Source organism: Delphinus delphis, chromosome 11 (genome assembly GCF_949987515.2).
Source record: "Delphinus delphis chromosome 11, mDelDel1.2, whole genome shotgun sequence".
In the NCBI taxonomy this organism is placed as follows: Eukaryota; Metazoa; Chordata; class Mammalia; order Artiodactyla; family Delphinidae; genus Delphinus; species Delphinus delphis.
In genome coordinates, this window is record NC_082693.1 from 43717032 (window position 1) to 44185437 (window position 468406).

At 47.2% G+C, this 468406-nt stretch overlaps 31 protein-coding genes, 3 long non-coding RNA genes and 3 other non-coding genes across 85 annotated transcripts in view; 22 read left to right on the forward strand and 15 right to left on the reverse strand.

The window, feature by feature from the left end:
* The window catches only part of SARNP (SAP domain containing ribonucleoprotein), a 52256-nt gene extending 23798 nt beyond the window's left edge, over positions 1–28458 (reverse strand). For both annotated transcript variants that reach the window (XM_060024929.1, XM_060024928.1), the window contains exons 1-9: positions 28388–28458; positions 15283–15382; positions 12505–12551; positions 12214–12281; positions 8513–8564; positions 7600–7673; positions 7121–7149; positions 3908–3933; positions 2321–2389 (exon numbers count right to left, since the gene is read on the reverse strand). In XM_060024929.1, the coding sequence (XP_059880912.1) occupies positions 2321–2389; positions 3908–3933; positions 7121–7149; positions 7600–7673; positions 8513–8564; positions 12214–12281; positions 12505–12551; positions 15283–15382; positions 28388–28423 (501 nt within the window). In that variant the 5' untranslated portion in view covers positions 28424–28458. The remainder of the gene's footprint in view (positions 1–2320; positions 2390–3907; positions 3934–7120; positions 7150–7599; positions 7674–8512; positions 8565–12213; positions 12282–12504; positions 12552–15282; positions 15383–28387) is intronic.
* Positions 28459–28767: 309 nt separating this feature from the next.
* ORMDL2 (ORMDL sphingolipid biosynthesis regulator 2) lies at positions 28768–31442 on the forward strand. 3 transcript variants are annotated; one of them, XM_060024933.1, is made up of 5 exons: positions 28787–28855; positions 29100–29305; positions 29769–29943; positions 30113–30264; positions 30873–31442. In XM_060024933.1, the coding sequence occupies exons 3-5, from the start codon at positions 29770–29772 to the stop codon at positions 31006–31008; spliced, it is 462 nt and encodes a 153-aa protein (XP_059880916.1). In that variant the 5' UTR covers positions 28787–28855; positions 29100–29305; position 29769; the 3' UTR covers positions 31009–31442. The 3 variants fall into 3 exon arrangements, with proteins under 3 accessions (XP_059880915.1, XP_059880916.1, XP_059880917.1); XM_060024932.1 differs by lacking the exon at positions 29100–29305 and having other exon boundaries at positions 28768–28855; positions 30873–31441; XM_060024934.1 differs by lacking the exons at positions 28787–28855; positions 29100–29305 and having other exon boundaries at positions 29313–29943; positions 30113–30305; positions 30873–31001.
* A 528-nt stretch (positions 31443–31970) lies between these two features.
* On the reverse strand, positions 31971–39183 carry DNAJC14 (DnaJ heat shock protein family (Hsp40) member C14). Of its 2 annotated transcripts, XM_060024930.1 has the most exons (7): positions 38532–39178; positions 36620–38085; positions 33806–33912; positions 33479–33598; positions 32966–33126; positions 32760–32862; positions 31971–32550 (listed from the first exon to the last, which is right to left on the reverse strand). In XM_060024930.1, exons 2-7 carry the CDS (start codon positions 38027–38029, stop codon positions 32340–32342), a joined length of 2112 nt encoding a protein of 703 aa, XP_059880913.1. In that variant the 5' UTR covers positions 38030–38085; positions 38532–39178; the 3' UTR covers positions 31971–32339. The 2 variants fall into 2 exon arrangements, with proteins under 2 accessions (XP_059880913.1, XP_059880914.1); XM_060024931.1 differs by lacking the exon at positions 32760–32862 and having other exon boundaries at positions 32360–32550; positions 38532–39183.
* Positions 39184–39919: 736 nt separating this feature from the next.
* On the forward strand, positions 39920–44362 carry LOC132433754 (transmembrane protein 198-like). 2 transcript variants are annotated; one of them, XM_060024936.1, is made up of 4 exons: positions 39920–40110; positions 41960–42541; positions 42987–43144; positions 43267–44362. In XM_060024936.1, the coding sequence occupies exons 2-4, from the start codon at positions 41983–41985 to the stop codon at positions 43402–43404; spliced, it is 855 nt and encodes a 284-aa protein (XP_059880919.1). In that variant the 5' UTR covers positions 39920–40110; positions 41960–41982; the 3' UTR covers positions 43405–44362. The 2 variants fall into 2 exon arrangements, with proteins under 2 accessions (XP_059880919.1, XP_059880918.1); XM_060024935.1 differs by lacking the exon at positions 39920–40110 and adding an exon at positions 41158–41387.
* Positions 44363–44560: 198 nt separating this feature from the next.
* On the reverse strand, positions 44561–50414 carry MMP19 (matrix metallopeptidase 19). Its single transcript, XM_060024937.1, has 9 exons — positions 50214–50414; positions 49836–49921; positions 48816–48946; positions 48354–48569; positions 47636–47881; positions 46927–47052; positions 45942–46106; positions 45653–45780; positions 44561–45472 (listed from the first exon to the last, which is right to left on the reverse strand). Exons 1-9 carry the CDS (start codon positions 50301–50303, stop codon positions 45137–45139), a joined length of 1524 nt encoding a protein of 507 aa, XP_059880920.1. The 5' UTR covers positions 50304–50414; the 3' UTR covers positions 44561–45136.
* A 14005-nt stretch (positions 50415–64419) lies between these two features.
* On the forward strand, positions 64420–64492 carry TRNAE-UUC (transfer RNA glutamic acid (anticodon UUC)). Its single transcript has one exon. It is a non-coding gene; the product is annotated as a tRNA-Glu (tRNA).
* Positions 64493–72915: 8423 nt separating this feature from the next.
* TRNAK-UUU (transfer RNA lysine (anticodon UUU)) lies at positions 72916–72987 on the forward strand. Its single transcript has one exon. It is a non-coding gene; the product is annotated as a tRNA-Lys (tRNA).
* A 5888-nt stretch (positions 72988–78875) lies between these two features.
* Positions 78876–95922, reverse strand: PYM1 (PYM homolog 1, exon junction complex associated factor). 4 transcript variants are annotated; one of them, XM_060024941.1, is made up of 5 exons: positions 95496–95922; positions 82340–82400; positions 81758–81814; positions 80333–80424; positions 78876–79941 (listed from the first exon to the last, which is right to left on the reverse strand). In XM_060024941.1, the coding sequence occupies exons 4-5, from the start codon at positions 80353–80355 to the stop codon at positions 79458–79460; spliced, it is 507 nt and encodes a 168-aa protein (XP_059880924.1). In that variant the 5' UTR covers positions 80356–80424; positions 81758–81814; positions 82340–82400; positions 95496–95922; the 3' UTR covers positions 78876–79457. The 4 variants fall into 4 exon arrangements, with proteins under 4 accessions (XP_059880924.1, XP_059880922.1, XP_059880921.1 ...); XM_060024939.1 differs by lacking the exon at positions 82340–82400 and having other exon boundaries at positions 81758–81861; XM_060024938.1 differs by lacking the exons at positions 81758–81814; positions 82340–82400; positions 95496–95922 and adding an exon at positions 94952–95011 and having other exon boundaries at positions 80331–80424.
* A 2412-nt stretch (positions 95923–98334) lies between these two features.
* On the forward strand, positions 98335–118712 carry DGKA (diacylglycerol kinase alpha). Of its 6 annotated transcripts, none has more exons than XM_060026278.1 (24): positions 99456–99583; positions 104188–104335; positions 104756–104829; positions 105152–105284; positions 105535–105609; positions 106066–106115; positions 106474–106548; positions 106748–106867; positions 106981–107095; positions 107667–107755; positions 107892–108011; positions 108207–108305; positions 108480–108563; positions 108767–108840; positions 109145–109219; positions 109631–109716; positions 109808–109897; positions 116303–116463; positions 116741–116805; positions 117043–117133; positions 117417–117615; positions 117730–117850; positions 118042–118102; positions 118377–118712. In XM_060026278.1, the coding sequence occupies exons 2-24, from the start codon at positions 104272–104274 to the stop codon at positions 118458–118460; spliced, it is 2205 nt and encodes a 734-aa protein (XP_059882261.1). In that variant the 5' UTR covers positions 99456–99583; positions 104188–104271; the 3' UTR covers positions 118461–118712. The 6 variants fall into 6 exon arrangements, with proteins under 6 accessions (XP_059882257.1, XP_059882261.1, XP_069397332.1 ...); XM_069541231.1 differs by having other exon boundaries at positions 105251–105284; XM_060026274.1 differs by lacking the exons at positions 99456–99583; positions 118377–118712 and adding an exon at positions 98335–98543 and having other exon boundaries at positions 118042–118349.
* A 58-nt stretch (positions 118713–118770) lies between these two features.
* PMEL (premelanosome protein) lies at positions 118771–127663 on the reverse strand. The gene is made up of 11 exons (XM_060026280.2): positions 127586–127663; positions 124747–124857; positions 124441–124587; positions 123265–123399; positions 122721–122882; positions 121359–122468; positions 120497–120613; positions 120175–120259; positions 119859–120064; positions 119669–119756; positions 118771–119058 (listed from the first exon to the last, which is right to left on the reverse strand). Exons 1-11 carry the CDS (start codon positions 127659–127661, stop codon positions 118917–118919), a joined length of 2379 nt encoding a protein of 792 aa, XP_059882263.1. The 5' UTR covers positions 127662–127663; the 3' UTR covers positions 118771–118916.
* Positions 127664–128491: 828 nt separating this feature from the next.
* On the forward strand, positions 128492–134111 carry CDK2 (cyclin dependent kinase 2). Of its 2 annotated transcripts, XM_060024943.1 has the most exons (8): positions 128492–128797; positions 129537–129614; positions 129723–129843; positions 130518–130688; positions 131161–131262; positions 131939–132082; positions 132386–132589; positions 132865–134111. In XM_060024943.1, exons 1-8 carry the CDS (start codon positions 128682–128684, stop codon positions 132967–132969), a joined length of 1041 nt encoding a protein of 346 aa, XP_059880926.1. In that variant the 5' UTR covers positions 128492–128681; the 3' UTR covers positions 132970–134111. The 2 variants fall into 2 exon arrangements, with proteins under 2 accessions (XP_059880926.1, XP_059880927.1); XM_060024944.1 differs by lacking the exon at positions 131939–132082.
* A 1533-nt stretch (positions 134112–135644) lies between these two features.
* On the forward strand, positions 135645–153173 carry RAB5B (RAB5B, member RAS oncogene family). Of its 3 annotated transcripts, none has more exons than XM_060024948.1 (6): positions 135645–135666; positions 147077–147339; positions 149073–149224; positions 149505–149627; positions 150192–150285; positions 150593–153173. In XM_060024948.1, exons 2-6 carry the CDS (start codon positions 147177–147179, stop codon positions 150706–150708), a joined length of 648 nt encoding a protein of 215 aa, XP_059880931.1. In that variant the 5' UTR covers positions 135645–135666; positions 147077–147176; the 3' UTR covers positions 150709–153173. The 3 variants fall into 3 exon arrangements, with proteins under 3 accessions (XP_059880931.1, XP_059880929.1, XP_059880930.1); XM_060024946.1 differs by lacking the exon at positions 135645–135666 and adding an exon at positions 135697–135861; XM_060024947.1 differs by lacking the exon at positions 135645–135666 and adding an exon at positions 145642–146042.
* A 1927-nt stretch (positions 153174–155100) lies between these two features.
* Positions 155101–159574, forward strand: SUOX (sulfite oxidase). 3 transcript variants are annotated; one of them, XM_060024950.1, is made up of 4 exons: positions 155101–155146; positions 156894–156953; positions 157214–157391; positions 157626–159574. In XM_060024950.1, the coding sequence occupies exons 2-4, from the start codon at positions 156904–156906 to the stop codon at positions 159033–159035; spliced, it is 1638 nt and encodes a 545-aa protein (XP_059880933.1). In that variant the 5' UTR covers positions 155101–155146; positions 156894–156903; the 3' UTR covers positions 159036–159574. The 3 variants fall into 3 exon arrangements, with proteins under 3 accessions (XP_059880933.1, XP_059880935.1, XP_059880934.1); XM_060024952.1 differs by lacking the exon at positions 155101–155146 and adding an exon at positions 155166–155188; XM_060024951.1 differs by lacking the exon at positions 155101–155146 and adding an exon at positions 156237–156501.
* Positions 159575–163848: 4274 nt separating this feature from the next.
* Positions 163849–186838, forward strand: IKZF4 (IKAROS family zinc finger 4). Of its 3 annotated transcripts, none has more exons than XM_060024953.1 (8): positions 163849–163919; positions 168535–168589; positions 175541–175645; positions 177320–177580; positions 178587–178754; positions 181602–181751; positions 182220–182351; positions 182981–186838. In XM_060024953.1, the coding sequence occupies exons 2-8, from the start codon at positions 168550–168552 to the stop codon at positions 183739–183741; spliced, it is 1617 nt and encodes a 538-aa protein (XP_059880936.1). In that variant the 5' UTR covers positions 163849–163919; positions 168535–168549; the 3' UTR covers positions 183742–186838. The 3 variants fall into 3 exon arrangements, with proteins under 3 accessions (XP_059880936.1, XP_059880938.1, XP_059880937.1); XM_060024955.1 differs by lacking the exons at positions 163849–163919; positions 168535–168589 and adding exons at positions 172028–172251; positions 174004–174097; XM_060024954.1 differs by lacking the exons at positions 163849–163919; positions 168535–168589 and adding an exon at positions 173946–174097.
* A 2229-nt stretch (positions 186839–189067) lies between these two features.
* RPS26 (ribosomal protein S26) lies at positions 189068–191320 on the forward strand. Its single transcript, XM_060024956.1, has 4 exons — positions 189068–189218; positions 189482–189659; positions 190756–190886; positions 191215–191320. The coding sequence occupies exons 1-4, from the start codon at positions 189216–189218 to the stop codon at positions 191248–191250; spliced, it is 348 nt and encodes a 115-aa protein (XP_059880939.1). The 5' UTR covers positions 189068–189215; the 3' UTR covers positions 191251–191320.
* Positions 191321–199198: 7878 nt separating this feature from the next.
* LOC132434585 (uncharacterized) lies at positions 199199–221223 on the reverse strand. Its single transcript, XR_009521328.1, has 3 exons — positions 221094–221223; positions 206366–206463; positions 199199–199747 (listed from the first exon to the last, which is right to left on the reverse strand). It is a non-coding gene; the product is annotated as an uncharacterized lncRNA (long non-coding RNA).
* Positions 221224–221375: 152 nt separating this feature from the next.
* On the forward strand, positions 221376–238919 carry ERBB3 (erb-b2 receptor tyrosine kinase 3). The gene is made up of 28 exons (XM_060024957.1): positions 221376–221589; positions 225387–225538; positions 226057–226243; positions 226943–227068; positions 227699–227764; positions 227937–228055; positions 228164–228305; positions 228682–228795; positions 228904–229024; positions 230641–230714; positions 230854–230944; positions 231191–231396; positions 231601–231733; positions 231941–232031; positions 232256–232410; positions 232815–232868; positions 233213–233354; positions 233955–234074; positions 234200–234298; positions 234489–234674; positions 234833–234988; positions 235230–235305; positions 235488–235634; positions 235948–236045; positions 236142–236330; positions 236491–236562; positions 236772–237066; positions 237254–238919. The coding sequence occupies exons 1-28, from the start codon at positions 221508–221510 to the stop codon at positions 237775–237777; spliced, it is 4017 nt and encodes a 1338-aa protein (XP_059880940.1). The 5' UTR covers positions 221376–221507; the 3' UTR covers positions 237778–238919.
* Positions 238920–239907: 988 nt separating this feature from the next.
* PA2G4 (proliferation-associated 2G4) lies at positions 239908–247956 on the forward strand. Of its 2 annotated transcripts, XM_060024959.1 has the most exons (14): positions 239908–240159; positions 241964–242092; positions 242354–242459; positions 242552–242621; positions 242869–242961; positions 244534–244597; positions 244825–244903; positions 245083–245161; positions 245252–245385; positions 246040–246134; positions 246260–246387; positions 246546–246599; positions 246818–246884; positions 247665–247956. In XM_060024959.1, the coding sequence occupies exons 1-13, from the start codon at positions 240072–240074 to the stop codon at positions 246881–246883; spliced, it is 1185 nt and encodes a 394-aa protein (XP_059880942.1). In that variant the 5' UTR covers positions 239908–240071; the 3' UTR covers position 246884; positions 247665–247956. The 2 variants fall into 2 exon arrangements, with proteins under 2 accessions (XP_059880942.1, XP_059880941.1); XM_060024958.1 differs by having other exon boundaries at positions 239910–240159; positions 246818–247956.
* A 3307-nt stretch (positions 247957–251263) lies between these two features.
* ZC3H10 (zinc finger CCCH-type containing 10) lies at positions 251264–256068 on the forward strand. Of its 2 annotated transcripts, XM_060024961.1 has the most exons (3): positions 251264–251314; positions 252099–252162; positions 253618–256068. In XM_060024961.1, the coding sequence occupies exon 3, from the start codon at positions 253673–253675 to the stop codon at positions 254969–254971; it is 1299 nt and encodes a 432-aa protein (XP_059880944.1). In that variant the 5' UTR covers positions 251264–251314; positions 252099–252162; positions 253618–253672; the 3' UTR covers positions 254972–256068. The 2 variants fall into 2 exon arrangements, with proteins under 2 accessions (XP_059880944.1, XP_059880943.1); XM_060024960.1 differs by lacking the exon at positions 251264–251314 and having other exon boundaries at positions 252102–252162; positions 253621–256068.
* Positions 256069–260364: 4296 nt separating this feature from the next.
* Positions 260365–274713, forward strand: ESYT1 (extended synaptotagmin 1). Its single transcript, XM_060024963.1, has 31 exons — positions 260365–260809; positions 262597–262638; positions 262809–262943; positions 263048–263121; positions 263238–263310; positions 263467–263556; positions 263728–263783; positions 264207–264330; positions 264419–264595; positions 264712–264794; positions 265070–265118; positions 265247–265333; positions 265436–265528; positions 266490–266561; positions 266742–266828; positions 268159–268308; positions 268635–268790; positions 268920–269096; positions 269252–269334; positions 269444–269492; positions 269600–269689; positions 269833–269928; positions 270202–270273; positions 270366–270452; positions 272411–272551; positions 272661–272803; positions 272910–273008; positions 273092–273223; positions 273301–273406; positions 273649–273698; positions 273894–274713. The coding sequence occupies exons 1-31, from the start codon at positions 260426–260428 to the stop codon at positions 273931–273933; spliced, it is 3297 nt and encodes a 1098-aa protein (XP_059880946.1). The 5' UTR covers positions 260365–260425; the 3' UTR covers positions 273934–274713.
* Positions 265705–280358, reverse strand: LOC132433770 (uncharacterized). Of its 2 annotated transcripts, none has more exons than XR_009521209.1 (3): positions 280268–280358; positions 266716–267353; positions 265705–266432 (listed from the first exon to the last, which is right to left on the reverse strand). It is a non-coding gene; the product is annotated as an uncharacterized lncRNA (long non-coding RNA). The 2 variants fall into 2 exon arrangements; XR_009521208.2 differs by lacking the exon at positions 280268–280358 and adding an exon at positions 274974–277120.
* A 633-nt stretch (positions 280359–280991) lies between these two features.
* On the forward strand, positions 280992–284547 carry MYL6B (myosin light chain 6B). Of its 2 annotated transcripts, XM_060024965.1 has the most exons (8): positions 280998–281057; positions 281770–282004; positions 282719–282746; positions 282959–283102; positions 283332–283505; positions 284035–284112; positions 284267–284304; positions 284442–284547. In XM_060024965.1, exons 1-7 carry the CDS (start codon positions 281035–281037, stop codon positions 284293–284295), a joined length of 711 nt encoding a protein of 236 aa, XP_059880948.1. In that variant the 5' UTR covers positions 280998–281034; the 3' UTR covers positions 284296–284304; positions 284442–284547. The 2 variants fall into 2 exon arrangements, with proteins under 2 accessions (XP_059880947.1, XP_059880948.1); XM_060024964.1 differs by lacking the exon at positions 284267–284304 and having other exon boundaries at positions 280992–281057.
* A 293-nt stretch (positions 284548–284840) lies between these two features.
* On the forward strand, positions 284841–288023 carry MYL6 (myosin light chain 6). 2 transcript variants are annotated; one of them, XM_060024967.1, is made up of 7 exons: positions 284841–284923; positions 285194–285221; positions 286076–286219; positions 286425–286598; positions 286696–286773; positions 287084–287128; positions 287832–288023. In XM_060024967.1, the coding sequence occupies exons 1-6, from the start codon at positions 284921–284923 to the stop codon at positions 287110–287112; spliced, it is 456 nt and encodes a 151-aa protein (XP_059880950.1). In that variant the 5' UTR covers positions 284841–284920; the 3' UTR covers positions 287113–287128; positions 287832–288023. The 2 variants fall into 2 exon arrangements, with proteins under 2 accessions (XP_059880950.1, XP_059880949.1); XM_060024966.1 differs by lacking the exon at positions 287084–287128.
* Positions 288024–288746: 723 nt separating this feature from the next.
* Positions 288747–307860, reverse strand: SMARCC2 (SWI/SNF related BAF chromatin remodeling complex subunit C2). 6 transcript variants are annotated; one of them, XM_060024969.1, is made up of 29 exons: positions 307696–307860; positions 305504–305623; positions 304798–304883; positions 304264–304345; positions 304076–304168; positions 303409–303478; positions 303109–303178; positions 302353–302428; positions 302052–302183; positions 301834–301949; positions 301037–301161; positions 299973–300032; positions 299779–299816; positions 299380–299510; positions 299024–299095; positions 297164–297277; positions 296574–296727; positions 295800–295892; positions 295447–295563; positions 295293–295355; positions 294702–294960; positions 294302–294463; positions 293965–294029; positions 293638–293773; positions 293395–293561; positions 292863–292997; positions 291482–291863; positions 290733–291155; positions 288747–290176 (listed from the first exon to the last, which is right to left on the reverse strand). In XM_060024969.1, exons 1-29 carry the CDS (start codon positions 307804–307806, stop codon positions 290100–290102), a joined length of 3729 nt encoding a protein of 1242 aa, XP_059880952.1. In that variant the 5' UTR covers positions 307807–307860; the 3' UTR covers positions 288747–290099. The 6 variants fall into 6 exon arrangements, with proteins under 6 accessions (XP_059880952.1, XP_059880955.1, XP_059880951.1 ...); XM_060024972.1 differs by having other exon boundaries at positions 291072–291155; positions 295447–295566; XM_060024968.1 differs by having other exon boundaries at positions 295447–295566.
* Positions 307861–308044: 184 nt separating this feature from the next.
* On the forward strand, positions 308045–319032 carry LOC132433776 (uncharacterized). Its single transcript, XR_009521211.1, has 3 exons — positions 308045–308586; positions 309207–309278; positions 318952–319032. It is a non-coding gene; the product is annotated as an uncharacterized lncRNA (long non-coding RNA).
* On the forward strand, positions 308718–308799 carry TRNAS-CGA (transfer RNA serine (anticodon CGA)). Its single transcript has one exon. It is a non-coding gene; the product is annotated as a tRNA-Ser (tRNA).
* RNF41 (ring finger protein 41) lies at positions 316299–342847 on the reverse strand. Of its 4 annotated transcripts, XR_009521210.1 has the most exons (8): positions 342567–342847; positions 339966–340149; positions 325482–325594; positions 321480–321751; positions 320647–320782; positions 320123–320226; positions 318796–319321; positions 316299–317840 (listed from the first exon to the last, which is right to left on the reverse strand). XR_009521210.1 is itself a non-coding variant. In XM_060024976.1 (7 exons), the coding sequence occupies exons 3-7, from the start codon at positions 325569–325571 to the stop codon at positions 318970–318972; spliced, it is 954 nt and encodes a 317-aa protein (XP_059880959.1). In that variant the 5' UTR covers positions 325572–325594; positions 339966–340149; positions 342597–342847; the 3' UTR covers positions 316299–318969. The 4 variants fall into 4 exon arrangements, 3 of the variants coding, with proteins under 3 accessions (XP_059880959.1, XP_059880957.1, XP_059880960.1); XM_060024976.1 differs by having other exon boundaries at positions 316299–319321; positions 342597–342847; XM_060024974.1 differs by having other exon boundaries at positions 316299–319321.
* Positions 342848–342933: 86 nt separating this feature from the next.
* On the forward strand, positions 342934–348756 carry NABP2 (nucleic acid binding protein 2). Of its 5 annotated transcripts, none has more exons than XM_060024979.1 (7): positions 342934–343121; positions 344878–344979; positions 345385–345523; positions 345630–345701; positions 345878–345959; positions 346054–346117; positions 348229–348756. In XM_060024979.1, exons 2-7 carry the CDS (start codon positions 344901–344903, stop codon positions 348426–348428), a joined length of 636 nt encoding a protein of 211 aa, XP_059880962.1. In that variant the 5' UTR covers positions 342934–343121; positions 344878–344900; the 3' UTR covers positions 348429–348756. The 5 variants fall into 5 exon arrangements, with proteins under 5 accessions (XP_059880962.1, XP_059880964.1, XP_059880963.1 ...); XM_060024981.1 differs by lacking the exon at positions 342934–343121 and adding an exon at positions 343447–343469; XM_060024980.1 differs by lacking the exon at positions 342934–343121 and adding an exon at positions 344443–344484.
* Positions 348757–348941: 185 nt separating this feature from the next.
* Positions 348942–354542, forward strand: SLC39A5 (solute carrier family 39 member 5). 3 transcript variants are annotated; one of them, XM_060024986.2, is made up of 12 exons: positions 348958–349019; positions 349680–349784; positions 350087–350441; positions 350647–350830; positions 351857–352019; positions 352178–352347; positions 352576–352716; positions 353096–353192; positions 353280–353450; positions 353653–353733; positions 353871–354061; positions 354288–354542. In XM_060024986.2, exons 3-12 carry the CDS (start codon positions 350158–350160, stop codon positions 354429–354431), a joined length of 1626 nt encoding a protein of 541 aa, XP_059880969.1. In that variant the 5' UTR covers positions 348958–349019; positions 349680–349784; positions 350087–350157; the 3' UTR covers positions 354432–354542. The 3 variants fall into 3 exon arrangements, with proteins under 3 accessions (XP_059880967.1, XP_059880969.1, XP_059880968.1); XM_060024985.2 differs by having other exon boundaries at positions 348964–349019; positions 349715–349784; XM_060024984.2 differs by lacking the exon at positions 349680–349784 and having other exon boundaries at positions 348942–349019.
* On the reverse strand, positions 354514–371587 carry ANKRD52 (ankyrin repeat domain 52). 2 transcript variants are annotated; one of them, XM_060024983.2, is made up of 29 exons: positions 371482–371587; positions 371090–371173; positions 370550–370628; positions 370280–370350; positions 369040–369240; positions 368426–368513; positions 368169–368311; positions 367653–367865; positions 367309–367387; positions 366883–366997; positions 366674–366756; positions 366446–366563; positions 366156–366224; positions 365829–365969; positions 365669–365749; positions 364199–364310; positions 363919–363990; positions 363467–363668; positions 363122–363209; positions 362928–363045; positions 362158–362377; positions 361870–361957; positions 361679–361762; positions 361424–361569; positions 361125–361207; positions 360852–360934; positions 360567–360658; positions 359961–360115; positions 354514–354666 (listed from the first exon to the last, which is right to left on the reverse strand). In XM_060024983.2, the coding sequence occupies exons 1-29, from the start codon at positions 371506–371508 to the stop codon at positions 354556–354558; spliced, it is 3246 nt and encodes a 1081-aa protein (XP_059880966.1). In that variant the 5' UTR covers positions 371509–371587; the 3' UTR covers positions 354514–354555. The 2 variants fall into 2 exon arrangements, with proteins under 2 accessions (XP_059880966.1, XP_069397306.1); XM_069541205.1 differs by lacking the exons at positions 354514–354666; positions 359961–360115; positions 360567–360658; ... (14 more) ...; positions 366446–366563; positions 366674–366756 and having other exon boundaries at positions 366879–366997.
* Positions 371588–376688: 5101 nt separating this feature from the next.
* COQ10A (coenzyme Q10A) lies at positions 376689–380175 on the forward strand. Its single transcript, XM_060026282.1, has 5 exons — positions 376689–376986; positions 377534–377680; positions 378444–378636; positions 378874–378975; positions 379241–380175. Exons 1-5 carry the CDS (start codon positions 376865–376867, stop codon positions 379406–379408), a joined length of 732 nt encoding a protein of 243 aa, XP_059882265.1. The 5' UTR covers positions 376689–376864; the 3' UTR covers positions 379409–380175.
* A 742-nt stretch (positions 380176–380917) lies between these two features.
* CS (citrate synthase) lies at positions 380918–409874 on the reverse strand. The gene is made up of 11 exons (XM_060024988.1): positions 409669–409874; positions 394053–394103; positions 393336–393443; positions 392532–392597; positions 391501–391632; positions 390922–391110; positions 384278–384477; positions 383458–383587; positions 383232–383333; positions 382825–383034; positions 380918–382513 (listed from the first exon to the last, which is right to left on the reverse strand). The coding sequence occupies exons 1-11, from the start codon at positions 409708–409710 to the stop codon at positions 382343–382345; spliced, it is 1401 nt and encodes a 466-aa protein (XP_059880971.1). The 5' UTR covers positions 409711–409874; the 3' UTR covers positions 380918–382342.
* A 5122-nt stretch (positions 409875–414996) lies between these two features.
* CNPY2 (canopy FGF signaling regulator 2) lies at positions 414997–418361 on the reverse strand. The gene is made up of 6 exons (XM_060024989.1): positions 418042–418361; positions 417324–417436; positions 417062–417177; positions 416024–416227; positions 415767–415863; positions 414997–415165 (listed from the first exon to the last, which is right to left on the reverse strand). Exons 2-6 carry the CDS (start codon positions 417409–417411, stop codon positions 415122–415124), a joined length of 549 nt encoding a protein of 182 aa, XP_059880972.1. The 5' UTR covers positions 417412–417436; positions 418042–418361; the 3' UTR covers positions 414997–415121.
* Positions 418362–418930: 569 nt separating this feature from the next.
* Positions 418931–433793, reverse strand: PAN2 (poly(A) specific ribonuclease subunit PAN2). Of its 7 annotated transcripts, none has more exons than XM_060024994.1 (26): positions 433663–433793; positions 432609–433016; positions 429122–429291; positions 428890–429010; positions 428684–428761; positions 427778–428045; positions 427020–427362; positions 426721–426817; positions 425406–425525; positions 425072–425191; positions 424669–424797; positions 424342–424541; positions 424097–424230; positions 423855–423961; positions 423542–423640; positions 423352–423425; positions 423098–423245; positions 422518–422661; positions 422323–422382; positions 422013–422103; positions 421245–421402; positions 421001–421144; positions 420690–420869; positions 420470–420563; positions 419987–420184; positions 418931–419632 (listed from the first exon to the last, which is right to left on the reverse strand). In XM_060024994.1, the coding sequence occupies exons 2-26, from the start codon at positions 432888–432890 to the stop codon at positions 419598–419600; spliced, it is 3594 nt and encodes a 1197-aa protein (XP_059880977.1). In that variant the 5' UTR covers positions 432891–433016; positions 433663–433793; the 3' UTR covers positions 418931–419597. The 7 variants fall into 7 exon arrangements, with proteins under 7 accessions (XP_059880977.1, XP_059880975.1, XP_059880976.1 ...); XM_060024992.1 differs by having other exon boundaries at positions 424085–424230; XM_060024993.1 differs by having other exon boundaries at positions 424097–424233.
* Positions 433794–437122: 3329 nt separating this feature from the next.
* On the forward strand, positions 437123–439115 carry IL23A (interleukin 23 subunit alpha). Its single transcript, XM_060025003.1, has 4 exons — positions 437123–437281; positions 437501–437599; positions 438698–438844; positions 438954–439115. Exons 1-4 carry the CDS (start codon positions 437123–437125, stop codon positions 439113–439115), a joined length of 567 nt encoding a protein of 188 aa, XP_059880986.1.
* Positions 438403–454118, reverse strand: STAT2 (signal transducer and activator of transcription 2). Of its 3 annotated transcripts, none has more exons than XM_060024999.1 (24): positions 453404–454118; positions 451535–451678; positions 451226–451379; positions 450782–450877; positions 450514–450606; positions 450347–450422; positions 449829–449914; positions 449517–449665; positions 445916–446074; positions 445719–445811; positions 445444–445503; positions 444780–444800; positions 444457–444550; positions 444259–444306; positions 444095–444178; positions 443851–443949; positions 443612–443747; positions 443439–443491; positions 443233–443327; positions 442490–442626; positions 442130–442312; positions 441836–441893; positions 440583–441025; positions 438403–440298 (listed from the first exon to the last, which is right to left on the reverse strand). In XM_060024999.1, the coding sequence occupies exons 2-24, from the start codon at positions 451663–451665 to the stop codon at positions 440156–440158; spliced, it is 2691 nt and encodes an 896-aa protein (XP_059880982.1). In that variant the 5' UTR covers positions 451666–451678; positions 453404–454118; the 3' UTR covers positions 438403–440155. The 3 variants fall into 3 exon arrangements, with proteins under 3 accessions (XP_059880982.1, XP_059880981.1, XP_059880983.1); XM_060024998.1 differs by having other exon boundaries at positions 453387–454118; XM_060025000.1 differs by lacking the exon at positions 451535–451678 and having other exon boundaries at positions 453387–454118.
* Positions 454119–454253: 135 nt separating this feature from the next.
* On the reverse strand, positions 454254–455836 carry APOF (apolipoprotein F). The gene is given in 3 exon segments (XM_060025001.1): positions 454254–454667; positions 454670–455494; positions 455727–455836. Coding segments are annotated over 2 exon segments (942 nt in total). The 5' UTR covers positions 455478–455494; positions 455727–455836; the 3' UTR covers positions 454254–454533.
* Positions 455837–468406: the final 12570 nt, after the last annotated feature.

The window sequence follows — 468406 nt, forward strand, 5'->3', positions numbered from 1 at the left end:
ACTACTGAGCCCTGGTGCCACAACTGCTGAAGCCCGTGTACCTAGAGCCCGAGCTCCGCAACAAGAGAAGGCACCACAATGAGAAGCCCACGCACCGCAACAAAAAGTAGTCCCTGCTCGCTACAACTAGAGAAAGCCTGCGCGCAGCAACAAAGACCCAACGCAGCCAAAAAAAAAAGAAGTAAATAAATAAAAATTTTAAAGCATTAAAAAATACATTAAAAATACATAAAAACAAAAATAAAATTTATAGAGGGTCAAAGTGTCACTACGTTAGGGAACTACAAATATACATTTATTCTACACAAACATGATGTTAGGTGTTACTCCCAGTTTTATAGATGAGGATCAAAGAAGTTTAGTAATTTGCTCAAAATCAATAAATGTATCCCTTCATGATTTACTCAGCCTCCTGTGGAGGCTGAAAACAGGTCAAATATAGAGAAAGATTCCAGGGAAGGGAAGGGAAAAGATTGATATCCTTGTATAACTCAGGTGGGCAGCACAGAGTGACAGACAAATTCCTCTTAGGAATGTGTCCCTATGAGCTAAGTAGTAGGAGATATCGTGTTCAATTTTGTTAATTTTGATAGAACACACAGTGTATGGCTGTTGGCATAACTGATGCCATCTTGTGTCCATTCAGTTCTTCCTGTCCTTCCACTGACTCTACCTAGGGCTGTACTGTGTAGTACAACTCTTCTCTGTCATCAAGGGCTCTGTAGTTAATAGATATTGTTTAATGATCATTAGGTCTGGGTGGTCTCTATACTCTGTTAGTCTCAAAACAACAATGACAACCTTCACTGATATATTCATGGTGCCCACAAGACTAGTTACCCATTCATAAATCTTGACTTGGGAATGCACTTCCTGTTTCCAAGCATGTACCCCCAAACCCTGGGTTAACTATAAGTATAAAATTGGCCCAATGGCCCCTCAGCAGTGTGGAGTGCAGCTGTGAATGCTTCCAGATTGTCGTCTACCTCATCCTACCCTGTAAGTAAGTTACCCTGTAATAAACTACTCCATTGATTATATATATGGAGCTGCCTGCCTCATTTTTCAGTATCAAGATACCTTCTCAGTTCAGTGGGTACCTTTTGTTCCCTCCGTCCTCCAACACACAAACTCATACAATTCCCTAAAGGAGTGAAGTTATTGATGAGATTCTCAGATACCTAGGCCTCATATACAAAACAAGGAGATAGATGATAAGAAGGGCCACGGATCCAAGGCACCTTTTCCCCTGACCATCTTGCAAAACACAAATGACTTCTGGTTTATAATAATTCTTCCCTATTAAGCTGCTTGTGGTTTAAGAATCATATATTCTGCCTACCTCTCAACTCCTTTACTTTATTCCACATAAACCACCAAATACTCCTACTGAATACCGATGGTCTCAGCATCAAGTTGGGCAAAAAGACATGATGTTATATTTCTGGTAAACACAAAAAATGTAACCCAAAGGGAAGGAAGATGAAGCACAGTTGTGTACAAGGTTATGAGTCTCACAGGGACACAACTAATGTTTATTTTTATATACTCAATTTTTCTTTTCTGAGCAAAAATACAACTACCGTCAGGTAAGTTTTTTCTAATGGATTTCTAGAGAGCTAAATGCTTCCATATTTAGTGGGAAATAATTTTTTTTTTCCTAATGATGGTTTTTCTGGTTTGAAATAGTCTTCCTTTAATCCTGCCACCACTTGAACAACCAAGAAACATGCTCTCATTCTCACAGAACAAAGATTAAGAGACTACCGGCTCTAGGCAAACAGGAAAGTCCTTAGCATTTTCTCCAATGTGCATAGCAAAACTCCAAACATAACAATCCCTGTAGAATTGATCACTCCCCACTGCATGGTATCAACAAAGTCATCTTGCTTACACTAAACAGTATCAGTTAGCAGAGGGGCAGAAAGAATGAAACAATTTTCTCAGTTTTGTTCCAAAGAACCTCCAAATTTTACTTTTAGGTACCTTTGACCTAAAGACAAGACTGTCTTCCCCTGATTATTTAATTTCCATTATGCCTATATCAGAAGCTAAAGCAGATGTAACGTCACTGAACTCAACAAAGAGAAATATAAACCTTGTTCTAATAGCCAGCATGGCAGCTATGCAAACAATCGTAGAAAAAAACAATTAATTTTGTTAAACAATAGCCATAATGTAATCAATAGTCAGTGAGAGGAGGTGATAGTCAAAGGACTGCATTAAATGAAGTGCTGAGTAGCCAGTTCTATTCTTAGGACAGTCATTTCCAAACTATGTAGCCCCAAGCTGCTCTAATGTTGCAAAAATAGTACCTTACCTTTCTGGAGATTGAAGAGACATTCAAACCAAATCTTTGCGCTCTTTCCTTTAACTTATCCAGGTTAACCTACAAAAAACATAGGAAAAAAATATTAAAAAAAAAATCAGGGACTTCCCTGGTGGTGCAGTAGCTAAGAATCTGCCTGCCAATGCAGAGGACACAGGTTTGAGCCCTGGTCCGGGAAGATCCCACATGCGGAGCAACTAAGCCTGTGCCCCACAACTACTGAGCCTACGCCCTAAAGCCTGCGAGCCACAACTACTGAGCCCACGTGCCACAACTACTGAAGCCTGCGCGCCTAGAGCCCGTGCTCCACAAGAGAAGCCACCGCAATGAAAAGCCCAGGTGCCGCAACGAAGAGTAGACCCTGCTCACCGCAACTAGAGAAAGCCCGCAGGCAGCAATGAAGACCTAATGCAGCCAAAAATAAATAAATTTTAAAAAAGAAAAAAATCAAAACAGAAAACACAGAAGGCACAAACTATGGTCCAAAGCTAAGAGTTCAAATAAGCCTATACAACATCAAAGATACCCTATGTGCCAAATTAGGAAACTAAGCAGCACTCATCCATGCCACTAATTATTAAAAGTTCTCTCCTGGAATGCAGTGAAAGATTCAGCCCTGCCTCTTTCATTCATCAAAGGTGGCAAAAGCCTAGGGAGGGTTTAAGATCAAAGTAGGCCAAACACTGCTTGAAAAAGCAAACAAATGTCTAAATCATCACCTCCAAACAAGTCCATCATTCACAGTCCAAAATTGTTAATTCCTATACATAGCCTTTGCAAGTAGTTCTTAACCCTATGCCCTAGCAAAGAGAAACTATCACTGCCGCTCTCCGTTCTTCAGAACACAAATCTACTACCAGTACCCAATTCAATTTTCTTCCTTCCTTTTTCTTGGAAGACTTGATATAGAAGACTTATCATAAGGATATTTGGGACATTATCATTACTACTACTACTGCTACTAACTTCTACTACTACTACTACTACTAAAACATTTCACCTTCACTTATATTATTAAACTGTAATTCCAAGAGCAGGATTTCATAAAGCTAAACATATTTCACAGCATTTGCTTGCATTTTCTAAACATGCTGACAAGTCATAATGGTCCAGAAGGCGTACTATCCTAGTCTTTATTCTCTGGTATTTGACAGGTAGTGTTGAAAATTATCAGTACCTACAAAATAGAACTCATAAGTTGCTTCCACAGATTCTCTTGTGGTAATTAAGAGTCTGACATTATCCAAAGCCACTGCATGAGGCCCTAAAACTCCAGTACCATAAAACAAAGAGTTATATGGATTGTCCTCTAGCTAACAAAATCTACCCTTTTCAAGAGGAGTGGTAGGAAGGAAGATGTTTATAATGACTTTGAAGATGCAGCAATTTTCCTGACCTCTCAGTGCCTCAAACAATTCTTTCTCTTTAGGACATAAGACACTGTACTGAAAACAGTCACCAAACTCATATTATCTCAGGTTCCTCTGATCTGGGGAGAAGGAAATCTGTAACTTAACTAACTATACAGAGTTAAGATTTGGCTCTCAAGGTTAAGGAAAAAAAAAAAAGATTTCTTACCATAGGCTTGGCATCAGATGACAGGCCTAAGGAAATAAATTTAAAAGTTTTATTTAATATTCTTAAAACTCATAAAGGAAGCTGATGTCTTTGAATCAAGTTAGATAGCATAGAAATCATATATAGGACAAATGTCCTTTATCTTATGAAGTTAAAGAAAAGGCACAGATTACATCTAGAGACCATGTCTGCACCCATTGCTGTTGGGAACATAAAATAGTACAGCCACTTTGGAAAACAGTTTGGTAGTTCCTCAAAGTTAAACATGGAGTTTACTATATGACCTAGCAATTCTACTCCTAGGTATATACCCAGGAGAAATGAAAACATATATCCACACGAAAACTTGTATATGAATGTTCACAGCAACATTAGCCATAGTAGCCACAAAATGAAAACCCAAATGTGCATCAACTGAGGGGTAGATAAAATGTGATATATCAATACAACCTAAGATTATCTAACAATAAAAAGAAATGAAGTAATGATACATCCTAAAACAGGGATAAACCTGGAATACATTATGTTAAGTGAAAGAAGCCAGTCACAAAAGACCATGAATTGTATGATACCATTTATATGAAGGCAAACTTACATATATAGAAAAAACTTAGTGGTTGATTAGTGGGGTGGGGCAGAGGGAGCGGATGAGAAAAACTGCTAATGGGTATGGGGTTTATTTTGGGGATGATGAGTATGTCCTAATATTAGACTATGATGATAGCTGTACAACCCTGTGAATATATAAAAAACACTGAATTATATACTTTAAATGGATGAGTTGTATGATATATGAATTATATCTCAATAAAGCTGTTAAAAAAAAGAGAAAAACATCTTATCTGGACAAAAGACCAGAGTTACTATTATAATGAGTTAAAATTATGGCTTCTTAAAGCGAATGTTCTGTCCTGAAATTATCACTAAGAAGCAAATAGCATATTAGCCTGTAGGCCCAACCCCAATCTAGTCAATAATTATTTACTTAAAACTTCTCAGAATTTTATTTTAAGCAATCTCAATATTGTAATTGGTTCCCTAACTTTCCACTATAAACTTTCAGGTATGGACTCAACTTTTACCATAACCTATGTACTAGGAACTGTTCCATATTTTTATGTCCTCACTCATAAAACAGTATTTCCTTTTACATGTTGCCAAATTCTACTCTTTTAAGAGCTACTCTGTAGTTCTAGGATTATATGAGTAACACTGAATGTAACCTACACATTATTTTATTGGTCAGTTTTCCTCTTCAGGCTAAGTATTAATTTTAACTTTTGCCTTTCTTCAAATAGCACCATTTAATAATATCTTTAAAAACTTCTGGGACTTCCCTAGTGGTCTAGTGGCTAGAACTCCACACTCCAAATGCAGGGGGCCCGGGTTCAATCCCTGGTCAGGGAACTAGATCCCACATGCCTCGACTAAAGATCCTGCATGCCACAACTAAAAAGATCCTGCACATGGCAACGAAGATCCTGTGTGCTGCAACTGAGACTTGGTGCAGCCAAATAAATAAATAAATATTAAAAATTTTTGTTGTACCATCACCAATCCTATTATCTCTCTCTTGATATAACTAAATGTCAGAGAATATTCTGTTTCTAAAGCATGTAGTGACAGTGACCAGAATTTTGCTGGTCTTTTATTTTTACTTATTTATTTTTTTGACTGCATCGGGTCTGATTTGTGGCAGGTGGGATCTTTCGTTGTGGTACGTAGGCTTCTCTAGTTGTGGCACACAGGCTCCAGAGCACACAAGTTCAGTAGTTAAGGGGCAAGCGGGCTCTCTAGTTGTGGTGTATGGGCTTAGCTGCCCCGCAGCATGTGGGATCTTAGTTCCCCGACCAGGGATCAAACCCGCGTCCCCTGCATTGGAAGGTGGAGTCTTAACCACTGAACCACCAGGGAAGTCCCTTGCTGGTCTTTTAAAAGGCACAGCAAAACTCTACAAGATCTTTGGAGGACATTTTCTTAACAGACTTGACACTACTAACAGGTCACTAGGAAGACTGCATTGGATCAGAAGACTACATTTAAAGTCTCTGAGGGACTTCCCTGGTGGCACTGTGGATAAGAGTCCGCCTGCCAATGCAGAGGACACAGGTTTGATCCCTGGTCTGGGAAGATCCCACATGCCGCAGAGCAACTAAGCCCACGCACCACAACTACTGAGCCTGCGCTCTAGAGCCCGTAAGCCACAACTACTGAGCCCGCGTGCCACAACTACTGAAGCCCAGGCACCTAGAGCCCATGCTCCACAACAAAGACAAGCCACTGCAATGAGAAGCCCGCACACTGCAGTAGCCCCCGCTCACCACAACTAGAGAAAGCCCGTGAGCAGTAACGGACCCAAATGCAGCCAAAAATAAATAAATAAAGTAAAAATAATAATAAAAATAAAATAAAAAGAGTAACTTTTCCCCCTAATTTATTACAAATACATATTCAATGTAGAAATTTTAATAACACAGACAAGCAAAAAGAAGTCACTCAAAATTCCACCAGAGACAATGAATGTTATCAATTTAGTATATATCCCTCTAACCTTTTTTCCTAACGATACTTGCACTTTTATTGGGAAATAGGAACATACTACAAATATCTTATAACTTGCTTTTTCCATTTATCTGTCTGACAAATATTCTTCAGTATAATTTTAAACATCTTCATGGTCTTCTAACTGTACTATGGTACACATTTACTCAACCAATTCTCTATTGTATATCACATTGTTTCCAGTTATTGATCACTATAAATAACGCTGTGATAATCCTTGTGGCTAAGTCTTTTATCCAAGATTATTCCCTTGTAAATTCCTAGAAGGTAAAAGAGAAAAAAAAAATAAAAAGGACTCTTTTCTTCCTTTTGCCACTCACACTAGGCAATATAACACTGGACAGTACACAATAATTACACGCTAACTTGAGACATCAGAATAAAGAAGGTATTAGAAACTTCTCTGAAGAGATCCAAGAAAAGGAAAACAAATGTTGGCACTTCCTCCTATTCTCTCATAACTTTAGCACCTTCTCTAAATTGCCCAGGAAGGCTTAAGTATGGTTTTACCTAGAGCAAAGAGGTGGATATAATAACCTCTTACAGGCTTCTAGAGCTAACAAGTTTACCTTAATTTGGAGAAATGGAATCTGTTGTGCCAAAAAAGTAAAAACATAAAGATAACTTTCTCAGAAGTCTCTGTACTCTTACCTTTTGATGGAACTGAAGAAATCCCAAATCTGTAGAAAGAAAAACAAGCTAAATTTTAGGAAGCTGTTCACACTCCTGGTTGTCTGTCTCCGTGTCAAGTATACATATGGCACTTCTTGCTTGTGATCTCAAGCCTTGCAATCATTAGCTAATTCTAACAACCCCATGAAAGAGGTTCAGTTGACTCTTTTTCTCACCAAGAGTCCAGAGAATAAGTTAAAAGGTAGCCTTATCAGAACTGGGAGTAGCAGTCAGTTCCTGACTTTTACCTATTACAAAAACCCTGCTTGGTAATAAAACCCAATCTATAGCTACTACAACCAATCAGCAGATACGTTCTGAATAGAGCCAAGAGAGTATTTCTTTCCAGCAAGGCCTCTATTCTACTTAAAATCAACAACTATATTTAAAACCTAGGAACACATTCCCTCACCTTCATATTACCACGATCTCAGGTCTAAAAGGCTGGGAACACTCACCTAGCTGCCCTGGCAGCTTTCTTACTCTCCAAGCTCACAGGTACATTGAATCGTTCAGCTCTCTTCTGCATCCTCTAAGTGATAACAGACAAAAGAAGGGAAAGAGAAAAATTCAATTTCTGGTTTCCTTCTTTTAAGAGAAAAGTCATTTAGAGGTGTGTATCTCTAGAACATCGGGATTAATTTCTTAAGGTCCAAACTGAGTTATACTGACAATCACAGAGGATATCAGGTTGTATCCATCCCAGGGCTTAACTCAACAGTCCTTTCCAGAAAGCAAACACAAAAAGACTATTATTACATTCATGTCCTCAAAAACAAAAGGGAAGGAATAAAATAAAACCCGCATTCTGTATCAAGCCAAGAAGACAAAAGCTGCGTTTGACTGACCTTTGAAAATGGATCAAAGGAACAGCTTGGTTCCAACACCAGTTGTACTCTTTCAGTTAGAAATGAGGCAGCGTTGTCCTATGCCATTTCTACTTTAATAGTACAAAAAAACCCCACAGATCTTCACTGAAACCTACTTTCAGAGATCTTGAGATAGGATCCAGAGAAATTTCAATCTTACCAGCTAGCTAGTAGTAACTTAAGAGTGACATCTTCCCTTGTAACTTTTCATCTCTTCCAAGGTACAATCCTCTCAAACTCTAATCTTAGTTTGTAAACATCTTAAAAAGAGTTACCACTAAGACCAGAATACTATACAAAAAGACTACGGCCTCAAAGGTGACTATGCCAGCCCAAATATATTCCCAAGTGTGGCCGGTAGAAAAATGTATCAATACCAAAATCTGTCAATACTCATTTTCTGCCTATGAGTAAATATTTTAAAGTGATGATACAGACAAAATAAAGGGTAAGAAACAGAAAGATATATATATATAGACTGCTCTTCTGAAAGAATACCTACCTCAGTCTGTGGTATTTCAGATGTAATTTTTACCACTTTTTTCTCTGCTGCCCTGGAAAAGGGATTTTTAAAATCAGGAGACTGATATTCTAAACCAAAACCTTTAAAGTGTATAAGAATTCACCTGAATCATGTCCTCTGTCCCATATCTCTCTACCACCCTTCAGACCAAAAAAACATGAAGCCCATTAGACCTTTAGTTCCTTGAAGTGTCGTCTACTGATAAAAGAGTTTAAATAACAGACTAAGCTACTTTGCTAGAGTATAAGAAAGTAACAAGGAAAGAAGTCTGGTTAAATATACTGAACTGAGGGAAATGCTCAAAGTACACCGGAAATCATTTCATTTACTTTTGGGAACTTTAAATGTACTTTTGGACTAATGACTATTCCTCTAACCCTCATTTAAATACCAGCTCTCAATTTTCATCACAATTAATGAGTGCTCTACAAGGTCTGGTTTCCTTCTTTTACAAATCCCTTATATCTCCCATGGGACCGTAGCTCCAGCTGGAACAGTCAAAGTGGGATAAATAAAAATGCCAAAGGGAATGGGAAGAAAAAAGGCTAAGGGGAGTTTGAATTAGGAAAACATGGTAAGTTACCAGTCAAAAGGTTTAAGAGAAAACAAAAGAGGGGGGACCAGGGGGGCGGGAGACAAAGTTCGGAAGTACTCAGGATAAATGGAAGGGCATTAACCCTCCACCAAACAACTCCCATAAAACTGTGGGTCATAACCAGTCTCATTAAGGTCCCTCATTTAGAGACATGGGAGGCTTTTGTTCCAATATCCCAGACACTTTTCCCATTTGATGCCCTGAAAGGTAGTAATGGTTTAATGGCATTTTCAGAGGAAGCAATTCTGGAACAGGAACTTATTCTCTCCTCCATCCTTTTGTTGGAGGTCCCTGGACTGACAGATAAGCAGTGGGAGCCCCCTGCTGACCATAACTAAGTCCTGCAATATTTAACTGCTGTGGCTTGAGGAGGGGGGAAAAAAATCAAACTAGAAACAGAGGTATCTTTTTGGAGAAACTCAAGCAAAAGACAAAGCAAGGGGATCTCCTTTTGAATGTTCTAAGGACCTAAATTAGCCCTGTACATTCTGACTTTAAAGAAATTTCCGATTTCTTTCCATTTCCCAGCCATCTTTCCTTCCCCAATCCTCTCTGTTTTGTGCAGACAGAAAGGGACACTGAAGTTTAATGTTCTACTTGAAGTCCAATGCCATTAAAATAGCAGCCCTCTTCACCAAACCACCAGGCTAATGACTTCCTCCACATTCCCATCAGTACACTTCATGGCAGAAAGGGAACCAGAAAGAAGAAGCTTCCTTCAGCTCTGTTCCAACTCCCTCAGGCACAATTAAGCTCAAGCAATAAATAACGTCATATTCTGGGGCTCATGTGAAATTTCTTCTCTTCACTCAGAAGTTTCGCCCCTACCCATAGTCACATACAAAACATTCTCCATACTACGGGGACCCAGAATCTTTCTGTACATACTTTAGTTTAACCACTACTATCCCTCTAACAAGCAAAAACACAACCCCTCCCACACACATTTTCAATTTCTTTGTTTAGAAATTCACTGATAAAATTAAAGCCCTCTAAACAAGGGAATTACACATTTTACATATTATAAAAATAAACTACAGATTTTCAAACTTCATAATTTTTAACCCACACAGGCCAATTATCATTGTATTTATTTCATCTTCCTTCTTGCCCCATAACTCCCCAAAACATCTCTATTTTAAAGCTATCCCATCGGCCATTTCCTCAAGGCATTATATCTAAACATAAACCTCCTATGATGGATGATAACTAAATGGCTTTAGAAAGCAGTAATATTTGACAAAATCTAATAAAACATTAAATGCACATCTTCTCTAATGCAGAAAATCCATTGCTAGAAACTTATCCTTTGGATATACCTGCATAAATTTACAATTAGTTGTATGTGAACATGCACTGTATTTTTTGCAATTATGAATAATCTAAATGTCCATCAACAGGAGACTGGTGAAATTACTGTTCATCCACAGAATGGAGTATACTGTTAGCTGCCAGAAAGAATGAGATTCTAAGTTGATAACAACTAAATCTAGGTGATGGGTTCATGGGGGTCTATTTACTATTCTCCTAAGTTTTGTATATACTTGTAATATCCCATAACAACAAGCTAAAAAAAAAAAGAGAGACCTACCACTTACTAGGATAATTATCCTCATTTCATAGCGTTGACGTGACGATTAAATGAGAATACATGTAAAACACTTAGAACCTTGCCTATATATAACTAATTTTTTTTGGCCGTGCCATGAGGCATGCACAATCTTAGTTCCCCAACCAGGGATCAAACCTGTGCCCCTTTCAGTGGAAGCATGGAGTCTTAACCACTGGACCGCCAGGGAAGTCCCTATAACTAATATTTAAATAAAGACATTATATGATGATATAGAAAGCTCTCCATATGTGAAAAAAAAATCAAGAAACTGACAATATGCATGTACATATGTATCTGTATATGCACATATAAAATATTCCAAAAGAATATATTGAAAACCTCTGGGAAGTCAGGTGGGGGTGCAGACAAGGGTACTTAATTTTCAATTTATATATTCCTCTATGTAATGTTTGACTTTGACTTTTTACATCTATTGTCTTTTTTTTTTAATTGTCTTTTATAATTAAATGGATTAATACAGCTATGAGGAACAAAAATGTTAAAAAGGACTCAACTGCTCTTGACATGCTGGAGTATAAGACGGCCGGACATTTGCGGGGAAACCCCAAATAAAAAATGTTTATGATCGGGCTTCCCTGGTGGCGCAGTGGTTGAGAGTCCGCCTGCCGATGCAGGGGACACGGGTTCGTGCCCCGTTCCGAGAAGATCCCACATGCCGCGGAGCGGCTGGGCCCGTGAGCCATGGCCGCTGAGCCTGCGCGTCCGGAGCCTGTGCTCTGCAACGGGGAGAGGCCACAACAGTGAGGCCCACGTACCGCAAAAAAAAAAAAAAAAAAAATGTTTATGATCAACCTTGTGTAATAATTTAAATAAATCAAGATCCACTATTCACTCTAGTACTTTGTCCTCCCCTCCTCCACTGTAAATCAAAAAGGAAAAGAGAATACAGTGTTGAGACATAACCTTGCTCAGCACCCTCTTCCCTTACAAAATTCCTTACATGCAGAAAATGTGCATGATTCTCTATACAGAAAAAGAATCATCTATTACGGTGATACAACAAAGGCTAAGAGAACTAAACTTTATCTGGGCTTGAAGTCTCTTGGTCCTAAGTATCTATTACATAACCTAGAGACAAAGTTACTTTGCTTCACTGGGACCATGTACTTGAAATGAACAAGACCTTTCTGAAAATGTATGATCTAATGAGAAATGAAAAAGCCAATGGGGGACTTCCCTGGTGGCACAGTGGTAAAGAATCCGCCTTCCAGTGCAGGGGGCCTGAGTTCAATCCCTGGTCAGGGAACTAGATCCCACATGCACGCCGCAACTAAGAGTTCGCATGCCACAACTAAGGAGCAAGCAAGCCACAACTAAACCCGATGCAACCAAATTTAAAAAAAAAAAAGAGAATGTATACATTCCAATGGGAATGTATAAGAGGTCAACAGTGTAACACTAAAAAATCCAGAACCGTCTGCTCTGTCCTCATTATAAAAAACGGATAGTTACACATCAACAGTTTTTTCAGGAGGTTCTTCCTCTTTGACAGGCAGTTCTATGGGCTTCGGTTCTTCTTCCTAAAACCAAATGAAACAAGATGGTTAAAATAAATCAAGAGTAAATACCTATCAAAAGAATATGAGAACTCCAAAACGAACCAATCTTTCAGAACCTTCATTCCCCCTTTATGCTCCCCTAACGAGTTAGCATTGAAGCCCTCTAATGATTGATGTTTAGCAACGTGACCAAGGCAGTGGCACACTGCCAGGCCAGTGACTAACCTTACTCTCTCCAACTCACCTCTGTTTCATCTCCCAGTACATCTTCTTCATTTGCCTCCTCTTCAGCTAAAGAATATTAAAATAATCAGGTCAAGCCCTGCTACAAAACCATCTTGATCACTGTACTTAGGCTAAAATTATAATCATTTTGCTTTCCCAAAATAAAATTCAATAATGAAGGCAGAAATGTTCATAAAATTTGCTCCACGTGGAGGAGATAAAAACTATATTCTCTACCTAACTAACATCAATTAAGAGGTTGAACTCCAGCTGCACTGAAGAACTAAACATGATGAGGTCAAACTATAACATTAATTAAAAAGTACTGTGGCAGAATTTAGTGGTGGGGAAGAATTTCTAAAACAACAAAAACAAAACAAAAAACCCAGAAGCAAAAGTACTATGCAAAAAACTTATTTTTCAGAACTAGGAAAGGGGGCTTCCCTGGTGGCGCACTGGTTAAGAATCCGCCTGCCAACGCAGGGGACATGGGTTCGAGCCCTGGTCCAGGAAGATCCCACATGCCGCGGAGCAACTAAGCCCGTGTGCCACAACTACTGAAGCCTGTGCGCCTACAGCCCGTGTTCCGCAACAAGAGAAGCCACTGCAATGAGAAGCCTGCCCAATGCCACGAAAGTGTAGCCCCTGCTTGCCGCAACTAGAGAAAGCCCACGGCCAGCAATGAAGACCCAACACAGCCAAAAAATAATTAATTAATTAAAAAAAAGATTAAGATGATATTTTTTTAAGTACAAAAAAAAAAACACCCCAAAATAGGAAAGGATACCACAGAAAAAGAAACGACTGTCAAAGAAGATATTTGTATCTAAAACCAACATGGGAACAGTCACTAGAATATATGATATGCCTGCGAACTAACAAGCAAACGATGAGAACCCCAAAAGAAAAATGGGCAAAGGAGAAAGCCAAAGAACCACGAACAAAGGACATGTTTAAACTTTTTAGTAAGTAGAGGAATGTAAACTGAAACCACTAACAGATTACCCAAAATTAGGCCACTTGTTAGGACAGTGAATCCTCATGTGCTGATGATGAAATTTATACAGCAATTCAGAAAAACAATTTAGTGGTGTTTAGTCATATTAAGTATACATTTATGAACAGATATTTATTAGCAACCCCATTCCTGGGTATATACCCCCAAGACTCTCACACAGGAATATAAGGGAATATGAAAGAAGTAGTTCAGGAGTCAGTCACTGGGTGAACTAAATAAAACATGGTGAATTCTTTTTTTTTTTTTTCTGTACGCGGGCCTCTCACTGTTGTGGCCTCTCCCGTTGCGGAGCACAGGCTCCGGACGCGCAGGCTCTGGACGCGCAGGCTCAGCGGCCATGGCTCACGGGTCCAGCCGCTCCGCGGCATGTGGGATCTTCCCGGACCGGGGCACGAACCCGCGTCCCCTGCATCGGCAGCCCATGGTGAATTCTTTACATTATAGAATACCATGCAGGAATTAGAATCAATAGACTAGATGACTGCTACATCTTAAAAAAACACAGTACTGGGGCTTCCCTGGTGGCGCAGTGGTAGAGAGTCCGCCTGCCGATGCAGGGGACGCGGGTTCGTGCCCCGGTCCGGGAAGATCCCACATGCCGCGGAGCGGCTGGACCCGTGAGCCATGGCCGCTGAGCCTGCGCGTCCAGAGCCTGCGCGTCCGGAGCCTGTGCTCCGCAACGGGAGAGGCCACAACAGTGAGAGGCCCGCGTACCACAAAAGAAAAAAACAAAAACAAACAAAAAAACACACAGTACTTGGAGAAAAAAGAATGCAATAAAGTAAGGCTATGGCCTCATTGCCAATTACATAAAATTACTGTAGACCAAACAACACTACACGGTTTATAAGGACAAAGACAAAAAATATATATCAAACACATTAGAATAGTTGCCTAAGAGAGTTGGGATAAAAGGAATGGGAATAAAAGGGAATAAATTAAAATTAGAGAGGGATGATACTATGCCTTAAATGAAGTGTATGTTTGTTTTTTAAAGTGGAATTGGAGAATGTCAGAGCTAGAAGGGACCAGAGATTACTTAGGTTTATGGATTTCAAGGGTGGAGACACTTGTCTCACTTCACAGACTACAAAAGACACTTAGCCTGAAAACAGCGGCTGTCCAAAGTTACCTAGTAAATTTCTGGCTCAAGAGGAATTAGACTCCAAATCTTCCGATTCTCAGTCTAATGATGCTTGCTTTCCCATACTTCCTTGAAAATAATTTGTTGAAATAAAATTACAATGTCTTTTTAAAAGGGGGGTATTTCTTCTCATTATAACCACTATTTTAGATGATAAGAGTTTTCTTGATAGAGTTAATTAAAATCTTACATCATCAACAACCTAAAGGAAAAGAAGAAATCTTCTGTATGGCAGAGCCTAAAAATTAATCCTCTCGGGCTTCCCTGGTGGCACAGTGGTTAAGAATCTGCCTGCCAATGCAGGGAACACGGGTTCAAGCCCTGGTCCGGGAAGATCTCACATGCCGCGGAGCAACTAAGCCTGTACACCACAACTACTGAGCCTGCGCTCTAGAGCCCACGAGCCCAACTACTGAATGAAGCCTGTGCGCCTAGAGCCCGTGCTCTGCAACAAGAAGCCACCGCAATGAGAAGCCCGCGCACCGCAAGGAAGAGTAGCCCCCACACACCGCAACTAGAGAAAGCCTGCAGGCAGCAATGAAGACGCAACGCAACCAAAAATAAATAAATAAATTTATTAAAAAAAAAATTAATCCCCTCACTCACATCACTCTTTGCCTCCGCAAAGAACTCACCATGCTCTTCAAGATATGCCTGGAGCCTGTTGATGAGATCTTGTTTTATTCCCTTGGTCTCCAAACCACGAGCAAGACACTCCTGCTTTAGTTCAGCAAGCTGAGAAAAAAGAATAAAGCTTTTCCTTAATTTACAGAATGAACCTGGTGGGGGAGAAAAAAAAAGAGGTAGTTCTCACAAGAAAGAAAAAGAAATGAAAGATCCACCCAAAACTACTGTCTTAATCCCACCAAGCTTCTAGGTCCACAAAGATGATCTGCTTCCCCCTAACAATATTCAATATGCAAGAGGACTTTTCTAACAGATGGTGAAGAATAAACCTACTTTAATCAAATTCTGATCTATTCATACATTTATTACATAAGTCTTTAGCTACTTCTAAGGGGGGGTGGTCTTTTTTTCCTGAACAATTACTGTACCAGCTCATATAAGGAAAGAATCAATCTTTAAGTAGAATATCTACTTATCTAAAAGCAGATTTTCCTTACTATCTATTATCCCAGATCCTTTACTGCAGTCTACCATATACATGCATACAAGTTTGTCCACCACAGAATTAGGTAGATGTGTTAGCTAGATTAATGTCAATAATGAATCACATAAAGGATCTTTGCCAAAATGGAAAAAAATATGTAATGGCATGCCATGACATGGCATGAGTTGAAGATTTTTAAATCAGTAACTTGACTAAAGATACAACAGGTATACTTATCAACTTTGCAGACAACAGAAGGAGGAAGAATTAATGGATTACTGACAGAACTAAAGGTGGGTGGGTGGGGATGTCAGGGGTGTTGCTGGCTCTTCAGGGAAAACAAAAAGCCAAAATGAAGACTCAATTTAGAAGAAATAAGGTATACCTATAAGTACTACACTTATATTCAAAACTTAAATTGTTAAAAAAAACAGATGAACAAGATCTGGCTCAACAGTAACTCAAAGGATAAAGACCTCAGTCAGGGTTTTAGATGATTACAAGTGCAAAGAGGGCTAACAGTATGATTTGCTACCAAAGTAATTCTAGGTTAAGGGTAACTAAAAAAACAGAATCTATATATATTTTTTAATTTATTTATTTTATTTGTTTATTGTTTTTGGCTGCGTTGGGTCTTTGTTGCTTCGCGCGGGCTTTTCTCCGCTTGCGGCGAGTGGGGGCTATTCTTCGTTGTGGTACGCAGGCTTCTCATTGTGGTCGCTTCTCTTGTTGAGGCTCTTGTTGCAGAGCACGGGCTCTAGGCGCGTGGGCTTCAGTAGTTGCGGCACACGGGCTCAGTAGCTGTGGCGCACGGGCTTAGTTGCTCCGCGGCACGTGGGATCTTCCCGGACCAGGGATCGAACCCATGTCCCCTGCATTGGCAGGTGGATTCTTAACCACTGTGCCACGAGGGAAGTCCCAGAATCTATATTAAGTGATTAATAGCCTTACTGGGCTCTATATTCTCATTTTAAGGAGTGTAATGACATGCTGATCCAAGGAGAACAACCAAGAAAAGGAAGGCTCCAAAAATCCTATATGCAGATCAGTGCACAGATAGATATTTGTCCTGAAAAAAGACTTTACTAGTTTCAAAGTACAGATCTAAGACCAACCAGAAGTTAGAAAGCAGATTCCTATAGAACTTTACAACTAAGGGAATATGCTGGTCAGCTCTAGAAGGTTTTCAACCAAGGAAACATTTGGAAATGGAGAGGGGAGCTTTTTTTTTTTTTTCCTCATTGGGCATTCAGTGAGTGGGACAGGCAGGCAGGGAGGGATACTATGTGGAACACTTGTTCTACTCAACAAGCCAACAGCACCCCCTATTGAGAAACATGGTAGGTAATCACCCATTAAGTGTGGAGTGGCTGCAAAGCATAACATGGCCTCTGAAGTCAGACTACCTTGGGTTCAAATTCCAGTTTTACCACTTACAGCTGTGTAACCTTGGGTGAGTAACATAACCTCTCTGTGCCTCAGTTTCCTATGAAATGGGGATAATGCAACAGTACCTACAGCATAGGGTTGTTATGAAGACTGAACCAGCAAATACTCATAAAGCATTTACAATAGTGCTTGGCAGCTACTAACACTTTGTGTTAGACAGACACCGGTGAAGGGTTAGACAAGATCAGACAGAATGACTGCTTCTCAGATTTCTGCATTTCATAGATCAATATATTTTTAAATGGGTAGACTGATAGGGCTGCCAAGTTTTTATAGCATTCCAACCAGGTTGTGGACCAATACTTTTGTAAAGAAACAATAAAATCAATTACTAGAAAAATGATCATACACTTGGATGTAGCAGTGATGTCAAACTGCTATAAAAGTTTCTAAAAGCTTAATTTCTTTTTTAACCTTATCTCATCATTAACCAGTAACAGTTCATGGATGAGCACTGGCCTACAGATGATACAGTGAATAGTATTAATCTAGAATCTAGATTCTAAGTGATCTCTAAGGTCCATTTCTTAAGTAATGGACCTTAAGTAAGAATCTTGATCTTTCCCATGTTGGTACTTTATTTTTTCTCAGTTTCCTGGAGAACAAGTCTTTTGATTTTAGTTACACTTTTAAGAATTTTGTTGGTTATAAAAGTATCATGTTCACTGTAGAATAGTTAGAGAATTCTGAAAAGTATAGAGGAAAAAAAAGTCTTATGTAACTCTGGCACTTAGAGATCACCTAACATTTTAAATATATCATTTACTCTGTGTGTGTGTGTGTGTGTGTGTGTGTGTGTGTGTGTGTGTGTGTGTGTGTGTATGTTTAGAGGGTGTTTGTTTACAAAGCAATACAATTTCTTTACTTCCTATAACTCCTAATCTTCCTCAGAAGACTCCATTCCTTCTTTCTTTTCCTCGTTTAAGTAACACTAAGACCACCTAGGGAAAAGGAATGTAAATACTCAGGCAATTCAAAATTCAACTTTCTAATAGAGTTGTTCCTCCCTTCTCCTTCCTTCCCTAAACTGTGTAGATATGGACAAAAGTTTACAAAAACCTCCAGATGACAGGGAAACAGACAGTCGGTGATGGATTCTGCAGAGGATGCTGATCTGGTAGACTTGAAGCTGACAGACTGGTACAACTGGTTGTTTAGCTTGGATAGCATCCACCACTGTTGACCACTGACCTTGCTATTGCTGTTGGTAACTGAAATCTCAGTCCCCCACTGGCTCCCAGTCCCTAACCTCAGGTCCCTGGCTCATTCAGCAGTCTTCTCAGCACCTCCACGTCCCCTTCTCTGGTCAAATGAGAATGTTACATGTAGTTTTTACACACTGTTGTATTACTTTATTATTATATTATGGGTTCTGCTCCTATACTGGGACATTATTTCAAAAGGGAAATAGATGAGTAAAAACAAAATAGCTGAAAATGAAGTCATTTCACACATTTCATTTGGGCACAATTACATTAGTAGAACAAAACACTTTTAAAGCCTCAAATAAGAATTTATAGGGACTTCCCTGGTGGCACAGTGGTTAAGACTCCGTGCTCGTAAGGCAGGGGGCCCAGGTTTGATCCCTGGTCAGGGAACTAGATCCCACATGCATCCTGCAACTAACAGGTCGCATGCCACTATGCCTGAGAAGCCCTTGAGCCGCAACTAGACCCGGCACAATCAAATAAATAAATAAATAACTTATAATATCAAATCTTACCCACTTTTTAAAATAAATTTATTCATTTTATTTATTTTTGCCTGCACTGGGTCTCACTGCTGCACGCACGGGCTTTCTCTAGTCGTGGCGAGCGGGAGCTGCTCTTCGTTTCGGTGCACTGGCTTCTCATTGCGGTGGCTTCTCTTCCTGCAGAGTATGGTCTCTAGGTGCACAGGCTTCAGTAGTTGTGGCATGTGGGCTCAGTAGTTGTGACTCGCAGGCTCTAGAGCGCAGGCTCAGTAATTGTGGCACACTGACTTAGTTGTTCCATAGCATGTGGGATCTTCCCAGACCAGGGCTTGAACCTGTGTCCCCTGCATTGGCAGGCAATCTCCCAACCACTGTACCACCAGGGAAGCCCAAATCTTACCCATTTTTATATGCATTTGACTTCAAAATGTTTTAAAACAACATACTGGGTTGGCCAAAAAGTTCGTTCAGTTTTCTTCCATAAGATGACTCTAGTAGTGCTTAGTTGTCTTTAACTTCATTAGAAACAATTTGGTTAGACTGTATTGTGACAGCTGTCATATCAGTGTACATTTAAAAGGAAACATCAAAACTGGTGAATTTTTGTGTAGCCATTTTAATATTGAAGATGGAAGAAAAAAAGGAACATTTTCGGCATATTATGCTTTATTATTTCAAGAAAGGTAAAAGCGCAACTGAAACGCAAAGAAAGATTTATGCCGTGTATGGAAAAGGTGCTGTGACTGATCGAACGTGTCAAAAGTGGTTTGCAAAGTTCCGTGCTGGAGATTTCTTGCTGGACGATGCTCCTCGGTCGGGCAGACCAGATGAACTTGATAGTGATCAAATCAAGACATTAATTGAGAACAATCAACATTATACCATGCAGGAGATAGCCGGCATACTCAAAATATCAAAATCAAGAGCTGAAAAACATTTGCACCAGCTTGGTTATGTTAATCGTTTCGATGTTTGGGTTCCACATAACTTAAGCAGGAAAAAACCTCTTGACCTTATTTCTGATTTTCTAATTAAACGTAAATGTTTCGTTTTTAAACAAATTGTGACGCGCAATGAAAAGTGGATACTGTACAATAATGTAGAACGGAAGAGACTGTGGGGCAAGCGAAATGAACCACTACCAAACCACACCAAAGGCTGGTCTTCATCCAAAGAAGGTGATGGTGTGTATATGGTGAGATTGGAAGGGTGTCCTCTATTATGAGCTCCTTCTGGAAAACCAAACGATTAATTCCAACAAGTACTGCTTCTGAACTGAAAGCAGCACTCGACGAAAAGCGTCCAGAATTAGTCAATAGAAATCGCATAATCTTCCATCAGGATAATGCAAGACCACATGTTTCTTTGATGACCACGCAAAAACTGTTACAGCTTGGCTGGGAAGTTCTGATTCATCCACTATATTCAGCAGACATTGCACCTTCAGATTTTTATTTATTTTGGTCTTTACAAAATCTCTTAATGGAAAAAATTTCAATTCCCTGGAAGACTGTAAAAGGCACCTGGAACAGTTCTTTGCTCAAAAAGATAAAAAGTTTTGGGAAGGGCTCCCCTGGTGGCACAGTGGTTGAGAGTCCGCCTGCCGATGCAGGGGACACAGGTTTGTGCCCTGGTCCGGGAAGATCCCACATGCCACGGAGCAGCTAGGCCCGTGAGCCATGGCCTCTGAGCCTGCGCGACCAGAGCCTGTGCTCCACAACAGGAGAAGCCACAACAGTGAGAGGCCCGCGTACCGCAAAAAAAAAAAAAAAAAAAAGTTTTGGGAAGATGGAATTATGAACTTGACTGAAAAATGGCAGAAGGTAGTGGAACAAAACGGTGAATACATTGTTTAATAAAGTTCTTGGTGAAAATGAAAAATATGTCTTTTATTTTTACTTAAAAACCGAAGGAACATTTTGGCCAACTCAATATTTAAAAAGCAAGGTATACTGAGTGAATTGTATGGTATGTGAATTGTATCTCAATAAGGCTACTTAAAAACGCCAAGTTACAGAACATTGTATATATGATACTAACATTAATGTAAAAAATAACATGCGCACACACACCACTCAAATGTGTATACACAAGATGCCTGGACAAGAAACAGGTAAGTTAACACTAGTTGAATCTGCAAAGAAGTTTGTTGAGGACACATGTAGGAGGGAAACTTTTTACCACGCACCCTTTTATACCTTTAATATTATGAGGTTGAGCATGAATTACCTATTCAAAAATTAAATTTTCAATATCAATCTAAAAATCCCATTTCTCAGTATTAATAAGGCATTTTTCATGCTACCTATCCAAACAGCAGAGAAAGGACTGATCAACTGACTACGTAATACATTTGACATCAATCATTCATCACCCTGTGATTTCTAATTTACTAATCTTGAATTTTGATTCAAATCATTTTCATCTGTTAACTCTCAATCTAGTTTGTAAACCTTTGAAGACAGAGGTATTTTACACCATTTAAACGTTTCATATGATAGGAACTCAAGTTTCAAGTATTAATACATGCCAGGCAAAAGGCTAAGTTCTTTGGACATCATTTCCTCATTTAATTCTCAAAACATCTATGTGGTTGGTATTATGACTGCATTTCATAAATTAAGAAATTGAAGCTCAAAGAGACTCAATAATTTGCTAAAAAAATCACCCAGCTAGAAAATAGTGGAGCCAATATGCCAGCTCAGATCTCTCTGATTTAAGCCCAATTTTATGGTTTTTTTAAAAACTATTTATTATTTACTTATTTTGGTTGCACCAGGTCTTAGTTGCAGCAGGCGGGCTCCTTAGTTGCGGCAGGCGAACTCTTAGTTGCAGCATACAAGTGGGACCCAGTTCCCTGACCAGGGATCGAACCCAGGCTCCCTGCATTGGAAGCGCAGAGCCTTATCCACTGTGCCACCAGGGAAGTCCCAAGCCCAATTTTAAATACCAAGATGAAGGACTGCTTTCATGTGCACACTCTATCTCTCTTACCATTTTCCTCTTACCTCACCTCCTCAGCCTCTTTGCTAGCTCTTCTTCCACCCAACCCTGTAAATACAGATATTCATTAAGACATTCACTAAGGAGACTTTGGCCTTCTCATCCTTTCACTTGTACCAAAGGCTTCCCAGAATCCAATTATTGGCAAATCCTGTCAGCTCTACCTTCAAAATATATCCAGAATCAAAAAAAAAAAAAAAATATATATATATATATATATATCCAGAATCTAATCCCTCTTGTCTTTCTTTCGTACAGATCATTGTAAAAACTCTTCAGCCCTTGAACCTCACTATAGTTTATTCTCAACAAGGTAGAGTGATCTTTGACAGTTGAAGTCAGAACATGTCATTCCTCTATTCAAAAATCCTCCATTGGTTTCCTAGCTCATTAAGGGTAAAAGCCAGAGTCCTAATGATCACCTCTAAGGTCCTCTTATAATACTTTGCACAAGGCTCACTCTTTCACATCCTTCAAGTCTTTGCTTAAACACCACCTTTTCAATGAGGCCTTCCCCCTAGTCATCCTATTTAAAATTATAGTACCCTTCTCTTCCCACTGTACTCCCTCTTCCTATTTTTCTCTACAAATCACTATTAGACATACTATAAATTTTACTTATTTATTGTACTTTCCCCTAATATAAGCTCCAAATATATATATACACACACATGTATTTATATATATACACATATATATTTATATACATATATATATATATATATATATATATATATAGGCTCCATGAAAGTAAGAATTTTGTCTTTCTTTTTTTGCTTTGTTCACTGCTGTATATCCAGTGCCTATGGTAGCTGGCACATGGTAGGCAATTCATAAATATTTCTGAATAAGTCCCAAATTTTTATTATCAGCACTCAGCTCTTTTTAAAAAAATAATTTTATTATTTTTTATACAGCAGGTTCTTATTAGTTATCTATTTTATACATATTAGTGTATATATGTCAATCCCAATCTCCCAATTCATCCCACCACTATCACGCCCACCTCCGCTTCCCCCTTTGGTGTTCAAACGTTTGTTCTCTACATCTGTGTCTCTATTTCTGCCTTGCAAACTGGTTCATCTGTACCATTTTTCTAGATTCCACATATATGCATTAATATATATTTCTTTTTCTCTTTCTGACTTACTTCACTCTGTATGACAGTCTCTAGGTCCATCCACATCTCTACAAATGACCCAATTTCGTTCCTTTTGATGGCTGAGTAACATTCCACTGTATATATGTACCACATCTTTTTTATCCATTCATCTGTTGATAGGCATTTAGGCTGCTTCCATGACCTGGCTATTGTAAATAGCGCTGCCATGAACATTGGGGTGCATGTGTCTTTTTGAATTATGGTTTTCTCTGGGTATAGGCCCAGTAGTGGGATTGCTGGGTCATATGGTAATTCTATTTTTAGTTTTTTAAGGAACGTCCATACTGTTCTCCATAGTGGCTATATCAATTTACATTCCCACCAACAGTGTAAGGGGGTTCCCTTCACACCCTCTCCAGCATTTGTTGTTTGTAGATTTTCTGATGATGCCCATTCTAACTGATGTGAGGTGATACCTCATTGTAGTTTTGATTTGCATTTCTCTAATAATTAGTGATGTTGAGCAGCTTTTCACGTGCCTCTTGGCCATCTGTATGTCTTCTTTGGAGACAACTCTCAGCTCTTAAGCAGGAGACCCACATTTCCAAATGACTACTAGATATCTCCAAGTGAATATCTCAAAGACATTTACACCCAAAACTGAACTTATCTTCTCTCCTACAAAAAACTGGCTTCTCCTCCTCCTCCCAACTTAGACTAAAGGTATCACTACTTGGCGTCATCTTTCATTCCTCCCACATCTAACTGATCTATAAATGCTTGTAATTCTATATTCCAAATTTCTTTCAAATTCATTCCTACTCTAAAAGCCACTACCTTATTTCAGGTCTTAGTAAGTTTATTCACTTGACAAATAGTTACTGAGTATCCACTGTGTGTCAAGCATTATCTTAGATACAGGAAAATAATCATAAGCAAAACGGAAAGAGTTCTTGCTCACATGGAGCTTACAATCTAGTAGGGAAACAAGGCAATCAATGATCATATACATAATGTTCAACTGATTTTAAAAAAAAGAAGTACAATGTCCTATAAAAGCGTTTAAAAAGTGGTCTGACCTTGTGTGTGGATAGATGGAACCCATCCTACCTAAGGGTTCCTTGGTTAAATGATGTTTGACTGATATCTGAAGGGCAACTAACAGTTAATTAGACAAAGGTATGGGGGATGGGGGTGGCAAGGGCACTGCAGCCAAAAGCATGTGTAAATGTTCTGAGCACTAAGGTAAAGAAAGGCAGTTGTGCACAGTGATTAAGGACAGGAATTCTGGAGACAGACTGCCTGGATTTGAGCCACCACTTATTACCTGCGCAACCTAGGGCAAGTTATCCAACCTCTCTGAGCTTCCGTTTTTCCTCAGTTTTAAATGGGGACAACACAGGCATTTACCTTACTGCCTTAGGATTATCATGAGAATTAAATCAATTAATGTATACAAACAGATTTGACCAGCGTTTACCACATAGTAAATGCTACGTAAATGTTAGCAATTAATGAATAGCCATTCTGAGAAATGAAATAAAGCCACTGTAGTTGGAATGTGAGAAACTAAGCTGGAGAGATTGGTAGGCATATAACTAAAGGGTTTTAAGCAGGGGAGTGACTACTGTAATAAAAATCTAGCTGGTGACATTTCTTCCTCTCCAAACCCCATCCTTCTTACTGCCAAAAGAACACAAACTGGGAATTCCCTATAAGTCCAGTGGTTAGGACTCCACACTTTCACTGCCGAGGGCCCGGGGTTTGATCCCTGGTGGAGGAACTAGGATCCCACAAGCCATGCAGCAAAGAAAAAAACAAAACAAAACAAAACAAAAAACACAAACTGATCACATCAGCTCTCCTTTCCAATCTCCAAAGGTTCCCCACTTTCTGCCTACATGACAAAAACCGAACACCTTACACAACTTAGAAGTCCTTTTCAGTATCACTCCAATATACCTCCAGTCGCACAGTTCACCTACTTTCCTTTCCAAACTATCTTCAAACACCAACATATATGCACTATATGCTTCAATATTACAATGTTTCACTGTTCGCAGCACTCTGAAACTAGTACACCCTTCTTGTTCTCTCCTCTGTAGTCCCTTTTCTCACACAGACTGGAAATCTGGTACTATTACAGTTCAGAGCATTTTCACCCACAATTCAGTCTCTCTTTCCAACTGTGTTGGAATGATTCCATTTCTACAAAATCTTCAGAAATTTGCAGTTGATGTGGATTTACATATCAATTCAGATAGATAATATTTTTCCTTCCTACTTCAAAGCCTGTTCCTTTTCTCTGAGACCCCATGCTAAAGCCCCAAATTCCCTTTATAAAAATGGAAAGGTTTTTTTTTTTTTTAAAAAGAGATAAACCCTAGGTCAACCCAAAAGTCAGGATCACACCATCAAGAGCAACAGTGGAACCAAACATTAACCGTCCTGGAAGTCAGAATCAAAGGCATGGGTTCTTAACCAGAGGTCCAGGGACTCCTCAGGGCTACAAGGTAATTTGATGAAGCCCCTCAAATCGCATGCAAAGTATGTGTACATGCCTTTTTCTGGGAAAGGGTCCATATCTTTCATCAGAGTTTCAAAGATATCTGGGACCTCCAAAAGGTTAAGAAGTGCTCTAGAGAAAAAGCAAAGACAAGCAAATATGATTAAAAGGATGAACCCTTTTTAGGCTGTCAGGACTGCCTCATGTTCTCTAAGACTACCTGAAATCAGGTCAGAGAACATTATCCAATCAAAATCAAAATTTTTTCTTTTTTTTAAATACACCTTTTCTTTTCTTTCCTTTTTTAAGATTAATTAATTAGTTTTTATTTTTGGCTGCGTTGGGTCTTCGTTGCTGCGTAAGGGCTTTCACTGGTTGCAGCGGGCGGGGGCTACTCTTTGTTGCGGTGACCAGGCTTCTCATTGTGGTGGCTTCTCTTGTTGCGGAGCACGGGCTCTAGGCACGCGGGCCTCAGTAGTTGTAGCACACAGGCTCAGTAGTTCTGGCTTGCGGGCTCTAGAGCGCAGGCTCAGTAGTTGTGGCACATGGGCTTAGTGGCTCTGCAGCATGTGGGATCTTCCCGGACCAGGGATCGAACCCATGTCCCCTGCACTGGCAGGCAGATTTTCTTTTTTAAATACATTTTTATTTTATTTATTTTTATTTTTGGCTGCGTTGGGTCTTCGTTGCTGTGCGTGGGCTTTCTCTGGTTGCGGTGAGCGGGGGCTACTCTTCACTGCGGTGTGCAGGCTTCTCATTGCAGTGGCTTCTCTTATTGCGGAGCATGGGCTCTAGGCGTGAGGGCTTCAGCAGTTGTGGCACGCAGGCTCTAGAGCGCAGGCTCAGCAGTTATGACGAACGGGCTTAGTTGCTCCGCGGCACGTGGGATCTTCCCAGGCCAGGGTTCGAACCCGTGTCCCCTGCATTGGCAGGCGGATTCTTAACCACTGCGCCACCAGGGAAGCCCCAAAATCAAATTTAATATAGAACTGACAAATACAGAGTTTTACGTAAGGTGGAACTCCATAAACCAACATAAAATCCATAAAGGCAACTCATAAGGCTGGTGACTTACTCTAGGGGTTTCAAAAATGGAACTAATAAGGGGACCTCCTTGGTGACACAGCAGTTGAGAGTCCGCCTGCCAGTGCAGGGGACACGGGTTTGATCCCTGGTCCGGGAAGATCCCACATGCCACAGAGCAACTAAGCCTGTGCGCCACAACTACTGAGCCCACGTGTGCCACAACTACTGAACCCATGTGCTGCAACTACTGAAGCTTGCGCGCCTAGAGCCCATGCTACACAACAAGAAAAGCCATCGCAATGAGAAGCCCGCGCACTGCAACGAAGAGTAGCTCCCGCTCGCCACAACTAGAGAAAGCCCCCACGAAGCAACGAAGGCCCAATGCAGCAATAAATAAATAAATAAAAATTTGGAACTAATAGGAAGAAAGTATTAGACCTTCTATTCATATTTCCTTTTTATCCCATTCATTCAAAAATTCCTTTTCTGTGTATATTTTATAACATACATAACACTATAGTAGTACATAATTTATACAAGTAAGCATACACACAATGGAGGTAGTTGCTCAACTTTTTCTACCTGTCATTTTATTAGTAGACCACTGACACAATCTACACATTTCAGCACCACCAAGTTAACAGTAACTCCAGGATAACACAAAACCCCACTAGTACAGCTTAGAATCCAATAGCAAGAAACCTAGCAACTTTCACAGAAAGTCTAATTCGTGTCAACTAATAAGTGATTACAAGTATCTCTCTCTGCCCTTACTCTCCTTATACTTTTTTTTTTTTTTAAGCTCATCAAACTTTAAAGGATCAGTTTTCAGCCTGGTTTGTCAAAGGTTCCCGGGATGTGACCAAAACATGACCGAAACATGTGATGGGAAAACTACTTGTGAAACCACAAATGTACAACTAATCGAGATACCCTCTTAATTCATCCTAAAAGAAACTACTCTTTTCTTCCAGGAAGATAATAACCTAAACACGAAACATTTATTAAGATTCCCAAGACACAACTTAAACCGGCTTCTGTGATTGAGTGTCACCCAGTGGTGAGACCAAGAGATGCAGGGTCCGTCCGCGATAGGAAATGGGACAGAGGTAACCCTAACCTTGGAAACGTTTTCCCAAAATATTACAGCCCTGAGTGACTTGTCTCTTGGGTGGTGGAGGGCAGGGTTGGGGGAAGGCTGGCGGAGCGTTGAGAGAACTCGAAAAACTTTTCAATCTGGGGTATCTGTGCCTTCACTACCTCTTAAGGTCTCCTAAACCTCAGGCCTCTAAGGGGAGGCCCATCTTCGGAGGGCTCTCCTCAGGTTTCCAAGTTTGTCCCGGGGGCGTCACCCCACCTAAAAAAAGGGAGGGGAAGCATTTTCTGGATCAAGTTTGAGACCTAGACAGACAGAAATACACGAAGCTGCCATCATCTGCTACCGTGAATCTCAGCTTTGGACAAGAGACTGGAAAGCATTAACCCAGGGAAGAAAAAGGGGTCCTGGGCCCGGCACGGGTCCAAGAGGAGGGGACCACTGACGTAATGCTGTCTGACGAGAAAGGAAAAGAGAGCAGAACAGGTTGAAGGCACTTACACAACCCGATGGGGAAGTGGCGGACACCACAGTGGAGGAAGGAGCCGAATAACAAGTAAAGATACAGTAAAACCGTGAGGAGAAATGGGAAATTAGGGAAGGCGTAGTGGGGAAGAAGGGAGGCACAAAAGAACAGAACTACGGCGGGAGCCGGAAAACGAAGTGGAAGAGCCTGCAAGGAAAAGGCGCAAACCAGCCGGCAGAATTCAGTCTCCGTAAAAGTCCGACCCGGCCCTCCCCACCTTCACGGTACCTTCAGTTTATGGAGCTCCACCATTTCAGTCGCCATCTTGTTACCCCTTCACTCCGCCAGGCCCCCACCCGCTGCCTCCGCCTCCGCCTCCGCCTCCGGGAGCTCCCGCCTCGGCGCCGACAGCCACGGCCGGCCAATCGCTGTGGCTTTTACTCCCGCCTCCTACCATCAACTCTTTCTATTAGTCAATAGCTGGAGTCGCCCTCACTCCTTCAGGCGGCTTTCCCCACCTCTCTCAAAAGCTGGGACCTGGAGAAGGGCGGGTTCGGCACCTTCCGAAGGACGCAAATGGTGACCAATTGTGAGTCCCGGTGGCAGACCGCCAGCCAATGGGTGGTGGCGACGCTGACTCCGCTTCACCAATAGGGAGAGCGCAGATGGGCCGGGGCTGCTGCTTCCTGGAGACCGCAGGTGTAGAAGCAAGCGTCGCGCCGCGCCCCAAGCTGGACGGGCTTCCGAAGCTGGCAGGTAGGGTTACGGGAGACTGGGAAGCGGTACTAAGGAAAAATGGTGGGACGTGAAACTGGGGTGCGGGGTGGAGCGGCGGCGAACGACAGACCGAGAGAGGGGCGAAGACGACAGCCCTGAGGGGAGCCGACGAAGGAGAGAGGGAGCCTGGGGGAGCAAGGGGCGGATTCAGCACTAGGGTTTAGGGAATTTTAGGTAGAGGGCGGGCCAGAGCTGCTTCCTAACCAGGCGTCATCAACTTTAGGGCGAGCACGATTTTAAAACGGCCAAGTTCCGACGATCAGAGCCGCCCCGGAGTCGGGACTAGGGCTCCATCTCTCGAGACGCTCAGCTCACGTCCCTTCCTAGTTCACATTCTTGGAGCACCCCACGCTTGAGAGGAAGAATTAGGATGCTGCCTGCTTACATGCCAAGGAGATGACACAGGAGGGGCAAGCCCCAGAGGAAAAGGTGGGGTTAGAATAGATTAGAAAAGGTAGCTTTATCCCCTCAACCTTCCTTAGTGGTTCCTTGATTGTTTCCCATGACCCTCTTCTGGAATTTTGGGTGTACCTAATGTCTTCATGGTTCCTTATTAACTTCTTCAGGAAGGTAAAATGACATACATCTGTTTCCCTTGCTCCTTGAAGCGCGCCAAGCCTATGCTTACTCCTTCAAGTTACAGTTGAAGTGTAAGGATCAGAAGAAAGATTACTGTAATATGTCTCTAAGATGTAGAGAGGACTCTTCTTGCCTTCTAAGTTTTTTTCCCCCAAGGCTTCAGTTTTTCCTTTGTGCATGATGGGGAAGTTCTCTCATTCCCAATAGAGTCCGGGGGATTTGGGCTATTCAGGGTACAACTTCGAAGAACAAACTCAAAGAGGGGTTGAGAAGAAATTAAGCTGGACTCCTGCCTGATCCCCCGCTGTGGTAGGATGAATGTCGGGGTGGCACACAGCGAAGTGAACCCCAACACTCGAGTGATGAATAGCCGGGGCATCTGGCTGGCCTACATCATCTTGGTAGGACTGCTGCATGTGGTCCTACTCAGCATCCCCTTCTTCAGCATTCCTGTTGTCTGGACCCTGACCAACGTCATCCATAACTTGGTGAGCACTAAACCATGACCTTTTACCCACCCCAGGCTTTTCCCAACCAAAAACAAAATAAAATCACCAATTATTTGGGGGTTTGTCTTCCTTTTGGGATCTTAGCATACTTCTTGGGCTGAAGGACTGCTTTCTGCCCCCCTCACACTACCCACTTCCCTCCTCCCAGGCTATGTATGTCTTCCTACATACGGTGAAAGGGACACCCTTTGAGACCCCTGACCAAGGAAGGGCTCGGCTACTGACACACTGGGAACAGATGGACTATGGGCTCCAATTTACCTCTTCCCGAAAATTCCTCAGCATCTCTCCCATTGTACTGTGAGTCCAGGGGGAGATACGGGAGATCCTTCAAAAGCCAGGTACAAAGGTCCACAGGGAATCTTTAAAAAAGCAGACTTCTACTCACTTAGACCCTGTGAAGATATGATATACTAGGTCTAAATCTAGAGAGAACAGTAAAAAGTAGAAGACAGTAATCAAGCATTACTTGCTGCCTCCTTGGTGGTAGGGGAATGGAGATGGGACTGAGAAAAGACAAAACACCAAGTAAAAGAAATTATTTTACACTTCCAAAAGAAGTGAATAAATAAAGGCAGAACTGATGTGAATCTGTAAGAACTAACTGAGAAGTGGAAGCAGAAAGGATTCTAACAGTCATGCAGGCTGAAACTGCTTCAGCTGTCATTTGCCACCTGTCATTAACAATAAAAAAAAAAAACTAATTTATAAATCTCCAGTTAAAGGTGCTATCCGATTATCTCCCCAGCCCCAAAGTAAATGCTGTTAATATAGCTGGAATATTTTCAGATATCCTAGGACTGCATGCAGTAAAACTGGTCATTTAAAATTGAAGAGAAAGTTGCTGGAAAGGCCTGAATATGGATAGGGAAGGCCAACTTCATTCAACCTATTTCTTCTCTCCCCAGCTACCTCCTGGCCAGCTTCTACACCAAGTATGATGCTGCTCATTTCCTCATCAACACAGCCTCACTGCTGAGCGTACTGCTGCCCAAGCTGCCCCAATTCCATGGGGTCCGTCTCTTTGGCATCAATAAATACTGAGGGATGGGGCTGGGGACGTTGGAACAAAGGGCTGTAACATCCCTCCTTTTTCTATACTGTCTTCTATATCTTGAAAGCCTGAGAACTATGTTTCCCAAACTCCCAGTGGAAACTCAACTTTCCCAAATTTTCATTGGAAAATGGGGTTCCCTGGGCCCAGCCCTGCTAGGAGCAGGTTTCTTTGACTGAGGAAAGACAAGTGAGGTAAGGGGCAAATCACTCTCCACAGCAGGAAGCCATGTTGGGGCAGCTTTTTGGTTGATTAAGTTTTTCCATATCATCCACTCCCACCACCTTCCATCCAGCTCTGTTTTACTGTGTATTTTCCTTATAATAAAGATAAGTATTTTCAGATATGGCTACAGTGTGGTCAGCAGGAAGGGTAGGGAGATGTATTCATAAGGCTGGGGAAGAAAGATGCAATAATGACTTACAGAACTACAAAATTTCTCTAAGGTTTTTTTGTCCCCTCTCCCTTGGTCCAGTAGGAGGTGCCCTTCACTCTCAGCTAACACTTAGGAGGGAAAAGATTCTCAAATGAAAAAAAAAGGGCTCCAGCTATATGGGCAAAGAAGAGAGGGAAGATACAGGTTGCCAGTTATGTATTTATAGAAAGATAATCCCCTGGCTTTAAATAGATATATACATACAAATATGAACAAACTTAAAAAAATACAAACCCTTGGATCATAAGGGGGCTGCCGGGAGCCCCTCTATCCTTCCCCCTCACCCAAGGGCAGAGAGCGTGATTCTATTTTTTAAAAATTATTAGTTTTGGCCATCCCTGCAGCAATAAGCACGAAGTTGGGTGACTACCCACAAGGTGAGAGTTCCCACTCTCTGAACTCTATGTATCTCCTATAATTAGGGTTACATGCTTTCTCGTTCTGTCATTTTACTAGTATATTGGGGCAAAGGAGGGGGCTCCCTCCTGAAATGGGTCAAGAAATAATACAGACACGTTTAAAAAGAGGGGGGAAAGTGTCATCTGCTGTAGAAGCAAAAGACAAGACAAAGGCATACAGATCCCAGGGAATTACCCAGTTCCCACACTACTATGGGAGATATCGTCCAGCCCAGGTCCAGGCCCTAGGTTCTTTGTTCTAGCCACCCCCTATTTCTTTGGTATTGTCAGAAGACAAGATTCAGTTCCTGGGTGCTGGTGGAGGAGGGAGAGTGGTTCCAGGGCTTCCTATAAGTACTGAGTGAACAATTTGAGCTTAAAATTTTCCCTTTTTTAAATATTTAAAAATAAACAAATCAAACTCCATCCTGTGCTGTACACAGCCCTTTTGACTCCCTGACATTGATTTGAGGAAAGAGGGGGGGTGTCAACGTTGGAAAGGCCTCCTCACTTTCTTCCGCCGCTTCGGTTTGGCTTCTCCCTTGGGTACTGTGCTGTTGGGCTTGGAGGCTGCAGTGGCCCCAGGGCCCGGCTGAGGAGCTGCAAAGAAGTTCCCGTTGGACATCTGGCCTGGGGGTACTTGAAAGATCCGGCTCAAGAAATCCTGAAGGTCAGCAGGAGGGGCATCTGCGGTAGCTCTGACAGGAAAACAGAAGACATGATGAAGCAAGAGATACTGGAGTCAAATGGTTACCTATGTTACCTATTTATACCTGTTTTAAAGATATACCGAGTCAGTTCCCAAACTCCTTATAGGGTGAGACACCTACATGTCCTAAACAGCATGTCATGAAACCATGTTCAGAACTAGAATAGTGGATAGATTATTGAGAGGAATACCACCGACCTCTGCCGCCCACTGGTGCCTGGCATCCGTGAACCAAATGAGATGTGATAGGGGACTCTGTGGGTATCTGGGGAGATTCCCACACGCTGGCATCCAGCCCACTCTGCAAGCATGAGAGATAATTAGCCAAAATATCACAGTTTTGGCTGTGATATCACAGATGGGCTGGATATATGAGCCCATACTTCCAGAGGACAGAAGTATACCTGTGATGTCATACACCTTTCCATCCATCAGCGCAAAGTAGGTGATCTTGAGGCCCAACATGCTTGACTCTGCCCAAAAGTCTCCTTCCTCAGCAGGATGCAGTCTATTACACTCAGCACAGTATCTGGCACTCTTAGGTTCCCGATCCATTTCAAACCTCCTGCAATCCAACAAAAGGGCAGTTCCTTAATAATCTATCAAGCTTACCTAGAGCATTGCTGTAGTCTCCATTACTGACATCTCATCATTACTGACAAATATGGTTACTGACTCAGTTGTTACAAATGCCTATGTACACCCTGCCCTCAACCTTCTATCTTAAAGCTAGAACTATTATCTTTTCTTCTTGCTAATTCAAATCCTCAGTCTCTTAACAATATAGCAAAAGTAGAAACCTCAGGGTCTTGTTACTTACCATCTGGATCCCACAACTACTGACAATACAAGGAAGGTTTTTAGCTACCCAATCCCTAAACTGTGGCTGTCCCACTCCTGTCCTATTTAAGTCATACCTATGCTTTCCCTGGCATCGGCTGCACATCATAGTATTCATTGCTTCTTTGAGGTCGTCCTGCAGCTTGGACAGAAACTCATTCACTGACCGGCTCAGCTCATTCTCTGCCATTCGCTTCCTGAGAGAAAAAAGGCTTTGTAAGTCAGAGAGTATTGAGTGAGGGACAAAGGGAGACAGATCTATTGGCTTCTTGAGGCCCCTGGCCAGCTAGACAAGCCACCTCAGTTCTCTCTGCCTCAGAGAGCCTCCATCCACAAGTCCAATGATCTCTGCTATTGAAGATTATTCATTTACCCCACCTGACAATTTCCTAGCTCCAACTTACATCTCATATTCCTTCCGTCTTTCAGGGTTGCTGACAATGTCCCAAGCTGCCCGCAAAACCTTGAAGGCCTCCTCAGCCCGAGGATGATTATTTTTGTCAGGATGAACCTACCAAAACACAGATTTCATCACATATCCATTCCAACCCTCTCCCCATTTTGGGTCAAAATAACCTCATATCAAAGGGTTCTCCTTCGGGGTCTTCCCTGGTGGCGCAGTGGTTGAGAGTCCGCCTGCCAATGCAGGGGACATGGGTTCATGACCCGGTCCGGGAAGATCCCACATGCCGCGGAGTGGCTAGTCCCATGCGCCATGGCCACTGAGCCTGTGCATCCGGAGCCTGTGCTCCGCAACGGGAGAGGCCACAACAGTGAGAGGCCCGCGTAACGCAAAAAAAAAAAAAAAAAAAAAGCGTTCTCCTTCACCATCTTTTTGAAGAGTCAGTATAGCTTAATGGTTAATTGCTGTGGCTCTGCAGACAGATCTGGGTTTAAGTCCCACCTCTGTCACTTATTAGCTGTATGACGTAGAATATTTTATCTATCATGGATTGTTGGGAGTATTAAATGAGAAAACACATGAAGCATATGGCACAGAATCTGGCACTATGGTGATCTGCCGTCCCAGTGTGCCTGGGATTGTCCCAGTTTTAGCACTGAAATTTCATGTCTCAGGAAACCTTTCAATCCCAGGCAAGCAGGGATGGTTGGTTTAGTATGTGTGTGACTACCTGGCACACACGTACTAAACCCTCATCTTTTAACTTTACTGTCAGTCATAAAGTTAAGAGTTCCAACATACTCAAACTCTATTTTCTAACTAGGAAATTCTCATATATACTCAAAACTTCCTACAGTAGTTTGCCTTTCTGTCCCAGGAGTGAAATATTGATAACATACCACGATCCTCACAGGCTTTTTATCCACTTTTCAGCCTTTTCTCCAAAGCAGATAATATCCTCACTTTCTACAGCTTCCTGATTGTTCCCATCCACATACACCAAAAACAGAGATAAAGCTAGTCTCTTGACTGAGGCCAAATAAACAGAATGCTATTAAATCTCTCACATTCCCAAACTTATAGAATGTGGGTAATGGTCAATTTAGGGCCTATTAAAGGCAGTGAGAGGTTGTATAAAAGAAGCCCACAGGGACTCGCCTGGTGGTCCAGTGGTTAAGACTCTGCGTTTTCAATGCAAGGGGCACGGGTTCAATCGCTGGTTGGGGAACTAAGATGCCACATGCCATGTGGCACGGCCAAAAAAAGAAGCCCACGGATACTGTGGCCCAGAACAAGAGGGAGAACTTTGGATAGTAGAGCAGGTCTACTGAGGATCAGGGAACTTTACTACAGCTCTATTTCAAGAAAGTAAGTTGAAAATGAGAATTTTTGAATGATACTCCCCAAGAGAGGATGTCTGCTAAAAGACATAAAGGTGAGAAAAGAACTCTACCATTAGTAACAATTTGAGTGTGAACACTGTTCCCCACTCTCAGAATATCCCAGGCCATCCACTAAGGGGCATACATTTCCCACCAAACTATTGATAATTTAGTCCTCTGGCAAGTTACAGGCCTGGTACTTTATTGTGCCTTGAATGGTTAATGGAAACTTTGGTTGCCCATTCCCCTTTAGTGTCATGCAACCATTGAGATAATTTACACACTGTGATATTTTACCAGTCAAGTTCCATACACTCAAATAGGCCTCCAATGCAATTTACACACACTACTTACATTCATAATAGCTTTACTTGTATAGAAATGGCATATCTAAAAATAGCATCTGAATAGCTACTTCTTTTCTTTTTTTTTTTTTGTTTTTTTAAGATGTTGGGGGTAGGAGTTTATTAATTAATTTATTTATTTTTGCTGTGTTGGGTCTTCATTTCTATGCAAGGGCTTTCCCTAGTTGTGGCAAGCGGGGGCCACTCTTCATCGCGGTGCGCGGGTCTCTCACTATCGTGGCCTCTCCTGTTGCGGAGCACAGGCTCCAGACGCGCAGGCTCAGTAGCTGTGGCTTACGGGCCCAGTCGCTCCATGGCATGTGGGATCCTCCCGGACCAGGGCTCGAACCCTTGTCCCCTGTACCGGCAGGCAGATTCCCAACCACTGCGCCACCAGGGAAGTCCCTGAATAGCTACTTCTAAAAGCAATTTGATTGCATGCTTGTATTAAACCATTTCCCTTGAGCATGATACGTCACAACTCCCACCTATACCCGCTTACCAGTAAAAGCAACCATATTTTCATGTATGACCTGAAAATGTATGTACATGCCTCTCCAAGATTTATGTCCCATTCTCCTTTCCTTTCCCACTCTGGGTTGTTGGTCTTGAAACAGCTGTCTTCTCTCACCTGGTCCTGGAATAATCACTCACATGTACTCCCTGAACGTTCCCACACTAGTCCACACTTGCCTCACTGCGACAGACAGTTGGATTTCCCTGTATTCAAAAAACCCTCATTTGTTTAGGAGAGAAGAACTGCCAGGCTTTCTGACTAGGTCTCTTCTCCACCCTACTCAGGATTTCACCTGGTTATTCCAGATGAGTGAGTCCAACACTGTCTAATACACCAGGTTCGTTGATTTTCATTAAGAAAAAGAATCTCATGACAAAAAACTTTAAGGGAAAGTCAGATCCCATAGTAAAGGGGGGGAAAGTCTTTATGACTCTTTCCTAAGAATTAAAGATGCTCTTCGTCTTCAAGTTGACTTTCTACTCTGCCTTCCCTTTATTCCACTCTCCCAAAAATTGTAATAGAAAATAAAATATGGGAACAAAGAACTGGAAACAGAGGGGAAGGGTACTCACCATCACTGCCAGCTGCCTATAGGCCTTCTTCAGTTCAACATCTGATGCCGTGGCTTCAACCCCCAGCACATGAAAAGGGTTTAGCTCATCCTCAGGAACCCCAGCCATGGTCAACAGTCGAGCCACTTCCTCTTCAGGCTGGCAGTAGCGACCACTAGCTACAGGTGCATTCCCCTGCCTACTGGTCCTCTGCTTGACCCAAGGCAACTCCAGCCAACCCCACTGAACTATTCTTACCAGCTGCTGCCACGGCCTGCTCTCTCTCAGCAGAATCAGGCACCGCTGCCAGGTGGGAGAAGCTAGCCAAGAGAAGAGCCAGGTGGCTTTACCCCTCCAACCTAACCGGTCACTCAGTCCTACCAGAAACCGCCAGCCCAACTGTAGACAGCCCAACAAAAGGGCCAGAGCCAGAAGCAGCAAAGCACCCAGTAGCCTAAGAAAACGGGTGAACAGCCCTGCCCCATAGCAAAACCCTTGGCTCAGAAACTGGAACATCACCTGGGCCCTGCCCCCCAGCCGCCCTGCCCAGACTCCAACCCAGACCCAAAAAAGGTCCAGATCACTGCCTTTCAGCTGCCTGCATGCATAGATGAGATGGCCACAAGTTTCCACGTACTCCCCCACTAATACCAGCAGTTCGATCAGCCACCAGAAGCCTGCCTGTCCAAGCTGACACAGTTCCTCTGCTCCCCACAATCCCAGTCCTCTGCGCTTATCTGCCTGACTCCGTTTCCGACCCAGCCGATGTCGACCAGGGGATCTGGGATCTCTGCGTCCACCCTCCCGAGTATCCTCCTTGGCTGGAACGCGGTGCCGTTGTCTCCGGGGTGCAGGTTTCTTTCCACTGGGCACACGTGAAAAATCACTGGGAAACTTAAGAGGTTCCTCCTCATCATATTCCTCTTCCAACTCTTCATCTTCCCCCAAAGCTGGAGAGGTACAATGGTGGCAAAAGTTGCTAGAAGAGCTGTCTCCTCCCTCAGAGTAAGGCCCTTCAGGGATTCCAGGGGTTCCCTGGCAGTTACAAGCAGGTGGAATGGAAAGGAAAGAAGGGTTCCCATCTTCCTGGTAGCCAGCCTCATTCTCTCTTGAGAGTTCCTGGTCCACTCCTGACTCTTCTGAAGATGCCTCACTCTGATCAGGGTCCTCTCCATCCCTAGGGGGTCCTGGACCCCTTGGAGGGCCATGGCTTGGATCTGACCAGTGGGCTGGATTTGGGGGCTGTGTGTACTTAGGACTAGAGTGCTCTGTGAGGCAGCGGGTACCATTAGGAGCAGGCCCAGCTGAGTCCCTGAGTCCTGAGAATGAAAGTATTTCAGGGTCCACAGAGGGTCCTAAAGTCCTGAGGGAGGCACCACCACTGTGGTGGGCTCCACACAACCCTCCTTCTCCGGGGTGCTTCTGGGCCATGACCCCAGGGCTTCCTGAGGATTTTAGGTCACAGCCATCATGGTAAGTTCTGATGCCTGTAACAAAGGTATCAAGGTGGGGATGATCAAGGATAGGATCAAGAGAGAGGTTACATAATCTTAAATTGGGGAGATATATTTAACGGACCCACCTCCCTTGTTTTCCCGAGTTCTTTTGGGCATTCATTACCCCAGCAATAAAGCCAATACTACATTAACGACAACCCTGCTCCCTCCCCCCTCCTCCAAATCCCCTTATTTTTTTCTTTCCCCAGAAAGCTATAATGCTGAATCAGGGGAAAAAAGAGGTACCACAAAGGGTGTGGTCCTGGGGTCACTCTTGGGAAAAAAGGAAAGACGACCGGAAAGGGGGCCGCAGACTGCCAGAAAAGGGTGGGGACCGTGCGGTCTTTAAGGAAAATCTGGGGGCGGAGCTTGTGGTTGCCCCTGACAGAGAAAACCGTGAACCCTCGGGCTGGGTAGAGGGGACCAAGGTAACGTACAGAAGAGCGGCGGTAACTCCTCCCCCTCGAGCAGCTGGGCCGAGGGCCAGGGGGAGCTACGAGAGCAGCTCCCCCGGCTCCGCCTCCCGTTCACTCTCTGCTTCCGCCTTCCGTCCCCGCCACGGCCGCCGACCTGGGGCTACTTCCACCTCCGGGGTCACCGGGGAAGACACGGGAAGGAAAAGTAAAAGAGGTTGGCGGAGGCGCGAGCCAGTGCTGCAAGCGCGGAGTCGAACCAGTGGGGGCGGTCCTGAGGAAGCACTGGCCCCGCCCCTTAAAGGGCTCTCTGCTGCCGCCCTCCGCGTGCTGAAGTGGGATCCCCGAAGGTTGCGCCACAGGAAGCGAAGCAAGTGGGCGCTGCAGCAGTGCCTGCGGACTCGGGGCAGAGTCTCAAGTTCCTCTGGCTGTATTCTTGGGCTTGTGCCGAGACCGGGAGATAGAGGAAAGCCACCGAGCCAGTCTTTTTCCCTTGCAGTCAAAACCAGGGAGCGTAGGGGAGCCACCGCACTGATCCCTTGCTGTAATGAGGACAGAGGCCCTTTTGTATCATGCGGGGGTGGAGCGGAGGGGAGGACGCCCCGGGCCTGGCCCCGCCCTGGCCCTCCTACGCTGCCCCTTTCTTCCCACCAACCCTCGCTCCCCACCCCCCGCCACCGCGCCTGACCCAGCTGGCGAACTGCCCCGTATAACTGCAGCTCCCACGGCCCGGATCCGCGCCTCTGGGTGCAGCTCTCAGTCCCCGTCACGAAGCGGGACCGGAGGACTGAGAGCGTGGCTCCACTGGGCTTAGGACCCGAGCGGAGTGCCAAAAAACACTGCACTCATCTGCATGCTCCTTTGCATCTCGTTTGCATACCAAGCTGTTCAGTCGACGTTGACAAGCGCCCCCGCCCCCACTCAGACCCGGCTTGGGTACCCTCTCTGTCGGTCCCCTCCTCTGCACACGCCTCTCCGTTAGTCCCCCTTCCAGACCCCGTCTTTGCTCCGCAAGTTTTTCTACCCATGAACCCCTCGTCGGCGCCCCCAGACCAGTAAGAGCACCTTCCCGGGGTCCCCGATCCCGACCACCAAGTTCTCCAGAAGACAATACTCCAATTCTCTGGGAAGTGGAAGAAACCAAGCCGGAGTAGGGGGGCGCTGGGACACCAGTAGGGGTTTTGAAAGCTTCTGGTTGTTGAGTCAGCGCCTAAGTATTCAGAGACCTTTCCCCAAACCTCTTGTGGCTCCCCCAACACCGTTCCCTGCTATGGAAGGGGGTCTCTGATCCCAGCCTAGAGCCGTAGGCAAACTGGGTCCCCCCACACACAGGGAAAAGAGTTGGAGGGTCCCGCCCCGTGATGTCACCCCCCCACCCTGTCCCCTTCCTCCACCCCCACCCCCACCCCGCCCCCAAGCTGGTTGCTTTTAGCTCACGGGGCTTGGGCTACGACTTGCAAGAGTTTAGGGGGCAACGAACAGAGTGGCCCTACGGGTACCCACGCCCGACAGCCGCCTGAACGCCTAGGACTCCAGGCAGGGATGCAGCTGGGGGTCTAGGGAAGCACATCTACCCCCTCCTCTCCTCAGCCCTGACAGGGTGGTGAGTAGTTAACACCCCCTCCCAAACCTCTCCTTGTTTAGAGTCCCCAGACTTCCAAGCGGATTGGGGAGAGAAACCCCAGGGATTGCCCAAGCCAACTCTCCTGCTTGTTAAGACCTTGATGTCCAAAAGAAGACAGCTGAAGGGAAGTGCCTGCACCCACCCTACCCCACTCCCATAGTGCCCCCACTGCCAGCCCCTCCTCCTTGGTGTTCTCCTTTCAGGAACTGAGATCATATCCCACTGGCAGCCCTGGCACCCCAGGGGAAAGGGGGAGGTAGGAAAAGTCCCACCAGTGTCCTGAGGGGAGGAGCAAAATACTACCAGGATGTGAGATGTTGTCTGTGGGCAAGGTGCCTGCTTAGTCCGTGGGGGATCGTGGGAGTTGGACTGTGGCTGAACGCCCCTTCCCCCAATAACTCCTCCACCTGAAGCCAAGGCTTCAAAACCCTGATAAAGTGTGGCTTTCTGTCTCTACTTGATTTCTTGTCTCAAACTCTTGGTGTCTGATTTTTCCCCCTCTTCCTTCTCTTGGGTTGGAGCAATTGTCGGGAGACCCCCACCATGATTCATTCTCTCCCCTTCCTTCTCCTTCTCCCCCCTCTATTAAGTCCATTCTTCCCAGTCCAGTGTGATAATTTTGAGTCCCAGCTGCAGATGGGGCAAGCTTTCTTTTCGGCTGGAACAAGCTGCTGAGTCTTTAGCCTCCAGTCTCACTAGTACCCCTGGGCCCCTCCCTCCACAGACCGAGGACTTCCTACTGCTCCCACCCCACCCTGAAAAGCCAGGGGACAAAGACTCATTACCTTTATAAGATTTGAAGTCCTACTTAATGTCCTTGTTTCAGAGGGTGATAAAGAGACAGCTGGCTCCCCTTAACCCGGTCCTGTAGGTTTCTTCAGTTACCCCAGCAGGGCTAAGCTCCGTCCTGAAATTGGCCTTTCTTTAAAAGAAATAGAGGTACAGAGTCCTCAAGATTCATGGGCACCTGAGTTCCTGCCCCCTACCCCCTTGCAGGTTTCCCAGCCCCCTCAAGACATTCATGGATGGATGAGAGGAGCTGACACTGACCTCCCTCTCTGTGACCACCTTCTCTTCGGCCATGGAGGAAGCCTTGCTGCCCCTGGCCATGACCTCTGACCCCAGGCCCTTTAATCAACAACTCCCAGAGCCTCCAGACCCAAGATGTGTCTTGGAACCCCAGGACAATCCTGAATTGGCACCCGCCCTGGTGTGTGCTCTTTGCTGCTGCTTTGGAATCATCTACTGCTGCTTCGGTGAGGGCAGGGCCAGGGTTCTGGGGGGCAGCTGCCCAAGACCGTCACCCTCAAGGATGATGCCAACTTTCTCCTTTGCTCCTGAGCCACCTCTCCTCCTCTGTCGGGGGATGCTACCTTCAGTGTGGCTGATCTGCTCTTGCCAGCTCTTTTTCATCCCCCATGCCCACACCCTCCAGCTCTGAGCCTTGCCTCCTACCTCAGGATTCCATTCCCAAATTACCCTCTATGCTTAAGGCTTCTTCACCCTTCCCCAATAATCTGAACCAGCCTGTGCCGATTTCTTCCCGTCTACCATCCCTGGAAGGACGAAACCTTGTTTCTGTACTTATTCCCCTCAATGCATCCGTCTTACCGTCTTACCTGCTGATTTGCTCTCCCATCCCCTCTCAGTTCCTGAAAAGTCCCTACCCTCCCTAGATGATCCCTTTCTGCCCTTTGCCTTGAGGTCCCTGTGTGTGCTGCTCCTGCCTTCTGCTCCTCTGGTCAGCCATTCCTCTCCCTCCTGATTCATCAGAGCCATCCCTGGAGACCTCTTTCTGCCTCTCAGTGCCTCCTGCCTCCCTTCCCAGGCTACCGCTGCTTCAAGGCAGTGATGTTTCTCTCCGGCCTGCTATCAGGAGCCCTGGTGATCTTCCTGCTGTGCCACAAGGAGCGTGTGCTAGAGACACAGCTGAGCCTGGAGGTGAGCGCGGGCATTGCGCTAGGCATCGGACTCCTCTGCGGCCTAGTCACCATGCTGGTTCGCAGTGTCGGTCTCTTCCTGACTGGTCTCCTGCTAGGCCTAACCCTGGGCGCCGGGGTCCTGCTGGGCACTGAGCCCATCTACCAACCACCTTCAGCCTGGGTGCCGGCCGGGGGCCTGGTGGGGCTGGCACTGCTGGGAGCCCTGCTCACACTTCGGTGGCCACGTCCATTCACAGTTCTGGGCACAGCCCTGCTGGGTGCTGCGGTGCTGGTGGCCTGTGCTGACTACTTCCTGGAGGGGCTGGCACTGGGCAGTCGGCTGGGCCAGCGCTTGCAGGCACTTCCAGCCTTGCCTCCTCTCTGCTGGTATAGCTGGGTCTTGCTGGGGACCTGGCCAGCCCTGGGGGCCCTTGGGGCCCTGGCCCAGTGGAAGCTCATGGATGAGGAACGTGGAGGCCACACCAATGGTGAGTTACTGCCATGGTACAGAAAGCAGCCAACCTGTGCCTTCTTTTGTCCCTGGTTCCCAGACTTGAGGAGGGGAAGGGGGAAAATCCACTTGAGGCAAAAGGCAGAGGTGTCTAAGGTGAATGGGGCAGGGCTTTGAAGACAGAGTTGGAGGAGCCAAAGTTCTGGGTAAGAATGAGAAGAGTCATTGTCGGGGGAGGGGGGTGCAGGGAAGAGTTACTGGGGACTGATATGGAAGAAAAGGAAGGTGTCAGGGAAGTCCAGAAGGAAAGGGTAGGAGGATTACAAAGAAAACTTTCTTTAGAATAACTGGAGGGGGAATGAGATTTGAGAGAGACGTAACAGGGACACTGAATGGCTTTCTCTAGAGTATGAGTGTATTTGGGGGTGGGTTTCAGAGTCTAAAGAGGCCTCCCTGAGTCTGTATTGCCCCCTCCCAAGCAGTGGTCTTGAGCCACCAGCGAAGGCATCTCCAACTCCTTCGGATCCGTCAGCAAGAGGCTAAGTGGCACCGGACCTCCCCTGGGGTGGGGCTCTGTGAGGGCAGCTACCGGCGCCCGCTCCACCCCAGCGCCCGGAGCCCTGCTGACAGTCTGGCTCCAGTGAGTGGAGGGGTAGGGGGTGCTCAGGGGCATGGGAGAGAGGGCACATGGGGATGCTCAGGGTGGAGGGGGGCTCTGACCCAGGCCCTTTCTTCTGCCCTCTCTGCCCTGTGCCCCTCCAGAGCTATCTCCAGAGCCTTCGAGAGCGCCAGCTGGGACCAGGCACCCAGGCCACAGCTCCCCACACTGTCCTGGACCTGGATTCTGACTGTGGTTCCACTGTACCCCTCACCACACCTTCTGGTTCCACCCGGACCTGAGCCTAAACCTCCACTGATGCCCTCACCCCTAGCAAGGGCCTGGGAACACTAGGTGGGCAGGGCCTGGGCCCACAGGATCCAACACAAACTTCCCCACCTCTTGGGGATGGAATCTGTGCTCCAACCCAGAGCAGCCCTGTAGGGATATGTTTTAGGTACAGATAGAGAAGAATCTTGTAGGGAAGGGAGACGAATGGAAATATGAGTACATACCTCTGTCCAATAATAGAGGTGCCCTGGTCCCTAAAGTAACTGACTCCCTAATTCCCTCCAAACCAAACCAAGGAGGACCGTTACCCAGATAGCCTTCTATATACCCGCCTCAGTTTGCCTCACAATGGTAAAATAAGGGGTTTCGTTTTTGTAGGACCTAAAGAAAATCAGGAAGCCTCCTAAAGCACTTGATAGCTTTTTGATGGGGAGAAGGGCAACAGAGGAGCTCAAGGGTCCCTAATCCCCAGGTCCCTCATTAGGGGGCATTTGGGTTCCTGGTTAGCTTTTCCCTCTGGACCCCGTAGGCTCAAGCCCCCTTCTCCTACCTCAGTTGGGGGTACTGTCCTCCATGGTGCTTCCCTTTCCCTTCTTCTTAATGTGGGGAAGACCACAGGGCAGTGCCTGGCTCAGCACCCCCTTCTCCCAAAGCTGGCTTCTTGCTCCAAGGACAGAGCATTGGCCCACATGCCAGAGTCTTGCCCTTTTGCCCAAAGGAGCCTGGTCTTCAGGGCTGCGTGGAAGACAAGTGCCTTCTCTGCCTCTCATCATAGGTGACACTAATCTCCTTAACCAGAACATTGTCCCCGCCACTAACCCATTCTAACTCTCCACTACCCCTGATTCTCCTGCCCAAAGTCTGTACCCTGGTTCCCCAGACAGCATGAAGGAAGATATGTCCCTGCCCCGGGGAAGCAGGGTTATGATGGGAGGGAGGAAGAACACGGGAGCATGTGAATAAAATGGCATTGAACATTGAATCAGGGAGTCCAGCCTCTACTGTTGCTGCTCTTTTCTTTCTTTGCACCCCAGAACAAAGGGTTAGCCATACTGACAAGTCCTCTGTCCCTTAAAGATCTGATGAGGGTACCTTTATCAGACTGGACTACCGTAGGAGCTGCACAGGCACAGCCAGAGGAAGAGTTGTTCACTGCTCTCTCATGAAGTTAACCTTTATTAAGCACAAATGCTCCAGGCACTTCACATATAGTATTTCATTTAATGCAACAACCCTGCAGGATTGGTATTAACCTTATTTTGCAGACGGGAAATCCAAGGCTTAACGAGGTTAATTAACTTGCCCAAAGTCATAAGCAAGTAAATGTGATTCTCAAGGATTACAAAGCCGTTGCTCATTTTACTGGCTATGCTGTTTTCTTGCACTTTATCTAGGAAGAACAGGACCCAGGCTTTCCCAGTTGCGGCCTCCTGTCAGCTAAAGGCCTAATGGCTGCCTTTCCTCTACCAATGTCCTCCAGGGAGTAGACAGGGAAGAAATGGATGGATCTGGGGGCTGAGTTAGAGAGTCACTGCCCAGGAGGGAAAGAATACAGGGGAGTGGTGGCTGGGGCTGGGACATTTAGAGGCGTGAGGTCCATGGTTCATGCTCGTGCTGCAGCAGACGTTTGATTGAGGTCTTAGATCTCTGGGAGGGTGACGTTGCCACGGAATAAAAGGGTGGTGGAGGCTGTGACTGAGGGGGTAATGTCCAAGATCGTATCTCTGGCTGAGTGGTCAGTGTTCAAAGTGATGTGATATCTATGGCCAAGGAAGTGGTATCCAAGGTTGTTCCTGTGGCTGAGGAAGTGGTGTCCCCATCTGATGGGGTGGTGTCTGGGGTCTGGGGACGACAGTGCATCCAGTTGTGGGCGATATCTCTGGGATAGCCTTTCTCTACTTGAAGCTGTCGATTGAGGTTCCAGTACTGTTTTCCCTTAAAGAAGTAGACGCGGCCATCCCGCCAACTCATGGCACCTGAGGGCTGGTCTGGCACTCCTGTAAACAACCGCTTGGTTGGTTTGGGGTAGCGGCTGAAATCAGTTTGGGCCAGCTCGTCCCACTGCCAGTAACCGGAACCCTAGGTGTGGGGCAGACAGGGAGAAAAGGAGGATGAGAAGAGAGCTTAGGGACCCCCCAGAGGTCTACCCTCAGCCCACAGCAGCTGCAGAAGAACTCCCTTCAAGAGCAAGTCTGCTTCTCCGTGTGAGGTAGCCCGCCCCTCCTAAGAAGGGATTTGCCCTTGCTTTGAACTTCATACCTTAAAGAGGAACACCTTTTTGTTGAGAGGCCAATAGAGAGCAGCATCCAGGTTGGGTTCTACCCTATTCAGCTTCTTAGGGAAGCCAGGAGACATCTTGAAATTAACGTAGCGCCACACCTTGTCTCCTGAGAGCATGTAAGGAAAGAACAAGACACCTCTGTCGCCAGGTGATAGCTTTCAGTTCCTCCATTCCACCGTCTCAGAAACTTCTCATCCCTCCCTCCTTTTATGGACCCTCTGATTATAGGCCCTCCTCAGGTAACACACTGTAAACTAGTCCCCTCACCCTTAAAGAAGTGAATCCATTGCGTCCGAGGAGAGTAGACAGCAGCATCCAGGTTTCCTGGGAGCCCCTCCCAAAGGGCAGACACTTGGAACAAGGGACCCAGCCCTGAATCTGTCACGGTCCACACGTAGTTTCCCTTGAAAGCGTAGGTCTTCCCTCGGGGCCCTGAGAGCATAAGCGTGTCAACAAGTCAAAAAGACAGGGGTCGGGCTTCCCTGGTGGCGCAGTGGTTGAGAGTCCACCTGCCGATGCAGGGTACGCGGGTTCGTGCCCCGGTCCGGGAGGATCCCACATGCCGCGGAGCGGCTGGGTCCGTGAGCCATGGCCGCTGAGCCTGCGCATCTGGAGCCTGTGCTCCGCAGCGGGAGAGGCCACAGCAGTGAGAGGCCCGCGTAAAGCAAAAAAAAAAAAAAAAAAAGGCAGAGGTCAAATAAAGACTTGTGGGTATCTCAGGCAGACTAATCATTTGCTGTCCTCTCACAGGCTGATTTCTCAAAAATTCATTCAACTTTAATTCAGAGAGAAGATTAAGGGCAGAGAAGGAGGACCCAGTGTTCAGCCTCTCCTTTATTGTTCACAGCAAATCAGCCCTGGCCCAACAAAACAAAACAAAAGCCCTGCAGGTAGCTGCTCCCCCTTGGGGACCTCCCCTCCTACCCCAGGTGGCTTCCAAGTTGTACTTCCATGTGGGTATAACACCCTCTCTAATAGACATTCCAGTTAAGACTGTTTTCTCCATCCTGCTGTATTTCCAGATATTTTTAGTGGCCCTCATAGGGTGGCAGCAGAGGTAAATTCCAGCCTGGCCCACCTTTAATTTGGTTCTGAATCCTCCCTCCCCATACCACATGCCTCCTTCCATGGCCACCAACCCCTGTCTGGTGGTAAACTGCCATTGCTCACGCCGAGGTCCAATGTCACTCCCATCTCAAGGTCAGCAGGCCACCCCACTGCCTGCCTACAGCCTAGAGGAGAAGGGTCTTACCCAGCATCATGGCGTCCAGTTCACCACTGCAGGGGTCTGGCATGGGACTGGGTTCTGTGGGCACTTGGGGTACAGTGGGGAGCTCCGTCTCTTCTTCCTCATCCTCTGTCTCTGGGCTTTTCTTGCCTGCAAGGTAACATAATCCTGCTCAGGGAGAGAAGGCACTGGCCTCCCCACTCTTCTACTGTAAGTTCAGCTCAGAGGTCCCATAGAGAGGAAAAGGGAAACCTAGAGAGCTTTCCTTGGTGGGAGGAAAGATCATATTGATATCAGCAGGAGACATGTTTTTAGTTTTGAGAGGCACTAGAAAGGGAGAAGGGGGTTTGCTGGAATGTTCATTCTTCATCCCCTAGAACAGGTATGAGGGGAGAGAGCTCTGGCAGAAAGATTAGACCTGGAAGTGTCAGAAAAACAGCTCTTGGGAGTTCCCTAGTGGCCTAGTGGTTAGGATTCCGGGCTTCCACTGCAGCGGCCTCGTGGCCTGGGTTCAATCCCTGGTTGGGGAACTGAGATCCCACAAGCCATGCGGCAAGGCCAAAAAAAAAAGGAAAGAAAAACAGCTCCTGAAAATGAAGAAGGCCAAGTAACTGGGCAGGAGGAAGAGAAAGAAGCCAAGCCATTTCCCTCCATGAAGATTAGACCTGTCTCTTCATGCCTGAAGAGATACTGGTCAGACTGACCTTCACGATCACTAGGGGAAAGGACTGACCATAGAGAGCCTGGATCCCAGCCACATCATCCGGGTGCAGCTTGAAGTGGGGCCGGTAGCCAGCATAGACAGGGGCCATGAGGGCCTGGGTGTATCGGGAGTGCCCAAGCCCCAGGGCGTGGCCCAGTTCGTGGGCTGCAATGATGCGCAGGTTCACCCCCCGGTAGGTCTCCTCAGTCCAGAGCTCATCTTCATCAAAGTGCACACTGCCCAGCTCTGGGATGTCGGCATGGGCCAGGACCCGCCCTGGACAAAGGCAAAGGTAGACAGGAAGGAGGTCAGAGTCTCCTAGGGTGGAGCATCCCCTGCCTGTTATAAACTCCAATTACTCCATTCCCTTAAAATTCCCCCATGTATATTCACTGTCTCTTGGATACCTCTCACTCAGTTCAGATTCCGCTGTCATCACTCCGTTCTCTCAGGGATGCCCATCACTCTGTCCCTTTACCTCCCAGCCACTCTGTCATCTCTGGCCCTGTCCTCTTTGAGGTATGCCTTGAGCAGAGGAACTTAAACCAACAAAGAAGGCATAAGCTTCAAAGAAGAGGCTTGGTAAGGCCCCAGGGAGGTGACATGCTGCTCCCCAAGGGAATATTAGAAGGTGGTTAGAGAGTGTAGGGTACAGTTGAGCATGGGGGTGGCCTGACATTAAGGTTCCAGAGTCACTGACTCAAGGGGACAGAGGTCTGTGAAGTGAGAGTTGAGAGCTGGTGCCTACCAGGCCCATCAAAGGTACTGGAGCAGTATGGGCTTTGGCGGCCATGGAAGGAGAGGCGGATGTCAGCCCAGCCAGCCTTCACCTCCCGGAAGGTCAAGGGAGCCACATTGCTCCAGTACTGGAAGGCTTGAAGCAGGGCTGCCCGGGCTGTGTAGGATGGGAGGGTGGAGGGCAGGTTCAAGATGCGGAAGGTCAGGTGCTTCTTTCTCCAGCGGCCTGGTTAATTGGACCAGAAAATAGATTAGAAGCACAGATACTTTTGCCAGCTCCGAAGAGTTCCCCTGAGTCTGGGCACTCCCTTAGCAAAGCTGTGAAACAACCCCTCCAGGCAAGTGATGATCAGTTAATAACCAGGTGACCATCCATTCAACACTGAGCTCATCCAGGCTGTCTCAGTGCCACCTGTGCTCCACAGCCATGCCAACCCCTCCTCTCCCTCCCTTTCCCAGGCTCAGCCCTCACCCAGCAGCAGGTATTTAAAGGTCTTCTGGTTGAAGGGGTCCTCCAGACCACAACGGGGCTGCCTCATACGGGCCCTCGTGGCGTCATCTAGCTGACCTGAGACTGGCAGCTCAGATGCTTCCTGAAAAGCTCTAGAAAGAGGGAGAGGGATGGATCCAGCAGGGAAGGGGCATCTGGAATGACTGAGAACTGGGGATAGCTCTTTGGCCCCCTGCTGCCCAAGGTGGTGGCTGAGAATGGCCCAAAAGCTCTGAAGCTGATGGGATCACTCCAGGATCCAGTCCTCATAATTGGGACTTCCTGTTCTGCATAAAGGCAATACTCCAGCTTCACCTCCTGTGTTCATGCTCTTATTTGGGTAAAGTGCCATCTGGGGTTGCCTTCTTCCTCTACTGCAATTTCTAACCTCCTTCTGATCTAGGTAAGTGTCCTGCCTCCTGCTCTGGAGACTCTCCCACCACTGCTGCCACCTGAGGGCCTGTCCTCCCTTTGCTTTCTCCCCTCCTGGCTGGACCCGTCCCTCCCAGCCCAGCCTGCTCTGGGGCAATTTCATCCATCAGGCGCCGCAGGTACTGTGACTTTTCAAGGGCCTGGGAACATATCTGAGAGCAGAAAGAAAAATGACCCATTAGATCCAAAATATGAAAACTTCAAAATAGAAATAAATAAATCCCATATTAAATGTTTACGAAAGGCAACATCATGTCAACAACTCAGCTCCAACTCAACTCACAGTTTTACATATAAATTATACTTCATGTGGAATGTGACCAAATAATAGTATTTTGGATATAACATGGCATGGAGCCTCCAAAGAAGTGCTTAGGGCCTAGGAAGATCCAATGACTGTGCCCTCATCTTTGAATCCCCACCTCACCCCAGGCCCCACCACCCATTCCCTAGATCCCCAGCGTGGACATGGGTTAAGCAGAGGTGGGCCTGGGGACTGAAAGGGTTTAGAAGAGAGAAAGGAGACCTTGTGACCTTGACCCTGAAGGCATGCACCTTATGACCTCTCACCTCAGAGCTTCTATGATATCTTCTGGCCTGAAGTCATCAGGTTCTTCTAGAGGCTTCTGTAGGTACCCGTATTGCAACAAGTAATCCTATGATGAGGGTAGGGGTCAGCAGAATAAAAGGAGGTCAGTCTCTGGGTGAAGCTCTAAGTGACCTAACAGCCCATAAGGACAGGAGGGGACAGACGTGGAAGGACTAAAGGAGAGGCACGTTAGGGGAGGAAAAAGCGGAAGGAGTGGAGATGGGTAGGGGTGGATCATGGAATAGAGGAAGGAAGGGAAAGGAAGGCAGTTGTAGGTCAGAAGGGAGGCTTGGATGGGACCATGGAGCAGTTCCTCCATCCCTCCCCCAGCCTGGGTCTGACCTTCCCAGGGCACTCACCACTGCTGCCTCCCTCTCTCCAGGCCCCAGGGCCCAGCACGAGACTGTCATGGGGAGTAGGAAGCCCAGCCACAGCCGCTGCCAGTTCATGGTCCCACCAGGCAAGAGCTCCAGAGGCTGTTTGTGCCCTCTGCCCTGAGATTTCTGGGAGCCTGGGGGAGCAGGGCTAGGTGGGGGTCTCTTCCCTTCAGTTCTTTTCACTCTCTAGTCTCTGGTCCTCTTCATAAAACTTCAGAGGAGGGCAATTGGGGGGAGCGTCAGTAGGAGGTGACTCAGCCCAGAGATGTGTTGCAATTCACCATTAACCTCTGCCCTGCCAGAGAGCAGAAGTCAAGAAGAGCCTCCAACCCTATCCCCCAGGGTCCTCTGCTGGAGACCGAAAGACTTTCCATATTGTCCTGTGGGTGGGTATCCTGGCAGGATCAGAGGCAGAATATCTGCAAAGACTAGGGAGAGGGACCATGGCCATCCTCTGAAGCTGGACATTCCTGTGCCCCAGTGACCCTTGGGTAGCAAACCCCTCGTCTGCAACCTTCATGTCTCCCTGTCTGCTCTAGGATAGGAAAAATAATAATAAAACTAAGAGGTAGGAAGCAAGTTGCTTAGGTGCTTGGGTTTCAGGTGAAGGAATGAAGGATGAGATCTCAGTTTCTTTGCATCCAAACCAAGTTGGGAATTCAGATGCTCTTGAAACCTGCTTGTGTCTGCTTTAATAAAAAGTCATCATTTCGGGCTTCCCTGGTGGCGCAGTGGTTGACAGTCCGCCTGCTGATGCAGGGGACACGGGTTCGTGCCCCGGTCCGGGAAGATCCCACGTGCCGCAGAGCGGCTGGGCCCGTGAGCCATGGCCACTGAGCCTGTGCGTCCGGAGTCTGTGCTCCGCAACAGGAGAGGCCACAGCAGTGAGAGGCCTGCGTACCGCAAAAAAAAAAAAAAAAAAAAGTCATCATTTCAAGCATTTAATGTACCTGGAATGTGTGGGTTGCGGGGAGGGATAACAAGGATACAAGGAAATAAAGGGCCAGAGCCTGCCTGCAGGGACATTACAGATAGGGTGAGACCAACACAAGCACCTGAAATGAGGGGAACCAGGGTGCCAGGCAGGGGGTGCCCCAGCCTGAGGGCCATGGGGCTGTGGGAAGGCTCGCAGAGGAGGCAGGCTTTGAGCTGGGCTGTGAAGGCTGGCTATGAGTTGGATGGAGTAAAAGAGTCCTGAGGAACAGGGACAGTGCAGGTCTTGAGCAAAAGTGCAGAGGGGAAAAAAGCCAGCTGTACCCAGTGAGAGGTTCTGAGGCTGTGCTTCATTCCTACCCCAGGCTAGGTCAGTGCTTCGGGTGCTGCTTAATATGTCTGTCAAATGAATGACCAGGCTGGGAGAGTGGCTGGGAGCCAGAGTTTAGAGACAGTCTTGAATACTATGTAAGAAAGAAAAGAAAACCTTACAGTTAAAGAACTACTTTGTGTTAGGTGATTCATATATTATCTCATTTAATTCTCACTATCCTCCTATGAGGGAGGAATTATTCTTTTTTTTAATTAATTAATTTATTTATTTATGGCTGTGTTGGGTCTTCGTTGCTGCACATGGGCTTTCTCTAGTTGTGGTGAGTGGGGGCTGCTCTTTGTTGCAGTGCATGGGCTTCTCATTGTGGTGGCTTCTCTTGTTGTGGAGCATGGGCTCTAGGAGCACGGGCTTCAGTAGTTGTGGCACATGGGCTCAGTAGTTGTGGCTCGGGGGCTCTAGAGCGCAGGCTCAGTAGTTGTGGCGCACGGGCTTATTTGTTCCGCGGCACGTGGGATCTTCCCGGACCAGGGCTTGAACCCGTGCCCCCTGCATTGGCAGGCAGAGTCTTAACCACTGCACCACCAGGGCAGTCCCTCTGGCCATTTTTTAAAGAGAGGAAATGGAGATTCAGAGAGGGAAACTTGACTAAGGACATGGAACTCCTAACTGGCCTGGCATATATTCAAATCCCTCTGCCAACTCCTAACCCGCACTCTTTCCATGCACCAAGCTGACTCTTAGAGCTTTGTTCTCTAAGTGGTTAGGAGCCACTGAAATTTCCACCATCACCTGTGCATCACACAACACTTACATACCATTCAAATGCACAGGGAAGTAGGGATAGGAATGGGGGAAGGGGTTACTGAACTCATGTTTTCAGTGGGACCCCAGTTCTGAGCCCTTCCCCACATCCCAGGCTGCAAGGCTGGCAGGCCACAGGGGAACCCTTCACACCCCAGGATGGAGGCGGGGGATCCTCCTGACTCATATCGTTGCCCTCAATGATGCTGGTCCTCTTGACCCACTCAGCACGCAACTGAGTAATAATCAAGTGACTAAGTCCCAAATGGCCAGTGACAGGCAAGCAAGGACATAGCCTCTGACTGATGAGTAACAGAGGCCGTGACTGAGGCCATGATCAAGGCTGCTGCCCCCAGGAAACGAGGAAGCTTGGGAACCAGCTCCATTCAGCCCCCTGCAGGGCTTTTCTCAGCCCTGCCCTTCTCTTCCTCTTTCCACCCCTCCATCCCTCAATCCCTCTTCTTTTGAGAAGAGGACATGGGCCAATTGAAAATTATATATTTTTTTCTGATTAAAGTCTTCTCTATTTTTTTTCTTTTTTAAAAATTTTTATTTTATTTACTTTTGGCTGTGTTGGGTCCTCGTGGCTGCACATGGGCTTTCTCTAGTTGTGGCGAGCAGGGGCTACTCTTTGTTGCGATGCACGGGCTTCTCATTGTGGTGGCTTCTCTTGTTGTGGAGCACGGGCTCTAGGTGCGCGGGCTCAGTAGTTGTGGCTTGCAGGCTCTAGAGCACAGGCTCAGTAGTTGTGGCGCACGGGCTTAGTTGCTCCGCAGCATGTGGGATCTTCCTGGACCAGGGATCAAACCTGTGTCCCCTGCATTGGCAGGCGGATTCTTATCCACTGCACCACCAGGGAAGCCTTCTATTTCTTTTTTTTCTGAATAAGATATCCATTGCTCATTATAGTAAATTTGGAAAATACCAAAATAAGCAAGGAAAAGAATGAAAACCACCAGTAAATTCTACCCAGAAGAAAACCACTAGTAATATTTTGATGCATTTACTTGGAACTGTCAGTGGCTCAGAGTTCAGCTCCAGCTCCGCCAGCCCAGCCTCAGCCCCTGGATGGAGACTGTGGGTGGGATGAGACAGAAAGTGAAAGGAAGTAGTGAGCATAGTGGGGGAGGGACAGGAGCTGAGAAGGGTGTGGGGAAAGGGAAAGGAGTAAAGTAAGATGAATGTGATAGCAGATTACTCCCTCCCCTTGGGCACCTCATATAGCAACAACAACAACAAAAAAAAGCGGGGGTGGGGGAATAATGCTTAGGAGTGTATGTTAGTACGTTAGTGAGAGAGATAACGGTTATTATAAAAGGTAAAGGGTGGGCGCTCACGCTGGCCTCGGAGCCACATTCTAGACACTAAGGAGCCAGGGAAAGAACAGAGTGAAACAGTAAAATTTGCCAAATAGTTTATCTCATTTAAATCTCAACAACAGCCCTGTGGGCTGGTATTATCACCTTCTATGGAAAAGGAGACTGAGTCTCTAACAGGTTACTTTGGGTCACACAGCTAGGAAGAAGCAGCAGAGCCTCAGGCCCAAGCTATGATCTTCGCAGTCTCCCAAGAGTTTCCACAGGCCCCCAAACAAACCCCTTAGAGCCAGGAACTGCAAGCTGGGCATGTGTGCAAGACTGCGTGACTAACTGTTCCCATAACGGCATAATGACCTCCATTTCCGCCAGTCCCCACCCCCTGAGCCGAGCTGACCCAGCTCTTTTTCCCTCTGAATTTGTCATCTCTCACTGGGGGACATGTGTGAATGTGTGTGAAGGGTTAGGACATGCGGTCTGCCTGCCCCAGAGAACTTGAGTCTGAGAGAAAGAACTCCTGGGTTCTTTGGCGGGCTTGCTCCCATCCTGCAAACTGCTTTCCCTCTCTGCCCACAGATTGTGGGAGAAGAGTTTGTATAGAAATATTTTTAATTAAAATATTTTAAACTGTAGCAGCAGGAAGTAGGTAAGATTCTGAGAGTATTTTCTCATGTTCAGGAGCTATGGGGCTGTGGGTGAAGGGCAAAGGTTGGCAGAGGTCTCTAAGCCCAGGAGAAGCCAATCTCCGAATCATCACCCACCCCCCTCTGACAGCATCCTCACCCTAATGGGGTGACCTGGAGGGCTGGACATTCTGGTATATAAAGAGCAAGTCTGGGGTCTGAAACTGGAAACTGGAGGTGAGAAAAACGTAGGGTGTAACCAAGTTAGGGCTGGCCTAGATACTGCTCTTGATCTAGAGAAACGTGGGAGAAATATAGTGTCAGCCTCTGGCCTGTTTTCCCCTCAGGGCCCTAAGGGGGTCAGGAGAGAGGGCAGTTTGCCTGGCTGAATGGGATTGAGTTCTCGCCAAGCTGTTATCTTGGAAACCTCTGTTTTTAAGAGGACCCCTCCCCCAACAAACACACACACTCCTTTAATTAGTTATGAGTTCCTAGAAGCCAGATGGGAAGCGATGCCCAGGACTGTGCACAGCTGGATCTGGTTACTAACCGGGAAGTGGGAGGGGCTTGGGGATGGCTCAGGCCTGGGCCAGCATATTCTGTTCCCAGGATACCCCAAACTTCCTCAACCCCCATTACAAACACTTTCTGGCATTCCCTCCCACCCGCACAGGCACTAGCCTAAACTGGCTCGGTTGAGAGGACATCAGACCCAAATCCCTGAGCTCTTCGGTTCCTGTCAAGTGTTGGGGAGACCAAGGTCTGCTCCCCTTCTCCAATCCACATACAAAGGTGTTATCCCACAGGACTCCCCTGGAGATGCTGGAGGCTTCTGCTGGTGGTCCCATTACCCAGCACAGTGACAAAGGGCTGCATGAGAGGATAAATTCTAGCATCTGAAATAAGGAAGGGAGTAGAGGAATGAGTGTAAGTGTTCTTTCAGCATCTGGGATGATAAGGAAATGATGGTAACACAAAGGATTTTTCCTCCTTCTGGGAATGGCAGCCTTTTCCTTAACAAAACCCAAACTGATCTTTATTGATTTTCCCAAGTGAAGTGGGATGTTGGGGAGCAATTTGGCCTTCTGTCCTCACTCTGTGACCCCAGGTCTGCCGCAATGTTTGGGGACTGTCATGGGCCTGGAAAAGCCACATTTGGCTCCCTTTGGTGTTGGCAAAAGTGTTTGATAGGGGGTTAGCCAGGGAAGGAGTTCAACACTGACTTCCCCTTTTGAAGAAGGTAGTAACTAGATGTGGGACGGAGACCTTGGGAAAGACACAAGTTTCTCTGTTTTCTGTCAGGGCAGCAACTGCGGAGGAGAGGGATGTTGGGGTGAGAAGGCTGCCCTTGACCTGGGTGGAGGGGGTATGTAGGGAGACAGTTCTCTTCTGCATCCCCTGTTTTGCCCCTAACTTACTTCAGAAAAATAGTGGGTGTTCACCAGTGTAGTTTTGTTTTTGCTCTGTAGTGAACTCATTAGTTTGACAATGGGGGAAGCATTGACACATTACAAGTATATCCTGCACAGAGTGAGGACGAAAGAGCTCAAGGACTTAAAAGTGACAGAGACACCATATTCCAGCCTGAGTTGGAGCTGCTTTGGCATAGGGAGCACCACTCCTCAGCTGTGAAGGAAGTTTCTGAAAAGGGAAATGGGAAAAGATAGCTGAGAAAGAAGACCATTGATCCTAAGGAAGACTGTATTCTCAGATTTTTTTTTTATACAGAAGCTATTCCTACAAATGTGCGCTTGCCTGTTACCCAGTTTTGTAAGACCCCTAGTGTGTGTGTGTGTGCACATGTGTGTTATCACAGGAGTGATGCTTCTATGTTATAAAAAATTGGGATGATACATAACTATCTGCCTACTTTCAAAAAGGAAGCCAGATTTTGATGGGAAGGAAGCACACTGGGAGGAGAAATCAGAGAGATCTTTGAAAACCAAAAGCTGGAACAGGTGGAAAACTATCCAGTTGATCACTGGCCACAAAGTAAGGCTGGCCACTGACCAGAGTAGCCATGGTGATCAATAAGATCAGAAAGAACTGGTTGGCAAGAGGCCAATGTGAGGCCAATGGTGGTGGCCAGTGGCAAAAAGAGTGTAAAAGAGAAGCAAGAGAAAAGGGCAGTCAGGTTGGGGAGCTGAAGAAGCACAGGAAACCAAACCCAGCTTAGATTAAGGTCATGTATTGAAGGCAAATTGAAAGTTGCTTTTCTGACTAGACAAACACAAGGAATGAGTATTCAGCTGTCGTTCATTGCTTTACTTATTGACTCTGTCAGCGCTTTTTAAACTTTCCTGCCAATTGACACATACACACTACTATATATAAAATAAAGAACTAATAAGGATCTACTGTATAGCACAGGGGACTCTACTCAATACTCTGTAATGGCCTATATGGGAAAAGAATCTAAAAAAGAGTGGATATATGTATGTATAACAGGTTCACTTTGTTGTAAACCTGAAACTAACACAACATTGTAAATCAACTGTACCCCAATAAAAATTTTAAAAATAGGGGCTTTCCCTGGTGGTGCAGTGGCTAAGAATCCACCTGCCAGTGCAGGGCACACGGGTTCGAGCCCTGGTCCAGGAAGATCCCACATGCCGCAGAGCAACTAAGCCCATGCGCCACAACCACTGAGCCTGCGCTCTAGAGCCTGCGAGCAACAACTACTGAGCCCACGTGCTGCAACTACTGAAGCCAGAGTGCCTAGAGCCTGTGCTCCACAACCAGAAAAGCCATGGCAATGAGAAGCCTGCACACTGCAGCGAAGAGTAGCCCCCGCTCGTCACAACTAGAGAAAGCCCGCGAGCATCAACGAAGACCCAATGCAGCCAAAAAAAAAAAATTTTTTTTAATAAAGTATATCATAAACCCCGGGGAAAAAAACCTTTTCTGCCAAAATTCCCAGATAGATCATGAAAATGAATATGTAGAGGGTAGAGGTTTATGTACATAACTGTGGTGGTTACTTCCTCAGGGTATTTGTCCATCTCACAATGATTACCCCTTCTCTGTCCCCCTTCCACAGGGTCAAATGGGTGACTTCCAGCAGCCATGTTTATGCCATGTAAAACTAAATATAGAATTCTGTGTCAATAGGTTTCTTTTTTTTCCTTTGAGTACTTTAAACTGTCTGCTGATCTCCACAGTTTCTGTTGAGAAACCCATGGTAATTCAAATCATTGGTCCTGGACTTCCCTGGTGGTGCAGTGGTTAAGAATCTGCCTACCAATGCAGGTGACACGGGTTCAAGCCCTGGTCCGGGAAGATCCCACCTGCCGCGGAGCAACTAAGCCTGTGCGCCACAACTACTGAGCCTGTGCTGAAGAGACCGCAAGACACAACTACTGAAGCCCACGCACCTAGAGCCCCGTGCTCCGCAACACGAGAAGGTACCGCAATGAGAAACACGTGCACCGTAACAAAGAGTAGCCCCCGCTCACCGCATCTGGAAAAAGCCCACGCTCAGCAGCAAAGACCCAACGCAGCCAAAAAGAAAAAAAAAAAAAAAAAATCATTGGTCCTCTATATAGTAACGTGTCATTTTTCTCAAACTGCTTTCAAGATTGCCTCTAATTTTTGGTTTTCAACAGTTTGACTGTGACGTGCTTAAATGTGGTTCGCTGCAGTGCGCGGGCTTCTCAACCTAGTGGCTTCTCTTCTTGCAGAGCATGGGCTCTGGGTACGCGGGCTTCAGTAGTCGTGGCACATGGGCTCAGTAATTGTGGCTCGCTGGCTCTAGAGCGCAGGCTCAGTAGTTGTGGCGCAATGCCTTAGTTGCTCTGCGGCATGTGGGATCTTCCGGGAGCAGGTCTCAAGCCCGTGTCCCGTGCATTGGCAGGAGGATTCTTAACCACTGTGCCGCCAGGGAAGTCCCTGAGCTTCTTTTTTTATTTTATTTATTTTTAAAATTTATTTATTTTTGGTTTTGTTGGGTCTTTGTTGCTGCGGGCTTTCTCTAGTTGCAACGAGAGGGGGCTACTTTTCATTGCGGTGCGCAGGCTTCTCATTGCAGTGGCTTCTCTTGTTGCTGAGCATGGGCTCTAGGTGTGCAGGCTTGCTTCAGTAGTTGTGGCTTGCGGGCTCCAGAGCACAGGCTCAGTAGCTGTGGCACACGGGCTTAGTTGCTCCGCGGCATGTGGGATCTTCCGGGACAAGGGCTCGAACCCATGTCCCCTGCATTGGCAGGCGGGTTCTCAACCACTGCGGCACCAGGGACGTCCTATTTATTTTTTAAAATATTTATTTATTTTGGCTGCACCAGCTCTTACTTGCAGCATGCGAGATCTTTTAGTTGCAGCATGAGAACTCTTAGTTGCGGCATGCATGCAGGATCTAGTTCCCCAACCACGGATCAAACCCGGGCCCCCTGCATTGGGAGCACGGAGTCTTACCTACTGGACCACCAGGGAAGTCCCACTTATTTATTTTATGCAAAGTAATATGTACCTCTTAATCCCCTATCCATATCTTGCCCCTCCCTTCTTTCCTCTCCCCACTTGTAACCACTAGTTAGTTCTCTATATCTGTGAATCTGTTTCTTTTTTGCTATATTCACTAGTTTTATTTTTTTAGATTCCACATGTAAGTGATATATTTGTCTTTCTTGGTCTGATTTATTTCACTTAGCATAATACCCTCCAAGTCCATCTATGTTGTTGCAAATGGCAAAATTTCTTTTTATGGCTGAGTAGTATTCCATTGTGTGTGTGTGTGTGTGTGTGTGTGTGTGTGTGTGTGTGTGTATACATATATATGCACATCTTCTTTATCCATTCATCTGTTGATGGACCCTTAGGTTGCTTCCACATCTTTTTTTTTTTTTTTTTTTTTTTTTCGCGTTACGCGGGCCTCTCACTGCTGTGGCCTCTCCCGTTGCGGAGCACAGGCTCCGGACGCGCAGGCTCAGCGGCCATGGCTCACGGGCGCAGCCGCTCCGCGGCATGTGGGATCTTCCCGGACCGGGGCACGAACCTGCATCCCCTGCCTCGGCAGGCGGACTCTCAACCACTGCGCCACCAGGGAAGCCGTGCTTCCACATCTTGGCTATGGCAAATAGTGCTGCTATGAACATTGGGGTGCATATATATATACCTAAGCATGGAATTGCTGGGTAGCATGGTAGTTCTATTTTTAGTTTTTTGAGGAATCTCCATAATGTTTTCCGCTGTGGCTGACCAAGTTACATTTCCACTAACCGTTGCTGAGCTTCTTTGATCTGAAAATTTATGTCTTTCACCAAATTCGGGAAGTGTTCAGCCATTATTTCTTCACAGAGTTTTCTACCCCATTCTCCCTTTCCTCTCCTGTGACTCCAATGAAATAAATGTATATTAGATTTCTGACATTATAGGTTTCTGAAGTTCTGTTCACATTTTTCAGTCTTTTCTTTTTCTCTATATTCTTCACACTGGATCATTTCTCTTGAACTATCTTCAAGTTCACTGAATTTTTCCTATCTCCAAACTGCTATTAAGTCCATTCAGTGATTTTTAAATTTCAAATACTGTATTTTTCAGTTCTAGAATTTTCATTTGGCACTTTTTTATAGTTTCTAGTCTTCTGCTATTTTCTATTTTTCCACTTATTATGAGCATATTTTTCTTTACTTCATTCAGAATCGTTATAATAGCTCCTTTAAAGTCCTTGCCTGATAGTTCTGATGAGTTATTGTATCAGTCCAGGTCCAACCAGGAAAGAGAAACCACATAGCAATTTAAACAAGAAAAGTTCAACATGCTAATGGGACTTCCCTGGAGGTCCAGTGGTTAAGACTTCTTGCTCCCAATGCAGGGGGCCTGGGTTCGATCCCTGGTCAGGGAACTAGATCCCGCAGGCCGCAACTGAAAGATCCCACATGCTGCAACGAAGATCCCGCACTCAGTAACAAAGATCCCACATACTGCAACTAAGACCTGGAGCAGCCAAATAGATTAATTAATTAATTAATTAATTAATTTTAAAAAATTATGCTATAGTGGTGATCATTTTCTAACATACAGAACTATGGAAACTATTTTGTGCACCTGGAACTAACATAGTGCTGTAGTTCAGTTATACTTCAATTTAAAGAGAAATGAATTAGGGGAGTTCCCTGGTGGCTTAGTGGTTAGAATTCCACGCTTTCACTGCCGTGGCCCAGGTTCAATCCCTGGTCGGGGAACTAAGACCCTGCAAGCTGCACAGTGAAGAAAAAAAAAAAAAATTAAACTATAAACATTGACAGATAGTGGACCATAACAGAGGTAGGCAAGGCCTCCAATTAAAGAAACAGAATAGTTCCCAGGCAAGACAAAAAAAAGAAAAAAGAAAGAAAGAAAAAGAAGAAGGAAAAAAAGGAAGAAAGAAAGAAAGGAAAAAGAGGAAAGAAAAAGTAGGCCCATCGAAAGGAGTTTTGTTAGTCATGGAGGCATTAAAAAGCAGTCACAGGGGCTTCCCTGGTGGCGCATTGGTTAAGAATCCGCCTGCCAATTCAGGGGACACGGGTTCAAGCCCTGGTCTGGGTAGATCCCACATGCCGCAGAGCAACTAAGTCCGTGCCCCACAACTACTGAGCCGGTGCTCTACAGCCCACGAGCCACAACTACTGAGCCCGTGTGCCACAACTACTGAAGCCCGCGAGCCTAGAGCCCGTGCTCTGCAACAAGAGAAGCCACCACAACAAGAAGCCCGCACGCTGCAACAAAGAGTAGCCCCTGCTCGCCGCAGCTAGAGAAAATCTGCTTGCCACAACGAAAGGCCAACGCAGCCAAAGTTTTTTTAATTTTTTAAAAATTATTTTAAAAAATAGCAGTCACAGAAGCAGACACTGGCAATGGCCATCCAAGAACTGTATTGAGAAAATGAATCTTGGCAATAGACTTGAGTATTCAGGCCATTTGACAAGGCCATTCCTACTGTGAAAGTAAATACACCACATAGTGTAGTCTGATGCCTTCAGTCCTTCTAGTAGTATAATTTACTTTTCAAATCCCAATTTCCGTCCTGCAGTAGGTTGAAAAATGTGCCTCCCAAAAAAGACATCCATCTCTGAATCCCTGGAACTTATTACCTTATACGGCAAAAAAAAAAAAAAAAAAAAGTGGGGGAGGACTTTGCAGATGTGATTAAATTAAGCATTTTGAGAAGCGGAGATTATTTTGGATTATCTGAGTGGGCACTAAATGCAATCAGATGTATCCTTACAAAGCAGAGAGAAAGGGAGATTTCACATACAAATAAGAGAAGACAGTGCGACGACAGAGGCAGAGGCTGGAGGGATGCTGTCACAAGCTAAGGAATGCTGGCGACCACCAGAAGCTGGAAAAGGCCAGGAATAGAATCTCCCTTACAGCCTCTGAGGGGAGTGCTCCTTTGCTGCACCTTGATTTTGATCCAGTGACACTGATTTTGAACTTCTGGGATCCAGAACTGTGAGAGCATAAGTTTTGGCTGTTTTAAGTCACCATGTTTGTGGCAATTTGTTACAGCAGTCATGGGAAACATGCATGTTCACCAAGAGACCTTCTGAATATAATTTGGTGAACCAAATCAGGAGCAATGTTTGTGGGAAGGTAGAGGGCTGGTTGTGCTGACCCAAGTATTCTGTTTCTCATGGCAGATGTAGTATGTGTAAATTGGTAAATTGACACTATAGTTTATATATTCTGGTTTATGCAAGTCTTGTGAGCTTGACTAATATGAGTCTGACCCCAAGATCTCCTCTCTGTGCTGACAAAACCAGATGTCTGACCCTGTGGGGTTATTTGCAAGATCCTGGCCATGGTAAACACACCAAGAAAATTAACACCATCTTGTTGAGGTCTTTTGAGAGGCATATATCTGGTCTCTCCCGGTTATTCCATGATCTTACCATCAGTTCTCTACTTCAAAACTTCATTAATAATAACTTTATCATGGGACTGACAGTTTAAAAAGCCTTCATATTCTTTATCTCATTTAATTCTCATAATAACAATGTTGCAGACTAGGTTTTATCATTATTATTATTTTTTTTTTTTTTTGCGGTACGCAGGCCTCTCACTGCCGTGGCCTCTCCCGCCGCGGAGCGCAGGCTCTGGACGCGCAGGCCCAGCGCCCACGGCCCATGGGCCCAGCCGCTCTGCGGCATGCGATCCTCCCGGACCGGGGCACGAACCCGCGCCCCCTGCATCAGCAGGCGGACTCCCAACCACTGCGCCACCAGGGAAGCCCTATCATTATTCTTATTTTTATAGTGGAGCAAAGTAACATTCAGATCAACTAAGTTTTGCCCATGGCAAGTGGAACTGAGATTTGAACCCAGGTCTTCTAGGTCTGAACCCTAGTGACTAGAGTCATTCAACAAACAAACATCTATATTGTGTTTCATTATGCACTAGGTACCAAGAACCAGGAATTCAGATACGAATAAAACTAGTCTTGTTTCTACTGCCATGAGGGGCTTCCAATCTAGTAGGAATAAGTATGTAAAAAATGCAAAAATGTTTATACCAAGGGCAGAAACAAGTGGACCAGAAATCACTGTACCTTACGTTGCACATTAGAAACTATAATTCACTGAATCTGTGTTTGTATTTGAGTGTTTTAGCATTGTTACAGCCTGCACATTATTATCTGGGACATTATTGCTAGATAAAATATTGTTTGTACAATCCAATTAAAACAAGCTTGCCACCCAAGAAGAGGAACTCTAAGCAGAGGGATTTACATTAAACAAAAACACACTTGGAACTAATTCTATGTCTGTCTACGTTAACTGCTTGCTGAATATATAAGTAGTTTATAAAGTGTTGTTCTTCCCAATAATTTCATGTTTCTAAATTAGGTTAAATAATCCATTCAAATATCATTAACCTTAGAAATACCTGAACTCAGGAAGACCCGACCCTTTCTCTAGATCAGTTCTCCATAGTGGCTGTATCAATTTACATTCCCACCAACAGTGTAAGAAGGTTCCCTTTTCTCTACACCCTCTCCAGCATTTGTTGTTTGTAGATTTTCTGATGATGCCCATTCTAACCGGTGTGAGGTGATACCTCATTGTAGTTTTGTTAGGAACCAGGCCGCACAGCTGGAGGTGAGCGGTGAGCTCGTGAGCGAAGCTTCATCTGCCGCTCCCATCGTTCGCATCACCGCCTGAACCATCCTCCAACCCCTGCCATCCGTGGAAAAACTGTCTTCCACAAAACCGGTCCCTGGTGCCAAAAAGGCTGGGGACCAATATTCCTGATTTAGGTAGTGCCTGGTGAGATAGTCTCATGTGTGCTGAGCAGGAGAGGTAAACCAGACTCTTAAATTACTTTAATACATGGGCCTATGTGATAAGTACCATGAGAGACATATAAGAGGCCATGGAATTTGGAGACAGAAACAACCATTTTCAGTTGGAAGATTCTGAGAACAGTTAACAGATGAGTAACTTCGCAGCTGATCTCTGAAGGATGGATAAAACATTTTAAAATAAACTTCAGGGACTTCCCTGGTGCTCCAGGGGTAAAGAATCAGCCATCCAATGCAGGGGACACGGGTTTGATCCCTGGTGGGGGAACTGAGATCCTACATGCCAAGGGGCAACTAAGCCAGTGCGCCACAACTACTGGGCTCGTGCGCCTCAAAGAGAGAGCCCGCTTGCTGCGAACCACAGAGCCCTCACGCTCTGGACCCCACGCACCACAACTACAGAACCCACATGCCCTGGAGCCTGCCCAGCCACAGCTAGAGCGAGAAAACCCGCACACCACAAATAGAGAGAAGCCCACGAGCCACAACTAGAAAGAAGCCTGTGCACCACAGTGAAGAGCCTGCTCCACAACGAAAGATCCCACATGCCTCATGAAGATCCCCTGTGCCGCATCTAAGACCCGACACAGCTATAAATAAATAAATAAATAAATAAAAAATAAAACAAACTTCAATTTTTAGTTTATTAAAAATGCATATTTACTGTAATAAATTTAGAACATAAAAATTACATAAAAGAGAAGAAAAATCATCTATAATCCCACTACCCAGAAATAACCACCACTAACATTTTACAGTATCTCCTCTTAGTCTTTCCATGTAATTAAGTGTTCTTCTTAAAAAGAACATAGTTGTTTTTTTAAATTTCTCTATGGCAGTCTGTTATACATCATAGTATATTTCATCAATGGCTTGTTTGGGGACATTAAAATTGTACTCTTCAGAATTCTCTGGTGGTCCAGTGGTTAGGACTCCGCACTTTCACTGCTGAGGGCCCAGGTTCAAGCCCTGGTTGGAGAATTAAGATCCCACAAGCCATGTGGTACGGCCAAAAAAAAATTGTATTCTTTATTTTTGTGTTATTTTTTCTCATTTTGTTTTTGTAAAAATACTCTTAACAAAACATCCTTGTGACTAAATCTCTACATACCTCCTTGTATTCTCCTTAGGACAATTTCTTGCAAGAATAATTTCTTTGTCCAAAAAAAAATCTTTTTTAGGCCTCTCATTAACATTTTTAAAAATTGTTGTAAAATATACACATTTTAATCATTTTATAAGTAAAAATGCAGTGGCATTAAGTACATTTACAACATTGTGTAACTATTACCACTATCTATTTCCAGAACTTTTTCATCAACTCAAGCAAAAACTCTCTACCCATAAAACAGTAACTCCTCATTCCACTTCTCCCAGCCCCTGTTAATCTCTACTCTACCTATTATCTCTATGAATTTTCCTATTATAGGTACCTCATTTAAGTGGAATCATATAATATTTGTCCTTTTTTGTGTCTGGCTTCTTTCACTTGCATGATGTTACCGAGATTCATCCATTTTTGGCATATGTCAGACTTTTATTCATTTTATGGCTGAATAACATTCCATTATATGTATATATCACATTTTCTTTATTCATTTATCTGCTGACAGAAACTTGGGCTTTTCCTGATTTTTGGCTATAGGCCTTTAATATTTTTGACAAATTGTCCCTACAAGAAGACTTTAACAATTTGCACCAGCAGAAGTATGACTGTGCCCATTTCTCTGGTACTTATGAACACTATACTCTTTTTTTTTTAACAACATAATAATCAAGTATATCCTATTGTTGTTTTACTTTTCATTCCTGATAAAGACACACTATATTTGGAAAAACAAAGATAGCAGTGCAAGTCAGAAGACAATGGAATGACATCTTTGAAGTACTGAAAAAAAAATGCCAACCTATAATTCTATATCCAGTGAAAATTGAATTGTCTGTTTATTTCTACATGGCAAAGTAATCCGACAAATTAGCCATCCCACCATTTAATTAAAAAAAAAAAACTAGAAAACTGTACAAAATAGATGAACTGTTTTCAGATATTGGGCAAAAGCAACACAGGATTACAATCCGTGAGAGAAAAAGAAAGAAAAAAAATTATGTGAGCCTTTCAATTCTCCCAACTATCTGACCAGAGATACAATCCAGACAATATCATAGGAATGGGAAATCCAAGCAGAGTACAGTGGTTTTGCTGAGATAAAGGGACAGAGATTAGATTTTGGGAAGGCTGAAGAGGTGTGATTCTGTGGAAGAGAGTACTAGAGAGAAGAGAGCTATGTGAAGAAAGAGCTCCACAAATTTTCATAGTGGCCCTGTGAGTCTTTGACTGAACAATAGACTGCTCATGAATGGGAATGAGAGGAGAGACTCCATGAAACTGGCCAAAATCAACTATCAGGTAAAAAAAACAACTGCTGAAGAATTACAAAGTGTATAATTACTGGCACTTACACAGGGATGGGAAAATTAGACTTCCAACCAGTCAGACTGAAGAGACGTTGTTGAATACTCAGAGTATTCAGTAGAGACTTCACAAAAGCTATGCCTTAGGAGTAGGGCACCTACAAGCCTGAGAGTAAAGCTACCCTAGACCTACCCTAACAAAGTTTAAAAACATGCCTCAAAAGTATCAAGCTGATATTCAAGTAAATTAGCTGCCTGCCAGAACAAAGCCCAACACTCTTTAAAGGAAGGAAATAAAATCCAGAAACTCAACAATGTAACATTCACAATGTCCAGCATCTAATAAAAAATTACTAGATAGGGCTTCTCTGGTGGTGCAGTGGTTGGGAGTCCACCTGCCGATGCAGGGGACGTGGGTTCTGCCCTGGTCTGGGAAGACCCCACATGCCGCGGAGCGACTGGGCCTGTGATCCATGGCCTCTTAGCCTGCGCATCCGGAGCCTGCGCTCCACAACGGGAGAGGCCACAACAGTGAGAGGCCCGCGTACCGCAAAAAAAAAAAAAAAATTACTAGACATACTCCTTGCAACCATCAAATAAATAAATAAGTAAATAAATAACATAAAAAGGGAAAATGGGATCTATAGCCAGCAGAAAAATCAGACAATAAAAATAGACCCAGAGACATTCACAGAAAGATAGACAAGATGAAAAGGCAGAGGGCTATGTACCAGATGAAGGAACAAGATAAAACCCCAGAAAAACAACTAAATGAAGTGGAGATAGGCAACATTCCAGAAAAATAATTCAGAATAATGATAGAGAAGATGATCCAGGACCTTGGAAAAAGAATGGAGGCAAAGATCAAGAAGATGCAAGAAATGTTTAACAAAGACCTAGAAGAATTAAAGAACAAAGAAACAGGGGTGAACAATACAATAACTGAAATGAAAAATACACTAGAAGGAATCAATAGCAGAATAACTGAGGCAGAATAACGGATAAGTGCCCTGGAAGACAGAATGGTGGAATTCACTGCTGTGGAACAGACTAAAGAAAAAAGAATGAAAAGAAATGAAGACAGCCTAAGAGACCTCTGGGACATTAAACACAACAACATTCACATTATAGGGGTCCCAGAAGGAGAAAAGAGAGAGAAAGGACCCGAGAAAATATTTGAAGAGATTATAGTTGAAAACTTCCCTAACATGGGAAAGGAAATAGCCACCCAAGTCCAGGAAGTGCAGAGAGTCCCAGGCAGGATAAACCCAAGGAGAAACACGTGGAGATACATAGCAATCAAATTGGCAAAAAATTAAAGACAAAGAAAAATTATTGAAAGCAACAAGGGAAAAATGACAAATAACATACAAAGGAACTCCCATAAGGTCAACAGCTGATTTCTCAGCAGAAACTCTACAAGCCAGAAGGGAGTGGCATGATATACTTAAAGTGATGAAAGGGAAGAACCTACAACCAAGATTACTCTACCCGGCAAGGATCTCATTCAGATTCAATGGAGAAATCAAATGCTTTACAGACAAGCAAAAGCTAAGAGAATTCAGCACCACCAAACCAGCTCTACAACAAATGCTAAAGGAACTTCTCTAACTGGGAAACACAAGGGAAGAAAAGGACCTACAAAAAAAAAAACCCAAAACAATTAAGAAAATGGTCATAGTAACATAAACATCGATAATTACCTTAAATGTGAATGAATTAAATGCTCCAACCAAAAGACAGAGACTTGCTGAATGGACACAAAAACAAGACCCATATATATGCTGTCTACAAGAGACCCACTTCAGACCTAGGGACACATACGGACTGAAAGTGAGGGGATGGAAAAAGATATTCCATGCAAATGGAAGTCAAAAGAAAGCTGGAGTAGCAAATACTCATATCAGATAAAATAGATTTTAAAATAAAGAATGTTATAAGAGACAAGGAAGGACACTACATAATGATCAAGGGATCAATCCAAGAAGAATATATAACAATTAAAAACATATATGCACCCAACATAGGAGACCACAATACATAAGGCAACGGCTAACAGCTATAAAAGAGGAAATCGACAGTAGCACAGTAATAGTGGGGGACTTTAACACCTCACTTACACCAATGGACAGATCATCCAAACAGAAAATTAATAAGGAAACACAAGCTTTAAATGACACAATAGACTAGATAGATTTAATTGATATTTATAGAACATTTCATCCAAAAACAGAAGATTACACTTTCTTCTCAAGTGCACACGGAACATTCTCCAGGATAGATCACATCTTGGGTCACAAATCAAGCCTCAGTAAGTTTAAGAAAATTGAAATCATATCAAGCATCTTTTCTGACCACAATGCTATGAGATTAGAAATCAATTACAGGGAAAAAACATAAAAAACACGAACACATGGAGGCTAAACAATACGTTACTAAATAACCAAGAGATCACTGAAGAAATCAAAGAGGAAATCAAAAAACACTTAGAGACAAATTACAATGAAAACACGACGATCCAAACCCTATGGGATGCAGCAAGTTCTAAGAGGGAAGTTTATGGCAATACAAGCCTACCTCAAGAAACAAGAAAAATCTCAAATGAAGAACCTAACCTTACATCTAAAGCAATTAGAGGAAGAAGAACCAAAAAAAAAACCCCAAAGTTAGTAGAAGGAAAGAAATCATAAAGATCAGAGCATAAATAAATGAAATAGAAACAAAGAAAACAATAGCAAAGATCAATAAAACTAAAAGCTGGTTCTTTAAGAAGATAAACAAAGTTGATAAACCATTAGCCAGACTCATAAAGAAAAAGAGGGAGAGGACCCAAATCAATAAAATTAGAAATGAAAAAGGAGAAGTTACAACAGACACCACAGAAATACAAAGCATCCTAAGAGACTACTACAAGCAACTCTATGCCAATAAAATGTACAACCTGGAAGAAATGGACAAATTCTTAGAAAGGTATAACCTTCCAAGACTGAAACAGGAAGAAATAGAAAATATGAACAAACAAATCACAAGTAATGAAATTGAAACTGTATTAAAAATCTTCCAACAAACAAAAGTCCAGGACCAGATGGCTTCACAGTGAATTCTATCAAACATTTAGAGAAGAGCTAACACCCATGCTTCTCAAACTCTTCCAAAAAATTGCAGAGGAAGGAACACTCCCAAACTCATTCTATGAGGCCACCATCACCCTGATACCAAAATCAGACAAAGATACTATAAAAAAAGAAAATCACAGACCAATACCACTCATCAATATAGATGCAAAAATCCTCAACAAAATATTAGCAAACAGAATCCAACAACACATTAAAAGGATCATATACCATGATCAAGTGGGATTTATCCCAGGGATGCAAGGATTCTTCAATATATGCAAATCAATCAATGTGACACACCATATTAACAAATTGAAGGATAAAAAACATATGATCATCTCAATAGATGCAGAAAGAGCTTTTGACAAAATGCAACACCCATTTATGATAAAAACTCTCAAGAAGGTGGGCATAGAGGGAACCTACCTCAACATAATAAAGGCCATATACAACAAACCCACAGCAAACATCATTCTCAATAGTGAAAAGCTGAAAGCATTTCCTCTAAGATCAGGAACAAGACAAAGATGTCTACTCTCACCACTATTATTCAACATAGTTTTGGAAGTCCTAGCCACGGCAATCAGAGAAGAAAAAGAAATACAAGGAATACAAATTGGAAAAGAAGAAGTAAAACTGTCACTGTTTGCAGATGACATGATACTATACATAGAGAATCCTAAAGATGCCACCAGAAAACTACTAGATCTAATCAGTGAATTTAGTAAAGTTGCAGGATACAAAATTAATGCACAGAAATCTCTTGCATTCCTATACACTAATGATGAAAAATCTGAAAGAGAAGTTAAGGAAACACTCCCATTTACCATTCCAACAAAATGAATAAAATACCTAGGAATAAGCCTACCTAGGGAGACAAAAGACCTGTATGCAGAAAACTATAAGACACTGATGAAAAAAATTAAAGATGCTACCAACAGATGGAGAGATGTTCTTGGATTGGAAGAATCAATATTGTGAAATGACTACACTACCCAAAGCAATCTACAGATTCAGTGCAATCCCTATCAAATTACCAATAGCATTTTTTACAGAACTAGAACAAAAAATCTTAAAATTTGTATGGAGACCTAAAAGACCCTGAATAGCCAAAGCCATTTTGAGGGAAAAAATGGAGCCAGAGGAATCAGGCTCCCTGACTTCAGACTATACTACAAAGCTACAGTAATCAAGACAACATGGTACTGGCACAAAACAGAAATATAGATCAATGGAACAGGATAGAAAGCCCAAAGATAAACCCATGCACCTATGGTCAACTAATCTATGACAAAGGAGGCAAAGATACACAATGGAGAAAAGACAGTTCTTCAATAAGTGGTGCTGGGAAAACTGGACAGCTACATGTAAAAGAATGAAATTAGAACACTCACTAACACCATACACAAAAATAAACTCAAAATGGACTGGAGACCTAAATGTAAGACTGGACACTATAAAACTCTTAGAGGAAAACATAGGAAGAACACTCTTTGACATAAATCACAGCAAGATCGTTTTTGATCCAACTCCTAGAGTAATGGAAATAAAAACAAAAATAAACCAATGGGACGTAATGAAACTTAAAAGCTTTTACACAGCAAAGGAAACTATAAACAAGACGAAAAGACAACCCTCAGAATGGGAGAAAATATTTGCAAACAAATCAACGGACAAAGGTTTAATCTCCAAAATATATAAACAGCTCATGCAGCTCAATATTAAAAAAAACAAACAACCCAATCCAAAAATGGGCAGAAGACCTAAACAGACTTTTCTCCAAAGAAGACATACAGATGGCCAAGAAGCATATGAAAAGCTGCTCAACATCACTAATTATTAGAGAAATGCAAATCAAAACTACAATGAGGTATCACCTCACATCGGTTAGAATGGGCATCATCAGAAAATCTACAAAAAACAAATGCTGGAGAGGGTGTGAAGGGAACCCCCTTACACTGTTGGTGGGAATGTAAATTGATACAGCCACTATGGAGAACATTATGGACGTTCCTTAAAAAACTAAAAATAGAATTACCATATGACCCAGCAATCCCCACTACTAGGCCTATACCCAGAGAAAACCATAATTCAAAAAGACACATGCACCCCAATGTTCATTGCAGTGCTATTTACAATAGCCAGGTCATGGAAGCAACCTAAATGCCCATCAACAGATGAATGGATAAAGAAGATGTGGTACATATATACAATGGAATATTACTCAGCCATAAAAAGGAACGAAATTGGGTCATTTGTAGAGAGGTGGATGGATCAAGACTGTCATACAGAGTGAAGTAAGTCAGAGAATAACAAATATCGTATATTAATGCATATATGTGGAACCTAGAAAAATGGTACAGATGAACCAGTTTGCAGGGCAGAAACAGAGACACAGATGTAGAGAACAAATGTATGAACACCAAGTCGGGAAAGTGGCAGGGGCGGGGGTGGTGGTGGTGGTGTGATGAATTGGGAGATTGGGATTGACATATATACACTAATATGTATAAAATTGATAACTAATAAGAACCTGCTGTATAAAAATAATAAATTTAAAAAACCACAATAATGCTGAAATTTAAAAAAAATAGAACCAGAAATGACAGAAGTTATGGAATTAGTGGATAAGAATTTTTCAACACCTATTATTAGTTCAAGAGAAAAGAAAACAATAAATAAAATGAGGAAAGAAATAGAGACTACATAAAAGAAATGAAAAATACCACTGTATGGCCCTAACAACAAATTACACAACACAGTTGAAAGATCAGTGAACTTGAAGACATAGAAATAAGAACTATCTAAAGTGAAGCATAGAAAGAAAAGAAAGGGGGAAAAATGAACAGAGCCTCAGTGACTTGTTGGGCAATATCAAGTACACTACCATACATGTGACTTGGAGTACTGGAAGACAGTAGGAACAGAAAAGGATATTTGAAGAAATAATGGCAAAAAATTCACCATATTTAGTGAAGAAAATATCAACACACCCAGATCAAAATGTTTGATGAACCACAAGCAGTATAAACACAAAGAAAACTATATCAAGACACAGCATTAATAAAATTGCTGAAAACCAATGAGAAAAAGGACATCTGAAAAGAAGCCAGAGAAAAAGATCATTATGTATATGGAAGCAAATATAAGAATAACCATTAACTCTCTTCAGAAACAATTCAAGACAGAAAACAATGGAATTATACCTTTAAAATGTACTAAATGAAAAAGGTATCAATCTAGAATTCTATACCCAGTGGAAATACCCATTAAAAATGAAAGCAAAGAAGAAATTTTAAAACAAACGAAAGCTGAAAAAATATATATCACTTGCGGGCTTCCCTGGTGGTGCAGTGATTAAGAATCCGCCTGCCAATGCAGGGGACACAGGTTCGTGCCCTGGTCCGGGAAGATCCCACATGCCACGAAGCAACTAAGCCCGTGAGCCACAACTACAGGGCCTGTGCTCTAGAGCCCGTGAGCCACAGCTACTGAGCCCATGTGCCACAACTACTGAAGCCCACGTGCCTAGAGCCCATGCTCCACAACAAGAGAAGCCACCGCAATGAAAAGCCCATGCACCGCAAAGAAGAGCAACCCCCACTTACTGCAACTAGAGAAAGCCCATGTGCAGCAACAAAAGACCCAATGCAGCCAAAATAAATAAATAATAAAATAAATTATATATATATATATATATATATATATATATATATATATATATATATCACTTGCATTACCAGAACCATTAAAGGAGGTTCTTCAGATTGAAGAAAGATGATACCAAGTGGAAACAGATCTACACAAAAGAATTAAGGGCATGGAAATAGTAAGCATGTGGGTAAATATAAAAGACATTTTAAAAATTTAGGGAGTTCCTTGGTGGTCCAGTGGTTAGGACTCAGTGCTTTTACTTCTGTGGCCCAGGTTCAATCCCTGGCCAGGGAACTAAGATCCCGCAAGCTGGGCTTCCCTGGTGGCGTAGTAGTTGAGAGTCTGCCTGCCGACTTCCCGTCCCGGACACGGGTTTGTGCCCCGGTCTGGGAAGATCCCACATGCCGCAGAGCGGCTGGGCCCGTGAGCCATGGCCGCTGAGCCTGCACGTCCGGAGCCTGTGCTCCGCAACGGGAGAGGCCACAACAGTGAGAGGCACGCGTACCGCAAAAAAAAAAAAAAAAAAGATACATATCGTAAACCCTAGAGCAACTACTGAAAAAATTAAAGAAATATAATTAATAATAGGAGATAAAATGAAATATTAAAAATAGTCCAAGGTGAGCAGGAATAAGGAAGTAAAAATGGATAGGACAAGTAGAAAACAAATAGCATGGTGGTTGGAACTTAAACCTGACCATATCAATTGGAATTGTCTCTTTATGGATTTTGCCTATCTTTCTATTGGAGAGGTTGTCTTTTCATGTTGATTTGCAAGAGCTCTTAATATAATAAAATATAAATGCTTTGTTATATATGTTTTCTGCCTTTAATGTTATGCTCAGGAAACCTTTCCCTGACCAAAATAGATAGCACTTTGACAAAGAGATGAGATTAGTATAAACTTAAACACTGACGCAGAAAACTGAAAATAGAATTATCATATGATCCAGCAATCCCACTCCTAGGCATATAATTCAAAAAGATACATGCACTGTTCACAATAGCCAAGCCATGGAAACGACATAAATGTCCATCAACAGAGGAATGGATAAAGAAGATGTGGCACTTATATACAATGAAATACTACTCAGCCAGGAAATAATGCCATTTGCAGCAACATGGATGCAACTAGAGATTATCATACTAAGTGAAGACAGAAAGACAAATACCATTTGGTATCACTTATATGTGGAATCTAAAATGTGGTGCAAATGAACCTATCTATGAAACAGAAACAGACTCACAGACATAGAGAACAGACTTGTGGTTACCAAGGGGGTAGGGAGGGGGAGGGAGGAATGGACTGGGAGTTTGGGGTTAGTAGATGAAACTATTACATATAGAATGGATAAATAACAAGGTCCTACTGTATAGCACAGGGGACTATATTCAATATCCTAGGATAAACCATAATGGAACAGAATATAAAAAAGAATGTATATATGTATATAACTGAGTCACTTTGTTGTACAGCAGAAATTAACACAACATTGTAAATCAACTATACTTCAATTAAAAAATAAATGAAAAAAAGCTTAAACACTGAGAAATAAAGAGTTGTATTTAGAAAATCAATATTGTATAGGTTAGTTTAGCTATAAAAGGCACTTAAGGGAATCAGAACATAAGGTAGAAAGAGTAATTCAGAACCAAAACATTGAGTGCTATCTTAGTCTATTCAGGCTGCTATAACAAAATACCACAGACTAGGTAGCTTATAAACAACAGAAAGTTTTTGCTCACAGTGGGAAAGTCCAAGGCAGAAGTAGGGAATTAAGAGGTAGAAACTACTATGTATGAAATAAATAAAATACAAGAATATATTGTACAGCACAGGGAATATAGCCAATATTTTATAATAACTATAAATGGAGCATAATGTTTTAAAGTTGTGAATCACTATGTTGTACACCTGAAACTTACATAATATTGTAAATCAAATATACCTTGATAAAAAGAAAAAAATGTTATTGCTCACAATTCTGGAGGCTGAAAGTCTGAGATCAGGGTGCCAACATGGTCAGGTGAGGGCCCTTTTCCCGGTCTCAGACTTCTTGTATCCTCACATAGTGGAAGGGGGTAGGAAGTTTTGTGGGGTCTCTTTTATAAGAGCATTAATCTCATTCACAAGGGCTCCACCCTCATGACCTAATCACCTCCCAAAAGTCCCACCTCCTAATACCCTTTGGGGACTAGGATTTCAACATATGAATTTGGGGGGGACATGAACATTCAGACCATAGTAACTGCCTTGATTATCTGATGAATAAGCTTGATCTCCATTGGGTAGACCAAACGGAACGCATTAAAGGTTGTTGTTTGATGAAATGACACCATCAACATTGGGCTTAAAGGAAGCAAATCTTGTTGAAGATCAAAGTGTGTGGGACTGACTGGGGGAAGTGGGTGATGGAGAGAGATCTAAGTTGGAGACCAGTTAGTGTGCTTTTGCAGTAGTTCAGACAAATAGTGACTAGGATATCCACCTAGATAATGAATAAGGATAAGAATTATATGACTACTGTAAAAACCAATAGCCTCAAGCTTCTTTCAGTTCTGGGTTTTAGACAAATTGAATCTGAAGCACCAACATCCGAATAGGAGATATTGGATAGGCAGGTTTTAGAGGTGGTCGGGTTAGAGAAAGTTTGGGAGTTATTAGCACAGAGGTAATTATTGAAATCACAAGAGTAAATGAAGTCACCAGGGGAGACTTGAGTACAGCAGAACCTTGTAGATTTCTAGAATGTTGGACTCATCCTTCCAGACTCAGACTAGTCATGTCCTCTGGGGAGCCTTCCGTGATCACAACCTGCCTGTCCCCACCCCCGCAGATGGGGGACTTAGGAGTCCCCTCTCGGCTTGCCCCTAATAGAGTATCTTTTACACTTTATTATTGTTGAGTGTTTTCTTCTTTGTTTTTCTTGAGGTTCTAGAAGGGAGGTACCAAAATTTATCCAACTTTGGGTTCTCCTGGACTGTAGAAGACTCTTGAAAAATGTTTCCTGAATTTAATCAAAATCTATGTCTTGTTGCTTTCCCAAAAAAAGAGATCCTTTAACATTTCTCTCCCCACCTCTCAGCCAATTCTATTACCCCCACTCAGTCAGTTATCTATTTGGGGTTATAATCTCCTTCCCTCCCACTGCAGTTCAGCATCTTTGATTTCCAGGAGAGAATGGAAAGCATTACTGTTTCTTTTAAGAGATGGCATTACTGACAAAAAAAGGTACCCTCTCGATCCCAGATTCTCTATCCTCCTCAATTTGTAGCTCTAGGTTATAGTTGGGTAGGGAAGGGAGATCTATATATCCCATCCTGGAGTGCCTGGGAGCCTGAAGAGAAAAGATTTTCTAGCTGAGTAAACCTATCTGCTAATTTCAAAACAAGCTGGAGTCTAGGGACAAGATAAGTCGCAAACATTGACCCCTCACAGTACCACCTAGTGGACAATAAGAAACTAACACGTGGATTCTGAGCCTGTGAGGGTAAAAGGCCAATCCTAAAATAATTCACTTCTGGATCCCTAGAATCTTTGCTATTTACACAATAGGAGAGAGGATTCATCTGCAAGGAGGAAAGAAATGGTAAGTAAATAGTAATATAGTCTCAGGATTAAAAAGAAAGCCAGGGGCTAATGTCCTTCACCATAAGCAATAAGGGTCCTTGAGGAAATAATTAAACTAATATCCTTCTATTCCACCCATCCCAAATATAAAGACCAGAAGGAAAGTGTGTGTGGTGCTTCAGCCCCTCAGTATTGATTTCATTAGTGGCTTTGAAATTTATTTTCCTGCAAACAAAGGTAAGGAAAACATCTTACATTCTAACCCAATACTCATATAGTATATATCTGAAACAAAATTATCGTGAGACATATTTACTCTTATAAAGCATCAGTCTCTGCTCTATTATATTCTACTTAAGAAGCAGTACTGGTCACAAGTTTCTAAATTGATTTCATTACCCACATATAGAAAAACACTAACTTAGTTAGTGTAATATTAATCAAGTAATTAACGTTGATTTTATGTAAGAAAATGTGCCCCTACAAAATTGAAAGCAAATTGGGACTTCACTGGCAGTCCAGTGGTTAAGACTCCTCGCTTCCACTGCAGGGAGTATGGGTTCGATCCCTGCTCTGGGAACTAAGATCCTGCATGCCACACGGCCAAAAAAAAAAAAAAAAATCAAAATTGAAAGCAAATTTACCACATACCTTTCATGCTGCCAAGCCTTTGTACATACTTGCTCCCCACTACTTGTCTTTCTTGAGATGCCAGTCATAGTCTTCTTTAAGATCCAACTTCACCATTAAGGCTCACCATCCCCGCACTTAGAATAAACAGTTTCTTTCTTAGCTCTCCCTCAACTCATTGCTGATACCTCTACCACAGCACTTAATTAAATCTGACCAGTGCTTAGTGATTTACATGACTTAAGAGCTTCCTTAAATGAAGGTTCTACAATGTGTAGAATTGTGTAAAATGTGTTCCTAATTTCATCCCTCCAGACTAGTGCAATGATTGATGGGACCCAAAAAATATCAAAATAAACTTTAACCAAGCTACTAAAGATCCAGGGAATTTAAAGGTTTACTGTGGTAAATACTGTGCTTTTGCAAAGCAAGTAGTCTCTCCCTAATAATGACTTTTAAAGTATAGATTCCTCTATAACATCTGAACTTACAAAGCATCAAATGCCTACTTATAAGCCAATTAAATCTTATTTAAGGGACTTCCCTGGTGGCGCAATGGTTAAGAATCCGCCTGCCAATGCAGGGGACACGTGTTGGAGTCCTGGTCCGGGAAGATCCCACATGCCGTGGAGCAACTAAGCCCGAGAGCCACAGCTACTGAAGCCCGCGCGCCTAGAGCCATGCTCTGCAACAAGAGAAGCCACCGCAATGAGAAGCCCACACACTGCAACGAAGAGTAGCCCCTGCCCGCCGCAACTAGAGAAAGCCCACGCGCAGCAACGAAGACCCAACCCAGCCAAAAATAAATAAATAAATTTGTATTGAAAAATCTTATTTAAAATCTTTATAATTGCATAGGGGTCTTTCTTACACAAGGGAAGTTGAACTTTTGGTCTCACACTGATGTGCCCAATCAAGTTCTCAGTAACTGCTCAGGTGTGGAAGGCATACATTTTCCCTCGTCTTCTGTTTCCCCACATAGCTTGTGTCTTCATTCATTCAGCCAAACATTTGAGAATTTACTATATTGGGCACCGGGATGCAATGATAAAAAACACAATCCCAATGCTCGAGGAGCACATGATCTAATGAGGAGGAGAAGGGCTAACAAGAAAACAAGTGACAATATAATAAATGCCACCACAAATGTAAGCGTGGAGTGTTAAGGAAGCAGGTTAAGAAAGACACCTTAATTAATATTTGAGGGTAACAAAAGTCTTCCCAGAGAAGATAACATTTAAGCAGAGATCCAAAGGCTAAGAAAGAGTTGATTAGGGAGAAGGGGACAGGAAGAGTATTCTAGGCAGAGGGACCAGCAGGGGCAAAGGACTAAGGCTCAGAGAATATGGCTCATTCGATGAAATGAAAGTTCAGTAGAGTTGAAGCAGTTTGACTAGAGTTAAAAGAATGGCAAAAAATGAGGCCAGATTGGGTAGAACCTTAAGAGTCAGGCTAAGAACTAAGGCTGACTTCTCCTCCATGGGTTTCTATTCTGGCAGCTGGCTAGAAAGAAAGATGATGACAAGTGAAGGTGTGGAAATCAGAGGGTATGCGAAAATTAAGTGACAGCTCTTTTTGGCTGTAAATTCCTCGTCCTGTGTCATTAGTTTGCCCCACAATGCCATCTTGGGATGGCATCTGAGAAGATAAAATTTCAAAAGAGCTGTCCCAGGAATTCCCTGGTGGTCCAGTGGTTAGGACTCGGCTCTTTCACTGCAGTGGCCCGGTTCAATTCCTGGTGGGAGAACTAAGATCCTGCAATCCCTGTGATGCAGCCAAAAAAAAAAAAAAAAAAAATTAGGTCAATGATCTTCAGAAGTAAACAGTAAGGGAGATACTAGGGCCCCACTGCTATGCAGCACAATAATGATGATACATGTAAATTAATATCAAATTAAATTTGTTTTAAGTTTCATTTTATTATAACACTAATTTCTATTCACTGAAGTCTGAGCAAACGTGTACAGAAGTCAGTGTTGCTAATTTGGTGATACACATTATTTTTAAAAATTAAAAAGAATATTACTCTCAATACTTATCTTCCTGTGCCAAACTGAAGGGGATAAAACACCTACTAGAAGCTGAAAAGAAGAGAGGCAAAACATGTTGTCTACTTGAGTTTATTCTGTTCTTTAAAAAAAAAAAAAAAAAAAAAGAGGTTAGGGATGGAGGGGGAAATAACCCATAAACACTGTGAACAGGAACCAAGACTCCAAGACTTGGGCGTACTCCCCCTACCCTCAACCTCAGTTCTCCAAGAGACTCCCACCCACCCAATTTTTTTTTAAACAAGACACCCAAATCAGCAGCAAAGGTACCTGGGATAGTCACTGAGATTTTGAACACTGGGAATGGGAGGGAGAAAAGTCCAAAAAAATAGGAGTTGGGAAAAAAAGGGAAGGAATGAGGGAGAGGCTAGGCTCTGGAGGACGGAATTGGGCCATGAGAGGTGAAAGTGAGCCAGTACGGGGGTACCCCTCCTGACTGCTGCTGCCCACATTCCCCAGGACCCCAGAGAGCCCCATGGTTTGTTCTGCTGTCCATCCTCTATTCCCCAAAGGCCTCACAGGCCCAGCTCCAAGTCCTCTAGCTCCTCCTCCAACGCCCTCCTCCTCGCTAGCTTCTCCAGCTGCTCTTTGCTGGGCTGGCTGATTTCCCCAGCCTGGATCCGCTGCTGCAGCTCTTCCACCTGCCGAAGCTTCTTCTTTAGGTTCTTTATCTTCTTGGCCTTCTCAGCGGTGGCAGCTGAGTCAGGCTGGTCGGAGGCAGCTGCAGGCGCTGCCCGGGAGGCCTGTGGGGCACTGGGGACCTGGGCTGTCTCTCCCAGGGACACCTTCTCAAGAGTCCGGCTCAAGGCCTCCGCCTCCCCTTTCTCTTGCTGCTGCCGCCTCTTCTCCTTCCGCTTCAGGTTGCGTTTGGCTGTCTTGGAGAGGCCTGGTTCACCACCTTCCGGCCTGGATGGGGTGACCGGAGCAGTGGCCTCCGGGCTCAGGCCGGGAGGCAGTTCTGGTTTACTCTTGAAAAACTTCACATACTTGTTCTCATACCTGCGGGGAACAGTGTCAAAGAATCACTGACTTTTCGAGCCCTTTTCCTAACCTTGTAATTTATTTCACCCTTTTCACTTTCCTGCTTCCTTCCTCTGCCTCTGGTCCCTCCCCAACTTTCCTCTGCTCTGCAGGTTGTAGGATCCCTAGGTCCTAACGCTCTGGATCTCTGAATGCTATTTACAGGTTCTGCTGAACAGAGGCCATAGCAACAGGACTTGTCAGTCACTTGGTTACTCATCCCTCACTCATCCCTGAATCCCAGCCCCCTCCTTCCCTTTCCTAGGATCCTGGGATCAGGAAATTCTTCCCTGATCTCATAGGCACACATGTTCTTTCTTGCTGTAGGGACCCCACTAAATACTCCCTCCTCACGCCTAACCACGCACACTGGGACCTCCTCCTGGGGCACATAGCCTTCTTTCACCCTCCGCTGCTTTCGCCAGGTCCCGTCAGGTCGCTGTGTTGAAGCGATGTACTTGCCTGAAATGGGAGAATTAAATTGGAGAGTTACTCTTTCTAATTTTCAAATAGCCCCCAAGGTGAAAGAATGCATGAATGCACACAGCATCCCCCAGCACCTTCCACTAAATGCATCCATTAAGGCATTCTTTTCTCGTATCAACCGTCAATCCCACTCTCATTATTTACCGAGTGCCTATACACTGTATAATACACCATCCCTGCCCTCAGGGAGTTTCTACTTTTATAATCTAGTTGGCAAGACAGGGCAGGCATAGAGGAAGTTTAAAAAAAACAAAACAGCATGAGGACATCAAAGGACAGTACATGAATAAGAGGCTAAAAAGGGCAAAAACAAGAATCATAGGAAGGAGAAATGACCAGGGATGTAGAAAAGGGGAAGTTTTATTAAGGTGGATGGTGAAAAATAGGTCAACTTTCAGGAATCCATACTGTAGATATAAAAGCACCAGTACACAGGCTATATGTAAAGACGTTTGCATTATAATAATGTTGCTGCATTATTTAAATTGGCAAAAAGCTGAAAGCAACTTGAATGACCATCAATAGATGAGTGACTAAATAGACGTGGGTCATCCACATGATGGAACACCGTGCCGTTATGAAAAAGAATGTTAGATACAGATGTACTGACCTTGAATGGTATTCATGATAGACTAAGTGAAAAAGCAAGTTGCAGAATAATGTGTAAAGATCCTTAAACTTTTTTCAGAATCCCCCATACGCTCTTATTTTGTAATATTATGCATTTCACTGTGCAATCTTTTTTAAAAAAATCACATCCGTTAATCTCATCAGAAAACCCTTTACTGAAAAGCTGTCACGCTTCCAGTGGCAGTTACAAGTTTTCCAAAATTCTAATTTCCACTTGAAGGCTTGAATCTTATCCCTGGCAACAAACACTGAGAGTTGTTTTCCTTGAAATGACAGGCTCACTTCTTTCATTTTTCAGGAAAATGCCTATCAGGTACTCAGGTCTGAATTACTATAGTTTGTCAGTGGTTCCTTCAAGGAAAAATAGAGTTCCATGAAAAGGAAGCTTGTTTAGCTTACAACTCCAACAACTGCGCCAGTGCTTTTCCTTGAGACACCACTTCAGTGTGCAGCAGTGTTTCATGCTTACTTCCCATTTAATTCACAGAGAACTCTAAAAAGATGTTTAATTTTCAGTTATAAGATGAGTAAGTTCTGGGGGTATAAGGTACAGCATGGTGACTATCGTCAGCAAAACTGAACTGTACACTTGAAAGTTGCTATGAGAGTAGAGTTTCATTGTTCTCACCATAAATCAATGAAAAGGTAATTATGTGAGGTAAAGGATGTGTTAACTAACCTTATTGTGGTAAACCTTTCGCAATATATATGTGTATCAAATCATCACCTTGTACACCTATAACATTGTACACAATGTTAAATGTCAGTCATATCTCAATAAACCTGGAAAAATAGATAAAAAGATGTGTATTAAAGAGCCAGGGTTTAATAAAATTAATAATTTTTATTGCATCATCAAGGATACTCTTAAGTGAAACTGGCATTATTTACTGCAAGCATGTGGCAGTGAAGAACACAATGACCAGTACGGTTTGGCGCCACCACCTTGATTAACGCTAAGAGGCCAGCAGTTTTACCCACCATTGCTTTTGTACCCTCAGTGCAAATGTCTACCCAGTAAAAGGGCAAATAACATCTCAGTATATTATCAAAATAGTTATGCTTGCAGACCTCCTGATAGGGTCTTAGGGAATCCCCAAGGGTCCTGGACAACATTTTGAGAACTGCTGGTGTAGAGGGTGCTCCCATTCCTTTTGGGGCAAGGAGCAGCACTTAGAGGTCCAGACAGTTTGTGTATAGGGGCAAAGAGAAAGGTGTGGAAGGACACATACCAAGATACCAAGACTTTAATGCTGATTACCTTAAGAGGGATAACCTGGAAGAAGAGGTGGTAGAAACCATTAAGCTTTAATAACATATTCCTAAAAAAAACACATATATATATTTATATCTTGTGTTAGTCTTGTTTTTCTTTTTTTTAGTATAACTTTTTTTAGTATAATTTGTTAAAAAAAAAAAGGAAAAAGAAGAAAATAAAAAAGATTAACAAAATAAAAAGTCCAGTCCAGAGCCTCCCACGGGGATTATACATTGTTACATGAATTGGGTTTTTGTTCAAAAGGCAAATATCATTAATAAATTAAAACTAAAACAAAAAATGTTAAAGAAAATGGGTAAGATTTGACAGGTAGAGGGGATGGGAGAGAGAACAAACATGCGCCAAGAAAGGCTTGGATGTGGGGATGGCCTGAGTATGTAAAGAACAGAAAACAGAGGAGCCCAGGAGAACCAGACAGTTCATGATGAGGAATAACATGAAGCTAGGTTGAAAATTAAAAATGGGGCCAGACCGTAGAATGCCTTAAAAACAAGGTCAAGGAATTTGGAATTTATCTGGTGAATAAAAGAGGGCCACTGAGAATATTGTTTGCTGAGCTGCAACAGTTTAGAGACAAGAGTAAAAATTCAAGAATGAAAAAACAGGGACTTCCCTGGTGGCCCAGTGGTTAAAAATCCACCTGCCAATGCAGGGGACACGGGTTTGAGCCCTGGTCCAGGATGATCCCACATGCCGTGGAGCAACTAAGCCCGTGCACCACAACTACTGAAGCCCGTCCACCTAGGGCCCGTGCTCTGCAACAAGAGAAGCCACCGCAATGCGAAGCCCGTGCGCTGCAGTGAAGAGTAGCTCCCGCTCACCGCAACTAGAGAAAGCCCGCGCACAGCAACAAAGACCCAATGCAGCCAAAAAGAAATAAATAAAATAAGTAAATTTTTTTAAAAGTCATCTTTCAAAAAAACGACTGCAATAATCCTGGCATGAGAGACAGAACTGACTGAGAATGAAAAGGAAGAGAATGATGCCAGCCACGTTACCAAAGGATCAACCTCTCTTGGTAATTCACTGACTGGGGGAAGCGTAAAGAGGTTAAAGCCAAAGACACTTCAACACACTTCGTTTTAGCAATGCCAATCTTGAAAATTTAGCATAAGGAAATAATTCGAACAGGAAAAAACGAGAACAGAAAAAAGAAGAATGGGACAGTAATCATGTGAAAACTATGGCATTATTTATAAATAGCTAAAAATTAAAAACAAACTTCACATCCAGTTATACAGGAGTGGTTTATAATACAGCCATTAAAAATGACCAAAAAATTTTAATCATTAATATGATATAACGGAATATAAAACATAAAGTTAGGTCTTCCCTGGTGGTGCAGTGGTTGAGGGTCTGCCTGCCGATGCAGGGGACACGGGTTTGTGCCCCGGTCCGGGAGGATCCCACATGCTGTGGAGCGACTGGGCCCGTGAGCCATGGCCGCTGGGCCTGCGTGTCCGGAGCCTGTGCTCCGCAAAGGGAGGGGCCACAACGGTGAGAGGCCCACGTACCGCCAAAAAAACAAAAACATAAAGTTATATACACTATGATTTATTATTAAATGTTATGCATATTCATAAGTTTAGAAAAGAAGATGCAATACGAAAAGTTATGTTGGTGATTGGGTTATAAATAACTTTTCCTTTTAAAAATTCCAATTAATGTTGTTGCTATATTGTAGGTTTTTAAAAATCTCATTTTGGGTTTCAAATCCAAGCGGCTTTGGAGACACAAAGGAGAGTGAAATTACTTTTGACCCGGTAAAGTAAAAATTTTATGGAGGACAAAGCATCTTTGTGATCTTTGGAAGATGAGCAGGATTTAGACAGGTGGACATCGGGGTGTGGTTATGAGGAAAGACGAGAAAGGGAAGTATTTCAGGCTTATAGGACAACATAAACAAAGGGACAAATCAGACTAGTCATTCCCCTACTTAAAATTCTTCCTGGATTCCTGTTGCCCTCAGGGTATTTACATGGAAGATGGAACCACACACAAAGGCCTTCTTGACCCAGCTCTTGCTAGTCTCCAGCCTCTTCACACCCAGTCATTCACACTCTCTGCTCCAGACACTGAAATAGTCACAAATCTCACCTGTGTCTTTATTCTCTACGCCTTTTTGCTTTTAAAACAATCTTCCTTTGGCTTGGAATAGACTTTTCTTGATTCTTATCTTAGTTAATGCCTATTGGTCTTTAAAGGTCAAGTTCAAGTATGAACTCCTCAGTGAAGTCCTTCCTGACCTCACCAACCCAAACCAGTTTAGAAGTTGACCTTTGTGCACCCACAGCACCTGGTGTGGCCTTTTACCATGATCTAATGTTTAAAATAATTGTTTGCTCGCTTAAGAGCAGAAAATTTGCCTTTGATCTTTGAAGCAAAGGGCCTGGTCCATGAAAGACTGTAATTAATTCAAATTAATGAATAAATAAAGTTAAGCATCATATTAGGGAATAGCAAGAATCCAGTATGTTTTGGCAAAAAGCATATGTAATGGAAAAAGAGACTAGAGGTAAATTAGTCAGAATATGAAAGGTATCCAATCTCCTCTTGAGTTTGGACTCAAGCTTCAGAAGGTGGGAGAACACTGAAGGCCATTAAGAGAGTGCATATGATCTGCACAAAGCATTGCTTTAAGAAGATTAACCTGAAAAATGTGTAACATAAACTAAAGGTAGAAAAAAATGAAAGCAATAGCTGCAATGTGAGAAGACTTGATTTAAATGGTCTCTATAAGTGTTGAAAAGAAAATGAAAGACAAATTCATTATGAAGAATAAGTAGTCAGGATCTGAAGACTGCCAAGATTTGAATGAGAGAGAGGAAATCATTGTGCTACAGTGGATTTAATCTGGTGCTTTTCACGTTTTCTCTTATTTTTCACAACATCCCTGTGGGCATGTAGTGCGTATAGTAATAACATTATTCACACATGGATTTTAAATGTTTATTGAGTACTTGCTGCTGTGGCAGGCAATGTAACAGGAGCTAGGGATACAAAAATGAATGAATAAAGCAAGCAAGGGTCTTGCCTTCTTGGAGCATGCATTCTAATTAAAAAGAAAGGTAGACCAAAAAAAAAAAAAAAAAAGAAAGAAAGGCAGGGCTTCCTTGGTGGCGCAGTGGTTAAGAATCTGCCTGCCAATTCAGGGGACACAGGTTCGAGCCCTGGTCCGGGAAGATCCCACGTGCCGCAGAGCATCTAAGCCCGTGCGCCACAACTACTGAGCCTGCGCTCTAGAGCCTGCGAGCCACAGCTATGGAGCCTGCGAGCCACAACTACTGAGGCCCACGTGAAACAACTACTGAAGCCTGTGCCTAGAGCCTGTGCTCTGTAACAAGAGAAGCCACCGCAATGAGAAGCCTACGGACCACAACGAAGAGTAACCCCCGCTCGCCGCAACTAGAGAAAGTCCATGCACAGCAAGGAAGACCCAACGCAGCCAAAAATAAATAAATTTATTTAAAAAAAAAAAAAAAGAGTCCATAGGAGAAGACAATTTTGTGAAAGTAACTAATTCAATTCTAGACAGGCAGTGTTTTTACAGGGAATTAAGGAGAAAGGGACAATGCTAGAAACATACATTTAAGTACACTGCAGAGATTATAGTTGAAGCCTTAAGACTAGTAAAGATGGCAAAGGCGTGGATGGACCTAGATCCTTTCATACAGAGTAAAGTAAGTCACAAAGAGAAAAACAAGTACCATATATTAACGCATGTATGTGGAATCTAGAAAAACGGTATAGATGATCTTATCTGTAAAGCAGAAATAGAGACAGAGACGGAGAGAACAAACGTATGGAAAACAAGGGAGAAAGGGCAGGGTGGGTGGGATGAACTGGGAGATTGGGATTGACATATATACAATACTATGTATAAAATAGATGACTAATGAGAATCTACTGTATAGCACAGGGAACTCTACTCGGTGCTCTGTGGTGACCTAAATGGGAAGGAAATCCAAAAAAGAGGGGATATATGTATACATATGGCTGATTAACTTAGCTGTACAGCAGAAACTGACACAGCAATGCAAAGCAAATACACTCCAATAAAAAAATTAAATAATAAAACACAGCAAAAAAAAGAAAAAGAAAAAGATGGAGTGTGAGAAAAGATAGGGCAGAAGCTTCTTGAATGGCCATCCTAACTGGAAGCCCTCAGAGATACAAATAGCCCATTATCACAAAGGAATACCTATTTTATGTTATCTTGGTTTCAGTCTCTGGCCTTGATGGTATCCAAAGGTACAGTCAAAAAGAGGGGAGAGGTTTGCTGATTCCTAACCCTAGAAATAAAAACCATGGGCAGAATACCATGATTTTCAGTAGCATCTTTGAGAGAACCAGAAACTAGAGGTTAGAGACTGCTACTATAAGAACTTTGTAAGCTTTGTTATTTCCCCACATCTGCTATTTTGTAATCCTCAATCTATTTCCTTAAACTGAAAAGGGCTTTGTTTTCAGGGGTGGCAGGAAGACAGTGAAGAGACAACACAGCAAGGCTTGAAAGAACTCCAAGGGGTTAGGTGGAAGTGACTCTTAAAGGTGTGCTGAATCCCTGGAGCCTGTTTCAAAGTTAAGAAAGGAGATCTGGGTCACAGATCTGAGCCTGAGGATGACCTGAGGGCCAACAATTATAAGACTTAGATGTGGTTTCTTTTTTTTCTTTTTTTTTTTATTAGTCATCCAGACATGGTTTCTAACATAGAGAAAATATTAAAAAGAAGATCCAATCTGGAGGAATGACCCTGGAAAAACGGTCATGATTATTTTCCTCAAAGAAGAAAAGGTGTCAGCAACACTAGGAAATAATTCTTAGAAAAAAAGGACCAGGACAGTACTACTCCATGGAGACCAAAAGAGTTTGAAGTAACGGCAGGTGATTAACAGTATTAAATATTACAGAGAGATTAAGGAAAAGCAGAACTGAGTAGGAAAAGGTTATTGATTTTGGAAATGTGGAAATCCCTAATTATGTTCAAGAATACAGCCTCAGACAAGTAGAGTGGTCAGAAGCCAGACTGTAATTAAGTGCAATGAATGTTTATTGAAAGCCTCCTATGAGAAAAATACTATATGAAGTGCTACAGGGATTATCAAGATCAGTAAAATGGCCCCTACTTTCAAGAAATTTACAGTTTAAGTAAGGAAAAAGGTGGGCAAGTTAGGCAAACAAAGAATAAGACAAAAGTATAAATGTCTTAGGTATCCCTAAGAGACACTGACACATAACTAATAGGAGATTTCAAGAGAATAAATAACCACACCCCATTTGATGGGGGAAGGTGACAGGAAATTAGGAAAATCTCAGGGACTTGACCTCAAAGAGTAGGAAGCAGTAGTAATAATAACAACAGTAAATCAGTGGCTGATATTTTTGCAGGCAGAGAAAGGAAGGGAAAGGGCATTCTAAGAGGAATAACAACAAGCAAAATGATGGCAGTGTAAAACTCACAGTATGTTAAGAACAATTAGGAAAGAATGTTTATTAATGAGTGGGTACTTTACACCAGGAACTTTACATACACTACCTGACCGAATCTAGACAATAGGTAGATTATTATGATCTACAGCTGAGGAAACAGCCTTCAAGAGGTTGAAGATATGTCCAAGATCACAAAGGCAGCATGTAGCTGCAGTCTGAACTCAGTCCTGACGCCAAAGCTTACATACCAGAACATTCCTATTCCACCTGTTTTATACTATACTGCCCAGTTTCACTAGAGGGTTTAGGCAGAGATATAGTATGTGATGATACTGTATTGAAAAGTGGTTTGTGCTCATATTAGAGAGGAGTATCTTAAATGTAAAAGTGAATGGTCCATATGTAAATTTGAGAGTCAATTCCAAAAAGATAACAGCAGCTACCCCTTATTGAGTGCTTGCTTCATGACAAGGATAGTACTCAGTGTTTGTGTGTGTGTGTGTGCGTGTGTGTGTGTGTGTGTGTGTGTGTATATATATATATATATATATAATTTTTCTTTTTTAAGATTTTTTTGACATGGACCATTTTTAAAGTCTTCATTGAATTTGTTACAATATTGCTTCCATTTTATGTTTTGGTTTTTTGGCTGCGAGCCATGTAGGATCTTAGCTCCCTGACCAGGGATTGAACCCGCATCCCCTGCATTGGAAGACAAAGTCTTAACCACTGGACTGCCAGGGAAGTCCCTTATATATATTATTTCATTTTCACAACTCCATGAAGGATTATTCGTTTCACAGATGATGAGAAATTTAATAATTTGCCCAAAGTTACAATGTCAGTAAACTGCAGTAGAATTCGAATCCAGGCTGTGGGTTCCAAAGGCTGTGCTTTTTACACCACTATTGTGTATTGTGTTATAAGTGAAGAAGAATACCAGAAAGTTCAACCTCACTAGTAATCAAAGGAAATACAAATTAAAACAATAAAATATCATTTTTACCTATCAAAGCAGTAGAATTTTTAAAGATCAGAATACCAGTGTAGTCCAAGAAGTGATGAAACCAGTATATTCATATCCTGTCAATGGTAAAACCCTTCAGAAAACAATGTGGGGGCTTCCCTGGTGGCGCAGTGGTTGTGAGTCCGCCTGCCGATGCAGGGGACACGGGTTCGTGCCCCGGTCCGGGAAGATCCCACATGCCGCAGAACGGCTGGGCCCGTGAGCCATGGCCGCTGGGCCTGCGCGTCTGAAGCCTGTGCTCCGCAACGGGAGAGGCCCGTGTACCACAAAAAAAAAAAAAAAAAAAGAAAGAAAGAAAGAAAGCAACCTGGCTAACTAAGAGAGAGAGTATAAGGTAGTCCTAACATAGAGCAGCATTTCCTAAATATTGTTATGTAATAAAACACTACTTCTGTAGTGTTGTAGATATTGTAACACTACTTCTGTAAGGTTACCCCCAAAAATTGTTAAATAAGTTTGAGAAATTCTGGGTTAAACATAGGAAAAAAATCTTTTTGTTCTTATCAGCAAGACTTAAATGAGTTATGTTCTCGTTCATGTGAATATTCCAATGGAAATGTGGTTTACAGTGTTTCCCAAATTTATTTGACCACAGGAAGCTTATTTTTATTTTAGTTTTTTATTTTACAGCACATCTCACAGGACTACTAAGTGTTCTGAGAATCATACTTGGGGAAGTACAGCCATTCGGTATGATCCAAATTATGTTAAATAGATATGCTATATATATGCAGAGAAAGAAAAACTAAAAGGAAATGTAATTGTAGTTATCTTTGGGCTCTGCAATTACCAAATATGCATGGGACTTATATTTTATACTAGTTATGAAAATATTTTCCAAGTTTTCTACAATCAATATAAATTAATTTTATAGTTACTTAAAAATAAATAAAAGTTTGTATCCTCCAATCCAGTAATTCGACTTTTGAGAAATCTGTCCTAACAAAATAACCCTAGGGCTTCCCTGGTGGCGCAGCGGTTGAGAGTCCGCCTGACAATGCAGGGTACACGGGTTCGAGCCCTGGTCTGGGAAGCTCCCACATGCCGCGGAGCAACTAAGCCCGTGAGCCACAACTACTGAGCCTGCGCTCTGAAGCCCGCAAGCCACAACTACTGAGCCCATGTGCCGCAACTACTGAAGCCCGCATCCCTGGAGCCTGTGCTCCGCAACAACAGAAGCCACTACAGTGAGAGGCTCACGCACCACAACAAAGAGTAGCCCCCACTTGCTGCAACTAGGGAAAGCCCGCGCACAGCAACGAAGACCCAATGCAGCCAAAAATAAATTAATTAATTAATTTTTAAAAAAGAGAAAATAACCCTAAATGCAGACAAAAATTTATGTACAAAAATATTCATAGAGTTCTTATAACAAAAATTCTGGAAACAATCTAGAAGTCTAATAACAGAAGAAAGGTAAGAGAGGGTGTATGCCCAAATAATAAAACACTCTGCCAGTATTTTAAAAGATGTTTTCAAAGAGTTTTTAATAGCAAAGAAGAATACTTATGTCGTGAGGTTAAACGAAAAGGCAACACATAAAAATGTAAATACCGTCTGATTAAAAAATGTTTTAAAAATGCACAGAAAAATAGAGATCAAAAGGGTATATGCCAAATTGAACAGTGGACAAATTATATTGAACAAAAATTAAATAATTAAATTTGTACTTAAGGAGCAGTAATCTGGTAACAGTGTGTCAAATGAACTGAAACAGAGAGAGACAGAGGTAGGACAACTGTTTAGGAGGTCACAGCAATATTTGCAGGATAAAGGAAACTAGAATTTTATCAGGCACTTAGATTGACTCAAGTACTCTGCTTGATACCTTACACATGTAATCTATTCTAATCCATAATCTTTATAACAGTAATAATTACAGAACCATTTCTTGGGTACTTTCTATGTGCTAGACATGTACATTATTTCATTTAAATTTTAATTCTCACAATAATCCTATGTTGTAGGAGTTATTATTCCTATTTCATTGATGAGAAAACTAAAACTTGGATTCCCTAGGCTTAAAATTCCCAGGCCATGTAGCTAACAAGCATTGAAGATGGGATAAGGGTAACAACAGCAGAAACAGAAAATGATACTTTGACAATTGGAGGGTGGGGGGTAGAAGAGGGAGTAAAAGACAATGCAAAAACAACACCCCAGTTCATTTTGTTAATAACAACAAAAACACCTAGTGCTCTGATCTTGGTTTCCCACACCATTCTTAAGTAAAAGGAACAAGGGCTCCTTAGAGAAATAGCTGATTCTAGGACTGGGCCAGGAAATATGCAAGATGAGCCTGGAGCAGCTTCTAGTGCCAGAAAGTAAGAAAGAGCTAACAAAACAAAACAAACAAACAAAAAAAACCTACACTGATGGGGATATGTCAAAGGGACACAGGGCCAACTAAAAGAGCTCCCAATGTTCAAAGCTGAAACATTTGAGCAATAAAATAAATAACCCGAAGTTCATGTTGATACACATAACTGACTGAATAAATAAATGGCAGAAAAAATAAATAAATGGCAGAGAAGAGACAAATCTGTGCAAAAGAATTTCAAATGATGTGTATAAATACTCCATCCTTAAGGAAGGTAGCATAACTCCCCACTCTTTAAGTGTGGGCTGTGAATAGTGACTTTCTTAAGAGTACAAAATGGAAAGGAGAAGGGGAAAAAAGTAACTTTACAGTGGAGAAACTTTACAAACACTACCTCAGGCAGGAGATCATGGTAAATATCAAGAGTAAAACAATCTTTGTGATACTATGTATCCTCAATACGATCTGATGAAAACCTCACTTTACTTCTATGGTCCTCCCCTAAAAAACACATAACCCCAGTCTAATCATGAGACAAACATCAAATTCCAATAGAGGGGCATCCTACAAAAATAACTGACCAATACTCCTCAAAACTGTTAAAGTCATCCAAAACAAGGAAAGTCTGAGAAATTGTCACAGCCAATAGGACTTTAAGGAGACATGAGAACTAAACGTAATATGGGATCCTGGAACAGAAAAAAAATTAGGTAAAAACTAAGGAAATCTTAATAATGTATGGACCTTAGTTAATAACAATGTATGAATATCAGTTCATTAATTGCAATAACGATACCATACTAATGTAAGATGTTAATAACGGGAAACTGAGTTTAAGGTATATGGGAACTGTATCATTTTCTCAATTTTTCTATAAATCTAAAACTGTTCTAAAAAGTAAAGTCTATTTAAAATAAAGAAAGAGAGAAATGATGCAATAAGCTGATCTTGGGTTGGCTAGAACAATGGTGCCTTTAACAGAAATAAGGAAGGAAAAACTGATATCGATTATGGTCAGACTGGATTTAAGGTGTGACAGTATATCCAAGAATGAAAGCTACTCACCAAACAATTAGAACTGACAACTCAGGAGAGAGGCTAGTGCTAGAAAGAAACCATTTTGAAGAGTTAAGGAACAGGGAATTCCCGGCAGTCCAGTCCTTAGGATTCGGTGCTTTCACTGCTGTGGCCCAGGTTCAATCCCTGGTCAGGGAACTAAGATCCTGAAAGCCGCAAGGCCAGAAAAAAAAAGTTAAGGAACAAGTAAGCAGTGAGGAAATGGAAATAGTATGTGTGGACCTGATATTCAAGAAATCAAGCTATGAAGAGGAAAGAAACAGAAATAACAGACCTTGATTTCTCAATGAAACAGAAAATGAGGCCATCTGCCACAAGAAGGGGAATTAAAAGGGAAAGTCACCGAGAGCTGAGAAAGGTAAGGGAAATAGCCATGGTAGAATGTAAGCAAACCAACAAAGAAGAATTGGAAAAAAGCTGTGATCTTGGCAGAAGTTAACATTAAGTTATATTATACTGAATGTGCTACTGTCTGTGCCTTTTCTCTAGCCATGTGCTGTGGCCTAGAAGCTGAAGCCAAGAAAACAGTTGATGGGTATGATTCAAGATAACAGAAGTGCTTGCTTAGTATTGAAGATCAAAATGAATGAGGAAAGCAATGAGGATAGTGACTGTTCACAGAGGTCTAGCAGGGTAGCATCAAAAGTAGTCATGAAGGGCTTCCCTGGTGGCGCGGTGGTTGAGAGTCCACCTGCCGATGCAGGGGACACGGGTTCATGCCCCGGTCCGGGAAGATCTCACATGCCGTGGAGTGGCTGGCCCCGTGAGCCATGGCCGCTGAGCCTGCGCGTCCGAAGCCTGTGCTCCGCAACAGGAGAGACCACAACAGTGAGAGGCCCGCGAACCGCAAAAAAAACCAAACAAAAAAGTAGTCATGAAGATACTGGTAGACTCAATGAAATGGGAAAGGTCAAGGACCAGAGAACCTAAGGAGGGCAAAAAGCTGATTCTATGGGCATGTGGAAGTAAAAAAGGTGACTGGGTAAGGAAGCTAAAATAAGTGATGGGGAACACCTGAAGGGGGAAGCAGTGTCATAGGTGATGTCCTATGTGGTAGGATATGTAGTAGGTCCAGGTTGTAGTGATTCTAATGTGTGGCTGGTTTGAAAATTCAAAGGAAAGTTAATGGTCTCATGCTGAGGAACTATACAATAAGAGTATTCCAAAGATGCTGAAGATACTGAGAATGAGTGAAGACACTGAGAAACAGAATAAAAGAAAAGAAAAAAGAAAAAGATATGCTACATCAGGGTCCTTGTGGGCAGTGAATGGGCAGGTTTTAGAGAAAATGCTATAATTGCATGGCAGTACCTTCCATGAGACTTACAGTGACAGTGGTAGATCAATGATCTGGAAATAGTAAGAGAAAGCAAAAAAGCAGTGTGATTCCTTCTCTTCCACACAGTCACAGAGAACAGAAGATACCTCTTGGTGGGAGGGTAGGGTGAGATGTGATATCTGGATGTCCGTTAAATCAGTTTAAAGAAAACGATTAAGAATAAAGAGAAGTGTACTGGACAACGAGTATCCAAAGCACACATTAAAAGAAGCAAACTGAAGAAGTACCTACTATGTAGAGAGCAAGAGAAGAGGTTGTACCACTTTGAAAGGTGAGGCTGCAGAGAAGTAGCAGAGACTTGGGTTGTCATTAGATACCATAGGAGGGGTGGGTTGAGATGTAAGTAACATGGAGAACAAGCAAAGCAAGAGGCATAAAAGGTACATTTTAAAACAGACCGCATGTACCAAAGCACACACACACTGTCACTTCTACAGAATACACATACACAATGAGGGCTACAAAAAACAGTAATACTTTGCCTTGCACAGCGTTTTATAAATTGCTTTCACATATACTATCTTATTTGACTGTCACTGGGTAGATATGCACATTTTTCTGAAGGTGGGGAAATTAGGATGGGCTATAGCCAAAATGAAAATCTTGATTTTCAGTTTTCAACACATAAACCTCACATACACAACAGATATTTCAGCATCTCAATCAGCCAGGTTGGAAAATCTTCTCTGATCAGAAGGCACAGTGGGCTCTGTAAACTTGTCACACGGCTTGAGAGGCCGCTAGATACCTTCTTGTTCACCTTCTACCACCTTAGATCCCTCAACTCCCATCACCATCGCCAGAGAAGGTACAGAAGGGTGATGCCATCAAGGAGAAAACTCTAGCTGAAAGTTGTATTAGGTCCCTCTTCCCTTCACACCTCTGTACCTCAGTGACCCAACAATGAAAATAAGGGAGAGTGGAAAAAAGAACTATGTAGCAATGAGGAGGTCTCCAACAAATACAGCTTCAAGAAAAAGAATTTAAACGGGAGTAGGGTAGGGCAGAAAGCAGGTACACTGAGAGATGGGGGAGGGGAAGAGGGGGAGAGCAGGAATTGGAGGGAACTGAGAGTGTAGGAGCCCCCAAGCCTGAAAAACCCAAAAGAAATATGGCAGCTCCAACTTCTGGACGAAAGCTAGGGGCCCGTGAGGGTCCTGGAGCAAGGTCCAGCATTGAAGGACCCCACGGTTTGGGTGACCGGAAGCGGAGACCCCCCCAAACACGAGACCAGAAGGGGGCGCAGGTGACACCCCGTAGGAGAGAATGAATGGGGAAGGCGGTCCGGAGGGCGGGGCAAAGGAGGGGCCCCGGGATGGGCGGGGCACAGACCCCTTTCCAAGTCCGAACCCCTACCCCGAGAGCCCGGGGAGAAGCGGCTCCACATCTCCCGCACTCACCGCCGGTCTCATCAGTTACATAGGGAGTCGCCATCTTGAAAACGCAAACCACTTCCGGCGTGAGCGGGCTGGGGTCCCGCCCCCCTCCCCACCGGAAGTGGAGTCCTGATCGTAGCAAGCCACCATTTTAGTCTTAAAGGAAGAGTGCACCATTTCATGGGCAGCAGTGAAGGAGGAGGAATGGGGTAGAAGCTGAAGACTCTAAAAAATAAGAGCCGTGGGCTCTTTTACTGCCACTGATAGCATTAGTGAGCGCCTGCTGCGTATACAGCAGTTCTCTGGGCGCCGAGAGAAGTTCCGAGGCACAGCCCCTCTCCTCAAGGCACTCTTCGACTGTCTAGGACCTGCGGGAGAAAAGGGGGCAAGGCCCACCTGCATCCAGAAAGGGCGGGGGGCGGCTAATAAATGAGGAAAAGAAGAATATTCAGGCCCTGGCCTTCATCCAGGTCCCAGAGCAGCTTGGGGACATAGGACGGGACAGGCAAACTCCGGGAACGCACTGGGGCGCACCAATGTTGGGGGCGAACGCAAGACCCCAACTAACCCTCTCTTAGAAGGTGGGGAGGTTGAAATCGCGTGCCGATTGCTCTTGGCCGCTCAGCTCAACCCTCTGGACGGAGACCCGAGAAAGGGGAGTGCAAGGCCGAAGGCGCTGCCGGTCGGTCACCTGTCCCCGCAGCCTCAGGGTTGCCGGCGGCTTCTACGGCTGAGGAGGCGCGGCGGGCCGGGCTGGGCGGGCAGCCCGGGCCTGGCCCTGCCCCTGGGGCGGCCCCAGGGACTCGGGCGGCGAAGTGACGACGGCCCAAGTCTGCTCTGGCCTTCGACCCGGGAGCCTCCTCGGGCTTCGCCCCAGGGTCAGAGGGCAAGGCGAAGGCTTCTGGGCGGACCCAGTCAGTATTCTAATTAACCTCATCCAAGTCTCTGGGCGATGGGGATCGATATCGGGGCAACGCGCCAACAATCTGAGCCGTACAGTCACTCCCTTTGCAGCCCTACCCTGCCCCGTGCCTCCCTATTCTTTAGAGGAACCCAAACGTTTTCCCTCCCCCGCTCTTTCAGCAGCTCTTGTTCCTTCTGGGCTAAGTCCTGCTAAACTCGTTTCCCTCACAGCTTGGGAGGGGCCGGCTGCAAGTTCCTCTCCTCAGGTGTCTGCCCTGCCCTCTTCCTTCCCCCCCCATGTTGCTTTTTCCTCATCAACCCATTTACCTTCCTCCAAATCCCCCACTTTGGCTTAGGTTAATGTCCAACAGAACCAGTTAGTGACCACCTCCAACACTAGGCTGCATGTCCCACTTAAAAAACAAACAAACAAAAAACAAAGCAATGGCTGACTAGGAACTTAGTAAAGCTTTGAAATGAAGCTTCAGAAGTTTTATGGGGTCACAGCTTGGCTTCTCTTCCATACTCCACCTTCCTGAGTTCCACCAGAGGCCCAGCTCAGAAGATCTCAAAAAGACTCATTTAAAAACTGATTTGCATTCAATACACTGTCATTGCAAATGTTCTAACCCTGCCATCCTTCATCCCTGCTCTTCTTTCACCAATTGTGCTTCAGCCCTGCTGGTCTAGTATCCTGTCCATAGCCTTGTTACTAAAGGTAAGAGTGAGCTGAAGCATCTAAAAACTAGAGGGATGTGTTGGTACTGACTGTACTACCTGAGGAGTACTAGTGGGCTAATCAAAGGACCTTTCTGCAAGAAGCAATCCTAAAGTGGCCCCTGTTGACCACCCTACCCTAGGCCTCCCACTATGCCTTCAGACATCCTGCCTCAGCTCTGGGGTTGACGGGAAGTGAAACTCAATTGTCTGCCTAGCAGACCTGCCTGGGACCCAGCCCTGAACCCCGGATGTGTCCCCCACCACCCTGAAGAGGAAGAGGGGAACGAAGAGGCTGGGGAGAACAAAGCTGTTGTTTTTTCCTTTCCCTTTGTTCATTGCGGTTTCTTTCTTTCTGATTTTTATGATGTGGTTGATTAAAGAAATGAGCACCTGGAACTGTAGGCATTAGACGCCTCCTCCTTAGATGTTTCTTGGCCTTTCTTCCTCCCACCCCCACCAATAACTGACTGCGGTATGATGGAGCACAGATCCAAAAGAAGATGCAAGCCTAGAGTATGACCGATTCCAACTTATTGCTTATTAGAGAGATCACCTCATGCCCCACTTTGAAGTCTCAAAAAATGTCTTAAAAGGAGCATCTTTAACTTCATGTAGGAACATAGCTGAGGATGACAGAGTGAAAAAACACAGGTCGTACATAGGGTGGTAGCACTGCAAGTGTTATTTGCAAGGAAAGCTGAGTGCCTTAAGGATTAGTATCATTCCAGGATTTCTAGATGAGGGGCTCAGGGGCAGACAACTGATTGGAAGAGGAACTAGGGGACCTGTTCTTACTTATATTGTATGTTTGTTTAGGATGGCTTATACACATACCCACACAACCAAGCCACTGTTTGGTGCAGTCCTTAAGCTGGGCTATCTATGTCTTTGGCTGTCCTGCAGAACAAAGTACAGGACTTGGTGCGTAATAAACCTTCAAAAGTGCTTGGGGCTTCCCTGGTGGCACAGTGGTTAAAAATCCACCTGCCAATGCAGGGGACACGGGTTCAAGCCCTGGTCCGGGAAGATCCCACATGCCGCAGAGCAACTAAGCCCGAGAGCCACAACTACTGAGCCCACGTGCTACAACTGATCCCACGTGCCACAACTACTGAGCCTGCATGCCACAACTACTGAAGCCCCCATGCTTAGAGCCTGGCTCCGCAACAAGAGAAGCCCCGGCTCGCCACAACTAGAGAAAACCCACACACAGCAACCAAGACCCAATGCAGCCAAAAATAAATAAATAAATTTTTTTTTAATTAAAAAAAAAGTGCTTATGATTTACTGACTGAGGAGGTCATGTAGGAAGGGGAGATGAAGGATGGGGAGTGTCTTTGTCTTTTTAAGATTAGAGGGGAGACAGGAGCAGAGAGACAGGTCCTCTCCAACCGCTGCCTCATATCTCCAGTTCAGATGCAACAACGATACTCCAAACCCTATTACTCAGCAGCTATATTTCTGATAAAAATGGAGGATTCTCTTCCAACAAGTCTCAGAACAGTCAAGAACTGCTTAGACCCCTCTGTTTCCACTAGAGGGCCTCGTGTATTCATTCCTTCTCCTCTCCAGCCTCCACCAAAAGTATGTATATATTACATTTGTGTTTGTATGTGTGTACACGTACAACATACACACAACACCCACATACACCCTTCCAATCAGAGCTCTCCCTCCCCCTCTCCACCACCAGGTGTATGAGGGAAGATTCCAGGAACTCAAGCCTTTGTTACTGTGCCCTACTTCAATGAAGGCTAGGAGGCGGTTAGACAGAGTTGGGGCGGGGCCAGGGAGCAGGATGCCTGGGTCTTCAGTTCCTACCAGTAAGTCCCTAGGCCTCAGCCTCTCTCCCTTGCTCTACCAGCCTCACCACCATCCATGCTGCCCCAAGAGCCTTAACTACAAACAGATTCCAGACAGGAGAAGCTGAAAGGATCTCCTTTCACCCCGACTGTTGGCCAGGGCCTTCCAGAGCACCTGCCAAGGCCAGCAGGTAAAGTGGGAGGGTTAGGGCATGGAGAAAGGGTGGATTCAGACCAGAATGCTCTTTTTTTTTTTTTTTTTTTTGCGGTACGTGGGCCTCTCACTGCTGTGGCCTCTCCCGTTATGGAGCACAGGCTCAGGACGCGCAGGCTCAGCGGCCATGGCTCACGGGCCCAGCTGCTCCGCGGCATGCGGGATCCTCCCGGACCGGGGCACGAACCCGCGTCCCCTGCATCGGCAGGCGGACCCTCAAACACTGCGCCACCAGGGAAGCCCCCAGACCAGAATGCTCTTTGCACCTGAATCACAACCCCAGACTTAAGGGAAGAATCTGAGTCTTGAGAGAAGGAGGTGTCCTTAGCCTGGGGAAAACAAATCTGAGGCACCTGGCGTTTGGGTTTAACGGAGGTGAGGAACCTGGAGGCAAAGATGGGCAGATTCTCTCAAGTAGTGTCAAGCAGTGTGGAGCCCATGGTGGCAGGGAGGTGTCTGGTCTTAGGATGTGCAGTCTGAAACTCTGGCCTTGCTCCTGCGGAGCCTCCTGAGTGTGAATTCAATCCATGGTGGATGGATGGAAAGGAGCTGGGAAGGCCCCTGGTGGCAGCAATTAGGAGAGGGTGAGAAGTTGGTTGGGTGGGCAACAGCCAAGCTGTCTCATCAGCGGCCCCGCCCCCTACCTTGGCCTCCCAGGGTTGGGATGCGGGGAGAGGCTGTGAGTGATTGGAAAGACAGATACAGAGCTGTTACGGGGCGGGAAGATGAGCTGCGCAGGAATGTGGAGAAAGTGGCACAGACCAGAGCCCTGGAGATAATCGGGGGAGGGAGGAATCGGGTCTGGTGAACTAGAAGTTTCCAGAGTTAGGGGCGCCCGGCGCCGGGCGCGGGCGCCGGCGGGCGGGCCTTCTGGGGTGGGGGGCGGGCAGCTGTGTCGTCAGGAGCGGCGCGGCCCCGCGGCAGCCGCGTCTGCCTGGCCCGTCCCCTCCAGCCCAGCTCGGGCTCCAGCTCCCGCGCCGGCGCTCCAGCTCCGACAGCGCGCCCTCCGCAGGCAAGGTAGAGACCCCCGCGAGCCCCCTGCCGCCTCCCGCCCTCCCGCACCGGAGCAGGCCGGGGCGGGGGCCGCGGGAGGGGACGCCCCACGGGCTAGGGTAGGGCTGCTGGGCCGAGAAGGAGGAAGCGTGACAGCTGGAGCGGGTAGCTAGAAGGGTTTGCGCCAGGAGCGGGGGGCAGCGGGAGGACTGGCCCAGAACCCCGTAAGTAGTGTTTCCCGCAGACCTTGCCCTCCATCTGTCCCGATGATTCGGACAGATGCTGAAGCTGGCTCCTGGGGACCCGAGTCGGAGGAAAGTCCATTTTGGAACCTGCACAGCGCTGCACGGGTGGAGAAGGGTTCTTGTTTGGCCTCCTGGTCCCCAACTTCCCACCCCTCTCCTTTCCACACCTGTCACCGGGAAGTTTCTGAAACTACCTGGGTCTGAATCCTACTTTTCACCTTTCAGTGGGGGAAATGAGCTTTACTGAGGAAGAAATGCAAGTATTGCTGGGCATCTCCTCAACCTCTTAACCATATGAGCCCACATCCCCCAAGCATGCCAACATCGTAACTTCCTCCTGTACTGCACAATGACACCCACCCCCACACACACAAACACCACCCCCTTAATCAGGCAACACTACCATCTGCCATGTTTGTGGAGGCTTAACAAATATTAAGGCTTCAAGCCAAATGATTCCCTCTCAGGGGCCACTGACTGGTAGCAGGGATGGGCAGGAAGGAAGAGACCCTCCCTCAGTCTTCAGAAACAGGAGGAGGATGTAAGCCCTGGTGTGGTTAAGGGATTCAGAAGTCCAGGTAATCAGGTCTGGGCCCTCAAAAGGGAGTGCCTGCCCCTTGGGGATCCTTGCTGGGTCAGCCTGAGTGTTCTGGGGGCATAGCTGATTCTTGGGTAATGGTAAACCTACATGATTTGGAATGTGAGCAATGAGTGTTGATGTGAAAAAGGAAACTTTAAATGTTAGCACTGGCTTTGGAAATCATAGTTATCTCTCAGTTACCAGCAATTTTAGTATTTAATGTTTAAAATAAGATCTAGAAGACCAGAGACACTAAGATTTAATGGAATGGACTAAGGACACTATGTCTAGAGTCTGGGTGTGACCCTGAGAGAGTGGCTCTCTATCTGGGCCTCAGTTTCTTCCTCTGTAAAATAAGACAGTTTGTGCCTCCCAGCTCTGAGGACGCTCTAGGATTCTCTGCCTCCAAGTCAACTTCTTACTTTCTCACCCCAAGTTGGTAGGGGCAGGCAGGGAAACCAGAGGAGGGAGGGGAAGGGTGAGTCACAAATAGCTGGCGGTTGGGCAGCAGACCCCACCCTCCTAGCCCTAGCCTTGGTCTGGACTAGCCCAGGTTACAGCCTCAGGGCTGGGATGGAGCAGGACAAAATTGGACTTGTTCCAGATTTTTAAGGCCCTGCACAACTGAAAAAATCGCAGGAGCCTTTATGTCCAAGGTCCCAGCCCAGGAGTGTCCTTGGACCCTGATAGTCTAGTTTCTATAGCCACCTCCTCACCCTCCCAGAGGCAAAATGCAGGATCCTGATATTACATGCCTGTGCCTGAGACATGACACAAGTGGGAAGGTATACAACTTGGGGTTCACTGCTGCTGGGAGTCCCTAGAATTTATGCCATCCTGGGTCCAAGGCATCATTTTTCCTAATCTCCAGATATGTTTCTCTAGGTACCACCCTTGTATAATAATAATAATAATAATAATAATAATAGCTAATGTTTCCTGAGTTCTTTCTCTGTGCCATGCAGTTTGCTAAGTATATTGCATGTATTACCTTATTTAACCCCCCCATGGTGACTGATTTCTCCAGGTAACCATTTTACTGATAAGAAAACAGGTTCAGGGAGATGAAATAACTCACCCAAGAGCTAGAATTCTTTTTTTTTTTTTTTTGGCCACGCTGCGTGGCATGTGGAATCTTAGTTCCCTGACCAGTGATCGAACCCACACCCCTTGCATTGGAAGCGCAGAGTCTTAACCACTGGACCGCCAGGGAAGTCCCAAGAGCTAGAATTCTAATCCAAGCCTATCTAATTCAAAAGTCCTTTCTTTTAACTTCTCCTATATACTACATGTAAGACCGGGGGGGCTTGTGAAAAGACAGGCAAGAGAGAAGTATTCTGTCTTCTCTCCCGTTTGTCTCTTGTTTGCTCTCTCCCTGTCACTTTCTCTCTCAGATTCCATTTCCTAGAACCTTGGAGCCATCTAAGAATCCCCAGGGGTAATCAGAGAGGCTAATTAAGCCTTACAGACCCCATTAGCCATAAGACTATTATATATTCATTAGATCTGTTGGCAGGAGAAGTTAGATTATAGTCATTGAAAGGACCAGGTGGGTGGAGTCCTTTCTCCACAATATTAGTGTCTCAGAACCCCCTTCTAAGTGTTCCCAGAGAGCCTCCAGAACAGGAATGCTATACATGGAGGTGAGTGGCAGAGATGTCCCAAGGGCAGAGGTTACAGAGAAGTTTCTTGCACCATCAGAAAAAAAATTCTAGTAGACCCTAACTGCCTCCTTAAGCCTGCCCCAACCACCCTAAATAAGTGGGCGGAGGGGAGACAGAAGGTCAGGGCCTTGGATGGAGTACCACAATAAGTGCTTTTTAGCATCATTCATTCATTTAACAAATATTAATTTAGCACCTACTATACGTGCCCCACATTGTCTCATGTTCCCCTCACTGTCCAGATGGATACTCTGGCATCCCATTTAACCGCGCTTGGATTAAGAGTCCCCATATATGACTCCCTAGCTTCATACAACTATTTGTACAACCAATATGGAGCACTTATAACATGATGGGCATTAGGTATTGGGGATACAGTGGTGAATAAGACTGATAAGTTCCTGCCCTGTGGAACTTACATTTTGGTAGGAAAAGACAAACAGTAAACAAAGAAGCAAATAAATGGGCAAGATAATCTCCAGTTGTGATAAATTCTATGAAGGAAACAAAGGAGGGTGCTACGCAAAGGAGGAGGGCTACCTTAGGACAGAACGATCAGGGAAGGTCTCTTGGAGGAGCTGACGTTTCAGCTTAAGCAAGAAGTCAGCTCTGTCAAGAGTGGGGAAGGATGGTCCAGGCCGACAGAGCAGTAAGTCTCATGACCCTGAGCAGGGAAAAACTTGGCATGCTTGAGGAACAGAGAGGAGGGCAGTGAGACTAGAAGGCAGTGTGTGAAGGGGAGAGTGGAACAAGAGGAGGACAGAGAGGTGGTGGGGGAGGGGGTTGCACCACGAAGTTCTTGGGTTGGAGCCTTGGCTCCTCCCCTTGTCACCTGCCTTGGGAAGTCCCAACCTCTCTGAGCTCCCGTTTCTTCATCTGTAGAATGGCTATACCAATAATTCCCTATCTCATAGAATTTGATTTTACTTGTTAATACAATAACTACCATTCCTTGTAGGCCCTCTATATGCCAGGTGTTATACTAGGTACTTTCCATACATTATTTGACTTAATCCTCACAACTGTGAAAGATAGGTAGCATTCTGCCATTTTATAGCTGTACTTTGCCCAAGTCACACAGTGGTAACACAGCTAAGAATGGAACCCAGATATGACTAACCCCAGTTTTGTTTGACTCCAAAGTGGTGTTGTACTATGCTAATGTAAGATATTGTTATTGCTGTTACTGAATCCGCAAGGCAAGTTGCCCTCTGCAGCTTGGCCCCTGGGTCAGTGGTCAGCATGATCCACGTGATGGCTCCTCCTTGGTCCCTGGGTCCCATAGCTGAAAGTTGGGGCTCCCTAAACACTGCTAACCTAGCAGGGTGGAAGGAAGGCTCCCGCACTCAGCACAACCCTCCTGGAGCTGAGACGCCCGGCAGATGCTCAGAGCTTTCTTCCCCTACCTTCTCCCCAGTCTCTCGTGCCTGGGTCCCGCCCTTCCCCAGTGGAGCTCTGCGGGACGCAGACGAGGCGGGGCCGGGGCTGGGGACCCGGCTAGAGCTGGTTCTTTGTCGCGCGCGCCAGGAGCGCTAGAGGTCGTTGCTGCGGGGCGTGGGTGGCTCTGGGAGTGGTAACTGAGCAGGGCTGGGGACCGGGGCTGGAGGCGGAGCAAGATGGGGTAGTGGCCCGGGAGGCGTGCCGCCATCTCAGTGAGAACCGCCGGAGGGCCGGGTCTGCGGGATGCGGGATGCGAAGGGAGATGGGACAGAGCTTAGGCCCGGCAGAGACTACAGAGATTGGGGTTGGAGGGAGAAAAGGTAGGAGCAGGCGAGGGACACACTCCCAGAGACGTGTATAGCCTGGGAAAGAGGGGTGGGGGGCAGGGATGTGAGGGATGGTCAGAGATGAATCAAGACAGGTTGGGGAAGAAATCAGAGAGCTGGAGAAGGATACAGAAACGTTGGAGAGAAAGTCAGGGATGAGTCAGAGAAACAGAGACAGCGGACAGACACTGTCAGGGAGAGACAGAGACACAGAGGAGAGGAACACAGGAAAAGGAAGAGACTTAGGGAGGGACTCAGAGACAAGAAAAGAACAGAAATAGTAGTAGGAGTGGAAAATGAACAGAGTATACAGAAGCAAAGAGACCCAGACAGCTGGCCAGTCCTGCCACATGCTCTTGTCATCTTCCTCCAGAGCTACCCTTGGAAGCAGAGTTCCAGGAGCCAGAAGTACTACTACCAAGCTGTCTTCGTGTCCATCCTTAAGAAAAAAAGAAAGATGGCCAAGGAGAGGGGCCTAATAAGCCCCAGTGATTTTGCCCAGCTGCAAAAATACATGGAATGTGAGTCTTCCTCTCAGTCATTCAGTCCTGGGGACCTTACCCTTAGACAATACCTCCTCCTCTTCATTCCCCCAAGTTCCCCCTCTTTTCCCCAGTGGCCTTGAGACGGGATGCTCCTGAGATATGCCTGGCTGGGAGCAAGAGGCGAGGGAAATAGGAAGATGCCCGTGGTCTTAGCTCTCTACCCACCTTCTCTGAATCTTGACTGCCTGCACCACATCTCAGAGAAGAGAGATAAAGAGGGCAACCACCTTGGAGGACATGAAATGTTTTTCTCTCTGTACTTCTGTGTTTCTTCTTGGAGTTTCTTTTTCATCTCACTGGAATCTTCTTTCCCGTTGGATGTCTGGGTGGGACTGTGGCAGAGGGCAGGGAGAGCTGAACCAAACTCATGCTCTCTTCACTCTCTTCACATCCTAGACTCCACCAGAAAGGTCAGTGATGTCCTAAAGCTCTTTGAGGATGGTGAAATGGCTGAATATCTCCAAGGAGATGTGAGTGGCAGCTGGGAAATCCTCTCCTTCACCAACTCCTCCCACCTTTGTTTTTGCTACTCCATCGGGATGCCCAACTTCCAAGGATTATTCTGGGCCCAACCCTTGCTATCCTCTCTCCCCAGCATCCATTGTTACTGCAACTATTGCTTTAGGACAAAACAAGAGATTCTAGTAACTCAGGACTTAGCCCAATAAACCATACTCCTGCCTTGGGTGCTTCTCAACTCTGCACTTATTGTCACTGTCCCCACCACTCCCAATTCAGTCCCCAACTCCCATCCTGCAGATCTCCCCAGGGTAATGCTTGCTCTCATCGTAGGCCATTGGGTACGAAGGATTCCAGCAATTCCTGAAAATCTATCTGGAAGTGGATAATGTTCCCAGTCCCCTAAGCCTGGCACTGTTTCAATCCTTCCAGACTAGTTACTGCTTAGAAGAGACTGTAAAAGAAGGTATGGTCACGTAGATGGGACTGCGCTGGGCCTCCTGAGGAAAAGTGAAATTAAGTGTGGGTTTTGGGGTGAGAGTGGAATTGAGTCACATGTTGGGGGCAGGGTGGTGGGAGGGAGAGGTAGAGGGTAGCCAGGCTTGCCTAGGAGCCAGAGGGAGGAAAGTTAAAGGGAAGAGTTGGAACAAAGGAAAAGAGAAGAGCCAGACTGGAGGGAGCCCCAACCTCAGATCTGCTGTACTTTCTGTAACCAGATGTGGTGTGTCTCAGTGATGTCTCCTGCTACTTTTCCCTTCTGGAGGGTGGCCGGCCAGAAGACAAGCTAGAGTGTGAGTTACCATTCTGGACTGGGAGAGGGAAGGAAAGGTGAAGGGAGAGAGGGTATTCCCCAGCCTTCCTTCCCTCATTTTTTCAGGATTCCTAAAGGCTGACAGGCCAGACAAAGGTGGGGCCAGAGAATGGACCCATTTCCTCTGTTTCCCCAGACTCCTTATACCTAACGCCATCCACCATAGTCACCCTAGTTCCCACGTCTTGTATATTTTCGTGTGGAGGACCCGGGATGGGATGTGGGAGGTGTGTACTGTCTCGCCTATCAGGTTCACCAAGGGTGGAATCCAGACCTGTTTCCCCTCCCTTTTTGTCTCCCATCTCAGTCCCAGCCCCAAGTCCTGGGCTCTTCATCCAAAAAGTCTCTCCTTATCTCTTTGTTTCCCCTGTATTCTGTTATGAATTCTTTGGGTATCCCTCACAAACTGACCCTGGTCCCCTAAAACACCCCACAGTCACCTTCAAGCTGTACGACACGGACAGAAATGGGATCCTGGACAGCTCAGTGAGTTGGGGGACCTGTATGCTGTGCAAGGGAATATGTGTCCATTTGTCTGTGCCCCCCGTCCCAACTCTTTCAGGATCTTAAGAAGCAGAGGAAGCTAGAGGGAGAAGCTGAGTCCTCTAGGACTAAATCTGGGAGTAGGTCCCAAGCTCTTGACCCCTAAAAGAGGATGCTGGAGACACGACTTGGGGGCTCCGTTGCAAACACAGACACATAGACATTCATTTACTTGGCAGAGACACCTGAGAAAGAGAGGGGGTCTGTGGGTGGAACTCAGGAACCCTGATTTCTAGAGGAGGGTTTGGATGGTGGTAGTGAGGCAGGGTATGGCTGTGGCTCTTACCCTCTCGGCCCTCAGGAAGTGGACAAAATCATCATACAGATGATGCGAGTGGCTGAATACCTGGATTGGGAGGTGTCTGAGCTGAGGCCGGTAAGGCAATTCTTCCTGCATGTCCCTTGTTGTACCTGCTCCCTAGTGAGACCTTTATCTACCTCCCCCCACCTCTGACAGGCAGCCTGGTGCCCTTGGCTAGGATGGCTAGGCTGGCTGTCCTAGGGGACAGTGGAGAAGTGTCAGATCTGAGGGGTTACTCACACCAGAAGTCCACCTCCCCACATTCTCTGCTCAGATTCTTCAGGAGATGATGAAAGAGATTGACTATGATGGCAGTGGCTCTGTCTCCCTAGCTGAGTGGCTCCGGGCTGGTGCCACCACCGTGCCACTGCTAGTGCTACTGGGTCTGGAGATGGTGAGTAGGAGAGACTTGTGAGGATGGGCAAAACAGTTGCCTTGGGTTGTACTTGCCAGAGGTTGGCACTCTAAGGGCTTAGACATTCCCGATCATCTGCTGTGCCCTCCCAGACCCTGAAGGACAATGGGCAGCACATGTGGAGACCCAAGAGGTTCCCCCGACCAGTCTACTGCAACCTGTGCGAGTCGAGCATTGGTCTTGGCAAACAGGGGCTGAGCTGTAACCGTGAGTGTAACCTGGGAGTGTGGGAAGAGGGGGGCAGCCCAGCTATCTGTGGGAACACAGCACTGAACTTAGAGAGACCTGACTTTGAATCCTGGGCTCTGCCAGTGACTGGTTATGTGACCTTGGGAAAGCCACATAACTTCTTTAAGTCTTAGTTTCTTCAACTGAGAATGAGGTAATTGTGAGCTTTAAATAAGTTGATGCAAGAAAAGTGTTTCATGTAGTGCATGTACATACTATTAAGTCTGCAATAAAAATTAGCTATTATTATTGTTGTTGTTATTGTTGCTGTTGTATCTGGGCCTCCTTTACATCATCCAGCTCAGTTCCTGACACATGAATGGAGTGGGGTTGGGCATATAGTAGCAATTGCTCTTTTAGGGGGAAGAGTGAGCAAAAAGCACAGGTCTTGGAGGTGAGCCCCCAGCCCAAACTTGAGTTCTGTACTACACCCTCACAGCAAGGGGTTATATGCCATGTTTCAGTGAGTGATGCTGTCTCACCCCCAGGTAAGGAAGAAATAGGGGGAGGGGCTGCAGCTAAGCCTCTGACCTTCTTCACTCTTGCCCAGTCTGTAAATACGTCGTTCACGACCACTGTGCCATGAAGGCCCAGCCCTGCGAAGTCAGCACCTATGCCAAGTCTCGGAAGGACATTGGTGTGAGTGACCCCACGCCTACCAGATCACCACCCCCGTCCTGGCCCTGGTCCTGGCTCTTGGCCCATTGCTGCCCTCAGGCCTTCCCCTAGTCCCTGCTCAGACCCTCTCAGACAAGAGTTTGCCTTTCTCCCCAAGGTCCAATCACATGTGTGGGTGCGAGGAGGCTGTGAGTCTGGACGCTGCGACCGCTGTCAGAAAAAGATCCGGATCTACCACAGTCTGGTTGGGCTGCATTGTGTGTGGTGCCACCTAGAGGTCAGTCCGGGAGCTATCCCTCCAGCCTTGCTTTGGGCCCCTCCCTAAGCTGCCCTCTCCGGTGGCCCCCTCGGGCACATCTCCCTTACAGCCTTGGTTGCCCTACTCCCAAGGGCTCTCTTTCGGTAGCAGACCCCAAGCTGAGAGGTGACGAGGTTCCCTCCACAATCTCTCCGTGCCTGCCTTGTCTTTCAGATCCATGACGACTGCCTGCCAGCCATGGGCCATGAGTGTGACTGTGGGCTGCTCCGCGATCACATCCTGCGTCCATCTTCCATCTATCCCAGAGTCCTTGTGAGATCCCTGGACAGCGGCTGGGAGGGGACAGGAATGCTTCCCCCATTCACACACGCACACAATGCCATTTAGAGCAGAGAGCCTATATTTTTAGGATTCAAGTCAGACTCTCATCTGTTTATGGATTCACACAATCCAGTTTTCCTTCCTTCTGCCTCCTTCCCTTCCTAGGCCTCTGGACAGGAGCGTAAAATTAGCAAAACAAACCAGAAGACCGTGGATGATTTAAATTTGAGCACCTCTGAGGCACTGCGGGTACAGGGCTGAGAGGCTTGGGCTTCGTGGTGGGGACCTCATGGGAGGGAATGAAGTGGGGAACCTGGGGACTGGTTCCTGCTCCCTGGGGGAGGGGAAAGCCACCTGGGGGGAATGCCAGCCCTCTGCTCCTGTCTCCGGGACCCATCTTAACTCTGACAAAATCCTGCTTTCCTTATCCTTGTTTTCTTCCCTCAATGCAGATTGACCCTGTTTCTAACACCCACCCACTTCTGGTCTTTGTCAACCCCAAGAGTGGTGGGAAGCAAGGGGAGAGGTGAGAAGAGCTCTACTAGGTCTTGTAAAATAGAGAGGGAAGATGGACAGAGGTTGGGTATCTGTGTGTATGCAGGGGACATACCTTGAGGACATCAAGAGAGTGGAGTACAGGGACCTCCCTGGCGGTCCAATGGTTAGGACTCCATGCTTCCACTGCAGGGGGCGGGGGTTCCATCCCTGGTGGGGAAACTAAGATCCTGCATGCTGCACGGCACGGCCAAAAAAAAAAAAGAGACAGAGAGAGTGGAGTACAGAATATCCATGCTGTGCCCTGCCATGAGCTTTCCTTTTTCCCCACACAGGGTGCTTTGGAAATTCCAGTATCTACTAAACCCTCGACAGGTGTTCAACCTCCTAAAGGATGGTCCCGAGCCAGGGTGAGTATAGGTTAGGGGCTGTATCGCAGGGTTTGTGTGTGTCTGCCTATCTGTGTATGTTGGAAAAGAGCAGGAAAGAGTGCCTGTTGGGAGGGGAGGTCCAGGGGAAGCCCAAGAAACCAGACTTCAGAATGCTGCTTTTGCTGGGTATCCCTACCTCTGAATTCTCCAGCTCATCTCTGTTCTGCTCTCAAAGAATGGAGATACCAATCTCTCCCTCACCACTAAGAAGTGGCTATAAGATTTCCCCATTGTACTTTTTCTCTACCCTTAATAGAAACAAGTCGTTTGACAAAGGGGAAGGGTGTTATAAGGAACGAGAGACAAGAAGTACTTACTCTGCCTGTCCAAGAGTTGGGTAGCCTCAGTCCAGTTATCCTTCCTCATCTTCTCTCTCACCTTTTGTCTCAGGCTCAGATTCTTCAGAGATGTTCCTGATTACCGGGTTTTGGTGTGTGGAGGAGATGGCACAGTAGGCTGGATTCTAGAGACCATTGGTCAGTGCAGGGAGCGGCTCTGGGCTGGGCCCAGGGGCAGTGGCCTTCCAGAGCTAACTCCCTTCATCCGTCTCCTTACCTGCCTCCACAGACAAAGCCAACTTGCCTTTTGTGCCTCCTGTTGCTGTGTTGCCCCTGGGCACTGGAAATGATCTGGCTCGTTGCCTAAGATGGGGAGGAGGTAAGTGGTTAGAAATTGTTTTCCTGGGGAATGGGGGGGTTGGGTAGGTAGGGAAAGGCACACAGAGAAGGCATTTAGGCATCTGGTGAAGAAAAAGCCTTGGTGGAAAAGAGAGGCACAGATGGGGGGGGGGTCCCAAAGTGGATTGTCCCAAAGGAAGAGAGCTCTGGAAGAAGCAAAGACCTGAAGGGTCAAGGATGACAGTCTGAACCTAGAAGGGTCAAGGGTGACAGTCCTCTTCCCTATAAACCTAAAAATATCCTTCTGTTTCTCCCAAGTCTTAGGGCTCAGAATCAAAGAATATGGGGGTAGAGAGGACAATGTGGGAATAAGGAAGGTTGTATAAGAGCTAAGCCAGATGCTGAGTGATGGAGCTAGCAGGGAGCTTGGCCATGATTCATTCATTTATCCAACCAATTACAGTTGACCCTTGAACAGCATGGTCTTGAACTGCGCCGGTCCACTTATTGAGGATATTTTTCAGTAGTAAATACTATAGGACTACACAGTCCATGGTTGGTTGAATCCACAGATGTGGAGAAACAGTGGATACGGAGGGCCAACTATAAGTTATACACAGATTAACCCCCATGTTATTCAAGGGTCAGCTGTAATCAGGGGTCATTCATTCATTCATAATTTTTCCCATGTCTTTTGCAACAGTCTCCTAGCTGCTCTCCCATTTCTAGTCTCTTTTTCCCTTCAAAGAGAAAGTTTGAGAGATGTAATTGGTAGATAAAGAGGTCAGTGTGGGGCAGATTGAAATCGTCCTGGAATTGAGGAAGTTGTCTTGGAATTGAGGCTCTTGGATTCAGAGTCCAGCTCTGAGATCTTACAGGAGATTATGGAATAGGAGGCTGCTAAGGAGAGCAGAAAGTATTCTAGGTGGAAGAAGTTGTGTAAGGCCAGAGGAGTCACCAAACAACATGGTGGTGCATTTTGGAAAGCGAGTTGTTCATTGTGACTGGGACATAGGGTGCACAGTGGGCAATGAGAAGAGGGAGGACTGAATTGTGCAGGCTCCAGAAAATGCAGGGTCATGAATGCTGTAGTGAGGAGTTTTTAACTTCATCCTGCCAGAGTTTGAAAACTGACAGAAATGATGGGTAGTGTTTTGTATTGTTTGTCTTGCAGTGTTTTGAATTTTTTTGACCTTGGTTATTTCTAAGAAGTGGGTCATGTATCCTTCAATTCACCACAATCCTCTTACCTCCCTTCCAGTCACTCACTTTACGTTTCTAGCCTCTGAGGCATTTGAATGTGCAATCCCTGAACCATGGGGAGCTCTGGAACTCATGAAAGATGTAACTAAAAGAAAAAATAGGTGTGTGTGGGTGTGTGTGTGTGTGTGTGTGTGTGTGTATGTATGCATATATAATACTTTATATATATAAATTATAGTTTGTATATAATAAAAATTACTTTTTATATAAAATATTATTCCAGAAAGGAGAAATATCTCTGCATAATATAATTTAATTCTTGTATGTAAACATATGACCATTTGTGGGGGAGGCATGCTTAAATCCTCAACATCTTTTTTTTTCATTAACAGTATTAGACACTTTGAAATCATGAACTTTGAGTCTTCACATTTTTTTTTTTTTTTTTTGCGGTACGCGGGCCTCTCACTGTTGTGGCCTCTCCCATTGCGGAGCACAGGCTCCGGTCGCGCAGGCTCAGCAGCCATGGCTCACGGGCCCAGCCGCTCCGCAGCATGTGGGATCCTCCCAGACCGGGTCACGAACCCACGTCTCCTGCATCGGAAGGCGGACCTCCAACCACTGCGCCACCAGGGAAGCCCTGACTCTTCACTTTGTGTTTTGCAAATGAGACTCTCATAGCAGTTTCTGCTAATTCCATCTGAATCATGAAAATAATGATATAAATACAGCACTAATGAAAACTTGTGTTGATATTGAAAAAAATCCTAAGATTCAAAGGGGGATTGATGGAAGGAATACTGCTATGGGAGCTCTGTGGAGGATGGATTGGAGGAAGAAGGCAGGACCTCAATTGCAATTGTCTAGTCAAGAGATGATGAGCACAAAAGCAAAGGCAGCACCAGTGGAGTCATGGGGTAGAAGCCACAATACTTGGTAACTAATGGATTGTGGAGGAAAAGGTAAAGACAAGTCTAAGACATTTTCTAGGTTTGTGGACTGAGCAGATGGGGATACCATTTATTAAAATAGGGAACATAGGGCTTCCCTGGTGGCGCAGTGGTTCAGAATCTGCCTGCCAATGCAGGGGACACGGGTTCGAGCCCTGGTCCGGGAAGATCCCACATGCTGCAGAGCAACTAAGCCCGTTCACCACAACTACAGAGCCTGTACTCTAGAGCCCATGAGACACAACTACTGAGCCCACATGTCACAACTACTGAAGCCTGCGGGCCTAGAGCCCATGCTCCGCAACAAGAGAAGCCACCGCAATGAGAAGCCGACGCACTGCAACGAAGAGTAGCTCTCGCTTGCCACAACTAGAGAAAGCCGGCGCGCAGCAAAGAAGACCCAACTCAGCCAAAAATAAATTAAATAAATAAATTTTTTTAAAAAATAGGGAATATAGGAGGAGGACCAGTTTAAGGAAGAAAGATAGATTTGGTTTTGGATGTACTGAGTTAAGGTATTAGTGGAGCACCTAGGTGGAGATGTGTGGTGGGTAGTCAGAAATTGATGTTAGGAATTTAGGAGAGAAGTCAGGGATGAAGATATGTGTTTGAGAGTCAACTTCTAGGAGGTAATTGACATCCTCAGAGTAGATGAGTTACCCAGGGAAAGAGGTAAGAAGAGAAAGTGGATAAGGACAGCCAGATCCTGGTAAACACCCTATTTAAGGGTTGAACAGAAGCAGATGAATTATTAAAGGAGTCTGTATTAGTGTCCTCTTGCTGCTGTAACAAATCACCATGGTGCCTTAAAACAACACGAATGTATTATCTTAACAGTTCTTGAGGGCACAAATCCAAAATCATTTCCACTGTGCTAAAATCAAGATGTTGGCAGGGCTGTATTTTTTCTAGAGGCTCTAGGGGAGAATCCCTTGCCTTTTTTCCAGTTACTGCAGGCTGCCTGTATTCCTTGGCTTACATCCCCCGCTTCCAACCAGCAATGTTATCCTTCCAAGCTCTGCTGCCGTTGTCAAATCTCCTTCCATGACTCTTCTTTCTTGTAGCCTTCTTTCACTTATTAGGAGCCCTGTGATTACATAGGGCCCAGCCAGATAATCCAGGATAATCTCATCTTAAAATCCTTAATCGCATCTGCAAAGTCTCTTTCGCCATTTAAGGCAACATATGCACAGATTCTGGAGATTTGGTTGTGCACACCTCTGAAAGGCCATTGTTTTGCTTACCACAGAGACTAAGAAAAAACAGAACAGGTCCTCTGTAACTTTAGTGGTATTTTAGAGGCTGAGTGAGGAGTTTCATGTGTTAAAATGAGAGCTAAAGATATACTATTGGTTTTGGCAGGAATCACTGGCAATCTTTGCCAAAAGAGTTTCGGCAGGGTGGTATGGAGAAAGGCAAATTATAGTGGGTTGAACCATTGATGGAATGTGAGGAAGTGAAGACTTTTTTCTTTTCTTTTCTTTTCTTTTTTTTTACTGCACCACGCGGAATGTGGGATTTTAGTTCCCCAGCCAGGAATTGAATCCGTGCCCCCTGCAGTGGAAGCGTGGAGTCTTAACCACTGGACCTCCAGGGAATTCCCTAACTAGTCCCGTATTGATAGACATTTGGGTAGCATTCAGTTTTTTATTACACACCATACTGCAGTCTATCTCTGCACACAGATGTGAGAATTTCTCTAGAAGAGATTTCTAGGAGTGGAATTGCTGGCTCAAAGTATAAATATTTTACTAGTTATTTTATTTTTTAAAAATTACACAAGTAATGCATCAGTACATTTTCACTGTGGAAGGTTTTAAAAAGTAAAACGTGTGAGTCTTCACATAAGGTTTCCTCTTCCCTACCCCCTCGCCAAATTCCACGTTCCTCCCCAGAGATAACTGTTTCCTATTTGCACGCATTTTCCTGTTTTCACACACACACATAACTTTTTTTTTTTTTCACACACATAACTTTTAAACAAACATAAATGGGATCATACTACACACATTGTCCTGGGACTTCTTTATTCATTGAATACGTCTTGGAGAACTCTCCATGATACTACATAGAGATTTCATTCTGATTTCAATAGCTGCACATTATTTCATAGCATGGATTTGGCATAATTTATATAACCTTCCCCTCCTGGTGGACATTTAGATTGTTTCCAGTTTTTTCCTGTTTTACAGAGTACCTCAGCAAAAATCCTTATACATCCATCTCTGTGGATTTTTGTTTCTGTAGGAGAAATTCCTAAAAGTGGAATTGCTGTGTCGGAGAATATGTTTTGATAAAATTTGATAACGTTTTGGTAAAAGTTGCCAAATTGTCTTCCAAAAATGAAATACCAATTTATGCTCCAACTAACAGCAAATGAGAGTGCCAGTTTACTAATAATCCCATTAGCGTTTGGTTTTCTCAGTGCCTTCATAGTCTGTCAATCTGATAGGCACAAAAAGTTAACTAATTTACAATTTTAATTTACAATTCTTTTAACTATTAGTAATATTGAGCATCTTTAATATGAATATTGGCCATTTGTATTTCTTCTGTGATTGGCTTGAGTTATTTGCCATTTTTCTACTGACTTTTTAAAAAATATTTATTTATTTATTTGGCTGCCTCCGGTCTTCATTGCGGCACGTGGGATCTTTCCTCTCAGCGCTCGTTGCAGCGTTCGGGCTTCTCTCTAGTTGTAGCCTGCGGGTTTTCTCTCTTGCTGTGGTGCATGGGTTCCAGACCACGTGGACTCTGGAGTTGAGGCGCACGAGCTCAGTAGCTGTGCGCGGGCTTAGTTGCCCCGTGGCATGTGGGATCTTAGTTCCCAGACCAGAGGTTGAACCCGTGTCCCCTGCATTGGAAGGCAGATTCTTTACCACTGGACCACAAGGGAAGTCCCTAATTTTTTTTTAATGGTATTATTATTTTTTTATTAAATTTATTTATTTTTGGCTGCATTGGGTCTTTGTTGCTGCACGCGGGCTTTCTCTAGTTGTGGCAAGCAGGGGCCACTCTTCATTGCGGTGCGCGGGCTTCTCATTGCGGTGGCTTCTCTTGTTGCAGAGCACAGGCTCTAGGCGCATGGGCTTCAGTAGTTGTGGCACGTGGGCTCAGTAGTTGTGGCTCACGGGCTCTAGAGTGCAGGCTCAGTAGTTGTGGTGCACGGGCTTAGTTGCTCTGCGGCATGTGAGATCTTCCCGGACCAGGGCTCGAACCCATGTCCCCTGAATTGGCAGGCAAATTCTTAACCACTGCGCCACCAGGGAAGTCCCTCTGACTTTTTAAATATAGTGATTTGTAAGCACTTTTTGAATGTTGGAGAAGTTAGTCTGTTATGTGTGCTGCAGATATTTTTTCCCAGTTTGTCTTTTATTTAGGTGTGTGTTTATTTAACTGTACAGAAGTTGTTTGTTTGCTTGGTTAGGTCTTTTTATTTATTTATTTGTCAGAACTATTTCAGTTTATTTTGTGGCAATTTTGAAAATTCCAAACATATTTGCTTTACTTCTGTTTGATTTCAGAAGTTTTTAATTTTCATATAATTGTATTTCTCAGTCTTTTTCTTGCTTGGCTCTGAGTTTTGTACTATGCTTTAGAGAGGCTTTTTCCGCTCAAAGATTATGAAACATCCACTCATGTTTTCTGCTAGTACAAATTCTGCTTACATTTAAATTCTTTGACCCATCTTGAGTTTATTTTAGTGTAAGGGGTGACTTCTACATCCAGTACCATTTACTGAATAATCTATCTTTCGCCATTTATTTAAAATGTCATGATATACTAAATTCCCATATATACTTGAGTCTATTTCTGGGCACTCTGTTCTTTACTATTGAACTTTTTATTCCAGTCACTGTGCCAGTTATTACCCTGTTTTGATACCCTTGCTCTATACTGTGTTCTATCTGGTAGAATGGGGAGAGGAAGCGTCAGAGAAAGAGAGAGATTATTCCCATTCATCACTTATCTTTTTCAGCACTTTTCGTTTTCCTGGCTATTTTCTTTACTCTTCCAAATGAACTTTGGCAATATTGTTAGATGCGCACACACATTGGGAACTTTCACCCTCCATGATAGTGACAGTGTGGAGAAAAGGGTCAGTAAGAGTCTGACCTTAAGATTGGTCCATGGGAGCCATGACTGAACACCCTGCCCTTTCACTGCTTAGGGCTTGGAGGATCTGCAGAACCAGGGCAGAGGATCCCTGGGAATCTGTGGATCTGGGAGCTGAGAGGAGGTCCATTTGGGACCCAGGGTTCAGTGCTAACCTGTCTTCATACCATCCTTAGGGTATGAGGGACAGAATCTGGGGAAGATCCTCAAGGATTTAGAGACGAGTAAGGTGGTACACATGGATCGATGGTCTGTGGAGGTGATACCCCAACAAACTGAAGAAAAGAGTGACCCAGTCCCCTTTCAAATCATCAATAACTACTTCTCCATTGGTGTGGTCAGTGGAGTGGGGCATGGGGGGGACGGGAGGAAGTGGGAGTTAAGCAGGCAGAGGCTGGAGGAGGGCAGAAAAGGAAGGTAGAGGGTAAAGGAGCTGTGACACAGGGAAATCAGAAGTGGGCACAGTGGTGTGAGTTGCAAGAAAAGAATGTGGGACGAAAAAAAAAAATCAGAATGTGGGACGTATCACTCCCAAACTGGAGAGTTAAAGAGAGAGAGGGTTCTGTGCTGAGGAATGAGGCAGCCTCTGATCTCATGTGCCCTGGACTCCCCAGGATGCCTCTATTGCTCACCGATTTCACATCATGCGGGAGAAATATCCTGAGAAGTTCAACAGCAGGTGAGGGAGAGGGGGCGGGTGTGGGCATACACAGTAGCAGGGACCACGTGGTGGCCAAGTCTGACTCGGTGCTTAGACGGGCAGTGACACCTCTAGGAAGCCCCTCAACCAAGCTTCCCTGTTCCCCACGGGACTGCAGTTGGGAGGTTGATGCCCTTTCCTGTCACTTAGCCCACCTGTGCCAGCACTCTGTAATTTGTCCCCTCCCTCCTGGGCCTGGTGTTGGGGCCGACACAGAATGAAGAACAAGCTATGGTACTTCGAATTTGCCACTTCTGAATCCATCTTCTCAACGTGCAAAAAGCTGGAGGAATCTTTGACAGTTGAGGTGGGTGTGATGAGAGCCAACCCCACATCCTTTTTAGCCCCTTATATCTTACTTTCTCCCTCCACAGGAGCCCTCAGGAACTTCTCATATTCTTGAACCTATACTTTGACCTCCCTGCTCTCTAATCCCGATTTCCCAAGTTTGTAAGATACACCAGTCCCTACTTCCCTCCACCTCTTGCAAACCTCCAAATCCTAGTCATCCCAGTGTGTTATCTGGTGGAGGGAGCGGTCACGTCCATCATGATGCCGTGAGGCAAGGATCTGTGCTCTCCTCCCCTCAGATCTGTGGGAAACCACTGGATCTGAGCAACCTGTCCCTAGAAGGCATTGCAGTGCTAAACATCCCGAGCACGCATGGGGGCTCCAATCTCTGGGGTGACACCAAGAGACCGCACAGCGATATCCATGGGATCAACCAGGCCTTAGGTGCTACAGCCAAAGTGATCACCGACCCTGATATCCTGAAAACCTGTGTACCAGGTAAGAGGAGCAGCCTTGGGAGCTGAGGGGGGGGGGAACTAAGGAGAAGGTGTGACTCTCTTCAGAGGAACCCTGCTTCTACAAAACCTGTCTCCCTACCTCCCACCCCCCCAGACCTAAGCGACAAGCGGCTGGAAGTAGTAGGGCTGGAGGGTGCAATTGAGATGGGCCAGATCTATACCAAGCTCAAGAATGCTGGACATCGGCTAGCCAAGTGCTCTGAGATCACCTTCCAGTAAGGAAAACTCAAGCTGGGGGCTCTGAGGGAAGGAGTGGGACCAGGAAAGCAGAAGGGTATGGGAATGGTGGGGAGGGACTGTACCAGACCTTCCTCAGTAACAAAGGGTCTCAAGGCCAACCTAAGAACAGAGTTTTGGTACTCGGTTGATAAAGAAATTGCCACCAATCTGCCTTGACCTCACACAGCACCACAAAAACCCTCCCCATGCAAATTGATGGAGAACCCTGGATGCAGACACCCTGTACAGTGAGTATTGCCTATGCCTGCCAAAAACTGAACCCCCAGGCTCCGTGGATCCTAAATTTCCATTCCACAGCTTCTTTACTTCCTGCTGAGGCCTCAAGTTCCCCTGTGCACCCTTCCTCCCAAATCCTGATTTCTCAGCCCCTGGCCTTCCTACCATGGCCTCTCTAGGACCCTGGCAACCCACCCTGAACCCTACAGATTTTCCCCTAAATCTCTGCTGCTCCAGCCCCAAGGCACTAGGTCTTATCTCTGAATGCGCCTCCTTCCTTTCCAGATCAAGATTACCCACAGGAACCAGATGCCCATGCTCGTGGGCCCACCCCCCCGCTCCTCCAATTTCTTTGGCTTCTTATGCTGAGGGGGGACATCTCAGCCTCCAAGCCAGCCTTGAGCCCACCTCCTTGTGCCTGGACTCTACTCCCTAGGCTCTGTACATTGCTGCCAAACACTCCTGCCAGCTCAGGGGAGTGTTCCTTCACCCTCACAGTATTTATTATCCTGCACCATCTCCACTATTCCCCATACACATGTGCACACACACACATACACACACACATCACAAACAATACATTGAAAGTGCCTCATCTGAATAAAATGACTTTTTTTCCCACTGGGATATCTGTTAAGTAAGTGGTACACCTCCTTCCTTTATACCTCCACTCCTTTATTGACATAGATTCTCCCAGAAGTAAGGAAATAACAGCTCCAGGTTCTGAGTCTTTATTTCAGGCAATGGTAGTTTCCAAGGGAAGACTGGAGAAAAGATAGGCATTGCTGTCCACGCTGGGTAAATCATGACATCACGTGAGAGTACTCAGACCTGCTGCCCACTGAGGAGGGGGCTGCTCTCACCAATGGGGCAAGAACGGAAGACCCAGGGCAGACGTAGCCACTGGGTTCTGCCGGGTGGCAGCTGGGGAAGGGGGAGAGCTCGGCCCTGCTTTGTACGTCTTCTCCTGATATTGGGAGAAAAGCAGGGATACTGGTTAGTGGTAGTCAATGGCAACCTGTTTGTGCTTCTCCAGCCAAGAGGATGAATCATATCCCAGGTTTCCTTGGCCTTGATCCTGGCTCCTTCCCCTCCTTCTCACCAACAGAGTTCATCCTCTCTTATTTCTGTGGTAACCTCTGTCCATTCCCCTCTCACCCTACAAGCTTCCCTGCTTTGAGGCCCTTGGCATCCCAGACCTAGGGATTTGCCCTTCATGCAGGTGGAGAACTCACTTCACCCAGCCTTCTCCACTCTTGATATTATTCATAACAAAAATCATCAAGATCATCATTTATTGCACTCTTGCTTCAGAACCAGGTGCTTTACCCATTGTCCAGAATCCTGACAACAGCCTTACGAGGCAGGTATCAGTTTTCCTACCTTTCAGAGGCTCAGAAAGGTTAAGCTACTTCCCCAAGATCCCACCAGCAAGACTGCATGCAGCCTAGACCTGTTTAACTTCCAAATCTGGGCTCTTTCCTGGACACTATGCTTTCTTGAAGGGGGTGGTGGTTCCATCATGAGCGGTGGTGCTAAGGGATAAGGGGGTGTGAGCGGCATGGTGTGGCTCTCACCTATATACCAGAGATGCAAGCAGCAAAGCCATCAATACCAGCAAGATGCCCAAGAACAGGGGAGCCTGCCCGAAGCCTGCTTCTTGACCTACAGGCAGAATCCCAGACATAGCTATAGTCAGCATCTGCTTCCTGTCACATATCCTCTACCACTCCCCTTCTTCATCCTACCTCTTGTCCAAGTACCTACCAGGCATGACAAGCTGGGTGCTGACCATTGCCAGGCTGTCGGCATCAGCCAAAGACACATTGAGGCAGTAGGTCCCCGAGCCGCCCTTCAGTACCTGGTGCAGAACCAGCTGGCAGTCTGGGCTGGGTGGCACAGGCTGACACAGCCGCTGGGCAGGGGGCTGGCACCCTGGCGATGAGATGTCTATGCAGGCCTCCTTGGGTAGCCTGGGAGAGATGTCAGCTTATGTCAGGGAGTCTGGGAAGGAACAGTAGACACCAGAGAGCAGGGCAGCAGTCAACCCGAGAGTTCTCGGGGCAATCAGTGGGACACTCACCCGCCTTGGCAAGACACAGTCAGCTCAAATGCATCTCCTTCACTGGATGGCACAGCCTGCAGGATCTCAGCACTCTCAATACCCTCTGCAAAGGTGCAAGGTTTTAAGCCTGGGACTCCTCTACCAGTCCTCCCTAAAGGCCCACGGACAGGAAGGTCCTCGGGCTACCTCCCCGATCCCATCCTCATGCCTTCAAATGAAAACCCTGGGATTTGGGTATTCTTGTTCAGGTGGGTAACTCCTTCCAGGGTGTGCTTCCACTGGGCAGCCCTAAGCCGCACACGCCTTCCCTCCACCAGCTCCCAAAGTAGGCAAGACTCACGGACAATGTCCAGGGTGAGGGAAAAGGAGCCATATCGATACAGAACACAATCCAGGGGGACTTGTCGCTTCACCAGGATTAAGGTGGCTGTGTCATCCAGCAGGGGGCTCTGGGAGCCTGGCAGGAGAGGATTGAAAAGGCAAAGTCATGAGACAAATGACACCTGGAAACAGGCCAAGCAGGCATTTTTCCAGGTAGAGCCAGAGCTACTGGATCCAGGCTTGGAATCAGGCAAGAGCTGGGAAATCTCATTTTATAGATAAGGAAACTGAGGCCCAGAAGGAGAAATGACTGCCCCAGAGTCACACTTAGGGGTAGAGCTGGAGTTTTAAAAATCCCAAATGTTTATCACACCCCACACTGTGCCAGGTCCTGGGTTAGACACTTGATGTATGTTAACTCATTATAGTGTCACTATCTTATTCCTCCCTTTTCAGTGTTTCTACCACAATTCCAGGTAAACCTACTTTGGGATGGGAATCCAGAGGTGGGAAATGGTGTTAGAAACTGGGAAAGATTTCTATGCATTTACACTTAATCAGAAAATGAGATATAAGTATTATGTAAATGATCACAGACTGCTCCCTGACCTTCACTTTAGGGAACAGGTCTTTTCAGAGACATAGGAGCAACAAGCTCTCTCCCCATGGCCTAGGAGAAGACCCTGGTTTCCTGAACTCTGGATCTCTTCCATACCATTAAGGGGAACTTGGGGGCTTTAAAACCAGTGCAGACTCTGAAGGGACTCCACTGGTAAGCTAAGGATTGGGTAACATCTGGATCCAGAATAAGTCTTTCAGGTCTTTAGAGCTGTGACAAATGCCCCCACCTCAATGAACCTCATTCATTCTGGCCCTCTTACCTGTAATACCTTCTGTAGACAAGAATGGGCTGGCATCTGGACTGTCAGGCTCAGGGGTGGGTACCTCTCCAGCTGTGGTCTCCACCAGCTCTGTAGTTGTTACCTGTGCAACTGTGGTTCCAGAGGGTTCTGCAGTTGACACTTCAGGTGTCGTACCTATGGCCTCTGCAGTTGGCATCTCTGCAGGTGTGGTACTTATGACTTCTGAGGCTAGTACCTGCTCAGCTGTGGTACCTGTGCCCTCTGCAGTTGGTACTTGCACAGCTGTGGTTCCAGAGGGCTCTGCAGTTGGCACCTGAGCAGGTGTAGTGCCCACGACTTCTGCAGTAGGCACTTGGCCAGCTGTGGTACCTGTGCCCTCTGCAGTTGGTACTTGCACAGCTGTGGTTCCAGAGGGCTCTGCAGTTGGCACCTGAGCAGGTGTAGTGCCCACGACTTCTGCAGTAGGCACTTGGCCAGCTGTGGTACCTGTGCCCTCTGCAGTTGGTACTTGCACAGCTGTGGTTCCAGAGGGCTCTGCAGTTGGCACCTGAGCAGGTGTAGTGCCCACGACTTCTGCAGTAGGCACTTGGCCAGCTGTGGTACCTGTGCCCTCTGCAGTTGGTACTTGCACAGCTGTGGTTCCAGAGGGCTCTGCAGTTGGCACCTGAGCAGGTGTAGTGCCCACGACTTCTGCAGTAGGCACTTGGCCAGCTGTGGTACCTGTGCCCTCTGCAGTTGGTACTTGCACAGCTGTGGTTCCAGAGGGCTCTGCAGTTGGCACCTGAGCAGGTGTAGTGCCCACGATTTCTGCAGTTGGCACATGCCCAGCTGTGGTGCCTGGAACTGGGGAGGAGCCACAGGAGGTGAGAGGAATGGCAGCCTGTAGCACCACCTGTGCAGTGACTGGGCCAGACTCTAGGTAAGTGTGAGTGACCACAAGTGCCCGAGAGATCAGGGTCCCAGTACTGTCTCCAAAGTCCCAGGTGTAGGAGAGGTCAGCCCCAGCCAAATAGCCACTGGGGTCGTGGAGCCGGAGGGCAAAGGTCAGAGGTTGCTTTCTCAGGAAGTGATTGTTCATTCCATCCAAGGCCTGCAGCTGAGACACGCTCACAGAGAAGGGCACCTGGTCTGAGATTGGAGCCAGAAAAGGTGAGAACCAGGTCTGGGCCACAGCTTCTTCTTTCACAGCCACATCCTCTAACCCCAAGCTGCCTGGCCCTTCACTGGCTCCAAGCCCCACATTCCTCTGCCCATGTCTTCCTGGCTCTGCCCCTATAAGGTGCCCCTACACACCATTTCCTCTTTCCCCTTTCCTGCCCAGCCAAGCTTCCCCACCTCCTCCTGCCCTGAGACTCGTCTTGTCCCTTCCTAAGTCCTTACCAGTAATGGTGAAGGCTGAGCGGGAGTGAGCGAGGGATACGTAGCTCTGGGACCCCCGGCGGTGGTAGACAGTCACTTCCATGATGTGTGTGCCCAGCACTGCCTTGCCTGTCCCAATGCTCAGTCCAGACACTGGGCCCCCGAGAACTTGCCAGTATTGGCCTGAGGTTTTCAGAAAGAAGAGTAGAGAAGGGGGTTACTGGTCAAAGGGGACTGGGGAAGGGTTAGAGACAGGGCACCAGAGAAGGAAGGTCAGGAGATATATTGAGAGGTTGGTTATTTCAGAGGGTGTTTGGAAGTTTGTATATGAGGGCAGGAAAGGAGTCCTAACGAGGGGTTCCATGGGATGGGACTGTAATTGGAGAAGGGTTCCCAGAAAGAAGTATAATAGAGTTAGCTAGGTGCTGTGGAAGAAGACGGAATCATGGGGAGGTGAAGATTAGGGAAACTCACAGAGTTTAGGGGTGGGACCAAAAGAAAAGGGATCAGGTAGGAAGAGATGAATCCAAGTGTGGGTGACAGGCCAGAGAAGGGAGTCTCTCACCCCAGGTCTTCCAGACATAAACAAAGCTTCTTCTCTGAGGTGAAGGGCCAGGCGGACAGGCCCTCCCATCGGGGAAGATGCAGGTATCATCAGGTTCTTGGGGATACACTGGCTGTCCTCCCCACACCTGGCTCCCTGAAAGGAAGATACAAAGTCACCCGCAAACCCTGGCTTTCCTTATTATACACCAAAACCTTTAACATGGCTCCCAGAGCAGGGCTCTGGGAATACTCCCTAGCTACAAAATATATTCTCCTTGATATAACCCACTGTGGGTGGTAGTGGGGAGAATGGAAACTATAATTAAAGATTCCTTTGTAGGGACTTCTCTGGTGGTCCAGTGGTTAAAAGACTCCACTTTTCCAATGCAGGGGGCATGGGTTCAATCCCTGGTCAGGGAACTAAGATCCTCCATGTTGAGCGGCCAAAAAAAAAAAAAAAAAAAAAGATACCTATGTAAGTATAATACATAGAGATTGGAGAGAAAGAGATTGGAAATGTATCAAAATGTTTAGAAAGATTTGCTCTGGCTAGTGGGATAAAAGTAAAAATAACAGCACCAGCTAACATCTATTGAGCCTTTACTGTAGGCTAGGGCAGGCATTATGCTAAATTCTTTATATATTATCACATTTTAATCCTTACAACAACCTTTTAACTTTTTTTTTTTTTTTTTTTTTTGCGGTACGTGGGCCTCTCACTCTTGTGGCCTCTCCCGCTGCGGAGCACAGGCCCCGGACACGCAGGCTCAGCGGCCATGGCTCACGGGCCCAGCCGCTCCACGGCATGTGGGATCTTCCCAGACCGGGGCACGAACCCGTGTCTCCTGCATCGGCAGGCGGACTCTCAACCACTGCGCCACCAGGGAAGCCCTACAACAACCTTTTAAAGTAGTATCATCCCTATTCTACAGATTAAGGGAATGGAAGCACAAAACAATTAAGTGACTTGCCCAGGGTCACATACTGGTAACAGGTTTAAATCCAAGTCTGTCCAACTTCTAAATCCACTGGGTCTTTTGTCCCCCATTTTGGGGACTACAATTTTTTTTTCTTTGTGCTTTATCTGTGTTTTCTAATCTAAGTACATATATAATTTGTTTAAAAAAAAGAAGAAGAAGGAGAAAGGGCATGAGCTGAGCCCTGGGAATGAGGCCTGGAGTGGAGTGGTACCCACCGTTAATGATGGTGTTGTTGGCCCAGATGACCTGCCCATCTGACAGCACCTTTTGGCTTTCAGGGAAGTGCAGGGCAATAGAGAAGGAGGCGTTTGCCCCACGCAGTGTAGGCCCATCATTGCTGACCTTCAGAGATACCTGGCCACCTGGAAAGGGCAGCTGCGTTAGCTGGGACTCCTTGGCTTCCCCTCCCCATATGCCTTTTCCCTTTCTGTCTTCTCAACCGACATTCAACCCAGTCCTTGCTCCTCTCCTCTCCCCACCCCATTCCCACCATACCCTCCCAGAAATTGCCAAGTTCCTACCTCTCCAGCAGTGAGGCCCCTGGCTTTCTGTCCACTCTGGATATAGCTGCCTATTCCATGCTTTAGTTCTGAGCTGCCTTGAGACACCAAGCCAGTCCCGGTCTCTGGGTCCTAAAAGGAAGGTATAATGAGGACCCTCAGGTCATCACTCCCTTCTCAGGGGACCACAGTGTCCCATGTCACATCACTCATTCTCACATTCAAAGTGCATTTTAATTTACCCAATACCCACCATGTACCAGGCACTGTGCTAGGTGCAAAGAACTTAAGAAATGAAAAAGAAATGGTCCTAAAGAGATTCAGGTTAAAGTAGATGAAACAGACATATGCATAAATTACTATAATTCAAGGCACTGCTTAATATGAGCCATAATAAACATGCACGATGTACAACAAAATGACAGAATAAACAGATTAATTCCACTCTGGTAGACTGGGAAGGATCCAATGAGGAGTTGGCCTGTGGCATAAAGCATTCTAGGCAGAAGGCCCAGCATGAGCAGATGCATGGAGGCATGGAAGCACATGGCATGATAGGGGACCACCAGCAATGTGGTTGAGGTACACCGTGAGAGATGAGGCCAAGAAGATGGGGTGGGGGCTTTGAGTGCCAGGCGAAGGAGTTTGGCCTTTATCTTGTAGGCAAGACCACCTCAGATGATTTTTGTTTGTTGTATTGAGATATAATTCACATACCATAAAATTTACCCTTCAGAACTTTTGGAATATGATCAGATTTGTGTTTTAGAAGGATCACTTCAGCAAGCAGTGAGGAGGATGGACCAGAGGCAGGTAGAAATTGGGAGTGGGGACAAACAAAATTATTATAACTGACCAAGAGAGAGGTCTGAAAGAAAAGGATATGATGGCTCTCCACATGCCTCACCCAGATCCAACAACTATCAACATGTTGCCACATTTGCTTTATCGATCCTTTGTTGTTGGTTTGTTTTTTGGTTAAAGCATTTAATTTTCTCTTTTACAGTATTCATTTTTAATGCTGTACTTTTCTTTCTTTCTTTCTTTCTTTTTTTTTTTTTTTTTTTGCGGTACGCAGGCCTCTCACCCTTGTGGCCTCTCCCGTTGCGGAGCACAGGCTCCAGACGCGCAGGCTCAGCAGCCATGGCTCACAGGCCCAGCCGCACCGCGGCATGTGGGATCTTTCCGGACCGGGGCACGAACCCGTGTCCCCTGCATCGGCAGGCGGACTCTCAACCACTGCGCCACCAGGGAAGCCCTCTTTCTTTCTTCCTTTCTTCCTTTCTTCCTTTCTTTCTTTCTTTCTTTCTTTCTTTCTTTCTTTCTTTCCTTCTTTCCTTTCTTCCTTTCCTTCCTTTCTTTCCTTCCTTCCTTCCTTCCTTCCTTCCTTCCTTCCTCCTTTATTTTTTTTGGCTGTGTCAGGTCTTAGTTGCAGCATGTGGGATCTTTTGTTGCAGCGTGCGGGCTTCTCTCTAGTTGTGGCGTGTGGGTTTTCTCTCTCTAGTTGTGGTGCGTGGGCTCCAGGATGTGGGGGCTCCAGAGCGCATGGGCTCTGTAGTTTGTGGCACGCGGACTCTCTCCTTGAGGCGCGCGAGCTCAGTAGTTGTGGTGTGCAGGTTTAGTTCCCCCGCGGCATGTGGGATCTTAATTCCCCGACCAGGGATCTAACCCGTGACCCCTGCATTGGAAGGTGGATTCTTTACCACTGGACCACCAGGAAAGTCCCTGGCTAAAGCATTCACAAGCAAATCCCAGACATAATGTTATTTAAAACCGTACAAATTCAGTATGTATCTGTAAAGAAGAAATATTTTCTTGAATAAACACAATGCTAGTTCACACTAGACAAAATTATTGAAACCAGTCCGTACAAAATTTCATGAATATCTAAAAATGTCTTCTTATGATTTTAAAAATCAGGATCCAAAAAGTAAGCACAATATTTTAAGAGCCTCAGGTGGACACGTATGAACAGAATGTTTCCAGAGTACAATAAGGAGCACAGTAAAAGAAAAAGACTTGAAACTGCACCATGAATGAGGGAAGTCAGATCAAGGAGAACTTCCTAGAAGTCTGTGAGACCAGGGATCTAGAGAAAGGGGGGCACTGGAATATGATGCAGATATTTCAGCACAGCAGAGACTATCCTCACTCCATTTCTAATATGTACCAGAAACCTGGTTGATTCTGCTGGGGGAGGATCTGGAATCATCCCACTGAGCATCCCACCATGAGAGCGAGAGAATTATAAGATGCCCCATTCTTTCTCCACTCCCAACCCTCCCTCCTCAGAGCAGCACGGGACATTCCAGACCCTCTCACCACCACCACCCCCCCTTGCTCCTGTCACGAGGCCCCAATCCCCCAGAGCTCTTTCATGTGATGCTCAGCTGAGACCCCTCTGCCTGTCTCTCCCAGCCCCAGAACAAAAGCCTGGGCTGTGATCGTCTATGCCCATCCCAAAGAGGGGATGTGGTGCCTCTTTACCCTCTATCCAATACATTCTCTTGCTCCTCACTTTAAATACCCTATCCCAAGTGCCTGAGACATTGCCTAAAAGAGTCTCCCACTCATTTTACTCCCTTGGAGCCCCCGCTCCAGCTCACTGCCCAGGGGGTCTCAGAATTAGGGCCACCAAGACCCACTATTCTCTTGCCCTTCCAAGCAAATGGAGTTATTTTCAGGCTGAGTCCCAAATCTTCATGTGGGGAGGGAGCTCAGTTGCCCATGTCCTCACTAAATCAAATGGGTGGAAGATGCCAGAAGCATTGCTGGTTATCTCCCATTAGGGAAGGGAAAACCAGAGCAAGTGTGCAACCCCAAATTCACACTTGCTCATGTCCATACACCCCACACTCACCTTCTGTGGCCCCCACAGCCAGAAGAGCACCCATCACAGCCACATGGAGAAGGCATTTTCTCAGCACCAGATCCATCCTGTTCTTTCCAGCAACCAAAGGCGCTAGGGCGTAGGACAAGCCCCTATATAAGAAACGGATGCTCATTTGCATAGCCCTTCCTCCTCTCCCTGCAGGGGAGGCCTGGGAGGAGCAGGAGGATCTGAGAAAGGCAGAACTGAGGAGGGATCCTGGTCCCTGGACATCCCGCTACTCAGTGACAGTTTCTGGTTTCACAGGGTCACGCTCATCTTAAAGCACTCCATCCCCCCGTGGAAAGAACTGACTGAAGGGCAGCTACAAAACAAAACACGTACCGGACACACACGATTCATCATGGGAGAGTGGATCAATTTATTGTGAGTCAAACCAGGAACCTCTCAAAAAGACTGTAGAAGTAGTGACCCTGTATCCAAAATCAAAGAGAGACAGTATCGGGGTAGGCTGAGAGACGGAGGCAACGACTCCTCCGAGGCCCGGGAGACCCTTACAATGAGATTCCCAGCTTCCTGCTTTCAGAGGAGGCTCCCTGGACCAGGTGGCATTCAATCTTAGGTCAATACACATTTTCCTAGGCGTGGTGAAAACGGCGAATTAGAGATCAGGAAATCCCTATAGACTCAGGACACAGGTAGGAAACTCGATCCCAAATCAGATACTTGGAAAAAGGTGTTCAGCCTCCCCACCTACGTTGAAACTTGTCTTAATGCCCCTCGGAACCAAACTTGCGCGGGTCGGGGTCGTTTGCAGAGAGGGACGCAGGGCTGGCCCCTCCCGCTCTGACGTTGACCAATAGGAAGATCTGAGGGCGGAGCCAGGGAAACGCGGGAAGGAGGGGCGGGGCTTCTGGTGGCGGTAGGGAACTGGGGGAAGGCGGTAACATTGTTTCAAGTTGGACAAATTGACAAGAGCGAGAGATACACTGCGTTCCATCCCGACCTGGGGCCACGGTACTGGGCCCTGTTTCCCCTCCTCGGCCCCCGAGAGCTGGGTGCCGCTTTCTGCAGGGTTCCCAGGCCCCCGCTCCAGGGCCGGGCTGACCCGACTCGCTAGCGCTTCATGGAGAACTTCCAAAAAGTGGAAAAGATCGGAGAGGGCACGTACGGAGTTGTGTACAAAGCCAAAAACAAGGTGACGGGAGAAGTGGTGGCGCTTAAAAAAATCCGCCTGGACACGTGAGTGGCCTCTGTACCCGGGACTCCTTACTCGGGAGCTCCTTGAGTGCCCCCTACCCCCACCCCAACCGGCGGTGGCCATCCAGGGACCGGAAGGTAGCAGGGAGGGACTTCTTTTGAAGTGGAGAGGTGGGTTGAAGGACGAGTAGAGGGTTTCCCGGGGGAGACTATAGGGTAGTGTAGAATCCATGGGAAATTTCCTCCCTAAAGGCGGGTGATGCCCCTAAATGTACAGTCAGAAAGACTCAGGAAGAGGAAGGAGGCCTCTGAGATGGGGGTTCCAGGACTCCCTGTGGAGCTGGGTTTTGCAGTAAGCTGTAAAGAGCACCTTTTTGAATGACGAGCCCTCCTCGCTGCCCCAACCCCACCCCCATCTTAGAATTCTCTCCCCCTTTCAAAAGAATGGCAGTTGAACCTCACTGGCCCCTCTAGAGAGGCTGGGTGCTGCTACTCCCGCCCCCCCCCTTTTTTTTTACCTGTTACCTTCTTCACCTTCACCAGGAGGCTTTGCTAACCTAACCCTGGGCAAAGAAGAAATAATGACCTTAATGTGTCCAAAAGCCAGTCCTGTCCATCCATGAATTAACCCCTGAAGCACCCCTTCTCTTCTCTCACTTTCCTAGGGGATGCTGGGGTGGTGTCTCTGTGGGGAGGCAGGGGGTGGGGTAGAATCACTGGGCTGGGAGAAAAGGAATATTTGTAACCACATTCCCATCTCTGCTCTCCCAACTTCTCCAAGTGAGACGGAGGGTGTACCCAGTACTGCCATACGAGAGATCTCTCTGCTAAAGGAGCTTAACCACCCTAATATTGTCAAGTAAGTATGTATCTGGGAGGTGCTCTGACAGTAAAGGAGGATGCCTTCTGTTTGTGTTGTCTGGGCATTTCTCTCCCTCACCTCTATCCCTGGACCTCCCTTCCCTAGGCTGCTGGATGTCATTCATACAGAAAACAAACTCTACCTGGTTTTTGAGTTTCTGCACCAGGATCTCAAGAAATTCATGGATGCCTCTGCTCTCACTGGCATTCCTCTTCCCCTCATAAAGGTAATCCTTCACATCAACTCCTCCCAACATGGGCATGTCTTGGGGGGACTGAAGGCAGGCAATCCAGACTGAGTGTTGATTTGTGATCTTAGCTTCTTTCCCAGCCCTCATCCCCCTACACACACACACACACACACACACACACACACAATCACACATACCTTTTTTGTGGCTCCTTCACTGCTCATTATACTTATTAACCCTAAGGCTGGGCAGGAGAATCAAAGAAGTTGAAACTCTAGTGAGTCAGCTTAGCAGCTCAGGTGGAAGGTGAGATGAAACTCAGATAAATGGGACTGGAGGGCACTTGGTAGACCCCTCCAAAAAGCCTTTCCACCTGCTTGGTGGGAGAAATAGCCAGTGAGTCTCTATTGTCTGTTTTTCTGGGTTCTTTACTCCCAGAGCTAGTTTCCATCTATCAACAAACGTTTATCCAACACACATTTATTGAACACCTTCAATGTGCTGAACACAGGATATGGAAAAGAAAAGCAAAACTGAATAAAACCTGATCCTTATCCTCACTGGGATTACAGTCCAATCAGGGAAATGGCTTGTAAACATGGAATTATTATCTAACTAGTGAAGGCTTTAGTAGAACTATGGAGGCACAGAGGAGACCCTAATGTTCTCACGGTGATGGAAAAACACATTCTTTTCTCTCCCCTTGTCAGAGCTACCTGTTCCAGCTGCTCCAGGGCCTAGCTTTCTGCCATTCTCATCGGGTCCTGCACCGAGACCTCAAACCTCAGAATCTGCTTATCAACGCAGAGGGGGCCATCAAGCTAGCAGACTTTGGACTAGCCAGAGCCTTTGGAGTCCCTGTTCGTACTTACACCCACGAGGTGAGTCCCTCTCTGCATGTCTTCTCTGAACTTCCTGGGAGGTATTAACAGGGACATTCACAACGTTTTTAGTAACTATCTGGCCAGCAGTTTCTCTCTCACTAGATGGAAAGTATCTCTGACACCCTAAGAGGTCTTAGAGTATACACGGAGTTCACATTTTGATAGATAACAAGCCAGGAGAGCTGGATGGCACACCATTAAAATTATGACCGATTGCCTCAAGTTTTCCAAGAAGGTTGCAAATTGGGGGTTCAGAAAATATGGTCCCCAGAACCATGGACTAGGCTAACTCTGGGCTAAGAAGTTGTACCCAGTTATTTTACTTAGGGGAAATCAGAGGGAAGGGAAGGATGGAGGGAAAGAAGTTGCTTGTTAAGAAGCTGAGTTAGCAGAGTAGTCCTGAGGAAGTGAGATGTGGGAATCTCCATGCCCCATACAACACCCCTCCCCTTCCTACGCTTATCCTCAGGTGGTGACTCTGTGGTACCGAGCACCTGAAATCCTTCTGGGCTGCAAATACTACTCCACAGCTGTGGACATCTGGAGCCTGGGCTGCATCTTTGCTGAGATGGTACGGAGGCATGCCCGAGTTCTACCCAGCCCCCTCCTCCCCACATTCAAGAACAACAGAACTGTTTCTTGGCCTAGACCCATGGCCCTTCTCTTATCACAGGGTCCTTCCTCTAGAGTAGCACAAAGTGGGTGGTGGGGAAAGGATAGGACTGTCATCCCTGATGTCAACCACAATGTTAGGATATCCTCAAACAGCTTTAGCATGCAGTATACATATCTTATCTCTGAATTGAGCTAAATCATTTCTGCAACTGTTTTAGCTTTAGCCTGCATATACTTGGGAAAATGAGTTCCATTTAGTGTCCCCTTCATTTGGCCTGTAGACCTTATTGTAGGGCACCAGGAATGTGGTGAGGTCAACTGTGTTCACCTTACCCACACCTTTTATTTAAACTGCAGACTTACATCACATCCCCCCTCAACCTCTGGCTTTTCAGATTGAAGGATCCCTGAGGCCCAGTCTTATAAGGGAGCTCTCATCCCCTTTAATACAACAGTGGAGTGAGCTAAGTCTCCAAATCAAAGCAGCAGTATGTTTTATGGTCCCTTATCTGGGTTGTAACTGGGGGCATGGAGACCATTAGCCCATATATATAATGTGCATTTATCCCCCAGTGCATTACTTTACAATTGCCCATATTCATCTCTCAATTCATCAAAAAATATTTGTTAAGCACCTAGTGTGTACCCAGCACCACGCTAGGTGCTGTGGGGAACACAGAAGAAATGGAAGACACAGTCTCTGCCCGCTGTGCTCCTATCTAGAAGTGTCTGCACCACAAGGAGGGGGGATGACCGCAGTGTCTACCCCACACCCCGTGAGTGGCTTGGGATCCCTTTGCTACATGTCAGTGGCACCCCAGACATTCACCCCCTCCCAGCCCCACCCAGCCTTGGGGATCTGCAAAGCCATGGTTGGGGGAAGGAAGGAGGGGGCGAGGAGACAGATGAAGGGACTTCATTGTCTCAGGCTCTGTTTGACTGACCCCATGAAAGGCCCTGGGGAGGGAGTCATGGGGCCCTGCTGACCTTCCACTGCCTGTGGGAACCTCCATTATCCAGTGGGCAGTTTTGACTGACGTCAATGTGGGTCTTGGCTTTTCCTCTTTCCCCATTTTCAGGTGACCCGGCGGGCCCTATTCCCAGGAGATTCTGAGATCGACCAACTCTTCCGGATCTTTCGGACTCTGGGGACCCCAGATGAGGTGGTTTGGCCAGGAGTTACTTCTATGCCTGATTATAAGCCAAGTTTCCCCAAGTGGGCCAGGCAAGATTTTAGCAAAGTTGTGCCCCCCCTGGATGAAGATGGACGGAGCTTGTTATCGGTGAGAGTGGGGAGTGGGCACCCATTTCCTCTCATTCACTCCCCCAGGGCAGGGTTTTTCCAGGATGAAGGAAGAATGAGGCCCTGGACTCCTGGTCTTAGCATTTCCCTAGCCCCTGCTTCCCTCTCGCTGTTGTGCACCCATTAGATACAGGAAGGAGGGAAATGGGAACTCTGCCTTGGGTGAAAGGAATTGTTTCCCGATTTCTCAAAACACCTGCTGCCCATTTACTCCATTATCACATTACTGACGTCAGCATACATCTCTCCCTCCAGCAAATGCTGCACTACGACCCCAACAAGCGGATTTCAGCAAAGGCAGCTTTGGCTCACCCTTTCTTCCAGGATGTGACCAAGCCAGTACCTCACCTTCGACTCTGATGGCTTTCTCAAGCCCCTACTCCCAGTCTCACCCCCTCCTCCAGTGGGGGCATGATCTGGCTTGGCCCAGGGCTCTTAGCTCACTGATCTTGTCTGGCTGCCTTAGCACTCACCTGCCCCTCTTAGCCAGCCAACTCTGGGGAGAGGGGGTGGAGGGGAGAAATAGGTGAAATGGAAAGGAAGCGTCAATATTACATGCACTTAATCTGCACCATGCTCTCCCCTTCCTCTTAGTCATTGCTTAGAAGGGCTGGTATTTAAAAAAAAAAAAAGTTAAAAGACTGTTTCTCCTTCCTCCACATAGGGTTTGCCATCCCAGTCTCTGAAAGCCCCGCAATTATTATTTTCTGTGTTTCAGGTGACAGAGACCCCAAACCTCCCACAGCCCTGTGTAAGGCCAACTGATAGCAGGGGCACTAAGTTGGAACTTTTGAAAACCAAGCAAAACAAAAACATGGCGAGGGGTCTGTTTTAAAGAATTAGGTTAAAAAAATAGATCCAACCAGTTTATACCCTAGTTTTAGTGCTTCATCTCACCTAACAGTCTGGGAGACTCAAGACTCCCTGTCTCAGACTCCCAGTCTCTGCAGTCCTGGTGGGACTGCAGTAGAAATGATTGCTCCTAGTCTTCTTGCCTGTCCCTCCTACAGGCAAGGGGTCTCTGGGAGGCTCTGGGTCAGGGACTGTGCTTCACCGAGGCCTTATGAGGCAAGTGAAAGATGTTTGAATTTTTCTCTTCTTTTTAAGATTCTTAGTTCTTCAGGTGCTAGGTTCCATCTCCCTCTGAAGGCCAGCCCATAGGAGTGAAAGTTAAGGTTAAGACCTCATTTTGAGAATGCTGACACTTTTTTAGGGCTGTGCCTGAGTGGGGACATTGGGAAAAAAATATTTCTTTAAAAGAAGGATGAACAATTATATTTATATTTCAGGTTATAGCAGTTTTTTAAGTGGGAATCGGTGGGGATTTGTTGCCATGTGCACCTTGGGGTTTGTAACGCGAATGTTCAAAAAAAAAAGCTTTTTTTCTTTTTTATGATTTTGTCTCTCTTCTCCCACCTTTTGTCCTTGAGTGTTCTTGCTATTAACATTATTTGTAATTTAGTTTGTAATTGATTAAAAAAAAAGTTCCTGGTTTTATAGTTCATGTCTCTCCTCCTTTACTTTTGCATATTTACTGAAAGAATGGTGTGAGAGAATATGAATGTGTGCATGTGATAATAGGTTTCAGACCCCTTTTCTTAATCACTCTATGCAGGGCTACCCACCCCACTCCATTTCAACCTCTGCGATGCAATTGGGATAGTGCCACGGGTGGGTGAAGTGGGAATTATTGCCCCCATTTTACAGCTGAGGAAAGTGAAGCTTATGTATTTCCTACTTTACTTTCCCCTAAACCAGCATCTCCCCCACCCCACCCCACCCCACCCCCAGACACACATATCACATACACATACACACAAGGCTCCAGTTCCAGATTTTCAATGTTAGGGCTCAGGAACAGCAGTATGGTTGGAAGTGGGCTCCAAGGTTAATTCGCATTGACGCTGCATTTCCCAGTAAGCTCGTCTTGTTTTCTTTTTACCGTTTTTATTTTGTTTTTTTTTTTTGCGGCACGCGGGCCTCTCACTGCTGTGGCCTCTCCCGTCGCGGAGCACTGGCTCCGGACGCGCAGGCCCAGCGGACATGGCCCACGGGCACAGCCGCTCCGCGGCACGCGGGACCCTCCCGGGCCGGGGCACGAACCCGCGTCCCCTGCATCGGCAGGCGGACTCTCAACCACTGCGCCACCAGGGAAGCCCTCGTCTTGTTTTCTTTTTGTTCCATATCACAAACAGAAAAGTTTTCTAAAAATACTTATTCACATTTACATGCGATTTAGAATACATCAATCGTCTGTATGAAAAATTATTATAAAGGGGCTAAAGCCTCCCCAAGCTACCACTTCTTGGAGGTGCCATTGTCTCAGCTCACCAAAAAACATCTCAGACTGCCGCGGGCCATCCCTAAAATTCCTGTGCTCTGGGGCCCCACTAAAAGGAGGAAGCACGGACGTGAGGGCCGCTTAAATTCCTAGGCTCCGGGTCCCTAGGAGAGGTATTTCCCTTCACGCCCGCGAATTTGTGATAGAAGGCGGGGCGCCAGAGGCAGGCCCCGCCAAATCCCAGGGGAGGGGCGAAGGTCAGTAGCGGCCTTCCTAAGGCCTCTTTCAACCCCGCCTTGCCTGCCATTCAAGTCCCGAATTTTCTCAGTACTGGTTAAAGTTTCACTTTGACCCGCCCCCATCGCTCACCTGATTAGATGTTTATGAGTTAAAAGGCGGGGTCATGAGGGTGTCGCGAGTCTACTGGTTAGAGTATACGCCTGTCAACAGGGTACCGCCCCCTATCTCGGGGAGCTCGCTCTTTAGTGGCTCCTCACCTCGTCCATCTTCAAAGTTTCCCTCTCTATATTGGTCTGGGGCACCGCCTGTCCAGTCCTCTGCTCTTACGGCTCGGTGACAGCACTGCCTTTCTCCAGAGGATTGGCGGATTAGCACGCACAGAGCCCACCCTTGATGGTAGGCGGGTAATCGTGCAATTGGCTGGGGCCCCCGCCACAGGGCGAGGAGGAGGAGGAGGGGCAGGAGGGTTTGGTTGAGCTGCAGCTGTTTGTCTGTTCGACACAGGCTTGGGCCCGACGGGGGAGACGGAGCCCCAGGTACCGGGCTGATGGAGCCCGCAAGGGCAGGGGCGGAGGCGCCCCGGAGAGGAGTGCGGCCTGAGGGCAGAGGCGGGTCTGGGCCTCTGCGAGGGGTTAGAGTGGCCCACCAGAGAAAGGAGAAGGGGGCCGGGCCCCGGCAGGCCTAATGGGGGCGCTGAGGAGGGGGCCGGGCGGGCTGGGAGCCCGAAGTTGGTGAGTCGGGGAGGCGGCCGGGTGGTGTTGGCGGCCGGGATGGGGGCCGGCGCGGGAGGCCGGGGCTCGTGTGCGGGCAGGGGCAGGCCTCATTGAGCGGCGCCGAAGAGGGAGGAACTGGGGGAAAGGGACTGGGCGGCGGGTGAGGTAAGTCCATTCTCCCGGAGGTAAGGAGGGATCAGACTCGGCGCCGGGGCCCGGAGGGGAACCGGGGCTGGGGCTCTCTCGAGAGGTCTCATTGCAAGGGCCAGGGAAGGGCTTTTAGCTGGGTAAGAGGCATTGTTTTCAGGGAAAGTGACTTATAAAAATAACTAGGGTGCCCCAAAGTTGAGCTGAGAGGGATTTGGGTTCAGTGCGGGAGAACTGAGACAAGCGAAGAAAGCTTTTCTAATCTAGAAGACTCAGGTAGCCGGGGCAGTGGAAGCAGGGCCTCCCATCAGTAGTGGGAGCTTCTGGGAATGCTGAAGGGTGGGCTGGAGGCTCTGGGGCTCGCGAGTAATCACGCTTTTGTTCCCATTAGTGTGGAGATGTGGCAACTTGAAGTTTTTTGGTACTCCCAGGGTAGCCAATGAAGACAAAAGTAACTTTTTTTTCTGTGACTCTTGGCTATTCCAGACTCAGCCCCTGCACTTTCCCTTGGCCTCGCCTCGAGCTGGTTTAGGCTGCAGCCTCTGGATTTCTTCTAACCTCCTGTTTCTCATGTCCTGTGAAAAAGCTAAGAAGTTAGATTTGGGGGATGTTTGTTCGTTTCTTTCCTACTTAATAATGTGGTCTATACTGGAGACCATATCTCTCACCTAGACGTGGGCAATCAGTGACTCATTTTCTGCATTGGAACTGGGCTTAGGGATCCCCAGCCATCCAGAGATCTCCTGACCATAGTTGGTGAAACTTTTGTGGCACTTAGGCTTGGGTATTTCACAGGCAGGTAATGGTTATGTGGAACCAAGCCTGGAAATATGAGGTGATATCACTGAGGAAGGGATTTGGGGAAGAGTGAGAAATTCCATTCCGGAAGGTTGGCATCACCCCTGTTCTTTGTCTACTTCTTCAGGAGCCCGGGTTTCTGAGCTATTAAAAAGTTGGGTCAAACAGAGAGGCACTTGGGGAAGGAGGTGAGTAGAGAAAAGGAAGATGGATTTCTAAGACATAGGGATCCCCTCCTCCCAGATATTTTTAACGGTCTACTGACCTCCTTAGTTCCCCCCCATAGATTGGAGCTTATTGGATTTTCCCTTATTATACTTCCTCCTTTTTCCCTTTTATACCACTGTATTTTATAAATACATTTCTTCTTAATTAGAAAAGTAATAAGTACGTATTTTAAAATATTCAAGTTTTATAGAAGTGTAAAAAGTGTAGATCCTCCCACATATACCTCACTCATTTCATCCAGAAAGGTCAGAGATAAGAGACAGTAGATGAGACTAATCTTACTTCACTTTGGGGGATGTGCCACCAAAGGCAATTCTGTTTTCATGTTCCCACCAAACTCTGGTTTCTCATTCTTTCCAGTTTTCCCTTCTGGGACCATACTCTGTTATTTATTATGCTCCTTTCCCAGTTCATTTTGTCTTGCTTTTATCAAATTCAGACAAGCAGAGAGCTATAGTCTGGGTTATCACTCACATCCTTACGCACACATGCGCACACACACGCACACACCCCACTTGTGCACTGGGTATCCCAGGAAATGCCCAAATAGATGGCCAAAACGTCTTTCTCTTTTATGGGCAGGAAGGAAACATTAAAGTGAATGATTTTGTTTGGGAGAATTATTGGCATCTCTGCTAATGTGAGGAATTTGGGACTTCTATCTTCTGGTTCATGGTCTCTGCATGTTCAGGTTATACGACTGTCCCTTCATTATCCCAGAAGAAGATGATGGTTCTCCTAAGGGGCCCCTGTGTCTGTCTTTCTATAATGATATGAGAAGCTTCCAGATTTCTCTGGCTTTGAAACTGGTTTTCCTCTAAACCTCAGCACAGCTGGGACATTTTATTCACCACCTTATTAATTGAATTTGTCCTTACTGGCTTTAGAAGCCCTGTGATGTGTCCAGCCTTTATACAGTGCCCTCAGAAACCTTGATTATTGTACCCCCAGGAACTTTTATTTTCTCTCCTGCAAAGCCAGTCCTAGAGAAAGTTGTGTAGATGTGTGTGTGTGTGTTTGTTTTTTAAATCCTCACTAAGCTTTGCCATTTCCTACATCCTGATGATATCCTGTCCCTTTCTTCTATACATCCCTTCTTGTCTTTTCCACCTTCCCCGTAATCAAAGCCTTCTTTCAAAAACTGATCTGGAATTGCTCCATATTAAGGTGTAAATAACAAATAGTCACTTAAAGTATTAATCCTTCCAAGAGTTTTTGCTTCTTAAAGAGGGAGCTAAGGAGTGGAAATCATCAATATAGAATTTCAAACATAGATCTGGAGTTACAAAAATATATTTGGAGAAGAGGACTTTCCCATTGCCCTTGAAGTCATACCTCATCCCTTCTAACTCTTACTTTGCCCAGGAGCAAGGATTGCTCTTTTATAGTTTACTTGTTTGTGCGCATTGATACGAATTTGACTTATGAGGAGACATGGGGTAGGAGAAGCAAGTGTATAGCCTGCTCCCTAATCCTAAGGCATTTCAGGTTGGAAAGTAACCAAAGTGTGAGACATTGAATTTAAAATAAGGAAACACAACAGCCGTCTTGGAGGAGGGATACCTTGAAACCCTACACAATACACTCCCACTTCCCAAGAATGTTTTAGGAAAGATTTAGTCACTGACTCAATGGTAACTGAGCTGAATAAGGAGCCACCCAGGTGAGCAAAGTGTGTGCAGATTTCTGGGCCAGGTTGTAGTTTCTGTTGAGGGGCAGTGGGTACCTTGTCAGAGTGGTAGTATGATTTTTTTTTTTTTAAACTTGTGTTTCTGAAGTTCAGGAATTAATAGAGATAATGATCCGAAGTTTTTTGAACATTTAACATCAACTGAAGATTCAGAGAACTTTGTTTTTAGCCACAGTTGCCTCAGTGTTACGGTGGGAGGGCTGCATATTTGGTGTGATTAGGCCATCTGAGGTATAGTAACCGGTGACAGGAAAAGCAGTTAGCCCATGTGAGTTGCAACAGTACCTTGTGGGCTGGGTCCCAAGAGGCCCCTCCATCCAGGGGAGATCACAAAGAGGCAAGAGGGAGAACTGGCCTGTTAAAAACATTCCCAAATGGAACTGAGTAAGAATCTATTTAGATGGCACAGAAGGGGAGGAGTAGATGGAGGAAGGAAGCAGGATTACTTTGGCCTTAATTAATGAACAGCTACTAGGGACCAGGCATTGTGCTCTGCTCTGGAGATTCAAGATGACATAAAAAATAGTCACACTTTTTGAGAAGTTCATAGTTTAGCAGAGCAGACAGACACAAACAATTAAGTCAAATAATGTAATAAATGCTGTGATAAGAATACAGGGTTTTTGTTTGTTTTTGTTTTTTGCCCATGCCACACGGCTTGTGGGATCTTAGTTCCCCAACCAGGGATTGAACCCGGGCCCTGGCAGTGAAAGCACTGAGTCCTAACCACTGGACAGCCAGGGAATTCCCAAGAATACAGTTTTAATACTGTGGGATCCTAGAGGAAGCAGTGATGAATTCTGCTGGGGTGAGAGAGTAATTATGCAGTTTCACAGAGAAGGTGACATTTGAGCTTGGCTTTAAAAGACACATTAGGTGTTTGCTAGGCAGACAAAGTGGGGAAAGGCATTCCAGTCTTTCATAGGTCAATAATAGGGAGTTTGCAGTACCATGCTGATAAGAGATAAGTATGCTTTTTTTGCCTGTTGGGGAAATATAAGGGAGAGGGTGAAGTGGAAGGACTCTCATTTAAGCCTGTGACTCATTGGTTAACATTGGATCAACACAATGAGCCAAGTAGTGGAATTCAGTTTAAGGTTTTGGTAATTTGGGGTCTAAACAAAGTTGGAGAGTTGAAGGTGTTCACTGGCTTCTGCTCTATCTTCCCAGCTCAGTAAATCTCACATTAATCCCACAGCCCATTGAATTCTGCAGAAATTACCATTGCTTTCCTAGCACCTTCCATTGAATTGCTTCTGTTTCAACTGTCCTGGCAGGAGTTGGTCAAGACCTTTTAGAGAAGCACAGTAATGAGTGAGTCCTTCTGTCAGAAGGATATGGGAGTAGATTCCAGTTCCCAGCAAAGGCCTGGGCCTTCCTAACTTGTTTTCAGTCCCAAAGGAAGTACTTATCTAAAATGAATAGAAGCAGAAACTATCCAATCTAAGCTCGTGTTCCTGTCCTGGTGCCTTCTTTGGATTTCAGTTCAGAGTTCAGCATCTCCTGCTTCCTGAAGAGGTATAGTGGTATAACAGGAGCAGGAGTACCTGGCTGAGAGTATGTTTTAGAAGGAGACTTGCTACTAAGCAGTTGTGTGAAAACTGGCTGTGTGATAACACCTGGCAAGCTGGTTCATTTTATTTGCTTCAGTTTCCTCTCTGTAAAATATAGACTGGACTAGATGACCTCTAAACTGCCTCTTATCTGGCAAACTGAACTTCAGGGCTAACATTTGGGAGGGGGCTAGACTCCAGTGGCTCTGTGCCTTGAACTCAGTCTCTATTGGTAGATGACAGACTTCTGGAGGCTTCATATGTAGTTGGCATAGGAACCCAAAGCTACCAAGTGGGAAGGAATCTGAGGAATGGAGTCTTGCCCTAGGCAGACTCCATTCCTCAGGTTTCGGCAGGCTAAGAAACCTTTCCTTTTTCTTGGTCACAGCTTGCGGGATCTTAGTTCCCCAACCAGTGATTGAACCCGTGCCCCCTGCAGTGGAAGCTCAGAGTCTTAACCACTGGGCTGCCAGGGAACTCCCTAAGAAACCTGTCCTATTCATATTTCCCTGTGCTGCTGGGAGAGCTGCTCACACTAAAGAACTTGCCCCTCATCCTCCACCTCTCCCTTCCCCAATAGACTGATGACGTCATGCCTTAATCCTCCTTAATGGTCATTTTTTTAATATAAATTTATTTATTTATTTTTGGCTGCGTTGAGTCTTCGTTGCTGCACGCCGGCTTTCTGTAGTTGCGGTGAGCGGGGGCTCCTCTTCGTTGTGGCTCGTGGGCTTCTCATTGCAGTGGCTTCTCTTGTTGCGGAGCACGGGCTCTAGGCTCATGGGCTTTGGTAGTTGCAGCACGTGGGCTCAGAGCGCAGGCTCAGTAGTTGTGGCTCACGGGCTTAGTTGCTCCGCGGCATGTGGGATCTTCCCCGGCCAGGGCTTGAACCCGTGTCCCCTGCATTGGCAGGCGGATTCTTAACCACTGCACCACCAGGGAAGCCCAGTTAATGGTCATTTGATAAGCCATTCTTGTGGGGCTGCACTTCTGAGGGAAGTTGTCATTTCTTCTCATCTGAACTGAAAGTGTTGAAGGGAAGAAAAACCTCTCTTTTTTTGCCTCAGGTTTGAAGGTAATAATCATCGCACCACTTGACTGGTTGGCTGTGATTTATTTTTTGCCTTTGGATGGATCATTTGCCCACTGTCAACTGTTAGCAAAAAAATCACTGCTAGAATAGGGGAGAAATCAATTGAATCTTATATGTATTATTCCATTTCTGTACCCCTGATCTTTTGAGAGTCTAGCTATTGCGTAAGAAACATGATACCCTTATTAACATGTTGGGATTAAAGATCAAGGCACAGAGATGGGCAGCCCATCAATTACTGTGAACAGAGAGGGTAGGACATATTCTTGAGCTGAAACATTGGAATGGGAGATAGTTTTTTCTAACCCCATAGTTACTAATCTCTGACAGTTCAATAGAGTTTGCCGATTGGCTCTGGGTTGACTTATCTGTGGGGGTTAGTGACCAATCCGTGTGTCTGTGACTGTTTCCTCTTTTTTTTTTTTTTTTTTTTTCTGGCCGTGCTGCACAGCTTGCAGGTTGAACCCGGGCTGCGGCAGTGGAAGCACAGAGTCCTAACCACTGGACCGTCAGGGAATTCCCAACTGTTTCCTATCTTCACACTTCTCCAACTCCCTACTGTTTTCCCAGGCCTAGAGAGACGTGTCTGCCGATGAGAATTCAGTCCACTCTAACTTAGTGTTCTGCTCTTTGGATCACATGCTTTGAAATGTGAGGGAGTAAGTTGAAGAATCTAGTAACTTTTTTTCTGTTGTTTTTTAAGAGTATAGTGTATGTGTGTCAACCTAAAGGAAACTTGATCAGCTTATGATCTGTAGAGGTTTTTTTCTTATTGTGTAATCTGTTTTCTGTTGTAAAGTGTAGAGTTATGATGGCCTATCCTCTTTTCCTATGAAACAATGTATATGAAGTACTACGTAAATGTGTTTTTTTGTCTTTTTGTTTGTTTGTTTTTTGCAGTACGCGGGCCTCTCACTGTTGCGGCCTCTCCCGTTGCGGAGCACAGGCTCCGGACGCGCAGGCTCAGCGGCCATGGCTCATGGGCCCAGCCGCTCCGCGGCATGTGGGATCTTCCCGGACTGGGGCACGAACCTGTGTCCCCTGCATCAGCAGGCGGACTCTCAACCACTGCGCCATCAGGGAAGCCCCATAAATGTGTTTTTAAAAATAATTCTTGCAGATGCTGAGAAACCCTAAGAGAAACACATTTCTTAAATGTACCCAGAACTTTGGAATTGAATTCAAATTCTGCCTTTTACTACTTTCACCTATTATACTCCCTACCCCATCCCCGGATCCTCATAGGTAAGGAAACTGAAGCTTAGAAAGGCAAAGGGAGTGAGTGACCTAAATCACAGTGGGTTAATTGGCAAAGCAGAGAATAAAACTCAGGCTTGCCTGATTCCAGAGCCCTTACCACTGTGCAGGACTGCCTCTGTCGACTTTAACTTTCCATTTTCATAATTGCTCTATAACTTTAGTAGCAGGTTGGAGAACCTCTGACCCCTGGAGAGCTATATTAAACCCTCATCTTAATTTCACCTGGAAGTGCTTTTTTAGGCTGGCCAGAGACTAGACTTCCTACTAACCCATCTTTCAGTTTCAGGCCTCTCCAAAGCAGTGTTTTTTAAACTTTTTTTGATTGTGGCTCATTAAAAAAAAAATTTTTTTTTACATCATAATTCAGTGTATGTACATATACCCACAAGTGAAACATTTTCACAAAATTATTCTCATGCTTATTATTTGCAATCCACTTGATTTTTTTCTATTTACTTTTTCTTTTTTTCAATATACTGATCATGATCCAGCAAGTGATTTCAAGGTCACTATTGGCTTACAGCCCACAGTTTGAGAAACACTGCTCTAAAGGTTTGAGGATGAAAAGAGCTAAAGAACTGTGACTAGTGGTTAAGAAGCTAATTAATACTGATTTTTGCAGTACTGGTTCCCAGAATTTTGGATTTAATGGACCAATTAATTTAAATTTGGGGGTTTCTATTTTTCCACATAAGTATATTTAGAAAGCTTACTACTGCCTATCAACACCATTATTTGTAATTTTTTTTTAAAAAAGCAATTTTTTTAAAAGTTATGTAGGAAACTTTAAAAATATATATTTCCTGTTAAAAAAAGAAAGAATTATGTGGAATGAAAACACCTGAGTCCTTCACATACCGTTTTCCTCAATCCCACTCCCCTTAGAGGGAGATAACCGGTGTTAACAGATCAGTGTGTATCTTTCTGTACCTTTTTCTCTGCAGAATGTTGCTTTGTTTTATAGAAACAGGATCAACCACATGTTTTGTTCTCCAACTTTTTTTTTTAACTTTTAACAATAGGTCTTAGAGGTTTATCCATGCAAAAAATACATATTTACCTTTGAGGGAAAACTGATACAAAAAATGTAAGTTAGAAATCTTGTTATAAAGGAAACTCCTAAAATGAATAAATTTAGCTTTATGAAGAACTTGCTATATCTTTTTTTTTTTTTTTTTTTTTTGCGGTACGCGGGCTTCTCACTGTTGTGGCCTCTCCCGTTGCGGAGCACAGGCTTCAGATGCACGGGCTCAGCAGCCATGGCCCACGGGACCAGCCGCTCTGCGGCATGTGGGATCCTCCCGGACCGGGGCACGAACCCATGTCCCCTGCATCGGCAGGTGGACTCTCAACCACTGCGCCACCAGGGAAGCCCAACTTATTTATTTATTTATTTATTTATTTATTTATTTATTTATTTGGCTGCATCAGGTCTTAGTTGTGGCACACGGGATCTAGTTCCCTGGTCGGGGATCAAACCCGGGCCCCCTGCATTGGGAGCTCGGAGTCTTAGCCACTGGACCACCAGGGAGGTCCCCAATATATCATTTTTATTTAATCATTTCATCACAGACCAGTGAAAACTTCATCACAAAGTGGCACATGTATATCTGGATTCTTGGGACTCCTTGGCCTAGGGGACTACAAAATACCCAGTAGGGTCAGAGTAATTTCTTACAGTCCTCTGTGTTAATCTGGTCTACTTTGGGATTTGTCTGTGTTCTCATTTCAATCTCATTTCTCTGTTAACTTCCTCTTTACACTTTTTTTTTCCTGTTTTTTTCTCTACCTCTTTCATATCATGGCTGCTCTTTAGGCATATATTGATAACAACTAATATTGAGATATCCTTTAATATATTAAATTGATCTTTTCTGTGAATCAGGGTCATTAAATAACAATAGCTGTCTTTTTGTTTTTTAAACACTTTGGCAGTTTCTTTTTTTCATTTTTTATTTTCTTTTTTAAAATTTATTTATTTATTTATTTTTGGCTGTGTTGGGTCTTCGTTTCTGTGCAAGGGCTTTCTCTAGTTGCGGCAAGCGGGGGCCACTCTTCATCGCGGTGCGTGGGCCTCTCACTATTGCGGCCTCTCTTGTTGGGAGCACAGGCTCCAGACGCACAGGCTCAGTAGTTGTGGCTCACGGGCCTAGCTGCTCCGTGGCATGTGGGATCTTCCCAGACCAGGGCTCGAACCTGTGTCCACTGCATTGGCAGGCAGATTCTCAACCACTGCGCCACCAGGGAAGCCCAACAATACCTGTCTTACTATTCGTTAATACTATGTTACACAAATGTGTCACTTAATCCTCAGGGCTACTCTATGAGGTAGGTATTTTTTCCATTTTATAAAGGTGAGGGCTTCCCTGGTGGCACAGTGGTTGGGAATCCGCCTGCCAATGCAGGGGACACGGGTTCGAGCCCTGGTCCGGGAAGATCCCACATGCCTCGCAGCAGCTAAGCCTGTGCACCACAACTGCTGAGCATGCGTGCCACAACTACTGAAGCCTGCACACCTGGACCCCGTGCTCCACAACAAGAGAAGCCCCGCTTGCTGCAACTAGAGAAGGCCCGCACACAGCACCGAGGGTCCAACACAGCCAAGAATAATACATAAATTAAATAAATAAATTTTTTAAAAAAAGGTGGAAGGTAAGGCTCATCAGAGAAATTTTCTTGATATCATATTAGTAATGATTAGTACCTTTATATTCATTGATATAGCACTTTTTGTCAAATATTTGAGTTCTTTGTCTGTATTATCTCATTTAATCCTCACAACAACCTTATGAATTAGGTACTCATAGGCTATTATCCCATTTTACAGATGAGGAAACAAATGCACAGGTAGATTTAGTAAATTGTCCAAAGATTTAAAGCTAGTAATCAGAACTATAAAATAAATCCAGTGAATTGGACTCCACAGCCTTTGTTCCTCTACACCTCCTCCTGTATGGTTTTTCTGTCTTCACTAGGATTGCAGATATTTTTAGCCCTGATTTGATCCCAAAGCAATTTGCTATAGTGAAAAAATAATGTTTCCCCATATATGTCACAGAGTATGATGTTTATGGAGTCACTAGAATCAACCTTGGAGAAGGGAAAGATTAATTTGAACAAGCAAAGTATAATCCAAGCAACGCTTAGGTTTTGGGGATAGGTTTACATGCTGTGATCATGCTAACACTTCTTTGAATCTCACAGTTCCTTTCCCGCCAGAGTCAGGATGATGAAATATATTCAGGTTTGGATGATTGGACACTCAAAGTCCCAACTTTCTCTCTCTCTCTGTCTCCTCCTCCACCACCAGCTTTCCTAGCCGCTTGGAAGGTAGAGAAGGTGGTTCAGTTTTATTCTTTCATCAAGTATTTATTGCTTGAAGACTTATCCCCTATACCATCTACCGGAGATTCCCGCATGTGTTTAGAAGGTACACCTTCTTTCTCTGCCTCTAACTTGGAGGGCTACAGCTGTTAGGCCCTTTCAGTGTGGAGGGTAATCTAATCCCTAGGCACCAGGAAGACAGCTGCAAGTTGAGAGTAAGTCAGGCCTACTGACTCAGACTTGATAGATTTTCAGACTTGGAGAGGTGGCAGAAGAAAAGTGAAAGAATTAATACTCAATGTGGTCTGTTTCTCTATTACCTTTTTTTTTTTTTTTGCGGTACGCAGGCCTCTCACTCTTGTGGCCACTCCCGTTGCGGAGCACAGGCTCCGGACGCACAGGCTCAGCGGCCATGGCTTACGGGCCTAGCCGCTCCGCGGCATGTGGGATCTTCCTGGACCGGGGCACGAACCCGCATCCCCTGCATCAGCAGGCAGACTCTCAACCACTGCACCACCAGGGAAGCCCTCTCTATTACCTTTGATCAGAAATGAGAAAGGATGGATTTTCTGATCATTGGACCCTGGTTATATTTTCAGAAATGTCAATTTTCAGAAATGGTCGTGTAAGAAGGATATAGAACCAGAAGCTATCCCTCTACTCTTAGGATGGGTGACTCTTATCCCATACCCCTAGAGTGAATTTCTCATTTTGAAAGCTAGAAAAAAGAGGGGATAAAAAAAGGACAGCACCAGGACACCAAGGAGATAGGAGGGATCTAGGATACTTTTGGGTGGATCTGGTGCTCTTCAAGCCAACTAAAAGTTGATCAATATGCTGTTCTTTGAAGACCTGGTGGGGAATGATTGGGAGATTAAAAACTACTCTCACATGGTTTTCAGTCTCTCCATTTCAGCACACTCTACTTTAGATGCAATTCTTATTTTACTGTTCCCCAGTCTTACCAGTGAGTGTCAGGTGCCTGGGACCCTCTCAGTGGTGTAACCTTTTAATGGTGGGTGATTGTAAGAGTTAAGTCCTCATAGGAGCAAAGAAATGAAGAGATTCTGTCCTTTTTCTAAAAAGTGATTGCAGCTGTAATGGCCCTGTGTTTAATTTTACCTCCTTTTTTTCTTGCAGGACTGTTGAAGCCTGGAAGTCCCCTCCCCTCCCCCCTCCCCCCTCTGCCGCTCTGTGGCATCCCCCTCCCTCTACCCTTTCCCATTCTGATAATCTAGCCATGACTAGCAGAAGCACAGCCAGGCCCAATGGGCAGCCCCAGGCCAGCAAAATATGCCAATTCAAATTGGTCCTGCTGGGTGAATCTGCAGTGGGGAAGTCTAGCCTGGTATTACGTTTTGTCAAAGGGCAGTTCCACGAGTACCAGGAGAGCACCATTGGAGGTGAGTACTTCAGGGAGAGAAGAGTTGCAATGCTTAGAAGGGCTTTTGAAGGGAGATCTAGGGATCTGTTTGTGGAGCTGGCCCTCTTAGCTCCCTGGAATGGAAATCCTTTAAGAAACAAAAAAAATTACCATAATGCCCAAAAGCAAGTCCATGTTCATCCTCTTACTTCCTAGAAGAAAGTTAGAAAGGTTGGCCTTTGAGCACCAAGAAAACCACTAATTTTTTTATCTGGTTTCCTCCTCCCACTCTCATCTTAATGCCAGTGAAGTTCAGTTGAGTGTCATCTTGAGCAGGGTTGGTTTGGGGCAGTGGCTCATAATCAGAGATGTACATCAGAATCACCTAGGGAGCATTTTCATCCTATGCATGCTTGGGCCCTACCCTAGATCTACTGATTAGTATTGGAGGTAGAGTGAGGTTGGTGGCAGTGTAGACATGTATGTTTGGAAAAGCTCCTTAGCTGATCCTGATGCACATATCTGCTAAAATAGAGGTTAGAACTAAATACAAAACGTAAAGGAATCTGCTTTTCCCACCTTTGCTACCTTCTCTTTGCCACTACCCCAAAATAGGGTGGTAATTCAATAAAGGGTCTTTTATGAGAACTCCCATGTTAACTCCTTCCCCACTTTTATTAGGGGGGTGACTTATTTCCAAGTCACCTTGGAAATGTGTTCTTTGACCAGCAGAGGTAATATGAAAAAGTAACAGCCAAATAATACTGATAATGGTGGGACCTCACAACAGGCTTTAAAATCGTCTAATCAGTTTTTTTTTAATTATTTTATTTATTTATTTTTGGCTGTGTTGGGTCTTCGTTCCTGCGTGCAGGCTTTCTCTAGTTGCGGCGAGTGGGGGCTACTCTTTGTTGTGGTGCGCGGGCTTCTCATTGCAGTGGCTTTGCTTGTTGCAGAGCATGGGCTCTAGGCGCGTGAGCTTCAGTAGTTGTGGCAGGCAGGCTCAGTTGTGGCTCACAGGCTCTAAAGTGTGGGCTCAGTAGTTGTGGCACATGGGCTTAGTTGCTCCGCGGCATGTGAGATCTTCCCGGACCAGGGCTTGAACCCGTGTCCCCTGCATTGGCAGGCAGATTCTTAACCACTGTGCCACCAGGGAAGTCCCTGTCTAATCAGTTCTTTTTTTTTTTTCTTCGGTACGCGGGCCTCTCACTGTTGTGGCCTCTTCCGTTGCAGAGCACAGGCTCTGGACGCGCAGGCTCAGCGGCCATGGCTCACGGGCCCAGCCGCTCCGCGGCATATGGGATCTTCCCAGACTGGGGCACGAACCCGTGTCCCCTGCATCGGCAGGCGGACCCTCAACCACTGCGCCACCAGGGAAGCCCTCTAATCAGTTCTTGATGTGACTTTTATCTGAAGCTTATTATCTCCGTCATTATCTCTTACTCCTCTATTTTGGTTAGAAGAGGGATGACTCTGGTATAAGTGCCAGTTCTTTCTGTCCCTCAGAGTTTATGATGTTCCCCCATTCCTTAGCTAGAGAAACTTCTGGCAGGGAGGACTTAGCCAAGAGCAGGCTTAATTCTGGTTCCAAGATCTGAAGGAAAATGCTAAACCTTTCTTGTGTGTAAGGAGGAGAATGCTAAACCTTTCCTGTAGCTGAATGGCCTGGGTGGTGACTTGTCTTAGACCCAAAGTAGAGATATTTTGAAGGAGGGTGGGATGTTCCCATGCATCCTCCCACTTACAACAACTTCTCTGTTCTCTTATTCGTAGCGGCCTTCCTCACCCAGTCGGTTTGTTTAGATGACACAACAGTCAAGTTTGAGATCTGGGACACAGCTGGGCAGGAGCGATACCATAGCTTGGCCCCCATGTACTACAGAGGTGCCCAAGCTGCAATTGTCGTTTATGACATTACTAATCAGGTAAGTGGGCCGAGAAGATTGTCCTTGCTTTTATTTATAGGAATTAAAATAGGTGGGGGAGAGAAAACTTGTTCTTGAAATAGCAAAATAAGAATACAGATTATGCTTCCAAGTGCTGAGAAGACAGGTAATGAATTACCAGAGACAGGTGGTTTCAATGAGTGAAGGCTGCTTAGAAGAGGTGAGTTTTGAGACTGGGCTTTGAAGTTGATGGGCCTGGATTGGCAGTCAGTAGGCTGAATGAGCCAGCCTACTCATTCTCATCCTTGTGTTTTCCTAGGAAACCTTCGCCCGAGCAAAGACATGGGTAAAGGAACTACAGCGACAGGCCAGTCCTAGCATCGTTATTGCCCTGGCGGGGAACAAAGCTGACCTGGCCAACAAGCGCATGGTGGAGTACGAAGTAAGGTGGCCACAGAGTCCCTCTCTGACACACTCCCTCTGTGCTTGGGACCTCTTTTTACCAAACCTGCCCTTTCTGAAAATCTCATCTCAGGACATTCATCATCTCATTCCCCAGTTCTGCACCAAGTTAAATACAGCAACACTGTGACCCTAATGCCAGCCAGGAGATTTTAGAGGAGTCAGAAGAAAATTCCAGAGCAGAGGGGTAGGGAAGTACCAGTACCAGCTGTGGGGGTACCAGTATGAAAAGAGGAAGGAGGGAGCAGTTGAATTTGAGGTAAGGGATACTCAAGTGTCAGAACCCAAAAGCCCCCAACCAACTTACCTCCTCCCCAGTAATTAAGATTCCTGACATCTATTTGTTGGATTAAGTGCTTTAGACCATGGGTTATCCCTTGAGGGAGTCATCTCCAAAATATGGGTCCAGGGCCAGCTGGCTCAGAGGGGCAGTTAAGGGGAGGGAACCTAGGATATTGTCTAGCTCTGGTGCTACGTGGGAGTGGAAAGGCAGTACTTGTTCCTGCCCTACAGTCTGAGTACCAGTACACCCCACCCCTTGCAGGAGGCCCAGGCGTATGCAGATGACAACAGCTTATTGTTTATGGAGACTTCAGCCAAGACAGCTATGAACGTGAACGATCTCTTCCTGGCAATAGGTAAGGTCAGAGCAGCCTAAGGTCTTCCTGTGTGTTTTCCCTTGCCTCTAGGCAAGATGAATAAGGATAAATGGGAGCGTCTCCTCTTATGAAAACTTCAGGTGTGGAAATACCTTAACTTTCCATTGTGACCTCCATCCTTTGGCTGCAGTTTGAGCCCCCTCATCTTCAATGTAGTTTACGATGAACCCTCCCCTCTTCGGAGCATTCTTTTAGTTTCTCGCATTTCCACTTTCCCCCAATAGTCTTTTTCTGGGGGGATGAGTAAAATCTACCATACTTTGTTCCCTTCTGTTTTTATCTCTAGCTAAGAAGTTGCCAAAGAGTGAACCGCAGAATCTGGGGGGTGCAGCAGGCCGAAGCCGGGGTGTGGATCTCCATGAGCAGTCCCAGCAGAACAAGAGCCAGTGTTGTAGCAACTGATGGGGTGGCTAGCGGCAAACAAGTATGGAGCTAGCACGAGAGCTCAGAAATAACCTCCATCCCCACCGCTCAGCACACAGCCCCTACGGTAACAGCACACTGGGCCCTGGCTCCCAAGGGCTGCCTCTTGACAGCTCCGTCATGGCACTTTTTAACGCTTCAGCAACAACACCAGGCAGCTGTTGCCACTGGCCTCCTACCCCTGCTCTGGGGCTTGGGGGTCAGATCCCCCAGGACTTACCTTCCAAAACAAACTTTCTTCACTTTGTATTATAGGTGCAAGACAGTGACCTAATTATCTTTCCTCCTCCTCCCCATTTTTTCAGAAAACTCTTTTTTTGTCTCCTGCCCCTTCCCCTTCTGCTTTTGGTCAGTCTCTCTTCTTGATTCCCTTTTCTTCCTCTCCCCAGGATGGAGAAGGTAGTGAACCCAGGAAGTGAGGAAGGAGGTTTCCAGTTCAGTCACATTAAGGACCCTGGGGGAAAGTAAGGCTCAGAGCAAGGGGGAGTAAGGAAACATTTCCTTTTTGTTTTTATTTGGTTGGAGTTTCTCATATTTGAAAACACTGAGTTGGCCTTGTGGAGGGTGTTTCTAGGTAGAGGTGAGAATGTGAAGGCAAGCTCTCAGGCACCAGGTTGGAGTCTTGTTAGCTAACTGGGCAGAGGTGGAAGAGGTGGAGATGCAGTGTCATCTGTGGCTCAGGAACTCTTCTAAGGCTTACTTTCCCCTCACCCAGCCTCTTAGGTAGCTTCTTCCCCATAGTGGGGGAGATTCTGGACCCCAGAGTCCTCCAAAGAATCTTCACTGGTTGCCTGCATCTTTGGCTCTGCTGTGATCAAATGGAGGAGGGACCAGTTTCTGACACCCATCCTCTGACTTACACATATGCATTTTTTTCTCTCTGGCCTTCAGATGGCCTCAGCCCCAGCCACGATATCCCCCTGCAGTTTGCACTTTAATTGATGGTAGTTCAGTTGTGATACTTGTTTTATGGGGGTTTTGATTGATTTACCTGCCCTCTTAACTTTTTAATTAAGTGGAATCCGAGGTGTATATGAGGTTAGGGGAGGGGCTGTAGAGAACAGTACCGGTGGCAGCTACTCAAGCCCAGTCTCCACTGCTAGCTTCCTCCAACTCTGATTCTTACTTCACCTGTATTCTTGCCAGCCTAACTCTTGGGTATAGGTTTACCTTTCCTGAGGAATTAACTGAGCAACTGGAGAGCAGTCTCAGGATAGCATAGGCCGTTGTAGGGGAGTGAAGAGGAGTCAGCAAGAGGGAGGAGTTTTCTGTCCTTTCCCAGGGTTCCCATTCAATTTGATCCACCCATTACCATGTCTTTTCTACTTCCCTGTAAATAGGTATGATCTTTATTCCCACTGTACAGTCTGTTCTGTTCCCCACCTCCCATCAGGCCCTATTTCTTTTCTCCTTTGTTAGTATCTTCAGTTTGGTCCCTCCATGCTTACCCCCCAAACCCATCCCCCATGCAGTAAGTGGTTTAATCCACGTACCACTAGGGGGGGTAGTACCACAGAGGCCTACTTGTGGCCCCCTAATATAATACCTGTTCCTGTGGACAGGGAACGACTGGCACTGAAGGTCCCTCACAGCTGTCTCACATCACCAGAGTTTGTTGGTCCTTTCTAAATCTCTAGTCTCTCTTCACATCCCTCATCAGGTATTTTAAGATGTGTTTGGGAAGCCATCAAGGCAAGAGAGAACTCTAAATCCTTCTTGTTCTAGCCCAGGGTTTTGAGGAGATTGGGGGGAATAAGAGAGGAGAGGCCATAGTGACCTAGGATTGGAACCTTTCTGCCCTTTTGGCTTGCAGACTGCCTTCTGTCCCAGAGAAGCTGAGAAATCCATGAAGCTGAGATTCTGAAGGACCCAGCTTAGGTTCTTCCACTTACACCTAAATTCCCTTCCTTTACCAGGGGCAGCCTTAGTTCCCATGGCCCTGAAACACATACACATTTTCCCCTCCTTTCCCCAGCACCCACTAGCCCCCTAGAGCAGCCAGTGCATCCTTACAAGTGGAAGAACTACGATGGCTCTCTTAAGTTTCTTAGAAATGAAGTTCTTTCTCTGTGTAGTTTTCCCCATGGAGCAGTAGTGAAGATGTTTCGTTGCCTTGGGGCTGGGAAACCATTTCTCCAGGCTTCGTCTCCCCTCCCCTTAGGAACAGGATTGGCCTTAGCTTCTGGGCCTATCTGCTGCCTTCCTTCTACTTCCTATTAGCTCTTCTGCTTTCCTTTGAGCTCTGTTGGGCTTAGGGAATCTTAGTTTTTATTTCCCAGCTCTTCATTTTTTTCTTCTGATTTTTTTTTTTTTTTGCTTCTAAGAAAGCATTTGCCTTTTTTCCCCTTTCTTCCTCTCCCAACATAACAATCGTGGTAACAGAATGCGACTGCTGATTTACCAATGTATTTAATGTAAGTAAAAAAGGAGAAAAAAAAAGTGTATTGGAGTGTTGCTTTTTTTTTTTTTTTGCTACTTCTCTGTCTGTTACTAGAAATTTGGAAGGCAACCCAGTAATGTTTTATTGAATCAGAAACACACCCTCGCATCCTGGTACCTCCTTATTCTCATTAATATTTTCTTGAATAGTGAGATAACCCAATTTGGAAAATAGGCCCTTTATTGCTGTTTAATCACTCCTGTTCCCAGGCCACTAGAGAGCTCACCAAATCTGTTCCTAGCTAATTTTTTTAGGCCATCCTAACATGGAAGGGGGTGGTGGTCTGTGGACCTCTGGGCACACAATTGATGAGATTGGAGGGAGAGGTGGTATTTGTGAATACTTTGAAGTATTATGCAAATATCTATGTGCAGCTTTCTAGGGAGAGGGCCCACTGCCTTAATTAGTATCTCAAAGGGGTCCATGACCTAAGAAAGTTTTTTAAACATCACTGAGTTAACATTATTGATTGATCATGTGGCTTCTACCCCAACAGGAAAATTTCAGCAGGAAATTCTGCTCGTTTCTTGCTGTACTTGAAGCCTTCAGTCCCTCAAAGTCTAAGTGGAAGTGGGTGGGGGGGCATGATACAGAGAAAAGATTAGGTATGGTTGCAGGAGGAGTTTTGAATTCCAAAGAATCTGCAGGACAGGAAAGACAGAGCCTGGAATTCAGTCCCATCTCTGACAATTTACCAGCTGTGGTCTTGATCAAGTTACTTAGTTGCTTTCTGCCTCAGATTCTTCTGTAAAATGAAGAAAATTTGAGATTTAAACGTCAATTATATAAAGCATGTGTGTGGCTTTATGTAGGGTGACACTGTTATTGGGCAGAAGTCTCATCCCATGGCTTCAGACAGTCCTTAACTGACTTCTGTATCCTGGGTAGGATAGGTTGGGCGTCAGGCCTCTCCGATGATTTAACTGTACACAGTTGAGTTGGGAATCTTTCTTTTTCCAAAAACCTTAGAGCCAAAATCACCTTTTCACTGTCAATTCCCCTTACTGTATATCTCTTAGGACTCCCCCACGGCTTCTTCATTCCTAGTAAAAAGCTCTTCTAGTTCCAGTTTAGGAAAGCAGAAAGGCAGGGGAAATGATCTTCACTTAAAGTAAGGTTGTAACTCAACCTTTTAGTCTCTAGAGGGCAGTGTGGATACGTTTGCCCCGGGTCCACAGCTAGCCAATGACAAGTTTTCACTCCCACACCAAATGATAAAAGGGTAATAGCAAACAATTTCTGTTAGTATCCTTTATTCTGACATAAGCAGTTACAGTCTTCCTACTTTGGGGCGTTAAAATGTCATCAAGTGACGACTTTTTAAAATAAATTGACAACTAAGCAAAATTAAAAAGATGTCTGTTTAGTGTTGGTTCTATAATTTGAGGAGAAATGCAGCTGGTCCAAGGGATCTCGAAGGCTTTGAACCACCATTTTAGGCCCCATTTCTGATCTCATTCCTGGACATAAAAGAATTGAGCGCTTGATCTTGTTTTCTCTAAAAGGCAAACAGGGCTGTTGTAGTTGCAACACAGGCGTTTGTCAAAAAATAGGTTAGAGACGGAGCTCACCACCGGGAGAAAGCCGGCTGGATCCCGAGGCCTCTAGTGAAAGCACCTTGTGTCTCAGCTGGTGGGGCGGGTCGGGGACATCTCTCAGCCCAACCTTTGGAGTCCTCATCACCTTCCACTGCCCGGGTTCCGGACGACAAGAGGTCCCACTCCTCGTCTGGCGGGGGTGGAAGCAAAAACAGCCCGTCCTAGCTCCGAGCCCAGGTGGCGTGTCGCCTGCCTCGGCTTCCAGGAGGCGGGCACAGCAGCTGGGAGGCGGCCCGCCGCGCGCCAATGGCTGGGGGACGAGCCGAGGGGAGAGAGTGGTCCTTCACTCCGGCACAACGTCACGGCGCAGGCCCCGCCCCTTCGCCGGCAGCCGCTGGGCGCTGAGCGGGTAAAAGAGACACTGCGGACGCCGAGCTGGGTAAGGAGGCTGGGGCCGGGAGAGGGAAGAGGAGGAAGCAGGGTTAGTAACCTGGGCGGCGGCGGCGGTCTTCGCACCCAGGGGTGCTCCGAATTCTAAGGACAGCAAAACTGCCAGTACCTGCCTCCACTCCCGCTAGCTTTGTGCTCCTGGGCCGCGGCGGGGCGTTGCTACAAGACACTCCTGGGCCAGCTGTTGGGCAGTGACATGGAACCGGGTGCGTGGGCCCCGGTGCTGGACATATCCATGTTCTACCCAAAGTGACTGGCCACCACCCGCACAAGGGGGTGGCCTCCGTTTTCCAGCAGAAGACTGCCTCTCCCAAACCTGGGACACTGGGCTGACCGAGTTCACCTACAAGTCAGCTCTACCTGCACTGCCAGTCTGGTTATAGTGGGCTGCTGGGATTGAGGGAAAGTGGGAGGGAGAGTGAGGGTCCCAAGGCCCAGGAGTAAAATGCAGACTCTGCTCCTATTCCTAGCTTCCTCGCAGTTTCTGTGCCGGCACCCCTCTTTAGCATCTCATCAGCAGTTCTGACTCTTCTCACCCCTCCCTGCTTTGGCCCTCCTGGGGTCAGTGATCTGCTCAGTGCTGTAAGAAAGAAACTGCTGCAGGCCAGAGCAGAAAAATTACCCTCTTCCTTCTCTAGCCCATCCCCTGACATCCTGGCCATTAACTCCTCAATTTGCTGAGCTCACTGGAATGGCATAGACAAGGTAGGGGTTGGGGTTGGTCCAGATTGGGGTCCAGTTCCCAGCCGGGTTCAATTTTTATTTTTTTATGGTGGGTGGAGGGAAAAGCCTTCAATGATAATGCTATTACTTGTTTGCTCATCACAGCAGCTCTGCTAGGTAGATCTCATTTCATAGATGAGGACACAAGTTCAGAGGGGCTTGGTATCCTGCCCAGGAGCAGGGCTGGTTAAGGGCAGGACTGGTTTTATAAAAGCAAAGCAGTTTGACTCCAGCATCCGAGCTCCTTCACCTCCCACTCTTTTTTCACCTTTTTGTCTCTCTTTAAGTGAGTACACCCCGCGGTTGTCCTCTGCTGACTTCAGAAATAACTGGCAAGGGCTCCCCCAGTGGCGCAGTGGTTGAGAATCTGCCTGTCAATGCAGGGGACACGGGTTCGAGCCCTGGTCTGGGAAGATCCCACATGCCGCAGAGCAGCTAGGCCCATGAGCCACAACTACTGAGCCTGCGCACGTCTGGAGCTTGTGCTCCGTAACAAGAGAGGCCGCGACAGTGAGAGGCCTGCGCACCGCGATGAAGAGTGGCCCCCGCTCGCTGCAACTAGAGAAAGCCCACGCACAGAAATGAAGACCCAACACAGCCAAAAATAAAATAAAATAAACAGTAAATAAATTAATAATAATAATAAACTGGCAAACTGGACAGTAGACTTTTGGCTTCTGCCCTTTAGGCCCTGGCCCCCATTGTTCTCTGTAGTGGACAAAGTAGAGAGTGGAGGATGGGAGACAGGTGATTCTAGGAGACTCTCCCACCCCCCATTCCTTTCCATCCTGTCAGCATATTCTGTCTCCGAAGTTCTCCAAGTTTTCTCTAAGGGCCCATTTGGACCCCCACTTCCATTCTTTGGCCTCATTACCACAGAAAAAGTTTACCCATTTGTCCAGAGAGCTCCTAGCTGATCTCTGTGTCCTCCCACCCATTCCCTCAAGCTACCCTAATCTCATCCCTGATGCAGGACTCCCTGTCTTGATCCTGGAATCTTCCTCCTATCCTAGGTCTGCCGTAATGCTGCTGCTGCACAGAACTGTGGTCCCAGGGCTCCGACAGGCCTACAGGTAGGCCATCCAGTTCCTAGCCCATATCTCCTACTCCCTGTACCTTTATGACTCTTATCTTATCTGCCAGATTAAGATGGTTGAGGTAGTGGCCAGGGAGGAAAGGGAAAGCCATGTCCCACTTGTCCCACCCATCCCTGAGAAACTAAGTCCCAACTGAAGAAACCAATGGCTAACCTGGGAGAGGTACACCCCAGGCCTTCCCTAGCCCTTTCTTATGATCAGAAGTGTGCTACTAAGAAGACTTCTCTCTCTTCCAGACTCAAGTCAGCCCCTTCAAGGCTCTGCATTCGGGCCTGCTCTACGAATGATTCATTTCAGCCACAGTGCTCCAGCCATGCCATCTCTGGTGATAACTCCAGCACCAGGGGATGGAGAGTAATGGGGACTCTTCTAGGGCTTGGTGCAGTGTTGGCCTATCATGACCACCGGTGCAGGGTAAGTAGGGAAGGAAGGGACTTCACTGTCAGAACAAAGGGGCCATAGTGAGCTGCCCAGGCAACCCAGGCTTTACCACAGAGCCCACAGTGACACTGCTTCATGCACAGTAGAGATGGAATTTGTTACCTCCATTTCCCAGTGGCCACAACTTTGTGGGTCGGGTCAGGGTGAAGTGAGTGATTTCTTCTTAAAATTTTGTTCCCTTTTGCCTCACCCCTGCCCTGCCTGCAGGCTGCTGAGGAATCACCACGCCTATACACGAGGGAGGAAGTGAGATCCCACAGCAGCCCTGAGACTGGGATCTGGGTGACTTTGGGCTCTGAGGTCTTTGATGTCACAGAATTTGTGGACCTACACCCAGGGGGTCCATCAAAGCTGATGCTAGCAGCCGGGGGTCCTCTAGAGCCCTTCTGGGCCCTCTATGCTGTTCACAACCAGTCCCACGTGCGAGAGATACTGGCTCAGTACAAGATTGGGGAGCTGAGCCCCGATGACAAGGCAGCCTCCATCTTGAAGACCTCTGACCCTTATGCTGATGATCCTATACGTCACCCAGCCCTGAAGGTCAACAGCCAGCGCCCCTTTAATGCGGAGCCCCCCCCTGAGCTGCTGACAGAAAACTACATCACACCCAACCCTATCTTCTTCACCCGGAATCATTTGCCTGTACCTAACCTTGACCCAGACACCTATCGCCTACATGTAGTAGGGCCACCTGGGGGTCAGTCACTGTGCCTATCCCTGGATGACTTGTACCAGTTCCCCAAGCACGAGATCACTGTCACTCTGCAGTGTGCTGGCAACCGGCGGTCTGAGATGACTCGGTTCAAAGAAGTAAGAGGTCTGGAGTGGAGTGCAGGGGCCATTAGCACTGCACGCTGGGCTGGGGCACGGCTCTGTGATGTGTTAGCCCAGGCTGGTCACCAGCTCTCTGAAACTGAGGCCCATGTCTGCTTTGAGGGACTGGACTCAGACCCCACAGGGACTGCCTATGGAGCATCCATCCCCCTGGCTCGGGCCATGGACCCTGAAGCTGAGGTCCTGCTGGCATATGAGATGAATGGGCAGCCTCTGCCTCGTGACCATGGCTTCCCTGTGCGGGTGGTGGTTCCTGGTGTGGTGGGTGCCCGCCATGTCAAATGGCTGGGCAAAGTGAGCGTGGAACCAGAGGAAAGTTACAGCCACTGGCAGCGGCGGGACTACAAAGGCTTCTCTCCATCTGTGGACTGGGACACTGTAGATTTTGACTCGGCTCCATCTATTCAGGAACTTCCTGTCCAGTCAGCCATCACACAGCCCAAAGATGGGGAGACAATAGAGTCAGGGGAGGTGACTGTCAAAGGCTATGCATGGAGTGGTGGAGGAAGAGCTGTGGTCAGGGTGGATGTGTCTCTGGATGGGGGCCTAACCTGGCAGGTGGCTGAGCTGGATGGAGAGGAACAGCGTGCCCGAAAGGCCTGGGCCTGGCGGCTATGGCAGCTGCAAGCCCCTGTGCCAGCTGGGAAAAAAGAATTGAACATCGTTTGTAAGGCTGTAGATGACAGCTACAATGTTCAGCCAGACACAGTGGCCCCAATCTGGAACCTGCGAGGCGTGCTCAGCAATGCCTGGCACCGTGTCCATGTCCATGTTGCTCCATGAGAAAGTGAAATGGAACCATCTACTCTCCAGAACCACCTTCTAAACCCCTTTCCACACCCATCCCTTGGCCTCATTACCACAAAAAATCCTTCCCTCCACCTCTCCATGTCTTGGATCACAACCCTGACTATGCCTTCTGAAGCCACACACAGGTACATGCATTGCACACTTCCACCCAGGCACCTGCTCCCCTTTGACTGGAGGTGTTACATACCCCTCCTGGCCGCTGACCCAGTGCCTTAGAGGAGGTAAGAGCTGCTGGAGCAAAGGGCTAGAAGTAGGAAAAGTAATTCTGGAAGTAAGTGCTATTTTCTCTACCTACCCTATCTCCATTTCTAATGACTGTCACCACTGAGGCCTTATTTTGCTTTTCTTCTTGGATTCTTCAGAGAATGTGTGAGGATATGTGTAAGAAAAGTGTATATGCAACTTTTTACTACGTCTCTAGGTTGCCAGGGGTCGTGAAGGGCGCAACTCTCTCCCTTTATTGTTCCACTTTTCTAAATACATCAATAAAATATCTGTTTCAGACTACCACTCTGAAAAAGCAAAAAAAGATTATGACCTTTGGGACTTGTTGAGGCTGCGGAGCGAGCAAGTTGCAGGAGGGCGGTGCACTGATTGGTACTGGGATATCTAGTGAGACAACCCAAAACAAACAAGGTGGGGGGAAGGGAAAAAGGAAGCAGGGGCAGGGAAGTCAAGATTGGGGTTTCCTTCTCTGAAGTCTCAGTATGTGCGGGGCTACTTAGGTGAATGACCTCAGGATACCCCCCAAGAGAGGAAATTTTTTTTGATTCGGCATCCTTAAGCCCCTCCCCCACACAATTCCTACGCATTTGGCAGGAAAGGCAAAGAATGCTAAGAGGTCAAAATCAATATTGTCTTAGGGGCGGCAAAGGCAAAACTTGGCACTAGGGGCAGATGTGCCAAGGCAACTAGGGCGTCCAACCGTGGCCTTGTTTGCAACGTAGATGCAGATGAAGGGGCAGTCATTTAGTTACCCTTTGCCTGCGACCGCGCCTTTAGGACTTGAATCTTTCGGCGCTCGGCTACTCTCCCCTAGCTCTTCCTCCCTTGTCTCCCCGGCTTGTGGGCGCTCGGTGTTCAGCCACGCCGCCTGTCGCCTGGTAGTGGGGCCGGAAGTTGTTCGGGGGAGGGGGGACAGCCGTGCTGGGGGGGTTTATGGGGGGGGCCCGTCCCTCCTCAGGTGAAGCAGCTGATGGAGATGGAGCCGCCGCCGCCCCTGAGCGCCCGGGTCCCGCCTCCGGCCCGGTTGCGGCGGGCTCAGTGACCCCACTCCCCCCGCACTGGGCCGCCCGGGCCAGAGTGGGGGACCCCCGCCGCCCCGCCCCCTTCTCCCCCAATACCTTACCCTCTCCCTCTCCCACCCAGCCTGCGCGCGCGCGGAGCTCCCTCAGGTGAGTGAGGGGCGGGGTTTGGGCGAAGCGCGAGGGGCGGGGCCTCGGCCGCCGGGGGCGGGGCCTGAGGGGCTTGGGTGTGAAGGGAGGGGGACACGTGGGTGGGGGCCAGGCGGGAAGAGGGTCGCTGGGTGGGTTGCGGCCCAAGGGAGGAAGCTGGCATGGAGGGTTTGGCGCGAGGCCACAGGATTGAGGGAGATGTAGCAGGGACCTAGGCGTCCTAAAAGGGCGGGAGATGGGTCACGGCAGAGGACCGAGGACAGGCGGGAGCTGGTGTGCGCGAGGCTCCTTCGTGGGGTACAGCTGGGGTAGAACAGAAGGACAGGACAGCTGGGGTAGAACAGAAGGACAGGACGGAGAAAGGAGAATTAGACTGGGTACCTGGGCAAAGAAGCGAGAGGCGGCGCGGGGTTGGGCGGGGGCAAGGTGTCCGTCAAGAAGGTTAGAGAGAAAGACATAGGCCTAAGTGGGAAGACTGGGAGGCAGTGAGCAGAGTGGGAGAAACATGTGGTAGAGAAGAAACTTAGGGTAGAGCGAAAAGTGCTGTCTGGGGTACTATGTAGGGTGAAAAGTCCAGGGAACCTGAGAAGCAAGGTTGGGAAAGAAGAAATTCATTGTGTAGGAGCCCTAAGGAAGAAACACAGAGGAAGCCCTGGGGCAGACCACCAGAGGGTACAGCAGACTTGGGAAGCAGGTCTAAACTAAAACAGCCTTCCCTGTACCTCCTCACACAGCCCCATCCACAGTTATTGTCTTCCCCCTTGTAGTTGTAGATTCTCACTGTTTGATTTCTATCCTTTTTTTTTTTTTTTTTAAATTATGACTGGTCCTGTCTGGTGACAATGTTTAGTGGGAACATGGACCTTTAGATATGAGATGTTTAGGAAATATAGTACCCCGTTTCCCCCTCCAAGGTCATGAATTTACTGACTCTGCTTCTAGGAAGATTTGATGTATTACGAACCACATTGTGTCAAAGTTTGCACACCTTTCACCTCAGTCCCTTCTATAAGCAAAACTGTCTACTGTTGTGATTTATCCACCCCCACTTACATGTCTTATAGCTCCAGGTATACTCCAGTCTCCCCGGTCCGAGCCCTCAAAGCATCAGTGGTGAGCATGGTATGGTTGTGACTTGCTCATAGGTCAGCTCTAGGCCTTCCGACATCATGGCCAAGCAGCAGACTATTGAGGCCTGGCTGTTTCCCCTTAATGCTACTTGTTCACTTTGTCTGGGTGAAGGTACATGTCCATGTCCTTAGGAAGCAATAAAAGCAGATGTCTGACTACCTAGAATATTTCCACTTTAGATAACTCAGATTCTGAGGACAAGACCAGATAAAAGGCCAAATCAGACACCCTTTGGGTGTAGCATCTTATTTGGTAGGGGTATGTGAAATGCCCAGCTAGGAATTCCTCATCTCCTCATGGGTCTGCCAGAGTAGGTCAGTGAATCTTGCTCTGTGGTGTGCGGGGGACTTCAGCCTTCCCCACTTACAGCCTAATTCAGAGAATCCAGACTGCTCCCTGGGTCATGAGAACTGTCAAAAGAGTGGCTCCTGAGATAAAAATAAAGTCTTTAAAGAAGAAAATAGCCTTACCATTGGGAAGCAGAAGAGGTCTCAGTGGAGCTTCTGGGATGGGCCCGAGGATGGTGGGAGCTGCCCTCAATTTGGCAGCTTCAGAATTATATCTTGTCCTAGTCAATAGATGCTGATGTCTCAAGCACAAAACATAATGTTTTTTTGCCCACTGAGTGCAGTTAGTTAGTTCAATTGTAGCTTCTGGGCAATCCCCTTACTCTCAGTAGGTTTGGAGGACTTGGCTCAGAAATAAGTTCTGACTTTTTTCCAGTGGAAAATGCAACTGAAAGTTTATTTCTTATTTCCTCTTAGTACATGCTTAGTACTTCCCAGCATGGGAGGAACATTATCCCATCTTTTATCCTACCTTCCCCACCCAACATCCACAAAGAAATTATTTCCTCCCTGACTGGCCATCTCTCTTCCCTCAACACACACACACACACACACAAAATAGTCAAGGAAAAATAAAAAGTTATTATAGGGCAGGTATTTCTAGCCTCATTTCACTCCGTAGGAACAAATAGGAGTGTGGAACCCTGTGGGTATAGACAATGCCACAGGCAGAGGGACTCCCTTTGTTGGTCTCTTGACCCTGCTGGAGAAAGCTCTGAATTCCAGGCTCTTTCATTTGCCTCCTTTTCTCAGAAGAGTTGGGGACTCTATTGGAAACAGAGAGACAGGTTCAAGGTCTTTCAGAGGAAAGCATCTAAGAAAGGGTAGTGCTGATATGAATGGCCTGGTCCCTCCCAAGGGTCATTGACCTTGCAGACTCTGCTAGAATACGTATGCTGGTCTAATCCTTGAGCCAAGGAGCCCTGTTCCTACATTAAAGAGATTTAGTGAGAGTCTAGGTTGGCTTTTTCCTCAGGCCCATAATCTCTGAAAACATGGGAGGGAGAGGATTATTTATTTTCCCATCCATAGACCTGTGTTTGTAGTTCAAGGACTTAAGTCACTAAGATGGAGACCCCAAAACTGTCCATTTCATCACCCAAGAAAGTAGGCAAGCAGAGGAGCCCCAGACCTTGCTATGGCAAGATTTGATTTTGTGCTGTAGTAGAAAGAAGCCCAGACTGGTAACCTGGGTTCTATTTGTCCTACTTCTATCGCTAACCAGATAGGTGACTCTGGGCTTAGTTTAACTCTTCTGTTAAAACCAAAAGATTGGAGATCATCTCTCAACTCCATTCTAGCTCCAAGATTCTCTAGGTCCTGGAGCACCCCTGCCCCAGGCCCTCCAAATGAACAGAGGCTTACTAAATTGGATTGTCAGAGCAAGATTCGTTGTTAGCAGAGGAGCCTGAAAACATCTTCCTGGCCCAAACAACAGTGAGCTCTTTTGGTCACCATGCATTAGGGACTTCTGGCCAGGACTGCCACCAAAGGCAATTGTTTCTGTCTCTTCCACCTTTTTGCCACCCTACCCCAATCAGAATAGTTAATTGAGACTTCCATGTCATTTCAAACTTCACTTGAGATAGTAAACCCTGTTTTGGGCATCTTTGGCTTCAAAACCTATTATTATAAAACTCAGATTGAACTGCCCTGCTCTACTTTACCCACCCCTGCCAAAAGGTACAGCTGAACAGCAGTGACCTTGTGGAGCCTTTCTGTAAACACAGGGCTTATGTACTCAAGGGTATACCCCAAAACCCCAGAAAGTATCATCTCATGTGCATCACACCTGGTGATTTAAACTGTTTAGTTTGGCCCTTTCCTTAGTCCTAAAATGAGACATGGGAGGGGTGAGATTGTTTCTCCTCCCACCCATAAACCTTAGCCTTCTCTCTCTTCCGCAGTCTACGTGGGGAGGCCAGGGAAGCACAAAGAACAAGAGAAAAGATGCATCCAACTGAGAGCTAAAAGGAGACAATGAGGTGATATTTTCCCACTGCCCAGGTGTTGTGTTTCCAGCTCTTACCCCTTCTTATTTTAGAGACTGGCCATTCCTAGGGTGACCTGGGAATTCATCCCTCCACACTGCTCCCCAAGCACTTGGATAACAAAGCTGAGCTGTCCTCATCTGTGTTATAAGTAAACAGGTCACTATCTACAACCTGGTAAAAATGAATCAGATCCTTCTGCTGTAAATACAGACACATAAGCTGAGAAAAGGTTGGTGGGTTTCCTTCAGAGGGCACTAGGTTGACCCTAAAGATCACTTCAGAGCTGCAAATCGCTCAATGTCTAGGTCTGGTTCCTGGAAAGGGGCATGTAGTCAGGTTGCAGACAATACCTAATTCCACCTCTTCTCTCAACCCTTTACCCTTTCCCCCTCCCCAGTTATTCAAAGTCCTGATAGAGAGCAGAGCCAGCTTTGTGATTCCAACATTTTTTTGGCTGAGATTTCATTCAGTTCAGGAAGGCACAGACAGGAGAGGATGATGCTTGGGTTTGGTCCACTTCTAGTACCTGCACTGCTCAATCCCAGGCAGGTCGGAAGATCTGTCTTGTTCATAATCACTGGGCAAATATCATATGATATTGCTTATATGTGGAATCTAAAAAAAGCTACAAATGGACTTATCTACAAAACAGAAATAGAGTTACAGATGTAGAAAATAAACTTATCGTTACTGGGGGAGGGGGGTAAGGGAGGGGAGGGATAAATTGGAAGATTGGGATTGACACATACACACTACTATATATAAAATAAATAACTAATAAGGACCTACTGTATAGCACAGGGAACTCTACTCAATACTCTGTAATGGCCTATATGGGAAAAAAATCTAAAAAAGAGTGGATATATGTATAACAGATTCACTTTGCTGTACACCTGAAACTAACACAACATTGTAAATCAACTATACCCCAGTAAAAATTTTTTTTAAATCACTGGGCTCCACCTCAGATCCCAGATCCTAAGAGAGACCAGAGAAAAAAATTTCCCCTCCTCCCTATTGCAACCAAAAGGATGGCATGGATCCTTGCCCCTCTCTCCACTTTCACCCTCTTTCCCAACAACATCCTTCTCACTACCTTTCTACCCACTAAGCCACATGGAGTGTGTTTTAAATTCCAATTTTGGAGTTTCACTGGATCAAACAGGATTCTTTAGAGGATTTGAAGAGCTTTAATTACTTGTGATGTCCATATTCTTTCAGGCTTTCAGAACCACTACATAGAGAAAACTTGACTTTCTGATATTTTTTTCACTAATAGTCAGAGCTGTGGGAACATTTTTGTGGAGAGGGGGAGATGAGGGTGGTAGCTGATGCCTGACCTTGGAAGTCAGACCTTGGATTGGTCTCACCTGCTGCTTCTCAGGAAGTGTGGTGGGAAATCTTCTGTCTGGAAGGGATACCCATTCCTGCCCATTCCTGTTTAAATGCGATATCATGTTGATGGAAGAAAGCCAGGGCCATGGAGGATTCTTATTATGGTGCCAGGTGCATTCAAAGAACAGGGAAGAAAGTCTTTGTCTCAGGTTACAATGACCAGCCTTTCCTCCCTCCTCATAAAAATACTTCCTTTTGAATTGGGAGGCTGGCTGTTTCTAGTTGCTTTGTATTCAGCTCACTGAACTGAATTTACAGTACATATGTGCCTGCGTCCATCACTGAATGGTGTCTGTGTTGCTCTAAAGCCAGTTTCCGTTTGAGATCTTTGAACCAAACCTGTCTTGTGTCACTAACTTCTCCCTCTCTATGCCTCCTCTCGCTGTGATGTGTCTCCAGTTGGCACTGCCTAATTTGACCCAGTTCCTCTAAGGAGACACTAAGATCTTCCTGGCAGGCCAGGCAGGGGAGAAAGTTCTTTGAGGGGCAGTGAGTGGGAAGGTGCAGAGGGATATGCTGCCTGAAGACTTGAGGAAACAGTGAAGTCCATCTCCTGATGTGCTCCTGGCTCTCAGAATACCAGGATCGGGAACAGCAGAATCTCAGTCCAGTCTCACTCCCAGAGCTACCAACTTGGCATTTAGACCAGTTGGAGACAGCTAAAGACTGATTTTGCCCAAGATGTGTCATGGAGCACCTGTTAAGAAAAATTAAGAAACAGAAGAGCTCAGTTTACTTCTAGGAACAAAGTCCAACTCAGAAAACAACTCCTTCAGACCCTTCTGGAAATTGTTTTGGGGCCATTTGGGCAGGTGTCCAAGAATGAGATGCACTTCCTGAGCCAGTATTCAGCATAGCTGAATGCTGTGCTTCAACTCTTCTGCTCACCTAGTGCTTGTCTAGCTCCCCGTTCATACACACACATGCGTGCGCGCGCGCACGCGCACACACACACACACACACACACACACAAAATCGCATTAGGATATTTCTCCCCACAGAGCCTGCTCAATTTGTTCTTACTTTTTTTTTTTTTAATAAATAAATTTACTTATTTATTTATTTTTGGCTGCGTTGGGTCTTCGTTGCTGCGCGCAGGCTTTCTCTAGTTGCAGTGACCGGGGGCTACTCTTTGTTGCGGTGTGTGGGCTTCTCATCGTGGTGGCTTCTCTTGTTGTGGAGCACGGGCTCTAGGCACACGGGCTTCAGTAGTTGGGGCACACGGGCTCAGTAGTTGTGGCTCGCGGGTTCTAGAGCACAGGCTCAGTAGTTGTGGCACACAGGCTTTGTCGCTCCGCGGCATGTGGGATCTTCCCAGACCAGGGATCAAACCCGTGTCCCCTGCATTGGCAGGTGGATTCTTAACCACTGTGCCACCAGGGAAGTCCCTGCTCTTACTTTTTAAGTAACAGACCCCACTCCCACGGGGATCACACCAAAGGAAAAGATGTTAGAACCAGGGAAAAGCAAGAAGATCCATGAAGGCCTTGAGTACCCTGGCTTTTGAAAGGAAGCACACCTCAGAGAGACAGGAGACTTGGGTTCTTTTCCTTGTTCCAGGCTCACTATGAGCCCTGAGACAAGTCACTTAGCTGCTCTGAACCTCAGTTTCTCCAGAAAATGGGGAAAAACCTACTCACTCTTGCTTCTCCTGCATTGGGGTGGGGGGGGGGGAAGTCACGTGTGGCATCTTGAGCTCTGCAAAATCCCAAAGGGCAATTATGGAGCTAATGATTAAGAAATGAAAGGGGCCCCATGAGTACCAGACCGCGTTCCCTCATATTTCCATCTCTGACCACCGCAAGTTCTATGGCTAGTTCCAGAGGGTATGAGTTCACTAACCACTGTGGACTTGGGCTCTTCTCATCATTGCCCCTAAGGGAACCTTCAAGGAACTGCTTCTTACTGTGGCTTGGTCTAGCAGTCTGGTCCCAAAGCTCAGTCCATCCCGGGGAGGATATCAAGAAAAGAGGAGTTGAAAATAAACTTGGAGAATTATTTCTTCCACACCCAGGCGTCCTAGGTGAGACTAGAAATCTCTCTAATGAAATCTAGGGAGAGCTGCTTTGCGAAGTGAAGGAGAGCCCGTGTGTCAGGCTTTCTCATGAGACTTTTTAGAGTATGATGTCTCTCAGCACTAGACAAGAATGACTTGGAGTGTGGTGAGAGGGAGACAGGGTGATAGACACTTTTCCCCTGTGTGCCCTCCAGAGCCCCCATCCCCAGCTCTATCAATATAGTATTACCAGCAAACCAGATTTCCATCCATCTGCCTCACTGAGATCCTTCAAAGAGACCAAGAATCCGGGTGGCAGCTCAGGCTGTTCCCTTGCCCCACTCTAGCTCCCCCAAATCTCCCCCTGGGGTATTTATTTTTCATAAGATGACTGGTGAAAGCAATTTTGGATGTATGTAAATTTCTACCAAATAGAATTTTTCTTCTCCTCCCACAGGCTCCTGAGATAATTCATTGCAACAAATTATCACTTTTAATTATCCTCAGTTCTTGATTGTTTAATACTCTACTGCCAGTTACTGTTTGCCTTCCCTCAAATAGACTAACCTGCATTTTAAATTCAGGTTCCCACCCCAACTCCCCTTTTAAAAAAATAAACATAGCAAAGTAATTGACAAGAAGGGGGAAAACACTTAAAGGTTTAATTTGACTATTACACCTTCAGTAGAGGATTCCTCTCTGAACTTGAGGTGGGCTGCTCTCCTCTATCTTCTACTTTCCTGTCCCCCTCCCTCCTTCCACCCAAAAAAGTATCCCTTGAATGACTGAATCTAGCTTCTTCCTCCTATTGCTACCCCATCCTTAACAACGTTTAGAGCCTCTGTGGGGTTGTTTCTTTGCCTCATGAGAGCTGAGCTGTAAACTGTCTCCTTTCCTACACCATCAGCTCCACTTACAGGGAGAGGGTCTACTCTCCAAACAACACGATCAGGGACTGGTGTAGAATAAGACAGTGTTTCCACCTGAGAGACTGGGGAAGCCTGCAGAAGTTGGAGGTTGGAGGAGACCCTGGGGTTTGTAAGTCAGGGTACATCGTCTTTCTCTCCAGGACAAAGTATGAGGTTTTGCTTCTTTAGGATAGGGTCAGAGCACACTTAAGTGTTCCTTTAGGGTTCTTGCTAACTCCAGAATGTTAGAGAGAAACCTACTCCCTTTCCAGATCTGGCTTCTAATAGTAGCTGTTTTCTTTTCCAGCAGAATCTCTCTAAGATGGACATAGAAGACAGCAATGGCCGCTCCTATATGTCTGGTATGCCCTCTTGTGCATTCTGTTTGTAAGGGGCTGGGAGCAGATGCTCTCCTGTGGAGGAGAGTGGAGAGCCTTCAGCCTAGCACAGGACCTCTGAGTGCCCTGGTCACAGAGCTGTCACTCACTCTTGGTAGTGTGCATTTATTTTGGTCATTTTACATTCCCTATAAAGTGATTCTCTTTCCAGACATCTTAGAGGATAGGAGTAGGAGAAGGAAATAGGAGAGGAATATGAGTAGAGACTATTAGAGAGAGGACTGATTTGAAACAAAGAGACAGAAGGAAGATAAGATTCCTTCTTCTATGCTCTGAGGTCACCAGCTAAACACAACACAACATCCTGTCCTAGCCAGGTAGAGAGCAGAGCCAGGTTTCAAACCTCAAAGGCCTGCAGGGGCCAGGTGTGTATGTAAAAGAGTGAACTGGCTTTGGATAATGAGCAGAAGAGAATGATGGGGACTGTCATGGACTGGAGAGCACATGTCCTACCTCAAGGAGCAGCAGCTCTGCAGGGTCCAACAGGCATTGCCATGTGGGAATGTGTATCCAGTATGGCCAAAACTTCTAGCTTTTCAAAAGAAATCAGAAATCAGGATTTTATATGAAATGTCTCCATTTAAAAATAATAACTCCATATTTTAAAAAATGTTCCATGGGGCAAGAAGCCAAATTTATCTATGGTCTGAATTCAGCCAGTGGGCCAAGAGCTTACACCTTTGAAGGAGAGGTAGAGAGCCCAGTTCTCCCCCAATCCTTTCCGTGATCATAACGTCGTAGCTTTTTATACCTGCCAAATACTCTTACTGAGGCAGAGAGATCACTGCTTGTAGTATGGGTGGCTTTTAGGGATATGAAAGTAATCAGGATCCTCTTAGAGGTTCACAAGATGAAAAGAAATGAGGAACTTCATCTGGCTCGCTCTCTGAGGGTGTAGGAAAGGGCCTAAGACAGAGTTTGTCTCTACGATGGAAGGAATCATTTTTTGGACCATTAGAATGTTAGGGCAGGAAATGACTGTAAGAGGTAAGGGAGCCAGAATTGGGTTTTGAGGTGATGCGTATCCCCGTCAGTAATCCAGGCACCATTGTAGAAATGACCTATAGTTTATTTTTTTACCTTAAAGTGGGACCAATGGAGGAATTATGGGCATGCGCTAAGGGAGATAGCAAGATGGGTCAGACACACATATGAGAGTCATTGACAACACCTGCATAATGTCAAGGTAAGAAGTTGACTCTGACCCCTTTCTCATTTAAGGAGGGAAGGCGTTGGAATGGGTACAGGCATTTGATACCTGTTACATGCTGGACAGAGTAACAGGGATCAAGTGGACTGATTTAGTTGAAAGAGACTTTATTGGAACTAAAGTCATGGCCTTTCTGAGGAGCCAGCCAGTCCTCCTACCTCCTGCTCAGTTAAGCCTATTCAGAAAACCACTATTGAGGAACACCTGTTCTCAGGACCCTGCACTGGTGCTGGAGAACACTCAGATGGAGAAGTTCTTGCCCTAAGGCAGGCAAATGAGAAGCTAGGAAGCCGGCTGGGGAAATCCCATGGAGCTCTTTTCAGCCCTATCTCTGGAGAATGTTGGATATTAGAGGAAAACTTCTGAGGGTGTTGGCTTCACTGTGCTGTGAAACCAAGCTTTTGCCTGCTTTCAGCAGGGTGGCCCTTCCTAGATAAGAAGAGTCCTCTGCACAGGATGGTTTTTGAATGAAAGTGGAGGCCAGAAACCCCTCATCTGTGTTTTGAGAATTCTAGATGTCAGCAGCTATTGTACCTTAGAGAGGGACAGGGGAAAATCAAGGCAGGGTTAACATTAGCACTGAAAAGCAGCCCCTGCAGGACTGGGCGTGGCTGAGACAGTTCACGGGAGGGGTGCCTGAGTGCCCGTCGCTGACCCTTCTCTCCCGGACTGATGTGGAAGCAGTGGGAAAGGCTGCAGTGCACACGCCTCCTAAAGTATGCGGCGGCCCCCTCACGGTCATCACAGCTCTTCCGCCTCCACACCTGGGGGCCTTCACTTGCCTGGCCAGTTGATGAAGGGGGTATCTCTCCTGTTCTTCGAAGAAGTTTTCCCACCGCACAGAACCTATTTCAGAAAATCCACCTTTTCTTCCCCTATCTCTTTGTAAAGGTGCAGATCATTCCCTCCTGGGGAAGAGAGGGAAGAAAGGAGGAATCCATTAATTTACTATACAGGTGCTCTCCCCACCCCCATTCCCTATCTTTCAAAGGAAACTGAGTTGCTCAAACGCAGCTCAGCTCGTGCAATTAACTGACTGAGCAGTGCTTGTCCCAAGTTTTCTGGGACTGAAATGTTTAAGGGAACCTTGGCAGAAAGGGATCCAGGGGTAGACAGCCCAAAGTTTCACGGCCCCTCCCACCCCCAAATTCTTGGAATCAGAAAATCTAGTCTTCCAAAGTAGGTCAGCACGTCAGTGAGCAGCTCCTCTGGAAGGGAAGGGAGCAGAGGCCTTGTCTTGATAGAGGGCGGATTCAGCCAGGGCTGTCGGCTGCTGGGGCCCCAGGGGCACAGGAGGGGAGGGGAGGTGGGGAGACTATACCAGTACTTTGCCTGGAATCTGAAAGGGCTCAGGGCCACAGAGCAACACGAGCCTGAGATCAGACTGTGCAGGGCCCTCTGGCTGCTGGGAAGGGGGAGGCTGTCAGTCCCCAGATCTGGAGAGCGACCTCCCTCCTGGAGGAGGAAGGAAAGGAGGGATACGAGAGCCTGAGTTCTGTGGGGGAGGGGCTCTCTGCCGATCTGAGAGCCTTGAAGCTGCCCGCTGTCCTGGGCCCCATGACCTCTGAGGCCTTGGCTTCCCCAGCTGGCAGAGGATTGGGCCTTCCCTGGGGGCCCCCCTTTCTCCCCCAACCCTGTGGGCCCATCCATCTCTCTGTCTCTTGCACACACTCTTGTCTCTCTCAGGCATTTGTTGTGCAGTTCCTCTTTGTCTGCTGGGCACGAGGGCAACGGCATCTGCCTCCCTCCCTGTGGACTCCCCAACCCCAGCCCTTCACTGGCTTGAGAAAGGGATGCTGTAGCCTAGCCTCCGTCACCACATACACATTCTCTCCAGCCCCCTCCCCAGGCACATCCAAGCTGTGCTGCTTCTCTCTCTCCCTCTCTCTCCCTCTCTCTCCCTCTCTCTCCCTCCCTCTCTCTCTCTCTCTCTCTCTCTCTCTCTCCCTCTCTCTCTCCCCCTCTCCCCCTCTCCCCTCTCCCCTCTCCCCTCTCCCTCTCTCCCTCTCTCCCTCTCTCCCTCTCTCTCTCTCCCTCCCTCTCTCTCTCTCTCCCTCTCTCTCCCTCCCTCTCTCTCTCTCCCTCCTTCTCTCTCTCTCTCTCTCTCTCTCTCTCTCTCTCTCACACACACACACACACACACACACACACACACACGCTCACACACACACCCTGGGCTGAGCTCTTGCTGGCTGCAGCCGTGGGCCCCTGCTCACCGTGCCGCTGCCGCTGCCTGCGAAATGACGGCGGTTCCCCTCACTTCCAGGAATCCACGCTTCCTGGAAGGTGAGTGGCTGGGCTCACCCCTGCCTGCCACCGAGACGCAGACATGCACACACCACCCGCACTCCCTCGCCGTTTCCAAGGCGGCGGCCGCGTTCGCACCCCAGGGTCTCACCGGCAAGGGAAGGATAATGTAAGTTCAGGCAGAAGGTGGCTAGTGGAGGGGGGAAGGGGGGCGCTGGGGCTAGGGAGCCAATTCAGTAACAGCTCCCAAGCCTGAGGAGAGGGAGAGGACGGGGGCTGTGTGTGTAGCAGGGGAGGGGGCGTTCCTCCTTACACTTGCGGAGGATGGGAAATGGTGTTTGGTGTTGCTAAGCGAAGGCTGCGACTTGGACAGTGGGAGCTTGTGGTGACATCTTGATTAGGCCTTGGGGACAGATGTAGAGCTGCCTGGGGTGAAATGCCAATGCCGAGACAGGCTGGGGTGGGAATGGGCAATAGAAAGAATCGAGGGAAAGAGAAGCCCTGGCAGCAGATGCCTCAGCCTGGAACTGAGATCCGAGGGGCTTCAGCCTCCTCCCCACAATAGAGCTGGGGATGGGCGTCTTTCTTTGCTCCTGACCCCACTCTTCCCTGCTAGCAGTCTAGCATCCTGCCCCCTGGAACCCATGGTCAAGAAGAGGAAGGTGGTTAGGATGAGGTCCCTTGCAGAGAAGTGTGGAGGCTCTCGGACCTCATGGCTCTTCCCTAGGTGGCCACTCTTTGAAGGGATGGAGGAAGGGCAGCAGGAGCGAAGGGCTGCACCCCCTCAACATGGGAAACACATTTAGCTGGTGGGATGTTGCTCTGGTTCCTTTCTCTTCCTCCTGCTCTTATGCCCTTTGCCCACCTCCTGGTTCCTCTGATGTGAACCTCATGATTTGGCTTTGCCCTCGGGGGGTTCAGCCAATCTGTGATGACTTTGACCAAGAAAATTTCTCTGAGACCTGAGAGCAGCCCTAATTCTTGGCTTTGACAGTCTGGGATTTCTTGGGAGTCCCAGGCATTTGAAATTCCCTCACTGGGGTTTCTGGGGCTGAGAGAGGAACTGCTGAACTTCCTAAATCTGACTCTAGTTCTCTTCACCTTCCAGCTAAAACTCAAAATCCCTGGAGCCCCAAAAGGCTTCCTGACCCCTGAAATGGATTTATTTTATGTATTAGCCCCATAAAAGTAGACTTGAGCCTGTTTTGCCTCTTACCTTTATCCTAGGGAAGGCAACGGCATCAAAGAGCCCGTTGAACTACTGGTGTGACTCTGGAGGTAACTGCTCTTCCTCCTGTTCCCAGGCCTTAAGAAGGAGAGCCACAAAGGGTGTTTTTCCCTTAGTGTCCCTAGATCTCCCTTTAAGGATATTTTCCCCATATATCAAGCCCCAGGCCCCAAGAGGCAGCCTCAGCCTGGTAGGCTGGGACCAGCAATGGATTTCCAGCAAGCTCACTCATCCTTTTAGGGTCAAGGACTCAGCGCCAGGGCCCAGAGCCCTGTTCTTCCCCCATTACTAACATCCAGTGATTTAGGACAAGTCAGCACTAACATTTGAAAAGGAATGAGAAGATAACCTTTCAGCCCTTCTAACCTTAGCAAACACTACTCTTAGTTGAAAGGACATATTTTAAAACTGGGTCTGAGTCTACAAGTCTCAACCCACAACTCTGAGATGCTCACTTCACGATATGTGTGTGGTCCTGATATGGGGCAACTTTTTTTAGATAACCATGGCTCATCCAAAGAGCCCCAGCTGGGGAACCTCAGTTTCAAGCCATAAGGCTTCTTCGATAGGTAGTGAACAAATTTCCTCAGGCTTTGATGGGATAGAGTGGGGGAAATGGGACTTTTAGTAGAGGATATGAATGGGAAATGGTCCCAAAGTCCTGAGTGGTTGTTTTCTTCCCACTGACCAAAGCTGGAGAGGGATCCCTCAGGAGGGTGTGTTCCGGATTTCTTGCCTCAGGCCCAAGACTCCAACCATTTTATAATGGAATCTTTATTTTGTGAAAGTAAGTATGTGCATAGCTGGGAAATTGGGTAAAATACTAATAGGTGGACTTTAGGGATGAATTTTAGGGTTTGTCTCTCTCTCTCTCTCTCTCTCTGTCTGTCTTCCATATTTAGGCCTGTGTGCACACATCTATGCATGTTCATGTTAGCAGCTAATGTTGAAGGCTATGACTATGTTTCTCCCAATAGGTATGTTCTCTTTATGTGTATCTACATATATGGTATGTGTCCGTGTCTGTGTGTGTTTATCTACATGCTACATGTGTTTTATTTCACCTGTATATTTGTGCAGAAGATTGTGGGGAGGAGGGATTTTTTTTAAAGATATGATTCGTATCTTCAGGTGTGTTATCTGCTTTTTAAAAACATATATGACACTCTTAAAAAGCATTTCTACAAAGCGATTTGTGCACAAGTTAAAATGAATATATTGAGAATAAACTGATTATTTCACTGTCAAGGGAACATCAAGTAGTAAATATGTGATTGGAATCATAGCAGAGGGAGGCTTTCTAGAGTAGCCACATTTTTGCTGATTTTAGAAAGTCGAATGGGCCCAGCTCTTCCCTACTGAAACAGTGACTCCCAATTAGCTGTACAGGTGTTGGTTAAGGCATGGGCACTTACTGTTTGTGATCAGATTGGGGTTCCACCACTACTTGACCTTAGACAAGTAACATAGCCTTTTTTGTGCTTCAGTTTCCTCATCTGTAAAATTAAGAAAATATTGGCACCTACTTCACAGAGTTGTTGTGAAGATTAAATGAGATGATTCATTTAAAGTGCATAGAACAATTTCTGGCATGTAGTAAGCACTCAGTTAATGTTAGCTGCTATTGTGAATTCCCTGGCGGTTCTGTGGTTAAGACTCCGCGCTTCCAATGCAGGGGGCGTGGGTTCACTCCCTGGTCAGGGAATCAAGATCCCACATGCCGTGCGGTGTGGCCATAAAATAAAAGAAAAATATTTTAATTAAAATGTTAGCTACTATTATTATGATTCCTATCATTATCATTAGATTCAGGGACAATTTCAGCTGCCCTTCCTGCAGATCCCGAACCTGGTGTCAGGGGCTCCGGAGAGGAACAGTAGGGAAGAACGTCTGTCCTGAACCACCTCCCTCCTGAGGCCCCATTTTCCTCTCCATCCCGGCCCGCCCAGCCCCAGCCCTGCTTCCTGTGGACGTCAGGCAATGATGCTCTTCCCCTCAGGCCTAGATGAAGGTAGGGTGGGCAAGGCGCAGCCACTGAGCTCGTGGAAGTCAGCACCGGGCACCCAGGCTGGCGAGGGCACAAGGTATGGTGCCAGGCATACAACACTGCCTTGTACATGGCTACGAGATCAATGTTTGTGAAACTTAACTGAACTTTGAAGAGATTAGGCAATGGACGGTAAATGGCTCGCGCTGCAACTTCACCTCCCCTCTTGTTCTCTCCTCCAAGGTAGCGGGGACTCATCTCTGGAGAAGGAATTCCTCGGGGCCCCAGTGGGGCCCTCAGTGAGCAGCCCCAACAGCCAGCACTCTTCTCCCAGCCGCTCACTCAGTGGTAAGTGGAGCCTCCTGCCCTCCCTGGCGTTACGTGCCCTCAGTTTGCCTTCCATGGCAGCCATTTCCCCATCGCTGCCCTCCTCTGGTTTCCGGCTCAGAGTCTCTAACAGGACTCAGGAGCTCAGTCCGGGGTTTCCCTGACTTCTGAGAGGAGAGTGAATGGTCACTGCCTAGTGACTAGGGTGGAATTAAAAGAGGCACGGGTGGGATTAAGGTAAAGGCTCCAAAGAGGAATTCTGGAGCTGGAGAAATGAGTAGATAGAAATGGTCGTGAGCTGGAGTTAGGAAATAAGAGATGAGAAGGATCCCCCCATCACCACCCCGCAGTCTCCTGCCAGACAGGGTCCCCATGACTGCCCCTCCTCAGCTGGCCCTGGATCTGTGACATTCTCTAAATGGTTGGAATAGCCAGGAATGTAGGTCAGAGCTAGAGCCAAAGCTCTCTCCTCAATGGCTCCTCCCTTCTCCATCCCCCTCTCCAGATTTTTACGGAGGAGAGTAGAGGTGTTTGGTCCTATGGGGTGGGAGGATAGTGTGAACCATTTCTGTCTTCCAGCTTTGCTCTTTCTTTAGCCCACCGTCTTGGTCTTCCTAGGACCATTTTCCCGCCACTGTTACTTGCTGGCTTCCTGCCCAGGGCCAAGCCAGACATCTTTCCTAATGACAAGAGAGTGGAGAAGAAAGCTCCCCTTAGCCTCCTCCTCTCCCCAGTAACTGAAGACACCCCATGTACCCCAACTTTTTTTCTCTTGAAAACTATTTTCCTGGTGGTTGGAATAGGAGGAAAGGTTGTTTCAGGTCCCAGCAGGACCCCATATCACCACCCAGGATACTTAGGGGATTGGCTTCTTTCTTTCTTTCTTTTTTTAATTAATTAATTTATTTATTTATTTTTGGCTGCGTTAGGTCTTTGTTGCTGCACGCGAGCTTTCTCTAGTTGTGGTAAGCAGGGGCCACTCTTCACTGCAGTGTGCAGGCTTCTCACTGCGGTGGCTTCTCTTGTTGCGGAGCATGGGCTCTAGGCACAAGGGCTTCAGTGGTTGTGGCTCACAGCCTCCAGAGCGCAGGCTCAGTAGTTGTGGCGCACAGGCTTAGTTGCTCTGCGGCATGTGGGATCTTCCCAGACTAGGGCTCGAATCCGTGTCCCCTGCACTGGCAGGCGGATTCTTAACCACTGCACCACCAGGGAAGTCCCGAATTGGCTAATTTTATTTTATTTTATTTTATTTATTTATTTTTGGCTGTGTTGGGTCTTCATTGCTGCACTCGGGCTTTCTCTATTTGCGGCGAGCGGGGGCGACTCTTCATTGCGATGCGGGGGCTTCTCATAGTGGTGGCTTCTCTTGTTGCAGAGCATTGGCTCTAGGCACGCGGGCTCAGTAGTTGTGGCTCCTGGGCTCTAGAGCACAGGCTCAGTAGTTGTGGCGCACGGGCTTAGTTGCTCCGCGGCATGTGGGATATTCCCGGACCAGGGCTCGAATCCGTGTCCCCTGCACTGGCAGGTGGATTCTTAACCACTGCGCCACCGGGGAAGTTCCGGATTGGCTTCTTTTAAAGCCTTAATGTCTCAGGGCTTGGACACAGCCTTTCCGACTTTAGGAGGGCCTTTCTGGCCCACGAGCAGGTTCCCCCCTTTGCCTGTCTCTATCCTAAACACCCTCCCACCCTCCAGCCAACTCCATCAAGGTGGAGATGTACAGCGATGAGGAGTCGAGCAGACTGCTCGGGCCGGATGAGCGGCTCCTGGAAAAGGACGACAGTGTGATCGTGGAAGACTCGTTGTCGGAGCCCCTGGGCTACTGTGATGGAAGCGGGCCAGAGCCTCACTCCCCCGGTGGCATCCGGCTGCCCAATGGCAAGCTCAAATGTGACGTCTGTGGCATGGTCTGCATCGGACCCAACGTGCTCATGGTGCACAAGCGTAGCCACACGGGTGAGTACAGCAGGTGCCCCGAGGCAGAGGCTGTGCTGCGAGGTCATGCCGCAGTGGGGTAGCCTCAGGAAGGGAAGGGTCTCTCCCAGCACCATTTCTAGCTGATGAAAAAAGGTCTGGTGATGAAATTTGGACTCCCTCAACACCTGTACTTCCTGGCACTTTCCTCAGCTGTTGTTACAAAGAAAAGCTGGTATTTGTCTCAGGAGGTGATGGAGGGGAAGGTGTGGTAGCCTCAAGAAGGGTCCTATAGTCCAACAGGGTATTGTTTGGGCCCTTCTGTCTCATGATTTTTTTTTTTTTTTTTTGCCGTGCTGCGAGGCATGTGGGATCTTAGTTCCCCAACCAGGGATCGAACCTTTGCTCCCTTCAGTTGAAGTGCTGAGTCTTAACAACTGGACCACCGGGGAAGTCCCTGTCTCATGATTTTTTTTTTTTTTTTTTTGCGGTACGCGGGCCTCTCACTGTTGTGGCCTCTCCCGTTGCGGAGCACAGGCTCTGGACGCGCAGGCTCAGCGGCCATGGCTCACGGGCCTAGCCGCTCCGCGGCATGTGGGATCTTCCTGGACTGGGGCACAAACCCGTGTCCCCTGCATCGGCAGGCGGACTCTCAACCACTGCGCCACCAGGGAAGCCCCTGTCTCATGATTTTTTTAAAAAAAGGAACACAGAAGCCTCTTCCCAGCTTTCTTGGGCTTTGGGCTTCAGACTTCTGGGGCAGAGTGGGTCCTGCGGGGCTCAGTTCTTAACAACAGTCTTTGGCCCAGAGTTCCAGGGCTGGTGCCCTTCCCCCTGCCACACACCTCTTGTCCACATCTCAGGGTGAGACTGTTCCCAAGGGGTCCTTATAAAGCAGAATTTGTGTGTGTGGCACAGCCCTGCCTCTCAGAAATGTGTTCTGAGCACCTTCCTTCCCCCGGGCGGGGTGAAGCAGAGGGTGAGGGACTAGGTTTAACCTTCACAGTTCCTCATGCCTGGTCGTCTGGGCTGTGTCTTCCACTCGCAGGAGAAAGGCCCTTCCACTGCAACCAGTGCGGTGCCTCCTTCACCCAGAAGGGCAACCTGCTGCGCCACATCAAGCTGCACTCTGGGGAGAAGCCCTTCAAGTGTCCCTTCTGCAACTACGCCTGCCGCCGGCGTGATGCGCTCACTGGCCACCTCCGCACACACTCGGGTAGGTGGCCTGACCGGGACACCCAGCAAATAGAGCTCAGCCACTTTTCTTGTATTGGGGGAGTTACAGTGTCTGCCACTGAGGAGGGCAGAGCACTCACAGAGCAGGGCAGCAGGCCCCATGGGGGATTTGGGGCTTTTTGATGGGGTATTTTACATCTGCCATTCTCTGTAATAGGGAGCAAGAAGGAGCCTGGGTGACGTTGTTGGCTCTCAACAGTCACCCTCCCTGACTTGGTTTTTATTTATTTATTTATTTATTTGGCTGCACCAGGTCTTAGTTGCAGCACTCGAGATCTTCACTGCTGCATGCAGGATCTTTAGTTGTGGCATGCAGACTCTTAGTTGCGGCATGCGGGATCAAGTTCCCTGACCAGGGATTGAACCCAGGCCCCCTGTGTTGGGAGCGCAGAGTCTTAACCGCTGGACCACCAGGGAAGTCCCCTGACTTGGTTTTTAAAGTTCACGCTGATGCCAGAACCCTCTGGGCCCCGTCACCCCCCACTGCTGAGCACCAGGGAAACCCCTGCTTCTACTCCCGTGTGCCCCAGGCCCCACACCTGTCACCATCTGCATCTCCCCCCTCTGTCTGTCCTCCCCTTGACTTCCTGCTGGTTCCTGAAAATTTTCATGGGCCTCCCAAACTGGAAGAAAGGAAGCCTAGGAAAAGAGTATCCCATTTCTGTTTCCCATCCCAAGAGGTTGTCACCTTCCCAGAGGCAACAGCGAATCCAGAGGGTGCCTGGAGGTCAGTGTTTGGAACAGTGCCAGGGAACTGGACTAACCAGGTTTCCTAGCTCCAGCCAAGGCGGGTTGAGTCGACGTCTTTCTGAATCAGCTGGACAGATAGCACTTTTGAAGCATTTTGCTAACTTTTAAGCTTTGGCTTGGACTTGGGAAGAGGCCAGGAGCTGAGCTGGCAGGAAGGAGGGAGCTCAAGACTGGGAAAAGGAAGGAAGAAGGGCAGAGGGGAAATAATTAGTAGGGTCTGTCCTTGGAAACCTTCCTTGCTGTTTTTCTCTTTTCTTAAGCTCTCCTAGGCCAGGATTTAAAGGGACAGAGCAATCACCTCACCACCCTCTACTTCTCCCAGCCACCTACCTTGTTCTAGATTCTCTCACTTTGGAGCTGGGACCTCTTTATCTCTATGTATGTGGAGAACCAGGGAGAAGGATCATTATTGATTCATGCTTTATAATCTCCAAAGCATTTCACATGTGTCTCCTCACTCATGTGATCCTCATAACAATTCCGAGGTAGATGTTATTATCACAGAGCTCTTCTGCAGCCTCGCTGGAATCCCGTTAACGGCAGGTGCCAGGGAGTTGTGCTCCTTTTCTGAGGAAAAGGGTGGCTCCCCCTGCTGGTTTGGGACAAGGATGGCTTGGCCCCCTAGAATTCCTACCAAAACAGCAGGGCCGGCTGGGTGGATATTGGATGCTGCTCTGTAGGAGATTATTAGGGACGGAAGCGGACACATATACTGTTGGATCCCATCTCTGTGAGATGTTTTCTATCACAGCCCACACTATAGGAAAAAAGGAGTTTCTCCCCTAGATGTTAGATCATTTCCCCAAGAGTCTTGGGTGGATGAGGACCACGGCATTCTTCTCATCCCCCAACCACTCGGATTTACAGTGCCAGAGCAAAACGGCAGTAGATCGATTGAGACTAGGCCCAGTTTAGGCGTTGGGGGGTGGGTAGTAATTACCAGCCTCCTGGAGATACCTTCTCCTGAGTCCCTGCACAACCTTCTCCTGAGTCCCTGCTCAATAGTAGAAAGATACTTTCACAAATATCATCTCTCAAGTTTTGTTTTTTTTTTTTTTTTTGCGGTACGCGGGCCTCTCACCGCTGTGGCCTCTCCCACTGCGGAGCACAGGCTCTGGACGCGCAGGCTCAGCGGCCATGGCTCACGGGCTCAGCCGCTCCGCGGCATGTGGGATCTTCCCGGACCAGGGCATGAACCCGTGTCCCCTGCATCGGCAGGCGGACTCTCAACCACTGCGCCACCAGGGAAGCCCTCAAGTTGTTTTTAAAGGAACTGTCGATCTCAGTTTTTCCAACCTTTTTCTCTTCAGTGGAAACAAAATCTTCATAACCTCTTCTTTATTTTTTAAAAAAAGACCCCCAAAGTTGGTGTTCTCTTCCTTTTATTCTTCGCCTTTACTTTCCGCTTGTTCTGTTCTTTTTTTTTTTTTCTCTTCTCAGAATTTCTCTATCAGTGATGGTTTTTCTAGGGCTCTTTTGGTATCTCAGTGTAGAGAGAAAGAAAAATGAGTAGTAAAACCAGGCCAGGGATGGAGGTAAGAGTACAAGTAAAGGTCAGTGAAAACTGCCCCTCCCCACATTGGCAGATCTAAGGGCTCTTGTTTCTGTCACTCCAGCCCACCAATTTCCCCCAAACTGAAACAGATAGTTCGTAAGTAAAAAATCCCCTTGTCTGATAAACAGCACTTATACCCGCCTGCCACATGGAAAGGTTAAACCACAGTCTGGGCCCCAGACTCTGAGATCTTGGGGTGGGGCCAGCCTGCCTGCCAGGGATGACCCCCTACAAAGTCCCTGGGTCCTCCCTTCCTTTGAACAACAATTTGGCCATCTTGAGGCCCACCAACAGTCCAAAGCTATGTGCCCTGGGTCCCCTCTCTCCTCCCATAGCTGCCCGTTGTCCCTCCTCTCCAAGGTTTGGTCGTCTGTCCGTGTTTGCAGCTGAAGTTGGGGAAAGGAAGACAAGCAGAAGAACTCGACTGAGCAACGCCCGTGCATGTTTGCTCCTGGGCGGTTTTGCAGAGCCAGGGCACAGGGAGAAGTAACTCCAGTGCTTCCTCTTCTCTCTCCTACACAGTCTCCTCTCCCACGGTGGGCAAGCCCTACAAGTGTAACTACTGCGGCCGGAGCTATAAACAGCAGAGCACCCTGGAGGAGCACAAGGAGCGGTGCCACAACTACCTACAGAGTCTCAGCACTGAAGCCCAAGCTCTGGCTGGCCAGTCAGGTGAGCCTGCAGGTAGGACCATCGGGGAGCTGAGGGCAAGGCCGGAGGGAGTGCAGGACAAGGGTAATCCCAGCACCTACCCCCACAAAGGGATGGGGTCTATGGAACAGGGACAGTTACCCCAGTAAATGTGCCGAGCACCCCAGTTGGTGCAGAACCCTGTGGTGGGTACTGCAGGGAGATCCAGAGGAGGGGGAGGATTTGATCTATGTCCTCAGTCTAATGGGAGAGAGAGAGAGTACAAGGAAGTATACAATCAAGGGCCACATGTATTTAATTGTCCCCAAATTATCAGAAATGTGCTGTGGTGAGGTCTAGATGGGGTGAAGTAAGCAGGGCCCCATTTCCCAGGCATGGGATTTGACCTTACTTAGCTACTGACCTGCTGGTTTTCTCCAGGCAAAGGCAGCTGGGCCCCTGCTACCCCTACTCAGCTGCTCCTACCTATTCCCACCTCCCTCCCACTAGGTGATGAGATGCGGGACCTGGAGATGGTGCCGGACTCCATGCTGCACTCATCCTCTGAGAGGCCAACTTTCATTGATCGTCTGGCCAACAGCCTCACCAAACGCAAGCGTTCCACTCCCCAGAAGTTTGTAGGTAAGAGTCCAGTTGGAGAGGAGACATCAGCTTTAAGCCACAGCTCATCTAAATCTGAGCACTGGTAGCCCTTAGGTCAGCTGGGTCTGGAGATTTGCTTGGGGGAAAGAAAGCGGTCTGGTGGTCTTTGGTGCTCAGAATCTATCCCCAGAACAGGAGGGGAGTGAAGAGGGAGCGCATCGTGGGGGTGGAAGAAGGGTCAGAGTTGAGGTCTCTCCAGGTGGTTGGTTGTAAGAGGAGGGGGTCAGGGGCTCAGGCTCTTCCAATTTTTGAAAATAGTAAGGACTTCAGTCTACGGGGGCTGAGTGAAGGACCCTTAGAGTCAGAGAGAGGAGGTGTGTATGGAGTCCCCCAACCTGGCCCTGGTCATTAGCTCTCTAAGGACCTGGAGCTTTATAGAGAGCAACGAAGGAAGTATTCAAGACCAGTGGGCTGGGACTGAGTCCTTCCCTAAGATTATAGCCCAGAGTCAGGGAGTAGCCCCACAGAGGACCTGACCTTGAGGGAAGTAAATGAGGGGTGGTGAATAATGTTACAGCCATCCCCAGGAGAAAGAAAATGAAGAAGTAATCCTGGGGGAGCTTAGGAATTGTCCAAAGCCAGCCCTGCTGAGACCCTTCTCTCCACAGGCGAAAAGCAGATGCGCTTCAGCCTCTCGGACCTCCCCTATGATGTGAACTCGGGTGGCTATGAGAAGGATGTGGAGTTGGTGGCACACCACGGCCTGGAGCCTGGCTTTGGAGGTTCTCTGGCCTTTGTGGGGGCAGAACATCTGCGTCCCCTCCGCCTTCCACCTACCAACTGCATCTCAGAACTCACGCCCGTCATCAGCTCTGTCTACACTCAGATGCAGCCCCTCCCTGGTCGACTGGAGCTTCCAGGGTCCCGAGAAGCAGGTGAGGGACCCGAGGATCTGGCTGATGGAGGTCCCCTCCTCTACCGGGCCCGAGGCCCCCTGACTGACCCCGGGGCGTCCCCCAGCAATGGCTGCCAGGACTCCACAGATACAGAGAGCAACCACGAAGATCGGGTTGGGGCAGTGGTATCCCTCCCTCAGGGTCCCCCACCCCAGCCTCCTCCCACCATTGTGGTGGGCCGGCCCAGTCCTGCCTACGCCAAAGAGGACCCCAAGCCACAGGAGGGGTTACTGCAGGGCACCCCAGGCCCCTCCAAGGAAGTGCTTCGGGTGGTGGGCGAGAGCGGTGAGCCGGTGAAGGCCTTCAAGTGTGAGCACTGCCGCATTCTCTTCCTGGACCATGTCATGTTCACTATCCACATGGGCTGCCATGGCTTCAGAGACCCTTTCGAGTGCAACATCTGTGGTTACCACAGCCAGGACCGGTACGAATTCTCTTCCCACATTGTCCGGGGGGAGCACAAGGTGGGCTAGCGACCAAGCGTCCCCCCTCGGTCCACCACTCCACTGCCCTACCTACAGGAGTCTAGCCCTGTCCCCAACACGTCCCAAGGAGTTGGGTTGTGTAGCCCCGCTACTGGCTACCTGACTTCACACCTGACCCTGACCCCTCCTCACCTGTGCGCCTCCTCTTCCCCGACTGATCTAAGCATTGTGATGAAACAGGTCTTTTGCTTATGTTTCTCCTTTTTCTCTTCTCCTCTCATCCCACCATACTCACTGAGTTATTTATTAATATAATTTGTTTTCTTTTGCTTTTTTTTTTTTAACTTATATCGGTCACTTACCACACCCCACCTTCCTGCCCACAGTCCCCTTCTGCTTTAGGCCTCATTTTTCTCTTTGCTCCAGCTTTCTCCAACAGCCCCAGGGGTAGGAAGCTCCTCTTAGTGCTAAGAGACCCTGAGCTTCTTGACTTAAGTCCTCATCTTTTACATCATCTGATTCTTCAGTTTCGACGGTGATAGCTCCCTCTGGCCCTGCCTTAGCTCTGTGACATTATATCTCCTCTCTGGGACCCTTCAACCTGGTACTCCATACCTCTTGTGCCCTCTCACTTTAGGCAGCTTGCACTACTCCTGATCGAATGAAGAAATCCCTCATTTGGAAGTAGGAGAGGCCGAAGACATTCTCCCCAGGCACCATGGGACTGAGGGTCCTCTTGACATCCCCCTAGGAATACGAGTTCCCCAAAGCCCACATTCAGGATCTGCCTCTAGGATGTGATATCTCTCTCTTCTCTCCTCGAACTGCCCGTCTACTCCGTGGTGGTTTTGCTCTCCTTGGAGTGCCCCAATTTTATATTCTCAGGGGCCAAGGCTAGGTCAGCAGTCCTCTGTCTCTGACACGTTTGGAGCCACAGGTGCCTAAATGGGAACCAGGGAAGGGAATGGGTCAAAATTCTTCTCTTTCTCTCCCACCTCTCAAACTTCTTCACTCTAGTGACCTTCCTGGGCTCTCAGGGACTTCTGTGGTCCCTGTCCTATGAGAAACTGGTGAGTTGCTGCCTGATAACAAGGGGGTACCCTCAGCCCCCCGCGTCACGCTGCCTTCTTCTTCTCCCCCTAGCAGGATTCACCCTCTCATTCCCGGGCTCCTGGGCCCTGTTCTTAGGATCAGTGGCAGGGAGAAAAGGCTGTCTCTTTTCTCTCTCCTAATTTTCTGTATAACCAAAAATTATCCCAGGATGAGCAAGGGCATGTGCCCCTCTCCCCATTCCACTCTTGTCCCAGCAAGAATGGGATGGGCACAACGGAACTGGGGGGTCATCCTTTACTGCCCCCTCTACACTCAGCTCCCAGATGTAGGGCAGGAGGGGGCACTCTCCTGGCTACTGCAGAGACCCCTGGCTATTTGGGTAACCTAGTTAGTGAGAAGGGGGCAGGAGGAGATACAGCTCCACTGCAAATGGAGGTCTCTTTCTACAAGAGTTCCCTGCCCAAGGCCACAGCCATCCCATTCTCTGCTTCCTTGAGATTCAAACCAAAGCCTGTTTTTCTATATTTAAAGATAAAAAAAGTAAAAACCAAACACAACACCTCACAAGTTGTAACACTTGGTCCTTCTCTCTCTCTCTCTCTCTCTCTCTCTCTCTCTCTCTCTCTCTCTCTCCCTCCCCCTCCCCCTCCCCCTCCCCTTTTCTCTTCCCTTCCATCTTTCTTTCCACATGTCCTTTCCTTATTGGCTCTTTTGCCTCCTACTTTTCTCACTCCCTATCAGGGATAATTTAGGGGGATGGTAAAAGGTTGGCTAAGGAACAGACCCTGGGATTGGGGCTCTTAAGGGCTCTAAGAGAGTCTGTCTACCTTACCCTATTATGGGAAGGGAGACCCTAAAAAACTTCTCTTCTTCCTCCTTTTCTCCCCCACTATGTGGTCTCCCCAAGAGAACCAGATTGTCAAGGAGGGGCACCGTGGGTTGACTGTTCCTCCTTGACAATGTAGCAATAAACAGATGCTGCCAAGGGCAGAGGATTGGGGAGTCATCTGGGAGGAGAGTGGTCTCTGGAGAAGGGGAGAGTCTTCTTGAGAACACCCCAGGGAACTGGCTTCTTGTTTCAGAATGGCAGCAGAGCTGCGATTAATATCTGGGGTTCCCCTCAACTGTCCTGGTTATTGAGCCCCATCCTGTTAGACCTGCCCTCACCACCTCTTCTGCTGCTGTGTATTTGGTGACACCTCATAAGGACTAGTCCCTTCTGGGGTATCAGAGCCTTAGGGTGCCCTATCCCCTCCCCCAGTCAGTTTTGGCACCTGTAACCTCCTGGAACATGAAAGACTATGCTCTGAGGCCATACTCTGAGCCCATGAGAGCAGAGACTGGAAGGGCAAGACCAGGTGCTAAGGAGGGGAGAGAAGGGCACTCTGTCTCTCTCCAGACCATCACTGCACTTTAACCAGGGTCTTAGGTACAAAATCCTACTTTCCAGAGCCTTCCAGCTCTGGAACCTCAAACATCCTCATGTTCTCTCCCAGCAGCCTTTTGCATAAAAAAAAAAAAAAAGAAAAGAAAAAGAAAAAAAAATACATTGAAACCCACATGGAGAAAAGAGGTGTTTTCCTTTTATATTGATATTTAAAATCAACACCACACAAAAAAATTTCTAAATAGACACTTTTCCAGACCTTTGTTTTTTCGTGTCAGTGTCCAAGCTGCAGATGGGATTTTGTAATACTTCCGGCAGCTTCTTTCCTTGTGTACATAATATATATATAATATATATTTTTAATCAGAAGTTATGAAGAACAAAAAGAAAAAAAAATAAAACACAGAAGCAAGTGCAATACCACCTCTCTTCTCTCTCTCCCAGGGTTTCATTTGTAGCCTATGCTTGGTGTCTCCTTGGACCTTAGCCCTTCACCTCCTCCTTTTCCTCTGGTTCCCCCTTCCCCCGCCCCCTTTTTTTTAGAGTTTTTCTCCTTTCTCAAGGGGAGTTAAACTAGCTTTTGAGACTTATTGCAAAGCATTTTGTATATGTAATATATTGTAAGTAAATATTTGTGTAACGGAGATATACTACTGTAAGTTTTGTACTGTACTGGCTGAAGGTCTGTTATAAATAAACATGAGTAATTTAACACCCCTGGTTGTTTTTGCAGACTTCCTTTGCCTTGCTTTTCTGCTGGGAGGGAGGGGGACCTCCTTGCAGCATACTGTACCAACTACTAAACATTTTGAAGGTGAACAAGTATAAGACTGAAAGGAAACCAAACAAGAGTGCTCAAGTTGTTTCTACAGAAGAACAGAAGAATTTTCAACCTAGTATGGGAAGTGGAGGAGAGTTGCCCACCAGGAGTGCCTTCAGGAAAGGAGAGAAAACCCAACCTGTCTATCTGTCCAAAGCAGAGATTCATCAAACATTTGCTGAGTACCTACTATGTGTAAAACACACTATATTCCCAGGGAGATACAAGATACAATAGCATGAATAATGATGATAATAGGGTCTACCACTTTTTGAGCATTTCATAAATGCCAAGCACTGTACCAAGTATTCATTTAATTGTAGAGACAACCTATGAAAGAACGGTCACCATTACTAGTGAAGAATAAAAGCCCAAGAGAGAATAAATAACTTGTCTAAGACTTATAAGCCAGTAAGTGATAGAACCTGGATTTGAACCCAAGGATATGGTGTGTTCACCCAAAGTCTGTGTTTATCCCTTAAAGCCCAGAAGTCCAGCCAGTGAAACCCCCAGGCTATAAAAATCCAAAGAAAAGCCAACATAGGAACATTGACTTGGTTCTGTCTTAAATATTAACTATTTTCTGTCCCCCTCACTGAACGTTTTCTCTTCTATCTACCCCATTGCCGTTCTATACAATATTGTCTGCTTTGTGTTTTCCATGAGACTATATTGAAGTGAAAACTGGAGATGCTTCCATCTAGAGTCTGTCATTTTCCATGACCCATTGAAACTAGCAAATTGAAACTCAAGACCATGAACATAGTTGTTTTGAAGCCAAAACTAAAGTCAGAAAATAAATTTTAACCCCAATAAAGTGGGTTACAAATTAACGGGAACCATAATGGATTGTGGGAGGGAGAGTGAATCTGGTGTATTCGGACTCTAGAATGACTCATGAATGAAGGGTCAGTCTCCATCTGTACCATCTTGGGTCTGAATGCTGGGAGGTCACCTTGACACCCAAATTTCTTCAATTTTGGAGACAAGTAGGTGGTTGGCTACCCATGAATAGCCAGTCCTGCTCAAGGCTAAAGACTCTCTGAAGGCTCTCCAGAGGTAAATGGAACTCAGAACAAAGTATGTTTCAGTAGGGGGCCAGATTCATCAATGAGTGGTGAAATCACCTTGGTGGGGATTGATCGACACTTATTAAAAGAAAATAGAACATAACAGTGCACCTTATGTCATAAGGGCATTGTTTCATGAAGTTTATGTTTCAGTTTTGTGTGTATGTACTGAGTACATTTGTGTATGTACTGAGTACCAACGTAAAATATATTTCTACTAGGAGTCTGAGTCAAATCTCTTAAGTCACTAGTCCAGGCTATATATACCTCCACCCATTTGTTAGGTAAGAGACAACATAGTATAGTGGAGCCAGAACACCTCATACTAGCACGACGTGACTTCAGACAACCTCAATTTTAACCTCTCTACACCTCAGTTTTTCAATCTGTAAAGTAAGGACAATAATAGAACCTACCTTAAAGGCTTGTTGAGGGTTAAATGAGTTAATATTTATACAATGCTTACTACAGCGCCTAGCATTGAGCTATCGGGATCCAGGAATAAAAAAGCGAACGAGGAACAACCCTAGCACCAACGCACTTGTCCATGTCTCCTCGTTGTGAGGTTTTCTCCATATTGAAAGGAGGAATTAACAAAATGCTTTATTCCAGCCCCACCGCACGCCACCCCCGCCTTCTTCCATTTCTCAATCTAGCACCAAGTAACAGGACTGTCAGAGAAACGAGCCAAGAGCGTCCCCCGGTGGCATAGTGTCGCCTTCGGTCTCAGTGCTTGGGGCCCGGGGCCTGCCAATCTCGCACTACAACTCCCATCATGCATCTCTTGCCCTCCGGCCTCTAACTGGGAAGGCGACTTGCGGCCCTGCGCTGGGGAACTTCCCCGCCCAGCATCGCAAAAAAGGATAACTATAGCCGCCCAGAATTACTTCCGGGGTAGGGCGTCGCAAGGGTTGCTGGGAAACATATAACTCTAATTTTCTTCCGCCAACTGGTTAAATAGTCCCACCGTCACCGTGTGCCACGGAAAAAGAAACTCGAGAAACACCTTCCTGCCCTAAATTTCAGCGGAAACGCTGAATAATAAAGAAAATTTGAGTAAAGTGGATTTCCGTTCTTGGCGTGCTTCCAGTAGACGTCTAGGAGGAATCTCCCGGCGTGAGCGTAGGTATCTCGCGCTATATAGGAGAGTCGGCCCGAGGGCCGGGCCCTCTTTCGCCTCCTCGCTTCCAAGATGGTGAGTCCTATCTCGTGGGGAATGTGCGGGGTCGGGTGGAGGCTTGAGAGGAGCAGATTTGGGGACTGTGGGGGTTTGAAAACCTGGGCCACGGTGGAGGAGTGGAAAGAGCGTATGTTTGTTCCAGGCTTGGAGGAATTTGTGGAGGGACTGGATATCTGAGTGGCACTTTTCTGGGGGTTGCCGGCGCGGAATGTGGCTGGAAAGGAGATAGGCTGGGTAAGTTGCGCCTTCTTCCTAATGGGGTTTTCATTTTCACGCAGACCAAGAAAAGAAGGAACAATGGTCGTGCCAAAAAGGGCCGCGGCCACGTGCAGCCTATTCGCTGTACCAACTGTGCCCGTTGCGTGCCCAAGGATAAGGCCATTAAGAAGTTCGTCATTCGGAACATCGTAGAGGCCGCAGCCGTCAGGGACATTTCTGAAGCGAGTGTTTTCGATGGTGAGTGAGCTCCTGGAGCGCAAACTGTGCAAGTATCTTAATACCTAAAACCACTTCCTGCCTCCTCTCCCACCCCCACCCCCCCCATCCGCAGGCTCTGTTCATTGGAGCGTGTCCAACAATTTTCTTGCACCTTTAGGATTGTTGTCGGTAGAAGAGAATGATATTTTTGCTATGTTGTTTTGCCGTTTTGAGTCTTCTCTGGACAGAGGGGACTTTTGGTCGTACTGCACAATCTTTGAGCCTTATTTTGTGACTGTGTAGGGGATGAGATTCCAAAAGCACTTATAGTGTTTATCCTGTATCAAAAATTCGGGAGTACTAGCTGAAAACGTAAATGTAACAACTCTTGAATTGTTGACAAACATCTGAGCAGTTGTAGAAAGCAGTCTTTTGAAGACTTTTAAGAGTCAAAGCAGTCCAGTTTGGTCGACAAGGGTGATATTTGGAGCAATATGATGTTTTGATCGTTTCGTTTTCTTAAGACGAATTAACTTTTTTAGGCAACAGGAGTAGGCATTAGGGCTGATGCAATTGCTGAAGGAACTGGGTTTTTGGTGATATTACATCTGTGGTGTGGATTTAGTCCCTACGGTGACAGGGTCGCTCAGTAAGGGTATATTCATTTGTGGAACTGTGTTACATATATATGTATTTAGATACCAGAAACTGAACACTTGGCTTTGGGGATGAAATCTTGTAGATATGTCTGACAGACACTTAAGTGAGTTTACTTTTTTAAAAAATTTATTTATTATTCATTTTTGGCTGCATTGGGTCTTCGTTGCTGTGCGCCGCCTTCTCTAGTGGCGGCGAGCCGGCCTCTCATACCGGTGGCTCCCCTTGTTGCGGAGCTCAGGCTCTAGAGCGCAGGCTCAACAGTTGTGGCGCACGGGCCTAGTTCCTCTGCGGCATGCAGGATCTTCTGGACCAGGGCTCGAACCCGTGTCCCCTGCATTGGCAGGCGGATTCTTAACCACTGCGCCACCAAGGAAGCCCATGAGTAAGTTTACTTTTGACTGATAGAATGAACAAGAAAGAACAGTGCAATGTGGTACCATACCTAATATCACACCTCTAATTTTTTGTTTCTTAGCCTATGTGCTTCCCAAGCTGTATGTGAAACTGCATTACTGCGTGAGTTGTGCCATTCACAGCAAGGTAGTCAGGAATCGTTCTCGGGAAGCCCGGAAGGACCGAACACCTCCACCCCGATTTAGACCTGCTGTGAGTATCTTAAAGGAGATGTGGAAGCCAGAGGGGTAATGGACAAAAGATAAGGAAGGACCCAAGGAATATCAAATTAAGATCTCTGCCTGTGGGTGGGATCAACTAAGTCTGTAAAGACCTACACCTAAACATTTGTTTAGAGACACTTTTGAAGAATAGCTGTAAGAATTTGTTACAGATTGAGTAGTGTAATCTTTTTCCACATTTATTCATGCTTTTATGGCCCAAATACATTGTTAGTGATGGGAGGGTAGTGGTCAGGTTCTTTGAGGGGGGACTCTTCCGTGCATGGTTTCTTAAAATTCTTCATTTCTTTATCTTCCAGGGTGCTGCCCCACGACCTCCACCAAAGCCCATGTAAGGAGCTAAGTTCTTAAAGACTAAAGAAATACTGTTCCCTGGAAAGACAATAAAGTGGAAATTATACTTTATATGGCATGTTGAGTATGTATTGTCAGGTGGAGGGGGGGTGTATGTCATAGAATTAATTACTTTTACCAAGTATTCAGTTGTGGAGTGCCACATGATGTTTTCATGGGGTGAGAAAGCTTATCCAGGTGAGTTAAACCTTTTGTATTTCTGCCTTTGGCCTCCCCAATTTGCATAGCTGAAGGCTGGGGAGAGGAGTTAAGGCATCTGTGAATGTTAGATTAATTCAACCTCGCAAGTAGTTTAAGCTGGGGTCTTTAAAACAGGGAGGAACTAGCAGGGTAAGGAGTGTTATTGAATCAGGAAGTGATTTAGACTGAGGTGTGCATACCCCTGGTGGAGGACAGAAGACTTTATTTACTAGGAGCGGGTGACTTGGATAGCTTAAGGGGTCTGTATTCAGATTTATGTAGCTTAAAGGGTCTGTATTCAGATCCTTCATAAAATTCACCTGTCTACTGTGGTCTGCTGGTAAGCCAGTTCTCACCCAGCCTGCATCTTTCTATGGTACATTGCTCTATGGGGTGAAAATGTACAGGACACGAGGCGTTCCTAGAAATTTGTGGAAGTTCCAAGAGAGGACATTTCCATGCAAAGTATGGGAAAAGGCTGTACCTAATTTTATCTGTGTGACAATGGTTCATTTGTTCCAGAATTCAGAAATTAGAAAGTTACCGGCTAGGGATATACAGTTGAACCTTGAACAACATGGGTTTAACTCTGTGGGTTGTTCTGTTTTGTTTACAATAAACACATACTACACAGTCCACAGTTGTTTGAGTCCTCAGATGGTGAAAGCACAGGCAAATAAGAAGGGGTAACTCTAAAGTTATATAAGGATTTTTGACTGGGTGGTACCCCTAACCTATGTATTGTTCAGGGGTCAAATGTATGTTTATTTGAAAAATTCGTTTGGGAATGGATTGCTAAGGATTTTGCTGGTTAGGTTATGTGATTTTTTTCCCCCCTGAATTAAGCTAAACTAGGAGCTTGGAAGTTTTGATTAAAATACACATTGTTTGGGAATTCCCTGGCAGTCCAGTGGTTAGAACTTGATACCCTCACTGAGGGCCTGCATTCAATCCCTGGTCCAGGAACTAAAATCCCACATGCTGCACTGTGCAGCCAATAAAAAATAAAAAAAATAAACATTGTGGGAAACGGTTTGTTAAAACACTGAATGTAGGCAAGAGTCTCCATCCGTTGGGGAGACCCACAATATCTGTGCTTCTTCATTCCTCTACACTGTAATGACCCTGTTACACCAGGGATAAAACATTGGATAGAAAAAAATAGGGTTCAAGGTGAAAATGAATGCTGAACCTGGTGGTCCTAAATCCCAGCTTGCTCAATAAAGCCAGATTCATGTAGTAAATCAGGATCATTTGCGTGCAGAGATTTCTCTTGCGATGTTTATAGGCACAGCTTATCCTTTTCTCAGGGTAGGTCTTAATTGGCTCTCCCATGAGTTTAAAAACTGATTTAAACTAAGAGCCTAAGAGCTAAGAATTGTTTTAGCTGTTTATCTATTGGTACTTGAGGATAATCCCAAACTAACTGATTTTGGAGTACTAGAAGTAACTCACAAAAGGGCTTTCCATGTGCTTCAGGTTCTAAAATAGCCCCATCCTACCTCCCAATCCACCAGTTACAAAGAACTCAAATGGTGTCTGATGGGCAACCAGGATATCCAATTTCTACGTATGGGAAAGTTACCTCCTGTATAGACATCCATCTATCCCAGAAAAGAAAGCCACTTAAGTTGTCAGAAGTAGCCCACAGGTCAGTTTGAGTTTCTCAAGGTATTTGGACTGCAAGATCAGGAGCCTTCTCTGCTTAAGCTATCGTGGACTGATGTTCTAGTAGTTGATCACAGAAAAGATGATATAAACCTTTGAGCCCCTGCCTCCACCCCCCACCCTTCACCTCCAACTTAATTTATTGAACTGTTACGAGGGGGAAAGTTAATTGCAGTCTCAGCACCTCCCTAACATTTCAGATGTGTTCTCCAGTCTCGATGTGTAAAGCCAGGTAGACCCCTCTGGGCTCTTCCAGGCATTGGCCCAATGTGCACCTGTGAGGTATTGGATTTCAGGTCAATTCCCTGTGGTCAAGATTCATTGAGAACCAAAGCAATCTTAGGAAAGAAAAATGGAGCTGGAGGAATCAGGCTCCCTGACTTCAGACTATACTACAAAGCTATAGTAATCAAGACAGTATGGTACTGGCACAAAAACAAATACAGATCAATGGAACAGGATAGAAAGCCCAGAGATAAACCTATGTACATATGGTCACCTTATCTTTGACAAAGGAGGCAAGAATATACAGTGGAGAAAAGACAGCCTCTTCAATAAGTGGAGCTGGGAAAACTGGATAGCTACATGTAGAAGAATGAAATTAGAACACTTCCTTAAAACACTTCCTGACACCATACACAGAAATAAACTCAAAATGGATTAAAGACCTAAATGTAAGGCTAGACACTGTAAACCTCTTAGAGGAAAACAGGCAGAACACTCTTTGACATAAATCACAGCAAGATCTTTTTCGACCCACCTCCGAGAGTAATGGAAATCAAAAAACAAATGCGACCTAATGAAACTTAAAAGCTTTTGCACAGCAAAGGAAACCATAAACGACGAAAAGACAACCCTTGGAATGGGAGAAAATATTTGCAAACGAAGCAACTGACAAAGGATTAATCTCCAAAATATACAAGTAGCTCATGCAGCTCAATATCAAAAAAACAACCCAATCCAAAAATGGTCGGAAGACCTAAGTAAACATTTCTCCAAAGAAGACATACAGATTGCCAACAAACTTGAAAAGATAACTCTATCACTAATGGTTAGACAAATGCAAATCAAAACCACAATGAGTTATCACCTCACACTGGTCAGAATAGCCATCAAAAAATCTACAAACAGTAAATGCTGGAGAGGGTGTGGAGAAAAGGGAACCCTCTTGCACTGTTGGTGGGAATGTAAATTGTTACAGCCACTATGGAGAACAGTATGGAGGTTCCTTAAAAAACTAAAAGTAGAACTACCATGTGACCCAGCAATCCCACTACTGGGCATATACCCTGAGAAAACCATAATTCAAAAAGAGACATGCACCACAATGTTCATTGCAGCACTATTTACAATAGCCAGGACATGGAAGCAGCCTAAGTGTCCATCGACAGATGAATGGATAAAGAAGATGTGGCACATAGTATACAATGGAATATTACTCTGCCATAAAAGGAAACGAAATTGAGTTATTTGTAGTGAGGTGGATGGACCTAGAGTCTGTCATACGGAGTGAAGTATGTCAGAAAGAGAAAAACAAGTACCGTATGCTGACGCACGTATATGGAATCTAATGAAACAGTACTGGTGAACCTAGTGGCAAGGCAGGAATAAAGACGTAGAGAACGGACTCAACGCAGTGGGGGAAGGGGAAGCTGGGATGAAGTAAGAGATGGCTAGTGGGAAGCTGCTGCATAACACAGGGAGATCAGCTGGATGCTTTGTGAAGACATAGAGGGGTCTTAGAGACCCCTCTAGGTCATAGAGAGGATGGGAGAGAGGCTCAAGAGGGAGGGGATATGGGGATATATGAATACTTACAGTTGATTCACTTTGTTGTACAACAGATACTAACACAACATAGTAAAGCAATTATACTCCAATAAAGACATTAAAAAAAATTCATTGAGGTCCTGAAACACCCTTTCCTTCAACCTCAATTCCTGGATTTTCACTTTTCTTTGCCTACCTCTCCATAGCTTAGCATGTATGAGGAAAAAATTATTCACTGCCTATCACACTATTTAGGTTAATGTGTTTTTTAGTTTACACATTTAGCTTATTTATTCTTTCAGTAACTGTTAGGTGTAGAGGGGTGTGCATTTCATATGCACTAACAAGCTAATAGGCCTCTCAACAGAGACTGAGCAATAGATGAAAGCATGGGCTAAAGTCTACTTTCATTTATTTGTTCAGTAAATACTAATTGCCCATGTGCTTGGCACTTTGCTTCTGAGTCCAGGTTGCCTATTAAAACAGAGGCGTCCAGGGACTTCCCTGGTGGTCCAGTGGTTAAGACTCCACGTTTCCTCTGGGGGAGCACGGGTACCATCCTTGGTCAGGGAATGGCGAGGCCAAAGAAAAAACAAAACAGAGGCATCCGGTTAAGAACCTAAGAGAGCTGAGTCGCGCCTCTGACACATTGATCTGTGTGACCTTCGCTGAGTTACCTAACCTCTCTGTCTTCAATTTTCTAATCTTTAGGACAGTCATTCCTATATCATAGTATTTTGATGTAGTTTAAGTAATATAAAATATTTATTAAGTACCTACTATGTGCCAGACATTTCTAAGTGCTAAAGACATAAGCAGTGATCAAGTTCCTGGTCTCAGAGCTTTTTTAAAGAAAAAATTTTATTTATTTTTTGCTGCGTTGGGTCTTCGTTGCTGCGCGTGGGCTTTCTCTAGTTGCGGTGAGCGGAGGCTACTCTTCGTTGCGGTGCACAGGCTTCTCACTGCGGTGGCTTCTCTCGTTGAGGAGTACGGGCTCTAGGTGCGCAGGCTTCAGTAGTCGTGGCATGCGGGCTCAGTAGTTGTGGCTCGCGGGCTCTAGAGCTAAGGCTCAGTAGTTGTGGTGCACAGGCTTAGTTGCTCTGAGGCATGTGGGATCTTCCCGGACCAGGGCATGAACCCGTGTCCCCTGCATCGGCAGGCGGACTCTCAACCACTGCGCCACCAGGGAAGTCCAGGAAGCCCTTTTTTTGCTTATTGATATCCAATTGTTGCAGCACTATTTGTTGAAAAGACTATCCCTTCTTTATTGCATTTCTTTGCACTTTTGTCAAAAATCAATTCACTATATATTTGTAGGACTATTTCTGGACTCTTTTCTCTTCCATTGATCTATTTGTCTATCTTTATGCCAGTACCATATTATCTTGATCACTGAGGCTTTATAATAAGTGCTCCCTCAGGTTGTACTCCTGGCTAATTCCTTCTCATCTTTGGCCCTCAGCCAAGACCACATTACTCTTAGAAGCCCTCTCTGACACCTCCAAACAAGAGTGGCTGCTCCTTTCTGCTCTCCCATTGCACCTATCCCAGCATTGGTCTCCCTTTATGGTTACTGATGGTTTGTCTCCCTTTCCATATAGATCGTAAGCTCTTTGAGGACACCACCTCCAGGGGTCCCAGAAGCACTGTTTGAAAAATATTGGAAACAAAACAAAACGAAACCCCACACACAAATGTTATAATTGCAGAATAGCTCCAAAAGCAAAGAATGTGACACTGAAGAAACCAAACCGTTGGCTACTAGGAAGTATCATCATGTAACCATGTAATGGGAATAATTCCTCTGCTGATGTTCAGAAGGAGACTGAGAGTGCAAATACATAAGGTGCAAAAATGCTGGTATTGAAAACCGAGCATAGAAAAGTTGAGGACCCTTATTTTAACCACCTAGAATGGCCAGTGGGGACAGAGGCTTAGAATCTGCTGCCCAGATCCTCTGAGGACTTTCCCTTCCAGCCCCTCTGTTCCACTGGAGCGGGTACGCGGGCCTCTCACTGTTGTAGCCTCTTCCGTTGCGGAGCACAGGCTCCAGATGCGCAGGCTCAGCGGCCATGGCTCACGGGCCCAGCCGCTCCGCGGCATGTGGGATCTTCCCAGACCGGGGCACGAACCTGTGTCCCCTGCATCGGCAGGCGGACTCTCAACCACTGCGCCACCAGAGAAGCCCCTAGGTGCTTTTACCTCCCAACTCTGGCATAGTTCAAATGTACCTTGCCTTCTGTATGAAGGTCATGATTTTCTGGTTACTCCTGCTCTCCCATTTCTAATCTTTTTTTTTTTAACATCTTTATAGAGGTATAAAGATATAATTATATATCTTTATATATAAGATATAATTGCTTTACATTGTTATGTTAGTTGCTGCTGTATTACAAAGTCAATCAGCTATATGTATGCATATATCCCCTCCCTCTTGCATCTCCCTCCCACCCTCCCTATCCCACTCCTCTAGGTGGTCACAAAGCACCTGAGTTGATCTCCCTGTGCTATGCGGCTGCTTCCTACTACCTGTTTTACATTTGGTAGTGTATATATGTCAATGCCACCCTCTCACTTCGTCCCAGCTTACCCTTTCCCCTCCCTGTGTCCTCAAGTCCACTCTCTACAGCTGCGTCTTTATTCCTGTCCTGCCCCTAGGTTCTAATATTTAAACACAATAAATTGCGAAGCCCAGATTTGGACCTATCCAATTCCAAATTCTGCCTTCTTTATCCTTCGCTGAGCTGTCTCCTAAAGCGAAAGTGCCAATCTATGTATTTCTTTTTTTAAAACATTTATTTATTTATTTTTGTCTGCGTTTGGGTCTCTGTTGCGGAGCATGGGCTTTAGGTACGCGGGCTTCAGTAGTTGTGGCTCGCGGGCTCTAGAGCGCAGACTCAGTAGTTGTGGTGCACGGGCTTAGTTGCTCCGCAGCATGTGGGATCTTCCCGGACTAGGGCTGAAACCTGCATCTCCTGCATTGGCAGGCAGATTCTTAACCACTGCACCACCAGGGAAATTCTGTGTATGTATTTTGAGCAGCACCTATCCCCAGCAAAAGAATCAACATCAGTTACTTCTGTGGGACAGTCCCTCCTAAGTTAACTCAGGAGACCAAAGTATAAAACTGAGGGTTGTTTAATCAAAACAGGATTAGGGCTGAAGTAGTAATTTGCCCCTCTCTACTCTAGGGACAATTTTATCTAGGAAAAATCGTTTCTGTATAAACACAGCACACCCTCTATTACTCTATAAGCAGGATACCTTCCTACTAACCTTTCTAAATTGTCATTTAAAAAAACAAAAATGAATTTGCAAAAAAAAAGCATTTGCTGTGTTTGTACATGGAACAGTTCTGGAGGATTCTCAAGAAACGGTAGCAGTGGTTGCCTCCAGGCTGTGGACACTGGTCCAAGCCATCATCGCCTCTCACCTAGATTACAGCAGTGACCTCATAACTGGTCCTCTTGCCCCTACTCTCACCCCTTATAGTTGATTCACTACACAGCAACAAGACTTGATTATTTAGACAAATAAACCCAATCCTGTCACTCCCCAACTCAAATCCTTCTAATAAGCTTCGTTCTGCAATTAAAGTAAAATCCCAGCTCCGCGCTGTGAATGTGAGCCTCTGCATGATGTGGCTCCTCGCTTCTTCTCTGACCGCCTGCCCAGGACCTTCTCTGCTCCAGCCACATGGACCTCCTTCTTTCTGTTCCTCAGACACTCCAAGCTCATTCCTACCTCAGGGCCTGTGCTCTTGCGGGTTGCTCTGCCGGGAATGCTCTTCCTTCAGATCAACCACAACTGGTCCTTCTTGTCACTCAAGGCTTGGTGCACATGTCACCCGACAGAATCCCCCTCTGAGGATTCTGTCTAAAGAAGCCCCTCCCCAGGCACACCAGTGGTCACTTCCCCAGTGCCTTGTTTTGTTTATGTCATGCCACTTACTACTGCAGTTATTTCTTGAGTTGTCTGTTGACTGTCTACCCTCCCTAGAATGTAAGCTCCTTGAGGGCAGAGGCCTTATCTCGTTTTACTACTGTTTACTCAGTGTTTAGAACAGTGCATGGCACTGAATCAATGAATGATGTCTGAGGTCACATAGGAAGGTTTCAGGTCGTGGACTGTTTTGTTAGTTCCCACGGTTGCTGTAACAAATTACCACAAAGCTTGAAACAACACAGATTTATTATCTTACAGTTCTAGATGTCAAAAGTATGAAATGGGGGCTTCCCTGGTGGCACAGTGGTTAAGAATTTGCCTGCCAATGCAGGGGACACGGGTTCGAGCCCTGGTCCGGGAAGATCTCACATGCCGCAGAGCAACTAAGCCCGTGCACCACAACTACTGAGCCTGCACTCTAGAGCCCATGAGCCACAACTACTGAGCCCACGTGCCACAGCTAACTGAAGCCCACGTGCCGAGAGCCCATGCTCTGCAACAAGGGAAGCCACTGCAATGAGAAGCCCTCGCACCGCAACGAAGAGTAGCCCCTGCTCCCTGCAACTAGAGGAAGCCCACGCGCAGCAATGAAGACCCAATGCAGACAAAAATAAATAAATAAATATTTTAAAAAGTGGCCGTTAGAGAGCACCATGAACTAGGAAAACTCATTACTATCACGTTGGTCACTCTAGGTCTTCTCAGTGGACAAAGCTATGTATGTATAGTGTTCATACTGACTTTTCTAGTTCAAATTTGGAACTATAAAACTACCAAAAAAATCTATATTTTCTTTCTTCCATCAAAAATTGTGGTTCTTTGGGAGTTCCTTGGTGGTCTAATGGTTAGGATTCGGTGCTTTCACGGCTGGGGCCTGGGTTCAATCCCTCGCTGGGAAACTGAGATCCCTGCAAGCTGTGCAGCACAGAAAAAAAAAAAAAAAGTGCTCCTTCTTAGAGATTGCCCCTAAGTTTACATGATGCTGTTTCTTCCCAGGTTCTAAATCACATGCTTCACACTCTAGCCACAGGCAAACAGGCACTAAACAGGCATTAGTCAGAATTAGCTGGAAGTTGAAGACTTGAGTCTTTGATGTGTCTGGATGAATTTTTTTGTTTTGCTAGTGGGTATATGTTTTCATCTGTGGATGACTTGCTTGGAGTGCAGGTTTTGGAGACCTTTTATATAAAGGTATGAAGAGTTGGGTTGGCTACAAGGCATGGAACAAGGAGTTTCAAGCAAAGGCAGACCTGCTCTTACCCTGAAGATTTCAAAGGCATTAATGACAGCAGTAATCTTGCAGCTTACTAGTTGACAGGCAGCTGGATGGATGCTCATGGGACAGAAGATCAAACAACTTTCAATTTTAATAAATCTCTATAAACCAAATAATAATCATGGTTCTTAAGGGCACAGAAATAGAGAAATAGAATATTTCATAATTTCTTATTTGCTTTACCCCACATTACACAGTCTCAGAATACACCAGTAATACCACCTCCACCAATTATGATTACTGAAAACAGATTAAAAAAATTTTTTGTAATGCCATCCCCATTCTCCTCCCATTTTTTATGGTTATAATATCTACATTGTCAGATCATATGGTCATTACATACTACTATACTCTCTCTTTTAACCTTTATTCAGTCTCAGTTCTGCAAATAAATAATATTACAATGTTCACACACAACCCTTATGTTGATGTCTCTCTAGGAAGTTTGGTTGTCTGAAGTGCATTTGCTAGTGGATTTCTTAGGAAAGACTCATGGGAACAATACTCCCCGAGTTCCTCCATATTGGTAACAATTTGTCTGTGGCCATTATAGTTGAAGGTTAGTTTGCTTTGGCTCACATGTACTTTTCTTGAATATTTAAAATATGTCAACTTCATTTTTTTCTTACATAAAGCACTGCTGTCAGAAAGTCTCATAATTATATAACTTGTCACTTATGAATCATACTCTTTTTGTCTGGTCATGGATTTTTTTTTTCCTATAAGTCTAGTAATTTTATTAGAATATGTCTTGGTGTTGGTCATTCTAGGTCAATGTTTTTAAGTATTTTCTATATTCTTTTAATATGTAGTTTTGAAATTTTTAATTTTAGGAAAAGTTTTCTTGAGTAGTATTTGGTGTTTTGTTTCTGTCCCCTTGCTTTGTTTTTCTTTTTCAGAGATTTCTATTAACCTGTTAGTGGGGTCCATGAAGACACTCAAAGAAAGTTACCTAAGGATAATTGGAGATGAGGCCTTTGGCAGGTGATTGGGTCATTAGGGTGGAGCCCTCATGATGAGATTAGTGCCCTTATAAGAAGAGACAGGAGAGACTTTGCTTCCTCTCTCTCAGCCATGTGAGGATACAGGGAGAAGGTGGCTGTCTATAAGCCAGGAAGTGGGTCCTCCTCAAACACTGGATCTACAAAGCCTTGATCTTAGACTCACCCTCTAGAACGATGAGAAATAAATGGTTGTCATTTAAGCCAAAATAAATAAATAAATAAAAGACAATATGAGCCAAGGGTTGTATAATATCTTCCTTTTCCGTCTTTAATATTATCATTTTCTCTTAAATCCTCTTAACTTCATTTCTTTTTACTTTAAAAATTTACCTCTTTTTCATCTTTTTTTAAGGCATTATTTATTGTGTTTATTTTCTCATCATGTTCCTCATAGTTTAGTCTTTTTTTTTTTTTTTGGTCTCTCTGTGTGGCTTGCAAGATCTTAGTTCCCCGACCAGGGATTGAACCCAGGCCCTCAGCAGTGAAAGCGCAGAATCCTAACCCCTGAACCGCCAGGGAATTCCCTAGTCTTCATTTCTAAAATGTTTTTTCTTTTACTCTAATTTTTCCTCGAGTTCTACCACTTTAAGCATTTTTTATGTTGTTAATTTCATCCATTTTGTGTGCCTATTTCTCTGGCATGCTTTCTTTGTCTGTAGGGATGCTTTTCTGTTTCTGATTCTCTTTTTTCTAATAGAAATTTTGTATAGGATTTAACTTGTTACTTTCTGTTGCTCATTTTTACCTGAATTTAATATTTTGAAGGATTTGTTCAGATAGCTTTCCTATCTAGACAGAGCTCCCTCTTCTGCTGCTTTGAGTAGTGTTCAGAAATATAGTGGCTTGCTGTCTGAGATTTCCAGCTTCGTACCGCACCCTACTTTTCTCCGGACCTTCTCTTCCTTTGTCTCTGTTGTCCCTGTCCTGCTCAACTTTGATTCCTCTCTCATCAGTCTTTCTTCAGTATGGGGCCTATCCTGAAAGGAAGCCCTGGATAGTCAGTTTGGAGAGTTCAAAGGGGGTGAAGTTACTCCAAACTCTTCAGTCCTTACTGACATGCACAGGCCCTTGTCTTCGCCCGCCACTGGGGGGGTGCAAAACCTCTCTCTGTTTCAGCTGCCATTGTCAGATTGGCCTGCCAGGCTTTCTGTTTGGAGCTTCTCCTGTTCTCATATTCTCTGACACCCCGGTTGCTTCCTCAGCTCTCTCCTGCATAGACACCCATAACAAGCAGGTCCTGTGACTTTCGGTGTTCATTCTCATTGCTTGTATTTTGGGGTTTGTGGGGATACCTTGTCATCTAATTTTTTTATAAATGTTGCCCATGGGACTTCCCTGGTGGTGCAGTGGTTAAGAATCCGCCTGCCAATGCAGGGGACACAGGTTCGAGCCCTGGTGGGGGAAGATCCCATATGCTGCAGAGCAACTAAGCTCATGTGCCACAACTACTGAGCCTGCGCTCTAGAGCCCGGGAGCCACAACTGTTGAAGCCCTCACGCCTAGAGCCCGTGATCCGCAATGAGAAGCCCGCGCACCGCAAGGAAGAGTAGCCCCCCTCGTGGCAACTAGAGAAAGACCGCACGCAGCAACAAACACCAAACGCAGCCAAAAATAAATAAAAATACAAATAAATAAGTTTATATATTAAAAAAGAAGAATGTAAGTTCCATGAGAGCTCAGGAACAGCACCTGGCAATATAGTTGGGGCTCAGTAAATATTTGGTGAAAGAAAAATGTTCCACAAAAAGCAGCTTATTTTGAGGTTGAGAGAAAAGGGTCAGTTTATGGCAGATACACAAAGCGGGATAGAGAAGTGGTAAGAGATAAGGCTGGAGGATTGGACCACATCAGTGTAGGGCGTTGTAAGCCAATTAAGGAGTTTGCCCTTTATCCTGAAGGCAATGAAAATCCTTTAAAAGATTTTAAGCAAGGGAGTGGTCTGATGAAATTTCTGGGTTTTTTAATACAGATTTTTACATTTTAATACATTTATATATTTATTTATTTTTGGCTGCCTTGGGTCTTCGTTGCTGTGCACGGGCTTTCTCTAGTTGCGGCGAGCAGGGGTTACTCTTCGTTGTGGTGCGCGGGCTTCTCATTGCAGTGGCTTCTCTTGTTGTGGAGCATGGGCTCTAGGTGCGTGAGCTTCAGTAGTTGTGGCACGCGGGCTCAGTAGTAGTGGCACATGGGCTTAGTTGCTCCTCAGCATGTGCGATCTTCCTGGACCAGGGATTGAAACTGTGTCCCCTGCATTGGCAGGCGGGTTCTTAACCACTGCGCCACCAGGGAAGTCCCAAATTTCTGGTTCTTTTTGTTGTTTTTTTTTTTAACATCACAAACTTCAGTAAGGAGAATGGATTGTGGGAGACAAAACTGGAGACAAGATTAGAATCCATGGGACTAGTCCAGCATTTGAATATAAATGATGAATAAAAAACTGAATATAGTGATCTGATTTTCAGATAGCTTGCCCAGTGGAAAACATAATCAGAATCCAAAAGGCAATAGAATGGCCAGAAGAAGGATGAATCTCACAGAGATGATAATTAGCCAAGATAAATGAAAGCTCATTCGTTCAGGCCCCCAATTCATAACTGATGAACAAGGATAGGCTGGTTTAATAACAGCTTGTCGAAGATAAATATTATGTGATATCACATACGTGGAATCTAAAAACTAATACAAATGAACTTATTTACAAAACAGAAACACTCACTGACATAGAAAACAAACTTATTCCAAAGGGGAAAGTGGGAGAGGGATAAATGAGGAGTATGGGATTAACAGATACATAGCGCTATATACAAAATAAACAATAAGGATTTATTTTATAGCACACGGAACTATATTCAATATCTTATAATAAACTATAATGGAAAAGAATCTGAAAAAGAATATATATATGTATAACTAAAACATTTTGCTGTACACATGAAATTAACACAGTATTATAAATCAACTATAGTCCAATTAAGAAAAAATAATAGCTTGTGTAACAGCAACACTATATGAAGTGACACTATGATGAAACTAACCAAAAATGTTAGTTTACTTTTTTAAAAAACAAAAGTATTTTGTTTTTAAAATTCACATTGAGATATAATTCACGTATGATATAATTAACTCATTAAAAGTGTACAATTCAGTGGTTTTTAGTATATTCACAGATATGTGCAACCATCACTACAGTCAATTTTAGAACATTTCCATCACCTCAAAAAGAAACCTCATACCTATTCGCTATCATCCTCCTACCCCCAGTCATCCCTTTCCTAGCCCTAAGCAACCACTAATCTACTTTCTGTCTCTATAGATTACCCTTTTCAGGACTTTCATAAAAATATAATTATATAATATGTGGCCTTTTCTGACTGGCTTCTTTCATTTAGCATAATGTTTTCAAGGTTCATTGAAGTTGTAGCATTTATAAATACTCCATTCTTTTTATGGGCAAATAATATTCAATTGTGTGGATACACCACATTTGGTTTATCCATTTTCTGTTGATAGACATTTGGGTTGTTTCCATTGTAGGGTAGGCAGAAATTTACCTCTATCCATCTTAGGTCCTCAGCTAGGGCTCTTTAACAAAAAGATGGATTAACGAGAGAAAAACAAACAAGTTTATTAACACATGCAGTGCATATCACACATGAGAAACTTCAACGAAGAGTAACTCGAAGCAATGACTTAGAACTCTGGCTAATATGGCATCTTCAAGAAAAAAACAATAAATTTGTGGAGAAATGATAGGACAAAGGAAAAGGGTTTTATAATGAGAACCTGCTGTATAGCACAGGGAACGCTCCTTAATGCTCTGTGGTGACCTAAATGGGAAGGAAATCCAAAAACGAGGGGATGTATGTATACATATAGCTGATTCACTTAACATTGTAAACATTATAGCTGACTAACACAACATTGTAAAGCAACTCTACCCCCAATTAAAAATATATAAATAAATAAAGGAAAAGGGTTTTAGGCTTCTAAGGGTGGCCAACTGTGGGAAGATAAATATATGCGAGGAAACTAATGGAGTGAGGTTTGTTTGCAGATTTCTCTGGTGCTCTCTCTGGGCTGATAAGCGTCTAGAGTGTCTCTAGTAAAGGAGAATTTATATCCTGCCTTCAGGCAGAAAAGGAGGAGTGTAGAGAGAGAAAGCTTTTTCTGTGTTTGCTTTATTCTTTTTTTTTTTTTAATATTTATTTATTTATTTGGCTGTGCCGGGTCTTAGTTGCGGCATGTGGGATATAGTTCCCTGACCAGGGATCAAACCCAGGCCCCCTGCATTGGGAGCACGGAGTCTTAGCCACTCGACCACCAGGGAAGTTTCTGTGTTTGCTTTTTTTAATTGCCTTCAGCTCAAAATAATTTTTTTTGTCAAAGAGGCATATTTTGAGATGATATATTCTGATTTCCTTCACCATCTTTTGGCTAGTATAAATAATGCTGTAATAAATATTCGTGTACAAGTTTTGGTGGGAACATATGTTTTCATTTCTCTTGGGTATATAACCAGAAATGGAATTGCTGGGTCATTTAATTTAGACTTTGGCTCCATTAATAGACATAGTGTTCAGGATGTGCTAAGTGATAACCCCATCTGTCATCTGATATTCAGTCTTGGGCTACACACTTTAACAAACTGGACCACGTACAACCAAGAGAGACAGGGGCAATAAAGAAGAGATTGTTAAGCGAGTCACTTGAAGAACAGTGGGAAGACCTGGAGACATTTGGCTGGAGAAAAGAAAACGAAAAGGGAAAAGAGAGACATCGTCAAATATCTGAAGAGTTGTGACATAGAAGAGGGATTAACCAGAGGATAGAATGAGGCCTACTTGATAGAAGTTACAGAGAAATATAATTGGTCTGATGATTTTCCTTCCTTCCTTTCTTCTTTCCTTCTTTCCTTTCCAATTATTTTATTTTTTGACTATATAAAACATGAACAAAACAGAAAGTACAAAAGGATATACAAGTGATGTCTTGCATTCAGTTCCCCTTCTTACAGGCAGTTTCTTGCATATCCTTCAAGATATACTTTAAACATATGTAAACAGATTTTTTACATATATATATATATATATATATATTTTTTTTTTTTTTTGGCTGTGCCACACGGCATGCAGGATCTTCCCTGACCAGGGATCTTCCCCATGCCCCCTACATTGGGAGCATGGAGCCTTAACCACTGGACCGCCAGGGAAGTCCAGATTTTTTACTTTTTAAAAAGAAATTTTGGGGAATTACCTGGTGGTCCAGTGGTTAGGACTCAGCGCTTTCACTGCTGGGGCCCAGGTTCCATCCCTGGTTGGGGAACGAAGATCCTGAAAGCCGGTGTGGTGTGGCTAAAAAAAAAAGAGAAAGAAATTTTGTGGTTTTATTATTATTTTTTTATTATTTTTTTTTTTTTTTGCGGTACGCGGGCCTCTCACTGTTGTGGCCTCTCCCGTTGCGGAGCACAGGCTGCGGACGCGCAGGCTCAGCGGCCATGGCTCACGGGCCCAGCCGCTCCGTGGCGTGTGGGATCTTCCCGTGCCCCTGCATTGGCAGGCGGACTCTCAACCACTGCGCCACCAGGGAAGCCCAAATTTTGTGCTTTTAGAGAGAGTAAAAACATTTCTAACTCTCATAGTGGCCCAACCCTGTAATGACTGTCTAAGGCATTCCCTACCCTGGGGCTATTTGGGGAAAATTGGCAAACAATCATCCTTTAATCTTCTGGGGTATCCTTCTCTTGCAGTTTATTTGTTGGAGAAACTTGGATTGTTGTCCTATAAAATTTCCTGCATTCTGAATTTTGCTGACTGTGTGGTATCTTTCCTTTGGCCTATGAATTTGTTGTAAATTGGTATTGGATTGAGAGGCTGATCAGATTCAGATTTGATTATTTTGGTAAGACTCCTTCATAGATGATAGTGAGTTCTTCCATCAGGAGGTATATAATATCTGGTTACCTCTTTTTGTGATGTTAGCAACTGTTGTTGCTCAAGGCTTAAATCCATACATTCATTAGGAGTTGCAAAATGGTGATATTATAATATCCCTTCTTCATTTATTGGCTGGCGTATTCTGTTAATGAGAAACTTCCCCTCAGAGTAGTAGTAGGCTACTCTGATGTATAGTTCATATAGGAAAGGCAAGATAAATGTTTGGTACTTGATCAAAAGTTTTTAAAATAATGGGTTGGTTCCCTCTTATCTTCCAATGATGACTACTTCATATTTCTTAAAAGAACATTATGAATTCATGGATTTATTTCTATTTAATGTGCTCTAACCCATTGTGGTTATTATCCTAGTTACACTGAGATGGTTACATTGGGATTCTCTTCAGGTTGGCTCTTGAGTTCTTCTGATATAACGTTAGTAGTCTCTGATAGCTTCTCCCATTGTCTCTTCAATCCATTATAAATCAAGTTTAATCCACACCATTTGAGAGAAATTTGTTAAAGTCTTCAAAAACCTCCATATGTGATCAAATCTCTGGCCAGTTCTCAATCCTCACCCTTCTTGCCCTCCCAGCAGTATTTGTCCTGCTTATTAAAAGTCTTTCTTTGCTTTTCTTCTGAGACACTCTTCTCTCTTGGTTTTCCTCCTACTTCATGGACACATTTGCTCTCTGTCTTCTTTGAGGGATCTTCCCCACTTCCTAACCTAGGGAGTGAGAGTAGACAGTGAAACAGTTCAAGGACTGAGCCCTAAGACCCTTCACCATTTAGAGATCAAAAAGAAGAGGAAGATATAGCAAAGGAAGAGCAAACTAAACCTAAAGCTAGCACAAAGAAGGAAATAATAAAGATTAGAGCAGAGGTAAATGAAATAGAGAATAGAAAAATAATAGAGAGGGACTTCCCTGGTGGTCCAGTGGTTAAGAATCCGCCTTCCAATGCAGGGGATGTAGGTAAGATTCCACAGGCTGTGGGGCAACTAAGGGCACGCGCTCTAGAGCCTGTGGGCCACAGCTAGAGAGCCTGCGAGCTCTGGAGCCCCTGTGCCACAACTAGAGAGAAGCTCGCATGCCGCAATGAAGATCCCACGTGCTGCAAGACCCAATGCAGCCAAATAGATAAATAAATAAATACTTCTTTTTATTTTATTTATTTATTTTTCTGCGGTATGCGGGCCTCTCATTGTTGTGGCCTCTCCCGTTGCGGAGCACAGGCTCCGGACACGCAGGCTCAGCGGCCATGGTTCACGGGCCTAGCCGCTGCGTGGCATGTGGGATCTTCCCGTGCCCGTGCATCGGCAGGCGAACTCTCAACCACTGCGCCACCAGGGAAGCCCAATAAATACTTCTTTTTTTAAAAAAAGAAAAATAATGGAGAGAATAAGTGAATCCCAAAGTTAATTATTTGAAAAGAACAAAATTGACAAACCTTTAACTAGTCTAAGAAAAAGAGAGAGACACAAATAACTAAAATCAGAAATAAAAGTGGAGCCATTACTACCAACCTTACAGAAATAAAAGGACTGTAAGAGAATACTGTGAACAATTGTACACCAACAAATTAGATTACCTAGATGAAATGAGCAAATCCATGGAACACAGGAATTACCAAAACTGACCCAAGAAGAAATAAAAAGTCTGAACCTACCCATAACAAGTAGAGATATTGAATCAGTAACCAAAACCCTCCCAACTGAAAAAATGTCCAGGACTAGGCTTCACTGGTAAAATCTACCAAACATTTTAAAAACTGACATCAATGCTTCTCAAACTCTTAAGAAGAGAAGGAAGAAGAAAAAGGAGAAGGTGAGAGAAGAAGAAAATCCCTAACTCATTCTGTGAGGCCAACATTACCCCAGTACCAAAGCCAGAAAAAGACATCACAAGAAAAGAAAATTACAATCAGGGTCATTCCGTTCATTCAAAATATTGTACAACCACCACCTCTATGTAGTTCTAAAACGTTTTCATCACCCCCAAATAAAACCCCATATCTGTAAGCAGTTACTCCCTGTACCACTCTATCCCTAGCCCTGGCAACCCCAATCTTTCTGTTTTTATGGATTTATCTATTCTGGATAATTTATATAAAAGGGATCAAACAATACGATCTTTTAAGCAGGCTTTCTTTCACTTAGCATAATGTTTGCAAGGTTGTTTTTGTTTGCTTGTTTGTTTGTTTTTGGCGGCACCATACGGCATGCAGGAATCTTAGTTCCCCCAACCAGGGATCAAACCGAAGCCGGGACTTCCCTGATGGCACAGTGGCCAATGCAGGGTACACAGGTTCGAGCCCTGGTCGGGAAAGATCCCACATGCTGCGGAGCAACTAAGCCCGTGCACCACAACTACTGAGCCTGTGCTCTACAGCCTGCAAGCCACAACTACTGAAGCCCGCGCGCCTAGAGCCCGTGCTCCGCAACAACAGAAGCCACGGCAATGAGAAGCCTGCGCACCGCAACGAAGAGTAGCCCCTCCTCGCCACAACTAGAAAAAGCCTGAGTGCAGCAACAAAGACCCAATGCAGCCTAAAATCAATCAATCAATCAATCAATCAATCAATAAAACGTTGTTCTCTCTTAAAAAAAAGACGGCTTCCCTGGTGGCGCAGTGGTTGAGAGTCCGTCTGCCGATGCAGGGCACATGGGTTCGTGCCCCGGTTCCGGGAAGATCCCACATGCCGCGGAGCCGCTGGGCCCGTGAGCCATGGCCGCTGAGCCTGTGCGTCCGGAGCCTGTGCTCCGCGACGGGAGAGGCCACGACAGTGAGAGGCCCGCGTACCACAAAAAAAAAAAAAAAAGAAAGAAAGAAAGAAACGGAACCCGTGCCCCCTGCAGTGGGAGCATGGAGTCTGAACCACTGGACCACCGGGAAAGCCCCCAATGTTTTCAAGGTTTGTATCATTAGGTATGATATTTGCTGTAGATTTTTGGTAAGCACCCTCTATCAAATTTTTTAAAGTTCTTATCTATTCCTAGTTTGTTAATTTTTTTAATTTCTAATTTTAAAATTTATTTTTTATATTTTGGCCGCGCAGCCTGCAGGGTCTTAGTTCCCCGACCAGGGATCGAACCCGGGCCTCAGCAGTGAAAGCACCAAGTCCTAATCACTGGACTGCCAGGGAATTCCCATGTTTTTTCAAAAATCATCAATGGGTGTTGCATTTTATCAAATAGTTTTTCTGCATTCATAGAGAGGATTACATGATTTTTCTCCTTTATACTGTTAATGTAGTAAATTATATTATTTGGTTTTCCAGTGTTAAACCACACTGGAATTACTGAAATAAACCCAACCTGACTACAATGTTTTATAATTTTAGCCTATCAATGGGTTCTGTTTGCTAATATTTTGAGTAGCTAATATTTTGCATCAAAGTTAATGAGAGATGGGCCTGTAATTTTCCTATTTCTTAATAAATTTGTTCAGGTTATATTGTCTCATAAAATGAATGGGAAATTGTTTCCTTTTTTCTATTATCTAGAAAAGTTTTTGTAAGATCGTCCCTAAATGGAATAATTCACTAGTACATCTATTGGGGTCTAGAATTTTCTTGTGGGAAAGTTTTTATATTATGTATTCAATTTCTTTAATAGATACAGAACCATTCAGAATTTTTTGTTACTTCTTTGATCAGTTTAGGTAAGTTTTGTTTTCCTAAGAATGTTTCTATTTCAACCAATTTTTAAAATTTAATAAAGTTACTTATAATATCCTCTTGTTATCTGTAGAATCTATAGGAAGTCTCCTTTTTTATTTCTGATATTGGAACAAACTTAGCTTTGTTGATCTTCAACACTGCATATTTATTTTGTATTTCGTTAGTTTCAGCTCTTTTTTTTTTTTAATTAATTTAGTTTATTCTTGACTGTGGTTGGGTCTTAGTTGCAGCACATGGGATCTTCGTTGTGGCATGTGGGATCTTTCATTGTGGCACGTGGGCTTCTCTCTAGTTGTGGCGTGAGGGTTTTCTCTCCCTAGTTTCGGCACCCGGGCTTCGTTGCCCAATGGCATATGGGATCTTAGTTCCCTGGCCAGGGATCGAACCCGCGTCCCTAGCATCGGAAGGCAGACACTTTACCACTGGAGCACCAGGGAAGTCCCAGTTTCAGCTCTTATCTTTATTATTTACTTTCCTCTACTTTCTTTGGGTTTTTTTCTCTTTTTCTGACTTCTCGAAATGGATGCCTATGGCTAGGGCCACCATACTGGACAACAAAGATCTAAAGGATGCAAAGGTAATGGTCCCCATTGTATCTTAATTTAATTCACCAATCTGGTCCCTGCAAAAAAAACAATAGATCCTGGAGGATTACAGTGAACTATTGCAAACTCAACCAACTACTTGCTCTAATTGCAGCTGCTTTGCCACATGTGGTATCATTGCTAGAACAGAAAAATAGCTAGGCCTCAACTACATGGTATGCAACCATTGCTCTGGCAAACACATTCTTTTCCATTCCTATCAGAAAGGAGAACAAAAATAGTTCACATTCACTTGGAAAAGGCAACAATATGCATTTACGGTCTTGCCCCAAGGTTATGTTAAATCTCCTGCCCTCTGTCAGAAAATAGTCTAAAGAGACCTGACCAGCTGTACATCTCTCAGAACATCATTATACTGATCTGCTATATTGATAACATCATGTAAATTGGACTGGTTGAGCAGGAAGTGGCAAGTATGTCAGATGCCTTTTGGTAAGACACTTGCTCTCCAGAGGGTGAGATGCTAACTTTTTTCAGAGTTCCCTCCAGATTATTTGCAGCATTGTGACTGCTCAGCTGTCCAACTTCTCCTTTCCAATCCTGTTTCCTTCCTTTCCTGCAAGTGTTGATCCCAAGAGCACTCACTAATAAACTGCCTGCCGTCTAATCTCCACTTTAGAATTGGCTTCTCTGGAAACTCAACCCATGATCAAGGGAAAAGCTTTACCAGGCAAAAATAAACCATAAGCAAATTGGGATTTTAATGTGATAAAATTCAAGGCAAATAATTATGGAACAAAGGAGAGAGTATTACATAACAATAAAATAAAGAGAACAAGAAAATATAGCCATCATAAATGTGTTTGCCAATGTAGCTTCAAAATATATAAATTTTAATAGTTAATTTTGGGCTTCCCTGGTGGCACAGTGGTTAAGAATCCACCTGCCAATGCAGGGGACACGGGTTCGAGCCCTGCTCGGGGAAGATCCTACATGCCGTGGAGCAACTAAGCCCATGCACTACAACTACTGAGCCTGTGCTCTAGAGCCTGGGAGCCACAACTACTGATCCCGGGTGCCACAACTACTGAAGCGCGGCTAGAGCCCGTGCTCTGCAACAAAAAAAGGCACCTCAGTGAGAAGCCCACGCACCGCAGCGAAGAGTAGCCCTGCTTGCCGCAACTAGAGAAAGCCTGCATGCAGCAACGAAGACCCAATGCAGCCAAAAAATTAATTAGTTAATTAAAAAAAGACAAACAATAAGCAAAGATATAAATAAAAGATCTGAATAATACAATTAATAAGCTCAATATATTATATATGAAGAATTCTACATATAACAAATAGATAATACACTTTTTCTAGCACATGTGAAACATTTACAAAAAATGACTACAAAATTACAAAGGAAGGCTTAATATTACATTAAAAAAAATCAGTATCGGGCTTCCCTGGTGGCGCAGTGGTTGAGAGTCCGCCTGCCGATGCAGGGGACATGGGTTCGTGCCCCGGTCTGGGAAGATCCCACATGCCGCGGAGCGGCTGGGCCCGTGAGCCATGGCCCTTGAGCCTGCGCGTCTGGAGCCTGTGCTCCGCGGCGGGAGAGGCCACAGCAGTGAGGGGCCCGCATACCGCAAAAAAAAAAAAAAAAAAAAAAAAAAATCAGTATTACACAGCCTATGTTCTATGACTTTAATGCAATAACATGAGAAATTACTAAGCAAAGGATAACTTTTTAAAGTTGACAAATGTCTGGAAACTAAAAACATACTATTAGTAGTAAACTTTGGGTTAAAAAAGAGAAATTATGAAATACTTTAAATAAAAGTTTATCAAATAATCTAGGATACAACGAAAGCTTTAATTAGAGCTGTAGAATGTTAAATATACTTGAAAGAAAGCAAAAATTTTGGAAACTAATGAACAAAGCATTCAACTCAAGAATGAATCAACTATTAGAACTGGAGTTTTTAACATACCCTCTCAGACAAACAATAAGGTGAAATACAGAAAATCTGAAGGATATCGTTAAAAAGGTAAATCTGTGAGATATATGAAGATGAAATAAGAATAAAGAGGCGACTTCCTTGGTCCAGCTTTTAAGACTCCATGCTCCCAATGCATGGGGCCTGGGTTCGATCCCTGGTCAGGGAACCAGATCCCGCATGCCGCAACTACAGATCCTGCACGCGGCAATGAAGATCCAGCACATGGCAACTAAGACCCGGTGCAACCAAATAAATAAATAAATATTTTTAAAAAAGAATAAAGAGGATCATATAATCAATGAACAAGAGAGGAAACAAAAAGAGAACTCTAGCTAAAATGATAAACAGGACCAAAAAAAAAAAAAATGCAGATAAGCAAATTACAGAATGAAAATGGAACATAGACTGCACAGATACAACACAAACACAATAGGTTTTTTTTTTTAATGTTAATTTAAATGTAGTTTTCCATTATGGCTTATCACAGGATATTGAGTATAGTTCCCTATGCTATACAGTAGGACCTTGTAGTTTATCCAGCCTATATATAATAGTTTGCATTTGCTAATCCCACACTCCCAATCCTTCCCTCCCCCACCCCCCTCCTTGGCAACCACAAGTCTGTTCTCTATATTTGTGAGCCTGTTTTTGTTTCATAGATATGTTCATTTGTGTCATATTTTAGATTCCACATATAAGTGATATCATATGGTATTTGTCTTTCTCTTTCTGATTTCCTTCGCTTAGTATGATAATCTCTAGGTCTATCCATGTTGCTGCAAATGGCATTATTTCATTCTTTTTAATGGCTGAGTAATATTCCAGTGTATGTATATACCACCTCTTCTTTATCCATTCATCTGTCAATGGACATTTAGGTTATTTCCATGTTTTGGCTATTGTAAATAGTGCTGCTATGAGCATAGGGGTGCATGTATCTTTTTGAACTACAGTTTTATCTGGGTATGTGCCCAGGAGTGGGATTGCTGGATCATATGGCAATTCTAATTTTAGGGTTTTTTTAAATTAATTTTTATTGGAGTATAGTTGCTTTACAGTGCTGTGTTAGTTTCTACTGTACAGCTATACTTATACATATATCCCCACGTTTTTGGATTTCCTTCCCATTTAGGTCACCACAGAGCACTGAGTAGAGTTCCCTGAGCTATACATTAGGTTCTTACTAGTTATCTGTTTTATACATAGTATCAATAGTATATATATATGTCAATCCCAATCTCCCAATTCATCCCTTCCCACTTTCCTCCATTGGTGTCCATATGCTTGTTCTCTACATCTGTGTCTCTATTTCTGCTTTGCAAATAAGATGATCTATGCCATTTTTCTAGATTCCACATATATGCGTTAATATATGATATTTGTTTTTCTCTTCCTGAATTACTTCACTCAGTATGACAGTCTCTAGGTCCATCCACATCTCTACAAATGACCCAATTTTATTCCTTTTTATGGCCGAGTAATATTCCATTGTATATATGTACCACATCTTTATCCATTCCTCTGCTGATGGACATTTAGGTTGCTTCCATGTCCTGGCTATTGTAAATCGTGCTGCAATGACATTGGGGTGCATGTGTCTTTTTGAACTATGGTTTTCTCAGGGTGTATGCCCAGTAGTGGGATCGCTGGGTCATATGGTAGTTCTATTTTCGTTTTTTAAGGAACCTCCATACTGTTCTCCATAGTGGCTGCATTATTTTTAGTTCTTTGAGGAACCTCCATACTGTTTTCCATAATGGCTGTACCAATTACATTCCCACCAATAGTGTAAGAGGGTTCCCTTTTCTCCACACCCTCTCCAAGCATTTATTATTGTAGACTTTTTTTTTTTTTTTTTTTTTTTTTTTTTTTTTTGCGGTACGCGGGCCTCTCACTATTGTGGCCTCTCCCGTTGCGGAGCACAGGCTCCGGACGCGCAGGCTCAGCGGCCATGGCTCACAGGCCCAGCCGCTCCGCGGCATGTGGGATCTTCCCGGACCGGGGCACGAACCCGTGTCCCCTGCATCGGCAGGCAGACTCTCAACCACTGCGCCACCAGGGAAGCCCCAGACAATTATTTTTTAATATACTAAGTTAACTAGTATTTTACTTAGGACACTTGTATATACACACATAAGTATAAGATGTATATATATATACGTATACGTAAGATGGACCAGTAACATTCATTTCATGCGTTTTCATTATCCAGTTTTAGGATCAAGTAACGACTATTGGTTGGGTAATATTCATGCTGTACTCAGAAATTTTTTTTTAAAATAAATTTTAATTAATTTATTTGTGGCTGCATTGGGTCTTCGTTGCTGCGCGCTTGCTTTCTCTAGTTGTGGCAAGCAGGGGCTACTCTTCGTTGTGGTGCGCAGGCTTCTCATCACAGTGGCTTCTCTTGTTGCAGAGCATGGGCTCTAAGCACGCGGGCTTCAGTAGTTGTGGCACTCGGGTTCAGTAGTTGTGGCTCCCGGGCTCTAGAGCACAGGCTCAGTAGTTGTGGCACATGGGCTTAGTTGCTCAGCGGCATGTGGGATCTTCCTGGACCAGGGCTCGAACCCGTGTCCCCTGAATTGGCAGGCAGATTCTTAACCACTGCACCACCAGGGAAGTCCCAGAAATTATTTTTTATTTTTATTTTTTGCCCCAAGGCATGTGGGATCTTATTTCCCTGACCAGGGATCAAATCCGCACCCCCTACATTGGAAAGACGGAGTCTTAACCACTGGACTGCCAGGGAAGTCCCCAGAAATCTTTTTAATGTTCTTATTAGTTGTAATTGTGTATGTGGGGTTTTGTTTGTTTGTTTTTGCATTAATCACTCTTGCAGGGGCTCTTTTGTTTTTGTTTTTTGGTGCGGGGGCCGCACCGGGCGTGCATTCAGGATCTTAGTTCCCCACCAGGGATCGAACCAGCACCCCCTGTAGTGGAAGCCTGGAGTCTTAACCACTGGACCGTCAAGGAAGTCCCTGCAGGGGCTTTATGTTAAATGAAACTTACTTGGCATATACGTTTTACCTCTTCTAAGTGTTTATTTAACAAGGTCCATTTCAAAGGATTCTGTATGTAAAATACCTCCCCTGAAGTTTTCTCCCCTAAAAAATAACTTTTTAAAAAAATGCCCAGTTTTTCTAACTATGTAGTACTAGAATTTTTTAGTATTAAAAATTTACTACTATGGGGACTTCCCTAGTGGCGCAGTGGTTAAGAATCCACCTACCAATGCAGGGGACACAGGTTCGAGCAAGGGACACGGGCTCAAGCCCTAGTCGGGGAAGATCCCACATGCCGTGGAGCAGCTAAGCCCGTGTGCCACAACTACTGAGCCTGCGCTCTAGAGCCCGCGAGCCACAATCACTGAACTCGTGAACCACAACTACTGAAGCCCGTTCGCCTAGAGCCCATGCTCCACAACAAGAGAAGCCACTGCAATGAGAAGCACGCGCACTGCAACGAGGAGTAGCCCCTCTCGCCGCAAGTAGAGAAAGCCTGCACGCAGCAACAAAGACCCAACTGCAGCCAAAAATAAATAAATTTAAAAAAAATTTTACTACTATCAACAAATGATGCTGGAACAACTGGGCATACACATGCTGGTGTGGGGCAGGGGGAGATAATGGGGAAGGAGGAATTGCCAAAAGGCACAAGGAAATTCTCCTGGGTGATGGATATGTTCATTATTTTGATTGTGGTTATGTATGTCAAAACATCACATTGTAGACTTGATATATGTGCAGTTTATTGTATATTAATTATATCTCAATTATACCTCAATAAATCGTTGCCAGGGTGGGGAAGTCTTTAAACATATCAAGATCAGAAACCATAAGAATAATAGTGACTAATTAGATTATACCAAAATTAAGGATTTCATTATTGACAGCTAATGATAAAAGTTAGGAAGAGATATTTGCAATGTCTAAAATCAATGAAGGACTAATATGGTAAATACATATACACTAAACTGCTACAGGGAATTCCCTGGCAGTCCAGTGGTTAGGAGTCGGCACTTTCACTGCCGGGGCCTGGGTTCAGTCCCTGGTAGGGGAAATAAGAGCCTGCAAGCCAAGTGGTGCAGCCAAAATAAATAAATGAATAAAATAAACTGCTACAAATCAATTTTTTTAAATGGAAATCTCAATAGAAAAATAGGCAAAGGAGGGCTTCCCTGGTGGCGCAGTGGTTGAGAGTCTGCCTGCCGATGCAGGGGACACAGGTTCATGCCCCGGTCTGGGAAGATCCCACATGCCGCGGAGCGGCTAGGCCCGTGCTGAGCCTGCGTGTCCGGAGCCTGTGCTCCGCAACGTGAGAGGCCACAACAGTGAGAGGCCCGCGTACCGCAAAAAAAAAAAAAAAAAAAAAAGAAAAAGAAAAATAGGCAAAGGAAAATGAATAGGCAATTCATAAAAGGAAAACCAAAAGTAAGAAAAAATTTGAGATGTTCAAACACATTAAAGAAATGCAATGAGATTTTTTTTTTTCTTTTCTTTTTTGTTGTACGTGGGCCTCCCACTGTTGTGGCCTCCCCTGTTGCGGAGCACAGGCTCCGGAGGCGCAGGCTCAGCGGCCATGGCTCACGGGCCCAGCTGCTCCGCGGCATGTGGGATCTTCCCGGACCGGGGCACGAACCTGTGTCCCCTGCATCGGCAGGTGGACTCTCAACCACTGCGCCACTAGGGAAGCCCTTTGTGTGTGTGTGTGTGTGTGTGTGTGTGTGTGTGTGTGTGTGTGTGGCAATGAGGTATTTTTAATTCATGGCAACTTGGAAATTTGAGTAATGTCAAGGACTTCCCTGGTGGTGCAGTGGTTAAGAATCTGCCTGCCAATGTAGGGGACACGAGTTCGAGTCCTGGCTCGGGAAGATCCCACATGCCATGGAGAAACTAAGTCCGTGTGCCACAACTACTGAACCCACATACCACAACTATTGAAGCCTGTGTGCCTAAAGCCCGTGCTCCAGAGAAGCCACTGCAATGAGAAGCCTGCACTCAGCAAGGAAGAGCAGCCCCTGAGAGCCACAACTAGAGAAAGCCCCGCGGGCAGCAACGAAGACCCAACGCAGCCAAAAATAAATAAATAAAAATAACGTCAAGTATTGGCAAGAAGGTTGGGATATAGAAATCCCACTATTAATGGTGTGACATTCCAGAGACTGTGGAGCTCAATATGCAGAAGAAATTATCACAGAACCAAAGCAGACATGTGCGTACAAGGATATTTATTGCAGCATCGCTTGTGGTAGCAGGAAGCTGGAGGCAATCATTGGAGTAGTGAACAAATAAAGGATAGGGATTCCCACAATAGGGTATCTTGCAGCAGTTAGGAGCAAAGGACTAGAAGGCCACGAGGGGCGTGGTCAGAGAAAGTTTGTTTTGTTTTATTTTTTTAAGATGGTAGATATTACAGCACACTTGTATGCTAATAGGAATGATCTAGTAGAGAGAAAAATTGATAATACAGGAGAAAGGGGATAATACAGGAAAAAGACAAGAAGAAATGGACTGACGGGGCTTCCCTGGTGGCTCAGTGGTTAAGAATCCGCCTGCCGGTTCAGGGGACATGGGTTCGAGCTCTGGTCCCAGAAGATCCCATATGCCGCGGAGCAACTAAGTCCGTGCGCCACCACTACTGATCCTGCACTCTAGAGCCCGCGTGACATAACTACTGAGTCCGCGTGCCACAACTACTGAAGCCCACGTGCCTACAGCCCAAGCTCCGGAACAAGAGAAGCCACAGCAATGAGAAGCCCGCGCACTGCAACAAAGTATAGTCCCCGCTCACCACAACTAAAGAAGGTGGGTGCAGCAACGAAGACCCAATGCAGCCAAAAATAAATAAATAAATAAATAAATTAATTAAAGAAATGGACTGAGGTGTAGAACTGGAGGGTGGGGGTGAGGGTGGGGTGAGGGATGGGAATGGGAGAGTGACAGTTAGCTTAAATAGCAGCAATGACAATACACTGTAACAAGATGGAAGTCAGAATACATAAGTGAGGATGGAGGTAATTTGGCCAGATTGGTGTGAGATAGATAAGGATGTCTTCTTTTGATTACTTTTCACAATAAAACAAGAACCAAAGGAAAAATAAAGGGATGCTGGATAACTGCAGAGAGCGTTCGTAAATAAAGCCTCCCTTCCTTCATTTATTGAGTCAGAGCAGCACCCAACAGAGATGGCCCCTTACTTGTCAGCTTTATCCAATGTTTACATCCCTGATGTTTAGCATAATGTATTGAAGAATGGATACCAGCAAGCACACCTGGCTATCTAGTCGGGGAGGGGAGGGTTAGGGTTGGTGATAACAGGAAGAAATACAGCTAGCTTTCAGTAATGAAGACCTCCCTGTCTTTTCTCAGTAAATACAAACGACAACCTTTAAGTAAATATGACTGCTCTACAAACAAAGAAACTAAGGAGGGTTTCCTCCTTCAGAACCAGAGCCTGAAGACTAACTAAGTCAAGGTGGATGAGTGATAAAATGAAAGTCCCCTTAAGTGCTGTTAGCTCAGTTATCACGGCAGTTTGATTCTGAGCAGGGGAAGCTCCAGTCTCGGAGTGACTGACGAAATCCTAGCAAAAAACCGGAGTCCCTTCTTCTGATCACCTGATCATCTCAGCATTGTCACCGGGTGGATGACCTTGGAGTAGTCCTACATTTCCAGTTCTGTAAACTAGAGTGAAGTCCCCTAGGTCACATAATTTTTATGTTAAGTGAAACATTCTCTAAGTTGAGGAAGCACTTGAAAACCACGTGGTATATGTATGTATGTGTTAATGTTGCTATTACTATTATGACTGTTATGTAAGTGGTCAGGGCAAGATCAACGCCCAGAGGGCAAAGGTAGCCTCCAGAGAGGTAGCCTCCCCAGAGAATGGGCCCTCTAGGATGAAGATCGATACAAAGCAAGTTTAAAGAATTTTAGCCAGTAATCTTTGCTCGGAGTGAGAGGTGGAATTTTTCTTAATCAAAGTTAAAATGTTCTCGAAGTCTTCAGGCTTGAAACTCCGGGGAAGATAATTAGGCTCTCTGGGCAAGATCCGGAATGCAACGCCGTGTGGGGCCTCACTGCCGCCGGTTGGGCACCAGGGGGTGCCCGTCGGATCCACTTGGAGTCTGGCTAGGTTTGGGGCAGCACCTCGAGGTGCGCCCCACCGCCTCTGGCCAGAATCCTGGAGCTAGTGCTGGAGGTGCCCAGGGTTCATGCCTTTGGGGGACGCAGTCTCTAGTGCCCTCTCCGCGTCCCCCTCCTTCTCCTCTCCAGCGACAGCCCGGGCCCGGAAGGCCTGGGAAAGTGAGCGCCTGTGGCGGGAACGCTGGCCGCCCCGACGGCGCGGTCCGACCCCAGTGTGCAAGGGGAGGCAGCTGTTCTCCCAGGCGGCCTTGGGGGGCAGCAGAGGGGACGGCGACAGGTGCGGGAGCCCCTCCCGGAGTGGCAGTGAAAAGGCGGGCTTCGGGGTCTGTTCCCAGGCTGGAAGCCACCCCCGCCCCCCAACCAAATCCCCGGGAGAGGCCGGGCCGGCGCCGGGTCTGGAGGAGGAAGCGGCCGGAGACACTGCAATTTCACGCGGCCTCTGGGGCTCGGGTTCCTCGGCAGGGTGCATGAGTTATGGGGTTTCGAGGCGGTTCCGGGGAAACTGAGGTGGCCTGAGCGGGCGGCAAAAACACCCTCCCCCTCAAAAACACACTCGGAGAGAAGCATTCACATTCAGACGGAAAATCCCCCAAGTGACCCAACCGGCTAGGGGAGTTGAGTGATTTGGTTAGTAGGCGAGGCCAACTTGCAGGGGGTCGGGCTTTGGAGCGCTCTCCCCACCCCCATTACCTTTCTCCTTTGGAAGCATTTGGGGGCGTTTGGAATCTTGGCCTCCCCTTACTTCAGCTCCCGGAGAAAAATTAGGGCGAGACCCGTCCTGGATCTGCGCGGCCAAGTTGCCGGGCACTGGGGCGTGGGGCGCGCTCGGGGCGGGCCGCAGAGGCTCCAGCAATCGCTACTCCAGCCTCGCGCCCGAGGGGGCGCGGCCGAGATTCACCCCCTCCCCCTGCGCTCCCTTGCAGACTACACCCCTCCCCTGCCATCCCGCCCCAAACTCCGGCTCCGGCTCCGGTTGCAGTTTGCAACCTCCTCTGCCGCCGCTACCAAGTCTCCGGCGGCTCAGGTGGCTCCGCTTAGATGTCCTAGTCCAGGGCCGCCCCCCGGCCGGATTGGGCTGGGCTCCCCTCACTCTCCGCTGGAGTCATGAGAGCGAACGGGGCTCTGCAGGTGCTGGGCTTCCTCCTCAGCCTGGCCCGGGGCTCCGAGGTGGGCAACTCGCAGGCAGGTAAGCGGTGCGGGAGCACCGGCAGGCTCGGAACCTGGGATTCCGAGACAAATTCGCGGGGTGCCGGAGGCCAGGGGCAGGAGCTCGGGCTGTGCGAGGCTGGGGGTGCGGAGCCCCGGCGCGCTGGGGCCCCCTGGGCGGAGACCGTCAGGATCAGGTTCTCGGCGTGGTCCGGGCGGGGACGGGATTCCCGAACCACTACCTTGCCCCGGCCACCTCCTCCCTGCCGTGTCGCGGACCCTCTGATTTGTCTCTCCGGATAGGGCTGATGCCGAAACAGTTCACACTTCTGAGGGGCCCTGCAGGGAGGGGAGCTGGGACCTCCATTCTGTAAACGTGAGGGGATGATTGGAGGTGGAGATCTTGGAAAGAGCGGGGCAGGGAAGGGGGGGTTCTCAGTTTGTTCCCAACCTCCTGCCCCCAGGGGCTCAAAAACCTCCAGTTTTGTTGTTTTGCCGGCAGGGCGGAGCTGTGGAAGGGGGGAGGTTGTTGTTGTCTACTGTTGGAAAACTAGAGAGGCACCTCCTCTTCCGTGAGTGGGCCTGCCCTGTGGAGAGCTGAGATTAACCCAAGGGCCAAGTCCAGGTGACAGCAGGGTGAGAGGCCCCGCAGAGGCTGACTGGCCTCTTTCTCTCAAAATAATAAAGTTAGCTGGTCCCCGACTTGACCAAACTTTTTTGTCAAGACCCAGATCAATTCAACTAATACTTATTGAGCATCTACTATGTACAAAGCACTGAGCCAGGAGCTATAGGGTCAAGGACTTCCAGACGCTATTTCTCTCTGTCTTTTCTCTCGCCAACCTGAGGGCCAACAGGGCACCTGTCCTGTCTTCTGAGCTCCCTGTCCTTGGGGTGGGGCATCCTTCTTAGGCCCAGAGTCACCCCCACCCCCATTCTGTTTATTGTCTGGCTGTCTCTAGCAGTCTAGACAAGAGTCAGATTGCTCCTCTGTTCCTCCTCCCACTCCCATGCCAGCTGAGCCCACCTCTTTGGGGTGTCTCTGGGACCATGGACACCTGAGGGGTGCTGGGGTTGCTGGCACTGGAGGAACCCTGTTGATTTCCTCCCCTCCCCCCAGATCTCGGCTTGGGGTTTGGCACAGTCAGGGCCCCTTCCCCAGGGTGGGAGTGGGAGAAACACCTGTGCTTCCCTCACAGTTGCTGGGCCTAAATTTAGACCCTGGGATCTTGAGATGTGAACACTCCCAGCTGGTGGAGGGCGGGGGTCTGGGGATTGGAGTGGGAGAGACTGAGTAAAGTGACTGTGTATCACTGTCCCATCCAGACCCCTGGAATCTTCAGCTGGGAACCCAGGAGTCCCAGATCCTGGCCACCTTCCCTGAGGGAGACAGGAGGCAGGCATGGTTGGGTCTCTTTACCCTTTATCTGGATCCTGCAGCCTCTGGGCATCCGGCCCTGTCTCAGTCCTTCTATAGCCCCTTTGTCCTGGCTGTGATGGGGGGTGGGGGACTTTGGAGAGGAGGCCTCTGGTTAAGGAGGGGCTGGAGATTCTTGCTGTGACCCACCCCAGTGCTCTTTACCAAAGGGGGGGTCTGTGCCACTGGCCCTCCCTGTGCCCCTAATCCCTGCGTATAGCAGGGACTTTCTAATTCCCCTACCCCCCCTCTCCTCCCCAAGCTGCCTGGTTCCTCCTCAGAGGTGCTGTTCATACTCTCTTCCCACCCAGCCCTTTGCTCCTATTTGTGTAATATGGACTTTACCCTCAGGGTGGCAGGGAACTGGGATCTCCAACACCGTAGCCTCCCAAGCACAGACACAAAGTTTGCACAAACACATATGGGCAGGTGGAATGGATGGGGCCACCTGAAATCCTTCCAAATAAGGAAACCCAAGGACAGAACCAGTGTAGATTTCTGGGCCAGTAGGGGAGCTGTGTACGTGTACAAGTGTGTGTGTGTGTGTGTGTGTGTGTGTGTGTGTGTGTGTGTGTACACGCCCACACCCCACTTCCCTGTGCAGAAATCGTGGCTCCCTTATCTGGGGAGAAGGGTTGGCGCCTTGACTTGGAAGAGGGGGTGTCCTGCCAGGAAGGGGGTTGGGGTGGCGCTGTTCCAGAAACGACTAACCTCCTAGTCGTTTCGTTTTCAACCCAAGGACCCTAGAGTTCCCAGGCTCCTCTGGGAGCTCCCAGCCTGTTTACCCCTCTGCTGGGTCTAGCTCACCCCTTTCCCTTCATGGGGTGTGATAGGGAATGGGAGCCCTTCAAAGGTCAGGTGGTCAGACTAGGGGTGCATCAGGGAGGAGGTGTTGGGGCCTCACCAATCTCCCTCCCTCCATTCACTCCTGCCTCCCACTAGGCTGCCACTGCCTCAGGGAAGGGTGGCTGGGACAGGTGGTATCTACCCCCCTCCCCACGGTCTTTCACTGAGCCAGAGGAGAGACAAGTTGTAGGGAGGGCTTCAGGGTCCAACATTTCCCATAGCCCCTATGTCCTCCATACTTACAAAGTAAAGTGAACCCCCAAGACTGACATGCCTCATGTACTTCGAGTCTAGGCTGTCCTTAATGTGAGTGAGAGTGCCATGTTGGAAACATTCTTTTTTTAAATTATTATTAATTAATTTATTTATTTTTGGCTGTGTTGGGTCTTCATTTTCTGGGCAAGGGCTTTCTCTAGTTGTGGCAAATGGGGGCCACTCTTCATCGCGGTGCGCGGGCCTCTCACTATCGCGGCCTCTCTTGTTGCGGAGCACAGGCTCCGGATGCGCAGGCTCAGCGGCCATGGCTCACGGGCCCAGTTGCTCCACGGCATGTGGGATCTTCCCAGACCGGGGCTCGAACCCGTGTCCCCTGCATTGGCAGGCAGAATCTCAACCACTGCGCCACCAGGGAAGCCCTGGAAGGCTTCTTAATGAATCTCCTCTGACGATGAAATTGGGTAGAAGGCTTAGAATGGAGGCAGTCGGCTGCTGTTTCCATCCGGCTTCTCTGTATTTGCTGAAAAATACTCTAGGGCTGGAAAGTGTGATGCTGAGGGAGCTGGAGTGGGCTGGGACGGGGAGCAGAGTGAGAGGAAAGCCAGAGTTGATGAAGGGGGTGCGAGGTGGGCAGTCAGCTCCCTATCTTCCAGCTTTATAGACAGAGCTCACACTGAGCCCCCCACACTACCACCAGAGGCCCCCTGCCAGTGAGGTCACTCGTCTGAGCCCAAGGCTTGAGGGGAGAGAGGGGGCCAGCGGCTGAGGACAGGGTGTCTGGGGACAGGGTGGGGCAGCCCCCTCCTCCTAAATAGAATCGCCTCATTGTGGGCCGTACCGTGGCCCCAGGCACTGCCCCCGCCCTCTGCCCCCATCCCACCCTCAGTAGACACAATAGGGGCTGTGTGCTGCCCCAAAGAGATATTTATTCCAGGACCTAGAGAGGCAGGATGGGGGTAGAGAAGTGCCCTGGTTGGAGCGGGGGAGGGAAGAGGAGGGTAACCAAGCTGTGGTCCTTTTCTAACTTCTTTCTAGGGAGGGGAAAACAACCCCACATCCTCCTTGATTAACTCCTTAGCATCTAAAGTAGTACCCAGTAGAGGCACAGAGGAGGCCCAGGTGGGAAAAGGCAATCTTTCACCTTCCTGTTCAGGGGGCCAGTGAAGGGATTCTGGGAAAAGAGGAAGTTGAGGCTCTCAGTCTGGCCTTGCCATCTGCCTCTAGGGCGGAGGCTTGGAGGCAGCTGCCTCTGATCGTGCTAAATGTTACTGGAAGAGGGCAACCAAGGGGTGGTCCTGGGGGACAGGGCCGAAAACTTGTGTCCAGGCCTCTGCCATTCTTACCTCCACTTGGAACAGTGTGCCCTGGGACTCTGAATGGGCTGAGTGTGACCGGCGATGCCGAGAACCAGTACCAGACACTGTACAAGCTCTACGAGAGGTGTGAGGTGGTGATGGGGAACCTGGAGATCGTGCTCACAGGACACAATGCTGACCTCTCCTTCCTGCAGGTTAGAGTGCCGACCTCCTTCCTCGACCTCTTCCCCCTTGTCCTCCCTACAGAAGCCTCTTTCCTGTCCTCAGGGCTGGAGTTGAGCATTCCTAAGACTCCATGGTTCCTAAGATCCAAGCCAGTGTGTTTATGGGGCAATGATTGGAATCTGGGGCCTGTGGACTGGTCGCTGTAGCCGGGGATGCACAGGGGCTGGCCCTGAGAAGGGGGCAGGGGCACGTGGGGTTCTGCACCAGGGACCAAGAGGCACCTGAGGAGGTGAGGAAGGGATAAGCAAGGACCCTCCTGGCCTGAGGAGCCCTGAGAAGGAAAGGCTAGGAGCCTAGAATTCCTCGGTTATTTCCACAGCTTGTCTTCACTTGCAGAAGTCGTGTGGCGCCTGCTACTCCCTACTCCAAAACAGGACTTGGAAAAAATTAGAGGAGCTAGAGCTTCCTCAGTGCCTTAGGGAGGGAAAGCGGATTGACACTTCTTGCCCCACTCTCCCTCTCACCCACACGATCTGCTCCATCACAGTGGATCCGAGAAGTGACCGGCTACGTCCTTGTGGCCATGAATGAGTTCTCTACGCTGCCACTGCCCAACCTCCGAGTGGTGCGGGGGACCCAGGTCTACGATGGGAAGTTTGCCATCTTTGTCATGTTGAACTACAACACCAACTCCAGCCATGCTCTGCGCCAGCTCCGCTTTACTCAGCTCACTGGTCAGTTCCTGATGATTCCTTCCAGGCCTGCCCCTCAGCCAACCTGCTGACAGGTGCCTCTTTGATGATGACCCAAGACTGCTCCCTCTAAGTACCCCCGTTCAACGTGCCCACCACCTTGACCACCACGGTCTAAAGGTCCACTCCTCCTTAAATGATAGAGGGCCCTAACAGGGAGCTGAGGCATCTATCCCCAGGGAGGGTCCTTATGTCCTGGTGGGGCTGGAGTTGGAGCTGAGGCTGTTACACATTCTTCTAACTTCCGAGTACAGTGTCCCTTGATGTCCCTCCTTCCCTGGGAATGGGAATCCTCCCTCCCGCCCTCACAAGTCGCCCCAAGCTGGAGGACTAGAGGGGTTAAATACCACCTGGCCACCTTCTGATTCTGCCTGTCCCAGTCAGTTGAAAAACACACAGGTAGGGCACGCGGGGGTGGGGAGGTGTGGATTTGAGTCAGGGATCTACTCTCCTTCTTTCCCTTCCCCTCCCCAACTCGCTAAACCGGATCTGGACAGGTGTCTGAGGGGGAAGGACTTTCTTTTGGCCTGCTCCTCTTACAAGGCGTGCCTCCTCTGCAGTTTGGATTTAATTGGACATATCCGCCTGCCCATGTCCTCTGCTCAGACTGGTGGGGAGGCAGGGAGAAGGAGGACTTCCCTGACTAGCCCTTGACCCCGGCACTTCTCTTCCCTACCTCAGAGATTCTGTCAGGGGGCGTTTACATTGAGAAGAATGATAAACTTTGTCACATGGACACAGTTGACTGGAGGGACATCGTGCGGGACCGAGAAGCCGAGATAGTGGTGAAGGACAATGGCAGGACCTGTGAGTGGCCATGATCAAGACTGCCCCCTTGCCCCCACCCAACCAGAGTGACTCCTTTCCCCTCATCAGTATGTCCCTAATGTGAACCCAGCTGCCACTGAACAAACCTTGGGCTCTAACCCAAGGAGCCTGCCAGGAGGGAGCAGGTCAGTCCCCTAGAACCCGAACCGCAGAAGCAGCGTGTGAAGGAAAGGGGCTAAAGAACTCTGTGCTCTGAGTGGGAAGCCAGGTCTCTGGACTGCACATCCATTTCTCTTTCCACTCCTACATCGTTGCTTCTTAGAACCTACCTAACCCTGACCGCAGTCTGCCACTCCCTGTCCACTCACTCACACATATTCCTACTGGGTTCAGTTTGCCAAGAAGAACCAAATTCCTGGGTTGGGACTGGGCTGAGTGAGGCATGTGCCCCGGGCCCTCCCCTCAGCTGCCCTGTGGGTGGTGTGGAGGCGCGGCTCCACCCCTTGCTGACAGGTTCACTTGAGCCCAGCCCAGCTCCGCTGGGGTAAGGAGGGATGCTGCCCTGGCTCTTCGCTTCCCGGGACTGGGTGCCTGTGTGCTGACATCATACCCTGTTGATCTGAGCAAGCCTTTCTGACAGCCGCTTGTGCTACTTTCCCTCCCAACCAGGTCCCCCCTGTCATGAGGTCTGCAAGGGGCGATGCTGGGGTCCTGGACCAGAAGACTGCCAGACACGTGGGTTTACTTCATTTTAAAGACTTCAAACTCATATACACTTTCATATCCTTGCCCACCCCAGCCTGTGTCGACAGGGGGTAGCGATGAGCCTCTAAGGCAAGAGGGTGAGAGATAGCCTCAGAATTCAGTCCTGTGAGCCCTGACAGCTGTGCTTTCTCTCCGTCCGTAGTGACCAAGACCATATGTGCCCCTCAGTGTAATGGTCACTGCTTTGGGCCGAACCCCAACCAGTGCTGCCACGACGAGTGTGCAGGGGGCTGCTCGGGCCCTCAGGACACAGACTGCTTTGTACGTACTGTTACCACCGCTTGCCTGTTCTGAAATGGGATGTGGGCTTTGGGGAGGAAGTAGGGGTCCATATGTAACATGAGTCTTATGAGCCTTCTGTGTTCCTAGGCCTGCCGGCTCTTCAATGACAGTGGAGCCTGTGTACGCCAGTGTCCACAGCCTCTTGTCTACAACAAGCTAACTTTCCAGCTGGAACCCAATCCCCACACCAAGTATCAGTATGGAGGAGTTTGTGTAGCCAGCTGTCCCCGTAAGTGTCTGAAGGGAAGGAACAATGGTAGTGGAACGAGGATTTTAGATGAAATTTTAGGAGGCAAAATGGATCAAGTTGGGTGGTTAATAGAGGATATAGAGGGCAATTGGTTGTGATCATCTAGTCACCCCTAATGAATGACCCCTATGTCCTGTTCCCGCATCTATCTCCCCATGACTTCCAGCAATTGCTCCTAGCTCTGCTCTTTGGATCCAAAGAGCAAAGGGCCTTTCTAATCCATGAGACAGCACTTAAGGAACCTCGGGTGGTCGATTGGAGCAAATGCAGTGCCGAGCAGGAGGAAGGAGGTTCAGTTAGTTGGTAGTTGGCAGTGTTCCTCCCTCATCTCTAATGGTGCCCTCCTCCCTCCTAGATAACTTTGTGGTGGATCAAACATCTTGTGTCAGGGCTTGTCCTCCTGACAAAATGGAAGTAGATAAAAATGGACTCAAGATATGTGAACCTTGTGGGGGTCTGTGCCCCAAAGGTGAGTAAGAGATGGTAAGGAGTTGGTGAAGAGATACCCTTTCCCCTGAGCCTACTCAGACTCCACCCCCCACACCCCCTCCCCAGTGAGCCTCTTCTGTGTTTACAGCTTGTGAGGGGACGGGCTCTGGGAGCCGCTTCCAGACTGTGGACTCGAGCAACATTGATGGATTTGTGAACTGCACCAAGATCCTGGGCAACCTGGACTTTCTTATCACCGGCCTCAATGGGTTAGAGATTCTGCTTTCATCCCCTGATCCCCCACCCCATCCACCTGCTCACGGTTCATTGCATTGGTTCAAGGCTTCGTATGTGGAGCTGATCAGGAATCTAGATCATAAAATCTTAGAGGCCACAAAGGACCTGACAGTGCTTAACTCCCCAGCCAGGGCTTGAATCCCCTCAGATACCCCTAAGCAATCCAGCCAGCTGAGTGGCAAGGGACAGGGACGTTGTGTCCTCCTTCTTCAAGGTTTCTAAATGTTCTTACTTAAATTGGATAAAAATCTGTCTCATGACTTCCAGCTGTTTCCCCTAGTTCTGCTTCTTGGTTTGGAGCCACAAAGAGCAAAGGGACATTCTAATCCATAGGACAGCATTTACAGTGAGTGAGTGAGTGAGTGAGTGTGTGTGTGTGTGTGAGTGTGTGTGTGAAACGTTAGGGCCACCTGTCTACTTTGGACAAAATTTTAGATCTAAAGTTGCAAAAAATGGTATAAAGATTTCCCATACACTCTTTATTCAGATCCCCCAAATGTTACCAATGTACCACATGTTTATCATTTCTGTCTCTACACACCACACACACTATATATACATGCTCTTGTTTTTCTGAACCACTTGAAGGTAAATTTCCAGACATGGTGTCCCCTCACCCCACTGAAATACACATTTCAGTGTGTATTCCTTGAAAACAAGAACATTTTCTTGCAAAACCATAGTACAATTGTTTAAATCGGGAAATTAGCATTGATACAAAATGTTATCTAATCTACAGACCGTAATCACATTTCGCTAATAGTCTTGCTCACGTCCTGGATCACACATTGACATTTGGTGTCTCTTCAGTCTCCTTTAATCTGTCACAGGTCATGACCTTGACATTGCTGATAGAGTACAGGTCAGGTGATTGGTAGTGTGTTCCTCAGTTGGGGTTTATCTAATGTTGCCTCACACTTAGCTTCAAGTTATGCATTTTGATAGGAATACTACAGTTGTATTCTCAGTGCAAAGTATCAAGGAGGCACATGATGTTGATTTGTTCCATCATTGGTGATGATACCTCTGGTCACTTGGTTAAGGGGGCGTCTGCCAGCTTTTCTACTGTAAAGTTACTATTTTCCCTTTGCAATTAATAAGTATCTTGTGGGGAGATATTTGCCTGAAGCAGTTTTTATGAGAATTGCCAAATGATGATTTTCTAACTCCATTATTCCTCCTGTATTTATTTGTAGGCATTCTCGTGTGAGGGAGAGCCTTCCCTTCCTGTTTATTTACTTACTTGTTTGTGTGTTTAATCTGTGTGGATACTTGTTTTAGTCAACATTTCAGAGTCTCTTACAATCATCATTCCAGTTGTCCTTGGTCTGTTCATTGTGGGGCCCCTTCATGATGGCTCCTGTGTTCTTTGGGCTTGTACCCCTCATTCTTTGAGCATTTCCTTACTTTTTTGCACAGGATGCTGTAGGCTCATGTTATATTTCTCCTGCCTCAGCCATTTCTCCCAAGAGTCCTGTTTCCTTTTAGTGGAGAACGCTGTTTGGAAACTAAGTTCTGAGGCTAGGCGTGCTCACTGCTACTTGGTTATGCCTCTACCTTGTTGACTGGTTTTTACTGTTCTCCTCAGAGACCCCTGGCACAAGATTCCTGCTCTGGACCCTGAGAAGCTCAATGTCTTCCGGACAGTGCGGGAGATCACAGGTGAATGGGAGGAGAGCCTGCCCTTACTGAGTATACCACTTGAGAAAATCATGTGCCAGGCGTCAGGGGAGGGACCGGGCAAACCTGAGGAAGGAAGGGGAGAGGCTCCCCACTCATGTGCCCCTCTCCAACCCCTCAGGTTACCTGAACATCCAGTCCTGGCCTCCCCACATGCACAACTTCAGTGTCTTTTCCAACCTGACGACCATTGGGGGCCGAAGCCTCTACAAGTGAGTAAGGGGTGTGGAGGTCGTCGCATCTCCAGGCAAAGAACCCAGTTTCTCAGGCATCCTTGAGTGAAATACAAGGCATGGTCTCATACAGTGGGAGTTTGATGGGGCAAAGGCTAAAGGAGGGGGGAGTCCCTCTCAGTGGGTTGATTAGCCCAGAGCAAATTTGTTGAATGGAAATGAATCCACTGCGTGCTCAGGTTTTCCTCTGTAGTCTCCCCTCTCATCCAGTCTCCTTGTTCTCAGCCGGGGCTTCTCACTGTTGATCATGAAGAACTTGAATGTAACATCTCTGGGCCTCCGATCCTTGAAAGAAATTAGTGCTGGGCGTATCTACATAAGTGCCAATCGACAGCTCTGCTACCACCATTCTTTGAACTGGACCAGGCTGCTTCGGGGGCCTTCGGAAGAGAGACTGGACATCAAGCATAATCGGCCCCGCAGAGACTGCGGTGAGGGAAAGGGCCCACGGACGGGGCGGTGGAATCAGGCAGGAGAGGGGTATAAGGGCTGCTCTGCCCTGCAAGTGGGAGTAGGGATGGGGGACAGAGCCAAGGAGAGGGGGACATTAGGCTGGAAGCAGTAATGAGCAAGAGTTCAGGAACAGGCTTGTTAGGAGACCTCAGACTCCTCCTAACCCACCCCTTCCTTTCCAGTGGCAGAAGGCAAAGTGTGTGACCCACTGTGCTCCTCTGGGGGATGCTGGGGCCCAGGCCCCAGTCAGTGCCTATCTTGCCGAAACTACAGCCGAGGAGGTGTCTGTGTGACCCACTGCAACTTTCTGAATGGGTACAGTGAGGGGGGAGAGTCAAGAAGGGGTTGGGGGATGGACCCAAGGGATGGAGCTGTTCACGTGGCACCTGAAAGCCTTTAGACAACTTTCTGTATATGCCTTGGTGGGAATTAGGAAGGAGGCCCTGTGGTTGGGAGATCAGAGCATAAAGGTCAGGCCTTGGAAGTGACCCACCTCCCTTTACCCCCGGCCCCCCACTGCAGGGAGCCTCGTGAGTTTGCCCATGAAGCTGAATGCTTTTCCTGCCACCCGGAATGCCAACCCATGGAGGGCACTACCACGTGCAATGGCTCGGTACAGTAGCAGCACCAGGATCTCTAAGGGAGAGAGGGCGGGGCAACACTGGAGGGTCTAGGGAATGATATGGCCAAATTTCAAGGCCATAGAGAGGCACAGGGAGGTCAGATAATGCTAGGGTCTGTGAATGGAGGATCCTAAATGGCTGGGCTAGTTCTTGTTGGGAAGTGTGGAATTGATCTTGGAATACCATACTTCCTGACCTTCTCTCTTCCACCCAGGGCTCTGATGCTTGTGCCCAGTGTGCCCATTTTCGAGATGGGCCCCATTGTGTGAGCAGCTGCCCCTTTGGAGTCCTCGGTGCCAAGGGCCCCATCTACAAGTACCCAGATGCTCAGAATGAATGTCGGCCCTGTCATGAGAACTGCACCCAGGGGTCAGTGATGGGATGATAAAAGGGTGTTGGCAGAGGGGTAAGAGTACAGAACTAGAGGGAAAGAAGATGGTGAGGAGAGCAGAAAGAAAGAAGGAACTATGACTTAAGAACCACTCCCAGCTGTGTAGTGAAGGATTGGAGAAAGGGAAACTCAGTAACAGCACAAAATGACGCTACAATTTGGGGAACCTGGAATAACCTCAGCTCAGGGGAGTTTCATTCAAGAGAGGGACTCAGGGAGGATTGGTGAGCCAGAGATGGGAGCCATGTCTTGGGATATGCTTTGGGCTTCAGGATGGGATGCCATGGTAGGGTCTGAAACAATGTACGTTGAGAGTGTTGGAATTGAGCTTCCTGTGGAAGTTTACCAAGCTCCCATTTAAGGAGGTGACTTTCTTCTCCAGGTGTAAGGGACCAGAGCTACAAGACTGTTTAGGCCAAACACTGGCACTGATCAGGTATGGTGGGCTTGGAGATTTAGGGAGCTGGGAATATTTGGGGAAGGGCCGTTACCTCCTGGGAAGATTAAGTCTCTATCCATTCTGGCCCTCTATATACAGGCTACTATCACTGGACCTGGGGACACAAGAATCCAGGCTTCTGGTCTTCCCTTCCTAAGATTAACTTGCAGTAGTCTTGGGGTGGAGATTGAGGTTAACCCCTTCATATTGTTCAAGGATATATGTAGATGTGAATGTTAACTTCTTGCCCCAGATCTGCGCTATACCTTTAGTACAGGTGTAAATGACATTTGTAAGGGAAGTGTAGACCCAGGATAATTCTGGGCTTCTCTGTCCCACAGCAAAACCCATCTGGCAATGGCTTTAACAGTGGTAGTAGGATTGGCAGTGATTTTCCTGATCCTGGGCAGCACTTTTCTCTATTGGCGTGGGCGCCGGATTCAGAATAAGAGGGCTATGAGGCGCTACTTGGAACGGGGTGAGGTGAGTGCCTAGCTTACCCTTGAAACATACCCTATACCATCACCCTTTAAGATCCTCTTCCTTCCCCAGAGCTTTGATCCCTTTCTTCAAGGAGGTAGTATGGTCCATTAGAAAGGACTCTGGCCAGAGAAATGGGAGACATGAATTCTAGTCCTGATTTTGCCATTAATATGCTGTATGACTTTGAAGAAGTTAGCTTCCTTCTCTGTGCCTCAGTTTATGCATGTATACAGAGGAAATAATAACATTCATCCTTACAAGGTGGCTGTAAGGGTAAAAGGGGATGATGTATGTGAAAGTGCTTTGAAAAACAGAGAGAATTGTATAAAAGTACTCAAGGTGATAGTATTACCAACTCTCTCCCAACAAAGGGAAAACCTGACCCTCTTGATTTCTGGTCTCATGAACACAAACGACTTCCTCAATCCTCAGGTCTTTTATTCCCCCATATGCCTGCAATGCTTTCCAAGACTAGAGACATTCCTCTTCCTGCTCCCACCCCTTTGGGCTTTGCTGCTCTTGGCATCCACCTCTGGGGAGGGGGTTGGAGAGGGACATGGGAGTGGGCTTTCCTGAGTGCCTCCTTTCCATCTGTTCCAGAGCGTAGAGCCTCTGGATCCCAGTGAGAAGGCTAACAAAGTCTCGGCCAGAATCTTCAAGGAAACAGAGCTGAAGAAGCTTAAAGTGCTGGGCTCGGGCGTCTTCGGAACTGTGCACAAAGTGAGTGGCCCACAGGAAGTCTGGGGAGGTGGGAAAAGGATCTAGGGCAAAGGAGGGAAAGATTCAGAGACAGGACTAGCCCGGGGAGAATGACCTTAGGCTGACTCCTGCCCAAAATTTCCCAGGGAGTGTGGATTCCTGAGGGTGAATCGATCAAGATTCCAGTCTGCATTAAAGTCATTGAGGACAAGAGTGGACGGCAAAGTTTTCAAGCTGTGACGGACGTAAGTGAAGGCAGGGTGTTCTGTGTGCCACTAGGAGAGGGTTGATATTAGATACGATTATGTAGAAGCACGGTCTCGTGTTAGCAGATACTGTGTTAGCCATGTTGATGTCTTCGAATGTTGGGGGAGCCCTGGTCTGGTTTTATGTGACCCTGTTTGTTCCCAGGATGACCCTTCTTGTGTCTCTTAGCATATGCTGGCCATTGGCAGCCTCGACCATGCCCACATTGTACGGCTGCTGGGACTGTGCCCAGGGTCATCTCTGCAGCTCATCACTCAGTACCTGCCTCTGGGCTCCCTGCTGGATCATGTGAGACAACACCGTGGGGCACTGGGGCCACAGCTGCTGCTCAACTGGGGAGTACAAATTGCCAAGGTGAGAGGAGACTGGAGGAGTTCTAAGATGAAACTGCCTGTGGGCCCACAGGGAGGGGACCAGGAGGTTCAAGTGTTGAGAGGTGCCTTAGGGTTTGAGGTGATTCTGAAGCTCAAGGACCAATTTCCCCAACCTTGAGAATACTTCCTTCCCTATAGGGAATGTACTACCTTGAGGAACATGGTATGGTGCACAGGAACCTGGCTGCCCGAAATGTGCTACTGAAATCACCTAGTCAGGTTCAGGTGGCAGATTTTGGGGTTGCTGACTTGCTGCCCCCTGATGATAAGCAGCTACTGCACAGTGAGACCAAGGTAAGGTGACACAAAGGCTGGGTAAGGAGGCAGGGGTGGAGTGAAGCATGGGGACGGGAAGTACTCTGTGGTCTCTTTGAGAGGCTAGCAGATGCTGCAGGGTTAGTCCAAGGAGAAGAACCTGGAGATGCCAGAAATAAAAGTTTAGAGAGCAGCAAAGAACGACGGAGAACATGGATTTAGAAATGCTAAGAAAATGTGTGGAAATCAGCTGGTGACACCTTTGTCTTTAATCCCCCAGACTCCAATTAAGTGGATGGCCCTCGAGAGTATCCACTTTGGGAAATACACACACCAGAGTGACGTCTGGAGCTATGGTCAGTCCATCTGGATGCCCACCATACCATCACTGGTCCAAATTCCAAAGATGCCTTTTGAGACCCTTTCTTAGAATCTCTAAGCCCTTCAGATCCTGGGTCAGATCAAGTTCTGCCTTCTCTTCATCTGCATGCCCATGTCTACTATTTTGCCATCAACTAGTCATGTCTTCCTATACCAGGAGTGACAGTTTGGGAGCTGATGACCTTTGGGGCAGAGCCCTATGCAGGGCTGCGACTGGCTGAAGTACCAGATCTGCTGGAGAAGGGGGAGCGGTTGGCACAGCCCCAGATCTGTACCATTGACGTCTACATGGTCATGGTCAAGTGTGAGTTACCTGCTGATTTCAGCCTTTTTTTTTTTTACTCCATTATTGCTTCATTGGACTGAAAACCTAAAAAGCATAGATAAACAATGCTCAGTGATGAAAAGTGAATACCCAGGACAGCGGTGCATGCCCCAAACGGTCTCCGCCCAATAAACACTAAGCACTCTCCACATTATTGATGCCAATGGCATCTACGTGGATGTCAGGCTCCCCACACAAAGATGAGGGAACAAAGCGTCAGCCATTTTCTAAGTAGCTTCCCTCCCTACTCCACTCCCCTCTTATCGCTCTCCTTCCTACATCTTACCCCCAGGTTGGATGATTGATGAGAACATTCGCCCAACCTTTAAAGAACTAGCCAATGAGTTCACCAGGATGGCCCGAGACCCACCACGGTACCTGGTCATAAAGGTGAGTGGAGATTAGGAGGTGCCAAGGAGATCTAGAGAAAAGGGAACTTGGCTGGAACCAGGATGTACCTTAACAATCAACCACCTGCCCTCACAGAGAGAGAGTGGGCCTGGAATTCCGCCTGGGGCAGAGCCCCCTGCTCTAACAAACAAGGAACTGGAGGAAGTAGAGCTGGAGCCAGAACTAGACCTAGACCTGGAGTTGGAGGCAGAGGAGGAGAACTTGGCAACCACACTAGGCTCTGCCCTTAGCCTGCCACTTGGAACACTTACTCGGCCACGTGGGGTAAGATTTTCCAGTTTCCCAAGACTTTCTGCACCCTAAGCCCTCTGTACACCTGCGCCCTCACGAATCCCACAGATGTCCATATTAACTATTCAAAGGCCGCTGTGGTGAGTAGATTTCTCTCTTAATCTAAACTTCTTCCTCACTTGTTTCATCCTAGAGCCAGAGCCTTGTAAGTCCATCATCGGGATATATGCCTATGAACCAGGGGAATCTTGGGGAGGCTGCCCAGGTAAGGTCTGTCTCTTTAAGAGGATGCCAAGAGGCTGGGTGGCAGTGTCTTAGGATTGATAGGGGTAGTGTGGGAGACTTTAAAAACCTCTGAGGTTTAATCAGTGTCCTACAAAACAGAAGGCACTGAACGACCCAAGCTCCTTCTAAACAAATCTCTCTTCTTCCCTCATTTCTGTGTAAATCTCCATGTATTATTTTCCTCCTTAGAAGTCTGCAGTTCGTGGGTGTAGTGAACGGTGCCACCGTCCAGCCTCTCTGCACCCAGTGCCACGGGGACGCCTGGCATCAGAGTCATCGGAGGGCCATGTGACAGGCTCTGAGGCCGAGCTCCAGGAGAAGGTATCCATGTGTAGAAGCCGGAGCCGGAGCCCACGGCCACGAGGAGACAGTGCCTACCATTCCCAGCGCCACAGCCTGCTTACTCCTGTCACCCCACAGTCCCCACCAGGGTTAGAGGAAGAGGATGTCAATGGTTATGTCATGCCAGATGCACACCTCAAAGGTGCCTGACTTTCTGTAGCGCTTTCCTCAAATCTTTCTCTAATCCTCCTTCCACAGGCTCCTCTTGATCCTTCTGTCTTCTCTGATCATATCCCTCCCTATTCATTTTTTCCTAAGACTCCCCCACTCCTCACTGCCTATTACAATGAAGTAATACCACATACCTAGCCTCTCTTCTCAACCCTCAGGTACCTCCTCCCGGGAAGGCACCCTTTCTTCAGTGGGTCTCAGTTCTGTCCTGGGTACTGAAGAAGAAGATGACGACGACGAGTATGAATACATGAACCGGAGGAGAAAGTGCAGTTCATCTCGTCCCCCTAGGCCAAGTTCCCTTGAGGAGCTGGGTTACGAGTACATGGATGTGGGATCAGACCTCAGTGCTTCCCTGGGCAGCACACAGAGTTGCCCGCTCAACCCCGTGCCCACCATGCCCAATGCCAGCACAACTCCGGATGAAGATTATGAATATATGAATCGGCGACGTGGTGGAGGAGGTCCTGGGGGGGATTATGCAGCCATGGAGGCCTGCCCAGCAGCTGAGCAAGGGTATGAAGAAATGAGAGCTTTCCAGGGGCCTGTACACCATGGCCCCCAGGTCCATTATGCCCGCCTCAAAACTCTACGTAGTTTAGAAGCCACTGACTCTGCCTTTGATAACCCCGATTACTGGCATAGCCGGCTTTTCCCCAAGGCTAATGCCCAGAGAACATAACCCCTGCTCACTGAGGTACTCAGGGAGCATCTGATGGCAGCTAGTGCCTCTGGAGGGTACCCCTCTTCTCCTTAGTCTGTCTCCCTCACAGATCTCAGCCCCATTTCCCTAGTCCTAGACAATTCCAATCAACCTTTGGAGGCCTTAAACACTCGGACACAAAATTCTTGTGGTATTAGCCAGCTTTGCACTTTTTCTCTTTCCCAAACCCAGGAAAGGAGATGGTTTTCCCTATTTTATGTGCTTTCCCAGTCCCATTCCTCAACTTCCTTGGGGGAACTCCCTGGCGATATGAAGGATTACTCCCCATGTCCCTTTCTCTTAGACTCTGACTTGTTGAGACTAGGCTTTAAAGTGTGCCTTTGTTGCCCATCAGACTTCGAAGGAAGAGGAAAGGGGGAAACCTGGCAGGGGAAAGCAAAATTTTGGCTTGTGACCCTTAACCCCCTAGAAAAAATGAGAAGCTTAAAATCTTGTGAAGAGGTTGGGAGTAGATATTAATGATTACTATTAACTGAGCATTTACTATGTGTCGAGCATCATGCTAAACTTTACCAACATTATCTAACTTAATCCTTGACACCAATTCTGTATGCTAGGTATTATCCCATTTTACAAATAAGGAAACTGAGCCTTAAAGAGATTAAGTAAATCAAATAGCAGGTCCGGATTCAAGATTTTCCAATGCATGTGCTCTTACTGTAAAGTATCAAGGAAAACTGATATATAAGTCAGAGCCCTTGAAGGGGCATTGTCTTCTTGTTTTTGCACTGAATCAAGTCTAACTCCAGCAACTACAGCCTGCTCCTACACCCAGACTTCTTATCTCAGAAGGTGGGAGTGGGGGTGGTCAGAAGGAAAAATAACTGGGCATCTCTGTGTAAACCATAACCTACATGTGCTGTATATGATCTCCACCCAAGGGACGGATTCACAGTGGTCCCAAGAGCCACTTTTAGGAGCTATTCTCATCCAGTAGTGGGAAGTTTCCAGGTGGCATAGAAAGAGGACCCAGCTTCAGACTTCTGTCCCCATGGATGGGAAACTGGGGGTATCTGTTGTTAGCCCTGAAGTTTTTTTGTTTTGTTTTTATACGTCTGAATAAAAATGCCAACGTTTTGCAGCTTCTTGTCTGTCAAATAAAAACCTTTAGTGTGTGAGGTAGACCGCCCCTTTTCTCTGTCCCTCAGCAGTGGATAGCTACCACTATATGCTTCTTTCTCTGTCTCCTGATAGGCCTACTCGGCCCCATGTAGCTTTCTCCAGCCCTACTTTTCCTTATTCCCTTAAGACCAGCATAGGGCACAGTCCTTCTCACTTAAGGGTTTTACTAGGAATCTACAGGGCAACCAACTGGGAATAACAAAACAAGCAAAAACAACACGTTTAGGAAGTTAGAAAAAGCCCTAAGAGGTGGAATACTGAAAACGCAAATGTTTCAGAACTCCCATTCTCTTAAATCTCCGTGAACACTTCCCCTAGGTGCCATCAAAGTCTGTTGTTAAACAATAGTGCCATCTTCAGTGGGAGTCCCGTCTCTAGATTGGGAGGCTGTAAACGGATAATCCTTCAGAAGTCTGGCTGCTCAGTTAGCCCCTGCTGCACAGACTCCTGATCTCCTTCCACACCCGCTCTGCCCCTCCCCGTTCTCGCAGCACCTGAGGACGAGCGGACTGGCCGGGCCGGTCCCTCCTGCCACTCCAGGGATCCGGGGAAGGGCGTACGCGCCCTTAACGCAATCTCCCCGACTCGCCTCTGTTCGGCTCCACCCTGCCCCGCAGCCTCCAAACACACTTCCCCGCCGTAGCTCCGCCCCTTCTCCCTTAGCCCGTCCCTCTCTATTACGGGTTCTCGCTCAGCGCTCCTGGTGATTGTGGTTTTTCCGGGAGAGACCACGCTTCTACTCACGCTCTCCAACGGCTCCGCCTTCCCGCCGGAGCCTGACCCTTCCCAGCGTGCTCGGCGATTCCGGCGTGCGAGGCCCTCGGAGGGCAAGGCCCCAGGGCCTGGCTTAGGGACGCGAAAGGCAGACTGGGAATTGTAGTTTGATAGCCCGCGAGGGGGGCTAGAGGCTGGCGGTAGGAGGGACTCGTTGTCCCAGCGTGCCCTGCGCCTCAGCCCGCGCGCTCGCAGTTTCTCGCTCTCGCCCGCCCTCCGCTCCCTAGCTTGCTCGCGCTTTTGCTCGCGCTCTCCTCGCGGATCGAAGGGACTGTGGCTACAGCCTGTGGCTGGGAAGGGCGACAGAGGCGGCGGTTCAGGAGAAACGAAGCTGCAGGGGTGGTGGTGGTGGGAAGATGTCGGGCGAGGACGAGCAGCAGGAGCAAACTATCGCCGAGGACCTGGTCGTGACCAAGTATAAGATGGGGGGCGACATTGCCAACCGTGAGTGCGGCCTCAGGGGTCCGGAGATCGAGGCTGGGAGGGAGGGGCAAGGGGGACGGTGTTGAGCTGGCCCCTGAGGGGCTGGAGCGGTGGGGTCATGCAGTGTGGGCTAGTGAGGGCCCCGCGCAGATTTGCTGGAGGTGGCGTGGTGGGGAGGCTCCGTGTCACGCCTGGGACCTGAGAGGCTAGGCCTGGGCTGGAGTCTCTGGAGATGCGGGCGGGCGAGCGGGCGGCCGGGAGGGGCGGAGAGCTGGGCCTCCGGCCGGCTCCAGCCCTAGGTGGTTCGTAAGGAGGCGAGGCGTATCTCTTGTCCCTCACCCTTCAGTCCGGATCTCTGTCTCTGATTTTGGCAGCAACGAAGCCATCTCGAAAAGGAAGAGCCCCTCTATTTTGTAGCGGCTCTCCGCCGTCAGGAGCCTAGCCGGCACGTGTTGCCAGGTCCCCTGCGGATCGCCGGCTCTCTCCGCTGTGGTCCCTGACACCAGCTTCCCTACCACGTGCTTTGTTGTAGTTTTTCGTTCTTTACTTCAGCTCCTTCCTTGATGGGGGCCGCCTTCTACTCTTGGGCCAGCTCAGGGACCGTTGGAGGGCACCCCATAACTCTTGGAGATGTATCTCACTGTTCTCGAAGTTATTCATCACTACCTCCAATCTGCGCAGATGGCTTTAGTTAGTCGTCAAATTTGATTGTTCTCAAGGGTTTCACAACTTTAGGAGTGTTTTGAGGTCCTCCCCCCAACTAGGCAAACCTGTGAATAGTACTGTTAAAGGGGGGACTGATGTTAGAATCTCAGAATATTAGGACTGTGCTCTGACTTACTCAGTAGCTGCCCCTGCCACTCTGGACAGATGTCTCACTTTCTGACTTCTCTTTTTCCAATTTAAAACCCAGTTAGGGGGACAGAAAGTGCTTGTCTTTGGGCTTTTAAATGGTTTTGACAGTAAAGATAGGCATTTAGGATGCCTTTGATCCTATGGCTGAAAACCTGAGGTTTTCAGACTTCCAAAGAATCACCAAAACTTGGATCACAGAAATCAAATCTGAAGTCCAGGATGGGCCGCGGAGAGGGTATCCGGTGAACAAAACAATGCTTTATAACATAATGGACATGGAGTGGTTTGAATCAGAAAAAAAATTTTTTCCCTCTTGCAGTCTATAACTTCTGAGGCACTTGTGATTCCAGATACCAGTTTGAAACTCTTTTGGGTCACATACCTCTTTGAAACCTGCTAAAAGCAGAGCTTGCTGAAGCTCAGGGACCTTAGTTTAAGTTTCCTTGACTTGTTATTTGAAGAAATAAGTTTACATAAATTGGGATTACTAACATCTAATTGGGGTGTCTGGGAAGGGAAGAAGGTAGCATTTAACGGTGCATCAGCTTGGAGTCAGCAATTGCATGTCTATCTTCCTGTTGTCCCTGACGCCTATAAATTTCCTCCAGGCTGCTTTGCATGTATGTTGGATACCTTGGTGAGAACCCCCTTAAAGTTCATAATCCTGTCCTACCACACCACAGATACCATCTTTGAAAGTCTCCCTTGCCTAAGGAGACAGATGGTGCATACCCAGTTGTCACACTATATAAGGGAGGAAAGGGAGTGTTGGCTTTTTTATTTCAGGAAAGGAAGGTAGAGATTTCGAGATTATAGGGAGGTACATTGCAAGAGACAAAACTTATTCCCTCTTTCATCCTTTGAGCAATGGCACTAGGGAATATTAGAAACTCTAAGTCCAACTTCTAGGTGTTTCTTGGATGGTAACTTAGACAACACATGCAGGACTGATACGGGGTTCTGTTCCCAGGGGTACTTCGGTCTTTGGTGGAAGCATCCTGTTCAGGTGTGTCGGTACTGAGCCTGTGTGAGAAAGGTGATGCCATGATAATGGAAGAGACAGGGAAGATTTTCAAAAAAGAAAAAGAAATGAAGAAAGGTAAAAATAATCCCTCACGAATTTCCTAAGTTTGACCCTTATTCAGTCCTGTTTGTTTTATTGTAATGATGCAACCCCTACCCCAGCACTCGTTGAGATATTTGGAAATTTGGAATGGCAGGGGGGATTCAAGCAGTTTCCCACCCAATCCAAATTGATCAAACTTAAGCAAGACCCTGAAGAAAATCCACTCATCTTTCTGAGGGGCAACAGGGCTCCAAGAGAGTGAGCAAGGCAGTAAGGCTGATTGTCTCTTTACAGGTATTGCCTTTCCCACCAGCATTTCAGTAAATAACTGTGTATGTCACTTCTCCCCTTTGAAGAGCGACCAGGACTATATTCTCAAGGAAGGTGACTTGGTAAAAATGTAAGCTTAAACTATTTTAGAGCACTTGTCTTCTTCCTAAGCATTCACAGTAGTGCCAGTTGCTAATGCTGTACTCTGCTCTTGCCTTTCAGCGACCTTGGGGTCCATGTGGATGGCTTCATCGCTAATGTGGCTCACACTTTTGTGGTTGATGTAGCTCTGGTAGGTGGACCACTTTGAACGCTGTTCAGCCAGTGGGGAGTGGGGGAGGGCGCACTGCTGCTTGCTTCTTATCCCCAGCCCCACCACCACGCAAGTTTTGAGAGAGTATCTAGAGAAATGAAAGAGGAAAGGGTGTTTTCTCTCCTGACCACTGGCTGCGTAATGGACACAAACAGATATTAACTGAAAGACCAGCTGTGTTAAAGAGCTTTCCAGGAAGGCACTCACTGCATTTCCTTATCTACAGGGGACCCAAGTAACAGGGCGGAAAGCAGATGTCATTAAGGCAGCTCACCTTTGTGCTGAAGCTGCCCTACGCCTGGTCAAACCTGGAAACCAGGTAAGCTGTTGAGTCCAACTCCAAAGCTTGTTAGAGCCAAAGATGCATTAGGCATCTACAGCTATTCTATACTGAAAGAGAAGAGGCAGGAATTAAAGAGTAGTACCAAAGAGCAGTTAAATCTGAGTGCCTACCTTAGATGGTATCGTGCTAGGTGTAAGGGGATATGTGGTCCCTTTCTCATGGAGCCTGTAGAGATCCTTTTTCATATTTTGGATGTGCATCTTTCCCCAAAATAATTTGAGATAGAGAGCTTACAATAAAACACAGATACCACAGTTTTAAAACTCAATTTTAGAAGCTTATAAAACAAAAATCATAATAGTACCAGTAAATTGGTGGCAAAGAGGCCAAAGCCCCTTGCAAGACAAAATTAGGAAGCCCAGGGATCATAAACTGCTCATGAATTCATACAATTTAGTGTGTTAGACTATTAATGGAGATTTTTCTCTAACGCTTAGATTTCAGAGACCTGTTCAATACTTAAAGCATCCTCTTTTTTTCTGTGCTCTCTTCTTTACACTTTTCATCAGTTTGTCCCCATTGTAACTTAATTGCATCATTTTTACTTAAACCTCTGTTGTAGGTTTCTTACAGTGGTACCTACTTCGTAGAGCTACCATAAAGCACTTTGAACAGTACTTGGCACATAGTAAGCCCTTGTGTCAGCTATTATTATTTTGCACGTTAATTATTTTTATTATTTATATACTGTGTCTTTTCATTATTTATATTGTGTCTTTTCACTGAAAGGTACTGTTAATATAGTGGCTGTTGTCTAGCTGTGACATTAGACTTTCTGAATTCTCACCCTGTTGCCACCCCATACTGATTTTAAATAACTTCAAGTTCAAATTTCCTCATCTGTAAAGTGGGGAAAATTAAATTGTGCCTTATTATCACATGGCTGTGAAGATTGAGATCATCCATGTAAAAAAGAGTTTCTATACCCTTTCAACAGGTTAGAATTCCAGGTATAATGGACTAAACACTATGGTCAGAAAACCTGGGTTTATACCAGGTTCTTTTGGTTAACTGGTTTAACCCTGGGCAAATCATGTAACCTTTCTGAGCCTCAGTTTCCTCCTCTAGATTGGGTTGTAGATCTGCACTATTCACCTTAGAGAATCATTATCTAAGTAGACCATCTTCGTGAAAGTGCTTTGTAAAATGGTATGCAAATGTTATTTCTAGGTTGTAGGGATGATAGGGCCTATGAAATGAAAAACCAATGCGAATCATTGCACTTGCTTGAGGATATTAGATCTCTCAGTTCTTTTTTTTTTTTTTTTTTGTGGTACGCGGGCCTCTCACTGTTGTGGCCTGTCCCACTGCGGAGCACAGGCTCCGGACGTGCAGGCTCAACGGCCATGGCTCACGGGCCTAGCCGCTGCACGGCATGTGGGATCTTCCTGGACCGGGGCACGAACCCGTGTCCCCTGCATTGGCAGGCGGACTCTCAACCAGTGCGCCACAAGGGAAGCCCTCTCAGTTCTTTTATGCTTCTTGTTCTCATGGTAGACAACTTACTAGCCCGTGTATCTTATCTTTTATTTGATCTTGTACTTCTAGAACACACAAGTGACAGAAGCCTGGAACAAAGTTGCCCACTCATTTAATTGCACACCAATAGAAGGTGAGACCTCAGATAGTAGGGTTGGGGGTCTAAGTATGAGTGGTTTTGCAGAATTAAGACTTTTGCTCCCTTGAGGATCCATCTTGGCTCTGACATAATCCAAGCCAAAAACCTCAGTGCCCTGTGTTTCCATAGCCAGGCACTTTGCTCTCATTACTTGGGTGGGTGGGTTGGAAACCTTTTGGGATTCTAGGTGAGTGGTACCATAGACTTTGTCCAATCTGCAGGTATGCTGTCACACCAATTGAAGCAGCATGTCATCGATGGAGAGAAAACCATTATCCAGAATCCCACAGACCAGCAGAAGTAGGTGCCCTGTATGCCACCCTGTACCTTCTGTCATACCAGACTAGTCATGAATTTATCCTTCCATACTCCAGGCTAATCTTTTTTTTTTTTTTTTTCAGGCTAATCTTATCTACTTTCTACTCTAAACTCCAGGAATTATTTATTGCTCTTTATGGTTCCCTTTCTGTTCCTTTTAGGAAGGACCATGAGAAAGTTGAATTTGAGGTACATGAAGTATATGCTGTGGATGTTCTCGTCAGCTCAGGAGAGGGCAAGGTGAGGAATGTTTACCAGAGCTAGCGGGGTGGGGGGGTGGTGCTGAGGGTGTGTTCCAAGAGCACCAGACCAAAATGTGATCTTTTTTAGGCCAAGGATGCAGGACAGAGAACCACCATTTACAAAAGAGACCCTTCTAAGCAGTATGGCCTGAAAATGAAAACTTCTCGTGCCTTCTTCAGTGAGGTTGAAAGGCGTTTTGATGCCATGCCTTTTACTTTAAGGTACTACTGCACTTACAAGCTCAGGGCTTGGAACCAGTCTGACCCATAGACCACACACCCAGGAGCACTCTTTTATTTATTTATTTATTTTTAATTTATTTTATTTATTTATTTTTGGCTGCGTTGGGTCTTCCTTGCACGCGTGCTTTCTCTAGTTGCGGCGAGCGGGGGCTACTCTTCGTTGCGCTGCGCGGGCCTCTCATTGCGGTGGCTTCTCTTGTTGCGGAGCACGGGCTGTAGTCACGTGGGCTTCAGTAGTTGTGGCTCGCGAGCTCTAGAGCGCAGGCTCAGTAGTTGTGGTGCCAGGACTTAGTTGCTCCGTGGCATGTGGGAACTTCCCGGCCCAGAGCTCGAACCCTTGTCCCCTGCATTGGCTGGCGGATTCTTAACCTCTGTGCCACCAGGGAAGCCCCCAGGAGCACTCTTCCTTCCCCCACCTTTCCCTCCCTCTCTCTCCTTTCCTGCCTAGACTTGTAGCTCCAGCCTGTGTGCATGCCTTCTCCCCTCTGCCATCTCCCTCTCACAGAAGGTAGTGTAAAAAAGCAATCCTACGCATGATTTCTGCCTGAGGGTAGGAGTTATTTAAAAACATGAGCAAAATGGTAAGACATGATAAGGAGATAAGGATACCTGAATTTGTCTCTCCCTCCCTAGAGCATTTGAAGATGAGAAGAAGGCCCGCATGGGTGTGGTGGAGTGCGCCAAACACGAACTGCTACAACCATTTAATGTTCTCTATGAGAAGGAGGGTAAGTTCTAAGAAGAGAGTTGTACTTTGGAGCCCCTGATTATGGTCCCCTCCTCCCTATAGCTCACAGAAAAGAGGATGGATGACAAGGGAACATTTTATCAAAATACTTTGTTTCTCTCATAGGTGAATTTGTTGCCCAGTTTAAATTTACAGTTTTGCTTATGCCCAATGGCCCCATGCGGATAACCAGTGGTCCCTTTGAGCCTGACCTTTATAAGTCTGAGATGGAGGTCCAGGATGCAGAGCTCAAGGTTAGTGTGGGATGGAAAGGGGCGGGCACGTGGCACTTGTCTTGGGAGTGAGGAATAAGTGATGGGAAGGTCCTGAAGAGAGCTACAGTGCTGAGAGTAGCACTTGGTGTTTGCTCCACATTCCTCAAAATTTGTTTTCCTTCTTCTATATGTTCCAGGCCCTCCTCCAGAGTTCGGCAAGTCGGAAAACCCAGAAAAAGAAAAAAAAGAAGGTTCGTTACAGTCATCCCTCTCTGGCAGGGTGAACCTGATCCCTCTTTATTCCACCTTCCTGGGTCATGGTGGGTGTATAGATTTCTGTATGTCCTTATTTCTCCCCGTCTCAGCCCTGACCTAGAGAATTAGGATATTTTTGTCCTTGGTCCCCCAGACACTACCCTAAGTTGTTGGAAACTGACATGTCTTCTCCCTCTCCTTTCCATGAATGTAGGCCTCTAAGACTGCAGAGAATGCCACCAGTGGGGAAACTTTAGAAGAAAATGAAGCTGGGGACTGAGGTGGGTCCCATCTCCCCAGCTTGCCACTCCTGCCTCATCCCCTTCCCACCACACCCCAGGCTCTGTGAAATGCAGTTCGTCTTCTCCACCCAGGACCACCAGCAGAGCGGGGTCTCCCTGTCCTCGTCCCAGTCCCCCAACCTAGCCCCCTTCCAACAACAACCAGCTCCAACTGACTCTGGTCTTGGGAGGCCAGGCTTCCCAGCCATCGAAGACTACTTTAAATAGAAAAGAGAAATTGAATAATAAAATCAGGAGTCAAAATCCATCGTCTTCAAGCCCCTCTTTCTAGCCTTTTTCTACTATTCTCTGCTTGGTCGAGGTTTATGACCCTACAACAGAACGGGGAAGAGGCTAAAGTAGCCGCCACCACTAAAAACTCAGCTGAAATGTTTTTATACCACTCCAGCGTCAGCATTTTCCTCTTGGGGCTTGTTCCTCTTTCTTGGGGCTTGTTCCTCTCTCTTGTCCCACTCTCCCCAAGTATTTTATCAGGGCTCAAAATAGAGGAGCTATTCTTCAGACTGTTTTTCTTCACATGTGGCAGATTCCTTTTATGATCCAGGCTGTCTAGTCAGGCCCCTCCCATTTTTAGGAGCTGGAGCCTGCGTTTACCAAGGGATTCTCATCTATCAAATGGATCCTCATTTGTAAATCTTTGTAGTCAATTTTGTTCTGCAGGACATTTTTTCCCCCTCCACAAGGCTGTAAAGAAGTAATCCATCTCAACCATGTCCATTTCTTTGGAGTCAGTGGGATTCCTCCCTTGCTCTATCTTAGAAACCTGAGTCGGAAGCTCCACTGTGGTTTTGTTCCCTGTATGAAATATTTTGGCCTCCCTTTCTTGAAAGAAAGACCTGGAACCAGAGGAGCAGACTGATTGAAGAGACAAAACTCCTGGCTTTCTGAAGCTGTGGACTTGGATGAATTGCTAGGGGTTTGGAGAGAAAGTTGACGAATTTCAGTACCTCTGGCATGCTGTCCCAGGGAACTAGGGCTCCCGCTAACTTACAAGGTTTTTAAACACATTGAAAATGACATGGCGTTAAAATAAATTTGGATTTGCTCATAATCATGTGTCTTTGTTTGCTGCTCTTATTTGATGGCGGTGGGAGAGTGTGAGTTGAAGTGGTGATCATTTGGAACCTGTTTTGTTTTGTTTTGTTTTGTTTGGCATGCAGAATCTTAGTTCCCCAACCAGGGATTGAACCCATACGGAATCTTAACCACTGGACTGCCAGGGAAGTCCCTGGAACCAGTTTTCTATAGCCATATTTTACCTTTCTAAAACAAGGAATACCTTGAGTTGGGGGGACATAAATCCTGGGTTCTCTGAAAAGAGTACGTTTTCTATGGGAGTTTGTGATTTAGTTTTCTGACGTAAAAACATAAACCTTGCTGCCGACACTGTTCGGGACATTAATGTTTACTGCAAAAAGTAAGAACACTGTATGCAAGTGATTATCTTGATTTAGGAAGCCAGGAAGAATGCATTTAGTGTTATGCAATTTTTCAGGGCCAGCCTGAGATTGGATGGGTAATTTGTATTAGAGCTGCTTCCGCATGAGGCATTGCTGACCTGAAGATACTATGCTGAGTGAAACTGAACACATCCCTTCATGAGAACTTACAGAGAGTGGGCAATCAACAGGTGAGATCCCAGTGGATTTGATATAAAAACAATCCTGGGGTTTTTTGTTTTCAAACACATTACCTTCTGCTGGTGACAATACTAGAACCGCTTAGGCACTTGGAACAAGGGCCCTAAATTTAGAAACCTTGTTTTTCCAGAGCTAAAAAGTGAAATTTTATAAAGGGAAACCACTAAAAAAGGGATTATAACAAGCCGTACCGTATCTTACAGTGAATAAGGTGAAGTCTGTATGATGAAGAGTTCTCTTTCATCCATAACTGTAGCCAAATCTTTGGGTGTCTTTTCCGGGTACTTCTGACCTAACCATACGGTGAGACTGGGAAGTTGTCTTGCCACCAAATACCATTCTTGCCCTAAAGAAACGTGTAGCTCATCTTGCTTCCCCTCTGTCCATTGATTTGATCTTCACCCTATGCAGAAGGAGAATCACTTAAGTATTTTCTGAACAAGATGCATCGTGGCCAGGAATATAGTGATAATCTGCCTCAGGCATTGTAGAGAAAGACCGGACTTGGCTAGGAAAAGAGTTTATCTTCGATAGTTACAAAGTTCTCTGTAGTATGACAGCTTTCTCGACTCCTCACTTTACATCCTTTCAATGTTCTGAAATCTTAGGACCTTTGTAAGTTCCAAGATCGAATCTCCCTGCAGCAATTTAGAAAATAAGGTAAACCAGTAAAACAAATCAGGAGTTTTTGTTCAATCTGCACCTATCCATAGTAAAATGGAGGATATCGCCAACAAACTGCAACTCCCATGAAGCAATGAGAGGGAAGGCGGAAGTAGCTGCCCTTTGCTCGTTTGCACCTCTAGGTCTCTTATTGGAAATATGTGCTCATATTTGAATAATACAGTATCCTCATAATAAAACTGGGGAAAGGGGAATTTTGTAACTCAAACTCAAAATACTGTTTTCCAACAGAACTTTCCTAATTCAATCACTTCTCGGATACCTAAGGCCGAAACCCATTGTTACTCCCCTCGGGCAGCCCCGCCCCTAGGGGCAGGGCGAGACAGCGGAAATGACGACAATGAGCGTTCCATTAAATATCCGTAGGCGGGCCTGTAGCCCTCTCTCGGCCTTAGCGCCATCTTCGGAGGTGGGTGTCTGTGCTGCTGTGTTCGGTTTCCGAGTACAATCCACTAACATCTGATCTCTGCAGTTACCATCGTTATAGCAAACTAACTGCAGACTTTTTTTCTTTCCCCGTAGAAACTTCCGCGCCATGAGAGCGAAGGTAAGCAGTCCCTGGCAGTGATCTGAGGCTGTTAAGAATTGGCGATTGTGGGGGTAGACCTTGGCAAGGGAAGTCCGCCATCGTTCCGGGATCGCTGGGTTCTCAAGGGTGCCCAAGATATGTTGGGAGAGGAAGGATAGTTTGGGGAGAAGCAAAGGAAGTGGTGGGTAAGTGCTGTGGTGAGAGAGGCTGGGAGTGCGAGAGAGGGCGGGAGTAGAAGAGCGCATGCGGGATTCGGGGTTTTACGTCTGGGATCCGGGTGGGAGTCCAAATTGTTGATGTGGTTACTCATATAATGCTCTTCATATCCCTGCCTAAACTTGTTACTAAAACTAATGATACCTTGTTTTATTGTCTGCCTCTGGTTATGATCGGTTGCCAGTGGAGGAAGAAGCGAATGCGCAGGTATGCTGAGACATTTCCAGTACAGGAGGGGGGAAGTGGAGCGCGCCTTGGATAAAACTTGGGAGGAACATTTGGTTTAGAAATCTAAAACAACTTTAGGTGAAAAACGTTATGAGCATTGACTGGCCAAAGCCAGGAGTTGGGACACAAGACGGTAGCATCGTATTGTTGATTTTACCCCTCCCTTGTATTGTCTAGATGTAAAATGGGAGGGAAAGACTGAGCTCGGGTTTGTGGGCAGGAGGTGTATACTTATGTCTGGTTTTCAGGCTGAAGCGCAAAAGAAGAAAGATGAGGCAGAGGTCCAAGTAAACTTGTACACCCATGGAAGCCACAGGAGCAGAAACACGGGAAGCCAGAGGCCAGGGACGCTGGTACAAATTGTTGGACTGCTTGCCTACTGTCTAGAATTTGTCTCAGTGGATCTGGAACATCGATGGCCATTCTGATCGCCTCGACCGCCTTTGAGAGACCCACTTTGCTCGTATCAAAACGGCCCCTTTTGGCCCTTTGCCCTGGACCTTTTGACATACTGGACTAGTTCTATTCTCAGTTGTGGCTGAATGTAACATGTAACAATAAATCATATCTTTTGCTGTCTTAGCTGAAGAAAAAAATTCGTCTTGTGTGTTATGTGATTTTTATGGTTCCATTGGCTGGGGATTCTGTACCAGTACAGTCGACCTCTCTACCCCGTGATGTAGAGGAAGTCAAGCAAGCTCCTTAGGCTGCAAGTCGGGTGTGGGGGTTCTGGCCCTCGGAGCTGCTGGAGCATTGGGTGCCCTTTACTTCCTGGAAAGGGTGTTACACACGTCAGGGAGAGTGTTCAAGCTGATCTCGCGGGCACAGGGGCAAAATGTGGTTCCCCTCCTCCCTTGTCTAGGCCTGCATTACAAAGTCGTTTTGGGGGCTCTTGGCTGTTGGGTCAGGTTGCCATGGTGACACGCAAAGCTTGCTGGGAACTTCCTGCGGCTTGTCGCGCAAGTACTTCGCACACCATAGAGTGTGGTTCCGGGTCTGGTGGCTAGAGTGTCATTTCTTCCGCAGGAAGCGGAAGGGCGATAGGGTAGGCGGCTCTTTGTCGAAGCTAGAGGACCGGCAGGCGGCAGCAGCAACTACGGCGGCGGCGGCAGGTGAGGGAGGCGGGAGACTTAGGTGGAGGCCGCGCCCGGAGGGGAGGAGTCGGGGCCGGCCCAGCGGCTGGGCTCGGCCGGGCTACACAAGGCCCCCCAGGACCGACTTGGCTCTTCCTCACGTATCAGGGCCGAATCCCTTTTCTGACTGACCCCGCTTCGCGAGCAAACGCCAGCTCTGTGACGTCACAGCCCTGCCCATCCCCTCTGCTTGATGTCACCTGGAGTCCCCTTCCCCGCTTCACTAAGTGCTCCGTTTAGTGTCCTATTCACCTGGTCCCCGGCTGAGCTCCGGCGGCACTGCACAGAACCTGCCAGGCTAGAGACATGCTGCGGTAAACTCCTAGGACTTTTTTCGCAAACTCTGGGGTGTTGAGAAGCGTCACAGTCACCGCCCTCAAGTCTAATCCGCCATCCCATTGCACTGTCAGTCGCTGCCCTTGCACGGCTCCCTGTTCGGAGTTCCTAACCCCAACCCTAGGCCGGGCTTTGATCCCCACATCCTCCTTCACCTTGAGACGGGGTGCCCCTCACGCTTTGTTCACTTAGGGCTGGTTTTCCAACCCGTCCTCCTAGGCTCTCCAAATTAGTTCTGTTCCTTACTACTCTCTTCTTACTGGCAGCTTCTCCCTTTGACAGGGGAAGTTCAATTTGAATCCTAAGGAAATCTTGACGTGCCCAGAGCTCTTGCCATTTTGTCAGACTTCATTCTTATAACAACCACCCCGTAGTTCTCCATTCTTACCCCTTCTCACACCCAAGTCTCTGTTTTTCTCCTGTTCAGAACCCAGCAGTGATGTGGAGGTGGAGACCCACAGGAGCCCCGGACTTCACCTGAGCTACCTCAGGTATCAAACAATCCTGGGAAAGTTGGGTGGGGAGGAATATCAGATATGATTATCAGCTTCTGGTGGGACTTGTAACACGGATCAGGCTTGGATAGATGCCATTTATTTTTCACCAGGTCATTTCCCTTTTAGTGAAAATTTGTGTCTTCTCTTTTCCCACTCTTTTTGGCTTGATTGTTCCTGTCTTTCTGAGACTACCTCCCTTTGGAGGAAGATGACCTCTCTTTTACAGATTTTCTTGCAACTCTGGCCTGTGACCTAGTCGGTTCATTTTAGGGTTCATTTTGTCTTGAAGGCAAAGTCAAGGCAATGGACCGGGTGGTTGGGGGCGGTCAAGGCCAAAGAAATTGGAAAGATTCCCTTATACTCAAGGGGAAACAATATAAAGGTTTCCTATTTGAACAGCAGGGGGAGCCTGAAAAGGCTAGGAAAGGCTTAGGAGGTCAGACACGTGGTAGCAGGGACTCCTAGTCTTGTTGGCTGTGGGGAGAGGACAGCGCTAGAACCAGGGCAGTGGACTGACGTTCTTGAGCTCTTTTGGGAAAGAGGAGACTTTAAAAGCTTTTATAGAGTCTGTAAGTAAAGAGCATCTTTATAGGGCAAGGAATGGTGTGGTTTGATGTCAGTGGGATCTTCCGATGGAGGGATAGGAGGGGTATAGAATGGGGAAAGAAAGGTCACTTGTTCCTGTGAAGGTAACTCCTTCCTATTGCCTTGATCTTGCCACAAATGGTTTTGTCCTTTTGAGGTCTGTAAGTAGAGATTCCAGCTGTAGAACTCTTCCCCTGAAATGGAGGGGGAGGGGGCTGACCCCCCTAGAGTTGAGAATAATGGTAATATGGGAGAGAATACCAAAAAATGACAGGTTTAGGTATTGCCCTAAAGCTGGTGATACCAGTCTTTTTACTCAGGATTTCGTGGGGTCTAGAGATCTGATAACTTCACAGAGTCCTCACCTGAGATCCCATGGAAGAGGGGGTCAGGGAAGTAATGTCACCAGTACTCCATTATCCACGGCCCTTAGTAGCTCAGCAGCTTATCTTAGCCACTGTTCTCAGTCTCCTCTTAGCCTAATGAGACACCAACAGCAGTTTTAATTTTGATTCCACAACTTTAATAAGGTCAGTTCAGAAGGGGAAATAAAATCCAACACTGTTCTCTCCCTGCTCCCTCCTTGGCATATCACCATTAGTGAGATGAGGTAGCTTCACCCCAGCTCCCTCCCTCCGACAGCCAGGCAAGTGTGAATCATTCTGACCTAGACCAGGTGCACAGGGCCTGGGCAAGACTTCTGACAAGCCAGCCAGTCCAGGCAGAATTCTCATCTGTTAGATTCTCCATCTCCAGAGCCATTATGCCTCTGGCCTGCCTCTTGCTGGACTGCCTGCCGTACAGTCAGCAAGAGTTTGGCCTCACTGGAGGACTCCTGTTTGACACAGCTCTCCTCTTTCCTAGCAGTCACCAAGGGTGGCAAGAAAAGGAAGAAAGCCCTGAGTTGGGGGGGACCAGGATGCCTGACCGGGACAGCTATGCCAACGGCACTGGGAGCAGCGGTGGAGGCCCTGGAGGCGGTGGCAGCGAGGAGGCCAGTGGGACAGGGGCAGGCAGTGGCGGGGCCAGCTCAGATGCTATCTGTAGAGACTTCCTGAGGAATGTGTGCAAGCGAGGCAAGCGTTGCCGCTATCGCCATCCGGACATGAGTGAGGTGTCCAACTTGGGGGTGAGCAAAAACGAGTTCATCTTCTGCCATGACTTCCAGAACAAGGAGTGTAGCCGCCCAAACTGCCGATTCATCCATGGCTCCAAGGAGGATGAGGATGGCTATAAGAAGACAGGAGAACTGCCCCCTCGGCTGAGGCAGAAAGTGGCAGCCGGCCTGGGCCTTTCACCAGCTGACCTACCAAATGGGAAGGAGGAGGTCCCTATCTGCCGTGACTTTCTCAAGGGTGATTGCCAGAGAGGCGCCAAGTGCAAGTTCCGTCACCTGCAGCGGGATTTTGAGTTTGATGCCCGAGGTGGAGGAGGTGCTGGTGGTGGGGGCTCAACAGGCCCAGTTCCCCCAGGACGACGTCATGACCTCTATGATATCTACGACCTCCCTGACAGGGGCTTTGAGGACCATGAGCCAGGCCCCAAGCGCCGGCGAGGTGGATGCTGCCCCCCAGATGGCCCCCATTTTGAATCATATGAATACAGCCTGGCTCCACCCCGAGGGGTGGAGTGCAGGCTACTAGAGGAAGAGAATGCCATGCTCAGGAAGCGGGTAGAGGAGCTAAAGAAGCAGGTCAGCAACCTTCTGGCCACCAACGAGGTACTGCTGGAACAAAATGCCCAGTTCCGCAATCAGGCTAAGGTCATGACCCTGAGCTCCACTGCACCAGCAACTGAGCAGACTCTGGCCCCCACCGTGGGCACTGTCGCCACTTTTAACCATGGCATCGCCCAGACTCACACTACTCTCAGCAGCCAGGCTCTACAGCCTCGCCCCGTGTCCCAGCAAGAACTGGTGGCCCCTGCGGGAGCTCCAGCCGCTCCCCCAGCTAATGCTGCACCGCCTGCTGCTCCACCACCCCCACCCCCACACTTGAACCCAGAGATCACGCCACTGTCGGCTGCTCTGGCTCAAACAATTGCCCAGGGAATGGCACCCCCACCTGTCTCCATGGCTCCTGTGGCTGTATCTGTGGCTCCTGTGGCTGTATCGATGGCCCAACCCTTGGCAGGAATCACAATGAGCCACACCACCACTCCCATGGTGACTTACCCCATCGCCTCCCAGAGCATGCGTATCACAGCCATGCCACACTGATGGGGCTAATGGACATTCCCCTGGTATAGCCTCCCAGGGCTGGGGTCGAGGGGCCCTTACCTACCCACTCGCCTAGCCCTCCCAGGCCCTGTCCAAAGGGCTCACTCATGAACTAGGACAAGAGACTACAGGAGTTTGCTTCTGAGCAGGGGTTGGGTTGGTGTGTTTTCTCTCACCTCCCTTTTATGAGGGTCCTCTTGTCCATCTTCCAGCCTCACAGAGGGGGCTTGCATAGGAATGCAGACTGAAGCCAGCAGAGGAAGGACTGACTGAGGGGTTGTGTGTTCTCTGATGGGAATTTGGGGGACATCGTTGGTCTTGTCCTCTCTTCTGCACAGCACAGGTTCCAGCACTGGCTTTGGAAGAAAAAAATACCCTGCCCAGAGGGGAAGCCAGGAAAGATTGGGAAGTGGGTGGCCAGGAGAGAAGGCCTGATAGGAGCCTTCAGACAATTTGGGGCCTAGCTGAGTTGGACAATACAGGAACTGCTCCTGGGCCCATGGGAAGGCGGGGACCATAGTACTCCAGCCCAAAGACTAGGGGAGCATTCATTACCTTGGCTTGGCCTGGACATCCATAGGGCAGGGCCCACCACGTTCCAAAGAAATAAAAAAATATATTTTTAACAAATGGAGGCAGTGAAAACTTGCTTAGATATTCTGTGTGGAAGATGGGAGCAGTAAATTGATCTCCTGCCAAAATGAAATAAAGACCCCACTCTCACATAGTGGTAAGGATGGATGGAGGCCAGTGAAGAAGGGTAGGGACCCAGAACAAGATCAGATGGGGCTTTGGGGAAGGTATGTTGTGAGGTAAAAACATTGGAGCCACCTAGTCTTGTTTAAAAATAGTCCCATCTGTTTTGGTTTCTATCTGCAGGAACTATTCACAGGTTGCCTTAGTAACCAGGGCTCCTAGGGTCATTTAGGGGGCAGGTACTAAGAAGGGTGGATGTGCTAGGACATGGGAATGGGATATGTATCGACAGATCCTTCCCTTATTCAAACAGAGCAGGGCAGGTGGCAGTTGCTCTCTGAGTTGACAGCAGTTGATGTAACTCCTACCCGATCCCTTCCTCAGTCACCAGTGCCTTAAGCCTTCAAGGCTTAAGAGGTGCTGGGGAAAGGAGAGTTCTTCTGGGGACACAAGCCTCAGGGTTCGTCCCTTTCTTCCCTCTGCCTCCACATAGAACCACAGAGGTTTTAAATCCAATTAAGAGTCAGTAAGGCCAAGGGTCTCAGTAGCCAAACCTCAGTTCCTCCTCAGCTCATGGCTGATGGAGGGGAAACAACTCAAGTGTCTAGTCTATGGGACAGTGGATTTGGGGGTAGAGAGAGTGATCCTGGTTTGTTCTTTCCCCATGATATCTGCTGCTACCTCTTGCTCTCTTGTCTGGTTGATCACTCAGGTTACACCTGGGGTTGGAGATGGTGGGCTAGGTTAAGGCCAGTCATTTAAAAAAAAGGGGGGGGGGGCGGCGCTGCAGCACGAAGACTAAAAATGGGCAAATACTGAAATATTGTTTGTGGATTCTAAAAACCACATATTGATAAGCCTGATGTTGATTTTCTGGCACAATTCTGGTTTATTAAAAGAGATGGTTTATGAGCATTTAGACAAATGTGATCATAGATATCAACATGAATTCATCCTAGCCAAACCCTGACAAGCTAACTTTATTATTTTTTTGCCAAGTATCTCTAAAGAGATAGATTTGGGAAACTGTAGATGTCGTATGTACTTTATTAACGTGCTCCAGCTAAAGACCACCAGGAATACACCTGCAATTGAACAAGTTGGGTTTAATGCTCATTGCAGTGATGGAGAGAGGATGCCATTTGGAACCACGGTGTGTCTTGCAAGAGGGTGTTAGGAAGGACCCTACAGGACTTGAACTTCATTAAGTGAGTCGGGGGAAGGTTCAAGGAAGTGGAGCTTCACTCTAAATTGAGTGCTGTCAGGGAAGCAGGGAAAATTTTATAATTGCATATCTTTATCTTCTCTAGAAAAAGGGCAGACTAAAGTGAAGCTGAAGCTGCATTAGCTGGGAGAGGGGGATGTTTGGTGTTTTGTGGTTTGCACACTGACCTTGTCTAGTGCTTAAACAAAATTGTGAAGTGATCTTGTTTTTTGCCTCACTTCATCACAGTCACTGAGTAGTCTTGTCTGATATTGGTGTTTTGTGAGATTGTGTCCAACAGTACCTGTGAGCCCAGGTCAGATCCTAATAATTCCAAAGCCTAGCTGTGTCAGGCCAGCTCCCAGATGTCAGGAACTGCTTTCCTCTTTCTCACGTGCTAAGTCATTGCAGATAAGAGAATAATTATGGGTCAGTTAACAGTAGAGTTTGATGGAATCAAAACTGAACATTTGTGCCTAGTAAATGTTGACTAGCACATTCATGTTAGAGAAATCCCTAGTCTCTAGTGATATACCCAAGGGCTATGGTTTTTTTTTTTAATTGTATAAAAATATGAAAAGCCCAGTTACCAACAGTAACACAAGGAAACACTAAGTAATATGGAAAGTGTCTGTAACTTGTATTGACTAAATTAATGCAAAGGGTCAATTTGGACTGACCGACCTTCCCTCTAAAAATTGCTTGAGCCTATCTGAGAAACAAATGCAGAGATCTATATTAGCAATAATTCATGTGAGAACAACATGGGACTTCCAATTGGCTGCAAAAAATTAAAATCTTATTCTTCATAATATGTCAGTTAATAAATACCAAGAGGCTGCTATGTTCTAGGTACCTTTCTAGAAACTCCATAAGGGTAAAAGAACCATAGTGCTGCATTGTAAATATAGTAGTTCTACCACGTCTATCTGAGTGGAACCAGTTCTAAAGTATTGTGTGTTCTTCTAAATAGTTTTTGCAGAGGGCCATTGGCAAACCAGTGGGGTGTCTGAAAAAAACTGGCAAGAGAAGACTGAGGGTTGACCAAATAGATGTCTTCAGATATATGAAGGGCTACCTTATGGAGAAAAAGGTCCTGTGTTGCTGCATAGGAAATAAGCAGAGAGTTCTAGAAAAATTGCTAACATGTGAGTACTTAATATAAACCAAGGTACTGTGTTAGGCACTTTACATGCAATATTTCACTGACACAATGGGCATTATTATTATACTTGTTTTGCAGAGGAGAAAGACTTAAAGAGGGTAATCAACCCAAGTCTCCACAACTAGTAAGGAATGGAACTAGGAATCTCTTCAGGCAGTCTGACTCCAGACTTGGCATAAGAAAGTTCTAATGATAGCCATCCAGCAATGGGACCACTACTTTCCAGTAACTTACAAGGAATAATACAGAGGAAGTTTCCTCAAATCCCGTTGCCCCTTCCATCTTGGAGAGTAGGCTGGGACCAGATTACCACATCCAACCCTGGGAGGCAGCTGTAGTTTACATATAAATGCAGATTGCAAAACCAGGAAGTCTAAGTGCTCTCCTCGCTTAGACACTTCCTCTAACAAATGGCCATCCTTTTTCGTGTTACCCACTTACTGCTTATCACCACCAGGTGGCACCTGGGCAGCAGAATTGTCAATGGGCGGGGACCCATCTTGTTTACTTGTTCCGGTGCCTTGCAGCTGCTGATTCTGTGGCTCCTGGGCCCCAGCTGGGAAGAGACCTTCCTGGGGATGAGCTTTTGTCCTCCATACACTGTCTTCAGTAGGAGGATCTGATGATCTAGATAGGATGAGAAAGGGGAAAACTTTGAAAAGGAACTTCCATAGGTCACCCTCTTCATCCCCCAGCCTAAGGGATCCCTTCCCCTACTCCAGTGTTTGGCAAATTTCAGTTTATAGGGAGGTTTCCTTCTGAGGATGTTCATCCATTTTCCTGCTATAGTTCTGGTTCATCAAGTTGGTGGGCACTCACCTCCTCCAAACTCCTTGAGCTCCTTTTTTACCTGCTCATCTCTGAGAATACAGAGAACATAGGAGGCAGATGGAAAACTGTTCCTTACACAGTTCTGCAAACTGAAAGAAGCAGTTTAGATACTGTTTCAGAGAAGTAGAGAAAGGGAAGTGAGAAAATTTAAGATTAAGGGAGGGAGGGATAAGTTTTAAACAGCTTTGATGAAACATAGCCTGATGAAATCTATGTCCTGCAGAGCCAGATAAAATTTAACAGCTGTAAACCAAACAGAATAACACAAGCCCCACATACATCGCATTAGAAGGTAATCATGACCAATCTGTCCCTCCTGGGCTTCCAATCAGTCCAGTTTCTAAGTCCCTGGACAACAGTACACCTCTAAGTCCAGTTAACTAGTAACAAGAGTCATCATCAATATACCCTGCATTTTTTCCTTCCTAAACCTACACAGTGCGATGTAGAACTTAGTTATACATCTGACTGTATTCTAAACCTTCCTTATAACCCAGGCAAATGAGAAACAGAATTGTCTCATTACTCTTGATTTCCCATTTTAGTGTCCTAGCAGTTCCTCAGGGTCAGGAATTCTTGGAAAATGTAATCATTTCTGCGGCAGCTGAGACCCCACCCCCCTTGGAGCCAATTTAGTTTTAATCTGCTCTTTAAAATAGAGATGACTAATTCTTGGACATAGAATGAACTAACTTGGAGATTTCTAAAGAGAAATAAAGCCTCACTTCCTATTCACTCCGCTTTTTTCCCCCCTCCCTCTTGCCTGAAGGCTAGATTATCTCAATTCTGTAATTTTCGGGTTCTCCAGTTTTCTCTAGAGTCTGTCGTTACACTGCATAGACAAAATAGAGGACTGGGAACAAGATAAACAGGGTCGATCATCGAACACTTTCATTCCAAATAGAGTAATTTACTTTCCTTTTATAAGGACAACCAGCAAAAAAAAAAGTGGAAGGATAAGGAATGTGCTTAAAGTATGAAAACGTGGGAAAGGAGACAAATGAACATGTAGGAATCGCAGACCAAGTTCTGCCAAACCGTCTGAAGGGAGGGGAAGGAAATCCCGACGCTCCACAACCCCTCAACTTCGCAACTCCAGCTCTCTCTAAAACAGAGTAATTGCCGGTGCGGCTCTGCATGACGTCATACCATAGGCACTCCAATCCCACGTGGGGGAGCTCCTGGTCCCGCCTCTCCTCTTGAAATTGTACGCCGCTCCTCCCCCCTCTTTCTGGCTAATCTCACGCTGCTCTTTAGCCTTTTTTCTCCTTTTCCCGCCATCTCAGACCGCCCATCTTGGCACTCCGGTCCAATCAGGAAGGTACTGCCTCTCCCGAGCCCTTTCCTCTCCCCAAGGCAGGGGGCGGGGTTTCGGTCTTTTGACTCCACCTTCATCTATGCGGCACGGACCAACCCGAACCGTCAGAACGAATGGGCGTGGCTCTAAGTCCCCTCCCCCATTCTGGGGTTTATGGTTTGTAGGCGGGGAATCTGGTCTCAGAACTAGGCAACCTCTAGCTGGTCTCTGGGTCGGGCGGGTCCTCCCAGAGGTGGCAGCATGGACCGCTCTCCTGGAGACCGCCCCAGCCCAGTGGACCAGCCCTACGTTCCCTCCGACCCCCATGACCAGCCTCCCACTGCTCACGCAAAGCTGGACCAGAGTTCTGGGAACCAACCTGCCGGCCCAGGCGCCGCGGGTGAGGCCTTGGCGGTGCTGACTTCGTTCGGGCGGCGGTTGCTGGTGCTGGTGCCGGTGTACCTGGCCGGGGCAATAGGACTCAGCGTGGGTTTTGTGCTCTTCGGCCTCGCCCTCTACCTGGGCTGGCGCCGGGTCCGCGAGGAGAAAGAACGGAGCCTTCGAGTAGCGCGACAGCTGCTGGATGATGAGGAGAGGCTCACGACGAAAACTCTTTACATGAGCCATCGAGAACTACCTGCCTGGGTGAGCGACCACCCTCAATCCTCAGTGCAGCATAGTCCCCTTCTTGCCCCTTAGTTCTCGGGCTCTCCCTCCCTATCCTTAAAGTCAGCTCCGCATCTTGGGACGATGGGCCCCAGACTTTCCCCTTTGGCCCGCTAGCCTCTTACCTGCAGGGACGCGCCACTCTTTGGACCGACTATCCACTACCCGCCCCCCCTTCCACACGCCCGGATCCCGATTCTTCCACAGAATCAGGACTTCTTCCTCTACGCTTGGGCAAGAGCAATAACATTTGGGGAGCCCGTCTCAGCCGTGGCTCTTCCTCCAACCAAACCGCTCGAACGCCCCTCCTCGTTTCTGGTGCCACTCACACTGCTCCTGGGCGTCCCTGTTCCCGTTGCCGCTCAGTGGGTTCCCTCCTCTTTCCTGTCCTCCCCAAGACTTTTTTTTTTTTAAACCTATTTAAGGCCATAAGGTTCTTCTCCCTCTTCCCGCTCATATCCCGAGACCCTCCCTGGGAGCATTGCCCAGTCGAGCTCCCGCACCCGGATGGACCCTCCGGCCCTAGCCTTCCAGCCTTAGGCGGCCTGGCCGCAGCGCAGCGGAGGCGGCTGCTGGACAAAGGGCGGGGGTACTGCGGGGAGGGTAGTGTGACTGCTGCAGTGCCCGCTGCCGCACTCCACCGCCCCTGGCCGGCCCCACCCTTTTCCGGGCTGCGGGCTGCGCCTGCTGGGTTGGGGCCAGGACCCTATTTCTACGTCCCCTCTCCTGTGGTAAGGGCCCTCGATAGCTTCTCAGGCCTTGCAGATGCCGAGCCCGTTACCCGGCCCTTCCCGGCCCCTCCCTTCCTGCTCCTCCCAGCAGAGGTGCCTGCCTGGGGGAGTCGAAGTTGACACTAGGCAGGGCTTCCCTGGTGGCACAGTGGTTAGGGGTCCGCCTGCCGATGCAAGGGACACGGGTTCGTGCCCCGGTCCGGGAGGATCCCGCATGCCGCGGGGCGGCTGGGCTCGTGAGCCATGGCCGCTGAGCCTGCGCGTCCGGAGCCTGTGTTCCGCAACGGGAGGGGCCGCGGTGGTGAGAGGCCCGCGTACCGAAAAAGTTGACACTAGGCAAATACAGCTATGCTTCCCAGACCCTGGACTGGGGAGGAGAAAGGGGCAGAAATGGTCCCATGGGACTTGTAGCCCAGGCAGCAAGAGTCTCTGTTCTTCCCACTTCTCATCATGGAAACTAATTTTCCTCCTAAAGCAACTACCCCTCCTCCTCCCCCAGTACAAAGCACAGGTGTCCTTCCTTCCCATCAAGAGTAACACCGATTAAAAAGAAAGAAAACACCAGCCTGGGCCTGTATAGCTCTTCTGGCCCCTCCCTAACACAGGAGCCGCATCCTGCTTCACCTCTTGGTGTAGAAGCCCCAGTTCGAGGGGCAGAGGGAAGGCTGGTAAAAGGAACCAGGACTTCTCCAATCCCAGGATTTCCTCCTCAAACTCTGATTTGTCAGGACCTCCCCCTCCGGAAAGAATGTGCCCTTCTCTTCCCTCCTCCTCCTCTCTGCCCCAGCAGCTGTCATCGTTTCACACCCCTGAGCTATCTGCAAAGCAACTTTGTGTGGCTGACACTGTCAGCTCCCAGGGCCCCAAACCCCCTGGAGGAATGAATCCTCAGGACATCCCGGCCCCTCCCCCAACCCCTGGGTGTGAGGAGGCCCTGTCACACTTAGCTTTCCTTAGTGGGCATCCACCTGGCATCTTAGGAAACTACGGGCAGAGGACAGTGCTCCTCACTATCTCCACGTTCTCCACCTCCAGGTCAGCTTCCCAGATGTGGAAAAAGCTGAGTGGCTAAATAAGGTGAGGGTTGCTTGTCTTGGGTTTTGTTTTTCCTGAGGGGGAATGGGGTTCGCTCTCTTGTCAGACCCTGCCACGCTTCAAATCTAGCCTCCCCATGGGGAGGAGTCTGAAGGAACTTGCCTTTAGAGGGAAGGCAGTGCTCTCCTATGACAAGCTCCCTTTCCTCCCAGATTGTGGCCCAGGTCTGGCCCTTCCTGGGCCAGTATATGGAGAAGCTTTTGGCCGAAACTGTGGCCCCAGCTGTTCGAGGATCTAACCCCCACCTGCAAACATTTACATTTACACGAGTGGAATTGGGTGAAAAGGTACGTGTGTAGGAGGGAAAGTAACGACAGGGAAGAGATGGAGCAGGGGAGATGGGTGGCCCAAAGGGGCCTTTCCCTCCCCTCTCAAGCATTCATCTCTGCAGCCACTGCGCATCGTAGGAGTCAGGGTTCACCCTGCTCAGAGGAAAGAACAGATCCTGCTGGACTTGAACATCAGGTAATGCCACTCACCACTCTTCCCGATTCCCTTTCCTGGTCACTCTGACTACTTCACTCCCCTTACCCACTTCAGCCTAGTACTAACCCTCTGTTCTCTTCCTCACCAACTCCCAGCTACGTAGGTGATGTACAGATCGATGTGGAAGTGAAGAAATATTTCTGCAAAGCAGGAGTCAAGGGCATGCAGGTGGGGCAGTTGTCAGGGGCCTCCATAAGAAGCCTTTGCCCTAAGTTTCATTAGATATGGGGAAGTGGGAGGTTGGGAAAACCAAGGCTGGGGAGGTCTGGGAGGGAAAGAAGGCCGTTTCTGAGGAAAGGCTTTGTTCGTCTCTTCCTGCCCCAGCTGCAGGGTGTCCTACGGGTGATTCTTGAACCACTCATTGGGAACCTTCCTATCGTGGGGGCTGTGTCGATGTTCTTTATCCGACGCCCGGTAAGGGAAAACGTTGAGGAGGGGTAGGGAAGCGGGGGAAGCAGAGAGGACTGGAAGCTATGGGGAATGGGGGAGGGAACTGACAAGTAGGCTGAGGGTCTGGCAACTGTTGGATGGGTGTGACCATGCCACCATATGCTCTGTCCCGATCCCCCTGCTCTTTGCTTCCAGACCCTAGATATCAACTGGACAGGGATGACCAACCTGCTGGATATCCCAGGACTCAGGTATGAAGGATTTATCGAGCACCTGCTAAGTGTTCCAGCCCTGGTTTGGGGGTTTAAGGGATACAGAGCAGTAAAAGATGCAGCTGATGCCCTCTAAGAGCCTTGACCGTAGTTGGGGAGATCAGACAAATACCCCTGAAAAGTTTCATACTGTGATTTTTCTTCTGTGGGGGGACTGTGCATTTTGGTAGAGAATGAAGTGGGCTACAGACTCCTCAGCCAGGGCAAAGGGCAAAAGAAGAGCTGCGATGGCAGTGAGGAGGGGACAGAGCAGTAGGTGGGAAATCAGGGTAGAAGAGAAGCAAAAAGGTATTTTCAAGAAAGGACTTCCCTCTAGCTTTAGGTCTCTCTTGGTTGTGGGAAACATAGTTGGCGGTGGGGAAATATTGACACACTCACCTCCTTTTCCAATCCCCCATTCAGCTCCCTCTCTGACACCATGATCATGGATTCCATCGCTGCCTTTCTTGTGTTGCCCAACCGATTATTGGTGCCCCTTGTGCCTGACCTTCAAGATGTGGCCCAGTTGCGTTCCCCTCTTCCCAGGGTATGGTCTCTCCCCTATTAGATAGATCATTCTCTCGGGAACCCTGTGGTGGGTCTTTAATTTCTCACAATATGATTCCTACCCTCAGGGCATTATTCGGATTCACCTGCTAGCCGCTCGAGGGCTGAGCTCCAAGGACAAATACGTAAAGGGCCTGATTGAGGGCAAGTCAGACCCCTACGCACTGGTGCGAGTGGGCACCCAGACATTCTGCAGTCGTGTCATTGATGAGGAACTCAACCCCCAGTGGGGAGAGACTTATGAGGTGGGAGAGCCAACAAGTGGGGCTATGTCAGATGGGGAGGCTCCAGGAGATTTGAGAGAATATGCTGATTGGATGATCTTCACACCTGCGGACCCTCATCCCTCTGTGTTCTTCAGGTTATGGTACACGAGGTCCCAGGACAGGAAATTGAGGTGGAAGTGTTTGACAAGGATCCAGACAAAGATGACTTTCTGGGCAGGTGAGACTCTGCCTGTGTTAGGATTCTAAATCCCCAGGGCCACCAAGGTCTCAGAGGTAATTATAATCCTTTTCCAGGCCTGGGAATCATATTTTCATTTTCCTTCCCAGCCTTCCCACCCCTCATCCCCACCACACACACATGCATATATATTTCCGGAGGGTAAGAAGGGAGTCTGAGATGTGCCAGTTATTTCTGTGTGGATGAGAAGGGGGCCAGTGAATGACATGTTGCTAATTGTAACACTCCCCTCTTTTCCCTTTCACTGCTCCCAGAATGAAGCTGGATGTAGGGAAAGTATTGCAGGCTGGAGTAATGGATGAAGTAAGTTGAGAGAAGAGGAAGGTGGAGGGTGCTGTCCCCCATTGTGTAGACGGTGATTGCTACATTGGTGGGGAAGAGATTGGGTGTATATGATCTCTACTATACCTCACTTCTACCTCTCCCTCCAGTGGTTCCCTCTACAAAGTGGGCAAGGCCAAGTTCACTTAAGGCTAGAATGGCTTTCACTTTTGCCGGATGCAGAAAAACTGGAGCAGGTAACTAACACTGAAAACAGGAAGCTAGCAGGGGAGAAATACATAGCTAGAAGTATGGGGGGCTGGAGGGATGAAGGTCTGACTACTACCACCCCACACCAGGTTCTACAGTGGAACCGAGGAGTCTCCTCCCACCCGGAGCCCCCATCAGCTGCCATCTTAGTTGTCTATCTGGATCGGGCCCAGGATCTTCCTGTGAGTGTGGCTTCTGAGGGCAGGTGAACAGGAAGCCATGGGTGCAGCATTCCCACACTCTCCCTTCCCCTGGCCTGCTCTGCTTCAGTAGCAACAACATGTAACACAAGGGTTCCAAAGAGGGGGTCCAGGAGTACGATTTTTTTTTTTTTTTTTTTTTGGCCTGCGTTGGGTCTCGTTGCTGTGTGCGGCCTTTCTCTAGTTACAGCGAGCAGGGGCTACTCTTCATTGCAGTGTGCGGGCTTCTCATTGTCGTGGCTTCTCTTGTTGTGGAGCATGGGCTTTAGGCGCACGGGCTTCAGTAGTTGTGGCACGTGGGCTCTAGAGTGCAGGCTCAGTAGTTGTGGCGCATGGGCTTAGTTGCTCCGCAGCATGTGGGATCTTCCTGGACCAGGGCTTGAACCCGTGTCCCCTGCATTGGCAAGTGGATTCTTAACCACTGCGCCACCAGGGAAGTCCCGTGAGTTATATTTTTAAATTATCTATTTAATCGATGTTTTCTAACTATTTGTATAAAGTTGTTCATAATATTCTCTTATAATCTTTATTTATTTTATTTATTTATTTTTGGCTGCATTGGGTCTTTGTTGCTGTGTGCAAGCTTTGTCTAGTTGCAGCGAGCAGGGGCTACTCTTCATTGCAGTGTGCGGGCTTCTCATTGTCGTGGCTTCTCTTGTTGCGGAGCACAGGCTCTAGGTGCACAGGCTCAGTAGTTGTGGCTCGCGGGCTCTAGAGCGCAAGCTCAGTAGTTGCAGTGCATGGGCTTAGTTGCTCTGCAGCATGTGGGATCTTCCCGCAACAGGGCTCGAACCCGTGTGCCCTGCATTGGCAGGTGGATTCTTAACCACTGTGCCACCAGGGAAGCACCAGGGGAAGGATTCTGATGACAGCTGTCCTTCCTTCACTGAAACAAAAACAAAAACAACCAAGATAGTGAATTCTGAATTCTACCCCCCCACAGCTGAAGAAGGGGAACAAGGAGCCCAACCCCATGGTACAGCTGTCAATTCAGGATGTGACCCAGGAGAGCAAGGTGAGGGCCAGGACAAGGATATCATTGTGCCAGGTGTCGTGTGTGTGTGGGGACAGGAGGAGGGAGGACTGTTCTTGGGATGAAGTGTTCCCTTTAGGATGCCTGTAAGAGGAAGGGTTTTCTGGAGAAACAGGACTGGGACTGTGGCATGTACCTTGATTACATCCTGCACATCTCCAGGCTGTCTATAACACCAACTGCCCGGTGTGGGAGGCGGCCTTCCGGTTCTTCCTGCAAGACCCTCGAAGCCAGGAGCTCGATGTGCAGGTGAGAGAATCACCTATCAGTCCCTCCTCGATACCCTATTCTGTCTTCTCAGATCTGCACCATTTCTTCTCTCCATCTTCTCCTTTGATCTCTATTTTCTCTTCTTGTTTTTTTTTTCGGCTGTGCCGTGTGGCTTTCGGGATATTAGTTCCCTGATCAGGGATGGAACCCAGGCCCTTGGCAGTGAGATCACGGAGTCCTAACCACTAGGCCACCAGGGAATTCCATGATCTCTATTTTCAGTCCACCTACCTAGACTCTCCACCTCTTCTACTCTCCACGGTTCCCCACCTGTCTCTCTAGAATCATTTTTATAACTGAGAATTGTGCACTTAAAATGAGTGATTTTTGTGGTATGTAAATTATGCCTCAAAAAAATTATTTTTTAAAAGAAGAGAAGGGGACTTCCCTGGTGGTCCAGTGGTTGAGACTGCGCTCCCACTGCAGGGGGCACAGGTTCAATCCCTGGTTGGGGAACTAAGATCCCATATGCTATGCGGCACAGCCAAAAACTAAACAAAAACCCTGTTAAAAGAAGAGAGGAACATATTGAGCACCAGCTAGACACCTAGCACTTTTTTTTTTCTGGTTTATTTTTATTTGATTTTAACTTTTTTTTTAAATTTTTAATTTGACATTGGAGTATAGGGTTAGCACAACATTGTGTTAGTTTCAGATGTACATCAAAGTGATTTAGTTATACGTATTCATATACCTATTTTTTTCAGATTCTATTCCTATATAGGTCATTACAGAGTACTGAGTAGAGTTCCCTGTGCTATATAGTAGGTCCTTATTGATTATCTGTTTTACATAGAGTAGTGTGCATATGCCAGTCCCAGCCTCCCAGACATCTAGCACTTTTAAGGTCATAGAAAAATCACAAAATACAGTATCTGCCCTCACGAAGCTTACTGGCTAGTTTCAGAGAGGAGACAAACATATATAACCATCTAAGAATGATTCAACATTAATCATTGGGAGTAAAATACCCATAGTATAGTGCTTAGGATGGCCAGAGAAAGGTACAGAGGCTGGAGTAACTAGAGAGTCTTTGTGAAGGAAGTAAGATTTTCAGAGGGTCTTAAAGTATCAGTAGGATTTAAATAGGCAGAGAAGAGCAGAATGAGAACTTTCCAGGTAATGAGACCAGAAAGAGCAAAGGAGGAAGGGACTGTAGAGTAGGCAGAGGACTGTAAAAGGATGGCCTGGAGTGGAGCAAAAGGTTTGATTGGCACAGAGAGAATGAGCTGCAGCTGTGTCATCATTTCCGCAGTCTACCTCCCTTTTCCCTAATCCCTCACTCCATCCCCTCCTCCTGTGCCTATAGGTGAAGGATGACTCCAGGGCCCTGACTTTAGGGGCGTTGACCCTGCCTCTGGCTCGCCTGCTGACTGCCCCTGAACTCACCCTGGACCAGTGGTTCCAGCTCAGCAGCTCTGGCCCAAACTCCCGGCTGTACATGAAACTGGTTATGAGGGTATGGAGGTAGAGGGGAAGGGCCTCGTGGATTCCTGGTGGTATTAAGAGTAAGGAAAGGGGATCCTCTACGATGAAATGAGCTAGTGTATCTGAAAGCATCTAGCAGACGCACAAAAAATGTTTGTTGATCTAACTGGGGGAAGACATGGTGTCTGAGTTGGGTGAGTGTGGAGTGAACCCCCCAGCGATAAGCACAGCCAAGGCAGGGACCTAGTTTCCCTGTCAGAGCCCCTGCTCTGCCCCGCCCCCCCCAGCCCCCACATACCTTGCCTGCTGGTGGCTAAATGCACTGCTTTGATTTGACAATCACACTACCCTTCCCAGCTCTTGTACTTGGATTCATCAGAAGTGCGCTTCCCTGCTGTGCCTAGTACTCCTGGAGCTTGGGACCTGGACGACGAGAGCCCCCAGACAGGCAGCAGTGTGGATGCCCCACCTCGACCCAGTCACACTACTCCTGACAGTAACTTTGGGACGGAGGTAAGTCTATATCTGGAAAGTACTGGAGTCTGTTTGCCCACCCTACGTGCGCAAAGCCTGTTTCAGGGTTGGGTCTGACAGTATTCTCTCTTTGACCGCCACCTGGTGCCCCATCTGTCCCTTTTACAGAATGTGCTTCGGATTCATGTATTAGAGGCCCAGGACCTGATTGCCAAAGACCGTTTCTTGGGGGGATTAGTGAAGGGGAAGTCAGACCCCTATGTCAAACTAAAGCTGGGAGGACGAAGCTTCCGGAGCCGTGTTGTTCGGGAAGATCTCAATCCCCGTTGGAACGAGGTCTTTGAGGTCAGAATTGAGGGCTAAGACTCTTCCCAGTCTTGCCCCATTCCTCCCCCAGCTCTGAGAGTGGTCTAAAAAACTTCTGGGGTTCAGTTGACTGGGGGAGGTGTCCAGTCATTCTGAGAAGAAAACGAAAGGATCCCACTATTTTCTCCCACTAGGTGATCGTCACATCAATTCCAGGCCAAGAGCTAGAGGTTGAAGTTTTTGACAAGGACCTGGACAAGGATGACTTTCTGGGCAGGTGAGGCGGTCGGGGGGCGTCCAGCGGGGAAGATGGGCTGGGCCTCTGTAGACCTTGGAGACAAAAGACTTGGCTCTTGACCATAGTCCTTAATCTTTCTCCTCTACAGGTGTAAAGTGAGTCTCACCACAGTCCTAAACAATGGCTTCCTCGATGAGGTGAGCATGGAATTAGAATCAGCAGTCTGTCCTGATCTTGACGCATGGTTCATTCTCATAGTTCCTGTCCCCACGCCCCCAAGTCTTAACCCTGCCCACTTCCACAGTGGCTGACCCTGGAGGATGTCCCATCTGGCCGCCTACACTTGTGTCTGGAGCGTCTGATCCCCCGTCCCACTGCTGCTGAGTTAGAGGAGGTAAGGAAAGATGCTGGAGGAAGGAAGGGACCCAAGAGGGACCCAAGATGGGTCAAGGTAAACTCTTCTATGAGCTTTTAAGGCATATGCCAGGCCCCAGAGTGTCAGTTACCACTCCCCAGCTCCCATGTGTCCTTCCCCAGGTGCTGCAGGTGAACAGTTTGATCCAGACTCAGAAGAGTGCAGAACTGGCGGCGGCCCTGCTCTCCGTCTACCTGGAGCGGGCTGAGGACCTGCCGGTGAGATATGCTCCCCACGCCCCATAGCTCCCTGGCCCTTCTTCTACATCCCTCAGGTTTGGATGCTCCTAGTGTATTTGGAATAGTAAATTCCAAATTCCTCTCTCCCAGGGTGGTGCTGGGGTGGGAAGAATTTTCTGTTCGAGGCCAGGAGGGTGAGGGCTGTCAAGTGGAGACATGGGGACATGGGCCACTGGCTGTGGATGTAATTTGTGAGGGGAGGGGGGAATCTGCCTAACTGGTCCAAATTTAAGAATAACATTCTCTTTCCAGCTCCGAAAAGGTACCAAGCCTCCCAGCCCTTATGCTACTATTGCCGTGGGAGATACTTCTCATAAAACTAAGGTATTAGGAAATGCTGCAGGACTAAGAATGGGAGGGATGAGAGGCGTAGAGGAGAAAATGTCAACACTGATCATACCCCTCATCTCCACCAGACTGTTTCCCAAACGTCAGCCCCTGTCTGGGATGAGAGTGCCTCCTTTCTCATCAGGAAACCAAACTCTGAGAGCCTGGAGTTGCAGGTACCGTAAATTCATTCTACAAACATTTTGCAGATTGCTGTCACAGGCCAGGCACTGAACCAGGCACAGGGCATTCAGAGATAAAAGATGTTCTTATCTTTTTGGAGCTCACACTCTTCTTTTAGGAGAAAAATAACCAGAGAATACTTCCTGACTGATAACTGCTGAGGTAAAGGCAGTGTAGGGAAAAAAGGAGGGGTTCTAACTCAGACAAGGGAAAAGGTGAGGTAAGAAAGATAGTAAGAAAGGCGTCCTTAGCTTAAGGGTAAATAGGCCCTGACCAAGAAAAGAAGGACAGGAAAACTCTTAAGGCTGAGAAGGGAATGGAGGAGAAAGAAGGCAAATTATACATTATAGAGGCAGGAAAGAGCAAGATCACAAAAAAATTATGCTAAGAATTTGGATTTTATCCTAAAGGCATAGGGAAACATTTGAAGGAATGAGAGGTAGCATTCAGATTTGCATCTTAGGAAGATGGTGTCGACATCAGGGTAAAAAAATGAACTGAAGGAAGCAAGCACTGGAGGCAGGTAGGTCACTTAAGAGACTGTTAGAGTAATTGAAGCGAGAACTGACAAAGGCCAGATAGTGTTTGGTGGTTATTTTGACATGGAGGGGAAAGAGGAACAAAGAACAAAGGTGTTAACTCCTGGGGTTTTAGTGTGGATGGACAGATAAAGGTGCCATTGCCAACACGGGGAATGCACCGAGCAGGAGTTTTTGAAATTGAGATGTCTGAGGGCTGTCCAAGGGGAGACAGCCATCTGGAAGGTAGATCTGTGGCCCACTGTGGTGTTCCTCCCTCTCCCTCTTGTTTGAGCATCATGAGCAAGCAACAGGTAGCAGCTGCAGTCACAAGCGTGAGTGAGATCTCGCAGGGCGTGTGTAGAGTGAAAAGAAGACAAAGGTTGGACATGCTGGGCGCTGCAACAGAAGGGCAGATGGAGGAAGAAGAGCACTGAAGTGTGGCCAGGGTGGTGGGACGCTCCCCAGGAGAGAGTGGGTTCCAGAAGCCAAAAGAAGAGTGTTTCAAAAGACAGGAAGTGGTCAAATGTTACTGAGAGGTAAAATTAGGTGACTGAAAACTATTCACTGACTTTTAAAACTAGGAGGTCACTGATGACTGGAGCAACTTCAGTGGCTGGAATGGAGTAGAAGCTAGATTTCAGTGGGTCGAAGGGTGACCAAAAAGTGAAGAGGTATGGGAGGTGGGGAGAGGATGGGGGAAGGTAATATAGGCGTGCTGACTTTCTCTATATGGAGTAAGTCAAATACCTTCCAAAGTTGACAGAACAGTAAGTAGAGAATTACATGAATAGAAACCAACAGAATGTCAAATAATGCGACTATTAACAACACTGGCAGAGGTAGAGAAGAGATGTAAATAAGCTCAATTTGTCATCTTGAATAGCAGGGAATCAGTAGATATTAAAGTTGGCAAATTCTGAAATAGAGGTATAAACATATTAGTTAGAATTACGCCAGAACAAAGAAAATAGGAAGGGCTCATTACATTTGGAGTATGGACATGAGGACAGGATGGGCAGGAAACAATTTTATTCTATTTTTACTATTCTTTTTTCTACCCTATGCAGGTATTACTGGGATAATTTGTGAAAGCTTAGGAAGTAAAGATAGTACAGTCTACTCTGGTTAAAAAAGAAAGGGAAGCAGGGAAGTGGGACCAGCAGCAACTATTACCACAGCTCCCCTGCCCTTCACGAAGGGGAGTCTCTCCAAAACCACTCAAGTGTCCAAGCATTTGGACCTGGAATGCCAGGATTAAATCACTTCTCTCTCTCTCTTTTTTGCCTCTGGCCTCGCTCTGCGGCTTGCGGGTTCCCCTACGAGGGATCAAACCCGGGCCCTGGCGGTGAAAGCGCCAAGTCCTAACCACTGGATCGCCAGGGACCTACCCAAATCACTTCTCTCTTGACGGCAGTCCTGTTGCTCCACAGGTTCAGGGTGAGGGGACTGGCGCATTGGGCTCGTTATCCCTGCCCCTCTCTGAGCTCCTCGTGGCTGACCGGCTCTGCTTGGACCACTGGTTTACGCTCAGCAATGGTCCAGGGCAGGTGCTACTGAGAGCACAGCTCAGGGTGAGTGCCAGGAGACAGTGGGCAAGGGGAGGGAGGGCGGGAGCAGAGGGTCGTGTCCTTCTAGCCCGGGAGCGGAAGGACTCTGCGTGCTGCTTTCTTGTTTACCTAGATCCTGGTGTCCCAGCACTCAGGGGTGGAAGCTTACAGCCACAGCTCCTCATCTCTAAGCGAAGAACCGGAGCTCTGGGGAGGACTCCCTCACATCACTTCCTCAGCCCCAGAGCTCCGGCAGCGCCTAACACACAGTGACAGGTAAAGCGCTGGGTCGGAAAGATGGGACTCAGTCAAGGATACGAAGGATAAGCTACAGACTCCCGAGGCACTACCTCCTCCCAACGCTATCTCCATCTCTCCACAGTCCCCTTGAGGCTCCAGCCGGGCCTCTAGGCCAGGTGAAACTCACTGTTTGGTACTACAGTGAAGAACGAAAGCTGATCAGCATCGTTCACAGCTGCCGGTGAGACTCCATCCCTCACATCCTCCAGGTTCTCCCCGTCCCTCCCCTCAGGTTGCCTCATCACCTCCTTCCTCCTGTCACAGGGCCCTTCGACAAAATGGACGGGATCCCCCCGACCCCTACGTGTCACTGTTGCTACTGCCAGACAAGAACCGGGGTACCAAGAGGAAGAGCTCACAGAAGAAGAGGACCCTAAATCCTGAATTCGATGAACGGTCAGTCAGTGAGCATTCAAGTGAAGAGATGGCAGGCTCGGGAAGGGCCCCTTCCCCTAACCCCAGTCCCTCCTCAGGTTTGAGTGGGAATTGCCCCTGGATGAGGCCCTTCGGCGAAAGCTGGATGTCTCTGTGAAGTCTAGTTCCTCCTTCATGTCAAGAGAGCGTGAGCTGCTGGGGAAGGTAAGAAGAGGGCAAAGGTGGACCAGGCAAAGGTGAGAGTTAGAAGTTGCTGGTGGAAAGGCTTGTAGTCCCTATTAGGGAGTAAGCACCCTGGTGACATTACTTTACAGATGTACTTTATAGTACTTTACTACCCAATTACCTCTGCACTGGTTTGGGACCAGAAGTGTGTCAAGCAAGGTAGGATGTGGTCTTTGGAAACATCAAAAGTAACATCTCACCCCTACTATCCCCCAACACAGGTGCAGTTGGACCTCACTGAGATAGACCTTTCCCAGGGTGCAGCCCAGTGGTGAGTGTCTGATGAGCTGGGGATGGGCTTGGATGCTTAAGTAGGAAAAATCCCAATCATAGGAGGGAAAAAGGATGTAACCCAAGCTGAGAACCACTGATCCTCGGAAGTATAAGAGCCCTCAGATCTTGTCTCATTTGTAAGAGGACACAGAAGTCATCTTTCTACCTGAGCCCTCTCTGCTTGTTCCCACAGGTATGACCTCATGGATGACAAGGACAAGGGCAGCTCCTAGGAGCCGGAGATTACCAGCCTGACTGCTCTGTCTCCTTGCCTCGCCTCTCGCTGCATCACCGCCTCAATGTGATGAGCCTAAAGGTTGGGGCCCGGGGGCAGAGCCTGCACCCCTCAGCCCTCTCACCTCCCAGGCCCATGCTAGGGCCTTTGCGTGACCAAAGAGGAGGACCGTATGTTACCCTTTACTGCACGGCCTTCATCCTTCTGGGCTCCTGGGGCAGGGACGTGAGCTGGCTATCTCCTGCTCTGCCTGCACATTCTCCTTTCCGCCCAGCTCCTCAGGGCCTTCTGTGTCTGTGCCTGGCCACTGGCAGTGGCATTAGCTCATGCCAAATACAGCTTTTTGAAAGACCTTTTTTCTCCTTCTTCCCAAACAGCAGTCAGGGAGGGTGGAAAGGCTAACCTCTCCAGCTGAGAGCCTCTTGGACTACTGCATGCAGCAAATGTACAGCCACCCAAACCCCATGTCCAGTTCTATACCCACTTTCCTCAAGCCTGTCCTGAAAATTACACCTGCTGTGTTGACTAGGGCCAGCCAGTCTCTTGAATCACTCTGGGAACAGTAGATTCCATCAACGCCTTCAGGTAGCCAATACCAGTCTTGGTGTGGGGCCTCTAGCTGGTGCTGTACAGGGGGCTTTGGAGGACCCAGGACAGCAGAGCCAATTTTTTGTCCAGGTGCCTAGGCTGTTAACTCACTGACTAGAAATGAATCTCTTAGCTTTGTACCAACTCTGCCAATCCACTGTATCTTACATTAAACGGCATACTCAAATCATCTGTGGCTCTTTTCCTTAAGGGCAGAGAATCCAGCCTACCCATCAGGTGTTTATTCCAAGTGTCAAAAGCCTTTATTCAGTTCACAAATGATGTCTGTTTATATTTTTAACAACTGATTATCAGTTTATTAAAAAAGTTGATTTAAAACATCTGCCATGGTGACTTCAACCTCGACTCCTGGCTCAGTACTGATGGAAGTAATCTTATTAACAATCGCAGAAGGACTGTGCGTGTCACTGAGTCGCTGTGGATCCTCACCTGAAAAATGATCCCAAGTCCTAGAGCCTTCACCACAGGAATTTTCCTTGTAGTTATTCTCACAGTCTTGGTGGGCATCCGTCCTTTCCCCTTGAGAGTCTTTTCCTTTGCGCCTCTGATCAAGTCAGCACATACCTTCTCCGAAGACATTACGCTGTAGCTGCTTAGAGTAATTCTAAGTCAGTGAATCTCCACCTCTGGTTCTCAGAGTCTCTCTTTAAGAGCCAGGCCGTGGTGCAGCTTCCTGACCAACTTGTTCCTCCGTGAGAGCAAACAGTGGTGAGGTAGGCGCAGGTGGACTGGAGCTCCCTGCAGCTGAGACTGCTTCTTAGAGATTGAGTCAAGTTCATTAGTGGTCAGAACCTACTGTGGATGCAATCACCAAGATTGTTGGTAGCGTTCAGGGTGGTCAAGGGACCTGTGTGAATTAGCTGCTATTGAGTTTCTGGTGCGATTCATTCCCAGTCACAGTGATGAAGTCTGTTACCGATTATTATCCTCTGGGCTTTCCAGGGAAAGGATTCCTAAACCTGGTGAACTTGGAAGCTCTGTGCCACAGCACAGGGTCACAGAGTATCAGTGGCATGTTCAGCCACATCCAAAAGGGCTTAAGGCCCCACCCAATGGGCAGCTACATGAGAAATATTTTATACCCATTCAGAGCTGCTCACCCTGAGCTCAGCTCCTTTCGGGACCCTTCCTGGAATGCAAGCTAGAGAGACTGTGCCCTATCCCTTCTAATTACCACGTGAAGGGAGAGTGAGATGGAGGAAGAGTGAACTACTGAAAACTGAGTCACTGGAATAGGAACTTGGAGATTCCATAACTGCCTCAGGGGAGCTTTATCATCTTCTCTGGAATTTAAGATGCTGTCCACTGGGAGGAGAGGAAAGGCTCAAGGGAAAGAACTAAACTCAGCTTCCAAGGAGTTGTCAAAATCCACCTTATTAGCAAAAGCTGAATTTAAACTCTATGCCATTGGGACTTCCCTGTTGGCACAGTGGTTAAGAATCCACCTGCCAATGCAGGGGACACGGGCTCAATCCCTGGTCCAGGTAGATCCCACATGCTGCAGAGCAAGTAAGCCAGTGCGCCACAACTACTGAGCCTGCGCTCTAGAGCCCGTGAGCCACAACCACGGAAGCCCATGTGCCCAGAGCCCGTGCTCCATGACAAGAGAAGCCACTACAATGAGAAGCCCCCGCACCACAACAAAGAGTAGCCCCAGCTCGCCGCACCTATAGAAAGCCCATGCGCAGCAACGAAGACCCAACACAGCCAAATATATATATATAAATAAATAAAAGAAACTTTATTAAAAAAATAAAAATAAACTCTATGCCATCAACTAACTCAGCTCCTAATTTTTTTTCCCAATAACTCCTTGGTACTCACTGCTGGTTCTTCTGCCATCTCTACTTCCTCCCCATAAACTTAAGAGCCTTGGCTGTGAGCAAGAAGTCTCTGTTGCCCTTCCCCAGACCCAAAAACTGAAGGGGTGAAAACCCCCAAAACACAGGGCAGAGGAACTTATATTTCTAAGGTCTCTCGTTTTATTATTCAATACTGGGCATGTAGCCCAAGGCCTGCTGTTCTAGCTGGCTTCAGAGATCTTGCAATGTGTGATTTTAAGAAGCACTCTTTACCTAGTTCATCACTTCCAAGTAATTACAATTCCAGAAAACTAAAGGACATGGCACAAATTCTTCCATCCCAGAAGGGTCCCTACTCTTTCCCAACCTTTTCAAGTTCAGGATACATAAGAGAAGAAGTACTGATCTACGTATTAAATACAAGATGAGACACAATTCAGTACACTGTTGCTCTTACACAAAGATGAAGTAAACTAAGGGTCATTAATCACAGGAATTAAACAAATGCTAATTTGTTATTTCTCAAACAGCTGGTCTTTGACACTGGCACCTCTTCCAGAGAAAGGCAGAGATGATGGCATATGGGTACACTGTCACTGATGTTTACAAATACTGCCCTCTTGGAATGTGGCTTTATTGGCCCAAACAACACGCTGTAGTTAACTGGGTGTGGCAACACATTTGTCTACCCGCCATTTGCCCCTCTTCCCTACCTACAGAACCCCAGAGCATTCTTAGTGGCATGGCAGTGTGCCAGCCCCAAGGGATTAATCACAATCCTCTTTGCTGGATACTCACTTTCCCAGCCTCCACTGCAACTCCGAGTGGCTCTATGATCCAGCTCTGGTCAATAAGATGTAAGAGGAATACACCTGGGGATGGAGCGCCAACAGAAGAGAGCCCTCACTGCTCCCTTCCTTTCTGCTTGGGTCATTAGTGGGAAGATGTGGCGCCTGGAGCTGCAAAGCTTTCTTTAAGGCCTGAGGTCGCTAACACAAGGAAGAAAAGCTAACATGATAACAGAGATACATATTTTATAAATTAGAGTTATATTATAACCTGCTTTTTTCACTTAACACATAAGCATTTTTACACTTCATTAAATATTCCTTGAAAATATAATTTATAATGGTCACAATGTGTACAGTTCCTTAGAATGATTGCCCCATAGTTTAACTGATTCTCTATTGTCAGAAATGAAGGTAGTTCTGCTTTGCTATTCACTGTGGGAACACAAAAGTATACACATCTCAAATGATTTCCTTAGGATAAGTATAATTGGTGGGTCAACTTATGTACTTTAATAATTTTTTTTTTTTTGGCCACGCCACGTGGCTTGTGGGATCTTAGTTCCCCAACCAGGGACTGAACCCAGGCCCTCAGCACTGAAAGTGCAGAGTCCTAACCACTGGACCACCAGGGAATTCCCTAACGACTTTTATTTTTTTTAATTTTTATTTTTTTTTATTTTTGGCTACATTGGGTCTTTGTTGCTGCGCGCGGGCTTTCTCTAGTTGCGTCAAGCAGGGGCTACTCTTAGTTGCACTGGTCAGGCTTCTCATTGCAGTGGCTTCCCTTGTTGCGGAGCACAGGCTCTAGGTGTGTGGGCTTCAGCAGTTGTGGCATGCGGGCTCAGCAGTTGTGGCTCGTGGGCTCTAGACCGCAGGCTCAGTAGTTGTGGCACACATAAGTCCCCTAACGATTTTTAGTACAGTCTTCCAAACTACATTCTAAGGAAATTATATGAATTCTCTACTCCCACCAGCATTACACAAAAATGTTTTCCTATATTCTCTTTTGGATATTACAATTTTAAAAATCTTTGCCAAATGATGGGCAAAATTTTGCCTACTTTTACAGATTTTTCCTGTCTCTTCCCTCACTATCAGATTACCAATTGTCATTTCTGGGTGAAATTAGTAAGCTTTCTCTCCAGTAGCAGTCCCCCTACCTGTCAATTTTCTAATCTTCGGCAGGAATTCAGAAAACATTTGTGGAGCATTGCACTAGAAAGGTACTACTGAAATGTAAAGGTAAGACTGCCCTAAAGAACTAAAAACCAATCTGACACACAACACAAAGGCAACAAAAGCAAAAATAAACAAGTGGGACTACATCAAACTAAAAAATTTCTGTATAGCAAAAGAAACAACCTACTGAATGGGAGAAAATATTTGCAAATCACTTATCTGATAAGAGACTGATATCCAAAATATACAAAGAACTCAAACAACTCAAAAGCAAAAAAGCACAAATAACCTGTTTAAAAAAATGGACATAAGATCTGAATAGACATTTTTCCAAAGAAGACATACAGATGGCCAATAGGTACATGAAAAGGTGCTCAACATCACTAATCATCGGGGAAATGCAAATCAAAACCACAATGAGGTATCACCTCATACCTGTTAGAATGACTATTATCAAAAAGACAGGACTTCCCTGGTGGTGCAGTGGTTAAGAATCCGCCTGCCAAAGCAGGGGACATGGGTTGGAGCCCTGGTCCGGGAAGATCCCACATGCCGCAGAGCAACTAAGCCTGTGCGCCACAACTACTGAACCTGCGTGCCACAACTACTGAAGCCCACGAGCCTAGAGCCCATGCTCCACAAGGAGAAGCCACCACAATTAGAAGCCTGCACACCGCCAGGAAGAGTAACCCCTGCTCGCTGCAACTAGAGAAAGGCCGCATGCAGTAACAAAGACCCAACGCAGCCAAAAAAAACAAAAACAAACAACGATGCCACAACTAAGAGGTGGTGCAGCCAAAATAAATAAATATATTTTTTACAAAGCTAGAAGTCATGATGCCATAACTACTTCTACTTGGCAAACTGCCAAAAGGCGGCCATAAAGGAAAGGAGGAGTAAAAAGATCAGATAAAACACATCTTCGAAATCAACTTCTGTGTAAGTGATGAAAGACACTAAAAGGCATCTGTTATGCCCTCACCCAGTCTTGTAACCAACCATATTATACAACCCATTTCTGTTCTTCCAAGCTTTCCCCAACCAGCATACATCACTTCTGCACTGCCCATAAAGTTAACTTATGCCTCACCTTTCTGACCTCCCGAGGGTTTTCTACTCTGACCCACTGCCTGCAGGCCCATGCAAGCCCCAATGTCCAGCAAGGTATGCCGCCAGGGCATTTACTGATTCAGCAAGTGAAGTTGGGCCTGCCTGGGCTGGTTCCCTCCCGACACAGATGAGACCTTTGATGAACATCTGGGGGATGTACAACAGAGGGAATATCACCAATATTTATAATAACTATAAATGGAGTATAACCTTTAAAAATTGTGAATCACTGTTGTACACCTGAAACTTCTGTAATATTGTACAACTATACCTCAATTAAAAAAAAAAAACAGATCTAAAAAACAAACAATCTCCGGAAAAGAGATGTCCAATGCTGGGAAGAGATGTCTTAGTCACGGGCTGGAGAACCCAGTCCTCCACTCCAAGGAGACCTGTGAGGAACCGACAAAGTGGCTGGCGCATACGCGGCGCAGAATGGAGAAATCTCAACTTAGAGACTGGGCAGGTGACCCGGCTCAATTCCAAAATTTAACACTTACTTCAACTACCAGTTCATATCAAAAACTGTTCCAAGTCACTGTTCCAAGTCACTGTTCCAAGTCACACGGCTACTCAACAGCTTCTGTTCTCTTTCTACCAAACCGCAAGAGGAAGCTAGAGACCGCATCACTCTGCCCCGGGCAGTAAACGCTTCCTACTATTTGACCTCCATCCGGCCGGCTGCCACTGCAGCCTTTCCACACGTTCTGCGTTCTCACCAGTGGATTCAGGAAAATATCCCCGCCCACACTAAACGCGTAACGCAGGCCTGAGCAAGGGAGATATCCTGAGGGACCGCGCGCGGTTTTAGGGTCAGGGAAGAGGATTGTAAAGTGCTCACTGCCTTTCGGTTCCGGGACAAGAATCACTTCCCAACGACCGTGAGTCACCAACCGCCGCCGCGGGCCGGAAGTCACTGAGCCGGCGTCCGCCCTGCTATGTAGGGCGGCGTTTCCCGTGAGCCCGCGGGCGCGCGAGGACTACGACTCCCGGCATGCTCAGAGGCCACGGGAATTAACCCTTCAGGGCCCGCGGATGCCCTGCGCCCCGCCTCCGCCCCTTACCTGGACCCCGCAGGGTGAGTTTTGGGGCGCTGGGGAGGGACTCTTTCCTTTATTTAAGGCTTAGGGGTGTGTGTGATGTACTCCCGGCTGGAGGAATGATTCTGACTTTCCTAAAATGAGACAATTTGCAGTAATGACATTCAAATTCTTTATTTGCGAGTGGGAGACCCAGCATCAACTCTCTGAATCCCAGGGCCTAAGAGGTATCACTACTATCTTCCTCAGAATGCTATCTAAATCGTCTCCTTCTTTACCCCCAGAACAAAAGTAACCAGCAACCCATCCCCTCTTCCGTACTCCCCCCATCGACTTTCACCCTTCCCCAGCGCCCCCAGCAAGGTTTGTAACTTGGCTACTGAGTCAGGGTTTTATTATCCCTCCGGTTGGGTGTGAGTACTCATGGAGCCCAGGGGACCTCTCGCATCCTTTTGGATTAGAGATTTTAGAAATTAGGCCCTTTGCCTCTCAGAGCCTGCCCTTCCCCCCAGGTGCCACCACGGAGTCCCTGCAGGTTCAGCAGGCACCCTACCTTTGTCTGACTTGAATGACCATAAGCTTGTGGACAAGGTTCGTTCCTTGATCCTTGCCTTCATCCCCACCTCTAAAACAACACTGGACACAGGGTACAATGCGGGGGGTGGGGGTCACACTCTTCTGTTGCTATTCTTTCTCTATATTGTGCAAAGTTCCAGTTCTGGGCTGGGAGGGAGGGGGTTAGGGACTTGAGGTATTAAGGATTATTAGGCTGTGGGGCCAACTGCCCTGCTCCTCGTCCATGGTAAGAGGGAAATGGAAGGGCTGGTTGTTTCCTTCTCCTTTCACTACTCCCAGATTCCACTTGAACAATCCCAGTTCACAAGGCCCCCATCCCTGCCTCAGCCTTCAGGAGTCTAAAGCTGCTAGGAAAAAGGGCTATTCTGAGTCAGGCGGTTGGGGGCCTGAAATGCCTGGATGCCCTTCTTTGCCTCACCCCTATTTCAGTGTTTGTCACTGGCAAGCATCCTATCCTCACCCTGGAGGTTAACTCCCCCATTCGGGGCAGTCTCTGGCCTCCTCCTCCTCCCCCTCCCCCCCAAAGCGGCCATTGTTCTGGTCAGCATTTGGGGCGGGGTGGACAGAAGGGAGAAGACCTTGGGGCAGGAGTCCTGAACTGTAGGAGGCCAGGGGAGTGAGGGCAGGCCGTCATATCTCTCCTCTATCTCACCCTCCCCACAGCCAACTGGCTCCCTGCCCCTGCCCCCGCCCCTTGACATCCCAGACTCCCTGGCTATTTAAACAGAGATGGGTGCCCCCATCAGCACACTGTCCTTTGGCCACCGGACATCATGCCTCCCAAGAAGGATGTTCCCGTGAAGAAACCAGCAGGACCCTCTATCCCCAAGCCTGCTGCCAAGCCAGCAGCAGGGGCCCCTCCAGCCAAGACCAAGGCTGAGCCAGTGCCAGCACCAGTGCCAGCTGTCCTTCCAACCCCTGGGAAAACCCAGGAGCCCCCCATCGATCTCTCCAAAGTGGTGGTGAGTCCCTGGAAAATGAGAAAAGAGTTTGGAGGGGGTGGTACAAGGGTGGGATACAGCCTAGGGGACTAGGGGTATCTAGAAGGTAGGGAATCGGTAAGCACTGGATAACAGTGGCGCTTTCTCTTAGTACCCCATTTGGAAGCATCCAGGCTCATGACTCTGCTGTTGTCTTTGTTGTCACGTGTGTGTATGTACACACCCACACCCCCCCACCTTCTCACCGACCCTCCTGCTGGAGGCAGGGTCTGTAAGATGGGGAACATCTGGGTTCTGAGGACAGTTTCAAGGTGAAGGGAGGGAGCTGCTGCCTGTGCCTGGCTGACTATTCAACACTAAAGGCCACAGCTCTGAACCCCAGGAGGAAAGGCTGAAGAGGACAGACTTGTTAGACAATCACAGCTGGGGGCCAGGGGTAAATTTAGCTTTTGTTCAGCCCCCAGTTATGTGAGGGATGCAGGGCTCAGGGCAGTAGAGGGAGGGGAACAGGTGGCATGGGATTAACCCCGTTCCCTGGAAACCCTCCCCCCAATAATTCCTCCTCTTGGGATTCTCCCAAGGTCTGGAGCTGGGAATGGGACTGAGGTGGCTGGGCTCCCAGCCTGGTCCCTTTGGGCCCCTCCCCAGAAGTGGCTGCCAGTTGGTCGGGAGGAGTGTTGGAGAGGAATTGAATGAGCCCTGTCATCTCTCCTCACCTGCTCTTTTCTTCCACAGATCGAGTTTAACAAGGACCAGCTGGAGGGTGAGGCGAAGCCCCTGAGCCCACTGTCCATCCCAAGTCCCTCTTCAGATCCTCCTTCTATTCCCCTAACTCCATTCCTGACCTTGAAAACTCCCACACTAGTACTCTTTGTGTTCCCCGTTCTGCTCAGCTCAAGCACATAGTTTCTGAATCTCCTTTCTCCTGGTGGTGATGGGACCCCTTGTCAACACTGACCCCTCCTTATACTTCAGAGTTCAAGGAGGCCTTCGAGCTGTTTGACCGAGTAGGGGATGGAAAGATCCAGTACAGCCAGTGTGGGGATGTGATGAGGGCCCTGGGCCAGAACCCTACCAACGCCGAGGTGCTCAAGGTCCTGGGGAACCCCAAGAGTGATGGTGAGGGGACCTCTGGGACGATGCGGGTTTTCAGTTTGGTGGTGGAACCGAGGAATGTTGGTAAGGTGACAAAAAATGCTGAGGTGGGTCCCAGGACTTTAGAAACTGTCAGACGCAGGGGCAGAAAAGCACCGTGAATGTTGAAGGGATAAAACCCTTCATGGTGGGTATGGGAGCTGGGTCCTGGGTGACACTACAGTGACCTCTCCTTCACTTCTCTGATCTCCAGAGCTGAAGTCCCGGCGTGTGGACTTTGAGACTTTCCTGCCCATGCTCCAGGCAGTGGCCAAGAGCCGGGACCAAGGCACATACCAGGACTACCTGGAGGGGCTTCGGGTGTTTGACAAAGAGGCGAATGGCAAAGTCATGGGAGCAGAGCTCAGACATGTCCTCACCACCCTGGGTGAGGCAGGCACCAGAACTCCTGTGGGGCTGAGAGAAGGGGGTGAACTAAGGAGAAGCTTGGCTAAGTAGGCAGAGCCAGGGAGGGATTACTTTCCTGCAGATCATGGGCAGGAGACTGAGAAGGTCAGAGCCTTGGGGACAGTCTGAAGGTCTTACTCCTGTGGAGGCTAAAGTGTGTGGGCTGCAGATGCCTCCCAAAGGGCAGAGGAAAGGGGATGAGGTGGGAGATTTGAGTTTCGGTTTTGGAAGAGATGGTCGTACTCTATGATATGGTATGTCTCTTAATCCTCTGGAATTCAGTTTCCTTATCTGTCAAAACTTTCACCGGGTGTAACTGAGGTGAAACGGAAAGCAAGATTCAGGGACACGTTCAAGGCATGCTCATTACAGGGAGAGGATTCTCTTGGGGGACTGTTGCTGTGGGCAAGTCTCCAGGGTGGAAGAAGAGGAGGTACCACTCAGAAGAAAGAGGCCTAGGTTGATGAGGGAGGGAAGGCAGGGGCTAAAACGCCGTGTCTGGGGCTCAGGAGAGAAGATGACTGAAGAGGAGGTGGAGGCAGTTCTGGCAGGACATGAGGACAGCAACGGCTGCATCAACTATGAAGGTGAGGGGCCAGAGGAGCAGAAGGGACAGGGGAAGCGGGGAGGCAGGAAGTTCGAGGTATGTGGGTGAGGCATCCTGGGACCCATATTATCTAAAGTCAGGTGGATTATCATCAGGCCAGCTTCTGCAGCCCCTCTTGCCTCCTCTCTCTGCAGCCTTCCTGAAGCACATCCTAAGCGTCTGAGCTCCACAGGTAGGGCCCTCCCACTTCGCCTTGAGAGGCAAGCCTCCTTCCCTTCCCTCAGCCAGGGTGCAAAAGCAGGGAAGTACGTCTGCATGTCCTGCTGCGCGAGAGCGCCAGGATTTGGCAACTTTCATCTTTTTCCACAGGTGCAGTGGGGTCGGATACTTCCCCCCTCCCGCCCCCGCAGGCGAAAGCAAGTTCCTGCCACCAGGAGGCTATTGTTTCAAAATAAAGAGACGGTTCCTCCCTTGGTCTCCGACTCTTGCTTTCTTTATAGGTGGGGGAGGGAAGGAAGGAAAGGGAGGGCTCTCTTCTCCCCCCACCCCTCCCCAATCCGACAACCTCTGACTTTCTTGCTTCTCGGAGGAGCAGATTCCTCGCGCCCCACTCCACCCTCCTCTGCAGTTTCTGTGCCCCAGTTAGGGCTGCTCAGGAGAAACGAACAGCAGTGGGTCCCGCCCACCTCATTACTAATATAGCAGCGTCATCTGCATAAACCCGGGCCAGGATTCCTATTGGCTGGGTCGGCTGGGGGTGACGTAATTGGGACGTACTAAGACTAGGGTTGGGCCCGGAACCGGAGCCATTACTGCAGGAAAAGGTCCCGCAGAGCTGAGCAGTCAAGATGGTGGGGCCCAGCGCTGGGAAGATGAGCGGGATTTGGGGCGAGAGGCGGGAAGCCGGGGATAGGGGGCGGGGAGAAGGCAAAAGGTAGGGGGTAAAGGAACCTGAGGGCCTTAAAGGTTGGAGGTGGGGTTGGAGTGTCGGGGATCCTGTCCTGCTGGGAAGCGGGTCCCCAGCATGGAACGGGAGTTTGTGGTTCAGAGTTCTTGGGACGGGGATAGAAGCTTGGGGGATTGGAGTTAAGATGCTGACCGCTCCCCTCTTCTCTGAGCAGTGTGACTTCACCGAGGACCAGACCGCAGGTAGGTAATCTGACCCCTATTGAGGTCATGCTTAGGGAGAAGGACACTCCCTCTAGCACCCTCCAGCCACCTGTCTTCTCTTCAGCACCCCCAGGGGAGTACTTCGTGGATTCCCTTCTCCCTCCTTCTGGATCTTCCATTTTCTTTTCTCACTCTTTCTTCCTCCCTTCCCTTGTACTCTAGATCTGAGCCCCAAGCACTGGGTGAGTTTTAGGTGGTGTGGGCATGTGAAACAACTTGGTCACTAATGCCTGTTGTGTGTGGGGCTTGGGGACTGTGTATTAAGCTGCCTGTGCTCCCCTGTTCCTTAGTTAGCTACTTCTGCCTCTTTTCTCCTCCTGTGATAACTTTCCCCCTCCCCCAGCTTGGAATCGTGAACGCTGTAGACAGTAGTGACCTGTTACTTTGTGAAAATGGAACAGGGGAGTTTGCTGAGGATACTTCTTTGTAGCTGTACTCTCTGAAAGGTCTCTGTACTGGAGGGGTGGGAAGTGGCAGGCTGGGATGACCCCAGTCCCAGGCTGCTGCTCCCACTTCCTTATAAGGACAGGGCCCAGACAGGGCGGTGGCAAATCCCTGCCCTGAGTAGTGAGGTGAGGAGGCTGGGCAGGCTGCTGCAGGCGGAGGGTATGTAAATGGCTGGTACCTCTGCCAAGGGGAGGAAGGCCGGGTATTTATGTGGGACACCTGAGTCGGAGGAAGGGACGCTGGATCACTTAGAGGGTTTGGGTGCACAGCGGTATAAATATCTGGTTTCCTCAGCATGATCAAAGTGGAATGGGCCGCAGGGGCTGTAAGGGAGGGTTTGGGTCAACCCCCACGTGCCCAGTGCTGATGTTTATCTGAATCCTCAGAGTTCAAGGAGGCCTTCCAGCTGTTTGACCGAACAGGGGATGGCAAGATCCTGTACAGCCAGTGTGGGGACGTGATGAGGGCCCTGGGCCAGAACCCCACCAACGCCGAGGTGCTCAAGGTCCTGGGGAACCCCAAGAGTGATGGTGAGGGTCCTTAAGAATAACTCTGCAGTGTGGTAGTGGGTCTGCAGTCCTTAGCTGATGGCTTCGCTTTGTCTTCTTAGGCCCTGAACTCAAGCAGCTCTTGTCTAGCAAATCCCAGATAAGATTTCTCCTGCCTTGAGTGGGAACCACATAATCCCCAGTCCTGAGGATGCATGTGACTTTGCTTCCACCTCCTTTATGGCAGAGATGAACGTGAAGGTGCTGGACTTCGAGCACTTCCTGCCCATGCTGCAGACTGTGGCCAAGAACAAGGACCAGGGCACCTACGAGGACTACGTTGAAGGCCTTCGGGTGTTTGACAAGGAAGGGAACGGCACGGTCATGGGTGCTGAGATCCGGCATGTTCTCGTCACACTGGGTAAGGCTCTGCCCTTCCTTCTTGAGCTGAGGTGCCACCTGACAGACCTCACGTGTCACCCAATTCCAGAACGCTCACTCTTTCTTCCCCTCTGCAGGTGAGAAGATGACAGAGGAAGAAGTAGAGATGCTGGTGGCGGGGCATGAGGACAGCAATGGTTGTATCAACTATGAAGGTGAGGGACTAACTGGGGTCTCACGGAGGAAGCAGCCATACAGGGCAGGTCAAGTGCAGCATTTGGGGCTTTCCCTGTCCCTGGATTCAGGCTCCAAAAAGTGCCAACAGGCAAGGGGCAGGGCCCAGCCCAGCCCAGCCCAGGAGTGGGAGGCCAGGGGGGTATGACAGGAAAGGAAGGGCTTATGTGGCATGAAGGGTGGGAAAGGGATGGGAAGTAAAATAAATGGATGTCTAATCCCTCGCCGCCTGACCCCTTCACCCCATGTCTGTGTCTTGTCTTCACCATTAATGTCTCTTCCTTCCTGCAGCGTTTGTGAGGCATATCCTGTCGGGGTGACGGGCCCATGGGGCGGGTACGGCTCCTCCCAGCCCCTCTTCTCTAGTTGACCTCCCCAGTGTTTTTCTTCCCAGCCTTTGCTCTCTAGCCCCTGCCCTTCCCCTACTACCATCTGACTTCCTCCTGGCATGTGTCTGCATGGAGCTGACTGGGGAGGGGAGGGGTTCCTCAAAGAGGAAGACAGCCTGGGGGTGTGGTACCTCCTTCTCTCCTAGAATGGGCTGAGGTTTTGCTTCTTAGGGCGCTGGTGTCTGGGAACTCACACCAGCCTATCCCAGTCTTGCTTCATGGTCATCCTTTAGCCCGGGAGCACGGGCAGCTGGCAGCGGGGGGTGGGTTGCCTGTCCCACTGTGCTACTGTAGCTGAAGTCTCTTTCCCGTCCTTCTGCTGGGCAGCTCGGAGGTACCCTAACCCAAAACTCTGTCTTCTCCTCCCGCCAATGGCTGACAGTAGCTGTAGGTGTAGTTGAGAACTCTTCTGCCTCTGCTGTGTTCTTGCTGCTCAGGGTGGGGTGGGGAAATAACAGCTGGTGGGAGGGGAACTGGGGGCTGAGAGGACTGGTCAGACTCAAGGTGGCCCCTCTGCAAACTGACCCCAAGGTTGGTTGCTGTGGGCACATTCCTTCTTAGGCTACCTTTGTGGTCTTGTGGTCTCCTGGCCCCTGGTGGACCCCTCCCCTTGGCCCTGCTCCCTGGATCACCCCCTCTCCTTTCCACAGAGCTCGTCCGCATGGTGCTGAATGGCTGAGGACGTTCCCAGTGTGCACGGAAACCACGCCTTCCCTGTGGGAGACTGTGTATGTAGCCCCGGAGGCCTCCTAGGTGCTCTTGTCACAGTAGTTTTCCCAGATTGTCTCTCTTGGATGATGTTTGCCTTCAGCATTCACCAAATAAACTTGCTCTCTGCCCTACATGCGGTTCTGCTTTCCTTCCTGAGCAGGGTGAAGGGGAGGACAGTCTGGGGTCAATGGACCAGAGGCTGGGGAAAGCCGGCCGGCAAAGGGCCTCTAGGAACCATCTTTGCCTGATTTAAGAAATGCTGGCCTTAGTTATTGATGCTACAAAGGCTACCCCTTGGGGATTAGGAAAGCCATAAATCCCTGTAGCACCAACGCTGGCCACCCTTGTGCCATCCCATATGGTGCTGAGTCCTCTCCTAGCCCTCCCCAGCACTGAAGGCCTTTTGTCGGGGAGCCCGGGGAGTGTTTATTGGCACGAAAGCCAGGCCATATTAGCACTGCCTGAGCCTGTCTCACTTCAGCAGGGCTAGGGGCCAACAGTAACAAGTAGCTGAGATGCCTGCCTTCTCCCCGCCTAATAAGGGAAGATATGAAGCCACCACTTCTGAAAGGATAAATAGACAAAATCTCTGGGATGTGAGGATGTCCTTCCAAGTCTTAAATGGCTATTTTGAGGGCAGGTGAGAGAGAGCCTCTGCCCAGGCCCTGCACCAGTCGTACAGTCTGGACAGCTGTGCTGCCCTTGGCCTGTTTGGGAGAGAGGCCCAGTGTCTCTGCAGCCCCACCGATCGCCACTGCGAAAGACTCCAGGAGTGCTGCGCACAGCCTGATTCCCCACCCCACCCCGCCCCGCCTAACAGCCACAGGTAAGAGAACACAGAAGGCATCCACAGATGGAACTGAAAGCAAATTAATTTATAAAAAAAAAAAAAAAAGAAAAAAAGAAAAAGAAGAAGAAAGAAAAAAGAGAAAATTTACAGAAAACTTTTGAACAGAAGAAAGGTGCCAAGACGCAGAGGAAGAGAAATATGGGGACACGAGGAACACAAGGCCTGGTGGGAGGAACCAGGAAGAACTGGTGGAGAGCCTGGAGTTACTTTCGCCTTCACACCAAGGACGAAGAGCGGGGAGCTGGTACTGGGGGCACTGGGATCCGGGGAGCAGAGCTGAGCCATAAGCTGCGAGCAGGGGGTCGGCCCTACCCTAGGTCGGGCACCCCCTCCCCGGCTGCTGCCCCAAATCCCAAGGAATCCCTAGCTACTGCCAGCCACAGCGCTGATGGTCTTGGTGGGAGAGGGAAGAGGTGAGCGGGGTGCCCCACCCAGCCCTAAGAAGGAGGTGCTTAAGTGCTTTTGACAATTCCACGTTTTTAGGACTTCCCATCCTCTTAGAGCCCCTCTCCACATCTTCTGGGAGCCCGCTCGCTGACAGAGCCCAGGCAGGAGGCAGCATAGCCCCGAGCGCCCTTTCTTCCTCTACTGCCTGCCACAGGAACCCCCAAAATGTGTCCCCACCAAATACACATACGCTGACATCAACTACGCAGGAGACTTTAAAACACAAAGCTGACATTCAGAGGGAAAGGGGCCATTGGCTGAGCTGGGGTGGCCTAAAACAGCAACACCGAGGAAGCAGCAGGAGAGATTAGTGGGAATAAACTGGGGGTGGGGTGGCCAAGGGGGTTCGGGAGCTGCCTCAGTCACTAACGAGAGGCCGGAGGAGACAGGTATCTGCACCCTGTTCTATCCCCAGAGCTCTCCCCAGAACCTAAATTCCCCTTTCCTAAAACTCACTTCCCTCCTCAAAATATGTAAAAGTTGGATTTTTTCCACTGGGTGGAGGGAGCTCCAATGTGGCTTTTTTAAAATCTCTACTTCCTTTTAAAGAGCTTCACTTTTTTTCAATCCATAAAAAATGCAATAGTTTTGAGGGGATGTACCCTTAGAAGTGGTTAATTAGAGCCTTGTATAAACACTTCCCCCAGCCCTTCCTTTGAGGGCAGCATCCCCATCCTATCTTCTCTCCCAGACATTAGAAACATCTTTTCAACAGAAGTCCTTGAATAATCCAATATAAAAGTGCATGCCTCTGACAGGCATGGTGGGGGCTTTGGAGGGGCAGGAGGAGCTTTCCTTACGTAGTGATGAACTCTCCAGGCTGGGGAAGGGTCCCAGTGGTGGGGAGAGGGCTGTTCCTGGAACCTTGATATCCATGGGGGGTGAGGGAGAGAGATGTCTGGCTGGCTCCTCACTGTGTGGGTGGCACAGGGGTGACTGTGCCTGGACTCGGGGCCGTGGGGTCTGGAGGCAGGGGGGTGCCTGGGTCTGTGGAGAGAAGGGAGCTGCATCAGCTGGGGTGAGCAGGAGAGAGGGCTCCAGACCCAGGCCACCAGACAAACAACCGGGCATGGCATGCAATGGACAGGAGGTGAAAGAGTACCCACGGTGTACAACTTCCTTTCCCCGACACCCTTTCCCACCATACGCTGGGAAAACTGGGATACCCCAAATCATCCTTCTGCCCCCAAGGGAACTCTCTACATGGGGCACTTGAACGTGACGGGAACAAGCAAAGGGAACGCCAATCATCATGCAGACAAGTAGCCGTTTTTCCAGTTTACAACGGAGATGCTCTGTGCCACAGGACTCCTCCATGACCCACCAGTGAAAGGCCCCAGCGTCATCCCAGGGGTGGCAGCTGCCAGGCTGGGGAATGGTGGAGGACAGCCAGAGAGGCCCTTCCCTCCTGTGTTCTAATTTTACCAGAGCGTTCAAAAAGGGATTGTGGAAGCTCTAGTACCTGAGCCCACCCCCCCCTGCCCTCCAGCCCTCCACGTGGACCCCTCTCCCTCACCCTTCTCCCCTCCAGGACCCTTCTCACCTGGCAGTGGGCTGGCACTGGGCAGGAGGTTGCCCTGAACAGCTGCCACAATGGCAGGGCTCTGGGCTGCGGCGGATCCGAGCCCCGGCCCAAGAGGCAAAGAAGATGGCATGGTGGTGGTCGCCGGCAGGTTAGGATGTAGAGGGTTCGCCATGGACACAGGCAGGTTAGGGGGGGGGAGAGTGGCCGGGGCGAACGGGAGATGGTGGTGATGCCCATGCAGGTTAGGAGGAGGGGGGAGGTTAATACTGATGGAGTCGGCTAGGCTACCAAATGGGATGATGGATGGAGCAGGGGGGGGAGGCGGCATGCCAAAAGGCAAACCCAAAGGAGCATTACCCGCCACGCCTGGGTGCCCGCTGCCTGGCACTGCCCCTGGCATCATTGAGGGAGGAGTTTGTTGGTTGGGGAACGGTGAGGGGCCTGGGAATGAAAAGGAGAGATCGAGAAGATTAGAAGCATACAATCTCACTTGCCAACTCACTTTCACAGCGAGGATAACCTCGTCACTCCTAGGTGCCACCTTCCTTTTTCCTGATACTAGAATAAGTGGTAAAGCCTTGGAACAAAATTCCCAAAGTCTGGGACTGGGGAGGGATCCCTGCTGGCTTAGGGATATAACCAAGGTCAATCTATAGAAATCGAGGCTGAGCCTCATCTCCAGTCCTATCCCATATCCCCTCTGAGGGGAACTGGCACGGTCACCCGGATCCCTCCAGTCAGCGAGAGCTTCAGAACCCATCACTCACCGTGGGGTCCAGGGGGGGGTACCCCTGGTGGGACTGCCCCAGGCTGGGGGGCTCCAGCTGTTTGCTGCTGCTGTGGCACTGCAGTTGACCCTGCCTGCCCAATCTGTTCAGAGGGGCCCAAGCTTCCGGGAGGGGCCCCACTGCCCGCAGAGGCAGGGGCCATGGAGGCTGGAGCCAGAGCCAGGCCGTGGACAGCGGGTGGCCCAGCAGCGCCCGCAGGTGGGACAGGCTGGGAGCCCGGGGGCAGGGCTTGCGGGGGCGGCTGCTGCTGTTGGTGCATTTGCTGGAAGTGCTGCTGCCGGGCCCTCATCTCCGCGTACTTCAGCTGCTCCATGTGGAAGGCTTGTCTGTCGGCCAGGAGCTGCTGCCTCTGATACTCCAGCTGCCAGAGCCAACGAAGAACGGTTACTCGGGTTCAGGAGACCCCAGAGGCGAACGCCTTGTCCCCTGCTTTGTCTTCTGACAAACCCAGACTCTCGTTCTGCCAGTTCCCCACGCCAAATCTCACCCTTGTGCTTGGCTTCCTCCGTGCTCCCCCGCCCTCCCCTCTCCAATTCCCCCCACCAGGTCTTCTGGCTGCCCGCTGGCTTCTCACTGCAGTGGACTTAATCTGGTGGCAGCCCTTGCTCATTTCAGCTCCAAAGCTTTGAATCTGTCGTTACTTTAATCTGGAAAACCCCTCCAGTTCCTCTTGTCAAATCATGTACTTTTCTTCCTTCAAAACTGGAGAAAAACTCACCACTCTTAGGAAGCCATCCCAGATCAAATCCCTAGCCTCTGAGCTTCAGCCTCTATTTCGTTCTCTCTCAGGACTTTTATACTTAATTGGAGACCTCTTAATTTGCATTTGTCAGATACCTGAAGCATTAACTGGTTTTGATGTCTCCATATTGTATGTTTGATATCTTCAATTGGGGAGATCAGGGTCAGAGTCCCTGTCTTCTAGTTCTTTTATATCTTCTCAAAATCAAAATGATTCAACACCTTGTCCATCCCATTCCCTTTCCAAGTTCACCTCCTGGATCTGAAGCCCTTACCCTCTCATCACGCCTTAAACCTGTTCAATCACTCAACAAATCTCTATTGAGAGTCTACTATGGGCCAAGCACCCTTCAAGGACCTGGAGATGCAGTAGTCAAAGAACCGACTAGAACGTGACCCTGGAGCTGACCTTCTGTGGGACCTCGGTCTCCAGGCTGCACCTGTGGATTGCTTATCCCCAGCTGCCTGGGCTGACTCCGGCTCCGGCCTGGGCTAGCCCGCTCTGCTGTGTTGCCCTGTTGGCCTCAGGCTCTCTGCACTGCTGCTCCCTCCATCCTAAACTGGGGCCCAGCCCAGTGTCAAGGTGGGACCCCACCAACACCCAGGGGACACAACTCACTGCTTCTCGCTCCCGGTCCATGATCGTCTCTAGCTCCTCAAAGTGCCGGAGTTTGATTTCCAACTTTTTCATCTGGGTCTCCACCAGCAGGGCCACCAGAGATTTGATCTTCCTCTCCTCAACGGCAGCCAAGTGCTAAGGAAGGAGGGGTGGGGCGGCCCGTCAGTGGGAGGACCCAGCTGAAGACGTTCCGGGACCGAGAAGGGTAGCATGGAGGCTGCCAGGTTTCAAGAAAGAACTTGCTGTGGTCACAACCCAGAAAGCAGCACAGGCTTGACCGATATTTTTAAAAGAACATGAAGAGAGAGAGAGAGTGGCAAAGGATAAGACAAGGTCAAATAATTAGAGGGTGAAAACAGGCCCAGTGGAAAGGCTTAAAAAAGCTTAGAGAAGAGATGACCGAGTCTCCCTCTCACGATCAAAAGGGAAAGGAAACAGGCCAGCGTCGTTTAAGGATGACAAGAAAGGATTTCTTCCAGGTGACGTGAGATGAGGGAAGGGGAACCTCCTCCCCTGGGTCTCTGGTCCTCACCTTGGCCTTCACGGCAGCGGCAGCCAGGGCAGCGGCCGCAGCGGTGGAGAGGTTGCCCTCGCCGATGTCACGCTCCACCTTCGTCTTCCTTTCCCCCTCCGACTCCACCACTTCCTTCAGCACTTCCTCCTGCCCTTCCTTGGGCTCCTTCTCCTTCTCAGGATCAACTGGGCCAGGAAAAGGGTCTTGAGCCCTACAGCCTCGCTTCCTTCCTGGACCCCAACCACCATGCTCGAGGCTCACCTATCGGGTCCCCGTCACTCTTCTCTGACTCCTTCTCGCTGTCGCCGTCTTTGCCTTTCTCATCATCCTTCTTGGGCGCCTCGCTGGTCTTCTCCTTTGCTTCTTCCTCTATAGCCCCAACTCCTTCTCGTGGTTCCTGGAGTCCCAGGAAAGGGGGGAGCATCAGGGCGCTGGTTCGCACACAGAGGGCCCAGACCAGGAACTGAGTTTACGCCTCTTACTTGGGAGGTCCAGCCCAGCCTGCCTGAGCTGAACGGAGCCGGCTCCCCCCACCGCGGTCCACGCCTGTCCCCTCTGCCCTCCCAGCCTGTGTGGGTCCCGCTATACCTTGGGCTCCTTCTTCTCCTCTGTGGCCTGGCCCTCCGCCCGCGCCTCGTCAGTCCCGCTCTCCTCTGGGCCCGGGGGAGAGGAAACGGGAAATGTCTGACACAGTCTGTCTACAACGCTCTTCCAACAGCCCCTTCTCCTAGCCAAGATCTTACTGGGAGGACCAGTGGGGAGCCACGGTACCTAAGGTAAAGCCCTGGGAAAAACAAAAGCCCCACCAATTCTCCCCATTCGTCTTGTGCTCTGAGGCCAAGTGGACGCAGGGATGGTGTGGGGAGGCCAGGTGGCTCAGGCTCTTGGTAAAAAGGGAGGAGTCCGGGAACGTGCCAGGTCTTACCAATCCGCTCAGGCTCATCAGAGGTGGTTCCTGCAATGCCACTGCTTTCCAGACCAAAGGCTGGGTCTGCTTTGCCTGTCACTTTGGCTGCTTCTTCCACTTTCCGAACGTGGGCCTCCACCAAGGCTGTGGGTACCTCTTCCTTCATTTTGGAGAACTCTTCTGTAAGACCCAGAGAGGGTGAGGCTGGGAGCGGGCGGTAGGCAGTTCTGGCTCTCCCTGTGAGAGCTTCCTCACAAGCCCAGCTCTTCATCTACACCTTCATGGAGCTGGACAGGTGCCTGGGCTGATGCCAGCAGCAGACAAGGCCAGGAAGGCAGCCAAACTTGAGGGGGTTTCACGGCCTGAGTACCCAGCCCTTCAAACGCAAACCGAGAGGGCCAGGACCCCTCCGCATTACCTAGGGCTGACTTCGCAGCAGCGGAGGCCACGCGAGGGTCGACGACAGAGGCCAGGAAGGCCACGGTGCTCATCACAGGGTTGCCGGACTGGCTGAAGGGGATGGGCTGGTAGGCCAGGGGGCCCAGGGAGGCCTCTGAGTCCTCCAGGTACGGGTCTTCAATGGGAAGCCGAAGAAAATGCAAGATGCATTCGTCCTGTGTGCGGCTTCCCACGTGCTCCGATACTTTGTTCCAGTCATCTTTGTACATTTCCAGTGCCTGGTGGTGGTGGAGACACAACCTCACTTAGCCACTTTCCTTGAAGGTCAACACCCCCATCCCACTAAACGGAGCTGCTTCAAAGCTCTCTGGGTTGTGGTATTTGTGTACTCTGCTGGATCCAAGGGGGATCTGCAAGTAGCACTAAGAAAGGACAAGGGGTTAACGAAATGGTCCCAGTCCCTGGCCTGGAGCTGGTCCTTGGGGCAGGTGCAGTGGGCGCCAGGAAGGAGAGAGGCTGGGGCAAGATCATGCTCTCCCCACTCACGAGTGCAGCCGGCCCCCTGGCCACTTCCGTTTTCATAGGGCTCCCCTTCCCTTGCCCTACTTACCTCCAGGAGTAGCAGGGTCTCCTGTTCTGTCCACTCTCGAGTGGCACTGGCCGCAGCTTTGCTCTGCAGGGGAAACACAGGTGGGTCAGAGGGAGGAGCCCGCAGCCTCAAGGAGCGAAGGTGCACCACGCCCAGGCAGCCCGCACCTCCGTACCTTGGAGGGGACGTTCTTCTTTGTGTACATGTCCGTGCGCAGCCCAAAGTTCTGCATGTCTGTCGGTTTCTCCTTGCCTTTATCAGGGAAGTTGAGCATTTGCTGGGAAGCAGAGGTCTGCTATTTGTGGAGGGGAAAGAAAGAGGTGAGTCCGAGTGACTGCCAGGAGCCAGGGGCAGACAGAGAGACAGGACAGACAGAAGGAGCTTCCTTCCCACAGCCAGGGACACCCCTGGGCGGGACTTCCTCCCTCACTGCTGTAGCTCCTCTGCTCTCATGGCTCTTCTTCCCGGGCAGGGGCCCCCCAATAAAGGGGCAAATAAGAAGCCCAGCGGGGTCTACACCCCACCTACCAGCTCTGGCTTGCCCTTAGCCGTCTCTGGCACCAAGTCATCCAGCTCTTTGCCCTTTCGCCCAGCCTTGGTATCAGCATCAACCTGGCGGCCCTGGGGGACAGAGCTTGGCGTCATGGAGGCTGGGCAGGAAAAGACCAGGCCGAGGCCCTGGAGGCCTCAAGAGCAAATGCCGGGCAGCTCGCAAGCTTGGGGGGCACTCATGCCACTGTTCCGTACTCCCTTAATGATTGTTTAGATCTGTAGTTGGCATGATATCCACTTGTATTCACATGGATCTTTACAGGTTCTCTTAGGATTTAGGAGCTGAACAAGTAGGCTCTAACCCTACACGTGTGACCTTGGGCAAGCCACGTAACTTTTCTCTTCTTAATTTTTGTGATGTATGAAATGGAAGTGGAAAAAAAATGGAAGTGACAAAAATTATGAAGCAAAAATGAAAAAATGTTGGAAACGTGACAAAGTTAAAAAATTTCATGCAACTTAATTTTAAGCCATTTTTCTCTATCCGCTCCGTCCCCTAATTAGCCTGTCTGCTCCCCAAGGACAAGAAGCATCTCTTCTGCCTCAGCAAGTCCTCACAGTCTTGGGCACAAAGGCTGAGAGAGGGTGCTAAATACATGGGGCTGATTCCTGTGGCCCTTGGCATCCCCTGGGAAAGGAAGAAGCCTCAAAACACTCCTGAACCATTACCCTAAAAAACCAGAAAAAGAAAAGTGCGAAGAAGCCCCGTTTTGCCCAATCCCACCCTGTCCCCACAGCCCCTCGCCCTACCTGCGGGGTCTTGGGCTGCAGAGGCACCAGCCCAGACGGTGTGTCAGCCAAGACGTGGAAGTGCGAGGTGGGCGGAGGCCCCATTGGTGTTGGTCGACTCTCGGCATCCACCTGGTAGTTAATAAGACCCCACTGTTCTAGGAAGGCATGGACTCTGTGAGGAGAGAGGCAGAGACACGGTCACACACGGGGAGGAGGGCTGGGGTGGAGCTGGGGCACCCTCTTCTCCACTCCTCCCACTCCCTGGGAAATACCGCCTCCTCCCAGCACCTATATGCCAGTGACACCCACGTCCACATCCACAGCGGGAGCCTCTCTCCATACCCACCCAGCTACTAAACATCTCCCCTTGCATTATCTCGCTGGGTAGGCTCCTTCACTACGGACGCGCCCCTCCTCCATTCCTCCGCACTTCCGAGAGCGCCCCTGCCATTCCCTAAGTCACCCGTACCCGAACCTGAACTTCGCCTTTCTCTAGAGATGTTCTTTCCTGCTCGTCCCCTATGCTCCTTGCCGGCCTCTCTACATCAGCCAAGAGACATCTGTGGGCATTCATCCTCAGGCACCCGCTGCCCCTCAGCTGCACCCACCTCATGATGGCACAGACATCACCCGCCAGGTTCCTGCGGCAGGCAGTGGACGTGAGATACTCTTGGGGGTTCAGCCGGTAAGTGTCGATCATGAAGTTTCGATAGGCCAGGTAGCTTAGAAAAGAGAGAGATGAACGATGAGAGGGCTGAAGGGTAGGTAAAACGATAAGAGAGCTAAGGACTCCTCCTGTGTGACAGACAGAGAAGAACACTGCAGCTGACTCAATACACACTGCGGGTCACTGTGTGCTAGACACGAGGGGTTCAAACCTTTGATGGGGTTTTTAGTTAAATGAGTTATCTCCTTAGCTGTACTTGGGGATGTTTCATCCAACGTTTTTTGGCTGTGCCACTCGGCTTGCAGGATCTCAGTTCTCTGACCAGGGATTGAACCCAGGCCACCGCAATGAAAGCCTGGAATCCTAACCACTAGGCCACCAGGGAACTCCCTCAATCCAACTTTTGAAAAGGAATCAAAAGGTAAGAGAAAGTGCCCTTAATTCCAAAGGCAGCTGTTAAAGGGAAGTCCTGATCGGTGCCTCCACCTCCTCAGCATGGCGTGGTCTTGAGAAAACGTGTGTCAAAGGTGGAAAGGTCTAAGTTCAAATCCTAGTTCTATTGTGATGGCCTTCAACTTTTTGAACCTCAGTTTCCTCATCTGTAAAATGAAGTGTCTATTGAGAATTAGAAAGGTCTGTAGAGGTTTAGAACAGTGCCGGGCACACTGTACTAGCCCCCAAAATGGTAGCTATTGTGTGGTATAGTGTAAAATTTGAGAACATGAGCCAGACTAAAGGACTCAGATCCCAGCTTTACTACTCAAGAGCTGTGTGACCTTAAGCAAGTGACTTAACACCTCTACACCTCAGTTTCCTTATCACTAAACTGAAGATAACAGGACCTACTTCTAAAGCTGACATGAATATTAAATTATTCAAGGTACGTAGGACACTTAGGATAACGCCTGGGAGATAGTAAGCTCTCAATACATGTAGGCAATTATCATTTACTATTTTACACCAAGAGTGCAAAGTGTAGAACAGTTCTAGTTCCAACTCTGCCTGCAGATCAAGTTGCACTCCTGTCATCTGTCACTACTTCCTCTGGAGAGAGTAAGGCTTTTTCACACACTGTTCTCCCCAGGAAGAGGAGGAGGAGAGAACCATACCAGGCTTCAGGGAAAGAAACATGGTGGAAGGGAAGGTGGCCCCGGAGCAGGGAGTGGGGAAGCTGAGGAGCAGCTGGGAAGCCAGCTGGTTCAGTCCTCAGGGGGCCTGGGCTCAGCACTAAGTCCCACCTGCCTCACCATATATATCCTGGAGCATCCCTAACCATGGAAAACACCAAACTGAAGCCAGGCAGATTTGGCCCGGCAGGAGGAGCCTTGAAGGAGATGAAGACTTCTGAGCCCCAAGCCCAGACTTTACAAAACACATCTCTCCATCCCTTAAATTCACAGACTTGGGTCTTAATAGTTCCTCCTCCCATTTTTTCCTATCAAAACCTACTCTAAGGGACCAATAGCAGTCAGTTATATTTTAGTCACAGCTACTACTTATGCTAGAGACATGTGCATTTTAGACAGCATGAGTAATTATGGATGGAGAGGCTCTGTAGGCACCGGAGCAGATACCTGTTTTGAGCAGAAGAGGCATATGCTTAACATGGCCCCCAGGCAAATCCTAGAGAGCAGTGGTCACAGTGCTGGGCTGAGGCTGCCTGTGGGCAGAGACCATGTCTCTGTAAGCCTAGCACAGTGCCTGGCTCATGGAAGGAGCTCAAGAAATGTTTGCCACACTGGACTGGGAGGAACAAATGGGGACACAGGAGGCAGAGCATCATGAGCTGAGATTTCCTTACATTTCTGGAGTCTTGGACTTGTTCTTGCCGTTGAAGAACTCAGGGAGAGCCCGCCGCTCTATGGCATGAACACTGCAAGACAAGAAAGGGTGCATTCGGAGGCTCTAGAGGAGAGATGAGACCCCAAAGGGAGGAAAAGCCTGGAAGATGGGGCAGCAGGAAGGAATGAGACGCTTGGGGAGAACTCTCCGCCAGGGCTGGAAGACTCTGAGACCAGGAGCTTCCCTAAAACTGAACTGTACCCCGGTCTACCTGGCTGAGGAAGAGGTAACTCATTTGGAGGCAGGAGGAGGAACAACATGTTGATCTGTGGAGCAGGAAAATGAGGATTTAGTGAGAAGGTGGAGCACCGATACCTATTATAGTCAAACCAGGCAGCATAGCTTGGGATGATGATGTGATGGGTCTGTTCGGTCACGTTGTCCTCATGCAGGTCCGGATTCTTGGTCTGCTCCCCCTTGTTCCCCGTGCTGTTCTCATCCTCATCCTGCGAGTATGGAGGCTGCTGGACTCTCAGCATTCCCATCTTGCCCCTAGCAACCCCCTGCTTCTCCTATACCCCAGGAATGTGGGCACTAAAGACGGGATGGGAATGAACAGTTCTGGGCCCCGGGACTCAAAGCGTCAGAGTTTTGAGCAACAGCTAGAAATCGGGTGGGAGAAGTCTGGGCAGTGGAAAGTTCTGGGTAGAAGGAACTTTATAATCACAAGTCAGAATCACATAGAGAGGTAGGGCCTCTCTAAACTGGCTCCACCTTGCCCGTGGTCTCCATGCTTTCATCCTCTTGTTCATCTGAAAGAGAGAGACAGCAAGATAGCAGGCTGGAGCCTCCTCAGGGGCCGCAGAACTAGTGTGCTTTCGGAAAGGCCCCGGCAGGCTAGGGGCAGGTGGCAGCCTCCCCTCCCCTCCTTTAGGCGTTGACCACCTGCCCCAAGCTCCCCATCTTACCCAGGTCAGTCATGGTGCCTCCTTTGACTGGGGCTGACTCCGAGTCCTTCTTAGTATTGACTGCCAGGGGAGAGAGTCATTTTCACAGACAGGTTCTGCCTAAATCAAGCCCTCGCCTCTCCACTGCTAACAGTTCCAGAGAGCTCACTTTCTCCAAAAGCTTGCCCCATCTGATCACAAAACGTAGCAACTTCCTCCAGTCACAATCATTCTGTGGCTTGAAACTTTCTCCCCTTCCTGCCACTTTCTCCCCTTCCCCAACCAAAAATTCATTTAACTCAACTTTTTTCTTATAAAGAAGCATCTTCTACTCTATGAACACTCATCAATCATTCTTGTCTTTGATTGGCCCTTATCTCCATTCATGTGTCTGTAAGTTCTTCATGGACTGAGACAGAGTCTGACCAAATCACTCTGTAGAGGAGTAGTTGGATCTTAAACATTTTTGAAAGCAGAGGACATTTTCCTCCACTGAATTCATACACAGCAGCTCAGGAGAAAACATAAATAGAGAGGAGAGCTGCTCTGATTGATGAGGGGGTGGAAGCCGGAACTCCTCTCTCTCAGTGGCCTCCCCTATCCTACTCCGGAAACCCACTCCTGGATGTCTATGGAATATAGACTGTAAACCAGTACTGCAGAGCAATGGTCTCCAAAATGGGGACGCAAAAGAGGGTCCACTGAAATACAGGCAAAGAATAGCAGAACCTCTCTTTATATTTTTTAATCGTATCCTCTACATTTGCCCATTTTTAGACAATGTATGTGTTTTATAACGCTCCTAAAGTAGTGGTAAATAGTACACGTGTATAATTTGTGCTCAAATATATTTTACTGACGGTGTGTAATAAAAAAGAGTTTGGAGACAGAGCACAGTCCACAACTCAGATACGGATATGAAGTTCAAGGCTTGTCTGATGAAAATGGTTTCAGTAACCAGCTAAGCTGAAGGGAAAGATCCTCTACACCTGGAGCTGGGCCTGGGAAGTCAGCCCACCCAGGGGGTTTGACACAGGAAGAGCCGGACAGGGAGCGGGGGCCCAGGAGCTTGGTCTGGCCCATACCTGTCTTGGGCAATGTCACCTCTTCCACATTGGGGACCGGTGAGGGCTCATCCATGTCCTTTGTCAGGTCTTCTTGCTCCTCTTCTCTGTGGCCACGCTTTGACTTGGTGTAAGGTGTTGAGGGACTGGGAAGGAAAGAGAGTGAAAGAGAATCTAGTCACCCCTGGACAAGGAATCCCTGGAAGGTGAGGTCCAATGGAAGGGAAGCAAGAAAGACTCCCAAAGAGACGGTGAGGTACAACATGATAAATATAATTAACACTGCCGTACGGTACACATGAAAGTTGTTAAGACAGGAAATCCTGGGAGTTCTCAGCACAAGAAAAAAAAATGTTTTTACTTATTTATTTTTCTGTTTCTTTAATTTATTATCTACATGAGACGATAGATGTTCACCAAATGTATCATGATAATCACTTCATGATGTATGTAAACCAGATCATGATACTGTATTCCTTAAACTTATACAGGGCTGTATGTCAACTACACCTCAATAAAACTGGAAGGAAATAAAAAAGCGAGAGAGAATCCTGAGGGCAGAGCTGAGCAAAGAGAAACCCATCACTACAGAGTAATGGGAAGAGGCAAAGCCCTTTCATTTGGAGATTAAGCTCTCTGTGAGTTTACTAGTGGCCGGGATCAGAAGTATCCACTGGACAGCTGAAGACCTCCTCATCCTCCCGCTCAGGCTCAGCCAGGTCAGGGCCCAGTGGTTACGGGCGGCAATTTGTCCTTCCTTCCTTCACCATGGTGTGGACAGAGCAGTAAAGGCGGGGGCGGGTTAGGGGCTGGCCTACCCTTTCTTAGCATTCTTCTTCTTAGCTTCTGGGGTCGGTGAAGGGGATGGGGAGCGCTTCCTCTTCTTATAGTTCCCCCCCTTCTTGTCCCGTCGATCCGAATCTGGGCTGTTCACCTGCAGGTTGGAGAATTGGGGCAAATGTCAGCCAACAATCTCCAGCAAAGACCTGTTCTGGGACTTGTGCTAAGGGATCAAGGAGAAAAGAAGAGCTTTCACCTCATCCGTCAGTGTCTTGGCTGAAATCTTCTTTCGGCGGGAGACAGGGTTTTTGTCATCATTTACTTCATAGTCTTCCTCATTCATCCATTCGTTGAAGGTGTCTGTGTCCAGGATCCACTTTGCATGAACCTGAAGTACAAAGGCAGACTGTCCTGGAGAGAGGCCTGGAAGCCCCAGTTCTGTCTGCGGATCCTTAACAGAGGAGCCCAAGGGCACAGGAGCCTCTGCTTCACCTCCAAAAAGTGGTCTGGCCCTGGCATTCTTCTTGGGGGAGGGGGCACAGACAAGAAAAGCTCACCTTCCTAGGTTTCTCAGGAGTCGGAGCATCTTCCACAGATGCTTCAATTTCACTGGCTGGGATCCACGTGTCGTAACTGCCACGGGAAATTGAGCATAAAGCACAAGCAATGGGATAGAGTTGTGGAAAACTAAAGTGCAAACCTTTTACCTTTCTCATTTACAAAAAGTATGGGTTGTTGGGTTATTTGTTGGTATGATTATTTTTCCAATTAATATTGGGATTCTTTTCACTATAAAGTAATAAAAATGACTATAAAATATTTCAAAAATAGAAAAGAATCACTCTAACACAAGTTCTTGTGACCCAGTAACTTTTTCTGTACAATTTTGTTTTTATATAATTGCATTGATACTAGATGTTATCGTACGTCCTACTTTTTGCAATATTTATCTACAAATCACGTGTTATCTCTATCAGTTTAAAGATTGCAAAATAGCCCACTGACTAGATATATAAATTTGCTGAAACATTTTCCCACTGTTAGATATTGAGATTATTTCTAATGTTTACTTACCAAAAATTATACTACGCTAACCATTTCACACAGAAAGCCCCAATCCTTTTAGACTAAGCCTTGTCCAATAAGTCCAAACTTCCCCCAAGACAGAGGATTCGCGTAATAGGTGGGAGGAGAACAAATTAACGTTAGACCTAAAAATAACCCTCGAAGAGTGCCTTCTCGCTTTACTAGATGTTCTAGGGCTTCTCAGTCTGGCTCTTGTACTTAAACCTGCCCCAGGAACCCATCCTCACCTGTCAGGATAGTAGCCCCAGTGCAGAAGAACCTGCTTATCCCTCTTCATGACTGGCCGTACCCATTCCTCTGGGGATAGAGACAGAGCAGAGAGAAACATAAGCTAAAGGGAGATACACACAAAATAACTCTGTACACAACTCCTGTTGCAGCAGGGGATCTGGAAATAGGAACAAAGGTGGTAAGAGGATTCAGGGCTGAAAGGAGAGAGGAGCCCAGGCACTGCATAGCTGCTAAGCAGTCCTCCACCTCCTAGTCCAAGCTGTCCACTGCAGTGACCAAGAAAACCCTGGTCTCACCTTCCTCCAGGTTCCCTGGGACAGGATACACAACATGGGAGGCATTGTTCTTATCCTCAGTGACCGTTCCCTGGATGGCACAAGGAGAAGCAGGTAAGTATGGTCCCCTCCGAATTACTCATGGATGTAAATAAACCAAAGTAAGGTTTAACCACAGATCTGCCTTCCTCATCATATTTTGCTCAGAATGGTATCGAAGTTGGTTTGCATTCTCCAAGCACACATCAGCTAAGTGGCAGAGAGAAACAGCTGGGATTGTGCAAATAATGGAGACAAATCAAAGAATTTTAAATTGCAGATAATCCTCTGAGTAGATAATCTGTCACACATGGGAAACGTACAGTCGATTTTATGTCCCTGTATGTCCCAACAACATCTGCTTGTTATTATAGAGTTCCAAAGAGCAAAGATTTCATTGATCTGAAACCAGGCAACCTCTAGCTCAGTGGAAGTAGATGCTCTTCCCCCAGGCGCATGCGGTCTCTAGGAACAGTGATCCAAATCTGCCAAGACTGGGAAATGGGAGGAACAGCGAAAGAGAGGCTCAAGGCTTTCATTCTAATACCTTTCCAAGTAGGTAGGGCTACCTCAGGGCTGCTGCTTGTACGGAAAACTTCAGAAAGAGAGTCATGGGGTTTCTAAAACCTCTCCTGACCCACCCACTCACCTGATGTCTCTTGATAATGTCTTTTAATTTCCCTAGCAGTTTGGGTTCAATTTCTGGGCACAGAAAAATGTTAGGTCGAGACAGGCAATTATTCTGTAGGGAGAAGAAATAAATGGGATGAGATTACAGGGAAGAGGTTTTGGATTCTCACCAAGGGAAGGGAGGTGGATGGAGGAGGTTCCTATTACCTGCACCAAGGATTTCTCAATGGTCATGAACATTTCCACGTTGCGGTCCATGCGTGATGGATTCTGGAAATCGTAACGCCGCCTTGTAAAGAGGCAATAATCTAGTGAGTGGTATAGCTCAAGTCTGGGGATGAGGTCAGAGTATGTGACTTTTTTAACATGGGAAATTAGGAGGCAATCGTGCCCTCAGCTTTGCCAAAATCACCTGGGATCTGGGGTTCACTGATCATAACTCCGTGAATCACTTTGTACTTAGTGCGAAAGGACAAAGAAAAGCTTGAGATGCCAACCTAAGAATCCCTTTTCCTCTACAATACACACACTGATGCACATACACATACTCACTCATTCTTGGAGACTATTTTGGCTCTGACTCCCAGCCAACCTAGCAGGTCAGGCCTACTGACCTAGCAAAGTAAGAGACTTGCAAGAATGACTAGGCTCTCCCACCCCACAAAGACCCCAGGGAATCATAAAGGGGGATTCCCTCTAAACTACATGTAAGAAGCACAGAGAGAAGAGAAGGCATCTCACCATCCCTGGTCACTCTTGAATTTGTAGGCAGCTGCAAGTATGTGGCACAGGGAGCCTCCTGCTTTGAAATCTAGGAAACATTTGATCTACAAAATTGAGAAGGGAAGAAGTATGTGAGAGTTACATCCTAAATTTTCTTATGACTTTAACAATCCTTTCACAAAATCCTATGCTGAATTGATCTCCCTCTTGAAGCTGGAATTCTTTAACACCTGTGCCATTCTATCATGAGGCCTGGAAGAGAGGAGAGAAAGAAACCAATATTCACAAAGCCCCGCCATGTGCTTTACTGGGTTACCTCGTTAACCATTACAGAAACCCTACAAGGTAGGTGTATTAATCCCATGGAGAGATGAAGAAACCAAGACTCAAAAGGTATAAATGGCTTGTCCAAGATCACAGAGACACCAAGTGGCAGAGCCAGGATTTGAACACAAGCTTGTGCAAATCCAAATCTCATATGTTTTAACCATGCCATGAGTTTCATGACTGAGCTTAGACACCGTGAGATAACCTGTTGCACAGAATATTCCTAGGACAAAGGGAATGGTAAACTGGGGACTCTGCTAAGCCAGTAACACCCCAACCAGGGAAAGGGATGGTAGGAAATAACCCAAATCTCAAAAATTACGAAATTTACAAAAACACAAAAAAAACAACTCCCTCTCGGGTTTGGAGGCTTTGCCCCCGTGCTTTTTGCACTCACCGGCAGTTTAGTGAGCGGTGCATTGCTGACATGTTTGCCAAAAACTTCTTCCTGAAATTGTAGCAACTGTACAACCAGGCTAGACAGGGACTTGTTGGTAGGTGGTTCAGCTTGTATATACTGGGGAAACAGGGAAAAGGAAAGAAAAATAGACCCCAGATCAATTATCCACCATCTCCCTTATTTCTTCCCCAGGAGCTCTGGAAGCATCTGGGGCAGAAAGAAATAGTGTCTTCTTCCCCCACGTGTCTAGTCTCTAAAAAGAAAATGGCAGAAGGAAGGCCCTAGATGCCCCTCACCAAGAAGTTGAAATTCTGCTGCCTCCAGCCTAGGTTACCAGTCTTTGGTGTTGGAGGTAAAGGCAGTCTCCTACTCTCCCTCAGCAACACCCTAAAAATGGAGTTGCAGGACCCTGATCTCTAGACAACAGCACTGAGAGTTGTAAAATTCTGAAGATTCACGGAGTTCAGGCCACAGAAGCAACATCTTCAAGGCTCTAAGCGAGACAACAGTCTACTCCTTGGGGTAACTTTGTGGAAGGTCAAGATTCCCTCGATAATACAGCCTAATAAAAAAGATGCAAGGAAGTAAGGTAGGGCAAATGGACTGAGAGAATAGTTTGTACATTCTGCTTCTGCTAGGACTGGGCACAAATGTCTTCAGAGGCCTTGCTAGATGGAAAAAAAAGACCAGCTACTACCCAGCCTGGTGGGAAATAGCAAGACATCTGTCCTTTCTGAGGAAACTGTATCGGAGACAAGCAACCCTGGGCCTTCTTAAATATTTCCATATTATGCTACCTAGCATCCTAGCCTTCTGTTCTCATTTAAAAACTGTGCCAAGAGGCTAACTTTCTCTTTACCTTTTGACCCCTTTTTCCTCAACCCTGATCACAGAGAAAAGTGCACCTTTCAGTGGGAGGTGTAAAGAGATCCCTGAAAGAAAAGGCAAATGACAGAGAGCTAAGAGCTTGAAAGCTGAACCAGGTCACAGGCTGTCAATCCCCCCAGGGCCACAGACTAAGCCCCTAGACTGATCTCCCTTCCAAAAGGTCAAAGGTAGATGCCTGGGAACCAGAGCCTCACGCTGGGGTACAGACAAGCCACAGACCCAGCACCTGTTTGTCAAGATCCTGACACCCAGAGAGACCTCCCAGGCTCATGACCAGGATCAGGGGGGCGTTCTCCTAAACCACCCATCACACTTCCGACAGGCTGCAAAGCTGGGCAGGAAGAACTGGGGAGCTGAAGGAAAGTCAGAAAGAGAACCCCTAACTGGGGGTAGTGAGAAGGAAGAAGGGCAGACCATCTCCAGAGAAAAGCCCTATGTAGAGATGCTCCTTTCAACCAGGCCTATAGACAAAGACACCACCAGGAAGAGGTCTGGTAGAAAAGACAGGTAAGGCTTGAACCCTTTGTTCACTACATTATATCTCCTGTTATGGGATGGGGGACTACGGACATAAAGTGTGTCCTAGACTCTGAACCCCAAACCCAAGGCAATGCAAGGCCAGGTGGTGAGGTGACTTCAATGTGAAGCTGAGGAATGGTTTTATAAGGGGTAGCTGCCCAGGAACTCATATACCCTGACTCCCAAAGAGGTTCTGTTGCCCCTTGTACGGAGATGGGGGACGAGCGATAGACAGGTGATCCCGGGGTGGGGGCCTTTTTCAGGCTGATGAGCAGTCGAGGGCCTGCTCTGTAGCTGTTTACCCTCCCGCTTTCATCATCTCTCTGAACACACACAAAGCACCGGGGAGGCCTCAGCCTTGCTGGTACCTGGCCCCGTGGGGAGCTCTGGCGGGCACCGTGCCGGGCACGCTGTGTGTGTGTGGGGGGGGTGTGCATTCGGCACCCCGTCCACCCCCGGCCGTCTCTCCCGGAAAAGCCCGCAAAGCGATGGCTTATGGAGGGTGGGCAGCTGGCACCGGGACCCGCCGGGCCAGCGGAGAAAAACAAGGGGCAGAGGGCGCAGCAGTGGGGGCGGGGGCTGGAATCAGAGGCTGGGGGGGGCGGTAAAAGAGGCTGGAGGAGGGGCGCGGGGCGGCGGAGGGCGCGCTGGGGCCGCTCAGGACGCCGCGGGGGAGGGGCCGCGGGCCGCGGGCCGCGGGAGGGTGGGCAGGATCCGGGGGGACCGCGGGCCCTCGGTCCCTTTGTCCCGCCCCCGGGCCCCGCGCGGCCCTGCCCGCGTACCTTTTTGTAGTTCTTGCCGAGCCAGAGCCGCACGTTGTCGAACTGGGTCACGGTGTCCGCGGCCTCGTAGTACTTCACGTTGGGGCCGCCGTCCTTCTTCCGCACCGCCATCTTCTCGGGCTCGGGCCCCGCCGCCGCCCGCCCCGCTCAGCTCCCGCCTCCTCCTCCGCCCGCCTCCCGCCGCCTCCCGCCGCCGCCGCGGCCGCCGCCTCCCGCCGCCTAGGCTGGCCCCGGCCCGCGCAGCGCCCCCTGCCGGCTGGTCGCACGCGGCGGCGGCGGAGCGCGGGGCGCTGGGCGGACCCTGGCGGCCTCCCCGGCGGCGGCGGCGGCGGCGGTGGGAGCTGCCGGAGCTTCGGGGAGGAGGCTGTTTCCTGGAGGGGGCGCACACTCCCCTGAGATCGCCCTTTACCGACCTGAAGCCTTTTCTCTTCTTGTCTTTCAGCCCGGGAAGTGGGGTACCTCTCTATCCTACCCCAAGGGGATGCCCGTGGCATGAGAAGCCCCCAGCCCATAGCTCCGGGTAGTCCTCACCTTGCCCATTTCTAACCCCACGGAACCCCTAATCCCAAGGAACCCCGGACCCCTTTCCGCAAGAAGTTCTTTCCTTTCATCCATCCCCAGGAGTTCCCCGTTTACGCTCTTTCTGAGCCTCCTTCGCCCCTAAGGCCATGTCCCAGGTCCGCCTCTCACTCCGTAACCCGAGGAGTCCCCTAGCCGCTACCCTGGGGGCCCAGCCCCTCCTCTCCAACTGCTTCCTCTGCAGGCCTCACCGTCGCCTCCTGAATAGCTTTACGCTCCTTGAGACCCTCATCTTCGTGGGGCGGGAGACCCTCCTTCCTTGGGTCACCCGGTCCACCAGACTCTATTCCTCTGAGCGGCGTGGAGGAAGAGGTAAGGAGCGGGGCGGGAGGAGGTCACAGGGTGTGTGTGTTTGGGCCTGGCCCGGCTTCCCCGTGTCGCACTCCCTCCGGGTCGCTATGCGGACCCCTTCTGTAAATGCGCGGCGGAGAGTGGTTTTGGAAGTCACGGTGGCCGAGTGGTTAAGGCGTTGGACTCGAAATCCAATGGGGTTTCCCCGCACAGGTTCGAATCCTGTTCGTGACGGCCGCTTTTTTTTTTTCTCCTCAAGAGTGTGTGAAGGGAGCCCCTTGTCTTCCACGTGTCTTTCGTGCACTTCCCTTTGTCTCAGAAACAGAAGCCAGAAGGTCTCACCTCTGGATTTGGGGGGAGGGGGCGGGAATGAGGGTGACCATGAGAAGCGTAATTATGCACCACTGTATTGGCTGCTAGGATACAAGGCACTTTCAGAGTTCTGTAACTTCAGCTTTGCAAGCAGAGTTTTGGCATACCTTGTTTCATTCTTTTGGGAGGGCATAGCAAAGGATTTGGTTGAAGAAAGGTTAAGTTTTGTTCGGGAATGTGAATAACTGTTGTGCTATAATAGTCAAAACTGGAGTTTCCAGGTAAAGAGGGCACCTCTGGATTTCATGACCAGACGTCACATCTTGTAGGCCTGATTACAATGAAGACCCGGGAAACAAGGCATTCTCTCACTGGGATTGCTGTGAAGAGCTGCACCTCAGGTATCACAGGGCTAGTGGGGAGTAACCTATTGAATCATGAACGCTGCCAATCTAGCTGGAGCCAGAGTGTGCGAAGATAACTCACTTTTTATTGAGTGCTCATTATGTGTTCTAAATTCTCCATGTTCCAAGTTCCTAGCTAGGGTATTAATCCTTCTCTAGCCTCTAACCCTCCTGTACTCACCTCAGCTCGTTCTTCCTATTCCCAATTGCTCACTGTGGGGAATATCTAGGATACCTGTTGAAGATGTTCTCTTTGTATTTTATTTCTTGCACAGCCACATCTCCAAGAAGGTTCCCCAGGGGGCAGGGGGGTTCAAAGGTAATTCACAGAGCTTTTTACACATTTACACTTTGGAGTTTCCCACCTTCCTATCATTGCTTATGCTGTTTTTTCCATTCATGCTGTTTTTCTCTCACCACTTCCTTCCCCCTGGCCCCCACACCATTATTATTTTCCATCCTCCCCATCTTTTTACCCCTCCTCTTTGAGGTTCTTGATTACAACAGCTAGAACTTACCACCACCATCCACTAGGTTGAATGCAAGGCATCTCCTTTGACACGCTTCTGCAAAAATTAATTAAAATAAAATAAAACAAGTTACATTATTCTACCTCCTAAATAGTCTCAACTGTGTCCACTTTTCTCAGAGGTGAGTGCAGGCTGGACCCACCACTTGCTGAAGGTAGGGGTACTTTTGAGGACCACATGAGTTGATGTATATATAAAGCTTCACTAAAGCATCCACACTACCCCGGTTTAAGGTAGCCGGGGACCTTAAACCCTTCCATGGTTGCTTTTTGTATTTCATGACCTGGTCCCTTTTTTTCTCCCCACTTTTTCATATTCACTACATTTCATCCACTGGTATTCTGTTAGTTCCTGGTGGCATATAGTATTTTTCTGTGTTCATGCTGCTCTCTGCCTGAAATAATCTTTCTCATCCTTACCTTCTTCTCAGTCTCCACTTAAATGTTGGTTCTCCTGGGAAGTCTTCTCTAACCACCTGTCTCCCACCATATCCTATTCTCTAATCTTTCTATGTGAAATCCTTCTTCCCCCATAGAATATACACTCTTGGCACATATAAGCCACTCCAAAAAAACCTTTTTGCGTACATGGGTGTTTTTTAACATAGTCATGTGTACATGCTTTAATCTTCACTCAGACTGGACTGTAAGCTTCTTGAGAGTAAGGACTGTGTATTTTATTTGTTTGTACCTCCTCTACTAGGCCTTAGACATAGATGTGATAAAAAAAAAATGTACTGAATGAATAGAATCTAATAGGTTCTGTACTGGACTTCCTACCAAATCCCATTTTGCACACACTCTCAAATTTAAATATCTGAAGAGCCAAGACCAAAATTGACCAGCAGAGGGCAACCGACAACTATGTTGTGAAGAGAAGAAGGCCCCCATGGTTTACAAAATGGAGGATCTGGATCCAGAATAAACTGGCTGAGGTTGTTTGGTACTTGAGATACTACTTTTCACTCTCAGATGCTTGACTTGTAACTCTGGGGGTGAGAGGCCAAGACTTTGAACCTTCCTGTACAATAGATAATTTCAAATTGTAACCATCCCCATAGCCTACCACCCACACAATTCCTTCACCCTTCCATCCCAACAAATCCTATCTCTCTATCCTTATATTTTTCTTTGTGTTGCATAACCAGCCCCCCTTTCTCACTATTCTTACGTATTTACTACATTCTACCCACTGGCATTCTTCATTTTCTGGTTCAGTATTTGGCCTTGCTCTTCTGAGCCGAAGTTACCTTCTGCACCTTGGCTTGCAGTCCCACTCATTTCAACCTCCTAAGGAAGCTTCCATGAATATCCTTCCATAACAAGTTAAAATTCTCCTACTCTACTCATTCAATCCTTCATTAATTTAGGACAAACAATACTATACCTTCACTTGACACTTTCAAATCACCATGTTGTTTTCTACTCTTTTTTTTTTTTTTTTTAAATAAAATGTGTATCCTCTGGGACTTCCCTGGTGGTCCAGTGGTTAAGACTCTGAGCTCCCAATGCAGGGGGCCTGGGTTCGATCCCTGGTCAGGGAACTAGATTCCGCATGCTGCAACTAAGACCCGGTGCAGCCAAATAAATTAAAAAGTAAATAAAATAAAATAAAATGTATACCCTCTGCCTCCAGCTCCATGCTATCTTTAATAGCCTGTGGTAGAAAACTTTGCTATGTTTGAAACCACTGATTTCTTACTGGGCTTGAGAGACATTGTACTTCCTTGCTTTTCTCTTAGAACACTGTTTCTCCATCTCATTTTCTCCCTTCTTCTGAGGAGTTTTACTAAAGCTTCATTCTTTTCCCTCCTCGAGAAAGAGAAACCCCAAGCTACCATTCCAGGCATGGCCTCTCAGCCACACCATCGTCCTATATCTCCAGCTGCCTATATGTCTGCACAGCTGACCTAATGTCACCTAAAACGGCAGTCCCCAACCTTCTTGGCACCAGGGACCGGTTTCGCGGAAGATGGAAGATGATTCTTCCACGGACAGGGGTTGAGGGGGATGGTTCAGGCGGCAGTGTGAGCCATGGGGGGTGGCAGATGAAGCTTCGCTGGCTCTCCCCGCCACTCCCCTCCTGCTGTGCAGACCCTGACCGGTCCGAGGCCTGGGGGTTGGGGACTCCGACCTAAAACACAAACAAAACTTTTTCTTTCCCAGAACCACATTCTCAACTTTTTCCATTTGTTAGTACTATTCTCTCAATTCCATCTATTTCCAACCTTAAGAATTATCAGACATTTTCTATTCTGCCATGCCCATCATTCATCAATCATTGCTTCCTCCATCACATCATCTATTTCATGCTTGTGTTACAATGGCCTTCAGGTGCCCCAGTTTCACCACACTTAAATCTCTAAAACACTGCTTTCATCGTATTAATCCCGTCTAGGAATTTCAGTGCCCTATCTGTTCAAACACATGCTCCTATTATCAATATGCCTTGCCTAAATCACCCATTTTTTAAATCCTTAATTCTTTCCAGTAAGATACCCTAATCTAATCAGGCTGGGTGTCTCCACATCACAGCCTAATTCCTTCCTTCTGTCTCTTCACCTTAAAACCAATGACTAGCTAATGCCACCCTATACTGATTTTTTCAGCTACAAATTCTTAGATCTTAATCCAAATTGCTTTTATGTGACTAAAAAGCTAATGTGGGGAAATCTAACACACAGGAACTTATTATCCCCTTGCAAGTTGTTGACTTGTTCCAAATGTTAAGAGGCTTGGATCTCTGAAGTTTATCCAGTAAAGCAAATCATTAGAGGACTTGAGCTGAAATGATCTCAACCTACACTTATTTCAGGAATGCTCTCATCGCACAAAACATTTCTGGAACTCCTTCACAGCTAGTTTATGAGCCACATTTAAATGATTCATTACTTCAAAATTACTTTAAAAAAAAAAGCTGAGCACTAGCCACCTTTATCATGCATCTGTTTTCCAGATTCTGTTCCAGATTACTTCTGGAAGTCCCTAAGGTCACATTCTTCGCTTTCTTCGCGTTCACTCTAGTGGCTGTATTCATTCCTGGAATTTCTTGATCACCTTTGGGAAGATAACTTCCAAATCCACGTCTTTAACCCTAACTTCTTTCTCTTAAGCTGTAGACCCACATTTCCTTTTTCTGGCTAACCCCCTCTTATGGGGAAGCACTTCCAACCGATTGTTCCCCAAATGAGCTCATTACTTCACCCCTGAAACCTGCTCATCCTCTTCTCCTCCCTATTCAGGTTAACGACACTGTCCTCTTATTCACAGATTAGAAACCTCTGTCTTTATCTGTGACTCATCTTTAGTTACATGCCCCTTGTTATGTGCACTGGTTGGGAGCCCAGGCTCTGGAATGACTTTCTGGGTTCAAATCCCAGTTCTTACTATTAGCTACGTGAATTTTGTCCTTTGTCTCGGTTTCCCCACATAGAAAATGGACATGATAATAGTCTTTTTTTATAAAGCTGCTGGGATGACTAGATGTTTAATATTTAGTTCGTGACTCACGGTACGTGCTCAACCTGGCTGTTAGCCCCTTTCCTCATTGCCAATATCTGATCCTATTTGGAACTCAGCTCCAATGATTCCTGAGAAAACTTCCCTCCTGCATCCCACCAGGTAGACAGTTGACCCCTTTCCTCCTGTTGTCCCATTGTACTTAATTCCTACCTATTAGCAATATGCTATTCTGTATTTCCCGTTATTTGTTCAAGTGTACGTCACCTAAGCTTTAAATTCCTTTCAAGGAATATACAATTATTTGTGTATCTCAAATGCCTAGAACCACGTCTGGCACTTGACTGGCATGCTGTAAATGTTGGCTGAGTGAATCTGGTCAGTTACTAAGGCCTGTTGATTTTTCTCCCCTCATGTCTCTGTCCTCTTTCCTGGTCTATTTCAAGTTCTAATCCTCTCACATGAATTACTGCAAAGCTTACTAATATTGTCACCAAATTTTCATTGTTTTCCCATCGTCATCAGAATCATGAATTGGAAGTCACTCCTCTTCTCAAAAACCTAACTGTAAAACTAAAGTCCAAATTCCCTGCCATGTATTCAAGGCCTACCAAGAATTGTCCCTAAATTATCTTTAGTTTTATCTTCCATTACTTCCTTCAACAAACTCTATGCTTCAGATTACACTAGTCTGTTCCCTCTTCAACATGTCCTTCACCTTCACTTGTTTTTATTCATGGTATTATCTCAGCTTAAAATAGAGATTGCAAACTCTGGTCGACTCCCAGAGAGATCAGTACCTTACCCAAGGTTACACATCACAGAGCTGTTGTCCTTGAAGTCTGGGCTCCTAGCCACTCCACTATCTTGCCTTCACATCTCCAGACCAAAACATCTCCAAATATGGCCCACAGGGACCAGAAGCATCATGTGAAAAATGCCAGTCTCTGAGTATGGGACCCACTAAGCCCCACTCCCAGGTGATTCTGATGAAGTATAGAATTAATGACCTCTGCTCTAGAAATGGATCTTCCCTGACCACCAGATCTAGGGCAGAAACCCTGCTTTGTGTCTGTCCTGACCCTTACCCCAGTTTGTAATTACATTAATTACAGTTTGTAATTACATCTCCCCTTTTCCCAATTTATTTTTCTCCTAGGACTCATGCTACCAAACATAACATGTTTTTCTTATTATCTTGTTTCTTGTCTGTCTCCTCAACCAGAGTTTTACAGCCAGGAGGGCAGGGGCTTTGGTTGTTTTGTCACAGCTGTATGTATCTCCGGCACACAGGACAGTGCCTGGAGCTCCATAAGTATGGGTTGAATAAACTGATGAGTAACTAAAAAAAAAAAAAAAAAAAACTCTGGTGGATCCTATGTTTTTGTTTTGTTTTATTCTTTTTTTGGCCCACATTAAAAAAATATATATTGAGCCAACATTTAAAAGTTGTGACATTTAGCATAAACATTAGGATGTCCAAAAGTTCTTGAAAAAATAATAGGGGCAATGTTGGGCCCCTGTTCTTGTATAGCAGTGACCAATCAGAGCTGCACTGCCAGCTGCCCATTCGCTCAGGGCACATATTTGTCGCCTAGCCAGTTTCAAAAATCTCTCTCAACAAATACAAGCGTACAGTGAAGAGATTAGGCTAATGGTGGGACAACTGGGCCTATGTCCTGATGTTACACAACATAAAGAACATCTCTCCTGTGATGTCTTTTATCCCCAGAACTGGTTAATTTGAATCTCTCTGACTCTAGGGGATTCCCTGGTGGTCCAGTGTTTCGGACTCTGCGCTTTCACTGCTGAGGGCCCAGCTTCAATCCCTGGTCCAGGAACTAAGATCCCACAAGCCACGCAGTGTGGCCAAAAAAAAAAAATAATAATAATAATAATCTCTCTGACTCTAGATCTAATCCTGTTTAGGAAAAATAGGGTTTAGAGGAATAAGTTAAAGGACGCTGTGAAGAAGCAATCAGTCAAATCCAAGACCACTCTCTAAACAACTGGCCCAATTCTCTTCAACAAATAAGTGTTACCAAAAAAAGTTTGTTCCAGGAATCCAGACTGAGAGAGTTAAAACACAGAACCTTTTGTAATGGCATGGTTCCTGGATTGGATCCAGGGTTGGACAAAAATTAGCTCTAAAACTACTTTTCTTAGACCAACTGGGGAAGGGTGAACATAGATTTGTATTAGATTAAGGATACGTTGTTAACTTTAAGCATTTGTTATTTTGGCAACGTAGAAAAATGTTCTGAATTTTCAAATGTATATACTAAAGTAAAAAAACAACAAACCCTCTCTACTTCCCTGCCCACTGTCCTGACCTTAAAAGTCTAGAACAGGTTGGCACATTTTGTGTAAAGGACCAAATAGCACATTTTAGGCTTTGTGGTCCGTAGTTCTATGGCAACTACTCAGCTCTACTGCTGTAATCTAAAAGCAGCCATAGACAATACACATAACACAAATGGGCATGGCTGTGTTCCAGTAAAACTCTTCCCACAAAATCAGGCAGCAGCATGCAACTTGTAGTTTGCCAACCTCTGATCTAAAACAAATACACCTCTTGGAGAAGTCTTTCCTGGAACCTATCAGAATCAGTGGCTTTATCTTCCCTCTGCTCACATATTGCTTGTGGTAAGATCCACTTCCCACATTTATGATGTCTTCTTATACACTCATCTCAATTAGGGAGTAAGTTCTTTGAAGGTAGGTGCCATTTGGCTACATGAACCACCCCCCCCCCAGCCCCACCCTAGTGAGTTCTTGGCGAATAGATATTCAATGAATACTGTTTCCAAAAAACCAAATCTCCCTTAAAAGGAAGATTTGGCATCATTCATGACATTCAAAAGAATGAGCAGCAGGTTCTAAAAGTAATTTTGAAGCTTAAAAAAAAAAAAAAAAGCACTACCGGTCTCATTAGAGTACATATATTGCCACTTGTGCTCTATACTGTGATACGTTCATCAGTATCTTCTAATCAGACCTCGTATGTATGAAAGTGTAGTGTAGTAAATTCAGTGGGCACAGGAATGTCCTTATGCTTTTTTTTTTTGGCGCCACTAAAGTATCTAGAGTGCTATTAGATTTGCGTTAGGTGCACGATAAATGCTCAACAAATTTATAATATGGTACACTGTGGTAAAAGAGTTTTTTTCTCATGATAGGGAGGTGGCAGCAAATGCCTACAAAAGGGTTTATCAAGATTTGACAACCACAGCAGGTGCAGTCATTCCAGGTTCCTTTCCTCCTGTGTACTTTCTTGGTTAGGAGACACTGGGGGTGGAGGGTTCCCTGACTTCAATGGAATCCCAGATTCCAAAGCAAAGGTGTTTGTGGGACAAGGGGGAAAGGTACTTGCATATCGTCTATAGAAAATGTCCCCAAATCCCAGAACACATAGGGAAGACATGGATTTGGAGCAAAGGTAAACCCTGAAAAGAGCACAATTCAGATGACAGGTGAGAGTGCTTCAGCTGTGCAGAACAGGAGTCAGGAGGGAAGGATGTAGGAGGGTACACAAGGCAAAGAAGATATGAGGTGCACACTCCTCCCAGATAGAACTCCTCCTAAAACAGAGGTTAGTTCTAAGACAAGAGTAGGTTACAAAGCAAGGAAGAAGTCAGGGGAATTAAGGTGAGAGAAAGGCCAAAGCAGAGGAGAACCTTCATGAGGGGAGTGATGTGAATTAAGAATTGAGAGAGTTGAGTAAAAGATTTATTATTAGTGCAGTCAACACCATGGAACAGCACATATATAACACAACTAGCAACCTGCAGAGACACTAGTGCAAAGGGTAGGGAAGCCTTAACTGAGCTTCCTGGCTCCATCTTGGGGTGACAACAGGAGGGTATGGGCCTGGGTAAGGCAGGCAGGGGCAGAGGGGAGTGGAAGAAATGTAGTAACCAGACTAAGTATAGCAGCGTTTTCAAATTCCTGAGCACAATGTCCTGGAGCTGGAACATATGACTGTTCCTCACCCCCTTCAAGCTGTATTCCCTCCTCCCCACAGTTCCAGTGGAGCCATGACCCAGCTACCCAGACCTACCGCAAGCTGGCCTGGAAAAAGCTCCAAAAAGAGAAGCTTTATGGCATCTCTCTCCAGCCCCACTTCCACCTGCATATCAAGATAATCATACCCACTATTCCTCCCCTTCTCTTACTCTGCTAGTCACCCCAGGGATTAAGGAATGCCCTGGGCATCCCGAAATGCAGCTGAAGTCCTAAGGGGGTACGGGTGAGACAGCACAGCCTGTACTCAGAGACATAATTTCTATCCCATCTTGCCTGATGAAGCTTAGAACCCAGCTATATATATATCTCCAAGGAAACCGGGTGTTGGGGGGAGTGGCGGGCAGGATTTCTTCAAAATTAATACTCGAAGTCCAGAGTTTTACAGTGAGACCCTAGATGGGCTGGGAGCAAAGTTCTCCAGAGGGCACAGCCATTGATGCGGGACTGTCACATCCATCACTGGAATAGAGGAAGCTCCTCATCTCAGATGGGTTATGGAGGACTGGGGCAGACTTCAGTTCAGCCAAGGACTCCCTTAGCCTTTCCTATATTAAAGCCAAAGGTTGTGCTGAAAAGGAAAAACATAAGACAGACCCCATCCCCGTCCCACCCTATCCAAAGATCCCCACAATAGGAACAGCAAAAGAAAAGTTTTAAGTTTTGTAAATTTTTTTTTCTTTTTCCTTTCTTTAAAAAAAAAAAGTAAATAAATTAAATTGCCAACAATGTGGCTGGGCTGGAAAAGTGGGGTAGCCATAATCAGGCCATTCTTAAAAAAGAAAAACTGTGAGGGAGGGAGTGAAATATAAACAAACAATGGCCAAAGAAAATTATCAAAATAACTAGTTACAATCACAGGGCTGAGAGAGAGGAGTCTATGGAACTATTATGGCCTGTGCCAGAGGCAGTGCCTACCCAATTTCAGCAAAAGCCAGAGAGCTGCTTCCTGCTGAGCATATTCACCCCAATGGACTAACCCCTCACCCCAACCCTGTCATTCCCTAATTGTGAGAAAGTGTAGGAAAGAAGAGCTCATCTGGAAATTTTCAGCATCCCCACCTGCACACCTGCAGACCCGGCGGGAGCCCACACCTTTAAGGTGGGCTGAACAGGGTATTGCTTGGCACAGAGGTCCAGTCTTCCCCTAAGGGCCACCAGCGATGGCCTACTGGCCTCATTATTTCTAGGGTTTTGTTCCATCCTTACCATTTCTTTAGGATGTCTGCTCCCCAGAGCCGCCCCCTAAATGCTGTTTAGAGAGTCAAAGGCCTGCCTGCTCTGGATTCCCTGGTTTTGGAGGAGGGGAACAGTTAGAGATGCCTCACTCCATCCTGATCCTCTAGAGAAAATGAGTATCTTTGTGCTTTCTGAAAACATCTGGAACCAGGACCCTAGGCAGGAAAACAGAAATAGAGGTGGGGACTTTCCCAACCAGATGGAAAATATACAGACATTTTAGGGGAAGAAATTAGGCAAATGGAGGGAATCTGGGTTTCCCACCTGAAAGCCTGAGCAGAGTGCCCTGGGGCCCTCTTCAGTGGCAGAAGAGCAGGGAGATGTGTGGCTCTAGCGTTAGCCACGGAATTAAGGAAAGTGGGGAGGACTCAGGGCCCCGCTGCTGGAGTGACAGGATTTTCTGATTTTCATCTCTTCCAGATAGCCCGTCGAGATCGCCTATATCTCTTCCACGCCATGCGCAAATATCATGACAAGCCCTGGCTCCTGCACCATGTCATCACCCATGTGCTGGTTCTCACAGGCCATCACGACAACAGCCTGCTTGCCAGGGATGCGCTTGGCCACGTAGTTCTCATAGTAACGCCGGTTCATCTGTCTTGTCTCTAGTGTGGCCAGACCCTGGGGCCAGCTACGCTCATGGGCATTTTCGATCAGCTCGTTGACAATAGACGCAGGACAGCCACTCTCCACCAGGGAGCGCTTGATTACAGCCTGGAGTACAGCATCTGGGGTGGAGATCATCCCTCCCCAGCGGGTCACTCGTGCCGGCTGCAGGGAGTTCACCCACCTGTGTGGAGGGATTTGGAGGTGGTCAGTCCAGCTCGTCCCCTTTCTCTGCATTGGCTTTTCTCCTAATAGGAACGACTGCCTGCTCTGCACTCAACCTAACTCGATTCCTCCTTCTTTCCTTCCATCATTAGTTCAGAAACTCCAGATCTTTCCCTAGTTGGTCCCATCCGAGTGTCACCACATGTTACTCACCAGATTAAACTCCACGAGAGTAGGGTTCCTGTTATTTTTCTTAAAAATCCCAATACTTAGCACATGGTGCCTGGCATGTAGTAAGTGCTCAACAAATGTGTACTGAATGAAGCAATTATTCCTCTATACTGTGTCCCTCGCAGCACTATTTGCACTATACAGACTGACTCACAGTTTAGTCTATGAACTATGCAGAACTCCAGAACTGAAAGGGATCTTAGACTTCGCTTGTTTACTTCACTTGTTTTTGCTGTATTTTAGATCACTTTCCTGGATTTGTACTCTCTTCTTCTCTGAACTGTAAGCTCCCTGAAGTCAGGGACAATATCTTCTCTTTTTGGTCTTCCTAGCACTCCCACAGCCTTTAATACAGGGCTTTGTACATGTGGGTACCCATCTAACTCTTGGGTAAGCTTTCCCTTCCAACCACCCAAAAGAATATGAGATCCTCTGCTAGGGTTGAAGGTTATCGCCTCCTCCTCTGGCCCTGTTCTTCATCCCAACACCTGAGAAGCAGTGGCCCCAGCCCAGGCCTCTTCTTACCCTCCCCCCAGGGCTCAGTGCCAGGACGTGGGATGAATGACTCCACGTCCTGAGTGACACTCACTCTAGGATCTCGTTGTACTCAATCGTCTCCTCCAGGCTCTGAAGGTTGGGGTTGACACTGCGAATTGCACGCATGTACGCCTTGAGAAGCTGGATGTCTCGTTTCTGTGGGGGGTGGGGAGGAGAACAAGGGATAATGGCTAAGACAGACAGTAGATGAGAGACAAAAGTTTGTCTGAGAATGAGGGAAATGGAGAGATCTGAGGAACAACCAGAGTGGAAGCTTCATGAAGACAGGGATACAACTGTATCATTCCCAGCTGTATCCCCAGTGCTTAGCATAGTGCCTTCAAGGGAAGGCATTTGATAAATGTTAAGTAAATGAATGCCACTGATGGGATGAAGGGAAGCAAGAAGAGCTCCAGCCTGATTCACTGCTATGCACAGGCAGAGTATCCACTGACCAGGCTCTCAAGCGCACGCACAGATCTGCCGCTCACATCCACGCCTGCCACCCACAGGCCACGGGCGCGAGGTTATCTGCATGTGAAAGACGTGTGCTGCCCTGTGTTCTCTGCGCCCTACCTGCTCTGCCAGCTGGTGTTTGTGTTCTGCTGAGGTCTTTTCCAGCTCTGCAATTCGTGTCTGCTGCTGCTGTACCACTGAGCGCAGGTGCTTAATGCAGTTGTGGTTTGGCAGCTCATCTTTGGGCATCTCCAGGCTGCCACCCAGGGTGGGAAAAAAACAGGATAGGAGCATTAATGGGACATGTGAGCAAAGGCAGATAACTGCTGAGAGGGCTTTTTCCTACCTGAAATGACTAACATTCATTCATTTCCAACATTCAGGCGCCCTCTTGCTTATTGCCTTCATTTCCTTCTCCCCAGCTCTCCCTCGTCCCTTTGCTGTCTACTTCCTCTGGGCCTCTTTCCCTGTCTAAGACAGTGTTTCATCTCCCACGTGGCTCTCCTTTCCTCCTACAGATTCTGCCTGTGCACTCATTCCTTCTGAGAAGCCCTAGATTCACAGCCCTAGCTATCAGTATTTAATCAAATATTTCACACCCCAAAGAAAGAAAAAATAGGACAACAGGGAATATGAGAAGCCTGGATATTAGAGCAGTCAATCTGACAAAGAGAAAAGTAGTACTGGATGAAAGGGAGGAATAAAGTATATCAGTCTTTAGTGGTATCACAGAGATTGCTGAATTGCTGTCTCCCTTCTTTCATTAAAGCAAGAGCAAAAAGATCGTAGCTCGGAAAGCAGCATGGGTGAGATCTTGGAGCAGGGAGCCGGGGGGCCAGGAACACTCCTTGCCTGCAGGAGACCTCTTCAGCTAGCGAGCAGGGGATCCAGAGACAGGGGTATAAACGGGAAGGCCCTTATCTGTGTGGGCGGAAGAAGGGCAGGAATCTTACCCACAGCCCTGTTCACAGGTCACAGGCCGTTTTGGGTTGTGCTCACAGTCACTGAGGTGAGACATGAGGTTGTCAAGCCGGACAATAGCACTGCAGCCAAACACAGCGTTGTCGCAGGCGATCTGCAGCTTTGACAACATGTTCCGCATGATCCGAGGTACTGGGCGCAGGTGGGCGACCGTCACAACACTCCGGTCCACCGGACACGTCTGCTGCTGAGAGAACCACTGGGTGATGCAGGCGTTGCAGAAAGCATGCTCGCAGTGAGGCGCCTAGACGGGAGAGCAGCGCAAAAGGGGCACAAGAGAATTAGCAGGAGCTAAGAGCCTGGGTACGATTAACTCCGCAAAGCCAATCAAGCCTCTGCGCAGCTTCTAGGACCAGAGGTCCCTGGGGTCACAGCAAAATATAGATCTACTATGGGCAAGGCATTGTGGCGGACAGGCTTCAGATATGTCTCCTGTGCCCAATAGTCCAAATGGATTGTGACATAAGACAAACAAGTAAAAAGTTATATAACAGTAAGAGATATAAATAATATTCCAGGACAATGAGAGAGAGGACATAAGGTAGTCAATTTTTTTTTTTTTTTTTTTTGCGGTACGCGGGCCTCTCACTGCCGTGGCCTCTCGCGTTGCGGAGCACAGGCTCCGGACACACAGGCTCAGCGGCCATGGCTCACGGGCCCAGCCGCTCCGCGACATGTGGGATCTTCCCAGACCAGGGCACAAACCCGTGTCCCCTGCATTGGCAGGCGGACTCTCAACCAGTGCGCCACCAGGGAGGCCCAGTAGTCAACATTAATTGCCAACTGGATTACATACTCAATAATTGCCAAAGAAATCCAGAGGAGGGTGAGATCTTTCCAGTCTAGGTCAATCAGGGCAGGTATTTATGGACAGGACAGAATCTGATATGGGTCTTGAGGGATAAGTAGAGAGGAGGCGGGGGCAGAGATTTACTGGCAAAAGTTCAAAAAAAATTTTTTTTGGCCACACCAAGTGGCTTGCGGGATATCAGTTCCCCGACCAGGGATTGAACGTGAGCCACAGCAGTGAAAGTGCTGATTCCTTAACCACTAGACCACCAGGGAACTCCCCCAAGTTCTTATTTTATGAGGCCCAACCTGAGGCGTTGCCCTGAGTCCCAATGACCAGGGCTACCCTCCAAAACAGGACTAGATTTTTGTAGAATCACATTCTTTTCAGTTTCACAAAGATCATATTTCAGCCTACTTCCTTGATAATGCAAAGAGAGAGGACTCTCTGGCCTCTGTGGAGATACAATCTGGCCTCCAGCATGGGACAAACACAGTAGGCACTCACTAGATGTTGATGCATGGATGAATGACTCGAGCACTTATTACGTCCCAAACATTTTGCTACGTGCTTAAGATAAAAAAAAAACAGACAGTTTCTGCCTTCAAGATGCTCACAGACACCAAAGACTGTAACACAGAAAGGCTTCATAAGGAAAGAAGTCATTCTCAATATCATTAATCCAACTGTCAGTACATTTTTATTTTTCACTTAAAGACATATTTGATTCTTTTCAAAATCTTATAGGCCCTCTCTCCAAAAAAAAATCCTGTTTGTCTACTTTTCCCCGTCTGTACCGCCGCTAATCCAGTTCAAACGATCAACTCTCATCTATATTATTATGTCTTCTAACTGGTTTTCCTACTTCTACCTTGCCTCTTTATAATCCATCCTACACTCAGCAGCTGTGATTGTTTAAAAAGGCAAACTAGATCATGCTTAAAATTTTACAATGGTTTCCGATTACACTTAAAATAAATCCAAACTCCTGCTCAGGACTTATAAAATTGTTTGATCTGGCCCTGTGCCTCTGGCCTCTCCTCACCTCACATCATGCTCCCAGCACTGACTTCAGCCATTCTGGCTTTCTCTCTGTTCCCTGTCCACACCCTGCTCATTCCTGTCTCTTGCTTTTGCTGCTCCCCTTTGCCAGAATGGCCCCTTATCATTCAGATCTCAGCTCAACTGAACCTCTTTGGTGACCTTCCTATCTAAACCTGCCACCTCTGCAGAAGTATATAGAATGCGGTACCTTTTGTGTAAGAAAGGTAGGCAAATATACATATACATTCATACTTGCTTCTATCTGCCCACACACACACTGGAAGGATACCAAATAAACTAGTAAAAATGGTTATCTATGGGGGGATTAGGTGGACTGGGACAAAGATGGATGCAAGACTGTTCACCATATCTCTCTTTTTTTTTTTTCACCATATATCTTTTTATACTGTTTTGACTTCTGAACCATATGAATTTATTATCTATTCAAAAAATAAATAAATATGATGTAGGGAAATCAGCATCCCTAGCAGAGGCTTTCTACCCTTGGAAATGTGTCTGGAACCTGGCCTGCTCCTCAGAAGGTAAAGCCTGAGTCCGGGCGGGAGGGGGGGAGGTTCTGCCTTAGTCACCAACTGCCACTGACTTCTCCACATGTGACTCACCTCAAATGATAGTGCTAGAAAACAGACAAGGCCCTGCCAGGGTGGGGAGGGAACTGACATACCCCATGACCTCTTGACACCACCAGGAGAGCTTGCTCCACACCCAGCCAATCTGCTTCTAATGGTCCAGGGCTAGCTGCCACTGGAATGCAGTCTGATTTTCATTCAGCTCAGGCATCTGTTCTCCTTTGGGTAGTTGAAAACTGGAGAGTAAGAATAAACTCCAAGAATCAAGGGGAGCCCCAGGGAGTGGTATTAGCAGTGAGTGGGGGAAGGGTCATGCGACCTCACTAACTGGTGTCCTGGTTTGGAAAATGGGATTATCTCCAGCTAGCCAGGAGCGGCAGAGGATTAATTGGTATTTACAGAGTATAGGCAATAAGGACCGTGCAGAATGGTGTCCCATGAATACAACAGTTAAGAATTCATCTCACTCATTATACTTGCCTGGTAATCATGAGCTTCTCCTCATACCTGCCCCAGGACGATACAATTATCTCTGGTCTGGCAAAGCCGGTAGAGAAATGACCTAGTGAAGGTGGCAGCTTTCATATCAAAATGCAGAGTACATGGCTGCATCAAAAACTTTTTTTTTTTCAGTAAATCCCAGGAAGAAACTAGGTCAGTTCACACAGTTCCCCACCTGCGATTTGTTAAACAGTACACAGGCCCGCAGGAAGACCGGCTGATTACCTGAAACACTGTATCATGAAAATGGAGAGAGAACTTATTAGAAGAGTCCAGGAGTTCAGTCATGGGTAGGAAGATGGAACCTAGTCAGAGCCCCTGAAGAGAAAAAGAAGCTACCAAACTACTGTCAAGAGGACAGAAACAGTTGACCATTTTACAGCACACAAGTCTCACAGTGACCTCTGAAGAAAATCTGAACCACTGTACTTCTGTGGTGTCCACCTCTCGACAGACTCTGGAAGGCCCTATTCCTCTTGTAGCGGCCACTGCTCCTTTGCACCAAACCTCTATTCTGTGTGTGTCAGGAGTGCGGGGAGTGGGGGAAGGGGGACCTGAACACAGTGGCCCCATTTCCTATGAATATATATTTTTTAAATTTCCAAATGTTCCAATTATGTTTTTCTTTTCATATATATAAATTCATTTATTTATCTATTTTTGGCTGCGTTGGGTCTTCGTTGCTGTGCACAGGCTTTCTCTAGTTGCAGAGAGCAGGGGCTACTCTTGGTTGTGTGCATGGGCTTCTCATTGCGGTGGCTTCTCTTGTTGTGGAGCACAGGCTCTAGGCGCGTGGGCTTCAGTAGTTGCAGCATGTGGGCTCAGTAGTTGTGGCTCGCGGGCTGTAGAATGCAGGCTCAGTAGTTGTGGCACACAGGCTTAGATGCTCTGCAGCATGTGGGATCTTGCCAGACCAGGGATCAAACCCGTGTCCCCTGCATTGCCAGGCGGATTCTTAACCACTGCACCACCAGGGAAGTCCCTGAATATTTTGTACTAGCTCCACTGCCATCTACTGCCCCACCAAACCTGCCATCAGATCGACTCACCTGGACTGGCTCCTCCAAGACTCCACTGCAAATAGGACAGATAAGGTCTTCGTCAACATCCCCCTGGAAACGGGTTACATCATACCCCATGTCTCATCACTGAAACCCAGGTCCTGGAATGAACAACAGAGGAAAAAAGAGGCCAGTTCAGAAGATTACAGATATGTGCCAACTTGATCTCATTGCCAAGATTCGTTCATTTGTCCGATAAATATTTGCTGAGAGCTTACTATGTGACAGTCATTTGGGTGGGGGGGGAGCTGACTCAAGAAATTTAATTCTAATGGGAAAAGATTTTATATAAATATACACTTAAAATATGAAGTGATAGGCTTCCCTGGTGGCGCAGTGGTTGAGAGTCCGCCTGCCGATGCAGGTGACGCGGGTTCGTGCCCCGGTCCGGGAGGATCCCACATGCCGCGGAGAGCACAGGGCACTATGAGGCCAAGAGATGTGGATACCTGACCCAGGCCGAAAGGAGAGGGAGGCTGAGAAGTTTTCCAGGACACCAGTGGGACGAGCAAGAAGTTAGCTAGGTTGTGTGTGGGGGGCGGGGGGAGCCAGGGCAGGGTGGGGCATTAGGGTTTTAGGCACATGAAAGAGCATATTAAGAGCCCAGAAGGGAACTTCCCTGGCGGTCCAGTGCTTAGGAATCCGCCTTTCAATGCAGGGAACGCAGGTTCGATCCCTGGTCCGGGAACTAAGATCCCATGTGCCCTGGGGCAACTAACCCCGTACCACAACTACTGAGCCCACGCACCACAACTAGAGAGAAGCCTGCATGCCGCAAGGAGGGGCCTGCGTGCCACAACTAAAGAGTCCATGTGCTGCAACTAAGACTCGACGTAGCCAAAAATAAATTAATTAATTAAAATAAATATTTTTAAAAAAAAGGTAAGAGGGGATATGATGAGTTCAGGCAACTGTAAGTGGTTCAGAAAATGTTCGATCTGAGGGGTGCAAGAGAGGGAGTGTCAAAATACAAGGCTGGAAAGGCAAGTAAGGGCCAGGCCATGAGAAGTCTTATGTAAGGAGTTTGGACTTTACCCTGAAGGCTATGGGGAGCCACTGAAACACTTAAAAGGAATGATGTGATAAAAGTTCTTTTTTAGAATCACTCTGTAAACAGGGGTGAGATTAGAGACAGGAAGAACATCTAGGCAGGAGAGAAGTAGTGAGAGTCTGAATTTAGGTGGTGGTGATGGGAGGGAAGTTCAGGAGAACAAAGACTCAAAGAGCAGCGAGGCTGCCATGCCCCTTCTTTGGGCTCCTAAGGGTCAAACCCAAACAAGACATCACTGAACAGTAAGTGAAATTCCCCTGTGGACATCCAGCCAGTGGGCTAATTGGAGCAAGGATGGGTACCTGATATAAGGGCAGACAATCTGCAGACCAGCCATCAGCTGTGATGTCCTGAAAAAAATGAGCTGAGTCAATCATGTAGTTCTCAGGAATTCAGAATCAGGCTGTTCAATTTAAAAGGGTGGGGAGTGAGGGATTTCCCTGGCGGTCCAGTGCCACGGCTCAGGTTTGATCCTTGGTCAGGGAACCAAGATCCCACAAGCTTCGTGGCATGCCAAAAATTAAAAATAAATAAATAAAATTTAAAAATAAATAAATAAATAAAAGGGTGGGGAATGGGATGGATGCAGAGAGGCCTTGATAGGTCAAGTGCAAGCTAAAGTACAGCACTGGACTGAGTCAAGACTGACTGGATTTACATGCCCGGTTCTACTACTCATTAGCTGTGTGACCTTGGGCAGGCTTACGTATACTTCCTAAGCCTGCATGGCTTTTTTTTTTTTTTTGCAGTACGTGGGCCTCTCACTGTTGTGGCCTCTCCCGTTGTGGAGCACAGGCTCCAGACGTGCAGGCTCAGCGGCCATGGCTCACGGGCCCAGCCGCTCCGCAGCATGTGGGATCCTCCTGGACTGGGGCACGAACCCGTGTCCCCTGCATTGGCAGGCGGACTCTCAACCACTGCGCCACCAGGGAAGCCCTGCACGGCTTTTTAAACAGATAACATTGGTATAAGTAACAACAGAAGTGACTCTCACAGAGTTGCCCTCAAAGAAACAATACATATAAAACATTTAGCACAATGCCTGCTGGCACATACTAGGCACTCAATACACAAGAGTAACCATTATTTAGGTATACATTTTTTTTTTTTTTTTTTGTCCAAGCCACACGGCGTCTTTGTTCCCCAGCCAGGAATCCAACCCGTGTCGCCTGCAGTGGAAGTGCGGAGTCCTAACCACTGGACTGCCAGGGAATTCCCTATTTATGTACATATCTAATTTCTACTACTTGATTAAAAATTCCTTAAGAGTAGGAACTCAAGTGCTACATCCAATTTAGCACCAAGCACAGTTCTTTACAAAACAGTAAAATGTTTGGTGTGATTAAATGTTGCTTTAACTGGAAGCTTCCCAGCAGAGTACAGTGGACATGTATTTTGCCTACCTAACATCCCATTTTCTGTAAACAGCATCACAATTTTCCTTCAGGAATCAGAACCTGTTTCCTAGTGGACATGTGACCCAACCTAGGACAGTGAGAGAGATGCCTGGGACTTCTACTGGAACTCTCATGGTGTTTGCATAGCGGTAGGATGTACAATTCAGAGTGGTCAGTGGCCATCTCTGCCATTAATGAGGACAGCCTACTTACAGAATGACGCCATAATTGGGAATTCCCTGGTGGTCCAGTGGTTAGGGCTCTGCGCTTCCACTGCAGGGGGCATGGGTTCAATCTCTGGTCGGGGAACTAAAATCCCACATGTCACACAGCATGGCCAAAAAAAAAAAAAAATGATGCCATAATGAAGAAAGCAGAGCTGAGAAATCAAATTCAGGTGAAATCATTTGAGGGCCTGGATTCAGCCATGCCTGACGCCACAATCATTTTCTGAACATAAGTTACATGAGTCAGTAAATTCCCTATTATGTTTAGGCTGGTTTGAGCTGGGTTTTTATCTCTTTAAACTGACAAAAATCCTGATTAATGTAGGCTAATGGAGACAAGAAATCACAAGGCTCACTTTGGAACCACTTATTTTTCTTTACCCATTTTGTATAGGAACAACGATACCCAATGACACTGCTACAATTACACTGACCTCCATCACCACCACTTCTCTGTATTCTTGTTCCTCCATCTCTAGGGCCTAAGTTCAGGGCCTTGGGCTTACTAACAATCCCCCTGAAATTGTCACTCTAAACCACCTTGGTCTGGCTATCTTCCTCTAAAATAGGGATATCCATCTATTTGTCTCTCCTCAGACCTTTGACCTTCTGTTCCTATGCCAACATTCCCTTGAATAATCCATCAACAGTAATGGATTAGAGTGAGTACATGAAGGGTAATATTAAAGACATCATAAAGTGAAATGTGAAACCCAGAACTAAGGCCCCTTGTGATTCTCCTTGTTGCAACTCACTGAACTGAACAATGAGGACAGTGGTAAGACAGCCAAGAGCAGTCCAGTGTCACTGTCCTGTGGACCTCCACTATTGAGAGCTGTAGTGCAGACCATGGCGTTGTTCACTTTAGGAATTCTACTCCCTTTCTCTTTCATCCACATGGCTCCAGGAGAAGCTGCCTCACTAGTACTGTGAGACTTTAACCTAGGCAGCAGCTGACTGGGACAAGGGTGAGCATGCAACCCAAGCAGGGCCAATGGATCCTATCTCTGAGAATTTGAGCTTGATACCAAGAAAGATGAGTTGGTCTTTCTTTGCCTGTCATGTGGACTGAGGAAGACAAATCTACAGAAGGAAAGAAAAGACTGAAACAGACACAGTGAGAAAGGCCTGGATGAGAGCTGGAAAGTCCTGAGGCTTCAGAGTGACTGGTTTGTTCCCAAGACCCAGTTGCCTTCCTATCTTTGGCTTCTGCAAGACACCTCTTTTTTTTGTTTGTTTTTTCTCGGTACGCGGGCCTCTCACTGTTGTGGCCTCTCCCATTGCGGAGCAGGCTCCGGACGCGCAGGCTCAGTGGCCATGGCTCACGGGGCCAGCCGCACCGCGGCATGTGGGATCTTCGCGGACTGGGGCACGAACCTGTGTCCCCTGCATTGGCAGGCGGACTCTCATCCACTGCGCCACCAGGGAAGCCCTGTGTATCCTCTTTTTGCTTAAGCTTTGAGTTGGGCTTCTGTACCTTTTAAAAATTTATTTATTTATTTATTTGGCTGCACCGGGTCTTAGTTGTGGCAAGCGGGATCTTCGTTGCCGTGTGCAGTATCTTTAGTTGCGGCATGCAGGATCTTTTAGTTGCAGCGTGTGGACTCTTAGTTGCGGCATGCGGGATCTAGTTCCTTGACCGGGGATCGAACCCAGGCCCCCTGTATTGGGAGCACAGAGCCTTAACCACTGGACCAGGGGGGAAGTCCCTGCACTTCTGTATCTTACAGCCAAAAGAATCCTGGCTCAAACAACAACAAAGAGACAGCATACAGCATTAGAAGTTTGGAGAGGGATAGTTTAAATTAGGACTAATGAAGGCGCTAGGACACTAGGATTAGAATTAATCTGAAAGCTACGGGAGCACCTGAAGGATTTTTGTTGACATAAATTTACAGGGTTTAATTTTTTATCTTGACAATTTCAGACTTACAAAGATCCCATATATCCTTCATACAGACTCCCTAAATGTTAACATTTAACCACATTTATTTTATCATTGCTATATATATACACTGATAGATGGATAAAAATTTTCTGAACTGCTTAAGAGTAAACTGTAGACTTGATGCTTTTAACCCTAAATAACTTTACTGTGTACTGTATTTCCTAAAAAGAACATTATTTTATATATTGATAGTAAGATTATGAAAATCAGGAAATTAACATTGATGTAATACTATATTTACAAACTTTTTTTCCAATTTTTCCAACTGTCCCAATAATCTCCTTTAGCAAAAGAACATTCAAGATTATGCTGAATTATGTTATGCACTGAATTGTCAAGCTTCTTTAATCGTTTAACTGAAAAAGTTACTAAATCTTTTTTGTCTTTCATAAATTTGACATTTTTAAGAATACACACCAGGTATATGAGAATGTCTCTCAATTTGGATTTGTCTGATGTTTCCTCATGATTAAATTCAGGTTTCATTTTGGGCAAAAATAGCAAGGAAGTGGCATCGTGTTCTCAATGCATCATATCAGGAGCACATAATGTTGATTTGTACTGTTCCTGGTGATACTAACTCTGACCCTTTGGTTAAGTGCTGTCTGTCAGGTTTCTCTACTCTAAGAGTTATTATTTTTTCCTTTGTAATTAGTATAAATGTTGTAGGGGAGATTCTTTAAGTGTGTGTACACCTGAAGGATTTTTAAGAAATTGACATGATCAGCTTTCTGTTTTAGGCTGGCAGATTCTGGTAACTGTACAGAAAATATAGGGGGTAGGGAAGATTAGAGAAAGTGAGACCTTTGTAGGAGTTTATTTAAAATTCAGATTAAGAAAAAGTATAAAGGCTCAAACCAAGACATTTCAGAGAAGGAATCAGGAATCAAGCAGTCCAGTGGTTGGGACTCTGCGCTTCTACTGCAGGGGGGCCCGGGTTCGATCCCTGGTTGGGGAACTAGGATCCCACAAGCTGGGTAGCGTGGCCAAAAAAAAAATAACATAAACAAATAAAAATTTAAAAAGAAGGAATCTGAATCTATATTAGTTCAGGAAGTAATAAAAAGATGACTCTTTTGTTTCTGCCTTGGCTAAGTAGTGGTGAACTCTTATTTACCAATATAAGAATTAAAAAAAAAAAAGATCTGGATGGGGTAAAAAAACAATGATCCTAGTTTTAGACATGTACAGTTTGAGATTCCAAGTAGAAATCATGAAGGTAGTAGCTGATGGGTTTTCAGAGGCCACACAGGGAAAGTATACAGAATGAAAACAGAAAATAAGGGTTGGTCTGAAGACTATAGAACCCTGGGGAGCACTGACTCTTTGCTTATTTTTTTAGTTTTTCTTTTTTCACAAGTATATATGACTATATTTTCATTTTAAAAAAATACAGCCTCTCGGGACTTCCCTGGTGGCGCAGTGGTTAAGAATCCGCCTGCCAATGCAGGGAACACGCGTTCGAGCCCTGGTCTAGGAAGATCCCACATGCTGCGGAGCAACTAAGCCCGTGCGCCACAACTACTAAGCCTGGGCTCTAGAGCCCGCGAGTCACAACTGCTGAAGCCCGCACACCTAGAGCCCATGCTCTGCAACAAGAGAAGCCACCGCAATGAGAAGCCCGCACACCACAACCAAGAGTAGCCCCCGCTCACCACAACTAGAGAAAGCCCACGAGCAGCAACGAAGACCCAAGGCAGCCAAAAATAAATAAATAAATCTATATTAAAAAAAAAAAAAGAATATAGCCTCTCTTCCCACCTTCCTCTCCCCATCCATTGACTGGTGAACATTCATTCTTTCAACTGCCCTTCTTTGCTATACAGATTCTTCTTTCGGCTGTGCTGCACTACATGGGGGATCTTAGTTCCCCAGGGATCGAACCCGCGCCCCCTGCAGTGGAAGCACGGAGTCTTAACCACTGGACCTCCAGGGAAGTTGCACAGATTCACGTATGAGTAAGACAGATAAGGTTCTTTCTCTCATGTAGTTTATATTCTAGTGGTAAGAATTTCCAATCCACCAGTCTAAGCCTTGATTACAACGTATTCTGCCATTATCCTCTCATGACTGAAGTTTGCCTGACTGCCAAGTGTTCCCCTGAAACAAATCACGTTGCAGTTAACACCCCTTGTAACAAGATTTTTTGGAGCACAAGAACAAATCTCTCTCCTAGGACAGATTCCACTGAGAGGTGGAACTGCGGCACTGAATGGTGTGCCTGCTATTTGCTTTCCTAGACACTTCCATACGATACTCTGGAAAGGCCTTTTCAATTTACACCACCAACAACAGTGCATGAAAATACTTTATCAGTGACATTTTAAAAGGGGGACAAAAAGGAGCCTGCAAAAGAAGACTGAGAAAGATTGGCCAGAGATAAGAGAAAATCCTGGAGAGAAGATGGTCACAAAAGTTAAGGGAGTTGGGGGTGTAGGGAGCGGGGAGGGAAAGGGGAATGCTTGTTTCATGAGTAGAGTTTCAGCTTTGCAAGATGAAAAAGTTCCAGAGATCTGTTTCACAACAATGTGAATATACTTAACATTACTGAACTATATACTCTCAAAAATGGTTAAGGTGGTAAATTTTATGTTATGTGTTTCCCCCCCCCACACACACACAAAAGCTAAGGAAGTAGAATGCTTAGAGGGAAAAGAAGTGTCAAAAACTGCAAACACAAGTCAAATTAAAAAAAGCAAAAACTGCCAGGATGTGGGACTGTGGACACCACAGCAGAAGGCGGTTCCATGGAGTTGGGTGGCACTGTGGCGAGCAGTTTCAGTGAGGCACTGGGAGTGGAAGACAGACTGCAGTGGCTCACAGTGAACAGGTGAGACAGAGAGATGGGGACTGAAGACAACCCTGTCGAAAGCTTGATTTCCAAGGAAGGAAAAGAGAGAGAACCAGCTAGAGGAGCACTGGAGGCTGAGGAAGTGGGTTGTGTAGGGGTGTTTTTCCTTATGATGAGAAAGGCTTGAGGATGTTTATGAACTGAGAGGAAAGCACTAGTGAAGAAGGAAAAGAAAAGATGGGAGAGAATCTGGTCACTGGGGAAAAGGTAGGAAGGAGTTCTGGAATTATGTTAAACAGGAAGAGGGACACACTTAAAGCAGGAAAAAAGAAAAGATGGTACCAAAAGAGGCCCAGATAGTTTTTCAAAAATCACACCCGTAAACTTTTAAAATTCAGATAATCACTTATTCATTTAAGTGAACAGTGAAGGTATAGTTATGCTTAATTATGGTGATGTAAGCCCATCTGATGGAATAGCATATCTATTTTTATTTATTTATTTATTTATTTATTTTTGCGGTACGCGGGCCTCTCACTGCTGCGGCCTCTCCCGTTGCAGAGCACAGGCTCCGGACGCGCAGGGTCAGCGGCCATGGCTCACGGGTCCAGCCGCTCCGCGGCATGTGGGATCTTCGCGGACCGGGGCACGAACCCGTGTCCCCTGCATCGGCAGGCGGACTCTCAACCACTGCGCCACCAGGGAAGCCCAGCATATCTATTTTTAAATGATGCTTATGAGGAATATACAGTAACATGATACAATAATAGATGAAAAAGGTAGTACACAAATTTGAATACAGATCTGTTTAAAAACGTATATATTGGGCTTCCCTGGTGGCGCAGTGGTTGAGAGTCCGCCTGCCGATGAGGGGACACGGGTTCGTGCCCCGGTCCGGGAAGATCCCACATGCCGTGGAGCGGCTGGGCGCGTGAGCCATGGCCGCTGAGCCTGCGCGTCTGGAGCCTGTGCTCCGCAGCGGGAGAGGCCGCAGCAGTGAGAGGCCCATGTACCGCAAAAACAAAACAAAACAAAAACGTATGTATTTATAAATAATCCATGTACAAAGAGACCAGAAAGAATTATCAAAATAACAATTGTTTTATTTAGGTGTAGGACTAAGAATAATGTTTTTCTTCTATTTTTAACTATCAAACATTTTATTGAGCATACATTTTTTTTGTCATAATTCAGCTTTAAACAGTCTTCCACAAATATGGAAAAAAATTTTTTTCAATTTAGAAATTACTTAAGAGTAAAAAGTATAGGAATGTTTTTACTTTTGAAGTTCAGGAATAAAAGGTGACAGAATTTGATCTCACCCAGAAGTTTTCCCTATTGACTTAATTCAGACAGTCTTATTTTTGCATTGAGAGTTAGAATGGACCATAAGAGACCATCTAGTTTAACATCCCAGGGCTGGAATCCTCTCCACAGTACCCAACAGTCACTCACCCTGTGCTTTGACAGTCCAGGGAAAGGCCAAGATAGGGTGCAGCAGGAGCACAGATGAGAAATATCTAGCCTAAACTCAAATCTCCCATAGCATTCTAGAATGCCTATGTCCCTCTAAAACAGGGTACCCGGAGCTTCACCTGTGGACTGACCAATATGAACACAATGGGACTATTAGCACCTTTCCTCTCTACTTCAATTAATGCAAACTGACACTCGTTAGTGCTGTTCTGGATGATAGCTACCGCCATTCTCATAGTCAAGACAAACACACAGAGTTGGGATGAAAGGAAGGCACAAGAGAAAGAGTCAAGAATAGGTGCTACCTGAGACAGCCTCTACATGATAGCAAAAATATCACCAAATATCCATAATTCACCTGTTGAACTGCTAACTTTATAATATCTACCTCAAATAAAATTGTAATCTGGTTTCTCTACAATAGCTATTAAATCAATCAGAGGAAAAAAATTATTGCTGCCTTAAAATGAACCAGGTATGAAGTCTTCCAAGATACACTAAGAGAAAAAAACTACAGTATATAATAGTACATGTAAATGTGCCACCATGATGTGCCACATAAATGTGCCAAAAATAATATGTATGTGACTATGCTTTCATATGCATGGAACTCTCCACAAGGATACATAAGAAACTGCCAACAGTGGTTGCTGCTGAGGAAGGGTCATTAAGGGACAGGAACAGGGGGAAAATTTTAATTTCCTCAGTTATCCCTTTGTACCTTTGAAAAAGATTTTCTCTGTGTGTTCACTCAATATTCAAATAAAGAAATAAATTTATAATTATCCTAAATTGTGAAAGTATCAATATTAAGATTAAATCAAAAAATATGTCCAAAATACTCAATGTCACATATACTATGTATGTCATTTATGTCATATAACATATACAACATATACATATAACATGTAATATACTATAGCAAGGTCTGGAAAAAATGTACTCTTGCAAGAAAAAGTTAATCAAGGTGAATCATAACAAAAAACCAATGTCCTAAAAAAGCATATATATATATATATATATATATATATATATCGGGCCCAGCCGCTCCGTGGCATGTGGGATCTTTCCGGACTGGGGCACGAACCCGTGTCCCCTGCATCGGCAGGCGGACTCTCAACCACTGCACCACCAGGGAAGCCCCTAAAAAAAGTATATTTTTTTACCTTTTACCTAGCAATCCTAATTCCAGTAACTTAGCCTAAGGAAATAATTACACAAGTGTACAAAACAATATACTAAGTTGTTTATCTAAACATTGTTTATAATAGCAAAAAAAAAATCAGAAATGACACAAATATCCAGTATAATTCCTTACATCCATAAAATGGGATACAATGTAGCATTAATATAACTTAGATATATTTGTTTTTATTAATATTTATTTATTTAGATTTTTTCAATTTATTCATTACTTATATATAAGTAAAATAACACATACATATTATATATACTATAGTGCCATGTTTGTTAAAAAATTTTATGTGTGTACACACTTATATTGGAGAGCATCTAGAAGGATATATATTAGAGAAGCTGTCTCTAAGTGTAGAATTTTAGTACTTTTATTTTATTTATTTTTTGCGGTACGCGGGCTTCTCACTGTTGTGGCCTCTCCTGTTGCGGAGCACAGGCTCTGGACGCGCAGGTTCAGCGGCCAAGGCTCACGGGCCTAGCCGCTCCGCGGCATGTGGGATCTTCCCGGACTAGGGCACAAACCCACGTCCCCTGCATCGGCAGGCGGACTCTCAACCACTGCGCCACCAGGGAAGCCCTATCAGTACTTTTAATTTCACTCACAGTTTGTTTTTTGTTCTTTTTAATTTTATTTATTTATTTTTGACTGCGTTGGGTCTTCATTGCTGTGCGCAGGCTTTCTCTAGGTGTGGCGAGCGGGGGCTATTCTTTGTTGCAGAGCACCGGCACGGGCTCTAGGCACTCAGGCTTCAGTAGCTGTGGCGCACGGGCTTAGCTGCTCTGCTGCACGTGGGATCTTCCCACACCGGGGCTTGAACCTGTGTCCCCTGCACTGGCAGGCAGGTTTTTAACCACTTTGCCACCAGAGAAATCCCTCACAGTTTTGCTCTTAGTTTTTCCTCCTCTTTTATTTTTTTTTAAACAGTGATCATGTTTTACTTATATAATTAAATAATAATTAAATCAATATTTATTATTTCTATATGCTAGCCACAATTCTAAGCATTTCTCGTGTATTAACTCAACTAATTATTAAAATAACTCTATGAGTTACTCTGTGTGAGGTCGGCATTACCATGATCCACATTTTACAGATGAAAAACAGATGCAGAAAGGTTAGAAAGCTTCTTCAAAATCATATAGCTAACAGGTGGTGGAGACAGATTCCAACCCAGGCAGACTGGCCCCAGAGCTCAAGCCTTTAACTGCAGTGCTAAACTGCCTCTCAAACTGAAAAATGCAAGTTGCAAAAATAGTATGGTCCCATTTTGTACAGTATGGTCTCATTTTTATAAAAACTTTTTTTAAAGTGGTATATGTAGCGTATACATTTTAAAAATCTAGATGCTGAGATTATACTTTTGATCTATGTTATATATTTCTGCAAGATTTAATTATTTTTAAAAATCAGCAAGGGGCAAAAATGAAAACAGTACCCTTTTCTCCCTTGTTGCTATGGGGCAATGCAGAAAGCAGGCTGAGAGCCTGTATTGTATAGCTTCACTGTGCTTTCATTTTAAAACAGTGCTAACAATGTTATCTTAAGGGGGAATACAAATTCTGAAAAGTTATCATAATGGGGTCTCAGGGGATCCTACATCGCCAAAAGAAACAGCAGAGAACTTCCCCAAAGAAACAGCCTCAGTTGGTGCAGAGATGGCCAGAGGGTGTGGGAAGCCACCAGCCAGGCTTAGGAGTTGCAAAGTTCCTACTATAAAGTCAAGGTTTACAAAACTCTGCAAAGATGCTGGGCATTGTTCTTTCTAAATAGAAACCTCCACTTTATCTGCTTGGAGATGCTCCTGTTTTATCTACCCTCCTATAACTATATCCTTTCAGAGGTGTGGCCTCGAGAATTAAGGGGAAATTTAGATTTCGATTCTGATTAGGGCATTTCCTATTTGTCATCTATGGGAAACAAATGTTGAAGTGGTTATACACAATCTTGGAATCTAGCTCCTTGCCTCGTCTTGCCCTGCCCCTAAGTAGACAGTCAAGCTGACAGGCTAGGCTCCTTGACCATTCCTTCTACCCTCGGGGACTCTCAACACTGCTGTAGGGCTGTCACTGCGGTGGGTTATCATTTCAAGGGGGATGCAGTACAAGAACTCAACTACTCACTGCCCTAGGGACAGAAGCCTTAATAAAACCGAAACCACGGGGACCTCAAGAGTCACAGCCAGTGACCACATCCACTGGAAGCACAGTTTCCTAGATCTCCTCCTTGAGTTACGGAATAGGAAAAGGCCTTGGAAGGTTTTACTCAAGTTGGGGAGCTGAACTAAAGTAGCACTGAGGTGTCCCTTTAGACTTACAGGAGTTCTGCCAAATTCCCTGATTTGAACATCCTGAACCCAAACCCAAAACTGCATTCCCAACAGGCCAGAACCAAACCAGGTAATTATGTTGCTATACTTCCTCACTGTTACACTGGGATGTCTCTCTATATTCCTGGTCAGCATTATTATAAAAATGTGAGAACTTTATTAGACCCCTTCCTATACCCTTTTAACTTACTGTTGCAGTTGTTTTCACTGTTCTACCCCTAGAGAGAGCTAGGAATTCAAAACAGATTGTTTCTGGGCTTCCCTGGTGGTACAGTGGTTAAGAATATACCTGCCAATGCAGGGGACACAGGTTCCAGCCCTAGTCCGGGAAGATCCCACATGCCACAGAGCAACTAAGCCCGTGAGCCACAACTACTAAGCCTGCGCTCTAAAGCCCACAAGCCACAACTATTGAGCCCACATGGCACAACTACTGAAGCCCGTGTGCCTAGAGCCCGCGCTCTGCAACAAGAGAAGCCGCTGCAATGAGAAGCCCGTGCACTGCAAAGAAGAGTAGCCCCCACTCGCTGCAGCTAGAGAAAGCCCACGTGCAGCAACAAAGACCCAATGCAGCGAAAAATAAATAAATTTAAAAAAACAGATTGTTTCTAACAGAGCCTGAACATTTATCGTCCCTTATTCAGGGTTTCTTGAATCCACGTACAGGTGTACAAACCATGCACATTCACACACACACACACACACACATACATAGGCGCACACACACGAAACGTTACAGCAACCACTCCAACCCATTTAGAGTAACTGGGCATGCTGTCACCAATTCGTGGCAAAAGCATACAGGTAAAAGCCAAGTATATGTGCTGTAGTCTCCTTCTAATTCTCTCTCCTCCATGCCCTAAATACAGCAAAGGTGCAGAGGGCTGAGGATTCAGCCCAATTACTACAAATCACCAGACACATAGGAAAAGGGCCCCATAACCTGCCCCAGTGTAATAAAACAGGTGACTCCTAGGAATTTCACCCTAGTGAAGAAAGTAGGTGGTGGAGGGTGTCTCACAGGTGTCCCTAAAACATTTCATCTTATCTCTCTGTCTCCCAATAAAGAAATAGATCTGGAAAAAAAGAAAACTGAGTTGAGAATCTAGAAACCTGAGTCCTAGTTCTAGCTATATTACCGACCAATGTGTAGCCTTGGGCAAGTTACTTAACCTCTCTGGGCCTCAGTTCCCTTTACTCCACATGAAATGAAACATCTGAAACTACATAAATTCTACATAAGTACAAGAATAGGCTAAATTAGGGGATAATTATATGATAAAAGGTGCCCTGGCTTTATGAGAGCAAAGTCTGGCCTTGCTCTCTTTTGGCAACTCTCTTCACTTTCTAAGTGAAAAAAGTGGTCTTTTTCATTTGAGCAGTAGAATCCTTAGAGTGAAGTTACTCCCCCTCTTAGAGAACTGAGCTCTTAGGAACTCAGGTTCCTCATTGCCTCTAAAGTCCCATTTAATTCCAGAATGCTGTGATCCAGACTAGATTTAGCACAGGAGATTTTTAAAGTTAGGCTTCTTCAGCACGTTTTAATTGGTTCAATTTAAAAAAGAATCCAGAGGGCACACAATTCTTCCAGAACTCCCAACTAACAACTCTAACACCTAAAGTGAGGCTTACCAGGCCTCAAAGACCAGCAAGGACCTCCCACTGGATCACCAGCACCAAGCACTATTTGTGTGGTTACCCCAAACCTCATCTTCATCCTATATACACAGCCCCCTTGCCAGTATAGACATGTAAAAGAAATGGAAAACACAATCCTTGTCCTCAAACTAAGTGCAGGCTTCAGCCCAATGGCTGAGTACACAGGATATAAAACACATAAAAAGAGTAAAATTTACTAAGCAATTTACCAACAAATAAAAGTTAATAGTTCACGTAAGACATAAGTATGCAAAGAAGAACAGATTGATGTGGGTTAATCACAGAAAGTTTTATGCAAAAAAGAGTTTTGAGAATCAGGTTTTCAAGAGCAGAAGGAAACCGGATTGGCAGAGAAGAGGGTTCTAGCCAGGAATGGGATTCTGAATCAAGGCTCTTTACCTTCCAAGTGTTGGGGGCAGGTTCCCTGTTCACAAGGCTCCAACCCCCTGATGCTTCCACTCAGTGCCACTCAGGAGACGTTCCCAGTAACCCATCTTGTTGGCTATTCTCCGACTGAGTCTTCCTTCCTAGGGACAAGCTCCATTGCCAAGGGGATGGATGTGATGTCACAATCAGGAGCACTCTATTAATAGGAACAAGGAAGAAAAAGGTGAGTCAGGAGAACTACCTGCACTTGGCAGTGAAACTAGACAGACTGGGATCTGGTGGTTGGTTGAGGAGAACGAGACAACTCCACTAAGAACTATAGGTTTCAAGGCTAGGCATCCAGGCTACCCTCTAAGGAGTGAGATCATCAGCTAAGGAATCACACGCACAGACCAGGTGATTCAAACATAGCTGAGAGGGGGAGAGAAAGGGACAAGAAGAAAGGTAGGGAAGAAAAAGGTTCTTTTATTCAGTGCATACAACTAAAAGTAATGTCAATGAGTCTAAATCTGTGGCTATACAATGCAGAGAGCAATGAAAGCTTACATGCACAGTATGATGCTTTAATGTTTCCAGAGTGCTTTCACATAAATTATTTCATATAAAAAGAATTCTGTCCTACTCTCCACTTGAAAAATACTGTTTCATAAGAAGATGCTCAAGAATGTTGGTACAGGTGCAATTCTACTTCCAAGTCCAGAAATATTCCTGAGGGGATCAGGCTTTAAAAAAAAAAATGAAGAGGCAGTGAATCAGGAAATTATTGTAGGGTAGGAAACTGGAAAGACTACAGGTAGCAGTATGATTAAGCTGACCAGACTCTCATTACTAAAAGGATGAAACTAAGTAGAAGGAGACAAGGCTTCAGACGCAGAATAGGAACTATTCAAATTCCTTTCCTTACCTTCACATCTATCCATGTTAACGGCTATCTTAGAAAGGATCACGATTTTTAGTCATAAAACAGAGACCATTTCATCCTGAGTCTGGTATACGTGCTCATTAGTTTACTATGTTCATCAGCCATAACACATTAGTGTGGTATTTTAAAACTAATCAGAGGATAAAAGTGCAAGGCCAGATCCACTTTCTCTTCCCTGTAGTTGGAGGTGGGGGGAAGTTGATCTGTCTCTCCCATCCATAATACAGAGGAGGGTATAATGCTTCTTCCATTTTGACCACAGCAACAGCCTGGCACAAGCACCTGCACGTCAAGAAATGCTTCCAGGAGCCAGTGCTGTTGGCTATGTTCAGTCTTCCAGTGACAAGTTTCAGACTCAGAAAGCAAACAGTTATCTAGCCTGGGAAAACCAATCGTCCTTCACTGCTCCCTTGACCAGAACAAAACAGGATTTTTCAACTGAGAGGAGGACCAGGAGTCAGGAGACATGGGTTCTGGTCTCAGCTCTACCCACTGTATGGCTTTTAACAAGCCATGTATCCCTTCTGTAATTTTCAATTTTTTCACCTGTCAAGTAGGGAAAATGATAACTGCCTTATCGACCTTACATATTGTCCAGGAAAAGCAAATGACATAATAAATGTGAAAGCATACTGAATACCGCTATTCATAGGTAAGGTATTTGTAGTAACAGACTGCAAAATAAATTTAGAGTACTGAGGGCCCATGAGGAAATGCTTGAAAGAAGCCTGTTCTTTCTTTCCCATTACTGGGAACCAGACACAGCCACAAAGCTGGCTGGACACACAGGGCAGTAACATTATTGCATCACTCAGATTCCCTACCATTCCTATCTGGGGACAACTATCAGCCTGCAACATTATCAGCTTCTTGCTCTATTGTCAGACTAAAACCACCTGTACAGGAAGGGATTAGACTATCACTACCACAGCCCAGTCCCCAAGAACAGTGATTCAGTGGTCTCTTACAGCCACATTTGCTACTAGGTAGAATGAAGTCAGTTTCTGAATGGAGATGTCTGTCAGTCCCTCAGGCAAAACACCCTCACCCCTCTCAGCTTTCTGCTCCTTCTCCGGCCCCCTCCTTCCCAATCCTCAATTTCCTCTGCGTTCTGGTTTGGAGAAGGCTTTCCGGTGTGTGAAGTGTGTGAAGAGGGACTGGCAATCCAGGGCAGGGATGTAAGGAATGTGAGATTCCTTCATGGAGGGGTGGGAGGGAGAGGGGGGAAGGAATGGAGGAGGAAGACAAGGCTGTCAAAGACAAGGCATGGGAGAGGAGCCAAGCTATGGCGCTTCGAGGGCGGGGGTTCAGGTTCCGACGCCCCTGCCCACACTGACCCCCAGTATGTTCCCTGCCTCCCCTTCCGGCCCGTCAATCATTGCCCATTTAAACACCACGTGGTTCCCCCAATTCGCCCCCCTCCCTGTCCTCCAGCCAGCCCAGGCCCCCTCCCGCACTTCCTAAGGCTCCCCCACTCCAATGGACCTCCCCAACAACCCACCCATCAGCGCCCCTTTATCACCTCTAGACTCCTCCCTATTACTGCTCCCTTCCTCCATTTTTCATCTTTACTCCCATCCCTCCTCCTGACCTCCAATAGCTCGAACCCCCGTCCCAACCCCCCTGGGACCTTGCCCCCTCCCCTCCCACACCCTCTTTTAGGTGGGAGCTCGCGCAGGCGCCGTACGCACCGCCCTGGAAGCGGTCTGGACTCTCCGTACCCAGGCCTGGCTGGAGCTGAGGCCGCAGCGGCCAAGGGATAGCCAGGGTGCCGGGTCCCAGCTTTTCCTGGGAGGGGAAGGGGAAGGGGAAGAAAACGAGAGATGGTTCCGACCACTCTTCGCGGTGTGGGACAGATCCCTTGCCCCGCCCACCGCTGCTACGCAACCTAGCGGAAGCTCGTCACCAAACTCCGCCTTTTTGTTTAACTCAGCCCCGAACTAGAAGCCACAAGCGGCCAACGAGGTGAGTGGAAGGCTAGCCAGGCCTCCGCTCTAGAACGGAAGTCTTTATGGTCCCAGCGAGAACTAGATAGCCATTTGGGAGGGAGAGCTCTATGTTCTTCCCAGCGTGAGCGTCAGCGGCAGAGCTGGAGGCCGACTCTCCCGGAGCGCGAGACTTCGCTTTGGAGGGGTGCACGTGTTCGTGCCCTAAAGCTGATGCGACTTGCTGCGAGATCGTCTCTAGGAGGCTGGCCTGCAGTGACCTGCCGTCTCCTCGGTCCCTCTCCCGTTTCCAGAGCTGTGGTCAGCATCCCGGAGCCTCCCGATCTTATGACTCATGGTCATGGGAGTGGATATGTAGTCAACAAGGCGACCACGGGGTGGGGAATGGGGGAGTGTCTGACCGGACAACTTTGATCTAGGGTTGCCCGCCTCTCTCCCAGTCGCACTCCTGACGTCTTTACGTCGGCCATCCAAACACTTGTACAGTTCCCTGAAACACCTAACGGGAGAGGAGGGAGATAAAATGTCCCTCTTCCCGGGTTGTGGTTTGATTTCCTTAGGGTACAGCACCATGGCTGGGGGTGTGGGCGGGAGAGAACTTGAGCTCCGAGGAAAGTCAAGGTGGACCCTAAAGCCCTCTAGGAGAAGGTAAGGGATTGATTAAGCAAACCAAGGCATTACAATTACATGGCCTCTTAGGCTAATCTGATAGTAAGCAGTATTTGATATGGATATTCGCCAAGCAAATGGTAATGCACATGTACGTATATTGTTTATATATAATTGGTCTATAGACAACATTACAGAGCTAGCTGCCTTTTGTTGACTATGTAACAAGTCTCAAAGGGAACTAAAGTTTCGGGCCTCTTTTCAGTCTCTGAGGGGACCCTGAGATCTAGTGAGATAAGTGCATTAGGAACAGGTGCCTTTCAAACTGTGAGAGTCTAATGCAAATGTTGCTTTCGGTGCCCCAGATTCCATTACTTCCAAAGGGGGAGGGGGTGAGTCTGCCTGTTGTCTGTCTCTGCTGTGAATGCTGCTTTTTCCAGAGATCTTGACCAAGCTGGATAGTGCATTAAAGTTGAGGACCCCAAATCAGGAATAAAGATGAGAGTTAAAGCAGTTGGAGAAGAGGAGGAAACTTCCTGCTGTGTGCTAGACACAGCTTCTTATATAACTTCTTTTTCTCGTCTGCAAAATGAAATCACATATTGAAGAACTGTCGAGAAAAGAAGTGATGAGCCGGGTTTCATACTTTTGTCCGCCGGATTCCAAAAACCTTTGGTTCTTTTTCCACTGGGTCACGTCTAGGAGAAACAAATCTTAGTGCATTCTCCTAGTCAAGTGGAGGAAAATTGGTACCTGAGACGCCCCCTGGTGGTCCAAGTGTTTTCTTGCGCAGCCAACCCTCTCCCGGGCTCCTTTAATACCTAAAATCCCATCCGCTTCGCGGCGCGTGAATCTCGGATCGCGATTGGCCGGGTGGGGACTGGAGGCGGGACGCGGGGGGGGCGGTGCTGATTGGCTGGAGGAGGCCCGCCGGGGGAAACTTCCGGGAATGTTCGCACTCCAGCGTTCCATTGGTCCGCATCCGGCGGCGGCGGGGCCTTTGGCTCCCCCTGCGGGCGGCTCAGTGGGGTGCAGTGTACGGCGGGCAGGCTGGGTGGGTAGTGGGCTGCGGGTCGGGGAGAGGATGCACCGAGTCCCCGGTTGTCCAGATGAGGGTTCGGGAGGGTTTGGCGAGTGAGATTCCATTCCTTGGCTCCGCACCAGGTTTCCTGCCCCCGTGTGCGTCGGCTTCTCTACTTCGGGGCTTGATGCTGAAAGAGCATCCCGGGAGGGGGCTTCCAGCCCAGAAGCAGTCTATCCAGAGACACCCCCGAATTCTGATCTTGAAGTTGGAAGCCCCTGGGGAAGTTCGTTTCTACCCTTTTAGAAGAGTTAGAGGGTTTGAGGCTGCCTGACCCCAGCCTAGTGTGATAGGTAGGCCTTGCGAAGTGGACATGGGGGCGAAGGCTCCAAGCGTTGAACCTTCGTCCCCTTTTCCCCCTTCTAGTGGGGTGCTGAGGCTCGGGCAGCATGACGACGGAGACCTTCGTGAAGGATATCAAGCCCGGGCTCAAGAACCTGAACCTCATCTTCATTGTGCTGGAGACAGGTGGTTCTGCTGGCGCGGTGGGCCCCCTGCGCGCATTCTCGGGGTTGGGGGCCAGGAGGGGGGGAACATCACCTCTGTTCTTAACTTGCACCCGGCACAGCAGGGCGCACCACAGGACTGCTCACGCCCAGTCTCCTCGCCCCCACCCGGAGAGTTGCAGTGTAGGGTAGGTGGATGGAACGCTTGTCAGATCCAAGCCTCCAGTGCCTCTTGGGCCTCTTCCCACACGTGTGGGCCCTCTCCATGGTGCTGGCCCCTCCCTCACCTGCCCCAGGGATTTGACTTTGCCCTGTTTGTACACCTTTTTCCTCACTCCACCAATATCTAGACCTCATCCCTCTGATCACCACCACCCCCATTTATTTGACCATCCACCCCCTAACCCCATTGTTCTGTTCCCTCCAGGCCGAGTGACCAAGACAAAGGACGGGCACGAGGTTCGGACCTGCAAAGTGGCAGACAAAACTGGCAGCATCAATATCTCCGTCTGGGACGACGTGGGCAACCTGATCCAGCCTGGGGATATTATCCGGCTCACCAAAGGGTAAGCCATCAGGTGACTTCTGGCTATTCAAGGGCAGTAACGGGGTGGGGGGGTGGGGGGATTAACAGTCCCTGTAACTCGAATCCTGCTTTTTGTGACCCCACAGGTACGCTTCAGTGTTCAAAGGTTGTCTGACATTGTACACTGGCCGTGGGGGTGATCTTCAAAAGATTGGAGAGTAAGTGCTGTCTTGGAGCTGGGGATGTAGAAGCACCAGGCCAAGGAGAGAAGTTTGAGGTTTGCAAGGAGACAGCATAAGGGTGTGCATTCCCTGTCCTGTACCTGGACCTTTCTGAGGTTTCCAGAGTAGCCCAGAGGTTGGGCCTGAGGCTTTGCCACTTTCTCCCCTTGCAGATTCTGTATGGTTTATTCTGAGGTTCCTAACTTCAGTGAGCCAAATCCAGAATACAGTGCCCAGCAGGCACCCAACAAGACGGTGAGTCCCATGGCTGTGATGTGTGGAAGGAGGGCAGGTCAGGCCAAGAAGCATGGTAGGGAGTAAGGTCTGAATGTGTCATTTGTGCCTTCAGGTGCAGAACGATAGCAGCCCTACGGCTCCCCAGCCTACCACCGGACCCCCCGCCACTTCTCCAGGTAAACCTGTTCCTTCCATCCACTGGCCCTCCTAGTTCTAATCTCCCCAGCCTGGAAAGATGCATTGCCCTCATCCCTTTTCCAGATCTCTCTTCTCTCAATATCCTCTTGCACCCAATTCTCCCAGTTCTTTTGCAAGTCCCTGGGGTGAAAAGATTTGGGGCCATGTTTCTATCACTGATAGAGCTCCCTTTTGCCACTGCCACTCAAAGGCAAAAATGAGAGCAGTTTCTCCACAAAGACTGCCCTCTTTCATTCTAGCTTGTTCCTCTCTGCTTCTTCTCTGGCAGAACCTTGCCTTTGTTCCCCTTGCCTATTTTGATTCATTATCAGTTCTGATACACTGTTACTTACAGAACTCAGCATGGAGTCCACACTGCACAACTTTAAGCACTAAATAGTTCCCCTTTAGGGTTGCCACTTTCTTGAAAACTAAAGGCCCTGCTTCTAGGCCTTGGCCCTCAGGATTATGGTTCTTCCAACTCAGAAGCCCCTGCTTTTGGTCTCTTGAGGAATTTGGCTTACTGCAGATCATCAGCTTTTGATTAGAATCACTCACCAACATCATTTCCTTCGTCTCCTGGCTTCTCCTTAGGAACCTGGTTTTTATTGCTCTTTTCTCCTTCTGGGTCATCTCGCAGCTGACCCTACCACTCCTGGGTGTTTGTCTCTCTCTTGCCTCTGATCCATGCCTTATGTTTCTCCCTGTGACACTAGGCTTCAGGCTTCCTCTACCCTTCCTCAGTCTGTGTCTGCATCCCCAGTTACCATGGTTTCCAAAACTGTCTGTGTCAGAACCACTCAGGGTCACGGTGTTTTTTAGGAACACCGTGAAATAACAACATTTAATTCCACCACAAAAGAGTAGCATCCATGTTTTCAACTGAAAATATGACTATTACGTATTCTCAGGTCTCCATAACTCCATAATTTATAAAATTATTTTAAATAAGGTACACTTAAGCTTGTTTGTCCCTAATATTCATTTGCCAGATGTTTATTCACTTTGTCATCTGCTAACAGGTACAGAAGGTTTTAAAAAAAACATGTGTGGCATAAAAATGATGACTTCCTACATACTCCTCATTTTTTCTGTGAATTAAGGAAGGGGCTTTATTCTTCCATTTTTGGCTGCAGATATCTTAGTCTGATGGAGCAGAAGGATTCAGCAGGGATATGGGTAGGGTTCATGACTCCCTATGTATGTGAGAGGCAGGCCTCTGCCTTCATTTAACAAGCATTTATAGATGAGGAATGCCGAGGAAAAAACATAGCACTTGCCTTGAGGAGCTTGCAGTCCATGAAAGGAATAGTCCCACAGACAACAGTTGTAACACACTGTGGTAAGTGTGGTGATAATGATTTGCACAGCTAAGGTAGTTCAAGGAAACCATCGAACACTGAAAATACACAAAAATGTTGTCTGTTATTTTGGGGGTGTGAGAGTATGTATAATAGTTTTTGTACTTATTCTTATTTCTGTTTTCCCAAGTGAACATGTATCATTGTGATACACACCACCACACTTTTTTCTTTCTTTCTTTTTTTTAAGATCCTTCTTACATTTTAAGATAGAAACTTCAGGCCCTTCCTTTCCCAATGCTTCTCCAGTCTTACAGTCACTTTTGGTCAAGGGTTCTTTTGTCGGTGGTCCTTGAGCCTAGAACTAAACAGCTATTTCTAGATCTGACTCCTAATGATACAGAGATGGATAAAAGAGAAAAAAAATAGATCGGGAATTCCCCACAGTCCAGTGGTCAGGACTCCGCGCTTTCACGGCTGAGGGCCCAGGTTCAATCTCTGGTTTGGGGAACTAAGATTCCACAAGCTGTGTGGTGCAGCCAAAAAAAAAAAACACAATTAAAAATAAAAAAGGAAGAAAAAATATCATACGACAGTTCATGCAGCAACTGCCAAAATGATGATTGCATCTTTTTGGGGCCCCATTCCTACAACTCACATCCTTTGCACTTGGTCCCACGGCATCAGTGTGCAGCTGTGCTCGGTGGAGACTGTGCTGCCTGCTGGGGCTGGAGGCAGGCCTTGGGGATGGATGCCTGCCTACCTTAGTTCTCTAATTCCAGTTTTTCTTCCCCTTCTCCCACAACTAGCCTCTGAGAGCCAGAACGGGAATGGACTGAGCACCCCACCAGGTCCTGGTGGTGGCCCACACCCCCCTCACACTCCCCCCCACCCCCCCACCCCCCGAATTACCCGAAGCCAGCCCAACCACACGCCTGCCGGCCCTCCTGGCCCCTCCAGCAGCCCTGTCAGTAATGGCAAAGAAACCCGGAGGAGCAGCAAGAGATAGCAAGACATTCTTCCTCCCTGCCACCAGCCACAACCCAGGTGTCTGCTAGAGAACACAGCTTTCTACTGGGCTGCTGGCTTTTGGGGGCAGGGGGTGTGTAGGAGTATTTTAGCCACTAAACTTCACTGGAGGGGTGGTGAGCAGTGGCCTTATCTGCCCTCAGCCCATAGTCCCCTCCTTGTCAGCTGAAGCGGCCTGTCCCCTGGGAGTCCGGGCGCTCTGCCTCCCCGCCTTGCTCTTTAGAAATGACGGTTACAGTCTGATCCTTGGGTCTGTGATGTGGAAGTTTAATTGAATCCCTCCTTCCTAATAAATGCTACCACTCTGTACTGGACTCCTTTGCTCTTTGTGGGAAAATGAAGAGGTCGGCAGCTGGGCATTTGGGAGAGTGGGGTGTCCCTAGGAGGTGGAGGGGAGATAGGTTACAGGCAAGGCCCGGGCAAAGGAGGCCTGCCCCTTTAAGGTAGTGCCCCTCCCCTGCCCCCTCCCTGCTGGTGACCCTTGTCCGCCTGCCTGCCTACCCCCTACAGCTGGAACCAAGAAGACTGTGTCCCCCTTCCTCTGGGCGTCCTTCCTGTTTCCTGCTGTCAGGTAATGCCGACCTCGACCCCCTGGGCCGGTCACCCCAGTCAGACTGTGCTCCCCAACCTTAAGCCAGGTCAGACATCTGAGGAGGCCCAGATACTCCTTTCCTCTTCCCACCAGAGCGTCCCCCCTCTCGTGGTCATAGATTCCCAGAGGTCTGGCTCTTACTCTTCTGGGATGAGGAAGTGCTAAAAACAATTTCTTCCCCACGCATCTGGGGTTGCCACTTATCTGCCTCTTTACCCTCCTCTCCAGCTTAGGGACACCTGGGTCCAACCTTCCCAGGGAATGTGGGGATGGGGGTTGGAGATGAATGAAACCCGATGCCATATGTAAGGTAGGTGAGGTGGGAGTGTAGGCAGGGAGAGGCTAAGACGGTACCACCTGGGTTGGGGTGTAAATTATTTAGAAGAAAAGCCCAGGCCCTGGTTCTCCTTGGCCATGTGGCTTTTTCAGGGGCAGAGGGTGGCCCCTCCCTACTCAGGGGCCCAGCCAAGACTGACCTTTGACCCCCACCCCAGAGACCAGTGAACCATTAACTCTTCTCTGATGTAAGCCTTCCCACACTGGCACCTCTCTGGCCCCGCCCCCAGGCAGGTGGGCTAGGAGTGGGGGCTTGTCCATCCCAGCCCTCTATCTGACGTGGCCTCCGATCTACCTGGGCAGCTGGAGGCTGAGCCTGGCTCCCCTCCACAACCCAGGAACCTCTAAGTGTCCACAGCGAGGCCTCATGGGGACCTGAGGTGACGGCTCTCACACTGCCAGTTGGGGGTGAGGCCCTGGGGATTGAGGGGGGATAGAGAGGTGGGGTGAGGTTGAGGGGTGGGGTCTGGGGGATAGGGGAGGGACAGGGACAGGTCAGCTCTGGATCAGGTGAGGGGAGTGTTCTGGTTCAGGGAAGGTGTTCTAGGAACTGGGAAGCAAGAGGCTGCTCAGAAGGAGGCAAGGGGGAGGAAGGAAGGAGGCTGCCGCTGCAGCGTTCGAGGAGGGGGCGGTGTGAGGAGTGCAGGCTCCCCGGGCCCTGGGCTGGACAGCAGGGCAGGAGCCCCAGCCCCTCCTCCTTGTTCTTCCAGGGCACGGTCCTCAGAATGTTCCTGGAGGAGTAGAAGCCGGAACCAGAGCCTCTAACCCTGTCCCCCCGATAATGGGGCCCCCAGTGAGTCATCTGCTGGCTGGCCTGTGTGTGTGGGTGGCCTTGGGCTGGGTAGGGGGCTCAGCCCCCTACCTTGGCCCTGCTGAGCAGGAGCAGAACCATTACCTGGCCCAGCTGTTTGGCCTGTATGGGGAGAATGGGACACTGACTGCAGGGGGCCTAGCGAGGCTTCTCCACAGCCTGGGGCTAGGCCGAGTTCAGGCCCTCCACCTGGGACACCACGGGCCTCCAGCTGGTCAGGCTACACCCCCAGCTGGAGACAATTCCACGCACAGGTACTAACCCCTCTCCCCACCCCAAAATGTCACACCCCAGCTCTTCTCAGTACTTGGATCAGTCTCCTCCGGTTGCCTAGCTCTGGCTTCCTAAAATCAGATTCCTGGAATTACAGATTTTTCAGAACCTGATTCGTTACATCCTTTCACAGCCCCTTTCTGAGAGAACATGAGTAAGTCTGACTTTGTTATCCATCCACTCCAGGCCCCAGGACCCCGAGCTGAGTGTGGACATCTGGGCAGGGCTGCCCCTGCATCCCCCTGGGTGGGGTGACCTGGAGGAGACCGAGGCCCCAGCACCACCCCATGGGCCAGCCCCATCGGGCCTGGGCCTCTTTCACAGGCTTCTGCTGCTGGACCATTCACTGGCTGACCATCTGAATGAGGATGTGAGTCTGATGATCTGTAGCGAGGGAAAAGGAGCCATGGCATTTAGATGGCCTGAAATGTTTAAAAAGTCAGTCATTTGGGGATTCCCTGGTGGCACAGTGGTTGAGAGTCCGCCTGCTGATGCAGGGGATGCGGGTTCGTGACCTGTTCTGGGAAGATCCCACATGCCGCGGAGCGGCTGGGCCCATGAGCCATGGCCGCTGGGCCTGCGCGTCCGGAGCCTGTGCTCCACAATGGGAGAGGCCACGACAGTGAGAGGCCCGCGTACCACACCAAAAAAAGTCATTTTAAATGGTTACTTAAAAAAAAATCCAGGTGTGATCTTAGGGTATGTTATTCCAGTAGTGAAATATGTCTCCTCTGGGCTCAGAGTAGATAAACCCATACCCCAAGCTCCAAGACTTGGTTTAGGGGCCACACTTGGCAAAGGAGAGAATTCAGAGAAGCAGCCCAGGGTAGCCTCTGGGGCTTGTTATCTGGAGAACGCGGCCTGCAGGCGGCAGATGGCTGTCTTCATCCAGAAAGTCGGTGAACTTGTTCCATGTACACCAGAGGGCAGCCAAAGCCAACCTGAAACAGGCCTGGTGAGGTGAGCACCCCATCCCAGGAAGCATTCCAGCCAAGGCTGGTTGAACGAGTGACAGGGCTGCTGAGAGGACGGCAGCATGGCATTTTAGGTTCTTTTCCTTCTAAGATTCTGCAATGGAGGACTCTAGTTGTCCAACCAATTCCATCACCAAATTCATGAGACATCAGGGGCTTGGGAGGGAGGGAGATGATGGCGCTGTTCACTAGCACCCAATCTGTACCGAACTGAATGTTTGCATTGGTTTGAATATTCACTAATAATTAACACACACTGATTATACCTAACTGTTCCGAGTCCCTGATGCACCTGCCAGTGTGAGCAAAGGGGACCCTGGGAGAGACCCAGGAGCCCATGCAATGGAAGGGCAGACATTAAAGATCTGAGTCACAGTTCTCAGCAATTCCCCAATGTGTGACCTCCAACTCCACTTCCCTAGTGTCTGAATGGCTCCCAGCTGCTGGTCAATTTTGGCTTGAGCCCTGCTGCTCCTCTGACCCCTCGTCAGTTTGCTCTGCTGTGTCCAGCCCTGCTTTATCAGATTGACAGCCGTGTCTGCATCCGGGCCCCAGCTCCAACACCCCCAGGGGATCTGCTATCTGGTCAGTAGGGGAGAGCAAGTGGTGGGGCACCTGAATCCTGTAGGGAGTGGGGCTCAAGCCAAGGAAGGGGGTTCGTTGGGGTCCCGCCTCCCCTTGCAGCATTCCCTTTAAGGCCTCCCTTTCAGCCATGCCTAACTTCAGCCCCTGATTCTCCCCAGCCCTGGTTCATAGTGCCCTGGCGGTCCTGCTGCTCAGCCTGCCTGCTCCCCTCTCCTTGCTGCTGCTGCGGCTCCTGGGACCTCATCTGTTGCAGCCCCTGCTGGGCTTCCTGGGGGCCCTGGCCGTGGGCACTCTTTGTGGGGACGCCCTGCTACACCTGCTGCCACATGTACGTGAAGCCCCTTTCCTGTCCCCCTGCCCTAGGGGTGGACAGCCTCCATGGAGCCAGTGTGTTCCCAGTCATAGGACATCCTCTCTCCCACCCCAGCTTCAGCCCACAGCTGCCTTCTAGTAGAGCGTATGAGTGAAGGCTCACCACCTCTCTCCACCATCTCAGGAGGGGGATGCTGTCGGGTGCAGGTGCTTCCAGAGTCTGCCCTGACCACCTCTCTGTCAGGCGCAAGGAGGGCAGCATGCTGGACCTGGCGGGCAGCCAGAGGAGGACCTGGGGCCAGGACTGTCGGTGCTTGGTGGTCTCTTTCTTCTCTTCGTCCTGGAGAACATGCTAGGGCTTTTGCGGCGACGAGGGCTCAAGCCAGTGAGTGACACCCTTTTGTCTTCTTCCTGCCGAGACCAGAGTCCTAGCCAAGAACTGGCCACTCAAGCCAGGAGGTGAGGGGCCAAGTGCGCTCCTGGCTCTGACGTTTGCCTGACTGTGCAGGACCTGACAGCTAACAGGGAGTGGGTTGGGGCTCCTCAGCATAGACCCAGGACTTCCGGCCAAACGGCCTCCTCTCCTGAGTTCAAGTCAACAAGAAACAGAGAGGTGCCAGCCTGGGAAGAGAGCAGAGGCCAGAGAACATCCCCAAGTGGCAGAGGTGGGACCAGGTGTTCACCTTCCCTGCTGGCAGCCTGACCGCTCCTTAGCCCCCAGCTCTGCTGCCTCCTCCCTCAGGAGGGACACCCTCCCATTTCAGAGGTGCTGCCAGCGAAAAAGAAAGGATCTCAGAACTCCAAACCTGGACCCAGAGGATGGCAGTGGGATGGTGCTTCGGCCCCTGCAGGCAGTTCCAGGTGACCGGCGGAGGACATGAAGAGCGGGCCCTGGCTCCCAGCTCTCACTCGCAGCCACCAACACGGCTCTTTTCCTCCTTCCCACAGAGCCAGGGGCTCAGGGCCAGAGGGAGCAGGACAGCCAGCCCCCAGCAGTCCTGGCCCCTCCTGGGCGCCAAGGCCACAGTCATGGATGTCAGGGTAGCGGTGGCACCAATATCACGTGGATGGTCCTCCTGGGGGATGGTCTGCACAACTTCACTGATGGGCTGGCCATAGGTGTGAGGCGGGGGAGGGAGGGAGGGGAAGGATGGGGGAGGGAGGGAGAGGGTAGGCCTCCTAGTTACTGGATGGGGCAGGGAGAGAGCTACCATGTGGGGGGCGGGCGGGGAATGGGAGGACCACAGAGGGAATGCAGGCCCCAGCCTCCTCCGGGGAGAGCTTCCTTCCAGACTGACCACCTCCCATCCTGCCCACCCAGGCGCTGCCTTCTCTGATGGCTTCTCCAGTGGCCTCAGCACCACCGTAGCAGTCTTCTGCCACGAGCTGCCCCATGAACTGGGTAGGAATGGCAGGAGCGGGGTGGGGTCGACTCCAGAAAGGAGAGACTTCCAAGGGGTGGAACTTGGAGGCTGGCGGTGACGTGGGTGAGGGGCAGCCCTGGCGTACTCCCTCCTACCCCGTCCTCTCTCCCCACAGGTGACTTCGCGATGCTGCTCCAGGCAGGGCTGCCCTTCCGGCGGCTGCTGTTGCTGAGCCTGGTGTCCGGAGTCCTGGGACTGGGGGGTGCAGCCCTGGGGGTGGGGCTCAGTTTGGGCCCTGTCCCCCTCACGCCCTGGGTGTTTGGGGTCACTGCCGGGGTCTTCCTCTACGTGGCCCTTGTGGACATGGTGAGGTGTGGGGTAGTGCGGAGAAACCAAGGGAAGCGGGGTGGGTGTAGAGGAGAGGGAAGTGTCAGTCCCACTGCTTCCCCCTTGGCCCCCCAGAAGGGTGGCTGGACTACATGAGAAACAGGGGTGTGGAAGAGCTTGGGTGGGGGAGAGCTGCTGACATCTCCCTCTCCTGTTTTAGGAGCAGAGACAAGGCCAGGATCCTGATGTTGTTATTTTCTTTCAGCTACCAGCCCTGCTTCGTCCACCTGGGCCCCTCCCTACGCTCCATGTGCTACTGCAGGGGCTGGGGCTGCTGCTGGGGGGTGGCCTCATGCTCACCATAGCCCTGCTGGAGGAGCAGCTGTGGCCTCTGGTCTCTGATGGCTGATGGGGGCCAGTGGAAAGGCGTCCAGGTTGCCCTTCCTTCCCCCCAACCACAGGAATGGAGGCGGGACACAGGGCCAGTAGGAGCAACAGGATTTTAATAAACAGAACCCATCCCAAAGCCATGACTACGACAGTTGTACTTGCACCAAAACAGCATAGAAAACCAGGATGTGGCAGGAGGAGGGCTCAAAGCAGGTATGGGGAGGAGGGGCCTGGAGGGTGCAGGATGCATCCATCTGCGGGGAGAGCATTGTGCTTTAGCCCAGAGAGGAAGGGGAGGGGTGAGGCAAATGCACCAAGGTCCCCACTTTTTCCTGCTGCCCTCAGCACCCTGGGGATACAGGCATCTGGGCAGGTCTGCCCTTTATTGCTGCCCACCAGCATGAAACACACCCCGACCCCAACGCTAGCACCACAGGTGAGTCCAGGGCAGGGAGAAGGGCAGGAAGGGGAACATTGCTTAGAGAAAGATTCAACTAGAATCCAGTGAATTGTGCTCAGTTCTCTTTACTTCCTACAACCGAGTACATGGGTCACAGGATGGAGGGAGCAACAGGACAGGGGACATGCCCCTCAGTGCCCCCAACGCACCCTTGCACACAGGAATGGTGGTGTCTGCAGCATCACAGGTCATGCAGGGCACGGGGAAGGGGAGGTTCACACACACGTAGACGCCCACAGCGGGTACCAGACAGAGAACACCCCTGAATATACACAGCTGTACACAGGGAACCCCCAGGTCCCCAACCCAACCCTCTCCCCTGTCTTGCCGTCCCCCAGGCAGGAGGAACTGTATTGCTTTGAGAGAGCCACCCTGGGGGTTGCTCTGCCAGGCACCCTCCCCTCCCACCCACCCCCGTTTTGGCACATCTGCAAGACACACGGCAGCGAGAGTAGGCACCCTCCCTCCCAGGCTTCTGTGGCTTGGAGTGGAGGAAGGGGGTAGGAGACTTTCATCCGCCATCTTTCCCCCAGCCCTTCCCAAACCCCTACCAAACCCACTCCAGCCAGAACCCACCCCCACCCCCCAAACACACACACACAAAGCTGAGCTATCCAGGAATACAGGGGAACAAGGAGATTGTCCGGGATGGGAGCAGAGGCAGTGGGGAGAAAGGACTGGAAGCAGAGACCCCACCCTGGCGTGGGGTAAGACTGGCACACAGCTACTTTAGTGCAATTGGAGAGGGTGCCCAGAGTGAGGGATGGAGGCAGGAGGGCCAGGCTAGGCTCCCCAGGGAAAGGGCCTAGCAGGAGTGAGCGAGGGCCAAAGGTGGACCCTCTCGTCACCGCCACCCTCTGCCCTCCCAAACGCAGTGACAGTGTCCCCCTCACACCTAAGTGGGCAACAGCAGCCTCGGAGTCAGTACCTTCAAGTAATTCATGGAGCAGACCCTCCCCACCCCAGCTTCCTCCCATCTCTGGGATTTGGTCGCTTCTCTAGGGGTTGGGTCGGGAGGAGGGGGTCCCCAAGTCAGACCCTTCCCTCTCTACCTCCCTCTTCCCAGACCACTGGGCTTGGTCCTCAAAGATTCCGCACCTCGGCCCAATCTGGGTCAAGGCCGAGGAGGGCTGGAGCCGCCACGGTCAGAGGGGAAGGGGCTGCTTTGCTCCTCATCCCTCCCTCTTAAAAGGTGGGGTTCAGACTAGGTGGGCTGGGGCCCCATACTGGAGTGCCCCAGGAGGAGGGGTTCTGGGCTAGGGTCTGTAAGGCTATTTTCCTTTGCGGCAGGAAGGGGAGGTGAGGGATGAACGCTTGGTGTGGGGAGAGGTGAGAAATGGCGGAGGGAAGGAGGAAGGGGCCTCCCCCTGGGGCAGTCAGGGCGTCACTCAGGCGAAGTCACACTCACGTGCACAAGGTCCCGAGCACGCCTGCTCCCAGCCCCTCCTGCCTGGCCCCCACGCCCCCTCCCAGGACGCCCTCCAAGACCCCAGAGGAGGTTTTGGGGGCACACAGCTGCAGAACCATTCGCTCTGGCCCCACGACCCCCGGCCCAGCCCCGCCTCCTCTCCCCTTCTAGGTCCAGGGAGTCGGAAGGTGCTCGGGTGGGCAGACAGGTGGAAACAGTATTGAGTTTTCCTTTGGTTACATATTGAAGGCAAAGGTGAGCTGGACTTACAGTCAAAACAGATAGGGATGAGGAAGGAAGAGGGGCCACGGCTGGGAATGGAGAGGGAGGTAGGCCCTCCTCAGCCCCTCCACCCCAAGGAACACATGTCTAGGTGGGTGGCAGTCCCTCAGTCTCACCTCTCCCACCCCCACAGCACCAAACAAAAGGAGAAGCCCCCTCCCCCAGGGGCTGCTCCCTACCCCAACCTGGGCTGTACATTCAGTGGTTCTCAGCAGTCCTATGGCTCAGGGGGCCGCGGGGTGGGGAGGTGGCCCGTCAGTCTCCGCTGGACAGTGGCAGTGACCCGGGCCTGTTGGTCCGTGCTGGGACCCACAGTTTGTGCCATTTGTCTTTCTGAAGGATAGTACACAACCCTACCAAAGCCACCGGCCAACCAGAAACATCTCCCCCAAAATCAGAAACTAAAAACTGGCTCTTTTTCATCTCACCCTCTGATTCACACATCTGTTTCCCTGTCTCCTATGTAGCCCTCGCTCTGTCTCCTTTGCTGGGACCTGGGGCTGCTCCCAGGGTCCTCACTTAAAATAGGCCTTTTCTCAAAAGTGCTTATTACTTGAAGCAAGTGCTTTAGAGCTGCAGTGGGGAGAGGGGGAGGGGGAGAGGGAGGGCGAAGGGAAGGAGATGATTCCTCCCCACCCTACCCCCTTAAGATTGGGGGGCATTCTGCCTGCTTTACTTCTCCACACCCGTTTAAGTCAAAGAGGTCTTTTTAAAAACAACAACAACAACAACTTAACATTAAAATAAATATGCAGTGGCCATGAGAATGGTCAAAATGCTTCAAAAAAAACACTAGGGGCTGGGGAGCCCAGGGTGGGGTGTGGGATTTCCTTTGGCATAAGGAGAGGAGGCTGCTCGTCCTGCTGGCCTCCTCACAGCCACATGAGGAGGGACAGAGGACTCCCCGCGACCTGCCCCAGCACTGCTGACGTGTGCTGAAGGCGCAGCAGGGAATGGGCAGCCACCAGAAATCTCATCTAGCAAAACGATGGGGCTCCTGACAAATAACTCAGATTCTTCCTGTCATCACCGAACATTGATAAAGGAGAACACGACTGAAACCCCAGGAGTTTTCTCTGGAGGACACGTCTCTCTGCTCCCCCTGCCCCCCGCCACCTAATTCCCAGCACCAAAATGAGAGGGAGGGGGTGGAACAGGAAGATTTTATGAGAGAGAACTGAAGTTAAGGGCAAGCTTTGCAGAACCAGCAGGACTGGAGGTGGGGGGCTGCAGCCCTTAAGAGAGGTCACATTGATTGTCGTACAGGGGAGGGCAGGGTGCGAAGGGAGGTGGGCGAGAGGGGCGTTGCAAGGCCCTTTGGCTTTGAAAACAAAAATAAAAACTAAAAGCTGCACAATCCTTCTCATCAATAATGGTCATCTGGAAGCTTTGAAATGGTTTAGGAACTGAGCGTTGGGAGGAGCAAGACACAGAGAGAGAGGGGATAAAAAAGGGACCATGACAAAAAGAATGAGGACTTGGACAAACACCCCAGGCTTCATGAAACCAGCATGAGGTATGGTTAAGGGTATCTGTTAGGGAGGGAGGAGTCCCTGGGATGCCCCTCTCCCCTCAGCCCACCCTTGGCAAGGGTGGCAAGACGTGCAGCGGACACAACTGAAAAGGGGGTAAGATCATGAATAAAGCAAGCACGGGTGGGGGAAGGAGACCGAGGGACCCCCAAGGGGGAGGCCCTGTACTGTGTAAACGAAGCCTGTCCAGTTCTCAGGGGACAATACTGATGGCAGCCAAACTGGGCGAGGATGCACTGGGGGTGGGGGGGTAGAGGGAGCATGACCTCTATTCAAGTTCTGTGTCTTGGCCCCTGGCTGAGGTATTGAGTGTGAGGAAGGGAACACTGGGCTGAGGGAGCGGGTCCAACTGTCCAGGAGGCTTAGCTAGGAGATGGATGGACAGGGCGTCTGAAGGGACCAGGGCCAAATTCAATGCTACATTTAGAGAGAAAACTGCCCCCTCCTCACTCCAGCCCAGTTTGGCTTTTGGGGTACGACTTCCGGGAATCTTCTCAGTGCAGCCCTTAGCTCAATCCCTTCTCTCCCCGCTGCTGGGAAGGCAGGAACCAAGCCTCAGTATCTACTTGTCGCTCCCTAGATCAGAACTTCATCCTCACACCGGAGGGGAAGCCTGGGTCCCCGAGTAGCCACGGTCCCTAGTCGCCCTGCCCCTCCCTCTTTGGCTTCAGATCAGGAGTGACTGGGGGCAGTGGGTACTCTTGGACATAACAGAAGGTGGCAGCAGACGGGGGGCACAGAGGAACTGTGGGATTGGGGGGCACAGGAGGAAGAACACAGTCCCTCCCTCCACACACATGCAAACACATGCCTGAAACACAGAAGACATACTAGGGCTGTGGTTTTGAAATGGGCAGGAAATTAATTTGTTTCTTCCCCTAAAGGATAAAATGCTTACTTAAAAATTCATGACAAGCCTCAAAGTTAAGGGAGAGGAGAGCCAGAGAGGGAATGGCCACAGGCTCTGCCCTCCGGAAAGAAGTTCAAAGAAAGAAGCAAGGTTAAAGTGCGTGGTCAGGGGGCCAGGCCAGGAGGGGGAGGGAAGCAGGGCGGGGCAGGCTGTGGGGGCAGGACCAGCCCTTGATTTGCATATGAGGAGCCAGGGAGCGTGCAGGACTGGGGCCCAGGTACAGTAGTTGCTGCTTCAAGTGTTTTGCATTTGAACTTTGGGGGTGATGGGATACAGAAGTGGGGGAAAAGCTCCAGGCCCCAGTGCTAAATACCCTCCCCCCTCGTCCGCTAGCTGCCCCTGAAGGGGGAGGGGGACACCCCCAGAGTGCTCACACAGTACCAGAAATTAAGGCTTCTCACTGCTGCGGGGATGGAGGGGGGATGGAGGGGCCGGCCAAGCAGGGAGGCAGTGATGGGTATGGAAGAAGAGGTGGGGATCTGCCTGGCAGGAGCATGGAGAAGGGGACAGAGAGGAGAGTCAACGGGAAGAGTGGGGGCAGCTGGCAGCAGAAAGGGAGACCGGAGAGAGGGGATAAAAGAGAGGGGGAGCCAGGCATCGAGCGATCATTTTGGGACACTTGGCAGAAGGGGTTGCCCTGGGGGTACCAAGGGCCTGGGGTGCTCCCTGTTGGTCCCAGACCCCTGCCAGGCCAGGATAGTGTGGCAAAGGGGTGAGCAGCTGCTCCCCAGTGCTTTTTCCCCCCTCCGCCCCCCAACCCAGTCGTGTTCTCCTTTAAAGTGCCCTAAATGTATAGACTTTTTCTAAATAAATAGAATAAGATATCAAGCCACCGGCAGGGGGAGGGACACGGGAGGGGGCTACTCGGAGTAGCAGCCATCTAACCCAATGGCGCCATGCCGCTCCTGGCTGTAGGGGCAGGAGGCCCCGTGGGGCAGGGCACCGCAGCCACCCACCGTCTTGGCTGCTGCGATGCCACAGTTCTTGAGCAGGCTGAAGCTGAAAGGACTGACGGCGTCCTTGGGTGGGAAAGGCTTCATGGTGGAAAGGATCAAGGCCAGGCAGTCTGCCACATCTTTGTTGGGGGCGCAGGCCAATGCCGGGGTGTGACCTGCAGAGCAAAGGGGAGAACTGAGCCCCAGGGTCCTGTACCCCTGGCTCCCCATCCACCCGCCCCTGGGCCCTGAGCTCTCTTATCTGTGGAGGGGAGCCAAGGCAGGCAAGCACCCAGCATGGTCAGAACTCAAGGGCTATAAGGGCCCAGGGAGGCTGACAGGCAGACTGTCCCAGACTGGGGTAAAGAACAGAGCCAGCCTGGGGGACAGGAGGCTGGGAGGCTGAGGTGTGCAGGAGGTCTTCCTGAGGAACCTGCTGGCTCCACCTAGTGCCGTCAGACTCCCCTCAGAGACTCTAGCGTATCGGTGTTGGGTCCCTGCTCTGAAGAGTTCCCTTGGGAAGAAAATCCAGTTTATTAACCAGCAAGCTTAAGAAGTCACCTCCTGAAGAATGAATGTCCCTGACCCCAAAGCCCGGAGGGGCAGGGAGCTCCAGACCCCACCCACCTTCTTCATCCACAGCCAGCACTGTGGCCCCACGACTCAGCAGGGCCTGCACCACAGAAGCTAGACCATTCCGGGCGGCAATGTGTAGGGGCCTTGGAAGAAAGGAAGAAGGAGCATGAAGTCGGGGCAATGGCAAGCTGCCCTTCCGCCCTCAGCCAGAGTCGCAACGCTGCTGAGCGAACATTGTGAGTTCCAGAGGGCCCCTGGAACATGGGCTGCAACTTCCTCACCCACCTCTCCTGCCCCCCGCCCCCTAGCCAAGAGCCCCCTCCCCAGGGCACTCACATCTGCAGCGCACTGTTGGTAGCATTGATAAGGCCAAGGTCTTGGGTTTCTGCCAGGATCATGAGGGCACATTTCTCGTGGCCCTGAGGGAGAGGGACAGAGAGCGAAGACTTGTGAAGTGGAAGGATGACAATAGGAGCTGAGGGGGCAGCAAGAGGACAGAAAGCTATCCCACCAGTCAGACAGTCTGGACAATCCTGACTTCTGCCGGGCCCTCTCTCCAGTCACCAGGCCCAGCCCCTTACACAGCCCCACCTGCACTGCCGGTGGTACCTTGCTACAGGCCAAGTGGAGGGCAGTGTTCTTGTTCTCATCCAGCACAGTAAGGTCTGCCTTCCCTCGATACAGCAGAAATTCTACAAGAGAAAGGAGGCAGAGGGGGCTGACGCTCCCTTCCAGAGCCGTGCCGGCCTGGCTCTGCACCCTCCTGTCTGCATACCCTTTGCACCCCATCTGCAGAGGGTGAAACATCCAAAGACATGCCTCCTGCCTCCTAAACCCCACAGGCAGGGCTGACCCGTCTGGCGAAAACCCAGGGGCGCACCTCCCTTCCACACGCGGCCCCTACACACCCACAGCAGCGGTCTGCCCATTCTCAGCCGCCGTCATGAGCGCGGTGCGGCCAGTGTGGTCAGTGGCGTTCACCTCGGCTTGATGCTGCAGCAGCATCCGGAGCCCAGAGACGTTGTCCGCGAAGGCAGCGGCGTGAAGAGGGGTCCTGTGGGGAGGGGGTCAGGGCAGAGTGAAACAGGGAAGGCCCTCTCTCCTGAGCAGCAAGAGGAAGCCAGAGGCAACGGAGGTTTCTCCCCAAGCCTCCCACCACTCACCGTCCTTTGGCATCTCGGCTGTTCACAATCTTGGCACCCAGAGCTCCCAGCAGCATCTCTGTGGTGCTGTCCTGGTTATTAATTCTGGGGGAAGAGGAAGGGTCAGCAAGAGGGGCAGGGGAAATGGACCGCCTGTCCTAAGCCCAGGTCACAGACCCCTGAGTGGGGCTGCGGTATAGGAAGGGACTTACACTGCACAGTGCAAAGGAGTGAAGGGGTTTCCTTCCAGGTATGAAAACGGGCTGTGTTCAAGTAACAACTCCAGACAATCTTCATGTCCTGGGTATGAGGAAGGAAGAGTGGTGATGGAGAGAAATGACAACGAGGTCCCCTCCATCTGTCCTGTGCCATCTCTCAACACTCCATTCTACCTCCAGATCCAGAGCAACCCAGGTCCCTCCCTCAACCCACTAGTCCCTGTCTGCCCTCCCCTACACCCCACACACACAGCTGTGCCTACAAAGGCCCCAGAGCCACACCAGTGTAGGAGGCCCAGTGCATGGGCGAGTATCCGCTGTAATCCACCCCGGTATCCAGGGGGTCTGTGGAAAGGGCAGCCTGCAGCAGGGTCCGCAGTACTGCAGTGTGGCCACAGGCTGAGGCCAGATGAATGGGCGTGCGGCCCTTGAAGTCTCGGCACAGCACGAATGCATCGTGGTCCAGCAGGGCGGCCAGGCAGTCCTCACAGCCAGTCACTGCCTGTGGGAGACATGGGGGTGTGGCTGGAACTCCCTTTCCAACGGCCAGTCACTGGGGCTGGCCCAGGAGCAGGAACCAACTCCAGGGCTCCAATCCTCGTCTTTACAGCAATGATTCTAAGTGTTAGGGATGAGCATCTCCTTCCCTGACTCTATGCCAACTGACAATCAGGGTGGTGAGAGTTAATCCTGGCCTTCTGTAGTGGGAGACTGAGTCAGAGAATCCCGTGGGATGAGGAGGAGGCAGCTTTAGGACAGGCGATGGTGGAGAAGGACCAGGCCGTGGCATCATTATCCAACAGGACAGGGCCAGCTGGGTACCCTGGGGCAGAGTCTGGGTGGTGAGCAGGTGGCTGTATGTGATTACAGAGCAAGGTAATCAGGGAGATCAGCTGCCGATGTCAGCTACTCATCCTGGAGCAAATACAGTAAGGCCCACTGAGAGCCCGGGCACAAGATCCTGGCCCACGTGCTAGACAATCTAATGTCCTACTGTCGTGCTCCCGCGTCCAGGCCCTTCTGTGAGTGACCCTACCCGGGAGCTCACTCACCCCACGGTGGAGGGCAGTGCGGCCCCGGAGGTCAGCAGCATCAGCTGTGGATCCTTTCTCTAGCAGCAGATGTACACAGTCCACGTGGCCATTCATGATGGCCAGCATCAGTGGGGTTCTACAGAGGGGGCAAGAAAAGGGTGAGGGCCTGGCAGGGATGGGAACCCTGCACCCCACCCCTGGCCGACACTCACTGTCCATAGGCATCCATGACATCTGTGATGTCAGCTCTTTCCCCACTGTCGATCAGCAAGTGCAGGGAATCAGTGTGGCCAGAGGCAGCTAGGAGAAGAGGGGGTCTGTGTCAGGGCATGGTCGAGGCAAGAAGGCCAGGTGAAGGGTGGAGGTTATGGGAAGACCTGGGGCAAGGAGAAATCTTGGGGGATAGGAGGCTACAAATTAGAACTTGCAGTTTCCATCTTCCTCGCCCTACTCCATCCCAACCCCAGTCCCCTCAGGGTTCAGGAGGGATCTGGGGACCAGTCTTGGAGGAGGCCTGGCGTGACGAGGGGAGGGAGCAGCCCAAAGGGCGCACTCACCAGCAGCGTGCAGGGGTGTCCACTTGCGCTTGCGCTCCTTGATGAGGGCAGAGGCGCCATGGGCCGTTAGCACCTCCACACACTCAGTGGAGCCTCGCTCAGTGGCCAGGAAGAGCGCGGTCCGGCCCTTGTGGTCCCTTACATCCAGATTCACCAGCGTCTCGGCCAGTGTCTTCAGGGCTTCACAGTGACCGTTGTAGGCCTGGAGGGGTGCAGGCAACCAATGGATACAGCTCGGGACACTGTCCCCACTCTGCTCTTGGGGCCCACAGGGAGACTCCAGGCAACAGGCCTCCCCGTGAGCTCCCTGGGCCCCTCTCCAGACCACTGCCTGCTTGCGACATCCCCACAAGAAGGCAGAAGCAAGGACAGATTCACACGTGCTTATACCTGTGTGCCAGCCTGGGGCAGGTAGGGACAAGGAAGGCAAGAGGAAAAGACCTGGGACTCACAGCTAAGTGCAAAGGGCTGACTGGAATGGTGCTCTCTACATCCTCCAGGCAGTTAAAGGACATTTCTAAGAGCTGCAATGGACAGAATAGTAGGTGCTGAGGTTCTGGTATTCCCAAGATATTACCCCTTGACCCCACCCACAGCAACCCCCAAAGCCCCTGGATCTAGAGACCACATTTGATTCAACCACCCCTTGGTTTGAGAATCCACAGATACCAAAGTAGACTGTGTGCTGTGCCCTGCCCTGCTCCTCTCCCCCAGGCCAGGTCCCACACGTACCAGTTCGAGGTTCTGTCTATTGCCATAGGCGGCTGCATAGTGCACGGCTGTGTAGCCCTGCCTGTCCCGCAGGGAGGGGTCTGCACCGTTATCCAGTAAGAATTCCAAACAGCTGGGGGACAGGAGTAGACTGTGAGGAGGGGACAGGCCCAGCCAGGGAGGGCACAGTTTGAGAGGAGCAGAGGAGAGGGCAAGGGAGCCCCTCCAGGCCTAGCTGGCCAACACCCATCCCCCACTCTTGGTAGGCTAACTCCTGCCCATTCAAGCCCAGACCCAGACCTACCACCTCCAGGTCTGCCCTGAACCACTCTTGCTTCAACGCCCTCCTCTATCCTTTGAATGCCCTCCTAGAGAACCTGGAGCACAGTTATCAGTTACCAACCTGTGATCGACACACTCTCCCCCCACCTCCAGGCATACTGACCCCTGCCTTCTCCTCCCAGCCCGCCTGAAAAGGCCTACTCATCTCATACTCGCTCCCAGAATCCTCTTCTCTGGGAGGCCTTCCCCAAACTTCCCAGTTAGGTGCCTCCTCCCCTCTATTCCCCGGCACCACTCTTATAGCTCAGTAGTAGTTGTACTAGTAGAAATATTGATACAGCATTTAACACTTACAATGTGTCAAACACTGTTCTAAGCACTTCACGTGTATTAAATCACTTAATCTTCATACTGATCCTTTGAGATAGCTATCATTCTTATCTCTACTATGGTTGAGGAAACTGAGGCACAGAGAGGTTAAGTTACTTGCCAAAGATCACATAGTTGAGCCTCTTGGATTTTAAATATCTTTTAAAAAAAATAAATAAACCCTTGGGCTTCCCTGGTGGCGCAGTGGTTGAGAGCCCGCCTGCCGATGCAGGGGACACGGGTTCGTGCCCTGGTCCGGGAAGATCCCACATGCCGCGGAGCGGCTGGGCCCGTGAGCCATGGCCGCTGAGCCTGCGCGTCCGGAGCCTGTGCTCCGCAAGGGGAGAGGCCACAGCAGTGAGAGGCCCGCGTACCACAAAAAAATAAATAATAAATTAAAAAAATAAATAAACCCTTTATTTATAACAGTCTTAGACTTACAGAAAAATTGTGAGGATAATACAGTTTCCATAAATTCCTCACCCAGTTTCCCCTATTATTAACATCTTACACTAGAATGTATACAGTACAGAAATTTGGGGTAATTCATCTTCTATCCTTACCACCCAGCACATTACTTGGTACCTATTAAGTAAATACTCAAGTAATGCTCGTGGAATAAGCAAATGAATTTGTGTTTAGCTTTTCTGATTCCCTCAAGAAGACCATCCATTCCTTGAAGGAAGGAACTATGTCTCCTACTTCTGTCTGTACCCACAGTGCTTGGTCCAGGACTAAACTCAGGGTGCAAAGCAGCAGCAGGGTGGTGGTGGGAGAATAACAGGGCCAGAGTTGACACTGCTGGGAAAGCACACCCCGGGGGTCTCCTCGGCTACTCACAAGAAGGCCTCCTTCCTGCGGGACTCCTTCAGTGGCTCGTCCTCTTCAGCATCGTGGCTGGAAGATGAGTGGGGCTCCGCCCTGGGGGAGGAGAGTGAAGAAGTCTGGGGGGCGCTCAGGGAGGAGAGTGGGGCTGAGAAGAGCAAAGCGGGCGCCTCACCTCCTGTAGGTGTCGGAGGCGGCAGCGTAATGGAGCGGAGAGCAACCTTTACAGTCAGCCTCATTGACGCCTGCCCCGGCGGTCACCAGTGTGACGGCGCACTGGTAGCTGCCATTGGCGGCTGCATAGTGCAGTGGGGTCCTGGGGAGAAGTGAAGGAGGGTGGGTAAAAGAATCGGGGGCAGATCCAAATGCAACCAGATGTGCAGTCCAAAGCTGCTTCGTAATATTCTCCTCACTTAGTCTCCAACTCCCCACCCTGCCCTCCATCACTTGTCTCTCTGATCGGATGTTCCTTATGTATATATACTCCTGCACATTAACACACCTTCCAAATTTGTCTCTCCTCCTCAAGTCAGCTCCACTGCTCAACAGCAAATTAAGACATTCAACATTCCTAAAAGGAAGGAGGATGCAGGTTAAGGGGAGAAAGAGGGCTCAAGGAGAAGCCACAGGATTCTCCCCAGGGAGGGGCTGAAGGAGGATGGAACTGGACAGCCCTTTCTGCTGCCACTGCTCTCACTGTGAGGGGGGGAGCTCTGGGCAGGAAAGAAGAAGGGGCCCAGACCCCTGCCCAGCCTCCTTCTCAAGGCCTGAGACAGAGGGAAGAAAACTCACCCTCCAGAAGCAGCAGCATGAAGACAGGTACGGCCAAGGTTGTCAGGTGTATTGATGTCAAACCCAGCTGAAAGAACGTGCTCATTGCTGAGTGAGGATACAATGCTGTACAGCTGACCTGAAGGGGCAGAACAGCCCACAGATCCCATCTGAGGGCTCTGAGCAGAGCCGGGAAGGGCCTCTGCTCTCCTGCCCACCTGCCCAACCCCCGAACCAGTTAGCTCATACCTGAGGAAAGAAGCTTACGACAACAGTCAGAGAATCCAAAGAGAACAGCTAAGTGCAAGGGGAACATGTCGTGGATGCCACGCCTGGGGAGAAGGGGAGGGACTCAGTCCTTGGGTCAAGGAGGGACCAGATGCAGACCTCTTTTCTGTGGCCTCCCACCAGCCTAGATCTGAGGCAGCCTGGAAGTGGGGTCAGTGGTCCGGACTCACCGGGCGGTATCCGCGCCGTTGGTCATGAGGGTGCTGATGAGCAGCTCGTGTCCATAGCGAGCGGCCACGTGCAGTGGCGTGTTCCCAAATTTGTCGGCACAATCAATCTCACTGCCTGAAAGGGGGGACGCACACCCACACACTCAGACCTTTGGCTTCAGACCACTCACACTAGTTAGCTACTGTCTGAGTGCTTGTTACGTGCCAGGGGCCAGGCTAAGCCTTCTACACGTGTTATCTCGTTTGTCAGCCTGAGGGGGCTAGGCAGGCAGAGCAGGGCCATTTCCACAGGTGTCTTGCTCAGAGCTTCAGGTGCCCATCCTGACTGGAAGATGGGGTGGGGGGTGGAATGAGGAAGAAAAGGTGTTTCTAGGGTTGAGTTCTCTGAGGGGGGAAAAGAGATCACAAAGTCTTCCAGGTCCATACCATTCTGGATGAGGATCTGGGAGCGGGTGAAACGGCCATGGATGGCTGCCATGTGCAGAGGACTTTTCCCTTCTTTGCTCTGTGGAAACATGGCATTTTTTTTTTTCCTAGTGCAAAGCATGGAGAGTGCCCTGTTCCCCCTTCCAAAGGACACGTCTCTGAGGACGGGGTGATCATATGGACATCTTCTCAGCCCACATTTTCCTGGGCCCCTGGGAAGGACTGATCAACCCAGGACGCAAGCGGACCATTCCCCATAGAGTTATCCAGAACAAAAGATATGGTCAGCACCCCCAGAGCCAGGCCCCTCTCCCCACTGGTCTCAGACTCATCCCTTCAGGCACCTGGTAGTTGACATCAGCCCCGTTATTGACCAACAGCTCCAAGCAGAGCGCGCCATTGGTGGAGACCGCAGCCACATGCAGTGGTGTAAAGCCCTTGTCATTTGGCTGGTTGACATTGGCTCCTGCGTTCACCAGCTCGATAGCCACAGCATCCTGGCCCAGGTAGCAGGCGATGTGCAAAGCTGTGTTTCCAAAAGCGTTGGGCTCATCAATCTGGATTTCCAGGGGTGAGGGTAAGGGGATAAGGGAGATATCAGTTTAAACAAAGTGGAAGCCAGCACAGATAGCCTAGAGAATCCCAGAAATCCAACGACTGCCTCAGACCCCTCAGGTTCCAGACCCTAAGACTGGGGGCACTACTGCTTAAGACAAGCATTGCTCAGATCCTCTCACCACATCTTCCCGACCTCCCCAAACCACACCAGCAATCCCAGTGCCTTCCTATCTCCCTAACAGACTCCGACCTCCAGCTCCCTGCCCTTACCCCCAGCCCCACCCCGTGCTCAGCACCCTGACCTCAGCCCCCATCCGTAGCAAGTACTTCACCACTTCAATCTGGCCACTGGCAGCAGCTGTATGGAGCAGCCCATAGCCCTTGCGGTCCTTGCAGCCAAGGTCTGCTCCCCGTGCCACCAGCAGTTTCAGGACCTCCAAATGCCCTGGGAAAAGACAGTACGCTCTCAAGGAGGTGGAAGGTGAACTCTAGGGCCCTGAGCACTCCGTCCCTGCCCTAGGAATCCCAAATCCTGTTCTCCCCGTGATTCTCTTCTCACCTAGAAAAGCCGCCCAGTGCAGAGGCTGCCGCTCCTTTTTGTCACAGACATTCAGGCTGGCTCCCTTACTGAGGAGCAGGTTCACCGTCTGTTTCAGGACATGAAAGACACCTGTTTAGAGCCAGGTTCATGCCTTCAACATACCTAATTAGGGGCAGAGCCCTTAGCACCTGAAAAGGCTGAGGCAGCCTAATGTCTCTGTTTTTGGGCAGAACAATCTGGAGAACTAGAGGGAACAGAGAAAGCAGGCACTAAGGAGATCCCAGGTAGATTTGGAAGTCTGAGATAAACTTAAGGGAGTCTCTTCAGGTAATTCGGTGGTTTTTAAACTCTTTTGAAGTCTTCTAAGTGTGCTGAAAGACACGGACTCTCGCTTCAGAAAAAACCACGTATGCAAACATTTTCCATGCAACTTCAGAGGCTTTACCACCCTCCTGAGGTCCAAGTCAAGAATTTCCATCCAACCCAACCATTCATTTGGTGCTTGAGCCCAAGTGTTTATATAATCATCTGGGCGGCTGCTCCCCAGGCCTAATGGCCCGGAGGCAGGGGAAGGTGAGCCGGAAGGGAAGGAAGAAGGCACGAGGCTGGGCGTGGACGGGAGCGGTCCTCACCTCCAGATGCCCACTATGCACTGCGTGGTGCAGGGCACTGCGCCCGCTCCTGTCAGCCACGTTGAGGCTGCTCAATAATGGTGCCAGAGCCTCAGCACACTTGGTGGCCCGGTTGGCAGCGGCCACATGCAATGGTGTCTGCCACAGCTTGTCCCGGGCGTTCACATCTGCTGAATGTGCCAGCAGCAATCCCAGCACCTTCTGTTGAGGAGCAGGCGATAGGAGAGAAGATAGAGGGGGAGCAGGAGGTGAACCAACAGGAAATGGAGGGGCGAACAGGTCAGCACAGCACATGTGACCCCATCTCCCCACTCCCCTGGCAGAGAGTCTCTCCTCATTTTTTCCAACATACCTAGCCTTTCAATACCTACTTTCCATCTTCTGGAACTTCTTAGAGCTTAAAATCTTCCCTCCCTTGCTGAGGAAAACGTGGATCTCCTCCTCAAGCCACCCGATATTGTTCATAACCCAAACCCTGAACATCTTCACCCATATATACAGCCACTACCAAGCAAATCCACACATGTAGAGGATCCCAATCCCCTACCACTTTTAGGAAAGATAAATGTTCCCGCTACATTAATCCCCAGATACCCCCCTTCAGCCCTTCCATATGCATCAGAATCATTTCCATTACCTAGGTAAGCAAACAGATACTAGCTCCTCTCCAAAACCCAGGCTAAAATACCCCTCCTATTCACCACCCACCCCATTCCCATTGGCCTCAGTCCCTCCCCCTGGTGGCTGGAGCCAGGGAAGTGACTACCAAGCCAAGAAGAAGGTCATCTCTTCCCACTCTTCAGGGTTGAGGGACCCAACTGATGGGGCATGTTTGAGCCTTGTGGTGTCAACTTTCATGCTGCTTGAGGGGCAGGGATGCAACAAATCACCACCCCCATCCCTCCATCACAAGGAAAGAAATCTCAGTGCCCAGAGGGGGATCAGACTCCATGGTGGCCCCCCAGGGAGGGATGAGTCACTAAGGCCTGGCAGCAGGGCCCCCTGCAGTCTGCCAGCCCAGTGTTAAGCTCTCCCCTGACGTCACATCAGCTAGCAACACTCAGCCCCCCCTTACCAGCCAGTTCTAGGGGTAGGAGGGAGGGGCCAAGGTCTGGTCTCCTCTGGACCTGGGGATAGACCAACTTGTAGGGCAGAGGACTAAGGCTCTCCAACCCTTATCTTCCAACCTTTAACCAAGTCATCCTCTTTGGAAGGGAGAAAAGAGGTGGGAGGCCAGTACCTCATTTCGGGAGGCAGCAGCACGATGAAGAGGGGTCAGCCACAGTGTGTCCTTAGCATTGACGTTAGCACCTGTGGGGATATAATATGCTCTTTTGGTGGGAGGTGGAGAGCAGGTGGGGAAGAAAGCCAGTAATCAGGCCAGAGAATCTGGATGGAGACGGAAGCTTGCCTGGACCAAGCACCAGAGGACAATCCTTGGATACGACAAAAAGGCTCCTCCCTCAGGTCCCCTCCCTAGCTGCCACACCTTCTAGCTCCCTACTTTCACCTGACATCAGTAGCAACTGGAGGATGGGGACATCGCCTACGTAGGCAGCAGCATGAAGTGGGGTTCGCCTCTCTTGGTCCTAGGAAGGCAGAGAAGAGGAGCAGCTGTAGGGGTGAACGATCCAGGACCCAAGCCCAAGTCTTCGTGCTCCAGGCCTTTCCCCACAACCTCTTCCCACAGGTTCTGCAGCCTCCTAAACCCCAGTCCTAGGTCAAAGCAAGCACCGAGGGAGGGTGGAGTCAGGGGGTGGGCGCCACGGCCCGCGAAGCAGTCTCCTTCTGCCAGGAGGGGTGGAGGCGCTGCAGACACGGATGGTTCAGAAGAGAACACCGTTTCTGGGCATCCTCAGCCCTACTGGTCTCTGCTCTAAGCCTGACCTGCTCTCCATCCCCAAATGTAGAGCAGTTGCCCATCCCAGGGTGGAAAGAGCTGCGGCCTCACCCGAGCCGAGGAAACACGGAGCCGCCCCATTGGTGGGGAGGGGTCCTGCACACCAGGGCCCAGATTACCGGCTCGCCATCCTCCCTGATCTCAACTCACCAGCACATTGATGTTCTCCTTCTGCGAGAGGAGGGAACGCACTTCCTCCACATCTCGGCTAAAGATGGCCTGGACCAGGGGCGGCTGCAGGGAGAACCGGTTTTCAGGGAACGGGCCGGAGCGGAACCGGGGAGTGGGGTGGGGGACACCGGGTTTGGGCGGGGGGCGACGCTGGAGGGACTCTGCTCTGGGGTCCTGGCCGCAGGAGGCTTCCGCGGTGTCCCCGCCGGTCACCAGGCCCCCAAGGACACCGGCTTGGTTGAGGGGAGCGCGGCGTGGGGCGGGGCGGGAGCCCCGGGCTCGGGCCCAGCCTAGGCCGCACATCCCTGGGCTCGCGTGGCGGCGGCGTCGGGCCCTGGAAGGAGGAAGCGAGCAAGGGCAGGAGGGCTGACCTGGTCCGTGATGCTGAGGATCCCCATGGCCCGGCCCGGGCTCCGTCCGCATCGAGCTCCCGGCGGCGGCGGCAGCGGCTCCACCGGGGACACGGGGCGGCCCAGGCGGCGGCTGCGGCGGCGGCTGCGGGGAGAGCGCAGCCCCGCCTACCAGGGGGCGGGAGCGGGAGCCCGCAGCGCTCCCTGGCGGCCCTTCTGGGCCCGGCCGCAGGGCGCTTGCCGCGCAGGCTGCCCCAGGCCGCGGCGCCCTCCGCCCCGCCCTGGCGGTCCCATAGGCTCGGGTGACCCCAACCTCGGCCGCTGGTTACCCGGCTCCCCAGGCCAGCGGCGCCGTGCTCTCCGCTCCAGTGTGGCGACCCGGGGGATTCTCCACAAAACCCTAGCGGCAACTCAGGCCGCGGCCCTGCTGCGGTGCCTTGCAACCTGAGGACCAAATGGCTGGCCCGATCTCACCCAGCCCAAAATGCCTCCTCCGAGCTAACGCCTCCCGTCCACGATTACACACCTCAGAATCCCCAAAGACTTGGGGAAGCAGAGCGTGGAGATCTGGGGGTTATATATGGCAATAGCCCCAGGGGAGGGAAGGCGCGTATCTCCACTGGCAGTGACAAGAGTTGGGTAGAAAGGAAAGAGCAAAAGTGCCAAGCTGCGGAGAAAAAAAACAAAACAAAAAAACAAGGACTCTTAGCTGCAGAAAAACCCCACAGAGAGGACAGGCTAGCTGGCAGTTGAAGGAGGGCTCCAAGGCCAACAGAAGCGGGCTTTTCGATTCCCTAATTACTGCACTGCCAGGTTAAGGTGGTAGGGTGGCTACACTTCAAAAGGCTCAATCGGGTTTCTCCCCCGAAAATGGTCGGGGTGCTTCCCCTCCTCCATTGGAGAGGCCAGAGAGCGGCCAGTCAGGTAAGATCTGGATGGAGTTCATCCCATCCCGAAAAGGGAAAAAGAGAGAAGAAAAGTGGATATTGAAAAATTGGTACAGTTTATACAGGGTGATTCAGGGTCCTGTTCAGAGCTCAGCAACTCAATATATGCGTTCTAAGAAAGGAACACATTTAGGAAAGAGCATAGCAGGATGGCCCCCTGTCAAGGCAGAGGTATAAAAGCCCCCTTCTTTGCTCTCAACAATCTATGCCCCTCATTACCTTCAGGATCTTGATCCCTGGAAAGATACACAAGACAAGTGTCAGTGGTTTTTCCTGGAGAGAGAAACTGGGGAACTGGGAATAAGGAATGAGAGGAAAAATTACCTATCACTATAAACCTGTAAATTTTTTGAATTTTTACCATTTTGAAAATAAAATTCACAGTTTTACTGAAAACTTACCTCTTCCAGGAAGTCTTCCCTGGTTAACAGTTCTTTCCCTTTTGTTAGGTCTCCTTATCACTTCCATACTTAGTTTACACTATCACAGTCAGGTTGCTCTTTTTGGGTTTTGTTTTTTAACTTTTTTTAAATTGAGATATAGTTGATGTACAACATTATATGTTACAGATGTACAACAGTGATTCACATTTTTAAAGGTTATACTTCATTTATAGTTATTATAAAATACTGGCTATATTCTTTGTGTTGTAGTCACAATCAGGTTTAAATTGCTCATCTTTGTTGTTCATTTCACCTTACATCTTTGACATACAGGAGTCCAGTGTTCCAGAAGGGATTTTAAACTCCTTGTTAGCCAGAGTCCTCCAACACAGGACTGTATATTGGTTTTTTGATTTTTGTGTTTTTTATAAATTTATTTATTTATTTTTGGCTGCATTGGGTCTTCATTGCTGAGTGTGGGCTTTTCTCCAGTTGTGGAGAGCGGGGTCTACTCTTCGTTGCGGTGCGCAGGCTTCTCATCTTGGTGGCTTCTCTTGTTGCGGAGCACGGGCTCTAGGTGTGCAGGCTTCAGTAGTTGTGGCCCACGGGCTTAGTTGCTCCGCGGCATGTAGGATCTTCCAGTACCAGGGCTCGAACCTGTCCGTGTCCCCTGCATTGGCAGGCAGATTCTTAACCACTGCAACACCAGGGAAGCCCCCTATTGGTTTTGTTTTCTATGGGAAAAAAAAAGGATGCTCAAGCAGAGCAGCACATGGGAACAGACACAATATTCGATGATGATGATGAAGATGAGGCTGAAGAAGTAGAAACTGAAGGTAGCTGGGGATCTGATGGATATGGGTGTTGGGATATGCTGACTTGGCTAGTGGGTATGATGGACCTTCCAGGAAGGGCTAAGCTAGTATATGGTCCAGAGGATGGGGAAAAGGGGACTACATGGTCTCCAATGCCCAAAATAGCTTTTGGTAACCTGCGGAATTGGAGTCAGGGGTTGAGCTGGGGTCACGTGCCTGATTCTGGCTCCTGAGTGGAGGTGAACAAGGAAGTTTGCCAGCCGGGTTCTCTGGGCAGCTGGAAGGAGGAAGAAGGGCTAGAAGAGTTATTTTTAATATTATTCAGAGCACAGAAAGAGGATTTCCCAGGAGGGAAAAAAGGAATATGATATAGGTAACACAGTTACTTCCAGGGCTCAGGGAGATGCACAGTGTGGGGGAGGAGGAGGCCGGAAGTGGTGGCAAAGCCCTCTTATGCAAATAGTCCTTCTGTATTCCACTACTGAATTAATATTTGGATAACTCTAGGCAGATGCCTGCCTGTCTTTAAGCCTCAGTTTTCATTCTTCTAACAAATGTCTACTGAGAATTCACCATTGTATTCAGCCCTATACTAACTGGTTTGGAGGTAGAAACTTAGAAGTAATGGTGTCGGGAATTCCCTGGTGGTCCAGTGGTTGGGACTCTGTGCTTTCACTGCCAAGGGCGGGAACTAAGAGCCCACAAGCCACGAGGTGCAGCCAAAAACAGAAAAAGAAAAAAAATATATATATACATACATATATAATGGTAGGTTAAGAAAAAGTAATAGGGGCTTCCCTGGTGGTGCAGTGGTTGAGAGTCCGCCTGCCGATGCAGGGGACACGGGTTCGTGCCCCGGTCCGGGAAGATCCCACATGCCGCAGAGCGGCTGGGCCCGTGAGCCATGGCCGCTGAGCCTGTGCATCCGGAGTCTGTGCTCCGCAACGGGAGAGGCCACAACAGTCAGAGGCCCGCGTACCGCAAAAAAAAAAAAAGTAATAGTGTCTATTTTTGTGGAGTTTCTAACCTAGAAGAACATACACATGCACATGAAACAACTAGAGAATATAGGATTCATGCTACTTTATGTGGCATTATGTGTTCAGAATAATGTCTAGAGATGGGTTCAGTCAAGAGGGTCTTCCTGGAGGAGGTGTGTTTTGAGTCAGTACTTGAAGGAAGTTATCGATGTAGAATGATATGGAAATGGCAGGAAATTGGTTGTTTCAAGTACAGGGAATGAACTAGGAAAAGCTTAAATGGCAATAATTACCTAATCTAATTAGTAGGGGGGGACAACAAGCAAACTGGCTTGGCAGGCCTATTGTACCTTGGAGATTCTGCAGCAGTTAACTCGGTTAAGGCATAGTGTTAATGAGGTCACAGTTTAGTTATGTATCCCAGTTAATTTCTGTCTTTTATCCGGTCAGATCCTTACTCCTCACTCTAAGCAGCTGTCTCACATATGTAAGCACTTGGTCAGAGAGGCTGGACAAGAGAGTGGGGTTGGAAAGAGTAAATCTGTCCCTCAAGATCATATGCCCTTCTGAGAGTGGCTCCCAATTATCATCTTCGAACTGGAAGGAGATACTGTATCTTGTTGGGGGGAGGGTTCTGAGGGAAAAAGAAGAAATGTTAAAAGAGAAAAAGAAGTGAGATCATTCCCCAATTTGGGACTTCATGTATAAATAATTTAACATAAGGATTGAAATGCCTTCCTTACAAAATGTCAAATGTAAACCAGAGTTCAAGGGAGGGTTTTGCTCCTTGAAATCCAGATAAAATGGGCTCACACTTTATTTATTAATTTGTTTATTTTGGCTGCGCCGGGTCTTAGCTGCAGCATGCAGACTTCTTAGTTGCAACATGTGGACCCTTAGCAGCAGCATGCACGCGGGACCTAGTTCCCCGACCAGGGATTGAACCCGGGCCCCCTGCATTAGAAGCACAGCTGAGTCTTACCCACTGGACCACCAGGGAAGTCCCAAAATGGGCTCAAGCTTTAAAAATCAATCCATATCCAGTGGAATTCTGCAAATGAATGCCAGTCTCAAGGAGTGGGAAGAGTTGGAAGGTTTACATCTGTTTTCAGGCCCCTGCTTCTGGACAAGATCTCTCTCTTCCCTACCAATTAGACCCTAAAGGCAACAGTCTAATTATTTCATCCTCCCACCCTAACCCCCACAACACTACTCAGATAAAACTTTCCTGAATGTGGAGAGCATGACTGAAGACTTATGCTCTAAAGACTAAAGCAGAGGAGGGGCTTGCACTGTAATAACAAAAACATCTTTAAATGCAACAGCAGACACCACCATTCTTAAAATGTCCTTCCTTTACTCCACTGTGGCAGAATTTCAAGAGCTCTTGTACCCACCTAGATCCAGTCTCTGATTGCTGATTTCTCTCTCTTCTCTCTCTCTCTTCTGTTCTCCCCACTTTTATCAAGGGCCCTTTTTTTCTCCTTGTATCATGATTGAAAGCAGTGTAGTGACATTTCCTTGCCTGGGTTCAGGTTCCTGCCCATGAGGTCTCACCTCTATCAAGTGCACACTTTTCCAGGCAAAGACGGTTCTCTACCATAAAAGTAAGTCTGGTTCTTCTCACCCCGACTTCTTTCTATAAATATTAAAAGAGAAAACTATGCAAAGTCTTAGCCCAGATCTTGGAACATTAATTTCCTTTCTCAAAGATGCAAAGCACAGCACTAGGTACTATGTGCTACAAAGATGAATGGAACTTCTAACTATAAACAAGGCAGAATATAGTAAAGTCTCTAAGACAGACGTTCAGAAGACCAACGGCATATGCTGTTGACATGACCAAGAAGTCGCTTCTGTGCTTATGTACCAGGTCCGTGACCACAGACTCGGCAAGTAGCTTGCCTGGTGAGCTCGCTCCACGGAGCCATCTCTGCAGCTTCTCAAACACCCCCTCCAGCGCCCTTTCTCGCCAGAGGGGTGAAACTACATCTCCCGACAGGCCGCGTGGTCCCCTTCCTTCCCCCTTCTCCAGGTTCCGAGCCATGGCAACGGCGTGACGTGGGGTTACTGGGAGCTGCGGGAGCAGCGGTAGCGGCTTCAGTTCTAGGCTACCCGGCCGCCCGGGCAGGAACAGAGGGAGAGGAGCCACCGCCCAACGCCGCCCCTGCGCTCGGGGGCCCTGAACCCGCCCGGCTGCCGCTAACCTCCGCTCTTCCTCTGGACTGAGGAGTGCGCAGCTGGTATCAGAGCCGAGAGGGCAAGGGAGGGCAGCGCGCATGGCCTCGGCAGGCGCGCGGCGACTCCCGGCCGGGACGCGCGCGGCGGCCAGGGGCTGCAGCGGCCTCTCCCTGCGCCCGGCCCCGCCCCCGGTCCCTCCGCGACCGCCGGTCCCAATGAGGTGAGAGGGAGATGCGGACGTCGGGGCTGGAGCTAAAGGGGTCGCCCAGGACCCCGAAGTTGCAGCTCTGGGTGCAGGCACGGCGGGAGGGCGGCTACGGTCATACCTTGGGGTCTAATGTAGAGCTTTAGGGAATGCTTTTGCAAGTTATTCGCGAGGCAAAGTCTTCGAGGTGGGTGCCCAACCACTTCTTGCCCCTCGCGGGTGCCCTGGCAACAGCGGGCTTGGCGAAGTCCCGGGGACTGTGATGCTTCCTGAGAGTCCTCGCTTTCAGCAGTAGGGTAGCCTCCAGTCAAAGGCACCTGGCACATCACATGCATCCCGCTTTTCCCCAACTCCTCCCCCGGCACTGTCCTCCGCCGCCCTCGACCTTTCGCACTCGTGACTGCTTGGCCAAGGGAGCCTGGCGGGCTGCAGCAGGTGCTAGGCGAAAAGCTTGTTTGGACGACCTTCCTCTGGGATGCGCCCCTCTTCCCCTTCACCTGGGAATGGTTGAGGAACACAAGGAAAGAATCGTAACGTGTCTCTCCTTTCCTTTTGGCCTTAGATTTCTGATCTCCTGCAGCCTCTTCTTGCCCCGGGCTGCCCAGGTCTTGGCGGCTGAGGCTGGCTTACCTCCCAGCCGTTCCTTCATGGGCTTTGCTGCCCCCTTCACCAACAAGCGAAAGACTTACTCCGAGCGTAGGATCATGGGGTGAGCATCCCCTCCTGTCCAGCAGCCCTCCACATTCACTTTCTCGCCAAACAAAAAGCATGTACAGGCTGGAACGTAAGGGTAGCCATAGTGGGCAAGATCCCTGGCCGTCCCATGCTTCCCAGCTATATTACTGATCCTTTATCCTCCTCTGCCAGCCTTCCAACCTTAATTCCCCCCTTCCTGGTTGCTGTGCCTGTGCATTGTGAAACATGACTACAATTGGACAATAACATAAGACAACAGGATATTATTTCTCTGCTGACCTGACTTTAGGTACTCTGAGCACAATATGAGTTAACACTTTACTGAGCACTTACTACTGCTAGCAGGCTGCTTAGGTGTTTTACCATAGATTTTCTCATTTGATCCTTTCAACAAACTTACGAATCAATTACTATTACCTATGATTCACAGAGGAGATACGGAGACAGTAATAATTTACCTAGGGCCACACTGTCATAGAGCTGGGATTTGAGTCCTTTTGTGAATCATCAGTAAAATCGACCTCTGTTCTCCCTAGACGGTCTTAACATCAAAATAGTAAATGCAAAAGCACTCTGTAAACTGCAAAACTTAAGGTAACACTAACGTCATGGAGATTTGCACATTTGCTTTTGCAAAGTCATTTATCCAGGCTTATTTGGCATCTCTAGTTCCTGAAGGTGCATGATTAGTGGGCATGGGGGGGAGGGTGCCTAGAGCAAGGAGGAACGTCACCCATCTGGCAGTTCCTTGGCCTCTCTCTGATTCCTTCCCCTAGGTACTCAATGCAGGAGATGTACGAGGTGGTAGCCAATGTCCAGGAGTATCGTGAGTTTGTGCCCTGGTGTAAGAAGTCTTTGGTGGTATCCAGCCGCAAAGGTCACCTGAAGGCCCAGTTGGAGGTTGGCTTTCCACCTGTTATGGAACGTTATACTTCTGCTGTTTCCATGGTCAAACCTCACATGGTCAAGGTGAGGCCTGTCTGGGAGGGATTGATCAGGAAGTTTTTTGTGTTCTCTGGCATTTTTACGTTTAAAGGCTATTGTGGCTTTCCTTGTAATGAATTTTTATCTCCACGTGCCAAATATTTCCCTAATAAAATATTAGGAGAGGAAAATGGCTTTCAATTCCTTCTTATAGCCTCCTATACCTGATACAGGTTTAATTCCATCATAATATTGTTTAACTACCTGATTGTCCTATTCTAGGCTGTTTGCACCGACGGCAAGCTCTTCAACCACTTAGAGACCATTTGGCGGTTCAGTCCTGGTATTCCTGCCTATCCCCGAACTTGTACTGTGGACTTCTGGGTGAGTCAGGAGGCTGTATAGCACAGGGCTACAATTGGGTTGTGGGGGGCTGAGCTGAGGTACTGTGACAGTTATTTCACAAGTCAATGACACTCTTCACAGGTCTGAGCTTGTATCAAACTTGTACTTTATACTCAGTCCCAGGGCCTTTGAGGGGATCTAATGAACTGGAGCGGGAGGAAAAGGCACTGAATAGTATCCTTGCATTTGGCCAGGGACTATCCAACATGGTCTTGAAGAGTTTCTGTTTCTTACCCATTCCCAGATTTCCTTTGAATTTCGTTCTCTGCTGCACTCCCAGCTGGCCACCATGTTTTTTGATGAGGTTGTCAAACGGAATGTCACTGCCTTCGAGCGCCGGGCAGCAACCAAGTTTGGTCCAGAAACAGCCATCCCCCGTGAACTGATGTTCCATGAGGTGCACCAAACTTGAGGCAAAGGATTGTTCCCTAGCCTCACCTCTCCTCTCCCTCCTCACCCAATTCTCTTATTTATTTCATTTAGCTCCTGCTCCAATCTGAGAGAAGAGTCTATGTTCATAATACTGTTCTTCCACTCAAACTGGGCTCTAAGCTGGCTGGAAATGCTGGGGGAAAGAAAAGGCAGGGAAGTATGGAAAGGAATGCTTAGTATGGAAAGTAGTATGGAAGTATGGAAAGGAAAGTATGCTTAGGAAAGGGTCAGGCTCATCTTGAGAGCCCATATGCCTGATGCCTGCAACCTTCTCACAGTGAATTATAATCAGGACTGTATGGTTGTCTCTGAGCTCTTGTCAAGGTGCCTTAGTGTCTGACCAGGGGAAGACAACAACTTTTCTTAGGACTGAATAAACTGAATTCCTTTCTCTGACACAGAGCTACTGGGTAGTCAGTAACTTTGCCTGCTCTTGGTGAAGGGGCAGGATAAGAACCCTGATAAATAAAGGGATATTTGCTTGTGGCAGGGGATGAGGAGGGAGGTTTACTATTTTTAATGCCCTCAGCCCCTCAGGAGATGCCTGAGATCTGGCCCCAGCTTGAAACCTGTATGACCTCACTTTAAGAATAGTTCCATGCTGCCTGGCTAGTGGAGAGCAAGGGGCTTTCTCCCCATCATTTCCACAGGGGGAAAGGAGCAAAAGAGCACTGAACAGTTATACTCTTGGGTTGTACCTTATTCTTCCACTCCTGAGTTTTTATAAAATTTCAATAAATTAATTGTGACAGTATGAATTTGACTTTTATATATTGCTTCTCAGGGGAATAATGTAGCTATAGTAGAGTAGTAGAAAGTCATGGCTTCCTTCCCTAGGGGAGTGAAGGTGCAAGAAGTCCTCTTGGACACAGTGTCCCTGCTAACTATAGTAGCACATTCTACAAGCCAGGACCTAGTACCCACTCCCTTGCCTATTTATAGACTTTTTCAGAAGGTCAGTTGCAGCAGGAGTCTCAGGACAGAGTAATCTGGTCTCAGACCTCCCATATAACTGATGCCCTCCAGACCACCTCTTATTCTGGGGGATCCTTAAGGGAAGCTGCAAAGAACTGGCATTTCACGAAGTACCAGAGCCCTTTAGAGGCTCAGATCCTGAGTCAGTAGTTCTACCTTAACTGCCCTTGGTATAGTTTGTTCCTTTCACCCAATGGGCTGGACCAGCTTCCTTGGATTAGTCACATAAGCAGTTGTGACGTCTCAGCTACAGTCCTTGAGTGTTCTACCTTACGACAAATTTAGGAAGGATAGCGGCTAAAGATCAAGGACTTCTAACCATGAAGACAGACAGCAATCTCCTTTGGAAATCTCATAGGGAACCTGTCTTCTGATTAGCGTAAATGAATGCCAAACCTACCTCAAGATAAAAAAGATGCACAGGATAATATAACCCACCAAGTCCAGGATCTTGCTAGCCAGAATCCTTACCTCATAATAGAGATTGTCCCAGGCCTTATTTACTAGGCTCAAGCATTGTTAATAAAAACATTTATTTTGCATTTTATACAGAACAACCTGAAGTCTGCATCATGACTTGACAGTTACCCAGGGGTTTACAGACAGTATTATCCATCTCAACAGCGTGGTTCTGGGGATTTGGGATCCACACAAACACAGGCAGGAGTTGCGAGGGAGGAAGGGGGCACAGCAGGAGTGTATTTTTAATCCTTTCTTGAAAAGAAAAGGCAGTAGAGCATTCCGAGTCACTGGAAACCTGTGCATATGGGGCTTCTAAAACAAACACTGTACTGTGAGCTCTTGGGGAAGGGGCAGGATAAGAACCCTGATAAATAAAAGGATATTTGCTTGTGGCAGGGGATGAGGAGGGAGGTTTACTATTTTTAATGCCCTCAGCCCCAGTACCTCATATTCAAAGGAGACCATGTCCAATCTCATTTCCCTGTTCAGAAAGAGGTGCTAGTACCCCTGGGATCAGGCCATGAAGATATCATGCTGGTAATTCCCAAGTCCCTGTTCTACAGCCCACAGCATATTAAAGGGGAAAGAAAAAAGGTCAGACGGTAGTGGCTTGTGTTCCAGGGCAGTAAAAAGCTTAGTTCATATTAAGCACTGATAAAGCCAAATAATGGGAAAGACCACAATATCATACAGTGCTGTATACAACCTGCTGAAAGAGGTCTCTAGTAGGGACCAAGAGGGGAAGGTCCACAGCAACCTTGGCTTGAGGTGCAGCAGGTATAGAAAATCTGGAAAGAGGTGAGTATTCAAGTAACAGGGAATAGAACACTCCCAGATCTTAATTTCAATGGGATAATTTAAAAAAGAGAAATAAAAATCAAACACTGGGTGCCAGTCACAACAAATACCATGGCCTTTATGATCACCTGGTATCATTAAAAACAAACAAACAAAAAAAGCCAAAGCATAACCAATCGGTCTTGCTAGGAAGTGTCTGTGTGCATGGGAGAGGTTAATGGGGCTTGGTACAGGTGACAATCCAACATGATTCCTATGGAAACAGAAGGGGCAGGGTCCTGATTTGCTGGCCTATTAAGGGGTGGGCAGAGTAGAACCAAAAGCTCTGCTGAAGTGACTGCAGATTCTCTGCAACCAGCTTTGACCTAGGGAAAGATCTTACTCTGGAGATTGGGTGGGGGCACGGGTAAACCTAACCCGTACCACATGCATTAGTCCTGGTCATCCTATAGTTGATGGGCAACTCATACCAGGCCGGGGAAAGGAGCTGGTTAGGGAAAAAGGGGTTACTTTTCATCTTTTAAAATCTTAGTTAATATCTTAACCTCAAACTTATCATCAGTGCCTCAGATACAATTTAATCTTAAGTCTTTAGAAGCCCCCTGAAACAAAATTATACTTTTTTTTTTCTTTAATATCCCTCACTTTCTGGTAGCTAGTTTCCTCCCAGTCTTCAGTTTCACCCTGACTTAGAGTCCACAAACTTCATCAGACCGTCTGTGCTCATGGACTTGGGCCTCTCTAGAGGGAAGCCTAGGGCTCGGCTCCAGATGAGCTGTGCTAATACACCCAGTGCCCGTGATACCCCAAACAGGACTGTGTAGTAATTCATCTCCGTCATGCCATAGTACTGTAAGGTAAAAGAGAAAAAAGTTTTGTTAAAGGCCCACAGGTAGTGGCATGTACAAGTCCAGATTGATTAAAAGCCTTAACCCAGTTAGCCTTAAATAGAAATGACTGGGAAAAGTATAGCAACTGGATTCTGAAAGGAAAGCACCCCTTTCCTCCAGCCCACACCTCCCCCACCATAGGCAACTTTAACAAAAGCGTAAGGAAAGAGGTGTGAGAGTCCTTGCTCTGACTAGGGAGTTGATTTTGTGCATGGCAGAGAATAGTAAGGTTTGGTATAAATTAGACGAAAGCAGGGAAAGGAGGACTCACCTGGAGCAGTACCCCACTATGAGCATCTACATTGGGCCAAGGATTCTTGGCCTTGCCCTGCTCTAGGAGGACATTGGGCACAATCTTGTACAGCTGAGCAACCAGCTTAAACATGGGGTCCTGAGGCAGGTGTTTCAGAGCAAACTCTCGTTGACAGGTATATCGTGGATCAGTCTTCCTTAGTACTGCATGGCCATAGCCTGGGACAACCTGCAAAGGATAGGGGGGGAAAACCAGTTGTATTCTCAGGTAGAAATTTTTGTCTTTTCTGCATTCTTTAGGGTAGACAAATGGAAAAAAAATCTCCTCTAATTTAGGGAGTTATCTCATTCTTTTCTCCTTCATTCTTCCAAATTATAGAACTTGAGTCTTGGCTTCTTTCCTAGTTGCTAAGCATCTCTGCTTACCCGTCCTGAGTTGAGTGTGTTCCAGATATAGTCTCGTAACTTCTCATCTGACACATCTTTGCCAACTTCCTTCTGTAGTTGTGTCAGCCAGACAAGTACTTCCTGTGGGTAAGGTTTGGAGAATAAAAGAGTGTCAATGCATATGCCAGGAGAGAACGCCAGGATCAGAAACAAAGCATGGGAGTAAGAAAAACACGGAGCAGGAGAAGAAAAAGAACAGTCTTACCTGATTTGCCAGTCCATGCAGGGGCCCTGCCAGCCCATTCATGGCTGCTGCGAAGGACAAGTAGGGGTCTGAAAGGGCACTGCCCACCAAGTGGCTGGTATGGGCACTTACATTGCCACCTTCATGGTCACTGTGGGGAAGTAAGAAAGGAGAATCAAGGCCAAGAGAAAGGAGAAAAAAGGGGCAGATTATTGAAACACAGTCCTTGCTGTTCTCTTATTGTCACATACTAGCCTAGCTATGGATTCACACCAGCCTATAGCTAGTCACTTATACATAAGCTCTTGTAAGAGATGTCCCAATCTTATCATCAGCCTTTGTTCACTAATCCACAGGGCTGGAGAGGTTACTGCTTGATGATGCCTGGCCTGCGTGCCAAGCTCCCTGACTCTCACTGCAGCTTTAACAGCAATGGCCAGAAGAGGGAGCTCCTGGAAAGCCAAAGGACCTGTTTAATGTGAGCAGCTAGTACCTTTTCCTAGCCAGAAGCACTATCTTACCCTTAGCGTGGTTATGGTAATTTTTCTAGACCTCCTGACCTTCTTTACCAGACCCCGATCTTGCCTTGTACCATCCCATACGCTGTGTTTCCATCTCCTTGCTGCCTACCACCTGTTAAGGAGTTTGGGTTTTTTTGGCATGCTGCATGACATACAGGATCTTAATTCCCCGACCAGGGATGGAACCAACGCCCCCCTGCAGTGGAAGCGCAGAGTCTTAACTACTTAGCTACTACTGCCAGGGAAGTCCCAAGGAGTTTTCCTTAATATTCACCACCAATCCAGGCACCTGGTGGCTATGGTTGCTGGGTCTCCCTCACCTGTGGATGGTGAGGTACAAGCGCATGAGCTCCGTGAACTGAGCGTCAGTATAGCCTAACATGTTGGTGAAATTGTGGGACCAGTCCAGCTTAGAATCAATGGCCCCAATACTGCTGCCCTCTCGATAGAGATTCCGGTAGATCTTTGCTGCAACACAAGGTAGCTTTGCAATCAGATCCATACAGTCTTCATAAATCAACTGATGGGGAGAAGAGGAAAATGGAGAAAAAAAGAAGAGGAATTATCAACAAGGAAGAATTAGGCAGGGATGGTGTTTGTTCTCTATGGACTGGGCTATTTGGATTGATGATTCTATGCTGGGTGATTATAAATGGAGTATAACAACAATGGCCATTTAACTGAATAACTGTTATGACCCAGGCACCGCATTAAGGGATTTATACAAACTATCTCATGTATATTAAAACATTATTCCCAATTTTTTCCCATTCTACAAAGTATATAATGACCTCCATTTTAAAAGGAGAACTGAGGCTCAGAGCATTCAGTTAAATGCCAAAGTCAGATTTTGAACCCTTATATGTTTAACCATGATCTTTTCCACTACATGACATTGCATTCAAAGAATGTGCTACGACACTAGGTTTTTAATAATTCTATGTTCCATCTTTCAAGGAAAATTCACCATATATGCCAAGGGTCAAACAGTGGCATTCAATTGTTAGTTATGAACAAAGGCTTCCATTTTTTAAGCACTTACTATATAACAGGTACTGTGCTAGATATATTATTTTCATTTTTTTCTTTTCTTACAATAGTCCTGTAAGGTAACATAGCCTTCATTTGTAAAAACTGGGGCACAAGGTTACCCACTCGGCTAATAACCATCATCTAGCTTAAATAATTATTAACTCATGGCCATGCTTGTTTCATCCATACCCTTACTTTCCCCTCTCATCTCCCAAATTATTTTGAGTGAACCCCAGATATCATATATAACATGTAAGTATTTAAGCATGTATCTCTAAAAGATAAAGGTCCTTCATAATCGAAATCACAAAACCATTATCCTACTGAAAAGAATTTAACAATTCTTCAATATCATTAACTATCTACTCAGTATTCAAGTCCCCCCCACCTCATTCATTTATTATAAAGCTCCCCCTCATTTGTCTGTTTCACTGAAAATAGCCCACATTGCAATTGTATGACATGTCTCTGAAGTCTTTTTAATTAATTTAAGTTCCCTCTTATGCTGTCCTTTTTTTACTCTGCAGTTTATTTGTGGAAAATCAGATCATTTGTCCTGTAGAATTTCCCACAGTTTAGATTTTGCTAGTTATATACCTGTGATGTCATTTAACATGTCCCTCTATCCACTGTATTTCCGACAGACTGATAGAGCTAGAGGTTTGAGCAGATTCATGTTCAATTTCTTTAGCAAGACTTTTTTTTTTTTTTTTTGCGGTACGCGGGCCTCTCACTGTTGTGGCCTCTCCCGCTGCGGAGCACAGACTCTGGACGCGCAGGCTCAGCGGCCATGGCTCACGGGCCTAGCCACTCCGCGGCATGTGGGATCTTCCCGGACTGGGGCACGAACCCGTGTCCCCTGCATCGGCAGGCGGACTCTCAACCACTGCGCCAACCAGGAAAGCCCAGCAAGACTTTTTGATGAATAGTGCTGTGTTCATTTATTAAGAGAAACATATAATATCTGGTTGTCTTTTTGTGATGTTAATAGCGTGCTCAACTTTTACGTCTCAATTTTATCTTCTCATAGGGATTTTCTTTTAGGGAGGGCGACAGGGTTTGAGTAGTTTTTGGGTTTTCTTGGCCACGCTGTGAGGCTTGTGCGATCTTAGTTCCCAGACCAGGGATCGAACTCGTGCCCCCTGCAGTGGAAGGGAAGCATGGAGTGCTAACCAGTGGACCGCCATGGAATTCCCAAGTTTTTTCTTTTTCTTCTTTTTTTTTGCGGTACCTGGGCCTCTCACTGTTGTGGCCTCTCCCGCTGTGGAGCACAAGTTCCGGATGCACAGGCTCAGCGGCCATGGCTCACGGGCCTAGCTGCTCCGCGGCATGTGTGATCTTCCCGGACCAGAGCACGAACCTGTGTCCCCTGCATCGGCAGGTGGACTCTCAACCACTGCGCCACCAGGGAAGCCCCCAAGTTTTCTCTTTTAATAACAAAAAAATTCAGGAATTCCCTGGCGGTCCAGTGGTTAGGACTCGGTGCTTTCACTGCCAGGGCCTGGGTTCAATTCCTGGTTGGGAAAGATCCTGCAAGCCATGAGATGCGGCCAAAAAACAAAACACAAAACGAAACAATAAAAATTTCTACTTTCAGTCACAGTACATTGAAAGCGTGGAGAAAATACTTGCTGAATGACATTACATTGTGCTGTCCTATCAAGCTAACTGGCTAAATGTTCCTGTAAGAAGTCATCAGGTTTTGGTAGTTTTGTTGGAACAAAGAACAAAATCTATAATAACTAGCCTAAATGAGATAATCTCTGTGAAGTCATCTATTACTCAAGCACTCAGTGAATTTTGTCAATGCCACCAAGATTCAATGAGAATACTGCCAAAATTAAAAAGCTACTTGAAGCAAGAAGTACTTAGCTAACACTTGCAAGTTCTCAGGAGATTATTTACATGATAATCATACTATTAACCATACCTTCTTGCAGATTCACATCCCCCAAGGAAGTAGGTTATTTCCAGAAGCCTGCATCAAGGATATGCAGTTCTAAGGGACCTGGATTCATTAGCAGAATGCCAAGAACAAGATCCTGGGCTAGGCAAACTGTTATCTGTGGAGTATGTACTAACTTTTAAAATCATTTGTAAAGTATGAATGACCACAACATAAAGAAACTACAAAAAGAGGACTGTTTCAACTTCTACCACTGAGGATGAAGTTTATAAAGCAGCAAGTATCAGACCAGGTATGACAGTGTGGAATCTTTACCCTGCTTTTTGTAGTGGTAAAGCTGTACAGTCAAGTGGTTAAATAAAGAAACAAACACACTGACAGAGAACGCCTCCTTATTTCTTCTTCTTCTTTTTTTTTTTTTTTTTTTGTGGTACGTGGGCCTCTCACTGTTGTGGCCTCTCCCGTTGCGGAGCACAGGCTCCGGACGCACAGGATCAGTGGCCACGGCTCACGGGCCCAGCCGCTCCGCGGCACGTGGGATCTTCCCGGATCAGGGCATGAACCCGTGTCCCCTGCATCGGCAGGCGGACTCTCAACCACTGCGCCACCAGGGAAGCCCCCTTATTTCTTCTTTAATAAACTAAGACTGAGGTGCTATTTAGCTACTGGTACTAACTCATTCTTCATCTTTAAACCCTCAGAAAAAAAGACAAATCACGCCACCATCACAACTGCCTGGAATAAAGGTAACAAAACTGATCATAATCATCATTGTGAGCCAGCATCTCCAGTGCTAGAGAAATTCTGACCAAATATTTAGCTATCAGTCATTTAAAAAAAAATCTTTATTGGAGTATAGTTGACTTACAATGTTGTGTTAGCTATCAGTCATTATAAAGAAGACACAGAAAAAGAGGAGATCCAGTATTAATGGTGAAGAGACCCTAGAGTGAAGCAAACTCAAGTCTCAATCTGCTGTCTACCAGTTACTAGCTGCATGACCCTAGGCAAGCTACTTATTTTCTCTAATCTTCAGCTTTCCCATTCAGTAAAATGACATCAGTGACATCTACCTCATGGGGCTGTTCCGATGATTAAATCAGATAATGAATATAAAACATTTAAGCTAATATTTGGCATGCTTTCAAGAGTTGTTAGGTGTTGGGATGATGATTTTATTATAGACTAAACAGCTTCAAAACCTACATATACTGTTCATATGCCTTACTAGAAAAACCTCATCTGTCAGCTACTTTGCAGATTTTACCCAATTCAACAATATCTTAAGGCTACTTCATAATTAAACAGCTGGTGCATCAGAGTAATCTCCTAGTCACGAGTGAAGTTAAGTCAATTAGTAAATTAGTAATAGATGTAACTTTTTCACCTCAATAGATTACACTATTTATCTAAAGTCATGTAAACTGTTATGGAAGGAAAGTTGTAGAAAGATCATCCTCTTGAGGTGTATGTGAAAAACAGCATGAGCTGATGATTCTAGTAGAGAATTAGATCACATATACTCCTTAACATAAATTTTTAAACAGAAATAACCAGCTGAATGCTGTCATGTAATTCTACTAAAGTAGCATGGTTAAATTAACCAAGACAGAGAACTAAACTCAAATAGCATGTCTGATCTTTGAGAGAGATAGGATATGGCCGCAAAAGAGCACCAAGCTCCACTAAAGCAGTTCATGGTGCTAATTTTTGTTCAGTGTGAACTTATTAGATGCACATCCTGAGGCTGAGAGATATATCAGTATTGCTTAGAAACACTCTCCAGGTTGGCAAAGTCCTGAAATACAATGTTCACCTCAAGACAGCCACCCTCAGATGATATCTCACAAAGAGGTGGCAGGACAACCAATCAATGGCTGTACACTGAAATGGAGGCAATAGCAAGCAGAGAAGAACAAGATTCATTTTCCTGACTCAATAAAGGACAGTGTGAAGCAATGCAGCATGTTTGGATACCTGGGAAATATCTTATAGGTATTTATTGCAAAGTATGAAGAACTCTACAACAGGCAACACAACAGCACTGTAAGAAGTAACAGGCACTTCTCAGTGGTCAATTTCTAAAAGACAAGTTTTAAAATAGAAGAACTGTTGGCCTTGATTTAACCTTTTCTGTTATGGTGACCCACACAGATAACAATTACTTGAACAGTATTTTAAAAAGAAAATGAAAAGCAACATATTCAGTTTATACAACCTTCTGAACCTGCTGATGTGTGACTTTATAAATGCTTGTGAATAGGTTTAGTTTGCATCATTCCTATACCTTCCTCCTCAAAGCCAACCAGACTAGTATCAATTGCAAACTTTCCCTCTTTCCCCCAACAGCAAACACAATTCTCTATACACAGTTGGCACTGAAGAAATATTGATCAATCCAATGAAGTGGGATTTGCCAAAACCCCAAGGAGATTTCATCAGACCAGTGGGCCATGCTACTCTGTGCCTTGCCTCATAGTGAACTCTTTGGGGACCTTCTCCTGGTTAAAAATCCTTTAGTGTATCTGCTTTGCAGAAAGGAACTTTTCTCTTCCTATACTACCTGTCTCTAAATAAGAAACAAAAGAAAATGAGATGTCCTTCTGTAAACTTAGCCAGATAAATTGTACTTTACCCAGTGTTTGTGAGTATGTGGGGTATTGGAAAGAGGATGGAAGGAATTATGTCCTACGCGCTAGGACAAGGCCCAACAATCTTCTCATACTCTAACCACAGAGTTCGAACTATTAAGATCACATTTCATTTTCAGAGAATAAAGCTCATTTGCTTTTTGGATCCTACTTCCAGGATACTAACCACCCTTCCACTCCTGACAGGTATCTTGAGTGGGTTAGTCCAAACTGTGGCTGACTGGCATTAGTTCTCCTAGCCTCCAGAGTTGCCTTAGCTGCCATTCTTCCAAATTCTCAGGGTTCTCCTTATCTGGGGACTTCCCTGGTGGCGCAGTGGTTAAGAATCCACCTGCCAATGCAGGGGACACGGGTGTGAGCCCTGGTCTGGGAAGATCCCACATGCTGTGGAGCAACTAAGCCCACGTGCCACAACTACTGAGCCTGCGTGCCACAAGTACTGAAGCCCGAGCGCCTAGAGCCCATGCTCCGCAACAAGAAGCCACCACAATGAGAAGCCTGTGCACCACAACAAAGAGTAGCCCCTGCTCACTGCAACTAGAGAAACCCCATGCACAGCAACAAAGACCCAACGCAGAAATAAATGAATGAATGAATGAATGAATGAATGGTTCTCCTTATTTGAAGAGAAGGAGAAGGGACCCTTTGGGGCCAGAGTGAGACTACTCTGCAAAACCTTCCTCGGGGGCTCTGCAGTTAAGTCACATCTTTTTCAATGTTCCAACAGCACAGTGTACACACCTCTATTCCAGCAAGATTACTGAATTGTAGTTTCTTTTTTTTTTTAAATAAATTGATTTATTTTATTTATATTTATTTTTGGCTGCACTGGGTCTTCACTGCTGTGCGCGGGCTCTCTCTAGCTGCGGCGAGCGGGGGCTACTCTTCATTGTGGTGTGCGGGCTTCTCTGCGGCAGCCTCTCTCGTTGTGGAGCACGGGCTCTAGGCACATGGGCCTCGGTAGTTGTGACATGCAGGCTCAGCAGCTGTGGTGCGCAACTCAGTAGTTGTGGCACACAGGCCCAGTTGCTCCGTGGCATGTGAGATCCTCCTGGACCAGGGCTCGAACCCATGTCCCTTGCATTGGCAGGCGGATTCTCAACCGCTGTGCCACCAGGGAAGCCCATAGTTTCTTTTTTATGTGTATATCACCCTAATTAAATCAATAACCTTGGTGATAGAAAGCATGCTTCATTTATCTTTGTAATTCCAAAGACGGATAAAAAGCAAGCCTACAGTAAAATTCTTTTAAATGAGTTTCTGGCATAACTCAGGGTAGTAATTTTCCAAAGGATTCTACATTTCTTTTTCTTCCTTCACACTCAAGTCCTTTGGATCTCCATCAAACATCAATCATCACAGCAAAGTTTCCTACCTCCCAGTACTTGGTTCGGTTGATACCCTCTGCATATGCTCGGGCAAAGTTGCTTTCACTGTTGAGAGCTGTAATGGCTGCACTGAGCTGAGACATGGGGTGTAGATTAGTGGGAAAGTTGTCCAGCATGGTGACCACATGGGAAGGCAGAGCTGCCCTCTTTGCCCACTCTTCTGAGAGCCAAGATACCTGTGAAAGGGAGACATTGTTCAAAACACTAGGCAAGGAAAAAAGAAAAAGAAGAGAAATTAAAAAACAATGGGAATTCCCTGGCAGTCTAGTGGTTACGACTCGGCACTCTCACTGCTGGGGGCCCAGGTTCAATTCCGGGGAAATAAGATCTTGCAAGCTGTGCTGTGCAGCCAAAATTAAAAATAAAAAAATAAAATAAAAAGACAGTGACCTCTAAGTAAAGAAAATCCAAGAGAATTCAATACAGTCCACTTATACAGCAGAACTCTACTCTGATTCCTTCCCCTCTATAAACTACCACCCATAACCAGATCAGGATTCAGTGTCTGAGATTAGAAAAAGGCAAAGAAGAAGGTGAATGAGAAGCGCTAGTGTCCTTCTGCTTACCTGTTCCTCTGTTGGGATTTGTCCAGTTACCAGCAGCCAAAATAATCCCTCTGGCAGCGGTTCTTCCCCACCCTTAGCCTTGGGCAGCACTTTCTGGCATTCAGGGATACTGTAGCCTCGAAAACGGATGCCCTTGAGGGAGAAGAGTAAGGATTACAACTCTTAAGTTTGTTAGCTTCAAAGTCACATAATTGACTGATCCCACTTTCATCAGACCTGTCAACAAGTTAGAACTTTTTTTTTTTTTTTGCGGTACGTGGGCCTCTCACTGTTGTGGCCTCTCCCGTTGCGAAGCACAGGCTCTGGACGCGCAGGCTCAGCGGCCATGGCTCACAGGCCCAGCCGCTCCGCGGCATGTGGGGTCCCCCTGGACCGGGGCACGAACCCGTGTCCCCTGCATCGGCAGGCGGACTCTCAACTACTGCGCCATCAGGGAAGCCCAAGTTAGAACTTTTAAAGAGCAAATCTTTAGGTAACTTACTCCTGCTTTGTACTTTTAGTTTTACTAGTTGATATATTAGAAAGGTAAACTCGCTCTTCAGTTATTCCATATATACCTATTTTCACCTTCCAAAATATACAGGTAGGTGCTTTATTTTGTTCTCCGCACCCTTAGTGGTCTAAGCCAGAGGTCCCCAGAACCCTGGTGCTGGTCCACGGCCTGTTAGGAACCAGGCTGCACAGCAGGGGGTGAGCGGCAGGTGAGTGAGTGAAGCTTCACCTGTATTTACAGCCACTCCCCATCACTGGCATTACTGCCTGAGCTCCGCCTCCTGTCAGCATTATGGTGAGTTGAATAATTATTTCATTATATATTACAATGTAATAATAATAGAATTAAAGTGCACAATAAATGTAATGCCCTTGAATCATCCAGAAACCATCACCCCTGACCCATCCACAGAAAAACTGTCTCCCAAAAAACTGGTCCCTGGTGCAAAAAAAGGTTGGGGACTGCTGGTCTAATCCATGGTGTGCACAATGGTCAGTAAAATCAGTGATTATTAGTGATTGATATGAGGATCTCTTACCTCATCAGGATCAAGAACTGATGTTTCATATACCAATCCCTTCATGCCTCTCATGCCACCATACATCTAAAGAAAAGAAGAGGATGTAACCAGTTGTCTGAATAATTCAGGCTAGAGCTTGTTAGTGCTTCATGGGACCTGGGAGAGGAAATTTATTCTCTGACTTGCAAGACTTCATTTGGGGGAAGATTTCTGAGGAGTTAACTTACTATAGAATGGAACTTTAAAAGGAAGACTGCTAACGCTGGAAATGATTTTTTTAAGTTGAGAAATCACTACCTTTAGTTAGTATTTTTGCCTCTGCTCCCTTTTCTTATTGTTTTTTCTCCTGCCCACTTTTATCCCCTCATTCCCACCAACCGAAGTAAAAAGAATGGGATTGACTGTAGGGAAAGGAGATGGAGACCAATGGCTAAACACTGTTGTGAAATTATCATCTGAGCTGCTTAGACTCTTAGGACTGAAGAAGAAACGATCCTAAAGCTGTTCTAGAAGGCCTGCTAGAGCTGTGGTTTAACTGGATGATCAGCACAGCATCAACTCAAAGACAGAGAGCCTTGGGCCCAAAAGCTAAGGGGTTGGGAAGAGGAATAAAAACTTCATTTATCCCTCCCATACATGAATTAGGTTAGCCTCAACTATTAAATTTATAGAAAAGAATAGGCTAATTTCTAACAAACGCCATAAGCTTCAACATTTCCTTATGTGGGACAGACTGCTTTGAACAATCAGTGAAGAGGATGGTACTTTTGTTGAAGCATATTACAGAGCTACTTTTTGCAGGCAAAACGCTACAACCCTTACCATGTCCACAGTAATTTGGCCCACCACCGTCTTGCCATGTTGCTGCTTGAAGGTCTTAATTCTGGCCTGCTCCTTAGGTATCAGATCAGCCAATATGTCTTTCAAATTCTAAAACGAGAAGTAGAGAGGCTAAGTGATGATCAAAATATTGATTAGATTTCTGCAAAGTAGGTATGTTAAGACTGCTTTTTAGAATTTGACTTTCTCTACCTGCCAGGGAAGTCTGGTCAACTTCTCTATACAGATGAGGGTAAAATTAGGCACAGCAAGAAGGGAATGGGGAGTTGTTTAATGGGTACAGTTTCAATTCGGGAAGATGAAAAAGTTTTGGCCATGAATAGTGATGATGGTTGCCCAATAATGTGAATTACTTACTGCCATTAAATTATAAACTTAAGAATAGTCTAATTTCTAACCAATACCATAAGCTCCAACATTTCCTTGTATGGGACAGATAGTCACTGAAGAGAATGGTACTTTTGTTGAAGTACATTACAGAGCTAATTTTCCCAGCCAAAACCCCACAGTCCATATCATGTCCACAGTGCTTCAGCTATCTTAAAGTAGTAGTAGTGATAATACTTGTAACAATAACAACTGGAAACCTCCAGGAGATACTCAGGATAATGATGAGAGGCTGAGTAGTAGCCCACCACCCCTCCCCATCCCAGGGTCAAGCTGCCTCAATGATTCTCAGTCCTCTTTTCCAAACCTTACCGTGGAAGAAGCACTGGCATGCCGGGCAGCAAGAACAAGACAGGATGCATTCTGCAAAGAAAACACAAAACCTTATGCAATTGTCCTCCCTCCTATGTATTAAAAAGGAGTTACAGTGACTCAACCTCTCTTCATTTTAGCCTCTAAGGACAGTCTGACATAAGAAAGCTATAAAAGGCCTCGAGCAACCTGGAAAGAGTTACCAGTCTGGAAGCAACAGCTTCATTAGCATTCCCTGAAGAGACTCTCCCATCACCTGGGTTCTACGGCTGGGTTTGTTAGGCACAGAAGAAATGTCAGAGAGGCAGTTGTTAAAGTACCCAGTCCATCCCACTCTAGTCGACAGTAGCTCTGAGAAAAGCAAATGAGAAAACTGATCAATTACTTAACCCAGCTGGTAAGGTTTCTTCAGCACCTAGCCTTTTGGCAACACTTCAACCTCTCCAGTCTAGGAGAGCCCACAGGTGGAAGCAGCCTTTTACAACACTACCTGATATGCTCCTGGAAAAAGCACAGAGAAAACAGAATATCTACAAAGCAACAACCAACAGACTGCTCAACTGCAATGGAAACTAGAAAACTGGTAAATTATCTTTAAAATATTGAGAGAAAATAATTACTAAGCTAGAGTTGTGTACCCAGGTGAGGAAGAAATCTTAAAGGGGGTGAAATAAAGACATTTCAGGTAAACAAAAGCTGAGAGTTTATCACCTACACACCTGTACCAAAGGAATTTTTTCTTTTAAATTGAGGTATAGTTGACGTACTGTATTATATAAGTTTCAGGTATACAACATAGTGATTCACAGTTTTTTTAAAAAAGATTTATTATTTATTTTTGGCTGCACTGGGTCTTAGAGGCGGCACCCAGGATCTTCCGTTGTAGCGTGAGAGCTCTTCGTTGTGGTGCGCGGGCTTCTCTCTAGCTGTGGCCTGCGGGTTTTCTCTTCTCTAGTTGTGGCACATAGGCTCCAGGGTGCGTGGGCTCTGCAGTTTGAGGCGCGTGGGCTCTGTAGTTTGAGGCACATGGGCTCTAGTTGAGGCGTGCAAGCTCAGTAGTTGTGGCACAGGAGCTCAGTAGTTGTGGCACGCGGGCATAGTTGCCCCACAGCATGTGGGATCTTAGTTCCCTGACCAGGGATCGAACCCACGTCCCCTGCATTGGAGGTGGATTCTTTACCACTGACCACCAGGGAAGTGCCCTGATTCACAATTTTTTTTTTTGATTAATTTTTAAAGGTTACATTCCATTTATAGTTATTATACAATACTGGCTATATTCCCTGTGCTGTACAATATATCCTTATAGTTTATTTTATACTTAGTTTAGATCTCTTAACCCCCTACCCCATCTTTCCCCTCCCCACACTGTACCACTATAGTTTATTCTCTATATCAGTGTCTTTTTCTTTTTTGTTATAGTCACTAGTTTTCTTTTTTAGATTACACATATAAGTGATCAGTATCTGTCTTTCTCTGACTTATTTCACTCACATAATATACTCCAACTCCATCCATATTGCTGCAAATGGCAAAATTTCACTTTTTTATGGTTGAGTAGTATTCTATTGTATATATACAACACTGCTTCTTTATCCATTCATCTCTTGATGGACACTTAGGTGGCTTCCATATCTTGGCAATTGTAAATATAAATAGTGTAGCTAGGCTATGTTTAGAGATAGATTTCTCCCCCCAAGAAAAACAACTTTCTATGAAGATTGCTGAGTTGCAACAGAAAGTTCAACACTGCCTTTGAAAAAGACAACCAGGGACTTCCCTGGTGGTCCAGAATCCACCTTCCAATGCAGGGAACACAGGTTCGATCCCTGGTTGGGGAACTAAGATCCCACATGCTGCAGGGCAACTAAGACCTCAGGCCACAACTAGAGAGCCTGCGCACCACAACTACTGAGCCCATGTACCGCAACTAGAGAAGCCTGCACACCGTAATGAAGACCGAGCACTGCCAAATAAATAAACAAAAATAAAAATAATACCTAACTTGTAGTGTTTAAAAAAAAAGAAAGACAACCAGTTATACTACTAAGTTGTAAGGACTGAGGCAAGGAGGTTGACTTTTCTTCACAAGATTTTTTTCTCTCTTTTTTATTTTTTGGCTGTGCGCAGCACGTGGGATCTTAGTTCCTGGACCAGGGATCGAACCTGTGCCCCCTGCATTAGAGCATGGAGTCTTAAGCACTGGACCACCAGGGAAGTCCCCACAAGATTATTTTGAAGATAAAATGATATTGTCAAAATAAGCCCCAGTGTCCTCATCTATAAAATGGTGCTGATACCTACCACACATCTCACAGGGTTGCCTTGTGACGATTAAATTACAATGGATGTGGAAGCACCATGCAAACTAAAGATTTTACACACACACACACACACACACACACACACACACACACACACAAACTGTGGAGAAAGTCTACATTTCTCCTCCTTTCACCAAAAGGTCAGAGACACCTTTTCTAGTAACTACAGTCATCCCTCAGTATTCAAGGGGGGATTGGTTCCAGGACCCCCTACCCCCAACAGATAGCCAAAATCCGAGGAAGCTCAAGTTCTTTATATAAAATGTTGTAGTATTTGCATATAACCTAATAAGCACATCCTTCCATATACTTCGTTGCTGCGCACGGGCTTTCTCTAGTGGCGGGTGAGTGGGGGCTACTCTTCGTTGCGGTGCGCAGGTTTCTAATTGTGATGGCTTCTCTTGTTGCACAGCAGGGCTCTAGGCGCATGGGCTTCAGTAGTTGTGGCACGCAGGCTCAGTAGTTGTGGCACGTGGGCTCTAGAGCACAGGCTCAGTAGTTGTGGCACATGGGCTTAGTTGCTCCGCAGCATGTGGGATCCTTCCGGAGCAGGGCTTGAACCTGTGTCCCCCACACTGGCAGGCGGATTCTTTTTTTTTTTTTTTTAAACATCTTTATTGGAGTATAATTGCTTTACAATGGCATGTTAGTTTCTGCTTTATAACAAAGTGAGTCAGCTATACATATACATATATCCCCATATCTCTTCCCTCTTACATCTCCCTCCCACTCTCCTTATCCCACCCCTCTAGGTGGTCACAAAGCACTGAGCTGATCACCCTGTGGCTGCTTCCCACTAGCTATTTTACATTTGGCAGTATATATAAGTCCATGCCACTCTCTCACTTCGTCCCAGCTTACCCCTCCCCCTCCCCGTGTCCTCAAGTCCATTCTCTACATCTGCGTCTTTATTCCTGTCCTGCCCCTAGGTTCTTCAGAACCATTTTTTTTTTTTAAGATTCCATATATATGTGTTAGCATACAGGATTTGTTTTTCTCCTTCTGACTTACCCCACTCTGTATGACAGACTCTAGGTCCTTCCACCTCACTACAAATAACTCAATTTCGTTTCTTTTTATGGCCGAGTAATATTCCATTGTATACATATGCCTCATCTTCTTTATCCATTTATCTGTCGATGGACACTTAGGTTGCTCCCATGTCCTGGCTATTGTAAATGGAGCTGCAATGAACCTTGTAGTACATGACTCTTTTTGAATTATGGTTTTCTCAGGGTATATGCCCAGTAGTGGGATTGCTGGGTCATATGGTAGTTCCATTTTTAATTTTTTAAGGAACCTCCATACTGTTCTCCATAGTGGCTGTATCAATTTACATTCCCACTAACAGTGCAAGAGGGTTCCCTTTTTTCCACACCCTCTCCACCATTTGTTGTTTGTAGATTTTTTGATGATGACCATTCTGACTGGTGTGAGGTGATACCTCATTGTAGTTTTGATTTGCATTTCTCTAATGATTAGTGATGTTGAGCATCCTTTCGTGTGTTTGTTGGCAATCTGTATATCTTCTTTGGAGAAATGACTATTTAGGTCTTCTGCCCATTTTTGGATTGGGTTGTCTGTTGTTTTGATATTGAACTGCATGAGCTGCTTGTAAATTTTGGAGATTAATCCTTGGTCAGTTGCTTCATTTGCAAATATTTTCTCCCATTCTGAGGTTTGTCTTTTCATCTTGTTTATGGTTTCCTTTGCTGCGCAAAAGCTTTTAAGTTTCATCAGGTCCCATTTGTTTATTTTTGTTTTTATTTCCATTTCTCTAGAAGGTGGGTCAAAAAGGATCTTGCTGTGATTTATGTCAGAGTGTTCTGCCTGTTTTCCTCTAAGAGTTTTATAGTGTCTGGCCTTACATTTAGGTCTTTAATCCATTTTGAGTTTTTTGTGTGTGTGTACAGTGTTAGGGAGTGTTCTAATTTCATTCTTTTACATGTAGCTATCCAGTTTTCCCAGCACCACTTATTGAAGAGGCTGTCTTTTCTCCATGGTATATTCTTGTGGCAGGCGGATTCTGAACCACTGCACCACCAGGGAAGTCGCCTTCCATATACTTTTTCTTTTTTAAAAAATTTATTTATTTTATTATTATTTTAAAATTAATTAATTAATTTATGGCTGTGTTGGGTCTTCGTTTCTGTGCGAGGGCTTTCTCTAGTTGTGGCAAGCGGGGGCCACTCTTCATCACGGTGTGTGGGCCTCTCACTATCGCGGCCTCTCTTGTTGCGGCGCACAGGCTCCAGACGCGCAGGCTCAGTAATTGTGGCTCACGGGCCCAGTTGCTCTGCAGCATGTGGGATCTTCCCAGACCAGGGCTCAAACCCGTGTCCACTGCATTGACAGGCAGATTCTCAACCACTGTACCACCAGGGAAGTCCCCTTCCATATACTTTTTTTTTTTTAATTTATTTATTTATTTAATTTTTGGCTGTGTTGGGTCTTCCTTGCTGCGTGCGTGCTTTCTCTATTTGCAGCAAGCAGGGACTACTTGTTGTTGCGGTGCATGGGCTTCTCATTGCAGTGGCTTCTCTTGTTGTAGAGCACGGGCTCTAGGCACGCGGGCTTCAGTAGCTGTGGCTCACGGGCTCTAGAGGGCAAGCTCAGTAGTTGTGGCACACGGGCTTCTTTGCTCCGCAGCATGTGGGATCTTCCCAGACCAGGGCTTGAACCCGTATCCCCTGAATTGGCAGGCGGATTCTTAACCAGTGAGCCACCAGGGAAGCCCCTCTTCCATATACTTTAAAATCACCTCTAAATTACTTACAATACCTAATGCACTATAAATGCTATATAGTTGTAAATACAAAGTAAATGTTATGCAAATCGTTGTCAGCACGCACGTGGCAAATTCAAGTTTTACTTTTTGGAACTTTCTGGAATTTTTAATTTATTTAATTTATTTAGTTTTGACTTCATTGGGTCTTTGTTGCTGCACGCAGGCTTTCCCTAGTTGTGGCGAGCAGGGGCTACTCTTTGTTGCAGTGCGCGGGCTTCTCATTGCAGTGGCTTCTCTTGTTGTGGAGCATGGGCTCTAGGAATGTGGGCTTCAGTAGTTGTGACACGTGGGCTCTAGAGCGCAGGCTCAGTAGCTGTGGTGCATGGGCTTAGTTGCTCCATGGCATGTGGGATCTTCCCGGACCAGGGCTCAAACCCGTGTCACCTGTCAGGTGGATTCTTAACCACTGCGCCACCAGGGAAACCTCTCTGGAATATTTTTTTTTAATATTTTTGATCTACAGTTGGTTGTACCCACAGACGCAGAACCTGTGGATGCAGAACCCACAGATGCAGAACCCACAGAGAGCCGACTGTATTGCATTGCTGTCTGGTCGTGCTGAAAATCATTTGAACTAGTGTTACTGTATAAATTCCAAAACACTACATGCCTAAGGTGAGAGTTAGTAGGGCCTGAGGCTTTTTAGAAGTTAGTACCCCTCTTTCTGTTGGGGCAGGAGGGAGAAATGAAAAGGGAAGAGACCCTTCAGAAAATGTTATTTTAAAAAGAATCAATCCAAACCTAAATTCAGAGAGCAGAAAACAAGCGAATATGGCCCTAAAACAAAGGGGGATCACCTCAACTTGTTTACCAGGGCTGCCTGCAACTCCTTTCATTAACTTCCTAAACCATCTCCTCTAGCTCACTGAGGACCATTTGGGCAGAAAGCACGCAGCACAAACAGCCCTTTAGCCTGTTCATCTTACACAGGGCGCGTGGGAGCCAGACGCAGCACTCAAGAAATAACGTTCCTGGGGACTTCCCTGGTGGTCCAGTGGCTAAGACTCCGCGCTCCCAATGTAGGGGGCTTGGGTTCAATCCCTGGTCAGGGAACTAGATCCCATATGCCGCAACTAAAAGAGTCTGCATGCCACAACTAAAGATCCCGCATGCCTCAACGAAGATCCTGCGTGCTGCAACGAAGATCCAAGGCAGCCAAATAAATTAATTAAAAAAAAAAAAGAACTTTGCTTTTTCTTACTAGTCACCAAAAAGTGAACAAGGGAAAACCTGTGAATAAGTTCAAACTATTGTTCTACAGTGCTAACCATGTTCAAGCTATTCCATGCTCCATGGTCCCACAGATTCCCTATAATAGAGGCCCTATCTCCCAGAGACCACATCAGCACTCAACAGACCTTTTAATTGTGGGTAGTTTGTTGTTGTGGTTCTGTTTTGTTTTTAAAGAGGCTATAGGGAAACATACCATCATAGAGAAAAAAGAAGTTGAAATCTCTCCATAATGATCATTTTTCCACTTCTAAACCATGCTGAAGTTTCTGTAATGGCTGGCTGCTTCATTGGCAAGAGGAAGGATTATAAGAAGAATAGTTTAAAGTTAAATCTTAGGCAAAAGAAAAAAAATCTATCCAAGCTCAGCAGACAGAATGAGAGCCAGACAAAAACAGTTTTTTCCCCTTGTGAGAGAGAACTACTAGAATCAACGAGCTTCCTTCTCCTTTTACTTCATTTAAGGTAAAAAAAAAAAGAAAAAAAGAAATCAGAAAGAAAAGGGTGGAAGGTCACCTAACAAGGCTGTAAGAATGAAACATCATTTAAAGGTGTCAGATAGGTCATGACTGCTGCTTAGTTATAGTCAATTCTCAGATCTTTTTATATGAATGCTACTTTAAAGGAATGGTTGGGGAAGAGGAACTTGCAACTAAACTATCACCCCACTTCCACCACCAGCAAAGTCTTAATTTCCTTTGTAGAGAGTGTCTTTGCCATTTAATGAGGCACCTCAAAAGTAATTTAAGGAGAGCTGATCTCAACTGTCCCTAACCTCCATCAGCAACACTTCTTAGCCAGATCTCCAATTTGCAAAGCAATGCTAGTTTGTGGAGAGCGTGGCTATGTAGCTATAGAATAAAGCTAGTATATTGTGTTCCTACTACATTTCTGGCTGTGTGACCCTAGCCAAGTCATTTAATCTTTCTGTGCTTCAATTTCCTTATCTGTAAAATGAGAACAATCTACCCAAAAAGAATTCAGAGTAATGATAGTAAAGATGATCCAAGATCTTGGAAAAAGAATAGAGGCACAGATCAAGAAGATACAAGAAATGTTTAACAAAGACCTAGAAAAACTAAAGAACAAATAAACAATACAATAACTGAAATAAAAAATGCACTAGAAGGAATCAGTAGCAGAATAAGTGAGACAGAAGAACGGATAAGCAAGCTGGAAGACAAAATGGTGGAAATCACTGCCGCAGAACAGAATAAAGAAAAAAGAATGAAAAGAAATGAGGACAGTCTCAGAGACCTCTGGGACAACATTAAACGCACCAACATTCGCATTATATGGGTCCCAGAAGGAGAAGGAGAAGGAGAAGGAGAGAAGGAGAGAGGGAGAGAGGGAGAGAGGGAGAGAGGGAGAGAGGGAGAGAGGGGGAGAGGGGGAGAGGGGGAGAGGGGGAGAGGGGGAGAGGGGGAGAGGGGGAGAGGGGGAGAGGGGGAGAGGGGGAGAGAAAGGACCTGAGAAAATATTTGTAAAATGGGAACAGTAATAGTACCTGCTATGAGTACCTGCTATGAGAATTAATTAGGTCAATATTTACTTAAAACCATGCCTGACACACAGCAAGTGCTCTGTATTTATTATATAATAAATGTAGAAAATTAAATAGTATGGCCACTTTCTAGCATTCTTCAATGTCAAATTTAGTCATATTTTAGCTCACCCTGCAACCTAGGGAAAAAACTAAAGAAATATGAAGGATTTTAAAAGCAGCAATTCATTGATATGACCACCCAAAAGGCTACAATAGGAACAATTCAAGTTAGGACAACTTTATCTAATGATGTAGAGGTCAGAGCACAAAGCACATGCCTTGGAATTAGGAAAGGAAATTTGGGTTCTAGTCCCAGCTCCATTACTAAATAACTGAGACATCCAAAGCAAACAACTAACTACTGTTTCCCTTTTCCTCTCCACATTTAGGATAACACTCAAGCTACTTAGCTCAAAGTCTGATTCTAAGGCTCCAACAAGGACATATATGTAAAGGTACTCAAAAGCCTTGCTATTTAAAATATGAATGCCTAGCCTGCAATACAAGCATTACTTGGAGCTTGTCAGACATGCAGAATCTTGGGCCTCACCTCAGACCTACTGAATCCAAATCTCCAGTTTAACAAACTCACTAAGTGATTCCTATGAACAATAAAGTTTAAGAAACATCCATGGTTTAAAGCATTAAGCAAGGAAGCAGAAGGGTAGAATATAAAGAGCCTGGGATATGGTGTTATCAAGGGTCAAGTCCTAAATCCAGGTTCTGCCACTATCCTGCTGTGCTACCATGGCTGTATGACCTAACTTCTAGTTTCAATTTTCACACCTCTAAACTGGTAACAACAAAGCCAACTGCAGGGTAGACAAGTAGACTATATGAAATCATTTGCATGAAGGCATCTGGAACAGTGCCTTCTGTATAGCTGAGATCAATAAATATCTGTTTCTTAGAAATGTGTCGGCCTATTACCTACCAACTCATGTCACAATTTTCTCGTGGAGTTGGATTCCAGGAAAGAGGCAGTCAAGCCTGAGGAAGGGGTGAATGGATAATTCCCTCTAGCTGTAGAACAGGAAATAAAGCCCCAATTTCCTAAGGGCCTCCTGACCAAGAGAAGAGTCTCAAGGAGAGGAAACAAATTTAACTAACCATAATCCCCACCAGCAAGCAAATCTAGACAGGAGATGTTAGAGGACTGTCATACCCTAGGCTACATACCTCATTTCATCTACTCCTGGCTGCCAAGGAAAGCTGCTAAATGGCTTTGTATAGTACATCCAAGCTATACTCACAGATGCAACAGGCAGATTACAAATCTCTGAGTCATCCCTGAACTTTCACCTCCCAGCTCCTCCCCCAGTTCTGGAGGTGTGGCAGCGGGGCTTTTGGCTTCTGGTTGCATGCCACGTGTAAAGTCATCCTACTGGAACAGCACCTGTCAGGTGAATCAGGGAGTCACCTCACTCAATAGGTCAGCTCCTTCATGGGGAGAAATGGAGAGCGCTACTTCCGAAGATAAGGGCCTGGCTCACAATGTCTGACAGCCAGGATTCTCTACAGGATGGGGGTATCGCAATCACTAAAAGGATTTTCAAACCTCATATGCTGCCACCCCTTGCAATAACTCTTTTAGTGAGCTGGCTATTATTGATAGAAATGGGCTGTAGCTCTCAAATGTGCTATGCTAGGATGGAAAAATATAATTAAAGGAACCTCTATCTTAAAGGGCCAAGGGAGGAAAAGGACAAATAATACATGCAGGAAATTCTGCCAAAGACTTGCTTATAATACTTAGGGTATTTCTGGAATAGGGTATTCGCGAAATCACTTAACAAAAATCAATTAAAACTATTCCCTTCTCGGGACTTCCCTGGTGGTCCAGTAGTTAAGAATCTGCCTTCCAAAGCAGGGGACGCGGGTTCAATCCCTGGTCGGGGAACTAAGATCCCACATGCCACAGGGCAACTAAACCCTTGTGCTGCAACTACTGAGCCCGTGTGCTCTGGAGCCTGCGCACCCCAACTAGAGAGCCAAACTAGAGAGAAGCCCACGCACCGCAACTACTGAGCCTACGCACTGTGGAGCCCATAGAGAAGCCCAAGCGCTGCAAGGAAGACCCAGCGCAGCCAAAAAAAACAAAAACAAAAACAAACTACTCCCTTCTCCCCCAAATTCTGGGAACAGTAGAATACCATTTGGATAAGCACTTACTCAATAATGTGGTTATTTCTCTTATTCCTCCTAGCCTATTATCATCATCGATCCACATCTAGGACCCTTACTCTACATGGGAAAAGCCAAATTTCCTTTGATTCCCTATCCTAGGCACATTCAGAACATATCCTGCCACATATCCAGGAGCTCCAACAAACTTGTGAGATTACAAACTACTGTGTATAAAATTAATAGGCTACAAGGATATATTGTACAGCACAGGGAATATAGCCAATACATTATAATAGCTATAAATGGAGTATAATCTAAAAAATGTTGAATCACTATGTTGTATACCTGAAACTAATATAATATTGTAAATCAACTATACCTCAATTTAAAAATTAAAAAAAAAAACTTGTGAGGGCTTCCCTGGTGGCGCAGTGGTTGAGAGTCCGCCTGCCAATGCAGGGGACGCGGGTTTGTGCCCCGGTCCGGGAAGATCCCACATGCCGCGGAGCGGCTGGGCCCGTGAGCCATGGCCGCTGAGCCCGGGCGTCCGGAGCCTGTGCTCCGCAACGGGAGAGGCCACAACAGTGAGAGGCCCGTGTACTGCCAAAACAAAAAAAACCCAAAAAAACCCAAAAAAACTTGTGAGAGATGCTCCTGATTTTATTAGAGTCTTGTCCTTCATCAATAAAAGATCAGAGCTTGCCAAGCCAGAACTGGCTTAGTTGATGAAGCAAATATAATTCACTAATAACTGTAGGAAAAATCTTGTGCTACAAAGGCTTCCAATGCAGAAGAAACAACTTGCATTAAGTGAAAAAGAACACACATAGGACAAAGGCTCCTCTCTCCCCAGAACCAGGTCAGAGAACTAAAGCCATTTAACATCTGTGTTTCACAATGGTGATATTGGAAGTCTGCCTGCACTACTTGGTCAGGCCACTTAATAGCCTGAGCAATCTTCAGATTTCATACTGTGATGCCCTTCATACTCACAAGAGTTTCCTTAATAATTCTGCCGAACTCTCATTGTCTAACAGACCCTTTGCTAAAGGTTCGCTGATTATTCAGTGAAGAAGACGGGAAAGGACACCAATTCAGACTCAGAAAAGAATCGAGTCCTAATTTTCCTTTCAGAGAAATTCTTACTGTTCTTTAACAAATAGTTGCTGAACATCTACTTATTATGTGCACACTAAGCATACACTACTGAATAAAGTATATAGGATCTGTCACTGTACTACTTTTTCAGGAACTAGAAACTGTTCCCTCACTTCTACTAGTTCTTACAATGCTTTGTTTCAGGGATTTACAAGAAACTTTTCCTCAGGCATTTGAAAAAAAGGCCTAGGAAGACAAACCCAGAGAAATAGTCTAAATCAGACTATTTCTTAGAATAGTTATTTCTGAAGTCATTTAAAATAATCACTAAAAAAAAAAAAAAGTCAAAACACTCAAAGCTTCATATATACATTAAACACAGTTGGCCCAACTGGAGGGGATCACCAAGCAGTCAAATGAGACACTTGAAAAAATACAAGTTTCCAGATCCATCCCACCTTTGCTGAATCAGAATCTGAAGGTAGGATTCATGAATGTGCAATGTGAAGAAGCACCTCAGGTGATGACGTGCTTACTTACTGTGAACTTACTTACGGAGCTTTTTTTTTTTTTTTTTGCGGTACGTGGGCCTCTCACTGCTGCGGCCTCTCCTGTTGCGGAGCACAGGCTCCGGACGCACAGCCTCAGTGGCCATGTCACGGGCCCAGACGCTCCGCGGCATGTGGGCTCTTCCCGGACCAGGGCACGAACCTGTGTCCCCTGCATCGGCAGGCAGACTCTCAACCACTGTGCCACCAGGGAAGCCCGTAGCTTTTTAAATGATAACATGTTAAGGACTTCCCTGGGGCGCAGTGGTTAAGAATCTGCCTGCCAATGCAGGAGACACAAGTTCGAGCCCTGGTCCAGGAAGATCCCACATGTTGTAGAGCAACTCAGCCCGTGTGCCACAACTACTGAGCCCATGTGCTGCAACTACTGAAGCCCGCATACCTAGAGGCCATGCTCTGCAACAAGAGAAGCCCACACACCACAACAAAGAGTAGCCCCCTCCTGCTGCAACTAGAGAAAGCCCACGTGCAGCAACGAAGACGCAATGCAGCCAAAAATAAATAAATAAAATTAATTTAAAAAATGATAACATGTTAAAAGAAATATAGGAACTTAGGCAAGTTGAGGGAGAACTGAAAGACAGTCAGATCCTAAGAGCCATTGCTAAAGCTGCCTCACTACTGTTTTTAATTTCACTCAAATCCTATTCAACTCTATCACATAGGGCACTGAAAAGAGGGCAGAAGGAATTACTCTGTGGCTTTAGGGAGATCCACCAAGTCTGGTTTCCTGCCTTCTGCCCACTTGCACTCTAAGAACTAGGAATGCCAGCCTTCCCTTCTCTGATTATCCACTTCACCACGGCTCACCTCAATGCCTCCCCACACCCATGCATTCACCTGCTACCAATCTAAAGACCACTAGGAAGAACAAATGCAATCATACCACCATTAGCACATGATGAGGATTTATTCTCCATTTTTCATCTTTGGTCCATCTAGTAAGCGTCAAGGAATTGCCATTACTTTGGGTAGGCTGATAATCAAAATGAAGGCAAAGAGATTTGAGTGCTTGCCCTTAGAAGTTTGGGGCTTTAAGCCTAACTAACATTTCACAGGACAAAACTGACTCAATTTTGTAGAACCCAATTTCAGACTAGGATTTATACAAGAGATGTGCAGTGGTGTACGTCTGCTGTAGAGGAATCACGGGTATTAAGAGTCTTGAGAAAGTCTAGGAATAATCTAGAAACATTTCTGGATTGATTTACGCAAAGTTATCAAACATCCTAGCTTGGAGGAGCAATTCTCAATGACACAAGAAGCAACTAGGGTTGGTTAAGTCACTTTGGCATGAATCCAAAAGTTAACTGGTGGCCCTACTCTAATTCCCAACCCAGATCACCTATGAAAAGACAGTATTTACAGCACAAAGCTAAGGCACCCACAGCTAATACCATTGCTTAGTAGAAATGCATTCAGGTAAACAAGAAGTCAAAATAATCTCAAGGCTCTGAAACAGGTGGTCTCTCCAACTCAGGTGTTCATTAAATTACCTGACAGTGAGGCTTCCCTGGTGGCGCAGAGGTTGAGAATCTGCCTGCTAATGCAGGGGACACGGGTTCGAGCCCTGATCTGGGAAGATCCCACATGCCGCGGAGCGACTAGGCCTGTGAGCCACAACTACTGAGCCTGCGCGTCTGGAGCCTGTGCTCCGCAACAAGAGAGGCCACGACAGTGAGAGGCCCGCGCACCGTGATGAAGAGCGGCCCCCGCTTGCCACAACCAGAGAAAGCCAACACAGCCAAAAATAAAAATAAATAAATTAAAAAGAAGGCTCAACATTAAAAAAAAAAAATTACCTGACAGTGGGAAGGAACAACAGTGGAACAACAGAACAATGACTAGTATTTGTGTCTCTTGGCAAGGTCAAAAAAATTTCTCAGAAAAGCGAACTACACCTGACCTTGAGAATCACAGTAGCAGGCTAGAAGACTATTTTTGCCTTCTAAAGCCTACCTTACTAGCAAAAGTAAAATTGAGTACTGCAGACTAATCTGGAAAGCTCAGGCAGGTGCTAGCAATGCTGACAAACTGAAAGGCTTCTTGGTATCCTAGCTGTTAACTGCTTAGATCTCAGAAAGTTTCTACTCCTCAATCTGATAGGCTTTATTAGTTTTAAGGGTCGAAAGCCTTCTAATGGCTTCCAATATACAGGTTTTTGGGATCCTCAGGTCCGTCTCTAACAGGAAAGTAAACAAAACAGTAATGATCACTACAGTTAGGTAGCCCTGTCAACCCAAAAGCTTTCTTTTCTTTTCTTTTCTTTTTTTTTTTTTGCGGTACGCGGGCCTCTCACTGTTGTGGCCTCTCCCGTTGCGGGGCCTGCAGGCTCTGTGGCCATGGCTCACGGGCGCAGCCGCTCCGCAGCATGTGGGATCTTCCCAGACCGGGGCACGAACCCGTGTCCCCTACATCGGCAGGCGGACTCTCAACCACTGCGCCACCAGGGAAGCCCAACCCAAAAGCTTTCTGAGTTTCCTCAGAGGTTTAAGAGGCAAAATAAATTCGAACGTAAATTCTAAAGGCTTTTTCAAACTGTAGGGTTAGATTATCTGGTCTGGGTTAGCAGCTCTGGAATGAGCTAATTATAGTGTCCCCTATTCTGCCAAAACACTATCTAGAACTTGCTTCATTTCCCAAGAGGCTTCCTTACCCTGGTCTCTGGCAGCGGAAGAAACTACCGTCAGGTAAGACAAGTATCTCCCAAATGATCAGCCTCCACCTTGCTGCTGAGTACCTGGAAGAACCTGTAAATCCTACATGCTTCACCTTATCACCAACCATGCAAGATAACACAGTAAGCCAAAACAATTCTAAGGTTTCCCTTCCTCCCCTCAGGTGCTGGCAACTTTAATCTGTCTGCAGAAGAGAAAGTATAAGTTCTTTGCAGGAGTCAAGGTCACTTGTGGGACTGTCCCTGCTTGGATTAGAAGGCTGGGACTCCCTCAGCACACCAGTTTCTCTGTTTAAAGAGCCAAGTTGCCCAGAGACAAAAGTAATTTTGGCAATATGAAATTGAAAGCACCATTACTTGCAACAATATTCCTGATTCCAACGGCAACAAAAGTCAAGTAAGGGGCCCCAAAGAATAAGAGGAATCTTTCCTGGGTAGAGCAGACTTAAGAGCAACAGCAAAACCTGAGTGAGCAAGTAGTAGGACCGGTCATGTAACCTTGGAATTACTATTTCCTGCCCAATATCTTCACTTGCCAGCCTGCAGTTTGGGGGAAAAACCTTTCTGTTTTTTTCTCCAATCATATGTGATAATCATGCAGAAGCTTTCACACAAGCGCTCCACCCAACCCAAGCTCCTCCTATATAAAGAGTAAGTGCAACAGTCCCAAGGACAAAGAGGACCCGAGTAGCATTCCTCTAACAGGAACTGCTATGCTTGGTCACTAAAGGCTTAAATAACTGGGTTGGAGAAATGGAAATGGAAGCAGGAAGTTCAAAAACTGACAAGGCCCTCTCTACAAAGCAGAAGCCGAAATTAGCCAAGGCTCCAGCTCTGGCCCAGGGGTAGAGTGAGCACACCTGCTCACCCCTGCCACTTCTCTTACCCCGCCCCTTCCTCCAAACAGGCTCTTTCCCTAACTCCAACGGAACACACCTGTGTTCTCCACTCCTTTTTCCAAGGCCAAGCATCCCCGCCTCTTCCACCCCAGACAGGCAGGGTGACAGCTGGGTCCGGCCTTCCCACCGGCCCAAGAACGCAGGCCGGGGCGTGCAGAGCTCAACACCCCCAGGGGCCGGTAGGCAGTGAAGCACGTGACCCTGTGAGCGCCACGCAGGGCTGGCGGCCAGCCAAGCGCAAGGCCCCTTTAAGATGCGCTGGGGTGCGCCTGGGTAGGGGAGGGAGACCCCGGCGCTAGTGGGCCTGCAGTCGCCTCAGCCCCACCCTGGGACGGCGCGCTCTCTCCTAGTTGCTCACCTTAGCTCCGAAGAGCCGGGCGGCCGCAGTGAGTAAAGCCATGGTGGGCGAACTCGGGGATCTGACGGGGAGGGAAGGAGGGAAGAGAACTGCGGTAGGAACGGGAGCCGCCGCCGCCGCCGCACCAGAGGCCGCGCCGACGAGGGGAACAAGGTTGAAAGGAGGCGGCTGAGGGAAAGGGTAAACGAGCCGGCGGCGGCGCCCAGCCCGGGGTCCTCAGTGAGGCTCCGCCTACCGCCCGGAACCCGCTCCCGCCCCCTCTCAAGGGATTCGCCCCGGGCTCAGCCATTGGTCCAGTGTGCATGGGGGGGCGGGCCCTAAGACGTTGACAGCAGTTGTGGCTGGGAGGATTGGGCCGTCCGGGGTAAGCTAATTAACGGTGGATGGGCGGGGGAAGCGTGTAGGTGGTTAAGTATGTGCCTGAGAACTCAGTTAACTTACTTAGGCTTTTCCCCTTATCCTTAACACCTTTGAGGTTAATTGTGAGGTGGCTATCAGAGAAAAAGCCCCAAGGACTTCGACCTTTGAAGGTCCTCGGAAGCCAACCCCTTAATACACTATCACGACAACTGATCCTAATCCCTTGGTGTGCTTTCTTGAACGTCTTTGGTCAATGACTTAATGGCCAAAGAGGTGACATCATGTGGACACAGGCTATGATGCCCGAGTTAGCTACTTGGTGGAAATCATTTGAGGTAAGCCATGGTATTATAGATACCAACAGACCCAGAATGTGGAGAAGGAAAGCAAAGGCAGGAGCCTGAATATCCAGTGGTCTTTGCCAGCTGTCAGTTCTGTGACTAATGCCAGGAAACCCGTCTCACAAACGCCCCCTTAATATGAAGCTTTCCAGTGCAGTCCAGAGCCTCTGGGTCCTGGGTATTAGTCTCACTGCCACTCCAGTCACATAGCCCCACACAAACGGTCCACCCCACATCTAGCCAAAATATCAGGAGCTGCAGACCAACCCCTCATCCAAAATCACCTCCCTTTTTGTCACATCACTCCCGTCACTCCCATAGGGCCTCTGGACCTTTATACCTGCTTGGCTATATTCAATACACTCTTATCCTCTGCTCCCCAGAGACCATTAAATGAACCATGGCACTGAAGTGATCTACATCATTCTTGACTCATTCTTTTGGGTAGACAAGAACTTAGGACCTTTCTACCTTGCTAAGATATCATTGTCATTGACCCAAGGGCAGAGAGGAATGACCCAAGGCCCAAGTGGACAGCCCTTTTATCTCCTCACATAGAAGTAACAAAGTTCAGAGGTCTCAGTACCATCTAAGCCGGGTTTAGACAGATCCTGTTTATAAAGAACCTAGTTTATAGCTTGGACTTGGAAAAAGAGAAAGAAACATGCCGTTTTCTCTTCCGGGGTTTCCTTATACTCAGCTTTACACCTACCAACCAATGCTTCTCTGGCTTGGGGATCAGATGGGTAGATCTTAGAAACTTCATAAAGAGAAGCCAAGCAGTGCCCCAGGGGAGCACTGACCTCAGCTATCTCCTCGGTGACTTCAAAGCTCCACTGATCAATATTTGCTCCCAATTTAGCATCTCACAGAGGATTTCCTCCTAACCCTAGAATAGTCTGACCTGGTTTCTTCTCTCTGGTTAATTATCCACAGAGACTAGCCCGCAGGCCAGAGGACTGAGCTCCAGTGCCCCAAGTGGCAGGAGGCATTCTCAGGGTGAGGCTACCAAAGGGATAATTACGGAGTGGCCATAAGGGTAACCTATTTTGGAGCTCTAGTGATTGGAGGAAGGGTGGGGAACAATAATGCTCACAGTGTCCTGGAGCCTAGTGTCCTGAGGACTTTATGGACTTATTTTGAAGTTGTTCAGTCCTGACATCCACTGCTATAAGGCCAATGGGAAAGCCCAGGACTCAAAGGGACTAAATGGTATCTCCCAGGAGCTGGCTTAGAGCCTTTCTCTGAACATGGTTGGGACCTGGGGAGATGGGAAGAAAGTTAAGGGAGAAGGATTAGCATGAATAAAGGAGCCAAGCGAACTCTAGGTCCAAATACAACTAAGTGCCTGAGAACTGGAGGGGACAAGGGAGAGAAGGGTGAGCATCGAGGTCATCTTGACGTTTGGAATGACCTCTTTAAAATGGACAGAGGCAATGGTGCCCCCTGGTGGCCAAGGATAAGTGGGAGAATGCAGATGGAACTTAAACTCTTATCAGTAAACCAAACTCCTTTTTTTAATGGGTAGCAGCTAAAATTTATTAAGTACTTCCTATTTCCAGAAACTATCTAAATGTGGTACATGCATTACCTTAATTAATCCTCACAACTCTAAGGGATGTAGGTAATGGTAGTAGCTTTACAGAGGAGGAAACCAAGGTTTAGATAAAGTATCCTACTCAGGACCATAGCTTGTAATTGGCGTTGCTAGAATTCAGACCTAGGCTGGCCTCACTCCAGAAGCTGTATTTTAACTACTAAGCTGTATTGTTTATATGGTGCTGACTGTAAATTATCAGCTGCAACTCAGGAAGGAGACTTTGAGTCATTGTTAACAGTCTCTTGGGCACATTAGCTCAGTGTGTTGCTATATTTAAAGATATTTTAAAAGATAAGGAACTATAGGGAATTCCCTGGTGGTCCAGTGGTTAGGACTCCTCGCTTCCAATGCAGGGGGCATGTGTTCAATCCTTGATCTGGGAACTAAGATCCTGCAAGCCGTGGGGTGCAGCCAAAAAAAAAAAAAAAGATACCTGAAATACATGATAAATGACGACCTTCCCAGAATACAGGTAAGGAGAGACAAACATTTAGCACCTAAAAAGACCAGGGGGATAGAATGGGCTTCTTACAAGGAATAATCAGGCTGGGAAAATGGCTGAAAAGAGGATATAGTGCTTTTTCACTGTAGATTATTAGACTCAGAGGGCATGTGTTCAAACTTGAAGGTAGTTTTCAAACAAATAAAAGAAGTAGTACTTTACAGAGCCACTGGGGACTACATGGAGACTCCATCGGCCTAGGGATAAGATGATTGCTAGGGCTGAAGCTTTGGCTCTCCCACCCCTCTTTGAGCTTGGTTTCTTCCTCTGCAAATGGGAGTAACATCTAGTATTTGTTAGAGCTGTAAAGATTAAATAAGTGTGTGTATGCGCTTGTTATATGAGTATTTAACATATACTAGTTCTTTTTCCCTTGCTATTCATCTCTGTCTTATATTTAAAGGAATCTTGTTCTTGCTCGGAGTCCTTTCCACAGCAAAAACACATCCTCTAAAACTTATCTTTAAGGACTAGATTTTCACATAATACATTTTCCTAGTCACACCTGGATCTCATTTAACACTGTCTTTGGGAATTCCCTGGCGGTCCAGTGGTTAGGACTCTGCACTTTCACTGCCAAGGGCCCGGCGTTGGTTGGGGAACTAAGATCCCATAAGCCTTGTGGTGTGGCAAACAAACAAACAAACAAAAAAAACCACTGTCACACTGTCTTCGGGAATATTTCTTTAAAAGCTAACATTTTTCTGATAAACTCATTTACGAGGTATCTAAAATTTAAGGTGTAAACAGATATGCAGGGTTGAGTATATGCTCTACCGAATACTAGGCTAGAATAATTTTAGTAGCCTCCAGAAAGGTTCAGATAAATTCATGGATTCCTTGTGCTAACCTATGACATGAATTAAGAGATATGCAAAGTATATCCTCCTGAGGATCAAGTCAAGGATGATAATGTCCACTCTTCCCTATGTAAGACACATGCCTGTGTCCCAATGGCAAAGACTCTTGGGCTGGAGAATTAACGGCTGTTCTCCAGCCGATGACAAACTAGTGAGGAACATCACAAGTAACTTGTTACTGATTAACATTAAATTTGTTTTATTTATTAAAACTTGCAAATAACTTGCTTTTTTGTAAATTACAACAGCTTCAAGTTCCCTATAAGAGTACTCTCACTTACATTTCTGATAAGCTTTCTGGTGGAAGAGTAAGAACTTACAGACACCAAGCAGCAATAGACAGAATCCTGGGTATACTCATAGGGGAATGAAGCAAGTGAACATCATTCACGTGCATCACAGAAGAAATAAAGCTTAGTAACAGCTGGTCTGGAAAACTGATTTGACAGGATACAGCATTTCTTATGACTGACAAGAGAAGAAGGAATTAGCACTAGACCCTGAATTTAGTTGTCAACTAATATCAGGGTGCTTGCTCTGAGCTAGTTAATTGTTAGATTTCATAGGGATTTGTGGTACAAGAAAGCTTTGTTGAACACATTCATTCCATGTGCCAGGCTTAGTGTAAGGTATTAAGAGAAAAAGAAGACGTAAAACAGAAGCTACTTCACAGCTATATTAGATCAGATTGACACTTGGGAACATTAGCTTATAGATCCAGTTTTGCCACTACATACAGAACTTGAGAACCTGTGGTTTCTCTGGGCCTTGGTTTCTTTATCTGTAAAATCAGTTACTTCATCTACAAAGGTGAACTAGATGACTTCCAAGGGCCTTTAGATTCTAAAGTGCTGAAAGTCTTTGAAATGTAATAAACCTGAATAACGGGTGTTCTCTCCCTGAGGCATTCCTGGGACAAATGTTCCATTCCAAACCCTGAGACAGCCACACCTCAGGATCAGGGTGTTTAAGAATCTCCTCAAAGAAGGTATCCTTTATATTTTTACCCCTATGCCCCAGTACAGAATCTCTACACACAGAAAATGGGGACACACTTATGGTCCACATTGACAATGGCTAGTGATAGAGATGATAAAGGTATACTTTACTGTTGCTTTGGCATCAAATCTGAAAGCTTAGACCAGCAAGCAAGGCCTTTCCTTTAATAACATTCCTTACCTCACTTCTCCCTATCTGATAAAGCCCTTACTTTTCAGCTGAGCTGATCACATCCATTTGCCCTTTCCTGTATGCTCTTGCCGATCCCTCCATCTGGAAGGGTAGGGAGGGTAGAAAAATCCATTTCCTTCAGGACTGAGCTCTATCTTACTTTATGTTTCATCAGTATGAATACAAGTAATTTCTAGAATCCTATATTACCATACACTTATTCATGTTCCCTAGCTTATTCATAGAGGTTCCTCTTCTCACTATAATTAGACTCTAAACACATCATATTGAATAACCACGGAATAAATGCTTATCTAGTTTGTGAGTCCAGCAGGAATCTCAGATAACAAAAGAATGAAAGCTTCAGGCTCCTCCTACTTTAGCGCTATACCATTCCCAAAGCTCTTCCTTCCCTTCCCTTTTCTTTCCTGTCTGGAATCTCCTATTTTCAAGCCTAATTTAAGGGCCAATTCTGGGCATGAAAAGACAACACGGTTCATACTTTTGGTTTCATATTTTTTCAGTTCATTTCAGTAAAAACATAATATAAAAGGCATTGCCACCCTCTCCCCTCCTGGGGGTGATCCATCAAGCTTGTCAGTCTGGGCCGCTCCAGTGGTTCATAGCTCATCATGCGATATGTGCAGGGCATGGTCACATAGATCTGCAAATAGCACATGACAGTTTCAAAGAAAATGCCACTCTCATACTGATATATGCCACTATCAAGAAAATATCCCAAAACAAACTGACACACACACTGACCACCACTTTTCAGAGCATATGCTTTTTCTTTCCAAGATTTTTTGATGTGGACCATTTTTTTAAAGTCTTTATTGAATTTGTTACAATATTGTTTCTGTTTCATGTTTTGGTTCTTTGGCCCTGAGGCATGTGGGAATCTTCGCTCCCTGACCAGGGATCGAACCCGCACCCCCTGCACTGGAAGATGAAGTCTTAACCACTGGACCGCCAGGGAAGTCCCCAGAGCATATGCTTTTAAATGACAAAACATTCCCACCGTCCTCTCACCAGTGTCTCACTCAGGTGAGGGAGCCACAAATTCTGAAAGCCAACGGGAAAAGAATGGAGAGGAACAACCCAAGTCCCTAAGCCTAAGTAATGGAAGCCAACTCTTGAGCTAACATCAGAGGTTGGAGGAGGGGGTACTAGGGGGGTGTTGGAGGAGCAGGGGTGGGACACACACTAGAGAATGTGGGTTCCACAGGGATGTGAGGACAGGAGGTAAAGTGGGAATAGCTTACCTGTTCGCTTACTACAGAGTTTGTCTTTAACATTGTCAGCCTCTCGGGAAAAGAATTCAATGAGTTCATCCTCGTATTCCTCCACAATGCTCTCACACTGTCAACCCAAGGGAGAAAGGAGTGAGAGAAGACAGCAAGGGAAGCCTCTGGTCTCCACCTCCAGAGAGGAGGACAAGGACATTCATCCAACTTTCCACTTGGGCTCTCCAATAATTCCCCTAGTTTCCAAGAACTGGCTACCCACTCCCATAGCTCACCGCGAACTTGAGGGTGCCACTGATGTCTGAATCAATTCGGATCCCCTGTTGGTCCAGTTCATTGGATTCTCCATTCCGGCCCACTACACGTACATAGTTCTTGCGGTGGGTGGAAGGGTCAATCTGTTCCCCATACTCCTTCATCCGGTCGCATACCTCCTCTAGCAGCTCTGTGAGGTGGGCCTCTGAGCGAGCATAAGGCACCTAGAAATGTCCTCAGCCTTGGGTCACATTTTTCTATCTCTGTACATTAGTAATTTATATCCTTACTTTTCCTTCCAAATCTAGCTCAACCAACCTATTCTAAAAAGCCTTCCCTAATTTAAAAACAGTATGATTTGTGTAGTTCCAAAGTCCTTTCAAATATGTGATCTTATTTACCTCATTATACAAACCTAAAAAATAAAATAGGTGTCATTAGCTCCAAATTATAAATAAACAACCTCTTTGATTAACCTTAGTCAACTATGTGTTCTCTTCCTTTGAATTCTTTTAATTCTTATGGCTGTAAGGTAATGATTTTCTTTTTTGTATTAAAATGAGGCTAATACCTGCCCTTAATAGGAGGAGAGCATTAGAGAGGCAGTATGGGCTTTGAAGATAACAACTATTAAAGCATTTCACAAGCATCATAACCTTAACATCTCCCAAATGCCCACAGGGTACAGCTTTCTGTCTGTGTTATGTTTCCACCTGAAATAAATTTCCTAAATGTAAGGATAAGACCTATTTTTTTCGAATGAATGTTTGTTTGTATACCATACTGCCATAGTGAAAACACAAGTCACGTGGATTAAGGATGTGGAGAAGGGGGCTGATCAAGGTTCCCTGTCTGCTAACGACTTCTACAACAGAAAGTATTAGGGTTTGGAGCCAAGGAAGCAAATGCATAGGGTATAAGCCTCCAGCCTCTTCCAAATAAGACAGCCCAATCTTTTAGATACCTATGTGGGTCAATGTTTTCTACATTCCTATTAAACTAAGGTCCTTCTTAATTAGTTAGAGTGAGCTATTTTATTTGGGGGAACAGTCAGTTACCTCCACCACTGACTGGCTGCCATCTGGATTGATTCGGAAAGAGCCCATCTGAATGGTCTTCTTGGGATCCACCTGGGCAATTTCCCACTCTAGTTCATCCACCAGAGCCCTGCAAGCTGGTGCAAGGGGGGGCAGGGGGTGGGGAGAGAAAGGAATCAACCCAGGGACTTCCACTCATCCTTCTCCCAGGCCTTGGATCCCATGCCCTCCAAGGCTCTATCTTCCCCACCCACTCTTCCTCCCGTTTCTTTTGTGCCTTTACCTCCACAGTGTAGATCCTGGCTCCTCCGGGCCCAGACAGCTCCCAGCAGGGCCCCCAGAAGCAGGGCCAGCAAACCCCAGCCCTTCATCTTTAGCGCAATGGGGTTGCTCCACCTGGGTTTGGATTGGAATAAAGCATAGGTGTGAGGAGCCAGCTCCATTCTCCCCTGTACCTCGCCCCCCACCCCCACCCCCGCCCAATCCTTCATCCCAAGGCCTACAAAGGCCTCAGTGTGATCTGGCTCTACTTTCCAGGAAATGGCCCGGACACAAAGGGGCTCCTCTGTTCCGGCGCTCGAGGCTCCGGACGCTCCGGGGCGGTGGGTGAGAGCGCTGAGCTCGGAACGTGGGGCTTAGCCCCAGACACTACGTCGACAGGTGAGGCCTTGGATGTTGGTACTTAAGCGTCCGCTGCCTAGGATTCACAGGGCTATGTGGCAGCCATGGGTTGGTGGCTAGGATTAAGCAAGGACGACAGGCACAGAGGAGCTGCTGGCAAGGAGAGTAGCTGATTCTGGCCAGGAGGTGGCGAGGTGGCTGGCTGACGAGAGGAGCACCCGATAACTAGGGCCTATTTGGACCCAGCACCGAGACTGCTGCATCCCCACCTCCAGCCTATAAGCTATTCCCCGTGCGGGCCAGCCCCCTTTCTAATAACCCCACCACTGCCTTCTATCCAGTGCAACCCCGACCCTCAGTGCCACTCGCATCCGTCCCACCTCTGCTCCCAGGGCCGCCGCCGTGGCCCAGGCGCTGGAAGACAGCCGGACTCTCACTTTAGCTCCCGACCCTAGCACCTGGCTGCGGGAAAGCGGGGCTGTCCAGGCTTCTCCAGAGCGCTCCTGCGCTTTCCAGACACGGGGTGCCCCGGCGACTGCCTGAGCCAGCACCTCGAGCCCTAAGTGGACGCCTAAGCAGGTCTCAGATGCGCTACGGTACGAGTCCCACACTAGAGACCGACCCCAAACCCGCCCCTCCAAACTCTCGCGCGAACAGGCAGCGTAGGAGCGGCTCCCAGGCGGCAAGGACCCCGGTGGATCGCAGGACCCAGACTTGCGTGGCGAGCAGCTCCACGTGACCACCGGGGGCGGTCAGCCGAAGAATAGGAGTGGCTTGAAGCAGAGTCAGAACCTGACGTGGTGCACGGAGGCAGTCAGGCTCGCGCGTGCCAATCTAGGTGGGCTCGGACCTTCAAAAAGAAAGGTGTGCCGCTAGCCAGTGAGAAGCCCTGGTTTCAATACCCAGAAAACTACATCCCCCAGGAAGCACTGCGGCACCACACAGATTCTTTATTAGTAGCTACAGATTTTAAGATGTCCTGGGACCTGTAGTTTGTCAGTTTCTCCAGCTCCCCTTTTACACGTAACAGGGAAACCATACTGTACGTCTTAAAAGAACCCGACCTTAGGGTTCTAGGCAGCCACAGCAAAGACCTAACACTGCCCAGGAAAGGCATTCTCCTCCAATATCCTAAATTTTGGACTCCAGAGTTTTACCTTCATTTCTGGGTGTAAATTTGAAAGCCTTAGTTTTTTCCAGTTGTAACAAACACAGAGAGGAGAGCTGAAGTCAAGAGAACCCCACACGCACACATTTCTAATGAGATAGATGACACTCAATAATATTTTTGTTTTTATTTTATAAAACATGCAGTTTAAGACAAAAATTTTTAAAAAATAACAAGAAAACAAAACCTGGAACAGGAGAGTGGATGGAAGACAGATGCTTCTCAGCTGTCAACAGGAGTGAAGCCAGCAGTGAAGCTTTGTCTAGGACCCAAAGGCCCTTTCGGCAATAATAATGTTGGCAACACTGGTTTGCTTGGGACCACCAGACTCTAAATGCTGGCCCCTCCAGGCAACCCTCAAGCAGTCAGACTTAAGCTAGGTCTTGAGCTATTGTTGTATCCTGTCATTGTCCTGGACTTCAGTACTTAGCCAACTAGAAACTGAGAGTTTTGGTTCCAGGAGCTTCTTTGCCTGGGCATTAATTACCCAGGATATCTATTAAGAATATGAATTACTTTCCATCTGGGTCAATTCTAGACTCTGTTTCTGGCCCACTATTTTGCAAAGGATGAAAAAGGAACCTGGCTCCTAGACCCTTTGCAACAGTTCTGCTGCATTCCAGTTCTATTAATAGCACCATCTGTAGACCCTGAGCAAGTCCAATTCTGGAAGTAGACAGGGTATAGCCAACTTGGGAAGCCATCTCCCACTTCTAGGGCCACAGAAAACTGAAGGGAGAGGGAATTGTTCGTTGGGAGAGGGTGAGGTCAGAGCGCCAGCACTGAAGAGAAGACAGCTGCATCTGTCAGAGACAAAACAAAGAGCATTGACTCCTAAGATGAGTGGAGAAAAAGCACCTGGGGCACTTCTTATGAAGGAAAAATGCAAGAGGAAAGAGGGCGTGGACCTGCCCCAAACATTTTAGAACTTGGCAAGAAGAGGTTAGGACCAATAGAGAGTTTCAATAATAAAATCAATTTCACTGAATGTTTTGAGGATTAAGTGCTTTGTAAACTGTTAAGTGCTTTATACTACAACCTGTTGGGGCGGTACTGTTGTTAACATCATCATCATTCTTATTACGGTGGGTATAATCTTCACATATACAACCAAAACCCACCCAGTCCAGCTTCCCCTGTCCCATCCCAGGCCTTACTCTTGGGACTTGTCTGGCCCTCGGGCTCAGGCACCTTCCAGTCCATCTTTCGGCCTTTCTCGTAAAGGCCCTTGAGCACTTTGTGGAAGGACTCAGGCTCAGTTCCATTTTTGCTTAGTTCCAGATACTTTCGGTAAAGCTGAAGGGCTGTGCGGGCATCCTCAATACTGTCATGGGTCTCCCCTTGAATCTTCAAGTCTGGGGAAAGTAGAGGTGGAATAGTTTGGGGCCTAGCAAAGGGAGGTAAGGACATGTCCTCTACTCACACTCCCAACTCCCAATAAACAACAACAAAAAAACCCTGACTACCCTTAAGGGAAAGAGCCAAACATCAACCCTAGTGCACAGAAGGGATACTGAAGCTAATTAAATCCATCAGTAACTCTCACCACTAACCCAGGGTCGTAGCTACTCCCCTTGGCCTCTCACACATTTTCATGCTCTTGCTGACCACAGCAAGAGCTACAAGGCAGAGCAACTCACCCAGAAAGTACCAAGCAAGGAATCGCAGGGAAATCATTCGTTTTCGGGGCATGTGAAATAGATAAACAGTGTCAAGGACTTGGTCCTTGGGCACCTGCCAGGGATAAAAGAGTGGGAGACTGAGGTAGGGGATCCATAATTTCCCATTTTCCAAAAGCACAATGTATACCCTGGGGGGCCCACACACAAAGAAAGACTCTTAAAAGAGCCCTGCCCGAACCATGAGGTTGATGACCCGGAAGTCCTTCTGCAGACCGTGACCCACAAACTTGACTCCAATGTCTATGAGAAAACGAAGCTTTAAGTAGGTAGACTTTAGAGTTGTAAGGTGCTTAGAGGAAATCTTGGCATCAAGGTCTCCTGGCTTTATCCCTGAGTACTGAGTCAAGTAATCCACCACCTAGGGATAGAGAAAAGGTCAAGCGACCCAGGAAACGAGGTGCACAGTTCCCCCTGCCACTCTTCCCTGGGTTCTAGGGCACTCTATATAAGCACAGGGTCTCTCTCACTTGCATCTCCACATCCTATTACCTGCTCCTGGGTAGAGATGTAGTCATCAATGAAGGGGATACCCTCATTGGGTCCCTGGCCCCTAACGCAGGTAATCCTCGCTACTGACATCTGGCTTGGCTTGATGGTAGACTTGGTGCCATCGCTGCGCAGCTCTGCTTCTTCCTATATGAGAAGAGTTCATAAGGAAATCAGAGAAATGCTTATGACTCCTAATATCCCCAGAGTTCTGTTCTAACACCCCACCCTTTTTGGTCTTGGTTACCTCATTAAGGGTGACAAACTCAGCGTCCAGGCCCACCAAGTCCCCAACCTGTGGCATCTCATTCAGCATCAGGGGAATAAAGGTCGTATGTGTCTTCCGCTGCTTCCGTGCTAATGAGGCTTCAGCCAGCAGAACACTTGCCTCGATGGGGTTCTTAACTGGAAGGGAGAATCCAGAAGACAAGATGGCTCGGGAGAGGGAAGTGACCAGGGGAGGGAAGCTGGAGTGGCTACCAGAGACCAGGTCTACACTGTTATCCCAATAATCAAAGCATGTGAGTAAAAAGATCATGTCTGATGGACAGAGGAGGTAGACAGAACAGGTCAAATCAGAAAATTATCGGGAAATATGCTAAAAAAAGCCAAAAAAGTTAACAGACAGGAAGGAGTAAGATTCTCACTTTAGACTTTACCTTAGTAAATCCAGAAAAATAAAGTTACAGAGAAACTATGGTTTAAAGGCATCAAAAAGGGACTTAATAAGGAGTTCATCACCAAAAAAAGAGATCTTCACTTGGGGATAAGAATGGTTAGTCTCAAAATCATAACCTTAGCCATTTTGATCACACTTCCCCCCCATCACCTCTTCCCTCGACACCCTCAGTATCTCCAGATTCTAAATTTAAGGCCTGATGAGCAGGAATTGCTCTACTGTCCCTGGAAATATTAACACTGGTCGCCAGTCCTAATCTTAACAAGCTATTTCCCAGATCTCTTCCTGAGACCAATCTAATTGCCCACACCCTTGGATCTACACTGTATCACTTACTGTTCAGGTTGTATTTGGAATTAAGATTCCTTTTGATGTAATAAAGGATAGCAGGCACTTTCCAATTCATGTCAAACTGCACAGCTTCATGCTATAAAAGAAAAAGCACTTAATGGCCTACATATATGCCCCTTTTCCCTTTATCCCAAGTCAGAGAGAAGACAGGACTCAGGTGCTATTTTTAGCTCTGCTTTTTATTATTGAGGCCCCATCCCTCCCTCTGAATCTGCCTGGCACTCTCTCAGGCACTGAGGATGAGGATGCTAAAAAAAGGGAGATGAAAGGGGGAACGGAATGTATTACAACTAACCTTATCAATAGGTTCAATGAGAAAGTCGTTGAAGAGATACCACTGCTGGTGGGTAACACCCTGTGGAGATACAGAGACACAGTGATGCCAAAGTGATGGCTGGAGCATTCTGGCTCAGACTTCAGATAAGGACAGACCTGGGACTCCACTGTGGCCACCACCAGGAGTGTCCCTGCCCTGTATTACCTCACTCACCTCCTTGCGCTGGTGGTAGGTCTCTCCAACTTTGATGTGAGCCACCAGGCTGCCCCCTGTGCGTGAGTCCAGGATGTGTACCACAGTAGCCATCAGGTCATACACATAGACACCATGCTCCTCCTCTGCCCTGGCTGGGCCCCACTGTGAGGGGGGTACCCAGGCTGCTAAGCTAAGTTTAAGGATGAGGAAGGAAGGGGAATGGGGATAGAGGACAGGGAGTCTGGGGTATACGGATGGGGGACGAGGGTGGGTTCTTTCCATCCTAGCCCATCTATGACTCCCAACACTGAACTGAGTCACTCTGGAAAAGCCCACAACTGGTGAATACTAGGCCTTATTCCCTTTTTTCCCCTATGCTAAATTCCACCTTCCCCTTGCCTTGCTTCTGCCCCGACCTTCTCTCTCTTTTTTTTTTTTTTTGGGCCGCGCCACGCGGCTTATGGGATTCTAGTTCCGGACCAGGGATCGAACTCGGGGCCCCAGCAGTGAAAGCGCCGAGTCCTAACGACTGGACCGCCAGGGAATTCCCGGACCTTCTCTCCCTTATTCCCCCTCCTCTTCCCAGTTTTTCAACAACCTGCATCTCATCCCCATCAGTCCAATTGCAAACATCCAGCCCTTTGTTCTTGGTCATCTTCATTCGAATGGAGAAAGGAAGCCAGACATTCTTCAACTCCTCAATGGAGGGACACATCAGCATGCCCTCTGGACTCCCTAGTTCCTTCCTATCAGGACAGGAGAATTGGAAATTTGTTCTGAGGAGATCTGACCAGTGACAAGAGAAGCCCCTGAGTAGTTCAATCCTTTGACCACTCTATAGACAATACCTACCAATCAGCCAAAGCAAACTCCTTATTCTTGGAGATTTCCCCACCATGCTTCTTTATTGCTATCTTGAAGGCAACCTGAACACAAAGGAGAAAATATCCAATTCCTCAGGAACATTAATCATATATGGAAGTCAAAAGAGGGAAGAACTAAAAAGTACTCCTAAAGTCCTGTTTCCAGACTCAGTCCTTACCTCAGCCTGCATTCTCCAGAAATCAGCTTCTTTCAAGCTGTTCACCTCACAATTGATGACAAGAATATCTGGGAGATGGCAGATGTTGCGGGTCTGAATCTGAGAGGATAAAACAAACAAGGAATGGCAGGCGGCCTACAGAGAGAGAAACCTGGACATGAACAGTTAAGCCTGGATCTGCATCCTCCAGTTGGAGTTCTTCCCACTCCCTATAGATCGCTGGATGGTGGTGCTGACCCAGCCAGTCCCAGATGAGACCATGGCCGAGTCCCCAACATGGCAGGACTCTAGTCCAGTGCAACAGCCCACTCACCGTGGGCTGGTACTTTTCACAGTTGTCACACCAGGCCTGTGTATTCTGCTCCAGGCAGATGCTTCGCTTCAGCACCTGAGCAAAGTCACAGTTCTTCCCGGTTTTATCTGAGGGGAAACTGGATGCTTCATTCCAGGTCCTCCCTGTACCCACTGTTAGCCCCCCAACACCCTCTCCTTGATGTTACAGGACATCTGGGGGAGCCTCCCCAACCCAGCTGCAGGGTATACCAGTGTTGCTACCCTCAGGGTAGGAGAGCGTGAAGAGCAGGGTGGATGAGGCTCGCACGGTCTCACTGCCACAGCGGCAGAGGCTGCAGTTTTCCATCTCACAGCTGAACAGCTGCCCAATGACAGAGTCTCCCGACGAGCAAAAGCTGCTAAGAATGGGGAGGGCAATATATGCACACTGAGGGAGTTAGGAGACCCTTTAAGTCACAGTGGGGCTTATCATGGGGGCTTTAACTATTCCTGTCCCAATTCCATACCTGCCTCCAGCACCTCGATAAGCCTGGGGTACTTCCAGCTCCTGCAAATCTTGATGCAGTTGAGTGAGAATGAAGCGATTCCACCTCTGAATGAGCCTGGCCAGATTGCCCTTGCCTGAAGCCTCATCCGAGTCAGCCAAAATCAGACCAAGGGCCGAGGCCTCAGGAATGGTGCGGAACGCCCGAAGAAAATTACTGCCCTGGAATCCAGGAAGTGTGTTGGTGGAAAAGGGTTATTTTCATTTTTGTGGCCATCTGCAGAGTGATGACCCTGCCTACTGTCCACCTCCCTTCCCCTTTTATTGTCCCAGGTCTCCAGGCACTGACCTGACAAGGGTCACCTCGGGAGAGATCCAACATGTGGAAGAGGAAGCCCAGCTCACACGCTAGGCAGAACTCCTTCTGGCAAAGGTGGTTCTGGATTAGACAGCGAACAGGCTCCAGGAAATAGAGCACCTGGAGGGAAGAGCAGGAGATATGATGCAGACAACTGGTACAGGGAGGAAGAGAAATCGGAAGGTTAAGAGATGGTGGAGAATACAGAGCTGGAGTCCACTGAAGAAGCAGAGCTCACAGAGGAGACCTGAAGGCTGAGGGCCAGGAAAGAATGGTAGAGGAGGTCTAAGTGGACTTGGCTGGGGAGACCTGGAAAAAGACGAGGGGTTGGGGGGCCCACAGAGAAAAATAAAAGCAGTAGCCATGTTCAAATCGCAGGAACACCCAGCCTTACCTGGATCATGCAGTTACAGTAGGCATTGGGGATGTGGGGCTCTAATCCAGCAAACAGTGTCTTATTGTAGTGTTTGAAGTCAAAGTCCTCCAGCCCTAGCTTGGAGTATTTGATGGTCACCTGAAGCAGAAACAGTCTGAGCAAGAGGAAGACACCCTCAGAATCCCCTAAATCTTTGCAGTAGCCATAACCTTCCCCCAAACCTCCCTCCTGAGTCCAGAGTGATAGGTGAAGGCTTCCTGAATGAGCCCTTCAATTCTTTCTCATGTGACCCCCTTCCCCGGGAACCTTTCCCCACATCCCAGAAGGCCCATTCCTTGGTATCCCCCAGCACCTTGCGGTATTTCTTAGAGACCATGTGGCGATGTGGCTCCTCTTCCCGCCCTATTGGTGACTCAGTGACCTGGCTGAAGCTGTCAAATTCACTGTCAGACTCCTTGAGTCGGTAAGGAATCTAGGGTTTTTAAAAAGAGGTAGCCTCGTTGGATGTGTATAATCGTCTTTGGTTTCCCCCTACCTTTATTCCAACACTGAAGCTATCATCACCAAGTCCTGAACCTTCTAATTTCATGGGATTTTCAGCATCCACTGCTTCCTTTTCATTCCCACTGCCACCACCCTACCTCATCACAGCTGGACAATGCCGATGGCTTCCACACTGGGCTCCCCCACGTGCACTCTGTCCAGCATGCCGCCACCAGACTACCCCACCCAGAATGGCCCTTTCGGTGCATCACTTCTGCTATACACTGGTATGCAAGGCTTCACAACTGGCCCCTTTCCAAACTTCATCTCTCACTGTTTCCCAATACTAACAGCCACTCCAGCATAATCCCTGTCAGGCCTTCTGAGACTTCAGTAACACTGTTCTCTCATCTTGAAAGCCTCCCCTGTTACCATCTACTTGCCCGTCTTTCACCTTTCCAGCTCAACATCCACCTCTTTTAGTACTGCCCTCCCTGACCACTCTAGCCCAGAGTACAGTTTTCCCTCTAAACAGCTCTCACACTGAATGCTTCTAACATTCCTTTAGCATTTAATGATAGAACATAAATAATTTCTGCTATGCACAGGTCTTACCTTCACCAACCGAACACTAAACTTCTTAAGAGCAAGGGACCCTATCTTTTATGTCTCTGAACCCTAACACCTAGTATAGTACCTTCAATTCAGCAGGCTTCAAAAAACCTTTACTGACTGACTAAAAGCAAATAGTAATGAGAAGGGACTTCACTGGTGGCACAGTGGTTAAGAATCCGCCTGCCAATGCAGGGGACACGGGTTCGAGCCCTGGTCCGGAAAGATCCCACATGCCGCGGAGCAACTAAGCCCGTGTGCCACAACTACTGAGCCTGCGCTCTAGAGCCCGTGAGCCACAACTATTGAGCCCACGTGCCACAACTACTGAAGCCTGCACTCCGCAACAAGAAGCCACCGCAATGAGACACCCACGCACCGCAACAAAGAGTAGCCCCTGCTCGCTGCAACTAGAGGAAGCCTGCACACAGCAACGAAGACCCAACGCAGCCAAAAATAAATAAAGAAAGAAAATTTATTTTAAAAAAATTAATGAGAACTACCAAAGGAAAAAGACAGGAGAAACACCAATGGCCTGGGGTGGGGGCTGACCCTCTCCTCTCTGAACATACCTGATTGCGCAGCCTGGTGCGGGGGTTGGGTGCATAGCCAATGAAGCCCACCTTCTTCATGGTGCGCAGAATCTCTGCATCCACAGGGGGTGCTCGCCTATAATGCAGCATAGTTCTAGGGCTTGAAGGTTGTGGTGTCTGCCCATTCAGCCCCAATCCCCAAGGGACCAGAAAAAAAAGAAAATACTGAGAGTAGACAAAAATCAGGAAAGTAGTAGAATAATAACACGGCTTGCAGAGAATCCTGGTATCTTGGCCCTTTCCCCCTCCCTCCTTTTGGCCCAGAGGTGAGGTACAACCTGGGAGCTGGAGCGGAGTTGGCAGCAGGCCAATCAGAGAGAAGCGTGTCAGTGGTGAGCGGGACAGGGATGAGGGAAAGAGGCAGCAGGTCCTGGCTCCAGTCCAGAGGAGGCAGTGAGTCCACGAGACAAGGCAAAGCAAACTCGGTCTCACGGGAGTAGGGGTTGAAGGAAGGCTCAGGGGAATCAGTCCAGAGATGCACACAGCCCTCAGAATCCCCAAAGGCGAGGGCCTGCTTGCTGGCTGACACGTCAAACGTCATTAGCAGAGGCCCCACAGGATTCACGTGAAAGATGTCTGCTGGATTGGCCAGCCCTGTGGGCTCACAAAACTGGCACTGCCCTAGGAGGGAGAAGGAAGCCCACTGAGCCCTGGAAGATGAAAGGGCGCCATCCTTTTATGCCCTTCCTACCCTCTTCCCCTGGTATCAAGCAACGATGGGCCCCAAATCCATTCCTAGAGATAAGAGAAAGTACCATCTGATGCCTTCCCATAAACCACAGGGAGGTTTGCTACCCAGCAAAGGACAGTTCTAAAGTTGTTTTGCCTGCTCTACCTATATTTTTTGTATATGTGTTCTTCACACTCGGAGAAAATAAAACCTCTAATCTCTTACCAAACCTAAGTGAGACCCTGAGATCCCTCAGAAAGGTTACTTTTTCCCCAACAAAGAAATTCCAGGGAGCACACTTCTTCTCGTGCCTAGTTCCCCTTCACTCATTAACTCCTCCTACCCCATCCTACATCCCCTTCATACCTGACTGGGAGATGATAGCAAGACGAGAAGTATATGTAGGGATGAAGCGTAAGAAAGCAGGATCCACATGAACTTGAAGTGGTGTGATGGCACGCATCATGCGTAGATCATACACCTTAAGGAAACGGTCACAGGCCAGGCCGGTGAGGCGGCTGGAGAAACCACAAGTGGCTAGCAAGTTGCCGTGCACATCAAAATCCGACAGACTCCCTGAGAAGGCATCAAACTCATGCTCCACCTTAAAAGTACGGAGGTCTCGCAGGGAAACCTGAAGAAGAGAGAACTTGGTTATCTGTCAACGCTGCTATCAGGAAGAGGACCTGCCACCTACCCAACCTTGTGAGGCCCCTACCCAAAGAACTACGGCTCTGGGCTTCCCTGGTGGCGCAGTGGTCGAGAGTCCGCCTGCCGATGCAGGGGACGCAGGTTCGTGCCCCAGTCCGGGAAGATCCCACATGCTGCGGAGCGGCTGGGCCCGTGGGCCGTGGCCGCTGAGCCTGTGCATCCGGAGCCTGTGCTCCGCAACAGGAGAGGTCACAGCAGGGAGAGGCCCGCGTACCGCAAAAAAAAACAACAAAAAATACAAAACCAAACCAAAACAAAAAAAACTACGGCTCTAGGATACAGGCAATTAAAGCATAAAAAAAAAGCAAAAACAGACACCAAGAGCCGGATGGGACCCCAAAGAGAGCTCTTGTTTACCCCTTTGCCTCTGAGATACCCATTTACAATAGAAAACATCAGGCTGAAAGATAATCTCATAGTATAACATGGCTAAGTAGGAACTCAATCCACTCCTCCCACCCTCCAACTACAGTCCCAGAAATGAGGAAAAGGCAGAGCCCAATCACATATCTGGTGAAACAGGCCCCATGGTGGGAGGAAAAGTGGAACGTAGTCAGTCACCCTGCCAGATGTGTGGCCACAGAAGAAGAAGCGATTCGTCTGTCTCATGATAGTGACTCCAGGTGTCTCAACTGCATACTGTGGAGGGAAGCGGGAGAAACCAGTGAGCATGATTCTTCCCACAGACCAAAGAAACAGAAAGGTCGCACACATCACAGGCATTTCCAGCTTATACTTCCCCCAATAACCTCAGGCCCTGCTTGTACCTTCTGAGTCTCCTGGACAGTGTTAAGGTCAATCTCCAATATGTGGTTCTGCAGCCCACCAACGAGCAGAGTGCTGCTGTCAGTCAGCAGCAGACTGTGCATATCTTCACTCTCATCCAGCCTGTGAGAGAGGAAAAGCTAAGGTGCCGGGGTCTCAAAAGTTTCCCATTCTCTAGACTTCCCACTCTGTGAGGGACCCTCTTTCCCAGTCCAGAGGTGAGAAACTACTTACAGGTAATCAAATATAATAAGGCCTCCACGGGCCATATACTTCAGGTTGTTCTTGGTAAGAAAAAGGATGCCATTCTCCAGGCTTTGGATCTGCCGAATGTCATCACTGCCATTGACCTGAAATGATGAGTAGCGTTCCAAAGCTGGGCCGAAAAATGACGTGGCATGGCCCTGTAGTGGACAAAAAGATGAGAGACATCCTGAGTGGAGGGGCAAGGCCATCCCAGATACAAATCAGAGACTGGACATTGCTCAGTTTTTCTCCACTCTTGCCTGGCCTTTCTGGCTAGCAGTGACTAAGGAATAAGGCTGAGCACCAATCTTAGTGATAAAATCACTGATAATACTATCTTATGTTTGTTTAATGCTTTACAAAGTAGTTCTATAAACTCTACCTCATTTTATCCTCACAATGTCCTTGCTGAATAGGTAATGGCTCAGTTGGTTAGAACAGTGCTCAGAAGGTCAGGGACGTGGGTCCAATCCTCCAATGGCCAGCTGGCTTTCTTATGTTCCACAGTCTTTTTTTTTTGTTTAATAAATTTATTTATTTAATTTTTGCCTGCTTTGGGTCTTCGTTGATGTGCGCGGGCTTTCTCTAGTTGTGGTGAACGGGGGCTACTCTTCATTTTGGAGCATGGGCTTCTCACTGCGGTGGCTTCTCTTGTTGCGGAGCATGGGATCGAGGCTCACGAACTTCAGTAGTTGCAGCATGCAGGCTCAGTAGTTGTGGCTCGTGGGCTCTAGAGCACAGGCTCAGTAGTTGTGGCGCACGGGCTTAGTTGCTCCGCAGCATGTGGGATCCTCCCGGACTAGGGCTCGAACCCGTGTCCCCTGCATTGGCAGGCGGATTCTTAACCACTGCGCCACCAGGGAAGTCCCCACAGTCAAGTCATAATCTCTACCAGCCAACTGGGAAATGTGTACTGTGGGTCACAGGCTGGAATAGAGAGAATGTGAAACTCATGCCATCCTTGGCTCCTATGACATCATCCACTCCTGGTTTCTCTCCTGACTCTTAGTTCACTATCTTCTCCTTACGTGCAACCCTTATGACCACTCTTGAAACATGGCTATTCCCAGCCCACTATCTTCTCACTCTACTTTTCTTCCTAGATAATCTCACCTACTCTTAAGGTTTTAACCATTCATCTTAAAGTTGATGAATCCTACTTTTCTCCTCTAGCCCAGACCACTGCCTCAAGCTTCAGACTCATACATCCAAATACCTACTATATGTCTCTCTTTAGATATCCCATGAGAACCTCAAACTTGTTACATCCTAAATCAAATTCACCATCTTGGGCTTCCCTGGTGGGGCAGTGGTTAAGAATCCACCTGCCAATACAGGGGACATCGGTTCGAGCCCTGGTCCGGGAAGATCGCACATGCCGCAGGGCAACTAAGCCCGTGTGACACAACTACTGAGCCTGCGGTCTAGAGCCCACGAGTGTTGCAACTACTGAAGCCTGTGAGCCTAGAGCCCGTGCTCCGCAACAAGAGAAGCCACAGCAGTGAGAAGCCCGCACACCACAACGAAGAGTAGCCCCCGCTGGCAACAACTAGAGAAAGCCCGCACGCAGCAACGGAGACCCAACGCAGCCAAAAATAAATTAAAAAAAAAAATTCACCATCTTTACTCCATTTCAATTCCTCTTAACTGTATTCCCTATGGTACCATGATCTACTCAGTGGAGTAAGTCACTGGTAGTTGACTTAAATCTTATTTATTTTACTTCCTAAATATTTCTCAAATCTGTTCTCATGGATAAATCTCTACAGGGCTTCATTCAGGCCTTCAATGTATTTTATGTGAACTACTACAACATACTGCACACTGAGTCCTGCCCCATTCCCCTTAAATCAAACTCTATTCTGCTACCTCAGCACTCCACCTAAGATGCAAACCGGACCTTGTCTTTCTGGATAAAAACCTTCAGTGGACTGAAGAATCAGTTCAACTCTTTTAGCATAGCATATGAGGTTTTTTAGAATGTTCTCCCCCCGATATCTGCATGGCTCCCTCCCTCCCTTCTAGGGAGATTAGAATGGACATCCTGGCCTGCATCCAGGTCTCTACTCAAATGTGACTTTATCAGAGAGCCCTTCCCTTGACCAACTATGTAAAATAGCAACACCTCCCACCCTTCGATACCTCAACTCCCTTATTCCACTGTATTTTTCTTAAGGATTCTAAGCAACACCTGATATGTCATAAATATATTTGTGTTGCCTTTTAAAATGCTTATTCCAAACTTAGACCCCAGAGCAAGGTCTGGCACCTTAAAGGTGCTCAAAACACACTGGCTGAAGAAATGTCTAACTCTTCAGCTTCATCGTCTAGTCCAGTAAACCCTACTTGCTTACAGTTCCTGCGCTCCGCAATCATCATGCTATATAATATCTTGGGAATCACTGTTTACCCTGTTGCTTTTGCCAAGATAGCATTTCCTCCTCTTCTTCACCTGACTCCTACTCATCCTTCAAGACTCAACGCAGGTGTCACTTCCTTCTGGAGATCCTCTAATCCTCTTCTATGCTCACCAACACTCAGTACGTATTTTCACACTGGCATTTATTAGTTTATATCCTAAATTCATAATTATTAAGTGAAACATTTTAGTTTCTTTTAAAGTGCCATAAAATTATCTGTTCATATGTTTTTTTGTTTTCCTTGTCCTGTGAACTCCTTGAGGGCAAGGATTATATTTTATTCAGCTTTATTCCCTGGGCCTAGCCTGTCAGTAGACACTGCCTACTGAATTGAGTATATTACCCAAAAAACCACTCATTCCAATGGAAAAACAATTCCCGCCCTATGGAAGGTAAATTAGTAAACCAAGGATACCATGTTATTTCTTACAAAATCTTTGGGCTCCCTAGCATATTGGCAATATTGATACAGTTTAAGAAATTAACAATGATAACTGCTCTCAGAGAGATTATAATCAGCCAAAGACAAAATGATTCCATGTAACACATGCAGAAACATGCACTAAACATTCTACAATTAGGGAATTCCCTGGTGGTCCAGTGGGTAGGACTTGGCGCTTTCACTGCCAGGGCCCGGGTTTGATCCCTGGTTGGGGGTACTAAGATCCCACAAGCCACGCGGCACGGCCAGAAAAGAAAATATTCTATAATTATAAAAATGGAAAACAGAGGAGGAGCATTAGAGACTATATTTAGATGGCTATAGGCTAACTGATGTGTACAGTTATTAAGATTAATCAAAGCATGGAATGGGCAAATTGTGGTAGAACTGGGATGCCTTCTGAAAAAGAACACCTATGTAAAGCATCTCTGGATCCTATGACTTCCTCTTTCTCCCTCCACTCCCCTCCTCTTGGCTTGACTTGGAGACCCAGCTAACTTTCATCACCTCAACTCAGTTCTGGCTCCCTGCAAAGCATCTGTTCTTGGGTTAAAACCAGATAAAAGACCTCCAACATCTCCGTCCAGCCATTACAAAGGAGTACAGTTCTTACCCCATGGCTTCCCACCCACAGCATCTCCTCGTGCAAGTCAAAGTGGGAGACGGAGACAGGCACACCCACTTCAGCCACCACACTGTGCAACTCAGAGTAGACACCTTCCATTATGTGCACTGACTCCTGGACGGGAAGAGCCTCTAAGGCCACTCCCTCCGGGTCCAGCTCCACATTCTGTAGCAGACTGGGGTTCAGGTGGGCATCCAGGACAGGATCCAGGGTAGAATGCATGGCTGGAGCATACTCTGCTAGTCCAGGGTCCAGAACCTCGAAGTTCATGATGATGATGATGATGATGGCAGCAGATTAGACCCGTGTCACACCCTCCCTTGCCACAGCCCCTTTGGATGCCTGACCCAGCCTTCAGCAGGATGACACCAGTGGACCTAGAATGGACATCCTGACCTGCAAAGGGAAAGAGATAGCTGAGTCAGGGGTAGGCCCAGGTACTTGTATTTAGGGTGTTCCAAGTATTACCGGCAGGGAGGAGATGATGCAGGCAGAAAATGTGAGAATGCTAGGCACGGGACGAACAAGCAGGAAGGGAATGGGCATTGGGATAGAGGTGGGAGAAGTGCTGTCCCTTCCTCTTCTCCTCTAGGCACTCTGTACTCCCCACCACCCCACTAACTTAATCCCTGACTTCCCTTTCACCTCTCTTCAGGCCTGCTCACTTGCCTGGTTCATCTCTGAACCATCAGTAGTAAGAGCAGCAACTGCGGGGGTAGGGGTTAGGTAGAGGGAGCTAACGTGCTTGTTTCCCAGAATTAGGGGTGGGGGCAGGTGGTTGAGAGGGGAGACCAAGAGAAGTCAATTTTCCAGAATCCTCTGCAATGTTACCCAGGATTCTCTAGGGGAAAATAAGAATGGCCAGTTACCCACAGTTGGGGCGGGGGTAGGGGTACGTGATGGAAATAGCTAGTTACCCAGAATTCTCTGGGGGAACCAGAAAAATCAATTACCCATAATTCTCCCCCGGCGGCGGGGAGGGGAGGGATTAGGGAAGGGGTCAGATGTGTTCCCGGGATGCTTACGGGGATTGGATCATTACCAAGATTTCTCCATGGCGGATATTTTGGAGCGCGTGGAATTAAAACGAGTACGGGGGAGAACAAGCGCCGTCAGCTCCGCGGGAAATTCCAGTTTCCCCAATTCTCCCCCGCGCCTCTGGTTCAACCAAACTCCACGACGGAAAAGACGGCGCACTCCTAGTCGTCGCTTCCAATCAGGAAGGGCTAGGGGCTCACCTCAGCCAATCGGAAGGAGCCAGGTACAGCCGGCCCCGCGAGAAGACGTGTGACACGGGAGCTGGGCAAAAGCAAGAGCTACGGGGCGCGGGTAGGGACAAATGTAGTCAGACCTTGTCCCTGTTTGTTGCGTTAGAAAGTAACCTCTTCTCTTTTAAGCCTTCTTTAAACAAAATTAGAGAGCCCCAGGCTTGCAGATCGAACTTTCATGCTCCCTATAGCTTTAGAAACTAGAATAAGGGGCGCCCAAGGCAAAGCATTGGGAATCGATTGCTGGGTATTCCCAGTATGGCCCAGTCCACCCCCTCTTCCTGTGGTGCTCTTGTGAGCACTCCGCCACCTCCGACCCTGTAACCCCCGAAACTCGCTGGCATTTCCTATCATTTCCAGGCATGGGAGAGAAAAAAGGAAGCGGGAGGCAGCCTCCTAACACGGCCCAAGTAGCTGTATCTTCTATGATTCTAAAGGCAACCGTCTGAAACTCCCATCTGTGATTGTTCCCTCCCCAGAGGCGCCGGTAATATTTCCAGGGAACAGGACTCCTCAGCTATCAAATTCCCCTAGCTCGTGGACATTATTCCTCAGAGGGACAGGGCATAGCAAATTGAGACATTTGCCTTCCCCAAACTCTTACAGATTTAGCGTCAGCACTTAGGGATTCTTGGGGTCCAACTCTGAGCTTGAACTGCTTTGGAATAGATCCAGGTTGTTTGATGTCTGTGGGGTATTTTAGCTCAGTTTCTAAAGGCCACATAGAGGGCCTCTGGTGGAAGGAATTCCTCATAGAGGATACAGTTTTAAAGCATTTCTCTCTCTCAATAAAGACTGGTAAATAGACCTTCATAAAAGAACCCAAGAATTTAGTTTTCCAGGACTCAGACGGGTTCTAGACTTGTCAGAGGTCATTGATGGAGAGAAAAACACCTTAACTCAGAGGGTCTCTCAAACTGATCTGACTTCAGAGGTCCCTAGATTTAAAATCTTGTAAAAAGATGGGTGCTGAGAGACAGGGACAGTACCTACCCTTGAGAAATTTCTATATTGAGGTCTCTAAGAAAGGCTCAACAGTGAGAATTAAAGGGCCTGAGATGCCAGATATACCTGGGCTAAATGAGCTACTTTATTAAGATGCTTAGTGTTGCCTCAGTGTCCAATATAATAGAATGACTGAGAATGCAGGATCTGGAGTCTGCACTGTAATTCTGGCCACTTAATAGTGATCTTAGGCAAATTACTTATCTCTGCACCTCAGTTTCCTCATCTGTAATATGGTGATAACGATAGTACCTATCTGATTGTGTTGTTGTGAGAATTAAATGGGTTAATATATGAAAAGTGCGTAAACTAAGTACTTGGCGTAAAGTGAGAGTTGGATATAAGCCATCATTACTAACCACCTCGGGAAACTTCAACTGGATTTGGCGTCTGGGCATCCAACTGGAAAGGCCTGTTTGTCAGTATAATTTGCATTAACGGTTGAGGTCCTGCTGACGTCAAGGTCTCCTTGCAGCTCCAGGTCAGACCTAGTCCTGGAAGTAGTTCCTGTCACACAACAGTCCCACAATCGCCCCACCAACCTTGCTTCCTACCCAACTCCCGAAGCACCAGGAAGTGAAACAAAGCCCCATGCCTCCAACTCACCCTTGTCCCTCTCATCCCATCCCCCAGCGTTCCACTTCCTCCTCCTGCTTTTCACCTTCCATCTCCCATCCTAAAGGGCTCCCAGAATGGGAACCAGAGGCAGGAAAAGCATGGGAGACATTATACAAAAGTGAGGTGAGCTCCCCTACCCCCACCCCCACCCCCAATTTCCTTATTTCATTTGTATTCACCAGTGTAACGAGAGGCAAACCATTTCTCACTCAAACTGAGGTAACCTCTCTGATGCTGCAAATGTTTTATCCAAAGGGTGGATTTACTGCAGAGTCATATTCGAATCAGAGGTTTCATTGGGCAGTTTTGAATAGTCCTATGAGAAGGGAGACCTCTATCGAGGGTGTTTCTCAGAGAAAAAGGGTCAACCTCTTGGAAAGCCTTTGGGAGCCGTCTGTGTGGTCATCCATGGCCTCATTCTGACGTCCAGATTGTCCTGGGACCCTCCAGTGGGGTTGGGGCAGTCCCAGATTTGGACCACCTTCCACTCCCACGCCCAACTTCACAGTCTCAGCTGTTTCACTGAATGTTGCATCAGGGATGGTGATGAAATCAGTGTCAGCGGATTTTACCCATGGATGCAACAGGCTGAAGGACCAGCCAGGGTCATTGACACTGTGCACCTTCAACTACCCAGAACGCTGGACTTTCTAGCCACGGTGAAGGGCTGGGTGCTGGAATATCTCAGTTGGATGTCTAGCCCTTGCTTACACTGGTGTCCCCCACCCCCAAATCACCTGAATCCCACAGAGCCCAAGAAACTTAGGCCACTAAGGTTGAGGAATCAGATGGTTCTTAGCAACAGCTCTTTCCTTCCAACAGCCCTCCTAGCCTCCAGAGTGAGGCCTGAAGTGAGGGAGCAATAATACCTTATACCGAACTTATGTGGTTTCCCAGTTCACAAAGTGCCTTCATGTCCATTGTCTCCCAGTGAAAATAACACCGTTCTCAACAGAGACTAAGAAGCCCCCTTATTCTTAGATTGAGGACATCAGGTGGGAACCAAACTTCATTCCAAACTGAGCTTGCCATCCTATTGGGAGATAAATGAATGCTTCTGTTTTGATTTTTACTCAGGCAGGCAGGGGTGAGGAAATTAGGTTTGAAGGGAGGGAAGATATAGCTTAGAGAGGCAAAAAGATGAGGGAAAGGTTAAGCAGGAAGGAACTTGAGACTAGATTCATTTAAATATTCGTTACTCCCACCCCACCCACTTCTACAGCCTCTTTGATTCCTGGAGAGCATTACACGTTAAGTCCCATCACAGGCCTCCAGTCACGGCAACCACACGACTCATTTCCCCTGGAACTGAGGCTACTTACCTGGGCTCCCCACGGAGGGAGATGATGCAGGGAGGGGAATCCCACCTGCTGTGAGTCACCTGCTAGTATAAAGGGCGGGTCTTACAATGCAGGGAACTTAAAAAGAGACTCAGAGACAAGGGGAGAAAATCTACAGAAAGCAGCTCAGAAACTTGGTGGACGACAGAGGGAACCAAACCAGAGACGCACAGAACAAAGAGAATCAGGCTCAGAGCAAGGGGAAGTGGACAGAGATTCCACAGGGACTGCAAGGCACAGAGCCAGCCAGATCTGAGAAGCAGGCAACGAGATGCTGGGGAGCAGAGCTGTGCTGCTGCTGCTGCTGCCCTGGATTGCTCGGGGCCGGGCTGCGTCTGAGGGCAGCAGCCCTGCTTGGGTTCGGGGCCAGCAGCTCTCACAGCAGCTCTGCATGCTGGCCTGGAGTGCACATCAACCAATGGGACATGTGGTGAGTGGCAGCCTCTGGGACCAAACAGGAGCCTATCCAAGCCCTCCAAGGCTGCAGTGGAAGACTCTGTGGCCTAGGGTGGAAACTGGAGGGTTGAAAGCCATCAGAGGGTAAGAGAGGACAGGGGAGTGGGGTTCCAGGGAGAGTCACAGCCTGAGGATCCAAGTGGGGTTTGAAAGTACTTCTTTCTTTACTCTTCCCACCCCTCCTCCATTCCAGGATCTACCAAGAGAAGATGATGATGAGACTACAAATCATGTCCCCCATATCCAGTGTGAGGATGGCTGTGATCCACAAGGACTCAGGGACAACAGTCAGGTACTAAGATGAGGCTGGGCTGCAAGGAAGAGGGGACTGGGGACAGAGCTGGACACCATGGTGAATTAGTAAAAGTTGTATCTGTCCTTGTCCATTCAGCCTGCTATAACAACAAACCATAGACTCAGTGGTTTATAAACAACAGACATTTTTTATTTTAAAAAATAAATTTATTTTTAAATTTTTTATTTATTTTTGGCTGCGTTGGGTCTTTGTGGCTGCGTGTGGGCTTTCTCTAGTTGCGGTGAGCGGGGGCTACTCTTCGTTGCAGTGTGTGGGCTCTATTGCAGTGGCTTCTCTTGCTGCGGAGTATGGGCTCTAGGTGCGTGGGCTTCAGTAGTCGTGGCACATGGGCTTAGCTGCTCCGTGGCACGTGGCATCTTCCTGGACCAGGGCTTGAACCCGTGTCCCCTGCTATTGGCAGGCGGATTCTTAACCACTGTGCCACCAAGGAAGCCCACCACAGACATTTATTTCTCACAGTTCTGGAGGCTGCAAGTCCGAGATTAAGGTGCCAGCATGGTTGAGTGAGGGCCCTCTTCAGGTTGCAGACTTCTTGTCTCCTCACATTGTGGAAGTGATTAGGGAGTTCTGTGGGTCTCCTTTATAAGAGCAATAATCCCATTCTTGAGGGCTCCATCCTCATGACCTAATAACCCCCCAAGGGTCCCACTTCCTAATACAGTTACACGGGGATCAGGATATCAAAATATGAATTTTCTGGGGACACAAACATTCATATCACAGCCGTTTCTAAGAATGGCAAATATCAGATGGGTCTTTGGTGAAGTAATTAGAAAGTATCTTTTTTCTTTTCCTTTCTCTTTTCTTTCCTTCCTTCCTTCTTCTCACTCTTTGCTTTCCCCTCCTTTTTTTCTCTTTCTTTCCTTCCTTCCTTTTTTCTTTTTCTTTCTTCCTCTCCCTCTCTTTTTTGTTTTTGGTGTTCTTTTTGGCTGCGCTGAGTGACATGCGGGATCTTAGTTCCCCAACCCGGGATCAAACCCATGCCCCCTACGGTGGAAGCACAGAGTCTTAACCACTGGACCACCAGGGAAGTCCCTGTATCTGTTTTCTTTCACTGCTTTCTTTTCTCCCCAGTCCTGCTTGCAAAGGATCCACCAAGGCTTGGTTTTTTACGAGAAGCTGCTGGGCTCAGATATTTTCACAGGGGAGCCTTCTCTACTCCCCGATGGCCCTGTGGGCCAGCTTCATGCCTCCCTACTGGGCCTCAGGGAACTCTTGCAGGTATGAACTAGGGGCCTGGAGAAGTGGGGCTTGCAGGTGTCAGAGACAGGGCCTGGCGGGGGAGTGAAGGATCTAGAGTCCTCTCTGATTGTGTCCTGTGTCCTTTCAGCCCGAGGGTCACCACTGGGAGATTGAGCAGACTCCAAGCCCCAGTCCCAGCCAGCCGTGGCAGCGCCTCCTTCTCCGCCTCAAGATCCTTCGCAGCCTCCAGGCCTTTGTGGCTGTAGCTGCCAGGGTCTTTGCCCATGGAGCAGCAACTCTGAGCCCCTAAGCCAGCAGCTTAAGGATGGCACCCAGACCTCCACGGCTCAGCAATGCTAAGATGAATTTATCAGCCTAGACACCTGTGAGCCAACAAGTTAATCAGTCCACTAATTTTAACAGGACTTGCTCTGTTGAAAAATTACCAAAACTGACTTATGATGCTGACCTAGAACAGGTTGAATATTTATTACATGGGAAGGGAAATTTTGGGATTATTTATCGTCGTGGCAGCAGTTTGGGGAGGAGGATTATTTATTATATTTATACTGAATTATGCACTTTTTTCAATAAAGACTTATTTATGTGGATATCTAAGTCTAATTTCTAGGCTTGTTAGTAAAAAGAAACAGAACGGAAAAACAGAGCCAAAGGACTACAAAATGCATCCTTCTACTCTGCAGGGCTATGGTGGAGAGGGATCTTTCCTCATGACCCCTTGGTATATAGAGTAACCGTGATCTTTTTGGCCTTAATCCCTACATGGCTAAGCAAGCTGAATGAGATTACAAGGGACTGTGATTAGGAAGTGGGGGTCCTAAGTGTGGCCCTCTCTTGCTCCCTGACCCAGGGCTTCCTTCCCTGCTTTCCTGGCCAAGAGTGTATTTGGCCAAAGACAGGAGTTCTGAATCACTGCAGGATCAGAAGTCAGAGCTGTTTTGAGCAGAAAGGGCACTCCAGGAAGATGAAGTAGGCACTAGGTTAGTCTTATCAGCTACTAAAATGTTGAAAGCCTTCCATATTGGAAAGAAGCCACTGCCCTGAGCCCTCCAAGTACCTCCTAACTGTTCTGGCCTGCTCTCAAATTCCTATACCTCCCAGCACAGCAGGCAGCCTCCAGGCTCCTAGCTGGAGCTATGGGTAACATCTGTTCTGATTCATTGGTGACTGTTCCTTACCCGTATTATGCTTCTACCTCTCACTCCAAATCCCACGGTTAACCCAGTTTAGAAGGAGCACATGCCTGATTTCCCATCCTTGGAGAGCAACATCATGATGTGAGAGGTAGGAGGGGCAAAATATATGGAAAGAACAGAGAAAATGTAGTTTCTAGTAGTCAGAAGGAATCAAGGGCCCATCTGTGTAGAAATGGCTGCGAGGGAAGACGTAAGCTTCATCCACGGTGTTCTGGCCAGCCAACAGTGGGTCACCATTTGGCATGATTTCTTCCATCTTCATGCTGTTTCTGAAGACTAGATAGTCCAGAGAAAGAAGTCAGGCCCTGATCTTAGGCAAGGAGTTCCCAAAGCAGCAGGGAAAGTGAGAGAGGATGGCAGCAGAGGCCTAGACAGGGCCTGAGGGGGTCACTTAGGTGGGGCGGGGGAGGCGTGTGTGTATTTCCTAATAAAAGGAATCACAGGGATATAAGCCTTTCTCCAATGAGGAGCTCAGAACTGTCTTCTTCCGTAGTGGGTGAGGGAGGGGAGTTGGGAACGGGAATGTGTCCCCTCTTCCCTAGCCCCATCTCATCACTTACTTTCCATGTCCTCAGTGTTCAAGTGCCTCAGATCATGGGGCAAATCCGGCTCTGGCAGTGGCTGTGAAATAGGCTCTGGAATAGGCTCCAGCTTCAGTCCTGGTCCCAGGTCTGGCACTGGGACTCTCTGTGACACCTCGCCTAGTGTGGGCTCCAGCACGGGCTCCAGAGTGGACTCCAGTGTGGGCTCCAGAGTGGACTCCAGCACGGGCTCCAGAGTGGACTCCAGCACGGGCTCCAGAGTAGACGCCATCATGGGCTCCAGAGTGGGCTCCAGAGTGGACTCCAGTGCTGGCCCCAAATCCAGCCCTGCCTCCAGCAGTGGCTCTAAGTCCAGGCCCGGCCCTGGCTCTGGCCCTGGTGCCAGCCCCAGATCCAGCTCGAATGACTCCAGTTCTGGCTCCAGCTTAAGCTCCGGCAGTTGTTGCAGCTCATCCACCTGTCTGGATACCCCAATACAGACAAAGGAGCAGGGCTCAGTCGTTTAGGTAAAGTGGGGAATGGTAGAGAAAGCAGAGGCTATCTCTCTAGTCTAAAAGGCAATAGAGCAGAGGGCTTAAGGTTAACCAGAGGTTTAAATCCTATCATTTACGAGTTGGGTGACCTTAGGCAAAGTGACCTAACCTCTCTGACCTCAGATTTATCATCTGTAAAAAGGGAACAACAATACCTCATAATACCTGAGAGGCAGTAAGATGTTAAAAGCAGGGCTTTGGAATTTGACAGACCTGGATCATTGATTAGCCATGTATCTTAGGTATGCCACTTCACCACGCTAAACCTCAGGTTCCTCAGCTGAAAACAGTAATAACAGTATCTTCTGCCTCATAGGACAATTATGAAGATTCAATAAATGAGAAAATGAACACAAAGCATTTAGCCCAGTGCCTGGAACATAATAAACTTTCATTAAATGTGGCTGTTATCATTCATTACTGGCTCAAATGGGTTCTCATAAGGCTTAAATTTTGAAAATGTTCTAAAAAAACTAGTACCATGCTTGGCATTAAGTAGATGTCCATTAACATCAATGATTATGACTATTATTATCAGGGAACCCCTGTGGAGACAACCTAAGGATGGCAGCAGGAAAACAGAGAGGAGAGAGACTAAAAGAGCAGGAAACAAACCCAGAAGGCTGGGGAGTGTGGGTCAGTAGGAAAGAAGGCTGGAGAGACCGGAATTGGGCAGGTTTGGGTCACTATATCAGCCAAAAAGAGTTAGGGAAGATGGGCAAAGAGTTCACATCTCACCTGTTAGAGACCACAATGAGCTTATGTTTCAGGTATTTCTTCCGTTCCTGGAGATTAACTATGGGGGACAGACACAGGAGGCAGGGGAGGTCAGGAGATTGGACACATAGCCCCAGGGTCCCCTAGTGCAGGTGGTCCTGACAGTCATGTCTCCCTACTAACTAGCAGTGTCCCACAGACAAAGCCCTTAACTTCTTTGGATATCAGTTTTCCCACGCTGAAAGGAAAGAGTTGGATGTGTGGATGCCTGTGGATCCTTGCACTCTACCAGTGAAGTATATCAATGCTTCTCACCTTTCTCCTGGGAGTAGCGCCCAAAAGCCTCATCCCGGGGGATTCGTGGGTAGAGGAAGCACAGTGGGTTCTCAGGTATGTTCTCCTCAGTGAGCAGCTGGTACTGGCTGATGATTTTGGCCAGCGGGAGTGACTGCAGCACCTCCTTGGTGAAGGGCTGCACAGAGTAGATGAGCACCTTATCTGGAGAGTGGATACAGGAACAGGCAGGCTTGAGGGAAGAGGCTGGGCCTGGGAGCTCCCCACCCTGGCTGCCCAACAACAAATCTGCTGAGGGATTCAGGACAGAGCCAGGGAAGCCAAGGGCAGGCAGAGGGGCAGCAAGAGAGGCTGTGGAAACAGGAGGGCAGGGCAGCTGACCATCATCTTGGTGTTCCACCCAGGAGCAGGTAATGCCCCCTTCCAATGTTTCACTGAAGCGCAGCAGAAAGGTGCCAGAGATGGTCTTTTTCAGCAGCCGGCGCTCCTGGCTCCGGCTTACAAAGCCCATGATGTGTCTGCAGCACAGAGAGCAGCTGTGAGGGCCTCCTGCCTCCTGCTCCCCTTGTAGAGGGACAGACTGCCAGGTCTGGGCCCTGGCTCTGCCACCTTGTTACAAACTGTTCCATGTTGGCCAAGTCATTTCACTTTACTGACAATATCCACCTCCCAGGGTTGGAAGAGGTGTGAAGCTGCGGTGAGGTCACACAGATGAAAAGCACCTTGTAAAAGGCAAAGTGCTACACAAATGGGCAGGCAGTGTGGTGGAAAGAGCATAGGCGTGAGGTCAGACAGGCCTCGGTTTGAATCTCAGCTCTGCCCCTGGTGTAAGTCCTTTAACCTCTCTGAGCTTTCATTTCCTCCCTTGAGGGTGGCAACACCCATCACCCAGCAAGGTTATAAGGATTACGTGAGAGAATTCATAAAAAGCACCCCGCAGGCTCTGGAACACAGTGGATGCTAGACAAATACGGGCTAGGAGACTATTACTGCAAACGTGAGGGGGTTATGACCTGGCACCAGGTTCTGCTCTCTCCCCCTATTTGCCACATGAGGGCGCACAGAGTCCACTCTCAAGCAGAGAAAGGCGGCAGGGAAGAGAGGGAGGCTGACCAAGGCCTTACCCATCGTTCCAGAGATCCTTCAGGTGGTCATGTACCAGGTCCAGAATTTTGTCGAGCCATATCCAGAATGGTAGCTTGCCAGGGGGGCTCTCTCGCTGAAGGAGGAATGGAAAGGCAGGAAGAGATGTGGAACTGCCCTGGGTGTGGGGAAGGACTAGTAATTGGATGGGGGCCAAGGTCTAGCTGCACAGGATGCAGAGAGTTACCTTAATGAAATTGACCCAGGACAACAAGTCACCCTCAGTCTTGGAGTTCTGCCCTGTGGGCAGACAGACAGTTGAGATGACAGAAGGCAGGGCCAAGGGTCCTGGGACAGAAAGGATGGAGGGTGCGGGCAGACAAAGGCTGGGGAAATGCTGAGAGAATAGAAGGTCTGTACCAAACAGCTTGTCCCGCAGCATGCCAAGCTGGTCTGAGTTGAGGCCTCGGCCAACGTAGGAGGAGAACTGCCAACTGAGAGCAGGGCCCAGCAAGTCCCAGGGGGCCTTGGCGGGGCTGGAGAAGAACTGCTGATTCTGCAGAGGTAGGAAGGGACCGGGCGGCTCAGAAGTAGTGCCCTCACACCAAGCTTCCACGCCCCTCCTTGCCACCCTTCACCTGTTGGCCCCCACCACCTACCTGGGGGTCTGAGCTGAGCAGATTGAACCAGAGAACCGAGGCCCAGGCGACTGAGAGTTGGTTCATGTTAGAAATAATCACCACAGGAAGGGTGTCTGTCTGGGGAGGAGACAGAAATCACAGAAGAGGGATGTGATGTTTCCAGCTGTAGACATCTGTCAAGGGCAGACAATATTCCACCCTGAGAGGCTTCTGCTTAACCCCTCCTTAGGTCTTCCCCCAAACGCACTCCATTTTCACTCACTTTCAGTTCCTGCTTCAGACCCTGGTAGGTGTATCTGACTGTGAAGCTGATAATGTGCAGTTCCTCTGTCACGGCTAGCAGCCCCTGGGACAGCAGAAGACACAGTGATCAGCGTGCCTTTTGGTAAGTTCCTCCTGCCCCCCAACCCCCTGTCCAGGCCTCACCTTATTGCTGCCCTTTCCTGAACTACCTGAACGCTGCTCCATCAGTGTCTGTGAATTGAGGGGAGGGAGAGAGAAGGCCAGAGCAAGGACCCCAGCGTCCCTAGAACCCCTGCTTTGCCCTCAGGACTTCCCAAGGCCTGGGAACTTCCTCCAGCTTGTTCGATTGGACTACAACCTTAAGATACCATCCCTTCTTACCAGGTAGCCGAAGTCCCAAATTAAGCCCTGACTCTGCCCTTTCTCAGGAGTCAAAGTTTTCTGGTTTGAGGTCAGAATGTTGAACTTCCGGAAGCTATTCCAAGGAGGGAGAAGATATATGCAGGTCAGGAGCAGAGTTATTCTAAAAACTCAGCAGGAAAATAACAAAAGTTCCACTTCATTTCAGACCTCCCCTTCTCCCTCTGTCCATACACCACCCAAATCAACCTCCTCCTTGTTTGTGTCCCCATCAGGGCTGCCACATGTGATGGTACAGGTCAGGCAGTGCACAAAAGTTTGCAGTGTCCTTGTCAGGCACCTACCCTTGTGATTCAGGAGGATTTCTGTAAAGAAAAAAAAAAATCACTGGGAAGCAAAATAGTGTAGAAGTTAGGAATTTGGTCTGTGGAATCAGACAGACCCGGGTTCAAACCCAAATCTGCAGCTCACCAGCTATGTGGCTAGAGACATAAATTATCTGAACTTGTCTCCTCATTTGAATAGTGCCTTGATAATACCTAACTCATGGGGTTCCTGTGACAATTTTATTTTATTTATTTATTTTTATTATTATTATTTTTTTTTTGCAGTACGCGGGCCTCTCACTGTTGTGGCCTCTCCCGTTGCGGAGCACAGGCTCCGGACGCGCAGGCTCAGCGGCCACGGCTCACGGTCCCAGCCGCTCCGTGGCATGTGGCATCTTCCCGGACCGGGGCACGAACCCGTGTCCCCTGCATTGGCAGGCGGACTCTCGACCACTGCGCCACCAGGGAAGCCCCCTGTGACAACTTTAAATTGGGTACTTGACAAGCTACATGTCACGTAGTAAGCACTCAACAAAAGAGATGAGCTATTTCTATGAGGTAGGGATGGAAGGGAAAAGAACACAGCCCCAGGGCCCTGTTGTGAAGAGTAGGTGCCTCCTCCACCCCACCACCCCACTTCCTGGCCACCCCTTGGTCCCACCCTTCACCTGCCCCAACTTACCTGTCAATGGAGACTTCTGCAGTCAGTGACTCATTGCCTTCCTGGAGTCTCACCAGCAGCCTGCAAGGGAGGGAAGGAGATGGGGGAAAGTGGTCAACTTCAATCTCCTGGATAGACCAGATGTTTGAAAAAAACAAGGGAAGAGATTAGAAGAGGTAAGGAGATTGAGGGGAAAAGAGAGAAGAAACAGCCAAGAGTGGGAAGATTTGTAAAACCAGAAAGCATCAGTGCCAGGGCTGGTAAAAGGAAGTAGGAATGAGTTCTGAAATGCCAACCTTGTTCGGACGGTGAACTTGCTCCCAGTCTTGAGGATGAGGGGTCGATGGGGAGTTTGGGGCATGCAGGGCTGGGTTTCTACTACAAAGGCTCTGGGGAGATGTGGACAGAATATCTAGAGGTCAGTATCTGTAAGAATGGCTCGCCTTGTCCCTTCCCTCTGGCCTCCCTCGAGGTCCCTCCCTGGCCTCTAGACCTGTGGAGCAGGCGAAGTAGCAGCTCTGTGACCTGGGCCTTCCGCAGATCCACCCCTTCGATCAGAAGGTCCCCCTGATAGGTGACCATGTGACTCAATCCCTTCAGCTCCTTCAGCAGCTGCCGCAGATGAAACAACAGCTTTGCTCCAGCTGTGAACCTGGGTGACAGAATCCAAGGGAGAAAGAATCCATCAGTTTCCTGGAATCCCCAAACAGGCTCCAAGAGCTCCCCTTTAACTATGTGGAAAGTCAGAAACTGATTGGGACAAAAAAGAATCCAGGAAACATGTGAAAGATTTTTCAACTTTGTTCATAACCTAAGGAATGAATATCAAAGCCGCTTTCACATATAAAATTGATAAAAGATTTAGTAACATAATAAAGCTAACTTTCACATGATGCTTGATATGTACTTTTTTTTTTTTTTTTTTGGCGATACCCGGGCCTCTCACTGTTGTGGCCTCTCCCGTTGCGGAGCACAGGCTCCGGACGCGCAGGGTCAGCGGCCATGGCTCACAGGCCCAGCCGCTCCGTGGCATGTGGGATCCTCCCAGACCGGGGCACGAACCCGTGTCCCCTCATCGGCAGGCGGCAGGCGGACGCTCAACCACTGCGCCACCGGGGAAGCCCTGATATGTACTTTTTATTCTAAGTGCTTCACACATCTTCATGCATAGGGTTAATTCTTACAACAACCCTATGAGGTAGGTACTATTATTATCCCTATTTTACAGATGGTAAAGCTGAGGCACAGAAAGATTAAAGTGACTTGCTCAAGGTCATAAAACTAGTAAGGGATGAAGTTGTATGTGTTTTACTGTCTATATAATAAGAAATAATAATAATAGGCAATATGGTAACAGGAAAACAATTATCCACTACATAAGAGCAAACAGATTGGGATAGCAGTTTGGAACTATTTTTTTAAAAAGCTTCAGGATACTTCCCTGGTGGTCCAGTGGTTAAGACTCCACATTTCCAATGCAAGGGGCGCGGGTTCAATCCCTAGTCGGGGAACTAAGATCCCACATGCTGCGTGGTGTGGCCAAAAAATATATAAAAAATAAAAAGCTTCAAAAAATGTATATACATTTTGCAGTATTCCATTTCTAAGATATATCCTAAGGAAATAATCAGACAAACAAATGGACAAAGACAGATGTTCATAGTTCATAGCTTTGTTTTCTGTAATAGAAAAATTAGAAAAAATTGGTATTGGGTATATAAATTATGGCATATTGACATCATGGAATACTATGCAACCATTAAAAATAATGATATAGACACAAATTTTTGACAAGAAAAAATTTTCAAAAACATTAAATTATAAAAATTACAAGACAGTATATATATGATATAATCTGAGTTCTGTTTAAAATAGATGTATATTTGTGAATATGCACCAGGAAAATCTGGAAAAATGTATTCAAAAGCATTAACAGGGGACTTCCCTGGTGGTCCAATGGTTAAGACTTCACCTTCCAATGCAGGGGGTGTGGGTTCGATCCCTGGTCGGGGAGCTAAGATCCCACATGCCTCACGGCCAAAAAACCAAAACATAAAACAGAAGCAATATTGTAACAAATTCAATAAAGACTTTAAAAATGGTCCATATCAAAAAATTTTTTTTGAAAAGCATTAACAGTGGTTACCTCTGAATGATCAGATTATGCACATGGGTAATTTTTACTTTTTTTCTCTTATAAGTTTTCTGAAATTTTTCCAATTAGTATATTTTATATTTACAATCAGAAAAAGAAATACAGCTCTTTGTATTAAAAACAATGAAACAAAAGAACAACACAGTAACAGCACCACCACCAAGAAAAGGTATTGGGTTGGCCAAAAAGTTCATTCAGTTTTAAGTAAAAACAAAAAACACATTTTTCATTTTCACCAAGAATTTTATCGAACAATACATTCACTAACCGAGCGAACTTTTTGGCCAATCCAATATATACTTTAACCCAGGAATATCACTTCTGATAACTTACATTACAGAAATAACTGGAGATGTAAATAAAGATGGAGCTATGAGGTTATTTACTGTAGCACTGTTTAAAATAGCAAGAAATCACTCACAGGCCATAATTTGCCAACCCCTGTACAAAATGATGAATACATGTGCAACTGTAATGTAAATACTTATCCTGTACCCTAAGCCCTATATAACTGTTTTCAATTTATCTGAACAGTGGTATATTTTTATTTTTTTATATTAAATTTTATTGGAGAATAGTTGCTTTACAATGTTGTGTTACTTTCTGCTGTACAGCAAAGTGAATCAGCTACATGTATACATATATTCCCTCTTTTTTGGATTTCCTTTCCATTTAGGTCACCACAGAGCACTGAGTAGAGTTCCCTGTTCTATACAGTAGGTTCTCATTAGTTATCTATTTTATACATAGTACCAATAGTGTATATATGTCAATCCCAGTCTCCCAGTTCATTCCACGGGTGCCCCCCCATGGTATATTTTTAATAGTTTAAATTATAATAAATTTTCTCATGACAAAATATCTAAATAATAGGTATTTTTCAAATATGTTGAAGGACACATTAGTTATTTTTTCTACATCACAATAAAATTAATATAAAATAAGGAGTTTACTGGAAAACAAAGAAAGAAATTTGTTTAGGGCTTCCCTGGTGGTGCAGTGGTTAAGAATCCGCCTGCCAATGCAGGGAACACAGGTTCAAGCCCTGGTCCGGGAAGATCCCACATGCCACAGAGCAACCAAGCCTGTGCGCCACAACTACTGAGCCTGCGTTCTAGAGCCCAAGAGCCACAACTACTGAGCCCACGTGCCACAACTACTGAAGCCCGCGCGCCTAGAGGCCGTGCTCCGCAACAAGAGAAGCCACCGCAATGAGAAGCCTGTGCACCGCAATGAAGAGTAGCCTCCGCTCACCACAACTAGAGAAAGCCCACGCACAGCAACGAAGACCCAATACAGCCAAAAAAAGAAAAGAAAAAAAAAAGTATCATGCGTAGGGACTTCCATGATGGTCCAGGGGTTAAGACTCCACCCTTCCACTGTAGGGGGTGCGGGTTTGATCCCTAGTTGGGGAACGATCCCACATCCCATATGCTGTGTGGCATGGCCAAAAGATGCAAAAAATAAAAGTATCATGGGCATGGGTAAATATGACATACTGCTAAGTTAAAAAAAACAAACAAACCCACAGATCTCAAAATAGTATGAACAGTATGATTCAATTTTTGTTTAATAATATTATAGTAGCTACATCTGGATATTAAGGTAACTGGTAATTTTTTTTTTTGGCATTATATTCACTGCACTGAAAAAAAGGTAAAACGATATTTCTCGGGTGATTAAGCAGGAAGGAGAAATCGGATTGTGGATCAATTCATTACTTTCCCCAAAGCAAAGACTGGGCTCTGGGCTCCCTGAGTGGTGAGAATGAAGAGCAGAGCATAGCTGCAGTCAGACAAGGGAGCTGGGATCATTCTGGGGAGCAGAGATTAAGGAGGGCAATATCTCTTGTCATATACAGGGCATTATAACCTACAAAGCACAGGGGGTAGGTAGGACTAGGGCCAGGTGAGCACGAGGGTGGGGAGGTGCCTCTCACCACTTCTCCAACTGCTCCAACCCTCCATCCGGGGGACCTCCAATGCAGGCTTTCTGCTGCTGAACTTTCCACTCCTCCAACTTGGGCAGCAGTAGCTCAATTAGGGTAGTTAATCGGCCTAGCAGTGCTTTGGAGGCATCTAGCACCTCCTATGAAAGACATAAAGTGAGTGCTGAGAGCCTCTCACCATCACCCTCCACCATTCAACCAGGGATGAAGAGACAAAGAAGCCAAGGCTAGGAGGCCCGGGCTCCCGATGCCTCATTTTCCCCAGTTCCCTGCTGCCCACTCCCTCTGTCCTCTGCCACCCACCTTTCTCCTTCTGTCCAGTTCATTGAGCGTTTCCTGCAGAATGTCCCGCTGTCTGGTCTGATGGGGGTCCAAAGAGGGTGTCCTTGCTGGACAGCAGGAGCAGGAGTGAGACAAATATACCTAGGGCTCCTCCCCTTCTCCTTCCCAGCCCAGACCTCAGCCAGAGTCAGGAGTGGGGAGTTCTGAAGGGAGAAGAAGGGGAACCAACCAAAGCACAGGCACCTCTGGGCCCTCATGCAAATTCTGAATGGTCTTGCTAGAACCAGAAGTCCACTCAATCTGCTAAGGCAGTTTCCCAAGCATCCCCTCCAACATTCACTAGCTGTCCCTCAGCTACACCTCCAGCCTGACCTCTACAACATACCCTGGCACCTCCAGCTTTGCAATGGCAGCAGGACTGTAACCAGCAAGATGCAGCCGAAGGTGATTACTGCTTACTGGGGCTTTCCCCTTCTGCTCTATTCTACCCTTGGCCTCCCAGTAGGCATCTTTCTCCCACCCCTCAATGTGCTTTCTACCTGAGGTCTGGATCTTATATCGGAAGCAGAAGACATCCTGCTGGTCTTTCAGTTGGCTGATGGATTTCACCAGCTTCTGCAGAGGAGATGAGACCCTGATGAGGCTGCTTCTGTGAGAGGAGGCAGGCTGAGTCCTGCCCACCCTGGCTCTTGCCACATCTACCAACCTCCATCATAGCCTTTAATTCCAGGATCCGGGATTCAATCTCATGCTGCTGGCTCTCCCCAGGTGCTGCAAGGGCTGGTTCTTCTCCTTGCTCCTGAAATAAGAGGCTCTGAGCACATTTCAACTCTGACCTTTCATCCCTGAAATCCAGGCCTGAAATGAAACCACAGGATGTGGAGGGATCTTGTTCTGAGGCAAATTTGCTGAGTCCTTTGCAGGATCCCTCTCTACTCCAGGAGCTTTCAACATCACCACCAAATTGTTCTCACCAATTGAGCCCTCTGAGCCTGGGTCAGAATTCTTTTTTCTTCCAGAAGGAGATTAAAGATCATCTCAGCCAATTGGGTAGCACCCTGGGGAAAGGCCTGCAGTAGGAAAAGAGAAAGGACTGATTTAACTTAACTACCATCAATGAACTACCACCTCAGGCCCTCCTCACCAGTGACCTCAGTATTCTCCCCTTCTTCAGGGTCCCAGGCCCTACCCCTTTTCACCACTGGTCCCCCAAACCCTAGCCTCTTTCCAAACAGGTCATCTAGACTATGTCCTTCTCTCTGCCAGTGATCTCCCGAGTCCAGACTCTGTCCCATTTTCCCCAGATCTTCCCCTGTCCTTTGAACCTCCAGGTCCTGTTCTATGTTCCATACCCTAAAACGTACTCCTCTACACTCAGCTGCCATTCCTACTTTGTTATTCCTGGCTCCTCCAAGTACCTGAATGTCCCGATAGAATTTTCGCAAGTTGTGCTGTAGCAACAAACACTCAGGGTCCTGGCTGCAGCGGCTACACTCATAGTTCAGTTGGTCCAAGAAGTGGAAGAACAGCATATTAGCCTTGGCCTCATCATTGCCCAGTGCAGCTTCCTGCCTAGGGACCAGGAAGGACAAGGATTAGTATCTCTGCAGGGTTGCTACCATCTTGAGGCCTTCCAACCCCTTCCTGCCCTTGGTGTCTCCAGGATCCTGGGGGCTCAGAAGAAAGAAATCATTTTCCTCATCCCCCCAACTTCCTGAAGGCCTCACCAGTTCTGATCTTCAATCCAGACAGACAAGTTCTGTCGAATGTCCACCGGCAGGAGGCTATTTGAATAGAGCTGGTGCAGCTGATCCTGAAATGGGCTGTCAAGATTCTGCAGCATCTCCCACTGCGCCATTTGGGGTCTGAGCCTAAAGGATGCATGTTCCCAATTGGAAATTTTGCTGGACTAAACCATCCACAGTCTCGTGATTGTTTATTATTACAAATTTTAAGAAATGTTTAATTATACAGGTAAGAAAAAATACAGAAAAAAAGTAAAGTCTAGATTGACTCCACTCCCAATCTTGGTCCCTTTTCCTCCTCTCCAGAAGTAACCAATATTATCAGTTTGGCGTATATTCTTCCAGGGAGTACTATTTAAGAGCTCCAATATGTAGGCCTTTTTGTTTCAATGGTAATTTTCAAACACACAACAAAGTAGAGTGAATAGTACAAGGATCATCCATGTACCCATCATCCAGCTTCAACAAACATGTATGACACTTCCGCAATCTCATGTCATCTATCTCCCCCAATGAATTTATTTTAAATTTATTTGTTCGTGTTTGTATTCACTTATGCTGGAGCATTTAAAGGTCAGTCTTAAGTATTTAAAAAAAGGGTTTTTTAAATTATTTATTTATTTTTGGCCACACCGCACGGCATGCAGGATTTTAGTTCCCCCACCAGGGATTGAACCCACTGCAGTGGAAGCGTGGAGTCTTAACCACTAGACCACCAGGGAAGTCTCAGTCTTAAGTATTTATTTCAGCATTATCCCGGCTGGCCCCAAAGCTTTATCAGAGGCTGAACCTCCTTGGAGATAAACTGCTCTCCATGTTGGAAGGAGGAGCTCCATTCTCTAGAAGATGTTTAAGATATTTAAATACTGTGTAAGGGGTCACTGAATCCCTAAGATTGTGACACTTTTATGACTTCTGTCAATCTCTGATTCTTCATGTGGATTATTAAGTTCATGAGGAAATTCACTCAAAACTTGTTCTTGCCTGCCACCAAGCAGGCTGGGAGGAGCCCTTCTCCCTACCTTTCCCCGCCCACTGCCATCTGTCTGTTTAGGAAATCAAAACATCTTGCAGCCTGAACCTAACAAAAAAGAATTAACACCCACGTCTGTGGTCTAAAAAAAGGTCACATGATTTTATTACAAATCAAATGCTTGGGGTGGGAAAGATTCTTTTCCACCAGTACAAATAATCATAAGCTGCCTTTCTACCTCTGGGAAGTAGGAACAAGGGAAGTAAAGAATTGGGCAGGGGCTCCTACTTTTCACTTTAACCCTTTAGTAGTGCTTGACTTTTTACACTAAAAAACAAACGATGAGGCCCCAGCTCCTAAGGAACTAATTGGCTGGTATTAATAAAGCAAGGCGGCAAGTAAACCCTGAGGTTTAAATACGAAAAACAAAACCAAAAAACCTGGCCTTCTTAAATAGATTGCAAGCACGGAGGTTAAGGGCTGTAAACTCCTTTTTTCTCCAGTTATCCAACACTCTTTTAGGCGCGTATTTTGTGCTCAATAAGCTTTTCTGAAAAGAACTCTAGTTTTTTCTTTCTTTTTTTTGGTAAGAATCAAAAATAACAGACCGGAAGGTAAAAGCGTTGGCCAAGACACTGAACCAATGCAACAATGCCAGGTTTCGGGTCTTGGAAGTTGCAGGGGCGTTTCTGGAGGGCGGGGTGCGTTACGGTTGGGGACCTAGGTTGGACAGGAGGATGAAGGAGGCGACAGCTCCTGTTTCAACCTGGGGACAGAGTCTGAACCCTGCGGGGCGTACCCCCCAGGGCCTGCCTGCCCTCTCAGAGAGAAACCCCCGCCTCCACCCACACCCCCACGCACCTTCTCAGGGCCGGTACCTGGTTAGAGTCTCAGCCCCCGCTCCCTCCAGTAGCTGTGGTCCAGGCTTCCGGTTCCCAGAGAGAGCTCTGGCACCAGGGCCTCCCGCGCCGCCCTCGGCTTCGGCCCGCCTCTCGAACCCACCCCCTTGCCACAGGCTTGAGTGAGCGGCTGAACCCCGGAACTCGCCATTCCCATAGAGGCGCCCCGACACTGGCTGCCATTCAGCCAACCTCTTCTCCAGGCTGTGAGTTCATTGGCGCCACCACAACTCCTCCTTCTCCGCGAGGCGGGACAAGCGGAGCTGAAACCACACCTCTAACTGCAGCGATTGGTAGGAAAGCTCAAGTAAGCCCTGCCCCGTATCTGCGGAGGGAGGAATCCAATGAACAGAAGAGCTCAGGACTGAAACAGCTGATTTCCGAGAACCCGCACATACGCAGCGGAACCGAGACTGGCTCAGGACCTTGGAGGCGCTGAGCTAACAAGCGAGACGGAATTTCGACATATTGGGACAGGAAGGGGAGGGCTTAAGAAATAACAACAAAACCCACAAAAGCCTATTTATTGTTGGTACCGTGCTAAGCATTAGGACACCGTACCGTTTTTAATTTCCACGAAACCCATTGCATATCACTATTCTTTAGAAATTTAAAAAACTGAGTTTGGAGAAAGAAGGTACTAGTCAATGGTCGCTGAAGCTCTAACAAGTGGAGCCTGGATTCAAAGCCAAATCCTCTGATTCCAAACCACAAACTTTAAAATTTCTACATTTTACAGTACTGCCTTCCTCCTTGATAAAAAAAATCAGAGATTTGGATTTTGAACACACACGTACAACTTGTCAGAATATTAGATCCAGTCATCATGTTTACCACCTTTTTTTTTTTTTTTTTTGGCTGCACTGCGCTGGCATGCAGGATCTTAGTTTCCCCACCAGGGATCAAACCCGCACCCCCTGCAGTGGAAGTGTGGATTCTTAACCACTGGGCCGCCAGGGAAGTCCCACCACTTCTTTTATAATTGATTGATTGCTGCGCAGCTTACGGGGATCTTAGTTCCCCGACCAGGGATTGAACCTGGCCCCTTGGGCAGTGAAAGAGTGGAGTCCTAACCACCGGACAGCCAAGGAATTCCATACCACCTTCTTTTATATCTCAGTAGTATTCCCATCCCTAGGATCTAAGCCATAGTCATAGAGTAAGGTCCACTGCCAGTAAGGAACTGAACTTACTACTGATACCAAAGGGGCCATGGTAGTTGTTTCTTCCAGGTGACTCAATTTGAGGTGCCCCCCAAGACCTCCTTGCTGGTCTCTGGTGGAGGGCTGTTCACCTCTCTCTCATTATAATACTGGATCACCCGCTGAACCCCAGCCTTCACTATAGGTTTAAGTGAAGTACTGATCATTACTCCCGTGGGCCCCCCTGACAATCCAGCCATGGCCATCAGAAGTTCATAACCCAGATCTATGACCCCGTCTCGGCCTCGTTCCTTGGCCTTGTCCGAGCAGTTCTGAACAGCATAATACAATGCTGTGGCCAGGTTGTAGAAGGTTCCCACTCCTGGCAACAGCTGGACTACATTGTGCACACTCTGCTCCTGCTCCTGCTCACAGTCCTTGATGGAGAGGGATCGTCGGGCCCTCTCTGGGTCTGGGTGCTCCCTGGCCAACAGCTGCAGAGCAGAGGCCAGGGCATCCACTGACGCTCCCGTCCCTGTGCTTCTGCTTTTCTCGAGCTCTTGAAGATGTCTGATGAGGATCTGTGTCGCCTTTACACTCCCCTGGCGGTAGAGCTGAAGCTGCAGGACCCGTACATCAGCTTGACAGCCAGCTTTCTCCAAGGCAATCATCAGGGGCAGGCCTACCAGGAACTTGGGGAGAAGGGCCATGTGGGTGAAGCCAGGCAGGGATTTGGGGAGCAGGGCCCGGCAAGACAATGGGGCTGAGGAAGGTAGCCAGGATCCCAAGGATGAGTGAAGATGCACCAAGACGTTTGTCTGGTTTCCATATGGAATGGCATCCACAGCGTGCAGCAGGAAGCAGCAAAGAAGTAGCTCAGCTGGTACCATGATGAGTCTGAGACCACGCATGTCCGGAGCAGAGTGCACTGGAGACGGGAGAAACCAGAAACATACAAACCGTTTCCGTAAGGACTGTGGTCCAAAAGGAGCCCAGGACTCAGGGAGAAGAACCTCATCTATCACCTCCAAACTTCTGTTCTTTTTAGCTAAAGGACTGAGAAACAGGAAATGCAACCCAATTGTTCCCTCTTGACCTTCTCCATCTTCAGGTCTTCCTCTGCCTGATTTCCACCCATTTAATAGGGAGCCCCGAATTACCACAAAGTCTGGTGATTAAGAAGTAATACGGCTTTGATAGATTTGGTAGCTCCTCGATCCTGTTCTGCCTACTCCTCTGTCGGGTGAAGAAAGTAGATATTGGCTTTCCCCTATTATCAGTAAGAGATGTAATCTCTGCAAATATTTGTCCATTTGTACTGGCTTCTCAAACCTTGTCCCCTTGTCACACACTGGACCTCAATACCTAAAAACTCTGTTCTTTGGCATTTCCTGCCGGTCCCTGTCACTTTCACACTCCAGCTCATGATAGAAGCTGGGAAACCCAGAATCAGAAGAGGTTAGGTATCTATGATTCTCTTTTCAGTTTAAAAATTAAATTAGCAAAAAAAAAAATTAAATTAGCAAGATTCAGTGTCTCATTGGAGATTTAGTACAAGGTAGATGAATGAGAAAAAAGTTAAAATGCTTCTACGTGTTTCTATTCTGTAGTTTTGCCTTATTTTTAACTTCCCTTTCCAAAGATAGAAATAACGTTATGCAGCCCATAAGAATCTGCTGGACTCATCCATTGTGGATAACAATTGTTTATCCATCAGCTGTTCTCTATGCTGAGAGAGATTGAACTCCAGTATAATCCACCCAACTTCCACTTGTTTCTTTTACTAATCCAGTCATTCTAATGGATATAATAATGGATCACAGATTTGTGATATCATTGCTTAGCCATTTTTATTAGTTAACAATAAGTGTCTTTAAGCTTTCATCAGATTGTAAATGTTCTGAACATTTGAAGTTTCTTTGAATTATAAATGTAATTATCAATAAAAAAATCAATCTGTCTATGTATCTATTTCTCTGTCTTTCTATCTAGCTAATGTTTTCAATAGCACACTTTTCAACATGTGGAGGGAAATATGAGGGACTGGAGAATAGAAAGAATATGATGAAGTTTCTTTGCGTGCATTCCAAAGATAAAATTATCATTTTTTAAAAGAGGAGAATAGAAAAACAAATGAACAAAGAAACAAAATGGGCATAGAGAAGTGTAAGCAACCTATCTATTTAGTTTTTAACACTTCATTAGGGCAAGTCAGCTTCAATGGTGCCTGGGAATTCATTTGGAGGATTGAAATCATATACCTCCTAGAAGCAATTCAAGATTTCAAAAGAATAATTTCTAAGTCATTTGATCTTTGTAACACTTTGTGCTCTACAACGCATCGACAAAGTTCAGGAAAAAAAGTGTTAGGAACCATTGAGTCCTGTGTTTACTTTTCATAACTTTGATGCTTTTTTGTAATGACTTTGAAGAATGAGAACTTATAAAGAGAGGGTAGTAGGAAAGGGTGGAGTGGAGTTTGATAAGAGCTTGTAAGAGACTATTAGCTTAGTGGGCACAGAGTAGAAATAAGATGATTAGAAATTTTAATAACCTACAATGGAAAAGAATCTAAAAACAGCTATAAGTATAAGTATAACTGAATCAGTTTGCTGTACACCTGAAACTAACAACATTGTAAATCAACTATACGTCAATAAAAATTATAAAAACAGAAAAAGAAAGTTAAAATGCTTCTCATGCTTAGACATATTACAGGTACAGTATATGATAACTGAAAGAAAAAATGGAAAATGGAATGTGAAATAAGGACTGAGAGCTACTAAGTGGAGAAAAGCAAGGCTAACACCAGTCACCTGTGTCTTTTAGCACTGGGATGAAATAAAGAGCATATACCTATCCTAAGTGGTGTCCAACATTTCTGCCTGCTTACTGTGTCCCATCCTTGAAAGTAGTCCTGGGAAAGCAGACTTGTCACCTAGGTGGCACTGAATATCTGAAGTAAAGAATCTGGACAAGTTCCTGAATAAATTTCCCCATAAAGCACTTCAGAATAACTGTGGAACATTTGATAAATTATATTGTCATCATCCATAGACACTGAGAGGCTCTTAACTTGGGGGTGTCTTCAGATTTTACCTAATTCTCCAACATGTTCCCAAGACTCATACCTGCAGTTCTAGGGGATGTTGATAGCAAAAGCTCTGAATTGTGTCACCAGCATCATGGGGGATGGCTTCTCAGCAAACTCAATCACCATCCAAGCTAACTGGCAGACCAGCCACCCCAGTGGGCATATTTGCCATCGTTAATACATTCCTCAGGGTGAGTAGCTGAGTTTTGGATTTATCCAAGCCTCCCTGTGGGTCCCCCAAGATCCCTCAGAATGACTTTAGCATTGCCAATGCCTTCTTCCTCATTGTGCTTTTTGCTCTCTCTCATGGATGAGGGTTTAAGTGGTGTCCTTTCCTCCCATCTTAACAAGCTGAAGCTACAGAATGTGGGCCTCAGCTGGGCCGACATCCTCCTCCTGGGCCACCTCCAGAACTAAGTTGGATAGGTACTCAAATAGAGGGGCTAAGGATGGGGCCGTACATAAGAGAACCTGACAGGTCTTGGAATCTGGGAGAGGGATCTGGTTGGAGAGCATGTTCAGAGGATGCCCAGTTTCTATGAAAAACAGCTGGAAAGTCAGAACCCCTTCCTGGGTATTTCTTGGAAAGACAGCCAATGGAGACGGTAAGATGCAGCAAAGGAGCAGTACAGCCTGGATCATGGTGCGTCAGCAGAACAGCCCTGCTGGAAAGAAGCAGTGCTCAGATTGGGAAGTGGGGAAAGGCTTGGGATGAAGAGATACTAAGACTGGTCAGAACTAGGAAGTGTCTTGGCCCTTAGAAACTTTGGTTACCTGGGCATACCTCAGGCCCACTATTAAAGGCTATGGGAGATCTTCACTGTTTTGAGGAAGAAACAAACCAGAGGAACAAGAAAGTGCAAAAATCTCCTTTGCTTTGGTATCTTCATGGCTGGAATGACTGTTCTGATTTTTTTTGTTGTATCCCACTTTCTCCTTTGCCCCAGCCAGAATCACGAGGATGCCAGAATGCTGATAGTATCCAAAACAATGAAGGACATAGCATTTGCAAATATTTATTCATCTCTCTCCAGCCCAGACTTTGTCCTCCTCACCTTTGTCCTATACTGACAAATAGGCCTTTTCCCTTTTTGACCCTACTAGTCCTGCCCCATATCCCTATTGTCCTAAGGTTTTACCCTGGACCTATACATGAGATGAGGAGAAGTTCCCCTGTATCTTCTGAAAGGGAGAAGAGGTAAGGCAAAAACGCTGATGACCATTGGCAAGAGACCCCCAAAACGTTTAAAAAGTTCTTATTAAAAGTACACATTGGGTGAAAGTCCAGGGAAACTGAAAATATTGGTAAGTTAAATGAAATCGGTACAACTTCTACTTCTCACTTTTCTAATTCCAATGCAAAACACAAATAAAATGTGTTCATCAGCTGGGTGGTAACTCTTTCCATATCTAACCAAAACTCCAAACATTGGGCTTCATCTAGGGTTTAGCATAGCTGCAGTCCAAAAATTAGGGGAAGAAGGTATCTGATGCCTTCTGAAACTGGTACAGGTTCCTACATATTGTTATGGTAAAAAGTTTCTTTGGTGCTGTCACTCATTTCTTTTTTAAAAATTATTTATTTACTTATTTTTGGCTGCGTTGAGTCCTCGTTGCTGCACGCGGGCTTTCTTTTAGTTGCGGCTAGCGGGGGCTACTCTTTGTTGCGGTACGAGGGCTTTTCATTGCGGTGGCTTCTCTTGTTGAGGAGCACGGGCTCTAGGTGCATGGGCTTCAGTAGTTGTGGCGCATGGGCTCAGTAGTTGCTGTCACTCATTTCTGACAGACAACCAAAAGGAACAGGCCAGAGGGAGGGGTCCAGAGTCCTTCCCTCTATTTCATTTCCCTCAGTTCCCAGCAGCGGTCCCTGACAACTAACAGCAGACAGAAGAAAGAAGAAGGGTAGGTCTGTAAGGATGCACTACCAAAATTGTAGGAAGCAAGAACTAGGTGCAAAGCGGTCCAACACTACCTGAAGTTACTGGTTGCTAAATCCCTAGGGAATCCTACCTAGGACTATACCATTTCTGTGGAGTAACATAACAAAGGATAAAATATTTAACCCTTTTTTCCTAAGATCTATCAAAAAGCAAGACTATCTACTCATCACTTTTTCAGCATTGTACTGGAAGTCCTAAGTAGTGTAATGAGGAAATAATAAAAAATTAATTGCATAAAAAATAGAAAGGAAATTAGAACGGTATTTATTTAGAAACATGATGGTTTATGTAGAAAATCCTAATTTTTTGAGGAACTTCCATACTGTTTTTTACAGTGGCTGCACCAGTTTACATTCCCACCAAGGAAACTAATATAATATGTCAATTACATCTCAATAAAAAGAATAAATGAAAGTGGGGATATTACTATTTGTTTTACGGAAACAAAAAGGATTTTGAGAGTACTATGAATAGGTGTATGACAATAAATTGGATAATCTAGATGAAATAGACAAATTCTTAGAAACATACAACCTACCAAGACTGAATCATGAAGTAATAGAAAATATGAATAGACCTATAATTATAAAAATCAACGGGAAAAACAAAACATAGTTTCAATTTAAAAAATAAACTGAGAAAGGCTTCCCTGGTGGCGCAGTGGTTGAGAGTCCGCCTGCCAATGCAGTGGACGCGGGTTCGTTCCCCGGTCCGGGAAGATCCCACATGCCGCGGAGCGGCTGCGCCCGTGAGCCATGGCCGCTGAGCCTGCGCGTCTGGAGCCTGTGCTCCGCAACGGGAGAGGCCACAACAGTGAGAGGCCCGCATACCGCAAAAAAAAAAAAAAAAAAAAAAAAAAAAAAATTAACTCAAAATGGATCAAAGACCTGAACATAAGAGCTAAAACAGTTTCTTAGAAGAAAACATAGGAAAAAAATCCTCATGACATTGCATTTGGCAGTGATTTATTGCATATGACACTAAAAGCACAGGCAACGAAAGAAAAAATAAGTTGGACTTCATTAAAAACTTTAAATTAATTAACTTTTAAAACTTTTGTGCATCAAAGGACACTAACAACAGAGTGAAAAAGTAACCCACAGAATGGGAGAAAATCTTTGCATATCATATAGCTGATGGGGGTTAATATGCAGACTATATAAAGAATTCCTACAACTTAACAACAAACAAACAATTCAATTTAAAAGTGGGCAAAAGGGAATTCCCTGGCTGTCCAGTGGTTAGGACTTGGCGCTCTCACCGTGATTGCTAACCACAGTGGGCCCTGGGTTGGACCCCTGGTCGGGGAACTAAGATCCCACAAGCCTCGCGGCACAGCCCACTCCCCTGCCCCCCAAAAAAGGGCAAGGGACTTGAATAGACGTTTTTCCAAAGAAGACGTACAAATGGCCAGTTAGCACATGAAAAGATGCCCAATATTATTAATCATTAGGGAAATGCTAATCAAAATCACAATGAAAGGCCATTTCACACAACCTAAATGTCCCTCACAAATAGGTGAACAAAATGTGGTATACACATACAATGGAACATTATTCAGCCTTAAAAAGGAAGGAAATTTGAACACATGCTATAACATGAATGAACGTTAAGGACATTATAGTAAATGAAATCAACCAGACACAGAAGGACAAATATTATATGATTCCACTTACATGAAGTACTTAGAATAGTCAAATTCAGAGACAGAAAGTAGAATAATGGTTATTAGGGGCTGAGGACAGGGAGGAATGGGAAGTTAGTGTTAATGAGTACAGAATTTCAGTTTGAGAAGATGACGAAAAAGTTCTGGAGATTGATATGTTAACAAAGTGAATGGATATTAACAACAGTGTGAATGTACTTAATGTCACTTAGAATTGGTTAAAATGGTAGATTTTATGTTATGTATGTTTTACCACAATAAAAAAGCATTAATCATAAAATTAAAGATCAATAAATTGGACTTCAAAATGAAAACTTCTGCTGTTAAGAAAATGAAGAGACAAGCCATGGTCTGGGGAAAATACTTGCAAATATATATCTGACAAAGAATATCTATCACATATGATACATGTGTGAAATTTATGTCAGTGATAAACAGTTGGCCTCAGTATCCATGGATGCAGAACCTGTATGGAAGGTCGACTGTACTATGACATTTTATATAAGGGACCTGAGCATCCACAGATTTGGTATGGGGGGAGGGTTCTGGAGGCAATCCCCCTCAGATACCGAGGGAGGACTGTATGGCACTATAATTTACATCAGTGGTATGATACATGCAATATGCATATATTGCTTATTTAATATTAAATAAGCAAACAATTCCATTTTATAAATGGACAAAAGACTTGAACAGATACTCACTTCACAAAAGAAAACAGTGGCCAATAAACATATCAAAAGATGTACAATATCATGTCATCAAAGGAATGTAAATTAATACCACCAGGAGATACCCACTAGGATAGCTAAAATTAGAAAGACAGATAATATCAAGTGTTGATGAGAATCAAGTAGAACTTTCATTCATTGGTACAATCACTTTGGAAAACTGGCAGTTATATGTGTATATATATATATACACACATACACATATATATGTATATACGGTTAAATATATACCCATCCTATTGCCTAGCAATTTTTCTTCTAAATATTTACCAAAGAGAAATGATAACACATGTCCCATAAAAGACAAGAATGTTCATAGCATATTTATCCATAATAGCCCCAAATTGGAAACTAGCCAAATATCCACTAACAGGTGCACGAATTTTAAGAAAGCTGTCGTATATTCACAAACTGATATATTACTTAGCATTAAAAAGCTATAAACTACTGATACCCATGAGAACATTGATAAAGCGTAGACACGCTGAGCAGAAGAAGCCAAACTCAAAAGACATATTCTATGATTTCATGTGTGTGAAGTTACAGAGAGGCAACACAACTACACAGATAGAAATCAGACCAATGTTTGCATGTGTGGAGGGAGTCATAGGAGATGGGGAGGGAGTCATAGGAGACAAGGAGGGCAGGGGAGTGAGATTGACTGGGAACTTTCTAAAGTGTAGGACATGTTCTGTACCTTGTTTGGCCTGGTGATGTATCTATGTATCTATTTATGTATCTATCTATCTCTGTGAGTTCCTGTTTTTTTGTGTGTCAAAGCACATTGAACTGCTGTTTAAAATCTGCCTGTTTTATTATAGGTTAATTATACCTCAGCCAAAAAATTATTAACAGAAGTGATCTCTGAGTGATCAAATTTGGGGGGCTTTTTCTTTTAAATTGTCCAGATTTTTTTGCAATATGGATATATTACATTTACTACCAGAAAATAAAACCAATTCTTTCATTTTAAAGAAGATATTAAAAAAAGGAGAAGATATTAATGGATCAACCAACAGCAAAAATGTGTATATCCTTTGACCCACAAATTCCACTTCTGGGAAATTATTTCCGGAAAATAAGAATGAATCCAGGATGGGGGGATGGGTAAATTAGGTTAAGGGGATTAAGAGGTACAAACTTCCAGTCACAAAACAAATGTCACAGGCTTCAAGTTAGTATGAAGAGTAAAGTCCAATTTTTGCTTAAAAATATATGTGCAGGGACTTCCCTGGTGGTTCAGTGGTAAAGAATCCGCCTTCCAAGTCAAGGGATGCGGGTTCGATCCCTGGTCAGGGAACTAAGATCCCACGTGCCGTGGGGCAACTAGGCCCTGGAACCACAGCTACTGAGCCTGCAAGCCTCAACTAGAGAGAGGAAGCCCGCACGCCCAACTAGAGAGAAGCCCGAGCGCCACAACGAAACAGATCCTGCATGCCACAACGAAGACCCGACACAGCCAAAAATATAAATAAATAAATATTTTTTTAAATGTATGTGCATATTACAGTTATAGAAAAATTCTATAAGGATAGTTGGACACCCAAATATTAATAAACTAGCCCTATGAGGTGGGTCTATAGGTAATTTTTCTTTACTTTTTTACATTATGTTCATTGCAAACAAAAGTAAAAAAATACTTTACTCATACAAGATTAAAAAGGAAGAAATCAGACTGTCAGATTGTGGGTTAGGGAATTCCCTGGTGGTCCAGTGGTTAGGACTCTGGGCTTTCACTGCCGAGGGCGCGGGCTCAATCCCTGCTTGGGGAACTAAGATCCTGCAGGCCTCATGGCACGGTCAAATAAATAAATAAATAAATAAATAAATAAATAAATAAATATTTTAAAAAGAAAAAAAAGATTTTGGGTTAAACCATCACTCCCACTGAACAAAAGGCTGGGGAGTGAGAATGAGGCTGCAGAGAGGCCATGGAGTCGGGCAGGAGAGATGAAATCATTATGAGGAGGGGAGAAACATGAGACCAATACCCCCTGATGGCTATAGGGTAGTGGATCTCAAAGTGTGGTCCCAAGACCGTCACCAGCCTCAGCGTCACCTGGGAACTTAGAAATGTAAATTCTTAGGCCCCATCCCAGACCTGCTAAATCAGGTACTCAGAATAAGCTCAGAAATCTGTGTGGGTTTTTTTTTGTTTTGTTTTGTTTTTTCCACTCCACGCAGGCTTTTGGGATCTTAGTTCCCTGACCAGGGATCGAACCCAGGCCCTTGGCAGTGAAAGCACGGAGTCCTAACCACTGGACCACCAGGGAATTCTCCAGAAATCTGTTTTAACAAGCTCTACAGGTGATTCTGATGTATGCTCAAATTTGACCACAGCTATTGTACCATTGTACCATTAAAGGTTAGGAAGCACAGGTGGCAGTGTGGGGTAAGGGTAGGGCGGGAAGTGCTTCTAGCCACTTCTCCAGCTGCCCCAAATATATTTGTTAATTGTGTAAATTACTGAATGGATCCTAAAGATCTAAAAGTGAGTAAAGCAGGATCCTTACACTCTAGGAGCTCACAATTTAGGGGGAGAAGTAGGAAATGTGCTGTGACACCAGAGGATTTGTGCTATAGCAGTGGAAAGAAGAGAGCTCAACTGCCAAAGTTTCTCCATAGATTCAAAGGGTAACAGGGACAACTTTTCAAAAGGAGTGACAATTGAGCTGAGTCTTGAAGGCAGAGGTTTATCCGGAGGACAGGTGAGGTATGTGTGTGTGTGGTTGGAGCCTTCTAGTAGAGGGACGGGCATGACCAACCATTGAGAGAAAAAGCCTGCTTTTGGAGTATGGAAAGTAGTCCAAGATGAAGATGACTTCAATGTAAAGTAGGTATGTGGGTGGCATGGACCTAAGGCTGCCAAGGTTGGACAAAGACCAGACACAGAGGCTCTGGACTCTGTCTTGAAAGTAGTGGGGAACCATCAGGTTGTCTGGACGGGGGAGTGATAGAATCAAACCTATGTTTTAGAAAGATAACTCAAGAGGCAATGTGGAAGGTGGACTTAGGAGGAGGGGAGATTAGAGTGAGGAGGACTAGCAGGATGGCTGCTGCAGGAATCTCAGTCGGAGATGACAAATTGCAATGAGTAGGAAGAGATCTAGAGTAGTCAAAGTTATAGAAACAGAAAGTAGAAGGATGGTTGCTGGGGGCTGAGGGGAGGGGGAAATGGGGAGTCGTTTAATGGGTAGATTTTCAGTTTTTCAAGGTGAGAAAGTTCTGGAGATGGGTTGCACAACAATGTGAAGGTAGTTAACACTATTGAACTGTACACTTAGAAATGGTTAAGAAGGTATATTTTATGCTATGTGTTTTTTACCACAATTTTAAAAAAGCTAAACTGGGACTTCCCTGGCGGTCCAGTGGTTAGGACTCAGTGCTTTCACTGCCGTGGGCCCGGGTTTGACTCCTGGTCGGGAAACTAAGATCTCACAAGCTGCGCAGAGCAGCCAAAAAAGAAAAAAAAACTAAGAAAAGAATGAAGAAGAAAAAATTTTCAGATTGAGTAGACTCACAGGATACCAGAAAATAGGTGAAAAAAACCCCATACTTAATGTATTAGTGTGCCAGGGCCGCCATAACAAAATACCATAGACTGGGTGATTTTAACAAAATGAATTTATTTCTCATGGTCTGGAGGCTACAAGTCCAAGGTCAAGGTGTTGGCAGGTTCAGTTAGTCCTGAGACATCTCTCCTTGGCTTGCAGATGGCTGCCGTCTTGCTGTTCCCACACATAGCCTTTCCTCTGTGTTTATGCATTTCTGGTGTCTTTTCCACTTCTTATGACACCAGTCCCCTTGGATTAGAATCCCACTCTTTTTTTCTTGTTGTTGTTTAAATTTTATTATTTATTTATTTATTTTTGGCTGCGTTGGGTCTTCGTTGCTGTGTGCGGGCTTCCTCTAGCTGCGGTGCAGGGAGGGCTACTCTTCGTTTTGGTGCACGGGCTTCTCATTGCAGTGACTTCTTTTGTTGCAGAGTGTGGGCCCCAGGCACACGGGCTCAGTAGTTGTGGTGCACGGGCTTAGTTGCTCCGCGGCATGTGGGATCTTCCTGGACCAGGACTTGAACCCTTGTCCCCTGCATTGGCAGGTGGATTCTTAACCACTGTGCCACCAGGGAAGTCCCTAGAACCTTACTCTTATGATATCATTTAACCTTAACTACCTCCTTAAAGGCCCTCTCCCCACATATAGTCACGTTGTGGGTTAGGGCTTCAACTAATGAATTCTGAGGGGGGACACAATTCAGTCCATAACACCTAGAGACATTATCATGTAATACCAACAATAAAAACTATGAATAATAATTTAAAACTTGGAAAGAAAAGTCAGTTTCTCAGTTGTACCACCCACATTTCAAGCACCCAGTAGACACATAGGGCTCGTGTCCACCATATTGGACAGCACAGATATAGAACATTTCCATCATCTCTCAAATTTCTGTTGGATTGCAGTAGTCTGGAAATTGTGGGAGAAGTCATAAAACCCCTAAGATTGTAATTGACTCTATTTTAATACACCCCCAGGTCCCTCTTCCCTATCTTAATCAGAGGGATCATCCCCGTTCCAAACACCTGGAATTTCAACAAGGACTGGTAAGACTTGTCACCTCTGATTTTCAGTAGGTGGATTAGCACATCTGTGAAAGACCTGCTGGCCTGGGCAGCATTCTTGCTCCTGGGGCCATCTGATCTTTGGGAAATCTCAATTTATTGCAGTACCCAGAGCCTAACAGAATAAAGCAAGCATGTATATGATTTAAGGAGTCGTATGATTTTATGATGAAGGGAAAAAGCCTGTTTTGTTTTGTTTTTGAGGGAAGAGGATTCTCTTCACTACCATGAATAATGACAGACTGACATAATCATAGTTGAATATTCTACTCCATATCTGAAGTTTAGGATAAGGGAGTTGGTGATAATTTTAAATTCAGTTTAATTCCTTCTGTGAATAATCTCTTTATTTATATAAAGCAGAAGATTCCTACAAAAAGTATCTAAGTCATGGCCCTTGAATAAGGCCCGAAATGAGTAGGAGCTGACTTTACTTCAGGAGTCTTGTCTTCCGAGGCCATGGTTGTTGTTTGTCCCCCTGGGTGATTTACATCTGTGGTGCCTTCCAAGCCCTCCTCCCTAGTCTCTGACAGAGGGGTATTTGCCTCTTTTTCATGGTAATAATGGTTCAGCTGCTGAACCCCAGATTTCGCTGCAGATTTAAGCACAGAGCTCACCAGTAGCCACTGGGTCCCCTGATAACCTGGGCATGATCATCCGAAGGCTGCAGCCTAGGTCTGTGGCCTCATCTCAGCCTCACTCCTTGGGTCTATTGTAGTTCTGAGCAGCAGAGTACAAAGCTATGCCTGACTTCGTAGTAGATTCCCAGTCCTGGCAACAGCTGGACCACGTTGTACATATGCTGCTTTTGCTCATACTAACATTGTAGAGTAGAGAAGGCACATCTTTATCTCCCTGGATCAGGCTAAACCCTGCCTAAGAGCTGTGGAACAGAGACCAGGGCACTCCCTGGGAGGCCCCTCCCTGTGCTGCTGTCCATGTGGCAGCATGGCAGCATGTATTTGATTGAAGAAAACCTGCATGGCTTTCACATCCTCCAGGCTATAAAGACAAAGCTGCAGGGTCTAGGAATCAGTCTCATGATCAGTCTGCTCCAGGGACACCCTTGGTGGAGTACAAAGCGGGTGAGGCCAGCCAGGGACTTTGGGAGCAGAGTCTGGCAGAACCAAGAGCCTGCTGTGGGTGGCTGGATCCCCAGAGATGAGGAAAAAGGCACCAGGGTCTTTTTCTGGGCACCACATGAAGTGACAACCACGGGGTACAGCAGGAAGCACTAAAGGAGCAGGTCATGGTGGGTCTTGGTGATGTCTAGCTGGATCTGACTATACTAGAGTGGAAGACAACACACAAGCTGTTTCCTTTGGGCTGTGGTCTGAAGGAATCCAGAGCTCAGTTAGAGGACATCTCACCCATCAACTCCCAGCCTCTCTTCCTTTTAAGTTTGCGGCCAGGGAATGGGACTCAATTGCTCTTCTTGGTCTCCCTATCCAGATCACCAGGGACTTCCTCTGCTTTACATGGGCCCCATTCCATGCAGGTATGGGGCCCCAAATTACCACACAATCCAGTCAGTGAGAAGTAAAACTGCTCTGGTAGATCTAGACCCACTCTGCCCAGTTCTCTGTCCCATAAGGAGGAAAGATGGTTGCTTTCCCCAATGATCAGCAAGGGATATGACCTCTATAATTATTTGCCCATTTGTATTGACTGCTCAAACCTTGTCCCCTTGTTACACACTCAGCCTGAAAATACATTGGCACTTCCTACATGTTCCTGCCACATTTCATCTCCAGCTCACAAAAGAAGCCGTGGAGGGAAGTTCCTGG

What these genes read in the sequence shown, in the direction of transcription:
- ORMDL2 (XM_060024932.1), top strand. Translation starts at nt 29,770, where the DNA reads ATGAATGTCGGGGTGGCACACAGCGAAGTGAACCCCAACACTCGAGTG. An exon ending in CCAACGTCATCCATAACTTG is followed by an intron (nt 29,944 to 30,112) that starts GTGAGCACTAAA and finishes CCCTCCTCCCAG; the next exon opens with GCTATGTATGTCTTCCTACA. An exon ending in AGCATCTCTCCCATTGTACT is followed by an intron (nt 30,265 to 30,872) that starts GTGAGTCCAGGG and finishes TTCTCTCCCCAG; the next exon opens with CTACCTCCTGGCCAGCTTCT.
- DNAJC14 (XM_060024930.1), bottom strand. Translation starts at nt 38,029, where the DNA reads ATGGCCCAGAAGCACCCCGGAGAAGGAGGGTTGTGTGGAGCCCACCAC. An exon ending in ATAGGCAGCTGGCAGTGATG is followed by an intron (nt 33,913 to 36,619) that starts GTGAGTACCCTT and finishes GTGTTTTGGTAG; the next exon opens with GTTCATCCTGACAAAAATAA. An exon ending in AGACGGAAGGAATATGAGAT is followed by an intron (nt 33,599 to 33,805) that starts GTAAGTTGGAGC and finishes TTTTTCTCTCAG; the next exon opens with GAAGCGAATGGCAGAGAATG.
- LOC132433754 (XM_060024935.1), top strand. Translation starts at nt 41,213, where the DNA reads ATGGAGGAAGCCTTGCTGCCCCTGGCCATGACCTCTGACCCCAGGCCC. An exon ending in AATCATCTACTGCTGCTTCG is followed by an intron (nt 41,388 to 41,959) that starts GTGAGGGCAGGG and finishes CTCCCTTCCCAG; the next exon opens with GCTACCGCTGCTTCAAGGCA. An exon ending in CTGCTGACAGTCTGGCTCCA is followed by an intron (nt 43,145 to 43,266) that starts GTGAGTGGAGGG and finishes GTGCCCCTCCAG; the next exon opens with AGCTATCTCCAGAGCCTTCG.
- MMP19 (XM_060024937.1), bottom strand. Translation starts at nt 50,303, where the DNA reads ATGAACTGGCAGCGGCTGTGGCTGGGCTTCCTACTCCCCATGACAGTC. An exon ending in ATGGATTCACTTCTTTAAGG is followed by an intron (nt 45,781 to 45,941) that starts GTGAGGGGACTA and finishes ACATGCTCTCAG; the next exon opens with GAGACAAGGTGTGGCGCTAC. An exon ending in AAAAGGTGTTCCTCTTTAAG is followed by an intron (nt 45,473 to 45,652) that starts GTATGAAGTTCA and finishes CCCCACACCTAG; the next exon opens with GGTTCCGGTTACTGGCAGTG.
- PYM1 (XM_060024938.1), bottom strand. Translation starts at nt 94,985, where the DNA reads ATGGCGACTCCCTATGTAACTGATGAGACCGGCG. An exon ending in TGTAACTGATGAGACCGGCG is followed by an intron (nt 80,425 to 94,951) that starts GTGAGTGCGGGA and finishes CTCCCATTTCAG; the next exon opens with GCAAGTACATCGCTTCAACA. An exon ending in CCCCAGGAGGAGGTCCCAGT is followed by an intron (nt 79,942 to 80,330) that starts GTGCGTGGTTAG and finishes TGTTCCCCGCAG; the next exon opens with GTATGAGAACAAGTATGTGA.
- DGKA (XM_060026274.1), top strand. Translation starts at nt 104,272, where the DNA reads ATGGCCAAGGAGAGGGGCCTAATAAGCCCCAGTGATTTTGCCCAGCTG. An exon ending in ATGGGATCCTGGACAGCTCA is followed by an intron (nt 106,116 to 106,473) that starts GTGAGTTGGGGG and finishes CTCGGCCCTCAG; the next exon opens with GAAGTGGACAAAATCATCAT. An exon ending in CCTGAAAACCTGTGTACCAG is followed by an intron (nt 117,616 to 117,729) that starts GTAAGAGGAGCA and finishes CCACCCCCCCAG; the next exon opens with ACCTAAGCGACAAGCGGCTG.
- PMEL (XM_060026280.2), bottom strand. Translation starts at nt 127,661, where the DNA reads ATGGATCTGGTGCTGAGAAAATGCCTTCTCCATGTGGCTGTGATGGGT. An exon ending in ACTGTGTCTTGCCAAGGCGG is followed by an intron (nt 120,065 to 120,174) that starts GTGAGTGTCCCA and finishes CATCTCTCCCAG; the next exon opens with GCTACCCAAGGAGGCCTGCA. An exon ending in CTTGCATCTCTGGTATATAG is followed by an intron (nt 119,059 to 119,668) that starts GTGAGAGCCACA and finishes TCCCAATATCAG; the next exon opens with GAGAAGACGTACAAAGCAGG.
- CDK2 (XM_060024943.1), top strand. Translation starts at nt 128,682, where the DNA reads ATGGAGAACTTCCAAAAAGTGGAAAAGATCGGAGAGGGCACGTACGGA. An exon ending in AAAAAAATCCGCCTGGACAC is followed by an intron (nt 128,798 to 129,536) that starts GTGAGTGGCCTC and finishes AACTTCTCCAAG; the next exon opens with TGAGACGGAGGGTGTACCCA. An exon ending in ATGGACGGAGCTTGTTATCG is followed by an intron (nt 132,590 to 132,864) that starts GTGAGAGTGGGG and finishes CTCTCCCTCCAG; the next exon opens with CAAATGCTGCACTACGACCC.
- RAB5B (XM_060024946.1), top strand. Translation starts at nt 135,815, where the DNA reads ATGGGGGCGCTGAGGAGGGGGCCGGGCGGGCTGGGAGCCCGAAGTTG. An exon ending in CCAGGAGAGCACCATTGGAG is followed by an intron (nt 147,340 to 149,072) that starts GTGAGTACTTCA and finishes TCTTATTCGTAG; the next exon opens with CGGCCTTCCTCACCCAGTCG. An exon ending in CGATCTCTTCCTGGCAATAG is followed by an intron (nt 150,286 to 150,592) that starts GTAAGGTCAGAG and finishes TTTTATCTCTAG; the next exon opens with CTAAGAAGTTGCCAAAGAGT.
- SUOX (XM_060024950.1), top strand. Translation starts at nt 156,904, where the DNA reads ATGCTGCTGCTGCACAGAACTGTGGTCCCAGGGCTCCGACAGGCCTAC. An exon ending in GGGCTCCGACAGGCCTACAG is followed by an intron (nt 156,954 to 157,213) that starts GTAGGCCATCCA and finishes TCTCTCTTCCAG; the next exon opens with ACTCAAGTCAGCCCCTTCAA. An exon ending in ATCATGACCACCGGTGCAGG is followed by an intron (nt 157,392 to 157,625) that starts GTAAGTAGGGAA and finishes CCCTGCCTGCAG; the next exon opens with GCTGCTGAGGAATCACCACG.
- IKZF4 (XM_060024955.1), top strand. Translation starts at nt 172,165, where the DNA reads ATGCACACACCACCCGCACTCCCTCGCCGTTTCCAAGGCGGCGGCCGC. An exon ending in ACCGGCAAGGGAAGGATAAT is followed by an intron (nt 172,252 to 174,003) that starts GTAAGTTCAGGC and finishes CACTGACCAAAG; the next exon opens with CTGGAGAGGGATCCCTCAGG. An exon ending in TCCCAGCCGCTCACTCAGTG is followed by an intron (nt 175,646 to 177,319) that starts GTAAGTGGAGCC and finishes CCCACCCTCCAG; the next exon opens with CCAACTCCATCAAGGTGGAG.
- RPS26 (XM_060024956.1), top strand. An exon ending in TGAAGCGAGTGTTTTCGATG is followed by an intron (nt 189,660 to 190,755) that starts GTGAGTGAGCTC and finishes TTTGTTTCTTAG; the next exon opens with CCTATGTGCTTCCCAAGCTG. An exon ending in CACCCCGATTTAGACCTGCT is followed by an intron (nt 190,887 to 191,214) that starts GTGAGTATCTTA and finishes TTTATCTTCCAG; the next exon opens with GGTGCTGCCCCACGACCTCC.
- ERBB3 (XM_060024957.1), top strand. Translation starts at nt 221,508, where the DNA reads ATGAGAGCGAACGGGGCTCTGCAGGTGCTGGGCTTCCTCCTCAGCCTG. An exon ending in CTGACCTCTCCTTCCTGCAG is followed by an intron (nt 225,539 to 226,056) that starts GTTAGAGTGCCG and finishes GCTCCATCACAG; the next exon opens with TGGATCCGAGAAGTGACCGG. An exon ending in TACTGCACAGTGAGACCAAG is followed by an intron (nt 234,989 to 235,229) that starts GTAAGGTGACAC and finishes TTAATCCCCCAG; the next exon opens with ACTCCAATTAAGTGGATGGC.
- PA2G4 (XM_060024959.1), top strand. Translation starts at nt 240,072, where the DNA reads ATGTCGGGCGAGGACGAGCAGCAGGAGCAAACTATCGCCGAGGACCTG. An exon ending in GAAGGTGACTTGGTAAAAAT is followed by an intron (nt 242,460 to 242,551) that starts GTAAGCTTAAAC and finishes CTTGCCTTTCAG; the next exon opens with CGACCTTGGGGTCCATGTGG. An exon ending in TTGTGGTTGATGTAGCTCTG is followed by an intron (nt 242,622 to 242,868) that starts GTAGGTGGACCA and finishes CCTTATCTACAG; the next exon opens with GGGACCCAAGTAACAGGGCG.
- ZC3H10 (XM_060024961.1), top strand. Translation starts at nt 253,673, where the DNA reads ATGCCTGACCGGGACAGCTATGCCAACGGCACTGGGAGCAGCGGTGGA.
- ESYT1 (XM_060024963.1), top strand. Translation starts at nt 260,426, where the DNA reads ATGGACCGCTCTCCTGGAGACCGCCCCAGCCCAGTGGACCAGCCCTAC. An exon ending in TGTTCTTTATCCGACGCCCG is followed by an intron (nt 263,557 to 263,727) that starts GTAAGGGAAAAC and finishes CTTTGCTTCCAG; the next exon opens with ACCCTAGATATCAACTGGAC. An exon ending in TGCGTTCCCCTCTTCCCAGG is followed by an intron (nt 264,331 to 264,418) that starts GTATGGTCTCTC and finishes TCCTACCCTCAG; the next exon opens with GGCATTATTCGGATTCACCT.
- MYL6B (XM_060024964.1), top strand. Translation starts at nt 281,035, where the DNA reads ATGACCATAAGCTTGTGGACAAG. An exon ending in TAACAAGGACCAGCTGGAGG is followed by an intron (nt 282,747 to 282,958) that starts GTGAGGCGAAGC and finishes CTTATACTTCAG; the next exon opens with AGTTCAAGGAGGCCTTCGAG. An exon ending in ACATGTCCTCACCACCCTGG is followed by an intron (nt 283,506 to 284,034) that starts GTGAGGCAGGCA and finishes TCTGGGGCTCAG; the next exon opens with GAGAGAAGATGACTGAAGAG.
- MYL6 (XM_060024967.1), top strand. An exon ending in CACCGAGGACCAGACCGCAG is followed by an intron (nt 285,222 to 286,075) that starts GTAGGTAATCTG and finishes CTGAATCCTCAG; the next exon opens with AGTTCAAGGAGGCCTTCCAG. An exon ending in GCATGTTCTCGTCACACTGG is followed by an intron (nt 286,599 to 286,695) that starts GTAAGGCTCTGC and finishes TCCCCTCTGCAG; the next exon opens with GTGAGAAGATGACAGAGGAA.
- SMARCC2 (XM_060024968.1), bottom strand. Translation starts at nt 307,806, where the DNA reads ATGGCGGTGCGGAAGAAGGACGGCGGCCCCAACGTGAAGTACTACGAG. An exon ending in AGAAGAACGTCCCCTCCAAG is followed by an intron (nt 295,356 to 295,446) that starts GTACGGAGGTGC and finishes TTTCCCCTGCAG; the next exon opens with AGCAAAGCTGCGGCCAGTGC. An exon ending in ACCCCCCCCTGGACCCCACG is followed by an intron (nt 291,156 to 291,481) that starts GTGAGTGATGGG and finishes TTTCATTCCCAG; the next exon opens with GCCCCTCACCGTTCCCCAAC.
- RNF41 (XM_060024976.1), bottom strand. Translation starts at nt 325,571, where the DNA reads ATGGGGTATGATGTAACCCGTTTCCAGGGGGATGTTGACGAAGACCTT. An exon ending in AACACCAGCTGGCAGAGCAG is followed by an intron (nt 320,227 to 320,646) that starts GTAGGGCGCAGA and finishes CACCCCCCACAG; the next exon opens with AAACGAGACATCCAGCTTCT. An exon ending in GAGTACAACGAGATCCTAGA is followed by an intron (nt 319,322 to 320,122) that starts GTGAGTGTCACT and finishes CCCTCCACACAG; the next exon opens with GTGGGTGAACTCCCTGCAGC.
- NABP2 (XM_060024979.1), top strand. Translation starts at nt 344,901, where the DNA reads ATGACGACGGAGACCTTCGTGAAGGATATCAAGCCCGGGCTCAAGAAC. An exon ending in CTTCATTGTGCTGGAGACAG is followed by an intron (nt 344,980 to 345,384) that starts GTGGTTCTGCTG and finishes TGTTCCCTCCAG; the next exon opens with GCCGAGTGACCAAGACAAAG. An exon ending in ATTATCCGGCTCACCAAAGG is followed by an intron (nt 345,524 to 345,629) that starts GTAAGCCATCAG and finishes GTGACCCCACAG; the next exon opens with GTACGCTTCAGTGTTCAAAG.
- SLC39A5 (XM_060024984.2), top strand. Translation starts at nt 350,158, where the DNA reads ATGGGGCCCCCAGTGAGTCATCTGCTGGCTGGCCTGTGTGTGTGGGTG. An exon ending in CTGACCATCTGAATGAGGAT is followed by an intron (nt 350,831 to 351,856) that starts GTGAGTCTGATG and finishes CCACTTCCCTAG; the next exon opens with TGTCTGAATGGCTCCCAGCT. An exon ending in GCCCCTGCAGGCAGTTCCAG is followed by an intron (nt 353,193 to 353,279) that starts GTGACCGGCGGA and finishes TCCTTCCCACAG; the next exon opens with AGCCAGGGGCTCAGGGCCAG.
- ANKRD52 (XM_060024983.2), bottom strand. Translation starts at nt 371,508, where the DNA reads ATGGGGATCCTCAGCATCACGGACCAG. An exon ending in TCGTAAGCTTCTTTCCTCAG is followed by an intron (nt 366,564 to 366,673) that starts GTATGAGCTAAC and finishes CTGCCCCTTCAG; the next exon opens with GTCAGCTGTACAGCATTGTA. An exon ending in GCTGGCTGTGGATGAAGAAG is followed by an intron (nt 360,116 to 360,566) that starts GTGGGTGGGGTC and finishes TTTGCTCTGCAG; the next exon opens with GTCACACCCCGGCATTGGCC.
- COQ10A (XM_060026282.1), top strand. Translation starts at nt 376,865, where the DNA reads ATGGCCTCGGCAGGCGCGCGGCGACTCCCGGCCGGGACGCGCGCGGCG. An exon ending in CGACCGCCGGTCCCAATGAG is followed by an intron (nt 376,987 to 377,533) that starts GTGAGAGGGAGA and finishes TTTTGGCCTTAG; the next exon opens with ATTTCTGATCTCCTGCAGCC. An exon ending in CTTGTACTGTGGACTTCTGG is followed by an intron (nt 378,976 to 379,240) that starts GTGAGTCAGGAG and finishes ACCCATTCCCAG; the next exon opens with ATTTCCTTTGAATTTCGTTC.
- CS (XM_060024988.1), bottom strand. Translation starts at nt 409,710, where the DNA reads ATGGCTTTACTCACTGCGGCCGCCCGGCTCTTCGGAGCTAAG. An exon ending in ACCGAACCAAGTACTGGGAG is followed by an intron (nt 384,478 to 390,921) that starts GTAGGAAACTTT and finishes TCTCCCCATCAG; the next exon opens with TTGATTTATGAAGACTGTAT. An exon ending in ATAGTGGGGTACTGCTCCAG is followed by an intron (nt 382,514 to 382,824) that starts GTGAGTCCTCCT and finishes TTTACCTTACAG; the next exon opens with TACTATGGCATGACGGAGAT.
- CNPY2 (XM_060024989.1), bottom strand. Translation starts at nt 417,411, where the DNA reads ATGAAGGGCTGGGGTTTGCTGGCCCTGCTTCTGGGGGCCCTGCTGGGA. An exon ending in GCAGCCAGTCAGTGGTGGAG is followed by an intron (nt 416,228 to 417,061) that starts GTAACTGACTGT and finishes GGACATTTCTAG; the next exon opens with GTGCCTTATGCTCGCTCAGA. An exon ending in GTGGCACCCTCAAGTTCGCG is followed by an intron (nt 415,864 to 416,023) that starts GTGAGCTATGGG and finishes TTGGGTTGACAG; the next exon opens with TGTGAGAGCATTGTGGAGGA.
- PAN2 (XM_060024990.1), bottom strand. Translation starts at nt 432,890, where the DNA reads ATGAACTTCGAGGTTCTGGACCCTGGACTAGCAGAGTATGCTCCAGCC. An exon ending in TGCTATCATCTCCCAGTCAG is followed by an intron (nt 427,363 to 427,777) that starts GTATGAAGGGGA and finishes TCTCCCTCCTAG; the next exon opens with GGCAGTGCCAGTTTTGTGAG. An exon ending in GCACCAGGCTGCGCAATCAG is followed by an intron (nt 425,526 to 426,720) that starts GTATGTTCAGAG and finishes TAAAAACCCTAG; the next exon opens with ATTCCTTACCGACTCAAGGA.
- IL23A (XM_060025003.1), top strand. Translation starts at nt 437,123, where the DNA reads ATGCTGGGGAGCAGAGCTGTGCTGCTGCTGCTGCTGCCCTGGATTGCT. An exon ending in ATCAACCAATGGGACATGTG is followed by an intron (nt 437,282 to 437,500) that starts GTGAGTGGCAGC and finishes CCTCCATTCCAG; the next exon opens with GATCTACCAAGAGAAGATGA. An exon ending in GCCTCAGGGAACTCTTGCAG is followed by an intron (nt 438,845 to 438,953) that starts GTATGAACTAGG and finishes GTGTCCTTTCAG; the next exon opens with CCCGAGGGTCACCACTGGGA.
- STAT2 (XM_060024999.1), bottom strand. Translation starts at nt 451,665, where the DNA reads ATGGCGCAGTGGGAGATGCTGCAGAATCTTGACAGCCCATTTCAGGAT. An exon ending in TTTGGGACTTCGGCTACCTG is followed by an intron (nt 444,307 to 444,456) that starts GTAAGAAGGGAT and finishes CTCAATTCACAG; the next exon opens with ACACTGATGGAGCAGCGTTC. An exon ending in GAACACTGAGGACATGGAAA is followed by an intron (nt 440,299 to 440,582) that starts GTAAGTGATGAG and finishes TGGACTATCTAG; the next exon opens with TCTTCAGAAACAGCATGAAG.